This window comes from Phaethon aethereus (genome assembly GCF_964289735.1).
Source record: "Phaethon aethereus genome assembly, chromosome: 1".
Classification (NCBI taxonomy): domain Eukaryota; kingdom Metazoa; phylum Chordata; class Aves; order Phaethontiformes; family Phaethontidae; genus Phaethon; species Phaethon aethereus.
Window position 1 is genome coordinate 39,461,731 of NC_138575.1, and position 576,716 is coordinate 40,038,446.

At 41.6% G+C, this 576,716-nt stretch overlaps 4 protein-coding genes across 14 annotated transcripts in view; 2 read left to right on the forward strand and 2 right to left on the reverse strand.

The window, feature by feature from the left end:
• TMBIM4 (transmembrane BAX inhibitor motif containing 4) overlaps positions 1 to 1,426 on the reverse strand; it is a gene marked incomplete at both ends in the record, with an annotated part of 7,372 nt that extends 5,946 nt beyond the window's left edge. The window contains one exon of the mRNA XM_082014444.1: positions 1,330 to 1,426. Within this exon, the coding sequence (XP_081870570.1) occupies positions 1,330 to 1,426 (97 nt within the window). The remainder of the gene's footprint in view (positions 1 to 1,329) is intronic.
• Positions 1,427 to 41,192: 39,766 nt separating this feature from the next.
• On the forward strand, positions 41,193 to 58,470 carry HELB (DNA helicase B). The gene is made up of 13 exons (XM_081998780.1): positions 41,193 to 41,492; positions 42,488 to 42,862; positions 45,844 to 46,070; positions 47,440 to 48,312; positions 49,338 to 49,509; positions 50,310 to 50,451; positions 51,105 to 51,235; positions 52,296 to 52,380; positions 54,004 to 54,063; positions 54,650 to 54,851; positions 55,686 to 55,820; positions 56,090 to 56,539; positions 57,029 to 58,470. The coding sequence occupies exons 1-13, from the start codon at positions 41,291 to 41,293 to the stop codon at positions 57,116 to 57,118; spliced, it is 3,144 nt and encodes a 1,047-aa protein (XP_081854906.1). The 5' UTR covers positions 41,193 to 41,290; the 3' UTR covers positions 57,119 to 58,470.
• Positions 58,471 to 59,579: 1,109 nt separating this feature from the next.
• Positions 59,580 to 405,553, reverse strand: GRIP1 (glutamate receptor interacting protein 1; the record flags this gene model as incomplete). Of its 11 annotated transcripts, none has more annotated exons than XM_082013864.1 (25): positions 59,580 to 59,810; positions 60,871 to 61,017; positions 68,040 to 68,273; positions 70,744 to 70,788; positions 70,934 to 71,045; positions 76,247 to 76,397; positions 79,403 to 79,584; positions 79,746 to 79,901; positions 80,975 to 81,119; positions 86,452 to 86,597; positions 86,849 to 86,918; positions 95,464 to 95,544; positions 97,149 to 97,294; positions 98,082 to 98,268; positions 103,166 to 103,321; positions 104,016 to 104,171; positions 108,029 to 108,198; positions 109,821 to 109,968; positions 136,030 to 136,175; positions 137,525 to 137,600; positions 138,439 to 138,522; positions 142,000 to 142,145; positions 143,080 to 143,215; positions 172,011 to 172,091; positions 299,012 to 299,703. In XM_082013864.1, 25 exons carry the CDS (start codon positions 299,142 to 299,144, stop codon positions 59,580 to 59,582), a joined length of 3,465 nt encoding a protein of 1,154 aa, XP_081869990.1. The 11 variants fall into 11 exon arrangements, with proteins under 11 accessions (XP_081869990.1, XP_081869993.1, XP_081869999.1 ...); XM_082013867.1 differs by lacking the exon at positions 299,012 to 299,703 and adding an exon at positions 225,296 to 225,350; XM_082013873.1 differs by lacking the exons at positions 104,016 to 104,171; positions 299,012 to 299,703 and adding an exon at positions 405,305 to 405,553.
• A 50,172-nt stretch (positions 405,554 to 455,725) lies between these two features.
• CAND1 (cullin associated and neddylation dissociated 1) lies at positions 455,726 to 487,226 on the forward strand (the record flags this gene model as incomplete). Its single annotated transcript, XM_082003180.1, has 15 exons — positions 455,726 to 455,793; positions 459,863 to 460,006; positions 471,667 to 471,821; positions 475,978 to 476,101; positions 476,525 to 476,781; positions 476,865 to 476,970; positions 477,472 to 477,617; positions 478,667 to 478,959; positions 479,651 to 479,792; positions 480,424 to 481,917; positions 482,639 to 482,734; positions 484,456 to 484,625; positions 484,721 to 484,885; positions 485,107 to 485,214; positions 486,305 to 487,226. The coding sequence occupies 15 exons, from the start codon at positions 455,726 to 455,728 to the stop codon at positions 486,527 to 486,529; spliced, it is 3,693 nt and encodes a 1,230-aa protein (XP_081859306.1). The 3' UTR covers positions 486,530 to 487,226.
• Between the last annotated feature and the right edge of the window lie 89,490 nt (positions 487,227 to 576,716).

A 576,716-nucleotide genomic window follows, 5' to 3' on the forward strand; every position in this document is an offset into this window, starting at 1 on the left:
AAGGAAAAGCTTTTACAGTAATATCTATTTGATTTACCTTCTGCCATGTTAGATAACGTTTATCATAATTTGCGACTTGCATTGTACTGAATGGGTATCTACAGATACAGACTGCTAGAAAAACTTTAAAATCCCAGAATTAAGCTAAGAGGCTCCGTAATTCTAGAATTTTGAAGAATGGAGAGTGGTTCAGGATATACAGATATATCATACAGATATACTCCGTTCTAAATGGAAGGAGACCAAGTCCATTACGCAAAATACTCTGAAAGGAAGAATAAGCTTACAGGGAAAATCAATTCAATCTTTAATAACATAGCCTAAACAAGGTTACGAGCACACACTATGAGAAGCTGAATTACCTGCTTGCAGCAGCTAAAGTTAAATGTACTTGTAAACCATGAAGGACTGGGGCCTACTTTGCTGTAATAAACTGAACAAACCTAGAAGTAGCCTGCTAGCTAGCATAGCCTTCTCCCCACGCTATTCTTGTTAAATGCATCAGCAATTTTCTAATGGCAACATCTCTTTCATATTTCCTATGGCATCCTTTATTTTCCAAACAAGGTGAAACTGTATTTTTATATGAAGAGGTCTCCTTCATACATCCAATAAAAAATTCACTGCACACAGCTGTTTTTATTCCAAGATGTATCCAATAACACTATAACTATTTCAACAAGGATTACTATTTAGTTATCTCCTATTGAAGGATATTCGATTATTTGAGACCCGCATTTTAACAGAAAAGCAATGTTTCATGGCCACTAATACGACCTTATGGCATGCAAATACTGTAGTGGAAGAGACAGTATTTTAACACCTCACAGAAGAAATTCAAATCCTTCAGTATCCTGGTTAAACTACTGTAATTATGGGCAGCAATTCAGCATTTATGCATTTCATGTATCATGTTAGGTCTTCAAAATGTATCACTCTGGGGAAAATCAAGTCTGAATCTATACGGGTTTAATCCCTCTGATAAAAACACCTGCCCCCTATACGCTTAAATGATAAAATCTTTCGCCGGCCACTGACCTTTCTCTCACGCTCGATGCCTGCCCTGGACTAAGTAACGCCCTGGCTCCCCACTCACAGCCTTTACCCAGAAAATTAAAATACTGCGCAGAAGCTGAATTCAGCGAAACGCCACAGGCGATGGGGTTAACAGAGAGGAACTTGCCGGGAACAGCGGGGCACAACACCTCCTTTGACCGCCCAGTAAGAGGAGGCAGCCGGGGCCTCTCCGCAAGAGCGGGCGGTGGGGCCTGGGGTGAGGGGCTTCGGGGGAAGGGGTTTGTGGCGGCCTTACTCATCCGCAGTCCCTACCCATGCGAATGTGGACGCTGGCCGAGGCCACGTTGGTGCCATAGTTGAAGTCATCTTCGATAGAGCTCCGCGGGTAGAGCTGCTCCGCCGCCATCATCGCCGCCGCCACCCTGCCTCCCGCCGCCCAACAGCAACAACCGCCTCGCTTCCGGGAGAGGCAGTCGCACTCCGCACCACCGAGCAGGGCCCTCCGTCGAGCGGCCGAGTTCGTCGACCGCGGCTGCCCGCCTTCCCAGGCGGCGCTGTGGGGGCGGCCGTGCCACGGTCGCGGCGGCGGCGGCGGCCGCCGAGGGGCGCTCTGCGCGGTGTCAGGCTGGACCCGCCTGGCCCGGCCCGGCAGCAGCGGGGCCTGGCCCATCCCATCACGCTCGGCCTTCCTCGCTGTACCTGCGGGGTGGGCAGAGTCTGCAGTGGGAGGGAGGCAGGGCTGAGGAGAGCGGCGCTGGCCGCGGGTGTCAGCGGTCGTGGTTTAATGGCTGTCGCCACGCCGCGCGTGGCCGATGGCTGTGGGACTCGGCGTGGTGTGCCTGAGCGGTGAGCGACCTTGGGAGGGAAGGGACAGCCCCGTCCTTTAGCCTTTACATGCGAGGTTTGCAGGAGTAGAGTAGGAGTGGGTTTCCTATGAAGGTCTCTTCAGTCTACTGACGTTTACCCACCCAGGCCAATCCTGTGCATGATTCACGATGGCTTGAGGAAGCGTTGTGTTTGTGTTTAACTTAAACACCATTTCCTGTGTCTATTTTAGGCCTGAAAGGTCGGGAGAGGAAGTTCCAGTGACTGAAAAATCAGCCCTTTTACTGGCTTTCACCTTTGATTCACTTCTAGCTGCTACGTGGCAAGAGTTCTCCAGCAAGCTTGGGCTGACCTCGGCTACAAACACACAGCTGTATTCAGCAGTAACATAAAGAGGCTTTGGGTGTTAATGCTCTTCATGAGTGTATACCCCACTAGAGATGAATTTCACTTCTATAAACCTTTAATACAAAATAGAGTTTTATTCAGGCTTTCTCCTAGTTATATGTCCTGTCTTAGTTCAATTCAATAGAACACAAAGATGCTCAGCATTTCTCAGGCATCATGTGGCACTTTGGACTTGTGGAATTGCCCCCCAAAAGTTAACCAAGATGGTAGCTCACATTTAGGAAACCACAAAGCTTAAGATTTTGGGATGTGGGATGAGGAGCACAATATGCTATTCTTTAACTTATGAGTATTATCTAAAGCATGCCAAGAAACTGAAGTGATAGATGCTCTAGAAATGTATGTAATAGATTAGACTAAAATAAAGTGCTTTTAAAATTGGAAAGTAGTGGCCTTTACTGTATTCAGATTCTCAAGGGAGAAGTAAATAAATTATACGATTCTGTGATGAAATAATTTTGAGCAAAGTTCTTCTACTGAGTTGACTTAAGATATTACATTTCAGTTGCAGATACAAAAATTATGAACATGACTTCATATTCTGGGAAGTATTTATGGTTTTCCTAATGTAATTTTGCATTTTTAGTTGCTGCAGAGCAGGATCTTTCAGCTTTAATCCTGAATTTGGAGATTTATGCATTGTTTCCATTGCTGAATAGTAACTGTTTTGAAATAATTACCCTGTCTGCTTTCTTGCGCATGCCTCTGCAGACAACATCACCGATGTTGTACCAGAAGAAGCATTTAGAGTTCTGGACGAGCATGCGGTGTTGCCTACTCCTAATAAATGCAGTGCAATATTCTTTAAAATGCCTCTTAGAGATGGCCTCACTTCTTTGTGAGAAACACAAAATTTCAGAACATTGCTGAGGAGTCAACTCCTGCGAGTTTGCAAATAGCCAGAGCCTAGAGAAGACTGAAGGAGAGACCTAATAGTAGTCTTCAAATACTTCAAAAAAGGCTGTTGCAGTTCTCCAGCCATGGAGAAAGTATCACGTAAGAGGTAGTATGGCTTAAGCTGCAATAAGGAAGATTCAAGGTGGAAAGTTGAGAACTTTTTGAAGAGTAATCAGGGTAAAGCTGTGGAATAGTTAGCCTGGGGTTTAGGCACAGGCTGGGAGATAGGCGATTGCAGGAAACAGGTGTGTGCGTCTTTGTGCTTTTGCACACCCACCTCCTCTGTGGAAGATGTTAGTCTGATGTAAGCCACCAAGGAGTAATGGGCTTATTCAGAAAGGCAGGAGACAAAGCAGCAAATGATTCAGTGACGCTACTCACGAGCACAATCTGCCAGGGTTGCTGCAGATGGGAATGGAAAAATTATTCACATCTGCAATAGTGATAAAGCCTGTGATTTTCATGCCAAATGAGAGCATCATTCTTGTCTTAAGATCTTTTTCTGTCACTTGTAGGCACACACAGAATGCATTGTGCAGTGAGCAGTGCTTTGGAGTGACTGTACTGAACCAAGGTTTAATAACTTGGAGCCTGGCTGAGTGCTTTTCAATGTCTCTGCAATTTTCCATTCCTCACTTGGGAAAGTATACCTTATAAAATGCTAAATATGCCGTATAAAAAGCAAAGTGTTTTACGTTGCCTTTCTTTTCTGTATTTGATGTTTCCATAAACATACCTCCATCACACTATTTTTATTTGAAACCGCTGCAGTCCCACAGTGACTTGCTTAGGACTGGCTAGACGCTTCCACTCTGCATGTGTGCGTGCAGGGGTGAAAGAGCTTTCTGTTTTCCAGGTTCTGTTTTGGACTCCGGTATGGGGAAAGGAAGCTCGCTCTCACTAGAGCACTAGTTAAGGACCACGGACTCCTCTGTGCCTTTTGTCTACGTTACACATAATTGGTGGCTTTGCTGGAAAAAGTCCATCTGGTGCTTGGAGGTACTTGGGAAAGGTACTTGGAGTATTGCCAGGATTCTGCTTCTTTCCAGAGGTTTGTTTTTAAATAATTGTGCCAGAGCCCCTTCATTTGCTGCAGTTTTGAGCAGTGTTCCCAGAGTGACCCCTCTCAGCATCACTTTGATATATACATCTGTGTATCTTCACATCATCGTGGCTGTTGTTGAGGCAGGACTAAGCGGTCTCCTCTTCCCAGACTGCAAAGTCCGTGACCTCTGCATGGCTCTGTACAAATGCATGAGACACGACTGCTGTAATATTGCTGGAGTGCAGGGTGTGCGATTCCAGGAGTACGCAGTCACACATGGGGCCCCGTGGCTGCCTGCCAGCCTTTCAGCAAGGAGGTAACATCCAGGTGATTTGTGTTCGGAACGGCATGGCGCACACAGTTCAAATGCGAAGTGATGTGGGAAAACAGAGGAGAGAAGTTTGATTATGTAGGTGCATCTGCATGGCTGTTAACCATTAACTTATCCCCAGGTGAGCTTTGTTCTCTTCGTTTCAAAATAGTTGGCAAGTTAAGTTAGAGGGACCATTTTATTGTGTGACCCTGAGGAATCTTAATTTGAAGAAACGTGAGTTACTGTGAAGTTATCCTCACACTCCAAATATGAAGTTCTCCATGGGAAGTCGAGATGATCTTGTAATTGCAAAGTTCTTCCAAATTATATTTCAAAATGTACAGTACATAGCTGCAAAACTGTCATGATATTCTTACAGGGCAGGAAAATAACAAAGAAATTCAGAGACAGATGTGCTATCTGTTGCTCTAAAATCCCTGATGGTGAATTTTCAAATCCACTAATCCAGGGAAGAGAGTTTATCTTCTTTAGTACTTACGGTTTCATGAGAACGGCTCTACCCTTTAGCAAGCAGGTCACCAAGCCAACCTTTCATGAAAAAAGATGAAAAACTTCTCTCAATGTTCCTTCAGTTTCCTAGAGCCCTCATCTTTGCCTAATGAAGCATATATTATTTTTCCTATTAAATCCCATCTGCATTATATATTTTTTCATTATACCTCACCATATTGGGACTTGATGAGCTCCTCTATTTTTTTTTCCTGTGCATTGTTGATAAAACACACCAAGTTAGTTTTGGGTCTTGGACTCACCGGAGGTCTCAGATGCAGTAAGAAATGGGTTGCGGCTAGGAACTGAGCTGTCTGGTGGCACTGGTCCATCAATGTGCCGGGGAGCACAATGTGGAAGTTAACTGCCTGCGCTGCCTGGACTTTTATTTTAAGGATTGTGAGCAGCTCTTGAATAGACATGTTGGTTTGATGAGATTTGGTGAGACATTTTGAATGAGGTCAGGGTGAGTATGTTTCCTTTTGAAAACAGGACTTTCAGGATCAATATATCTCTGCAATTAATAGAGTAGTGCTGGTAGTTAATAAATTAATCCTAGCATTAAAAGTCTTCTCCAAAGGTGTTTGTCCATTTATGCAAGTCTCATATCTTTCAAGGGTGCAATCTTATTTTGACAAGCTGAGGTATTTTGTATTTTAAGGTCAGGATAAAGCTGAAAGCTGTCTTTGCTTATAATCTCACCGTTGTTATTTTAGTAACTGCTAGAGTTTAAAAAAGAGCATTACCATTTTATTCCAAGGGTAAGACTGAGTCCTGGGGAAATATAGAGTGCTACATTGACAGCCCAGTTACAGGTAATTTTTCCTTTTTTGTGGAAAAAAGGTTTTTTTCTTTTTCTTTTTACTTTATTTTTTTTTTTGCATGGAGGTAATGTAACAAACTAAACCAATTTAGTAGATGCATTGCCTCATGAAATAGAAGGGGAAGCATTCTTGAATTTGTTTCTCTGAATGAAACATCAAAACATTCCACGTGTTGAGTTTGATATTATTTTGTTCAGTTTCAATTTAGCAGTAAGAGCTGCTTGAATTTTGGAAGTGCCATATGAAGCCTGTTTATAAAACACTTAACTACTCTTTCTCTACAAATTCCAATGTGCTTTAATTGTCTTCACCGGACAGCCTACATCACCTGTAATTATCTAAATACCTGTAATTATCACCTGATCATTCTGTTATCTAAAACCTGGGTGTACTCATGTAAATTAGTTTATATAAACTTTTGAGCTTATGTTGTCATGAAGACTTTTAATTCTGAACCTTTCTTTTCCTTGCATTTTGAAAAGCTGAGGTCAGATTTGCTTATTTCTGTTTGAGTGTCTAGTGCAATCGGACCCTGACAAGAACTCCCACGTCTAACAACAGTAACTGTATGCTGTTAAAGGAAAAAAAATTCTGTGTTTAAAATAGCAATGGCTTTGCAGCTGTTGGTTGGGGTCTACTCTGCAGAGATTGAAGAGCAGGATTCAGCTCCAGATGAAGACAACTGCATTTAAATATCTATAAATAGGTATCTACATGTGTGCTAAGTGCCTGAGCAACAATTACTACTAATGGAAGTAGGGGTGGCATTCAGATGACTAAATGTAAGTGTCCAGTGCATTTTTATGGCCCTCAGGTTATCAACCTCAATTCCATTTGCTCCTCCAGAAAAGCACTGATTCTGTAAATCCTCTGTCATATCTCCAAAGCCATGCAAGTGTCTTGGATACCCTGGAGCATCCTAAATGGCACTGGATGCCAATGCTTAAGCAATGGCACCCTGAATATATAGAAAATTACACTAATATAGTTAAACATAAACATTGCTTGGAAAACGAGCTTAGAAGAGACTGACTGTGGATACAAATAATTAACAATAGTTCTTTTTTATTGCTGATGTTGACTGCCGTCCAGCAATCAACCCCTGCCACGGTTGGGGGGGCACTGGGAGTTGTCTGGGAGCAGAAGGCGATCATGAGACAGTCTGACCTATGGAGGACTGCTTCAGCTCGCTGTGCCATCGTCGGCATACAGTTGGGGTGGGAATATCACGGTTGGGATGGGGGTAGGGCAGGGGCAGAAAAGGAGAAGGAGGAGCCAGCAAAAAACATGAAGTCGGTGGTTATTTCCATGAAAGAGCAGACCTGTTGCTGTAGGTGCACCCATAAAACCAAGTCGGTGAACTTCCTTTGATGGCGACGCAGTCCCTGCCTCTGCTAGGAGAGCTCCACCAGTGCAGAAGTACCCACGCAGAGTACGGCCCCCGCTACTCTGGCTGCCTGTTGGTGCTGGGAGAGCTGCGAGGGCACAGCTCGCCCGGGGGTACTGCCTGCGCCGGGAGTTTGTCTGGAGTGGCTGCGTAAGGCACAAGGCATCCCTGGCGTGACCTCGTCTCCTCACTCCGCCATCATACGCAGGTTGGCCCCGACGCGCCGAGGCTACTTGCAGCTCCTGCAATGCCCTGTACAGGGTCTTGGGAAAGAAACCCGAGACGTGCAGTGTCCTTCAGCATCTTCAGGCGGAAACACAAAGGGCACCGGGGGGCTTTGGGCCGTGAGGTGCTGTTACCCATCGAGCAGCCCTTAGTTCGCCCACCCTTTTTTCCACAGCTGAGTGGCTTTCAAGGCTTTTTTTGGAGCTTCACAGCGTTGAAAAATCTGGAGGGAAGGACAAAAGCGGTGCGAGAGGTTTGTTCTGGTGCTGATGGAACAAGACCGTAGGCGGCCTCATGCAGGATCTTCAGGAAGTGGGTCAGTGGCAAATCCTTTTCATATTCACATTCATTATTTAGTTAATTTGAAGTTAATTAACTTCATTATCTGTGAAGCAGACCAGCGTTAAGTCTCAGGACATGTGCATGCCCATTTTGCATGAGGCAGAAACAAAGCTCATGGCCCCAGACATAGCAAAGTACTTCACATAGCTTTCTGGAAAAGCAGTCAGAAAAGAATAGTACAGGTCCCTAAATACCACACTTGGTCCAGCAAAGGAGAAAAGAGTTGAAGGCAGGTCTCTCACCTAAGTGTTCCCTAATGCTAGTTAATATTTACATACCGTTTTTAAGAACATTAGTGAGTGTCCTGTAATCGTGACATTCTCGGATACAGGCAGGAACAGCAGTGGTTTGTTAGTCAGCCAGAGGGTTTGGATAATCACTACTGACTTTTTAGCTAGACGTTCCTTTTAAAACTTGCTTTTGAATGATGTGCCTGAGAAATACTATTCATTGGTGTGTGGTACGTTTATAGAGATTCTGGGTGGACAGTCATCTTTGTTGAATCCAGCATTTTTTCTGGATGCTCTTGTCTGCATCATCCCCATTTGTCCTGTTGAAGATGTTTGGACAAAACCAAAAACTGCTCTGGTTTTTTTTTTTGGAAGTGAATTAGGGTGAGATTTTTCCAGTGATTTTAGGATTGACATGTATTAATGCCAAGTGTTAATACTATGACTTAAAAACCAGAAGTATCACTTCTGGAGCAACAAAGCAGCTCATTGGTCCCTGTTCATTTAAAAAGAATGAATTACGTATTTCACTCCATGTCCAACTCTGCAGGTTTTGCCTACAAGAACTGCTGTTAGTGGCATTACCTCTACAAAACGTGTGTTGTCCATTTCAGTAAAAAAATCCGTGGTGCTGCCTTCTCCAGATGGATGTCTCTACTAAGAGGAGGGCAGGCTAGAGGTGGATTTACGCTCCGCAGATCTGTAATCTCAGTGGTGGCTGTCAGCCCACTACCACTTGGGATCAGAATGTCCACGCTGTGGTTAGTAACAGCCAACTTTAGGATATTTGCTGGCTGAGTGGGCTGTAGCATGGAGGTCCTGTCTCGGTCTTGCAAAAAGGTCCTCTGCTAAGACACCAGCTGTGCTTGAGCTCTCTCCCTCCTAAAAGTAAGACATCTAACTTATGTAAACAAGGAGAAGGGGAAAGTCCACATTGAGAAATATTCTATATGTCTTTTGCTTTTCAGGAAAGCAGAACCATATCAAATTGGTAGGTCAAGTACACTTATTTAACTTAAGGGAAGATATTTTTGACAGCAGGGTTTGATTTTAAGTCTGTTTCAGAAATGGTTGATACTAAACATGCAGAAAAGCATCTAGAATGACGTAGTCATGGTTGTTATGTGAAGAAATTGAGTAATCCAGGTAAATTTCTACTGTAAATCCCTAAACTTGGCTTACTGTCATCGCTGTGAGATCTTACTGACCATTCTGTAACTGTTCATCATTTGGAACACATCTGCATTGTATTACATCCTAATCCAGTTATCCAATACTGCTTTGTTTTTTAGAGAACCTTGCCTGAGAAAAATAGATTTTAAAATGAGTGCAGAAGATGGTTGTCTCTATATCTTAATGAGTCAGCCATTGAAGCGATTGATTCATTAAATCTAATACTTGGTGTTAGACATCTAATCTAATTAGAAATCTAATCTCTCTGCTAAAATATTAAACACATTCGTTAATACCTGCCAACAAAATAATTATAATTGCAAGTCAACCCTTTTAATGGTGCTTTTTTGATTCCTGGCCAAAAGAAATAATTGTTCACAACTGTTGTGCAGCTACTTTAAAGCACTATGTTCAAACTTAGCAGCCGTATTTTAGATGCTACCACTTTTCCTTTAACTGAAAATCATTGCAGGGGCAGGATTCTGCTTAATCATCTCTGTAACAAGGAGAGAATGATCTGTCAGCTGGCTTCTGAAGTATCACTTCCAAGGTATTTTCTAAGAACTGGATCTCAGTCTGAAGACTCCTGTGCTGTAGTATATGGCAGGACTGAAATGTCTGATTTTACATGGCTGTCATGCAAGTCATTCCAGGCAAAAATGCCAAAAAAGGCCACGAACCCAGCATAAGGTCCTCTGGCACATTTAAAAAAAAAAAAAAAAAAAAGCTTTTATAAAAAAATAAAAGTGTCTTCAAAAAAAGTCAGACTCAAATGCCCTCTACCATGCCTCTGGGTTTCTTCCTTAAATACTAGCAGAGTCTCCACAAACAAATCACACAGTATGGACTTTAACTCCCAGGGCTGCCGAGGCAGACTCTGAATTTCCCAGGTCGGTGGAGAGTTTCTGTGTGGAAGGCTTCCTTGCCTAGCACCTGCCTTCCCTGCGCCTGCGAGCAGGGGATCGCATCTCCGTTGGTACGTCTGGGACTGCCTCATAGTTCAACTGCTGTTTTATTTTTAACTGCTTTGCAATACACATGCCTACACAGATTATTATGAAGATCTGTGTACTTTTTTGATGGTTTGGAATAGGACTGTGTTTGAGATTGAGCCTGAGGTTCATCCCAGAAAGGCACTATTTACAGTCCCACTTAAAAAAGCCTTTGATAGCCAACATTAAGTAGAAATTTTAGCAGAGTTTGCATGGATTTGGGACTGACTTATGACTTTGCTCTCTCCTAAACTGGTTCCCTTGTTTGATTTTTATACAGCGGTTTGTTTACAACTGCGTATTAGCCTAGGTTAGAAGGAATGTGGATGGGCAGCGCAGCAGCTCACCCTGAAAAACTCCAAGAGCGAACATTTCCAAAGATAAATTTTAAGAGACAACCATATTTTGGTATAACTCCGTACTAAATTACTTTAGCAGGAGCTGGTCTGCTTGGGGGCTGTTGTATGTGCTCACAGGAGGAGGTGATGGGCATGCAGGGGTTGGTGGCAGGGAGAAGCCTGCATTCCAGCAGCTTAAACTAATTATAAAGTCACAGTTTTAGTTTATACTTGACCCAACTATTTCCATTGTGGATATCACATTCAAATGTTATTCAGAGAAAAATTAGTCTTTCAGTAGTGTTTAGGCATGGGACAGCATCAGAGAAAATAACTTTTCCTGTGCAGCAGGACTGGAGCTCTGGTACACGCCAGGTACCAGTGTAAAAGTGTGTGGGTTAATGTACGTGGCAGGACCAGCTGGTTCCCAGCCATACGGTGGTGCCAACAGTTTGAATATTTCTTTGCCAGTCTCAGAAATACATGTTGTGACCGGTATTTCATGTTGGGCTTCTTAGCATTTTTGTCCAGAGATGGAAATGCACACGGAATCTCAAAATACTTTGAAAATTGCCGAGTCCGCGTCTATGTCCTCCATGGAGTGGATGACAGAAATTAGGTCTTATCTGGCTAGTGAATTCTCCCTTAAACTTTCTCCAAAATTGTGGTGCTTTTTGCTTCACGTTCCTATGAAATTTGCACGTCGCGGAGAGGTTGCACTGCTGTGGTTGCACTCACGAAGCACTTAGGAGGCAGTTGAAGGTGTCAGTCCTGTCAGAGATTATTTTGGGGGAAGAAATCCCAATGCAGAGCTCCTGCTCCATCTAAAATACGCATCTGGAACATTTTCAAATGGATATGATTTTACTGAAGAGTTAAGGGGAACAAAAGTTTCTGACCTCATGATGTTTTTGTCTTTATAATACGAAAAAGCACAGATAATTTTGCATTGCTGGAAAATGTTGCCTAAATATTCTTTGCATCCTGTATTCCAGAAGTAGAGGGCATCATTCATCTATTTAAGTTTGTGTTAATGGTATTTTAGGGCAATGTTAGGAAACATCCTTGTGTCTAGTAATCACTCTAGAAATATAGTACCTGCATAAACCACCCCAAATATTCTGTAGCTTTTTTGGGGGGATATGTAGAAGTAGAGCTTCGGGCACATGTTCTGTTTGGGAGACCACTTGTAGCAGTGGTTATGATGATCTGGCTGCTTGTAGACAAGAGCTTTCCAGAGGAACATTGGCAACATATGCATTTTTTTAACTAATGTTGTTAAATCGGCTGTGCTGAATTTTGTAGAATTTGAGTTAATACACTGAGGTAAGCTACAAAATTCTAACGATGTGCTGATAAAAATATATAGAATTCAGTTCTTTCTTTCTCTTTTTCTTTTAGGAAGCAATTAGTATGGCATGCATCCCTGAATCTCATCATTAAGGTAAAAAAATACTTAAATATGCTTTCATTGGCAGTTTCTGGCAGCACCGATGTGGGAAAAGATGCTTTTCGTCAGCCCCACATATAATTCTCATTGAAATTCTTTCTGTAAATAGGTTGATGCTGGGAATACAGTTTGAGAAGCTTTCCTGAAATTTATGCTTCCCATGATGGCAATAAATTACAGAATCATGTTAAGTGCCCTTTAGTTCTCAGAATACAAATGTAGATTTTTCCTTCTGAGGCTTACTGTCATTCTGCCTCTGTGAAGTTTGTTACTTCCACACAGAATAGAAAACAAATATAAAACTGCTGCATTTTTGTAATTTTATAGATGTTTTAATATATTCATCATATTTAAGATATTCATCAATAATCTAGCCATATGTAGATACCATTTATGGTATCATTGATGATATTTCTAAATACAGACTAACTTTAGCACAGTTTTATTTTGGCTGTGAAACTGTAGCTTCATCTCTCAGGTTATGTCAGCCTAAGCACTAGATGTGTACCGCTGTGTCCCATCCCACTGATACCACTATCCTGAAGTAACAAACGATAAAGCTTCTACTTTAATTAGTCAAAATTAAGACTGGGACTGTGTTTTTCTGTGACAGAAGTGTCTTTTATGTGAAAAGCTCTTGATTAACAAAACCCCAATCAGGTTTCTGAGGATAGAGAAAGTGGGTTTACGTATCAAAATAACATAACGTAAAATGTTCTTAAATTAATAGTTTAAAAGCTATGTAAATTTTAAATAACAAAAAAGAAAAGGTTTTGCTTTCCTGATGAGTCCATTACCAACTCAGAAACATCACTCCTGTGACACAGATGAAAAAGTAGGCTGATATAAGTCTTTGTGAAATATTATGGATCCACACCCAAAGGACAGAAAATCACCCACTGTACCTCTGGCAACATAAAAAAATGAACAGCAAAAATGCTATTTTATTAGCATTGCTCTATTATGAAGCATTTGGTTCTTTCTAAAAATGCATTGCCACTTCATTATTATTATTGTTTACTTTTGTTGTAAACCTTGTTTTGGTCTTTGGAGAGATTGAAGAGCTCCAAAATGCGAAGAGTGCAGAGGCTTAAAGTTTCCCATATGTCTCCAGCTCTGTTCCTGCCTTCAGCACAGGTGCAGGTGGTGCATCCCCAGTGCCGGTTCTGGATCACAGCATCGCTGCTCTGACCTGCAGTATCTGGAGAGAGGGAAAATCTCCGGCAAAGAGAGTCTCTCTTTTCTCTCTGCCTCGTAGTCCAGGAGACCAGCTTCAGCATCCTTGTACCACTCTCTTTTCAATTACTAGTTTTCATTCTGTGGACACAGCAGTGAGAAGAGTGTAATAGTGGTGACAAAAAAGGGGAGAAGTACCATGAAGAACTTTTAATTCTATAAATGATTGATAAATAATGTTCAGCTTTGTATGAAAAACCTTGCATCCCCATATCAACTTAAAAAAAGTCAGAGATACAACAGAAAAATTCAGTGAAAAGTTGCTGGTTGGACAGGAAAAGATCTTTGAAGTCCACAAAACATATACATACAGATGCAGACATATGCTATTAATTTTTTGAAGCTGGTATAGGCTAGAATAATGCTGCTGTATGAAAATGAGATTGCTGCCTTACTAATATCTTGCCCAATATTTCCTTTTCTTCTCAGCTGAAAGAGTCCTAACTTTCTCAGGCAATGTATGTTGCACATGGATAAGCTAGGGCTTCCAAAGAATGGTTTGGTGCTGAAAATATTGATGAGATATTCTATTATTTCTGGCAGTGGTTTTGATCTGTACTAGCTCTAAGACTATTACCTGTGCAATTTTCAAAGATTTCACATGGAAATGTTATGGCAAAGTACTCCAGAGTGTGTGAAAAATACAAACATAAATAAGAAATTACTTTAAAATAAGGCTGGCTTTTGGTTTAATATTGATAGTTGCATGTTTTAATAATGGGTGCTCCTCCTTGATGTCCAAAACATTAATTTTTTGCATAATGCCATTCAGGAAAGGTGTTTTTTTTCTAGTTTTCTTTATTTGCCGGTGCTTAAGAGTACAGAAGCCTAGAGACTGACCTTGCTTATAATTCAAAGTATGTTAAGGAACAGCTTGAACATCTTGGGTACAGTGCATGTTTCAGCTCTACTGTTTCAAACTTCCTGGTCATGTTAAGGTTTGATTTCAGTATGCTTTAAATAATAATAGTTTTCCTAAAAGTCTGGCTGTAAAGAAACATCATGAGCAGTGCAACACTGAATAATACAGGTTTTCTGAAATTTGGGGTGAGTATTTTTAGCGATAAATACAAATCTGTAAGGGCACTTTGAACCTACTCTGTACTGATGGGGGCTGAGATAATGAAGCAGGAATCAGTAGAGATGCGCCCTCATATTCCACCGCGTGTATGTGCAGTCTTTGGGTGAGGATAGTGGCCATCCTTTTGAGCTAGTATTTGCTAGAACAAGCTAGCAGGTCAGGCAGGAGGTGCTGTATGTAATCTGAGTCTTTTAAGTGTTAATTTTATCTGTATTTATTTTGGTGTGGGTTTTTGAAGGCTGCTGAGTGGTTTTAATAGGTGGAAAATTTTAACTAAATGACTTGAAATTCCACTCCCAAGGATAAATGTTTAGAATAGAACAAAAGAAGAAGGGAAAATTAATTTGCCTTTTGTTGACAGTAATATTACAGATAACTCATTGGCTAGAGATATTGAGACATCAGAGGTGATAGAAAGTATTTGCACAGGGTTTTATTTAGTTTATGTACATACTGAAAAACTGTAATAATTTTCTTGGGTTTTGTTATGTGGTGTTGTCTGTTCGCACAGGCTTTTTATGTGCTTGTTTTTGGGAGGACTTGCTGTCAGTCTGATTTCTGTTAGATTGTTTAAATAACATATAACTGCAGAAGAAATGCTACTAATTAGCACATACGTGCTCCCACGAAGTGTAGCTTATTCCCATTCATTATGGACAAGAGTGTGAACTGGATCTCCTACAGCCATCCTGGAAACACTCCCAGCGCAAGAGTGCTCCTGGGACCTTGTGCCTGTCTGCAAGCAAAGGAAAAGGAAAAGTCTTTGATATCTTCCCTGGCATGTGTTTATTCTTACCTTTTACTCTGGCAAACACACCACTTCTTGCGTGTTCCCCTGTGACCTGAGTATTGGATGTAAGCGAGCTAAATGACTTTGCATTATTCCTTTATGATAGAGGAGCTGCATCCCACATTAACAAGTCTTAAGAACATCTGTGCACTGTAACTCACATATTGATTATATATGTTTCCTGGCTAATATGTAGGTAAACATATGAAGAAACGCTGGAAACTCTTTCATTCAGAAATTGAAGCTTTGCAGTTGTGAGTTGATTTTATGTTATAGCTTTTCCTTTTCACATTAACTTCTTGCCAAGCTGCATGTAAACCTCCTTTGTCTAGAAAATGCAGCCTTTTCAAGAGTAAAATGTTCCAGGGGTTAGCTGAAACCAGTCTTAACAGTGCTATTCTTCTGGCTTCATGCCTATGGAAGTGGTTAACGGTTGGAATTTATGTCACAGAACACATAATAATTTGTTAGAAGAAACTGGATTCAGTCACAGCACAGGCATTTTTCTCTTCCTGTCATTATATTTTGTGAGGACTGACTTATTTCCTGCAATCTCAGCCCATGTGAAGACGAGAATGATAAAATTTCTGCATAATTTTTCTGAGAATACATTTATACTCCAGATGACCTTTGGAGTAAATCTGAACTATTAGATTTTCCCACATATTTATAGCTGTGGCCGTGCATCTTTGCCAGCAAATCTTATAGGCTTTATCCACCAAACATTTATTTATGGTAAAAAACCAACTTGCACTTGGAACACCATAGAAAAAGTTCAAAGCCATTACATTTGAAGTTAAGCTTTCATTTATAGTCTTATCTTTTCTATATTGTCATCAGATATGTTGCATTCAAATTCGTAACACATTTACCTAAGATGACTGTTTACTTCATTTAATGCCTTTCTGTGCTGATAACCATCGTCTGTGAAAGTGATTTTCCTGAGACCACACTGGCATATATAAAATACCGGTCCTTGTCTTTCTACTGAGCAATCAAGGATTCATAGGCTACCTTACGCTTAGGTTTCTTCATCCGAACTTACTTGAACTAGATGGATATTTCTCAGAGAAAGGGCTGTTCTGCTTTGCTTTATATTAAGAAAAAATAATGTGGAAATCGTAATTTACAAATAAATACTGGCAATTCTATTTTGTGTCAGACTTTATCAGAATATTTGCTTATACTATATAAGGTATCCTGTTGTTGACTATATTAAAATATATTCCCAATGAAAAAATGTTTGCTGGAGAGTACTTTTGGTTTGAGAATTTGATCTGGATTTGTGTTTGGGATTTTCTGGTTCCATGTGTGGCTACACAGTGCTCTGTACATCTTGCCACACTGTGAGACACCAAGGCTGTTATGTTAAAATCACAGAATCATTAAGGTTGGAAAAGACCTTTAAGATCATGAAGTCCAACTGTTAACCCAACACCACCATGCCCACTAACCCACATCCCGAAAGTGCCACATCTACACATTTTTTGAACACCTCCAGTGATGGTGACTCCACCACCTCCCTGGGCAGCCTGTTCCAATGTTTGACCACTCTCTTGGTGAAGAAATTTTTCCTAATGTCCAATCTAAACCGCCCTTGGTGCAACTTGAGGCCATTTCCTCTCATCCTATCACACTGCTTCCACCCTGGACAATATCCATGTAAGCTGGTTCTTGGCAGATATCACCAAATGATGCTCCTGAAGAAACCTGGAATGTGGAGAAAGGAGGAACACTCCCATGCGATTGAGCAGAGGCCCCCATGGAGCAATACCTGGGTTTAAAGAGTCCAGGGATAGACCATGCTGGGCAATACAGCTGATGTTACACCAGCGTTACTGGTGTGAGGTGTGGAAGAATTGCTGCGCTCCAAAGATTTACATTAACTCATGGTTTCCTTGAGCAATGGCTGTGAAAGTCTGTTTAGTCCCCAATTCACCAGTGCCATTAAGAACTCTTTCTTTTTAAACATACCTTTAAATCTCATCTCAATATATGCATTTAAGTTCTTTGCTGAACTGGGGATTAAGTGTAGTACCTGTGTTATCTTATATTCTGGGTTTATGCACTGCAGGCATTGAAGAGGGTCAATGGGAGATCATTTATCCTAATTACTGTGATGTAAGAGGAGCAGCAGGGGTTAGAGACGCAAAAAATTCTTTAATCCTGCTATGTACAGAACAAAAGCATTTTCAGCACCCTTTCAAGACATGTGATGGCACATAATCTCCCACGTCTCTGTCAATCCTTTTATAACTGCACTGAAAATGGATTTGCCCTGTCAACATTACTTGAGAAACCCTTGTTGCCAATAATTGAAACCTGCAATAGCAATAGATTTTTCCAAAGATTAAATGGGCTTTGAAAGCCTCCACTGCAACTCAATGTAAAACACTCTCCGTTATCGCTGGTGTTCATACCAACCCAATCTCTGCAATGTCTGTTTTAAGCATTTCTTTTTTGTAAAGGTAAGAAAAAGATGTTGAGAGTCTTGCTATTGCAATTACATTTGTACTTCTTCAGCAATAGTGTCTTTATTTTGTACTGAAAAGGAGTAATATAAACTGCAGCTCCTCTGAAAATGTTGCAAGATTATGTCTTAATTTTGGTGACAAAACTCAACTGTGTGGCATTTAATGAAGCAAAACAAATTAGACCATTCAGGTGGAGGGAGTGTATAGGAGACTGTATATCAAAGCCCTTCAGTGAGTATCCAGTCTATATTCAAAAGTGGAAGGGTATCAATTATCATACGGGGTTTTTTTAAGATTGTCATTTACTGTTGTGCTTTTTGAAGTGGAATTTTTGTATTTACGGAGTATGTACTTAGTTACAGTCTCTGTTTTTATAGTGACTGTCTCTCTCTATTCTGGCAAACTTGCCTGTATATATTAATATGAATAGCCAAAGCTTTTCAGTATTTGCATACTATCTAGCTCTGCCATCTTATATGTGTCAGAAAAGCAAGGTATGTCACAGAAATGACATTTTCGTACATGCTTTATAGTATGCACAAGTGGACAGAGCAGTAGGAACCAGCATGGCATGACATATATTTAGAAAGCATATAGAGTATAGCTGTTTGATTCTGTCAAAACTTTTTGATTTCCGAACATTTGGGTAATAAATGATTCACTTAGTGTTGCCCAGTTGCCTAGTTTTGTGAAGAGCTCTTAGCAGAAAGAAAGGCATTAAAGTGACCTCGCGCCAGCTGCAGTGTAGGTGACCCTGTCCCCAGCCCTGTCCCAGCCTTGCCTTGGCTGTGGACCCTGTCCACCCAGACCCTGACTTGCAGACTGACATTCTAGCTTGCCCTCAGACCTCTTGTGTCACCATGAACTTGTCTGGCAGTGGGTCTGGGCGATGTCCCAGGCTGCCCATCCCAGCCTTCCCTGCTGCCTTGCTGGGTTGGTGGGACGGGCGCTGGCCTGCCCACTGCTGTGGGCGTCCCCTGTGGCTCCTGGCACGCTGGCCCTTTGCAGTGACTGTGGGTCCTTCCCTAAACTTCATATGGGTGAAACCTTGATCCTCCTCAAATTTTTGTTGAGCTCAGTGAATCTATGAGTGGGAGTCATGGTGCACCTGCAGAAGATTCGTTAAAATTCTTGTAAAACAAGAGGCTGAGTTTTGCAATTTCAACCATGGTTGAAACTTCATGGCTATTCTGAGTTATAAGAATTGAAAAATTGAGCTAGAGTTCATGGTCATCACTCATCTATGTGTGAATTCAGATGGATATATTTTACAGAAACTAATATACAAAATCTGGCTTTTTGCATGAGGCCAAGTATTTGGAATTTAAGGTCAAAAAGGAATTTGGTTTTGGAAGTTATGAACAGCTGAAGAGAGAATTTAGAATGGAAGCAACTATTACATTAGCCACGCACTAATAAATACCGAACAGTGCAGTTAGGCACTGACCCAGTGTATGCTTATTTTAAGCATCTGCTCAACTTGAAAAAATTTAAGGAATCTCACCGAAAGTGATATACGTTTTCAGCTTGTTCTTCCAGCGGGTATATAAATGGTATTTCTTCAATGGAGCTATAATGCATAATAAAATATTCATGTAATAAGCAGGAAGAATTTGATGCATTAGGAAAATGTAAGCATTGAATTTCCTTTGCCTGATTTTTCACCTTCCCTTCCTTCTTTCTCCCTCTTTCCCTCCCTCCCTTTTCTCCTATGTAATCTATAGACATACATCTATGTAGAATTCCAGTACAAATATACTTTTGGATGACCATAATCAACCAAAATGACCAAATTTTGCTGTGTCATGTCATATCTGAGATCCCATGAGGTACTTCAGAATTGCGCTGAAAGTATGGATACCAGTAAGTTCTGGAGATACATGCCAGAGGAGTTATTAAAATCGGGCAAACCCTCTGTAAAATTATGTCTACAGCTATGGAATAGCAAGTATTAACTTCCGTAAACCAAAAAGCAAATCTTCTTTCTAAATTATCTGATTAGGAGAGGGGATGATCTTAATCTTTTAGCATTATTTGATTTAATGTTAAATATTGTGCAATGATTTTACTGTTACAGGGAATGTAAGCAATAAAGAAATAATGTGCTAAAAAGTTAACTATTAAAAGATATTTGGTAGCTATAGTTGCTTATTCATGGTTTATCAGTATTATATGATCTCAAAAAAAAAAGCCTAACTTTATTTTGAACTATTTTGGGATACAATGGAAGTTTTGACAGGCTTTGAAGCAGAGATAGAGTCCAAAACACTCTCTTGGTGAGAGTCACCATTCAAAAGAGGTGATGGTGAACATGATGGAGAAGAGTAGCTTTGATTCATGCCTTGCAAATGCTTGGTCTAGTATGTCAATGTACATCGTGTGCAAAGCTGAGGTCCACAGTGAGAGAAGTTTGTATGAGATGATAACTTTTATGATGAAAATGGTATTTTACAACACAAGGAGAGAGCCAAGAACGGGATCAAAAGGTGGGCACAAATGCCAGCATGGTCTCTACCAATTACAATCAGATACCAATAGTAGAAGATGGGAAAATGATCAAATATATATAATTAAATTTTTTTTTTAATATTTACTGGTCTTTTCAAGAACCTCATTAATTTTCTCCAACTGCCTCTCTGTCACATGCTATATCAGGACTATGTGGATTCGGGCACCGGTATTGCCAATGTGCTGCTCAACACAGATGCCTGTGTGTGGAGTGGGAAGAGATCCCAGCCATGTTATAGATACTCTGGAGCAGTGCGTGTGGACCCTGGCCTATGTGAGAATTGTTCAGCGTTCCGGTTTTAAAGATTGCCAGCACGATAATGGTGGAATGCCTTCACTTTAGCTGGTTGCTTTGCAATCCTTAATTTAAGTTAGGTCAAGGTAGAAGCAGCTAAAAATGTTTTTGCATATAAAGTTGAAACAGATCACATGGCTGCAAAGATCTATGAAGACACAACTGGCTTAAGCATCATAGAATCAGCTGGAAATTCAGGCTGGCAGGGACCTCAGGAGGTCTCTAGTCCTACCTTCTGTTCAAAGCAGGGTCAGCTACGAGGTCAGACCAGGTTGCTCAGTGCATTGTCTAGATTGGTTTTGAAAACCGCCAAGGATGGCAACTGCGCAACCTCTCTGAGCAACCTTAGCCCTGCCTGACTGTCCCTCATGGTGAAAAAGATTTTCCATATAGCCAGTGTGAACCTCTTCTTTCAACTTATGGCGCTTGTCTCTTGTCCTTTCACTGTGCACTGCAGGGAAAAGCCTGCCTCTGTCTTCTTGATAACCTCCTCATAGGTACTGGAAAGCTGCTATAAGGTCCCCCTGAAGCCAACTCTTTCCCAGGATGAAGAAGCTCTAGTCTCTCAGCCTCTTCTCATGGGGCAAGTGCTCCAGGCCTGACCATCGTGGTGGTCCTCTGCTAAACATACTGCAGTTCATTAAGATCTTGTACTGGGGAACCCAGATCTGGGTGCGGTATTCCAGATGCAGTCTAAAAACCATTTGATTTTGGTTGTATAACTTCTCTGATTTGTCTCAGCCGCAGGCTGCAAAAGCACTGGTGCCAGCGCAAGGAAAGGAGGAGGCCCAGGCTGGTGAGGGCAGGGAGGAGGGCAGAACTGCCCTTGCTGGCAGCAGGACAATTCTGTGCACTGAGAACAGCTTGTACAGGTCTTGTGCAGTGTTGGAAAAGGTGTCAGCTTGGGGCTGTTCATGAGGACAGTCTCTTCTTGCATTGACAAGGCTCTTCTGGCACTAATGAGTCTCAGGTTCCCTTTTCCACCTACACCCCAATTTTTGTGCAACCCCTTCATCACAAGGGTTGTATTTCCAGAAGAAAACCTCAGGTGGCAGCAGCATCATAGCTTTTGTAAGCGGTTCTGGTCTTTGTGCGACTCTTCCTTGTGTCACCAGTCATGAGAACTTGTTAACAAGGGGCCCTTGTGCTTAACAACATTCTTAGCCAATCATCAGCCTAACGAAGAGTGAAAGTGTTTTTTCCTGGCTGATTTAGTGTTGTGCAGATCTCATTTGGAAGTCCTGCATCCATGTTTTATATATTAATGCAAATGATGCATTTTTTTGTATATTCATGTAAGATGAATTTGAGTTACTTTGGGTTGATAATGTCTTTCATCTGAGTTAAACTCATCCTCTTCCAGCATCCCAGCACTCGCTCCAGAGCCTTCTTGCCTGAACCACCAGTGGTAGCATATGTCATGGTTTAGCCCCAGCCGGCAACTAAGCCCCACGCAGCCGCTCACTCACTCCCTCACGGTGGGATGGGGAAGAGAATTGGAAGAGTAACAGTGAGAAAACTCATGGGTTGAGATAAAGACAGTTTAATAAGTAAAGCAAAAGCCGCGCACGCAAACAAAGCAAAACAAGGAATTAATTCAGCACTTCCCATGGGCAGGCAGGTGCTCAGCCATCTCCAGGGAAGCTGGGCTCCATCACGCGTAATGGTTACTTGGGAAGACGGACACCATCACTCCAAACATCTCCCCCTTCCTTCTTCTTCATCCCCACTTTATATGCTGAGTGTGATGTCATGTGGTATGGAATAACCCTTTGGTCAGCTGGGGTCAGCTGTCCCAGCTGTGTCCCCTCCCGACTTCTCGTGCACCCCCAGCCAACCCGCTGGTGGGGTGGTGTGAGAAGCAGAAAAGGCCTTGACTCTGTGTAAGCCCTGCTCAGCAATAATGGAAACATCTCTATATTATCAACAGTGTTTTCAGCACAGATCCAAAACACAGCCCTGTACCTAGCGCCATACTAGGTACTATGAAGAAAATTAACTCTATGCCAGCCAAAACCAGCACAGTGTATAATAAAATTTTTCTTTCGGCAAGATGGTAGGCGATTTTGCATCCCAGATGTAGTACATAAAGCTCCAGTTTGTTCAATACTAGAAGGGATGGGATGAAGAGTAAAACAACCTCACACTAGCATTTCCTCCCATAGTAACAGTTTTCTAAAAACTTCAGAGTTATTTCTAAGTAATATACATATAAATAGCCCTTTTAAAATTAATTATTCACTGGAGATTATTTTATGCCATTTTATAAATGCACAGCCTAATTAAAATACAATTGCCGGTCTATTAAATACCCGATTTGCCCATATTTCTTCATGTTTTATTATTACAAAGCTCAGTATTTTAAGTTGTGAGTTGACTTCAGCATGGAGTTTATATTAATGTGTAATTGTTTTTACTTATATTTGTGAGGAGAATTCTGAGCTTTCCCTGGACAGCCTAACAGATATTTTGCATAAACTGATTGTCTGCCATTTTAATCTTGCATAATTTCTTCCAGTTTTGAAGGAAATAAATGCAAAGCTGCCAGAATTGCATGCATTCATTACATGTGAATTGGCACGTTTATTTAATTTGGGTCTCCTACAAGGTGGTCTATGCTCCCACACATGTTATCTTGTTCTTGGATATTTTGAGGGAAAGTTTCTATAAAGCATCGATTAAGTCACTGTAAAATATGAGGCAGTCTACATGGGGCTGGGAATTCAGGGAGTGGGAAAGGACTTAACTCCCAGTAAGAAAGCTAAACTGATTAGAAATAGGATGGAGAAGTATTTGGACGAATCTGGAGTGCACAAAGTGACTAAAATTGGATTCTGGCAGGGTTTTTTTCTGTCACAGTGGGAGGACTACAGAGTGACAAATGGATGCAAAAATAGGCGCCCGCGGCAAAGGTTGTTTCCTTGCGATGTGTGATAGGGAAGACAGGTGAAGAAGCCCAAGGTCTCCAGCCTTCTCTGCAGCAGGAAGTTTTAGAGCTGTTTTAGCAATGTGGAAATGGTGTTGGTGCTTAAAATGGAGCAAACACTGCTGTAAACAGGCTTTGGGTGCTTTTACAAGGTGTCACAGAAATCTGCCCATATCAGGTCTCCACGTCCCAGCAATCAAAATCCATCTGCTCTGCTGCTGGGCTCCACCAGTGAGGTGCAGTGGTGGGAAATTTAAATGGAAAAAATCAGAGCAAATTCTTGCTGTCTGCTGTGGAGAGCATGGGCCTTCGAGACACCAAAGGAACTGCCAGGAGTTTGTGTATGACCAGCATATGTTTAAAACAACAGCCACGGTGCAAACGCACCTTCAGGCCAGTATGGCCCAAGGAACCAGGCAGACAAATTCAGATACGTAGTTACTCTCTCCAACTTCAACAAGACTTCTCAAATACTTGATATTTCAAACATGTTTTAAGTGTGGGCCGGTGTCACAAAACTGACAGCTTGACATCTCATGCATGACTAATTTGTGACAAAGGTGGCAGAATGGCCAAGTGCTTTAAAAGGCTCTGTTTTGGAGAGGATACAATGAAAGGAAAGACATAAGGAAAAAAAAGATAGCACAAAATTAGTATAGCACAGAGATCACTCTATGTTAGCACAAATCATAAAAGAGAGGTGAGCCACCATACGACAACTACAAAAAAATTGGGGGGAAAAATACTAACTTTCCAGGCAGTGAAAGTGACAATGTAAAATCACAGTGCAAAGTATGACAGGCCAAATCATATAGGTGCAATTAAAGCTGCCCAGTAACACTGGGTTATAGTTTTGAAACTGCAGAGGAATACGTTATGCAAAAAATGTGTCATTTAATATATATCTTCAACAGATATATAAATGCTTTTACCCAAGATGTGAATCTGTATTTATAATAGAGTAACATCAAGCTAAAATAATCTTACCTTGATGAAGCTTTCCCTAACTGTAAGAGCAAAGTGAACAGAAGGGCAATACTGTTGGCTAAGACCTCGTTGTACTCGGCACACTATGAACAAAGACTCTTAAAGCCCAGTGCCTCAGAGAATTTACAACCTAAATAACATAAACCAGATGTTAGAAATCAATCCATGACCCACTGAAATTAACACAAGGTTTGCACCGATTTCAGTGAGGTTGAGTATCAGCCAGGTTCTCTATGCAGAGTGAGAATGAGATTAATAGATCTGAAAGCCAGAAGAAACCACTCTGTTATCTAGTCTTAACTTCTCCATAACGCAAGATTTAGGATTTCTCTAAATCCTTTACTTAAAATCCAACTGCTATTGATCTAAGGCATAACCTTTAGACAATGTCCATTTTTATTACCAAAACTTTTAACAGTAAAGAACTCACTAATTTCCTTAGGAATAGGCCCATTTAACAAACACTCCCAGTTTTCATCTTGGGATCCACCAGTGTTTAGTCCATTTAATGCATGATGTTGGTATCTATTTAGCTGCTTAGTCAAAATATCATGCTGGGTCATGTCTCATACAGATATCTACATGTATTACATTCATACCACTCCTTTGCCAACAAAATTAATAATCTGTAAAAAAAAGGCAAGTTAGAAAGCACTGTTGGTTTTTTTTTTTCCTTAAGTCCACTTTGATTACACCCATGATAGTATCCTGCAAATCAAGAGCCAAAAATGGGTTCAGCACTACAATGACAGAAAGCCAAGCAACCTGCAGGTCAGCATTAGTCCTTTAGACTTCAAAGGCCACCTAATAATTACAATATCTCCTGCCAACCACTGATGAAATATAGCAAAATCCACCAAAAGTCTTCTTCAGACCCAAATGCCAAAGTTATTTTCTGTCAAATTAAGCTGAGTGCAGGAAGAATTTACCAGACAACCTTTTTAAAACTGCCTGTGCAAGGGCTGTGATTTAGAAAGCTCTTGGGAAAGTCAGTCACTCTGACACTAGAGTGCCAGCAGGGACAATGTGAAGCCTTGGAGGCTTTGCCTAGGAAAAATGTTATAGACGATGATATTCTAGAGCAAGGAAGAAGTGAAAAAAACCACAAAGGCTGAGCCTAGAAATCGTGTGATGTCAAAGTGAGTCAATAAAACATAAAATAGATCTTGATAAAACATAAAAGATAATACAATTTTGAAATTCAGAAGAAGCTTCGAAGTATTTTTTTTACATTTGATTCTGCATGGGACTGTAGATCCAGATTCAGATGATGAGCTGGCAATTCTGGATATGCCTAAACCATGCAATGGAACAGTGTAATGCTTTGTGAACTGTCTTTCAAACTGAGAAATCCAGCATGGGTTCAATCAATGGCAGCTCCAATCTTTTTATATAGCAGGGGGACTCGATAGAAAATTCATAGTAGACTTAGGTTTCTGTGAGTCTTATAATGCAATGGAGGTATAAGAGGACAGTATCACACTAAGTAAAAATATTATAGATTATTTGTTATCAAGTTAACACTAAGAAGATGAGAAGATTTAATTGCTATATGTTCAGAAACAGAAAAAACAGGCATTACTGTAAAGGACCTTGTAGCTTTCTGCTATTTGTTCCTTTTTTGCTCAGCCGAAGCTACCACATGCATATCTCTGCAAGTCTGTAAAATCCTCTCTGATACATGACAACTTTGCAATACATTTGCTGAACATGTTTTTCACCACAATAAAAGTCTGCTTCATTCAACTTCATTATAAAATAGAGTTTTGGAGTTACACAATGAAGTCTCACTGCTTACGTCACTAAAGAACTCGCCAGAGGGCCAGAGTGTCAGGACCATCTAACCTTCTCTCATGGATGGCTTCAGCCCAAGTTGATCATGACGGTTTCTACAGCCTTAGGGTTAGCTAAGGAAATCCCCACTGAGGGCTACATCGTGGGCACAAATATGTGCCCTGTCTCAGTGCATGCTCCCTGTTCTGGTGTCCTGTGGGGCTGCCGTGACTCTGTGGGAAGCCCACGCTGGAGCAGGCTCCTGGCAGGACCTGTGGCCCCGTGGGGAGAGGAGCCCAGGCTGGAGCAGGGTTGCTGGCAGGACTTGTGACCCTGTGGGGGACCCAGGCTGGAGCCGTCTGTTCCTGAAGGACGGCACCCGTGGGAGGGACCCAGCTGGAGCAGTTCGTGAAGAACTGCAGCCCATGGGAAGGACTCACATTGGAGAAGTTCATGGAGGACTGTCTCCCATGGGAGGGACCCCAGGCTGGAGCAGGGCAGAGTGTGAGGAGTCCTCCCCCTGAGGAGGAAGGAGCGGCAGAGACAGCGTGTGATGAACTGACCACAACCCCCATGCCCGTCCCCCTGCGCCGCTCGAGGGGAGGAGGGAGAGAAAATCGGGAGTGAAGTTAAGCCTGGGAAGAAGGGAGGGGTGGGGGGAAGGTGTTTTTACAATTTGGTTTTATTTCTCATTATCCTGCTTTGATTTAATTGGTAATAAATTAAACTAATTTCCCCAAGTCGAGTCTGTTTTGCCTGTGACAGTAATTGTGAGTGATCTCCTTCTCCTTATCTCAACCCACAAGCTTCTCTTTATACGTTCTCTCCCCTGTCCAGTTGAAGAGGGGAGTGATGATAGAGTGGTTTGGTGGGCACCTGGCATCCAGCCAGGGTCAACTCACCACAAGGTGGGAGACCCCTCTTCAGCCCAGATGTTTGGCTTCCTTGGCTTTTTTTAGAAAAGTTTTCTTGTGGCATTGAAACAAGAGTGGACCTGAAGTTTCTGTAAAGGCAATGGCTGAGGGTGGGGGTCACACGTGAACCACTAGCAATACAGTAGCAAGACTAAGAGAACACCTTGATAACTAACTTGATAACACCTCCAAGAACAAAAATCAGAGCTCTGTGAATGTATATTCCTTAGAAGAGTGATCTTATAGATAGGATTTTGAGCTGGGATGTCAACACTGAACTGAGTATTAATGTGGGCAGCAATGAGGGCTATGGAGTTTGGGCAGATGCCAGGATCTATGGTGCTGTGAGGTGCAGAACTTGCCCATACAACAAAATCTTCCCTCCAACAAAACCTCTCCATGAACACGGTGCTTGGCATCCATCCATCCTGACAGCCCCAAGGAAAGAGCTGGAGCCAGTTTCTTTCTTGTGGTATCTTACACAGGGCGAGACAAACATGCCTATGTATTATTAAGAGACTGAAGTCAGACATAGCTATTTATTTTGTGATGGAGCTTGTGCCCAGGGAAAGTAAAATGGGAGTTAAGGCACATTCCAGGCAGCTGATAAATGCTTTGCCCGTTTGAGAGGAATTTCTATGGCTTTGCTCCTTGCCCAGAATGGTGATTGTGCTGGGAGGGATGGAGGGGAATCGTTTCTAGTACCACTGTTCCTATGTGTATATGAATATTCCCTGGCTGGGGCTGGCTCATCACGAAAGATGGCAGTCCATGCTTCCCTTCCCCCTGCCTTCCCCTCCCTCCTCACATCTCTACCAGCACAGCAGATTCCGATAATAAACCCATCACTGTAAAAGCCAGGTGTCATCCGAATTCATTTGCTGTAGTGTTTGATCTCTCCTCTGCTTCAAGATACAGGTTTCAGAGGATTTTATGAGATGCACTTCACAGCTTTGTATCATACAAGACATTCTGCAGCATTTTATGAGCTGCATTTTATAAAATTTTATCAAATATTATGTATAATATTTTAGCAATAAGCCCTTTTTTAGAGGATCAGTTCCTGTACAGCTTGCATACATATGAAAGTGCACAGAGAAAATAGGAACATCCTCAAAACACTGTTAACACTTAACCTTCCAGAAGATCTTTGCTGGGCTATTTATTTTGTGATGGAGCTTGTGCACAGGGAAAGTAAAATGGGATTTAAGGCACAGTGACTGCTTTACTATGGCTATTTAGCTTTACAAAGCAGAGATGCTTCCATTCATCCAGTGTCCTCCACACTGCAGAGTAGCCCAGGAGGCATCATGGGCTGAATAACATGACCTTATTCCTCACTGGGCTCCGCTCGGCTTTCTTGAACAAGCATCATCTCCTTTTCCAGGTCTCATCAACCACTGACACATCCTCCATTTGGTGGACTGACTGCACGGGGGCATCTGCAGCTCTGATTCTCCTCTTTGCTATTATTTGTCTTCTCCAGTTCTAGGTAGAGCACATCACGTGCTTCCAGGCCCTGCACACCTGCAAGTCACAGCCACCCCTCCACCTTTCAGACACCCCAAAGTACTAGAAGAGCTGATTACATCAGAGATCTGGGAATCAAACAGTTAACCTCCCCCAACAGTGGGAAGAAGTTAAGAAGTGGCACCTGAAAACTGTGGGAATCTTTTTTTTTTTTTGTCATGGAAATGGCACAAAAAACCTGGTCATTATTTGTTAATTTTCTCAGCTTGTATCTAAACTCATGCACAGGTAAGATCCATCTCAGCTTCTCAAGGTCTAGGGAGGGAAGAGGAGGATGTCTGAAGATCTCCTTGGACTCGCATGAAAACAAGGCCAGGTACTGAGGAGCAGGAGCGCTTCTCCAGTCTTTTTATGATGCTGGCCCTTTCTGAGGTCTGGGTTTCAGATCTTCAGGGCTGTGCTCCCGTGGCTCAGGCAGCTGAGGAAAGCATTGCCTGAGAAGCACCGTGGTGCGGGAGTCCCTGCATACCTGCAGATGGACATCTTGGACACAGCAGGTCTCTGCCTGCCACGAGAGGTCACTTTCTGTACAGCTCTCTGGAGGAGACAGACCAGACCCATTTAGCAAACTCCCTATGAAATATTCAACTTTGTGTTTAATTTTTTAAGTCTTTTCCAATTTGTTTAATGGAAGCTGAAACACTGCCATCACTGTCAAGCCCAGGAGCAGTGTTGTCTTGCCGGATCTTTTTGGGTTTACAGAAAATGGCAATATTCATACTTCCATTACAGCAGCAGAAAATAAAACTGAACATGGCATTTACATTTGCAGCATGAAAATTCAGATCACTGAATGCAACATGAAAGTTATTTAAGGTCCTAATAATCTATACTTGAACACTGCTGGTGGTGTGTCATGCCAGTTGTTTTGAAGGATGAACTCTCTTTAGAGCTCCTGCAAAGGAAACAAAAAAAATGCTGAAAAATAAAATCAATATACTCCAAAAGAAATCCAATCAAAAAGAAAGCTGAATAAGAAAAAATGTAAGACAACATTTTCCTCCATTAACCAAATAAAAAGAAATGCAAAAACTGCAAGGCTAGTTTTTGATAATTTCTTCCTAAATTGCTTTCTATCTGTTACTTTAAAAATTCCTGCTTTAGTAACTTTTTTCTCAGGCATCATTTCTAGTTATTACTTGGTTATGTCAATGAAAACAAGAAAAATCTCAGGTAAGAAATTCTTCTACTATAAGAGAATAGACCTTCTTCTCTAATAATACTGTAGCAGAGGATAATGAAATATATAAGAAGCACCTTAAAATAAAAGTTGCACTGCATTAACTGTATGGTTTAGGTGGTCATCGTGTTTCAAGCAGAGATCCGTTATGTTTACACAGAATTAAGCAATTGTGAGCTTTGTTCCTCTTCACAGCCTCTGTAAATTTTGGGAGAAATTGTCTCTGAGCTAGCAGAAGTCTGAGGAAAGCATTTGGAAGAAAACTGTGTCTCATTTATTAATATAACAAAGTGAGTCTGATGGCTTAAGTAAAAGAACAACCCTGGCAGCTGCTGAGCTCTTACAACCACTATTTTAAATCAGAGGAAGGAAAAACCCTATATATAAACTCAGTGACAAGCAGAAATCTCGAAAGTCAAGCATGAGAATGGAGTAAAAGAGGGACATGCAGGTGTTGTGAAGGCAGGCAGGCAGGAACCTGTCACTGCTACGGATGAGAATAAGCAAGAGATACTATGGTTTTCACAGTACACTAAGGAAGAACTAATGCAGGTTAGGTAACACAATGGTTCCAGCATACTTAAGCGTCTGTTGTTTACACCATTCTCTAATTTATATGAATATTTAATCCCAATTAGGCTTTTTCATTCTGTGCCAGTAGCCACCGATGTAAAATACACGTGCGGTATACTTCAGGAGCATACCCTGGTAGGTCTGCTGATTAGGTACGGGTCTTAGGAGAAGCATGAGGGATGGTCAGCAAAAATGTCAAAACCCCCCAAATTAACAAGGTAACAAATTCTGTTCTGGAACTGGGAAATATTTCAAAGCTATGAGCAGTAAAAAATGTAGCTCTCATTCAGCAATTCTAAGATGAAAAATACATCTGAATCTTTCAAAAAGATTACATAAAATAATTGCTTTAGACAGCTTTGACGAGGCCTCTTGGCACACTTCTACAGTTTCTGGCTTTCCAGGCTTTGGTTTTGACTCAAGAGAAACTCAGTCGCAGACGTGAGGCTCTGCGAGACCCAGACCCCTCTACCGCTCCAGAGCCTGGATTGCTGAGAGCTCAAGCTGGAGCTAGGCTCCGGTGCCCCATATTTTGGGCACTGAAACCGGCCCTGGAGCCCTGCCCTTGTTTTGAGGCAGATGCTGCTGCTGGGAATTGCAGCCAGGCCATGCGTCAGGCGAAGAGCCCGAGGAGGTGGCCAGGGAGGAGCACCCAGCAGGGTGCTTCAAGGGCTACACCTGGTCCGAAACCCTGGCCGTCGTTGGAGATGGGCACACACACCAGCTTGGAGCCTATGGCTCGGGAGGGAGGCTTGAGGAGCTGACCTGGCATGCAAGAGCCATCAGAGATGTCCACTGAGACCCCAGGACCTCACTGCCCAGGACCAGCCTGCAACATCAGGCTTCGATCTTGTTTCTTTTCATTTACTTTCCACCTGTGGATCTTTAGTCTTACCAGGGGATTGGATAACTAGGAGGGCTGCTGAAGCAGGGGAAGTTAGGAGGAAAAACAGACCAGCTCTGGATCCTCACTGGGCTTTGGGCTGCTCGGATCAGGTCCTTGTACAGAGACATGGGAGGCATTGAAGTAAATAAGCTATGTGCCCAGGGTGTTTCAATAATTCAAGAATGAGGGGATTACAGAGGGGGGTTGAGTTGTAATTTTGGTTTTATGTGCCTAATCTTTGCTTAAATCCAGGTGCCTTCGAAGATTTTAAATCTGACTCTAATTTGAAACGCACTGCTACAAGCTCTTTCCTCACTGTCGGCTGAAAAGCAAGGGTTCTGGGAAGTTGTCTGGGGAAAGGTAAATCTTTTCTGTCACACTGAGCTACTGTGGATGCCAAACAGAATGAGGTAGCTTTAAAGGATTTTCCCAAGTCAGCTCGGAAAAAGTGATTAGATAGGATTTATGAACCAGCTTCTCATAAATTTAATAATGACTCACCATTTCCTCCACTTGCTAGATTGCTTAGCACTGATTTGGATGCTCTGATAGAGTAGCATTAATAAGAAGCTGCATGATTTACCTTGAGGTAGTATTTCATTCTCTGAAGATAGCTCACATCTCTGGTATCAGAATGAAGGAAAATAATGATTGCATAACAGAAGGTATAAATATGGTATATTCAAGAAATATTTTTAAACTGCTGTTCTCAGAGCTGTTTCAAATGAATCTGGATTTCTCCCTTAAACCCTGTGGCAAGTCTGGAAGAGCCAAAATGCCCTGAGCATAGGTAGCTGATCAGAGAGGCTCTTTAAAGTGAAAGAATTTAAGAAGGTATCACCTCCAAACTCTTCCATCTGCTCACCTCATCACAGAATCATAGAACAGTTTGGGTTGAAAGGGACCTTTAGAGGCCATCTAGTCCAACCCACCTGCAATGAGCAGGGACATCTGCAACCAGATCAGGTTGCTCAGAGCCCCGTCCAACCTGATCTGAAATGTTGCCAGGGATGGGGCACCTACCACCGCTCTGGGCAACCTGTGCCAGTGTTTCACCACCCTCATTGTGAAAAATTTCTTCCTTATATCTGGTTGAAATCTGCCCTCTTGTAGTTTAAAACCATTACCCCTTGTCTTACCAGTACAGGCCCTGCTAAAAAGTCTGTCCCCATCTTTCTCATAAGCCCCCTTGAAGTACTGGCAGGCTGCAAGAAGGTCTCCCCAGAGCCTTCTCTTCTCCAGGCTGAAAAACTCCGACTCTCTCAGCCTGTCCTCATAGGAGAGGTGTTCCATCCCTCTGATCATTTTTGTGGCCCTCCTCTGGACCCGCTCCAACAGGTCCATGTCCTTCCTGTGCTGAGGGCTCCAGAGCTGGACACAGGACTCCAGGTGGGGTCTCACTGGAGCAGAGTAGAGGGGCTGAATCACCTCCGCACTTCATCTGTGTCATTGGAAGAAGAGCCCATTTAGCTGAAACTGCTGCTGAAAAGCTGCTAAACTAAGCTGACTGATTTTGCGCAGGAGTGGATGAGTGCTCAGGCAGCTGGGTGTCTGGCTTCACCTGCACGGAGGCTGACAGAGCAGGAGAAACAAACGGGCTGTGATAACATCTGGTCCACCTGATCACAGTTTGAATTCTCAGCTCCAACAATTACTGCCATGGCAACTGGACAAAATTGTGGTTCATCAAGAAGTAGAACAGCAATATAAGCAATATATCAACATATCAAGGACTTAATGAAAATAATTAAAAAAGGGATCTTTTAGAAAAGAAAAATCTTTTAAGTTTTGAAAAATCATCTTATAATTTTATTTCTGAGATATGGCAAAGTCCTGGCCTGCAGTGATTGCTAAAGGTCTAACACATTTCCAAAGGAAAAGGATATTAGCTGCAGCACTATATCAATCCCAAAACAGTGCATTTCTACCAGTCCATAATGCCTCTGGCATTTTGGTCTGGAAAACTTAATTTTCACTCTGTGTGAGGACCCCAAAGGGAGTTTTATTGTTTATTTTACTCCCTCTCCTATGCTAAAAAAACCCCAAAAAACAACCATGGTTTGAGCAATTTGGCTGTCATCATGCATTCATTTTCCATGAGTAGCTGCTGATCCATACTAGATGCGTGACCCAGCACAGTCTTATGTGAGCATTTAAACTTTTTATTAGGTTCAGAGCTGCCATATCCCTCTTGTCAGAACTACTTCCAGTCTCGAGGTGCTTTATTTAGGATGCAAGCTGGTCACAGAGAAAAGTCCATAGCATCCTTAAATCCCAGTGGATGCAAAATCCTCCTGATCTCTATGCCTGTTGCTGCTTGACAGCATCAATCAACAAGATCTCAGCACTCTTCTCAGTTTTTCTATTAATCACAAGCCCTTTGTATCAGAGTGCCTTACACAAAAACAAAAGGCAGGGTTTACAGTCTGTTATTATCTATCCAGACTTGGAAGGAGCTGGGATGAATGGGAGGACTGTAAAGTTCTTTCCTGTAACGCTTGGCTGTATTAGTGTCTCCCATCTGCTCCAGCCCCATCCCTTCTCCTCTGTAAATCCTCCTTGGAACCCTTGCTTTTCCAACAGAATACCTATTGGGAATGGCTGTTTGAGGAAAAAGAGAAGAATGAACATTAGTGAGAAGTTAATCTTTGTATTCATTAATTTTGTTGTTACAAAAGAAGATGAACAGTTGCATTAAAGCTGTTTTTAGCTGTAATCCTGACACTTCCATCTGCTCATTATGCTTGTAAGGCTGCATGAAGAATATTGCATTAAATTCATTACCGCAAAGGTAATAGGTATAGAAAAATTGGGGGAACAGTAACAAAAAAGAGTTAGTGCACAACAGTGATTTATTTATGAAGAAAGATTAATAGCTAAACTCAGGAGCTCAGCTGAAGGGAAATAATTGGAAAGGCTCTCAAAGGACCCTCTAGAAACAGGCTCAAATCTCAGACTGTGAAAGTCCTTACTCGTTTTTATTTAGTCCTCGTTCAAGAAAAGCTCCAGTTAAAAATTAAACAGGGGGAAAGTGGCTACGAATATTTTCCAGATCTGAGATTCAAGCAAGGCTTTGTATAACTAATGTGAGCAGCAGCCTTCGGTGGCAAATGCTGGAAAGTAGAACTGTATGCAGGTAAATTATTTCTCTTGGGAAGCTTTAGTGGCTACCTCTGAACTAGAAAAGAAAACAGCCAGGATTGGCTGTTGGTCCTGAAGCTGAACTGCAAGATGGGGGAGAAATGCACTCAGGTCCCAAGCATCTTCTGGGATGGTGCTTATTGGCACAGGCCAAAATGTGCCAGGTGCCCACAGCTACATACAGTGTGGATGATGGCACACCTCTGCTTCAGCCCCTGTTCTGGCCCTGGTTAGTTTGCAAATGTAAACTGGGCCCAGAATCATGTCCCAGCAGTCACACAGTATCATATTGCTGGCAGTAGTGACCTTCTGTTTAGAAGATTAAAAAAAAAAACTATTAAGCACAGAACATACTAAAGTCTTCATTCAAATCCTGAGGGAAACACACCATTTATTCCTCCTTATTCCTGTTATCAGACAAATAATCTCAAACAGCAAAGATGAGCAAGTATAAAACAGTATTTAAAACATATTTACTAATATCCTTTTGTCTGACAGTCTCAAAAGACAGAGAATTTTCCTTTTCTGAGACCCCTTTCTTTTTAATTTTGAGTTTATTAACTAGATCTTTGCTGTTTGGTTCACCAGAAACGTGGAGATTACACCATTACAGAACAACATAGCTCTGTAAGTCATAAACATAAACGAACAGTCTTGGATTCTCTTGCAAAAATACAGACTTCTGCAATTACCAAACTCTTTCTCCTCCAAACCATTAATTGTGACAGGATACTGCAGGAAAAAAAAGGGCAAACCAAAATATTATCACATAGTCGTCATACTTACACACACTTTCATTACAAATAGCACTGGGGGATTTCAGGAATTTCATAGGAAGGCTGGTCTTTGATTTTCTGGGTTTTTTTTCCTGTTTTCCTTAACCTTTTCATTAATGGAACACATTGGGATAATGTCTTTTTTTTTTTTTTTTATAAGCCACCAAGATACAGACTGTTTTAGAAACAGCACTGCAAAGTATTATCCACTACAAAACACTGTTAAGGGAGGTTTTATCTGTTCCTGGAGAATTATATAACAGTTCTGGACTTCTCTCCCGAGAGATACAAACCTGTAAGCATGCCATGGAGCCTGGTGAATGAATGTAATATATTCAAGCAGAACTCTTTGTACACATACATTTAATTATAAAAATAGTTATATCCTTTTTAAGTCTGTAGCAGCAGCCATTCTATCCAGAAAGGTTTTTGCATTGGGATTGTTTTTTCCTCTTTCAGACATAGAAAAAGAAAAGAAACTCATAACACCTTTTTTTTTTTTAATGCTCTGCAACAGTGTAGTTCAGTTAAAGCAACCTTGATCCTACAGATAAGGTCACCATTCTGTAAGGGGGAATACATGTCAGATGCTGCAAACATTTTGTGGTCTTGGGAAGAAAGAGGAATGAGACCTCTCTTCCTGCTACCAGTTTTTTGGGGGAAGTTAGCCTTGCAACACCACAGAAATTATATTTGAATTTGCTTTGAAAAATAAATCTATCAAGCCTTTGAATAGCAAACAAAGGGCTACAAAGCACACTGCATACAAAAATGCAGGTAAGGGCTTGTCAGAGCATATCTTGTCAACCTTGAGACTAGAAACTAATTGATTTTTAATTAGGCCCACCATGCTTGTAATAACAAGTTTCCAAGATCTTATGCAAAAGAAGAAAATTCTCAGCAAGGTACCTAATCGCAGCACACTCACTGCAAAAATAACACACTGATTAACAATGGCTAGGAATACCAGTCCTACTTCATATTAATAGGCCCTTGAATCCAGTTAGTATGTCTTGTGTCTGATCACAAGACAACGCTATTGTCTGTCAAACATGCTGTACTTATTTTTGTTGCAGCACAAGCTGATGTTGCTGTGACATACTGTCAAAGCCCTTTTAGATAGCTTGAGGAAATTCAGGATGGCTGCATTAATACCAAGGAACAAGATATGTGGCCTTACACTACACACCACATTAGGTTCTTAAAAGTGTTACTAGCCTGAGCACATTAAGTGTGGAAACGTACACATTAAGGGTTTGATTATATCCAATAATAGTCGAGTATTTGCTATTTGACACAGCAATTCTGGATTCCAATAAATAAATAAATACCATGTGCCCTGAGGGAATGCTGAAACAGCTTCTGTCTTATGTTTCTTACAGAGAAAAGAAGGAGAGTGCTGAGACACTACACAAAGCTATGAAACAAGAACCATTAGCCAAGGCACAAAAAAGGTCATTGCTGAACTTTTTTTCAAAGGGATTTCATTGCAGAGGGGTACATAGAGGACTATATGGGCTATGTAGAGGACTATAAGCTTTATGACATTACCAAACATGTTTGCTTCTGCTCTACTTTTGAGAAACAGGCCTTTTTAAGTAGGATTTTTTTACATCTATTTCAAAGCATCTGCTCTGCACACTGAATCAAGGCTTCATCAGTTTTTCTGGATAATAAAAAGGTTGTGTTGTTTTTTAGATTGTTCTGAAGCATTTAATAAGGAGAAGTCCTGTGTCAGAACTTTGAATTAAATGCAAAGAACTTGTCTTTCTTCCTAAAACTCTGATAATGCCAAGCATGATTGCCAAGCATATTTCAACATTCTTGCTAATGCTATGGTTTATATTGGCAGAATTCCAAGTCCAATCACTGTATCTGTCCTGACCAAGAGGATCTATACTACAGTCCTCAAGTTTTCAGAAAGCCCCTCTTTTAGATAATGATTAAGTACGCTGCAATATGATGTTCTTATAACAACTCTCACCTTTCTTTTCCCCAGTGTTTACATATGTCTCAAGGTCTGCCTGTTCAATACTTAATAAAGCCTGTGAGACATATATTTCCCATTCATGGCATGTTTGACATATTCTGAAATTCACTGCCTGGGGAAAAAATAATGTCTGTGGAATTATCACCTTCTACTTTATCTATAGTGATGTTGTCTACCTGTGAAGAGATTTCACACGAGAAACTTTGGTAAGTAACAGTTTTAATTTATCTGCAGTCAATTTACAGCCCATTTTCACTAGCCATCACCCTCCAAAAGCTTCCCTATGTTGACAGCTGTTTATGGGATCCTTGGACCTCTAAAATCACCATCCTCTAATATTAGGTCATGCTGGTGGTAGCTGGCAACTCCTGGACCTCACGTCATCTCCCAGAAAACTCATTAGCAGCAGTAAGGACAGCTCACTGTTGTTCGGGTCCAGCACTCAAGTTCAGCATCTGGAAAGACAGCTAGGCTAGGTTGCTGTTGTCCACAATTTCCCTTCCTCAAAGGTATTGCTGTGGAGATGTTTCCTCTACAGCACCCTGCCAAATCACAGGGAAAAAACCTAAAACTCTTCCATCTCAAGAGGAACGAAAGTTTAAACGTCTCTCTGCAACTCCTGCTGTGCTAGATACATCACCTAATTTCATGCTCTGAGGGCTTCCAGTTGGTGTTTCTGCATGGCAGACCCAGACTTCCTTTTGCCGTTTGGCAAAGAGGAATCTCTTGAAGCTCAGCAGAGTATGGGGGAGTGATGAATATCCAAATGCATTTGAGACTGGGGGATCCTCCCCGATGCTAGTCAGATTCAAAGATGAGCTGCCCCCCTTTAATGGGGATGTCTGGCGTGGGACAACACTAAGAAATGTAGCAAGTCTGATTTAATTCTTGAGGCTGACATTAATGTAACCCTTCAGTGTATAAATGGTATCTGCCAGAATATTCTGAAATTTGTTTTCAGAGCAGGATTTCAAATACCCATTTAAAGGATGGAGATTTATATGTCCATACTTTTTATTAAGTGAAAACTTGCTACTGTGTGTGAAGACACAAAGCTGTAAGAGACAGCACAAATGATCTCTCCTTGTTCATTGTGACTATTTGCTTTTTAGGGCTTTGGATTTTTTTCCCACTGAATGCAGAAATATTGAGTTAAAATTTATAAACAGATTTTCCCCCATGGACAGAAGGGCAATAACTTCTTTATTGTTATGTCAGATTATACTCTGAGTCATGAAGTACCATGGCAGTGATATTACAGTGCATTAGGAGGTAAAATCACAGGGTTGTCAAAGTGTGTTTTCCTTATACTGTACATCTTTGGCTTTCTGGGTGGAATCGAAGCTGAGACATGATGGAGAAAAAGCTAGTCCCCAAAGCTGATCTAAGGTTTCCAAGTATTTTTCAAACTATGATTTAAAACCTTCATGACAGAGTAATTTTTGACTGGCTCTTCCTCGTTTGTGATCATCTGTTTTTTAATCCTTAACAACCTTTTCTTGCACGTGTTGTACATTTCTAAATCTATACAACTGCTCATTTATTTTTATATTTTTCACTCTTATAATATGACTTTCATGGATGGAATCCTTCTTGTATTAGAGTTAGCAATTTTACCATTGACTTAATAAAACTGAAGATTTGCTTTAGCTTCTATTCTCTAATCACATGGGTAGCAGTATTGAGTAAGGGGAGGAAAGAGAACCAAGCAGATGGGAACCTTAAACTTGGCCACTGTGGAGATGAGCAAATAATTTAGTCCCAAATTTTCAAAAGGATCCTCCAATTCTCAGTGACTGGCCATCTAGCTCTAAAAAACCAATCTTACTTCACCTGAGCAGTAAACAGTCACATTTTTTAAAATCAAGGCTTACCTATTTAAAGCTGGGCACACAGAAAGCCATTCATAATCAGGACGCATCTAACCCTCAGTATATGTTCCTCAGTCTTTACAAAATAGAGTATTTGCTTAATTGAATGACAAAGAGGAATGGAAATGTAAGACCATACAGGAATTCAGTACGTATAGTACAGACTGTAGAAAGACATGGAAATTCCAGCGTCAGGCTTGCTGAATATGCTATTAAATTTGTATTTTCAGAATAGACTGGGGCATTCAAACATCCAGCTTCACTTACACAGATGCACAGTTAAACGTGAAATGAAGTTTCACAGGAAAAAAGTATCTTAAAGCACTGATTCAAATGTATCACTGCATAACACCATTAGCACTTCAGTAAGCTAATACTTTACATTTTTTAAATTAACATGAATGTCTATGTCCCTTCTCCTGTCTCTCTCTTATAGGCCGTGTTTTTTTCAGCCTGCCATGTAGAGAAGCTATTTCATTATCTGTGAATTAAGCTGGAGAAAGAATACCATTATTTAAAGTTAACTCCCACAAGAACTGAAAACAACTATTTCCGGACTCCATGTTTGCATGAGACTTGCAGCTGGTTTTAAAAATCATAAAAGTTGTATTTACGTGTCCCTGTCGTTTTAGAGATATCACTTGATGCAGCAATGGAGGTAGTCCCAGAGATGGAGAAGTGGCAGAGAACCATGCCAGGACAGAGGGAGAGTCCATGCTCCTGTATGTGATTGAGCTGAAGGCTCCTCAGTTTTGTAAGGAGGAAGGTGACAAAGAGAAGGTCATTCTTTGTAGGGTAGTCCTGTGAGTGGAGGGCCTTCTGGATCCTGCATGGGAAGGAATCATGAAACAATGAAAAAGGATTGGGACTCTTTTAGCTTAGACCAAAAGGAAACGTCGTACATTAATCTGTTTGATTATGTATCACTTTTTCTAAACATATGTACAACCAACTTTCGCTACTGTTTTAAAGGGTATGCTGACAGCTATGTTGCTGACAGCTTCTCAGAAGCTGGGCAAACTATCTGCTGCTGTGTCTAGACTGGTACATTATATTTAGTTTAATGTTGGGTATTTTTATGTTGGACTTTGGTCTGGAGTGCAAAAACACCCAGTTACTTAATTACAAACAGAAGAATCCATCAGCCTTTGCACCAGTACCTACTGCTTTTGCCTCTCCTTTAACCTCTGTGCCAGTATTCCAGACATCCATGGCAGCCTCCAGTTTAGTTAGGGTGACATCAGCCCAAAGCAAAACAAACTGGAAGATACAGTTAAAACATTAAAGAGGGGGCAAATGAAAACACGAGAGTCAGCAAAATGTATTTTATTTTTTGAAAATAAACCTTATCAAAGAAGTCTGATTAATTCTTTGATGAAAACATATACTAGTTGATAGGGGTATATACAGAAATACAACTATGTGACATTTTGTTAAAAACTTAAGAGACACATAATAACAAGGCAAATATTAACCTGTTAACTACCAGCCAGTGGAAACCAGTTTAAAACCAATCCTAGAAATACTTGTTTTCATCACTGAATAGCAGGATTTCTGGTGGACTTCAGGAAAGATCAATACTATTAATACTATGGCTTGGTATTTTAATCGATGAGCTGCAAGAAAACTGAAAGCTACCATTTGCTAAAGTTTCAGAAAAGGCAAAGATCTGCAGTGTTCAATAAAAACGAAGACTAAGCAGCTGCGTGAACTGCCCAGGTTACAGTATGGGAAAGAAAGTGTGGTTTTAAATGAGGACTCCCTGGAAAGCCATTTGCCAGTTATACACAGTATTATACGACTTTGAAGGGCAGCCGGGTGAAATATAATGGAATGTATTGGAAATGTGTTTTTATGATTTGATGGTTTTGTTATGGGGGTCGTGTAAAGACACAGAATTATCACCCGGTTCATTAAAAAATGCACTGTTTCTGCAGTAGGGTACCAATGTGCAAGCAGAAACGATGGCGGGGCGAGAGCTGGGCGTCAGGGCTCAGTACTGCCCACCCCACGCGTGTTTCTCCCACCCTTGACAGGTCACTCCGCCATTACCAAGTCTCTGTCCGTCGCTGCAAAGGCGTCAGTTCCGTCCATTACCCGTGACCTTACCGCAACTCATTTGCCGGGCGCCAGCCGCCAGTAAGGCCCGCACCTCCAGAGGCGGCGCAGCCTCCTCACGCTGCCCCGCTACCGCCAGGAGGAGAGCGGGGCCGCGGCCACCACCGACACCCGGTCGAGGCCGAGCGACCGCCTCCGTGTAACACGCCGCGCACGGCACTAGTCGCGCTCGACGTCTCCATCCGCGACAGGCGCGGGGCTGTGGAAAGGCCCGGGCGCCTGGCGAGCGGAGGGATCCCGCGGGAGGGCGCGGCGCCGTAGCGGCATGGCGGTGCGGGGCCCGCAGCGGGGGACGGCGGCGACGGAGCTGTGGGGGGTGCTGCTGCCCCCGCGGAGGGTGGCGGTGGCGGGGGGCTCAGAGGAGGAGACCGAGGAGGAGGCCGAGGAGGAGCCGCACTTGGCCGAGGCTGAGCTCCTGGAGACTTCCGGGCTGGAGTTGGCGGCCGCGCTGCCCCCGCGTCGAGCCGGTGAGGGGCGCTGGGAGCGAGGCGGGAGCGGAGCTGTAGCGGAGCGGGGCCGGGCGGGCAGCCCCCGGTATCCTCCCCTGCCCGCGGCTTCTTTCGGAGGCGGGTCTGGCCTGGGCGCGGGGCGCTGCTTTTGAAACAGGTGTGCTGCACCGGGCGTCTGCGCCGTGCCCGGCCCTGCGGGGATGGCGGCGGCGCGCAAACTGCGCGGTCGCGGTCGCTTGTGGAGAGGCGGCTCTGCCGAGTGTGGTCCTGTGCCTGACAGCCTCCTGAATATTTTGGCTGAAAATTGCTTTACAAATGGATAAATTGAGTTAAGTAACAAAGGGAAAATAAATAGACAAGATGATGTAGACCTGAGAGCTGCTGGTACTCTGGTTTGGCGAGAAAGAGGTCCTGCTAAGTGTAGGTGCTCGCTTTGTTCTGGTCGTAGCATTTTGTCCCCAGTTGTGGAATCGAGGAATGGTGTATTAATTTTTTGTGAGGGAGAGAGGAGGCAAACCAGGTCATGCAAAATGTTGAGAGTTTATTAGATCAATTGCCCTATAATTTTGGTGGTTTCAGTTGCAGGAAGTATTTGGTATACGAATGTATCTGAAGAGGATGCAAGCAGTGTGATGCAGTACTTCGTGGCAAAGCTGTTTAAAATTGAATTGCAAACTTGACTTGGCATAAATGGTGTAACATTAAACCATATGCCCGTGTGTTTAATTGGCTTAATAAATATTCATATGCAAGTTTAATTTTGTAGTTCCGGCACTTAGAGAAACAGTTCTAATGCTTGTTTCTGAGGTGGGTTTTGCTTTTGTTTTTAAATACTACTGGAAAGACAAATCAAGAAGTTTATGAAAACCCCTGCTTTACTTTTAGTACTGCAACTTATACAAAAGACAAAAATAAGTTTTGAACAAACAAAACTCTTTTAATAAAATGAAATTTTAATCCTTATGAATATCAATTAACAATGCTTTTTTTTTTTTCTCTTTTTAATGAATCAGTTGTTATACAAGAAGACAGCTCCAAAAAGGAGTATGAAGTAGTTGGACGTTTTCCATTAGTTGACCCTTGGTGGAGAGTTAATGTTAAAGCTAAAAAAATGGGGTCGAAGTACTTTGTGCAAGGATATCCATCATATTTTCTGCGGACTGATATAGAAGAAAACAACCGACAAGTTTTTTCACTCTTTCTTAAGGAATGTGCTGTTCCTGAGGATTTTAAAGAGAAGTTTTTTACTTGGCTTCCTGTAGAGTCTAAGTTGAGTTTTAGGAATCTTGAAGAAAAGCTAAGACAGTTCCAAGTTTCACACTTACAGACAGGGAATAAACAAGGAGACACCAAGGATTATGACATCTTCTACTATGTTTTGAAATCATGTAGGTATATCCTGTTCTATTTTGATTGTTTTATGAGCTAATGAGTTCTGCCTCATATACTGTGTTCAAGCTTACATGTCTTCATATGAAATCTATATTCAAATTAATTTGAACATGCACAGATTCTTCTTTTTTTTTTAAATTTGAGGACAGTGGGATAGCTGACCAGTTAAAGATAGGCATACGCTTAAAAACACATAAGGACTTTCCTGAATTCTGTAGGCTTACTGAGTAGAATTGTCAGTGCTAGGGATGCAAAGACACTGGTGTTAGCTTCCTATAGTTTATTCAGCTATAACAAGGCTTATTAAAAAAATGGGTTCAGCACTGCTTAAACATGGTGGTATGGCTTTTTAGGACAAATATGTGTTCAGAAATAGTACAGCTGCTTCTTTGTACTGGAGGGGTACAGCGAATGAGCTCAGCGTAATCCAAATCAGCTGCACTAAATAGGCTGTCTAAGTGTATTCGAATCCTGCCCATCAGTAGGTAGGTATGGCTGGGAAGCAGGATTTGGAAACACTGGAGTGTCCCCGTATGGAGATGGTTCAGGACTGCTGAGGATTCAGTTGTGGACTATGTTGGTGTGACCACCTGAGTGTTAGAGATTGTATCAGGAGTGTGCTTTTGAAGCAAACATCCCTCTTTGTCACCACTGTGGTGCAGTCTCTGACAGTATTGGCTGTATTCCTGCTGGATGAAACCCAAAAGGTGTGTTCCATTTGCACACCTAAGGTACTCCAATTGCTAATGGGCATTCAGTCTGTGGAACCAGACTATAGCTGGTCTGAAGCAAAACACTGAAATACAGAAAGTCAAGATGTCTTGAAACGTGTCTTCAGCACTAGCTCTCTTGTTTTGCTCCCATGATCTGTTTCCATTATGCCACATTCCTGATGTGGACATGGGCAATCCTGGGTTGTTGCTGTACAGAGACATTTAGGTGTCAGTGCTGTTGGACTCAGTACTCTGAATTGGAGGAGGTTTTTTACATTCAGCCGCAGTTGTGCATAAATCTATACAGAAAAGTTGAGTCTATCTGCAAAGTATTCCACTACCTGGTTTACTGGGCAATGGCAGGTCAAAAGATGGAGGTGACTGTTTTGGAAGTCAAATCATGTCTTGACAGGAGAGCTCATACCTACTGCTAGAGTTTACTCCGAATCACATGTGTAAGGAGAGGAAAATTTTCACAGTTCTATGGACTTCAAGTTTTTTGTTGTGTTTTTGTAATAATAGAAAAGTTCTTAACCCCTATTTATGGGCTTTAAATCTTTTCATGATGACAAAGAGATGGGAATCTATGGTGGTAGGAACTTGGATCTAGTTTGCTGCATGAGTTTTAAACAGATGCATGGGTCACTTCTTGTCTAATATGTTCATGAATCTTCAGTGTTGAAGATTGCACAGTGTGCCTAGGTATCCTGTTCACTGTTCTTGTAGTTGGCAGATTTCTCCTAATATCTAAGTTAAATGACTTTGATACAAATTAAGCTTTCTTCTTTGTCTCTCATTGGGCAGTAGAAACAACAACCCACCCCCTATATGTCATGTTGTTACTGTTACTGTTGTCACTTTTTCCTGTGTTATTCAAGCCTTCATGATGCTTCTGTCTAGAAGTAGTGTGTGTTGATTCTCCACTTGTAAATTTAGTATTTGCTTCAAAGGGAAAAGGTTTCATCTTTGCCTTTCTGGAGGTAAGACAGTGATCGGGAAAAGTAGATGACAGAAACATGCATGTTTTACATTTGGAATTACAAAGTTTCCTTAACACTTCATTAAAAATTGGGTGTCTTTTTTTCCCCTGTGAAGAGATAAAACTTCTAAAAGTTGCACTTTCTTCTAAAATTTGTTTTTTAAAGCAAGGTATAGAGCAAATCAGTTTTCATTGTCCCCCTTTTTGCAAATCCCAAGACTGATCCAAACAGGGAAAGTGATAGCTTATGTTTGGGGTCATACAAGTTCTCTAATGTTTACAAAAATTTGCTGTTTTCATAGAATCATTGAATAGTTTGGGTTGGAAGGGACCTCTAAAGTTATCTAGTCTGAGCAGGGGTCAGGTTGCTCAGAGCCCTGTCCAACCTGACCTGGACTGTTTCCAGGGATGGGGCATCTACCACCTCTGGGCAACCTCCTCCAGTGTTTCACCACCCTCATTGTGAAAAATTTCTTCCTTATATCTAGTCTAAATCTTCCCTGTTTTAGTTTAAAACCATGGCCCCTTGTCCTATTGCAACAGGTCCTGCTAAAAAGTCTGTCCCTGACTTTCTGTCCCCATCTTTCTTCTAAGCCCCCTTGACGTACTGGCAGGCTGCAATAAGGTCTCCCCAGAGCCTTCTCTTCTCCAGGCTGAACAACCCCAACTCTCTCAGCCTGTCCTCACAGGAGAGGTGCTCCATCCTTCTGATCATTTTTGTGGCCCTTCTCTGGACCCACTCCAACAGCTCCGTGTCTTTCCTGTGCTGAGGGCTCCCGAGCTGGATGCAGTACTCCACGTGGGGTCTCACGAGAGGTCATTAAGAAAGCCAGAGGAGAGCACTATTTTCCTAAGTTCTTGTACCGATCTACAAATTTAGAAGCCCGTTTCCTTATTTTGGTTTTTAAATGTTCTTCTGTACATCTGTATGAAAATGATCTTTATGTAAGAGAGGCAGGCATGGTGATGTCTGAACTGACTTTCTACAGGATGCTGTTCAGTAGGCAGTTTAAACCAAATGTATAATGTGTATTTTCCAAATGAGTACATTTAGTTGCAGTTTTTATCTGTCATCTGTTTACATTTTTTTTTTCCCCAAGGCAGTTCAGGGAAAACAGACTTTAAAAGAATTTGAGAAGGATTACAAAAAATAAGAAACTGACAGAAATTAGGGATGTTTTGGATGCAGGGGAGGCAGAAGGGTAACAGCCAGAGTCAGTTCAAATTGCCTTTACAAATATCTTTGTATGTTGCTTAAAACTTTCTTGGTTTATGGTGCATACAGTTGCAGGAAAGGCAGTATTGGTAGCTCTGACTTTTCCAATGATACTGGAATTCTTGCCAATTCTTCTGCCACGCCATTTTTGCTGTCTGTTGGATATGGTGTGTTGGCAAAGAAAGACTGAAGAAAACAATGGTATGGATGGTGAGGAAGTACATTTTCAAGACAAGATGCTAACAAAGTTGGATGAGATATTAAAGAATGAGCCATGGAAACTTGGATTCAGCAGGGTAAGTAATGTTAAGCAGGGTAAAAAATGTAGTGTTTTTTACATATGAGCTTTGTTAGAATACGGTGCTTTCAGTTATGTTTGCTTTATTAACTGGGCATTTGTAGGAGGTAAGCTGAGTTCATTTGGAAATGGATGATTTATTGGACTCACTTTTAGCAAAGGGTTTTTTTTTCCATCTTCTCAGAAGATTTTTAAAGATTTTTAAAGATTTAAATCTCAAAAGATTTTTAAATCTTTTAAAAGATTTTTTTTGCTTAGTCTTTCCTGCAAGGAACAGAAAATTAAATACTTGAGGTACTTGGGCCAAAAGTAAGAAAACTAATTTAAAACCCTCAATTGTACTGTTCAGTTTTATACTGGCAAATGAAATTCTCTGTTCTTAACACGTAGAACAGTATCTATGCTTTCATAGTAAGGTGGATAAGTTACTTTGTAATAGGTCATCTGGTCTGGTTGTTCTTTTTTATAATGGGATTTGCAGTTGCTGCTTACCTTCTTGTTTCCCTTTGCCATGCTTGCTGTGCAGCTTTCCTGCTATGCCTCACCTTAGCACTCCTGTACCTCAGATGGGAGCTATAGCTTAATGGTTCAGAAACGTGATTACTTAATCCCTCTGCTTCAGCCCCACAATGCTTTTGCTGTCAGATGTTCTGACTTGTCTTCAAGACAACTTCAGAGATTCAGCAGTCTAGCCAATATATTCCAGTATTTCACATCCTTTCCTTTAAAAAGCTGATTTTTTTTTTCCTGATTTTTGACTATTCCTTAATGCAATATAGACTTGTTGTGCTCTTGTTTCTTGTACCAAGGACGTGCATTCTCACTGCAGTTTTTTTATTGCTTGAAGACTCTCTTTAGCTTTTTCTCTTAAGGCTTAGCAAGTCCAAATCATTTTTTTCTCCCCTCAATAGTTCATCTTTTTTGCATATCTTACTCTTTCACTGTTTTGCGGTAGTCTCTGTAAAGATAGTCTGTTTCTTGAAGTTTAGAACTGGCCACAGTATTCTGGCTAATGCCTTTCCTATGCTCTGTTTCTACAGTTGTTTGTGCCTTGAAATTGTGCTAATAGGTGTGCACAAGTTCTCCCTGATACCCAATTTCTGTGCCAGGTTTTTGATTTTTGAAGTTTCTGTTTCATACAGAAGGGTGACTGAGAGGAATTATCATTTCATCTTACTTTTAAATGTCTTGCTTTCATATAGCTTAAAAAGCATGAGAACTTTGTACATTATGAAAAATACATACATTTTTGTAGACTTCCACCCTCTGAATTGCAATTTGTATTTACTAGGAGGAATGTTGTTCAGCAAGAGGCTAACATCTTGTGAAGTAAATACATGTTTGCTTTTATTCTTTTTGGGGAGAAGATTATCTATAGGGAACTGAACTTTTCTTACTGTGAGGCAACGTGGGCCGCCTTCTGTCAGTGTGAACATCTCCTCTGGAAGATTCCTGACTTGCAGAAGAATGCATTAATTCTGTATGATCAACTCAAGAAACAGTGTAAAGAAATGGGACACACTTACGAAGATCAAGATGAATTAGCTCGTTTTGTATCTAAATATATGTCCATTGAGCATGCCTGGCAATCTCTTGAATTTTTGAAAGATCAGAATGTAGTGATTAGGGAGAAAAAACTAGTGTTTCTGCCTCATCTCTACAAATCTGAAAAAGACATTGCAATGTATATAGGTAACCTTCTGTCAAAAAAGTCATGGCAACTGGATGTTGATGTGAGAAAGATACTTAACGTTCCTGAGACATCAAGAGAAATGGTAGATAACAAAATGAATGTTACCCAGCCTCATGAAATGCAACATCTGAAGGAAAATAGTGCAGACAATCACAACTCTGAAAATCACTTTGCTGAAAAGGAAGTGGGGTCTATGTCTGGTAGCCAATGTAAAGCAGAGGTAGACTTAGATCAGGTGATTGCTCTGGAAAGGATTTGTTCTAATCCTGTCACAATCATAAGTGGAAAAGGAGGCTGTGGGAAGAGTACAATAGTTAGCTGCCTTTTTCATCACTTAAAGCAGATGGAAAAAGAAGTGGAAGCTGCTTCTAAGGACTTTGAAGAAGACCTGGAGGCATCTGAGGAATGGAATACCTTTGATCATCATTGTGATTCAGAGAATATGTACACAAAAAAATCTTTGAATGTACTATTTACTGCACCTACAGGGAGGGCAGCAAGCCTTTTGACTGAAAAAACTAAACTTCCTGCATATACGCTGCATCAGGTAGGGAATTTTTTTTTTTTTTTAAATGGTGTTCTGAAAGACTTTTGGCACTGACCATTCTTGTTTTAAAAAACCCAAATGCTTGTTATTGAACTTTCCTTATGAAATGTGTAGCTATTAATGATAATGCTTAGGTACAGCTTGTCAGTATTTGAAAGTCAGTGTTACATTTTGGGGAATCATAAATCAGTCATTTGAAATACATTATTTGCTGTAACTTTGGGTTTTTCTTCCTACTTATTCACATCTCAGATTTGTGCCTTTCTAGGGCATCTGGTCTTTTTAGCTTCTCAGTTTTGGTTTGTTTGGTTTTTTTTTTTTTTTTACATTAAGACAGAAATACTTTCTAGATGGCAAAGCTGTTTCCTAGTGTCCTGTTGCCTAGCAGTCATACTGATACCCGCACATACATGAAGAGATCAGTAGCCTGGGTTTGAATAATGAGATAAATTTAATTTGCACAGTGTTTTCTTAATTACTGTTAAATATTGTGAAAATTTTTTAGAAAATACTAGAAAGCAAACTCTTTGTTAATAAACTTAGGTGAAGCTTCTGTTGTCCGAGGTAGTAGAAGGTGCCAAGAAGACATGGGAGGTGTGGAGTAACCTGTATAAATCAAAATCAGAATAATATAAGAAGTACTGTGGTCTTATTTTATATGTGGGGACTGGATAGTTGCCTGTTCCCCTTCTGCATGCAATGTTGGGGATTTATTAATGTCAGCAAGTTGTAGCAGGAGGTGTTCCATTACTGAGCAACCTAATGGCTGACCTTGTCTCCTTTAGGGTCCCTGCAGAAAAAAAAAAAGATGCATTTCTGTGCTTTTATGTGTAAGTAAGTGTTGATAATCTCAGCTAGAAATGTATTCACCAAGGAGGAAAATAAGACTTAATGGTTGAGTCCTCTGAGTCTTCACAGGTTTAAATACAGAATTTCACATAATAGCTCAATTTATACTGTCTTTATAAGACAGTTGTTGATGGTTGATTAGGGTCAGAGCTTGATTTATTTTGATTTCTTTCTAGATCATCTATAGTTTTAAATCGTGGAGTCAGGGTGAACAACTGCAGCCGTGGAAGTTTTCTACTGTGGCGATTCTGATTGTGGATGAAGGAAGTTTGGTGTCTGTACACATTTTTAGTATAGTTTTGAAAATCTTGTGTGAGCATGCTCAGCTTGCCAAACTTATAATTCTAGGTAAGTGAAACAGCAAATTTAGCATTATACAATATTAAATAATGCACAATATACAGTGTAAGTATCAGAGCTGCCACTAGCCTCACTGAGTGTCTTTAAAAACCCCAGAGTGTTATGTCGTTCTGGACTTGGATGTTTCTGCTTATTCATAAGGTCAGATGAGATAGAGAGTTTTCCATCTTAACTGTCAGTATGAAAGTATCGAGATGTCCATTCTCTGTTTAGCAGTGTTTTATCTGATTCTGAAAGTATTATGACTTCCATGTGGTAGCTTATTGCATCTTGCAACTGGAAAATTTTTCTGATTTCCTTAAATTTAAAGAAACTAGTGTTAGCATATTAATCGCATATTAGAAGGGAGGTTTCATGTCATTCTTAATGCTAGTATCATCTTGTTTTAATTTAGAAAGGAAAACAGTCTAAAATAAAAATTTTCTGCTTTCTCAGAGGTTTTGCTTTTTGGCATGCCATTTCTGGCATTTGTTTATAAATATGTAACTTTCAAAATGTGTTTGAATAAGATGTGATCACTGTCAGTGTTCATCATACAGAGTGATTTACACCCGCTAGTAAAGCATTACTGAGTGAGGAGTATGAAAAATTTAAACTACACTACAGCCTGATTCTCCAAACAAAGTTTCTTAGATTCTTGAAAGTTTTATTTCATGTGAATTGTGTTGAGGAAGCATGTTACTATGTAGAGGGTTGAGTATTTATTAATTCTGGTGTTTTTTTAAAGACAGTTTTTAACAGATGATCTGTTACTGCTTCTCACAAATACTAATTTGCATTCTGTTTAGGTGATACTAGACAGCTACCAAGCATAGAACCAGGAAACATGTTAGCTGATATCTTTGAGGGTCTAAAATCAAGAGGCTTTTCTGTGGAACTGCGAACTAATCACAGAGCTGAATCGCAACTAATTGTAGATAATGCATCAAGGTAGGATTTCCTTACGTATGTAAGAAGCATTCTTGTAGTAGGCCTGGTCCTTCACCTGCAAAATAATTGTGTATGAAGATTTGACTCTTCTTATTCAAAAATCGGTAATGCTGGTTTTAAAAACAACACCCTGAAACAACAACAAAACCCCACAAATTTTTCCAGGAGAATCTGTACGGAACAAAAAAAATGCATTGCTGGAATGCATTTGTATTTTATGGGACGTATTTCACTATCAAATACTTTCAGTTGTTTTCAAATGAGTTGTGCATGTACAAGTGACTTCTATGCCTTCTGAAATGACTTAGAATTGCTTCTCTAAAAAGGAAGTTTTAAAGACGTTGCTGGTAAGTGTGACAACAGCTAAAGTGCACTGAATTACATTGAGAGTTTAGGTGTCAAAGGCCATTAAATCATACTCCCCCCCCGCCCCGTATTAATACCTAGTGGCGAAGGGTTCAGAGGATAAATTACCTATTTTTTTAATGTGAAAGTAAGTTATGCTCAGAACTAACAGTTTTTGGCGTAGGTAGTGTAGATGACCAAAAATGTATGAATGGTGAACTTCAGGCTGATGCAGCTGATGATACACTGGAATCCTTTAACTGGCAATAATTTTTCTTTTCTGTTTTCCTTCCACTGCTCTGGTCAAGAATCTCTCACCGGAAGCTTCCTGAATTTGATGAGGTGCTGAAAGTTCCTGGTTGTAATGAGGAAATGACAATGCCAAGCCCGGAGAAGAAATTCATTCTTATTGCTTTGCCCGCTGGCGGGGGTTGTGACTGTAAGTGTGTACAGTCAGTTTGTGATCCTGACTTTCCCTTTGCTAAAGCATTGGCTGTTTGTCTGGAACTAATATTTGGAGAAGTTTTTAGTGTCGTTTAGTTTGTGGTATGAATCTAAGTGCTAGATTGATAGTTTACTTTTTGCCTTCTCTAAGTGCATGCAGCAAGACCTGGAAGTGCAAAGGATACTCTGTACAGCTCCAGCTCACCAGTTACATTTTGAGATGGGAGTGGTACAGCTTCTACTATTGAAATCAAATGTGATCGGTTTTTTATGTTGTAGCTGGAGCTGTCAAACCTTAAAAAATAAAATTTTTCAGAGGTGAATCATTTGACTAAACAGCAACTGTAACAGGATGGTGAGTTAGACAGGAATGTGCTCCCAACTCTAGAATCAAGAAAATGGAAGCAGAGGGCACACCAGAATTTCATTAAAAATGTTCTGGGGTCAGGGTTAGGGCCATTGGTTTTGTTTTTTTCACCTTCACTGGATGAGGGGATTTAATGGCCTCTACTTTATATGCATTAAAAACCTTCAAGGAGGATGTGGGGACAAAAAAGAAAATAGTGCGGGTATTACCACTTTATCTTACTATAATAACTTACTCAGCAAACAGAATACTAAAAATGAATTTATTCTGTGGAATCTAAACGTATAGGTCTGTGGCTTAAAAATGTTCTATCTTTAACCTCTTTAATGTGCTGTAGTAAAACCTTATTTCACATGAAATACTGGATGTTAAGCTCTTTTCAACTGCTTAACACAGAGAAATAAGAATTTCTTTCCTTCCATATCACACTCTTGTCTCTGAGTTTTAGTAGTGAGATAACTGCATGATACTTTTTGGGGGGAGTATATATGTGGGTGTTTTGTGGTGTAGGGTTTTTTTTGGGTGTGTGTGGTTTTGTGTTTCTTTTTTTGTAATTATTTTAAACAAGTTTTAATGTCATTGAAGCAAGAAATAAGTAAAGGCAATTATGTATTGAATTATGTTTTTCTTTCTTAAACTGTTTGTTCTGCATATTTTTATGCTTTACCTTCTATGTCTTCTAAAACAGATTTGCAAACTGCCATAAAGGCTTTACTTAAAAAAGGACCAGGATTGCAGGATGCCAAACAGTCGCAGTTCATTGCTTTCAGAAGGTAACGCAGCATGCAGACAGGCATTGAAAAAATCCTTGCTAGTAGCCACAACCCAAAAATAGCTGAATGCATTGAGTTGGCAATATCATAAAATTACTGGAGAGAATAACAGGCCAGGTGTCTTTGCCTTTGCGTTCTGGTTGCCCCTAGCCTCTCCATGGAGAGTTGCTTCTTTTTTCTGTAAGCTTAACAATAATGTTAAGCTTAATGTTTGCACCATGATTTCTGCCTCTCTGTTTATTTTCATCTGTACTGTTGTCCAGGTTTCGGCTGGGATAGAGTTAGTTTTCTTCCTAATAGCTGGTATAGTGCTGTGTTTTGGATTTAGTTTAAGAATCATGTTGATAACACAGTGATGTTTTTAGTTATTGCTAAGTAGTTGTAGTGCTTATACTGAAGAAACAAAGAAACAAAAAGTGGGCATAAGTGGTCAGTTTTTGTAGTAGGCTCTGAGAGCCATTGCTCTGGTGTTTGCTAACAGTGCAGTGGTCTTCAGAAACGAAAGGTGAGGGCTTGACTGTGAGAGGAACCCGCAAAATAAGAAGTAATGTCCATATTCAAACATATCCCATCATGGCAGAGGTGAATTCCAGGGTGGATGATGGAACGTATAACCTACTGTCTGTGCACACTTCTGTCACAGGTGGGCACTGACCGAATGACAGAGGATACCCACATTTTGATCATGTGATGAGGGCCAGATTTCGTCTCATAATCTGATGTGCATTAGTGCTCCTGCTGGGCAGTGGCGAATGCCTACAGTTTGGATATTTGGAAGCTCAATGCTGGTCATTTAAGAAGGGGTGGGATGTAGGGCTCCAAAACACTTTCAAGAAAGATCGTAAAGTTTAGTAATCACTGACAATGTGAACCATCACAGGAGCATTAATAGTGTGGGTGGCCACACTATCCACTTCAGAAACACTGAAGGGATAATGTAATGTCCAATAGTACCAATAGTCCATAAACTTACACTTCTGCTCAAAAGGGTACTTAAGGAAAAACTTTTCCACTTTTATTTGTGAAGAACCTTCTTCAGCAATTAAAACCCACCCACTATTATAGGCTACTAGTGTGCAAATAAGTGATCTATCAAGTTTAGCTAGTTTACCTGTTTGTTGTGAGTGCTGAGCAAGTCTGAAATAAATTTTATTCTCCAATCTGCATTCACGTATAACACTGTTATTAATGATTTCCATATAAGATTCTTCTAGAATATAGGTACTTAATCTGCATTTAGAAGTTAAAATTCCAGGTCTTTAAGAAGCAAATAAATCTTCTGTCTTTTTTTAATACATCCACAGACAGGAAATAATACATCTAGGCTTTAGGTTTTCTTTAGTTTTGTTCTTTCTCTTAAAAACAAATCTAGGTATGCATCGCAAACATCCTTGCTTCACTTGCTATGTTTTTTGGACAAAACTGTTGCTTTACTGCTGTATCTTTTAAACTCTGTATCAGTGAGTGTTTTTAATTGTTGGTGGAAGATCATCACAGCTAAGATGGCCTTTTTCCATTGCTTTTTAATTAATGCTAATGTGGCATTGTATGTAAATTGTTGCATGTTTTGTATTCTTCAAGTATATAATGAACTTATTCATGTTCTTACTTTGAATGATTTAGGCAAGATTGCGATGTAATAAATGAACTTTGTTGCCAGCACTATTCAAATCACCTAACCAGGTAAGCCAGTATTTTGCAGTTTTTCCTGTGAACAATCTCACTTTATTTTGAAAGTGTTACAGCCAGGCCAACAATCTAAAATAAAATTTTAAAAGTTTTAATATTTCATCTAGATCTGATTATTTATGTTAGAAATAATTTATACAATAATCTTTCTTTGATGGGTTCTTTAATGTCATCCTGGACTGTGAACAGAGATAACATAAAATAAGTGTTTGCCTTTCATTTAAATTGTCATTATGTGAATTCTGAGATTTTTAGTTACTGCTGAATATTGAAAATTTACATAAAAGCTACTTGAAAAAAACCCTCAAGGTTAATTATTTTTTGCCACCATATGATTTCTAAATAGATTGGGAAAATTTTTGGAAGCAGGATTTTGGTGCTACTCCATATCACTGTTCTTTTTACCAAAAGTTTTTACAAAAGTTCAAGAAACACCTTTTAAATGTGAGTTGTCTTAATTGTTTTGAACATTATTAAGGCTTTTAATCTGGCCCAAGTGAGGGGAAAGAGAAGAAATACTGAGACATGGTAAATGCATACTTTGTAAATACATTTCTCCCTTTTTCTTTCTCTGACCTAGAGACCATAAAAACCGACTTTTATTTCAAATTGATGACAAGATTTCCTGCATGCGGAATACCTATCTCAGGGATCTCTTGCCAGACTCTGGTTTCAGAGAGGATCCTAAACACCGTGAATGCAGAAGTGGAGAAACCTCCCTTGCTACAGAGCCTGCTGAGGACAAACGACTATGTAATGGAGATATATTTTTCGTAACAGATGTAAGTCCTTGCTGCAAGAACTTGCACAAAAAACCCCAGTGGTAACTGATTCAGTCCTTGTTGAATCCCCAGAACAAAACAATGCACACTTTAAGACTTCAGTCCACGATATATACTTAGTTCTTCTGCGAAACTATCATGTGAAAGGCAAGGAGGAGGCCTCACAATAAAGAATTAAAAAAAAATAAAACATCTGGGCGTTTTTGTAAACTGTGTTTCAGTTGGTCTGCTCATGTCCAGTGTAAATACATTCTGTAAATACTCAAATGTATTGTAATTGAAATGCATAATGTTGTGGATATAGGTAGAAACACAGTGTTAAGTAAAAAATGAAGCTATTGTTACAGCTTGAGCTATCCCAGGCAGAAAACTAAGCTGGCCAAAAAATAAAGCAACAAAAACCTCTGTATTTTTCTGCTGGGTTCGGTGACTTGACTCACCAGAGGATCCAGTGAAACTATCAGTATTTGTGCACAGGAAAGGGGGACTGTATAGCGTTGGTGGGAGAGAATAGGCTCTCCTCTGTGTGTGGCCTCACTGGTATATTTCACTAGGTTAAGTTTTCTGGGGGTTAAAACTGCCTTTCTCAGCATTTTTCTTACTAAACAAGGAGTTAGGGTAGGTCCTGTACAGTGAAACTATTTTCCTTGGAGGTGGTCAGTGAAAGACAGCGATCTGTTGGGTTTGGTGTCTTCTGAAACTATTTCACTTGGTTGATGTTGCAGCTGCTGTAATTTCAGGGAAAGCTAGAATATTGACACACGCGGATGTATAGATGTTGGTCAAACTGCTGATAGGAGTTTACTGCTGAGTGTTCTTGTTCTGTTTCTTTAGGATGTAGAAATTGATAAACAGCGCTTATTGACCATCAGCAGCACGTATGGCTCCACTTTCACTGTGAGGTACAAGGCACTGAAGAAGCTATGTCATATAAAACATGCATGGGCCAGAACTATTCACACATTTCAGGTAAAAAAAAAAAGGCAGCTATGAGCTGATAAACTTTCTTGTGGCTTTATCTTGCTAATGCACTGTATTTTCATATAAAAAGAGTCAGAAGCTCGGTTGAAACTAGAATTCATTGAATACAGGATAGAAAATACTCTTGAGAGTATCTCCAGTTGTCTCCAACTTCCGTGTTCTTGTAAGCTGTCTTTTTTTTTTTTTTTTTATTTTTATTTTTCCAAACTACTTACTGGAGATCTTAATTCGATAAGGTGTTCTTAAACATGTTTCAGGGTTCTGAGGAAAAAACAGTTGTCTACGTGGTTGGCAATCCTGGCCGTCAGCACTGGCAGCACGTGTACACAGCTGTGACCAGAGGACGCTGCCGTGTCTATGTCATAGCTGAAGAGCTGCACCTCAGGAGAGCAGTCACTAACAAGAACATGCCCAGAAAAACTCGCTTACAGAGATTTTTGAGAGAGGCAATCACAGAAACAAACAACTGCCCCAAACAAACTTCCTCTCCCCTGATGAAGAGCTGCCAAAGTCAAGAGCTTGAGACTTGGTCTGTTTCTGTAAGTCAAGGTGCTCCTGGCCCATCTGAACCTCTAACCAACTTCATTAAACAGGAAGGGTCAGCAGCTCTCAATAAAGAAAAGCAGACAGGCAATTTGCAGCAAAGTCCATGTAAAAGACTACAAACGTTTGCAGAGAATTCCGAGGATGCTGTGAGATTACCCTCTGTAAGTATCTATCTCCTTAGAAAGTTTAAAACAAATTTTTGTGCTCCCTTTCACCACCCCAAGTGGCCTGGATACTGTTACGGTTGTTTTAGTAGGACTTATAGTTCTCAAGATGACCAGTAATTTGTGAAGCAGTCAAGTTTGGCAGATGTTTTCCCAGAGTAATATGTAACTAACAGGGAAAAATAAGTTATAATGTCAGTAGTAGCAAATGTATACATCCTGTTACCTCACTGCAGTGATCTGTTGGCTAGCTTGGCTTATTCATTGTGCACAAAGTCAATTTTTAGGAGCTGACCTGTGAAACTATTTGATCATTGAAGTAGATACATTTTTATACAGTCAAACATGCTTAACAGACATCTTTTTCATTGTATCTAATTTCTGAGCTCTGTCATGGGGAAAGAGTTTTTTTTTTTTTTTTTGAAGAGGTTATTGTATTTTAGTCCTGGTTCAAACTCTGGTAATGCTTTTGTTTTGTTTTGACAGACAACAGTACAAGATTCCCCACTTGGGTCTTCCAGACTTAAGAATCTAACTTTGGGACAACCAGTTCCTAGGAAGATTTTCAAAAGCTAACGAACACTCAACTCTTCACTTAATGAACCTTTCTTGAACCTACTTCATTCAATACTTTTGGGATGGAGAAGCTGGGTATGCAGATGATCTTCAAAGGCTTTCCTGTATTTGCATGTTCTGTGAAGAACAGCTTGTTTTTAAAGTGAGACTTTTATATTTTCAGTGATCTTGTTTTCAGGAGGAGATTCCTTGGTGTGTTGGTCATCAAAAATTGTATCATTCTTTTGGTTTGGTGTAGAATGGACTTAGAGATTTTATAGAATCCAGAAGTTCCCTTAACAAATACATGGGGATTCCTTGATTTAAAGACTCTAGCTATCTACACCAAGATTTATCCATCTCCTAATGCTACAGCATTGATGAGAAGCTGTTATCGAGCTGCCAAAATTGGAGTTTGCTGTTGTGTCAAAAAATAGTTTACAAAGGGGACTTCAGATTTTTCTAATGTAGCAGAATTACAGGCATGAAGCTTTGATGGATTATGGATTTTAATCTTGTTACAAATAGAACAAGACAGTTGCAATCAGTGATGTAGAAAATTTCTCCCACTTCGTACTTGAAAGAGATGTAAATCTTGCCAGTAGTTAGTTATATGCTGATAATGATTTTGGTAAGAAAAGCAAAATTCAAGTCAGAGTTCAAATAACATTCCACTTTCAACCTTTGTGTACTGCGTGACTTGCCGCATTGTATTTTTTGAGATTAGTAAGATGAATGTTTATTCAAACTTCAAACAAATTGTACTAAAATTTGGGCACCTTTCTTCCTTTTGAGTTTTTTTGTTTGTTTTTTTTCACATATGGCTGGAAAAAGTGTACCACAAATATAAACATGGTATTTTTTGGCTAAAACTCTGGAAAAAATATAAAGTAGAAAAATACTACCTCATTTTTAATGTCTTTAAATCACTGTTTATTTCAATTTATACAGTTTTTCCATACAAATATTTGCAACAGTTTGAATTTCAAAAAACGTAACATAGACGATAAATACCATGCTATTAAAGTATTAAATTTGTACAAAAATACTTTACAGTTTAATACTTATTTGTTACAAATAAAAATACATATTTAAGTGACTCATGAACTGTTTGTTTGTTTTTTTTTTTTTCCACATGATTGAGCATTGAATGTCCTTCTGGCCTTTTCTGGCAGTGCTGAAATAGAAATCAGAGCTACTTGTGTGTGCAGGGCAGGTGAGCTTGTTCATGTATTAGAAACAGCAACAGGGATACAGTTAAACAGTTTGACCAGAAACAACTCTGTGAGGTGATGGCTTAAGTATGGAGGCTCTACAAATGTACAAATCCAGTATCTTTATATTCACCAATAACAATAATTACCAATAACAACTTGAATACCAGAATAAACCAAAGCAGCTGCTGGTGAGCATATAAAGCAACTGGCAGTATTTTATTGCTTGGGGGGGAACAGAGAGAATTTGTGTGATGTGTTTGTAAAATATATTTACAACTTCATATTCTAAAAACGTGTTGTAGGGGGTAATGTTTTATCATAAAGGTGGCTGAAAACAAAGCATATTAAATGCGACTTTTGTCCCTTCAAGAAATTGTTTGACTTAAAAAGCTCACGTGTGACAGTACAAGTTTACAGGTTTATGGATCATTAAAGAGCTTTTCTATCAATCTTCCACTGACATAGTTTAAAAAAAGCCATTTTCTTTTAAAACCTTTCTGATTTGTCTGAACTCATTTCAGTTTTACTCTTGTCAGTAATCCTCTTTCAGAGGTTTTATCCCACTAAAAAAAAGTCTCTGCTTAAAAATCCCCACGAGTTGCAAGACATACCATTAAATATTTCATTGCATAGGGAATAACATATGTTCTAACAAAATTTACTGAAGTGGAGGAGTAATGTTTGCCGCATACTGCAGCTGCCTATGAGCTTTTTGTTAAAATGTCTAAACTGTGCTTTGTCTGAAGCATGCACCCTTCTTTCCAACAGAAAAAAGGTCCCCAAAATCACAGATCTAGCCATTTAACAAGAAAACCCAGTGCAGCATACCACTCCTCCTTGTCCATCAGACAGCAGTTTTCTGAAAAAATGTTTTTAAAAATCATGTAGCCTGGACACAACTGTTAGCAGAGGTTAACTCCGTGCTTTTCCCTCAAACAGCAACTGCTGATAAAGGGAGAGGAACATTTAAATCATGTTTAAAACATCTCCCTCGTTTCTTATTTGGGGGGGAAAAAAGGCCCTTACTATTTTTTGTACTGTTGCTAATGCTAGATTGTTTAGAATGCAATGACTTGACTTGACTTAATGAAGAATTAAACTTTTTCAAAAGTAACCATGAATTAATACAAGCCTTGAGACAGACAGACTGACCTGTGCTTTTTAGTGCTATATAGCATCTAAGCCTCAATCTTGGAGAACCCTTAAAGGGATTTAGCACCATAATTGTCTTGCGTTACCGAATGTCCCGCTAAAATGATTTTCTGCTATAACGTATTTGTAGGATCCCGTGTCTCTGTATTAGCATGTCCACTCTGTTGAAGGAAGGCATTATTCTGATCGCTCCACTCCCCACTCGCTGAAGTCTGTTGTTCTGAGCTTCCTCGCTGAGAAGCCAGCGGGTTTCTGCTAATAACCAGTTCCAGCTTATTGCCAGATTCTGCGATGAGGGGCACAACCAGGCAGCAGTCGAAGTCTCTGGTGCGAACGTGGTTTACCTGATGGATTACAAGATTGATTTTTGTTCCCGTTTTAAGAAAAAGAAATGAGATCATGAGAGAAACAGATTTATCTTGAGACTGCAGAACCTGATCTAAATATCCCAGGTAGAGAATCCCCTGATACAAGACTATTTAACCATGGTGCCTGGTCTGAAGACACCGGTTAAGTTTCCTAACTCACCCTTTAACAGAACATAGCTAAAGTGGGCACGTTTGCACTGGCGATAGCTGTTGGTAGCTGTTGCAATGCCCACTGCATAAATGACATTTAACAGCACATAGTTATTCTGTCTTTAATGGTGTTCATTAATTTAAATGCAATAGATCACATCTAAAATTTCAATTCAGTTCAGGTCTTCTCTGGTTTCAGTTAATATGCGAAGTATTTTATTGGACTAGTTGACAAAAGAATTAATTTATTTCTTCCATCATGATCCAGCTTGGCACTGTGGGAAGTGTGGTGCTCGGTGAGAATTACATTATTAAACTATGTCAATCAACAACTTGGATTAAGCACAGAAACAATTCTCAAGTCTGTATCAAGAACAGCAAAAATGACAAATCTGTCTGGAAATGCCTTAGGAAATTCCAGCTTTCCAGTAAGAATCTGTATGTCTCCTTTGGAGTTCTGAAATACCTAACATTCTGAAAGAATTTGTTTCTTTAAATACGATTCTAGAGAGAAATCTAGCCTTAGTGCCCCTGCCTAAAAGCCCAAGTCACTGTGAAGAGCTGCCTTTGCTTTCTGAGGGTCTCGGTGATCTACATGGCCTGTAATTGCAATCATTTGTTCTTCTTCCTGTCCCCCTACACATACCCTTTACCAGCAGAAACAGAAAAGAACAGTACTGCTTCTAATTTAAAATATAATAAGCAATGTAGATTAGATAATAAGTCGTTCCAAGTAAGTGATGTAAACACTTTCTACAATTCTACAGTCAGGTCTGTGTACACAAGATACCCGAACACCCTGCAGTGTGGTCGCAAATCTTCTTATGAAGTAATCCGCATGTCATGTCCCTTCATGCTAAACCTGTGTGGCGCCAGAAACATTTACCTGTAAAAGCCTGTCGTATGGTTTTAAACCTCCAAGATCGCCAGGGCCAGCTGGTCGAATGTTTTTAACATAAACTCCTTTTTCCAATAAACCATCTGAGACACTGAACCCAAAGTCTTCTCCATCAGAGTCCTTGTACAAAGTTACCTGTGGAGGTGAATTTGACATGATGAGAAGGGGACAGGAAAAAAAAAAAAAAGCACTTACAAGCACTAAGCAGGCTTTCTTCCTAGTGTGTTTTGGGTTTTGTTTTTTCCCCCCATTAGAGAGCTCATACCTACTATTTGTTATTTATGGTATTACAGAAGCGTTGTCTCCGTTTTGACATTATATTAACATTCTCAGAAGCCTCCTTATTCATCAGTAATAAGCATCGCTTTTCACTTCTGCTTGTCAAGAGAGAAATCTGGGTTTTATCCCACCTTTTGTGGTATCATTTTTTTGAGTCTTAGCTTTTTTCTACCCTGTTCTCCCATTGCCAGGATTTGAGTACAAGCATCCAATTGGGTCATCCAATTAAGTCTAGTTTTACTTCAGGGATGAAGACCTGGCCTGAACCAAATGCTCCGTGTCATGTCTTCCAGAACTTCCATAGGGTGTAAGCACCATTGTCACTGTGAGCCCTAGGCCAGCCTGGTTTTGGCCAGGCAATGGTCCACCCTGTAAGGCCTGATCTCAAACGTGCTCAGGGTGAGAGTTATAATGCAATCTTTTAAGATTGGAGTATGAATCAGGGTCCTTCAGAAGGAGCTTGTGGGCAGTGTTCTCATGTAGTCAAGAGATGGTCATTCAAAAGCAAGAGATAGAAGTTAGTAAAACTGTTAGGAGAAGGATTTTCAGGTGTCCAGAGAACAAGTCCTTGCAGGTGGTTCTGTGAATTTGATACAACAGGATTCAGACTTTTCTGTAGGTATGTGGTATGCTTAGGTTTTTTTATTTCTGTAGGGTTTTTTTCCCCCCTTGCTTCTCTCTCACAGCAGGAGTGCAGACCTACGCAAGTAAATTGCGCGAGTCAATGGTGTGACATCTGACCAACAGGCTGATGCTGGCACAAAATGTGTGTGCAGATACAGTCAAAATCAGGCTTTTGGTGCTATAGTTTTTTTTCACTTTGAGTTCAAAATACTGATTCAAAACGTACCTTGGCTGATAAAACGACAGCATTGAGTGCTCTGTAATTTTATAATGGCAGGGTATCAGTAATGCTCCATGTGCTGCACCCTCGCATGCACCAGCCACTAGATTCCTTTCTGCTGTTCCTGAATCACGGAATCATTCAAACTGGAGGGGGCTTTGGGATGTCTCCAGTCCAATCTCCTGCTCAAGGCAGGGCCAAGAGCAAATTAAGATGGAGCTGCTAAGGACTCGGTCAATATTTCATAGGAGAACGACAAGGCGCAGCAGTGCTGGGGCGCAGCGCTGGCTGGTGCTGCCTTCAGAAAGCTCCTGAGATGCTGCCTTCACTGCCATTGCGAGAAGGTAAGCAAGAACAGACCAGGCTGTCTCAAAACTGGAGTGAAGGATATGGTCAGATGAACAAAAAGCACAGATAGTTGGGTGTGGGTTTTTTCCTGCTCTCTGCAGTCTTCTGGAATTTGCTTGGCTTTAGTGGTGTACCAACAGTGAAAACAGTCACTGCTAAGTTTTGTAGCTATCCTGGGCAGCAGTTGAGAGAAGTTAGACACAACGCAAGCTGCTGCAGCATTAGCAGTGTTTTATCTGTAGACGTGGATGATGCATCACTGGGCTGCCCTGAAAACCTCCCTCTGTCTCATGCTGTGGTAAGCACAAATACCCCCACACAATATTCGTCCCTTACTTTACACCAGTTCTTCCTCTTCCCTTGTTTTTCTCCCTTTGTACAAGCACAGCAAAGCAGAAAGCCACACTGGAAGTCCTAAGCTGAAGGCTTCCTCCCTTCCAGTGACTTTTTGGGGTATGAGCTGTCATTTTAAACTTCCCAGTGTCTGTGTTTAAGGTCTTTGCCTTCTTTTCTCCCATCTTCCCCCAAAGTACGTTCTTGCTGAACTTCATACTTCCTCTATCTCAGCGTGAATTTTGGGAGTCAATGGGCATTTCAGCTACTGAAAAACCTATCTGCAAATTCAAAATAATACAGCACAGAAAGATTTTAATTTGTATCAACAGCTGCTGTAGCAGCAGAACCCTGGGAAATTTCTAATAACTTGTTATCAACAGAGGCTTGTGTTTTTCATATCATAACATGTCTAATGTGGCTTTGATCTGAAGTATGTTTGAAGCTGCTGTAAGATGACCATTCTACAAGCCTAAAAAATAAATAAAGGAGCGAGACATATTTTATTGGCAGGTTTGTGTACATTTTCTGGCAAGAATGAAAAATAATTAGCACTGGACCAAGACACAAATTCTCCCCAAATGAGATGAGAACCTTTTTCCCCACACTGTCACAAAGGCTAGGAGTGCTTCATGTTAACTGCTTCTTAAAGAAGCCTTGAAAAGTAAACTTAAAAATGTGATACAGTGCCTAAGAGGAGATGACTGACTGACTTAAAATACTATGTTCTAACACAGAAGGCACAATTTTTAAAAGGAACTTCCCCTCCCCCCTTTTCCCCCTTCCTCTTCCTTCAGGAGTTAAGTGCAGCTGGATCCAACCTCAGATGAACTACAAAAACATCTGAAACGGGACTCTCTGAAGTCATCTAGACTATGTTCTTTCCCTATGGCAGGATCAACTGCATCTAGCCCATTTCTGAGAGACATTTATCTGTCCTGCTTTTTAAAATCTCCAGTGATGGAAACTCCACGGTCTATTAAAGCAATCTTTCCAGTGCTTCAGATGTTTTCCTTAGGTCTAAACTAAATCACCCTTGCTGAAGAGTTAAGCCTGCTGCTATCCACAGAGAACAAGATCACTTTATTCTCTCCTTCTCTGCAGCGATGCGAAAAAAGGATTGTTTTTGTCTGGCCTCTGTTCAGTAGGTTAACATCCTTCAATTTTCAGACCCCAAACTGGACACTCTATTACAGTCAAGACCTTACTAAAGCCAAGCTAGGGCGGAGGATAATTCTGCATCTACCACAGATGTACCACATCCCATTTGTATGGTCTAGGACAGTGTTGCTTTTTTCCTATTTTTAGTCAGCAGTCTATTAGCAAACAAAATAAATACAAATCCTGCTCTACAGATCTAAGGAACCGCCATTCCACATCACCTCACCTTATCTCATGTCTTGTCTATAATAATGCCCGGGGAATCCACGTGCTACTTCACACCCAGCTTGTGAATTAAAAAATGGAGCATTGCAAATGGTAAGGGACATGAAAGTGGAGTCTTGCTGTGGAGGTGAGAAATTGTGTTTGCAGGACGGTGGGAAGCAGAACTTGGGAATGGTCACCCAAAGTCTTTTATTGCCCCCCTAGTTGTTCGGGTTGGACCTTCCTGATTCATATGGACTGAGCACTGCAGAAGGGAATTCCTCACCACCCTGTAATCAGAACTTTCATGTATAAAAGTATTTTCTAATTTCTCTAGTTCTTCCAATCTACAGATTATAAAAGATTTTAAAAAACTGTTTTCCTTATGGCCATCTTCTCTTGACTTTTGGTTTATTTAACAGGAGCTTGGAAATTAAAGAAACACATACTTAGTCACTTAAGGGATGATGCTGCATTTTAACTTTGTTGCATGTTTTTTAGCTGTCACATTTTTTAGGTGGAAGTCATCTGCAAAGATGCAATTCTTTTGTATTATAGATTGTAATTTTGAGCCTACTTTTTAGGGCAGCATATATTCTTAAAAGGGAATCTCAGAGTAAAAACTGCTATCTGAAATACCCAGATTTTTATTTAATAACGGGTATGGGCAAAGCCTTACCACACAGGTTTCTCATCTTCACTTGCCAGTAGCGCAGCCCTGTCGTAAGGGCATGAGATTGCAGGCAATTTGTGCAACACCTAAATCCTGCCGTTTTATCTGTACTTTGGATCACAACTGTTTGGAAGGTTTGATCTCAATAGCAAAATCTCCATTATGAACAATTTGTTAAGACTTTTAAATTTACATCAGGAGCCTAAGGGAAAAAGAGAGCTGAAAGGGAAATTTAATTCATATTTCATAAGCAATTAAGTGGTTACAGATTTTAAACAGAGGCTTTCAGTCTGTTTCTATGTGTCTCCTCCCTCTCAAATCTATGGGAAAATGCTTAATTTAAATTCATACATCTTGCACAGAACAGCTATTGAGGTATTTTAACCGACTGTAATTTTAGGTTAATGACTACTTGCAATAATAATATTGAAAAATTATCTGATGTCTAGTGCATATTTTTGCTCTCAGAGGAATGCGTGCTCTATGAAACTTTTAAAAAATGGTCTCCTATGATTTTTAGAAAAATAATAATCTATATACCTAGATAGATAAAATCAATTAAAGGCATTAATTAAATTTGAGTACTGATATAGCAATATGCTATCCAGTTAAATTAAATGTTACTTCTCAAACCATCTAGAACAAATGTTTGAAGAGATTTGTCTGACACTTATCTCAATTGTAGCTTCCTCAGGACAAAGACAGTCCAAGTACACACTTGGTGAATGTAATGCAGTGGAGTAAGAATGAGCAGTGAAGAATTCATGTTAACTTGCTGCAAAGTTTGCAGCACTCAGCAAAAGAATCCTCAGGGCTGTGTTACCTCTCTGACAGGTGTGTATCTGAGAAGGACAAGCTAGTAATGTCATCTGCTCACCATGCTGTTCCGTTAGACTGACTCGTTTGTGTTTGTAGCCTGAGCAGTTTTTATCCAGTCTTATTCTCTCTTACCCTACACAGTCACACTGGCTATTGATGCATTTCATTTTTATGTGTGGCTTTTTCTTTGGTGGAATCATATATACTTGCTCTCTCCCAATCACATGATCAAAAACCTGTGGAACGTCGACCTTAGCTGGCCCATTTTCTGCAATCAGACTTAAAGTATGAACTCTGATCTATAGGACATATAGGCCCTGATGCGACAGGCATGCAGACTCGTGGCAGAGGCAGTAAACAGGCACCTGACCTGTCCTGCTTGAAGAAACTGGGAAAGCTCAGCAGCATGCAGTCAACTACACGCTTGAACGTCTTGCTGAGGTAAGTCTTAGGCAAGCTATGTCTTAGCTTTTATTTCAGACTGTTTATACTATCACAATTTTCCAAAACAGTTCTTATTTCACTGGTTGTCCTGTTAGTGGCCCAGATGATTAAGACATTTGCCTGCAGAGGGCAGAGCACATTTGCCAGTAACACCTGTCATGAAAATAACACTTAAATCAAGGCATTTCTCTGCGAGTGAAGTAATTCCTGTGGCATTGCAGCTCTTCTGGAAGACTCTCAGTGGACAAGCTGTCCCTGAGAAATAGCGACTAAACAGGTTATTAGTGTCAAACTAGAGGCCTAATACAAAAATTAAGGAGGAGAGAGAAAGTAACAGACACATTTTGCTACATGAGAGCTAGTAAGAAAACTTAACAGGTAAGAACTTGCTAAGATGGGCACAAATACAAAGGCAGCCCATGATGCTTGGGGTTAATGTGTGATCATAGGGGTACAAGCTCATTTTGGTGAGTCAGACCATAAGATTCAGTCCCTGGTTTCTACTGTAAGGATCTGGAAAAGCCTTGGTGCAGGTTCAACTTCTAGATTTTTAGAAAGGAAATTACTTTTCTGGATGACAGAATAGACAGTATAACCAAACTCAACATCACTCCAGCAGACAGTGGAAAAAGTGGGTATGTTGTTTGAACAAAAACTGGAAATTACTAAAATGGAAGGTCACAGCAATCTTAAAAAACCAGACCTGCAGAGAGAGAAAGCTCAAGGACAGGGTATTTTTTACTGCCCAGAACTCTTAAGAGCTAGCAGCTATCACAGAATACTGACTCATTAATAGAAATCTGACTCCTCCTTTCCAGGAAAGGATTTATTTTATCCGTCGTGAAAGGCTGGTTTTATAATCCATAGGAGAAAACTGTGCCTTTGCTGAACGTGAGCACACCATGAAATGCCAGCTCGTGTAGTTTTGTTTTCTATCTCGCATTTACTCGCCACTCAGGAAAACTGGGCGCAGTAACTAACTCCATTAATCACTTCACATCAGGCTAGAAATATGAATAGCTTAAAAGTATCACAACACATCCTACTGATTGTTTACACTGGCAATGGATTAATTTTCCACGTGTAAGACCCACTCTCTACTACCTTAAAAAAACTCATTTAGCCCATACTCGGCGAGTCCTTACCTCACTGAACTGAACTGAATGAACTACAAACTAACCTCAGTCAAACCCGTAGGGACTAGAAACTAAACGAATTCTCTTGAGAACGACATGTGATGTCTCAATGAAATTTCTCCATGCTTCCGCCTCCTCTCTGGGATAATCTCAGATCTTTAAGAAGATGATGGGTGCAGGAGATGCACCATTCCCATCAAGTAGAAAAGCATTATAATTTCTCACAAAGTTTAGGAAACTGGTTTCTTGTTATTGCCTCACTGGACTTGAGACTTAAGCTGGCAGGGTGTTTGCTCTGCATATCTAAAGATACTTTATCCAGTACTTCCTTGGGATGCAGAGCCACTTTCATATCACCAGGGGATTTCAACAGTCTTGAGCAGTGAAAAGTTGCATAGACTGAAGATTGTTTATCCTTTTCAGAGAAAAGGAATTATAAAGAGAAGAGAAGCAATAGCTAATTTGAAATAACATTCCATATTATGTATATCGAGACTCATGTATTTGATTCAAAATGAGTGTTAATTTGAAAAAGGACCAATGGGAGCCCCAAACCCTCCAGAGTAATTTCCTAAAGAAATGTATTTTCTAGAAATTAAACTTTGCTTTCTTAATGAACACGTTTTGAAGAGATGAGTTATTGGTATTGTCAATTCAAATTACCAGTGGATCCTCCTTGCAAAAGAGCAGTCCCTTTTGAGGATTTACGGTAAAACGAAATAGTAGACAAGGATGCATCTTGTTTGTTTGTTTCCCCCCCAAGGATATATCATTAATGTGTCTGTAAGAACTAATATGCATGGCCCCCAAATTACATCTGTGGAGTCATTATAAAAAGTGCTTACTGTATTGCCATATAATTAGATTCCCTATGCTGAATATATTATTTCAAAGCTGTCAGAAGAAAATTACAGACCTTGTGTAACTCCACAGGAGTTGGTGACATGATTTCTTTCATTTCTTGCTTAATTTTTCTCAGAACCATGGACTTTCTCCCCACATCTGATGGCAACGTGTTGCTACGAGTAGTTTGACTGTAATGCGGCCTTACAGTACTTCTTTCCTGGAAGCTGGCTTGTCTTCCCAGCTGGCTACGAGGTTGTGGGTTTTCATGATTCAAACTCATTGTACTTCCTGACATAATTGTGGCCTAGAGCATTAATGAACAGGTTAATTTTTAACACAGAATGTGGGTTAAGTAAGGGGTCAATTCATAGCAGTAGGAAAATCATCTCTATTCTTTGTTCAAACACAATCACTCAGGGCACAGCAAAAGGCAAGAGGATAGATGTTCAATCTGCTTGCAAATCACTATAAAATAAAGGACCACAACAAAACACACGAACAATAACAAAACCCTATGGGCAAAAGTTTTCAGATGGCATTTCAAACTAAAATACTAAGCACTAGAACGACTATACTTGTAAGCTAGTCCCCTGGCAGACCAAAGAGTGTGTAGTACAGTCACTTATTTTAAAAATACTTTACATGTAAATAAAATTATACTTAAGTTGCGGCTTAATTGCATTTGTTGGAATCGGAGCTATAGGAAGGCATTTACAATTCAGATTGTGTGTGCAAGGTAAAAAAGTGTGAGTCAGCAGAATATGTAGGCAGTTCTAGAGTCAGCGCTGGCAGAGAGAGTGCCCGGATACCATCCTGGGCTGGCGAATGCTCCGTGCAGGTAAGCTCGCTGTCTGGAAAGCAGCTTTGCACAACACGCACGTTGCAAGAGTCACTGCCTCAGCGCAGCACTAATACTTCAGAGATACAAGCCCCTGTCTCATTGCCGGTTTTAAACTCAGTAAAAGCTAGCCTTTTATGTTAGATGCGAGAATACACGGAGGGTGAAACCTTGAAAGACGACGACGGCAGTCATCTCACCCACTCGGTGGAACGGACTGCCATGGAAAGCACCCGTGCACTGCAAGGAGCCTCCTCCCTTGTGAAAGACTTTCTGCTCTGGGCAACAGGAGGCAAACGCACTTCGGCACAGCCACTGTACGGAGGTGCCACTGCTGGGATAGGGAGCGCCGAGTTCCCTATTTATTCTCCCTGGTGCTGATGGACAAGTGAAAAGGGAAATTAAAGGGCCATAACCTGAACTCTGACTGGGACAGGATCCAGGCAGCCTGCTTGAAAATAAGAAGTAAAAATGAAGGGGGGAAAAATAAGGGGAAAACTGGCAAATAAATGTTTGCTTCTGACTCTGGTGAGCACGTCTGTCACCCTTCTTTCTCCCAGCTCCAGCACTACTTTCATTATGAGATAATATATTGTAGCCTTAACGGTATCTTTTTGTGCTCAGTAATGACTGATATTACTCCCTGATGGAGCAAAAGCATCCAGAGGACTTGGCAAACAACAGTTTTCTTTGCTCTTTGGCTGAAGATGTTGAAATGAAAAATACTAAGGAGTCCTTGCACTACGCAATGGCAGTTCATAAAACAGAGGCATCGCCATTCTCAGTATCCTGTCATACTGAATGAGTCTTGCTTTCTTTTCAGAGCCGTGGGTTGTGCCACAAGGCGATGCTATAAATGATACAGCACCTACAGTTCTGAATTTCACTTTTGTGAAAGCCTGGGGAGAATTCAATGTGTTGAAGTAACTGAATTCTGGTCAGCATGAATGATCTATTTCCATTTCGGAATTGTCTATTTCCATATGCTTTTATTGTGCTCTGAATATTGAAAATTGCAAGAGAAGCCTGCGGTACCGAACCACACCTAACTATGGAATTAAACCAGTATAACATTTTCTCCTACACTTCTCTCGTTTGCAATAACAAATACATGAGATTCACATTTTGCTACCCATACATGCAATACAAAAGCCATAAATCTGAGAAAGTAAATTAATCTGAACTGAAAAACTTTCACCCAGTTATGCCATTCACATTCCTCCTGGCTGCTAAAGGACTTTATATAACACAAAAATGAAAATGAGATTCTGCCAGTTTTTCAGCTCCAGGAATTTAAAAGAACATAAAAGAAAATATTTTAGGACTTTTCATTCCTCAGCTTTAAGTGGCAGCATAATTTTAATTGTTCTGGTAAAACAACTTAGAGAAAAGGTGATTAGAAAAATAAAGACTCAAAGTTACTTTCTCTCTGTTCTCTTCTCCCTCTACCCCCCTCACAATCTAACACGAAGCACAGTTAGATTTGCAATTAACTTTAGGATGAAACATGAAAATTTGTTATGTAGTGAAGAAATTGCTGTATAACGAACATTTCTCACATTGGCAGCTTTTTTCGCAGAGCGGTAAGATTATACGTAAACATTTTGAAAAGCTGATTTTCTTTTATGTTCATCTTAATCAAATTAAGTTTGAATTTAAAAGACAACCTACAACATGCTAAGAAAAGCTGCATAAAGCGTCTGTCAGAGAATGGGATGCATTGCTGCAGGAAGGTTATGCCCACTTAAGAAGTCCTGCGCCATTTGCTGCCTGGGCAGACAGCATCAATGGTTATGCATGGCAGAAGCTGCAAGTCAAAAGCTCTGGGGTGAACATGTTTATAGAACTTCAGTTGCATTGTACAAAAGAAAACAGCTCTGGTAGGGGCGGGGGAGGCAGCTGCACAAGCAAAAATATAAAGGTAAAGGGTAGGTACCAAGAGAGTCATGTTTCTCAAACACAGACGCCTGTCAGCCTTGTCCTGTGGAGAGGGGTTAAAGCTTTTAAATGAATTGGTGTGATTAGTGCAACTTAAAAGAAAAAAAGGAGAAAATAAAATGAATGTAAACCAAACCAAAACCATTACATTTCTCTATAATTGGAAAGAAAGGTTAAGATTGTTCTACCTCTAGTTCCCTCAGAATTCCTGACTGGCCACAGGTCTCTAAATCCTCCAGAGCCTGAGACCAGAAATTTTCCTCCTGGTCAGCCTCGGTGTTATCATGGGTACCTGCGAAGCTAGATTTACAATGAGAGGTTAAAAAAATGTGGACTTTTCTTCCCTCGAAAAATATATTTTAAACACGTGCCTTGCCACAGATTGCAACTTGAATGACAGAACGTTACGGTAGGTAGGCAGGAGAGTGGGGAAGAGTCGCTGATCAGGAGAGGCTGGATGGACATGCAGAGCACATGACAGACAAGTCTTCTCATAACCTGGCAGTCACTAGCAGCTGGCAGGATCTGAGCAGCGAGTTATTTAGTAAGGAGATAAAGGGATTCCAAGAACAATTCAATACACATTTTTACTGGATTGAAACTGGGACCTACCTATGAAAATTAATGACTCAAACAGTAGCTGTGTGCAGAGCTGCTCCGTGCAACAAATATTGGCAACAAAACCTTTCAACCTCACAGACTTCCCCCAGGGGATAGGAAAAACCCCTCATTTTTGCGAACAGCATTTTGCAAAAGGGCGATGGCGGTGCTTTTTACCCGACTCCTTCAGCCTAAGCTGCATTTATCATTATCAATTTAAGATCACCTGACTGCCATCATATAAACTGCTCCAGTCATTTCATACACTACACAGAGAAACTTTCAGGGATGCGACTTTCTTACACGGAGCCTTAGGTGTCTGGTGTTTCATAAACGCACCAAAGCTGTGTTACTGGCACTCTTGAGCAAGAGGCTGGTGACAGCGATGCTTAGGGAAGCTGCCCAGCCAGAGAGGTCTGATAAAACGTGCCAACTCTGGACTGCAGCAGCACAGCTCAAAGCAACATCATTACAGTGTACGTGTGTGTGGGGAGGAAGCGAGGAAGCAGGGTTAGCAAGGGGAATCGGTTCCATGAAGATCACACAAGCGTCAGAGCTGCTGTATGGGAGAGGGCTGATTATGTGTAAGGCACGGGGGAAGGACGAGGAAGGAAAGAGAATTTGCTCTTTTGCTGTTACTTTGGAGCAGCTGCCCATGGACTGCAGCTAGTGGTGCTTAATAGCACACAAACAGAGCAAACACTATTATGGAAGCATCTGAGGCCTTGCTTGACAATGTATTACTGAGAATAGCGTGAATGTGATGCTGTTAACAGAATAGCTTTACACAGGAGAATTGTCCAGCACAGCCGACGATGGCTCGAACGCTTCACACACGGCACTCTGCCTCAGAGATGCTTTCTTACAGTTACGATCAGTCAGGCAGACCACGGTCAGCCATTTCGATCTCTTATTGCAATGATTCTCCATCTAGCATCAGTGTCTCTTCTAAGATATTGCAATAGATACAGCAATGGTGAGAATACCTACTCGGATCACAGATGCAATTCCTCCCAGGCAAGATAAGAAAGTATTTAAAACATGATTTTAGAAAGATCCTTCACTTCTGAAATCAACTCTTTCAATAAACCTAAGTAGTTATTTTAATAGCCAATGTTGAATATAGACTAATTTATCCATTACAATACCCTTCTTTATCTTGCATACTAATACTATAATATAAAATGGAACTAGAGTTAATGAACAGGATTATTTGAGGCAATTGTCTGCGACAGCAAAGAGTGGATTTCCTAGAACTGGATGTCCATTTTTTCTCTGACTTTTGTGAAATCTGAAATCTCAATGCCTATACGTCTGGACCTCTTTTTAGCTGAAGGAATTCCTTTTTCTGCCCTCACCTCCTCCCTTGCCTTTTCTCTGAGTCTTGTCTCCTGGTGTGTGAAATGCTCAACTTTCACATCTCTATTACAGCCACGTGAATAAACTTATTTGTAGCTGAGCTACTGCACCAGAAAAAAAGTGGTACCAAAATAATTTCTCATCTAGATGCCTTTTTTTCTGAAACCTGAGAGATTGATTTTACGTCATGTGAAATATTGTTTGACCTTTGGTTTTCTGATGTTTATTCAAAGAGTCAGCAGAAATGTAGATGCCTAAAAATGCTGAAGGAGAGGTAGTGGGACAGATATGAAGACACAGGTGCCTATGATTTTGTTCTTATTGCTGTATGAGAGAAAAGATTTTTTTTTGTTTTTAAATTCAGGAGGTGATAGGATGTTCTAGGATTTGGCAGACTCATTCCTGTAAGTATTCTGTAAGTAAGTAAAAAATTTTCCATGGAGCAGGAACTATAACAGACTTGTCCTACCTGCCAGTGGTAGGTAGACACCAGCCTACAGAGCTATTTAAACTCTCTGGTTTCATTTATTTGCCAACTGAAATCTCCTTGTCACTCAATGGCATGTTAATAATGCGTTTTCTGCTTTTACCCCATTTTTTTCCTTTTTCTCATTTCAACTGTCTTTCCTTTCTCCCTGCCCTTGCCCAGCTGGATCTCACTCCTGTGCATTCTTTGTTCTCTTACCTGGAAGTATTCCACTCTTCTAGCTGTCCCCCACCTTTCCTTTGCCCACCAGAGGCACCTTTCCACACCTTGCCCTCTTTCTTCATGCTCCTGATGCTCTCTCCCCCTGATTTTTCTACTGAAGTTTGCTTTAAATGGTTTTCTTGATTCTCTCCCAGTGTCTCAGTTTCCTTCTGCTGCCACACATTCTTGGAAGCTGTGCTACACAAAATAAAGGTTAGAAAAAATTACTTTTTAGTGTTAGAGAAGAAAAGTTGCTTAGCTAGAGGCAGAGAAGAGGTAGCTTTCTGGGAATCTGGCGTTAAATCCGGCTGGCGGCCAGTCACAAGCGGTGTTCCCCAGGGCTTGGTTCTGGGGCCGGTCTTATTCAATATCTTTATAGATGATCTGGATGAGGGAATTGAGAGCTCCCTCAGTAAGTTTGCAGATGACACCAAGTTGAGTGGGAGTGTTGATCTGCTGGAGGGTAGGAGGGCTCTGCAGAGGGATCTGGACAGGCTGGATTGATGGGCAGAGGCCAACTGTATGAGGTTTAATAAGGCCAAGTGCAGGGTCCTGCACTTTGGCCACAACAACCCCATGCAATGCTACAGGCTTGGGGAGGAGTGGCTGGAGAGCAGCCCGGCGGAAAGGGACCTGGGGGTGCTGGTTGACAGCCGGCTGAATATGAGCCGGCAGTGTGCCCAGGTGGCCAAGAAGGCCAACAGCGTCCTGGCCTGTATCAGGAATAGTGTGGCCAGCAGGAGTAGGGAAGTGATTGTGCCCCTGTACTCGGCACTGGTGAGGCCGCACCTTGAATACTGTGTTCAGTTTTGGGCCCCTCACTACAAGAAGGATGTTGAGGTGCTGGAGCGTGTCCAGAGAAGGGCAACGAAGCTGGTGAGGGGTCTGGAGCACAAGTCTTATGAGGAGCGGCTGAGGGAACTGGGGTTGTTTAGTCTGGAGAAGAGGAGGCTGAGAGGAGACCTTATCGCTCTCTACAACTACCTGAAAGGGGGTTGTGGCGACGAGGGTGTTGGTCTCTTCTCCCAAGTAACTAGTGATAGGACAAGAGGAAATGGCCTCAGGTTGCACCAGGGCAGGTTTAGATTGGATATTAGGAAAAATTTCTTCACTGAGAGGGTGGTCAGGCATTGGAACAGGCTGCCCAGGGAGGTGGTGGAGTCGTCATCTCTGGAAGTGTTCAAAAAACGTGTGGATGTGGCGCTTCAGGACATGGTTTAGGGGACATGGTGGTGCTGGATTAATGGTTGGACTTGATGATCTTAAAGGTCCTTTCCAACCTAGTGATTCTGTGATTCTGTGTGTGATTCTGTGAATCCCTGTAACAGGCTGGAAAAACAGACATGCCCTTCTCAGGTACTCCAGCACTTGGTATAGGAACACCATCAGGTGTGGCATAATCCATTTTACAGATACAGGGTTAAAATAAACATTTTAATTTGTGCCATATATCTCTGGTGTAAGTTACATTGACAAGTTAAACAGACTAATGTGCATACTTTCTGTTGAATAGTGCTTTAAAATCATAGTAGAATATGTGCTTTCCATTTAGAAGATTCTGTATTTTACAGTCCAGCTTCCCAGTTCACTGCTCATCAACTTTTTTAGCTTACTACTTATGTACCTGCAGAACAGTAGCTGTTGTGGAATCTGTGGCTGCATCTCATCTGAGAAACAAAATACAGGCTTTAACTGTGGATAAAGATGCTGCTATTAAAGATATTAATTTACCTAGGATAGGAAGTATGAAGAAAACTACAGTCATTTGCTTTGTTAAATATTGTCCACCACTGGTCTATGAAAACTTCTAGTATGCTTCTGGCCAGTAGGAACCAAAGGGGCTGGATACGGACTGAGAGTTCAGACATGCCCAGATCTTAGCTATTGTCTTGCTCAGACTTGTCTCCAGAAAAAATGCCACTGGGCAACCTGCTGTATCAGAGGATTTGTCATTCAGCTTCTGAAAAGCAGTACTGGCATCTAACCCTTGCTTTGATTTGCATTTCAAAGGTAAAAGACTGGACCTTATGGATTTACTTATCCAGTATGTTTATACAGGAATCAGAAAAGCTTTCTTTAGTACTATACTTGAATTTCTCACAGCCTGGGATTTCAGGCTCATTGTGCTGCTACACCAAGAAACTGTATTTCTAATGAAGGACATGCATGTCTGCAAGTCCTGAGGACAGGTACAAAGACAACAGAAATCTTTTTTTAACTGTGATGTCTGTCTTCCCTTCTCTGAGGAAGAACTGTTTCTTGGCAGCAGTTACCCAAGTCTCTGCAGTGGTTCTGCTGCTGAATTATCCTTAGAATGGAGAGTAAGAGACTTTTGGGTTTTTGGATCTTTCACTATCTCCAAGCATTGTCAACTTAGCATTTTTCCCTTGGGAAGTTCTTTTGCCTGCAGAGAAATTAATTGAAGAGGAGATTTACTTCTCAGAAGAAGAGGAATGCATGGCAAACTACCATAGCTTTGGACAAGACATTTCTACCTGGGTTGCTTTGTCTTCCTACCGAATCACTGCAGATGTCTCAAACATTTACGGAAGATGACTGTAACTTCCGCTTCTTTGACCAAACTAAAATGAAGAATTTTCATGGAAGACAAAAGATTAACATGCCATTTTTTTTTAGCTGGGGTGGAAAACAGAGCAGGTTTTTTTGAAGCTTACCCAGGGGAATGCCCTAATTCTTAATGTTTGCTGTACCCTAATAGATTTTGTATCTCATATTTGAAGAGCTGTTACAGCTGTGTTAGAAAAACATAATTCCATTTCAGACAGTAAGTGCTCATTTCTGAGGCACTGCTGCAGCTGCAAAACAGAAAACAGAAACTCGTACGTGAACTTACCTGCTCGCTGTAGGTCGGTCCCATTCGTCATCACTCAGCCCTGCATCATGAAATGGGTGGTTTCGTGGTTTGCTTGGAGGGGACAAACTAGTCTGTTTAGGACTCCTCCATTCATAGGCATTGAAGTTGTATCCTGAAGCCTGATAGTGTCCTAAAAAGATAAATTATATATTTACAGCACTATATACGTTGTGATGACAGAAAAGCACATCTGTGGAGATGGGTTCTATAGAACTTGGATGTGGACACATGATTGCTGCCTTTTTTTGCAGTAGTAGTCAGATATTTAGAAGAATAAATGACCTGAATTATGGCTGAAATTAGGTGTGCTCTAGAGCTTCTCCTGTGAAAGTCCATTGAAAGTAAAATCTTAAATATATCCAACACTGTTCTCCTACTATTTGTGTCTCAGCTGCTTCTGATGTTTAGTTCTGGACATTTTCACCGTTTATCAATTTCCAATTTGACATCATACATTGAATTCTAGTGAATAAATCACATGTTGCAGATGTGTTAACTATGTGTTCACATGGCCACGTGTAATATGCCCAAAATTAAACTTAAGCTATTAAGAAAACTGTGCTTTAGACCTACTGAAAAAAAAAGTTTGCAAGGGTGCATTAAAAAAGCCCATCAACTCATCTTGCAGGAAGTTATTTCTTTATCAGCCATTTCCAAGTATTTCAAGGCTGTGCAAGCAGCATCAGACAGCCTTGATATCTGAAGAGTTTACTTCTGGGTGCTTTTATCATACAAGCAATGTTGGTATTAGTTCAGTAGTATTTCTTTTACTGAATTAAATGTAATTTGGATTCTAAATAGGAACCAGACAGACTCTGGCTTCCAAGTGATGTGTCAAGAACACATGGATTGACTTGTCACAAGCTGATGCTGATTTGGTAAGCAAAATCCATTATGGCAGAACTCCTATACATGTATTTCATCTTGACATATTCCTTTCCTAGCTCTGTAGTTGGCATTTTCTGATGTGCATATTGGATTAGGAAGTTCTATTTTGTTGATGACTAACAAATATCACTGCTGTCACCTCCCTAGAGAGGGCAATTTGCTTCCATAAATCAGCTTAGACCCGTCTCCCTCAAATCCCATGTAACTACAGAGTTGCGTGGATTTTCCAGTTAATTGGCAGACATCACATACTCCTAGATTCTAGGAAGGGTTTTGGTTGTGAAAGTGTGACTGCTGTGTGAGGAAGGTGCCGGATTAGTACGGCAGACACATCAGACAAAAGTACAAAATGGGGTATTAATTCAAGGAGAGAAAAGACCGCTCACCAGCATTAAATTAGTAACTAATAGGATAAAAGCATTATCTGGTACTCCAGAAATATTCCGCAAACTCCTCAATTTGCTTAGCCTATGCTTATGCTGAGAAAGGTCTGGAGAGAAGCCAAACTCAACTTGACAGGTCAAGACAGAATGAACTTTAATAGAAACGTGGGTCACATTAGTACCACAGCAAGGGATAAGGCGCAAGTCTGATTACACTCAGGCTGTTTAGCAGAAGTGCCATGTACCCAGCCAAGCCTGGGCTGATTTTTTCAAGGGAGTTAGGAAAAAAAACTGTTGTGAGATACTGGTTTAGTTTCGTTACGGCATCTGAATCATCAGGACTTTAGGAGAGCAGTCTGGGCCTCAATCCTTTCCACAGTTGAACAATTTGCTCCAAATACCACGAATTCACCCAGGAAATGGGAACTATCATTTTGGCACTTTTTCAGCAATACTTCTCCTTAGAACTTAAAAATACCAGATGAGAATCTAACATGATTTATTTTGATAAATGGACCAACTCAGTTAAAAACAGAAAAGGGGACAAATTCATCCCAATTCTAACTCCAGTGGTATACAAACTATACGGGGGGAATAGAGCCCAATACATTGAGTACTACATAAAATGTTATATGTAACAGTCAAGTAAAAGTAAAATGTAGAAAACAGGAGTTATAATTAAATGTATTTAGACTGTCTTGTTAAAAGCAAGTTGATGCCAAATACATGCAATAAAGCTAACATACTTAACAATTAAAGAACATTAAAAAATGGCCACTAGTAGTGACATCAGCTATTTCTTGTTTCAGGTAGCTCAGCAGGTTTCAAAGGAAATGTTCTGCTTTCCAGAAGAAAGAGCCAGTGTTATCACTGAGCAGGCACACTAAAGAATAGCAGTACTTCAGTCTATATGGGAAATCTGCTGGGCAGAGCTCGCTTTCAGTTCTCTGTGTGAGGGTACAAAACAAGCTGTCCATGAGCTACTACCCATGCTCCTGGAAAGCAACAGAAAAAAGCAGAGAAATAAAATTGAAAGAATGTGTGCAACCAGAGCGAGCGAGAAAAAAATTATTTGAGGTAAGGATCTACCTGTCCAACACCTGCCAGTGTAGTGTTAATACCTGCTTTACTGTGGAAATAAACATTTTAAAGAGAGTTAATTGAAACACTGAAGCTGTGTGGAAGTTTTTTTTCTTGTTATCTAGAATATTACAAGATGTCTGTATCCCTCACTGCCTAAATAAATGTGTCTTACAAATTAAAATCAGATTATCTGAAAATCCTATATAAAACAATGGTGAAAGAGAAGTAGAAAATTTAGCGTTAGGGAAAATCATGTCTTTAAATAGAATGATTGTTTTTGATAGCTGAAAGTTAGATGTTAATGCTGCAGAAATGAGGAAGAAGCAAAATATTTACAAATCATAAGCAGTACCTAATGTTCCCCCTTGAGCAGTTTATAATAAATCTGTTGTCAGTTAAAAATTACTGCATATGGGCATCAAATTCATGAACATCTTCAGTGTGTTCTGTGCCTTGCATTGATCTGTATTTGAAGGATAAACTCATTTAGTTGTGGATGAGCTATGGACTGGGTCCATTCAGATGTCAGTAAAGCCAACAAAAGCCTGTTGATGTATTGATAAATGCTTCATAACGCATCACTTTGTCAGGAAAGAATGAATCTGAGGGCAGCCAAGTGTAAGAAATCATGCTCCCTGCCAAGGTGTGTGGTCATAATGAGACACCGGCACATTACAAAGTACAAGGTTAAAAGTTGGTACAGATAAAGCTCTCTTTAAGGCAAAGGAAGGTCAACCATGAAAATTTCTATTTTAAGTGTCAATTGCATTCTTGATAGTACCTTGATTTCCAAAGCTGGTATCAATACCAGAGCCATCCCATGACTCTACTGCGCTGTCAACACTTGGGACTGTAGTGGAATAGATGTCTGAGAGTTTGCCAGATTTCTGTGCAGCAGAGGTTTCGTCTTCAGCATCGCTTAGTTCACTTATGTGACCCACAGGGACAGAAAATTTCTTGGGACTTGTAGCTGAATAGGATTATAAAAATAAAAAAAGGTGGTGGTGGTCATTGCTTTTCTGCAGTTCTAAGAATATGCTTTTTCCTACCGACATGATGTTTTTCCAGAGATGGCCTAAATGCTTGTTAATCTGTAACAACGTATGATTAAAGACTATGGCTACCCTTGGCCATACTCACCATCTGTCTGCTTCTTGATTTTCAAGGTGACAGTTTCTCCTGCCATCTGTAATAAATGAATGGCTTCACTCAAAGGTTTTCCTTTCAGGCTGCTACTGTTTATTGCTAGGATTCTGTCTCCTATGTGAATTGCCCCAGTCCTACAATAAGAGAGAGAAGGAAAACATTGAGGAGCATAAAAAGCAACAAAGGCGATTTCTTTGCATATTTGGAGCATGGAAGTCTCATCTCCCTTCCTTCCTTTCATTTTGCTCTGTATTACAGAGTAATTCTTTTGTTAGAAATGCTTAAAGCAAGTCACCTTTGTTGTAGTGACAACAGCAGGAGCTGCGGCATGGAGATGTGGATTTCTGTGTTCCTGCGGTAGCTGAATGAATGGATCACCTATGAATGATATCCACTGCAGCCCACTTGTTTAAGAGCACTCTCAGACAGCTCAGTAAGTTCTGAAATGAGTCAAGTTTCTAGAAGTCTCACAACGTAACAGATAATGGCAGTGTGAGCAAGTAACCAGCTATTTCACCAGTCTGGCTTTCAGGATAGAACATGTCATAAGAAGAAAATAAATTCTCTTTGTGTAAATGCACTGTTTGTTCTGGCTGTGCACACTACCATGTTTTGCGTGCTCTAAGTTCTCTCCGAAACCACCACCAAAGGTACCGGTTGCAATGACTCTACCTATCCCAGAAATAACAGGTGATAGAAAACCTCAGCATTTGCATTATTCTCTATACATCACTTACCATGAGAGGCATTTCTGCTCCTCAGATAACACTCATTATGGTGTACGCAAGTGCACATATAGATGCAGTGCGTGTATACGATAAGCGGCATATTTTCACATAAACTTAGACACATGAAGTGCTTTCCTTACCTATTCTACTCGACATGGCTATTGCTTTTAAAAGGCTGCTAAAATGTTCCTGTGACTGTGCAGTTTGATTGACTAGTCTCTCCTATGTGATTTATAATAAGTACCACAATCCTCTGCTCTGTCTTGTATAGTATGTGGAAGAACATCCTGTTAAGATATTCCTATGCTCCTGAACTTGGCAATGATCAAAAAAAGACAGCAAAAGGATTATAAATTCAGATTCGGAGAATTATAAAAAACTAAATTGCTAAGCCATGAAAATTAGCATCTTCAGGTAAATAAAATAAATCTTTATCTTGACAAAAAGAACGTTTAAAAATAAATTGCTTTCCAATTTACCTTTCAGCTAATCCTCCTTTTGTAAGGCTGGAAATGATTATGGGATCAAAGGGCTCTTCAGTACCAGAGATTGTAATTCCAAGAGGCCCACCATAGCGCTTGAGCTCAACAGTATAAATAATTGCTCCAGAGCTCTCCTGTTCATCTGCAATAAAGGCCAAGGGGATGCAATTGGTTTCTTATGAAAGAGGGAATGAAAAAATAGCACATTCAGTCTAGTGATGGATAATCAAACAACATTTTCAAAGGATTACATTTCAGATACACTTCTTAATCATATTCTACTGGATTATTTTGGAAAAAAAAAAATTCTCTCTTGTGCAATTTCTTTTTTATTGCCAAAAACATGATTATATTGAAGTAAATAGAAAAACTCCCTGCATTCTATTAAAACTAAATTTTACTCTGTTTAAAATCTTTGTATCTTCTTTCCTATTAAAATATAACTTCAGGCTATTTTGCTACAGAATCACAGAATGGTTGAGGTTGGAAGGGACCTCTGAAGGTCACTTGGCCCAACCCCCTTGACCAAGCAGAGCCACTAGGATCAAGCTGCCCAGGACCGTGTCCAGATGGCCTTTGAATATCTCCAAGGATGGAGACTCCACAGCCTCTCTGGGCAACCTATGCCAGTGCTCGGTCACCCTCACAGTAAAAAAGTGTTTCCCGATGTTCAGGAGGAACCTCCTGTGTTCAGTTTGTGTCCATTGCCTCTTGTCCTGTCACTGGGCACCACTGAAGAGAGCCTGGTTCCATCTGCTTTACACCCTCCCTTGAGATATTTATGTACATTGATAAGATCCCCCCTGAGCCTTCTCTTCTCTGGACTGAACGGTCCCAGCTCTCCCAGCCTGTCCTCACAGGAGAGATGCTCTGGCCCCTTGCTGATCTTTGTGACCCTTTGCTGGACCTGACCTACTATGTCCACATCTCTCTTGCACTGGGGAGCCCAGGACTGGATGCAGCACTCCAGAAATCTCTCACCAGTGCTGAGCAGAGGGGAAGGATCACCTGCTGGCAATGCTCTGCCTAATGCAGCCCAGGAGGCTGTTGGTCTTCTCTGCTGCAAGGGCACATTATTAAAAAAAAGACGAGTTATTGGTACTCATCTGTTTCTTGAAATGAATGGAAGATATTTAGAATCAAAGATAATTCAAAAGTTTTAAAACTGAACTTCCTTAAAAGGATTATGGGGAAAGTCAAAATTCATGATACGATGAGCAGCTGTCTTACTAAGAGAGCCTGAAATATATCCCATGTTTTTGATGGACAAACTTTAAGCTTTTGTAGCAGAATCAAAAATAGCTTCCGCATTATCAACTAAGTTGAATAGTAGCTCCATTATATTGCATGAAGCAATTAGCATTATTTTGAAATTTTAGTTTCACCAAACAATCATCAGAAATGGAGAAGAATTCATCACTGGGTAAGGTTAAATACAATGTATTTTCCTTAAATAATACCCAGCAGGTGTTACAGCAACCAAAAAGGCTCCTGTATTTATACAGTGTGTGCTCTTTACATATCATCAAAAAAATATCACAGCAGGAGAGCAACCAGCTGCAGTACCTTTGAATTGTGAAGGGATATTTTAAAATTTAAAATGTCAGATTTCTCCTCAGATCAAAATAACAAATGCTCCCTTGCCCATCTTATGATATTGGTATTCAGCCAGGATGTCTGGCCTGGTGGGCAACCTTTCCTAGATTTGTGGGTAATGACATTTCGAAGGGCTCAGCGGGTGCGGAAAACGTCTAGGATGCACATTCCATAAATGTTACTAGAACTAACCTGAGACAAGTTAGAAAGTTCAAATGTTCCGATTTTTGTTCCTGTAGATAGAAAAACTTTAAAAGGCAAAAAGATACCTGCATCGCTAGCAAAGGTTCAGAGTTGCTTTCTTCTAATACTGAACATGCTACTTGAGGAGACCTGGAGGAACACTAGTATCTTTGGAGCTAATTTGTTTCTTCCCAATTTGCAGAAAATATAGGCCTTTAGCTTCCACCCCCTCCCTCCTACTTCTTCCCCCTTGCTGTCCACAAAAAGAAAATGGTGCACATTTAGAATCAAAGGAGAGAAGAATTAGTGGTGTTTATTCAGCAAAGAATACTGGGATTTTCATGCCTAGTCTTGGCCTTCTATTACTACTTGGGGCGTTACCATCAGTGTTTTGGCACAGTTCACATCAACTACGCTTTATCTGACATGCTCTTTTCATAAGTGCCCAACTCCCAAGACCCTGCTGGAAGCCTCTGGCTGGCATACAGTGGGCTAGCACATTCGCTGCCACTCCACAGCAGAAGAGTAGCAACTCTTGCTTGCTGGCTACAGCATTTACGGAAAAACGACAGATCTTTGGGATCTAATGCTGATAACGCTTACGCAGGTGCGGCATTGACATGGTACAAGTCATTAATCATACAGCGGCCGGGCCACATAAGAGTTGGAAGTTTATAGATCTTAGTGAGTGACTGGAAAGGAGATCGGTCCAATATGTCTGTCTTCTGGTTAGCCCTAGTTAAGAAAATTAATGGCAGAATGCAACAAACGTCAAATTGCTATACTTTTTCTCGTCAGTGCTCTTTCCAGGCAGCAGAAATGCGAGCTATCCAAGAACGCGGCATGTATGTGGCCTGAATTCACAATGAAAGCCAGCTTTGCCATGAAAGCAAAGAACTCTGGTATTCAAAAAATGGTGGTAGCCATTAGGCTAATGAAGAGATAAAATTGTCCTCAGTTTGGGAAGCTGGCAGGAAAAAAAGAAAACAGAAAAACTACTGAAAGCATACTTCTGCTGAAAACATACTTCCATCTGGGGAGGAAGTATAATCAAACTCCCAAGTTTTGGGGTCTCATGTTTTTGAGATTCTCCCTCTTTCTCTTCTTGTATATGCAACTGTGGATAGATCTTGGAAACCACATTTAATGAAAGTTGAGCCTCTGTGTTGTAGCACCTCTTCTCCGTCCACTAGTCTCTTGCTCTTCAGAGTAACACCTAATCAGTACAGGCAAAAGGGCAAAGAGGAGCACTGTCTGGAGGAGCACATGACATCCCCTACGCTGCTGCTGGGCTCGCCTACACGGTTGGCTCCGAGGAACAGAGCTCTGTGCTACATACAGTTGTCTGGGGAAGAGAGTAGTAGGAGAGAGAGCAGAGGAGGGAAAAACAGAAGGTGGAAAGAGAACTAGAAGCTAAAGATGCTTTAAAATTAATATCAAATATATATAATATCAAAAGAAAGTGTTTGAAAGACAGTGAGGAAATGAGAACCTAGGGAGGAAGAACCCCTGCTTCCTGCCTTCCCCTCCTTAAAAAAGCATGCCATGAGAGGTTAAAAAAAGTTTAAATTGATCTCATTCTATGATTTAGAAACTGTTTTGGAGTGTTCCACGTCTACTCATCTATTAGCAGCAGGCCTTTCTTTCCTTGGGGAATTTATTAATGATTTTTTCCTGTTGAGTTTGAGAAGCATATTTCTTCTCTTTGTGAGAAAACAGAATTTCATAATAAACTAAGGGAAAATAAACCAAAATTGATTTTAACTTTTTGCTACACTTTTGCTACTGTTTTAAAAAAAATGCATTTTTTCTCTAGCATTTCAGGTGACACTCATTCATTTTAGATTTCAAAGTACCTGAAATCTGCTATAAATACTATCAATTACACTTTGTCACTTAGTCAACTGTTATAAGAACCATTTGTACAGAGACTTTTGCTCATTAGGTCTCTGAGTAGCTGTGTCCATTTACACTTGAATCTGTTCAGTTGCGCCAGTCATGTTGGGATAAGATGCTGTAGTTGTGTAAGAATTTTGATACAGATGTATGATGTAACTGTAAAATAAGCAATGTGAATGTGTAAAAGAAAACCATGGAATAAGAATGCTACTCAGACTAAAATCTGTACCAGCTATGACGGTGTGCAATACCTAAGAGTGCAAAGATGTTATTTTACATGGGTGGAGACCGAAAACCACATTTCAGTGATGGCAACAGAAAATGCGTACCAACTTCAATGGAAACGAAAGCTGTCCTAGACAAAGATTAAGTCCACGAGGTGAGGAGGAGTGGGGGCACGACGCAACACACACGCAGGACAAAACCACAAGTGTTTAGAGTGTGGGAGAAGTTATTATTTCTTCTACATAGCTCTAACTCACACCCTTCTTATGTGGTCTGGTGGTAATTTCTCTGCAGGGTTATTAATGAGGAGGAGTCTTCCAAATGAGGGGAAGAAGGTGAAGGAGGGCTCCTAGGTGCCATGAACACTTAAAAGACAGACCCCTCTTGTGCAGGAGAAAACTCAAACTTCCTTCTACAGGCATTTTTCCTGTCAATCTTGTTCCCAGCTTAGTTGTGGTTTATTCTTCATAACATATCTGGTTTGCTCAGTTTTGCAAAGCAACTGTCAGGAAGGCGTCCCTTTGGATGTACAGCCCATGGCCAGTGAGGCCAGCCTCTGTCCAAGATGTACCAACTATACCTAGCAAATACCACCTCCCCACCTGTGGGAACCTAACCACAATATCCTGCTGAGCAGTGGCCATTCACTTTGCTGGATGAAAATTTACTTCTGAAAGCCAATTTGCACAAGGTGCTAAATGCATCCGCCTTCACTTTGTACTGATCATACCGAGAAGAAACTTTCTGTTTGCTTTCAAAAGCGATTAAAGGAAAAGAGCATTCTAGTGCAATTCTAAATACCATTTCAACAGTTGCACTTGATTTTAAATAATAAGGTGTGATAGGTTGTGCCTTTTTGCTGTGAGATTGTAAAGAGCTGAAGACAAGTGAAGCTACAGTTCATGCTTTTGTGTAACCCTGTAATATAAATCCCAGCAGTAATGGTAGTTATAATTGCCTGATTTCCTTTGCCACTAGAATACATAACAATACTGACTTTATTATCTCCAGGTAGAAATTCTGCTCTTATGGCATCCATAATGGGGAAGATCCAGGAATATTAATACATGTAGGTGTGCAAAATGATGGCAGCTCCAGTATTTCCACTGGGCTGCAAACATGGCACCTCCATCAGCCATCCAGCACAGTGTGTAAAGTACTACCAACATTTAAGCATATAAACATATAAAGTTTATAAGTTTATGGATAAAGCATACACTTCACCACTCTGCTTTGCTAACCATGATTCCAATCTTAAAAGCAGAGAAAATCTCAATAGGCTGATAAGAGAAAAATCAGCCCTATATGCCTACACCTGAGGGGAAATTGCCTTTCCAGAAAACTGAAGACCTTCTTTTGCAGCGCAGCTCCTGCAGGCCATATAGCCAGAAAATTCAAAAATTTATAAACCATTAAATTTTGTTTTAGTTTGACATTTTCTGATTAGCACTAGCATAAATCAGCCATGTTTAGCAAAACTATTTTGCTAAAATTTAAAAGGAAAACAATAACTCTACATTCTAAAAGTCCTGAAAATACACAAGAATCTGCAATAGGTTCATTGCTAATACCGGAATTATCTTCATCTTTGCGGATCTTCAACTTGACAAGGTCCTCACAGTGCTGAAGGATCTGAACAGCATCTTCCATTGAGCAATTGTCAAGTCGAATGTTATCTATTGCAAGCAACTTATCACCCAGTTCGAGTGTCCCAGTTCTGTGAACAAGCAAACAGGCTTACATGAAATCTAGTAACATTAAAGTAAGGTATTTTAGAAGTTATGAAAATTATTACAGAAATGAGATGTATTTTTAAAAATAATTATTTCTTAATACGGTGGAGATTTAATTTGTAACTGCTATTTACAAAATAAAAGCCCAAGTCTCTTATAAGCTCCTGCTGTTTAACTCGAGCCTGGCTGCCTACACAATGGAAACAGTTTTTTACTGGGAGCTTGAATGCCTTACCTGTGAGCAACACTTCCTTTCTTGATATCAGAAATAACCAGAGGGTCCCCTGGTTTTCTACTGGATGGAGCTGTAATAAAGAATACATACAAGTATTGTTTTTATTTCTAGATATGCAGATGGGCTAATTCTGTCCATAAAACAGTATTTCATACACATTATTTACCTGTATTATATCCCTTCCCTTCCCCTAAATTGTACGTACATGAACACAAACAATCACCATCAGTATATCAGTAAGACTGCATACTCCTCAAAAATTAGAAAATGCCAGAATTGAGGTGACTGCTGCAAAGTGAATTTAACCTGATGTCTAAATTCTGGGTTAGACCAGGACTGAACCGCGTGAAGATATCATGGTGCAGCTCCAGTGATCTATCATAAAATGCTGTGTAGTTACAACACATAAGACCTTCTGTTAGTACAACCTTCCAGTACAACTACTGTCCTGGTTTCAGCCAGGATAGAGCTGGTTTTCTTCATAGAAGCTAGTGTGAGACTGTGTTTTGGATTTGGGATGAGGAACTGTTGATAATGTGCTGATGTTTTGGGTTGTTGCTGAGCCGTCAAGGACAGTCCAGCTTCTTGTGCTGGCCTGCCAGTGAGCAGGCTGGGGGTGCATGGGGAGCTGGGAGGGGGCACAGCCGGGACAGCTGACCCAGACTGGCCAAAGAGATATTCCCTACCATCCGACGTCATGCCCAGTACATAAACTGGAGTTGGCCGGGGGGGCGGAAATCGCTGCTCGGGGACGGACTGTCGATCGCCGGGTGGTGAGCAATCGCTGTATTGGACATCACTTGTTCTTGTACATTCCTTTGTTGGTATTATCATTGTTGTTTCCTTCTTTCTTTCTGTCCTATTAAACCGTGTTTATTTCAACCCATGAGTTTTTTCCCAATTCTCTCCCCCGTCCCACTGCGGGAGGGGGAGTGAGCGAGCGGCTGTGTGGTGCTTAGTTGCCGGCTGGGGCTAAACCACGACAACTACTCATGCTGATCTTTTGCCAGAATATTTCTGCCAGTCATAAATCGTGTTTTACTATATCCCTGACCAACAGAGCTGCTCTGGCAAAATATCTGGCGTGGGCTAGCCCACGTTCCTTACATCCACGCTTGTCTCATTCAGTGCATAAGGTAGAGGTATGAAGACAATGCTTCCTTGGTGAGGAGGAGGAATCTACTTCACAATAAATGAGATGCTGTGGGTAGTGGCCACACATACCATCCGGCTGATACACAGTTATCACGTCTGCACAGATGTAGCTTACATCATGCAGATGCTTGGTTCACTTGTGACTCACTGCTTCCTCTGAAGTAAATATGTGCCTCTTCTGATGAGTAACCTTGCTCCTCCTAACTGCTGCTGGGCCTTAAGCATTGTGGACTTTTCCCCACTTTGTACTGGGGATATCTACTAGACGCCCATCAATTCCAGCAGTGGTCAAATTAGTAAAATCCCCAGCAGTCCTCTCCTTGCACACCTAACTCATCTCTTCTTGGAGGTACCCAGCATAACTTTCAATTTTCTGTCTGTCCATCATGGTTAAAAGGATGCTCTGCTCTACAATGCCAGTCATTGCAATACTTTGCTGACTTGTGCAAAAGTATTTGACAAGTTTCTTTTGGCCAGGAAATGTGCTTAGCAATTTTGCTTGGCTTCTGGTTGCACAGGAAGCAGTTAATTAGCCCAGGGGAAGACGAGGATAGTTACTGACTGCTTCCAGAGGAGTTTCTTGGAGCAGCTTCACTGAGTGCATTGTTTTGGAGGGTTCATGCTCCAAAATGAGTTTGAGTTTGGAGTTGAGTTGGAGCAAAACCAAATGCTCCATTTGCTCACAGAAGATTGCACTGAAGATCTGATATGGTAAGCAGTGAGCTCAGAACTAGAGTGACGAAAGACACGTTTTTAGACAATGGTGTGGCACCTGCTCTCTGCCATCGGGAAGTATAGCACCTACAGCTGCTCTGGCCAGGAGGTAGTCCACGTGGTGAATGCACACTGACTTTTGGGACTGTTGTCAATGAAAAGCGTGCTGATATTAAAACTTTGCCACATGATACAAAGCTGTCAGTTCTCCTGAAAGTGCTAATGGTTTTTGCACATGTCGGGCTCTTCAATTGCTCCAAGCCATTTCTACTCTGTGTACTGAGGCCTCTGCATTCATTAACAGAAGGTACTTTTCCATTAGGCTCCAATGCCTAACTGCCAATCACCCAAAAAGCTACCCATATTGGAGGATCACCTACAAAATCCTGATGTCAGGTACTTTAGCAGCTCATGATTTTTCTCTTTGATGGAAAATGACAGATCTTCATCTACAGCAACCACAAGGTGTATTAATAATGATATTTCCAACACAATATTCTAACGTATCTTGTTAACCTTGGCTGCCCTGGCCGAGAAAGCCGTTGAATGTCCAAAGGAGCTGTTTAAGAACTGCTAATAGCCATCTTTCAAATGCAGTGTCTTGAAAGTCCAGCAGACAGACATATAAGGACTTTCAAGAATTTTCAGAAACTTGTCTAAAAGAGCAGGCTTTCAGGAAATGCCTATGTTGCAAATTAGAGAACAGCAATTAACTTTTTGCAAGATGTGTAATTTTCATAGCTTGTTTCTCATACTTTCACACCACAGGTCAACTATATCTTATATGACAGTTCCATGATTTACTTGAATACTTTGAGTTTGTTTCACCAATTAGTACCTTGTTAAAATTTTAAAGTATCACTTTGGTAAGTTTTTTTTTTAATTCTATGTTTTAATGCTCTGGGTTGTCTTATATATCTCTAGGGTTATATGTCTGCAGTTTGAAATTTGAGTATTGAGATAATTTTTACCAAACTGCTTTATAAAAATTACCAGTAGTAAAGAAAACAATCCATTATTGTTCCAAAAAGAAGAGAGAAGGAATCAAAACGGGGGAAAGAGAATAGCTCAAAGTGCAAAGCCAAAGAGTACATGTAGATGCAAAGGGTATTTATTGCACACAAAGTTACTACAGTTTGAAACTGATTAAGTGTGAACCAGCAATGCTTTGTCAGTTATTCTGGGCTATTAATTGTGGCTGGTGGACGAAAGCCTTTTTGTAGGCAGCAAACACAGCTCAGTGTGAAGTGAATCCCCCCATGCTGACAAACCTTTAATAAGCAGCTACACCACACTTTGCTTTATTCTTGTTCAATGCTCATGACATACTTACTACAAACTATTCAAGTTGTGTTGCAGAGATAAAACCATTAATTTCCTCCTGAACTTTTGTACTGCATATTACCACAACCTAAGATTGCCTCCCAAACACTAGTGAACAGATGCTGTCCCAGCAAGAAGATTGAGTACTATTATCCTGATTTTACAGATGAGGAAAGGAAAGATAGGAACATTTACGTTAAAGTATGACAATTTTCAGTGAGCAATTTGAGATATCCATACCTTTATTTCTCACAATAGTTTGTAGTATATAACAGCTTCTATGTCTAAACAGCTCCTGGTATTTTCAGCAACAGCTGCAGATGCTCAGCATTTCTGCAAGTGTGACCCTAGGATCTCAATGGTTTCCCCAGAAAATCAAGCAGCCACCTGTGGAAAATCTCTCTCTCTCCCCCCCCTTTCCTTCCCCTGCCCCGTGAAATGACTTGTCTCAGCATAACTCTATTCCCAAGAAAAGGAAAAAAACCCCCGATTTCTCCAGGGTAGCATTAAACCATCTTGACCATGAGATCACTTCCTTTTTCTTTCTGCAATCCTCCACCTCATTCATTATGCAGCTTCCATCCACTTTGATACACACGACTGTTTCATCTCTCCCCAGGGAGCTGAGAAGCAAGAGTCCCAGTAAGAAAGTACTATTTGACCACTTAATTAAAAAAGATATCCTCATGAATTAACACAAGTTTGAAGTGACACTGTACAGCTGTAAGTCACCATTTTTATGTTTCATTGCAGAATTATTTTTGTTTTTAAGAAGCAATTAAAAACAAAGCACCTTACCACTCACCCATGTCCAGCCTTCTCGTTCAAGTCCCAGCTTCCTCTACCTCTCATCACACCTCAGCCTCTCCCCTCGTCTGCTGTCTCTCCACTCATTTTCTCTCCTTGTCCCATTCTGCTTGTGCACCGAAGATCTCATCTTTTCTCCTCCCTGGTCCAACTGTTAGTCTACCTACTGTTGAGCTTTTGTGGAGATCTTACACAGCCTGCAAGTAAAACTTGAAGTGGACTGAAGAGTACATAAAGTTCTAGAGATACTAAATTTAGTGTTGCAACTGGAAGGCTTATCTTCAGCAAGTTTTTTGTTCTCTCTCTTTAAATTGCTCTGTGATCCTAGGTCTCCATCCCAGGCCTCTACCCTACTTCTACTAGTAAAGACACACTCCTATGCCTGTCGCCCACCAACTGGAAGCAAGTTCAGTGAAGTGTTACCAGTTTTGTTGATCAGCTGTTCCATCAAGTTAAAAAAAACTTCAAACCCCCCTCCTTTCTTATTTCACTGCTAACCCAAAGGAAAAGAACAATGTGACTAAAACAGATTTTGGGGTGGACATCTCACCTCCCATCCAGCCAAAACCCACTTACTAGTCTCAGCCTAGCTTCAAGTTTTGGAGTTTGATCAAACTCTGAACAACCTGAACAAGCAGAGGAAAATACTAATGGGATGGAAAAATATTTCTTATACAAAGTCAATCCACTTAGCCACAATGCTGGTTACCAGCTACTAGACTTTTTTTAAGATAGTGTGATTATTAAATAGATGAAAGAGTTTTTTAAAATTAGACTGATGTAGCTCTTTTGTTCCTTAAGTATTGGTTCATATGGAGCTGATGAGAAACCTGCTGATTCTTCAGGCCCCGTCTTGAAAATAATTACTTATAACATTGCAAAATGAAGTCGAGTTTGCTAGGTGAAATCCCAAAATATACAGAAACATGCTTTAGAAGGTATATTCTCATAGTCAATGCCAAATAACTGTAGATATTTACAAAGCTTGTTTCTGATAAAGTATGAAAGCAATAAAGCAGACTATAGTACAGCTGATAGTCAACATGACTTAGAAAAACTGATGATAGTTTGGGTGAGATTCTGATATTCTTACCAGCTTTGCAGCTTCTTATTCCTTGAGTAGTCCCATTAGCTTCAGAGGGATTATTTATGAAGCAAGGTGCTGCAGTTCATTACCAGTAAGGATATCAGAATCTTACTTAAGAAAGAAAGAAAAGGGAAAAAAAAGCGCTGTTAACTACAATTACCAGACTGTACTAGTAAGTCATTTTCTTGGACATCATTCAATGTATTTAAAAAATATTAGTCTATGATAAAGCAGCAAGTGACACAAAAATTTATCTTAAAAAAAAATCTATATTCCATTACATGGTCTAAAATCAGTGTCACTGGCAAATAAACTGAAACAGATTTGGACACTACTTGGTCTACTTGAAAGCTATCCTTCTTCTAGGGAACGGTTCTGTTATTAAACCATAATCACATACACATGGACACTGCTGTGTCATGCTTTATTTGGATGATGTATTTTTAGAACTGAGACATTTTAATTGCTCCAATCAGGTAACTGAGTGTGAAAATGATGGTGCCTGAAGCACATAATATATAGCCACTTATATTTGCAGATTATGAAATGGGCTCTTTATTATAGTAAGTAGCTATTAAGGGGAAGATTAGACAGATATTGCAGGGATAAGGGAAGGATGATAGGATGACAGAAGTCCAGTATGTGTGTGAAGGCAGCAATGGGCAAGGCCAGTGTACTGCGAGGTAAGTGACATACACTTTCCAAAACTTAGTGCCTGGTATTAACATTAACAATGCTGCTCACGAAACTTTCTTCTGTCTTCTTTCTAGGAGTTTCTGCAGTCTAAGAGGATTTTGAAATTTTTTTTGTTTTGCTTTTTTCCTTGCATTAACAAATCTGAAACTAAGAGAAGCTTAGTCTCGTCTCCTATTATATGTCATGTTTTTCAAAGGCCATGAATTAGCTTAACTGTCTTTAGTGTCGTGTGTCACTTCAGATATGACTTCAAGTACCTGTCTGTAACTTCATGCAGGCACATTTGGTGTTTACTACCAAGGAAAACAACACAGAGAAAAAGAAATAAGTTCCTCTTCCAGGATGTCTGCCTCCTAACAGGTGACTTAGAAGAACTCTTGGACTTTAAAATAGGCATATGTTCAGGTGCCAGCCCGAGGTGAGGTTTACATTTCCCTTCTGACAAAAAATGTCTGTGTTGTCTGTCAGGTCAGGTAATTTCCTGACTTTCTCATTCAAATCACAAATTAAACTGGGGATATGGAAAGCGAAACAGCTGTTGAGAGGGGCAACGAAGCTGGTGAGGGGTCTGGAGCACAAGTCTTACGAGGAGCGGCTGAGGGAACTGGGGTTGTTCAGTCTGGAGAAGAGGAGGCTGAGGGGAGACCTTATCGCTCTCTACAACTACCTGAAAGGGGGTTGTGGCGACGTGGGTGTTGGTCTCTTCTCCCAAGTAACTAGCAACAGAACGAGAGGCAATGGCCTCAGGTTGCACCAGGGCAGGTTTAGATTGGATATTAGGAAAAATTTCTTTACAGAGAGAGTGGTCAAGCATTGGAACAGGCTGCCCAGGGAGGCGGTGGAGTCACCATCACTGCAAGTGTTCAAAAAACACGTAGACATGGCATTTCAGGACATCTAGTGGGCATGGTTGTGTTGTGTTGATGGTTGGACTTGATAGTCTTAAAGGTGTTTTTCAACCTTAATTATTCTGTGACTCTGTTTGTAATGTTTTTATAGAGACAGCACTTTCTCATTCACCATTAACTCCACTACCTTGAGAAGAGAGAGAATGAAACAGGTCTCTAGCGCTTAAACAGATCAAGCCCAAAAGTGAATAAACCTGATCTCCTGTATCACTCCTTTTTAAGCCTAGTCATACCAACTCCGCCAAGTTTCCCTTACTATTTGTTTTTTAAAGGAAATCATATAGCTTTCTGAGAACATCAGTAAGAAATGGCATGCTAACGTGCTAAAGTGCCCTGACAAAAATTTGACAAAATTAATATAAAACGCTTAGATTCTTCAAATCACACTGCCTTATTTAGGAGTTAATTAGGTCGAACAGAGCAAAGCACTGAAAAGCAAGCATGAAATGCAGCTATTCAAGACTTCTACCAAGCAAAATTACAAACTTTCAGCTATGAGTATGAATCCTTTAAAATCAAATAAAGAATTAGTCCTAGCCAGATTTCATATGCATTAAATGCTATTAATAAGTGGGATTATTATATATAAAAGATAATTTAATTTAAAGATACTGCAGTATACTACGAAGAGTAGAGCTAAGACCAACCAGGTGTTGCTCTGATTATATAGAGCACTAATTTTATAAAGCCCCTAACTTTTGGAATTAAGTTCCAAGTCAGGAAGGTATGCAAAGCTTGGAAAGAGTGCTAAATACTAAATGCCAAGAACATTAGCTTTCCATTCAAAGTTTACTCCTACAGACAGAAAAAAAGTACAAAGATGTCTGAATTTCAACAAGCAACACAAATCAAATTACTAGGAAGACTGTATTTTACAATAATCCTACAAATCACTACCAACTCTAAGAATAACATTAAAATAGAACAGTCTCTCTCCAGGTTTTCTCATTTCTCAGTATTTTCATTTGTACAAATACATGTAGACCTGTGATTTTGCTTCAAGCATCACATCACATCTTACAGAATCCAACAATTACTCATTCAAGTGTGCAACGCAAGCGAACAGGGCTGCAGTGTCTCTCATTTCTTTCTCAGATGTAATTCTTAGCACCGAGTTCCCTGCTGTACTTTTGATTAACATTATTCCATTGTGCTGGTAAAAGCTTTGAGAATATAAGTCAAAGCACAATCTTCCCCCAAGACACATGAATAATTCCAAAGAAAGACTAATAGTCTAAGAAAGGCCACAACCATAAAGGAATGTTAATTCCGGTGAGACCAGATTCTGTATTGTCATTAAGTACATTAAACACAAGCCCATTAACTTTGATATGGATTGTTCTTCCTTCCATCAAGGGCTGAACCCGGTATTTCACAATCTCTGAAATTCCTAGTGAAAGGGGATTTTGCTTTGTGACCTGCACGTTTAGGACTGCCCACTAGTTTTATAGACTGAGGATGTTCTCTTCAGACTCTCGGTTCTGAAGCAGAAAATAACCCCATGTACGTGGATCCTCATGCCTGCAGGAACCCTTGAGTTCAGTGGGGTTCTGTTCACGAGCTTGTGAGAGACCACAACAGACTTTGCTTTAGACTTCCCAGCTACAGAAATACTTTTGCATGGGCCCAAGTCTATTGACAACTTTTTTTTAAAAATAACTTTAATGGGAGTTAAATATGTGCTGTGCCTGAAGGAACAGGTCAAGCTTTAGGCCTGACAAACCTCTGACTTCTTTAACTGCTGGAAGGGGAGTATAAATCTGTTACAGAATGATACTTCATCAGAGACAGGGCACTGCTAATCATCCCTTTTTAGAAAAGGAAAAAGAAGTTTATACCAAAACAAACATGAGTCTATAGCTACAGGACCTAATATCTGCAGATTATCCCATAAACGTGACTTAAAAATAAGAACTTTCACTTACAACTTATGGTGATGCCAAGTTCCACATTATGCTTCTTTGGTAGTTTTACATGAAATGTTCCACTGCTTGGTATAACTGATTCTATAAAAGAATATTTAAAATGATAGATAATTCATAAGGCATAGCAATTCCAAGTGCATGGAACTATATGTGTAAGTTGATTAAATCACATCAGCATCACAAGCCACGGATGAAACATAGGTGCTGAAGTGAAGAAAGTAGGACATACAAAGTATGATTTATACCTCTACCAGTAATTTCACGGTAACTCAATTTTTTTTAAGATTTAAATGAATTTATGGAGATTGCATGGGCCAGCAGCCAGCTGAGACTGCAGGTTTTTAGCTCATATGCAATTTCTGTGAGCACACATGAAAATTTTAGTGCTGGCAGACAACTTTTAATTAAAAGGACAGGAGACCAAGTCTTAAGGATTTCAGGTCTTTGTTGCTGTAGGTCTAACACATTTTTAACTATCCACTAAGGTAACCACCATGGATTTTACACCTACTGGGGAGAAAAAGAATCAAAACACCACTAATGGAGAAGTGCCTGGAGCTGACTGAGGCAAAAAAACACTTGAACACACAGCATTGTATTTGAATCCTGACTTTTGGCATCACTGCTAGCAAAAGTTTGGGCCTTGGCCTGAAAAGGAGCGATTGAAATTACAGCTACGGAAACATATAAACATACGTGTGTCAAGAGAGTCTAACCACGAGTATGAGTCTGCTGTTATGGAGCAAATGGGAACACAAACAAGTCCAGGGACTGAAACATGTGACTTCAGGTGCATTTAAATGACTTTCTCATCATTTGGTTTTCTTATTTTTTAATATTTCATTTCCTATGTATATGAATGTACATATTGTATTTGGCTTTTTTTTTTAACATTACACTAGATGCTTGCATACTAAAAGATTATACAGAATTACTCTAGGAACCTTCAGCCTGCTTTTGATATCATGATTTATAATACCATTAACAATAATTACACTATGCAAAATATAGCATGTCATGACTTCAAAGGAGCTACTGTCAGAACACAGAAGTCTTAAATTTTTTAAACTATTTACATAGTGGGGTAGTGCACCTATATAATGTGTACTTGTTCGGTTTACACAATTTGTGATTTTATAGGGGTATTCTGTATGCTTAAACACATCACAGAAGAAAGCAAAGCCATTAGTAATAATACAGACTCACCAGCAACATTAACAATGATTTTTCTGGCTTTTATTAATTCAATCTCTATTACTTTATTTAGATTGTTGGTTTGAGATACTGTAAGTGAAACTCTTCAGAGTTTTCTGCCTATCCACCCTTTTACAATACTTTTCTGTCTAATAAAACATTTCATTAGCTGGCCTGTAAAGGATTTGCCTCAGCTCAGCAGAATATTTCTATCTCAGGGCAGAAAAATGTCAGGAAATAATTCAGAGGAGGGACTGTCACCAGATCTTACTACAGGACTTGTCATTGCTATTTGCATTCTGAAGCATGCTGCAGGGCTATGTGAAATGGGAAAGATGTACAAAAAGACACACATTTCAGATAGGTCACTTGAAAACTGAATGGTGTATATGTGAGAAGAAAGCCTCCACCTTGCATGCCTAACACTCACAATGTACTTGGGATTTATTTCTTCACTTTTCTTGCCAGACAGAATAACAGTACATTCGTACCTGCAACATCAAATTCTATTTCCAAAGTGACCTTGTTGGTGATAGAGGAGTCTCTGAGCAGTTGATTGGCCTCATCAAACGTGCTGTCTTCCGTCGGGATACCGTTTATTGCCACTATTCTGTCTCCTATTTGCAGCACCCCACACCTTGGTACACAATGACACAAAACAATCATCAGATGTGCATGTTACCAGAACCAGCAATATCAAACACATTCAGCCTAACCTTGAAGAAGTGTGGCGTAGCAGCTCAACAGTCTACCCAGGCACAGAAGGGGAGAGAAGCTGCTGCCGCCCCCCCTGCACCAAGATGCTATCAAGCACTCCCAGCATGGGTCGTGCTCTCTTCTCCCTCTGCCCCAGGAAGAGGGGTGCAGCCTTCACGCCTCCACCCCACCCATGGACATCATCTCTGCCTCTGACCCTGGACTACAGGTGTTGTAGCTCTGCAACAGCAGCTAGTACTTGTGCAACTACTGCTGTTCTCATGCCATGATTAAAGACATACATAAGCATAAAAACGCAATTGAAATGCTGCGATGAAATCATTAGTAAGTCAAAACTCTGGTATTCCCTAAGATTTGGTTCTGTACCCAAAACTGAACAGAGCTGGATATGGCCTCCCCCCATGGCACATTGAATTATTTCTGTTTTGACTTCAGCAATGTTTCTGATTTTTTTTTTCCCTTTTGCATGAATATAGCTTCCAGTATCCTGCTGGAGGACTCTGGATGATAAAAACACTGGTGCGTGTCATTCTTCTTATAGCTGATCAAGCGTATGAAACATCATTGTCAGAACAGAGAGTTTATTACTTGCCACACTTCCATTGAGCAAGGCTCTGCAATTTATCACAAATCAAAAGCAACAAGCCCAAAGTACCCCGAGGAACAGTCACCAAAACGTACTTAGCAGTAATCTGAAAGAACCTCACCTTTCCGCCGGACTGTCAGACTCAATATAGGAAATGAGAGGTGGAGAAGACAAGGTCTCAGTAGCAAACACGCTACCCTGGAGCTGTATCCCAAACCCTACTATGGGGTCAGCTGTCAGCACTACTTCTGTGGTTTCTGTGTGGACGACCTGCCCAGCCAAACCAACAGTGCTAGAGGCTAAAGACACTATAAAACAGAGCAGACGAGGAGGAAAGACGTTCACACACAGCAGAAATTTCATCACTCTTTGAGAAAACTGATCTGTACAATAACCCTAGTTAACAAATCATCTCTTTACAAGTCAATGTAGGCTAAAGTTTATAAATGATATATAAACAGTTATGACATAAAATAGAAAACATCTGGTTGTATAGTATAATGCAGAAAGATACTTCTTGCACTGAGAAAAATAAATGTGTCTGACGTCCACACCCCAAAAACCTCAGAACATCCCTGAATTCTGTTTGCATTAGGTTTGAGGCGTGGATGAGCAGAATATTCACAGGAGCTAAGGGAACTGGAAGCGCAAGCCCAGCTGTTATTCAGGCTGATTCCCACCAGCTTTTTTGAACATCTCACAGCAATGCTTTGTTGTAAGCAACAACAAAGCACATGGCCCAGGCTTGCTTGCAAGAAATAAGGATGCCTTCCTCTTGTACATGTTTACTACATGTCAGCAATTTGACAGGCTAACTGGGTAGTGTAAGTAAGTGGAACAAAGCCCTCTGTTTTAGCAACCAGTATATCTCAAGAGATTCTGAGAAAAAATATCCTTTGGGGTCTCTCAAAGCAACAAGGGAACTCTTCTGTGAGAAACAGATTTACTGATTTACTCCCCCTCTCTAGTCTCACTCTTGTTATGAAGATGCTGCATTACAGAACAAATCAAGACAAAAGCAACATTGAGATTCAATGCAATAATCTATGAAAGGAGGAGACTGCACCTTTGGTTCTTTAATCTCTGCCTAAGGGTCTGTTGTGTAATTGTTTAAATTCCCCTCGTGACAGACTACCGTCTTTCATTACGTCATACACAGAAAGCTAGAGTCTTTCAACTCCTTTTCAGATCAGCAAAGTAATGGTAGAGTATTCTAACGATAATCCTCCAATGCCCAGGATTCTGAATGTTTTCTCGTTATAAATCTACGCTATTACCTCTCCACCTCTAACTTCCTTCAAGACTCATTTCTGCTTGCAGTAGCTACTAAGAATTAGATAAAAGTTCAAGGTTTATTTGAGAGGTAGTTTAGTTCATGGTTTATCTGAGGGATTAAGTGTGGAATTTTTTTTCTTAGATGTAGAAAAAATGAATTCTTATTTTTACATTATAGACAATAGTAGCACAGCTGTACAAAGTTGTCCAAGGTTGTATAAGTATTTCCCATACCTTGGGACTACGAGCATTAGACTTTTGCTCTGAAACAGTTAGCATAAAATCTGATTAATGTGGCACAGTTGGAAATGAAAATTCTGTTGCAAAGTTTCACTTTCCAAAAAACTCATGAGTTTCTGTTTTCTCTCAGCAAAATTCCTTTCCATTCTGAAACCGTCTTTTCTAAATTACTGTGAATTCTCGCTCATATCTTGTTTTCACTTTCGTTTGTAAGAATTGCATATTATTTCACTTATTCAGTAGCTTCCTTCTTACTGTTTCTTTTATCTGCACTAAGACATGCTTATACCCAAATTCAGATACTAATAATCTATTCTTAGAAATGTCCACCATCTTTAGCATCTACTGCATGTGAGAAATAGGTTTCTCCAGCCCGCAGTGTTGTGAAGGCTAAAATAAGACTAAACCAGATAAATTCAGAGTTAATATAACACTGCATCCCCTAACACACCTTCCAGAAATGTCTAAATTTAGGGCATCCAAGCTCAGAAAAGTTCCATTCTCCCTCTCTTTAAGGTCTTACAACAATTACTTGTTAGCTGCATCTTTGTTTCCCATCACTTATGTGTCCATTCCTCCTCTGCAGCAGGCATCTAGCTGACTCTGTAATTTTCTTTTTCTAATACCCTACCAGGAACCTAAAGGTCCTGCAACATTTATTTCAACTTTTAGGACAGCTAACGTTTTAATTCACATTGGGAAATTAAGTTACTATTTGTGGGATTTAAAACTCACCCTGATGAGTATTTTGATGATGTGGACACTTAAAAGTGACAATTAGGAACTCTTCCCACTCCCAATGAAAATGAAACAGAAACAGGAACAAAAAAAAGCAGAGATGAAAATACCCTTTCCAAATCATGTAACAACAGCTATCTGCTAAGCCTCTATAAAATGCCACAGGTACCCAAGCCCATGACTGACATAGAGCATGTTGGGGTTTGTAACACAACAATTGCAGCAAGAAAGACTGCCATTTTTTTGGTTGCTTGATGGATTTGAGGTTTTACAGGCCAGAAACATTTTAAAGCCTTATGGCGTTAAAAAGGGGGCATGGATATATGTGTGGTTCCATTGAACCCCGGTTGCTACTGCTGGGGGTACATTTTAGCATACTCACATAGTTTTAGTCCAGCTCTTAGCAACACTCGTGGGGGCTGGTTTACTATATGCTCCACAGTGATGTAAGTCGTAATCTTGAATTTGAAGATAATGTACTTGTTACTTTTATTCCTGCAGCCGTATGAGAAGCAGAGCAAGCTGCATTTAAAGGTACGTATATGGATTATTATGCTTTGCAGTCTCCTGCTGTGACCCTTAAGAAATTGCAAAACGTTCACTATTCCTCCTGGTAGCAGCTAACTTGGATGTGCTGAGAAAACAGCACCTGTGCACATCTGAGACATTCTCTAATTCCTACCAGATATGCAGCCCTAGTAACTACCATGTAAGTTGATATGAAATTGTGTCTCACCTTCAAGTAGTAAGATGGACTTATTACAAAATACGTCAGGATTTAAACTTTAACCAAACAATAATCTAAGTGTTTCCACGATGAACACCACACTTTAAAACAAAAAAAAAGCAGAGGAAGAATAAAAATGGAAAACAAGTAGCATAAATAAACCATGTGGCAGCAGGGTATGCCTTCAATTTTTACAGCCACATGTTTGGAAAGATCTGTGTAAATAATGCAATGATTGTGAAATCATGGCCATAAAAGTCTTGTAACCCCCTGTACCATCACACTCATCATCATGAATTTTGGCATGATCACATTAAGTTGTGCAGGTTTTCCTAAATAACTGGCAATGTAAACTTTACAGCACCCTTCACCAATACATCCTTTTCTTCCCAAAATGACATCCTAAAAGATTTATTAAAAGTTACATTAATAAAGGCCTCAAATAATCCAACTGGATTAAAGAAAAAAAATCACTAAAATTAAGAGAGCATGCTATTCCTTCTCTATGAAAAGGACAGCAGTCGATGCTACTTGATTCTCATGAATCTCCCACAAAGGGAGAAGAGCAAGGTTTTCCAAGTCCTATTGATGGATGGTGGAAGGGTACAGGAGCAGTCATTCTCCATCATGGTCACTTGTAGCATGTTCAGTCCAGTGTGGGTCTCTTAGGTTGGCTGTTACTGCAGTCACAAGTACAGGTATAAGTCTAGCAAGAGCAGTAAGAAACTGTGTGGGCTGAAAAGCAAGCTCACAGAAAGGGCAAGCAAGCCTGGCTGGCCAGCTAATACCTCCAAAGCCAGCTCTGATTCAGGGTTGCTGATATGGGCATGGTGGTGTTGGGTTGACAGTTGGACTTGATGATCTTAGAGGTCCTTTCCAACCTTAATGATTCTGTGATTCTATATAGTCACTGCTCGTAGCGAGGCACAGACTCATTCAGTGACAGGGCCAGTTCCATGTATTTTGTAATGCTCTATATCCAGACTTCACAATGGAAATGCATAATAAACTACCCCACAACAAAGTTCTCATCCTAATTCTTCTTAGCTAGAGATTTGTTTAATCATAGCAGCCTGTCATCCCCACGGCCTTCTGACTTGAGGAATCTTTCAGGTGGGCTGCAGTGCTTATGTGGCTGTCCCACTTAAATCTAATGTCACTGGTGTTGTTTTGAGCCTTTGCAGGATAGCAAACTGCAGGGCAAGGCTTCCTGGAAGGAAAAATATCTGAAAAATATAATAACACAAGTAACAGCTGTCTCCAAGATCCATAATAGGATTATCTTTCAGGATTAACAGTCCTTTGTTGGATGGAGCAGCTATAATATAACACAGCCAAAGAACTATTTTTTTCACTCAGCATTATTTTACTATTCAAATCAATCAGTATTAGTGTAACACTACTACTATTTCTCATGTGCACATGACGACATGGAAGAGCTGGACCCCTACTGATACTATAGCATGGATGGAGACACTATCTCCCCATGACCTGAATGAATGCATTAGAAGCCAACACGTCAAAAAGTTGTGGAAAATGGCTGATCAGATTAAAAATAAAAAATGCATTTACAGGCAAACGTTATGTAAAAATACTTGCTTTACAAAGGAAATAAGAGCGAGCAAGCAACAAAAAACTGCAAGAAAGCAAAACCTCAGTTCCTCTCTCAAATGTTTCCTCTCAGCTCCATCATGACTGGCCCTGGTTGGAAGCTGCTGGTTTGCTCTGATTTTGCTATGACCATGGGAAATCTTTAATATGGGGCAGCAGCACTGTAATGCGCAGCAGCTCAGTTTTTCCAGAGTGGACCTGTGAGTGTCATTAGATGGAGCAGATGATTTACAGAGTAGTTCTCACCTCCCTGCTCTGGAGGAACCGAGCTGCTGAGGATCACAGGAAGACGGACAAGCCAAAAGGAGAGATGGCACTTACATGGAGTCTGGGAAACAATGCACTGATACAGCCATACTCTCTCTGGCCCAATGAATACTTAGCAATACACAAAGTGGAAGAGCCTGAAATATATCCACCCTGGCTATCTCATTTCAGCATTGGACAACTATTTTTATGCTGCTGTTTCCCTACATCTAACAGAAATTCCAATCGTTTTCTCTTCTGCCTAATATATATATATAAAAATTAAGGTACTTTGTACCTTTTTTCTGTATCTTCCCCCTCCTCCACCCATTCACTGCACATTTTGAGCAAATGGTGTTACCACCTACAGGAGCTTTTGAAGTCCTTCTTTTTCATCCTCCGCCTCATCATTGTCCCACGCGGGCTGGTGGAGTAGAGGCTGCGAGGTAAGGTCCCCATGTTCAGGGAACTCAGGCTGTATGCACTCATGGAGGTAGGAGAGAAGGATGAAGACACCAAAGCTGCTGTAAGAAATCAAACACTTGGCATACAGCACTCAGTCTTCATGGAAGAGTGCGACACATGCCTGCAACTCATCAGTGAATAAAACAATGTGTATGATGCACAGGAGTGGTTTGTGCATTTCCAATAACAAAGACATTAAACCACACGGGTGACCTAGGTACAAATAAAGTCATCATTTCATGAAAATACCTGCTGGAAGCTAACAAAGATACTGCAGATACAAAAAGTACATTCATAGTACACAACCTATTTTACGCGAAGCACTTCAAATAAATTTTTCAACCTGTATCTACGAACCAATGCAGACCAATGTGTCCAGATACACCAATTTTAGAAATGCCTTTTTGTAGTAGGTAATTTCTGACAAAAGATTTGTAAGCAATGCTTTGCATTCAAAAATCATGCTTTATATACACTACTCAAATCTAATGGTCAACTCATAAAGCACAAGAGCTGATTCATTCAGATTTTTCAAGTCTTTTCCTGTCTACAAAGGTTACCTTGTTACAGAAAGGAAAAGGCATAAAATGTCAGAAATAACCTTGGCATGGCTATGAAAAAGTGTAGCATCCATAAAACCGAAAAAGTTTTAGTGCCTGAAATGAGGAAAGTATGAGTGAAAGAAAAGGGGAGGGAGGAGGAGGAAGAAGAGGAGGAGCAAGTATGTCAGCAGGAAAAAGTGTGGAACATTACGAAGGCTTTTTTGAGGAGGCGTTTTCCGGAATTTCAAGGCTGGCATCCTGCAATGGTCAGGGTGGTAGGTGTTATAATGGTGGTAGGTGAGGAGGCTGCTGTGGCTGTTGGCACACGAATCCCAGGTAAGTTGCCTGTTGCTTCTTTGAACCTTCACTGCCCGCATGAAGGAATGATGGAAAATCAGAAAACAAAAGGACCAGAGAAGAGGGAAAAGTAATTGAATTGCACAAACAAAAGAAGTAAAAAAATGAAAATAAATTGAAAATAAAATAAAATAATAAATAACCTAGTCTTGTCTTCTTACCAGGGGCTGCTAACTTAAAGGAACAGAAATAGTATTTTTTCTCAGAATAAATGCTTCTGATTGGGGTTTTTGGTTTTCTTGTATTAGTTTTTAAAAAGATTAGTACTGAATCAATTTCTTATCTCACTCTGGCTTTAGGAGCTAACATTGCAAACTTCCCTAGAAAATACTAAGGTATTACATATGACCGCTTACTGAAGGTTAATAAGTCTCTGCTTGCATTCATCTACATAAAAAAGACCAACCAGATACTATACATAGCACGGCCTAGAATGGAGGTGTTTACTTGCCAGTCATTTCAATTTACTGCATTGACATTTTAATTTTTCCACCATCTACTGTTCGCATTACACTCTTCTGTGCAGTAAATGAATTCCCTGGGGCAGCAGCAGAAAAACTCTGTCCTGAAGCCTGGTTAATAAAGTAAAGGTTCTTATTGATTAGTTGGATGTGCATTTTCATGTTTTTTTTTTTAAACTTGATCTTCAAAACTTTAAAATGATCCTTTTCTGGATGAAATTAGAGACCATAGTTAATTGCTGATTATACGTACGAGGAGTCTGGGATACAGCGAAAGTGAAGGCCAGTATTTACCAAGAGAATGGGAAGCATTTCAGTTGTGTGTCAAATGTTAAAAGGAAAACGACTGAAGTCATTCTTCATTAAATACTGTCTACTCATTATTAAACTCAGCGTAGCTGTGTCCTTCCGTAGAGGAACACTTAAAACTGGGAACTACTCACTGAATTTTTGTCTTAAAAACACTGAGGGATTCACTCATACCATGAAACGTAAGTTACAGTCTTTGTCCCATGAGTTGTATTACCTGTGTCTCTCTGCTACCTGCTGTATCTATAATGGCTGCAGACTACAGCAGTAGCCAAAAATCATTGACTTGCATTCCCATCTTGCTCCGTGAGACAAAATAAGGGGGAAAAGGGTAGCCACAGCAGCAAGCACCGCACAGTACCAGAAGAAAAGCTACCCTTTTGTTTCACTTCATATTACATGAGGAATGGTCTGCTAATTGTCTGAATATATTAACCCTCCTCTGACTCGAAAGCAATGCCTGTCCCTACAGCGAGGAGTAGATACCAGGGAAGCGAGAGGAAAAGGAGAGTACAGGGGCCCACCATGCCCCCGTGGCCTCGTGGGGTGGTGGGGACTCTGGGTGCCCCGGCACTGCCAGGCCTGGCCTTTGGGGTACCTCACCCACCCAGCACCAGTGCCAGTGACCTCAGAGACTTTGGAAAAATCTCATGTCAGCGAGAAAAGTCCCAGAAACAGCAACAGTAGCCTGATATGGCCGTATACATATATATATCTCTATATCTTACAGACTATCATATCTTCTCAGATGAAACTGTCTCTTTGATTACGTGCACAGACAGCAAGATTTCCAAACTTTAACTATGGTGCAAAAATTAAAATCTGATAAGAATAGCGTGACCAGGTGGATTTTCATTATTTTCAGGTTGCTGTGAGCCTTGTTTAATTAAAAAGTCTGCTTCCAGCAGGAAATTATCTGGTAGTCTTTCATTATTTTTTTAAAAATTTTTTTTTTCATGCTGAGAGTAGATATAAAAACGTCCTACAAAGTGGGAAGGTACATAAATTCAGTTTGCTCACCTTGTAGAAGGATAATCCTAATTCAACAAAAATTCTGTAAAAGAAAATCCTATAGTGTGTAACCATAGTAATTCAGTGGTAATTTGAGCTATTCCAACCCAGGGTTGTGTATACAGCGAACATAAAACTAATGGGGCAGCAAGAGAAATGAGTGTTAGCAGCACAGTGTACATGAAAAAAAAACAAGAAAAAAAAAATCTGATCTTTTATAGTGCTCTCCATTTTATTTTAGGACTAAAGTTTCAATTTATTTTAGATACTGCCTTTCCTGCCCATTTTAAATTCCTAACATGTTCCCAGAAGACCAATAACTGAGGTCAAGAGATACAGCACTAATGACTCAGCTTATCCCAGACACATAAAGGGAGTTTTTCAAACTCTGCAGCATCTAGACCATACCACACCTGATGAAAGGCTGTTTCCAAGAGGGTACTTGCTTCCATAAAGCATGTTACATTTTGAATTGGTCATGATATGAGAGTAGCACCACTTGGTGAGGTGCTGGGAAGCACTGTAAATGTCCCTGTTATTCTGCCTTACTTAAGAAAGCAACTTTACTACCTTAGGGAGATTTCCCCCCAAAAGATGTGCTTATCTAGTGTTTGCAGGTCCCCTTGATATGATTTTGTAACGGCCAGTTCTTAACTCTGGCATGGTAAGAGCATTGCTTTTTCTAAGCATCTACATTGGGTCAAGGTGACTAGCACATTAATCAATTTGTTTTAAACGTTGGTTAAGAAGCCAACAGCTTCAAGTAATACAATCACCTACACAAATCTTTGGCCCTGGTACTCATCTTCCCAAAAGAAACACTCTTCAAAGCTTCTTTAGCCAGCCAAAAGTTGATCGTGTGACATCTTTGCTTCAAAAAAAGGAAAAATCCATTTGAAATGTACTACCATAACTGTGAAAAATGGAAATATATTGCAAAATTTGGTCTCCATCTCATTCTGCTTCTGCAGTATTATTCCCTGCTCCTTTGCCTCTCTAACTGGCTTAAGTAGAAGGGGAAAGAGATGCAGCTGAATAATGGAAGTACGTGGTATTGCAAGAGTTACTTTTTGTTCACCCTGGTCTTGGAAAAACTAGCGTTTCTTAAGACATTGGTTCCATATTCACCACTCTGACAAACTGACTAGAGCATCGCTTATTCAGGGACAGCCTGGACCTTAGATGCCCAGGAACATCCACCATCACTGACACCCCAGTATTACAGGCCCAGAAAATGGTACCACTGGCTCGTGCTGCAACACAGGTACTTGTTCTCTGTGTATTTGATAACTCTTGTTGCTTCTTTGACATCCATCAACATGTGGTATTTCAGACTGAATTTATGAATGCTGTGAATTAACCACTTTTTCAGAATTAGTTAGAAAACAAGACAGGCAGTGCCCATCTTCAAATACTAAGGCATTTTATATATATTTGAATTGAAAATGTAAAGCCATTCTCTTCAAGCATGTTGGTATGAAATAAACAACATGGCGAAAAACGGCTGGGATCTAGGGAACTGTTTCCAAACACAAACCTTTTTCATAGCACTGCCAATGAATGCATGAAGCAATCTCAGAAGTACTTTAAAAGATGATGGCAATAAATAATAATGCCATTAACAAGAAAAAATATGTGGGGTTTTTCAAGTATTTTAAGGGATAACAGGTGTATTAATGAAGTGGTCATAACAGACTAGCAAGTCAATCTGCAGAAAAGAAGGTGGCCATGGCCCTCTCTTCCCCCTCTAATTTTAAGAAGGAATACAGAGAATAATTTTCTGAAGGACCTAGTTGCCTCCCCAATGATTGCAACAGTAGTCAACAGGTGTCTTTATGTACATCTACAAGTGTGCAGAGACATTTCTCAGTAAAATATTTCTTTTCTCTATCCATAGGAATCTCAGAGGGTACCTTAAGGACAAGAAAACACAGAGCCTCTCAGAAACTGCAGAAGCATAACCTTAGGAGCTGAAACAACATTTACAGACATAACTGCTGCGATAGCTTTCTTGGCCATTCAGCAAGGGCAGGCAAAGTAAAGACAGAAAAATAAAAGGGCTATTTGGTGCTACAGATCCTCTTACCGTGCTCCGGGCCTTTCAGCGCTAGCCGTGTCTGGTGGTGAGGAAGGATCTCAAGTTTGACATTATCCGCTGCGTTAGCCAAAAATTGCGTTGCTTCTGCCAGTGTACAGTACTCCATGCTGGTGCCGTCAATGGACAGAATATGGTCTCCTACATGTAATGCACCACATCTACGTAAAAGGGGAAAAACTCAGTATGATCAGGCATGCTCTTTGCTTTGAAAATGAGTTTTACTGCCTTCAAACTGGTCATGACAACTATGAGGTGTTCTTTTTTTTCGAGAGAGATTTGTGTTTTGTAGGCATTGTCACTGGTCAGACTTTATATCTATTAGTACAAACCTTAAAAACAATTCAGTTAATACAGTATATGCCAAGACATCACTCACAGAACTGGAATGGGGTAGCTGACTATAAAAATATGTGTGAATGGCAGCAGAATAAAATGAGAAGAGCTTAAGGAGACTCAAATAACTTGGTCACATATCCCTCACACAAGCACCCAGTTCATCATTTTTTGAGTTAGAGTTCATACATTTATTAGTACAAAAGCTGTAAATGACGATGAAATTATGCAGTAGTCCAACAAATAATGAAACCAGGGCTAGCATGGTGACTTGAGGAGTGGGGTGGGGAGGGGGCTATCTGCTAAATCTCGCTGCACTCAAGAGACTGGCTACTGGATGAGTTGAGAAATGCAAACACAGCAGTCAGCATCCCGACGTACCAGTCAAGTGGACAGCTCCTTTAATTGGTTACCCCCTGTGAAATGGGAAAAAACAGAGGGAGAAAATTAAAGCATCCTGCACCATTGAACTGGAGAACACCCCTGGATCAATGGCCGTCACTCTCAAAGTTTCTACTGTAGGGAAAAGCCCACAGAGGAGCTGTAGACTCACTGCTACAAGTCGGTGCTACCAAAAGCACCGTTGTCAAAGAGGAGTTACAAGGTAGGGTGACTGGGGACATGCAGGAGGAATTTGCTGCTGAAACGTAATATTTAAGGATTTTTTAGGTAGAGATATGTATATAGAAATATACTGTATATGTATAAACACATACGCACACACACACGCACGCTCTCCAGAAAAGATCTCACAGCTCTGCAAACAGAAGCTTAGACCATTGGGGGAAAAAGATCTATCATTTTTTAAAATGGTTTAAATGGTTTTATTTAAGGGTTTAAATGAAGTGGAAAAATTACTGCAAAATACAGAAGCCAGTCTTCCTAATACCTCAGTCATATTCTAAAATATCAGTAAAAAAATCCAGACATAAGGAGTTCCATTTCACTGTGCCACAAGAATGAGTGATATATTCTAAAAGAACACTTCAAGGTTGCAAAGCCTCAAAATTTACTTCCCTTGACAGCTGTTCCATATTGTATGCTTACTTTAAGAATTCCAGTGGGTTATTTATTTTTTTAAATACTAACCTCTGCTGCAGCATTACATTTAATAGTCAGAGCAGACCACTAAATTTCTGTGTTGCGTAGTGCAAGCAGACAGTCACATATTACATGGAGGCTGGCTTATGTCATTGAATACTATGTGAATGAGCTAAAGGAAATGGTGCCCTGGAAGTCTTGAACTTGGCAATATGGAACAACAATCTGACAAAGTGCTAATTTTAAGACCTAGCAACCTTGAGAGCGTCTGGTTCAGTCAATTTTGTCAAAAAAGGTTCAGTCAATTTTGTCAAAAAAGGGAAGGGTTTCTTTAAAACCAAACCAAACCAAAGTAGAAATAAAATGGATGTATGAACCTGCAGTGTCAGCCCTCTGTCACACTCACCTGTCTGCAATACTCGCAGATTTGATTTTGTCTATGACAATGACCTGTTTGTTGCAGCACATCGAGGTAGTTAGTGCAACCCCAAGAGCAGCACCGGGAGTTTTGGCAACTTCAACTAGCAGTGGCCCAGATGCTGTTGCTACTGAATCTGTTAAAATTAGACAACAAAAGATCATTATTATATCCATGTGGTACTTAGGCCATTTTCATATTTTCCCACATAAAATCTTCATGGCTATTCTACTTCTCTAACCAGACAACATGCCACATAAAGAAATTCTGGAATAGCATCAGTTTAGGTGTCAGGAACCAGATCTTAATGTTGAAACCAATAAAAGCAAGAGAAGGTTTGTGAATCTTGGATGTTGGGAAGCTTCTGAATGTGTCAGAGATGGACCAGGCTAGGGAACCAGGATGTGTTAGCAAATCACTCTCTTGCACAACTAAGCTAAAAATCACCTGGAATTTAAAACAGCCATGCTGAAGAAACAAAATTAATAAAAGAAGTAGAAAATGATCTGGAAAAAAAATGGACTGAGGTGAACAGGGTAGAGAAAGATGCTAAATTAAATTTTCAGAAAAAAAGTGGAAGGTCTGTGAACAACAGCTATAATAATTAAACGAAGAAGGTGAAGGAAGGAAGGGTCTACCAGAAATCCCTCACAAAAAGAAAGGACAATTTAGGAGAAAATAGAGAAAGTGCAGGAGGCATGACAGCTAGAAATATTAGGAGTTAAAGCAAAAATGCATGTGGGGAGGTTCAGAAGATTCTTGTAATATCCTGTCACTGGATAAAGTACTGCCTTGCAACAGGGCATGGATGGTAAATGACCAACACTGAAAAAAGAAAGCAGAAAAATAGGAGGCAGCAACGGTCATGACTGATGACTGTGGTGAGGAACTATGCCCAAGAGAGATAAGTACTAGACAGAACAAAAAAAGACAGCAGGCTGCTTCCTAAATGCCAAAAACAAAGCAGGCAGTGATAAGAGTGAAGTACATTCTGGAGACTACCCAAGAACTCTGATACCCGTCAATCAACAACCGATCTCAGTGGAGTAAGATACAGTAAGCGAAGGTGTCCTTTAAGGACATAAAAAGACTGAGACAAAGAAAGTGGTATCAGAAGCCTTTGGAGGTGCTTACAATCACAATAAGGAAAAAATGCATAAGCAAAGACTTATGCTGGAACAAAGTTACCAAATGTCCTGCTAGCAAACAGGAGAGATTCATATTCACAGAGTACTGGAGCCTGCTATAAGGTTATTAGGAAAATGTTCAACTGCAATGTCTCTGATAAGTCCCTGAGATTGAAGCTGTAGAAGAACTGCAGCTGGGCTTCAAAGTGTGGAGGAAAAGATGTTCCATTCAGTCTTAAATCTGGAAAATTAGTCCAAAAATGTAATTCTAACAGAGAAGAGAAAGACTGTGAAACAGTGTATTATTGTACAAAACAACAAGCTATATGATACGACTACCTGGAAGGGGGTTGTAGTGAGGTGGGTGTTGGTCTCTTCTCCCAAGTAATTAGTGACAGAACGAGAGGAAATGGCCTCAAGTTGCGCCACGGGAAGTTTAGATTGAACATTAGGAAAGATTTCTTCACCAAGAGAGTGGTCAAGCATTGGAACAGGCTGCCCAGGGAGGTAGTGGAGTCACCATCTCTGGAAGTGTGAAAAAATGTGTAGACGTGGCACCTGGGGACATGGTTTAGTGGGCATGGTGGTGCTGGGTTGATGGTTGGACTTGATCTTAGAGGTTCTTTCCAACCTTAATGATTCTGTGATTCTGTGATTCTATGATAGTACAAGAAATTGAATGAGAGCTTGATTAACTAACACTCAGCTACGGTGCTCTTCCTAGTTAGTGCATAATGTAGGTAAAGTGAATATAGCAATGAAGTGAAAAAAGGTGCTTCTATGGAATAACATCCAATACCATAAAGCATCAGTTAATTATTATTTAAGCCCTTTTTCCCCCACCACTCAAAATAGTTTTTATATTCTTGTTGTCTTTTTTCCAGTTAGAAACCTGAGGTTTGAAAGTGCTCATTAAATCTGAGTGATTAGTTTTTGTGCCCAACTGGGACTGACTTTTTAAAGGCTGAACTTCCACAGGCACTACCAAAATAAGCTGCTGTATAAATCTGAATCAAGTTTCAAATTGTTATCCAAAAGAAGAGTCTACCCAGTAGCATTCCTGCCTGGAGCTTCAGGCACTAAATAGCTTTAAAGCTGGATGAACTGCCCTCAGCAGCTATCTGTCTGTCTCTACTAACTAAAGAAGGAGGTTATGGCAATCAACCCCCTGTCTTAGATACCTTGGTTAAGGGTCTAAGTAAGGCAGGATTCACACAGTGACTTGCATACAGCCAAATAAGCATGCGCAGCAGACCAGAATTTAAGAATTCCTGATTCCCATTCCTGCACTGAGAAACCATTATTTTCTTCTCGAATATTCCAGTGGTTTCTGGAGCTAAAAACAAGCTCTCTTTTACAAACACATGGGAAGAAGACTCAAACAACATTTGTCATCAGTACCGTGACAAAGGTTTGAACTCGCATCGATCCAGAAAATGGCAAAGCTAAAGTTGTTATTGGCCAATTGCAAGTTCTTTCTGTAATGATTGCCTTGAGGAGAGGAGAGGAAGCTAAATGCAAATATCTGTTGAGAATGAGCAAATCTTTTAAGATAAGATGCTGCTCTGGAGTTACTTGAGAAACACATGATCAGCTTATGCTCTAGTGTTATTTCCCAGGTGCCTGCTGAAATGCACTGGGAAGGCAAACCAAGGCAGACAGGATGAATAAATAAGATAACTACATTAGAGGAACCAGAAGAGAAGAAATGGAGTGTGTCTAACTGTGGAAAATAAACACAAGGAAGAGAAATCAGAAGGCAATAATCAAGCACACATTCCCTGACAGAGAAGGATTAGTTTATCATGTTGAAGTAAAGCATGGGTATGAAAAATGCATCATACAGGTATAAATTATTCATGTGTGAAGATGTTTCGGTCATTAAGATATTTACACTGTGACTGAAGCACTTAGACACTATGTTGATTTATTGGCTATGTAATTACAGAAGATATACTGATGAATGTGTGAAAAACGCTCTAGATTTTTGATTTTGTTAATAATTTTTCTCACTTTTAGGCACTGCATCTCAATCAGTACAAGAGGCTTGATTAAAACCTCCCAGAGGCAGCAGCATTGCTTTCCGCATGCTAATACATTTCTTCAGCTGGATAGCAGCATACCTTTTTTATTTGACAGCTTAAATCACTGGCAACAAGCGTTTTTATTCTGAATATACTTTTATGATGTGTAAAGATACTATAAGATATATTAAAAGTTCTGGGTAAAATAAGCAGTGTCACCACTCTCCCTCACCTCAAAAGATCATCACAAATTATTTTGAAAGTTGAAAAAAGATTTTTTTTAGCCTGATAAAGTGATCACATTACATGTGGTTTTTTATGCCCTTGTAAATGTATGTATCAGCTTGTAAATGTCAGCTAATCCTGACCTATTCTCATGGCTTGTTGAATCCAGTTCAACAACTGGTGGGTGGTAGAGGACAGAAAAACTCTTTAGCATTCCCACAGTGGGGAAGCCAAAAAGTGAGCTGCTCGTATTAGGCAGCAGAGGACCTACATGTGAAACAGTACCTATAAATGTCCTAAAAAGGGAAAAGCTTCAATCATAGCTTACAATCAGTAATGACACTAAATCCACAGGAAACCAAACTTTATTAGTTTATGGCGCTTTTTTTTTTCTTTCTTCCTAAAGCCTTTTTTTACTTAAAGCTGGGAAGTACTGCTATACTGTGAGCATGTTCCTGCAGGAACACCGAGCTCTGTTGCTACTATCTGTGCTCTACAGCTTCTCACTTCTCTAACTGGAAGGTTTTGGGTGCTTTCTTATTTTTTTCAGAAGTCATGGCAACACAAGCTACAAACAGTTTTTTTGAGCAGCTTAAAAGAGCCAGACATGGAGGAAGGATGTCAAAACAGATTTTGACCTTAAAGAACCAGCTGAACCAATTGAAACACACAGCTCCACAAGACTGCTATTGATCTTGACTGGATGCTGCTGCATCTTCTAGCAATGATGTGAGTGACAAACAAGTGGATACCTTACTATCTCACACTGCTTTTACTCTCTCTGAGCTTCTTCCCTATTAGGTGTCCACAGGCTAACAATTTTTTCACCTTAAAATTGAATATAGCAGGTCCATATAGCCTTCTCTGTTGTTGTGATTCTCTCACTGAAAGCAGTAAAAAAACGTATACCAAGTCTGTGCTGGTTCAGATCAAGAAAGGAACATATAGTTCCTCAAACCTTGCAGTTCTCCCAATGCACAATTTCAATGCTTTTGTAGCAATGCATTCACAGATCTAAAGGTCTCTCACCCTTGTCAAACTAGAAGCCAGTTATTTCACAGAAATAATTTTTCTTGGTCAAAATTGTGCTCTCCTGCTCCTCACATCTTTCTTTGTTCCCTTCATACAAAATGTTTGCAGCCCACTGATGGCAAGTAGAGCAATCTCCCCCTCAGGTAGGAGCTTTCTTTTGTCTATTCAGTTCTTGTCAGTACACCTGATTCTTTATCTTCTCCTTCTTTTTCTGTAACCCTGTTTTTTACACCCAATATCTGTGTGCCTCATGCTCAGACTAGTCAAGAAAGCATAAGGTTAATTAGAATGATGGGACACCCAGATCATATTTTCAGAGCAGTAAACCTCATTAAACTCAGGTCATATGACACCTGGATATCCTTCTATAACCCTCCTAAAAGAAAAAACCTCTTCTAACCCTGAAGTGCAATTTCCAGTACCAAAACCCAAAGACTGGAGCTGGGTGGATCACAGAGCTATATTTTAGTGAAGTTAAGGAAGATTGTTGAGAACTGTAAAAAATCGTAGATCTATGAAACTCTCTCCTTTAAGAGCAAAAAGTTGGAACATTTACAGAAAATCAGTTTGAAGAAATCAGTTTGAATCCCCCCATCACTCCCAAATGCCCTACACTTTATTCTTGCTTTCTTCTACTCTCCCTGTGCTCTTCTTTTAATTCACAAAAATAAATGATTCTTTTCCAGCACCCGCTCAGCAAACATTCATGCTGCAGCTCTGATGTATATAGGACAGTCATTGATTGTTCCCCAAGGAATCTGTTGCGTAAACTCTCATGGAAGGACCCCCACAAGTCCTTAAATGCAGAAATGCACTGCCATTTCCTTGAACCTGCTGCCTTTAACAAAAATATAACAGGGAGGAGTGTATTTATGTATCTGAGCCAGTGTAAGTTACAGAAAGGATCCAATAGAAAACACTCTATGGCAGTCAGTTTTTACTTTAGAAAGGTTGAGACAACCAACGTGCCACCGTCAGCACTCTTTGCACAAGAGGACGGTACTAGAAGCTGCAGTGGTGAGTCTGGTGTGTAAGGCACAGAACGGGATGGCAGCGGTTCCAGCTCCTGTGGCCAAATCTGGGCTTTCATTTGCCATATCTCATTCTCAGTGGAGTATTTACAGAATAATCAATGGTGGGGAATTCACAGCAGGTGTAGTTGTGTCAGTCCATTCAGAATCAGCATGTTAGGGATTAGCACCCGTGTTTTCTGTGTTAAGTAGCAGGAGTTGAAATGTTAAAAGCTTTTCCTTTTTTTTTACAGAAATGGCTCAAAATTTCAGGTGTCAGACATATCATAGGTTTATCACCAGGAGCTTTGAGTATTTGCCATTCCTTTGGAAAGCTAGATTCTGAAATGCAAAAATCAGAGTCGATACATTTCTTACAGGGCACTTAAAACGCACGCCCAGTTGTACAAATTTGAGCCCAGGTAACCAACCCAAAGAACAGGCAGAAATTCTAACAGGCTGGATGAATTTTGTTTCTCAGACCTGTGGCTTTAGCAGTGACACTCTCCATACAGACCATTTTGCAAGGCCCTTTACAGCACCAGTGGAGCAACATAAAAGCACTCAGGGATTCTGTGTGCATTCACATCCACTTTTCTTCATTAATCAACAGACTATTCATTACTGTCAAGCAGTATCTTAAACTGCACTTAATGAATCTTGTCATCCTCCATGTGGTTTGCTTATTGTATTCTTAAGGACTCTTTTTTAAAAATGAACACCAACCCAGAAAGAACATTCTTTGTGTCCATTAAAATGCTCTGCCTGTAAGACTGATACACTTAAAGTTATCCCAAGTCCTCACAGTCCAGTGGCAAGATCATATCCCTATCTGTGACAGTGAGGCTCATAATCCTTTATCGTACTGTGGCCCCACTATTTCCCTTCTCATGTTTCCCTGAGACTGCCTGAGCGATAGGTGGTTGAGCTCCTCCAGTTGTGTGTCTTTTCTATGGTCTCGAGCAAAATAAGGGCCAAAACCAGAAATGGCTAGTTACCTCACTGTGCAGGAGAAAGATTTGCTGGGAGTGAGGAAGCTTTTCTCCACCTTTCTCTTTCCTCTGTGCTTTTTCTCACACTAATACCTTTCTTCTTCTTTCCCCAGGTCACAGATGCAGAGAGATGAAAACAACCATTTTGGCACTGCTTTTCAGACATATCCTAAAATATTCCTTAGGCTATCTTGCTAACATTTTTAATTTCCTTTGTAGAGGCATTTTCAGTCACTCATATTTAACGTCAACTAGATGATTAGCTAAGTCTCCCTTACACACACAGAGCTGACTGGTGGTTATTTAGTACTAAATTTTTTGGGGTGGGAAGCTGCTTATTTATGTAATACTCTTTCGTTGTACTCCAAAGATAATTTGATCTCAACAAATCCCTAATCTCTATTTTGCCAAGAAGGCAATATTAATTACATATTTTTAAGATGATGTAATTAAGAAATTGAGATTGGGATCATGGGTCAATGGTTTCAAGAGGGAAAGCAGCAGAAAGGAAGAGAGGCAGGAGTAAGACTTCTGCAGCGTTTAGGCACAGGGACAACATTCACAATGCCCTACAGCTGGGTAGCACCATTATCACTCATTCAGAGCAGTATTATTGGATTCCTCGTACTTTTGTGACTGTAAAGGTCATAAGTAAACCACACACAGGACACTGATGCACAGTACTGGCCTTAGTATTCTGTTCTACTGTGCATAATGTTTGCACCCTGTCTTTGTTCATGCTTCATTTAGCTGAGTAACCTTTTTTCATCCGAGATCTTATGGGAAAACTAGAATCAATGCTGGCTAGCAAGCTCTGATAATGATGTCTGAAAAGCTAAAAGTCATTGACAGTGTTTTTAATTCTCCCCTGAGAGCTAGAATACAAAAAATATTAAGAAGCTTAAAGACACGGGAGACTATACTCTAAAAAATATTTTGGAAAGAACTAAGTTGGCATTACATATTGCAAACAATATCTGGGGAGAGATGGTGGGAGTTTCTTTAATAATAAAACAACTATTTCAAAATTAAATATTGCTCTTGTTCAAAGGGTCAGTAGCAGTCTCCAAGGCCCAACTTATAACCTACCATAAAATATCTGTGCTCCTGGTGTTCTCTTGATTATGGAGTATCTGTGTGTTTTAGGCAGGCTGTAGTGTGAGCAACAGTCGTTCTAATTTTACCCGGCTCAGCTAGAATTAAAGGGGCAAAAACAGTACTTAAAAAAAAAAAAAACCCAACATTTTTTTTTCCTTATTGCCAGTAACACCACAGCACTGGAGCTGCTGGGCTACTAACTGAAAGAAAGCTCACAGAGTCCACAGGAAAACATGAAATTGCTGCTAAGGAAAAAAGCCACCAATGGCATTTTACACCCTCTCACCTTTAGAATAATAAGATTTCAAAAATGAAAAATAGGAATAATTTCAAGAGGATGCTAGCAGAATGACTGATAGTGAAATCAGAGGGACATCTCAACCTCAGAATGGAAGACAGAGACATTATTCTCTAAACGAATGTGCCGCCTACCTCCTCCCCTATACACAAGCAATTTCATATTCTTGTCAACTGACTAGCAGTCTTTCCATTTTCCTCTTCTTGCCTAATTCCTGCAGTTCATTTATCTGCCTCTAATTCAGCCAAGGCCTTCAAATCAAAAGCTTAGGAGCTGCCTTAACCTAATTTCATACTTTGCAACCTTAGCCCCATCATCCTTCTCAGCTCAGAAATGCCTGCTAACCAGCTGAAGAACCATCCCTGCCTTCAAAGTGCTCACAGCAGGGTGGCTGGGGATGTACTTAAAATCCACTTGTGGACTTTCTCAGACTTTCTCTCATGTTCAGATCTCAAAAGCCTGACTAAACCCTTTTTGCTTAAAAGACTCTCGCCAATTCTTGGGACACTCCTTCCTCCTACTATCTCTGTTTCATGCTCAGACTTCTTTTGTTTTTACTAAGTCCCTCCTCTGCTCAAAAGCTGTATTAAATCGCAATCTCTTCATTCATCTGTATCTTTCTGTGCCCGGTTAACCTAAGATCTGATTTCTCTGTTGCTGAATTTACAACAGAGAGGTGACATGGCAGATGGAGCCTGTACAGAAGATCCTGGATCTGCCCCTTTGAAGCTACTCTGAATGCACTCCAAATAAGTCTGGGCTCTGCAATTTCTTTCGTTACCTGAAAAATGCATACTTACACAGAAAATTCAGGTGGTACTTAAAAAAAAAAAAATACTGAAAACTCAAATCTTCACTGCTGATGGCAGCACATGGTTTCAGAACTTGAGAGTCTATAAATAGACCTTTATGGTTAGTTTGGCAACCTGGGCCTCAACCACCACCTGTCTATTGAAGGATGGCTCCTGTGAGTGACCACCCTGAAACACTCTAGAAACATTAGATTGATTGTGAAATGTTTGCAGAAGTCAGCAGCGATAGAATTCTGACTGCATTTCATTCCAGGAATGGAACTCACAAATAATTACTCTTTAAAACCATCTCCCAAAATAAAGAAGACCCCCCAAACAGTGCAAATAATATGTAAAGTCCTCTGCTGAGACCCTGCAATACAAAACACTATTTTCTCTACTGCACAAAGTACAGATAAAATCACAGAACCATCAAATCATAGAATAGTTTGGGTTGGAAGGGACCTTTCATCTAGTCCAACCTTCCTCCCCCAAGCAGGGACATCTTTTCACTAGATCAGGTTGCTCAAAGCCCCAACCAACCTCACCTTGGACACTTCCAATGATGAGGCATCCACAACTTCTCTAGGCAACGTGATAGATAGATACATATGTAAAAAAGAGCTTCCCATACTTATTTTTTCTTGCAAGTAGGACAGGAAACAAAATACACAAGAACTTTGATTTCTTCAGAACACCCCAGCTATTGTGCAATTCTGTACCTGACTAATCATAACAAATAGAACAAACACGGAGAACACAATCTGCATCTCTGCCTGAAAACTAAGACACAGCTGGTGTGTCAAATTCTACATCTGCTAGCCTCAAAAGTATGCCTGTAAGTACACACTAACGGGTAATACAAAGTGCTGCAGTACCCATAAATTATGTCTATTTGACATAATGACCCTAAGTTTCCATCTAATGGGAACAGTAATAATTAGAGTGGGACTGGAGTAATCACTAGAGTAATTTCAAAATTACTAGAGTAATTTCAAAAGCCTACAGAGCACAAAGCCCCTCACTGTCAGCACTTGACACGTGGGAACAAACACTGCAAACACCCAAACTTTCTGTGGATCTGACAGTTCCCATCTGCCCAGAGCTCTACCAGGATAATGATGGCTCAGATAATCCCAAAAGCTTCAGGACAAAGGTGTGCCTTGGACTGTTTGGACACCTTGAGAAGAGAGCTGACATGCACATGAAACAGTGAAGGCAAGTAAGGACATGTCAATGCTGTGGTAGTGAGATATCTGAGCTGTCTCTGTCTCCTCACCAGGCTGGTGGAGCTGAAGCCCTGACTTTGAGTGTGGTTCTGCTAACACTGAAATCCTCAGGCTTGGTTTGGATCAACAGGCAGGAGGTCTCAGACTAGCCTAAACCACTCCTCTGCAAAGCCTATAAGGTGAGTATAAATGAGAAGAAAAGAAAAAGTAAAGTCAAGTCTACATTGCTGTCCATAAGAGATAATATGAATTTCTGATGCTACAAGTTCATACCACTTTTTTCCCCAAAAACTTTGGTCTCTCTTCAATAATCTGTGTTCTATCACAGCTGACATAAATAATTAGTGCATTGGCACAGCTACGGCATAAAATGCCACCATGCAACAGGTCAAGACTGAGCTCTGACCTTGGTATTTATGCACCGAGGAGCATAGTGAGAGTTTTGCAGCCCTCGGGGGTTGCACAGGATATTTTGCCATTCAATGCCAACCACTCAAGAAATGAAACTTTGGTAGACTGAGGCACGAAATAAGTTATTAACTACCTTCTCTTTCCGCTTTGGTATTGCCTGAGCAGCAGTTCAGCGAAAACACTTGAAAGAAATGGAGAAAGTAATTTAGGTAAATTGCCCTCAAATCCAACACAGAAGCCACGGTTCTGAACATAAGCCTTTTGATCCCACATTGCAAAAATAATCCAGGATTGCTTACCTGTTGTCTACGTATTTCCAACTTTTCCCTTCCCAGTACTTGTTCCAAGCCGCACAGAAACAGTACTACTGGGAGTATTCACACATGTAAAGTAAAAGAAGGTCCCAATATCCTGTGTTCTCCACAGCATACATGTCCAGCAAAAAACCAATTCCCCACATTTCTTCTCCCAAAATCCCAACCAAACAATAAGCTCTGGAAACCCAAGCACCCCATAAGTGACAGAGTCCCAGCAATGAGACGTGTACCCTTTCATCTGCTTCTTCCGCAGGCAGCCTGCCAGCTTGCTGCCAGGGTCACCCTTGGCAAGGTTCCCATGCGGCTTCTCCGCCACAGGACAAGCCATTTACCTCCTGCCAGAGCAGCTCCTGCTGCCAGGCTCGGAGGGACTCCAGGTGCTCTCATGCCCCTGCCTGATGACTTTTTTCCTTTTGAAGATGTTCCAGTGCTCATAAAGTACACAGATTTGTAATTCAGTAATTACCGAATTTGTGTAAAGGAGAAACTGAAAAGCCTTTTCCAGATGTGTGTGGTTTTTTTTTTTCTCTTTAAACCAGTGAAAATACACACAAATTTACCTAATACGTAAAGCCCTTGAAAAATTAGAGGTCTCGGTGCTCAGAAGAAGACTATTCCATTCAGCACTGCTGAGCTGACCGTAACAGAAAGTCTGTGCTTATGCAAATCGTAAAATCTCAAATGAATTAGGAGCTGATTGAAACCAGCAGAACATCAATATGAATCATTATAAAAATACATGCACATTAAAAAAAGCTCAGAAGTGTCTGTTTACAAACAGAATGACATTAAAAGGAAAATAGTACGGTCACCACGTGGGCACAAAGCACTTCAAACTTAATGAACCCCAGAATTAATATTGCCTGAATGAACTTATTTTCACCTCCCTTCTTTAATTAAATAACCACATACTCTTCTTTCTTCAAGAGCCTCATGTGGAAGGTAGGCAGTGACTAGTTAATGAACCGCAACACTTTTCCCTCTTTTTGCCATGCTCATGCCTTAATTACTAAACAGTGTTCTTGTCCTATCTCTGAGCGCATCTGGTACAGGAAGAGCTATTGTACGGTGCAGCCTCTGAATATTCATTACAAGACATGTTTATTAATGATTTTATCTTATAACTACCCTTTAGAACAAATACATGGCGTTTTCCCCACTGTATAGATAAACAAATGGGGATCAGAGAAATGAAGGTCGAATGCAACCAGAGTGGCCAATCTGAGACACCTACGCTGGGATTCACTGCACCAAAACGCAGGCAGCTGTAGAGCAGACCTGAGGTAGCTACACCTGAGCTAGAGGCTTCAACTCCCTCTAAAACCATCAGAGAAAACTGGCATTGAAAAATGCGTTTCACCTGCCCTACTTTAGGCATCTACATTAAGATGAGACAAGCTATTCTTTAGAACACTTCACTCAGTTGTTTTCCACATCACTTAGTACTATGCAGCAGGTGACTGATGAAGGAAAAACATATGCAATCATTCCAATTAAAATCTGTATCATAACAAATAATGCTCCAAGGCATCTGAGTAAGGCTGCATGGGCATCTTTAATTCTTGCATTTCCAAACCCCAAAGAGCTGAACTGAAAGCAACTTTGCAAAGACAAGAGAAAACATTCCCCAATATACACAAAAGCTTTCGGAAAAGTCATCACAAAATACTGTTTCTCCTGAGCATACTGAGCTGTATCCTTTCAAAGATTTCCAAATGTAGTTAAGCCTGGGTGGATTTTCACTGGGATAAGCAGAAGATACTTTCCTGAAAAGGGCTTTCTCTCCCTCAACCAGTACCTGAATCGCACGTTTGTGTTCCAGTGCTTCAAAATTACCACCTTCACAAAGAAAAGATTCTCCGGCTTTCTCGTAATAGGCAAAACAACTTTCTCTAAACTCATTCCTGGAAATGGCAGAACAATTTTGCCTGAAAATGGTTAAATAAAAACTACTAAAAAAATGCAGACTTCGGCAGTTTACCCAGGGGAAGGTGGAAGGAGGCCATGAGATAAACCTTGCCGTAACGTTTTCACCGTTATTAAAATCATGGGTTTAACTGTGAGGCAGTTTAGAGAAGCCATTCCTCCTGCAAGGGGGATCATAAAGAAGCACAGAAGGGACATATCCTTTCTTCTTTGCTTTTTCTTTGCAGCTGTTTTCTAGTTTAAACATAGCAGCTGATACTTCTCCCGCATTCTGTATCCAACTAAAGAACGGCAGAATGCACCGAGACAGACCAGCAGCAGCAATACCTCGCCGTGACTTAGAACATCAAATGCTAACATTTGAAATCTGGTCTGTTATGTGAAAGCGAAAAAGTAAATAAAATGAAATGCATGGTGGCCGTTCACCTAAGAGTTTCTCTATCATGCCCAAGGGTGGAGACTTTTGCTGTGATCTAGATCCAAACTGGGATGACCTATAAAACTCATCACAAAACTGGTAATCTCATGCATGTACATTCTGTTCCCATGCTAATGCTGAAGTACCAGAAGATAAATACCTTGGCAAAGGGGCAAAGAGACAATGGGCCTGGCACACTCTCTTCTCATTAGTAGATGGGAGAGGACTGAGTGGTAACTGTGTGCAGTTAAATGGTGTAAACAGCACTATTTTTAAATAATCTGCATCAGTTAGGTCCTTTAATACAGGTCTTTTCTACACTTCACACTTGAGTTGGCTGTAGAATCCCTAAAGTAGATGCTCTTATGCTGGCAATGAAATAAAACATTGACTCAGTGTTAAACTAGAACGCTTAAACTAGAAGACTTTCATGCTGGCAGAAGATATTTTTGATGGTATAAACTGGGTGTCTGTTTGGTGAGAACTGAGGAGGGGGGCAAAGACCCACAGCTCTGCTGTTTACTTCCCTATGAAGAAAGCTCTTCAGATGTAGGTCAAGAGCTACATTTTTCTCCTTTGGGTCCTATTGTAAATACCATCTGAAATCAGTGAGAGTCTTCCTACTGAATCAAACAGGCTGGGTCCAGGTCTTGGCTAACTTCATGAAAGGCACCTGATGGCTGACCTAAGGATCAACAGTTCTTGTTCTCATCCTGAACACTTCAGACGACGGCACACTGCAGCACTGCCCTGTCTAGGGATTAGCTGCAGCTTCATGTACATGCAAAAGCCATTAAATTCTGTGGAATTTAGAATCACCTAGCAGAGCATATTCAGCCATCAAGATAAAACTATACATTTAGCTAAAAATGCAATTCCAGGGTATTTAATTCCTAAATTAAGGATTTATTTTAAAATAAGGAAGTTAAATGTGAATAACAACAGATAGTTATTAAGTTCCTGGTAGCCTCCCTGAGCCAAAAAATGGCAGGAGGAATTGCAGGGGGAGTTTGTTTCAGATTTTCTTTGCAGCTATGGAGGATGTTGTGCCAAAATCATATTAATTACAGAGGGGAAACCACAGGCACAGCGTGTCTGCAGTTATTTTTTATTTTTCCCTTTTTTTTTTTTAATTTAAGATGCTTGAAGCCTTTAGATTTCAATTAAGAATTCAGGCAAGATGACCTGAATCAACAATAGCTTTTGGATATAAAACAAAGGATAAAGAAAAACCTAACTAGAAGTTTTTAAAGAAAGTGTTGAGGGACTTCCTAAGTAATGTGAAACAAGTCCCAAAGCTCTGCCTCAAAGTGTACATATTACCATCTTTTCATATACATAACCTTTGGATTATCTGCGAGAAAAAAGTGAAACTAAACCTGTCATTCAGAAGCAATATGGGTTATAGATGCTTGTGTGTAATACAATAGGAAACCTTACCCTAGACAGCCCTTTCTTTCCCATTAGCATCCCCACCTTTGTTCCCCATTGTCTGCCTCTCTTCTCCCCAGAGATTCGTTGCCTCTGATGCCCTAGAGTCAATTTTGTCTATTGGCAAAGCCCTACTCTGCTTCCAATTTCATGCAGGTAACCTGAGGGTCTGGGTCACCACATAACTTGACTCGCTTCCAAGAAAGAGTGCTTTTATACTGGTGTGGGTTCTGCATGTAGAAATGCAATTTTATCAGCCAAGGAAGAAATGTCTGGAGGAAGTAAGAGGAAGGAAGAAACCTCAGCTTGACACAGCTTTATCTGTAACCTTGCGAAGCTGTCATATCCTTCGTTATTCATCTCTTCAGGAGGGCTCGGCGCTCTTTTTTTGGCTGCAGTGAGCCATGACTTTTCTGCTAGTGTCAGAATTGCAATTAAAGATGAAACCGGTGAATGGTCTAGATAAGTACTCTTCATAAAATCACTGCCACTCTCTTCGCCTCCTCCAGGAAGAAAACGGGTAAGATTTAAATGAAACCAGCAGTCAGGTGCTTGCCTTTGGTCTATTTTGAATCTGTGTTCAGTTATCTCAGAAACACCGTTTTGTTAGGGTCCTCCAGCATCTACATTGAAGTAGCAACATGACCCAATCAATAACAGCTGTCAGAATATTCTGGCCAGTTTCCTTGCAAATGAAAATTGTGAGACTCACAGAAGGTCAAACACCACTAATGTGAGTCACCAATGAATTGATTAAAAAAAGAAAAATGCAATGATTTTTTGGCTGAACATAGGCTAACACACAGAGCAAGTTTTTTCAATACTGTTTCTCCAAACCACTCTGATAAATATTGAGTTCATAGGCTACGAAATGACCTCTTTAAATGAACAAAGCATGGTAACCATGCATTTAGGAAAAAGATGCAAAGACAGGTTGTTATGGGTGTTTAAAATTACTGTAGAGGAATGTGGTTTGAATAGCAAATGCACAGAGAACATAACATTTCGCTCACCGCACAGCTGAGCAACACCATCGGAAGTATAATTCTGTGTAAAAAGATCATGTTGTGAGATGTGGTACTGGTACAGCTGCCTTTGAGTAACTACACTGATTTCAAGATAAACTCCTTCAGCTTAGATGTTAATTTTTTTTCCCTACCTACATTTCCAGGCCTTAATGCTGCCTTCTCTGAGCAGTACACATCTCCCATGTGCTGAATACTACATGGTGCAATCTCACAGCATCTGCTTCAGATCTCATTCACACTGGTTTTCCACTAGAATGCCATTAATTGAGACAGTTCATATATAGGCAAAATACCTAAAATTATTCATACTTTAAAATCCATGCTTTTTCAGCATAAATGTTCTGTAAAATGATGAACGAACCATGAACCTTAGTGTGAAGGGATGAAAATCTGCCCTATTGCATCCCAATTTAACGTCCTAATTTATGTCCGGTAGAGGTGTTCCAGGAAATGATCTGAGCGATTCTTGGGTTTTCTCCCCTTGGCCTAACCTGTCAGACACAGTCTGTGTGTGTCATACTGAAGAAAAAAAGTCTAGAGGACGGAGTAGTTTGGTTCTGGATTTTTTAATCACCTCCCTCAGAGAAAGTCTTGGGAGACATTTAGCATTTTCCTCTCCTGGGAACGGAGGCAGGAATGGAGCCTTTGCTGCTGCTGTTATTTCCTTAGAGATGGACCCTTTTAGAGACAGCTTCTGAGGTTACAGACCAAGTTATCTCTAATATAAAGAAAATAAAATCTGTCCCTTATTCCTTAGTCTCTCAGATGACTGCAATGCCACTAAACCAAATCCAAGGCTGAATTTTTTTAATTGGCATTTTCTGATTAGAGTTTCCTCTTGCATTGAATTGCATGGCACATGCCGAAGATCCTTTAATCTCCAAGAAGCTTAATTATCATCCTCTTTGTAAAACTTTCACACCTCCACTCTGAATTTAAGCACATCAGCTACCTGCTCAATATTTTTTTTTAGACCAGCATAAATCAGGGTAGTTCATTATCCTTGTTAGTCTGCTGTTGACCAGCACACAAAGTAACAGATAAACCAACTTATTGAAAAACCTCTGGAGTAGCTTCCAGCTGACCAGAAGTATGAGCATGTAGTAGGGATGGCAATTCCCTTTCACGCTGCGTTTCATGGCACATGTGGATAGCCCTCATGCAAAGTGGAAAGATTTCATCAACCCGTTTTTCCCATCTTTTACTAAATATGTATGAGGGTTATTTGCTCCTTCCCTCTGCTTGCTTGGAGCCTGGAGAGTGGACAGGAGAGGTTATTACAGCAATCTTCTCCTTCCATCACGTGTTTTTAAATACTTACTAACAGAACCACAATAGCATATTTTTAATAGGTAGAGGCTGCTTCTATTTGAGGATTCAAACCCTTGAATTAGTCTCTGAAAAATTCAGACCACCTGCTTTGTGAGGAGATAGGAGGATAGATTAGGAAGGCTCTACTTTAATGAAGGGCCAACATGAAATACATTAAGATATTTCAGATTGTACACTATTTAGACTAACTGCATACAAGTATAGATTTCACCTTCCTGACAAGTCTTTGAAGACAAATTTGTCCGTTACTCTCAGTACCCAATAAGTAAAATATAAAATATTTTCATATAAGAAGTGGAACTTGGAAGATGATACCCCCCACCCCTTTCCTAGTTACTTATGAAAATGAAACTGTATTCTTAGTTTTCTGTTGCGGGGACATCTCATTTCACCTTTACAGTTTTTTCTCTCATTCAAAGCAATGTTTATTAAGCTACATTTAATGACTCCATGGTTTTGAAAGCACCAGAGAGAAATGTTAATTGTACCTGTTAGAGTCATTTGTAACTTATATGGTTCAGCTAAACTCCATTTATTTCTCTTTAGGGATGATCAAAAGTTTGTCAAGAAAGAAATATCTGTAAGATTTATGAAATCCTTGTAAAACATGACAACTCTTCCCTTCTGTAATCATCTACTAACAACATGGCTATCAAACTGTAACAACAAATCATAACCAGGCAGAGAAAAGAAAGTAAAAAAATTCTATAGGGCAAATATACTTGGGAATCATAGACTTTTCTCATTAAAACATCTTGATTTTAATTGCTTACAACTTACAACTTGGCCACAGTTCAAACATTTGGTGTGATTTTTTTTCATATGAAGGTTACCTCTCTCAGGCTGGATATTTTTTTCTTCCCTTAGTTATTTCAGCTGAAACAGGTCAGCTATGTCCGAGAGCATCATGAGGGAAAACCATATTGTTCTGTCCCCACACAGATAATTATGTAGGTTTTATATTGAAAATTCATGTTCTCTATGTGTCTTCATTACCTGACAGATCTGGCACAGAGAATCAAGAGAAGAGCCAGAAGGAGGGGAGAGTAGGACTTCTTGGGCAAGAGGGGAGGAACTGAGGTGAGAAGGTGATTGATCTGAAAAGAAGCTGCCGTACAAGAAACTTGGGAATTGTTTGCTAAAAGACAGGAACAGGAGAAAGGGCTAAAGAAGGATGGGCATGAAAACTGCAAAAGGCCTTTGTGGAGAGAAAGGGTGAGAGAAACATATTGGAAAATTACCAAAGCCTTACTTGGCAAAAGACAGAAAACTCGGCTGTAAGGAGAGAGGATAGCATGTTGGGGATTTAGGACCTTCTAGAAAAGAAAACTCAAACTAGGTCAGTAAGGAAGGGGAAATCCAAGCAGCTGCTGGGAAAAAAAGACTGTAATGCAGCTAGGAACCAGGATAAGAACAAAGAACAGAGGACAAAAGCATCATGCTTGCCTGAAACGGACAGGAAGGAACATGGGATCCTGAACTTTTACAGTTCTCTGCTGTCAGCAAACGTCTTTGAAACCCACTGGTCACATGTGTCTCTCAAGTCTTTTCTGGTCCCCAGGAAGCACATATGTGCTGTGCTGGACAGTTGGTCTGATCACCCAGCTAACAGGGAGCAGACTGGTGGGCTTAATAGTTCTCACTCTTTTGAGGAACTATTTGGGTACAGACATAATGTCAGATATAAAGTTTCTCCCACAGAGAAACATAGGTAATGGTACATAAAAATGTGTCAACACTGCTAAGGATGTAAGCTCACACAAATATTGGAAATAACAAATTGCTTATGCCACACAGCGACACCATCCATTAGACTGAGAAATAATATTTCCTTACAAGGCCCCATTACACACCTCTTTCACTACTCAGCAGCCCTCATGATGAAACAAGTGTCCTATCCCTAAGACAAAGCAGTCTAAGTTTTGAGGGAGCTAGAAGTGAATGACCTGGGTGGAAGGTGTATAAGGCGTAAAGAGCGAACTGCAAGAAAGAGAAGGCGGCTGAGAGAGTTGGGGTTGTTCAGCCTGGAAGAGAAGGCTCCGGGGAGACCTTCTTGCAGCCTTTCAGTACTTCAAGGAGGCTTCTAAGACAGATGGGGACAGATTTTTGAGCAGGGCCTGTTGCAATAGGACAAGGGGTAATGGTTTTAAACTAAAAGAGGGTAGATTTTGACTAGAGATAAAATTTTGACTAGATTAATTTTTCACACTGAGGGTGGTGAAACACTGGCACAGGTTGCCCAGAGAGGTGGTGGATGCCCCGTCCCTGGAAACATTGAAGGTCAGGTTGGATGGGGCTCTGAGCAACCTGATCTAGTTGAAGATGTCCCTGCTCATTGCAGGGGGGTTGGACTAGATGCCCTTTAAATGTCCCTTCCAACCCAAACTATTCTATGATTCTATGATTCTGTGTAACACGGAGGAGGCACCCAAGTGCTGCTTTGAAGTACCAAATTCTCCTTCTGTCACGATTTCTGTAAAGGCTGAAAAGGACATTTAAACTATATTGGTCACTAATTGCAAGCATATTCTTGTTTCACTATCAGTAGTCAGCAGCAGTATCTCTTGATGAATCAAGAACCAGGTTTTGAATTTTCCAGCCCAAAATGCTGGATTTTTTTTTTAAACCATAATGCCTATTTACCTTAGGTTTCCATGCTATCCATTTATCTCAAGAGGTATTAAAAAGGTAGTACCTTCCTTTTAAACCAGGTAAATAAAGCAGATTAAAGCAGGTAAGCAAGCATGAACTAACACCTGACTGACAGACATCAGTCCCCTTACAGGCTCATGATGAGACTCAGTGAAGTCAGCATGTTGTATTTCGTAGCAGCATGAGAGATGAAGGGTTAAAAGGAATAACCCCCACTTGCTATTGTAAAAAAAGCAGAAAGCCAGAAAACTTGATAGAAGAAAAAATCACAAGCCTCAGACTTCTCTGAAGGAAAAAGCCTCTTTTGGTGCCAAGGATAAGTCACACCCCAAACTATATTATCTTTCGCTAGATGAAATCCTAACAAGCTGGCACTACAGAGAGAGCACTTACTTATTGTGCACATCCACGCCTGACTGTCAGTTCACACTAATGTCCCTGATGCAGGCATCTGGGCACCAACAGCAGAAAGCACAAATAGTGTGTTTGATAAACGAGGAACTTGTACAGCAAGATGAGAAACTAACATGCTGCAGCATGTAGATTTTAACTATCTGCGTAGTTTGCGCAGCATGAATGTGAATTGTGCATTGTCCTCCAGGGAAGACAAAAAATCCCATGTGTTTTACCTAGTGACACATCTGTGAGTGGACATTTCTGGAACTATTAGAGAGACATATGTCTATGTCATCTTCTGCCTTAAGAAAGTGTCAATAGATTTGGAATGACCTTGGGACACTGAGGTTTTCTCCTTGAGAACTGTGTATTGCCTGAAGCACTCAAACTGTGGCAGGATTAGGGCCTCAGGAAAAAAACACCAGGAAATTAATAACTTTGCATTCGGACAAGGAGCTGGGCAGTGCATCCCATAAGCCTGTGGTCACATACTGAAGACAGAAAGAAAATATGAAATTAATAGCTGTATAAAAAGGTTATCGTTTCTCCTGCAGGTCTTGTGACTGTATCACATGCACACCTAGCTGGATGGAGGCTGAGCACAGTCTCAACCCTGACATTTCCTAACTGGCATGCTCAACTTTTTGACTTCAAACATTGTCTTCTAGCATAATTTGTGTATGTGTTTGTGTAGCAGTATTCAGAGTAATACTTCAACTAATACAGCTGTTGTGACCTTTGCTTTGCACATGAATTTTCATTCAATCTGTCTCTGAAGCAACATCAGAGAGAAAGCATTATTTAAAGGTTTAAGTAACTAATTCATATTTAGAATTTCAAGGGATCTAGGTCTGTTGCTCTGTGACAGCCAGGAGACCTGCAGTCGCAGGCAAATGCTACAGTACGCCGCCTATCTGTTCTGTCAAAGACTTGTAAGAGACAAAGGAAATGTTAATTTTAAGTTTATAAAGAAACAGAAAGAAAAAGGCAGTGTGGAATCCTACAGGCTTCCTGACTTTCCTTCATCTTTCAAGGTCTTGCAACATTTATAAGGTTTATAAGGATGTTGACTCTGCCCTTGGAGTATTTGGAGCTCCTGTTCCTTGGTCTTCTTGTCCTGGTTTCGTCTGGGGTAATTTTCTTCCTAGTAGCTCGTTTAGTGCTGTGTTTTGGATTTAGTATGAGAATAATGTTGATAACACACTGATATTTTAGTTGTTGCTAAGTAGTGCTTATACTAAGTCAAGGACTTTTCGGCTTCCCATGCTCTGCCAGTGAGGAGGTGCACAAGCTGGGAGGGGGCACAGCCAGGACAGCTGACCCAGGGTGGCCAAAGGGATATTCCATACCATATCACGTCATGCTCAGTATAGAAACTGGGGGGAGTTGGCTGAGGGCTAGTGACCGCAGCTCAGGAACTGACTGGGCATCGATCCGTGGGTGGTGAATAATTGTATTGTGCATCACTTGTTTGGATGATGATGATGATGATTATTATTATTATTTCCCCCTTCCTTTTCTGACCTATTAAACTGTCTTTAACTAAACCCACAAGTTTTAATTTTTTTTCCAATTTCTCTCCCCCAATCCTGCTGGGATGAGGGGAGCGAGTGAGCAGCTGTGTGGTGTTTAGCTGCCTGCTGGGTTAAACCATGACACTTGTAAAACTCTATAGCTCTTAAAAGTCTCCACAGCTCTGGATACGCTTGAGTGATACTGCTTTATGAAGCTTAAGGGGCAGCCCATAAGCTCTTTTTTCTCTTATACTTCTTGCCTTGCACAAATTACTGAAAGAATACATTGGATCACAGATTACCTTACCTGATGTTTAAATTATGCAAGCTTTCTCTCCCTAGTGCTCTCCTCGTCAGGCAGAATTACTGAAGGGTGAGGCAAATTTCTTTAAATGTACTCTCATAAAATTGTTACTGCCTTTTGGGTTGGTTTTTTTTAATGGGTGAACTTAAAGAGGCAAAAGGCTTGGACAGTGTTCGTTGAACTGCTGTCAGATTTACTAGCAAATGATTGCATGAATAATTCCCATTCTATGAAGTTGTATGAGTGGTAAATGTAAAGTTCAGAAAATCGAGGGTGTTCCTCTAGCTACAGCTGATCAGTGACTCTGGTAGCTTGGGACTAAAAACCAATCTGACCATCTCTGCTTTGCAGAGAACAATTACAGGGTGCCACATTCCAGCAAATCTATTCTGGCTTAAGTGAGTGCCAGAACTGTTAAATAGGCCAGAGAAACATACGAATTCGAGTGAGCAATATGTTCCTTCATCCCTGAAGACCACAGGCCTCCACGGCTTGAGTTAAGAAACACCCAGTGAAGAGATGAGATTTTGTGTGTCTCAGGTGCAAATAGCTAACAAAAGTTTACTTTTGTGCCAAAGTCCTGGCAATAGCTAATAGTTTTGTTTAACTACAGCATCCTCGATTCAAAAATTACCCCAGCAAGAACATCCAAGATTTAAAAACTACATTGCTCAAAAGCTCAGCAGCAGCAATTTATGAACCTAGAGCTACATAAAAACATTATGGGCCAGAATTTAAACTCAAAGTAGCCATTTCCTTTGAACTTTTCTGAATGCTCCCTTTCAGAGTAAATATGGAAGATTACCCAAGCAGATGCAATGCCAATTACAGAGACAACGGAGCGCCCAGTAGCATAGTGGCAGATTTTGGAAAACCTGAAGGGAAACTGCATCTGCTCTGCTTCCAAATAAATGTGGTGAAAAACTTTTATTTCTCCTTTTAGACAGGGGCAGTGTGAATCTTGGTTTGCAGCTTGTTGTTAGCATCGCATTCTAACTCTAATTCTCACTCTAACTGAGGATGCCTGACCTATAGCTTTCGAGTTGTGAGCAGCTCATTAGGACACTTCACCCAGCCCATAACCTCTGCCACACAGTGAGAACCTCAGTCTTCCCAACCTAAGTTTATAGCTTGGAATTAATATTTGCTGTTTGGTTACCACAGGAAAAAATTCAGGCTACAAAATTATTTTGAGGGTGGCAGCAAGTCACTGCCAGCCACCACTCTGTCTCTACTCCTTCCCCTTCACATCATGAGGGACACAAGTTTAGTCATACAGCACAGAGAGCGCTGCAATATTCATACCTCTCCCACCACTGGATGAAAATAGGTGATCCACATGACCATAAAGGTTGGATACTTCAGGTGTAAGGATTACAAAGAAAAGTGATAAAGCCCCAAAAGTTTATTTTACTTCCACACAGTTGAGTGTAGGGCAAGTCACCATATTCATCTCCTCTGCAAACACTGAAGCGCAGAATTATTAAAGCCTCACAAAATTAAAAAATGCAAGTAGCCTCCTGTAAAATCAACAAGGAGTGTAAGGAACCATATTGGTTTTCGAAAACAGAAAAACATTTGGAAGACTTTCAACTTCAAATGTAACTTTTATCAGGTTATAAAATATTTTCTCAGAAATTATGTTTTCCCATTTTCTTCAGGGAATATCTTGGTATTTCCAAACTCCTACTATTTCAAAGTCTGTTTGAAACCATACAGCAGTACACTCCACACATCAACCTGGAAACATTTTCAGCAGGAGTAAAAAAAAAAAAGACCCAATAAGCTAACAACTTCTCCTCCAAGAAGCTGAATTGACAAGTTTATTTCCTAGGACCCAGCTGAGCAGGATACTTCAGGATGTATTTAAGCAAGCACAAGTATAACCCCAGAGAGTTCAATGGGACTAGCCACATCTCCTACATTACATACACACTGAATTACCCTGCACAGAACCACTTGATGCTTTTTTTACTCCAGTTTGTCTAGGTTCCAGAAACAATAAAATGTACAAGCTTCCCAGGTGACCTCTTGAAGACTTCAGGCAAAGGAACTAAACTTCAAGAAATGTAACACCTTTGAAACAGCTTATGCTTACAGGAGTGCAAGAATTCAGTTACACACTACAGGACTGTAGCTGAAAAATAGTTCAGGATTATTTTCTTCATCTCGTGTAACCTTTTCAAATTAAGTTCCAATTTCATGCTATCAGAATATATTTTATGGCTCTCTCCAGTTCTGGCCATGTGGAACGCTCCTTTATAGGATATAACCATCTGCTAACAGAAGAGAAGATATTAAAGCAAGTAACAGTACAATTATACGTCTGGGAGTAAGATATTCTAGTGAAAGTTTATACTGGGAGGACCCTATAGAATGTCCTAGACTTTTATATAACTTTTGGATTGTTGACTCCTCTCATCAGGCTAAACTACTAAACTAGTTTCAAGCATCAGTTACTGATAAGCCACCTTATACAATGCTCCTCTTTTTGTTTTAGCCTATTTTCATATTCACATCAACCCTGAGGTGGCACCACAAATAGCTTGCCTTGTGGGTAACGTAAGAGTTGGGGAACAGTAACATTTCTGTAATTCTTAAATGTCGGTTCATGGCTCATATCCTCCCTTTCATGTTACTCCCAACTTTGACTTCGCGGCTCTTGAGCAGAAGTAAGTGAACATTCAAATCAGCACTGTGTTCCTGGGCCAGGAATCAATGGACTAGGATGAGTGATTTCCAGCCTTTGCGCCATGGTCACGACACAACTGCGAAAAGCAAAGGAAGCTTCCCAACAAAATTTTTCACACCACTGCCAGAAAACTACGGAGGGTGTGCAAATTGGAAAAAAATCAAAACCTACTGGCGGCTAGATAAAATCTAACAGAATCATAAGGTGTTAGAAAGAACGCCTACTGGATCCCTCCTTATTTCTTCTCACAGATACTGCAGGACCACCATCCCATACATTTCCCAGTGTTTGATTCCCTTTTCCTTCCTTCTTTCTGACTACACAAGTCTCGGGTTCTTCTGCCTCCTTAAGTTTCCATAGGATAACACATTTGTTGCCAGAAGGCAGGAAAAATAAATCCAGATTTGTCACTGAGAACAAAAGGGAGATAGCTGAGCTTATTCAGAGAGAGAATGACATGAAGAGACTGACTGGTAGGTACTGCCTGTACAGTTACAAGCCTGCAATTTCCAACTAAGATCTGTATCCTCCTGAACTGAGCTCTATCCAGATAACACTGAAAAGAAGGTTCCTGCCCTTGAACAACCTGCAATTTAGAGTGCAATAGAGCTTCTCATCATGTGATCTTGTCCTCACACAAACCTGCAAAGATTTCTAAAAGATCCTCAGTGAAAGTACGGCTGATTCCCTCCCTGAGGTATAGAAGAGAAAGGGGATGGGAGTTTTCTCTGAAATTAAAGCCTCACTGGGAACTTCGACTGTCTGAAGCCAGGGGTTCTTTTTTCAATGAGATCTCCTTCTTAGAGAAAGTGGAGCATGAAGTATCTGGTTTTAACTGGTGATAGATAGGGTTTGGTCATCCATCATCTTCCAAAGAAAAAGAATAAATAAATGAAAACACCTAAATTCTAGTCTTCTTCAGGTTACAAGATCACCCACACTGCCATTTTCCACATGGGAGGTTCCTGCCCAGATGCTGAGCTGTCTTCAGCTTTCTGGACGTGAACTTTGCATGAATGTCTAGCAGGCCTGTGAGACGCCATGCAAACTTGTCACTCCATTCTTGATAGTTAAGTAAACAAAGACATATATTATAATAAAAAAAAAAATCTGTGTCTAGGAGAAGAACAAAGAGGGCTGTTCCAGAATAAAAAAATATCTGACATTATTTTTCTAAGTATTAATCTTTTCCAAGGCTTTGAAGTTTGACAGTGCTATTTCGCAAATTCCTATGAGGCTGCTTTACTGCTAGGCTAGAAATCTGACTGTGGAACTGAGGAGGAAAAGAAGAAAAGATCCCCAAACAGAGAAGAAATATTTTAGTCTGACTAGTGAGTACTTCTATTTCTTGCTGCCACAAATTTTCTTGCAAAAATGGAGGGGAGATGACACCTTCCAAAATAAATGAAAATAACTCAATCTCAAATTTGTTATGAAAAATCATCTGCTCTCCTTGAGTTTCAAAAAAATATCCCATATCTTCAGTGAGTTCAAGCAAAGCTTAAGCTCATTTTTCAAGCCATGATTTGCGAGCTCTTTCCTGTTCTTTTCTATGTGGCAGTTTTGTGACTTTTTAATAATGTCTTGGCTACCTAGCAGCACTGGCAAAAGGCAAAAGAATTCCTGTTAGAGCAAGTAAACCCCTCTTTCATGTGACATAGAAATGCTTACGCTTCATTAACCTTTATTATAAACTAGTCACTGGAAAAGTTACTTTGTTAGAATCCACACTATGGTTTCACTATAACCCATGAAATGTCAGAAAGCTAAATTACAGTAAAATACTGCTCACCTCCGTATGAACCCGAGATTAATGATACGGTGCAGAAGGGAATAGCAGTGCTACTAGGAGCGTAACAGGTCACAATCACTTCTAAAATAGCTCATCAAGAACAGGCAGCAAAACATCACAGACAGTTCCCAAAACTGAAGTGCCGTTTCTCAACCTACCCATCACTGAGACATCATATTCAACCAGCAGAGTTGCCTCCTGTCCGCATTGTTTGAGAATACTCATGGCTTCAGTATGTGTTGTTCCGAGCAGTCGGATCCCATCAACACTCAGCAGCCTGTCCCCAGGTTTGATTGTGCCCTCTCTGAAGGGAAATTAATTAATGTAAGATAGATTGATTTGGAGCTAATACCATTTTTATGTAAAGTGATTCTCTCACACCCTCTCTGACATCCATCTCTCTTGCCTTTACACTTAACATTTTCTCTGATGGTGAGAACATTCAGAGGGCACAGAGAAAAGGAAATTGCTTTAATTGGAAAGTCAGCGACTGGAAAATAGCTTAACACATAGCTAAATAATCAAGTCATGTTAAACTGCAACTAAGTATAGCTTCTGCTTCAACATATGCTTGCTTTCTGCCTTGTCCACAAAACTCCTCTTTCATACATAAACACCTCCTCCCCTGATATTTTCTTAAAAATACAAGATGCAAGCACAGGGGTGAAGAAACAGATTACAAAATATGAATGTCCATTCACTGATTTTCTTCAAAAATATCCCTTACTTGGATAATCCATTTTTCTTTTGTTCCAACCTAAAAATAATGTGGCTATAAATGTACACTGTCTCCCAGGCGTATCTCGTAACATATTCAGTATTATAATAGAAAATTAAAGTACTAATGTTGTCAGCTCAAGACTCAGGGAGAAAAACAAGGAAACAAGGGGGATGAGGGTGGGAAGAAAGGGAAGGACAAAAGACAAAAGCTCTCTTGAAACATTTGCATCTCAATTAATGTTTCCAAGGTCCAAAATGTCAACATAAGCTACAGAAAATCAGCCTGCTTTAAAGAAATAGTCCTTTAAGTTTCTTTAATGGTTTAAAGGCAAAAATGCCATTTTTGAAAATACAGTTCATACATGTAAATAAAGTGAATATTCTTTCTTTATATAGATATAAGATGGCATTACATACAAATATGTTCATTGGGCCAAAACATAAATCTGTACTCAGAAGTTGTCCTGGTGAAGTTATGTGTGAACTCACATGCAGAGATGTACAATCATCTTAATAACAACATCCAAACACATGACAGTATTTTTCTGAAGTACAAGAGAAAAAGATTGTGGTGTTAGAGTATAAAAAGCATAATTAAGAGCTACACGAGTTGTCTGCAAAAAAGTGTGCTCTGACCTATTGCAGGCATTTGTTCTAATTATTTCAGGTTGACTTTTGAAAGTGTGTAATGGGAAAGTCTTGAAACATGGAACATACTAAATTAAAGTTCATACATACCATTATGTGCTGAGCCTCTGTGGTTGCCTATTACTGTTGTTATTATGATGATGATGATTACAATGCATAAGCCATGAATTTCAAAGGAACGGGTTTTAATATATCTACTTCTCTCCAAATCCTAACTTCTGTCACAAATAATTGACCTCTCTCCATTTCTCTTTCACATGCACTCCAGAGAAAGACAGACTGTACCTGTCAGCAGGCCCTCCAGGTCTAACACATGTTATTACAACAGGACGAGATTTATTTCTGTCATCGTGTGCTCCACCTAGAAAAGGAAAAGTGAGAGAAAGCACACCTTCATTTTATGCTTTTTATGAAAGCTCATTTCCAAGAGGCAAGTCTAAATCTTGCAGCATGCACACCTACAGATGGGTCAAAAAAATAAAAAAATGGCCAAACCATTAATATGAACCTCCGCTGAATTTTATCTTAAATAAGATCGACCTACTGTATGGTACAGATGATTCTTGGTAAAATATTTCTACAGTGAATCTTAATAAATGTATATTCTTTTCTTAGAACCTCTTCTCTGCAAATCCGATCTCAGTGTGAAAATTTACTGTTCTGCAATGTTTGCTGCACAGAGAAAAAAGCATCCGTACTTCATGTATACTGAGAATAATGAGTGGCCACTAAGGAATTTATGTATTAAATAAAAAACCCAGTTTTTGCTGAAGAAAGTAATAATTCATCATTATTATTTAACAGCTGCATTTTTTCTCCTGTTCTCTAAGTCAGTGATAATACTTCCGTTGTACAATTCAGACGATCAGCATGATTCATCAGATTTTGTACCTAATTTATAGAAATACTATATGTGAATCTTTTTGAGGAATTACAATTGTCCTGCTGATTTCAGTAGTATCAGAATCTGGTCTTATGCAAAACGAAGTTTGTCATGGGTCTTTGCATAGTTGATTGTTCTTCCATAAACAAACGTTAGAGCAGTTCATAAAAGCAGTACATTAATGTATGGAAAAAGTAAATCACAGAGATTTTTACAAACTGTAAATAAATCTTGAAATGATTTCTTAGTGCCATAAAAACTTACCACTTCTTTTGCTGATTTAAAAAATATATACAGTTCAAATTTGATAACTCACCTCTTATTACAAATCCAAAAGTGTTCCCCTCTTTATGTAAAGTAACTTCCACAGTTCTAAAGACGAGACCTGATCCTTGTACAGCTAAAAAAAAAAACAACCCCCAAACTTAATTATTATTGTTTTTCTAATTATACACACAGATTTGCACCTTTTCCAATTTAAACTAGCTATTGTGTTTCTGGTCATACAGTTGGAAAGACTCCACTGTCAGATTAAAGACCTGTAATTAAATACAACTCACTCTCTTTTTGAGAGAATTTTGGGCAAGATATTTTGCAGGTTGCCAATGGTTTGGAAAAAGAGCCATGGATGTATGTAACAGATAAGGAATTTGAACTTTACTGTTTAAATTGCAGCATAATTTTGCTTTTCTTATAGTTAAAGAAGAGAGCTATAGAAGATGTAAATACACAGCAAGACACAAAAATGACAAACGAAATTCTTAAAGCTGCCTATGAAGTTGGTTGTTCAGCCATGAAAACATTTGTTTGTATTCCTTGAGGACAAGAGAGTTGTGATTTTTAGGGTCTATCTTTAATCTCAGATTGCTAGATTAAGTGAAAAGAGTATTTTGTATCATCAGGATTTGTTATTTTTTTCCTTTTTCAAAATGTAACATGCTCTCATCATCACTGGCAAGTGAATAAAACCCCCTCTGACTTCTAGTTGAGTCAGTATTTTCCCTGTAAGCACTAAAGGAGTGGTGCACAGCTGGGTTAGGAGTTGAGTAGCCTAATGCACAAACCAACACATTTTGGTGTGATAATCCACTTTACAGAATTTGAAACCACTGCTGTTAAGAGACTAACTGCCAGTTTACTCTTAGCTTTTACAGGCAAAACTTTGGCAGGGTCTAAGAACTCCCTTTTCTGAAGGGGGAAAAGGACACTGAGCAAAATCACACACATGCACAGTTCCCTGGTTCCAGTAAGATACTGCAAACAGCACAACACACATAAAGATTAAAAAAACCCAAACAAACCCTCTCTAAAATAAATGTTCTGTGAGCAGAAAAACTAATGAAAACTTATATCCTTTAATGCTCCTGCCTGCAATAATCAGTTTCCCCAGTCCCTGTTAGAATACCCTGAAGGGGCAATGGACACCACAAGCTGGGGACATGCATGCTGCCACCCACGAGTGGCCCCAAGGAGAAGCAATGTTCCCCCAGCGCTGCCTGCCTCTCCCTCTGAGGAATCCCCCACTTGGGGACTCTCTTCTGCCCAAGCGTCCATTTCCATGAAACATGCTGTAATGTGTTTTTTTCTCTGAGTCTTTCAATCCCCTGTTAAAAAAGTTACTGCAGGGAACCAGAAGAACCACCCAGTGAAATCACGTAAATCTCATTTCCTTGGGAAAATAGGTGAAAGACGGCCCTCCAAAGCATTGCTCTGTACTGCAATAATTCCTGCTACAGCTTGAAGAATGTGACTACGTTACTGAAATCCATGCGGTTGGTTCCTTTTCAGCTGGAAATATTTTACTGTCCGAAAAGGACTGAATTACGGGGAGGAGAAGACAACTCTTGCCTTCATTCCTATCAACTGCAAGTGGCCCAGCACGTAGTGTGAGCTGAATCCATGCTTACTAATCTGCTTGGTGTGGCTTGTAACCTCCACGGGGGACACGCGAAGCCTATAGTTCAGCAGTGAGAAACAGCACGCAACATCCTTCCACTTGGTCAACAACCATTCAGGTGGCTGTCCTTCCACCCCAGCCATAGCCTTTAGCAAAAACAAAAGGCAGATGCCAGGCAGGCATGGCTCATGTTCTAGTTTGAAACACTGAGGTGGATTGTACTGAAAATGGCAGCTGGATGCCCCTGCTGTGAACACTGCCAGACAGGGAAGGAAGCACTAGGGAGAGTAGGATTACTAGTGCTCAGCCAGATTTAATCCATCGTTATTAAAGTACCGACATTTCCCCACTCCGAAACCATGATAGTCCTCTCTCTGAGGGGGCAACCATGAGACCAACAGTAGCACTTCATTATGTGTGGGGCAGGGAAGGACGTGCCAGGACTTCACCACGTAACCTACTGGAAAACTTCGGTGTAGAATGAAGGTACTGTGTCTAGCTCGTTCTTTACAAATTAATGGGAACAACTGGACTGCTAATTATCTCCAAATTTATTAGCTATGCTTGTACGAAGGGGTCAGAAATTCCAAGGGCTTAAAGAAAAAGTTATGACTGCTGCTGTAATTTAGCACGTCAAAATCCTGTTTCAGTGGACAAGAATGGCACATATGCCAAAAGTGGGTGAAATGGAAGGAAGTCCACTTGAATAAGTGCAAAAGAAATAATGCTCATAAAACTACTACATCTCCAGCAAAATAATTCTGAACTCAGTTGACTTCATTAATACTGTGGTTTGACTCAAATACTGTGGTTTTGAACATGAAGTTCCCTTACCACAAGCGAACACGAATCAACAGAGAACATTCAAAGCATGTTAAGGTGGTTGTCAGGAGGTTATAAAAGCAACAAATATGTAATTAGACTAACCCTCCAGCTGCTAGAAAGCAGTGGGGAGTTCGTCCTCTTCTGAGCACCAGAGTGATGGATTTTTTGGCTTCTACTGCGATGAAAATCTTTATTTAAGGAGACAAGAGCTTCCTAGCTGGCTCTACAGGTTTTTCTGGAGGAACACCAGCAAACTGTATCTTCTCCCCTCCAATAAGCAGCATGAAGGAGCATATACTTTTTCAAAGGTGTGACTGGTGCAGCCCCCTTGGTGCCAGACAACCACTTGCCACTCACTCCTTCACTTTAGGTCCCAGGTTTCCAACTCACCATTTCTCTAGCTTTCACTTCATACCCGATAGCCTCAATTCCCATCAATTTTCTCCTACAGACACACAGTCACAGACATAAGCACAAAAATAAAGAGCAAAGGAGAGGCGAGGAAAACATCCAGTAGCACTCTGTGACTTCAGTGTCAGTATAAACTTGTACTTTGAAGACAATCCTGCTCAGCGAGAAGCCCTTGTTTCAGTCACACAATTCTTCCAGGTTTATGTATCCCCATAGCCTACCCCACTGGGTCATCTTCTCTAGAAATGAGATGTTGCCTAAAAGTGATGTCAGAAAAGACTGGAAAAGTCTCAAAGTATATTGTTTATCTGGGAGACCAGGAGGATGCTGCAGATGGAGAGAAGGAAGGAAAAGGCAGAAGCAGAACTTACAGATATTCACTGGTCTCATGTCAGAAGACCTTACAAGAAGATCTTACTGTAACTCTTGCTCTGGAATCTAACTGATCTAATTCCCAGTATTCAAAACTGTAAACAAACAAACAACAACAAAACAGTAGAGGATGACAATTTTGCTATGTCATTGGTGGGATTTATGCTCCTAAAACACCTGAACATCTCTGAGAGCATCCCCCTGTTCTGTTAGTTCTTTTGTACTGCTTCCACACTCTGTGATAAGCCAGAGGAAAAAACTGTAACAAAACCAACCTCTACCAAAAATGATCACCAACCATGCCCATCGCACTGCTGGCAACAACATGTCTGCTATTCTGCATAGGTTTCAGTTTGCTCTGCTAGTACTTACAGACTGGAGGCAGCTCATATTCCACTTCTAAAACAACCCTCTCGCCAACGTTCTTGAGCAGGCTGATGATCTCATCGTGGCGAAATTTGGTCAGGTTGATTCCATTCACAGATTTGATGTAGTCACCTACATCCAGCTGATCGCTCCTAGGAAAAACAGACATATTCCTTTTGTTGAAGGCAGATCTACTGGACCAAACTAAATCCTTTAAATTACAGTTTAGCAACGATAAGAAATAATTTTTCCAGTCATCTAGATTAAAACAAGCTGATCTTTCAAACAGAAAGTAGCATTTTAAGATCTTAAACTAGCTTAACTTTTTAAATATTAAAAGAAGAACATTGTTGCATTATTAATTTCTGATGTACAAAACCAGCTGTACAATAACAGAGTTGGATGATTTGACTGGTTTGGGCATAGGATCTGGGAAAACATTTTCTTAATGTTCCCATCTTTCTCTCTCTCTTTGGGAAGCAGCCAAAACTATTTTTTTTGGACAACAGTTGCCTTCACAGCTAGCGTCACAGATACAGGAGATAGGCCACAGCCCAAAAGCATATGCTCTGTTCAGTTACTTGGAATGATTTAGCTTAAACCTGTATCTTTTGACCTGTTTCACTCATGAATAACAGCTTTTTGGTTTACACTGTAGTGGTAAGCAAGGTAGATACGACTTTAGACTTCTTTTTAATCTTAAAAACAGTGGAACAGGGGTTTTTTATTAAATTATGGTAGTACTATGGTTAAGTTTTCAATTTTACTTTTTTACCTCAGTATTTTATTCAAGGTTTTGTTCAAGGACACAAAAAAAGAGAAATAAAATTTATGTAATATAGAAGAAACTTCATTAGTCTTATGATGACTTTCAAATATCTCATTGGTATTTCTAGTTTTTCTCGAAGTAGCCTTGAGGGAAGAGGGGCACCAGCTGTTGCCATTTCCCTTTGAGCTTCTCCAGTCTGATGGGCTGCCATTATAGATGCATCTAGTCATATACTTGTTAGTGACCTTTCTGATGCGGTATGTATTTCTGAAGCAATCACATCTTATAATGCATTTTGTGGCTTGAGATGTGGTTACCTAGCAGCGATTCCTCCTTGACGAAGGTTAGATACTCTTGGTTTCCCATCCTTGTCGATTCCACCCGATACCGTAAGCCCTAGGGTGGTGCCTTCTTTTTTCATTAATTCAACAATTGTTGAGCCCTTGAATTCCTCTGTTGAAAGAAAATTATTTGCATTATTAAAATTTAAGTGATAACACAGATGTTGCCTTTCTAAAATGTCATCTACTTCCCAAGAAAATAATTGTGAATGTTAATAAGAAATAACATGTACATCTGGAGGTTCTTTATGTTACAATTCACAAGTTCTGTCTGCACGGCTCTGGATATAGATAAATGAGACATATGCTCTGTAAAAGGTTATTAAAAACTACACCGCTGTGCTAGTGCATACAGAGCAAATAAATACAAAGTCTGGCAACACTTACAACTAAAGGTAGTTGTTTCACATTTTTAAAAAGCTATCTTTTCTCATTTTCTGCTTTCTCTCTCTGAACCCTATGTTTTATAAAGTACTTCAGCTGATTAGCTAAATAGAAGGGTAAAAGACACAATGGTATAACAGTACTAGAAAATGTTTAGACCAGTTTGAGGCCTCTAGTAGATGTTAGTGTTAATCAAAACAGTTGAACATAACAAGAATCCAAATGGAGTTGAAGTGTATCAGATCTTAACAGTTTTATTCCTTATTCTTACACAAATAGATCTCCACTATAATTCTGTGAAACCGCTGCAGAACAGGTATAAAGTAAGTGAAGGGTTTTCATAGCTATCGCTGTATATAAAATTTCCCTCGCATGTTGCCTGGAACACCCTCTCCAGCAGTTTGCCCATTTAGCATGCTTGGAAAATGTCACGCTAATCTCACAGACCTCAACAAATGCAGGTCACCTGCAACAGAAAGCCCTGAGCTCTCAAAAAGAGATGTCCTTATTGCATACGGCTGGACAAAGCCATCTACATATCACAGTTCCAGCAGGGCTGCGCTGTTTAGAAAGCCATGAGGCAATCATACCTCATGACCAGTGTTTCCAGTCAGAGAAGACCTATTAAAACCACCAGTTGCCCAGATATTCTGGAAAAATGCATGAAGTCCTAAAGATCCACCTAGAAAACTATGAAAACGTGGAAGGATCATCCATCTCTCTGGTCCTTTTCAGCATCAATATTCAGCTTTTAGGTGAATTGGTCAGATACAAGCATCATATACACACCGTACAAACCGTATGTCTGAACTGCATTAGCAATCTTGCTGTGGCAGCATGAGATTTAAAGATGAAAAGTCACCCAAAACCCAAGCCAGCTCCTTGTGTACATTCATATGTTCACCAGTAAGGTCTAGAATAAACACTATACAAACAGCAACAAGGCTCTACCAATATCCTTCCATATGACCAACAACTTAATACATCTTGACCTCAAGATGAAGAACAGCTGCCCTGAATGAGAATTGCCAAACCTGAGCAATACAGAGATAATGGTGACTGTCCTGGTTTAACCCCAGCTGGCAATCAAGCCCCATGCAGCCACTCGCTCACTCCCCCCCAGCGGGGTGGGGGAGAGAATCAGAAGAGTAAAAGTGAGAAAACTCGTGGGTTGAGATGAACTCCGTTTAATAGGGAAAGCAAAAGCCGCACACGCAAGCAAAGCAAAACAAGGAATTCATTCACCACTCCCCATCGGCAGGCGGGTGTTCAGCCAACTCCTGGGAAGCAGGGCTCCACCACGCATAATGGTTTCTTGGGAAGACAGACACCATCACTCCAAACGTCCCCTCACCCCTTCCTTCTTCTTCGTCCCAGCTTTATATACCGAGCATGATGTTGTACGGTATGGAATGTCCCTTTGGCCAGCCTGGGTCAGCTGTCCTGGCTGTGCCCCCTCCCAGCTTCCCGCACACCCCCAGCCTGCTCGCTGGCAGGCCAGCACGAGAAGCTGGACAGTCCTGCACTGCTTAGCAACAACTGAAAACATCAGTATTCTATCAACAGTTTCTCATCCCAAATCCAAAGAAGAAGTAGCTTCTATGAAGAAAATTAACTGTTATCCCAGCTGAAACCAGGACAGTGGCAGGCAGAGGAAAGCATTCAGAAAGAGCCTTCAGCCCTGGTGGTAGGTAGTACTTCTAATAGGGTTAACTGCTGGATCTTTTGCAGACACAGCATCACCCTATGCAATGTTCCTGCTCCTTTCTAGGTGGCCAACAGGCTCTTCTTTCCATTCTAGCTGGTGATGACCTCACTTCAGTTATTCACATTTTCACCATTATCCAGCATGACTTAAGTGCTTGGGCGTGAATGCTCTTATGCTGATAAAGCTTCTACTAAGGCAAAATTCTGCAGTCTATTCAGTCAGCATCATGGGTTGTTGAAATGAGTATTTAAAAAATGTAAGGTGTATTTCTAAAAAGATAAGATTACAAGAGACTGTGGGACTGTTCAAAACGTGCTTTTATCCAGACAGAAGCAGACAGTAGTGTAACTACGTGGTGCATTCTCCAACTTGGCTAACACCAAACCATCATTTGGAGGCTATCGAGCTTCCACAATGTTTGTGCACATCTGGCCTTCTTGACAGTTCAGAAAAACCAGATGTGATTACCTGCATCTGAAACATGTAGGCATGTTGCATAACTGTAGGAGATGCTATGGACCAAAACGCTGCTTTCAGTTTTATGAAAACATGCAAGTATTCATAATGATTACAAGACTTAAGTCACGGGACTTACTGCAACCAAAAACACTCTACATTTGCACCCACGATGCAACCTCAGGTGCTTGTCCAGTGTGTTGCACTTGTTTATTCAGGGTTTACTCAATCATGACATCTGGAGTCAAAAGGAAAATTCCCTTCTCTCCCCCACCTCCCAAAAAGAATCCTTCCTTTTTACTTCTCAGTAGTACAATCTGTTTCTCAGAACCATCTAAGATGTTTTCTAAACAAATGCTTTGCTAGAATGTGTATACAGGGCATGCACAATGCACTGCGCATGCCTAATCTCTTGCCATAGCATAACACTGCCAGGTGTTTTGATCTTTTATATAGGTTCTGAGTTCGCAATCCAATGCTGGGAAACACTCTGCTGCTTCAAGTGACATGTGGAACAGATGATACATGCAGTGTTTTAAGATAGCGAACGATTATACAGTTCCCGGCAACTACTGGCATGAAAATTAATGACCAGGCTTGCTCCTTCTCACCATCTACTTTGTTTCTGTATACCTCTGCCAACAGAACAGGGACATCTAAACACCCTTCACTGGTAGGCAGGAGGGAAAGATGCACCAACACTGTAAGGGAGCGGTGGTGTGAAATGCTCATTGCTAACTGACAGGTAAGGTCATCTGAGAGTACGCAACAGTTTCATTAGGTTTGTACCTCTGAAAGATTTTATAGCTTTTCTTGTATGTAATCATAGCAGGAAGAAATTAAACTGCCTAAGCTGGTTTTGCTTGCAAGAGACTCTTATCCCTGGAAATGCTCTGAACCAGGCCCATTTGGTACCCCGGTCTCTCCATTTTTCACCTTTGCTTTCTTAAATCACACATGATTTCTGTTCTTATAATGCTATATATAACATGTTTACTCATCTGCATTGCTTTGACATTATTATTACAGACTAATCCCACTTGAGTATTATCAAAACGCCCAATATCAGAACAAGCCTGGGATTTCATTTCCAATCCAACAAGCAACCGCAGTGGTACACGCTATTCCCCAACTAATGCAAGGTCAGTCTCTACCCTCTAGTTAACACAATGCTATGCTACTCTTTGTGGGTTAAACATCAAACTACTTCATGTATCACCTCACTCATAATTCATTACTTATGCCAACCAGCGAACCTCTAATTAGTTAGAAGTCTCTGGGGCCTGTTCTTTCCTAGACGTACTCCCACACTGCTAATAACATTAGCATAGCCAGCATCAGAAGGAAAGGCAATGAAGTTATTTCCAGATTTCTTACAATTTATAAGTAAAACAGGAATTGAATTTACAAGTCTTTTGCTTAGTGGTAAACTGAATAAATAACATGAGCTCAAGAAACGTCTTCTTACTCCGTAACAGTTTATGAAGTATCAAATATCAGAACACCGCTCCTGCAGTACAGCTCAGTGATATGAATCAAATGAATTACTCTAAAATGAAACCTTGTAGACAAAAAGATGGTTCCAAGTCTATAAAAAGCCCAAATCAATACTATTTTACACTTCAGCTGGAGAAATGCACTTTAGAACTTCTCCCCCTCCCACCATTAACAACTCCAGCAGCCCTCAGCGAAACGCAGCTCACACCAGGTCCTGGCCTTCCCTTAGCCTGGGGAGGGTTTCGGGTCCCTGGGCGGTGGGATCAGCTCCCGGGATCGCCATCGCTTCCTGCTTGCTGCAGGGGCGACCCTCAACGTGCAACTGTCCATTGTGGCAGCAGTCACCCCACAGCTTTGCTGACACCCACCCACCTCTGGTACGGGGCCCAGAAATCCTGCCGAGTACGGGAGACGTGCTCGGCAAGGGGAGCGCGGCCATGCGTACTTGTACATGCGCACAGGCCTGAGATGGAGAAGAACGGTTCTGCTCCACAGAGCTTTGTTGAGATCTCCAGTCCTGTAAGGTGGAGCATGCATAGCAGCTGCAGTTGTTCTCTTAATTCCTGGTCTGCATGCTCCTCTCGGGTTCGCTGCTGCAGTGCCGCAACTCTGTGTGCCTGACTTGCAGCAGGGTCAGTTGGTCTAATGAGACTATGAGCTGCCCTGCAACCTGGAAGATTACAGGGATACTCAACACAGCGCAAGGAAACTTCGAAGATAGCGCAGGTGCTCAAATACAAGACTGGATAAATCCTACTGTGAGAAGATGAATAAATGGAACAACTTGCAAGTAAGTGAAATCCAAGAAACACCATGTCAAATTATTTTTTTTTCAATGAAAATACTATCATGATAAAGATTCTAGAATTTCATACCTACTCAGTCTTTTTGCAGTTTCCTGCCTTTTGATGTATGTAAACAACATACCTTAATTAATAAAAAACATGGAAAACAAATTGACTCATAAGATTTCTGAACTTGGAATAAATTCACTTCTTCAAAAAGAAAATTAAGTACTAGACTACAGAAGAGATTTTTTCACAGAACAATATTCAAAACCTGAGAGAACTCTTAATCAAAAGTTTTATCATCTATTTCCTATATTCCTACAATCTTATATCTTAATTTACAAATTACAGTAAAACTGAAAAACATTTACCTTCATTCCAAATATTGAGTGTCTTTTCATAGAATCATTTAGGTTGGAAAAGACCTTTAAGATCATCAAGTCAAACCATTAACCTAACATTGCCAAGTTCATCACTAAACCATGTCCCTAAGCACCACATCTACACATCTTTTAAATACCTCCAGGGATGGTGACTCCACCACTTCCCTGGGCAGCCTGTTCCAAAGCTTGACAACCCTTTCAGTGAAGAAATTTTTCCTAATATCCAATCTAAACCTCCCCTGGCACAACTTGAGGCTGTTTTCTCTCATCCTATCGCTTGTTATGTGGGAGAAGAGACCAACACCCACTTCACCACAACCCCCTTTCAGGTAGCTGTAGAGAGCGATAAGGTCTCCGTCAGCCTCCCCTTCTCCAGGCTAAACAACCCCAGTTCCCTCAGCTGCTCCTCATAAGACTTGTGCTCCAGACCCCTCACCAGCTTTGTAGCCCTTCTCTGGACGTGCTCCAGCAACTCAACGTCCTTCTTGTAGTGAGGGGCCCAAAACCAAACACAGTATTCGAGATGTGGCCTCACCAGCGCCGAGTACAGGGGCACAATCACTTCCCTACTCCTGCTGGCCACACTATTTCTGATACAGGCCAGGACGCTGTTGGCCTTCTTGGCCACCTGGGCACACTGCTGGCTCATGTTCAGCTGGCTGTCAACCAGCACCCCCAGGTCCCTTTCCGCTGGGCAGCTCTCCAGCCACTCCTCCCCAAGCCTGTAGCATTGCATGGCGTTGTTGTGGCCAAAATGAAGGACCTGGCACTTGGCCTTGTTGAACTTCACACAGCTGGCCTCAGCCCATCGATCCAGCCTGTCCAGACCCCTCCTACCCTCCAGCAGATCAACACTCCCACCCAACTTGGTGTCATCTGCAAACTTACTGAGGGAGTACTCGATCCCCTCGTCCAGATCATTGATAAAGATATCAAGCAAGCCTGGTCCCAAAACAGAGCCCTGGGGAACACCACTTGTGACTGGCCGCCAGCCGGATTTAACGCCATTCACCATGACTCTCTGGGCTTGGCCATCCAGTCAGTTCTTAACCCAGCGAAGAGTAAACCTGTCCAAGCCATGAGCAGCCAATTTCTCCAGGAGAATGCTGTGGGAAACAGCGTGAAAGGCTTTACTAAAGTCCAGGTAGACAACATCCACAGCCTTTCCCTCATCCTTTAAGTATGTCACCTGGTCATAGAAGGAGACCAGATTAGTCAAGCAGGACCTGCCTTTCATAAACCCATGCTGACTGGGCCTGATCACCTCGTTGTCCTTGTACGTGCCACATGATGGCAAAATGATCTGCTCCATAACCTTTCCCAGCACTGAGGTTAGGCTGACAGGCCTGTAGTTCCCCGGATCCTCCTTCCAGCCCTTCTTGTAGATGGGCATCACATTTTCTAACTTCCAGTCAACTGGGACCTGCCTGGTTAGCCGACACTGCTGATAAACAATGGAATATGGCTTGGTGAGCACTTCCACTAGCTCCCTCTGTACCCTTGGGTGGATCCCATCCAGCCCCATAGACTTGTGTGTGTCTCAGTGGTGTAGCAGGTCATTAACCATTTCCCCTTGGATTACGGGGGCTTCACTCTGCTCCCCATCCCTGTCTTCCAGCTCAGGGAGCTGGGTATCCGGAGAACATCTGATCTTACTATTAAAGACTGAGGCAAAGGCGGCATTAAGTACCTCAGACTTTTCATTATCCTTTATCACTATGTTTCCCCTGCATCCAATAAATGATGGAGCTTCTCCTTAGCCCTCCTTTCATTGCTAGTGTATTTACAGAAACATTTTTATTGTCTTTTATGGCATTAGCCAGATTAAGTTCTGGCTGGGCTTTGGCCCTTCAAATTTTCTCCCTGCATAACCTCACAACATCCTTGTGGTCCTCCTGAGTTGCCTGCCCCTTCTACCAAAGGTCATAAACTCTCCATTTTTTCCTGAGTTCCAGCCTGGCTGGTGATCTTCCCCACCAGCTCATCTTTCAGCACATGGGGACTGCCTGCTCCTGTGCCTTTAAGATTTCCTTCTTGAAGAATGTCCAGCCTTCCTGGACTCCTTTGCCCTTCAGGACTGCCTCCCAAGGGACTCTGTCAACCAGGCTCCTAAACAGGCCAAAGTCTGCCCTCCAGAAATCTAAGGTAGCAGTTCTGCTGTTCCCCTCCTTACTTCTCTGAAAATTAAAAACTCTATTATTTTGTGATTGCTGTGCCCAAGACAGCCTCCAACCACCACATCACCCACAAGTCCAGCAGGGCACCTTCCCTAGTTGGCTCCTTCATCGACTGTGTCAGGAAGTTCTCTTCCACACATTCCAGGAACGTCCTGGACTGTTTCCTCTCTGCTGTATCCAGCAGACATCTGGTAAGTTGAAGTCCTCCACGAGAAAACAGGCTAGCGATTATGAGACTTCTCCCAGCTGCTTATAGACATTTTGTCTGTCTCTTCATCCTGGTTGGGTGTTCTATAACAGACTCCCACCATGATATCTGCCTTGTTGGCCTTCCCTCTGATTCTTACTCATAAACACTCAACCCTATTGTCACACACACACCATCATTAAGCTGTCGATGATCAAAACAGTCCCTTCTGTGAAAATTTCATTTTAAAATCCAAGAAAATGCCTAAAATCTACATGATCAGGTCAAGTGCCTATATCCTCCACCTAGTGAATGAGTTTGTTCAGTGCAGCCAGGACAGGGCATAAACGGAACTTAAACTAAAAGTAAGAAAATACTTGCTGTTATTGTTTCCTACCAAAAGACATACATAATCAATAAGTAAGTAATTGGTAAGTCTGTTGAAAATACAGTTAATGCTGTCCTTGTGTATGTCAGCAGAAATTCTGCAGAGGAAATATTTTGCTTTACATTCCAGTAGGCATCTCATGGCTTAATAAGGAATCACATAAAGATAAAGTCAATTCTTAAGAAACAGATACCAATTTGTTACACTGGGGACAACACATCTACTCAATGTTTCAAGTCCTGTGAGTAGGTGTAGTCCTCTGAGTGGAAGGATGTCAAGAGATGATGAGCATACCATTCCTTGTTGCCCTTTTCATGACTGGCTGTCACTAACTCCTGAAACACCTGATTTTTTATTAAAAATAATAAAAAATAAAAAAATAAAATAAAAAAACACATTGGTGAAGAGAATCTGAAAATGTGAAGCTGACCTTAACTTACTCTGTGCCATCTCCTCCAGCCTGTGGAGGGACAATCCCCAAACCAGTCCTAGTTCAGAACCCAGCAACCCACAGCAGAAGACACAATGGAATGAGGTGCCTCAGAGCACATCTACAAGGCACAACATAGTGCAGTTACCAATGGGACTGTAAATGTAAAACAATGCCAATGCCTTGGGTCATCAGCCGGGCTAACATGGCTCCGATAGCTTGGATAAATGTTGTAAAGGTGAAACATTGCACTATTTTCAATGAAAGCAAGGGAGATGGGTGAGGCTCAGGCACTTGCACAAAACTGCCTAAAATAGACTCAGTTTATACCAACAGTTATTTTGGTTGTGTAGAGGGCATTAGACAATCCTTTTTTTCTTTTTTTCTTTTCAGCTATATAAAAGCATCTACAAGATGACTTTGCCACTGCAGAAATATTATCTAAAAACTAAATACCTTCCACCAGTGCCATAAACTGGAAAAAGTCTGACTGTTGCCTGGCCTAGGCATAGAAAAGCAAATAATGACATTTTATGATCAACCACAGGCCATGATATACAGGATGTGATCACATAACTCACTGAAAACACCAGGCCTGCAGGACATGGCATCCGATTCTTCTAACAGCTGGGGCTACTAGGATTTTTTGTCAGTGACCACTTCTGAATTCTTTTCTGTTGTTTTTTTTCACCTTACTTCAAGGACTGAAAGTATCAGGCCGCACAGTCATAACAAGAAGCCTTTCCCTCTCTACATTTTCTTGAGACTGCTGATGCCCAGGCTTATGAAGGAATAAAACTAACGCAAAATCAAGAAGATATATGAAAACATTTTTTTCATTCCACCTAGTTTTAGACTGTGTGGGAGACCCTAACAGTGGGGAAGGGCAAAATCTTACCCAACGAGAAAGTGGTTAAAACTGCCATGCCATTTGGAGGGGTTTTTATTTTTAAGGTATCTTTCTGTCATGTTTTGCTCACATGCTTCCTGTTTTCTGAATTTCTGTAGATAAAGGCAGAATGTAATGCAATGCAGAACACCTGCTTAGAAGGAAACTGAAAGCATACAAGATTACAGTTTTATAATTCCCTATTATAGGTAAAGAATCAAATTACAAGCTTGAATTCTTATAAATATATTGAAGAACAATCAACATATTTTAATTAAAACGGATTTAGAAAGTAAGACATGTTTCAAGTTTGAGCATCAAAAATAACAGAATTACTATTCATAAACCCTGAGCAAATCTTGGCAGAGAAATTCAATTAGAGGAAAAATTATTAATAAAATTGTAAAACATTAAAACATCTGGCTTCAGTAAATATGAATATTTTAATATATTACTGTAAGAAGATGCAGATTTAGTGGAATTACAACAACAAAACTTTGTTTTTTTCATTTTTACCTACCTACCTACCCACCCATCTAACATGCCACCTTGCAACAGGGTTGAAATAAGGATGCAGTGTGAACTACAAACTTGCACAATGATGTAGTCTAGTTAAAGCACGTTTATTCTTTAATCTAGCTGTGAAGTTCTAGTGATTTCATTGATAGTTTTCTTTGGGAGAGTAGCTATAGCCAGTCTTTCTTTGGGAGAGTATCTACACTATCTGTTGATCACTATCTGCATGCTTGAAGATTTGCAATGATCAACTTCCTCATCTTTGATAAGGGCTCATTCCACCTTGAGGCACTTGCTAGGTTTCAGTAAGTTCAAACGTTTTTCCGCTTCCACATTATCTGTGGTGTAAGTCAAATTTCTGAACATCTGTGGGGCTCAAAGCAGCTCATTACACTGTCAAGGTGGAGCTTTCTGAAGCAAGGACATTGGAAGGTAGGGCCAAACAAGCACAATGATGAGCAACTCAGCGGTCTCAACCTTCACAACCTTTTCAACAGACATTACAGGACTTTCCAGAGCTCAAACCTCTTTGCTTCCACACAATGTCATTTTTTCGCTTGGGTGGGGAATGGGTAGTAGAAGGTACTTTTGAGCTGAAGCTTACACACACATAGTTATCTCAGATTTGTATCTCCCATATAAAACAAGTGTTGTCTTTTGAAAATTTTGCTTCATGCTATAAGCAACCAAGTCCTAAACTCAATAGTGGCTTATGCATCAGCAGTGCTACCCTGAACACCTCTGCGTGTCTCAGTTAAACGCTATTGATGAAGAAAGGACAGAGCTCCACAACAACATTAGCCTTCTCTAGATTTCTGTCTGAACTGCATGCAGGCTTTGGTAACCCTCCTCTCTTGCTAATGAAAATCCTGCTGCGCAGAACAGCACAGAGCTTTGACACTGACGTGGTATTTTGATTTGTAAAAGTGCTTCCCATAATTCTAATGGATTCACTTCCAACTTCCTCTCCATTTCTCCATTGAGAAATTAGCACCAAGAGATCTCTTGCTAATTAGCGTGTATTTGTACTGAGGTGACACTATTCACAAAAGCAAGTGGATGAGGCAGGATTGATTACAGGCTTGATTGCATTTGTGCATTTCAAGGCAGGAAGGAACCACTGAGAACAATTCTCTCCCTGATCTCCTGAGTGACACAAGCAGAGAAACATGATATAGTGATATCTGCAGCTATGGATTAGCTTTTAGAAAGATATCCGACGTGGCTTTGAAAGCATCACGTGATGGAAAATCTGATACATGCACAGGTAATTTCTGTCTGAATTGGGAGTACACAAGCCTTCAGTCCTAAGATCTCATTATACTACTACCATCACATTCAGGATCTCCCTGCAGATACAGAACTGTAACCTCTGATCAAATTACCTCTTAATCTTATTTCCATTTTAGATTAAGAACTGCCGGAATTGCTTAGGTTTTTGCCATTTAAGACATGTTTTGCAGCTCCTTCCAATGTTTCAACATCCTGTGGCTACCAGCTTAGCTGTAGTAGTTTTAGCAATAGTGCCATTAGATCCCATTTCTCCATTTGGGCTGTCTTTTATTTTTACTAAACATACTTGGAGTTGCCTGTCATATGCTACAGTTGCTCCATAATTTAACATTTTAATTAATACAAAACATCAGTTTTCCTTTTTATGATGTGGAGCCAAGATCACTAGTATCATGGCAAAATTGAAGCAGTAAGGATCAGAAAAGAATATAGTAATGGCGTCACTCCTTTTTACATAAGCTACTGTGCAGGCATTCAGGTAATGGATGCTGAATTTTCAAATATGTACTATGATGACTGAAATTTGGAGGAATGAGTCAGGAGAACTTTTCCTAGTGCTTGGATTAAGGAGCAGATATTTTAAGTTTTTAGGGGTCATATACCTCATTGTTTGTAGAACATACAACACTGAACGATACGCACACCCTATCTTTCTGCTTGGTAGTACTGAGGGAGATCTGGCAAGACAAAAGGGTTTATCAAAGTCTCTGTGTGGATGATTAGACAATCTCTGGAAAAATGAGAAATGTATGAAAAAGTGAATGAGAATGAATGAGAAAAATGGAAAATGTCAGTGAATACTTCCTACAGATTTTACCTTTTGTCCTTTGTCCTCAGTGATCACTGATACCTTTATGGTTTCCTTACTCTCTACCTTTGTGGAAAACCACAACCCAGAAATGCCCACTTCTGGAAGATGGTAGTTCAAAAATAGGCTGAATGAATGCATAGCTATGAATGTTTTAAAAAGTGATCTGATAATGACTCATTCTTTTTCTATACTTCAGTTGGATATAAAACTAAAGTTAAAAGGATGGCTTAGGGGGGAATTTAATATGCAACAACACCTGACAAATAGGATGCACTGAATTTTTTTATTAGGTGCTTATAGTAGAAAAAAATGCCTGTGACAAAAGGACCATTAACTTACTCAACATTCAGGATGAAGAAAAAATATAGTTAGAGCCAAAGGAAAAGCGGGGTTAAAGAAATAGAAAATAAGCTACTGGCTTACATTAAAATTTGCCAAATCACAGGAATAGTGATGATTTTAGCTGTCAGTAAGCATTTAAAATCCACAAGGATTTACTATTCCTGTAAAAGAAGTTTGCCAACAGGAAAAAAATAGGAAAAAAAAGAAAAGGAATAATTCAGGCATTTCTCAGCTGCTAACCTGCGCTCTGTAACTCTCTAATCAATCTCTGTACTTACTCCCTAAGGTTTAATGTATGCATAATGAACTAATGGCAAAGAGGAATGAAGACAGATGCATTCATTTGCATGAACTAACTTATTAGACAGTCAAGCTTGCTGAACAAAACACTGCAGCAAAACAGTAAAATGCACAGCTGCAAGAATGTACCTATGTGATTTCTTTTGTCATCAAAATTGCCAGCATATGCCACAGAATTAGCACAGAAACTGAAATGGCATTATATTAGCACCTAGTAATATTGCATTTATTAGCCTGTGAGACAACAGGAACATTTTACATCTTCAGGTCACTTCAAGAAGCCGTATGCAGGTCTCAGCAAAAATTTGAATGTGACATCAATGTAAGAGGCTTATACTACCCTGGAGCAGTCTCACCATTGTGTGCCGCAGGGAAAAAAAGACTTTCCTCTGTCAAACTCCAAAATGTGATGCATGTTTCGCAGGAAAGTTTTTTGACTTTTCTTTCAACATTTCCTCTTATGCTCCAGAAACTTCAGGTGAAAAGGAACAAAGATGATTACACCTACCTGCCTCTCCAAAAATATTAAGACATGCTAGCTATATATTCTGGTTCATGTCTACTTCAAACACACATCTTACTCATTGTGTCTATTAGAATGGCTTTCTCTCCTTTCAGTGATCAAGAGGTTAAGACAAAGACAGACAGGTAAGTGTCTGTATGACTTGAAGAAATGCTAAAATGTTCAACTAGACTGAAACAGATAAAGATTCAGCTAAATAGTACTATCTGCAGGCTTCAATGACATCTTTCATCTCAAGCAAAATGCAATGTACAGAATCTCAACAAGGATGCTAATAGGGGAACTGCTAACATGACTCAAAGAACGCCTGTTGAAAATATTTACTTATTTTAAAGTAACATTGTCTGTGAAAAAGAGATACCACTTAATAAAGGCTGTTCTTAAGCAGAAGGAAACTGCCTGCTTTGAGCACTTCTTCAGGTTGCTGACTCCATGCAAACAACTCAAGAATCATAGAATCTTTGGGTTGGAAGGGACCTTTAAAGGTCATCTAGTCCAACGCCCCTGCCATGAGCAGGAACATCTTCAAGTAGATCAGGTTGCAAGAGTCACAAGAGATGTGACTGCCCCCATTTCTCCTCTCTGCTGTTAAAGGATATATTGCCAGGTTTTTTTAAAAGGAAATATTTAAATTCTAAATAATTTTAGGTTTACAAAATCACCTAGAGAACCTACCAGGCCTCTCGCAACACAGAGATAGCACAGAGATATTCTGTTATCATTTACAGGACAATTTGCTAACCAGAACTAGAGGAAAAACTACAGGCAAATTGTATTTTTACATTTGATATGGTTCCACTTTGGTATAAATCTTCTGTAAGTTACACAGACAAGAGCATTCTGAAATGTTTTTTTCTTCAGGTACATCAACATGTGGTGTTTTTGAAATGAAATAAACTTCTGCTCCCTGTGACCTGTATCTTTTTGCTCCACTGCCGCTTACACCGGGCTGCTCCCAAGCTGTATGCCGTGCCGCATGCCCAGAAGCCTGGAAAGGCTGGGGTCCCCACTCCAGAGTCGTTCATGTGCAGCTCAGTTATCCTTCATCAGTGGATTTATGAGACACCCTAGGTTTAATAAATGGACCCTTTTCAGCTGAGGTCTGCATCACTGGGAAATTTCCATCTAGATCAGGCACTGAGCATCTGCAACTGCCATTCATTTCACCTGAAAAGACTGGTGCTCAAATCTTCTTTTTCGTTGTATTACTATACTGTTAAATTGCTTTGAAAAATTGCGATAGGCTTACTCATGTGACTAAAGCAATCACAACTGCATAAATCATACATTGCTTGCCTGTCCCAAATACGGTATCAAATATGTCATCTTGAACTAGTTAGATTCCTTAACTCCCATTTTCAGCTACTCTAATGCAAAAAGCACCGTGATTTAGACTTTAGAAATATAAAAAAATAATCCCTCCTTTGTTTTTCTGTCAAATTAACACTTTGACAGTAAAAACATACTGTTTAATTTCCTTCCTTTTAACCCATTAGTTCCAGGCAAATAAAATGACCAAAGATCTACTCACAGACTCAAATTTTACAGCTATAACTTCTGAAACCTTTGAGAACATCACTCCAGTCCTTAACTTGTATCAGAAACTCAGATTTAACAGCTTGTTTTTTCCCTAACTTACAGCCTATACTAAGTTAGCCTTTTCCTAACTTACAACTATATCCTATACTATCCTATATAAAGGATACCATAAGCCAAACATGCAGACAATGTTTAGCATTTCTGCCATTTTTTTTAATGTCACTTACCTTAGCACTGTTAGTGGGAGCGTATCATACCACTGTGAATGCACCTTATGGAGCTAAGATTTACACCAACAAAGAAACCCTGGCATGGTAAGATCTGTTTTTACTTATAGTACGCAACAAACAGTTCAATAAAACAGACAGAAAGATGAGCATCATCCATAGGCCCAATTTGGAATTTCCTAAGATTCATTCCCTATCCTCTGTAGGAGAGCAGGAAAGGGTGCTGATGGTATCTGCCCTGGTTTTGGCTCAGATAGAGTTAATTTTCTTCCTGAAAGCTGGTATAGTGCTGTGGTTTGGATTTGGGATGAAGAGAATGTTGATAACACACTGATGTGTTTAGTTCATAGAATCATTAAGGTTGAAAGGTTGAAAAAGACCTTTAAGATCATGAAGTCCAACTGTCAACCCAACACCACCATGCCCGCTAAACCATGTCCTGAAAGTGCCACGTCCACGTTGTTGCTAGGCAGTCCAGGACTGACCAGTTTTTCCCGCTGCCCTGCCAGCGAGCGGGCTGGGGTGCACGGGGAGCTGGGAGGGGACACGGCCGGGACGACTGACCCAGGCTGGCCAAAGGGATATTCCGTACCCTATGACATCAAGGTGAGCTTTTAAAGCTGGGGGAAGAAGGAAGAATGGGGCGGGGATGTTCAGAGTGATGGCGTCTGTCTTCCCAAGAAACCATTACGCGTGGTGGAGCCCTGCTTCCCTGGGGATGGCTGAACCCCTGCCTGCCCGTGGGGAGTGGTGGATGGATTCCTTGTTTTGCTTTGCTTGTGTGCGCGGCTTTTGTTTTATCTATTAAACTGTCTTTATCTCAACCCACGAGTTTTCTCACTTTTACTCTTCTGATTCTCTCCCCCACTCCGCTGGGGGGGAGCGAGCGAGCGGCTGCGTGGGGCTTGGCTGCCGGCTGGGGCTAAACCAGGACAGTATCTAATACTGCACAGAGCTATTCATCTACACTGGAGAATTTGGAAGAATGACTAACAGCAAATGTTTGACAGGCTCTACTTTAATTCCCAGAATTTAGCTTATTCTGAAGGTCACCTCCAAGATTTTTTTGACTGAAAACAGATGGGAAAGGTGATTTCTACCTGAACAAAACCATCCAATAAACACATTCGCCCTAATTTTTTCTCAGCATTGCAAAACATTGTCATCTGTTATATTGATTTTTCTTCTAAGCTTGCTCTGGATAAATGTCTTGCAGGTCCCACCCCTTTTTTGCCCTTTTCTCCTAAGGGCAGATTTCTATGAACAAAATGTCCCCAACATGGCTATATAAGATTCGATATAATGTCAAACCCTCCTCGCAGAGATGAAATCATAACAGGGGAAAAAAAGAAGCCAAAAAATTTACACCGATTTGCCAAGGAAAAGAAGAGAGAGCACTTCTGTGCTGATGTCACTTTGCCTATGTTAAAGCTTTGCTCATTTAGAAGTACTGCAAAATTCGTACTTCCAACTGACCCAGCTTCACGAGCAGTATTTTCCAGGAAGTATCTAGTTTATTCATCTTACAGAATGCTTGTAATAAGAGTCCCTGCTCTAGATTTTCTCTTCCTTCTTGGTTTTAGCAATGTCTGGAGCATGTGATCTTCAGGCCATAACAGGTCTGCACATTCATCATGTTTTTCCCTGGTGAAGACCCAGGACTTATGACGGAGATAGAGACACTAGCCTAATGCTAACTGCTATCACATAATAAGAGTATGTGGTATGGTTTTGAGTTCATAATGTTTAAATTTAAATCATACATGCATTAGAAAAATACAAGACAATGCCCTGATATCTTCTGATCCCCATGTATTGACCACTGGTCAAAGATATTTTTATAAGGTAGTGGATATATTAAACTGTGCACTGGATCAGCATATAAAATGTTCTAGACTCTACTCCAGCTTTGTAAATAGAGAAAATTGGCACTATAAAATGTATCCATAACTTCTCAAAAATACTCTGAGACTCCCAACATCCTTATCTCAGACTATGAAACGCACATCTTACCATACATCACAGTCACGTCCAGCTGTCATCCTAGTTGGCTAGCACTCAAACTAGACTGACTGACTTAAACAGCTTGTCTATTATTTTCTGTGGTGTGGGATTAAGTAAGTTGAGCTCCATTATTTTTATTATGTTCCCATCCACTATATGCTCTCTATTGCACCATTACCTGTTGTTAGTGGCTAAGGAATAAAGCTCCTGGATTTTAATGGTCTCATTAGAGTTAGGTACCATCCTTACCATAAAATTGCAGAAATTCCTTACTAGGCACCTGGTTTTGTAACCACAGGTTTGTAATGACTTTCAGATACGCTTGCTAAATTTTCAATTCCATAAATAATGACATAACTTTTAGCCAGAACTCAAGCTGAAAAGTGCATGTGCTTACTACCATGTGAATATTTTCCATGCAAGTTATTTAGAAATTATTATTAATTTTGATTGTACTGCAACATTAATTATTCTTAATAGATTTGGTCCATTTTGCTGCAGTCTTGGTCTAACGGCAAGGTTTCCCTATACAACCTCCACCAATTTTTACTTTTAACTTCCATTTACAGAAGCAATATTTCAGGGATCTATATTCACACTGTGTTACCAGGTATGATCACTCATGGCTTGTCAGTGATATCTAAAATTCCTCTGCAGCATGTGTCCCTTATTTTTCTATGACATTTGGGTTTTTACTACCACAGAGGTCAATGCTCATTTTCTGTATCATTTATCTGACAAGTATTTGGGGTCACAATGTCATCTGATATGGGAAGACGGCCTCGGCAGGATCTTGTCTCAGAGTTAACTATCAAGCTGGGCTCGCTTTGCTTTACTGGTAAAATCAATTAGCAGTGAAGATTGGCACTTGCTCCTGCTTGAATTGATATTCAGTGTCCTTCTACCAATGTTTTCTGTGAATAAGAGCATTGAAATCTCTTGATTTTGGCCTCGTTGCTATTTTACCCTATTAACATACTCCTTGTTTTGCTTTCTCTACTCTTTTCAGTTTGTTAATAAGTAAGACTTTACTGAAGAACCTTCATTATGTGCTTATTCACACAACATTAGTGGATTCCCAAGAACATGCAGATCCAAAGGGAGAATGATATCCGCAATTTGGACAAGGGCAATAAACTAAAAAGATAAGCATGTGCATTCTACTAGCCTCTACATCACCTACAAAGTTAATAAAGTCTCATACTCTACAAATGTAAGAGGTATGAGTGGATGTATGCACCCATATATAAAAAAACCAGGTGCCCAGTAAATTAATTACAAAATTAATTTGGACAGAAAATTATTTGCGAATCCTGACAGGTGATCAAAACTCTTACTGGCCAGCATAATTAATGCAAACCATGAATATATAAGCAAGACAGTTTTACACAGCAATACTTAATACACTTTTGTATTTAGCGAAATAGTGACTGTCACTTGGATGCTTTACCTCATTCTTGTGACAAGATTCAACAAGATTATTACTAAGCAAAGAGAGGGCAGGAGAGTCAGAAGAGAGCTTTCAGAATAGTTAAAGAAACACACCTGGGAGCAAAAGACTTCAGAAGCACAAATTGTTTCCTTTAAAAAAGGAAGGATTAAACGGTGATTTGATAATGAAGTACCAATACAGGATGAAGTAAATTTTGATGAAAAACAACTCTTTACCACAAATGAGATGAAGCTGAAACCACACATACTCAAGCTAGAAATAAAAGCAGTGAAGCTAATTAATCACAAAGGGCTGTGATGGATTTTGTCTCACTGGCAACCTTAAATAGAGAGAATGTCTCTCTAAAATACAATTCAAATACAAGTTGAAATATAATTAAATTCAGGGAAGTTGTATGTTTAATTTAGATGGTCACCAAGGTCTCTTCTGGCCCAAGAACTCCATGTAAATTCACAATAATTACAGTAAGACCTGAAAGGATGAGCTCCTTGCTTTTACCACGAACAAAAAACTAGTTTGAAATTATGCTGTAATTAACTTGTGGTCTTACAGCTCCTACACAAAACAGACATGTCTGACGCTTTTATGATACACTATGAGGCACGAATTCATATCTCTGTCTGCCCCACATACCAGGGAAGCAATGAGAAAGACACACAAGCACCAAAATCTCTTTCTCTCTTTTCACAGAATCACAGACTGGTCAGGGTTGGAAGGGACCTCTGAAGATCACCTGGTCCAACCCCCCTGCCAAGGCAGGATCACCTAGGGCAGGTTGCAGGAACGCGTCCAGTCGGGTTTTGAAGGTCTCCACAGAAGGAGACTCCACAGCCTCTCTGGGCAGCCTGTTCCGGTGCTCCGTCCCCCTCACAGTAAGGAAATTTTTTTTATTCTAAGCAGCATGAAAATGCTATTAAACAAACAACCAACCCTTTCTCCATCCGCATGAAACACTTTAAGCCACTTCATATTGGCAAAATGGACATGTAATTTTGTAAAAAAAAAAAACACAAATGAAATTTTTATGTAAAAGTCAGGGTTTACAGTAAGAGTTAGTAGCTTTGACCCACTGATACAGCTGAAAAGAAGAGGCAAGCTATTATCCAGATCTAGGATAGCATATTTTGGTGTGACAATCCTGTCATCTTGGTAGATGATATATTATTTCCTTTGCTGTCTTCATGCCCTGAATTTATAATCAGTAGAAACTGAATGGGAGATTAAAAAAAAAAAACAACACAACAGATGGAAAGCACCCATTAACTCCTTTAAAGAGGTATTGTAAAATACATTAGGAACATCATTACAAAAATCAAATTAATTATCTATAACTGTAAGATAAAAAGAATCTATCAACAGCAAAAAGACATAAGGAGGCAAATGATAAAAATTATCCTCAACTTCTCAGATTAGTGAATTACTCAGGCCTTAAAGGAACATGCCTGGATTTCTTTTGCTAGTCATACACTTCTGCCTACAGCACTGTAGGACACGGGACTTTTGAAAGACAGCAATGCCCTGCTGGGCCAGACCAACACTCCATCTAGTGCTGCTCCATCTTGGAAAGCCGGAAAAGGAGGTCCTGTTTAAGGAGGGAATGAGAGCCTGCCTACTTTGTCCAGTCAAATCCTGCCACAGCTCCCAAAAATCCAGTACTGTCACATTAGAGAGTACAATGCTCCTTGGTCAAGGCTGGTCTTGACCATCTCTGCCTTTTCCTAGTTTCTCTCTCCTCACATGTCCTCTACAACCTGTTCCTTCTTCTAACTGAAGCCTTTAAAGGAGAATAAATTTTTCAACAGACATCACCAATACTTTGATCAAAATGAATGAAACCAACCACCAGAAGATATTTTCCCTTTGTGGAATTCAGAGAGCACGATGAAGTTGTGCCGGAGAACAACCAGGAGATGGAACCCTCAACCTCAGGAGATGCACTGATGCTTCCCAGCCTATTTTCAGGTCCTGGGCTCCATTGAGAAACCCTGGTGTCACAGTGACAGCAAGGCAGGCGCAAGGGACTTGTGCTTCAAACTAACAAATGACCCATGGAGCACATGCACATGTACACACTGCAAGTACCTTTGCTGAATACAGAACAATTTGCTCAAAATTGCCATCTCTGCCCTAAAATGTGTGTGTGCGAGTGCTAAATAGCGGAGACAGGTTTTTTAATGGTATTATAAATACTACACAGGGTTTCATCCTCATCATACTACATATAGCTAAGCTGATATTGCTAGGAAAAACTGCATCTGGAATAATTTAATTTTTATTTTATTTTGAAGGGCTGAAATTTGGTAAAATTATATGCAAGTAAATCCAAATATCCATAAATGAACGTGTTTGGTACCATCAGCAACAAATCCTGCACTGGCTGTGCCCATAATCAACTTTTAAATAGAAGTGAAAATAGTTTAAAGATATTTAACTTGTCAGACCTCCTATCGGTTGGATATTTGAAAAAGCGCTGTGTTTCTCAGATATAGTGGAAGGAATGAAATTAGAATGGTCTCTATTCTAATCCTCTACAGTATTGAAAAGCAGTAGCACGGTAGCAGACCTGTTAAGTAAATGCATAAACAAATGATCAGCAATCTCATTTAGGTAAGAACTGAGTGGTCTTTTTCCATTTTCTATGAGACCCAAATTTCTTTTGGGTTTATCTGCGTATGAAACATGTTTACATGAATGACATAGATGAAATAATTCCAACAAAGTTACTTTGGAAAGGGAGGACAAGGAAGAAATCTTACTTCTTTCAGTACTAAATAGGTGAAAGCAAATTCAGGAATTTCCAATGTCGACGGGAAGCAAAAGACATGTAGCTCTGCAGATGCTTCACAGACCATTTGATAAACCTCCAGCAGGTTAAACAAACACACAGGCAGACTGTGAATGATATGGCAACTGCAGCCTCTCATCACACACGAAAATCAGCAAATGACTTTACAGAGATAACGAACACCTCAAGTGCAGACAAGCTTAGTAGCCCGTGATCTGCATTTCACAGGTCAAAACACTTGCTTCTGCTAGGAAATCGCCCAAGATAGTTACCATAATAACTGTGACTGCAGAGGTTATTGCTAATGGGAGTTCTAAATGCTAAAAATCTCTTCAGTGGCAAATCTAAGCATTCTGCGCTGATTTTAAGAAGTAAGTGTCTGTGAGTCAAATGCAAATGGAGGGGGAAAAAAGTGCTTTTGTAGACAGACTTCAACTTTCAAACTTGGCCTTTACTGAGATATGTATCATTTTCAGGTTTCACTTCTGCAATGAATTCTTTTTTCCCACAATGAGAAGTATGAAAAGGTAGGGGATGCTTTTGTGACATATTTCCTCAGGCAAATCATGCTCTTAATCTGCAAAACCAGTTAGCCAGTGAAGACTATTTAATATTTTGGTAGGGAATGAAGGATTAGGGCAAGACAGCACAGCACCTGTGGAATCGGAGTGCTTACGAAATCGGAGGGAAGCCAAAGTGAAAGGCAAGGCAGGTTTCTTTGGATGAGGCTGAAGGGTGACCGAGGTCTGCACCATTAAGCGACGTTGCTTGAGATGGTGGCTGCCCTGTAGCAAACGATGCAAAGGGGGCTGCTGAGGTGAGCAGCACCCCGCCAAAAAACAACAGGGTCGTTTCTATCTTCTGCGGTTCTAGAAGACACGGGAATCTGAAGGAATCTGACCAAGTTACACTGCAAGCATGAGAACAGCTATTTTTGAACACCCGCTGTCTTGCCAATGCCTTATTAATCACAGAGGAAAACAAAACTGGATCTGGAGGTGTGTTTGCATATAGGTAAACATCTACACACCGGGCACGGCTCATCTGTCACATTTGTCAATCACTACAAACCTGGCTCAGATGTTAACAGCTGAGCGACAGCAAGAATAACCTGGGAGCTGCCTTCCCTCCTAAGCAGTGTCATTTAATGAAACTTGTATCCCTGGATCACATCAGAAGTCTGTAATTTTTTCTTTAATCCATGTGGATTTTTTTTTCAATTCCTCCTATTTCTCTCTATTACCTTCTATCTTTCTCCCTTATTTCTGAAATTATTTTGTAAAAGAAAAATCATGCACTCTGTTATTATACTAGACCTTTTCCTCATTTAAATTATAGCACAGCACATACAAATGTTAAATTCTGCTAATACAGTTTTATACCAGCAACTCAAGGACATCATAACTAGATCATATGTTCTGTCTGTAACTGTAACCTATACTGGATCCTGGAATTATAGATATATATTTTAACTCTCAATTATTATCTTATTTCTTCACAACCTTTGCTTGTTTTCCTACAGCAATATATTTTTGGTTTTAGGATTAAACAGACATTCCTATATGTTACAAAAAACCCAAAATGAGAGTGAAAAAAGTCGAGTAGTCTTTAAAATTCTTCAGCTTCCAGCTGACCTACATTCGAGTTCGTCAGTTGTGGGCAGCAGACAAACCCCTCAGGAAAGCCACATTTGGTGTAGCCTGAGACAGAAGATGAACATTTGCTGCACAGCAGGCTGTGGGTCAAGGAGGGGAAAAAAAGGCATACTTTTGTGTTTTTGTAAACTGCTAAATAGCACCTGTATGTGTTCAGAGCCAAGGATCAGAAGAAAACTGCCTTACTGCTTTCTTCTGACATATACGTTGTGTATGTAAACATTTCAGAGCCCCAAAATTCCCAGGACATTAACTATTGTTTTTATTACAATAATTTAGTATTTCATGACTTCTCCTAGGAATATTTTGTGTCCTAAGCAATTACTGAGGATACTACATCATACAGTAATTATTTTTTTTAGTATCAGCTCTGTAAATATTATCCTTGCAAGGCATTTTAAGGTTCTTTGATTTGCATGTGCTCCCTTTGAGCTCAGTAGTTCAAAATTCAGCCTACCCTAAATTATGTTTGTTTAACATTTCATTTTTGCATTAAAATTCTGTTACCAAACTCCCCAAAAATGAGGCTGCAAAACTGCTAACAACAGCAACTACCAGAGCTCGAGCCACTGCAGAGGATGCGCTCAGGGTTGTACATTTACACTGTTTTCCCTCCAGTTTGATGGCTAGCCCTGTTTTTGAGATCAAACACTGCGCTGAAATAGGAAACCTGTATTCTAGCATGCTTCAAAGAATCAGGTAGCGTGGAAAAAAAGTGCAGCATTCATGCATGTACAAAGGAACCGAAAAATCTGGCTGCTTTAATTTAAGACTTCAAAGTCTTGACAATTTTCTTTCAGACTGACCTATTTTAACAACTGACCTGTTAGTACAACCCTGCAACTGCGTACAAAACTTGCAAATGACAAATAATAATAAAAAAATTGGTTAGAGAGGAAAACAGGCTCCCAGTGGTGAAGAAAACTTCAAAGGAATGATTTGTAACATCTAGATTTGGTCCTTCCTGCTCTTCTCCACACGGGTTGGCATGCACTCTCACCATAAATAGGACAACTTGCCTGTTCAGCAGATCAGGCATCACCGTGGAGTAGAAGGTGGCCGGAATGAGACTTGGGAAGGCGTAACAGCTCCTGCGGGTCCCAGGGGCCGGCACAGCTGGAGCACAAAGGTTTAGGCGGGAGGTGAAACAACGATGGGTCAAAGACAACATGATGAGGGACAAGACTTCAAGGACCTTTTCCTAGGCGCGTTGAACAGGGCAGAAGGCAGGCAGCTGTGTTATTCTTCGGTTCCAGAGAAAAGGAAATTTCCTCTGAGGAAATATTCCCACTATGTCTCCTCATTATTTGGTGCTGGTTCTTTGAACAAGAATTTACTCTAGGAGAGAGACAGCTACATGACTGCAATCCTCCTAGCTAAACGAGATCTGTGAATTCACAGACGATTCAAATAGCTGTGCCAAACTACAGTTTGCATTGCAGTTGTTCTGAGCCCTTGACCATGTCAGGCAATAAAACCTCATGTTTCTAGAAGTCTCCCATAGCACAGATGTCTGAGTTGGCAGATACAAGAAATAAAAAGTATGGATTTTTTTTTTAACTTAATGTCAAATAGACTGGGTACAAATTACCTTTCCCCTAAAAAACAGACTTTTGACCCAACTAAAACTATTTGCAGAATTTAACTGAAACTTACTAATAAATTTCAGCCAACAAAATTAAAACATCGAGAAGCTGAAACACTTCAGCTCTTTAAAAACTGTGGGGTTTTTGACTATGGCTTTTTTTTCTTTTTAAAAAAGAAGAGTAACTTTAAAACTCAATAAAAAAGCACATATAGAATTGGACTAAAAACAAAATGAAACTTTTGCTGCAGATTTTATGAAATATTTTAATCGGCCTCAAATTTATGATGTCTTTTTTTGTTTCATGGAGGAATTATTTTTATGATTGTGTCAGGTCATTTCTTTCCCCTCCATTGCCCCAGTTTTCAGTGAATGAACTACAAACAGACAAATAAATAAATGAAGTGAACAATTTGCACAGCATTAGTGTCAACAGATTTCTCCGTGTTGCTAAAACAGATAAGAGGGCATTGGATTTTAGTCCGGAAAGCATGGGAGAAGCTATTCAGCCTATCCATATTCAGGACAGCACTGAGAACATGCTTATCTCTAAGCATATGTTAAAGTCTCCTTGATTTCAAAGTGCCTCTTTAACAGTGTCATCAGCTCGTGAGGTGGTATCAGTACTGTCGGAATATTTGATGCCCTTTATAAGGCTCCCGCAGGAATTGGCAACCACAGGAACGACACCTTTGGCTCAAGTGCTGTTGACCTAATGCTTCCCCTCGGCTACGTGCCGCCTCGGACCCTTGGCAAGTCGGGAGGAAACCTCAGTCCAGGAACTCAACAGGAACTACAGCCATCTAAACCTAAGGATTCAAACCTAACAAGTGAGTATCAAATACTTTATTTTTAAATGACAGAGGTTTTTAACTGCATCTGTGATTCTGAGGGAAGGATCTTACCCACGAGTTTTAAAACACGTTGCTTTCATTTACATGCCTAAGTACCAGTCCGACAGCGATAGTTTCCTGAAGGAGGCACAGTACACCCCCCCCTTGGCTTCTGTAGCCTACTACAGGGGCAGAGTAGCAATAAGGATTCATTATATACTGGTCAACAGTCTAAATTTAAAGGTTCAGAGGAGAAAATCTGTTTGTTTCTTACTTTGCAGGCTGCTTGTCATGCTGGGGTTACCTCAAGCCTCATTTTTACATTAAGAAATTTTGACTGTAAAGCTAAATAATGTTTCAAACAATCATGCATATATAAATACCTACACATCTGCAAAATTAAGTCCAAGTTTCAAACTACAATTATACTAATGCGTATAATTTGAATTATAATTTCAGCAATATATAATTTCAGCAATTCTGTAAATCCCTTTGAAAGGATCTGTTGCTTGTTGATTTTGTGCCATGTGAAGACATGATAAATATGACATGTAGTCTCATCACATGAATAATGCATTCTGCATCTTAAGCAAGCAAGTTCTGCTCCAGAGAGATGCTTAATCCATTCCCTGCTTCTGGGGATGAAAGGATTTAAACTCAGTGCACTGATTTCACAGTATGTGCTCATTTGACTTTAATTATAAAATAATTATTTCAACTTTTTTTTCCTGTAAAATAAACCAAGCCTGAGCTCCATGTAACCTCTGTAGAATTATATTACTTCTCTGTGCATTCAGTCTTTGCTCGTCAATACTGCACTTTCAACACAGTTTCACACAGAAGGATAAAAACCTCTAGGGCTTTACAGTTGGTATAGTAGTTTCAGGTCTCACAGCGACAAAAGCTCCTCTTTTTGATATCTGGCCAAAGGGAGGAGCACTTGAATGCTTTAAAGTGAATTCAAATGTCATGAAAAGGAACTTTCACCAGGCACAGGGAGATGACTAAGATCCCACACTGGAAGATTTACATCATGCATCTTGGATCTATATTTTCACTAATATGTTTTCCACAGACTGTTCAAACCTGTGCAAAGCTTGGTAGAAGATCATTTACCTTGCTAAAAAACAAAAGTCTTCTCTTGGCTGATTCAATGGCCAGAGCATTCCTTGGGAATAGGACATCTGCTGTCCGCGTCTCAGGAATGACAGATCATCAAGTGGATTAGACAGCTATACTGTCAAAGGCGCTGCCATGCTTTAAGCTTGAAAAACCAGCACTTTAGGAACGTGATGTTTTATCAGGTGTATTGCCTGGGGGGAACAGAAATGTATGCCTTCCATACAGTGTATGGTCTCCATCTAAGGATTACCGACAGTAACTCCAGCTGACACGCCTCCATCCAGCTCTAGAAGAATTTACCAGGTTCACTGCATCATACCTTCCCATTCAAAAGCTATTTGGAGCTGACCTACATATTGTCAGAAGCCAGATCCTGCAAAAAGCAGCTGTACTACTTCTGGTCTCAAATTAGTTAATGTTATTAGTTAATACTACTAGTTAATACTACTAGTACTCCTCCTACTGCCAAGCCAAGGTGGTTAGCTGGGATGCGTCGGCATCTGTGTCATGGTTAATCCATAACGTGGATAAACTGTCCACAGACAAGCAGCCATAGATGCTATTTACAAGGTGGTAGCTTACATATGAAATGTGGGGTCAAATTTTCTCAGTATCCAAGTGCTAGGGTTATTTTCAGAAACATCAGTCAACTCTTAAATGTTCAATTTACTTCCCAAAACAGTGCTTAGTTTTACAACAGTATTTATGTATCTAAACCCACAACATCCACTGTGCTAGAATGTGAATTTGTCAGGGCATGAAGAAGCTTTAATTATTATTTTTTTAATATCCAATCAGTTCAATCTCATTTATCCTTTGGGTCTCCTAAGGTCAAGAGATGCAAGAATGCGTTAAGATAAATGTCTTCACTATATTAAAAGCTGAAGAACGTACATAAGCTTAGTTCAGCTTTTTCAGAACACCTGAAATGAAACAGAGTACATCTCACCGAACACTTGTCAGTATTATTTCTCTGAACAAACTGTGACTCATACACAGCACACAGGATAGATTTATCTGCAATGCTCTCAAAAAATCCAGAATGTACAGCAACTTTAAAAAAAATTCAAAATAAATGGTCATTGGTCATGATGACTATTCAACACTTGAAATTCCTAATCTTATCAAATGCTCTGAAGAAAAATTGCACTGGTTCAACTTTAATCAAACCTTCTCTTTAGAGAACACAACTGAAAATCATCAGGGGTTCTCAAAATGTCATGAGAAACTTCAGTCTGTATTTGAACCTTAGCATAAGTGTTTTATAAATACAGTAGCCACACCATAAATGACAATTCCTAAGATCACAGTGAAAAAAGTCAAAAGATTAAAAAAAAAAAAAGTAGATACTTAATATGCTAAATGTTAGTGACCTATGAGCCAAGGCATTACCTGAAGAGGTACCCATATAGCGGTCTTAATTCACTCTGAAGAACAACGAATCTTGATTTGTACTGACTTGGAAAAAAAAAACTCTGGTTGGTGTTTGTGTAATTAAAGAGTTTCTTATAACAGTAACTGCACAATGGACACTGTAGTCATGTCATTTCAGCATGGTTATGATCTTCATGATTCTACCATAACAGTAACAATCTTTAAACCACTAAGCTGTTTTCAACAGACAAAAATGTTCATTATGAGCAACAGTAAATCATCCAGCACTCTCTCTCCCACATACACAAACACACACACAAAGCATCCACAAAGCAAGTACTTTGGCCCTTCAGAAACACTATAGTTACTGGGATGAGATCCAAGCCTGGCAGTGGTACAGGTCCGAGCTCCATCCCCTGCATCCATAGCCTCCCTGTGGGAAGTGTGACTTTATTCAACAATAAGGCCATGGAGTGCAGAGAATATTAGTCATTAGGAGGTGGGTGAGGTGGGTGATATGACCTTACAGTTTCTGTTTTCTATTGCAATACATCTTCCCTTCGAGTCAGTGCTTAATGTGTTTGAGGTGAGAATGGCAACATCAGTTATTCTGCCTGTGCGCAGCCTTTGTAAGTATTCATTTGTTTTCATCAAAAGATCTCTCAAACATTACTTGAGGTGAAAAACCCTTTAGATAGCTGCATTATATATAAAACTTGCTTTTCATGGGCACGTTTTGCAGACTTGTTTGAAGTAATTAAAAGACACATAGGTTCGAAGATCACATATGTTAACCATTGGTCCAGCTTTGTGTCATAGGATGACAGGAAAGACAAGGATGGGCATACATGTGGCAGAAAATAACATGAAGATGAGAACTCTGACAGACTGTTGCTCTGCTAGATTTCTGAGCCTGTCTGGCTCAAAATATGAGCCAATCTTCCTATACCATCAATACCAGGTATCAAAGAACAGATTTCATGGAGCCTGAAAATATGCAAGACTCCGATGAAAAGGTTGTCATGATCAATGCCTGAAATCTGCTGCAAAGGACAGAAACACAGGGATGTTCTTCATAGCAAAAGCCCAAGGTAACCTAACCATGGGAACGCCTCACAGCTCCCATGGAACCTTCCTTATAAAGTTACTCTGTAGTAACTGTAATTCATTTGCTTTTTATAACTAGTTTAATTTTGATTAGTATGACCTTGCTGTTCACAAACAAGCTAGATGTTATAAAAAGCAAAGCAAGTCTTACCTGGAATACTCTGTCTCCTCACAGACAGTGCTCCATCAGGTGGCTTTGCCTGGTTTGCAGACTTTGTGTAAGGGCTCTCATCTAAACAGAAACAAGCAACACTTCCAGTTACTGTTAAATATAATGTTAAAAACAACAAAATTTTGACCCAAACACTGTGTGAACTAGCGATGAAGAGCACAACAGCTGCTGTGAGCTAGAAGAGGATGGGTATTTCTGAATGCTGACTCAATACTCAATGTCACGTTTAGACTTGATCACAAAGGCTCTGAATAGCCAAACTGAAAAGGATGGGGTAAAACCCAAATCGCAGATAATGCTTAGGTGGTGACAGGCTTGATGTACAAATGCCTTTTTGGCTTTAACATAACCATAGAAACTTTGTTTTTCTCATGTTAAGAAGCTTCATATGTCAAAGACTCGAGTGAAAGAGGTACCATCCCCATTTAGGAGGGAAAGGCTTCCAGAAGCTTTTGAATATTTTGGCTGCAAAGATGCATTCCTTTTCCTTTGGGATCTGTCAGTGGGTGGTTCCTTTTCTGTCATAACAACTGATTGAGGAAAACATCAGAAAGCTGTTGCCAAATAGGCCAGGCACATTTATGCCTGAAGAACGGCACTGTGACAGTCTGTGTCTAAATAGGAAGCTACGTGAAACACCTACGGATCAACCTCAGTGCATGAGAGACCACTAACGGTGGGATGAGCAGATGAGTCATCAATTAAAGGCAGCATTAGGCAGAAAGTGAGTAACTTCTACATCCCTCTTAAGAGCAGAATGACAGTAGGGAGAAAATCAACTATATCGTAGCTTTTAAAAGGCTATAAGCTCAGGAAAGAAATGTGAATAAAAGAGAAGAAATAATATTATGCATTTTATTGCTTCAATCAAAAGAAAGGAATCAGAAGAAATTAGGCTTCTGTCTTGCTTGTCCTTTAATTGAGTGCTCAAGCACTTTAAAGTATTATGAAATCCTTCTATTTGCATATTTTCTTTGAGGTTGCAAAGGACTGATGCATTCACAGCACGTGCATGAATACATGCTTAAACATAGATCAATGAATAAAGGAATCAAAGACTATGTTATCTGGTATAGCATCCTCAGATCAAGTAGAACCACATAAACATTTTCTGAAGAACCAGTTTTTCTTTCCAGCTGACACTCTTGACATTATAAGCTTTCTTTGCTGATTACATTATTTAGATCTTGCAAAGTCTCAAACTCCTTTAGAAACTTCCAAAGACAGCATTCCATTTTTATTCAAGTGAGATAAGGGTTTGGTCACCATAATTTAATTTAAAACCAGGTCTCAGAAAGAAGTGACTAGAAGAGCGGGTTGGCTTTTAAAACCAGAACCTCTGCAATGAACTCTGCTTCTGTTAGGTGGATGCAGTAACAAAAAACTTAAATGAATTAATAAAAAAGAGAAGAAAGAAAAAAGCAAACTATTGTTGTATACCCATGCACCTTGATGAAAATGCAGCAATAAATAACATATATTGGTAAAATACCTCAACAACCAATATAATTGTTTTTTCTACAGTAAAATGAACTCCCATTGCTTTAGGACTATACTGTTACAAGGAAAAAGACAACAGGCTTGACTATATTGTATGCTAGTACAAACTCCAAGAAAATAAAGCTGTCAGCTACAGGAAATACAGAAGCATGAAAAAATATTAACATAAATCCAGGTACACAATTTAAGAAAAAGGTAGACATGTAAACCTTTATTCTTCAATTTGAGGGAAGTGGAAAAGCTAATATTATTGCATATGCAGAATGTACAGCCCCTCATTAAAGAAAAAAAAATAAGAGTGAACTAGGGCTTCTGAAGGAAGTAGGATTATCTTTTTCTTTCATAGAAGAGGCACAATTGAGGTCAAAATCAAGACAAGGCTCTCCGAACAGCCTTGGTAACTTGTATCAATACCAAAAAAGTGGAGCTCATCAGTAACATGTGGCTTACATGTCCCATCCATTATTGCTTATTTGAAGGTGCTGAACATGGCAGCAGCAGTGCATTTTTGTATTAAAAAGTGGGAAGGAAACATAATACAATTTCTCAGGAACCGATGGATGGTGATGACTTTTGGGCCCTATTTGAATGTATGTCATACCTATGAAAAAAATATATCAAATTACAGAACAAAACAGTCTTCTCCTAGTCAGACTTATTACATATGAATTCTTTTCATCAGATTGGAGAGAGGGCAAAAAGGAAAGAAGGATTTCCACAACCAGACCTTTTTCACTGAATTTTTGTCACTGAGTAAATGAGTAAATCAGCTACAGCCTCTTGCTGGAATAGGATTTTCCCAATATTGCACTGTGCTGGGAGTACCTGTGGTTATTCTGAGTTCAGAATAAAGGACAAGCCTGCAAATCTTTCTGGTTAACAGTATGAATGAGGGAAGGGAAGCGCACGTTAAAATTTCTTACTAGGGAGCCTGGGCAAGACATCTAGTATTTTCTGCATAACAACTGGCAGACAGTAAAGGCAACAGAGGCTGCATATGTGAGTAAGATAGTACCATAATTTAAGCATATTAACATCAAAGACTTCTCAGGTACTTATATAGTTTAGGTACTGTAGGCATGCAGTTGTGTTACATTTCTTAATTTGTCTACAGACTTTAACAGCAAAAAAAAGAGGCCCAAGAAATTGTTTCATAAACTTTTGAACCCTTATTAATGCAAAATATGCCCAATTATTATTGGGAAAGAACAATAAGCCATTGCATCACCAGTGGATTGGGAAGCTGTTGCCAGGACAGGCAGGAATTATCTTTCAATGCCCATTTAACAGTAAAATCACACTGCAATGTAACTAGAAATCAGTGTTAAGGATTCCCAGAAGCAAAGGAAAACACATATAACCAACCAGAGAAAGAATGCTAACAGCCTTATTGAGATGCTTATTTGAGACAGAAAAGTAATACAAAGAGCAGACAGATGCAGATATAGATGCCATCCTAAAGAAGGGAGTAACTAAAGAGACAAGGAAGCCCTGATAGCCCTGAAATGTCAGACACCGTTCATGCTGTCAAAAAGGGAAAAATCTGTTTGTATTAGCAAAGTTGTACGTGTGGCCACAAGAAATCATTATCAAATTGTAATTTATTGAAATCCCCATCTGCTCTATAGTTAGTAGGAAGGGTCTTAACACATGTAAAAATGCCTCATGGTAGCAGTGCCTACAGGGATTTGTGTGAGTGTTTTGTATTACCGGCTTCGCTCTCTACAGCACAGATAGACTTCTTGGAGATGAAACGCAACACCCTGAAAAAGCCAAGGAGCAAAAAGGTATGAAGTGTTCCCCTCAGTGGGATACAGCAACTCAAAATTAGGTAAAGGTGCAACGTATTTAGGAAGCCACACACACAAATGTCCAACAGTGAACAAGATGCCCACAGTGTTAATTCATCTCCTTCCTGGCAGAACACAGCGATAACCTCGGAGGTGACGCCTTGCAGATTACTGAGATTCTTAACCAGCAAAGCAAAATGATCTTCCCGTTTTCTCCTTTTACTTGTCCTCATGAAACAGCTCCAAATACTGGTTATCAGGAGCTCACACCTCATCCTTTCAAAGCTCTGCGCACAATTCTTCTAATTAAAGGCTGCAAAGATAATGATGAAGTGGACAGGCAAGTTAGTCCTACTGCTTACAGCTGTTCCTGTAGGCTTATTGCCTTTAGCTATTGACTGTGAAGCAGATAAACAGCTTTTTGCACTTTCCTGCCTATTTTTAACCCTCTGGCATCTCTATCCTGTAACTGAATGATTCATTCTTTGAGCTAGGTACCACGCTATGACCCATTTATATCGTTCCATCTTACTCTTACTATACGGGGGGGCTCTGTCCAAGACAAAAGGCTCAATACACTGTAACTCACCAACAGTAATGTAACCCTCCAAAGATTATACACTGGGCAATGTGTATAGATACACATAAAGTGCTTGGTACTGTGCTAGCAAAATGACCATATGAAATCTTTAGCTATTTGCTGTATTCAGTTTAACATCCTTTGAAGGACACCAACTGGGGACACATAATAGGGAACAAAAAGAAAGCCTAAAGATATTTCCTCAACAGTCAAGGCCAGGAATTCAACGTATCGGGCTATTTATGACCGCTGAACCATTTGCATGTCTCTCAAGGTGGCTGTGAAAGCCACCTTGACACGACTGACACAAGGACGTTGTTTAGAGATGTGGTAAACGTAAGAGCACTCCCTCCTTTTAAGTCTTCACAACCAGTTATAGGATGCTTCCTTCACTGCTGCTGTCGCATGTCCAGCCCGTAACTACTGAACCCAGTAAACATGTCTAAATCCTGTGTGGCACCACTTGGCCCCAGAAGGCGACTACGCACAACTGAGTCCTGTCAGATATGAAGGGGAAGCCTCTTGCCACCCCACCAGGAACAGCTACTGAACAACTCATAGGCTGCCGCTTTGGTCCTACTACATGGAGAGGAAACGTGAAGATCCTTCACTGTCACGTCTTGTCTCTCCCACACAACAGCTTGTTCTCAGCTCTATGTCACCACTCGTACCTGCTTCTCGTCTGCAAAGCCTGCATTCCTCTGGGGGCAGGGGAAATAATGTGGCACCAAATTTTTAAGTGAGGAATTCCAAATGCGGGGGAATTTTTTAATAATGAGGCACTTGGAATCTATATTAATTTTTTTCAACAGTAGATGTGGAAGCATTATGAGGGAGAACAGAGAGTTTCCATCTTTCAGTTTTTCATTCTCATTCTTCAACAGCTTACTTATGTCTTGCGATAGGATAAGCCGTTCTTTGGCCAAGATAGAAATGAATTTAAACTTTTTTAGAGTTTGACCATGTAGCTCCTAAGTAGACTTCAGAACCCAAGCAAGTGAAATCTGAGGTGTTCCTCAAACGTTCCCCACTGTAAAGCATCTCCAACTAACATGAATCCCAAGACTCCACAAGGAAGCACATTACATCTTCAGCTGGTTACACCTCCAGTTGTCTCAGTGTATGGGAGGAGGAAAATCGACTGCATGTGTTGTTGCTTACACCGTTTGGGACAGCACTCACCTCAGACTAGTATAGAATCGCATACTGTATAGAGGTAGAGGATGACAACACAACAAGTTGTCAAGAAGATGATTACAGCTAAGAGAAGAACATCCCCAAGATTAGTATCTCAAAAATTAAAAGCACCAGGGTCACAGTTAATACTTCAGGCATTCCTAGATCAGTAATAGCCCATTCACAGAAATACGCCACTCCTTAACTCTATAATAAAGAATATTTTTCACTAAAAGCAATAGATTTTTATGAATCCTGCCAGTACAGCACAAAATACCATAGATTCTCATACTTCCTATATCTGAAATTTATCCTGAATTTTATCTTCAAATGGCATAAAGCTCAGCACGATCTAAAAGCATCATTTTTTGGCACAGTATCATACCAGTGACAGTTGGTAAATTCTATGCTACAGCATTCTCGGTTATCCCCACAGCTTGCAGCTGGAGGCTTTCACAGATAAAAATAAACATGTATCTAATGATGCCTTAGGTTTACAGAAGCTCTGAAGTTGAGGAAGGCTTACACAGAGTCTCAGTACAAGTTTTAGGATCGTTCCTGCAGCAACTTGCTCTCTCCTAAACTCAGACCTTTCTGTTAAAGATCTTCCATTCTGTAAGAAAGCTGGAATATTTACTGGAGCAGGGACTCAAACCCTGGTCTCACATTCCTAGATGAGTACCCAAACTCCCAGTTACACCATCATTCAGTCTTGCTTGCTTGCTGTGATCAATGTTTCAGGTATGTCATACAAAGTAAAACAGATTAAAGCTTTCTCCTCTGCAATCAATTCCAAGCCCTGCACAGGATCAGGCAGAAGAGGGAATACGAACTCAGGGTCCTCTGTGTACCCCTGTGAGTAGCCCAGCCACTATAAGGTCATCAGGACCACTCTAGAAAAATGCCCCTGATCCCACATAAGATCATCTCCTTGATTCCAGTTCTTTGTTTCTGGTAAAAATGCATAAACATTTTCTCTGAACTGTTACAAATTCTGGAAAATGTAATTTTCAGGCTGACCTACAGCAATGGCAAGGGAAAAAAATACCGAGAAGGGAGTTGAAGCTTGGTTATCATGCTGCTCTACAGCTTCCAGCTGAGAGGACTTCTGTTAAAGACAGTGGCCAAATCTTTTCCCTGATCCTAAAGACCAAATAATTCTGAATGAGAACTGACTAAGTAACTCTGAATATGCCAAACCCGAATCAATGTAACCAGTATAGCAGTCACAATCAGTAGAGAGATATCAACACAACTTAACTGAATCTGTAACAGCCATAACAGCTGGAAATGAATCATAGCAAGAATATTACTACCCAGACCTTTTTTTTTTTTTTAAAAAATAACTGAAGCTTATAAAGGTAACTGGATGTTCTAAAACCTGATAAGTTTTATAATTGAATTACTGAATACACTTGAATCGATACACCACATTGAAATGTGCTGGGAAACAGTGAATAATGTGAATTTTACTTCAGCTGCTGATGGGAGATTTGGCACAGATGTTTTTAGCCTGGTGTAACTTCTATCCTTAGTAACTGTCATTGACAACAATCATGAAAAAAAAAATCTCAGAGAATGTATTTTTCCTGGGAAAGGAGGATGTTTTTAAAAGACTTGTTTTTCAATAATGCAAAAGTCTAGAGACGAATTAACACCCTGGAACAGTCATGGTTACCACAATGTCACCACAGCTGTGTCTGTTATGGACTATAAACAGTTGAAAAAAGAGACAAAATTGGCTGAGTTTTTTCAGCAGATGTATAAAGTACAGATTTTGAATGTATATGCTTCATGAAATAACAAAATGTCAACAATTTGCTTTGCCCACATGATAACCCTTTCAGACTTGTTATGGGAGCTCCAACCATGAAATAAAGCATTAATTTCTCCTACTGGTGAAGGAGAAAAACAATTTTTTAGTTTCTTTTAGGCCTATGGCTTCAGTCACTTCCAATGAGACTTCATTTTTGAAATGGCAATGCTCCTCTTTGAAGTAGTGTCCCGAAATATCTAAAATTTCCTAAGAGCTGCATGTAAAGCAGTCATTAAGGAACTAGGCTTCAAGTAGGACAAATATGAATGTATTTAATCTTAATCCTTTCTTATCAAACTCTGTGCTCAGTGCTCTCCAGCAGTCTTTATTAAGAAAACATAGGGTTTCAAATGCTTCCCTAAGTAACATTTGTTGGTGTTGTGTGACATGGAAGAACCCTGAGAAGGAAGAGTTAGAATAGCTCCTCTGCTAATTTTCTTTTCCACATTTAGCAGACTGTCCTCTGGTTCTCTTAGAAACTTAATTTTAACAGTTATAGCACCCAATGAATAACTGTGTTATCTCTTTAAAGTGAAAATTTATTCAATTTTATTATACTTTATGTAAATTTAATTATTTTTTTCTGAATTATATGGTTTCTTATTACAGTAGCAGCTCAGTTTTAATCTAGAAGCAAGAGAAGTAGGGTACTGTAGTTATGTATAACTGTGAATCCATTTCCTATTGATATTTACAATATCAAGCAAGCTTGACTGTTTGAAAATGATCTGAACATCCTCCAAGTCTGTTTGTCCAAAATTAATTTCCTAATCCTGTGCTTAAGCACCTGAATGGAAATGCTTGGTTTCCTAAATGGCTAAGTACACTGTTCTCCTCCCAAAGCTAGTTTGCTCAGGAAAATTCAGAACTTTCCAAGACCATCTAAACCATGCAGGATCTGCAGAAAGCTGAAAACATGTCTCGAGAGATATTAGCATATGGTGAAATTCACTTCAGTGGATTATCTAATAAAGGAATAATCCTATTTAAATAATACCCCAACCACAAACTACTTCAAATCTGATAAATATGTCTTTTTGTTTATACAGCATCAAGCATTTGTTAAGAGATTAAACTTGAATGCCATAAACCAGAATCGTTATTGAGTCGTTACATAATTTTAGGATTCAAAGTGAGTTTCACTCTGTTGTCTTGAGCTTCTGGTTATTGTTCCTGGAAATAATACAGGCATCACATAGGTGAAATATGTGAGGCTTAAGCAGAGCAGCTAGAAACTGCAAAAGCTAGGAAAGTGAAAAAGCTCAAAGAAACTAAGGATGTAAACTATTTTCCTCTACAAAAGAGTTTGGGATTTTTCCGTACATATAACTCCTGTAGACTCCTTATTCTAGAGGACGGGGCTATAAAACTTTTCATTTAAAAGCAAATTCCTAAGTGACACAGATCTCACTGACAGGAAACATTTCCAGATACTCAAGCTACACTTTTTTTTCTGAATAACCATGGTTTGTTAGAAGTTGCATCTTGGTCCATAGGAAGGTTTTGTTGTCTTCTCTGCATGTGTGTTTAAGAACATCCCATCGCTCTGATGTACTGCTGCATGCTGGCATTGTGCGAAGGGGCCATACATAAGCTTTTTGGGAAAAAAAAATTGAAAACTGTTTTCTTTATGAAGTTCTAATAATTAAGAGATTCAATTACATTGTTTAATGTTGGTAACTGCTAAATCAGCATCCCTCAAGAATATTTGTGCCAAACTTGACAGAGGAATACCAATGTCAAGATGATGATAAAAGTTCCAACAAGGCTCCTGGAGAAGGGAGTTGAGCAAAGGAGCGAGTTCTGAGCCCAGGCAGCGGCCAATGCTCAGAAAACCAGATGGCATTAATGCCACACCTCATGGAAGAACGCTTTTATGAATAGATAATTTCTTTAAAAATGCATCAATGACCTTAATGTTACCTCTTATTCTCTACCCTTGGTTTAGCCACACATTCCAGATGGAATTTTGCTGGGCTGGGAAGACAGCGATCGCTGATTAGGGGAAAAGGGGCCAAGCCATATCCCGTGGCTCCTGGATGATGACCTCAAGCTAAGCCATTGTGCTCCTGACTGCTGTGGGTGCCCACCACTATGCCTCCTTGGGACAAAAGACCATCAGCTTCCTGGCAGGCAGCATTTCACTGTATATTAACAAAAGATGACTTGTGATCTGATCTGCTATTACATTTGTGGATAAAATGCAACAGGAGAAACATATACTGGTCATTTGAGCTGTGCATATCCTGTATGGCACCTCCACTGTACCAGGAGATGTTAACAGCAATTTTCTTGTCCATCAAAACCGTTCCTGTGCTTTCTTAGCCCAGCCTTGGCAGAGGTTTTCCCTGCAGTCTGACTGCGTGAAACTTAAAAAGTGCAAGTGATGTTTAAAACTGCTAGATTCTTTTAAAGCTTTCTGATTTTTCCATTGGGGGAAATAAAATTCTAGATTCCCCCATCCTATCAACATATATATATGGATAATAATCTTCAAGGAGTACCTGTGGGGAAGACATCTTCCACCTATGCAAACCATAATGCAAAGCAGATAAAGAACATCTGCCCAGGCTGCTGCCATTGCAGTTGACAGAGATTGGGGAAGAGAGGATGTCAACTAGGGACTTCTCTACTGCATGCCAGGGAAAGCAGAAGCTAGTTGTGTGTGTGTTGTGGGAAGGCAAAGATAAGAGGTAACAGCTGAGACAGTGAGACTGTCACTCAAGTTGCATAAAAAGTAAGTAAAATATGTTGAACTGTTTAGAAAACAGGAGTTTAGTTTGCTTCAGGAAAGTTAGAATAAGGAAAGTCACAACACTACGTTCAAAGACAAGAAGTTAGGAATGGTAATTTTTTCATGAGGTTATCTATCCCGCCTCCATTCCAGTGCTGTATTAATGCTATTTGAATTAAATTATATCATGTATTTTTCAGCCTACTTGTGCCTGTGTCTCTAGTGATGACATCTCCATTGCTTTCCTTTGGAGACTGCTCCACAGGATGCATTAGATCTCACAGCTGGAAAATAGTTCCCTCCATCAGTCTACAATTTCCTTTCCTTACTTTAACTTTCATTCCATTACTCCTAGTAACATTCTTCCCCACTTCAGAAGATCTTATAAAAAAATATCTCTCATGTACTATTCATTCCAGATATCACAGAGATTACTGTGCTTACTGTTTTAGGCTCGGATCCTACCAGTTCTTCTTACTGGGCATGATTTACCACAAGTATAGGCTGATCTTACCACTAAAGCGTGATATAAATGCTGGCTTTGTACTGGGATAACCATCTGGTTAAGAATGAAATTATTTTTTTAAACTAAAACTTTGCACAAGTGTAACTCCAGTGTAGATAACATTAAAAGTAAAGCAAACTTCTGTATCTTAGTAATACGTTGTATAAATTTACAGCATTACAGTCACCCCTTTTAATCCCACTAACAAGCTTTATTTGATTCATAAAACAATTCTAACACTGCCACTAGGAGCTGCATAAACATTATACCAGTACCAGCGTATTTTTATCGGCACGCCGGTAGCATTGCCCCACTTGTTTATAGTCTAAATGACACACATTAGTCCAAATTGGCACGGCTCAGGCTTAGTGAAAAACTGATCTTTCAGAACGCACTTCTTTGAGGAGCCAGGCTATAAACCTGTCACCTTCCTCATGCCCTTGTGAAATACTCTCCTACTCTCAGCCCCTACCCTGGAAGAGTTTACTCCATATATCCACAAAGACTGTGCAGTAACTTTGACTAAGTTCAGCTGTCAGCAAAACTTCACTGGTTTTGGAAGCTGTGACAAGTTTGAACACAGCGCAGAGCAAGAGTCTTTTGAAATAAAGTGCTGCATACTTTTAGAAGTGGGAACAAAGCATAGGAAGGAAAGGGAAGTCAAGCTGACAAAACAATATATAAACATTTGTTTTACTTAAAGCTCACATAAAGCCTAGGCCACCTTCTGTGCTCCAGACAGCATCTACGCACCCGGTTCTTTACAGCAAGCCTTTTAACCTGTCAAATACTCTTTATTTGCCAGTGCCTCCTGAGTCCTACTAAATCTCTAAGCTTATTTAGGGCAAGAAGTTGCCCTAAATCACCTGCAGTAGTCTTCAATTTTTTTAAAATGGTAATTACTAGAACTGCTTGCCCACATCTTTGCCTACATGCAATTTAGCCACTTGAGTCAGCTTTTTGTACTCCTATGGAAATACAACAATAAAAATGCACCAATCCCTCAAGCTTTTTAACCAGGACTCTTTCTCCTTCAGGAGTTCACATCTGCAAGTTCACAAGTCTTTGGCTCTGAAGCTCCTAGAAACAAAGACAACATAAACCTATCGCCTGCCACAACTGCATGAAGAATAAACAGGAATTTTGTTTTTTTCATAGCGTGAAAACTCTAATTAAACTTTTTGTCCAAAGACTGCAGTAATGGTGAGGTAATTATTAAATCTTTCTCTGTATTACCAGTGTATTGCCAGCACTTTCAGATCCATCATAGTACTCCCTGGGTAAGTGCATGCACATGTGCTTAATTTTAATCACAGGTTCATTCGATTTGTAAAAGAATTTCAAAACAGACAGCAGAAAGCAATTAAAAATAACGGGAAATCTCATACATTAAAATTAACTTGAACCAATCTGAGGGAGTATCAGATAGAGGAGTGTGCAGAAACACGGTGTTTAAAGGCAGAAGCTCAAACAAACCGCCCAGACTTGCTGCCTTCTGAAGGTCAATCAGGCCCTGGTTTTGGCAGACCAACTGCATGATGAAGGCCAGAGTCCAGATCGCTCCATCATGGCCAGCCTGCGCCCTGTCCAGGTGTTTATAATTAAGGACTGAGGGAAAACAAGCTGATTTTAGGACCCAGAATAGAATACAGGCAATTCATAAGACACAGTGTATAAGATGTCAGATCCAAGCAAGTGTTAAATCTATTAACGTCTGCACACTATGCAGCCAATGAACTACATCTGTAATAAACTCCTGAAAAAAAAAAGGTTCAGCCAAATAGGCCACACCATTATTTCACAAAGACGCTATATTCTTCTTTAGCTGAAGTTCCTAAAAGGAGAGCCTGGTGCAGAATACAGTATACATTAATGTAAACTGCCATTGGGAAGGAAGGGAGAAACATTCAAGATAAGAAATGACAAAAAATATTAAAACTGCAATTCCTAAGCAAGAACAGAGCAAAACGCTTTCAGCTACTTGCTGATGATAATACCTTATTAATAATTATTATTTATATAAAATATTAATATAAAATATTAATAATCCAGATGATAATACCTTATTAATCACATCGAGAAACATCTGTATAGCCAGCATCACCACCCCATCAACCAGAAGATACAACTGCAGGCACAGCTGGAATCTTATTGACCAAATCAACAAGAAAACACAGAGGACAGGACTTGTATCAATAACCGGAGCAAGATGTCTGATAGACGACAGTATTTGATCCTTAAGGTATTTCAAGAAATAACTGGTATTAAAAAAAAAATGTCAATGATTCCAAGCTATGATTTCTGTATTGCACGAAACAAACACTTTGCTGCAGAGTCAGAGTTGAACACACTCATTAAGACTGCAAGAACAGCAAAGCAAGCCACTGAGACCCATAAGAATTGCTGGTTAAGGCAGTGACTTTTAACCTGTTCTCTGTCAAGCCCTGAAAGATCAGAGACTACTGTGCCACATCTCTTGAAAGGTCTCTAAGAAAAAAAGATGCCTTTACTCTGTACTGCAATCTAATTATGGAACATATCTATCAAGGTGTGCAACACCACTAAGTATCTAAACAATGAAGAATGAAGCCATTAAAACTCACAGGCACAGTCGGCTGCCCTGGGCTGCCCCAAAAGCCTGAAAAAAAGCAAGTTTCTGCCCCCCACAGCCAACACATTCTGCCTTCCAGGTCTTCTAAAGGCTCAAAGATATTCATTGGTTTTGGCTGGCTGAAATGCAAATACTCCAGGGGAGGTTTAGATTGTATATTAGGAAAAATTTCTTCACCGAGAGGGTGGTCAAGCATTGGAACAGGCTGCCCAGGGAGGTGGTGGAGTCACCATCACTGGCAGTATTCAAAAAACGTGTAGACATGGCACTTCAGGGTATGGTTTAGTGGTCTTGGTGGTGTTGGGTTGATGGTTGGACTTGATGATCTTGAAAGTCCTTTCCAACTGTAGTGATTCTGGGATTCTGTGTGATTCTGTAATACTTCTGAAAACATTTCCTAACAGGAGTTAGGACAACAACCAGTGACTGCAGAACAAGTATTGTTAACTCCTCTGATGGACAGTGCCTGTTCCATGTGCCCTCAGCTTCCCTGGTGCATCCTTTGAGAAGAGAGCATGGGGAGGAGGTGCAGTCCCCTTGCTTCTGCTTTGGGAGTGCGTGGGCATGCAGGGGGGTGGAAGCATCAGCAGGGCAGGGGGTAGCGGATGGAGGAGAGCAGAAAGCAAGAGCTGATAACAAGAATCACTGGGGAGTGTGCTGCATGAGCCGTGAATAGAAGGAGGACCTCCTGGGGACCTGAGAAGCCCTTGCAGAGCTTGTAATAAATAAATGAATAAATAAGTAGACCCTGTTCAGTCCAAAAGTCTTGCTTGGTGGGGCAGAAAGGGAGACTGCTTAGCATATGTTAAAGGTATAGGCAGATTTATTTAAAAAATAACCTGGATTCCCATCAGTCACTCTGAAAAATAAACACATTAAAACACACTGCAAGAGGTCTTCCAGCAGAAAGAACTGTCTTTCACAACACATAATATAGGACTCACTTAAATTATTCTTTGTGAGGCTTATAAAACATCTTGCTAACTCTTCCCTCTTGTCTCTTATACTCCACAAAAATTCCATTACTATTCCTGTCTTCTTGCCTTAAGATAATAAATAATAATAAGCTCATTGTCTATGAGGTTTATGGGTGTTCAAAGTTGCCAGTCACCTGCCATTTCCATGCAAAGTATAAATCCAAGCAGACTTGTCCTTGAGGGAGCTGTAGGGCAGCTGAGCTGGAGGTACTGACCCTCGGCTTTCTGAGCCCATATTGTCGTGGAGCTCATCATAAAAATGTTGCTCTTCCCATCAAAAGAGGCTTCCACTGAGCATCTCTGTGAAAGCGACTCCCATGCCTCATACTCCTGTGTGAGGTCAGACTAGAGGCGAGGGATGCTAAATAACAGAGCTGTGCTTCTGCGTGTTCCACAGCAGCATTCATTCTCCTGGCTTCCTTGTGTCCACACTCCTCTTCGTAGGGGCACTGCATTTTAACAGCGTATGCGGAATAGAAGGAATAAAAAAGGAGATGAGGTCTGACAGAAAGCCTAAGAGAAAATAAATATATGCAATGCATAGGATGCTGTGTGTCAGATAAGGAAGGAGGAGAGAAGAGGAAAACAAAATTGAATCAGGTTGCAGGGGGAAAAGAAAGGAATAGTACAGAGGGATGAATGGGAAGAGGCTAATCCCACTTCTCACTTCTTCTCACTCCCCTAACAAGCTGTATTTCCTTTGCTACGTACACAGCAGAACTGAAGCAGCCTGATTTGAAATCACACAGAAGTTAAAAGTCCTCAGCTTTGAGTTTCTACTCCTAATAGCAAAAGGCCAAATTAGAAAATGCCTTGATTTGAAGAAGCAGCAGCAGATTTGACAAAAGACACCAAGACATCAGTATCACGGCAGGAATTAATACTTTGCTGCTTTCCCTCCCCAGGATGTCTCCTCTGCTTCTGCGCTAACGCTCCTCCCTGTGAGAAGCAAATGGAGAAGGGAGCTGGAGAGAGCTGTATGTATTTTCTATCCCCACCAGCAGCTCAAAGAAACTGAGAACTGAAAAGAAGGTATGAAGTTCAGGAAACAAAACTCCTAATATCAGCCATGAAAGAATTTTTGGTTCAGATACTTTCGTTTATATTCCGCTTAGCAGAGAAGCACAGATAACAATGACAGTGTTACTGCTAGCATTGTATGGATGGAATAAAAATATAAAAGTGTCAATGACAACCTAAAGACAAAACAAAGCAAACATAAAGTCTCGGCACAGAAATTATTTCTTTAACTGCCACTGTTCTGTACAATTTTTCCTTTCTAGTATGATTTTTATTGGGACTGAATTAACCTCAGGATTGCTCCCATCACTTCCAGGATAAAAGTCTATTGAGACTTGCACATAAAAATTTAATTAAAAGTTGAATAAAATGACTACAGATATCAAACAATGTCTATTCTCTAAGTTCATGCTAAGATCCATATACATGTAATATTTCATACAAACAATACAAGTTATTCCATGATGTTCTTTTCAATAAAAATGATGATGAATAAAATGTGCCCATTGTACTTTATTAATACGTTTATTCAAAGTAAATCAGAAGTTAAAACAAGGAAGTTAAACACAAAAGGATTATTCTATTCATTGACATTGCCAGGATAATATCTTCAGTTCAGCCAGATTGGCTGAATATTATACTATACCAATAGTAAAAGCAATATTTTCTTTAAGCCCCTGCTCTGAAAAGTATGTCAATTTAAGAGATCCTTTATGCCTATTAAAGCCCAGAAAAAAAGCAGTGGGATTTTAAAGTTAGCAGGATGCTTTAGATTCAAACATGGGTTGGACGCTCTCCTGATTGGGGCTGCTTTCCTGAAGTGGGATTACATGCCCATGTAATGCCCATGAAACATTCTGGTTTTCCAAAAATTCAGGCACGTGCATGGCTTTTTGCTCTCTAAGTGCATTGTGAAAATCAAGACATACCATGAATACATTTTTCTGTGGGGCTATGTCATATCATGTTTTATATTGTAATGATAATGTAATAATACCATATTTTGTAATGTAAGTATGCAGTAATCCATCACAAGTCATACACTGTCATTTCTAAATGTATTTCTAAAACCTGGAACTTAATATTCAGCTCCTAAATGCAGCTATGACAAAACAGACCACTACTGTAGTGGGTTCCCACTAATACACTGGCAAATTTGCAGCGAGCATGGCTGTGTGCAAGTCTGACACACAATTTCTACGTAAGAATCAAAAAATAGATACTGAAAGTCATATATTCATCATTTTAGTCTATTTTAAAAAGAATACTGTAACATTTCTTCTCAGAAAGCTTATAAATACTCCCAACATAGAGATTTACGATACCAAAAAATATAAATTTCAGAATAACAGTACTTTGATATAGAAATGCCATGAAAGATCACGCAGCATTCTGGTATAAACACACAACCTATTTTGAAATTCCCAGATGTGCGGGCTACCACCCCTTTCTTTGAAGATTTTATCTGATGTGTGCTGATACATACTTTCAAATAGACCAAGGTCTATTTTAAGTGCATTGAAGTCCTGAAAGAGAAGAGGCTGTGATCTGTCCATGCGTATAGACAGTGAGCTATGGACAAACACCACCATTGCAGGGGCTTTCTGTTTAAAAAACAACCAAACAACTTTATTTCCGTAATTTCCCTTCTCTGCTCTAATTTACCCCAACATTTAAGCACTTCCTAAACATTTACGCATTCTTTCCAATTAATTTCCAGTCTCACATGAATTTTAGCCTTTTCTAGTGTACTGTGGAAAACAATGAATTTGCGAGTGGCTAAACGATAACGCGTAGCGTACATTTGCAAAGGTATGGGTGCTGATTTGACTGACTGAGTCTTTTTATAAAATCTCGGTGAAATGAACAGAGAAGAGCCATCACGGATTATAACTATAATTACAGCTCCACTGGACAATCTTATTCAATCATCATTTCTTCATGTTGCTATTTTAGCTTGCCCAAAAAAACCCAAGCCTGGTAGTTTTCTAGCTTCCCCTATGACTTGTAATATCCCTAGTGCACTGTAATTTTTTCTTCCCCTTCCAATTCAAGTCAGTACACTGAAAACCCTCAGGACACCCCACAGAGTACAACACTTTACACCTAACAGTGACACTGCCAAAGATCAAGGATGGAGAAAGACATTTTAATTTAGCTGACAGGTTCAGCAGGCAGTTATTTGGCAGATGTGACACGTTACCCATATGTGTCTTCCTCCTTCTACCACCTCCAGCCTCTTAGCAATTAATTTAGGCCAATCGTCCAAACCCACGAAGCACCATGGAGCAAGGCACAGCAGTCAACCCACCTACAAGATAGGATGATTAGCACTTAGAAAGAAACTCTGTGAACCTCTATCATTATTTTAATGACACTTTCTGTGCTTATTTTAAATATAACAGCTGCTTCTCTAAAGTTCTAGCTACAGAATTTTGCTAAAGAGCACGTTTAACATCACAATGTAAATTCAGTGAGATTATACGTAAACAGAAAACAATCATCTTAACTACTCAGTGAACAGTAAGATTTGTGGGTTTGGGGGTTCGGCTTTTTTAAAACATTCTATATGAACTGACTAAACCCAGGAAATAAATTGTGGTATCAATACTGGCATAAAAGCCAAATAAACATGAAACCCAAACATTTAAATAAAAGTCTATAGAGCTATAGCATAGGCTCACAGTTCAAATCCATGTTCTTCCCTAGGAAAGGACTACACAGTTAATTCTAGTTATGAGACACTACACTTAAAAATGAAGAAATAAAGTCCATGGGTAAAATACATCTTTGCTTTAGCTGGCCTCAGAAATGCTCTCCAAATAGCGTATCATCTGACCTGTCACTAGAGTTTTACAAAACAACAATTATTCTCGTCTTTTCTTTCTTCAACAACATTGTGCAAGGAATATAGTTTGATTTCTGTAAAATATATTTTTAAATTTGAGTTATCAACTATTTATCAAGTAATTTGAGTTTATTAAGAAATTATCAAGGGAAAGCTACTCTGGAGAAATCAAATCTTACGTGGAGATGTTCATGAAGTGCAATATATGATCATTTCCACCATCATTTCCAGGAACAAGTTGAGTTAATCTAGGTTCAATTCACCACAGCCTGATGGCTGGCACTGGCCCGGCTCCGCTTGTCACAGAGAATTTCCCCGTTGTCAGACACGGCTGCTGGGAACAGTCAGTGAGCAGGAGAAATGATCCTGCAGGCAATTACATGTGTCCTCCCAGAAGGGCTTCAAACTGGAGAGAGATCTTGAACTACATCGCAAGAGAAGACCCCATGCAGAACAAAGTACAGCTACGTAGTGATCCATGTTTCATCTGGTCTGCTGCATTTGATGCTATTTGGAGATTGTATTTTTTTTAATGTGTGCAGCCACATAAGCCCACGCAAGAGATCAAGCTTATGGCTTACTAGGACTAGAATTGTAACTGCCATCCAGAAGCACTGTTTTTCCTCCCATGGCAGGCGACATCACCCTCCCCAGCCCCACAGCGGGCACATCTTCTATTACAGCCATCTGAAACATTCACTAAAACAGGCAGAAATTTTCAAGGCTGCGGGAGCAAGCTGACAATCTGAAAGCTGATGATTTCTGCTGCTAAGAATGTTTTTAGGAAAAACAACGGTATTTTAAACCTTTCCTGCTAAAACTACCAGAGATAACTATATCTCTGACTTGCCCCTGGTCTCTTCAAATATACTCCTCATTAGCCTGCCTTCACATTCAGTGTCTAGCTACCACCTCTCCCCAGGAGCAAGAGCATGAAAGAGGGAGAGATGGAGGGAGGAAGACCGCCCCCGTTCCCTGGGTTGGCTTTTGAATGCAGGTACCCAGCTAACCATGCTGACCACTATTCACACTAGACCAACAAAGTCATAAAATCAAATTTTAGTAAGTTGCTGTGAAGTAACTTTCAACAAGATCATATTCGTAGATCTGTATTATCAGATCTTTCTTGGACCAACTATGTCTGTTGTACTTTTCTCCTTTTCATCTACCACAGCCTTCCTAGCAAGCAACACACACAAGCCTAGCCTGAACACAGACCCAGCGAACTGGTGTGTACGCCAGTGTGCAAGCCAGCTATGAATTTAGAAATTTGGCAGATAGCAGTGCTCATCTTTGACAGCAAAATTACGTACCATGAACCCCCTCAGCTATCTGGTGAAGGGTCCAGCTAGGAGAGGCTGTGAACATCATCGTGAGCACTACGCTTTGTGCTGCTCATCAGCTTTGCACTTGGGGGAGGACCTGAGCCAAAATCCCCTTGACCTGGGACCAAGAGTTTGGGAGGTAGGAAAAGCAGGAGAAATGTGACTGCATTGTCTTCAGACAAGAAGCATTCACTCCTCAGATCATCCAGGGCCAGGCTCCGTCCTCATCCTGGGGTAAAATGCAGAACAGAAGGTACTAGAAGATGACTTGTGGCATTAGAGTCAATCTGCTAATTTCTCTATTGGCTTTTTACAAAGTTATTAAGTTTAAAGCTTCCACTTGCTTTGGTTGTGGAGTCCAACTAAATGTTTCCATGGTTAATTGAAAAAGAGGTCTGAGGTTTATTTGGAGTAATAATAACAAAAAAACCCAAATGAAATGAAACCAGAAAGCCTACAGCTATTCACACTGTTACAGACAGAGTCTTCTCACTTTTTTCAGCTTCCTCTCCTTGGTTCTCCTGCGTGAGCAGTCTCCAACTGTTTCAAATGACTTAAACCCCAAACCCTCATCCCTGAGCACTCTGATTGCAGATTCCATCTTCACAGGCTATAAGGTTTCAAATAGCATAATGTATCAATACAGGTCCCCTCCTCGGCCCCCAGCCATAGGGCTTGGGGACATGTGACTTTGCCCCCTGCCAGGGAGATGGCCACTCTCTGGACTTACTCCTCAACCCAACACGAGGATTGCCAACACGAATGTTCCCAAAGGCTGCACCGATCCTTCAGCCTCAGGGAGCATCAGATCTTCACAATTAAAGCAAGGAAGGCCTATTACAGAATACAGCAGGCAAGGAGTAGTATAAAAGGAGTATCACTTTTTTAATGAAAAAAAAATCAAGTAATTCAGATTGCCTTCTCTGAAGCAAAAAGAAATTAAATCGCCACACCATTCTTTTGAGCCGTAGGCTCCAGCCTATGCTAAACTCAGTTTCTGACTGCACAGAGGTTGCCAGAGCCAACATTAATTCAGATCCAAGAGGGAACAGCACAACCATGAAGAGATACAGCTCAATTTGCACTAAGCTGCATGGCTCCATACCCTGTAGTGCATGCCTTGCCCCCCATCGCACTTGGGCCCTTGCAAGCTCAGAGTGAGCAGAGCCCCTGAGCTGTCCCGCTGGCCTATCACACAGTCAACAGCATTCACAGGCAGCACTTCACGTTTTTATGGCTCTCTCTTCCTCCGCTTCTGTTACACCAGCGTGTAACCCTCTTCCAACCAAGGGTTGTATCCCTGTGCTAAGCCACCTTTTCCCTTCGTCTCCACCCTGCTCAGCCGTCCTGCCTCTGCCTACAGCAGGCCAACAGACACAACGGTTCAATGGCACACCTCCTCCAGTTACAAAACGCAGATTTTCTTGAAATTGAGAACAGAAAAGCATTATCTGATGGTATTTGCTTGATAGGAAAGCTTGGTAGACTTGGGACTTTTTTTGGTGGGGGTCCTCTTTAAGGGAGTAGACAAACCACTCAAGGGCAGCAGTGCAGCTGCAGAATTTATAGCAACCAGGGACTTTCAATAAAAACTCACTGCAGGTGGAAATTACCATCCACCCACAAGCAATGCAGACCTCCAGAGGAGCGCTTATTGCTTACATGCAAAACATTGTGCTGCAGAAGCAAACGCGTTTTGCATAAACCAGATCTCGTGAAGTAACAGCTAAGCTCCAGCCTGCCCGTTCTGGGTACAGCAAGTCCAAAATGCAGTGGTCAGCCGTTTCGAGCACCATCTGACCTCGGATTTTTCTAGGTATTTACAAGTTTGGAGTTCATGCAGGTTCGTGCCTTTGATCAGGATGAAGTCATTGAGGCTGTTGAGGTCCGCAGGGCAATGGGCAAAGACAGTGTCCACAGCCGGCTGCTTCTTCCCAGCACCGCTCCCACAGGAAGCCACAGGCGCACCTGGCGAGGTCTGGGCTGTGACACCTCCGGTGTAATGAGATAAGTCACCTCTCACAGGTGCCCAGCGGTTCCATCCTCTACTTAGACAAATGTCTGGCATCTGGATAAAAGCCAGCTGGTGTGGGCCCAACTCGGATAAGCTGGAAATGTCGGCCAGCACAGGGACGCACTAGGATGAATATCCAAATGCAACATCTGTTCCCTATTGCACATCCTCCCAAATCGCCATTGATCTTGAAACGTTATTAGGCTTCCCTCTGGTCCCAGATTAACCCAGCAAACAAATGTATGTATTAGCAACCCTTAAAGGCAGAAGGGTTTCGTTGTGCAGGACTATTGCCCATCTTTTTAAGGAAAAAGGCTGATAACCCAGATGCCCTCCAACTCAGCAGAAGGGGAGCCAATCTTGCAAGAAATAGGGCAATCAGGATGATAATAGCATGATAAAACTAGTAACAAAAAGGAGAATGGCAACACAGAACAAACTAGTATTTAGCTAGCACAAAACCAAAAGCTTTTCAAAACAAATTTAATTAAAATTCCTAAAGATGGGAAGAGAAGATATTGTGTCTGCATCAGAACTAGAAACCTGGGTGGTAGACAGGAGATGCCAGAACAATTCGCTCACTGGGAAAAATCTAAGCTGAGAATAATTAAAAATATTGGGGTAGGAAGAAAAGCGTAATTGGATCATTAAAATGAGTAATTAAAACTTTTGTTGGAAAGGATGTGAGAGCAAGAGCAAGGTAAAGGGTGACATGCCACCTAGAAATGCTGTTACTAGTTTATGAACCACTGATATTTCATTGATATGGGAGAAAGCAGAAGTAGATGGTAATGCACAGAAGCCACAAATATTCAGCTATAAGAGAACTGCTGTAAGACAAAAGGATTCAAGAAAAAGTCTGCGATTAGCAGCATTAAAAAACAATAAAATATCTCTGCAGTATTTTAGGATAAAGAATCACGATTGTCATATGGATCACCAAGTATAGTGCAAAAAAGAAGTGGTAAATACAGTATTTCTGTTGCATAGTTGAGAAAATGCTGGATGACACAATATATAATGATAATGATAGCAGTGTATTTCTAATCCAATAATAACTTAGAACAATGTTAAACAATGTTAGCAAGACAGGCAGTCCAGTATCAGCAGGTCCGGATGACTTTGATTCAACAGCTGTGCCAAAAAGCCTCTGGATCATTAATATTGATTTTCAGTAACATTTTTGTAAGAATGTCAGCCTTCCACTACTAAACAAATTTTAAAATCACGATCAATATTTATCTACAGGCTGCTCAAATTTAAATAGGATTAATTCCTTAATTTAGGGAAATCGGAGGCTTGTGTTACACCAGTCATATTACAGGATCACCGCAGGCTTTTTTTTTTTTTAAGTCTTTGACTGGTATATTGAAGGTAACCACAGCAAACAGCGATAAACAGCAAGATTAACTGGAATCAGGTGGCCAGTTGCAGGGATACAAATTGTGTATCACCCATGAAAAGAAATTAAAAGGTAGAATCATAGAATAGGGTTGGAAGGGACCTTTAAAGGCCATCTAGTCCAACCCCCCTGCAGTGAGCAGGGACATCTTCAACTACATCAGGTTGCTCAGAGCCCCGTCCAACCTGACCTGGAATGTTTCCAGGGATGGGGCATCCACCACCTCTTGGGCAACCTGTGCCAGTGTTTCACCACCCTCACTGTGAAATATTTCTTCCTTTTATCTAGCTGAAATCTGCCCTCTTTTAGTTTAAAACCATTACCCCTTGTCCTATTGCAACAGGTCCTGCTAAGAAGTCTGTCCCCATCTTTCTTACAGGCCCCCTTGAAGTACTGGAAGGCTGCAACAAGGTCTCCCTGGAGCCTTCTCTTCTCCAGGATGAACAACCCCAACTCTCTCAGCCTTTCCTCACAGGAGAGGTGCTCCATCCCTCTGGTCATTTTTGTGGCCCTTCTCTGCAGCCGCTCCAGCAGGCCCATGTCTTTCCTGTGCTGAGGGCTCCAGAGCTGGACTCAGGACTCCAGGTGGGGTCTCCCCAGAGCGGAGTAGAGGGTACACAGAGGTAACGATCACTGCTGAACTGCAGTGCTGTGAAAAGCCACCAACGCACAGTGGTGCCACGCAGGAATTGCCCAAGGCACCAAAACAGATGTTGAAGAGCTGACAAAGTTATTTCAAGGTGAGGCAGGAGCCCTGGTGCGCTACGTGCCAGAAAGTGGCAGGTAGGCACAGCCAGCCCCTGCTGAGGGATGGGCAGACAGCAAGGGGAGATGGTTGGAGGGAGGAGATGACCCTGGCCGTGCAGGAAGGGTACAGTGCTTTGGTGAGCTGTGGTGCTGGCCAGCTGTAAGCTGTGCAAGAGCACCGTGAAGCACCACCATGGCTTGGTGTCACTGCAACTGCAGCCGCCCTCAGTAAGGCTGGAGATGGTGTCCCTGGCACAGCCCCGGATCCGAGCCCAGTCCAAAGGCGCAGGAGAGACTCTGGCATCTCTTCCTCAACCCCAGGCCAGCGAGGCACCAAAGGAACACCACCAGCCGCTCTCGTACTTTCAGGCTGGGCAGACGAGACGGGCCAGTCTCCTATGCGGTACCAGACGAGTGGAAGAGCTGTGTGTAAACAATGAGATTTGACCAGAAAGGTATTGGGACTTATCACACCAGATGTACCAAACACCTGCCTAAAAGGGATACACATCTCGGTTTGGGAAAGCACGGACTGTGTGGCCAGCTAGAACACCCAAACGAGCAAAGACACTAATTAGTAGTAGGTGCACAAGAGTACCACAGACAGGGACTCTACAAAGCCCTCCCAGAAACCTCTATATAATTCCAAACTAATTATGGGAAAAAGCCATCTTAAACTCGTTCATGTTTAAGGACAGGACATTTGCAACCACAACAAGTCATTCCTGAAATTTCCCGGAAGGCAGTTATGAGATAAAGAAACCAGTGCTGTATTTTGCTACCGATGCCACATTTACCGTGGTATAAGCAGACGCAGGGCTGTGATGGCCTGCTGTGGGACATGAATGTGCCCATAATTCTCATGTAATGCATGGGGACTGATGAAGAATGAATTGCCAGCACCTTTCCCTATGAACCCGCAAATAAGGGCGGCAGAGCCATAACCACAGGCAGAGGCCAAGACCACAGCAGAGTGGCTGGAAGAAGCAGGTCTCGCCTCCGAAAACATGTGGGAAGGGGGCTGTAAGAAACCACCGCCGGGAACAGGCAGTCTCCCTGGGAAGGAGGAACAAAGCATGCGCGTAGTCGCAGGCGAACTCATTCTTGTCCCCTGGGAAGCAGAGCTATCCATTTCCCTCAGCCTGCCCTCAACACAGAGGAGGTGAACACCTCCTCCTGCAGCCCTCAGGAAAAGGCAGGGCAAGGCAGAAGCTCCATCCCCTCCAGTGCCTGGAGATGACTAACGGTTTATAGGAACAGGGCTCCACAACCTGCTGCGTGCAGGAGCACGTTTATCTTCCGCTACAAAATCAAACAACTGCTGTTTCAACTGCTTCGAAGCACAGCTCTCGGAGAGGCCACAGCACAACAATTCTGTTTTCCCCCCCCGAGTTCTCAGACGATTCAATTTCTAGCAGAATTAAGCTGTCTGAAGTTGCCCAACTCCAGGCGTGCACAACAAAGGTGCATGGAAGAGTCATGCACAAAACCCCCGAGCATTAAAGCTTGACACACAACCATTTCTGTTTCAGGAAATTTATTTCTGTAGATAGCAGTAGTTTCCTGACGCTCGTAGGAACATCATGAAATATTTACTGCACTTTTACTTCTCTTAACTGCAAAAACAAAACAATCCACGTCACCTCCCAAGGATGCACTACCTTCTTGCCACACCTTGAAGTCGATAATGAAAACCTGGAGTCTGAAACGCGGGGTTTGTGTCCTGGGATGTGAGGTGGCAGACGAAAAGTACAAATGGGCAAGAATACAAATTGTGTTACCTGCAAGGTTGCTCGCTGGCAACCCCCAAACACATACAGCTGGCACGCAGTCATCTGGCAGATACCTAACTGATACGTGATGGCACTTGTTTTTTAAAATTAGAAATTGTCATGTCTTTACAGTTGCAGAACACTTGACCTGACAAGCATATGCAGGCACAAAAGATTATGTGAGACAACAGGAAAACACAATAGACAGGAAAATATATGTGAACTGTACCCAGTAATAGCTTCATTTGCCTGTTCCCTGGGGAGATCTGAGCTGTTTTGTGTGCACAGGCTGTTAAACAGAAAATTACTTCTTGGAAAGTTAATACAGCGTGGTTAGAAGCATTTCACGTGAGCTGTCTAGATACACAACCACCTCTACTTACCAGAAGAGAAATTGCGTCCATCTAATCATACAGCTGAAAGAAACCCTGGTAATTTCAGCAGTAACAGCGAAGAGGTTAAGCAAGGCGACCCCCTGCCTTACGGCCAGAAGCTCTGAGGACCCCCATCAGGGTGGGAGAGCTCCAACAAGGGCAGAGAAGGAAGCGCCTACTTCAGCACCTCCACAGCTACAACCCGCTCAACAACGCGATGACATTACACTCACAGGCCACTGCACGGGGCCGTATGAACCAACAGTCCCTTTTCTTTCAAAGGCTGTCTGCTCAGGAGGGATACAACTGGAACTGATATTCAGTGTGATCATTTTAACCTTCAGAACTACTACTCAACCGAACGAATACACACTGATCTGCAGCAGATCAGAGCAGTTACTTCGGCTGTCATTGACCAAGGATGTGGCCGATTCTCAGTTTCCACAACATTGTGGAGACCAAGAGACTTCCCTGAACCCCACGACTGCAGCCATCCTGGCTCAGCTGCCTGTGATGGAGCAGGAAAAGGGATTAAATACACCACCTCACACGTCTGTGCCAACACGTTCTGAAAATGGGGACTTCGACGGGGACGAGCGATTCTCAGTTCGCAACTCTCTCTGGGAAACTGGAGGACGCAATGAATCTTCTCTCAGACCTTTTATAGAACATGTTTGTAAAGCTACCAACATAAACCAGCTGTTTGGTAAAGTGTAATATCCCCATAAGATATTCTGATGGGATTGTCAGTTTTATGTGGAGATATTGTACGTATTCTGAAACATACATCATATGCATTTTGCTGGAAACTTTCAAGTGATTTTTCATACGAACTCTAGATGAGAGCTGGGCTCATGACAGATTTGAGCACTCAAAGTAAATAAAAAAAGTTTAAAAAGGGGGTGGGAGAGTTTGAATTTAAATAAAACAGATATTGCTGCAAAATAATACAATAACACTACAAATAATAAAACTCTTTCTGGGTCAACCTGAAACATTCTCTTCAATTCAAAATGATGTGCTTCCCTTTATTTTCAAGCTATTCAATCCTTAAAAACATTATTTCTTTAAGGAAAAATAATTTTTAAAGTAAAAAGCTCCAAAATATGTGTGTGGGGGGGAAAGAGAGTAAAAATCTAATTTTGAAAATGCTGAAACAAGACACTGCAGCATCTGGGGAAATCATCTTTCTTCTTCAGTCAAAACTACTGGCAATAATCATCCTTGAAAATGCAAATACTTCTGATCCCTATCTAACTCTGCTTCTCAGCAAATTTATGACTTGTCAAAAAAGAATCTTCCCAGCTTTATTCATGAAGTCGGAGGTAATTATCACTTTTTCAGCTGATATAAGAGTGAATGTACTGCTAATCAAGCCGGTGGGAATTAGAAGAGGTACAAGTTTGCACAACTCTCACAATTATTCCAGTGAATTGTAAATGATATTAGAGCATCACTTTCAGTAGTAGCGATCTAATCCCTCTCCAAACCTAAATAAAACAAAGAAATCACACATGACGTGAACTATCAGAGAAAAAGGAACACAATACCTTTTTTCCTTCCAACAAAAGGGCCATATCTTGCAACCCCACTATAAATCTGACAGCACAACGTCCTAACTGATGCTAATATGGGTGACACAAGTGGGTGAGTGGTGTTTGTCGTCTTATGTCTGTTTTCAAGTAACCTGACCTTAACCACTTAAATGCCATAGTTGGCTAAGCTGGTATTTTCCAACATCTGTAGTTATACTCAGATGGCTAATTTGAAATGACTGCTACTAATATGTGCATCAGAGGCACCATTTTCCATAAATGCCAAGTATCAGTGGTGCCCAATAAAACGAGCTGCAAGCACTCAATGACTTTGCAAAGGTGTAAGAACAGGTTGATCGATACTTCCAGAGATGGAGAGATTATTTTATACTGGACAAGAAGGACATTTGCTAACTCTGAGAGGTGCAAAAGCACTACTGTTCCTCAGAAAACATAATTTCAGTTTTGTTAATTCATCATTGCTGCAAAGCTGATAGCTACAATTTTTCAACTAAAAGAAAATACACTATTTAATAAATACATTTATAAAGCATACATATATTTCCTCTTTTTTCCACTGGTTTGAACTTATTACAGTATTTTGACATTATTCCTATTCATCATTACAGTCATGGTCAGAAATGTCCAGATGGTAGATGGTTCTGCATTAAAAAGTGAAAGCCAGGTGACACATTCATGTTTTGGATTCTGTGACTCCTATCTTGACCCGTCTGCCATGGGGAAGGCATCCAGCTGCTCTTCCAAGAATACTCAGAAGATTGTTGTAACGGTCTTTGACCGTTCCATCTGTGTGTGGATACTAAGGGGTCAAGGAGACAATTTTGCACCCAAGAACGCATGCATTGAAAAGTAGGGTACGTAATTTAATACTAATTTTTCTTCTGATGTGGAACATTTGAGTTTGTCTTCTCTTGAGGCTATTGTGCATTAGCAGAATATATCGCAATGAAAAGTGTAATTGTCTAATCACAACTCAAATGTCCAACACTTTAAGAAGAAGTTAGAGAGCAATGAGGTTAAAAAAGATTCTACAAAGGTGAGTTCCCCTTTCCACTGAAATATCTCAAAATCTACCAGAACCATAAAACCATAACAATGTACATAACATTTCCAAAGGAACTAGTTAAGAAATTTCATAATTCAGCATAGTAGTTAAACATACCAAAGTCAGTGAGATTCAAGCAAGTCTGTGAAGTTAAGTTTTATGTACTTAAATGCTATCCTGAGTTGCAGGATATAAAATATTAACCATAATATGTTACAGCAAAATTATTTCAAAAACATTCCATAGAAATACCTCTATGCTTCATTATGCAAATATATACTCAGAAATGCCTTGCAGGGATTCTTACACTGGCAAGGATACAATTTCCATTATAACTTATCCCAGAGAGCTTAATGTTGGCAGATAAATTTCCACACAACATTTAAAAAGAAGAAAAACAACAACAAACTTCAAACCTCTCAGAGATGCAGTTTGCACCTGCCATGTTCTATAAAGACAAATGCCAACGGAAACCACATTTGTTTTTATTGTACCACAGAATATGAAATATCAGTAATAAGATTCAAAACAGCCTAAGGGATAGATTCAACGACGATGTTAGGTACCTACACCGAGACTTCATAATGGCCTTCAGGTCTTGAAATTCACAAAATGTGACCCTAAAAATCCTTGCTCAGCTGCCACCAGCCTCTGAAGGCATGACACACTCCACAGAGAGAGGAAACCACAGATTCCATGTCAAGAGAGGTCCTGTAATACCTGAAAGGGCAGCTTATGCATCTTCTTTTTGGCAAGACGAAGCAGCTGGAAGTATTTAATCAGAACCGAGAAATCAGGCATCCCTCTGCCTAAATAAGCCTACCATATCTTTGGGTTTACTCAGTGATCTTTATTTTTTTTCCCCTGCCTGGAAATTTAATTAAAGCAGATCTTAAAGGATTTTAAAAAAAATATTTGTCATTGATGGGACAAACTCCACACTAGGGGAAACGTGACCTGCTGTTAGGGCAGTGTCTCAGGAGCTAGGACATAAATTTGGTTTTATCTGTAATCTCTTTTGTGTGGAACAGTGTCGTGGTTTAGCCCCAGCCAGCAACTACGCACCACGCAGCCGCTCGCTCACTCCCCCACGGTGGCACGGGGGAGAGAATTGGAAGAGTAAAAGTGAGGAAACTCATGGTTTGAGATAAAGACAGTTTAATAAATAAAGCAAAAGCCGCGCACGCAAGCAAAGCAAAACAAGGAATTTGTTCACCACTCCCCATGGGCAGGCAGGTGTTCAGCCATCTCCAGGGAAGCAGGGCTCCGTCACGCGTAATGGTTTCTTGGGAAGACAGACGCCATAACTCCGAACGTCCCTCCACACCTTCCTTCTTCTTTGTCCCAGCTTTATATACCGAGCATGACGTTATATGGTATGGAATATCTCTTTGGCCAGCCCGGGTCAGCTGTCCCAGCTGTGTCCCCTCCCAGCTTCCCGTGCGCCCCCAGCCTGCTCGCTGCAGGCCAGCACGAGAAGCTGGACTGTCCTTGAGTACTTAGCAACAACTCAAAACATCAGCACCTTATCAACATTTTCTCATCCCAAATCCAAAACATAGCCTCACGCTAGCTTCTGTGAAGAAAATTAACTCTACCCTGGCTGAAACCAGGACAAACAGTGAAATACTCCCAGAAGGAGAAGCCAAGAAGCCCCTTCCCCAGGAAGGCAACTTTCTGTCAGCTGCAAGGGTATCATTTCTCTTCTGCTTTCTCCCATCTTTGTCCAATATTTACTTAGTACAAATGCCACTACTATGTTCCATGAGAAGAAAAAGAGTACGTACTATTGCAGCCAAGCTTGCAATGGTGTGGCTCAGGGACTTCTTCCGTGATGTCGAAGTGGAAGGTATAGGCTGGAATTTTCTATGATTAAAGAGTGGAACCTAAATTCCCACGTACTGGTGAAAGCGACTATCACATAGGGGCACTGAGAGAGAGAGATTTTCAAAGAGAAGAGTAACTTCTTCCATTCCTGGTCCCATCCAAGTTTTTTAAGAAAGGGTATGGGCATGTGCCTTCAAAAGAGGAATGCACAGACAGTGGAGCTGGAATGGAAAATACCATATTCCTACAGATCCAAGAGAATGCCCCCAGTCACCTCACTCTCAGAGTTATCTACTGGCTAATTCAAGGTAAATGCAAGTGGTGTGACAGTGACAGGTAAGCTCTTGCTCACTCCTTGTCTAGCTCAGGTCTTACCTTGTGACGGTCAATTCTCCTTATACACTGCGTAGGGAACATGGGCATCTAACATAAGGTCTAAGTTTTAGGTCACGGTCAAGCATACTAGAGATGTACCTACCTTCTCAGCATCAAAATGCATCTCTAGCCCTAAATGACAGATGGAACATTGTCAAAATGTAATATTGACACTTATGTCTCAGTGAAAAACCCTGTTAGATTTCACCTGCCAACTTTCACATACTTCTTGTTAAAAGAAGTAATATTCATGGTTTAAGAACTTTTCTCTAGCATTCATCATATTTGACTGAGTAGTTCCTTCAGAAAGAGAATTTTTAAAAGACTATTCAGAAATTTTAGATGTACAGCTGCTCATTAAACAATAGCAGTTGCATGTCTAAATCTTACACAGGCTATGGATTTCTAAGATTACATTTATTAGTCCAAATTATTTTATAAGGAGGGCAAAGATGCCTCATGTTACTCCTTCAAGTAAATACTTGGAGATGGGCCATATTTTCAGAACTGGGAGGCTGTTAAAATTAATTTATTAATTAAACATACTATAGAATATGGAAAAAGTTTAATTGCTGCCATTTTCTTTATCACTAGAATTTCCAGAGTGTTGCAATAAAAATACTTAGAACCAGAGCACAGGCTGAAAGGTCTCTTATTTGCTCTTGCAAATAAGCTTCCTCCCTGGAAGCCAACCTTTAAAGAAGTCTGAATCACCAGAAAAATTACCAAGATTCTTATACGGGACTTGAAAAGGCAATAGATAATGAAACCACAACACAAACAAACAGGACATGCCAAGGCTTTTTTTTTTTTGACATTCACAGGACTGTCAATCTCAAATCAAAGCATAAAGAAATCTGACGTGCAACAGGTCCTGGCATTCTGAAGTTTTGCAGAAGAGACAGAAGTGCAAAACTTGAGGTTTTTTGAGTAGAAAGTTTTGAAAACCTGAATTTATAAAACTTACAGTAAAATTCCTGTTTTCTTCAAAAGCAGTTTGCTTCAAGAAGCGGGAAAGCTAAAAACACAGAATATTTTCAAGTTGAAGGATGACTTACAAAAGCCCTTAATTAGAACCTACTAAAGTTCAAACTACATACTTTTGCCAAATCTTGCTATGATCTCTATGCATTAGAATTTTTTCTACTGCAGGAACCCAAAGATGTAGCAGTGCCTGAGCTATTGCAGTTGGACTGGATGCACATAGATTAAGGAAAGGGATTCGTGAGGATTGACAAACATTTGCCATATGTCAAATGTTGGTCTAGTACTCAGCACGTGCTTCTGTAACAGTAACTCAGAGTATAATGGGCATCGTAAAATGAGTTTTTCAAGATTCTTTCATTGCAGTTTGATTGTCTGGGGACTGATTTTGCCTTTAACAAGTTTCCTATCTCTCAGGATGTGCAGAGACACAAAGCGGTATGTGTGTGCGCGCCACACGTGTGTTCGTGTGTGTGTGTATATGTATATCCATCCAAATGCCTGGCCTACAAATACATGTTCACTCTCTTAATACCCACATAAATATGGTACACAGGTTTTTTAACAAAAAGATGGTCATAGTAGTGTGCAAGCATAATGCTGCAAAGCCACCAAAAAGACAAAAGCAGAATGCATAACGAAGTGCTGCTTTTTCCTGCCAGTAATTACATTTGCATGAGAACGTGTCCAAGCTCTATCATTTATCACTTCTGGCGATGGAAATCTGTGGTCGTATGGTTACATATTCTAATGAATTGAGAACCCTACTGCAGCATTAGAAATGTTTGTTTTAGCTTATTACAATATCCTCGAGAAGTCTTCAAGAAATATTAAAACATTCGGCTGCATCTCTTGCCGTAATTCATAATTTACCAAGCACACAAGATTGACAGGCAATAACGATGCAACTGGCTGCCAGCCTAATCTCTGTAATGACCTGCATTTCACAGTCGTTAACACAGTTATCAGAGTCACACTATCACCATAATTCTAAAGAAATGAAGTATGAATGACAGCAAAAAGCGTTTTTTTTGGTAAAAAAACCCAAACCAAAACAAAAAACAAACTTGAATTTTACCCTTTAGTAATAACATTTTCAGTACTCATTTTAATGTGATTTTTTCCAATGAGTTTTACTATTTCCATTAAGAGCCAAGCTGCAGCAGTATTTTCACTAGGGTGCATTTTCTCAAATACTTACACAGACCCTTGGAGAATCAAACCCTAAAAGACTAATTAATGTGCACGAAATTCAGGTAAAATTATTTGTATGAAAATAATCTTTGGAAGAACACACATATGCAAACTTACTGGATGGATCTTGTTAATACACAGAAGATAATTAAAACATAGATTTATTACGTAAAACTCATTAAGAACCAACTATAAAACAGAATGTGATCTTGTTTGAAAACTTTCACCTCAGCCTTTGAAACTTTTCCTCATCCCAAGGAATTTAGCTTCTTTATATAATGCTGGGAATTATTTAACCCCTAATTAGAATTTCTCCTGAATGCTTTATATACAGCATTCCTCTATCTGTGGCGTAGTAAAATTTCCTGTGTTAAAAGCTGTTAGCAAGTAAAATGTCACAATTTTATATTTTATGGTTTAATAACTTCCTTCAAAATGAATGCAGTGCTTAATCTGTGCCCAAGCATTATTCGTGCATGTACGGAAACACTGAATATTTATAGTTTTTTTATTAAGTCCTTGCAAACTTGGGAGTCACAGAAGTAGGAACTCCTATGTCAAGATCCAGGCTGGTAGAAAGACTGATCCACTTAGTATTTCACCTACTACATTGTTCATTCTGAAGCTGAGGGGGGCATAAAATAAGTTTTTCAAGGTTCTCTCATGGCTCTTGGGACTCATTTTGCCTTTAACAAGTTTTACAGCTCTCAGGATGCTCAGAAGCACACAACAGTTCCTTTCATAGAAGCCTGTATCAAACTACTCCTGCACCCAGCTTAGTATTTCTCCTTTACCCTTGATATCTACACCAAGCAATGATGGGAGTCCATGAAAACCTCTCACAGGCATGGTGCTTTCTGGGCAGTCTGACTTGCCAGTCATCTTTCAACCAAATTCTTCTATGGTTCTCTCTTCACCTCACTACCTGTTTTTAAGGTAACAAAAGAAAGGTCACTGTAACCTCCAAATAAAATTCACAAGCATCCATTAACACGACATGTGTTCCCACCTTTCAGGTTTTATAAAAATATGGTTGATGTTTCCCGCTATGTACAATTCCTTGTAGAATCCTATTTTTCAACACTGAGAAACAAAACTATTTCAGCAAGTAACTGGTGATTAATCATGATGAACTGTCACACTTAATCTAACGTTAACTCTGTGAAAGGGTTTTCTATACAATCCAAGGTGAAAACACACATTTTAAGGTGCAGATGAAGGAAGTGCAATAGCATACCCAGCATCCATCAGGTTTTTTTCCAGCAAGAAAGTAATTTTGCAGGTTTTAAACTATTAAACAATTGCTTCTTTTTATGAAGTTATTTACAAAACTACACAAAATACAGATATATTTGGCATTGTTTTTCAATTGCTTCCATTTATTTCTATTTCTTTGAAATGAGTCCTAGCAGTTTACAGTACTACATTTAGTGTTTCAATTTGAGAGCATGCATCTTTAGGAAGAATTAATCAGATATATTTCCCCTCTGTATATTATAGATTAGACCATATCAAAAAGCTGAGATTACTTCAAAACTAGAAAAAAAGAGCTGTGTACTTTTGAAGGAGGAGCTGGCTGCACATTTTGAACATATTTCAAAAAAATATATATTTCTGAATATATTTAGCAAATATTTCTGAATATATTTAAAAAAAGACGAATGGACAAACTGAGAGAAGCCATCGTAGCACTACAACAGTGACAGGTACAAAAGGGAGAGAGAACTCCACTGTCACACCACTCTTAAGCTGATACACTTGTGTATGTATCCTTTTAGAAATGGTAAAACTACTAACATGGTGTAATTTAATACAGTGTATTTCCCATCACCCTAATTTCCAGTTATGTCTCTTTTCGTATTTGTCCTTAAAAAGATTATTGCAGCAATTTGGTAGTTGTAGTCATTATTCTTTCAACTCTTGGCTTAAGTACACCACACATTTCACAATGTTAGGATAGAGTAGGAAGTATGCACTGAGCAGAGTTAGGAGGTAGTAAATTAATGAAATATGGGGTTTAAAGTTTTGGGGTAACACAAGGACGATCGTATAAATCCCCCAGGGAAGTAAAGCTATTACCAATTACTTGAATGCTTAACAGACCTGTCCACTTATATCACAATTTGACCAAAAGCACTAGAAATCCACACCAGCACTTAAGGAATTTACAAAAATAACATAGCATTAATAGTATGAAATATGACTTTAGGTCTATCCTCTGCTTGGGAAAAGATGTAACTCGAAACACCATTCTACTGAATGATACATGCCAACATGGAACTTTGAAATTTATGTATGTAACATGAATTATTCAGCATGTATGTGAAAATGACATTATTTTGTACTGTGTGATGTGTGGCTATTGAATGGCTATTCCCAACTAAGCAAAACTTCAATTCCTGAAACATTTAATCTATCTTTCACAAATAAGATATCTAGCAAGAAGCAATGAAGATATTTAATGAAAAGAGGCAACTTAAAGGAGATCAAATCCAAATTCAATGGCAAAGATGTGTTTGCATAGACACACAATTCCTAGCGGTTAAACCAATAAAACCAAGAGGCTGGAGACACCAACGTCTTCTCGGTCAACATCTTTCACGCACAGTCCACCTCCTTACAGCTGCTTCTGGAAAGCTTATTTGCCTACTCATACTTAAAGAAATGTCAGGACCCAGAGTCGAGGTCAGGGGTTATTTAACCCTTCCTTGGCACCCAAAATATTAAGCAAGCAGTGTGGTTGGGCAACATGAGGCTCTGCTCATCTCCATCAGATTCATCCTCACTGTGTTTGCTTCCTGTGATGGTGTGAATCCAGAAAGCTCCACGGGCAGTAGGTGGGAATTAAAGTGCAGACGCCTCACACTCGAGTCCTGAGGTGAAATCATGGCACCCCATCGCAAAAGCAAACTACCACAATGCACGATAACGTTTCTACCCTAACCTTTATAAGGCTCTAAGAAAGAAAAAATTATAAGAAGGACAAGCATCAAATGATTTTCAGCACGTCCTGCCCTAGGTCGGGGTTGTATCCGTATCTTTGTCTAATATCGCTAGAGAGAGACTGGGAACTCGGAGCCCGTGGGTACTGCTGAGGATGAAGCAGAGACTTGGCCAGACCACAGCTGTTAATCATGTTGTCCTTGTATTTTGTCCAATACACAGTTTGCATATGCAAATAGGAGCCACTCCTGCTCCTTAAGTCAGGGTTGTTTTGAGAAGGGAGGAAAATTACTATCAGAAGAAATGTGTACGTGGTGTACACAGAAGCTGTTATCTTTTAACTTCTTTAATACATAACCACATTTGCCTTAAGGGATGCATATCAACCAGTTTTACACTACAGAAATAGTATCTGCTGGTTTGAGTTACCTTCTGCACAGCAAACTAGGAGACAAAATGCTGGCCTCTGTAGATGCTGGCATCTATACAAAAATCAAAGAAAACTATTTTAAATTAATTATTGCCATTATATTACCTTAGGGTTTGCGAAATCAGTTACAGGACACATTTTACTTTGAAGAGGTTCCCTCAAGTAACCAAGGAGCAGGTAATTTCTAAAGAACTCGTACAAAACTGAACAGAGGTGATCTCAGACACAGAGAAGAGACAGGGAAACAGAACTGCCAAGCACTACAAGCTTACAAAACCCCAGTAGTTCTCTGTCAGATCGCTCACCGTTGCACTCTACTCCATCGTTGCACTCTACTCCAGGTCAGTCATGTTCAGCAGGCCCGATGCCACTTTAACCGTGAGGAATTAAAACTATTTCCAGATAAATCAGAATATTCTTTTCCATCCTTGGAATGAAATATTGCCACCATCCTCCCAATCGTTTCTCGCTCAAAACAAAGAGTTATAATTCTCTACTGTTACAAGAATGAATGTTCACAAAGTCAAACCCCCACAAATCTCTCACCATTCTCTACTCATAATGCTTTCCATTTTCCTCATAAATAAGAATACCAGTTAAAAACAAGAACAAACCAAAAAACACATTACAGGATGCAACACTGATTAAAACTATTTTTTAGGGGATCTGTAAAATCAAGTTTGAAGAGAAAATACAGTCAGCTCGACAGAACATCACAAATACAGCTACGGTTCTGTGCCGAAGAATGAAGTTATCAATTGTCTATAATCAGAGGGTTTCAGCCAAAAATATACGACTTCAGTCAAAAACACGGTCATAACAGAAGGTTGAACTCCGTACAACTTCAATGCATAAAGTGATAACTACCAATTCTCAATGGTAGCCCAAACTACCGCCTTGTAAAAACATTAACTATCCAAAATACAGCTACCTAGAAGTGCTAGAAGATGTTCTAAATAAAAATATATGAAACAGTGTAACTTCCAAGGTTTGAAAACTGGCAGTTTAAGAGCTCAGTCAGAAAGGCACTTGATCTGTATAGAGTAAAAAATGTATTTATATAAATATACCTATATAAATATATAGATATAAAATTTTCACAGCTAGGCAGTAGAAGTCTGAATGGCATGCATTTTGTTTCACAGTGTCTTCCACTCCTGAGAATACTGTACTACAGTGGTATTAAAGATGATTACTTGAGAAGTAGTTGAAGCAAGCCACCATTTGGCCAGAATATAAACACAGAAATTAAATTACAGCCACCATTTCTCAATTAGTTAACGTTATTAACTAAGTTTCTAAAACAGCAGAAGTAGTACAACTAGTTGACAGGTCCCTGCCATGTCAGTAAAATAGTGTTTTAAAGTATTATAAGCAATTATTGTAAAGAAACTTTCTGACTCTTCATCAATGTAACTATGTATTAACAACTTGTTAAAATATCCACTAATCATTTATTAAGCCTTAATAAATTACAGCCGGATATAGCCGTGACCTTTAATAAAGTGACATGCTCGGGAACAGAAAGGTGTTAAAAGACCAAGGACTTTTAGTCCTTGGGACAAGGACCTTAGGACAAGGTCTTTAAGTGACCAAGGATCACTTAAAGAATTAAGACTACTGAATGCTATGCAGAAGCCAATGCGTTGCTCCAACTAAGGCTGTGTGATAAATCGTCATGTCTACATTGTACTGTTCCTGCAGCATTACGGCTGGAAACAATCTAGAGGTCATCCAGAGAAAGAGTCACCCAATTAGCACCCCTCAGAACTCCAAGCTATAATTTTTGACTTATCCCGAGTGCAAGAGATGTGACAGGAGTTGTAGACATTCTCCCAACATCAGCTGTCGGGTAGCTTGCTCGATTCTCAGTCTATCTCCATTGCAGATAATGATACAGCTCTCCAGTCAACCCATTAATGAAGTTCAGCTCCATTTCAGGTGAGAATCACTGACTCAGAATCCCTCCCAAATCTCACCTGCCGCCTCTGTCCTCTGGAAAGGTGACTGCTCTTTCTCCTGTTTCAGTCAGTCCAGATCCAGTTCAAGACTTCATCAGAGGATCTTGCAGGAACTGTTTCAGACATGTTTGGTCCCTGGTTTTCTCCACATTTCTGGACTCATAACGTTCCCAGACACATGTCTCAGGAAAGGACTTCTGCTTACACTCCTAGCATTTGGCTTCTAGTATACAACTAGCTCCCCTGACATAGCTTTCCTTCTGGTGATGCAGAAGCTCATTTTTAGTTGTTGTGATTTTACATGATGCTTGAGCATCTCCTGAAGAGGAACTATACAAAGCTACTACACCCATATCCTTAGCTGTTTTTTGCAAAGCTGCAAGCACTGTTTCTTTACTGTATTGTCCAGCTACTGCTCATGCCTCTACTTTTTAAGGAAAATTTCTTCTTACCCTTTCTGCACCAAGATTATCTCTTCCAGCTAATACTTTATTCTCACAAATGATGTGGAATATACTTTACTCTTGCAAATGTCTCATGGCTTGTCCTGTCACTCCATCCCAAGTTTCCCACCATGATTATCAGCAAATATTTGCACCGGCATATATACTTGCCAGGCAGTCAAGTCATCACAGAAAAGTTTGAGCTCTCTTTTAGATAAGAGCTTTACTTTGATCTGCCTTTCTCACAAGCCACCCCATCCCATCCCAAGTTTCCACACTCAGGTACAGTTCCCGAGCTTCAAGTGAGGCAGCTGGTTTAGACCAGCCGTGGCTCCTCAGCTTTTGTCCTCTTTCAGATCTATTTCCAAGCCTCACCAGCCTCTGTAAAGGTAGCAGAGCAGGGCCAGATGAGCTTGTCTTTCTTCTTTAACCCCTTCATTACAATGGCAGCTTTGGCAAAGAATGCTACAGACACAAAAGTGTTGAGAGGCATGTAAGAGGCAGGTGAATCTGAAAACCAATGCAGGAAAAAAAATATTGACCATGTTAGTATTGAATCACTTCGGGCCTTATTGTGCTTTTCACAGGGACTACTATTTTTGCTCCAAAACCAATAATGTTTACATCATGCAGGCTTCTATTATGCTAAGATGCTATAACATGGGCAACAAATAAATTTATTTGGGTTCTGATTTTGTCTACTTTTTGCTAATATCATCCCAGGGGGAAAATTAAAATCCTGAAACAAACCTAGGATTCTCAACCATGAAAACAAGTAGCACCTGCAGTCAGTAGCTACATCTATTGAAGCCATCAAAGCAAGTCTTTGTATTGGAGATGACCAGCCTATATGGGCGTTCTCCTGCATAAACGAAACCATCACAAGTTGCACAGCTGCCGCAGCACGGGCACCACCTATGTTGGGAGACTGAGGAAAGAGGGGACACTCCAGTCGCTTCCCAGGAGTCCTGCTCCATCAGCGCAAAGGAGACTTAGGCAGTGCAGAGAGCTCATTCCCAAGGCAATCCAGTGACCCCCATCTCATTACACCATGCTTCATCGTTTCTCCCAAAAGCAGTAGTTCAGATTAGCCAGCAGCCCCAGTACTAGCACGGCCATGATGCTGATCAAATAAGGAGTAGCTTCAGCTACTCCATATATAATATAACCATCACATATACATATCTCTCTAGCGATTGAAAAGCTTCACAATCGGACCCTTGACAGCTTTTCCTTACTAAAAGGATTCAGCACATTACCTCTTTCTTCTTATATCTGATATCTGGGGCTGGAATTCAATATGGATTCAGATTTCCAACATTTGCACCTACAATTTTGGTTCTCCAAACTTTGTTTGAAAAGCTACATAGAATGTGTTCAAAATCAAATCTGAACCAGTAAGATCAGAAACAGAGAAATAGATTTGGATGCATGCATTGGCACAGACACCACAAAAGAGGAGCTGAAGTGAAGGAGGCCAAGAACAAAACCTTAATGTAGTTCATGATTCAAGGAGGTGGTATTAGATGAGCAAATGCTCCGGTAATATGCCAAATCCATTAGCAACTCCAAATCAGACAGACAGTCCCCATGGATTCGTGTCAGAAAACTACATTTACAGGAAGACTATTCCTCTTTGCAGGAAAGGCTTATCAAGAATAAAAACCCTTGTAATGAAAAGCATCAGAGAGAATAAATTACCATGAATTCTTTATATTTCAGCTGCACGGATAATAACATGGGTATGAGCTTCACGTTCTCCGCACGAGAACATTCCTGAATATCCTGATGACACCCTGATCGCAAATAAGGATGAAAAAGCTTTAATCCAACCACATTCTCTTTCACTCAATCCATGTTTGCTGCTCTTCCTATTTAAGACAAAGCTGATCTTGAAATAGCAGGTCTGACTTTGTTTGTCTTAACATCTAATTAAAAAAAAAACAAAACCTTTCAGCACCCCCCATGTTTTCAGGAAAATATAAGATTTTGAGACTCTTTCTTATACATGACTGGACTTTCCAGATACATAATTTAGATACCCACTTCATAAAATATGTAGCAGATATGTTTTCCAGAATATTCCCTTGAAGAAAGAGCATTAGCTATCATTTTCCAAGTCTTTGTTTATGGAGCGACCACAACTTTATCCTCTTTTGCTACACGCGGTAAAGTTACCTTCTAAACTACTACTATGTTTTAGCTATTTTATATTTATTATCCAAATTTGAAGAACAGTGGTTATTTCTTTATTCTCATAGCTTCAGATCTCAGAGAAAAATCAGAAATTTGTGACTGACTACACTCTTCCTCATGTTACAGTATTTTTTTTTAACTATGGATTAATCTATGTATTAAAAATTCATCTATGAAGAGAGATCAAATTTTTATCTTTTTACATACAGATATGCAACAATCCAAACATGACTCTTTGCCAAGAACATGACTGTTCTAGACTTCAGATTTATCTAACTCTTTTAAGGAAATTAAAATTTAGAATTATTCCTTCCTCTGTTGTGCAAATTTTCTGTTGTCATTATTTGGGATTTGAACTATTGCATTAGCTATAGTCTCTGGTTTCAGTAATATGATAGCCTTTGTATGTACGTGTCCACACACATGTATATATAGATACATGTATATTTACATAAACACTATATCCTCCGTTTTTTACGATTTTCAGACTCTTTAATATTTTTCACAACAGTGAAAATTAAATGCTGAATTTAAGTTTGCTTTTCTTGATTTCAGTCACAGATCCCTTGAAAGTAGTGCACGGACTGTGAACGGTCCATGGGCCACACACTAAATAATGTTAGTCTTGTCTGAACCTTGGCTAAACTATTTTAAGTCTAAATACTTTAACTCAGTTAAACCGTTCAGATCTCTAAATACACATTTAGTTTCCTAAGTTACTGCAGCTTTTCAAAGCTGACCTTTTTTACCTCATTCAGCTTATGCAAATAATCTTCCTGATGCCACTGGCCATTACATAATTAAGTTTTGGTGGAAATACACAGATCTTCCATCCGGGTTTGTAAACTGTTGATGAGAACTTTGCAAGAGTCATTTGGCGTGATGTCTTCAGCTTTGTAGTCAATGTTTACATACATTTGCCAATCCTAAAGTTTGTTCCAAAACAATAACTGTATTTATTTTTTTGCTATTCACCATAGCATTTTGACATAATAAAATATTCTCCTGTCTCCAACTCTTAAGGCATAAACTCCAGCTATCATGGCAGTAGATGTCTCAAAGACAAGTGATATAGATATACAACACATTAGACAGAAAGATATTTTGTTAGCAGTTAAGCAACATAATGAGTTTAGTTCAAATTACTGTTTTTCTTCTTTCTTCACTCCAATCACAATGAGCATCAAGTGTTAACAGAGTAAAAGCAGTAAAATTAAATCATATTCTGATTCTCAAACTCAGGCTTATAGTGAAATCTTGATCAACAAAATAATGGAAAATACAGTTATTGATCAACTTGAGAAAATAAGTAGAAAACTCTATTGATAAAAAAATCTGAAAGTTCTTTCTGCTAACCATAAATCACTCAAATGCCTGAAAACACAATGTTTCAAACAGGTTACCAAGCTTACATCTCTTTTGGCATACAGAAAAATGTCACTGGGACAGACGAGGGAAATTAAGAGGAATCACCCAAAGTACAAGCCAGCTTCCCTCTTTCCAATATCATACCTCTGCCGTTTCCTTTTTATAGTGACACAGATAGTAGCATTTGCTGTGAAAAGATCAGAGGAAATGTCACTTACTTCATTACTCTAGGACTAATTATGATTAAATAGCTGGAGAGGGGAGCTCATTACAGTAATTTCTTGGCTCCCAAGTAATTCCTGAGCAATACTTGAAGCAGAGAAACTTCTCACACAGTGAATGAGCATGCAAGTGGACACATGGCTGTGCTGAGCGGTACCTTCAGTGGGACAATACACTGAAATGTTAACTTTGGCCCTACGGCCTTCTTAGGCAGCGATCCGTTATCTTTCAGCAGTATCAAGACCATATAGGTTTAAAATAGCAAGAAATAAGAATTCACACACAAATAATCCAGGTTCTTTGATTTGTAATGAATATTCAGCTATTGGGCTCCCAACTTTCACTGAACATCAAATCACCAAAAGCAAAAAAAACCCAAGTGCTAATATATCTTTCCTTTTTACATGCCTGACTTCTTTTGTTTAGCTTTCTTCTTGACACAACCAACTATAAAATTCTCTATTTTAAAAGTAACTGTAGCAGAAAGAAGATGCTATCAAAGTAACTTCAAAGTTACCTATACACACTTGGTGTCCCACAGCTGCACTTAAGTCACCTGGTTTTTTTGCTACCGAGGGCATCACTTGAACCCCTGACATATTGAACTAGTCCCTCAGCACGTTGACCTGGAGCTCTCAAACTGTGACGCATGTACAGAAACAACACGCAAACCTCTTCAAAATGGTACGTAGCCTGTGTGGCCCATTCAGGAAGGTCCAACTTCTCCTACTGTCCAATGGAGGAAATCAGGAAAAAGTTTGGAAGTCATTTCCCTAATCTGTTGGGGAACCATGAAAAAGAGATAGCCTGGATTCACTACCGCCTTTGTGACCTCCTCTACCCAGCTACCTATTTGCAAAAGTAAAGGCATTTTTGACAGCCAGAAAAAAAACCCCAACACCAAAACACACTGTAATGTGGAACAACACAGCAGGTCTGAAATACACACTGGAAGTCAAACTGACTTGGCTAGAACTGTTAACTACCATTTGACTTATGACTAGATTGAGAAGCACATCTGAAACAGCTGCAAAGCTCAGTACTGAGCATACCACATCTCAGCCCAAGCACTCCAAGCTCTCAGTCTGGGTAAACTGTGAGGATGTGAATCCCATAAAGGATAAGACTGGAGTTTATACTGCGACCAGAAGAATCACCCACATCTCTGTAGAGGCTAAGTGAAAATTGGATGTATATTTTCTGTTACGCTGGACAAAGGAGATCTCTGCATTGTCCTGCTGTCACAGATGCAGCAAAAGAGAAATCAGTCTTACTCCCTGGGGCTAAAGTTACTACCTCAACGCAGCTGTCAGCCAACACAGAGCAGATGCTGTTGAATATTACATAGCCTACGCGCCAAGAGGTGGCTCTCAGGCTCGCATTTGCAGGAACTCCTGCTGCTAGTGGTTTGGTGACCTTGCCTGAACCATCCTGACATGGTCCATAATAGAAGCATAGAAGGGGGAACTGCGTTCTTCAACAACGGGACCTCAAGCGCTTCCTAAGGCGTAACCTCCCTTCCACTTGCCCCTGCAGGCGTTCCGAAGGGCTCCCTGCTGCCTTGGGAGCTCTGTAATGTCGCGTAAAGATGGCCATCAGGTGCATTTATCACTGTGTTAACACAGCTCCAGAGTGAAAACAGAGAAGAGATGCAACTAGACAAGCTTCTGGATTGCTAAACTTCCCAAGGAACTCCCTCACCACCATTGCACTTCTCTGCAGATTTTTAAAACTGGCAAAACAAAACCTAATACCAATTCCCCTTTTTCCTCTGCTCCTTCTCATTCTTTGAGAAAACAGCTATTAATTCCAAGGTTCATGTTTGTTTCTTTTTGAAGCATGCAATTTCTTTTTACTTTCAAGGGCTTTTTCTTGTCTGATAAAAAAGAACCGTTCATAGTATGTATTTGCTAAGCTTGTCATATTTTCTCTCAATTACTAGCTGCTTTTAGCTCAGACGAACAAGAATTGTGATAATTTATGTTTAGGCTCAGCAAAATGTAGTCCTGATGCACAGGTACAACACCACCATCAAAATATCTTAGGTCTACAGAAATTTATATGTACATGAACACAAGCACATCACTAAAGGAAAAAAACATTCAACCTGTTGCTGGAAAACTTAGAATACTCAAAAAGAAACACCCTCCTTTAGACTTCTGGGGAGGAGGCAATGATATATCAATTTAAGCCTCATAACACGGCAAGAAATTTCATCTTTGTTATTCATAACTGGCTTGTGATATAGCTGTGACCAACATATCCACAGTATCTTTGCAAAGCTGCGCTGGTCTCTGACAGGTCACAACACATGCTGGATGCCCAAAAAAGAAAACTAAATGTTGGAAACAATTTCTTCTGCCAGACAGGACTGTCAAATTCTAGTTCATTAAAAGCATAAATGTTTCCTTGAGAGTATTGTGGATTTCAGCTGTATTTTATTGGTGACATTTACCAATGCACTATGGTAATACAATCAATAGAAAAGCTGGTATTTCTTTGCTAAACTTCTTTCTCTATTCACCACTGAGAAGCTAAGGCGGAGTAAGCTTGTTAGATGAAATGTTATTTCCAGTAACACTTTTTCCCCCAAAAAATTATGCCTAGTGTTTGCCTCCTCATAATCAGTCCAATCTGGAGTAACTTTTCTGCCCCAATACACTTTCAGGGAAGCCTCCTTTTCTACTACAGACATGATTCCCAACAACATTAATGAAAACTGCAGATGAGCAGTTCAAGGGATAAGATATAGAGGTTGCCGTGGAGACTTACATAATACTTCCTCTTGCTCTGTAATAAACAACTTTCTGGACTGAAGCTTTCTTTTAACCTTTACCCAGGGCTGAATATGTTGAATACAAAGTCTTAAAAGGCTCCTAAATATTAGAGGAGTGATGCTCTAAAGCAAACCCCCAAAAGAAGAATGGAGTCAAAAAGGATGAGAATCTTTAAAACTTCATACACTTTCAGAAGAGTGAGGGAATGACATGGTGCCTGTGATAACACTGTAGTAACTCAATTCGATGATCCAGAAGGTCCTATCCATTTATACTCCTAATAATTTTAGAAGATTTTAATCACAGAATCATAGAATGGTTTGGGTTGGAAGGCACCTTAAAGATCATCTAGTTCCAACCCCCCTTCCACTAGAACAGGTTGCTCAGAGCCCCGTACAACTTGGCCTTGAACACTTCCAGGGATGGAGCATCCACAACTTCCCTGGGCGACCTGTTCCAGTGCCTCACCACCCTCACTGTGAAGAATTTCTTCCTTATATCTAATCTAAACCCTCTTTCAGTTAAAAGCCATTACCCCTTGTCCTATCACTACATGCCCTTATAAAAAGTCCCCCTCCAGCTTTCTCATAGGCCACATTCACGTACTCGAAGGCTGCAAGATCGTCTCCCTGAAGCCTTCTCTTCTCCAGGCTGAACAACCCCAACTCTCTCAGCCTGTCCTCATAGGAGAGGTGCTCCAGCCCCTTGATCATTCTTGTGGCCCTCCTCTGGACCTGCTCTAACAGGTCCATGTCCTTCTCATGTTGGGGGTCCCAGAGCTGGACGCAGTACTCCAAGTGGGGTCTCCCCAGAGCAGAGTAAACGGGCAGAATCACCTCCCTCAACCCACTGATCATGCTGCTTTTGATGCAGCCCAGGATATGGTTTGCTTTCTGGACTGCAAGTGCACATTTGTTAATATAAAACTTTTAATTAGTTCCAAAGTTAATAGTCAGATTTTCTCTTGAGGACAAAAAAAAGAATGTTACGAAAAAGCTTCTTTTTACTCGCACGAACACAGCCTTTCGGGATAGTCGTCACCGAGGGCCGTCCTCCCTGTGTGTCCCCCGAGCAGTCCTCTCCCCGGGCTGGCAAAACTCCTGCAGGGAATGCAGGTAGGGCAGCAGAAATGAGGTTACCTTTTGTCGATTTACTTCCAGCTATTTGGAGAGGTGCTGTAACATACGCTGACAGACAGACTTGCCCACTTAAGGGCTGTGCCTACGGCGGGACTTCCCACATCAGCATCGCTGCAGCGGTGGAGACTGCACTGTAAACGGGGCGCTACTCCTGGGAGTCACACTGGGAGACAGATCAAGCTGAAACAATGCAGGAATCTGCCTAAAAAATGCAGGTATGCTCTTATCACTATTCCATGGAGTATCTCAGATTTAGCAGATCCCAACATTAAGTACTTATAAAGCACATGAGAGAGCGGGTCCATCCTTCCCTGTTGCACCTGGGCATTCAAGGAACCAGAGCCCATTTCTACCTGAAGCCTCGCCTTGCAATACGTTCCTAAAATTTCTGGGCAAATACTACTAAATAACTGTAGACTTTAACTTTACATGAGATAAAACACTTCCATAAAATGACCAGTTTTTAATCCCTACTGTTTAACCATTGGCAGCTCAGGTCCCTGCTTCTCCTCTCATCGTGTGTGCCTTTTCAGCAGCAGCCTCAGCGCGAGCTGCACCTGCTTCACCCCTGACTTATCTCACATCCCTCTTATTTCTCTTCTTTCCCCCATCCTCCTCTTCCTCATTTGCTCTGCAGAGCTCCTGGCAGCGCCGCGTCTCACGCTCCTGCCACCCGTTCCTCCAGTCGCAGCTCAGCTATCCTTTGCTCGCCACCAGCAGAACCCAAAGCCCCGCAGCACCCTTGGGTACATGGCCCCCACCAGCTGACCACAAAGTAAAGACCTGCAACAAGTACCACCTCTTTTCCCCTACTGCATGCCACCCTTCTCATGTTTGGTCAGGCTTCACCTCCATTCACATAACTCTGTGGAATTCAGCTACTTCATTCAAAGTAAGAACTCCCATGGGCAGCAGATAGGCACAGGCAGAGAGCTAACTTGGTTGCAAAGAAAAATCCAGTGCTCTCATGAGAATGCAAGGATGGGCGTATGTTTTTGCACACTGGCAAAATCCGCAACCTCTATCCCACTGTACCCAACACGCGCTCCCGCCTAGCGCTCAGCTCCAGCCGGCCTCACGCCTCCTCTGCAGCGCTGGGATGCTTGTCCAGACTGGGTTCCTGACAGAAACACGATGATGGAGTATTTTTGAGTCTCTGCTACTTGATGGCTGTGAAAACTATTTGAAACAGTAACGGCATTGATGAAAAACTCACGAAACATTTGCAACGCACTTCTGTCCTGCAGCAGTGCCGATACTGGGGAAGACGTTTGCGCAGCACCGCATCCATGCACCAGATTGGGGATCCGTTATTACAGCTCAAACGTCTGCAGTTGTATTAAAACTGGCACCACTTATCAATAAGCTACTTTTTAATAACTTCATTTAATATTTAGAGAGCCTACAAACTGACAGGGAATAATATTTTTTTCATTTTCCCCAGAACACTTTTAAGAGAAGTACTGCTATCCCCGTCACGCAGCTAGGGACAAGGCACTAAGTCCGGGACACCTGCCGAACTCCTGTGCAGCAGCCAAGAGCTTGTGTAACCCACCCAGCTCCCGCAAATCCAAACACGCTGGGAAAAACACTCCCTACATCTTACATGTGCAACAGATGGCAGCTGGTATCTGGTATGGCAGCTCTGTTAATATCTGATAGACATCAGATAGCCAACGGCCACTTACCATCTCTTCAGATGACTGTTTGCGGCTTTCTCTTCACACCTTACAGGCGCCTGCGCAAAATTGTATCAGCTTATCTAAACCAGAGATAATTTCCCTGCATAACTCTGGCCACACGCACATTCTCAGACCATCAGGGCTGCAGCAGTGCTGCACTTTAGATCATCCTGAATAATTAATAAAGAGTTTGCCAGTCCTTGAATATATTAGCAGTGAAGAAATATTGCTTGAACTTGTGAACTGTGATCAGCTTGCTGCAGAAGAGAAAATCTTTTCTCCTCCCTTCATTACTTCTTACAACAATGCGTTCAAAGAATTCTTTTGAACAAAAAGGCAGTATTGCAAACAACTAATACTCATTAAATATAATACATCTGCCTCTTTTGTTCTACACATACATGGTGCTAGAAAGCCTAAACAGCAATTACAGAAGGAACATCTTCTTAACAAAAATTAATCTCTCTCCTTCTCCTTCAGTGATCATAATGCAGGCACTTACCATTTCAAAGCAATCTGGCTGAAGGCACTCTTAAGTGCAAATAAGAGAGACAGGATGGGTGGAAAATCTAGAAGGGAAAAAGTCATGCAGTCTTCTTGAACACCTGTCAGTGTTCCCACATGCTCGGAGAAAAGAACGTTTCCAGATTTTGCTTCTACTCTATTCTTTCACTGCAGTTTACTAAGTCAGAAGAAACACAGAAGTTACTTTTAGAAATATAATGGAAAAAATTAGAGATGTGAACAACTTGGATAAACATGTGTTGAGTGTGAAAAACCTCAAAGCACATTTCCAAAACACCAACTGAATGCACAAAGACAGCAAATCCACACTGACTGCCTATTTATAGAACTTGTTAGCACACTTAAGAGTTTTCTGAATATTCAGAACTCATTTTAGAAAGACAGGGAACTAAACTATGTTCAAAAGTCCTTACAGATACTGTTACTTGCGATTTTTACCTCATTGAAAGCAAGCTGTTGACTCAGTTCCATTACTGTAAACTAGTAATTTTATAAGCAACTTAATGACAAAAAGAGACCATATAGTTAGAACTACTACTAAAATAACGTACAGGCTGGTAACTTGCTATCAGAACCAGGCCTGATTCTCTGGAACAGTGGGAAGTTTGTAGTAAGTTACTATACAGCCAGGTTGTGAAGTCCTTAACACCGTTTTAATTTCATGCTTTAAAAAAAAATATATTTCTGGGTTTGTTAATGTTGTAGTTGCTTCTGCACAAAACAAAGTATAACCCACATCCAGCTACATTCAGAGTTCATCCTTCAATGCTTTAGGCCCCTAACCAATTTTTAGATAACTGATCATCTTGTAAACTGGAGTGCACCATCCTGCCTTTTAGGCTTGCTTTATCTCACTGTATTGGAAACATATTGGGAGCCTAAAAATCTATGTCTGCAGAAAGGCTCCGTATGTGCAGTAGGTGATAAATTATCTTGAAGATACACTATAAAGTTTTGATGGGTGAAAGGCAGAGCACTCAGCTCCTTAGACTATGCGCTGTGTAACAGTAGTTGACATCTTTATCAGTGTTCTTACTCTGTTTCCATTATAATAATATCCAGAATAACTTCACTGACCTGGGTATGTTAAAAAATGCATTCGTGCCTCTAAGAAAGAGACACATTTCCGTAAGCAAGTTTATGCAGTAGACACGGCTTCCTAAAAGCTGTGTTTTTGGAGCTAATAAAGGGAAAAAATGAACATGTCCATACATAAATTAACCACAGCCAAGGCTTTGTAATACACCCCTTGAAAGGCAATTTTTAAACTATGAAGTGCTTAATTTAGCTGTAAACCTGACCAGCTTACACATTTCAACAACTTTTCACTATTGTACTACACTGTTATACTTAACGTAATTATTGTAAATTGTGCGATTTTGATTTAGCATGTACCACAGGCTCTTTGGTATGCACAGCATACTGCTCAATGCCCAAAGTCTTACAGAAATAAATTTAGGGGAAGAAAACCTGATATTTCTCCACCGCACAAAAAACCGTTCTACATTACAAGCAGCTGTATGACGAGCAGATTTGTGGTTGTGCTTACAATTTCAAATGTGACATTTCCTTATATTTAACTGGTCTGAATATAAGTTACCATTCTCCCTGAGCCCGTTTTTTCTCACAGGGAGATCTATAAAAATGGCTACTACTTCAGATTCTTAATACAGCTTTTGGCTTACCTTGCTCTTTTGGGATGAAAAGAGATAAAAAAAATAAAAGACTCTTTAGAAAAAAAAAAACAACCTCTTCTCTGTGCAAATTTCAGTAGCTTAATATGGTAGGGAAGACACCTTTTCCCTTTTCAGAACTACTTAACCACTTTTACTTTAACATTGCTTAAATATATATAGACACATTCGTATGTATATATCCAAATACACATAGATAATTACAACTAAAAAAAGAGATTGAGACAACAGTATTTCAGCTCGGAGGTAAAAGCATGATTTATGCATGAAAGAAAAAAGATAACTGCAGCACAAACTCCCATCCACCTAAAACATTTTAACTGCTATAAAAAAAAAAGTATAACTGGAAAATGGTGTTGAAACAACACAGTGGTGCAAAAAACAGTAATTTTTTTTGGTTCTTAACTAGATAGACTAGATCTAAATTCAATTCATGTCTCAGCATGTATGAGGCAACGGTCTCACACAGCATCCTTCTTACAAATTGCATCATCAAATAAAACAATACTTCCATGGTGGCTTGTTGATGGACACAAATACAGAGTTTCACCTAAGCTTGGTAATGTGCAATTTCATTACTGAAAATGCTCTGACCTCCAAAATAAAGACTCTCAAACTGAAGTATAATACACATTAAAGGAACTAATAGCATTTGAAATTTCCTACATGAGTAATCAGCGTGCACTTCTTGTTTGCCACATATTTTGCCCTAAGAGGGGCTAGCTGTTATGGTGGAAATACGAAAAAGAGTTGATGTACAGCAGCCTCAGCAGATGCAGCGGCCCTTGTACCCAGAGAGGCAACGGGCAGGGAAGGAGTGCACGGGCCAGGGGCAGCGGTGGAGGAGGACCTGAGGGGCTGGACTAGACGATCTTTGAAGGTGCCTTCCAACCCAAACCATTCTGTGATGCTACCACTGTGCCTGTTCTACGATTGGCATTCAGTTTGAGGGTAGAGGACAGGACAGAGGCCAGCGTTCCCATCTGGAGATGACGCTGGAGTTGAAGACAAGAGAGGTACGGGTTGTCATGCTGCAGGGTCTGACTCATGGCTACGGGAAGGAAGAGAAGCAGTGGGTCACTGCCCAGGTTTTGGAGAGCCTGCCCACGACTACATGGTATTTTTGCCTTGAAATTCACTCAGAAGACTTGAAGATTCTCCTGTCAGACATTGTTAAATGACAAACTAGGCAAACTTAGCAATCCAAAGAGACACAGCTCTGCTTTTTGCTCTGAAAGGTTAAGATGAAGCACAGGAAGAGAGGACTGTAATTGTTGTAAAACACAATATTGCCTGAACATCTCCCTGTTGGAAAGAATTGCTTTTGGAGAGTCTCCAGCTGCCCAGATGCGGCATTTCCGTTTATATCCTTATGTGAATGAATGAACAAGAAATGAAGTTACAAGCTTCCTTTGTCAAGACAAGCATGAAGAATGACATACACAAATAAAGGCAAGCAAGAGATTTCCACTTTTTGATGTACAGTTAACTGCACGTGTATCATTTATTAAAAAGACAAGACACTCATCAAGTGTGCAGCATACCTACTTCCTTTCACCATGGCAGGGCCTGAAAGATAGTAAAGACATTATCGGGGGGGGCTGCACAAAGGTATGGGATTAGCGCAGAAGAAAAAGACCCTAGCAGAGACAGGCTGGGGGAAAGTAGTATAGCAAGGAAAACTGCTCTCGGAGCAAAGGAATTAAACAAAAGCGCCAAACCCCAGGACTAGCAAGCCAGAAGGAAAGGGGATCTCCCAGGTGACGCAGTGGTAGGAGATTGCTAGCTGGTGGCAAGAGTCCTCTCTGCACTAACAACATGGAGGTTCACCCTGGTCCTCAGCTAGCCTGGTTATGTTGAGCACTCCGTGAATCTGAGATGCAAAAGCCAAGGCCACAGAATGCAGAAGAGTTAGCTAAAAGAACAAAGGTTTTACTCAAAATGGTGAAAATTCAGGAGCCTGTAAATTAGGACAGCAACTCTGTTCCAGTACGCATAAGGCTTACAGCAGAATATAAGAACACACCTCTAGGCTGCCTTTTTTTTTGTTTGTTTTTTTGTTTTTTTGTTTTATGGACTGTTAACAGTAAGACAACCATAAGGGACATTTCTCTAATGCAAAAGATCAATAGTATCGTGCCAGTTCCTATTGGGAGGGAGTGGGAGGAGCGAGGAGTCTCAGAGGAAGTTAGGATTATTTCAAAGGAGAAAAAACCCACCAGCCTGAGTTCTGCTGAATGATGGAAATGTAAAAGAATTAAGATGGCTATGATGTATAAGAATATTGATTATTCCCAGGGAAACTGTATTTAAGTGGAGCAACAACTCTCATCAGTGAGAGACTAAATTAGTGCCGAGATCTGTCTTATAAAGATATCAGAAGACAAAAGGGTTCCTCCACTCAAACCAGGAAAAGAGAAAACGCTGACTTCCAACCTGCTAAATGTGTAATAAAGCTACCAAAATAGAAACATTTTACACATATGAGAAAAACAGGCATTACTCAGCACAGATTTGAAAGAGAAGCAAATTACAGAGGAAGGAATAAATATTTGAGTTCATACGTTTTGAACAACGTGGACCTATACAGCAATCTAAAGAACAGGAAAATGCATTATATAAGTTTGATTGTGATAGTCTTCTCTTTTCTCATTACTGACCTCACTGTATTAGCATCTTACTCTTTCATGCTTCTGCAAAATAAAATACTAATTGATTTTCAGCTATACTGATTAATAATCAAAGATTTCTGGTTTTTCAAGCTCGGCTGATACAAACAGTTTCATTTACATATGGATGTGTTTCCAGCTGCACAGTAATGGCCATTAACTGTTTCACAGTACCCAAGCTAAAAAACAGAAGCTTCTTATTTGCAGTCACATAATACTACTATAACATCGGAAGTTTCCGCCAAAAACCAAGCCAAAATCCCCAAACAAACCTTTTTACATAGAGAAGGAAAAATTATCAAGCATGACAGATTTTTTAAGAATTTCAGTTATTTTAAAAAACTAAGATATGTTAATTTCTGAAGAAGGAAGGTGTCTCATCCAGACAGGTTTTCACAGAACTGCTTTAATAATCACAAAGATGCAAGTAGTATTTTAAAGTTCTGAGTGATAAAACCGGCGATCACAAAGCTTTACAGTAACATAAAATGCACACTGCTCTAACAGGCAAATTAACTTCACAAGTGTGACATGCAAGTGGAGCCCTGAAAAAACACACGCTGCTATCCATACTTCACCACCTTACAACAGTCTTTGGCATCTAAAGCACAGATTGCAATAGCTTAGGAAGGACATTAAACAACAGAAACTCATCCTGGACGTAGGTCCTGAATATCAGTGTCAGTTGTTCCCAGTAAGGCAGAGCATGCACTGACCCAGGAGGGACTCCTATGAGTGGTTAGCAGAAACACAAAACCATTATACCCCACAATAACTTTAGCACTTGCCTTAGAAAAAAATCCTCATTTTAGCTGTTAAAAAAAAGGAGAAAGAAAACAGGAACCTATCCTCCTAGCAAGAGCACAGCATGGGACATGTAAGGATTTTAACCGAAGGAGCCCTTACACCTTTCTGCATTCAGAGTTCCTTCTCGCCTGACAGTAAATTGGAAGGACAGTCGTATTTAAAAGTAAAAACATCAGGCTGTGTCTCCGGAAGGCTGCAAGGGAGCCCCTGAATGAATAAGAAGGAAAGCACGTTACCTTTAGCAAGCCTCCTCAGGATCTGACAGCGGCATTTAAAAGAGACAGCTATCATTCTCGCCGCCTGCCTCCCTCGGCAAAGCGCGCTCAGGGCTCCGCGCGGGTGAATGCAGCAGCAGCCTGTGAATTCCTCCTCCCGCACATACCAGGCGAAAGGTAGCCCCAGAGGGGAGTGACAAAGCTTAATTCCTCTTGGCTGATGCAGAGATCAGCTCCGTGTCATCCAGCAAAGCTGTGTCATTCATTACTACCACCACCCGCGTGGGGAGATGAAGGGCTTGAAAAGCAGTATTTCTTTAAAAGCTAGAAAGCATCCCACTGCACACACGGACGCGGAGAGTCGAGGGAGCCGTTCCCCAGTCTCTCACATTCCCTGACTGTGCAGGGAGTGATGGTTGCTGTGCCAGGCAAAGGGCCCCGTGTTTCAGCAAACGTGGTGATTTTTCTCCTCTTTCCTCACATCTTTCCTTTCCCTTACGGTTCCCTTTGGATAAATAGGGCAAAACCACCAGGAATCCTACTTCTGGGGTAGAAGGAGTCTATTCCAAATGGAAAATATTCTAATCAAAGCATATTGAAGATTTAATCTTACAGATCTGTAGGGGAGAAGAAAAGAAAAAGCCTGATTTTATCACCAGGAAAGCTTTTTGACAATTATCGACAAGTATATTGCAGCCGTTGAAGCACAGACCACAGGGGGAGGACGAGAGTCAGAGGGAAGTGATGGATTGTTGTGTGTGGGCAGGACCGCCAAGCGTCTCATCACACCAAAATAAATAAAATGATGCTGCACAGAAAACACACAGTGAGTCAGTTTTTCTCCCTTCACTAGAGAAGTGAACACTTCTTAGTGCACCTGAGAATTTATTTCACTGAACTTTGCACCATTTCTACTATTTTCTGAGATTTCCTCAGCCCACCAGGTGTTTTATGTCCTCTTATGCCTATTCAGACAGCAAATTAACCTGCCTTTACAATTCATTCAGAAAACGATGAAGTGGAGCACACCACTTAAGCGAGAGCTCCATCCCACCTTTATGGAGCCAAAAATGACTGAAGGACAAAACTCCACACCCATTCTAAAAACCGAGCAAGCAAACCAAAATAAATCATATAAAGTTTGTCAAGTCAGATTTATGCACAAAACCCAAGTGCTGCATCAGATACTCTCAATTATTCCTTTGTCAAGACTTCTGCTTCACTTGGGTGATGTATTTAAAATGGTCTTCATATACTCTGTCCCATTCACTTGCTTTGATTACAAAATTGCTGAGCTTATCTTCTGCCATGTTTTGTCCATCGCTATATGTAATGTTACGGTCCAGTGTTAGGGTGCACATTACCTACTGTCAGCTGCAGAAAGCCAGCAGGAGGTACGAACAGCTTTCACACTCGGAGCCGTCTCTGCTTCCCTGCCTGCTCCACGCTGCATCGGCAGCTCTGTGCTTCCCATACTCCAACTCGCTATTACAGTAACTGTTTTTCTTATTTTTGTTTTATTAGTTATAGCAACAGCCGTATTTCCAAGGCCAAGGTGAAACATTCCATCAACACAATTGCAATTGCCCAGACAGGCCTGGTGAAAATTGATTTTATTTCGTTGTCATTAAAACCAGATAGGGGTAATCGAGTCATCTGTTCACCAACCTTGTTATCGCTTCTTGCAGCGGCTGTTGTTCCATGCAGCTGTAAAATCCAACCAGCTGAAAAGTAGGTGCACCTGAAGCCGTGGGCTGATGACTCCAGCCCTGCAACCGCAGACCTCCGTCCAGGGATGGAGAGGGCGTGCAAGGAGGGGTGAAACCAGGGGAATGACGTGGTGTTTTAAGCCAGTGTAACTGAGCAGTCTGGAAAGAAAATGGAAAATCTTGGAGTATCCCAAAGGGGGAGAGGAGTTGTGTATTCTTGTCCCCACAAAAAGATGAATCCAAGAAAGGAGTAAGTGGCGCTCTGTCTGCCAACATGCCAGTATGCTTCTTGAGGAGAAAACTTGCCACCGTCCTTCCTTGCCACATCCCATTCAGGTAACAGGACTTGACACCAGTAACACCAACCAATACCACCCTGTATCTGCTTTCCTTTCTCTGTGCTTCACTGCAAAAGCTGTTCCAGAGACCATCGCAAGGCTATGGTCTCAGCACGCAGTCCCTGCTCACAGCTCTTTCAGGTTTGAGATGCTGAAGCTGTCCTGAACTTGCTGCTCCCTTTCTGCAGACCAGCATCCAGCTTCCATATTGCTGCCTTTTCATCTGCCAGGTGCCTCTCCTTGATGCCATAAATCTTGTCATACCCAGACCAACCCATGTAAACACTTCCCCTTACCTCAAGGGTAACCAGAAGATGCTGCAAGATGATCGTTTAGCTGCCTGAATACACGTTCTTTCATTCTTCCCAGACAATATAGACAAGGAAGACTGAGTAAAGTGCGGGGTCAGCACTGTCTACATCAGGCAGATTGGTCTCCACTCCTCCCTCTTTGGAGACAGACCTTGTCATCACCTGCCAGCATCTGAGCCCGGTGAGCCTGCAGTGCTCCGCCTGCCCTTCGAAAGAAGGTGTTTTTGGTGAGCAGCTCTCAACTAGAGAGTACACTTTTGTCTTCTCTCCTTCAGAGTGCAATTCTGACATCCTTGAGGACTTCCGCTGTGCAGAGAGCAGCAAGCGGTCCTATCATGCTATGAGAAGAACTGCTCACTACTTGTCTTTGTGATCTGACTCCACGACTTACCCCGGTTCAGCCCCCTTCATAAGAGAGGCAAAAGAGAGCACACTTATGGAACTAGGAGGCTGCGAAAAACAGACTTCAGACAGAGGAGAAAAATCAATTCCATGCGGAGCCCCAATGGGATTATGTAAAAATGTATAAAACTCTAATAGTGATACAAAAACTGTGATATATATGCAAAACCAGCTGCAGACCTGACCAGATAAGGCTTTACCAGCAGAAGGTAGATGTAGTCCTTGATCTGAAAAGGTTGTTGCATTGTTTACTACTTCTTCTAGATTACTGATAGATATGCTGAATAGTCTCTGAAACGCAGCAATAGCCACCTCCAACCAAGTCAATAGGATTATTTTTTGCTTATGTTTCTTCAGACAATTTTTCTGTCCTTGCCAAAGGAGGTCATGTGCAGATTTGAATTCCTCAAAAAGATTTCTTTAAGTCAAAGACTTCATACTTCAAGTACAGCACTGAATGTAATGATACATTGTATTTACTGCAGGGTTTTTTTCCTGGTTTTTGGTAGTTCAAGAAAAGTAATCCAGTTATTGGACCAATTTCTGAAATATTCTGTTTAGTGCATGAGGAATTGGTTGGATGGTCACATCCAGAGGGTAGTGGTCAATGGCTCAATGTCCAGATGGAGATTAGTGACGAGTGGTGTCCCTCAGGGATCCGTGCTGGGACCAGTATGGTTTAATAACCTCATTAGTGACATGATGGTAAACGGAACACGTCTCCTATTAGGAAAGGCTGAGAGAGTTGGGGTTGTTCAGCCTGGAGAAGAGAAGGCTCAAGGAAGACCTTATTGCAGCCTTCCAGTACTTCAAGAGAGCCTGTAAGAAAAATGGGACAGACTTTTTAGCAGAACCTGTTGCGACAGGACAAGGCATAATGGTTTTAAACTAAAAGAGGGTAGGTTTCAGCTAGATATAAGGAAGAAATATTTCACAGTGAGGGTGGTGAAACACTGGCACAGGTTACCCAGAGAGGTGGTAGATGCCCTATTCCTGGAAACATTCCAGGTCAGGTTGGTGCAACCTGACCTAGTTGAAGATGTCCCTGCTCACTGCAGGGGGTTGGACTAGAAGGCCTCTAAAGGTCCCTTCTAACTCAAACTATTCTATGATTCACTCATGATGATCATGGTTTTACCACCTTCTTGCAGGACAGCAATCATCAAGATTGCCAGAACTGTTCTTGCCCAAAGTCCTGCTTCTGAAATGAAGTACACCTCAGGTATTCTTACCAGTTCAGAATATTATTATTTTTTTACCGAATTAAGGATTTTGTGGTTATTAAATGTCTCAACTTTCCAAAAGTCAGCCACCATTTTCTGAGGTGTCAGTCATTCAGCTCTGCAGATGACTCAACTGGTTGTTCAGGAGAAAAAATGGGGGAGAAGGTAAAAAAAAAAAAGGGGGTGAGGTGGGAGGAAGCATAGGTAATGTAATATTAGGAGATCAAAAACCTTCAGACATACTAAAAACTTATTTTTACTCCATATAAAACAGGTTAAAGTATTTACTAATTACCTTTCCTCCTTATTAATTAACAGAGCTAAAAAATTTATCACTATTTTCTCTGGGCTTATCTGTAAGAATCTCTTTTTTTCATTTTGATCCTTTTGGATAGCAGCATGAATTTGCATCACTTTTATTGCTGTACTCATTCCTTTCTTCAGGAGTCTGAAAGGTTATTTATAAACTCTAGGATATATATAACAGAAATATTTTCTCAACTGAATTTGTATTCATAAATACTCAGTAGAAGGTCACTAGATGAAAGCAGCTTATATTTCTATGTGATAAGACAGACAGTATAATACACATATCCTATTTAACACCGTCTTCTGGTTAATCTTATCAGATCACATTAGCTGAAATAAATGAATCAAAAAAGTTCAGAACTACTGTCTGCAGAATAAAAAAAAAATTATTTATTGAAATTTCTCTAAATTAGATTGAAGATTATAACCTTTGTATATTGTGACATTTAGATACAATCAGGAAATTTATGTGAAAATACAGTATCCAGTAAAGAACACAAATTCTCCAATATATCAAATAGTGTTTGGGGGAAAAAAAATTAAGTTTGCCAAAAATGCACTTTTTATCCAGAAAACGTAACTCTAATATTCACACCCTTCTGTTTCACAGGAATATATACACCCAGAAGATACTTCTTGGGCAAATTCCTCTCACACGCTGCATCAAACATTTCCTTTCACACACCGACTAAGCAGCATCTTAAAACCAGTTACACCTCTCTCCCTTCTTACTTTACAGGGCATTTGTCCATATGAGCTGCCGTAATTGTTTTTGGATGGCCCATGCTGCTGTTTTTCTTTATGGGTCAAGTTTGTCTGTCACCACTCTGAAGATGATGCATCACAGACTACTCACTTGGTCATCTGTACACCACAGAGGTAGACCTTTAAAGAAAGCCAATCCATGGGGTTCAACGAAGACAGCGATGTACTCGAACTACAGCCTCAGTAAAACATTAAGGCAACCAGAAAGACATACAGATATCAAATGTTTCATGTGTCAGGAAGACACAATGGTATCTAGTGGATCCACCCGAATAAGAAAATTGAAATTAAATATTATGACGTTTGAATACATTAGTATTTTGTACAACTCAATATTTTTTCCCCATCATTTTAGAAGATACCACTGGCACCTACCACATTATTCAAATCAAAAGTCAGATTTTTAAGTAAAAAGAGAATTATTTTAGCTCTGAAAATAAAAAATGGCCGTAGGGATACTTCTGTTTTGAAAATTGAAACATTTCCACTATTGTATTTGATATATCCTTATCAAGAACTAGCAACAAAACAGGAATCTCCATTTTAACAAAATAAAATTGGAACATTTTTCATCCCAAAGAGAAGAGCTGTATTCCTATGCAGCAGCAGCCTCAGTCAACCCAGCATTTTGCAGTGGATACTGCTCTATTACAAAGATTCCCCTTCACTACAGGGAGAGGGAATAAAAAGGAGACAGCAATAAACCCACCTGGTTATTCCCCAGCATTGCGATTATCACTGCAGACAACTTGTCAGCTTTGCATAATTTGGGGGGGTCTTGTAAATTTACATTTTTATTAAGTCAACTACAGCAGCTATTTTCTAGCTATATTAACCACCTTTGCACACTGTCGGGCAATTTCACACAGACATTGCTGTAGAAGGCTCTACAGCTCATTAAAAGTCATAAAAGGTGCTCTGGCTTCAGAGGATCGTTGCTGGAGAACATTCCACATAGAAGGTGCAGCATGTTGGAAAGCAAGGATACATGTGTGCTGAAAGTGGTAACAGATGACAAGACTAAATTTGTTAAAAGATCTGAGTTGATGCCAGAACACCGTTGCTGTGGCACCATACAAATACGGTAGCTTCATTGCCTAGGAACAGATTAATAAAAAATAATACAGGGCCTTTCTGGATAGGAAAAAAACTTAACTTACTGGCTCCAAGCAATGATAGCCTTTTTGAATTGGAAGGTATTAAACAACTGGTGGTAAAATGAGTCAATATCGACACATTCTGGGATGGTTCTTTGTTATAGTGATTTATGATACAGCAAAGAATGACATTTAAATTTTTTAAAAGTCTGATTTAACAATATATTTTATAAAATTTATAATGTAGCATTAAAGGAAACAGAATATATATGCTTTTTCTACATGAAAGTAACTCTCCAGTACGCACTACCCTCTAGCATAATGTAAGCAAAAGCATTCCCTACATTATCCTCACAGCAACCCCATGCCAGGCCTTCATGAAAATGCTTTATCTTACCAGTCCGTATCAATTACTGGCAAAAACTAAAGCTGTCCTTTTCAAAACTGCACTGATATACAAAGATTGAGAGATGTTTCTCAGCGGAGAAACTGTCCTCAAAAGACCTTTGAGATACATAGCACAAATTTTCATTCCTGGTCTCAATTCAGCTGCTGGCTGTTCAGTTTCTCCCAGGTTTTCCTAGCTGCAAATCTTTGTTTAAAAATAATTAGGGACTTAAGAGAATTACAAAATATGAAGATACCGCATGTACTACAAAAATGAGAAACTTTTAGTAGCACGTGTACGTTGCAGTCTCTCAAAGGTAACTTCAAGCATAGCCACAACTATGCTTGAAATTTAATTCAGAAAGAAGTCTCTTCACAAAACCGATAGCTTGTGAACCAGTTCAGCTATCGCTCCATTTCTAGTACGTACACACGCCTGTACCCTTTCTTTGGTTTGGTTTGGTTTGGTTTACGATGACAGAAGAGAGTGCTTTCTTTCAGGAGCATTACTAATAATTTGTCCCTGTATCTTCTGAAACAGCAACGAGTAAGGAACCTGTAATTTTTCAAAACACAATGAAATAACCACAACCATGGTAGGCTGCCTGCCCTCTCAGCAGAAGCAGCAGTAAAGGGACTAGGTACCACAATCGACACTGCGCCTTCCAGGGCGCTTGTAGATCTCATGGAGAGAAACAACACGTAACGACCCTGTTCAGTGAACACAGTCAGCCCAGCGTGGGCTCCTGCAGCAACGTGCATGTAATTACAGGCTCTGGGATTTAACGTAATCTGGAAACTAAAGGATGACTCTGTCTTACAAGCAGCTTCCACATGCTGCACTACATGGTTAAAGACTCCTGTAATTACAGTTTCTGTAAGGCTTTGTACTTTGTAGAGGCTTTTTCAATTAGTCAAAATGATGACCTTCCTATTGCTACATCAGTCTTTAACAAAACACAGCTAAGTATTTCCTCAAAATTACCATACTGGAAGAGAGGACAATCTCTTACACTTAGCAGAAAACAGCTGGTTTTATTCTCATGTAAAAACAAAAAAAGATTATGATTCCACTGAAACCACTTGAACAAAAGTGGAATAATTATACCTCTCTCTAGCTATACTGCTTTGTTTCCATATTTTTATCAACCTATTTAGCAGCTGTGAAATTGGAATATCACACTAGAAAATAAAATGTGTATTTGGAGGGATGAGTCAAAAATACAACATAAGGTCATTTAACCTACTACCAGAGATTTTCAGGAATTAACTCAGTAAGGTTTTTTGCGCAAGCCTTTATATTCAAGACACCATCAAAAACGGTGGCAATGGAAGATTATAGCTCTAGAGACGCAGCAGAAAGAGATGGCACAAGTGGAGTTTCAATCGGCAATAGTTCCAAGCCGTTGCAAGACAAAGGGAAACACGGATTCACTGATACAGCTGTATTCCTACCTACATGCAAGCTGCAAGAAGACATGGTAGCAGCTGCTTTTCCAAAGCAGAGTGGGTTTCTGTGCTGAAATTAGGTCACGCAGTGTATGCTTGCCTGCGGTACGAGCAACAGCCAGCCAACTGGCACCGACCACTGCACCTTGCCAAGCCACATTGACTGTTTCATCCCAGAAGCAGAATTAGTGTGCCTGAAAACCAAAGATAATGGAAAATCCAGAAAAACTGATCTGATAGATGGGACAGGGAGAAAGAAGCAACAAGAGAAAGAAGGGGGGAGGGAAGCGAGAAGGAAGGAAAGAGGGAAAGAAAGAAAGAAAGAGAGAAAGAAGGAGAGAAAGGGGGGAAGAGGGGAAGAGGGGAAGAGGGGAAGAGGGGAAGAGGGGAAGAGGGGAAGAGGGGAAGAGGGGAAGAGGGGAAGAGAAGCATTCCAGTTTGAACAACGGGTGCTGAGTCTCCTGATTACGATGTGCTTGTTGGATAGAGCTGTTAACTTGCCAGCAGGTTCACATTTACTCCAAACTTGCACAGCACTGTCCTGGCCCTACGCAAGCCGTGCTACACAGTAACACCAGACATACAAGGGGATACCAGATTGGAAGCAGCCAGGTGAGTACTGAGCAAGTTTTGGATGAAGTTGACAATTCTGTAACAGTAAGGGTGTGATGAGACCCTGGTGCTGATACAGGCTTGTGGTATGAACCTTGCAGTTTCCAGTTTGCTGATCTCTGCAAGAAGAAATGATGACTACCTTTTGATCCATTCATCTGCAACATACCTGCACGCTAGCTCTGGGTGTGCAGACCTCGCAAAGGCCTGGAGGTCATACACAGCACGCCGCACCCTAGGCTTGTCCTGCGTACCTTCCAGGATTTTTTCATTCAGCAACATGAAATTTGACTTGTATGGAAATTTTGCCCTCTTTTGAGGACTGACAATCAGCCACCATTAAGAAAGAATGAAAAGCACAGTCATCTGTTACCTTTGTCTGGTTTAACACATGCGGAACAGGAAAGACCCAGCAGACTTGGGGTGAGGAAGGAAATCGTCCTGTCAACTGAGAAGAAGGTCCTTCTATGTCTCCCTGGATGCCTGTGCATCATGAACATGCTCTGCTCTCCCACTGTCACCTGGGAGCACGACTCTGCCTTGCCAGTGCTGTTACAGATGTGGCTGCTGCCTTTTTGCAAGGTTGGTGCCACATATTCTGTGGCCTCCTGAGACCGGCTATGTTGATACCCTATAGACTGCCCAGAACTCAGTTTCTATAGCATGGTGACCTGTAATTCAATGACCATTTCCTCTGGTTTTGTGTTCTGAAATAAAATCTCTGACAAAAATATGGCTTAAGCTGGCTTAAATTTGAAGCCTAGAATCCACATCAGGTCTTTTCTGGCATCTTCTGAAACTATGCAACTATTTGAGAAGGCACAACTTTCAAGTTTCCGTTCAAATACATCGGTGTTCATAGTCTCAGGAAGTGTCATATTGTTGTACATCAGCGTTCATAGTCTCAGGAAGTGTCGTATTGTTGTACATCAGCATATCACAGCATAAGGCCAGTAACACTGATGCTTCTGTACAGCCTTTAAATCCCAAGCCTGTGTTTTAGGTGACGATTTTTAAAATGGTATTAATGAATAATTAAGACATTTTGGATCACCATTTGAACTATAACTGCTTAAAAGGTATTTAAACCTTTGAGCAACAATCACAAATAAAAAATAAGAAGTGAGACCTGCTGAGACTTGTGTGTTCTTCCACTGTAGATACCTACATCCCACGAGGGACTGCTGCAGTACACAATGCAGTATGCTTTGATTTCACTAGCCTAGCTCAAGGCTTGGCAATTAAGTGAGTTAGTCTGAACTAATTCTGTGTTACTAGCTTGGGTATCTCCCAGTGCTGCACACTGTAAAAAAACCTCTGTGTGTTACCGAATACTTTTATCATCATAGTTTAGTGAGAAGTCACACAATTAAGCATCCAAATACAGGATGCAAGAACAAGGAAAACAGACACACCTGCAGTACCAGGGAGTGTATCCCAGAATAAGCTGACACTAAAAATGACTGAGCAGATCATTCAAGGTAAGTAAATGAACCTGAAACAACAGGTTCAATGCAATCATTGCTTGCATAAATGGGGGAAGGCTCAGTAGGAGTACCGAAAAGATCGCTACCTGCCTTCTGTAGGGAGACGTATAATAGAACCCAGTATTCAACTCCAGTATCTACACTGGGCATTGCGAGTTTGGATTTGTTTGTCTGTTTTTAAAAGGTTGAAAAAATGCACAGAGTGCAGAGAATACCAAAAATTATTCGAGCAATAAAAATACGTCCTGCAGTGAAAGACTCTGCAAGCATAATATTAAATTGGAAGAGTTTGGACTGTGACCTGACTACACAGTGCGTAAGAGCTGTCATAGGAAGGACGTGTTCAGTGCTCAAGAGCTTCTCCATCACTTGATGGACAAGAGAGGCAAAAGAAAATCTGCACAGGAAAAACAAATGGTTGGAACTCAAAGCTAGTAAAATTCAAACTAATCACCACCTTCTGATGGGAAGATCTGCTGACGGATAAAACTATCAAAATAGTTCCCTGAAGAGCCACTGCCTGCCTGCCTTTCTGTAACATGCATTTCCACAAAACATCAATTACTGGACCTGCAGTAATGATACAAGCATGCAGTAACGATAAGCATGCTGCATCCTGCTTACACGAGGGGTAACCATCCTACATGTCCTGTCTCACCTTAGAAAGTGTATGAAGGAAAAGATGAGATTGTCATGGCCTTCTCCTGTCTGTATCTACTTTAGACCACTGCTTTGAACAAAAAAAATGGACACAATTAAAAAATGTTATTAAAAAATACGATTAGCTACAGAACAGTTTTATCAAATACACAATTAACACTCATATAAAAATCTTTTTTACAATCAGAATTTCTAATATGTTAGAAAAACTGCCCCATTATGCTCCAAAATTGCTCCACATTCTTGAAGTGCCAACATTTCAAGAGCAGGGAAACCCTTTTGTGCACCATCCTCACTCTTCACATCCCTTCCCTTTCACTGTAAAAGAAAGGACAGGACCCACAGCAACAGATGGCAAAAACGCGTGTGCGAAGTAGCATAAAGCATGTTATTTATATCAGTAAAGGAGAACATCTATAACATGAATGACTCAAAGGAAATTATCATCACCTTTTGCTCTCAGGAAACAGTTAACAAAAGAAATGAAGAACAGGTTCCTAGGCAAGGGGTTGAAAAATTTGTAACATAAGTCTCAAAAGGGAAACGTTGATAACCTCAAGCTTGTTTTAGCATCATTCCTCCATGGATCATTTAGTGCTTTAGTGGTGTCCTGCTGCTATTCATCACACTTTTAATAGCTCCTTCTAAAATACTCTTCAAAAAAGTTTGAAGCTTGACCAGATAACATTAACACTTAAAAGTCTGTACATATATTTATCAGGTTTTTCTCTCTTTTTTTTTTTTTTTTTTTAAATCAGAGAAAGCCTAGAATCTCCTGACACCATGTACGATAACAATCAATAACAAACAGGGGCATGGACGCAAAACAATGCATTCAAGAACAGCCCAACAGAACACTAAAACATGCCAGTCAGCAAAACAAACGTTTGTCTTGGAAAATTTAAAGGGTAACTGAAAAAAAGTAAGCACTGGATATCTTCCTATAAAGAAGAAATTATTCCTGTATTCTTGTAAACATTGCTTTCCCAGCTTTCCATTCAAAGTGTATCATCATATCTTGGATTATTTCCCCATAGATGCATTAACTTGCCAAGTTGTACGATATTCTTCTGCATACTACACATTTCTGATTGTTTTAAAGACTAGTTAAACACAACTTCACTGATTACTATGTAGGTCTCCCAATTTAATTTCATCTGCTAATTTTATCAACAGTTAACGAGGTTGCTAAGCCCTACTGCCTTCATTATCCTTGAGTAAACTCCTGGGGGTGTTCTCAACCAACTCATTTTCAGGTATTTTCCCTTGTTAGATCATGAGTGTTTAAAATTCACCAAACGCTTCAAAAGACCCACGAACATCCTGAAGTATCACATCAAGTACTAGCATTTCTTCCATTAGCTTTGTGTGATTTTCTGAAATGTGGCAGAGTTTACTGTTTAAAAATCTATACCGCTTATTAACTATGGCCGCATTATCTTCAAAATCTGAAATCCCTCTCCCTCTTTAATGTTTACTCAATATTTATTTCATTACTGAAATTTTATAGAAACCAGCACTAAATTAAACAGAAGATCATGGCCAAAGGTACTTCTCTCTTTTTTTCTTCTCCTCTTTTTACTTGTACATATTAAAGTGTTCCATGGCATGTCACTAGCTTTCCATTCAAATGTAAGGTCAAATTCGTACCTGGACAAGCACAAACAGGCTGCATCTATAGATACTAGAGATCAGTGTGTTCCCAGCCAGAGAGAGAAAGTTGGCAATACTGTATGATTGAATTTCTTTGTATTTGTTAGTGTGTCACAGGCTTTGTGAAAACGAGTTCATACAACAATTGCTGTAAAGCACTTGCTTTTTTTTTTCCCCAGCATAGGTTTAGGTTTGCATCACGCCAGCTGCTGCACTTCGGCAATGAAAATAAACTTGGTACCACAAGGAGAAGGCTGTGTATAGATTCTCTCTATGAACTTACCTGGAAAGAGTTACATAAGCTTAATTGATCAAAAGGGAGTCACAAAAGGAGGAAATATTTTTCAGAGGCATATGCTAATGGTATTGCACCAACCTCCAAGACCCGCTGCCTTACTGGAAAGGTCCATAAAACTGTTGAGGTGATGGAAATGCTCCTGAGCTGCTGCTTGGGATGCGGAAATGGGACGGTAACTGTGCCATTTATTTATTTATTTCAAAAACAAGTCAAGGAGAAAGGGGCCTGGGCATTTTAACAGGAAATTAGAAAGCTAGTTGATATAAATTCACCACCTCTCAAAGCTTTAACAGCCCAAGCTCCCCTCCCCCTGCTCCCCATTCCCAATCTCTCGGCTGCATCCGAACACTCACAGTGCTGCTAATGGATAAAAATGGAAACAAATGTATGCAACAAATCACAGCGGGCTCCTGTGCCAGCTTCCCCCTTCTGATTCATCAGACCCAGATCTTCATACCGCTGCTACGTATTAAAATCAATGTTCTGCCTCTTCATTACTGTCATTATTTCTCTTTCACTTCAGAAGTTTCCTTTCCTTCAGACTGCTGCCTGACCAGCTTGTCAGGACATATTTAAATCAATATTTTGTGCATACGCATGTGTGTGCCGTGCATCTGGATGCCACCTCGTTACCATCTGAATTCCTATCATTTCTGCCAGGGCGCAAAAACATAGGGGTAAAAATCATGTCAAATGACAGAAGATTATAGCCATCTATCTCCATCATTTAAAAATCTGAAGTAACTGCAGATTTTGCCATCAGCTCATTTCATACCTGATAAGAAAACCTAAATAAAGATTGAATGCAGCACTTGCCGTGATGCATGAAAACACAATGCAGCTCAAGCAGAAGGCATTAAAGATTCATCCTCTACTTGGCCAGAACTGAGGCTTCAAGTCAGCATTGCCTACCACACCTGAGGCTCACCTTCCAGGTCATGGAGGAAAACCCCTAATGGTGCAAGCTGTTAATACGGAATTCAGACATTTGGAGTTGGGAGAGTTACTCTTTGGGAGGGAGAAGCCCTACCTAGAGCAAATGCAACCAAGACAGCCCACGTTTATGGAGCAGTTGCTATTGCTGGTCAAGCTCCAGGTCAGAGCAGCTCTGCTGATACTGCGGTCTGGCAACAGGGACACACATTGGAGGAAATGGGTGAGGCTGCAGAAAGTTAAGATGCCCAATCCTAGTATAGTATAAAGAAACAGAGTGTATTTAAAAAAAAAAAAAAAAAAAAAGGCAAATCTCTGCTTGCTTTCATTTGGATATGAAAAGCTGCCAGGGACAAAATTAGAAAGGCAAAAGCCCAGCTAGAGCTCAGTCTGGCCACAGTCGTAAAGGATAATAAAAAATGTTTTTACAAATATATTAACAACAAAAAGAGAGGCAAGGAGAATCTCCATCCCCTACTGGATATGGCGGGGAACATTGTCTCCAAGGACGAGGACAAGGCTGAGGTACTTAATGCCTTCTTCGCCTCAGTCTTTAATAGCCAGTCCAGGTATCCACAGGATATTCAGCCCCCTGAGCTGGAAGATGGGGATGGAGAGCACAATGTACTCCTCATAACCCAGGAGGAAGCAGTCAAGGACATGCTAAGCCACCTGGACACCCACAAGTCTATGGGGCCTGATGGGATCCACCCAAGAGTACTGAGAGAGCTGGCGGAGGAGCTTTCCAAGCCACTCTCCATCGTTTATCAGCAGTCCTGGTTAACAGGGGAGGTCCCAGAAGACTGGAGGCTTGCCAATGTGACGCCCGTCTACAAGAAAGGCCGGAAGGAGGATCCTGGGAACTACAGGCCTGTCAGCCTGACCTCTGTTCCAGGGAAGATTATGGAGCGGTTGGTTTTGAGAGTGCTCACAGGGCATCTGCAGAACAGCCAAAGGATCAGGCCCAGCCAGCATGGGTTCATGAAAGGCAGGTCCTGCTTGACCAACCTGATCTCCTTCTATGACCAGGTGACCCGCCTAGTGGATGAGGGAAAGGCAGTGGACGTTGTCTACCTGGACTTTAGTAAAGCCTTTGACAGCGTCTCCCACAGCATTCTCCTGGAGAAACTGGCGGCTCGTGGCTTAGACGGGTTTACTCTTCACTGGGTGAGGAACTGGCTGGATGGCCGAGCCCAGAGAGTCGTGGTGAATGGCGTTAAATCCGGCTGGTGGCCAGTCACGAGTGGTGTTCCCCAGGGCTCGGTTCTGGGACCGGTCTTGTTCAATATCTTTATAGATGATCTGGATGAGGGAATTGAGTGCTCCCTCAGTAAGTTTGCAGATGACACCAAGCTGAGTGGGAGTGTTGATCTGCTGGAGGGTAGGAGGGCTCTGCAGAGGGATCTGGACAGGCTGGATCGATGGGCAGAGGCCAACTGTATGAGGTTTAATAAGGCCAAGTGCAGGGTCCTGCACTTTGGCCACAACAACCCCATGCAATGCTACAGGCTTGGGGAGGAGTGGCTGGAGAGCAGCCCGGCGGAAAGGGACCTGGGGGTGCTGGTTGACACCCGGCTGAATATGAGCCGGCAGTGTGCCCAGGTGGCCAAGGCGGCCAACAGCGTCCTGGCCTGTATCAGGAATAGTGTGGCCAGCAGGAGTAGGGAAGTGATCGTGCCCCTGTACTCGGCACTGGTGAGGCCGCACCTTGAATACTGTGTTCAGTTTTGGGCCCCTCACTACAAGAAGGATGTTGAGGTGCTGGAGCGTGTCCAGAGAAGGGCAACAAAGCTGGTGAGGGGTCTGGAGCACAAGTCTTATGAGGAGCGGCTGAGGGAACTGGGGTTGTTTAGTCTGGAGAAGAGGAGGCTGAGGGGAGACCTTATCGCTCTCTACAACTACCTGAAAGGGGGTTGTGGCGATGAGGGTGTTGGCCTCTTCTCCCAAGTAACTAGTGATAGGACAAGAGGAAATGGCCTCAAGTTGCGCCAGGGGAGGTTTGGATTGGATATTAGGAAAAATTTCTTCACTGAGAGGGTGGTCAGGCATTGGAACAGGCTGCCCAGGGAGGTGGTGGAGTCGCCATCCCTGGAAGTGTTCAAAAAACGTGTGGATGTGGCGCTTCAGGACATGGTTTAGGGGACATGGTGGTTCTGGATTAATGGTTGGACTTGATGATCTTAAAGGTCCTTTCCAACCTAGTGATTCTGTGATTCTGTGATTCTGTGAAAAGGAAGCTGGTCATAATACAGGTACCCACTGCATTCCCTCCCATGACAACATGCCAGTGCCTTGATTTTTTTCTTTTAATTAGAAGCACAGCACTCTCCTGGAAAAGGTGTTTCATTTATGCCCATTCATGGCTTACTGACATGAAGACAAATGTCAGAACATTTCAGAAACAAATTTTCACATGAGGCTTCAGTGAGGATGCTAAATTTTCTCCAAAGTAAGTGCAGAAAAACCTCAAACCCTCTAAAATTAATAATCCACATTACACACTTACCCACACACAGAGGCAGCACATTTTCCACTGAAGTGCTCATTTCAGAATATGCATTTTAAGTCTGTTTATCTACAAAAAAGTGATGACCAAGAACTCTTCACTTGGGGGAGGGTCTCTGAGTGGTGCACGTGTAAGGGTCTTTTGCTGGGTGCATGGTGCTGCACTTCGCATCAGCCTCTGCCTGGGTATTTTAAATGGACAGATTTGGGATGTGCCTGCACCTAAGGTGGAGATAAATCTTTTCCCTGCCTTCTGCACAAAGACAGGGCAGATAGAAGAAGAACTACTTGGAATGCTGGAAATATTGAAATTACTACTTCAAGATCCCATCCCTGCAAGCAGAGAGGAAAACGAAGCAATTTTCGTGAATTTTTAAGTACTTTGTTTATATTCATATTGTCTGTTCTTTCCTAGTCGCTTTTCACTTGCTCTGATAAACACACATACAAACCTCAACTGCAAAATACAAAGCTCTTTAAACAAAGCATCTAGGTCTCCTATCAACATTGAAAATTTTTAGTTTTTTTAAGAAAGCCCAGATACAAACCCTATATTGCCAGTACCCCTTTAAAATCTGAGCAGAGGTAAACTTGAGGTCCTCTTGCCGCTTGTTCTCAGAGGAACTTTTGGCCCTACCCTTTGACATAACATCTGGAAGTCTGTATGAATAAACACATTCACCCTTAAAGGGTTGAGTTTATGAACTAAAGCTGTAATGCAATAGGCTCCAGTGCTGAGATGATCAGAAGCATAACAGATGTGTCATCCAGAATTTGTTGTTCTGGATCCAGACCTTGGTGGGATCCAGAGCCCAAGGGCCTTGTTCCCTCTTCCAGCTCTTTAAGCCTGGGGTAGGACCATATTGAAATGCCCACATGGAGTCTGGAGTTCAATCCCACAGAGAGCTGCAAACCAAGGGAAGACTACCCACTCACTCTGGGCAGAAACAAAGACAGAAGAGAAAATGGCAGAGAGGGCTATAAAGGTTTGTTTTCTTATCAGAGTCATTAATATTCAGTTTATGCCACATGAAACAATTGTTTCAAGGGACTGAATAGCTCAGAAGATTGACTTTGATTTTGGGAGGCTTTCATTTGTAAGCTGTCAGTTTGGATCCAGCTGACGGGGGTACTGATGGATGGTTTCTAATATACAAGAGTTGCTTACTGGCGTATGACAAATGACAAAGCAGTTGCAGAGTGAGTTATATAGTGAGTCAGCAGTCCTTTCCCAGAAGGTTCAATACTAATTAAGAGACAACTCGACACCCTTTGTCTAAGGCTGCTTGGAAACTTATGCCCAGATATCAGAAACAAATCACAACTGAACTAAATACCTTAAGCTTCAGCATGGAAATAAATAACAGCCATACAGTTATATCACAGCGCATCCTTCAATACCCCCGTTATGTTTCTACTGGAACAGTACATTCGGTATAGTTATACGATGCCTGACTAACAAAAAGCCACTTTTTGTTTGCTCGAAAATACTGTCAGCATTGAAATGTTCACCTTTTATTTAAAACAGCACTTTGGTGGACAGGCTCCTTCTCAAGTCCATCACCCCAATCCGGTAAGTGCAGCCACACGCTAAGCAGGACTAAGGACAAGGTCCCACAGGAAGGCACTGAGCTATGCTAGCGTGTAGCTCACTGCCATAAGCAATGGATTTGAATGATGGTTCGTATCACATCCCTTCCTCTCTGTTTAATGTTATGCTGAGACCAACAACCTCATTTTAGTCACGTTCAACAAGCAGACAGAGACTGCCAAAAAAGAAAAAGGCTTTTCCCCCTCCTTTTCTTTCTGAGCTGCACTGGTAGCAGGGTGAGCGATGAGTAGGAACGACAGATGTCCACAACTCACCGTCAGTCTCTCATGGAGAATTTTCTCCTGTTTTTAATCCATGCCAGCTCTGCCCCAGCCACAGTTTACTTGCCTGAAGTGCTTCAAGCACTGCAAAATCCTGCCTTGGGGTTCCTGTACTGGTTTCTGATTTTTTTTTTTAATCGAGCACAATAGTCCTATGGAAGGACTCATGTAAAACTTGTGCTGTGCATTTAGCAGCACAAAGAAAATTGCATTTCAGGAATGGGACATAACTAATTGCAAGGAAATGAGTTACAGCAAAACAGCAGTAAGAACTAGTGCAATAAAATACAGCCTCAATTAAAAGTTACAATAACAACGCAAGGAAAGATACAATATGATGCACGTTAATAGCCTGCCTGAAATCTCAGCATAGAGTGGCATTACACAAAGGAAGTCATTTTCTCAAAAAGCTAATAAATTATTTAGTTAACAAGGAAAGGTCATGCCTTTGATCAATGGGATCTGAGAATTACAATTCAGCAGAAGACCCATATCATATACACTTCAGAAAAGGCTATTGTGGTTTCAAAAATTCCTCTATTTGGTTTGTGTTTAAACACTATGAAAAGGTGTTTTGTTTTTTAATTTTTTTACAATCTTTTTGTTCTTTTTTGTTGAATGTACAAATTCTTTTTGTTCTGTTCTTTACATATTTAAAACATCTCCCTGGCATGGGTGACAAAACCTAAAATTTCTTCTCTCCTTGCTTTCTCCAGCTACTTGGGAACCATGTGGCATTTCGTTGATGAGTGGGTAGAACATGTAAGTTAAGACAATAATTAATGACCTTAAAAAAAAAAAACAAACAACCCACAAACAAAAAAGACAGCCACAAAACAGTAAGAAACTCATTAAGACCCAATAAGAAACTAAAAAACCCCAGCTACATAAAAGTAGCTCTTATAAATTTTACTATACCAAAAATAAGTCTCCCACTACTTTTTAAACTCGGCCACAAAGAAAGTTTTTTCTAAAATTGAAAGCATACTTTTCTGGTCTTTTACACCCTGTCTATATTGGAGAGCTATAACAGTTCACAGCTCAGGAGATTCAGTGGATTCTTAAATGTGTCACCATATAAATCCTCTTCACGGCATTTTTTCCAAGTTGATTTTCAAGGTTAAGAGCTGTTTCCCATACTCCTGTGCTACGTTAGATTATTAAACAAGTGTCATAAAAGGAGGCTTTGATTTTGTAAGAGATTAAAAAGAAGTTTCCCTTCATACCTTTAGTTCTCAACATCACAGCATCGGTGAACCTGCCACAAACTAAAATCCCTGATGATGCAGAAGCTTCCTTCATTCCAAAGCAGGGTGCAAGAGGCAGGCTTTCAGGGAAGGCAGCTGTATTTTATTTCATGCATCACAAACAACTTTGAAGCAACATCTACTCGTTTTAAGTTTAGCCAAGTTCTTATGGTGCTCTTTTCTCAGCATCTTTTGGACTTACTTAAGCTTTCCGCCACTACAGTCAAGTCTCTCCTCACTTTTTCGTTTGTTGAAGGAGCACTGGAGGAATATACACCTGGATGCTTGTGCCCTGAGCGTTTATTGGAAAGACAAGACTGAATAAACCCAAGATTGCTCCATGTCTGAAAAAGGAAACAGAGAAGGCAGTTTCAAATCCTCTCTGAGTATGAAATGGCTTTTGAAACTGCCTTGGAGGTGGCTCTGTCATTACCAACACATTGCTTCTCTCCTGACGCTGACTGGTCCACTGCCTCCACAGGATGGATTCCTTACCCTGGCTTGAAGGCTTATGATGAAGTCATGTTTTACCTCACCCAGGCCTAGGACACAGCATGCCCTGCAACAGCACTGCTGGATTTGAAGTGACACATGCCATCAGATGCCAGAGCAGTGGCTGTGAGACAAACTGAGTGACCAGTTTGTCACACAATACACAAAGAAACCCATTGGCTTGACTTACATAAACAGAAAAATTTTCCAACAAAAGGGTTATTAAGCACTGGAACAGGCTGCCCAGGAAGTGGTGAAGTCCTGGAGGTATTTAAAAGATGTGTAGACGTGGTGCTTAGGGACATGGTTTAGTGGTGGACTTGGCAGTGCTAAGTTAATGGCTGGACTCAATGGTCTTAAAAGTCTTTTCCAACCTAAACGTTTCTATGAAAACGTAATGAAGACTATTTTACACATGCACTTAGGGGTTCTTTTTGAAATGAGACAGTTCGTTACCAAATATCTCAGGGAAAAAAAAACCACACAACCCTCCCAGGAGATGAAGTCACACATGTGGAATAACTGCAACCTCTCGTCCCTACGAGGACCATGCTCCTCCCTCAGTCAGGTGGGGCAGGGGTGATAGTATCCATGAGTTTAAAGCCAGATCTGCCCAGCAGACAGGGAACAACAGTCTCCATCCACTGTTATCTGAGAAAGATTTTCTACTTTGGAGGAGCAGGAGATGCTCAGTCTGCGCGTGAGGAACGAGTAGGTTGTGACACAACCCCCCAGGTCTCAGGACCTTGTCTTCTGCTTTGGCCAACACACCTTCTAATGCACAGAGCAACCTCTGTCTTAAATGTGCCCTCCCCTTACAGACAGCTCGCAGTCTGGGAGGCACAAAGATGGCACTGCTGGGTGCAGTGGCTCTTCTTCCCAGGGGATGCCCTCCTCTAACGCGCCCTTTGTAGCTGCTCCCAGGAATGTATCTGCACCCACACGCATGCCCTGAGCTCTGTTTCAAGTCCTAAAAAGTGTGAAAATACTCACAAGACACAGCTCTCCTCCTTGCCTTTCCCTCCTAGCAGAGCTTCAGAACCAGGGGAATGGAGCTGCCTTCAGCCCTCTGCCACCATGGCAAGAGTGACAGGACAACAAGGACCCTACCACTGGGACTGGCCACCTCACTGCTGCCCCCTTCATCTTCCCACCAAAGTCCCTAGGGTGGATTAGCAAGAGCCAGCCACCCCGTGCCTCACCCTGCAGCCTGCTGCAGCCCTCTGCTCCCCCAGCCCAAACTCCAGATCCTCCTTCGCACTGCAGCACGTGCTTCTCCGCAGGCCATCGAACTCAGCAGCAACAGCAAGAAGAAGCCTTTGCCCCTAAATGTCATAACCTGTCGTTCCACCTTACCTATTGCGGCACCAAAAGAGGTTGTTTTAAGCAGCAGAACTACAAGCATTTAGGACTTGTAGAACAATAATTAGTAATGTCTGCCTGGTAAGTCCACAAATACTACCAGGGAGAAGAAAATCAGTTTGAGTCTTAGAAAAGGCAATTTTAATGCCTAGAAGTTTGGCATTGGGGCTTGCTGTGACAGTGTTCTTTTAAAGACCAGAACCTGCATAGGTTGTTTTGTTTTTTGTTTTTTTTTTTAATTAAAGTTTTTTGCGTGGTTTAAAAAAATTTCTTTTCTGTGATCAGAAAGGAGTAACAAAGAAAACAGACCTTATTTTGCAAAATCCTTAGGTATGTCCAAAATTACAGCAAAAAAGTGAAAACAGTCATCTTGTCTGATGTATCGGCAACAAGGTGATCATTAGTCAAACCCTTTCCCCCTTTTAATTAAAGTGAAATGAGAAAATATTGATGTATTTATTCCTCTTTTTTATTTGATCCGTAACCATAAATCCCTGTCAGGATTTTCTCAACAGAAAATACATTTTTGCAGCATACGGAGAAGATGAATATGTACACACATGTAGTGGAGCACCTACTTCTCTGGACCCATACATAAACTCCCCGTGCCTGGATGCCAAGTCCCAGACCAGTGTCCACCGACTCCCTCTGCTGGCAAGAGCTGCCACTTTTCCTCTTCCAAAAAATAACGAAATTTTTGCTGCCTTTCGAACATTTAAGCAAACCTACAAAATGACAATCTTAAGTCTCGTTAGGCCACTTTGAAAGGCGAGTGGGGAGGGAAGGAAAGACAAAAGTGGTAAATTACTCCAAAAGGCAATCCAAAACATGAACACTGCAGCACACTGGGTCGAATCTCTACTGAGTGCTTGTGACTGGCTGCTTTGCAGCGCACGTTTGCCACCAAGATAACTTAGAAGCTAAGCAGCTTCCTAGCAAATTCCAGATAAGCCTAGAATAATTATCCAGTATTAATTTTCATTGTAGTTTGCGCAGTAATGTTCATGGAAATGAAACTGGGCTCTGTTTGCTCTTTGCTCCATGCAAACTGTCAGATTTTCTTATTAAAGCCAGACTTAAATAGTACATTGCATTTAATTTAAAATATTCATGGAATTCTCTAAAAAAGAAAATCACTACTTGCATTTTACCCTGAAACTTGAAAGGCAAGAGGCTGGATATGCATGATTGAGCCTGAAGGGCTGCAATATGCTCCTTTGGATGTAAGGCACCAGCTGAGAGGGGTGACCAGCTTCCTACATTTTGGCTAGATGAATTACAGAGACAGGCCCATTATTTACTGTCTTCACTGTTCAACAAAAATTCTTGCAACCTGCCTCTCATTTCAAACTTGTGAATTGTTGATCTACTTCATGGAAATGTTGTATTACTCTAAAGTAATGCTCACACTATTTGCATAAACACGAGCATCCAACAAACCCCCCATTATAGACATTTAGAAAAGTTTGGAGAGGGAAGTCAAAAGAGCACACTACATGCAAGAAAAGCCTCTTTTAATGTTTCCCATCCTCTCTTGTCCCCTGTGCTTGGCTGCTAGCACCACAAGGCACAGCATACAGAAGAGAGGAGACCTGGTTGCTGAGGTGTCCCGCCAGGGTCTGTAGAGACACAACCGCATCCCCTTGTGCCAACAGCACTACAGGGAAATAGGTACAGAACAGCAGCCAGGAACCAGAAAGGACAGGGCCCCTTCACAGGAGATCACTACAAGCTGCTGCCATTCAAGGAGAAGCTGCACAGCTCCCAATCCCCTTATCGCTCCCACGTGGCACCCAGATGCTTCAAGACAAATGCAGAAAAAAAGAGGACCCCATATGTTTTTTTGAGCAAAAGTAAATCCAACTTCCACAGTCAAAAAGACTGTAGCCTCTCTACACTTCAAACGAGGTGAGCGTGGGCCAAAGAAGCTGTTTGTACATGTGTAAGGATGTAAGTGTGAGCGATGCCTTCTTGTGGAGAGGTATTCCCACAAGCACGACCATTAAACCAGATTTCCAAAGACACTTCATCTTGGGGGTCAAGACTTGTAACAATTCACCAACTGAAAGCATTGCAGGGTACGTCAAACGGAGTGACATCTTGCTTTGTCCCAACAGGTTGTGTGTGTTGGCTTGACCGTACAAGGATGACCAACAACATCTGGAAATGTGCAGGCTGGCCAAGGGCCTGAGACCTGGAGACTGCCAACCTCTTTAGCTACCTGGCATCACCACCAAGCCACCATGTCTAGAAGCATACACACCTCCCTGACAGGGGCACAAACTTCTGCCAGACAGATACTGACCTGGGACCATGACTAACTGCAACTACAAAGGTACGTGTGCACTGCCATGCTGCTGCAACAACCCTGCCATGCCAAAAGACTTTTCTTCAAAGTTAAGAGGAAATTACAGAGCTCCTTTTCCCTTCTGCAGGACCACTCTGGACTTGAAAGATACACTAAGTAGCATGCCCAGGTCTCTGCATACTTCTTTTGAATTTTGAGGAGGTAGTGGGATATTTTCTTTTTGAAGGGAGGATGGAGAATTACCTTTTCTTTTTAAGCAAAAACAGACTCTATGTAATCACGGGAGTCCAGGAGCTGGGCCCATTTAAGAGTGTTTTACAAGCCGCTACATATTAGAAAATAAACTTTGAGATAGCAACAAAGGTACGTTGAAACACGGCCATTAAGGTGATAAAGAAACAGAAATATTTTATGGCTATTTTTAGTAAGCTGTTTCTCTTTCAGTGTTTCCCAAAATATCTTTCTGAAAATTTTACTTTGTATGCTGAAGTAATTATATAGTTGACAGAACTTCACAAGCCTCTAGTATGATCACAGACACACAAGGAACCAGCAGTTTCATATTGTTTATATAAAAGTCACTCACACCTGAACACATAAACATTCATCTGTACACTTGGTGATCTGCACACATAGTAAAAATGGTATCCAGGTGTAAATATTATCGTCGTCTTCAAATCATGAGCCTGATACTACAACCACCATTTTAATATTCATGAAAACATTAAATGAGTTGGGTTTTTTCCTTGATTACTACTTTAGTTCCAGAAAAATACACTTAATTTTTTCTTGAAACTCTCTGAACAGATCATGCGTCTTCATAAAGGCCTTTATCAGAAAAATCAGAAAAGAACCAGAAAGCCTGTTATCCCAGAAGGCTTGATATATAAAATAAAAAGTGGAAGCACTGACATGCTGATCATTTAGGCAAACGTGGCACACACTGTATGATCAATAACAGCTTCTACAGGCACAAACCTGATTAATGAGAGAAAGGGAATATTGGCTATAATGCTGAGGTTATTTTCAAATTACTTGCAGAAAGTACAAAGGGCTCCTAAATTTCTACACAGACAGATGCAACAGGTGGGTAAGGCGTGCTCTCATTTATTGTAACCAAAAAATAGTTCTCCTTACAGAAAGCATGGCTGTAATATTTCATTACGGTCTTAGCAATATGGTAACAATCCACATCATCTTAAAAGCAGGGATTTTAAAACACATTGCAAAGAAACTTTTATAATGGGAGGGAATTTCTAAGATACACCAAGGTAACTGCATGCAAATTTTGCACTGGTACAGGTTAAATGCTGAAGACAGAGAAGCAAAATAAGTTTCTTAAATTCTGTAGGCAGAGGGCAGCATGCTCCAGCCATCAGCACTCTCAGTGCTGCTTGCTGTTTGATTAAAATCTCACTCTCGCGAAGAGAACATCATCTTTGTGTAATGGTGACTCTTAAACCGCAGAATACTTAGTCATTTAAAAAGAAAGCTGACTACATACATGTTTATGATTTCAAAAACGTGCTTTTTACTGCAGATGGCATCTCTGTGTAACATAAAAGAAATTAGGTTGTGGTCCTAGTAAATGTTAATCTCCTCAAGTCAATAAAAACTTTGCGGAAAACTTCAGCTTTGCGGAAGAACCACATAGGAATGACAAAAAACAAAGTGTGGGGAAAACAGAACATGCATTATAAATGACAACTTGTCTCGTCAAGCTCAGCCATCATTTAAATCCAAGAAATACACTGCCAAAATGATTCATATTTGTGGAACTGAACAAGTCTGAAGAATCTAATCTTAAGCAGATCATTTTTGTAATTGACTCTATAAGGCTGTCTGCAAGAGTTCGACATTTACATATAATGATAATGCATATTAGCTGGTAATTACTATGGACTTTAATTATAACTGATAATGCAAATAAATCCTATGTTCCTAATTGAAGAATGCAATTAAGTCTGAGTAGTTCAGGGGGAAAGAGAAGAGATGCAAACATTATTTTAAAATCAGGAGAATGACACACTATACCAAAATTCCCTTCCTCTTTCTACTTGTGTCAAAGACCATAAGAAATCCATCCTCTCTAATGAAAATGGAATTATTAACCCTGCTTTGCCCTGTTTACTAGTGATACAAAATGGTTTCTCACATAGCTTTATCCAGGATTTGAAAAGTCCTCTTGCTCACAAAGAAGAGAAACCGTTTTTATTTTGACACATCAGCACTGTGAAACCTCCATGGACTCTGTGAGCATCCCTGAGCAAAGGGAAGATTGTTAGTGAATAGAGAAAGGCAGCCTGGGGACAGGGAACAGAGGAGAGGGAGACTGAAGGTGGAGGTGAGATCATCTGAGATCCAGGAAACATCCCTAATCTAAGTTTAGTTCAAGGAGGTAATTTAATAAGTAAAAACTATCCTAGGTTATATTATTAGGTGCCAGTAATTTAAAAATACACAGAGTGTAAGCTGTCACCTTTCACAGATATGCAAGGACTAGCCTTGAAAGCAACACCAGCAGACTACAACTGAGAGTCGAAGTCCAAGAGTAAATTTAAGAGACAATGACATGAGATGTTGGAGTGACAACACTCCCCACAAACACCTCAGGGCAATCCCTGGGATGTAGCCAACTGGGCCACAAGGACTTGAAAGAAGTTCAGTTATCTTTTCAAATACTCAGTTACAGGCAGGAAGAAACTCTAGCATTAAAAAAAAAACAGTTGTGCAAGGGCAGTATAGAGTGAACTTTCAACATTTCAGGCCATGCCATTCCCTGTGGGACTGACTAAAGCTGACAGTCCATCAGCTTGACCTTCCCTGCACAAGCACTCCCTAGGAACTGGAGTTTGAAAGTTCAAGCTTTACATTTCGTATCGGCTGGTACTGGAATAGCCCCAGCAGGAAAAGTTCAGCATCTCTGCCGAGACTCCACTCAGCTGGGCTCGCAGCCGCAGCCTCTCCTGGGGGATGCGGAGAAAGCCAAAGGTGATCACACCAAAGTCACTCACCTTCAAAGCATACCAATACATCCTCTGGAGCAGAGAACAGCAGACTGCTGCCTGGTAGAAGACAGAAGGAGAAGATTTCTACGGGAAGAATTTTCAAGGCAATCTCACCTTTTAGATTAAAAGGCAGCACTCCTAAACCAGCAAGACCTTCAGCAGGGCCTCTGCCTGACTTGGTTCCTTCTGCATCAAAGAATTGTGAGAAATCCTGCAACACAAAGCACTCGCTCTGTACAGCGGACGGCTCTCATCTACATCACTTTCGGTTCAGCTATGCCCGAAGCTGAGGGACAGATCTTTCTCAGTTAAATACTTGGGATAAAGACTTAGATTCAGGCAATTAGTTCATACGAAAATGAGACTACAATTTTGCAGATGATAATCTGAAGAAATCTGATCTATGCATGAAAAAGAAAATTCTGTGCAAAGACTACAGGTATTTTTTAGAGAAACACCTGCGTTACCATTAGTTATAGTAAACTACATTGGTAAACAGCGAGCATCTCAAGGGCAGCTTAAGCAGAAAAATACATTTGTCAAATTATATTTAATAGAAGCTTGTATTCTGAAATGGACTATAAAATGACACCACAGGGAATCTGTGTTTACAGTTTCTCTCTTTTTGTCTCAAATATGATCATTTTCCCCTGTTTTCTACACGTGGGCATCAGGCTTTCCCCTCCCCTCCTGTCCCATGCAGTTTGTAGCAAGACTGCAGGGCATGAAACAATGCTCAACCCCTCCACAGTCGGAGGGCTTGCACAGCTCGTCCTGCCTAGGATGGAGTGAACAATGCTGTTAGCACGTAGCACTGGAAAGTATCCGTCTGTATTATATTGATTTATTAATGTTTGCAGAAAGTTCACTTCCAAAGAAACCAATACCTTTGGGTGAAAACAAGGGGGACTACACAGCCCGGCAGGCAGACCTGCTGCGTAAGGAAACTCACCTGCCACTTCCATTTTGTGCATGGCCAAACGCCACCCGCATGAAAAGAACAAGAGTTCCTGCTTGAAAACCAGCTGCTGATCCATCTCCCTCTCCTCGCTAACTCTGCCTAGCTCCTGAAACGAACTGGCATTCACTACCTGGAAAGCAATACCAAACAAATTTCACCCCCCAGACCACAAGCGCTCCAGTAGGACCTTGCTCACATCATTAACCCATGCAACAACACACTCTACACTGCAGCCTGCCACCAACCCAGAGATTAGATAAAGAGAACTAAACTGTGTTCTAGTGAAGAAAAGGGGATGCTTAGAGCAAATAAAAAAAGTCTTCCTCGTGCCTTTTCCTCCCCTCTTGTGCACGTTGCACACAGTAAGGGAGAGCTCTCTGCTTCCACCCCTCCCAGCATCAGATGATTTTTTACCGCCATGTTGATTCCACGTGCATCAGAGGCATCAGGAGGTTTTGAACCAAACCCCAATGCTGTGGCAGGTGAAAGGAATACTATTTTTTTGGAAAGCACAACAGTCCAGCAAATGGATATTTCAAATATTCACCCTTATGCTCTGTTACAGAACAAAACTGTTACTATAGTTTGCAACTAGTTTGTAGTCATGTCAGGACTACAAAATGTGCCACAGGTATTTCACACACAGCAAGGCGTTGTTTGGAGTACAATGAGAAATTCCGCAAATAGAGCAGATACTGAAGGGGTAGACTTTATAGGGAAAACTGAGGGAAAACCTGCTTATATATGGTATGGTACATAGATTCTCATTCTCTCTTTTTAAATCATTACTCACTCCAGTTCTTTCTTGCTAGATGCATTTACAGCTTTTTTTCCCTGTACATTCTTCACTTTATTAATAACTACTGCAATGCGTTTTAACACCATACAGAAGTTTCAACATGTGACAAACTATCATTCCAGTCTCAGAAGGAAAGATCTTCTGAGACACAAGGCCCAACAGAATTAAAAACCCCAGGAAGCTGTGTGATCTGTAGCCAATTACTATCATCAAAGGCTCAACAATTATCAGATGACAGTTTTCCATGCATCTTATAGCAGAACTGAGGAGCGCAAAGCTCCTGTGCTTTCAATGCTGCTCTGCAAGGCAGGGACTTGCACATGGGATTGAAAGCACATGTCAGCTGGACACTTTCCACTGGGCACCATCAGTCCCTACAGCCACAGAGATGATCTGACAGGCTGACCAGCGACAAAGCCGGCAGTTTGCTGACCTCACCTTCAAAGCTGTGGCCCACGGCTCTGGCAGATGATGCCCAAGTCTTCCAGAGCAAACCAGACCGGAAAGAAGCAGTGCTGTTGTCCAAGAAAGTGCATCGCGGACAACCTAACTGCACCCCTGGTGGAAAAATGCTCATTGACCAAGTTGTTCTGAAGAACATGAACAAGATGGCAACGTTGGGGAATCCGAGTTGGAATTTGTCCTATGAGAAGGGTGAAAAAAATACCAGAAGATGGTTGGAAAGAAGTAGGTGTCTGAAGGGACGCTGGCAAGGCCAGGGCTGGGACCGGCTCCTCTGCACTAAGAGGCAAAAGCAGCACTGCATCAACTTGTGTGAGAGCCTAGAAGGCAAACTCTCGCTGACATCCTAATTAGGCGTTGTTTAAGTAGTAAGATTATGAGCAGTGCTATTAATTCTGGTGGGGGAGAAGTAGGAGGAGGAGCAGGGTTGAATTAAGAATTTAAATTCCCTTGCTAAGAAAACAGTCAAACCCCACTGCTCTTCAAAGTTTTTCCATGAATTGTAACTCTTTGAAGTTTCTTTTTTGTTTTGCTCAGCTTCATAGTCTCTAATTTCAGATGGTGCTAATTCTGCTTTTTCTTAGTCTAGTGGATCTGGAAATGCTGTATTATTTGATTTGAGTGGTGAAATGTTTGGTGAACTGATGAGTCCAGAAAAAGAGAGAATTCCTAAATTCAAGTTAAAAAAAGTAATTCCTTCAGCCCTGTCTCACATCATGTTTTCTAAAACAATCCTCCTTCCTGCTCATGTGCTCAGTTTGTCTACCTCCTTCCTACTGTGGTACCCAAATACGGCAGACAGCATACAAAATGGCTTCACCTGGGGCATACAGTCTTTATAAAACTCAGCAAGACTCACCCTTTTTGCAATGGCATCACACCACTAAGCTGCTTAATTTTTCATCCACTAAAAATGAACAGTGATTCTGCTCTGCAGCACAGCTGCTTAGCTTCTTATTTGCTGTTTTACATTTGTAAATTTGATTTTTTCTTCCCAGCTGTGGCTCCACTGAATACTATCTTACTCATTTCAGACCCTTATCCTAATTTATCCAGAATATTTTAAAGCCTGATCCTGTCCTGTCTTCAAAACGTTCCTATCCCCTTTGAGTTAAGTGTCATCCATAATTTTCGTAAGTATTTTCAAAGTCATTACACAAATCATAAAAGAAGTATTGAAGAGAAGAAGGCACGTGACAGAGCCTTTCAGAAAACTGACTCCCACCACTTGGACTATTAAGTCATTGAAAGTCAAACCTTTGTTGCAGCCTTTCAACCACGGCAGAAGTCATTTTATAGAGACCTCATTTAGACTACTTCCCTGGTTTATACAGTACAACATCAAGTGAAATAGTGTCAAAAGCCTTACTGAAGTCAGAATGGATGATGTCTGCTGTGGTTTAACCTGGCAGGTAGCTAAAACAATCACACAGCAGTTCCCTCGCAGCCTCCCCGCAGTGGCGTGGGGCAGAGAATTGGACAAAAAAAAAAAAAAAAAAAAAGAAATTGAATGTTGTATGGAAGTATGGGTCAGCTGTCTTGGCCATGCCCCCGCCCAGCTCCCCACGCACCCCCAGCCTGCTCGCTGGCAGGGCAGCATGAGAAGCTGGACAGTCCTGGACTGCTTAGCCACAACTGAAAACATCAGCATGTTATCAACATTATTTTCATCCCAAATCCAAAACACAGCACTGTACCAGCTACCAGGGAGAAAGTTAACTTTATCCCAGATGAAACCAGGACAATGTCTAATAGTTCCTTCTTAGCCTTTCTGCCAGTTACTCCATCAATGTTGGAAATCGGACTAGCTCGATGTAATTTGTTCTTGACAAAACCATTTGGGTATTCCCTTGCTACTTACTAAGTACTTGCAAATTATTTAATAATTTATTCCTTTTTTTTTTTAACACCTAGTCTAGAATTATCAATAACTTCTCCTCTTTCCCTGTTCGAGACTACATCTGTCTCTGCTCCCCCCAAGTCCTCTCAGACCCTCTCTTTCTCCCTCCACGAGCTCTTAAAAAATACGGCACCAATGATTCAAAGGTCACTTTAGCTAATTCCCTAAGTACTCTGACGGAAATTCCAGCAGATGCTCCTGACATGAAACCATCTATACCTTTAGCCTCCTCTTCTTCATTCTTGCCCACACTTTTGGTTTCCTTCCTAGAAAGCCCTGAGCACGGACCATGTAAGGTCCTCCCTTCCATCTCCCTCCTTCCTACCCCAATATCCCTTTTCCTCAAGTAAAAAGCTTTTCAATAGTGTTAGATCACACCTTACCATGAAGTCTGGTTTTGTTTAACAAAAATATTACAGCTGGGCATGACGGCTAATATGCTCTACCTTGCTCGATTATGAAGACATTTTTCGTCAACGCCACAGAGACACCTCAGCAGGTCGGAAGGCTGAGAGGTGCTCGTTTTCCCTGGAGCTGGCTGGAGCCAGCCATTCCACAGCACGAGCAATTCCTCCCTGGGGAAAGGCAGTGGTGGCAACGCCGCTGCCTTCCCGTGGGGAGCAGGGAGGGGACTGGCAGCCATAAGCTCCGAATCAGCACATCATCCACTTCCCTGACCAGGCACTTCTGCAGATGTCTCTGCACTTCTGGAAGGGCCCCGAGGGCTGCATCCAGGCCCCGGCTGCACAAACCCGGCACTGAGACTGCAACAGAAAGAGCATTCACATTTTAAAAGCAATGTTGCAGATTGAGCACAGCGTTCTCTTTGCTGTTAAATCAGTATCAAGATTATGTGAAAACTGACTTGCGGTACTGGGTTTGCATGGCAAGGTTTTGGTAGAGGGGGGCTGCAGGGGTGGCTTCTGTGAGAAGTTGCCAGAAGCTTCCGCCGCGTCCAATAGAGCCCAGGCCAGCTGGCTCCAAGATGGACCCACTGCTGGCCAAGGCCAAGCCCATCAGCAACGGTGGCAGCGCCTCTGGGATAACTTAGTTAAGCAGGGGAAAAAAAACCCTGTGCAATTGCAGCCGGAGAGAGGAGTGAGAAGATGTGAGAGGAACAGCCCTGCAGACCCCCAGGTCAGAGCAGCAGGAGGGGCTCCAGGCACCAGAGCAGAAGTTCCCTGGCAGCCCCTGGGGAAGCCCATGGTGAGGCCGGCTGTGCCCCTGCGGCCATGGAGCTCCACGGGGGAACAGATCTCCACCTGCACTCGGGGAGGGCCCCACACCGGAGCAGGGGGATGCCCGAAGGAGGCTGTGACCCCGTGGGAAGCCCATGCTGGAGCAGGCTCCTGGCAGGGCCTGTGGCCCCGTGGAGAGAGGAGCCCAGGCTGGAGCAGGGTTGCTGGCAGGACTTGTGACCCCACGGGGGACCCAGGCTGGAGCAGCCTGTTCCTGAAGGACGGCACCCGTGGGGGGACCCAGGCTGGAGCAGTTCATGAAGAACTGCAGCCCGTGGGAAGGACTCGCATTGGAGAAGTTCATGGAGGACCGTCTCCCGTGGGAGGGAGACCACGCTGGAGCAGGGGCAGAGTGTGGGGAGTCCTCCGCCTGAGGAGGAAGGAGCGGCAGAGACAGTGTGTGATGAACTGACCACAACCCCCATGCCCGTCCCCCTGCGCCGCTTGGGGGGAGGAGGGAGAGAAACCAGGAGTGAAGTTGATCCAAGGAAGAAGGAAGGGGTGGGGGGAAGGTGTTTTAAGATTTAGGTTTTATTTCTCATTACCCTACTGTGATTTGATTGGTAATTAATGTCCCCAAATAGAGTCTGTTTTGCCCATGACAGTAATTGGTGAGTGATCTCTCCCTGTCCTTATCTTGACACACAAGCCCTTTGTTATGCTTTCTCTCCCCTGCCCAGCTGAGGAGGGCAGCCATAGAGCGGCTTTGGTGGGCACCTGGCACCCAGCCAGGGTCAGCCCACCACACTTGCACAGCCCTTCTGCAGCTGTTAATGAGCAGCAGGAAAAACGTAGTGAGTGGAGCTAACGCTGTGTGAAATTGGTGTAAACGACTGAAGAACTGACCTGGCAGCCTCATACACGCACAGCCCCTGTGCTGCTGGAGTCACACCACTGTGGTAAAGAAAACCTCATCCTGCGAGTCCCTTCTAGTGGTAGGAAAGCAAATGTCAGTCTAACATTACTCGCTAGTGATTTTCATAAAAGCCAGTTAAAATAGGAAATTCTGTATTGTTTCAGTTCTTTAATTCAGCAGTATGTGACATAGGAACACTCAGACTGCTGAATGAGGGGACAAGAGATGCAGCTTCCTCTCAAGTGAGAGAGAATGTGCTTGAAATAAAAGAAAAAATAATGTATATTCAATTATACATGCTCTGATTCAGCTGAGCCTAGCACCCAACATATACAAAGCTCTCTTTCATTTGAGCTAAGCCAACAATTTTAACTCTTCAGAAGTTGCAGAAAGCTGTCTCACCAAGGTGCGTTTCTCAGGACCCTTCCCAGCAGATGGGTTAGGGGAGCTGCTGCCTATTGCCCGAACTTGGATTTATGAGGCAGAAGCAAAGCTAAACACAGAAAAGCTTTGCTTACATAAAATATTCCTATAAAGGGGACCACCTGCTATTTATGCCTGGCAAAGAGCAAAAAGCCATGCTGCAGGTGCAGAAAGATGACACTGATTTGTGACAAACCTTCAAAAACCACTGGAAAGCCATAGTGCAGCAATGTGCGGTTTTCAGCTCTTCGGACAGAAGACAAAGCGAACGATGAGGTGATGACCTACATGCCAGCTCAAGAGCAATTAGCTTGGGAACTGCAGCACTTCCACCATTAGAGTGAAGTGCACTGGAGGATGCTCATACAAAATAGAAGCCTGCAGTGCTGGTTAAATCCTCTCAAGCTGGAAGGAAGGGTGGGGAAAAAGAGGAAGAGGAGGGAAGAACAGAACTGATATGAATGGGAAATTACTATTCAACAAGCAAGCATGATACGCTAAGATCCTGAGACATAGTGCAATAAAACCTCTTATTTATTTTTGAGGCATAGTCTCATTACCACACTTTTCGGCTGTTATCAGCATTTTCATTTTTATCTATTTCCAGGAGATTATAGCACAACTCTAAAACTGTGTTTGTGGTGAAAATTGGCACACAAGCCTCAGCCTGAAAGCAGCTTTTCATTTCTGTCAAATAATTTGATTTATTTGTTTGAACAGAATAGTAATAATAAAACTGATAAAATTTAGAACTACTAAACTGTATTCTCTCTGTTCAAGGCCTTATATTTAAGTGTAGTGCACTGTTAAACTCATCAGCAACTGATTTAATTTTTTCTTTTTGTTACATTTCATTTGTTTTATTACTTTCTTCCCCTGCCTCCCCCTTGCACGCTTCCTTTCTTTTCATGCCACATCTTTTTCTTTGTAAATTTAGCAAGCATTTCTCATTTTATGTCTTTCCACTTCTCTCCATCATGTTCACTTACCTCTGAAATGCACTCTCTTTTCGCATCTCTTTTTCTCCCCCAAACCATCCCATCCCACACCGCATAGACCTGTTCCCTAAATCTATCCTATGCTCCCTCATTCATCATGATGGCTAAAACCAGCACACAGAGGCGAAAATACCCCTTGTAGTATCAATGGCGAGAAGGAAACACCTTCTACCGCAGCCATTGAAAAGGAATTGCTCCCCTCAATCTCTCTTGAGACATGAGACGATGGAGGAGAAAAGCATCGTGCGGGTTGCCATAGCCCTACCACTGTGGCCAGCATGCCTTAGGTACAAGGGCATTTCTCAATATTCTGTAAGTTAACAATTATATCTGATTGGAATTTCATGACAGAATACATTCTGTTAGAAAATGTCAACCTAGCAAAACTGAAGCACCTCACCTTGGATGACTCCTCAAGCCAAGGACACAGTAGGCTTTGGGAGCCTTTAGATAACCAATTGTCTTTGAGTGTAGACTGCTATTTCTTACCTCCGTAGAGCCCTTAAGCCCCAGACATCTCCACCTATTCATGGCTTTAGACACTACCGCACTACAAAATACTGAACAACTACGAACGAAAACACTGGACCTGCAAGTTGACTTTTTTTTTTTCCCCTTTGGGGAAGTTTTACTTTTAATTCTCATTTGGAAAACTTGGCAGTGTTAGGACCTGGGACTTACAAGTGGAAATGTAACTCTTACAGCTCCCCATAAGAATGACACAAGAGGTTGGTCTGAGGTCATTTATGGGAGCTCACCCAAAAGCCTGTGCCTACCTTAAAACAACCAAGCACCTGAGTGTTTAGTTTTTCAGCACTAAAGATTGATTACAGAAACAAATCTTCTAGTTAAAAAAACAACCAAACAAACAAAATCCCCCCAAAAACAACCCCCCACAATTCCTAGTAGTAATGACCCAAAACAGCTTCAGCTATCTGTCATACTACTGACAGTCAGAGCACACAGCCTATTTACTTTTCTTGGAAGCTTGGTGGATACACTCTGAGCCATCCCAGTACCACATAGATTGAAAAACTATTGCCACATATCATAAACAAAATCTTACCCTATACTGTAAGACCCTGGAAAAACAATATTTCTCTTCCAGTCATACATTTACTGAAATATGTAGACTCTGGATGTATTTCTGCTTCTGAGGTAGTCTATATTTATGGTCTTCATTCAGCTCCGAATCTGGTGCATGGCAGCTTTCAGACAGCTCTGGAGATACTATACTGCCACCGGAAATGAAGGGTTCTCACTCACAGCACACATAAATTGTCTGCTTGTTCTTCATTTACAATGATTTTACTAATGCATTGCCCTCCATGCAAAAAGATAATGAGCTTCTGAGGCACAATTCAAATGCCACTGACTGCTCCAGACATCGTGGGGTCTCAGCTCTGACACTTTGTGCCGTTCTGACTCCACGATGCATGCCCCATCCTCATCTCTCACTTACGCATCTTTGACATCCTTTCTGCATCTCGCCTCTCTCTCCAGACATACTGCTCCTATACCAACCAGCCTAGATTGGTTTCATCCTTCTCGCTCCAACTCCTGAAGCTTGCTTTAATTTACTCTTATTTCTGTAAATTAAAGGAAAATTAGTAAGATCCTCCAGCTGATGCAGAGCTGAGTTCCATTCCTGCAGCGTCTACAGCTGCGTGACCCTTAGCAAACAACTTAGGGAGTACTCCAAGACTTAATGATGCATTATGTCTAGAAAAATCACACAGCCCGCTCCTGACAGCTGCACTTCTAGTGGGCTCTTTGCCCGCAATCCCATGATGTCCTCACCAACCAGCAAGGGCAGGTTCTGGTGGCAGACACCCAGCCCGACTCATAGAATCCAGGGTACCGCCGGCACTGCCAAATCACTTCTCAGAAAAGAGAGCCGGGATTCATACAACGGTCAGTTCTGGGAAGCCACACCTAAAGGCTGAGGACACCTGGTGAAACTATACTCCGACCACCATTTTAAATCACTGGTAATTGCTAATCATAATAGCTAAGAAGCCAAATTACGTTTCAAAACCTATTACGCTGAGAAAACAGTGATTGTGGCACAGAGGGCGTGCGTGTAAGCCCCAAAGAGCCTACGATGCCGGCCAAGACAGGGGCAAAAAAGGATGAGGAAACTATCAGACAGCTCTGGTCCGAGCCCCTCCACGGTCCAGACACGCCAGGAAGCTCAACCACCACCAAACTGCCATTTCATGGATACTGCCTTACAGAAATTAAATATAACAAGGTTTTTATTGTGTTTCTACTGTTTTTTCTAACAGGGCTTAGATAACTAATTTAAGTATTCGGCGAGTTAAATAACAAATGCAATCGAAAAACTATTCTAGAGCCCTGCATAGAATACGTTTCTATCTGCAAACTTTCCCAGCTTTCTACATCCCTGTAAGAGCGTACCCATTGTTGTCTTCTCATATTTTCTAAATAATTTGTGTATTTTGTACCAGACAGCAAATATTTTTTAAAAAAAGCATTTAAGTTTTTCATACTTCTGTAATTGAGCATAACTAACTTAGCAAACACCCGTTTCTTTAAGAGATCTGGTTTGTATGTTTTTTCCACTCTGTGGCTTCCCAAAGTTAAGATACAAAATCAAAGAAGTTCACTTTTGCAAAAAGAGGAGATGAAAACTCAATTAAAGCTTTATTTACAAAGATCAAGCATGTTGAAAAACTGAAGATGAATTTAGACATTTGCAGTTATACTGAAAAGAAACAAACTAGGTGCCTTGAAAAAGGAACCAATTTAATTCCACGGTAAAATACAACACAGAGATACAGATCTCCAGCAGTGTCTGCTCTGAAAACCCTAATTTTTAAAGTGTTGAAAACCAACATAATATGCCTAGTTAGTTTTCCCCATGTGACAGTGAAATAAAAACCAGGAAAGTACTAATATTTTTTGAGCTGACTGACAGGATATTAAAAAAAATTCAATTTAATAATCTCATCAAGGTGACTGGGATATCTGGAAAACAAGATGAGTTTTGAATGAAGCAAATACATTACAAGGAACTGCAAGAGGGGAGGGGAAAAGAGCCATATTATGTGAAGAGTAAACAAGAATGATTTTTTTTTTTTTTTTTACAACTCTGAAAAAGTATCAAAAATTCAAAACAGTGAATATGTATTATCATAAATCTAAGTAAAGTCACAATGTGTAGAGTTCAGCACATGTAACTGGGAACATTTTGGAACTATTCATAGAAACCATAAGTCTCAAAATAATGAAAACCACAAACCTGAGCTAAAAAGTTTTTTTAAAAAATCAGACATATGAATTGAAAAAAATGAGCAAAGTATATAAGAGTCCAGGTCAGGAGGTGGGGAAGGAAAAGGGGGTGGGAAAAGAAATCAAATTTTGGTGAATTATTGCACCAGCCAATGATGTACAATTGTATTAATAATACAGGATAGTCTTTTATACAGAAATTGTATACAAACACATAGTCTGCATTGATGCCATTTGTACTGAAGCAGTAGCTGTTCAAACTAAACAAACCCTCTAAAATGGAAGGAAGAGAAAAAAGATGAAAATTTGGTTTTAAAACTCAATTTTAACTTGGGCTGAATCGACACGGGGAAAGGATTCACCAGCTACAGAGATATAGCAGTCATCATAAAATGTATGCCAGCTTTCAGCCTGGGAATAAAGATTACTTGCCATGAATAAAAACAACGCAACAGAACCTTTTAATTAGCAAGCATAAGCAATTCTAAAGGAAGGATCTGGAAAAGCTTCTGTTGACTGTACGACGAAGGAAAACCACGAATCAGAGAGAAACTGTAGAAAGCATAATAAAAACTGCAGAAACGTACAAAAATATAAATGCTAGCATGTTTTATCATTTTCTAAGATGTGGACATTTCCATGTATTTTTGCCTGAGAAGGCAGACTCGAATGCAAGCTATTAGCTGGACACAACAAGGTACCATGACAGCTTTTCCAGACAGTATCAGTTATGAACCAGAATGGCTTAGCCAACAGCTGTGGGGTGACCCAAAACCAGGGAATTCATTCAAATATAAAAGTATATGTATACAAATAGTTATTTAACACAACAGTAAAAACAGTTACAAATCCATTTTAGCATAGGGAAATACCAAGTAGTACAAAAAGCAAACTATAAGGCCAAGCACAGGCCTGGTGCAATGAGCATGACGCTTGTCATAATTATAGAAACAAATACATTTATTTCAAGTATGAATTTGGTGGCAACATAACTCAATGAAACACGTTATTTTCCTTTTATTACTTGGAGAAACAAATAACATTAACGCTATATTAAAAGTTATGAGACATTCAAAATCAAATTAACTATGGTATTCATATCATAGTGAATATGGAAAACAACAAATAATAGGGACCGCAAAGTATAACGCATACTTGAAATGACAGGCTAGAAAAGGAATAGTAACAAAACAAAACAGAAAAAACCTGCCAACAACTTCAATATTATCTGATCTTCATTGTATTTTTGAAGTTTCAGTGAGACTGTCAGTGCAAAACTGTATATAACCAAAAATCCCAACTTAACCATTTTTGCAAGTTAGATTTCTGTTGTGCCTCTCTGAAAGCTTTTTTTTAGTACCTTTAATTGTTATGGACTGTTATTCTTCAGGAAAATAAGGCTTTTAAATACTTCATCATTTGTCTCAACATGTTGCTAAGCCTAAAATGATTTTCAGTTGCTTAGATTAAATGACTTTCTATTGCGCTAAAAAACAACAAACAAAAAATAAAATGCCTTATCACTGTGGGCTTTTTACAGTTGCCTCAGGAAAGTAAGCTTTGTGTTCAAGCCATGTTTAACTTTGCTTTATGCACAGCAGATCCCTATGATGGCTCTTCTAAGCCAGAATACTGATTAGCCAAAACAGTTAGAGGCTTTCCACGCTCACTACTTCTTTCTCCATCAACACCATCTTTCCTTTTAACTACTGCTCCTATATCGTCTTTAGAAACACCCAGCCACTAGTGCATTTTGTTCTAAAAATTAATTGTGCAGGAGGATATTGGTGCATTACAAAAAGCTACCAAAAGTCTGAAGATGGCATTAAGTGCAACATCCACACTGCATCTTGTATCTTCTGTAAATTCATTATTTTTTACAGGACCATAAGTGAAGCTGTAGAAATTGCGTCAGATTTTTTTTTTTGTCTGCAGCCAGACCAACATATTGAAAAGTCTTTCTAAATGAAAGTAATGGGAGGTCTTGAACAGTGGAAAGTTATGCAGAGTACAAACCACTGGTATGAAATACGGTGAAAAAATGCTTGACTGCAAAGTGTCAGACTACATTCACTGGAGTTTATTCATTACGTCTGGATCAGTGATGGATCAAAGCAAGCTGCTGAGAGGTGGGCAGACTGGCCGCTCTGACCTTCTACAGAGATCTCAACGCACATTAAGAGGCAGGTTCACACTCCCTATAAACCCTTCCCTGCCTGCCGCAAAACAGCCAGCTCTCTCTCCCAAGAATAAAAACAAAAGGAGAACAAGTGAACAGGAGGCTGCTCTTCACGCATTGAGCAGCAGACCTGGGGAACTCATTGCCCAAGGACACTGTAGATGCTTAAAGTTTTTCAAGAGGAGAATGAATGAGACCATGAAACAAAGGTATGTTGATGATAATGAAGTACAAACCAACTTCTTCAAAGGTCCTGAAACAAAAAATAACTGAGGCTGGGAAAGCAGAATATTGTTTATGCTTGCACACTCTGTTCTTGCTACTGCACTGGCATCTGCTTATAGGTGGAGACAGGATAGAAAGGCACTATGGCTATTCTTAAAGACACAACCCCCAGTCTTCCAAATATCCCCTAAATTTTTCTAGAGGTCAGAGTGCTTTCCCTGCCTTGCATAGTCTCTTCTTGGGCAATGGTTCAGGCACACAGTAGCGATAATGTCTTAGTGCCTCCTAACGCAGAAGACATTTCTCTCTCCCAGACTGCTGAGGAGTGATGGTGATCCTCAACTCAAAGACAGATCCAAACCATGCCAGTCACATATCCCTAAGTCCCGATCCAGCAGTCCAAGTGCACGGCAAACCTCTGCCAAAGTGGCACTGCCCCTCACCCTCATCTGTATCTCCTCACTTCAGCATGGAGTCCCAGCAGGGAAACTGCTGTAATACACATCTTGAAAGCTCTTCAGCTTTCTGCATGGTGCAAACCCAACCAAGGCCAGACTGAGCTCTCTGCCCCCCTCAAATGAGCTTCCCTGTCAACCCCAGTTTTGCCCACCCCCTCCTTTCCCACTCAACCTGTATCTTCAAACAAGGAACCGACCCAGAGAAGTGGGCAACGCTGGACGTTTCATGAACCTGCTGGATCACCCCCCAGGCCACTGCTCACACTAACCGATGGCTGTGTTTGCCTTGGCCATCTTGTATTACCATGGCTTGACACTGCCTCGTGAGCCAGATTCAGTCCACAGAGCAACTCTGGCCAACTACGGGTTGCACAGCTGAAAGCGTGTGCATATAAAGAAATCACTGACCACATCAAGGTTTATCTTATCAACAATAACTCCTTTATTCTCTTCCAAGAGACAGCCGGGGGAAGCGTGCCCTTCAGCAGAAGCAATCCGTAAGAGGTGCAGCAGAGCCAACGGCTTACTCAGCAAAGGCAGAGGGGGAGAGGAAGTCCATTCATTTTAAACAATGGGAGAAATAGGGCACAGGGGAATACTGTGCCAAGGAGAAGTTTTACTTTATTACCCATTCATAATTAAAATACTGATATTATTCAAAAGCATTTATTCAAAAGACATAAAATGAGGATAGAGATTTGGGTGAAGAAATATTGTCCAGATTGTAAGTTTTGGGTGACTAAAATCTGGGTGTTAAATCTAGCTGCCGAAGCCCAAGTGGTTTGAATTTGAAAGACACTGAGAATCTTCACTTAACACTGATTTTCATGACATTTGGGGTAGGCTGAGGGGCTAGGCACCAGATTTTACAGCAGTAAGAAATACTACTTATGAGAAAATATTTATCAAAAAGGACATATTTCCTATTACCATTATGAAGAGTTAGTTCAAAAATTGTATGTTAGACTTATGTCTCCCATCAAATCTCTTAGTCATAGAAATCTCAGGCTGCCTGAGTGGCTTTACTAGAATTTGCTCAACAGTTTTGCTATAAAAATGAAAGATTTTATAAAGATTTATAGTCAGTACAATTATAACTACTGATAGATAAGTTCACAGGCAGCCTTCAACAGCAGTTCTATAACAAGTTCTGCAATCTGTCCTCATGAAAGCATGCAGTGTTGGTTAGAAATTCATCCCTCACCATAAAACCAGTCATCCGTTAATCGTACCAGAAGTATAGCTGAAAACATGAGACCATACAACTTCATCAGAATAGTGGTTCTCTGTCATTCTCCTTTTGTTTTTTAGCCCTCTTGCCACAGGCTATATTAAGGATCTTTTTAACAGAGGAATTGTCTTTTAATTACACAGGGCTTATCACAGCAGGGCCCTTGCCTTCTTGAGACCTATATTCTCCTCCAACACATACTAAAACCAGTACAGACAAGAGTATCTGCCCATATTTCTGACCAGGCTTTCTCACACACATACGTGCATATCAACATACAGTCTAAGGTGATAGGTTGGGTACATCCAGGACTACTACACTGCGCAGTCATGCCACATGGGTGTACATCAACCAAGCACCGTGCAACACATGCACCCAGCTCCCCTTCTCCAAGCAGTGGATCAGTTGCATGGGACCATTCCCTGAGGAACCTGCATACATTCTTTTTGGCCATTGAAAATTTATCTCGCCTTCTTATTCCTAAGGGGAGACTTTTTGACTTGTGTTTTGCCTATTTTTTATTTGCTACCCAAAATGACTGTCATATATTACTTTACTTGCATTCACATGACAGTGTACTGATTAATTTTACTTTTCAGGACGAAAAACAGAGTATAATCGCTTATTTCTGTCAATGTTTTCAGTACCTGAACACTTGTACAAATTGAGAATTACAGCAAAAAATTATGGTCTTCTGCGACCTTTGGTAACAGCAGCATTTTTCCTACCAAAAGACTGAAAAAATACAAATGAATGATGCTGTTAGCTATTCAAGCACATTGTATGAAAAAAACCCCACACGTGGAATGATCTTTAAGGCAATTGCTTAAAATAGCTTTCTAGATACATTATACCAAAAGCCGTATTTTTGTCTAGAGAACATCAAATGATTTTCTACCTTTCAGGTCATAATACGCAATTCTCCATACAGCACAGAGCCTTACTGCTCTTGTTTGCAGCTGGTTGTCAAGGGTTTTTTGCAGGGGAAGGTTTGGATGGACCCATTCTATACAATGGCAATGATATATTCTCTCATACTCTACAAAGCTATTGAGTAGGTTTTTTTTAAAAACTACCGTTATTCCACTAAACGTGAACTGCTTATGCCTCCAAGAAATCCAATTATTGTTCCAGTAAAGCAAAACACTAATGATAAAAAGTAAGTAAAGGTAGTAATGACTGTAATAAATGTTACCAAGCAAAACATCAGTAATTGAGGTTATACAAAACATAAGGAGATACCACTACTGGTATGACAACGCTATGTCAATAGGGCTTTCCTGTAACAGATACAGCCCAGTATCTCTACTCTTAAGCAGTCACAGTATAAAGAGGCATTTATCACAATTTTAAAAGTCATGTAAATTCAGAACTGCAGACACATTAGAGAGTCCTGCATAGTTTAACACATGGATGAACAAGTAATTAGACTTATTTGTTTGTGGATTAAATGCCTGCAAAATAAAAGGCTTTTGTTCTGTCTGAGAAAAGGAAAAAAAAAGAAAAGGAAAAAAGAGACTGTTTTATCGCATTTGCTCTCTATGCTGCAAAAAATACAGAATAATGAGATTATGCTTTAACTTTCAGTACAGCCATGCTTGACGGATTTTGGGAACCTTACTAGACAACAATAAAAAAGCAGTGTGTCAAAACAATAAAAAGCATACTGGATTGTATTTTCAGGAGTTCCTTAAACTCTGGGAAAACTTAGACATCATTTCAATTTTAGAGAAGGTTTGCCCTCAGTTTCTTCATTGAAAAGGAGACTATATGGTATATTATATTCTAACTGCAACCCCTTCTCCTTGACAGGTCTTGTGAAAATAGTAATGAGTAGACCAAGAGATACCATTGCGTGTCTCCCTTTCTTAAAGGAGAGAAAAATATAACCTGAGACTGTGTATGAGCTAGATCCACCCTGCTTCACCCCTACCCACAGACTTCCAGCTATCAACACAAAAGGAAAACCTTCAGCTCTCAATGGCAGTTCAGCGTCACAACCTCTGAGCCCTCATTTCTAAAATTCCAGTAAGCAGTGGGTAATGTTTCCAGCAACATGCCATAGAAAGGGAAAAATCCTTGTTTTCTGCCAAGATAAGTATCCATGATTCAAACTCAACCAGTCCTAAGTAAAGATGGAGACTTTATATGGTGGGGAATAAATTCCAAGTACTATGACAGAGGCAAAAAGGGAAAAGGAAGGACACTAAAGCAGGCTTGAAATAAAGACAAAAGAACTAATTTTAATCCTTCAGCTTTTAATATTGGTACATTTATTTTATACGGCTACTATGCATATATTGCAATATCTTCTTCTAACACCTTATTAATCAAAAGAGGAGAAAGATAAAGAACATGAGTGGAGAAGTAGAAATACTCCGTCTGAAATCTCCATCCTCAGTTTAAATTTCACCTCTTGGGTTTTTTTATATTAATATTACAATCAGACATGTAAGTTTGAATATTATTTTTTCATACAAATTCCCCAAATAGCTTCTGACTAGAGACAGAGGAAATATCTCAATACACAAAGTATATAATGTGTAGGAAAAAAACAGGAAACCAAGACAACAATAGAAGAAAACAGTACGCGTATGCCACTGTGATAGCCAGGATGCGTCACATGCACAGCGGACCCAAAGTTTCCTCAGCAGCCTGACAAGACCAATTAGCATCTTGTAATAAGGCAAAGAGTATCACAAGACTCCTGAAAAACACCATTTGGATGATTTCAGATGAGTGAGTCATTTTATCAACTCATATTTTGAAAGTAATGAGGCTATTTTAGTCCAGCTAAAAGTGAATAAATCTTTAACTGCCCCCAACAATCTTTTGCATTTCTAGAACAAACTGCAAAAAGGACTGTAATGTTCCCATCAAGAGCATAAAGCTTTTATTGCTGCACTCTTTCTGGGGAGATTTAATAAACTGTTTTTCAATTGCACAACTTGAAAAAGGAGCGTTTGCCTGCCTGCCCACCAGCAAGGAAAGCACATCACGGCTTGGCAAGGAGGAAGCAGGAGAGCCGAGAGGAGCTGCCTCACCCCACGCTAGATGTTACTTGGTTCCCACTGGATCCTTATGCTATACTTTTCCTTTGTGTTATGAGGACATACAACATACAACTCCAAAAAGCACGACAACATAATAAAGCTAGGGAAAGACAACCCCGTTATTACCGCTGCAGAAAATAAAACACCGATTAATGTCACTAACGCACATGTCAAAAGAGATAATAATGATGCGTACAAATGAATCTTCCCATCAGGAGCAAGGAACATAAGCACCACCTAAAACTGAGTAATAATTACACACAAATCAAAAATGACATTGCCAGCTGCTAAGCACACATTATTCTCTCAGATTACCAATGCGTGAGTTTTCCATTTTTTTCCTAAAACTTGCTAAGTCTTCCCTTTCTATTCAAGTGACATAAATTATAAAGTAGTGGAGCAGGCGCTTGCACTCCCTGGGAAGACAAATGCCGGCGCCGTCGGGTAGATTGCTGCGTACAGCTCTAACTACCCATCGTGCGAAGACAAAGGTGCAGATGTGCAGCGGAGGCTGGTAACAGAAAATAGCATTTCTGAGTCAAAACACAGAAACCAGCTATAAGTTGTGATAAATGCCCTGTTTTCATTTTCCGAAGCTTTTACGAACAATGCACTACAAATTTGTCCCTTACTTCTTAAGGCTTGCATTTACGCATGCTCTAACCACTGATGCTGCACTAAGATTCAAACCCAGGGCAGTCATGTTCAAGGAATGTGTACACAAGTCATGCCCTCCCAACCCGAGCCAAGAAGAGTTTGGCATATAAAATCCTGCTTTAGTTGTATTCTTCTGATTGCACTACTTGCCATTTTTATAATCACTATTTCATCTATCTTCGAAAGACAGAATCGAAGATCAAGTACCACAATCGCACACTTTTTGAACCAATAATTTCCTCTACTCTGATCCTTTTCACTTGAGTTCATACCCTGAAGATATAACTGAAGACAAGCACCAGATAGCTTCTAAGCAAGCTATTTACCAAAGGAATACAATTAAAAATCTAGTATCATGAAGACAAGACCTAACACAACATATAAAAATAAAGCCTCAAGAAATGTTAATTTTTCGTGATGTTATACTATATCCAGGAGTTTATAATCTGCATCCAATCTATCAGCTGGACGAGACAAGATTTGATTACTGAATGGACACAGTAACAGTTTGCATGAAGCGGTAAAGAAACTAGTAAAAAAAGACAGACCACTTTACGACCTGGACTAGAGAATTGCTTTCTCCTGAACATCTTTACTTAGAAACTGCTACAATCATTTTTGTAGTCTGTAGGTATGGAGGTACATTAATCTTTCTTCTCTGCATTTTATTGCACATGACCTATGAATTATTTCCTCTGTCCCATGAAGATTACAACCTTCCTATCTATATTATGACAAAATCATAACTTTAAAGTGCATATATGCTATTTAATAGAAAGGGCTATGTTAAACAAGAATAAATAATCACCACAAATAAAAAATAATAATTAGGGTAGCAAGTATGTGACATTTATTAGACAAGCCACCTAAAAATAACACTTTTGGCTGGATGTTAGTATGCCTTTTCTGCTAGCAACACACACAAGCACACGATACTTTCATCTATTTCGCTCACAAGACTGCTGAATTTTATATTCTTCCAGACAGTACTTAGGATGTAATCATTTCTTTTTTGACAAACACTGCTAAAATCATGACAGCATTCTTAGCAGAAATTGGCACAACAGCAAAATGAGAAAAAAATCAACTCATTTTCTGCTGAACATTTATTTTCAGTTAGTCTGTAAAACCAAGATCAATTTGCTACTTACAATGATTAATAACTTCCTTGTCCTTGACAAGGCACTCCATAAATTGTTACAGGCACAATAGTACAAGCAATACTGTTAAGTTGTCTACTTACTGCGTATTTGTTAATATTTTATTGTGGCAATCTCTCATTTTATACTTGTGAGACACTTTTCTTATTTTTAAGTGGAATTTCCCATATTTGTTCCCGTTGCCCTTTGTCCTGTCACTGGGCACCGCTGAGAAGAGCCATAACTCACTCTCATCAGGTATTTACACACATTGATAAGATCCCCTTGAGCTTTCTCTTCTCCAGGCCAAACAGCCCCAGCCCTCCACTCTCACCCTCTGTATGCGAGGTGCTCCAAGCCCTTAATCATTTTTGTGGCCCTTTGAAGGACCTGATCCACTATGTCCATGTCTCTCTTGTACTGGGGAGCCCAGGACTGGACCCAACACTCCAGGTGTGTCCCACCAGTGCTGAGCAGAGGGGAAGGATCACCTCCCTCAACCAGCTGGCAATGCTCTGCCTGATGCAACCCAAGAGGCTGCTGGCCACCTTTGCCACAAGGGCACATTGCTGCCTTGTGGTCAACTTGGTGCCCACCAGGACCCCCAGGTCCTTTTCTACCGAGCCACTTTCCAGCTGGTCAGCCCCCAGCATATACTGGTACCTGGGGTTACTCCTCCCCATGTGCAGGACTTTGCATTTCCCTTTTGTCATGGTTTAACCCCAGCCTGCAACTAAACTTGCACACAACTGCTTGCTCATTCTCCCCACAGCGGGATGGGGGGAAGAGAATTGGAAAGGTAAAAAACTCACAGCACTATACCAGCTACTAGGAAGAAAATTAACTCTATCCCTGCTGAAACCAGGACACCAGCCTATAGTAATTTGTAAGTGCATAAGCAATTTCTCCAGTGATAAATTAATCCCAAATGTATTTCATCTGGAGTACTTACTAAATTAGCAATTTTTTAAGTACCTTTGTGGTGCTGATAGATGCTTCAAAATTCATAATCAAATCATAGCTAATACCTGTCATAGGCTGCAATAGTGCTTCAGCACCAAGTGAGAACTGAATGAGGTTAACCAAAGACAGGTGTAGCTTGCCTTCCTTCTCAGAAAAAAACAAGGCAGTAAGTGCTAACTGGACTTAACATTTTGGGGAATTGCCAAATAATTGTAGCATCTGAGCTTACAGGTGTTCCAATTATTTCCCATTTCTCCTTCTGTGAAAGTTAGAAGAGCAGATTTTAATTTGTGTCACAAATAAGACATTCTGTATGCTAAGGCTGATGTACCCCATTTTCACTTGTCTTTCAGCAGCAACATGTTACAAGTGCCATCCTATATAGAAAATCATACTTCCATTTATCTGTCAGCCTCAGTTTTCAGTATTTAATATCCTTTTTCTCTTAAGTAACACACTTAGATCTTATGGCAACACACTACAACAAGACCTTATCTAGGGATGACTGGTCTAGATGGAATGAGGAAAAAAATAAAATTGTTTTGGTCTACATTTCAAACAGACCATTTTTGGTTTAGTGGGCATTTCCATCTCTGATATTGGCTTCTCCAGCTTACCTTATTTCTGAGCCGTGTTCTTGGTGCAGCGTTTGTGAAAGGTTAGTGAGCCACCACTGAGATGCCTAGCAGAGTCCTGACAAGGGCCTCTCTACTTGCAGCTTTTGGCTCAAATGTCCCAAGAGAACAAGGCAGAAAATACCTGTACACGGACATTTCCCTTTTCCAATGAAGGCTTTTGGACAGAGACACCTACAAACAGGTTTGGACTCTCTCACCAAAAAATACTCAAACACTCTGACACGCTAGGGAAGATAGAAAATAGCATAAATTGCTCATGCTTTTAGCACAGGTTCTGATACGATACTGGAAACCCTGTGGATTTCAGTGTAATTTGCTACATTCTGTCATTTGCCAACTGGCTGTAGACTACATTTCTTTAGTATAACCCTCTACTACATCCAACAACTAGAAAGAACATATATGCTGGACATCACCAGAGTAGAAGTCCACATGATGCTCCATCTTTGCAGGCAAGGTTCAGAACACATGAGCAAATGAGTATTTAGACTGAAAAGGGTTCTGATACAACTGGATAAAAGCTTACATGCTTTCATACTTCAGCTCTCTCAGTCACCATAATAATTTTATGGTGTCTTTGACAGACAACGTTAAGTGTCACATCACATGAACTATTTCCTGAATAGATAAATATAATCTTACCTTTCTTTGTTGCTTGGATTTAGCTAAGACAGTTCTATTGGGGATACCTTGAGGAACTTTTCTTCACTGGATTCATTTAAAAGCTGAAAATCCACTGCATTGCAACAGCTTTGCCTTGAAATTTAATGTGCACGGACAGCAACCCTGCAGGAGTTTCTTTCGACAATAGCAGGCCTATTACTTTCACTGCATTTTTGAGTGTCAAATGGGAAGATGACAGGGAAAGCACAGGGTCAGGTACTGCATCCTGGAACATACAGCATCGATTAGACTCTCATTTGGGCATCATCTATTTAAAAATCTCCTGATTTCAAGCACATACCAGTCCACCATTTGGCTAACCAATTGTTTCAGGGCATGAAAACAGCTTGGGTCCCGCATATACCTAGAGTATGAAAGTAATTTCAACAGACTAGATGAGTGCTCTGTTTAAGAAGCTTGCCTGTGTTAACAAATCAGGCAAACTTCAACCTGGCAAACGCTGCAGCCCTGTTTCCAGGCCAACAACCACACTAGGAGGTGCATGCATGGTAAGTTACTTTCAAAAATATATCTGGGAAATCCTTTGACATTTGTGTCTAGTTGACAATACCATTTGTTCTGGTTCTCAGTGTCAACTCAAAATGTCAACATTTCTTTTGATTTGGAGTCCACAGCTATTTAAGGTTTTTCTCACAACATCTTGTCAAAGCATGGGCTTGCAATACTTCCCAAAAATAAAAGTTACAAAGATTTCAGCTGATACTTTCCCCACCTTTTCCCCTTACAAACAGCCTTACCACCTTCAATATTAGCAGAACTGAGCACGCAGCTTACAGACAGTTCTTCTATCTGAAGATAACTGTAGCGCTTTCCTTTATGGGCACTACTGTTAAAACCAACTTCTATAGGAAATGACCAGCATTCATTAGGGACACTTACTTTTTATTCAACAACAACTACTAGGATGTACTTTCTGCGCTACCTGGCTATGCACTGTCTTGAAAGTGAGTGGTCATGGTCATTTGGCTGTTCCTCATAGGTTGGCAAGTTAGGGAGGATGTTTGTTACTGGTGGGGAAAACACCGAAAAGTAGGTCAAGTACAACGAAAGGTCACTGGAGTGGAAGAAGGATGTTCAAGAGGGAATCCTGTTCTTCCAAGCATGCACAAATGGGGGCTTTGGCAGCTGTGGCATCCAAAGACTACAGTGGGGGGAAAGCAAACAAAAACCAAGTAAATCCCCCTTGTAGCCGCAGAGGAATTTATCTACGTTTGTCTCCACTATGTGCGTTTACATTTTACAAGCAATCACACAAGTTCAGCGCTACTATTCCTATTTTAATTCAAAAAAAAAAAAAAAAGCATGTGCATTTTAACAAGAATTGGTTCTCCGAAACAGACGGCTCTCTACAACCTACAAAACAACTCACTGATCAGTATGAGCCCAGCACTACATTTACACTGGGATACACAACTGAAGTAAAATCTTGAAAGCAAAGATATAAGTAACACAGTTTTTAACTTTTATGGAGAATATTTGGAGAACAATTTTAAGTGTCTAGAGAACCAAAAATTAGTTTCATATTTACATCCTACATCGTATGTGTACACCTGTGTGTATACATCCATCTCATGTCCCCACCACTTACCTGAGGGACAGGCAGCAGCTACGCTTCCAGAAACACACAGCACAAAGGAACGACCATCTCTGGAAGCACCTTTCCCATTTGGACCATTTCTAACACTGCTGCTCAACAGGGCTGGAATGAAATCAGATAAACGTTTAGGAAGAGCTTTAAGGAGATGAGCAGAAAAAGGATGCCTGTCGGTTTCTTACACTCGGTAGAAAAGGACAGCGGGGTGGGAATTTACTTTGGTTTGTAGGTTTACTGCACAGTTTGACCTGGCAAATGAAAAACATGACCCGGTGGAGCTGGGGCTGCTCCCATGTGCTGTGGGGAGGAAGCTCTTCCTAGACCACAGGTTAATACTATGCTCTCCTGTAGCTTAACTGGCTGTGACAATTCATCTCCCCTCTCAGTTCCTGTACCTGAAATTTGGGAAGCAGGGACGAAGGTGACTGAAAGGAAAAACGCTCTGAGGAAACAAAATTAATCCCAGAGGATTTCCTGACAGAAGAGTCTTTCAAGGCACTCTGACATGTTCTCGGGGCAAAACCACCGTCACGCCTGGCAGTCAAGGCTCAAGCAATGCCTTGGCATTGCTTCATGCTTCAGTGGAACGCATCGCTGCGCTTCTCGGGGCCTGGGCATGCAGCCGGCGCTGCTTCCTGCTCCTCACAGGGAGAAAAGGGGCACGCTGCCTTTTCATAGATTTTATATATGCGTGTTGATAATATCTAGACATATAAAATGTGTATTATTATATGTGTAAGAAGAAAAAGTAACAAGAAAGGGTCAGACTTCAAGGGAAACCCAGGGTACAGCTGCACGTATGAGGGCAAGAAGACCCAAGCACACCCTGCTCTGCTCTATCTGCTGTAGTAGATGGAACTACCTTTTTTTGTCTGTTTGTAACAGTATTTTTAACTCTCTCCTAATTTTACAGCAAAGGATGACAAAGACAAGAAAAACTAATTAAGTCATTACAGCAGAAAGCTATATAAAGTAAGTATTATGAGTGAAAACAGAAGAAAACAGTGAGCTTCGATATTTTAATCCCTGCTCTACCACTCTGAAAATCTTGTACAAACATGAAAATGTGTACAAACATGGATTTTTTCCCCAGATTTTAGCAGAGCAAAATGAAAAGATTTTGAGCGTCTTTGCATTATGGGAAAGCCATAGAGTGGGGCTCTTAAAAAAAAAAAAAGTCACTGTAATTTCCGTTTTAGGTTTGTTAAACAGTCACATCATAACATTTAATTGCGTCTTTTTTAATGTGCTTTCTTGCTACATCCAGAGTTGAGACATTTCTCAGTAAAAAAAGAAAAATATTTCCCACAGTCACAAAACACTTTCAAAGCTTCAAGTGACAGCACTGTTTCAGTGATAAAAGAATACGGTTTTGTAGCACAACTGCCTCCACTGCACTCTATTAATTCTTGCCCACTGACATTACAACTACCATCTGCATTGTTTGTATTTTAATAAACCTCTCCAGAGTCTGCTTTTAATTAGAGAGATATATATACACATACCAAACTCCCAGTTCTTACTCTTTTATTGGATAATTTCATTTAAATTAGTGTTCACGAAGCACTGAAAATTCCCACTCCATCTAGCAAGATTTCCTCATTACCACCAAAAGCTTTGATTTCTGCAAACCTGCTTACAGTGTCCATCACTATGACTCAACGTATCTAAGAGCTGAACTTAAGACCACAGAGAATACAAAGAAAAGAACTGTTACTTCATTGCATCCGAATATAAATCCCAATGTTTTGCTTTAGCTTGGAATTGTTTGTTCTGGGGTTTTTTTTAGCTTTAAGAGTGTTGTTTCTCCTTATTTCTTGGGCCATAAAATAGTTCTTCAACTGTTAAAGCCCTGCCACACATTCAAGTAGCACAACGATGCTGAATCTATGGCTTACCAGAAGTCTACATCCAACCAGGTACTGCATCCCAGCTGCCCCTTTCTCCAGGGGCCTCTTGGGCAAAGCCCAGCTGGCTTGCCAACAGCTGCCCAGTTGTGGTCCATGCCCATCTTCCAGCAGCTGCTGAGCACACCTCGGACGGAAGAGCAGCTACCAGCTCCCTCAGAAGGGGGAAAGGTGGGAGCTCAGTGTTACAGCCAGAACAAAAAACACCTCTGCATTTGAACTATGTCTAATAAAAATACAAAGTCATCTGTACTTTTATGAGACTTAGTTAGTAATTTTGTGAAGTCCTGGAAAATCACTGTTACGAACGAAACTCATGGGGAGATAGGGTACAGGCAGCTGTACAATAAAAATACTGCATTGATTTAGCATATTGATGTCCCGGTTTCAGCTGGGATAGGTTAAGTTTTTTATTGAGGCTAGTATGAGGCTATGTTTTGAATTTGTGCTGAAAATGATGGTTTTAGTTGTTGCTAGGCAGTCCAGGACTGTCCAGTTTCTCGTGCTGGCCTGCCAGCAAGCGGGCTGGGGGTGTGCGGGAAGCTGGGAGGGGGCACAGCCAGGACAGCTGACCCAGGCTGGCCAAAGGGATATTCCATACCGTACGATGTCATGCTTAGTATATAAAGCTGGGGGGAAGAAGAAGGAAGAGGGGGATACACATGTTCAGAGTTATGGCGTTTTGTCTTCCCAAGAAACCATTATGCGTGGTGGAGCCCTGCTCTCCTGGAGATGGCTGAACACCTGCCTGCCCATGGGAAGTGCGGAATGAATTCCTTGCTTTGCTTTGCTTGCGTGCACGTCTTTTGCTTTACCTATTAAACTGTCTTTATCTCAACCCACAAGTTTTCTCACTTTTATGATTCTCTCCCCGACCCCACTGGGGAGGAGTGAGCAGGCAGCTGGGTGGGGCTTGCTGCTGGCTGGGGTTAAACCACGACAATTAACTAACTGGATTAACCATGATCTTTGCAGAAGTAAATGTAAAAGGCAGTGCAGAAGGTAAACTCACACCTACTTCAAAGGTCTCTTTTTCAGGACACATTTCCACTAAAGTCTCATCAACATTTCTGTTGCAAAGATTTTTATACACTACTAATATAAGGTTATGGACAATCACTCACAGGCACAGGTTTCTGAAGAACCATAGAGCTTCTGAGCGTTCAAAATGCTGCTCAGAAAACAATCATTGCCACCATAGATCCTACTGCCTTATACTTTGCTTTTTTAGGGCCAATGTCTTTTTTGATTCTGGACCTTTGATAATTTTGGTCATTTAGAACTTCAGTTTTCCTTTTTTTCCCAGAGTTTTCAAGCTGTGCAATGCAACTGTCATCTCTCACATGAGAAACTGTGGGAAATAACAAATGGATACGACATGACAGCTTACCTTGAGCAGCTCAAGTCCTCAAGGAAACAATGCTCTCTCCTGATTAAAAGCATTAGTAATGCTCTTTATCCTGCAACAGCATGGATCCTCTCAACATAGTGTCCCTGCTGCCCAGAGCGTCTTTTCTTGAGCACCAGGTTGAGTCACAAGTTTGCAGAAAGCCCACTACCAAGCCTCATGTGCCCTTTCTCACCTGTCTACCCCATGTTTATAAGTCAGCTTCATTATGCAAATATTCATTACTAACATGACTTTTATGATAACGCACCAAGTATGTGCCTCTCTCAAAACCAGTGTATTATGAAGAAGCTGGAACAAATGTTCAGTGATTTAATGTTGCTCTAAAGACTCTAGAGCACTCTATACAGCACACTGTCCTGCATCTAAGTAGATTTTTAGGAACTGAGTCATTTCTTTCTTCCCAGAAGGCTGGAAGACTTTTCTCAAAATATCTCAAGTGTATGCATGTGTGTACACCCCCACAAAGTAATTCACTGCAGTACACAGGACACAACTACAGAGACCTCTGTTAGCACAAACGGTTTGCTGCTTTTCCATGACGCACTTGTGCACATGAGTATAAATAAGATACTGTATCATTTTAATGCCCTTCCTCAGCACCAGCATACCTTGAATGACCTCATGAATAGTTAAACCTGCAACTAATACACACGAAATGCACAGAAACCACCAAGGCAAATTCTATCAGCCAGCCTCACTATGTTAAACGCAGCTCTCTGCAACCTGGGCATCTTCCTTGCAACATCTGCTGTTCCATTAGAGCAGCACAGGGAAGCCACAGGGGGAGCGACAGCAGGTGCTGAAGATCTTGCCCTATATGCTTGGGTTCAATTCTGAAAAGAAGAAAAGCAATCTCCAAGCAAGATGCGGGTATGGGTTGACCTGTTTACAGCACTCCTTATAACCACTGCTTGTAACAAAGTCCAAGCTGAAGAATTCGCCGCAAGAATGTTCAAGAGGTACTGTACCTTCCAGTGCCACCAGCATTACTGCTACATTACAGATCTCACTGTGTTAATCATTAAGAGCCTGGAAACTCATGTTGAGAGAGAGGTATGATAGCAACGCTGTATTCACTGACATTTAATATAGTCACTTTGATTAATTATTAAATCTCTGAAATGAACTTGGTGCTTGAAATGGCTTTTCAAAGGGTCCAGTATTCCCATTAGCAAATTAACTTTACTCTCAACAGTTGGCATTAGTTGCTTGGAAACAACTGCATTATTTAAGACACCTAAACACACTTAATTTAATCCACCAGCCCCCAAACTGGCTTCCCCAAAACTGATAGAGTCATTCCCTGTTCAACAGATTTACATACTTTTGGTATTCCTTACGTAGCCTGACATTAAATTTTCAAAAATAGCATCTTTGCAATCACTGAACCTACACTTAATTTCATCCAGTACACCCAGCCATTTTCAAAGTTGAAGGTAAGCAGCATGAAGATTACTCAAAAAGACAATTCAAATTTTACATATTTTTAATATATATAAATTAATATCTCTCTCTCTCTCACAGACAAAATTTCTACTGAGGCACAAATACAAGCAGACAAATATAAATTATTCAGGCTAGCCAATCAGTCCATACAGGAAAAGGTAGTGATTCAAAACACCAAATATATCTTAAGGTAAAAACATAATAATTGCAAGGTTTTTTTGTTTCACTTAATTCAGTAGGTGTCTCTAAAAGAAAAAAGTATTTTCATACAAATAGCCAATATCTAACCAGTATTAATTAGACAAGAAAAAACTCACAGCTACGAGCATTTTATAACTGCAAAGAAAGAGTAAATGTATCTTGCTAAGAATTAACTATTTTTGTTTTTCTTCCTCACTATTTTCAGTGAAACTTTATTCTTCCTATTAACATTTTAAAAAGCCCTCTTCCTTAATTCTCAAGAAAGTACTAGTTAGGTGAGTAAGCACGGGATCTGAATTCACCCAAAAAGGCTAAAAATGGGAGCTGCTGCATCACCAGTGCCTAGCCACTAATGGGGCTTTGGGGAAAGGAGACGAGGGAGAACTGGGGCTGGCCAGAGACAGAGAAAGCCACCTTGGTTTGGGACAGGTTCCTGCCCGTGGCCACCCCAGCGGCTGCGATGCAACCTTCAGCCTTCACTTTGGGAGCAAAGCCAGGAAGCCCCACCAGCCCCCTACCACCACCTGAACCGCAGCAGCTCGGCACAGCACCGACACACGTGGATCTTGAGCTTCAAGGAGTAAGAAAAGATAGAAAAAAACCCAGGTCTAATTCTTGGCCCAATGACCAATGGACCAAGATATGATGTGGCTGAGATATCAGAAGGAAGCTCTGGCCTTCTGCTGGACACTGTTCATGTCTGCTACAGCAGTGTTCCAAACCTGTTATTCAATTTTATACCACTCGTCAGTCTTACTTGAGGGCATATGGGGTCCAGATAGTTAATTTTTGTAGAAACAAATCTCTTTTCCTAATATTTTGTGATATTTGGTTTCAAATTAAATAAAGCAAAGAAGTGAAAACAAGTCTTCTTCATTCTCTACAATAGTGGTGCCCCCACTGGTGGCTTAATAAAAACAAGGTTTCCCACAGAAAAATGCTGACACATTATTGTTAGGCAGTTTTAGGTCTTAGAATACTTGAAAAACAAGTTTTAGACAGACTGACATTTTAGAGTAATTTCGTAATTTTGCACCTCTAAATGGCTCCTAGAGTTAAAGGTTTTAAACCTTTTACCCAGAGTAGCCTCACAATCTTGAGATTGACAGATGTTGTTCTGTACAGAAAACAATACACAGAAGGGGGAAAAAGCCCATCTATTTGCATCCATTTGCACACTTCATGAAATCCTATGTAGACAAAACTGTTCTTAGCCTTCAAACTCGTCAACATGTCAAGCTAAACCAAAGCACATGTAGAAACCATAAAATATTTTGTCTTCACTAGGACTGCATCTGATGTATCCAAGGAGAAGGTGGCCTGAGGCCAGACTTGGTGCTGAGGTACATCTAGGTAAACAGTACTTAAGCCTGCTAACGGGCAGAGATGGGCATGGAATAAGCATCCTTGAAAAGCCTCCTCCAAAACACAGCACAAACTGCCAGGCACCAGCAGATGTTTCAAGGCGTCTCCCCTTGCTTTTGCACAAGTGTACCCTGCCACCAGAGCAGGAAAAAGCAGAATTAAGTTACAAAATTAAGTTCTGGGATTCTCCTGAGGCTGTGGGCAGAAGTGACTGGGACCCTCTGCCTTGCTCAGTGTGGGCCACACTGTCCTGTCTCTGGCACCTGCTCATCCAGTGCCTCTGCTCCCAATTCCCACTGCAAAGAGCAAAAATACATAGCCCGTCAATAAAATTTTAAAAAGTAACACCCCAAAAAACGTAAAAAATCCCAATTTTCTCCTATACTTCAATCATTCCTCAAGAAGTGACAAGATATGATTTGCTTTACTATTTATCAGCAATGAATAAATACTAGTAAAAGAGATTGCTAGTGTCTCCACATGCCAAGTGCTGTCCATCAGATCATGAGCAGCACAGAAGCATCTACCCCAGGGGACAGACAGGCAGCCTGCTGGTGGACAGGCCTGGGAGGGAGATGTCCCCAACACATGCAATACATAAGAATGCTTCCACATGCATTAAGTATTTATTTTGTTATTTCCTATAGCAAAAATACAGAGCTGGGGAAACAATTTACAGTTAGAAATCAAAAGACGTTCGAAGTGGTCATAACCCTTGAGGATACAGGAACCTCGCCTGTTACGGAGGTTGCTCATTTTTTTCCCCTCAACAATTCACAGAATCACTAAGGTTGGAAAGGACCTTCAAGATCAAGTCCAACCATTAATCCAGCGCCACCGTGTCGCCTAAACCATGTCCTGAAGCACCACACCCACACGTTTTTTGAACACTTCCAGAGATGGCGACTCCATGCGTGGAAACGCAGCTTATCTACACTTGAGGAGCAGCATAAGGGGATTTTGTACATGCCGTCCTTGAAGCAAGTTTCTGCTTAAAAGTACTGATTCCCGAACCATATATATATATATACACACACACGCGCGCACATATTTGAGTAGAAATTTCAACATCAAGTGTTTTTTCCCCTGATAATCACTCTCAGAGGAGAAGCTCAGAGGAAGGAGTGCCCATGCCCTGCTCCCACCACCACTAGGAGCTTCACATGGCAAGGGCAGTCACTCAGTTCTGCGAATTACTTAAGTCTTAACTGTGGACACAGAGACCTAAGCTTTGTATCTTCGCTCTCTGCGTTGCGACTTTAAGCTCTAGACTTAGATGATTTATTCCACAGTGACTGCACCTCAGAAGTCCACTTTGTTGCAAGTTCTTCAGGTCTTACTTTTCACACATCTGAAGAAACAACACTGAGCTGCCCTAGCAGAGAGATCAATACGAACACACAGCTCATCTTTTGCCGCTTCCAATCTTTTACACCCTACCAAAAAGCCTCAAGCTGTAACTTACCCGCGTGTGCATTTTCTATGTACATGTACAGACGTGCTTAGCTCTTGTCCAAAACTCAGTCTACAATTTCAGCATCCCCCCTGGCCTCCATACCAAAGGAAGCACACATTCATTCGTTTGGATTCTGTAATAGTAATTAGATTTCATACAGCAAAGAGCAGTAGTCAGGTCTCCTCTAAAGCTCCACCTGAAACCATGTTCCTCCAAGTGAATAACATAAACAAGTAAATAAATAAATAGAAAATGACTGTACTTGACAGGTAATTTAACATGTTTAATATTTACTACAATACATCCAGCTACCTCATTTTTGTGCTTCAGTGGAACAGCGTTTTGGGGTCAGTGTTAAATAAGCCTCACTCCCGCCAGCCCCTCGCCCTGAGCAGCATTACAATTTAAAACGTTATTATTAATACAAGTTAAAATTTTAAATTCTAAGTGAAGGTTCATGTATAAAAGATATTGGCAAGAATAATTGGCTTTTTCAAAGAAAAGAAGAAATCAGCAGTAAACTGTATTAATCAATGATTATTGAATTCTGTGCTCCAGGCTAGTGGTTCCTGTCACCAGTGGTCCTTCAGACCCAGGTTTTCCACTTCAGCTTTAATGAACAAGGTTGAAATCATGCATTGAAATGAAATAATGCAGAACTAATCAACTGGCTTTGTTTTTGAAGTCTGAACAATTTCACTTGTGAACCAAAATGAAATAAAACTGAGCATGCTTACAAATTATCTTAGAAGAAACAATCCGAGGATGCCAATCTCTCAGTCAAAATACCCTTTTATCTCTGACAGAAGGTGGAACAGGGTACAGAAACACAACACAAGCAACAAACATTTGGAAAAAACCCTTAGAACCACTATTTTATTCTACCCATACACATCATTTTCTTCAGGGTTCACTGCTACAGACCCTTATATCTAACCTCCACCAGTGGGACTACTCTCACTAATGGAGTTACTCGCATGCCTGGCATTTGCAGGACCAAATCTCTGGCTGGCCTACAGCAAGGCACAGCCAAGACAATATAAACCCTCACAAAAAACACTGTCAGCTCTATAGAATTGCTTGATAAAATAAACACCAACGAGGAAAATTGCAGTCACTGCAGACAGATTTTTGAGAGCTTGGTTTTCCGTGCAGCAGCTATAAATAAACAAAAAAATAAATCTCCCCATGCATTTTAAGATGCATGGAAAAACACATTAAAACCCAAGACCACAACCGCTCAATAAAACAGCTGAACTTGCAGATACAAAGGTTATTTGAACTTCAAAAAAATCACAGAATCACTAAGGTTGGAAAGGACCTTCAAGATCATCAAGTCCAACCATTAATCCAACGCCACCATGTTCCCTAAACCATGTCCTGAAGCGCCACATCCACATGTTTTTTGAACACTTCCAGAGATGGTGACTCCACCACCTCCCTGGGCAGCCTGTTCCAATGCTTGACCACCCTCTCAGTGAAGAAATTTTTCCTAATATCCAATCTAAACCTCCCCTGGCGCAACTTGAGGCCATTTCCTCTCGTTCTATCGCTGGTTACTTGGGAGAAGAGAGCAACACCCTCGTCGCCACAACCCCCTTTCAGGTAGTTGTAGAGAGCGATAAGGTCTCCCCTCAGCCTCCTCTTCTCCAGACTAAACAACCCCAGTTCCCTCAGCCGCTCCTCATAAGACTTGTGCTCCAGACCCCTCACCAGCTTTGTTGCCCTTCTCTGGACACGCTCCAGCACCGCAGCATCCTTCTTGTAGTGAGGGGCCCAAAACTGAACACAGTATTCAAGGTGTGGCCTCACCAGTGCTGAGTACAGGGGCACAATCACTTCCCTACACCTGCTGGCCACACGATTTCTGATACAGGCCAGGACGCTGTTGGCCTTCTTGGCCACCTGGGCACACTGCCGGCTCATGTTCAGCCGGCTGTCAACCAGCACCCCCAGGTCCCTTTCCGCCAGGCAGCTCTCCAGCCACTCCTCCCCAAGCCTGTAGCGTTGCATGGCCAAAGTGCAGGACCTGGCACTTGGCCTTATTAAACCTCATACAGTTGACCTCTGCCCATCGATCCAGCCTGTCCAGATCCCTCTGCAGAGCCCTCCTACCCTCCAGCAGATCAACACTCCCACCCAGCTTGGTGTCATCTGCAAACTTACTGAGGGAGCACTCGATCCCCTCATCCAGATCATCAATAAAGACATTAAACAAGACTGGCCCCAGAACCGAGCCCTGGGGAGCACTGCTTGTGACTGGCCACCAGCCGGATTTAACGCCATTTCACCACAACTCTCTGGGCTCAGCCATCCAGCCAGTTCCTCACCCAGCAAAGAGTAAACCTGTCTAAGCCACGAGCTGCCAGTTTCTCCAGGAGAACGCTGTGGGAGACGCTGTCAAAGGCTTTACTAAAGTCCAGGTAGACAACGTCCACAGCCTTTCCCTCATCCACTAGGCAGGTCACCTGGTCATAGGAGGAGATCAGGCTGGTCAAGCAGGACCTGCCTTTCATGAACCCATGCTGGCTGGGCCTGATCCCTTGGCTGTCCTGCAGATGCCCTGTGAGCACTCTCAAGACCAACTGCTCCATGATCTTCCCCGGTATGGAGGTGAGGCTGACAGGCCTGTAGTTCCCAGGATCCTCCTCCTTCCGGCCTTTCTTGTAGATGGGTGTCACACTGGCAAGCTTCCAGTCTTCTGGGACCTCCCCTGTTAACCAGGACTGCTGATCAATGATGGAGAGTGGCTTGGAAAGCTCCTCTGCCAGCTCTCTCAGTACTACTCTCGGGTGGATCCCATCAGGCCCCACAGACTTGTGGGTGTCCAGGTGGTTTAACATGTCCTTAACTGCTTCCTCCTGGGTTATGGGCAGGTTATTGTGCTCTCCATCCCCATGTTCCAGCTCAGGGGGCTGAATATCCTGCAGATACCTGGACTGGCTATTAAAGACTGAGGCAAAGAAGGCATTAAGTACCTCAGCCTTGTCGTCGTCCTTGGAGACAATGTTCCCTGCCATATCCAGTAGGGGATGGAGATTCTCCTTGCCTCTCTTTTTGTTGTTAATATACTTGTAAAAACATTTTTTGTTATCCTTTTGTTATCAGTGGCCAGACTGAGCTCTAGCTGGGCTTTTGCATTTCTAATTTTGTCTCTGCTTGACCTAACGAGATCCTTGTACTCTTCGTGAGTTGCCTCCCCCTTCTTCCAGAGATGATAAACTCTCCTCTTTTCCCTGAGTCCCAGCAAAATCTCCCTGTTCAGCCAGGCCGGTTGCCTTCCCCGCCAGCTCTTCTTATGGCACATGGGGACCGTCTGCTCCTGCGCCTTTAAGATTTCCTTCTTGAAGACTGTCCAGCCTTCCTGGACCCCTTTGTCCTTCAGGACTGTCTCCCAAGGGACTCTCTCAACCAGTGACCTGAACAGGCCAAAGTCTGCCCTCCGGAAGTCCATGGTAGCAGTTTTGCTGACCCCTCTCCTTACTTCGCTCACAATTGAGAATTCTATCATATCGTGGTCACTAAGCCCAAGATGGCCTCCGACCACCACATCTCTCACCAGTCCTTCTCTGTTTGTAAACAGCAGGTCCAGCAAGGCACCTCCCCTGGTGGGCTCACTCACCAGCTGTGTCACCTCTGCTTCTACCCTGGACAGCTGCCTATTCACACTTTCTTTGACCTAGCCTTAAGTTAAGGCATCCCCAGTGGCCTTAGGTTAAGCCTAAAGGCAGGCCGTATACATCTCGAGCTCTAGGCTATGCTGTCACATCAACAACTGACCATCCTCCTGGTTTGCTGAGCAACACAAACAATTCTGCTTAAATAAGTAAGTAAGTAGAAAGAGCAAGCTGGCAGTCACAATACTAATAACATGCTTTTTCAAAGAAAAACACATACTGTAGACCATGCAGTAGACTATAAGTACAAGTCTTCCACTTTGCATTAACAACACGCGCTCCTATGTATCCATCCTTTCTAGTCCAAATGTGACTAGAAAGCCCTTGCTTGTGTGAAGGTTTAAGTGACTGCAGATGGGACATGTTACCTTCCTCCCCTTTGCGATATGATTTGACTTTATGACAAAACTGCAAGAAAAAAAATCTTCCTTAGATTGCAAATTCAGGGAGTACCATAATTGTATTTTTCAAGTACTTCAAAGAACCTTCAGGATATGTGAAGAGAAAGGGGTTCCAGACATGTAATTCAGAAAATTCCTCAAATTTCCACTTTGGGAAAACAAACCAACCCATAAAACAGGGTCACTCAATTGCCCAAGGCCCAGTAGAAGAATTGAAGAACATCAGTGAAAGAGGGGGGAGGATAAAAAAAAACATGCCACAGTACACAGCAGGCTGAATGTAATGCCAAAATACCAAAATGTGTGTTCTCTCATTTAGATATCGTCACCTAACCTCTCCCTCCACACTATGGTCCTTGTTACTACATTAGACGGGACTCCAAAAATGGACAAATTTTCCAGATTCCACAAGCTGAAATTAGGAGCCTACAGAGAGATAAACCATCCAGTGATCTTCTGTGAAGCACTCACCATTTGCAATCACTACAGTAATCAAAAGAAAAATTCAGGACAATTCAGCTATTAAACTATTACAGATTTTTAAATATTGCTGGTTTCTTAGATTCTTTAAGTTTAATTTAGCTGTGCATTTAAAAAATACTAATTGCTACTAAGAAAATATGAACAGTAATTATAGGCCCAATTTTAACTGTTCAGAGAAGCAGTTAAAATGAGCAGAAGTGATCATGGGTGTTTATTCATTACCTTCTGTAGGTTACTCAAAATGAAGTAAAATTTTTCTCTTGATTTGTACATGTCCCCATATCAATTAGTGGTAGTTTATGACTTAAAAGACATTTTATCACAAAATAAGAGAACACTGACCAAAACTACATCTTCCTTACCTGCAAATCCACGTACAATTTACCAGTGCATAAAATACTAATATATTGAAGCTATTAAGAATTGGTTCCAAGCAGTTACTTTCACAGAATTTTAACAATTGTCTTAATGAAATATTGTGAGAAAGATACAGGATTTGAGCACTTTCCATATACTAAAGCTCTTTTCATACAACGGAGCAGTGTTTTACCTTGGCCGCCTTCTCTACTCACACTGATGTAACCTCCTAAATAATTATGCCACTAGCACTACATTTTTGTAAGACTTAAACCAACAGCTAATAAACTTCTGTCATTATCTTCGAGGAAGAAAACAACCTACTGTGAAGGGACATGTGGCTGTAAAAAGCCCAATTATCTGTACAGCACAAAGGACCACGAACTCCAGGCTGTAACCAGAATGGCCTTCGACAGTTTTGCTCAGTCTCTGGAAACAATTTGCACGACACAACCTGCCCTACAAAATCCACAGCCGTTCAGATTCATTACAAGAGCCGAAGTTTAGAGAAGTATTGAAAAAGAAACACAAAAGAAAAGAAACTGGAGAAGAGCACTGTTTTCTACCTGTCCGAGAACAAACCACGAACACTGAACTGTAGCACACAAATCAAGTACTGGCTACAAACTGATAATGTTCAGTGCTTCCTCCATCCCTTGTGATATGCTGAGGAGTAGCAGTATTTCAATGGGATGGCCATACTCTTTCCAGTAGACAAACCTCTCCCTCCCTGCTCCCCTCCATTGCTTGTAGGGCTGAGCTGGGTATTCCCTGCCTGAATGAGCCAGCAAAGATACACACAATGATTGGGAGAGCAGAGGAATGTTATCAAACCCACTACATGTCTAAAATATACTTAGATTTTTGTAATTACGTTTAGAGTGTGCCAAGAAAAACGTAAGCAAATCATGAATCCCCTAAGCCTGAGAAGGCTTCTTTCATTTTTCCAGGCAGGGTATGGCACAAGTGAACAGCAACAGATATGGAAGTGCCGGGGACGCTGGCATAACTCCTCTGGAAATCATCTGGGAAGCCCAGGTGAAATATGGGTCAAGTTACAGAGGGAGCATTTCAGAGACTACCAAAGCATCACTAAATTCACAGGGATTGCAGGGAGGACAGCAGATCCACCACCTTGCTGTGCTCCACTTTATTTAATTATTGACGGGCAGTTATAACCCCCAGCCTGAAGAGCTTTGGTGTCTCCATTTCCGAAGTCACTCCTTTTAGCAATGAAAGGGAACGTAGCATTTTCTTGACAAGCCATGGGAGATTCTTCCACCACCCAATGGAAAGCCCATGTTCCTGCTTTCCAAACTGTAAATGCCACCGGACATGTTTAGATTTACTGGCAACTGACCTGAGCACTGCTGCTGCTGGCAGCGCTCCTGTTGATGAGACAACTTCAACTGCGCTCCTACAAACGGGGCACAGGTAGCAGGTCATCAGGGCTTTCAATTATTTTCTACTCTAACCTGCAGAAAGCAAAGCTAATATCACGCTGTATTTAAAATATCTATTTGTGTACCATTCATTTTTTACTGCATTTATTTGTAATACATCGTGAATCCTTTTTTTTTTTTTTTTTTTTTTTAAATAGAGATGCTACCAGCTGACAGAATAGCAACAAGATGTATTGTGGATCAGGGGTTTCCCCCTCTGGGAGAGGGACAGTGTTGTCAAAGTAACGTAGACCTGAGCAGCCACAGAGCTTATTAAACACACCCAAAGGAAGCATTTGCAAATAAATTTGAAAACATGATTTACTCAGTTAAGACTTCACATATTACCTTGTGTACTTTCGGTTTCACTTTCTTTTTCATAGTTTCATTCAAACAGAATTTCCCCCAGAGCTGCCTTAAATCTCTCTTTTTCCCCTTTCTGCCTTCCACAGTCCCTCTTTCTTCTTCAACCAAGGTTCCCTTTCGTAAAATCACACAATAATTGAGGTTGGAAGGGCTCTCTGGAAATCCTCTGGCCTAAGTCTCCTGCTCAGAGCACGACCAGCTTTGAAGTCAGATCTAACTTAAATAGGTAGATTAAGGTGCTTGCAGCCTTCTCCAGTTAAGTTTGGAGTATCTCCAAATAAATTTCTCAGTGCCCCATAAATATCTTCCCTTCCATCTTCTTTGTCCTCCTCAACTCCACACTCAAGCATGCACACACAGGCCTTACAAGCACCAGGGCTATACCTACAACCCTAATTTTGACACCTGCAAAACCATCTCCAATGGCCTATCTCCAGTGTCAGCTTTATGCAGAAGACACGGTGTCCGTGTGCCTTACGCAGAGGCTCCAGATTTTACATTGTTTTTAGCGAGTACAGAACAGGCTGGGCAAATCTGAGGGGTCCGTTCCTTGCTTTCCCTCTGTGGGGCTGGAGGAGCAGAGCAGCAAGGCCCTCCGCGCTCCGCAGATCCCTGCGGGGTGGTGGGACCTCACACCTCCTCCAGCACCCTGCCGCTGCCATTCCATGGGCAGCTCTTCTCCAACGTCTCTCGTCGTCTGTTCCAAGCGCCCAAGGACAGCAGAAAAATGAACTCGATTCCTCCCTCCTCTGCCCCATGGCTGCCTGTGGTGCTCCCAGCGTCAGCATGGGGCCTGGACTAAAAAAATGCACCGGAGTGCCACGTGTGTGATCAGATCCTGTGGCCATTCACCAAAATTTACTTCTGCCGCCTTAACACCAGGGAGATTTTGGTTAATTTATGGCAAGTATTCTGCCCATAACCTGCCGTTGTGAAATTTCTGCTGCATGCTAGAACCCAAGGAACTGCTGCTCCACAGTCTCTACTACATACACACACACACACAACTATTAAAAAAGCAAACTGCAAGTGCCAGATTTAAGAATTCCTAGCAAGCCTTAATTTGGCCTCCTTTTGCATATGCATTACAACACTATCTTTAATTACCTGATGTCCTACTCATTCACAAGACCTTGTCTCATTTAATGCCCAGAATAAATGATTTTAACTACCCAAAAAATTATTCAAGACCTTTTTTTCCCCTCATTGCTCAAACTGTAATTCCATGCCTTAGTTCCCACACATTATTCAAGCCCTTCTCTCCGGACAGACATTAATTTCTTCCTGAGCTCTTCCATGGTGCTCATCACCATGGCATTTGAGAGCTTAGCAAACACTAATTTACTTTCACAGCATACCAGTGAAGGAGAGGTACCATTAACCTCATTTCACAGGTGGAGAACTAGAGCACAGAGAGATTATCATCAAAGCTATGCAACAATTTAAAGGTTGCAGCCTGAGATGCCTTACGGCTGGTTTTTCAGACGAGATAGGCTTATACAATTTTTTTATATATACAAACCGTATTTCCTTTGGCATGCTACAGCAACCTGTGCCAGACACCTGCAAATTCAAGCCCTCAAGTCAAGGAAATGAGGGATGAGTCCTGATGGGAAGGGTGGTGGGAAGACCAGGCACAACACTATATCAGGGCTCGGCACAGCCCCCGCCACGTGCTGAATCCATCACAAGTGCCACAGAAAAAAGAGCAAGTAGCCCTTCATTAAGGATTCCTTAAAGAGAGACCAGATTGAGGTTCTATAGGGACCCTTAGTTCTACTGCCTTTTAAATTTTGAGTAGATGCCCTCAGAACTGCAATGGTCTTGCATCTTACATGCTGTTTTGTGTATAATTTCCTGGGTTTCAGAGGGAAACTAGAAAATCCTCTGGAAAAAAATCAGTAGTGTTCACATGCCCGTGTCATCAGCAGTCTGGTCGTCGTGGACTCCTGCGCCCAGCGGCAGCACTACTCCTGCTCTTTTCTGCTGAAAAACATTTTTAGAAGTTGCCTAGTGATTCCTGCTTACACGGTGAGGACTACCAAATTTGCCTTATACCAATACTATCTATGGTAAACAGGTGTTTATATTCATCTTGATGAGTAATTATAGCTGCTGGTATGCCCTACTGAAAAAACACAGCAATCATTCAATAAATGATTATAATCTCATCAGCAAGGGGCTTATACTGTTGTTTCCTTCTTCGTTCCACTAATTGCTTTAAGTTTTCCATTGGAACTGAAGGCCAATATTAAAACTGACACCTCCGTAGTTGCTTTTACCTCTCTCTCTCTAATCTTAGTTCATAAAACTCAATGTTTCATTCCCTTCACAATATCCAAGAGGAAAAAAATAATCGCACCACTATAGGTTCATGATGTAAACTGATGAGGTCATGACTAAAAACATGAACTTACACATCATTTCAGGAAGTAGAAAGTCCATGTTTCTCTAAATTTCATTCTTTGAACCTGAATATCATATATTCTAGATATACTTAACACAAAAAGGGTGTCAAATTCTCTAAAAAAACTGGAAATACAACCTCATACCAGCAGCCGTAAGAGGAAGACGACCTAAAATTTCTTGAGCAAGGACAATGAAGATCTGTAATAAATCAGTACAGAATAGGACCAGAAAGTAAATGAAAGAAAAGTAGCACAGAAATTGTACACTCATAATTGCTAGCAGGAAGAAGTGTTTATGCTTCATACAAGGAATGATATTAACTCAGGTCTCATTATTTCAGTGGCTTAAAATAAATAAGCTGGTTTCCCTCAAGTAACTCTAAAGCAATGTTTTACCATCCATGCTCTGCACTGCCCCAGGAGTTTAACGGCCACTTGTAGAAGAGCCATAAAGGGTCGTTTAAAAAAGTAATCCTATTGCTAACAAACTTAAATTGGCTGTTGCACCACTGCTTTAGGGGGAAAAAAAAGTAAAATTTCTGTGGCCTGTTTCACGGATAACGAAAATATTTCACCAAAACCAGCACACACCTGCCTGGCTAGAAGAAACACATTGCTCCAGACCTGTGGGGAACCCTACAGACTTGGGTGCCTCACTGACAGGCCCTGCGACCACGTTTCATGCTAATGCACATGTAACAACATCAATTTAATTATCTTTGAATTTATATAGACAACATAATGCGGGTAAAGCCACTATCCAAACAGCTTAAGCATCTACAAATACAAGCTTCATTCCAAGACTTACAGGCTTTCAACTAATATAAAACATGACAAGAGTAAAGTAAGATTTTAGTATGTGCATATTTCTTATGGGCTTGGAAAACCTAAATAATTTCATGGCATGCTCAAGAGCTGCTAACATTTCCCTTTTTATAACCCATTCCTACTAGTTTCTATTTGTAAAATGAGAATAATACGTAAATCTCCACCTCTTGGGTTCTTCTAGAAAGGATAAATTCACTAACGACCATGATGAACAAGATGGTAGATAAATGGGGTCACCTGCAAAACTCACCTATAGCTCACCACAAGTGAAGCAACCCTTTGCAAGAGATTGGTTGCCACAAAATACAAAACTGTGCTTGATGCAACGGTCAACTGTTTAAAAAAAACCCCAGAATCTAACACACATCAAGATGAAAAAGCAACCGAAACAGCATCAACACCGTTATCTAACAAGTGCCTGAATTTTATCCAAAAATGCGAAACATTATAACTGGCACCTGAACAGGGGACTTTTTAGCCTGGAAGTGGCTGCAGAGACAACAGTCACTTGCCACCACTTTTGTTTCATTCAGAAACCTCTCAATGGGAAAGCTGATACTGTCTTGTCCCAGCAGTAAAGCTCAAATACCGCTGCCTTCTTACCGTGCTTGGCTTGCAAACTGACACTGGACGTTAGCCCTATAACGACACATAGGGCTAACCTATACCTCCCATGTCTCTGGACATGGGTATCGCATCCTGTTCCTGCTGAACTCATGGTGTTGGGGTTATCCAGACCTCAGGGAAAACATGACTTACGGAAGACAGACAGAAATATTCAAGAACTATAATACATACTTTAATGAAAATCTCCAGGGTCCAACAATCACTAAACAGTCATCAAGGAGAAGGACATAAGCCTTAATAAATTGTAGTTATTTAAAAAAAAAAAAAAAAAAAATATTTTCATTGTGTTTTCAAGGCCTGACATGTTTTCTGCTCAGGTTATCAAGCCCCTTTTCTTGTAGCCTGCAACAAATGTATTACACCTTTAGTTTCAATGAAAGCTGAGATTCTACTATACTGACATGACAAGATCTGGGATGGGAGGAGAAACACGATCACCTCCCACGGACATACACCCAATTAAACTGCAGACTAGCAACACGCACTCTTCATAAAATGAAAAGCAGTTGTCCTGCATTCCTCACCTTTAAGATCAATTAACACCTCTGCAACCTGAGCTAGAGATATTCAATGCCCTTGTCACCACATAACTCATAAAACCACTAACTCTTTCACAACCCCAATCAAATGTATGAGACTGCAGCAAACAAGAACTATTTGTATCAATTTATGAAATGGAGAGAATCTTGACAAGAGCAATGCGGCTACTGATCATAGCATTAAGAAGCCATAGGCATATCACTTTCCTAGGTGTTTTGTCTTAGTGCTATGTCAATAGCAAGCCTCTTCTATCAATATTTAATACAACCTTAAAGCCACCCTGGGTACAAAATACGAAGACATTTGTTAGTAAGATTTTGGCAGCTATGGGAGTTTCTGCACCAGAACATCGAGTCGTATTGGAGAACAACGCCCAAGCACAGTTTTTCTGCTGACATCATCCTAAATAGCATATCGTATATCCAATATTCATTTTAACTAATTATTCCCAGGTTTCAGTCAACAAAGATGGTATCTTCAACTTGGAGTTATACAAAACTTTCAGTTTTTCCTTTTTGCCATATTTGGCAGGTTAGGAGTCAAATACCTTACCTTCACCTCCTAATTATGACACAGGGAGAGAGATGGGACAATTAATGGAAAGAAGGGAAAGATCATGGCAGACGTTTTAGAGGCGAATTCAAAGAGGGTGATGTCCTAAAACTGAGGAACCAGATGATTCTCACACAAGAACTGTGGAAGAATTAATAAAGGGCATGACAGAGAAAAATGATAAATGACTTTACTGCAAATACACTATGGCAGACTACGTTTTCTAAAATATCAATGCTCTTTGTCAAACAACATATACTAGGCCTTGACAAAGGATAGAAGAAAATTATTTGTGGGATTCTGAGTGACTAAATGGAACATTTTAAGGTCAGGGCTAAGAAAATGGGACCTTTCAGGTTAGTAGGAGTTTACTAGTAGAATTTTTTAAACATCGTGTTTGGGGATCATTCTTTAGTATTTTCATTGCATCAACACAGAAAATAAAACCTTTATGCCAATGGACTATGCTGCTGACATCATGCTGGGTGGAACAACAGAGGAAGAAGAACCAATGAAAAAAGAGTCTTTTTTCAGGAAGAGATGGATGACAGAAACCAGAAGTAACGTAAGTAAGACAAAATTTAACAGTGAGCGTTCACAGCAATGCCCTCTGGACCTGCATAGGCAGATCGTGACAACCACGTTTCGTGACCTGTGAGGTTCCAAAACCAGTTGAAACAAATCCAAACCCTTCCAAGCGTTTTGCAAAATAAAAGACTTAGCGCTGAATTCAGATTGGGATGGGGAAAGGAGGGGGTTTGTGTTTGTTTTGGTCAGAGGTGACCAAATCAGGCTAGATCCCAAAAACACCTTCCTGCTCAAGACTAGGCTGAAACTCAAAGGTCTTGGCAAAACATCCTGACTTCAGTGAAAGGACATATGTCATTTTTGGGAGCATTCCAGGCAGTTCTGCTACACAGCATTCCCGATGTTCGCTATCAGTCTTGGTAATAATATAACAAGGGCCTTTTTCATGCAAAACCTCATTAAAAGGAACAGCTTGAATGGCAGTGCTGTAACACTGTGCAAGAGAAATATAACACTTTTTAAAGCATTTTATGCACTAAGCACCAACTTGTCTGAGTAGGTTGGGTGGCAATTTCGTGACCCATTATGTTCACGCTGCAAAGTCTCACTGAAACGATGCCTGCACTACTAATGTCAATACATGTTTGTGTGCCAAGATTATTATTTTATGCTAGCATTACGTAGCATAGAGACTCTCCAGAAAGATAAGACAGCCAATGTTGCATGTCAAAACAAGGATAGCCATTTAACTCAAACGGATAAAATATCCAAGCTCTATGACTCAAGAGTTGGGGTCTCTTTTTTACCCAGGGAGCATTAAGGACTACTGCACCTTCCTTTCACCCAGCTGTGTCCCAGTATCATACGTAATGTGGTCTTCCATAACAAAGCTTCAGAGGAATAAAGGCAATATACTTAACAGCAGGAGCTACAATATCCCAACATCCAGGCACAGCTGGGCTGAGGACAAACTAAAGTCACCTTTTTCCTGTGATTCCCAGAGGCTTGTTCTATTTTTAACTTTGTTTTCTTTCTGGTTCATCCTTTGGTTATTCTAATGTAGTTTCTGCCTTTTTCCATTAATTCTGCCTCTACAACACTCTAAGCAATACTACAAATAGGGGAAAGACAGAGTAACAAGATCATAAAGTGACTGGCTCAGACAATCTTCAAATGCACTGGTTAATTGGATATATAACTCATAAATGACGACAGAAGAGGGATGGATAACAATGCAGGGAGAGGAAACTAAATCTAAAAAAGCTCCAACTCCATTCTGTTGAATGAACAACAGGTCTTTGATTTCATTAGCTCAGATATTCTGAAAATCATACCAACAAATACAATCTTATTCTCAAGCACGCATTTTTTTAAGCATACAAATGCAGAAGGAATGGCTATTAAAAGCTCTGCAGTTACTCTAAATTTGCACTGTAAACAGCATAACAGCAGACCATGATTAAATTAAATATGAAACATTTCATTGTCCCTATTACATGAAATTCAATTTCAAGAGAGCATCAGTGGCATCTTTTCATTTTTTATACGTTGCTTTAAGTAGCTACCACACCTATCCAACCAAAACAGTGACACATAGAGCACACGGAAAGACCAGACAAATGCAGCACTTGAGGAACAATTGTGTTTGGTGTGGTATCTCTATAAAGACTCCACATCTTGAATCTCCTGCGATACATTTGGTGTAAGTAACTGCAAGAAGTTGCAAACTCCTCGTGCACCCAACTCCATAGCACTGTGCACTGTTTTGACCATTCAATCCGAGTATTACGATCACTGATGTAAACACCACTTCAAAAGCTGACACACATTCATCCAGTCTGAAATACTTATGGCCTCCACAGGGTGAAGTGTACACTATCCTTTTGTTTTCTAAGTAGAATAAAAGGAAAACCCTATTAGCTATTTGGCTCAATCTTAGTGCCTTACATTAAGTCAAGGATTAATAATTTATTAATCAGCATTCAAGAAATCCTTATTACATGTGACAGTTTTCGGAGGAGTCTTGCTTTCTTATTTAAAAGACCTTCAACAAAAACAATCAGCTAGGGAAATATTTTGACATACTGCTTTGACACGTTCCTTTGATTTACATATTAAAGCAAGAAAAAGTAATGTGCTTTCTCTAACATGTATCATTTCCACATTTTTCAGTGCTAAGTAGATTTAAAATTTTTAGTTCTGCTGTAAAAGATTTTATGTCAGTGTGTTACCCGTTACGACTGCACTGATGCCAAAAGAGGTCTTTTTCTTATAAGAAATGTATCTTAACAACATAGATAATTATAAGATTATCAGCATGGTCAATTTTCTTAAAAATGGAAAGAGATCAAGATTGTATTAAGGAGAAACCCAGTAAACAACAAAACACCTTTTATTAGTTTACTTTTGGAGATAGGCAAGCATGGTGCACTGGGAGAAAACCAAGAGGAAAACCTCTTGCTTCCTAATTTTCCATAGGATAGCAGCACTCTGGTGCCGTAAGGCACAATTGCATCCATCATTTTGTCCTAAAACAAATGTGAGGTTCTTCGGATTTATTTCAGCAAATTAGAAATGAAGCCAAATGATGCAAAAAGATACCGACAGCTACTCACATAGTACAGAACAACAACAAAAGTGCAACAAACTTCAGCTGCTCAATAAAAGGCATAGCTTCACTGCAAAGCTCCCAAACCACCAGTCAGAACAGCAGAAACCTGTTAAAAAAATGAATTTCTGTGCATGACTGGTTCTACTGCCAACACCTTGCCCTGACAGCGCTGCACAACACCCCGGGCAGGGGCTGAGCGTGGCTTCCCTCCCACTGTCCCATGGGCACCCCTGGGCATGTCCCCTCCTCCGGAGGCCCGAGGCAAAGCGGTGCAGCTCCGAAGCCCCACAGGTACAGGGGACAAACCCCAACGAGCAGCAGGGAACAAGGCACCGTTTGCACAGGGACTTCTGAGCAGGTGGTTTATTTTGGTTTCGGACGAGCTGCCGCTGCTGTCACGTGAGCGCAAGAAACCAAAACCCACCACTTATTTATTCAGGAGCGGTCCTGGACCTGCAGGAAGGAAGCAGCCCACTTCAGCTACTCGCTACTGAAAAGAGCGGGTCACAGCAGAGGCTCAGAGGGCTGATTCTCCCTCGGCACCAAACATCAGTCATCAACTCCAACTTACAAATGAGCGATCCCTGCCTTTACAACACTTTAAAAATATCCATGCGGCTTTGCGACGGCACTCTACAAGGGCTGCCGCCACCCTATCACTTCTCAACAAAAACACAAAGTGTTTCAGCAAAAGGTTTCCAGCAGTCAGGCTCTATTCACTGCACCTGAAATCTTACCCGGCTTTGCAGACAGACCCCCCCTTTACTTTGAGGGCGGCCGTGCCACTCCAGCTGCTTTGTATTGTTCATCAGCAGTCACAGCCAGATAAAGCCCTAACAGGAATCGATCTTTTAGTTACTTGCATGTGGCTCAGATTCTAGCAAGCAAGGAATATTGTTGGCGTTTTGGGGCTTTAGGGTTTTTCTGTACGTTTTTCAAAGCATAGCATTTATCACAGTAAAAGGAAAATGAGGTTATGCAAAATACTTACTTCGAAAATGCTCTGAGGCATAATAGTAGACATCCTCGTAGCCCTCGTGGTAATCCTCCTCTGGCCGGTACTTTTTGCCTTTTCTTCTTCTTGATCTTCTTATCTGCTTGACGAAGCCCAAGAAGCGCTCCATCTCTGTCCTCAGCAGCACCCGCCGGCAGCCCCCTTCGCCCTCTCCCTCACAAAGAGCTGTCCCAGCATGAATCAACCGCAAGCACCAGAGCAAAGCTGCAGCCTCTGACCAGCCACTCTGGTACCATTAAAAAAACCCCTCCCTCATCTCAGCTGTGACTAGAAAGCATATTGTTTTCCCTTATTAAAAAAAAAAAAAAAAAACCCAAAAACGGGTGGGGGGGCTTTATCAAATCTACTGACTGGAATATTTCAACATGAAAATAGACAAAGGAGGGAAATATTGAAGCAAAAGGAGAAAGTCAGGATTTCAAGCAGTTATGGCACAGCAGAGGACAAAGTTGAAGAGACCAGCCTGCCAGCAAGGGGAAGCCCAGCACTGAAAGCTCCCTGTCCTGTGTCTCCATCATTTGAAGAGGGGCTGGGAGGCGGGGATAGATGTTAGTCAATGGACTGAACCATATCTCAAGGCAAAACAGGTTTTAATTCGCCAGTTAAACGCTGCCCTCATATCTACCCGGGCATAAGCTCCGGATCCCATTTGATTTCATTTGTTGTAAGAAGAGGAAACGCGTCGATCCGTTTCTGGTATCACATAAGCCGCATGAATAAATAGCAAAGTGGTTTAATCCATATACACAGCCCACTCACCGGCAAGTGTGTGCTGAATGTGTTAATTGGAGCAGCAGGGAGAAAGCTCGGCAGCTGTTAAAAAATGACACATATACCCACTGGGCATTAGTGTATTCTAATTGCTGCTAGATCTCAACATTAAAAGGCACTCCACAGACAGGTCTCCTATAGAGCTGGCCAGGCTATATGGCACTAGGCAAACAAAGGAAGCGACATCACAAGCACACCACGACAATACTTGTTTAAAATCCCAGCAGAGTTTTAAAAACTTTAAAATTGAGATATGGCAGACTATCCTTTGCACAGGATGACAGGAGCAAAAAACCTGAAAAGATGCTGGCTCTCATCTCTTGCTGCGCGCCTGAATTCCACACGCATTCCCTAAGATAAGGCTGGAATTTCATCCGTGTTTCTGATGAAGTTTCCCTCCCGCACAAGAACAAAAGCAGTGTCTGCTCAAATCCTATCACGTTGACATCTGCCACGAGGTTCTTTTGTAACCGTGCTTCCGCAAGCCAAGTGAGGTCTCCAGTCCAGCAGGACCTCTCCTGTCTGCGGGCACAAGTCTGGGATCAATCGGTCACCTCAGCCAAACCACGTGCCGCACACGGTCACCTGCACCCATGGTTGCAGGAGATACCATGTTGCACCTATGAGCACAAGTATGTCAGAAAGTCTTCCTGTAAAACAGATTTTACAGGATCACCACCTGGAAAATGAAGAGCACGCAGAGGTGGGATTAGTTTCTGGTGATGCAGACATTTCAGTGAGTCATTATTTTGCAAAGATAAAACCAGGGCAGTGTTTTTAAAAGCATAAAAGAAGTAGTAAAGCAAAAGCCAGGACTGCAATTTAGCACTGCTTCAACAGAAATATGCAGAGATAGATCAGAATTGAGTTGAGATTTTCCAGTTTTGAAACATATAAAAGTTACTAATAGAGGTCAGCTAGACCTGCTGTCTGAGGGTCCTAAAACAAATGCACACTGAAAGCAGGCACTGGAACTCTTTTGGGCTTATTCCAGCTTCCCTGGTATCTTTAAAAATATATTGTCACAAAGCCACACCCATTTTATCCATAAAAGCTCAAAAAACCCTGGATGCACCTACCAAGCTTCACACAGGAGTACACTCATCCTCCTTGACCTCACCAGCCCCTGCTTTTCCCCTGTGAAAATGAAGCCTCTGTCACTAGCTGATGAACACCCCGAGGGCACTCCCAGAATTATTTTTAGTGTAACTTCTACAAGGAGGTTGTGTTTTATTACAAGTCTGTTTCTGTCACACGGCTTTCAACTTTCAAAGGGTAAAGACCTTAGAGGAATATTACAGGTATGTTAAAAAAAAAAAAACAAAAAACACCCACCCAAAACCACTTTTTATATAGATCTTCAAGAAGGGATCACTATACATTCTAAAGGTTTCGATTCACATCTCTTTTCTGTGCTCTGCCACCAAGCAGCAAAAACATTACATTAGTATCATGAAACATGAAAACCAAAGAAAGCCTTAGCCTACAGCAGAGGCAGCACCCTCTCTTTTCAGAGAGGGAAATGATGTTTTGATGCTGTATTTGCTCCTGTAGAGTGGTATCCCTGACAGATGTGCAAAAAGGTATTTGTAGGTGTCAGAAACATTCATCTTGAAGACAAGTTTTGCAGCCATCACCATTCCCTAAATTACAAAGTGCAATTCAAAATGATACAGCAACTTTTTAAAAAGGAGAAAATATAAAGCTTTCTCACTTTTAAACTGTCCTCTGAATGAGAGCTGAAAACTGAAATCGAGCAGACACTTGGCTTTCATCAAGTGAATACACCCTTCTCTGGTGGGGCTGTTAAACACGCTGCTGCAAGCAGAAGCTTCTGCTGGAGAAATGGCTTCCCGGTCCTCAGCGCACCCCAGGGAGACTGTGGTCCTTTCCATAACAAGACCAACACAGCAAATACGCAGACAAGGGAGCAAGCAAATGATCGCAGCTAGCACAGCAAGCACCAGATGTAGTACGCCGACGGCCTCACTGTTTTCTATGGAAAACCGATCTAAATCCGGGTGAATTTTGAGCTTCGGAAAGCGTGTCATTACCTTGCGCAACGGACCTTTCCCTTCTCTTCCCCGTGCTCATGAAGTGCATCGCCCCAGTGCATCACATACCTATATGGACAATTCAGTAAAGCAGAAAAAAATGCACTAAACGGTATTGATCAGTGCTCAAGGTGATGGCTTGTACGTAAAGAATGGAGGGGCTGGAGGGGGAGCGCTAGCACTCCTTGAATAAGCACGGGGGGGTTCAAGCTCTGCTGCCCTTCCCTGCATCCCACCAACCACTCCTGCCTACAAAGGACAGGCTCCATCTCCCACCCCGAAGGCGCAGAAGCAGGTGCTGCCCACAGTTTCCAACTCACAAGCTGACAGTCTTGCCAGCACTTAAATTATACACCTGTTTCCTTTTGCATGAATGTAAACAGCAGAGACAATTTCAACTTTTTTTTTTTTTTTTTTTTTTTTTAACCTAGGACAAGTTGAGCTTTTGATAGGATTTGCCTCACCCTAAAATATTTTGGTATTCAGGGCAATTTAAAAAGAAAGAAATACCTTAACTGAGGGCAATGTTATATATTAATAGGAGTCAGAGTATTAAGAGTTTTACTATACTATAAAGATTTCTGAACAAAACATATTTCTTATGCATTACATACTACCTCTACTGCTTTGCTGAGAACACTGGAGACATTCGTTAGCTACTCTTCATGCCATACCTGTTAATATTTTATCATAGTCCTACTTTCAAAGGTATAAGCAGAGAATTCAGTTTCACAAACACAGTTTACTGTAGTTAAAAAAAAAACCAAAAACAAACAGCTAACTACTGCTTTCCTCATTGCTCAGTATTCACCCTCCTGCAACATCTTGCGGTGAACAACTTATTCCTTCATGGAAATGAACACGGCTCTTGCAACTTTCTGCTTGAAAAGGAATAATAAAGCAGAAACATAACAGACGCATACCACAGTTCCAGAAAGGTGTATTGATTTTATGGGAGGAGCAGAGAAAGAAACAACACTGGCTTTCACATTTTTAAAACACAAAACATCAGAGACTACAACGAGGTTCACCCCTTACTGACAAAGGGAATAGGACAATTATGCCCAGATGGCATAAAATTAGGTGTCAGTTGGTACTCTGAAGTGCACTCTGAACTAGAATTTGGAGATTCATTTTTATGGTGTTATAAAGCCACAAGAGAAGTCGCAACGTAAATATGTCTCAAGCGCTTTGGCTCATCCTTTCTCCATGTATATGCCTACTCCAACCAAAGCAAGTGCTCTATTGCCATTTCCAAGATGGCTTCCTTAGAAGAAGCAAGGATTGTCATGCTGTCTCCAGCATGATCTGTGTAATAAAAATTTTCCCAAGTGGCACCAATTAAATAATATTTACATTCTCCATTCTGATAACTAATTTAAGTTACCAAGAAGCTACATCAAACTGGATGTGTCTCAGGTGAGTAACTTGTTGAAAAAAAATCATGGCAGTAAAACAAATATACCGTTAAGACACTGTCCTTTTCAAATAGTTGAGCTGAGGCATAAATGCTTTCGCAGCCATGGACAATTCTCTAGAAGACAGATGTCAGCATTTAAGCTTTAATTTGCCTTTGTACCTGTAGCAGAGATTAGGTCTCTCATCACGTAAAATATGCGCATTTCACATTTTACTTGCACAAAATTATCTATGCAGTTATCTTGGTAAACTTTCATTTTCTACCTATTTTCTACAGCACTTTTTCCAGTATTTAGGGAAAAACATTTTGGTATCCAAGGATAAGCCACTAAGGTGGTAAATATTTAACGAGGAATTCCATTTGAGCGGGCTTGCAAACATGATGATTTGAAACCAGAGCCCGTGTATGAAGCAAGTCTCTATAATGTTTTGTATCATAAATACACAATGGAACTGGCCCCAAATATTAACAGTTCTAAGCAGGTATTTTACATCCTGTTCATCAGCATGTTTCAGTGTTCAAAACAAAACATTTTAGATGCAAGAACCCTCCTATGTTTCCCTCTGCTTCTATGGGCAGCCCCTAAAAGCCTTCTGCTGGGGGAAGGAACGCTCCCACTGGGAGGCAACCATGCAAGAGAGCGAACAACGGCACTGCAGAGACCTTACCTGCTTCACATTACCCTCTTGGAAAAAAAACCCCAAACCACAAAACTATAAATGCACAACCCAAAAGTTAAGAATATAAACAGTTCTTGGAGGTCGGCTGAATACAGAAAATAGTTCTTCTCCCTCCTCCCTCAAGCCCCTAATCATAAAGATGCCACAAACCTCAAAAGGGAAGAACAGACCGTTTCTTCTCTGTCTCTCAGCTGAGGGATGTCTTTGATAATCTGCTGTCATTGTTTCTGGAGACCAGCAGTAGCAGACGAAGGAACGATTCCCTTTATTCATCTTACAGTATCATCTTGCCTGACCTTCTAGTTTTTCAAGAGCAGATGTTTGTTTACATGCCATAATTGCTCATGTTAAGGCTACAATTTTCCACTCAAAATTTGCCCTAAAAATCTTCGTGTAAAATGTGAGCTTATCTATTTGAAAATTATCAAATGCCTGTAATTTGCAATCTATTAAGCACTGTAAGAACATATGGTCCATATATGCAGAAGCAGTACCATGTACAATGTCAATATTGTGCGTGAGGAGAAACTAGCAGCCCACCCATGCCCCTGAGGTACCCCAGTACCACCTGAAACTCCTCGGAAACAAGCTTCCGAACACAAGTTCTGTGCTCTTCCTAAAGACACCTGGAGAGACCACTGAAAGCATGGGAAACACTAAATATTACATTGCACATACTCTCATTTGACAACAGAAAAAAAATACAGAATAACCAGCCCACTATTGCTGGAATATTGCTGCATGAGAACTGGATGATGATAAAATACTGCTCATCTGTTACTGTTATTTTTAAGATCTGATACTTTTAATATACTGTTAAATTATCAGTTTGCTCTGATTTTAAGCCATCACACTCAGTTTCACAAGTCATTCATACATTCTTGTTATTCGTTGCTCACATGCAATCATAAACCATTGTTCCCTTCTGCTCCTGAATTAAAGAACACAAGACTTAAGAGCTGGAGTTCAGCTTTTCTGTCACCTAGTTGTAAATTAACTGGCAAATCTTTTTTCTTTTTCTTTTTGCAAGTGAACACACACATTTTCAAGAGAGACTTGCAACTGACAGCAAATACTTGAAGGAGTTCTTTATTGCATTTTATCATATATATATTATTTTATATTAACATTCCAAATGGTTTTGCTTTTTGCAACGTTTTCTCACATGTAAGTGTGCACATAAAACTCGGAATGCCAATGCAGTGAATAAGGATGAAGTAGAACACAAAGGATAGAGGAAGAGGCTACATTCATGTAGAGGGAACTGGGGGGCTGCTTGTGGGTTCAATACAAGAACGCTGCCTCTTGTATATGGAGAATGCTGAGAAATCTTTGTAGCACTGTTTTAAAAGGGTCACTTGTCAAGTTGAATTTCATGCAGAATGTATGCTTCAGGGAAAAGCAGCTCTTTTTTTTTTTTTTCCTCTTCAATTCAGCTGAAAGAGTTTGCATACATTCCATTTTTCTTCCTCTTTCTAGCCTATTTGGCTTTAAATAAGTGACTAATTAGAATACATGAATATGTAGAAACAAATGTTAACTTGACCACTACCAAGGAAATACAACTTAGGTAAAATTAAGTACAAAAAAAAGTTTTGAGTTTGCTTGATATTTTGTGACACCGATAATCATTCTACAAGCTAACCAGAGTACTACCGTAACCACATGTGAAACCCCTCAAGGGCTAAAGCAGTAGACTGATATTTTAAAATACTAAAACTAGAACATAATTCTTTGAGAAGTCTGAATTAAAGGTGTTTTCATATTTCTAAAGAAACGTAGCAAATGGCTAGAGGGAACACTACCAAGATTTTGCATACTGTGTCTGTTTCGTGCACAAAGTGTATCGCAAATCAACTATGAAAGACATATGGAGAAGTGGTCTGGAATATGGATATGGTTTTTACTCCTCAGTGAGTAAAAACCATTATATTTCCCTAATTTTCCAGTCTTCAAAAACTGCACATTTTAATTCTAACCATAAATAAAATGAATGTAGAACACAGTCAAGAAAGAATAATTAATTAAATTACAACTCACTAGAACAAAAATATGTAGCAAATACATTAAATGAAGTTTTTGCATAAACTTACCAAAATATTTTCTTAGGCTGCATACCCTGTAGCGTACAGGAGGTACAGGGTGTCATCAAACTAGCTTGTGGTAGGTGCGATTTCACAGTTAAGTGACAGTGGAAGATGTGAATGTGATGTGTGAGATTTAAGGTAGGCCACAGAAGAATCCATCGCTGGACATCTCTTTCCATGTAAAAGTTTATGCAAGAGACTTTTTATTATGTGACATTAAATGGGCTTAAGTTTGTTTTACCTCATAAGATTAGCAAAAACAGTTGTGGAAAAGCCTTCAGCTCATCCTCCCATAGCTGCATCCTGTCCTACTCACCAAGACTCTTCCCCACCGTCCATGGCCACAGCCACATTGAGCATATCCAATACACATGTATTCCCATAGATTATCCCACCCGTTCCATGGGTGTAGAGAGGCTTCATCACGGATCAGCATGACATGGAACTCTAGAAAGAAGCAACCTCCATGTGCCATTTCATATAAATCCTCCTCTCTGCCCATCTTCTGTCTCATATCACTGCTCTGTATCACAGATATCATATGAAAGATTTAGATTGACAAACTCCTTGGTGCAGAGGAATGTCTGTACTCTCCAGCAGCACGATGATGGTGTTATACCTCTTCTCTTACTAATACCCAATAACAGCAATCATTTGGTAGCAGTGAAAACGTTGTTATGTTTCATTCTTGAAAAATACCATTGTGCATGTCTCTGATCAAATAAATACTGCAACAAGAAAATTTTGTAACTTCTTTAGTAAGTTGAAGGAGTGGTTACAACTAATAAAGGATGGGCACCAGAAAAGAAATCTGACAGGGAAGACTGCAACTGGGAAAGTGGAGCAATGAAAAAGCCCCTCTCGGAAAAAACACAGGCATCCAGAAAGTGATTTGTACCTTAAGGCCTGTATGTTTTATCAGGGTCAAGATACAGTAGATAAATAGAAAGATTTCATTGCAGGTGAGCTCTGACAAGAAGAAAATTCCGCTCAACAGTCAAGAAAAGACAAGTACAGACAAATCCTCCATTATAATCATGTGAATTTACAATTAAAGACTATGTAAATATATATGCAAATTAAGCCATCCATCTGGAGAGTCCCCTGCCCTAGAGGCACAGGCCAACACGACGGCAGTGAAAAATCCAGTTGTTCAGATGGATTAACCCTTCTCCTCTCTTAAATACCCTACACACCCAGCTGGTCCCTTTTTCTTTTTAAATCCTGAGTTTTAAGCAATTCCTGTTGTCCTTGCACGATCTGAAACCACAGAGCATACCAAGTAAAAAGAATGTAGACTTGAAAGGCAAAGGGACAACTTTGCATGTAACCTCACGTTAATGAGGCCCGAGTATTACATGCCCACAGAACTGAAGGATCACAGTTTCCATCCACAAGCCCTCGGTACAATAGCAAGGCCCATTGAACATTAGTGTGGTACTTCATCTCCCTCACGCCAAACAGCAGTTTGGGAAATGAGAGCTGCGGACACCTCTTTATGGATGAGGTCTGACTTCCCTTCTCTCCCCATCCCAAGGGCACAGAGCAGGTTCTGCAGTTCAGATTGTAATTTGTTTCCTAGTGCAAGTCCACCTTCTTCCATCCAGGGAAAAAGAGAAAATCTACTTCACGTTGCTGCTAAGAGGTTAACAAAGAAAATACAGAGAATGCAAATACATAGACTTCAAAATTGTCTGCTTTATTCTCCTCCAGGAGACTGGTGCTCCTGGTTTTGAATGTTAAGAGGCAAACCACAGGGATAAAAAAGCATTACATCCTGGGCTTGTGAAACTCATCCACTTCTGCCACAAGTTTTGACATTTTCTGGTGGAAACTCACTCTTACAGTAACAGCTTTGCCATATAAAATTGTAGGACTAAATATAAAGTGATTGTTTGTTCAGTGTTGCACTCTTCACCAGGTAACAGTACAGGGCAGAACAAATACTTCTATTTTTGTTTCTAAAAGACAATGAGATCATTGACCTTAGCATACATTCCAGAAGTGATAGGATTATTGAGGTTTCTTCTCTTTGAAAGCTTATAGTTCCCAAACAAAAGATTACTTTGAATTTACATCCTATGGCACTTAGCAGAGACAAAAGAGCCTAATTTTTCAAACTCCCCTTTGACGATGCTTTTTACTTCAGGATTTACTTCATTCCTCTCTTGTAGCCCTCCTCTTATCACTGGTAAATACAAATGCTTATCAAGGCATTCTCAAGAAGTCATCCCTAACACATCCACTTTCTGCCCTTGTATAACACACATCTTCATCCCCACACTCTCTTTCTTCCCTGTTCTCTTCAGCCAGATCCACATGTTCAGGCGTTGTTTCTTTCTCAGTCTACACATTATGTTGCAGGAGCCTATTGCAACTATTGCAATTTTCACAGAATCACAGAATCACTAAGGTTGGAAAGGACCTTCAAGATCAAGTCCAACCATTAACCCAACGCCACCATGTCCCTTAAACCATGTCCTGAAGTGCCACATCCACACGTTTTTTGAACACTTCCAGAGATGGCGACTCCACCACCTCCCTGGGCAGCCTGTTCCAATGCCTGACTACCCTCTCGGTGAAGAATTTTTCCTAATATCCAATCTAAACCTCCCCTGGCGCAACTTGAGGCCATTTCCTCTCGTCCTATCGCTGGTTACTTGGGAGAAGAGACCAGCGCCCTCGTCGCCACAACCCCCTTTGAGGCAGTTGTAGAGAGCCATAAGGTCTCCCCTCAGCCTCCTCTTCTCCAGACTAAACAACCCCAGTTCCCTCAGCTGCTCCCCACAAGACTTGTGCTCCAGACCCCTCACCAGCTTCATTGCCCTTCTCTGGACACGCTCCAGCACCTCAGCATCCTTCTTCTAGTGAGGGGCCCAAAACCAAACACAGTATTCAAGGTGCGGCCTCACCAGTGCCGAGTACAGGGGCACGATCACTTCCCTACTCCTGCTGGCCACACGATTTCTGACAGGTCCCTTTCTGCCAGGCAGCTCTCCAGCCACTCCTCCCCAAGCCTGTAGCATTGCATGGGGTTGTTGTGGCCAAAGTGCAGGACCCTGTACTCGGCCTTATTAAACCTCATACAGTTGACCTCTGCCCATCGATCTAGCCTGTCCAGATCCCTCTGCAGAGCCTTCCTACCCTCCAGCAGATCAACACTCCCACTCAGCTTGGTGTCATCTGCAAACTTACTGAGGGAGCACTCGATCCCCTCATCCAGATCATCAAGAAAAACATTAAACAAGACCGGCCCCAGAACCGAGCCCTGGGGAACACCGCTTGTGACCGGCTGCCAGCCGGATTTAACGTCGTTCACCACAACTCTCTGGGCTCGGCCATCCAGCCAGTTCCTCACCCAGCAAAGAGTAAACCCGTCTAAGCCACGAGCCGCCAGTTTCTCCAGGAGAACGCTGTGGGAGACGCTGTCAAAGGCTTTACTAAAGTCCAGGTAGACAACGTCCACTGCCTTTCCCTCATCCACTAGGCGGGTCACCTGGTCATAGAAGGAGATCAGGTTGGTCAAGCAGGACCTGCCTTTCATAAACCCATGCTGGCTGGGCCTGATCCCTTGGTTGTCCTGCAATTTTTGCTCCCTATGATCTATTTGGATACCTGAGTAAAAAATTTGCATATCAAGAAACATATAGCATTCCTCTTCGTTAATTATGAAAGCCACAGAAGATGAAGACATTCCTCAAAGAGCAAGTTCCTATTTCCTAACATATCCATGAAGTGGCAGAACTCGTAATTAATCACCTGAAGATTCACGAGAACAAGATACTCGAAGACTTCAGTTTTTGCCAACACTAACCAAATGACAGAAGAAAAAAATTAAGTAATTTTTACACCAGACCAGATAAATTATTATCAGTCAGCATACAAAACTGACACAGCTAACTTCACTATCCTAAAGAGTTTTGTAATTTATTGCAGATATCCCAGCTGAGAGACATTTTCACTGTTTTAGATGCCTAGTATAAAGCTATAGACAACAGTTCTAAAAGATGACAATTCAGACTGGATGTGCATTTCACAAACTAACTTGTTAATTACTGGTATTTTGATTACTCAACCATTAAAATTTTGCTCAGAAGCACTAAAGCAACTCTGTAGAAATGCTCATGCATTATCCCTGGTTTTATACCATATTGTGCAGAGTATTACATGGTATTGACTAACATTTAAGATTCTTTAATAAACTATTTTGGAATTTGCAATTCTTCTTTCTCCTTAAAAAAAACTTAGGTCTGAGTTTAACCCCTTAAAAAAGGTGGTTCAGGTATTTACAATTTACCATCCCACTCTCTATTCTTGGAATTGGCTTGCCTGTAAATTATTCCACGCACAACCTATCCAAAGTGGGAGATCACAGCCTTTTAGTACTTCTATAATATAGGATCTCAATCTACAAATCTTCTAAGAGCTTCACCTCACGCACCGTCCCACGGAGCTGAACAAGATGCCCAGTGGTAGCGAGAGCTATGCTAACGAGCAGTTGCTGCAACAGATGCTCACATCTGCATTGGTATCGCCACATCCTAACTGCAGATGCAGTTGTGCCTTAACTTCTCTCTTACTTAAGAAAAATACAAATTAAATGAAAATAATCTCAGATCGGTTTAAAGAAGAAAAATAAGTTAACTTTTTTGTTGGATATAAAGATCACATTCTGGAAGCTGAGCTTGACATTTCATTTTCAAGATGTCTAAACAACCACAATAAATTTACAAATGTAGACATGCCACACTGTTAAATTTCATTTCACGCTCAGTAGGCAAATATTACCAAACTGTATGTACTGTCATCCTCTGTCTTTTTAGTTAGAAATCTTGTAGCCAATACAGGTTTGACCTTGAAATATTTCACAGATGGATGAAGTCGCTTAATTTGCTAGTCACTTTGTTACAGATTTTGCAGAACTGCAAAGTTAGGTCTCATTTACTCTAATTTCACTTTACAATAACTTTACAAACTGCATCATCAGTAAGAGTCACTAAAAATGCAATAATGAACCATGTGTATGAACGGTCATGAAAAATTCAGTTTTGAAATTAAAAAAGCTCAGAAAATACAGAAGCTAATTTTCTTTATATTTAGTACTCCTAGAATTATTTTTAGTGCAAAAACATAAAAAGTAAACCCGTACACTATTTTTGTGGAGATTATGGTACACTGACAAAACTACTAGAAGTTTTCTTTTTATGAAGCCAGTGGAAATATATGGCCTTGTATGAAGGGATGACTAACTGTTACAGTACATAGATGTAAAATTCTGTTCATTAGGTTTTTTAACATGGTTTGAGTCTACAGTGATGTGTATTTCAAAGGGAAAGTTAAAGGCAAAAATCCAACTCTGTTTACTCAAGGAATAGCTATTTTCTGATACTCCTACTGCATTTGATGTACTACACCAGAGTTGCTACTCAAAACAAGTAACCAAATATATGCAAATGCTAACTTTTTAATTACTTAGTTAGCTAAAAAATCTTGTTCAGTTACAAGACATCATAACTCATTATCATTTCAAATACATTAAATCACATTTTTTTCAAATAATAAAAATTCATTTTGGTCTAATTGCCAAATAAGAACACTAATTGAGTAAGAACTGCGAAACACTGAAAAGGACTTTGGATCTCTAATGAGTTGTAAACTACTGTATACGATGAAGTTGAAAAATAAGCATTTTGGATTTTCCAAGAAAAAAGAAAAACTAAAAGCAAACAAAAGTTAATTTGAAGTGCTGCTCAGTTGCTTCTTAAGCGTGTTCTTTTTTGTCTCAAATGATCCCCTTCTGAAAGACCCACCGTCTCCATCCCACCAACATATATCCCAATAACTGATTCCTCACACAGCATAGATCTACTCTGAAATGAGAAAAACTCTTCAGACAACAAAATTAAGCTCCATCCTATCCATGCCTGGAAACAGTCTCTCTCACACTTGCTTTCCCCCCCCCTTTCCCCTCTAGTCTCACATAGAGAAGCCTGTCCAAAGGCAGTTTAGGTCCCTACCCAGCGCATTGACTTATACCGCCATGCATTCCCACAGTCAGGGCTTCCATCTAAGCTGTCCATGGCTTGATTTTAGATATAAAATGCAAAATATTTGGGCCAGGCTCTCTCTTGGTCAATAAAAAAAAAAAAATTTGTTTAAGTTTTTATTTTGCCTACTGTTACCTTAAAAATGAGTTCTGTGAACACGACCGTCTACTGAGCCCAATGGGAAAAACTGTTATCGAATTTCAAGGAGTTTTTTGTCAGATCCTGAATTCAAGGCTTAAGGAGTTCCTCTACAATAACCTAAAGGAAATAGCATGGAAGGGCAGCTGGGGGAACACCCTTTATTTTGCTGCTTATGTTCTTGATATCATCAGCTGTTACACATGAGCACTGAGTTCAAAAGCTGAGACCTGGCAGGTAATGCCAAAAATAAAGCCTACAAGAGTTGGGGGGGCGGGAATCTTGCAAATCTGGCATTAGAGAGTGACGGCTTGTTAATAGAGTGCATCTGCGTTACAGAACTAATGACTGTCACGGTGCCGTTTTTTTATAACAACAGCATAGGAATGGGAGACCTTCTGCTGCTAATTTTAGAAAAACACTAACCATCTTGTTTGGGAAGACTAGTCTATACTCCTTAATAGTACACATGCTAGTCAAGCTAGAATCAAGTCGTATACTAATGCATGCATTAATAATTTATGAGCAGTTCTGTCTTTTCTTTTACCTAGTGTAGTCAAAAACCTCTTGAGAGGAGAAATAAAAAATTATTTCACATTTATATCAAATGAGGATTTACGTTTAATTTCATAAGATGGCTCATCTGCAAATGCAGCCTATCTTCCCAGAATCCCTTCTGATGTCAATTCCAAGAGGTGAAAAGGAAAATGTGGCACTGAATATTAACTTAGTGGCATTGTTTCCAAAAACTAAATTGTTGAATGCATTGTGTGCCTACTAATATTTGATAAGCTGCTTTAACACCAGCTCCTGGACTGAAGTAAATGAGAACTGCAACTCAAGTTCAAGTACAAGTTTAAAACATACAAAATTTAGGAGAAAAGCTTGAAAATGTAATTTAAAGACAGCCTTCAAGTCAAAAGTCAAAATATGAATAAAGCCAGACCCTTCCCTACTAACTCTTTTACTTACCCTCCCCTGCTATTTTTCACACTTCAACAATATTTTGGGAATACTGGCAATATTGTTCAGTTCATCAAGTAACTGTCTTCAGTTTACGGTCCTTCAATCTTTGTGGAATGAGAACCTAACATACAGAGTGGGCTACCATTCCAAATAATCCAAATTTCTAAATGGGGGGCAGGGCAGGGGGAACACAAGAAAACCAAAATAGCATCATAGAATCATAGAATCTTTGGGTTGAAAGGAACCTTTGAAGGTCATCTAGTCCAGTGCCCACTGCAATGAGCAGGGACATCTTCAACTAGATCAGGTTGCTCAGAGCCCAGTCCAACCTGGCCTGGAATGTTTCCAGGGATGGGGCATCTACCACCTCTCTGGGCAACCTCTCCCGGTGTTTCACCATCCTCATTGTGAAAAAGTTCTTCCTTATATCTGGTCTAAATCTACTCTTTTAGTTTGAAAACATTCCCCCTTGTCCTATCGCAACAGGCCCTGCTAAAAAGTCTGTCCCCATCTTTCTTATAAGCCCCCTTGAAGTACTGGAAGGCTGCAAGAAGGTCTCCCCAGAGCCTTCTCATCTCCAGGCTGAACAACCCCAGCTCTCTCAGCCTTTCTTCATAGGAGAGGTGTTCTATCCTGCTGATCATTTTTGTGGCCCTCCTCTGGACACGCTCCAACAGATCCATGTCTTTCCTGTGCTGAGGGCTCCAGAGCTGGATGCAGGACTCCAGGTGGGAGTAAAGGGGCAGAATCACCTCCCTCCACCTGCTGGCCACGCTGCTTTGGAGGCAGTCCAGGATACGGTTGGCCTTCTGGGCTGCAAGCGCACATTGGCAGCTCATGCCCAGCTTTTCATCCACCAGTACCCACAAGTCCTTCTCAGCAGGGCTGCTCTCAATCCCTTTATGCCCCAGCCTGTATTGATACCACGGGTTGCCCCGACCTGGGTGCAGGACCCTGCACTTGGCCTTGTGAAACCTCATGAGGTTCACATGGGCCAACCTGTGGAGTGTGTCCAGGTCTCTCTGGATGGCATCCCATCCTTCAGGCATGTCAATAGCACCACTCAGCTTGGTGTCGTCTGCAAACTTGCTGAGGGTGCACTTGATCCCACTGCCTATGTGACTGATGAAGATATTAAAGAGTACTGGTTCCAATACGGATCCCTGAGAGACACCACTCATCACCAATCTCCATCTGGACATTGAGCTGTTGACCACTACCCTCTGGATGCCACCATCCAACCAGCTCCTCATCCACCCAACAGTCCACCCATCAAATCCATCTCTCTCCAACTTGGAGAGAAGGATGTTATGGAGGACTGTGTCAAAGGCCTTACAGAAGTCCAGACAGACGACATCGGTAGCTCTTCCCTTGTCCACTGATGTGGTCACTCCATCATAGAAGGCCACTAGCTTGGTAGGCAAGACTTGCCCTTGGTGAAGCCATGCTGGCTGTCTCAAATTACCTCCCTGTCCTCCATGATCTTCCCAGGCACAGAGGTGAGGCTGACGGGCTGGTAGTTCCCAGGGTCCTCCTTGCTACCTTTTTTAAAAATGAGTGCAATGTTTCCCTTTTTCCACTCTCATATCTATATAATATGTATGTTCAAAATGTAGCTACGTACATACAATATGTACAATATGTATGTACAAAATATGTACCCATTCACAAAATAGAAGGTGAAAAAACTTTTGATATTTCAGTGAGAAATCAGCTCAGGACTGAGATACTAGAGTTGGACTATGCTTTTTGCACTGGACAGAGCACCGCTGACTTTGAATCAAGCATCACAGCAATTCATGGGACCACAACTGGTACCAGCACCTTGAAACCATGAAATGATGCATATGGCTTAACCACTGCCTCATCCTACCAGCTTCTTTCCATTTTGCACTCTATTTCCACCCTCTTTTGCCGCTAGATGGGCAGCCTAAGCTCAAAGAGCCAAATACCACAGTATCACCAACATCCGGAGTTATACATAGACTGACAACGATTCACCAAGGGAAAACATTCCCACAAGTTTGTTACACTCTCATCAAGTTAGTAGGTAGTGAATGTTGCAACAGATGAAGTCACAGTATTTGAAACAATATTAAATTGGCAGCACAGAGCTACAGGAAGTTGTCTGGAAATGGGGTTATGCTAATGCCTGTATATGTTTGCTTAAAATTTATGCAGAACAATGTTTAAAATTATGTTAATAGCCTCACTGCAAGTTAAGAAATGCAATATTCAAGCCATGCAGGCCTTCTTCCTCATGTGTATTTATTTTTAACGGGCACATCAACATCCATTAAGTACAAAGAGAATTAATTTATTTTGCTCAGTCACAATTAAGGCTAATATGACTCAGACTCCTACATAGTTTAAAACTGGACCTAAAACTAATGACCAGTCATTTGCAGTGATTAAAAGAGTCCATGGCACGTTCACGTAAGACAAGTGACTACTGCCGATGTCCTGGACAAAATCTCAGCAACTGCTGGTAATTCCACTACATTTGCATGAGGTAGATTTTCTTCATTATCGCAACTAGAGAAGATACGGCTCAGCTTGTGATAATGCAACAGTCTCAAAGCCATTAGTTCATCTTTGAGAACCCATGGAGATGAGAGACAACTAGGAAAGGTGAAGTTCAGTCTTTAAAAAAAAAAAAAAAAAAAAAGCCAGAGACAGGGAGGGAGGAAGGGAAGGAGAGACATTAAACTTTCATTCAAGGAAATACTGGAATTTAAAAATGAAACAGAACAGTTTGAAGGCATCTGGAAAAAAAAGCAGTCAACCTGGATTTCTCATGGTTTAATCATGTCAAATCAGCAGCAAGACGGCAAATCAGGTAGACAAAGAGAACACAATAGATGTCATATGTGCTAATGACATATTTCTCACGAGAACATAATATATGTCACTTTTAAAGAAAGTTTTCCTATCTTAGGGTGAATGCAAAACTGACTGGAAAGCTATACTGAGTCCAAACAGAAAAGCTAATACTTTGGAACTTTTTAGATCCACTGCTATTCAGTATTTTGCTTTCTATACATTACACAGAATCACAGAATCACTAGGTTGGAAAGGACCTTTAAGATCATCAAGTCCAACCATTAATCCAGCACCACCATGTCCCCTAAAACATGTCCTGAAGCGCCACATCCACATGTTTTTTGAACACTTCCAGGGATGGCGACTCCACCACCTCCCTGGGCAGCCTGTTCCAATGCCTGACCACCCTCTCAGTGAAGAAATTTTTCCTAATATCCAATCTAAATCTCCCCTGGCGCAACTTGAGGCCATTTCCTCTTGTCCTATCACTAGTTACTTGGGAGAAGAGACCAACACCCTCATCGCCACAACCCCCTTTCAGGTAGTTGTAGAGAGCGATAAGGTCTCCCCTCAGCCTCCTCTTCTCCAGACTAAACAACCCCAGTTCCCTCAGCCGCTCCTCATAAGACTTGTGCTCCAGAACCCTCACCAGCTTCGTTGCCCTTCTCTGGACATGCTCCAGCACCTCAACATCCTTCTTGTAGTGAGGGGCCCAAAAATGAACACAGTATTCAAGGTGCGGCCTCACCAGTGCCGAGTACAGGGGCACAATCACTTCCCTACTCCTGCTGGCCACACTATTCCTGATACAGGCCAGGACGCTGTTGGCCTTCTTGGCCACCTGGGCACACTGCCGGCTCATGTTCAGCCGGGTGTCAACCAGCACCCCCAGGTCCCTTTCCGCCGGGCTGCTCTCCAGCCACTCCTCCCCAAGCCTGTAGCATTGCATGGGGTTGTTGTGGCCAAAGTGCAGGACCCTGCACTTGGCCTTATTAAACCTCATACAGTTGGCCTCTGCCCATCGATCCAGCCTGTCCAGATCCCTCTGCAGAGCCCTCCTACCCTCCAGCAGATCAACACTCCCACTCAGCTTGGTGTCATCTGCAAACTTACTGAGGGAGCACTCGATCCCCTCATCCAGATCATCTATAAAGATATTGAACAAGACTGGTCCCAGAACCGAGCCCTGGGGAACACCACTCGTGACCGGCCGCCAGCCGGATTTAACGCCATTCACCACAACTCTCTGGGCTCGGCCATCCAGCCAGTTCCTCACCCAGCAAAGAGTAAACCCGTCTAAGCCACGAGCCGCCAGTTTCTCCAGGAGAATGCTGTGGGAGACGCTGTCAAAGGCTTTACTAAAGTCCAGGTAGACAACATCCACTGCATTTCCCTCATCCACTAGGCGGGTCACCTGGTCATAGAAGGAGATCAGGTTGGTCAAGCAGGACCTGCCTTTCATGAACCCATGCTGGCTGGGCCTGATCCTTTGGCTGTTCTGCAGATGCCCTGTGAGCACTCTCAAAACCAACCGCTCCATAATCTTCCCTGGTACAGAGGTCAGGCTGACAGGCCTGTAGTTCCCAGGATCCTCCTTCCGGCCTTTCTTGTAGACGGGCATCACATTGGCAAGCCTCCAGTCTTCTGGGACCTCCCCTGTTAACCAGGACTGCTGATAAACGATGGAGAGTGGCTTGGCAAGCTCCTCCGCCAGCTCTCTCAGTACTCTTGGGTGGATCCTATCAGGCCCCATAGACTTGTGGGTGTCCAGGTGGCTTAGCATGTCCTTGACTGCTTCCTCCTGGATTATGAGGAGTACATTGTGCTCTCCATCCCCATCTTCCAGCTCAGGGGGCTGAATATCCTGTGGATACCTGGAGTGGCTATTAAAGACTGAGGCGAAGAAGGCATTAAGTACCTCAGCCTTGTCCTCGTCCTTGGAGACAATGTTCCCCGCCATATCCAGTAGGGGATGGAGATTCTCCTTGCCTCTCTTTTTGTTGTTAATATATTTGTAAAAACATTTTTTATTATCCTTTACGACATTCAAACCTAAATGTGCAATTTCAGTACTTATCTATCTAGGTCATGAATAAATCCCAACATATCACCAATCTTAGACCAACTGCAAGCACTCTGGATGAGCAGATGAGAATATACAATAAACAGGCTGAAGTAATCATCTGAAAGAAACAGGATGCCTTTCAAAAGGGAGAAAGGCAAGGTATTCCAGTAAGTTGGAATATTCAACTATATAAACCAAGGATGAAGAGCAAGTGATTATGTAGATATTACCTTGAAAAGCACCTCGGGACCACAGTCATTCAGAAGTTGAACCCACTCCTTAACATCCACCATTTGCAAACTAGGCAAACATACAAGTATATTTCATAGGATTATAGCAGACATCTCTTCTACACTGGTAAGGTCTCAACTGGATGTTTCTGTCTACAGTTAAGATGTTATGGTTCCTAAAAAACGTGTGCCTAGATTAAAGATCGGTGAAATTTATCTGAAAAAGTAACAAAAAAAGTAGAGAAGACTGAGGTAGAAACAGAATAAACAGAGTACAGAAATGTCAGAGACCATGAAAAAGAACGAAAACCTATTTTCCATTACCTAGAGATGTCTGGAAGATTCAGGTGGAACATAAGGTAAAACATTCTGCAGATAAGGGCAGTGAAGTCTGGGATGGTTTGCCAGAGACCCCAAGAAATTAAAGAAACGTAAATGCCAAGTCATGTAGCTGAAATGCAGTAATCCTACTCAACAGCCCAGGCACCAACTGGAAAGGAAAGCAGCTCTTCAGCAAAGGACCGGGCGGTCCTGGTAAACAACATGTTTGAACATTAGCCTGCAGTGCGTCCTTGTAGAAATGAAAACCCGCACCATACTGGGATGAATCGGTAGAAGAAGAGGCAGCAGATAAAGTGAAATGCTCATTCTCCACAATTCACCACTTGTGAGACTGCATCTGCAGCATTTTGTCCCATCTGGAGCTCCCCAGTAGAGGAAAAAGATTGACATATTGAAGCCAGTCTGGTTGAGGGCCACCACAACAACCAAGGGATGGAGTATACAATGCATGGAGAGAGGCCGAGGGGCCTGAGTCTGTTTAGTTTCTTATCTTTAGAAAAAAGATTAAGGGAGAATCTAAGTCCTGTTTTTGAGATTACAGAGAAAAGACAGCCAGGCTCTTCTTAGAGGTTTACCATGAAAGGACAAAAGGCACAGACACAAGTTGCAGAAAGGAAAACTCCAATTATTCCAATCAGATAGAAGGGGGAAAAAAATAATAAGAATGGTAAAACATTGGAGCATGTTGCTCAGAGAAGACTTACCATATCCTTAGAGTTATTCAAAATTCACTTGAATAGGGCCCTCAGCAACCTGACCCAGCTTCAAAGGTGGCCCTGTCTTGAACAGCAGGCTGGACTAGATGACTTCCAGAAGTTCCTTGCTACCTGAAGTATTCTATAACTCTTTGTGATAGTGTTTGTGAGGAATGATAAAGATAGTGCCTTGGGCAAGGAGACTGACTGTACAATCTCCAGAGGTTCATTCCAGGTTTTTTTCCTGCAATGCTTAAGATTGAAAGGTACCAATAAATCTTCAGACAGAATATGTGTTTTCTCCTCTTTGCATGAACAATGCCTCATATATTTTAGCTAAAAGGTCATAACCATAAATAAATACACAATATTCCATATGTAGAAATTTAATATTGATAAACTCAGAAATTAATTTTAGATACCAGACTGCACGGCAAATAAGGGGGGGAGGGGAATGACAGTGGAGAAAGTTGCCACAGTCAGCATATAAAATAACATTTTCAAATACCTCCTTATCCCCTCTGCAATTCCCAGAGAGGCTCACAGGCACTTTGCTGAAGCCAAAGCTGGAACCTCTGCTGAGTGCTGGGCTGGCAGTGTGCAGTGACAGAGAAATACATGATGCACATTCATTGCAAGCAACTTCAAAATCCCTTTTTAACTTTTAAGGCCTTCACAGCACAAAAGACAAAGGGAGATTGGCTATATCACACAGGGAATTTACTTGTGGATCTTCCAAAAAGATTCAAGGAGGGAACAAAAACACTGATAGTATGCTCATAAAGCCCTCTTTACTGTATTTATGAAGTTTCACGGTCACTAGTGATGTATGCAGGCCATGGAGGACAACTAAACTGTAAGCTGATACCTTCTAATAAAGGAACTGAAGACATTATAAAGTCAGAAAGTTATGCAGCATCCTCTCTCATATCTGGTTATTGCTTTGAATGTTCAGAAGTAAAATAAAAATGCTTCTTTAAACTTAAGACCAACACTGATTTCCTTCAAGGTGCAGATGTAATGCTTTGTCCTCACTATAAATAAGCTGTTGATAAATGTGTCGTGAAAAAAAAATATGAAAGAGCTTGGCACTGCTTACTTTTAATCCATTAGTGGCACAAGAGACCACAGCAATACCAATTGTCTAATTTCACTGATTTTACCAGCTTAAAAGAATAAATATTGCTTGCATGATCAAGGTCCTTAGTTTTTGTCATATTTTGCGTAAGAAAAGAACATGACTGCCAGATGAAAAATTGGCCAGTAGCACCTTTTTATTTTGAGACTTTTTTTCATAACTCTTTTAAGAAGTATTTCCTTTTCTCCAACTAAACCTGTAAAAGTCTTTCAACATTACAGTTCAATTTAGATTGAGTACTCTAGCACAATTCCCAAACTCTGTGAAGAAAGTTCTTTAGATGTGCCTCATAGGCAGGCAAAAAAAAAAAAAAAAAAAAAACTTATTTTTGTATACACAGAAAACAATAGAATGCTCATTTTCTGAGAAGCCTGAAATGTCAACCTGCATAAAAACAGCTATTTTTTTAAAATATATATATATATCTCCTTTTACAGTAATTCTCATTATTTAGGTTGATTCAGCTATATAAAATATGCATATATACACATTACCCACAGAGAATACAGGCTAAACCATGACAGATATTTAAACTTGGAAGTATGTATGTAAAACTTGAATGAAATTAAGAACTATGCTACAATTTAAAATTAAACAGATATATATACTTATATTGTCCATAACATATATACCTATGTCTAAAGACATGCACATCTTTGACTGAAATATGAACTCTAGATTTAAAAGCTTAAGATTCAGTAAGATTTTCATAGTTCCATACTTATCTGAGATTAACTTTTCTTACTTCTACCATGGTAAAAGTTTTGCTTTTGTAAAACATGTTGTTTCCTAGGAAACAAGAAAAAATGCATGTGCAATACAAATAAAAATTCAAAAGCTTTGGACAAAACTACATCCACTAAAAATGAGTCATTTTTCTCTCACTTCCCTACATCTGAGTCAAAGATTTCATCATTGCTATAAACAATGTATTCATGACCTAATAATTCAATGGTTAAAGAAAGAAGTTAACACTCCTAAATAGTAGAGGGGGAAAAAGTATTTTATTATTTCATACTTACACTTTTTTCAGCAATCATTGCTGGAAGTTTTACTCTTCAAAATCAAGCGGCAACCTGTTACAAAAATTTTAAACTAATTCTACAAAAAACAACATAACCCTCAGAAGTTCACAGAAAACGAAATAAATTATTCCCAACATGACAAATTGAGAGAAATGCCAAGATGTTTGGCAGAGGCTCTCTCTAGCATGAACAGTTCCCTACAAGAAAAGGAATTTCTGCTTCAATTTACATGGGAAACCTACTATTTGCAGGTGTGAAGTTCCAGAGGTGTTCTGTTTTGTACTATAACTCTCACACAAAAAGAAGAAATTGTGACAACATTTTTGTGTGCTATCTGAACACGACAGTTACTGATAGAACAGAGCACACAGCCAGACAGCAGTCTTTGTCAATAACGATACTTCTCACATAAATGCTGTTTGGTTGGGATTTTTTTTTAGATTTTATACATTAATAAACTATTGTGCATCTGACAAAAAGAAAACCTCATTTTTTATACTGTTCATTCTAATGAGATCAGTTTACTTTCCAGAATATGGTAAATGGGTAATACCAATGACCAGCTAATTTTTAAACTATATTCCTTAGCAAACAAGAAACTCAAAATAATTGCTGCTGGAAAAAATGGTGTAACCTGATCCCATAAAACACAGTATTTAAGAGATATGCAAGAAAGGATTCTGATGCATTGACTTAGGAAAGGGATTAAGCTAATACCACTACTCTTCTGAGCACTGAGTTTAACACACTTCAGTTATGTATCTTTGTTAATTTATGAGTTCTCATGTCTGGGCTAAACTAGTTACTAGACAAGGAGAGGTATGAAAACAGTAGTGGGATTAAATTAACAGCTGTAAAACTTGGGTGGATTACTTACACCTAGAAAATGTCAAGAAAATGCCTGGACTACTAACTAGATATTGTAAGAGTAAAACCAGAAGTGTCATCAGATGGAGGTGCTTTGTGGCAAGCTCTGCATTGCAGAGGTAGGAAACAGAGGGTTTGTTGTTGTTCTCATTTCTCAGACCTAAGAATCTTGATCCATCAGTTTTTATATGCTGCAGTGCTATTCTAATGACTTCAAACACTTCCAGCTTCAAAATCATTGAGTAGTATCTTTTAAATAACCTACAAAGTATCAAATTCTTTTGCATGAAAAATAATAAAAGGCTCTGAATAACATCAAAATAAATGCCTACCCGTTTGGTGTGTTCAAAAGGCAAAAAACTTAAAAGCTACCCAAGAGTCTAGACAAATAAAGCATTAACAGTTAACCCTACTTGTTACAAACACACTGAAGTACAAACACTAAGCACATGTGTTGGAAGACATGTTTTTCTCACATTTAGGAACATTCATGTGAATCGTCACGGTCTCCAGCTGTCTTTCTAGTCTCCATTCCAATAATGTTGTTTGACATCTCATACATGAAACCTGTCTGTGCTTCCTCGTGCTGTTCATCCCACCTGTCTTTTGCTTAACTGCAGATGACGTCTCTTGCGGTCTTGCCTTTTTTCTTTCTCTTTTTCATTTCTCCAGACTTTCTCAGCCATCCTTATCTTTTCCTTATCCTCCAACAATTTTTCTTCCCTTCTAAACTCAGTTTTACTCTCGTAGTTGCCCTTACTGTTTTCAATGACTGTAGAGCCCACTGCTTTTCTTTCCCATGGAGAGGTTAAACATGCTGGCAGGAACACAGCAGGAGCTGAGAAGAGCTGCTGAACATCTCATACTGCCTCTGTGGAAGAAAGAAGCTGAAGACTCTTCCAGCCAAAGGGCATTTCAGCTGCCTCCTTCAGCACCTGCCCTTCGTCCCTGCTCACTTCACCCCCAGCTCCTCCATCTTTTTCTGTTGTGCCGCTGCGTCCCTGTACTCTCCACTGCCTCCAGTTTCTGCTTTCTACCATGCCCCCACATCTGCATTTTCCCCTAACCCAAATACGCAGATTTCATACACATGTCTGCGTACTGACATACATCTTTATAAAAAGACAAAGCCTCTGCCTTTCCTTATTACCTTATTTCTGCATATATTTTTTTCTCAAGAAGGCTCAGGGTAGATCATACTCAAGAAGCACAAATTAAGCCTACTTCTCTTACGAGCTAGTAAAATTTACACAGCCAGACTCTAACGCCTGGGTAAATATTCCAGATATTGCAACAACTGTACTCGTTAGAAGAGAACATTGCTTCTGAAATAGCAATTACAGCTTTTCTGAGCCCAAGATAACTGCATCTCCAGCTCAAAGTCTTCCAATTCCTTTAGTGCCAAGGCTAGCAAACTTTCAGAGCAGGATGACAGGCAGTTGTGCTTTTGTTTTTCAAGTTAAAGGTTAAGTATGCCGATAAAAACCCAGCAGGGACTGGGAGACGCTGCTGCGCATCCCACCTCGCCTTGCCGCTCCTCCTGAACCAGGCTCCCTGACCCCAGGGATGCTCTGCCGGCGCCGAGGTCAGGGCAAGCAGCCCCAGCTCTCCCTCTCCCCTCACCACCTCGGCAGCCCCCGTCTCACCACCGCTGCGCCGCTCCCTTTGCTGAGCTGGGAAAGCCATCCAGGCCATTGCACCGTGAACCAGGGCAGGGATCAGACCCAGGTTAAAAATACGCTTTCCTAGGGGAGTCTAGCACCCACGCTACAGGCAGCTGTCCCCTCCTCTTGTGTGCCTTATAGAAATGCCGAAATGGTGGCACAGCTGCAGCTTTAATGTGGCCATCTGCCACTTGAAAAGACACTCTCCATCATTACACTGTACTTATTTTGGAAGGAACATCAAAACCTATAATATTAAATTAATTTTCTCTTATTTTTCTCTGTTGCTGCTGCAGCTGATGTACGTAATTCAACCTACTCTTTTTGCAAAAAGGGCCCAATATTCTCCATATCCACATCCTCCTGAGTAGACGTTTTTCTTCCTAAAGCTCCGCAAAGGCTGCCCGCTGCAGATCTCTCAAGTGGTTTTCACTGTCGTCTTTGAAGCAGATTCGTTTTCTTTTCTTCCCCAGCTGTTGCTCTGTAAGATCAATTCCAGGTAAGACCAGGAGGGCGTTCACATGAGCGCAGACAGCGCTGCCATGAGCAACGCCCGCCGCCATGAGCAAACAGGGCAGGCCGCTGGACCTGTGCCGAGCTACGCCACGGCTGGCAAAGCAGCGCCTATCGCTGCCACAGGCCCAGGCAAGGACTGGGAACTCGCCACGGGAAAAAAGTAGCCACTGCTAAATCTGTCTGAGCTTCCTCAGTGGAGGATGGATTATTCAATCCCAAATTTTCAGGCATCTATCACTTCTGGACACATCTCCGAGAGACACAGAAGCACTTCACTTTCCCACTCAATGCACTGCTGAGACAGGTACTCGGAATGTAAATTAAAAAATTACTTGTCAACTGAATGACAAACACCTAAAATGAATTTGAAAGCTGAGATCTCTAGCGCTGAGCCTTTCTCCCTGTTTCTTACCTGTTTACATTTTTGTCCTGCTTTTCATGTCTAATACACCCCAGGAGAACATTTCTATCCCCCGCTACCTCAGGGAAAGGGCGACGATGCTCTGCTGAGCTGTTACTGTGCCTGTTAATCAAGGATGGTGGAGGATGGAGACACTGGGGTGGTGGGAAGCTGGGGACTCGTGTGCCTGTGACGATGCTGTCTACAGGAAACATAGTGCTGTGCTACTGGCACTGGAAAAAAAAGTTCTGCACTTCCATCTTCCACAGATTTTTCCTGTGCTTTTAGCTTTGCTGCTGAACACCCTCCCAGACCAGACCTCTTTAACAGCGCAATGCACAAGGTAGAAGTGAACGCAGGCAGAGGTCAGTGAAGGACATTACCTCTTTCAACTTAGAACTTTCAATCAAAAACCATATTCTGTGAGCAAAGCTGTGTGACAAAACAGTCTAAATAAATACCAACCAAGTAAATGCTGAGATACAGTATTTTTACTATTAGGAATATCCTATATATCTCTAAAGAAAAGATTCAAATTTAAAAAAAAAATTGTAACACTGCAATGTGAGAGGTCTGAGTTTTGGAGTAAGATTCTTGGCTAAGTATTCCCGAAGTCAGAGCGCTCCCTCCCAGGGCCCCGAGGTTCTGCAAGCATTTCTTCAAGGACAATGTGACAACCATAATGATGAGAAACACTAACACACAACTTGGTTTGGACTGGATAACAAAGTGATCCTCACAAAAAATGTTAAAGCAAGATGTGAATACAGCTGAAAATACCATTTGAGCAGAGAAACAATATCAGAGAAACTATAACATGGATTCATGAAGCAGCTTCAGTGCCTGCCTTGGAGACACTTGCTCACTTGCCAAGTCTGTCAGAAGGAATTAACTTGTCAGCAAAAAAAGGGTATAGTATAGGAAAAAATATTTGTTTGAAAGTTATACTGCTATTTTTCATCTTTCCACGGACTATTTCAAGCTTTCAGGCACGATCTGTTGTTTTTCATCTTGTTAACTGCAATTCTATCACATGGGCACATCCATCTTGTCCTTGATGCTTATATAACACCACCCCCCAAAACGAAGAGATTAAAAAGAAAAAGGGATACTTTGCAACTTTCTTGATGGCTAAGAACAGGCAAAGAAAGGATTATATTAAAAGCATCTTGAGTTTTGGGACAGAAGTTTCAGGTTAAGGATCTGTTAAGAAGCAAGAAGTCTGTCTGAAGATATGATGACCTGAAAAACTGAATTACTGTCCAGGTTTCAGAGCCAGGGGCCATCATCCCCAGCCAGCAAGGCCACATACAACCCCAAGTATCAAGTCAAAAGATTTGATTATGAGAGATTCAGGGAATAATTTAAGAAAAAGAACATACAGATGCAAAATGCTATCCTAGGTTAAATGTTGGGCGCTGGTTTGCACTGAATGAATTGGCTGTTGGAGTTAATTGGATAGCTTTTCAACCAGCATGTGAATGGTGTCCTGTGTAGCAGGACGGGATAGAAGAGAATGATAACATACACTTGTAAGTTCAGGTTACTACATAGAAGAGCCAATTTTAACTCTTCTGACCTCAAAAATGGGCACTGATAGAGAACGAAAAGGAAAAAAGGAGCATATGGCTTACTGCAGAAATGCTGTCAGCAAAACCACCTATGAAATTAACTTGCAAAAGTGTATTAAATTGTAATGCAATCGAGACAGAAGGTTCATCCTCAAAAGTCAAACAGTCATCTTACCAAGAATTAAGATGCAAATCAATCAGAATTTACATGAAACAGGTTTACATGGAACTTCCAGTGGGAAAGGCTCATCAAGGCTGGCCCCAGCCAAACCCCTGTACTGTGAAGTGCAGCACGTGTACCAACAACAAGAGACTTCTGTGATGGAACATGCAAACCCAGGTTAGTTTTCAACAGATTGAAACTTCTTCAGCTGGAGTAGAAGGAATTTTTAAACAGAAATGTTGACAACCTTGTCATAGACCTGTCCAGGAATACTTTGATTAATCTAACACAGAAGTAACTAGCCTCCATTAAACGCAGTCTGCCAGCAACAACCAGGTTTGAAAAACGCACAGCTCCCCCCTTGTCTCCCCTGTCCAGCACAATGAACGTCCCCTGACAACTTAGACATCAGCATCCCCATAAACATCAGCGTAACTGATCAAGCAGAAATTATAAGGCGATGAAACTTTTACTTTAGCTTTTGAATTTCTTCTTCTTCAAATATCAATGATGAAGTCAAAGAAGGAAAACAGCTTTATAAATCTCATTGGAACTACTGAGGGGAAAAAAGCCTGGGCAACATGAGAACATTCACTCGTGTGGGTTCATGCAGACCTCCTGCCCACAGGGGATAGATATGTCTTCTCACGCAAAGGTCTGCCAGCCAGTAAACCCACCTGAGGCAGTGAGGGAGCCAGCACAGTCCCGCTCCAATGCCACTGCCTGCCAGCTAGAAGGTGACAACACCTTTGTCGCTTTCTGAGAGGTGTCCACAGGCAGGCAGTTTAGTAGGGTCTCAGGTCCCCCTTCTTCAAGGCTTGAAGGATTTTGAGCTATAATATTCAACATTAAATTCAGAAATATCAAGCCAAATTCCTTCCATGCAGCCTTAAATGTTAAGTATCTAATATGTACTTAATGGTGGGCCAAATGATCTCCTCATTGTCTGCCAGCTAAGAGATCCGCTCAGCCCACACCTGGAATTAAGCACCCTTTTGGACAGGAGACTTCCAGTAGATCTGACAATCTGTCCTGTCCTGACACTGAAAAAGCTGACAGTCACTAAAAGATGTTTTCCTAAATCACTATGAAAAATAAATACAGGCTCTAAATTAAAACATCCTCCCACTTTATCAGAAATCAGGTGAGGTGGACAAAAGCAAAATGAGCAGTCTCTATTTCAGACATTCATTTGATCAAGAGGTTACTGACTATATCATTGTTGGGGAGACTCACTCCCAAAAGCAAAAAAAATTTTTTACAAGTTCCCATCACAGTTTCTCTTACAGAGCGAAAGCTTCTAACCATCATCTCATTTAGGTAGAATCCATTAACATATTAGTTAAAAAAAACCCAACACAGTGGCAGTTCATTTCTAGTAAAATGGTCTCTGCACTTAAAAATACGGAATTAACATTAAAAATACTAAGCATGACATCAGAAACAACTATTAGATTGTTGCACTCTCCAGAACACTACTTAGATACTGATACTTAGATACAGCCTGTCTTTTTTGGAAAGAGAAAGGATAAAACAGAAAAATCAGAGCTGACCAAAAAAAAATCAAAAAGGCTATCCAATAAAAATTCAATATTAGCATTTGAAATCAAGACTACACATCAGTATTTTTTCCCATTAATAACATTTTTAATTCTGTGAGATTTAGGTGACATTTAAAATAATAATTTTATTTAGCAGGAGTAACTTCAGTTATTTAGTGCCTTCTATGTAGACTTATAAAAGGGAACAACACCATCACTGGGCTTAACGTTGTCTGTTCTGAACCAAGACCATTCTGCCTTTCTCCACTGACCACACGGAGAAACTCATTGTCTTAGGTTCATCAGTCTTTACCTCCTTCTCCAAACAAAATGTTTTTCTTTGGTTTAATTCAATACTGAAGAGTACCCACATGGCATGGCCACACAGACAGATCAGGAGTTGCAGCCTGGATCCCATCCTTCCTTTGACAGTATTTCCCATGATTAGGACTAGGATCATGGGACTGGCTTGATACTACAGTGACCACAAAAATGCACAACACAAGGGAGGTATATTCAAGCCAAGAGATGAGTCCAGCTGTAAAGAATCAGGTCACAAAATCACTGAATGAAAAGTCCCACCAGATATTGAAGCAGTCCAGATGGATTCTGTTCAAATTCACCAGGCTCCAAAATAACCATTTCAATATTGATACTTGATTTTCTGGTACTCATTAGCTCAATGTAAGGCCCTCCCTCTAAAACAAACAAACAAACAAAACTCATGGAAAAAGAATGACTGTTGTGGTTTAGCTCAAACCAGGACAATGACAAAAATATTAAAAATACATGTACTGGAAGATACTTTCAAGTTTTGTAGAAACTTCAATTTTTGCGAACTGAAAATACGAAAAGACAAAGTTCTGATAAACCCTTTGAGTTTAGACACAAAGAAAATTTAGAACTGTTCAAGAAATGGGGGAAAAAAGGACAAGCTACACCTAACAGCATGAGAGAATCTGCTCTAGCAAGAAAACAGGAGCTCTGTCACTTAATATTATTGTCTTGAAAGATGATACCTAAACCACCTAACAATCACATAGCCCCCTAACACATTTTTAATGATGTCACCCTCATTCTTTCACAGATATCAAGGATGCAAGCGGTGATTATGACCTCCAGAACGAAATGGAAAAAATCTGCAGCCCAAATTGATCCATGAAACTTGTGGTTAAGGGCAAAAAAGGTGACTTCTGGATAGAAATCTAGTTTTTAAAATACTCTGAATGAATAGGAACATGCTATATTTCTACAGATTTACTAAAATAGGAAATTACAGCATTACTGGATACACCTAACTTCCAAATGTTCAGTTATAATTCATTAAGCAGAAATTAGCTTCAATGTCTGATGCTATTGCCTTTTGGTATAAACAGCTTTAACGTCCACTGGTAAACGTGCAAACACATGCTTTCCTGTAAATGCAGAAAAAATCCAGTGATGCACCATAATAGCACCAATGCAGTTGAAGAAAGGGCTTCTCCATTGCTGGGTTAACAACTCATTTCCGTCACCTGGACAGGTGTTCCTTGAGCCTGCTCTGGTTTGGCAAGTTGCCTCCTCATCCGCTTGGCTCTGGGAGTGGTCTTACTAGGTACGCCTCGAGTGTTCCATTTGCCGGTTTGACAGGGAGACGCTACTGGGGATCACGAGAATTTTCAAGGTAACAAGACACCAACAGAAATGCAAGGAACGAGTCAGAGATGAAGTCAAAACCCAGGTCAGAGCGCAGCAGGGGTCATCAGGAATGTGGAAAAGATGGCAAACGGGTCTGGGATGGTATGTGTGGATCTGTAAGCAGCATGGACTATGATTAGAATTACAGCATCGCCTTCATCATGTTAATTGCATTCTGTGCCATGCTCTAACTTGGCTTACATATAAGAAAAACCATCATATGACAAATATTTTCTTCTTATTAATTTCACTCCGTTCATCCCTGAGATCTAGCTGCATGCTCTGGTGTGTCTTCTGAACACTAAACTGCACTGCGTGTGACAAGCCCGACACAAATGTCGGTAGCTGGTTGCCACATCCCATTTTGTAAGGGCTGGGGAACCACGAGGCCAGCCGCCCGAGGAGCCCTAAGGTGCCACCACCGCTCTCATGGCCCCACCAGGGCAGAAAGTGGGTGGCCGAGGCAGGGGGTTGTGCGAGGCGTTGCGCTCATTAGCTTCCCCGTGACAGGAATCATTACTCAGAGCGTTTCTGGTGGGCTGCCACTGCCTTGCGTAACGGCATTCAGCAGTTCATCACACCCTCTTTGCCTCTGGTTTGCACTTGCCAAAAGCCTTCAGCCCGGACCGCACAAAGGACTTCGAGTGTGGAACCAAGGGAAGTCGTAGCATCTGGCTCAAGTCAAATAAATAGAAGCCCCGTCACTGCAAAAGCCCTTTGCAAGCAGAGAGGAGCTTGTGCCTGGCTGGTCCCCAGTGCCCTTCTGGACTCAGGCAATTTCTTCACTTGTACCATCACCGAATCAGGGAAAAAAAATGAAACAGGGGTGGTAAAGAGGAAGAGGAGGAAGAACATGTCCATGTCCAGAAGACAGATACCACCAGGGAAGAGAAATGCAGATCTGCTCAGGGACCGGGGTGGTAGCTGCCCATGCGGGGAGGAGTGAAAGTGCAGCTGGGGAGAGCATAGGAATCAGCCAAAACTATGTTAAAGGATGTAAACGATACGGGGGCAGAAGCCACCTCGATGCTTATAGGAGATCTAAGAAGAGAGCAGCTCCCATACTACCATTTCCCCTAGGAAGTGGTGCTACACGACACCATGGTTTCTCAGAAAGGCTTTGCTGTTACAGCTAGACCACGGGCACACTTGATACCATCCGCATGAAGGAGATACAGCATAGAGGCACAGGCCCTCCAAAACACCCCTGGGGAGGGGGAAAGCCTTCGGCACAGCAGCAGAAACTTGTCCTCCAGAGCTGCAGCAAGAAACCAAATGCTGTGAGAGATGGGCTGAAGGCCTGTGTGAAAGGATTTCATGCCTTCAAATTAGCACCTAAACTTTCATTTGCTTATCCCAAATTATCACCCCAACTGTTTTCCTAAGTGAGTTTCATCACAACTCACGGAAAACATCAGAGAAAGTCTACTGCGCACTGCTGCAAAGCAGTAAGAAACAATTGAGTTTGTTGAGTTGAACAATACCAGCAATGCCTTATTTTTCAACCTCCAAGTCTATTCTGTCATCTTCACTAAACTTCATAGGTGAGAAATCCATAATCCATCACTCTGTTTTTAAGCTTCCCAGAAAAAAAGAAAAAAAAAAAATATTGGTATTTTGTTCAAGGGCTTAAGGGAAACATTTTTCATGTGGGATGGAAAGAAAGAAAACATGTTACAAACAAAACTGTGTTCCCTAGAAGAGGTTCACCTACCCTGGTCTAAGCTATTCACTTCTTGTTGTCTGTTTCCAGGCCACCAAATCCGGAAAGCAAACAGTTGGTTCTGTTGACCCCAAGTTCGTAAAAGCACACACCACATGGTCCAATTCTTAAGATGTCAGTCCTGTAACTACAGTGTTCCACACGGAGTTGCTTCCAGCTACAAGCCATGCAGAAAATTTGCTCTTAACCTCCTTGACGCAGAGGAATGATGGCTAAGATACAGCAGATACACTGTTTTGGGGAACTCTGTGAGCATCCCACTGGGAAAGGAGCTCTGTTCCATCACGTTTTGGTAAACTGGGGAAAATATTGATATCAGAACAGTTTATTTACATCTATATTTGCCCAGAAATCCTGCAGTTAATACTTTGGGCAGACACATATAAATGCCAAATCGGGAGGTGAACTGAAGTGAAAATGATTCTAGAAAAGGAAGCAGCAACCCTACCTGGTGGCAATGATACCACCCAATGTCTTAAATCCCAATGAAAACTTTTTAAAGCAAATAACACTAAGGTAGCTGTGAAGTAAGAGCAAATACCGAGGTGGCTCCTTGTGAAAGCCATGGAGAGCTGCAATGGAACTGAACCTCTGGGACCTACCACCTTCCTGTAATTAATGCTGAAACCATTACACAGTTTTGTTGGCAGGATTCTCAGCAGATCAGCAGCAGCAGCATTGTCCCCAGAGACAGCAAGAAGCCTGCTGAAGTGTCCCAGGACAATGCTTTCCCCTGTGCTATCCTGCTAAGCAAAGTGTTACAGGATACCTGCTTAACAAACACTTGGACCTTGGGGATGGGGGTCCAAGTTAAAGGACATGACGCAGAGGCAGCATGATGTTAGGTTACTAGTTTGTCAAAAAACCGACTTTAGGTGTACATTTAGCCTCTGCAGGACTCCTCAAACAGGAGACCCCTCAGAGATGGACCACATGCCCCTGCTCCCTGAAGCATCGCTTTTCTTTGTTTAATGAGGGGACACAAAAACTACTTATAAGAAAAGGCATATTGGTTTCGGAAGTTGACAAATTACTGCTGCAGGTGGTAATGTTATGAATTTTTAAAGGAACACAATTACATCACTTTCATTGCCCACTGCATGGCATAAAGGTCAAACACACACACAAACATACATTTCTCAACGGGTTCAGCCCTGTTGTTTTTTCATTTCTCTTCCCTCACACAGAATTCAAGTGAGGAATCAAAGGGCTTTTTCTCTACCCTTGTGACAAGAATACCACAGCTGACTTCTTGCCCACTTGCCTTAAATATCTATTTAAAAGTTAACTACAGTCACAAAACAAGTACCCAGAGCAAAGCAAATGAGAAGATTTAAGAAACGTTTTTTATGCTTTATGAGCTGTTATTTGAGCAAATGGCAACTGTCCAGAACTGAGATAAGGATTAGTGCTGAAATAAGATCCCATCTTATGAAAGCAAACCATAAAAAGAAACTTACTCCAACCAAGAAGCTCCTCCGTTAGCTAGGTATCACACTACGCAGTAATAAAGTCTCCCTCTACAAATGTAACTCTCAGTGGCAGTAGCTGTAGCCAGTTTGTTCCTTCAGCAAGCAGGAATTGATAAACATCAGTAATAACTGATTAAGATCTGTTACTACAACGAAGAGAAAGTAGGTTTGATTTTGCAGAGGAGATGGGTGATAACCCACTCATAGCAGCCTGGAAATCGGGCAGCTATGCTGTGCGCATGCGGGGCCTTTGGAAGTGGTGCTCAGGCCAGTCTTTGAGAACGCAAACCTCATCTCATACAGCAGAAGTAAATTCAATGCACCTTGCACCTTTCCTGACCCATACCAGCGGTGCTGGCATCTGCGTCCAAGATGCTAGTTCAATGGCTTCTGGAAGCACCTCAAAAAAAAGTTAATGTTTGCTTTGAATACCGCTGAATTCTGCGAACGCAAGGAAATGCAATGGCCGCTTGAAGGTTTATAAATCTAGTTTATTTCTGAACAGGCCGACCTCTGATAATGACCAGGGACTCAAAGTTCTTCGCTTGCCTGCCTGCTGAGTCTAATGGAGGAGGCTAGCAGAGACAGGAGAGTCCGCGTGCAGATTGATTTCGCAAAAAGAGACCCCCCATTAGCACAGCTACAATGACAGGCAGACACGCACCAGGACCCTTGCGCAGCTCATCAAGCATCTGCTCTGCCCCGATTCCCGATCCTCTTCTCCTCCAGTCCAGCACCAGGGACCAACAGCAGCCCTGGACCTGAGCTCGGCGGCACACGTCCCCGCGTTACAGCGCCGTGAGCACAGGGAGCGGGACGGTCGTAGGCCCACGGGCCACAGCTCAGAGCATGTGGTGGATGCGTGTCACTGCAGACGTATTAAGTCCTACGATAGAAATGGAATCAAACAGTGTCACTCCAAAAATGCGTTGTACAGGAAATCAAAGTGAATTATCTTAATGATTTTGCCTAGGGATATAAACAGCTGCTGCAAACTAGCATCAGCTGAAGCAAAATTGAGGTGTTTATTCTCAAAAGCTGCTTATTTCACATCCGTTTACAATGACAGACTGATTATTTCCATTCCAAGAAGAACTGTATAATTTTGAACATATTTTTAAAGTACACCTTTGACAAGAGCACTCCTAAACCTTTAAGGAAAATTTGGGTCCACTAGGCTAAGCAAACTTTATGGTGTGGTCCTTAGGTCTATAATGCCTCAAAATGAAATGCTAAGCAGCATGGCTTTCAGAGACCGAGATCTGCATCTTAGCATTCTTGCCCCAATCTATACTGTATTCTCTTTTGGAAATACTTTTTCATACCCTTGTTTTACTTTGCCTTCACCATCAACTGCAGAACTGACACAAATACGAAGTCTGATTAATAAAATTATCTTATGGTGCAATGATTTTTCAAAATACTACTTTAATCTGCCTTGATCTCAAGATGAAAAGCATTCAGAGGATGTGAGTTATTGTTCTTAATTTAACCTTTGGCCATCAGCTAGATTTTTTTTCTTCTAAACGTAAGAAATTGTTTCTAAATTTAGAATCAATGCCTACTCCTGAAATAATGAGCTAAAGTTCACCTGACAGCTATAACTTACTAATAATGTATAAAAGAACATCAAAGGTCTACTTATTAAAGACCACGCTCTGGGGCTGGGAAGTTTTGCCCCCATTCTAAATAGTGAACAGATTATAAAATATATATTTTTAAGTCTTATTAAACTCTGAGTTTTGTCACACGTTGTCTCACCTTCCCTGCAAAACTACTACTTTTTGGAATTCTGAAGGATTTCACTCAAAGAGAAAAAATAAAGAGAACATGTTTTCCTCAAGAAATTAATCACCCAGAAATCCTTTTGAAAACGTAGATTTTGATAACCGATATCTTTAACTGTCCCCTAGATGAACAATTTCTTCAACTACAAGAATGCCTAAATGAAAATTCAACATTTGTAAAGCGCAGATGGTTGGGACTAGGTATGTCACTTTGAAAAAGCATAAAAGCAATTAATTTTCTAATTACATTTCCAAAATAATCCTTTTTATAATTTTGGGGCTGGTTAGAAATAAACTCTTTTTTTCTCTTCAGTTGCGTTTTCCAGGCAGAGAGCTACCCAGACTGTAAAACCACCTCCCCACCTCCCACATTCACGATACCGCAGGGACGGTAGACAGCAGAGCAAAGGATTTCTGGCTGTTCCCAGGATCTCACAAGGTAAGTAGATATACCAAGAAAAGCAATAGCAAGACCAATTTACTAGAAGTAGTAGGATCAAGGAAACTTAAGTCACAGAAGGGGATGCCATTCCAACTTAGGCTTAGCCTCACAACCATGATGATTATCTTTAGTTCAGATAGGACCAATTTAGATACAATCTGTATTTACTTCTTTTCAACCTCATAGTAAGCTGGGGTAGGGGAGAAAAAAGGATCATTATAGCTATGAATTGTTCCAAGTCTTTGTTCTGAGGAACATCAGTCTCCAGAGGCATTCCTTATTAATGGATTCCTATGACTGACACTTTCTATGTCATGAAAGAGAAGCAGTAAAATGCGCCAGTTATGGATTCAGTTGCAGAACATTCCTGCCTTCCTAGTTTAGGGTGCCTATTACTTATCAAGTTACTATTTCATGACAAAACAAATGCTTTAAAGACTTCCGCGTTTTTGGGATACTGTTGATTTAAGGTAAGGAGACTATTCGCTGAATACATACAAAATCATAATTTCAATTAATATAGGCCCATTAGGTCCTTAGACCTAGTCTGAATGCCAGGTACTCTTCAACGCACTGAAAAGTCGTTTGCCCTCTTTAATAAACCATGAATCATTCAAGGAGCTCCAACAACCCACAATACAACGGCTCTGCCTCAGAGGATCTGAGCATGGCAGCCCTCCAACTGGGCAAAGCCCTTGATGCAAGGATGGAAATGGAGACCCTCAGCTGGGCAAGACCCCACCTTACTCACTCAGTGTTGGACACGCAGTCAGACGGCAGCGTCTGCACGCAGCCCGGTGCTCATCTGTGCCCACGCCTTAATCGGGATCACAAATGAGCACCAAACCAGCCCAAAGAGATGATCTGAATTCATGAAGTTTAACTGGAAACTGAACCAATTGAACTGCAGTGGAGCTTAGTGGTTGCCACATTAAACATCCAGGCAGGGATGAACCTTAGTCAGGCAGACACAAGAGTTCATCCAGAATCTCTTCTACATGAAGTAAAACCTCTGAAGGCTGGTGAACAGGGAAACCACATCTGTAAGCATCTGCCTTGGACAGAAGTTTGTGCCCTGCTTGGCAAATGTTACTACCTAAATTATTTATTTATTTATTACGAGCTTCATTCCTTTAGTTAGTAACAATAACAGATGGACAGGAGGGTTTTTTGTTTCGTTGGGGGTTTGGGAGCGAATTTTTTTTTTTTTTTTTTTTTTTTTTTGCTATGGGCCATATATAGGGTGAAACACAGAAGTGCTTTTAGTCAAGAAACGTAGCACTACACACACTACACACTCAAAACTGCCAGCATAGTGACCCTTTTAAGATCCTTCGTACATCACCTCTTGGAAAAATGGTTTACCCCAGGGACATATACACATCTTTGAGAAGCTGTATATTTTTGAGCATCTGCAGGGACAGCTGGCATGATGGTTAGAGCAGCTGTCGCACTTGAATTATGAAATTGTGCATTGCCCAAGGATAGGATCAATGTCATACAAATCTCACAAACCTGAATTCAAATCACAAAGTAAATGAAGGTGGGAGAGAGATCTGCTCTGATGTTGTGAGCCAGACTTGTTGGAATCATTCCATAATTTCAAATAATACATTACATACTATGTGCTATAATATATACTGCATCTCTAAGGCTTCCATCTGAACAGTCATTTTATTTTGAAATGTCTACTAAAATTTTATTAAAATCTTTGGGGGGAAAAAAAACACAACACTAGGGAAGCAAGAAGGCTATGGAGTTTTTAGACTTCACTAAAACTTCACTAAAACTTTTTTTTTTTTTTACTCAGACCATGCAGGAGATGTTGTTAGTCCTTCAGCATGGGTTTTCTGCTTGAGAAAATTATGCCTTGGTTCACAGGCAATGCGACTGACCTGATTTATTATGTATTACTGCTACTTCAGAAGAGGAACAGCCCTTAAAAAAGAAACAAAAGTTACATCAGTATAAACAACCTGTCTCTATTAAATGGTTAACAGAAATAATTACTATTTTTTAACTTGCTATTCAATATTTACAGCTTTCTGTGGAAAAACAAAACAAAACCAAACAACTTTACTCTTAATGAAATTCAGGTAATTAATAAAATAACAGCTGAGGTTGTCTGCTCACACATTGCACGCAGGAGCAGAGAGCTTGTAAGAAAGCCATCTCCCCGAGACCCAGCTTTGCTTTTGAGAGATTCCCACAAACCCAGGGAGCCCTTGGGCCCCACAAGCCACCACAGCCAGCTGCTCAAAGTCCTTTAACACCCCCCAGCTGGGTCTGGCCTCTTTTCCAGAACAGTTACATCACACTTTTGAGGAATTACAAAAACCACACCATTTAGTTCCTTGGGAAAATCTGTTGGGAGGTGTAGAAGAAAACATCCAAATAAGTGACAGTTGACAGGTACTTTCTTTGTCCCTCCATTTTTATTCTCTTTTTCGTTTGCCCATGTTGATTTCACAGAATCACGAAGGTTGGAAAGGACCTTCAAGATCAAGTCCAACCATTAACCCAACGCCACCATGTCCCCTAAACCATGTCCTGAAGCACCACATCCACACGTTTTTTGAGCACTTCCAGCGATGGCGACTCCACCACCTCCCTGGACCTTTTCCAATGCCTGACTACCCTCTCGGTGAAGAATTTTTCCTAATATCCAATCTAAACCTCCCCTGGTGCAACTTGAGGCCATTTCCTCTCGTCCTATCACTGGTTACTTGGGAGAAGAGACCAGCGCCCTCATTGCCACAACCCCCTTTCAGGTAGTTGTAGAGAGCGATAAGGTCTCCCCTCAGCCTCCTCTTCTCCAGACTAAACCACCCAAGTTCCCTCAGCCGCTCCCCATAAGACTTGTGCTCCAGACCCCTCACCAGCTTCATCGCCCTTCTCTGGACATGCTCAAGCACCAGAAATTTCCACAGACCAAAAGACCTCATGCAGCTCTAACTTCTCCATGTCAGGAAGTTATCAGCTCCCTCTAGCTTAGGAAGAGCAGAACTTGCTGAGGGTACGGTTTCTGGATACCAATTCATCAGTAGAAACGCACATCTTTAAAAAAATGCTGAAAAATCTTTTATTTCATTCATTTACATAAACGTGCACTAAAGATCCTCTATTTAAATAATCTAGGGCATTCAAAGACAACATCAATACTACTCTACATCCCGTGAATCAATTTCAATAGTCTTAGAGGACAAAAGCATCATCCTGTTATTTACCCTATACAGTCTTGACACTAATAATAAAGACAACATGACTAGCAACTCATCACAGGACAAAGATTTGTTTTTCCTCGTTCAGAACTTTCCTGCATTCAAAAGGGGAAAAAAGTGTCAATTAAGCTATCTTGTATTTGGATCATTTAATGCTTTTTGCTCAAGTTTTCTCCCCTGTCCATCTTTTTAAGACATGATGAAGAACTGAAAAAATGTTTCTTCAAAATTAGTTACTTAGTACTGCAAAATCCTTAGTACTATACTCAAAATACATACTACAAGGTACAAATGAACACAAAACCCATCTGATTTCAGTTTGCAATGGTTTGTTTAATCATCAATAAAATCTGAAGTTTAGATGAAGATATATTATTTTTTAATTTAAAAAAATAATTTAATTATTTTAAACCAGAAGTAATTGCAAGTGAAGACAAGTTCACTATTAAAATACTGCAGACCATCAGTGCCAGCAGTACATTCCCTTCTCTGGAGAATCACGTCCACTTTGTAAAAGGGAATCACTCTCTGTTATTACAACAAATCCAGTCTGGACAAGAATGCTGAGCTAGCAAAATGTAATTTAACTACTGCCATGATGAATGGCAAGCAGCAGAAATCAGAGGAATAAATTCAGTGGAGCCCCCAATAATCAATGCAATGAACAGCAAACCAATGAAGCACCTTAGTGTCCTTTCTCAGGATCGTGCAGTTGATTGATTTACTAATAGATTTGCACATAAGAATTTACCCATGTATATCACTGTCAATTTTTAATGGAGGGTTCCCAGAAGTGCTTCGTGACTAACATCACACACTACTTTAGTTAAACAAGAAAGGCCATTAAACTCACTGTACATACAGCCTAATTTAACCTCTTTAGCAGCACACTAACACGCATAGAAGACAATATTCTTAAGCAACACTTTCCACACTTAGAGGACCTTATCTGCACCACTCCACGATTATTGACAATCAGCATTCACCACATTCTTGGTCATATTCCCACTTCAAATTTCTGCTTCTGATAACAGCAAGGCAGCAAAGCAAATAGATCTTCAAGTAACTTTTTAAACTCCTATATACTTAAATGTACAAGAATCAAACACCTTCCACTGACTTAAAACTCTACTTATAATGCTAAATCAGGATGCAACAAAACATGAAAATTTAAGAATTGCTACTTTAAAGAGAATTTAAGAACTAGGACATTATGAAGTATGCTAAGGATTGCAGTCCTCCACAGTGGATTATTCCTAAATCAGAGATACAACCATGAGGCATGTTCCTGACCAACCAAAAGAACGTGAACTGATAAACTTAGCATCATTAAAAGTGGCTGACTATTTCTGCTTGGGGTCCATCAGGTCTGAAAACACCAATGACTCTTTCTCTCTTACTTCAGTTTTACTCCCTAAGACCCAGACCTTTCAGGACTTGACCCCAAGATCCCTCAGGAAGCAGAAGAACCAGGCTGCAGCTGAACCACACCACCAATAGGCTTCACAAGTTGGCTGTAGCCCAAAGTTTGCAGAGATGCTGTCTCCTTTCAGAAGAGACACTGAGAAGGCATCAAACTGAAATCATCCTAAGGTCTCCAAACGATTTAGTTTCTGCTTTTTGTACAGGACGCACATAACATTGACCCAACTTTCCCAATTTTGACGCATGAATGACAAAGAAAACTTGCACCCACTAAGCCTTTCAGATCCTTCACAAGTCATCTAGCTCTATGGATCATGAAAAGTTGTCAACTCACTACAAGAGGTAGTCAAGGCTACGCTTAGTTGAAGGGGCAAATTCCAATGAGGTGACAGAATCACAGTGACGCTGAGTAATTTCTCACTACCCCCAGTGAAAAGCTATCCAGGATTATCAAGCCTATTCAATATGTACATGTAAGCAGGGAAAAAATAAAAAGGCTGTTTGAGGGTTGCTATTCCTTACCTATCATCATGACATGTATCACTCCCCTCTGAATGGGGCAATGAGGTCAGCCTGGGTTCTTACATGGGCTGGGTCTGCGGGACAAAGAGGACTGAAGGGGAGATGACAGCACCTTCACAGAGCACAGTCCTTCCTTGTAGCTGAATTTGTTTCTTGTTTGTTGAGAAAAGTCACAGTTTTGGCACATCTCCTAGAGCCTCAGTTACCCCTACACATCTCCAAGTGGCCCTCTGGCAAAGCTTTTTACGGCATTCATCTAGTAACCCAAAAATGTTTTCGTTTTTTTCTTCTGGAGCAGAGTCCAACTTTCTGACTACCGGATGAACGTACTTCCATGCATAGCACACGCTGCTTCTGGAAACCACTGCCAACACACACAGCGCTGTCTTGTTTGCTTGACACTGTTAGACACTGCAGAAACGACTTCAAAGTCTTTACAGGCTTCTTATTCCTTTCTGGATGAGACTCAAGATATTGAGGTTTTCATATGATTTAAGATATATATAACGAGTAGACATTTCTCTTTCACACGCTGTTAGGACAGCTCTTGAACCCAAAGGAATTAGATTGGGAGTGGGATTCTCAGCAGACAATGGTATTATTATTTTTCCCTTACTGGTCTGGCACAGCCCATTACATTATCTGAAAATTTGCCACACCTCATCTTATTCCATCTTCTGTATGATTTTCATTCACTGAACATATCTTTTTTCTTACAATACATGACAAATATTTTTAGCAAGTCAGTCACAAATACTACGAAAATTATGGTCTAGCACTATCAGGTCTCTTACCACAAGGTGAGGAAATAGTTTACATCCTGGTTACCTTAAGTTTGACAAATTGTTGTGGGGTATTTCAGCAACTAATATTAATACATAGATCAATTTACCATTGGGTTACCTGGGGAGGTTACAAAGTGATCTTTATGGTTGTTTTTACTAGTTGAAGGGAAAGAAAAAATAAAATGCAGAACTGCATGTTAAAGGTAGTTCGAGCACAATTTCTAACCATTTACAGTAAGTTCTCCGCACTCTGTCCTGGCAATTCCTACCCAGCTGAAGAAGCTCCTGGGGAAATTCTCTTGTTTAAAATTTCTACACACTTTGATCCGCTGTGGCGCAGTGGAAGAAAGCTGTGTGTGGTGCTTGACTTTAGGTCACTGTTTTTCAGTAACACCTAAACTCTTAGGCATTTAGCAGTAGAGCCTCACTGAAGGCTGAAAAGATCGTTTGAAACAGCACTGAACATCATTACTAGAGACCCACCAAAGCTTTACCTGCTATGTATGCTACACAAGTTCACACAATTCTGCTTTAAAACCCTTTGGCCTTCTAATCTTCTATCACCACTTACAAGAAAGTATGAATTCCATACTAAGGTACAAACTCTAAGTGAACACATTTTTTCTACCCAAACCTCTCACTCTGTGGTTACAGCATAGTGCCATCTGCTGTACATTTGTTTATGTACAGTTCTTCCAACCACCAAAGTAACAAAAAAACCCTCATGATGGTTATTTAAAAACCTTGAGCATAAGCAGTCCTACGATATGCAATTTTGTCATTAGCATTTCATACAAAAATAAGATTGAGCACTGCATATTCTATTCTGCAAGTATACAAAAAGGCTACACAGATGTATGCTAACATATGGGTGGCTGCTGAATACAGAAATCAAATGAGACCACAGGGAACCACTGCTTTTATTTCTCTCAGAAAAAAGCCAATTTTCATGGTCACAGCTGGGCTTTACATTAATCTTCTTCAATTAAATATTAATATGCATTTTTAACTGAATTTCTTCATTAACAAATGATGCCACAGACTGTAAGAAAGCTGTCAATTTTCAGAGCTCACTTTGCTCCAGGTTACAATGTCCATCATAACACCTGGGGGTTTTAGTTTTTTAAATATATTTTATATTTTAATATATTTAATATATTTTCTATTCCATTAATATAGAATATAAAATATTTTTAATATATAATATTATATTCTATTTTATACTTATATAACATAAAATATTGGTATATTTTGATTATTTTATTATTTATATTTTCTTTAGGAAAAAAAGAAGTGTGCCCTCGGAGACAGCCAATAAACTGTTCACAGTAAATCTCTGGGATAATAGATCTCAGTGTAATTACTTCATCAGAGTCTGCACTAAAACGAGTAACACAGTGAGATGCACTTGCCTTATCTGTAGATATTCCTACGCCATCCTTCCCTTACCAAATGAACTACTCTGAAGGTCTCCTTTTTCTAATGAGAGTTTTATCCTTCCTTGGAGACCCTAAAAAGACCTGCCTTTCAAGTGGCTGAAAAGTTCACTCTGGCCTGGAGAACAACATGTTACTTCTGCCTTTGCTGGCAGAGAGACTACAGGACTGGCTAGCAAGGGCCGCTCATACAGAGGAAAACACCACCCTCGAGGCAGCACTTATTTGTATAAGAACATGTTGAAAATACCTGAGGTCTCTCAGTACTTCTAAACCTCTCTCCCCATGACTTCCTACTGTGCAAGAGCCAACGTTTGTAACGCCGTGCCTCCCTACAGCCTCGGGGAGCTCCCCAGAGACACGGGGAGGGATGCACCCGCGGCACCCGCACGGAGGAACGGGCGCCCGGAGGCGCGCGGTAGCCTCCAGGCACGAAGTTCTGCTGCTGTGCTGCTATACCACTGAGAATTTTTTTTTTTTTTTTTTTTAAATACCAGGCCATGCTTCTTTTCCTCCAACATGTTTTTATTCGTGCAGCTGAAGTACCACAACAGTGTTTGTGTTGGTTTATAATTTAAAATTGGATGTACTGAATCCATTCTCAGGAGCATTTGATCTGAAAACTAATTCCTAAGAACGTAACATCTGTCATTAAACAGACACAGAATTCAATCTACTGCTTTATGCGTTTTCAGATTCTTTATTACACAAACTGAAACGTGCTGCAGGTATGGACACTTCGTGGAGGTTATCCCAGGAGACTGTCTTGCAGTATTTCAAAGACTACTCATAATTTCATCATAAACAAATTTCTTATCAGATCAGGTGACCCTCAAGTTTTCATTTTTACAGTCACAAGAATGATGGAGAACACCAGAAACTGGAAGGTAAACAAAGAAATTAATTTTACATTGTGATTTTTCAAATGCTTGGGTTTGACAGCACTGCAGGTGGTTAACTGCAGCTGAACTCTCTTGACTGTCTTAATAATAGCAAGTGCATCTACTCTCAGTTTTGGAAGGAGAAGGAAGAAGGAGTAGAGTTCTCCAGTCTACAGAGCAATAGCAGCATGCATGGAAAAAAGGATTTTGAGGTGATGAAAGATGCTGCTGTCATATTAAATGTATCTGATTTGCCTGCTGTGATATTTCATCGATTACAAAATGAACATGCAGAGAAATAACTACAGAAGGGTACAAATATTTCTCCAGTCACACCAGCCCTGCCAACCGTGAAATGTATGCTGCTAAATTACCGATGCTGCTTGCAAATTAATGTTCTCTACAGAGAGAATTTTAGAGCAGAAAAACATTTCAAGTAGCTAATTTGTGAGTTAAACAAGGAAAATAGATAAACCTAAATTATTTTTCTGGGGGGCGGCGGGGAAAAAAAAAAAATCACAGATAAGTCTTGAAAGTCTCAATGTACACTGTCTCAGCAAGATGCAAAGGTTCGATGCCTCTTTCCAGCCAGCATCTGCAGAAGTTACACAGACAAATGCCAACTGCAACAAGAAACTCAATCCCAGTTTTGAGGATAGCTAGAAACTACTAACACTCCAGAAAACGCAGAGTACTTCCTTTGCTCGTAAATGAAAATGATGAAGAGTAAAGATATGCTTACAAAGTTGTGCCCTTTGAGCCTCAGAAGCATAATTTAAAAATTAAATTGATTTTTGTAAAATGAATTTTTAAATTGATACATTGCAGTTCATTTGAGAAGACAACTTTTCAAGTAAATCTGTTGACAAAGTATTACTGTTTCCATCCAAAAGACAAAGTTTCTGCTAATTAAAGCCCTGTTTTGATTAAAATAATAATAATGATGTCCTATCTCTATCATTCTTATTTGTGTAATACAGCTACAGAAATACTACCCACAGGTGACTCTCCAGGCTCTGATTTCTCCCCACCTTTTTCCAAAGCCACTGGGTGTAGTAGAGCCCATGAGTACAAGAAACGGATCCCCTGTGCACAACATTTTGCTCAGCTATTACCCTGAGCTACCCCTACTTTCAGCCAAAAGTCAGCTTACAAGAGTTTTAAAGGTGAAGGTAATAAATACTGATTCCTTAACAGCACAGTTCATGTATGTTCTCCATTAGCCATGTTTTTACTTCCATGTTCCCACTTATTTTTGCAGGAAGACAGAACTGAGTGTAGTTGGTCTTGTAAGACTAGTTGGACACTACTAAGGCTTGAGCATGAGCAAGTCATCTTGACTCCCAAACTCCTGAAAAAAAGCAGCTTATTTCAATCAATAGTTTGACATGCCAAGATCTCTCTAGTCCAAAAATGTGAAAAAAAAAAAACCAACCCCACTTATATATTATGACAGCTGTAAAACCTGTAATACAGATTCACCTAAAAGGAACAGATTCATTCAGCAATCTGAAATGTCCTTCTTTATGGCTTGTACATAACAATTAACCACTGGAGTCAACAAATAATGTTACTTTTTGAATTCAAGCAATAGAGGAATCTGCTGATGAATTCTGTTGGCAGTATATTTAGAAAGTTCATTTCTCAGATCCCTTGCACAGTGCGTTAATCCCACACCTCCATCATTCATCCAGTGAGCAGACTAATAACAAATGCAAAACCCTCGAGCAGTTTCAGATGGCACCTTATGTGATAACTGTTTCCACTCAGGCATGACTGCAAAACGTCCCCTAAAAATCTTCAGCTTGCACAACATAACAGCTGAATAATTTTCTGAGGTTCTTGTGTGAAACTTCATTGATCCTTTGGGGGGGGGGGGGGGGGGGGGAAGAATAATCACAGGATCTGCTTCCCCACACACACCTTTTTCCACACTTGATCTGTTTCTCCCTACTGAAATTAATGAGGGCGTCTTATTAATGTGGCCATCTAATGCTGTTCAGATCATTAGCAACTTCAACAGGAAACACACATTAAAAGTGGATCTAAAGAACAGCAATCAGTGTCTCTATTGTGCAGAAAGAACTTCAGGGGAGAACACAGCACTTTCAGAGAAATTGCCTGAGCTGCTGCTTTGATTCTTCACTCTTAACGACCCCTCCCTTCAGGATGTTCTAAAACAGTCAAGTGGAAGATTTATGATTCTTCATTGTACACAATATTATTTGCTGAAATCTGTTAGCTTGAAAGAGGACTGCTAGAGGAAAAAAAAAAAAAAAAAAAGACAAATCCCCATGATCAAACCTACAGAAATCAAATCTCTGTTAACACACCAGAGGGCTTTTGAGTTTAGTATTTTTCATTTGGTTTGGGGGATTTTGTTGTTGTTTTTGTTTGTTTGGGTTTTGCTCAGTTTGGTTGGGTTTTTTTAAAGACAAAAATGTCGACTCGACAGTACAATTTCAGTCCACCAAGTTGACTATTTCTTTTACCAACGTACTTGAATGACAACTTCCGATTAGGCAACTCCATATTTTAAGGCCAAAATCCATATGAACTTTGGAGGAATTATTCTGTCACACTCACAAAATGTAATTTTAACAAGAGTCACTTTTCCAGGTAGCACAGGGAAACGTAGCTGGCACGGATTTGGCAATCGTGGTCTGTCTTTCAGGCTTAGCCTTCAGAACCAAGCTCTCTTGAGAATTGGCGCTGAGTGTCTCTGTGCTGCAGACGGCTGCCCAGCCAGTCTCCGAGGCAAGAACCTGCAAAGGATAGTTGCGATGCAGCCCCAGGGGCTCCCGAGGCTGTGGGACTGGACGACGGGCTACCGCAGCTCCGCAGGGTTCCCACACGAAACTCATTTGCTCAGGCTTTCATTAAAAGGGAGTAAAATTCACTCTCAATACCTATTCCTGGGAAAACCCGCTCAGTATTGGTAAAAACTGTTTTGTCTCAAAAACGTAAAGGTTTTTTCCTTTCCATAAAATTTACTCAGAGTCTAATGGGAAAATAGACTTATCTAAATCAGGTCTATCAGTAATTCAGTGGCACTAACACACTGTATGCAAAGTAGTAATCTGGCTTTATTAACATGGATTTTTATTACAGTGGTGCCCAGGTTTAAATTTTATTGATAAGTGAAAGAGAAAAAACAGGCATTTGTATTTATAAGTAAGAAAAGTGCAACTTTAACATTTGAAATGGACTGGTTTTATCTTTCCTTTTGACTGTTGGAGAACTTTCACAAATGGTATTTAAATGCACTTTATTTACTCCAGTTCACTTTCAAAAAGCTATTGTTTTTAACATAAAGCTATGTTTTAAGACAACACATAAATCAATGAGAAGTAACATGGTATCATTTTTGTTAAGAAAACTTCTTTTTACATAGAAATGAAAGAATTTTAAGCCTAATGAAATTTGTACACTAATGAAGTTTGTACACTAGAGAAATCACTCAGTCACTCTAAACAGAGTACCCGAGAGCAAAAGCAAAGCTGCAATTTTATACAGTAAGTAGAAAAGTATTCCTGCCCAATAGCTTATAGTTATAAAACGAGTAAGTTTTGTCTAGATGTATATAGCAATGACCTGTAGGCTTCACAATTTCTTTATTCTGTTAGCCTGGAATCACGAGTCCCCAGCCCTCCAGGATAACAGCAGTGCCATGGATTTGGCCCTTCCTATCTCTAACCAATGAACTGCTTCTAATACCTATTTTGTATAGACAGAGTTGATCCAAAACCAAACACTCATTCAGCAGAGGATAACCCAACACATTTCTTTTAGCTTTCATTTGGGCAACAGGCTGAAAATCTTCCTGCCTTGTAAATCAAATAATTTTGCCACAGGTGTATCTTTTTTTAATTAAGAAGCATTTCATTAATTATTTTGATCGGCCTCAAAAATGATCATTGTAACCTGTAACAGCATCTAAAATATGAGTTTATGTTTGGAAGACTGTTGGTATTTTTCTTGCTCAGCCTCCAAAACACTAAGATCTAAATCTGAAAGTGAACTTCCTCCTTTATAAACCTTATAAAAATATCCTCAAGCAAAATATATGCACATACATAATTCTATCATACCTGTTTTGGTTTTTACATAATCAATCAGGAGGCTGACAGTTTCTATTTTCAATCCTGTCAGACACCAATGTGGGGAAAAAAAGGCATTTGAATTACTGATAAGCCACTAGTGTCTTCTGACTAAGACAAGACAAGCTAAATCCTAGCTCCCCAAAGACCCTTCCTGTTTTTCCCAGTACAGTTACTAGAAAACATCATGGCTTTGAAATGTGATGGCAGCCCACGCTCTCCTATTGAGCACAACAGAAACTGGAATGCATGGAACAACCTATGTTGATACAGAATGATGCAAGTTGTGCTGTAAGAGCATGTTTTCATATACCGTAACAGGAATTTGTGAAAAGAAGGGATAGCTTTAGGAAACAGAGCGAAGAGCAAAGCAGCAACGGGGCACAGGGCACCCTGAAGACAGCTTTGTCCTCCACGCAACCTGGAATGGGGAACCAAGTTGTTCATTAAAAAAAAAAAAAAAATTAAAATCCTTGTTTCATTAGTTTTGCCCTCTGCACAGTCAGCTGTTATCTCCTATATCCAGCAACCAGAGCAGTACACTCTGAGCCAAAACTGGATGGATGTTGTGATACACATTATCCACACAACTGAATTATGTGGAAGACTAAACTCCATTTTAATTACAAGAACTAGTACAATTTCACTGAAGACAGTTAAGCTTCATTACTTATTGCCCAAATGCAGAGTACAGTTTGCAATTACAATGTATCATCATGAACTGATTATTCCAACTTCCACACTGCACTTTGGATTTGGCAGGAGCCTCCCAAATCACGTAACTGGCCATGGAAGTCACTCTGGACAAGGCGACAAGGTGTCTAAAGATGTGAGTCCCAAAGGACCCAAGAACTTATCCTATTATTTGCTTTCTTAACCTAGGAGACCAGAGGAAAGTAAAAAATTAATTTAAAAAAAAAAGTTCATTCACATATAATGGAGAAAGGGTGAAGAAAGAGACTGTCAAACCACCAAAGCCACACTGATTACACACAGCCATTTCACGTTAATTTTCTCAGACTGGCCAACAGTCACAGAAAGCCAAGTAGCCAACAGACTAAAAGTCCAACTGAACTATACTTGGACAGTGACCACTTCTATTCCCCACAGGTTATGGAGAAAGAGTTGGCCCATGTTATTTTTCGTGGGTGTGTACAGTTTAGTCTGCTTTTCCATCAGTGCTAAAGATACTAGTATCTGCTTGACTCCTGTTCTGCACCAAGGCCCATCATCTGTATAGGTTCTGATTTCTTGTCATGTTGTGGAAACGTCACAATTAGACATTTCCTAACACTCTTCTTTTCTCGGGGACACTTGTCAGCAGATGCCAGTATAGCAGACATTAAAATGGGAGAAAACCTTCCAAAGGAAACAGTGTGTAAAGAGTTTTCTGGGTTTTTTTTGTGTAAGATGAAAATGAAACAATTGTGACAGAAGCATTAGTATGTACACACAGAACATGCATTAACTCGCTCAGTGGTTAACTTCGATAACTGATGGGTTGGTTCTGCAAAACGCTAAAACCAACTGCCAAGCACCTTCACACCCTGGTTTACCAGAGTAAAGACAGACCGTAATTACTTCCAGAGAACATTGCTTCACCCTCCAGAGCGAGTTTCCCAGACAGATACACGTGCAGCAGTGCTGCGGTAAGGCTGCTTCTTCAGCAAGGAATTCATTAGACATGACTCTCTCAAGCCTGTTTAAAAACCTAATGAAAGAAATGGGACTACTCCCATTTAGTGACAGAAGAGTTTAGTAAGAGGACTGGACTAGATCCACACACGGTGGAGGTCTAAAACTGTTATGAGCCTGGCTCCAAGAGGAGCAAATCTGCAGCCTTGCACTGCTGCGCACAAGAAGAGTCAGGAGCCCTGGCACGTAAGGCACAGGATGGAGCAAGTGGCAGGCGAGCTGGGTACCCTGCCTGCACTCAGGACAGCGAGGCACCCGAAACTGCTCCCACCCCTGGGGGCAGGGTCTCTCTGCAGCCTTCAGTGTGACACCCACACGCACCTGGGGTTCAGGACTCCACATCCTCCCTGATTTCGGGTGCCCAAGTCTCTTTTGTGGGCTTGGGCTATTTTTTTTTTTTAATGCTTTCTGTTGGCTTGGTTTGGGGTGGTTTTTTTTTTTAATACATTTTAAAATAGATTTTATTCAACATTGTATTGGCTAGAACACTTTCTAAGACATGGGTCAATCCCCGATTCAGCAAAGCAGCATTCCAGAAGAGGGCTGTGTCCACCAAGGGAGAGGAGGGATGGTGGGAAGACAGGAGCAGAAGCAAATGGGGCAAGAGGTACCTCAGCTTTCAGATCCACTTTGAAGAACGCAGGATTTATGGTGCCACAAAGAGACAACACAAAGCAATTTGTAGCTTAGCAATAGGAGCATTCTGCTGAAAGAGGGGATACCTGAGACAATTCCCAATACTATTTACACAATTCACCCAACTGCCACTTAAAATCAAATAAATGAAGCCCTGAAGACCAGAATTGGAGACTTTTCTCCTCCAGCCAAATTCCCTAAAACACTGGATTAGAGGAGTTATGCTCTTCCACGCACAGGTTTTCTCTGTCTCCATGATCCTTGAGTGTGCTTTTCCTGCACAGCTTCACTATCAGGAGATAAGAATGACCTTGCTACAATCGAGCATGTCTTAGGGTAAAATCTCTTTTGTGAGTCCCTCAGGTTGACAAAGGCACTGAATCAAAGTTCTTTCTTTCAGAAAAAGCATTCCAATCACTACACTATATAACTAACTTACATAATCTAATCTATACAAAAATAAGGCCCTACCATCACCTAACTTTTAAATGGGAAGGGCTGCAGCTGTCATGTTTCATGCTGACAGTGTTAGACACCAAGAGAACCAACCCACTATCTCAAGCCCCTCAAGAGCCCAGCACAGGGCCAGCCAGCTCGGTCACACAGACACTGGAAATTTTTTTATTAAACCCTCTGTAATCAAAGCAGGTGACAAATCAGATGAATTCCTGCAACTTTTTCACTGAATTTCACAAGCTTTCATACAGAGAAACAAGACAAACATCAAGCAGCTCATTGCCACTCACATCCCTTTCCAATTCAGCATGTAACTTCCTATCTCAGAATTACCAGATTTACAAGCTTGAAATAAAATGTAAAATATGTTAGAAACTATGATCATTAAAGAGTTGGAGAAAACATCAATTACGATAAATAAGTCATCCCCTTACCATTAGAGTTTCAGAAACCTGTAATTTTTGCTGATGTTTTTGAGAGAGTCTCAATCACGATCACCTATTTGCTGTCATAAATAAAATACCAACTGCAAACTAGAAGTTAAGCATGAGCCAGATGTCTGACACACATCAGTTTTACAGTTTATTTCACAAATCATTTGACTAAATTTGTGTGCTTAAGAAAAAATCCTTACTAATTTATTACAAAAGCAACAACATCTGTCCTGTCTTTTGTTCTTATACTGACACCAGGATTGGTGTCCGCATTTTTAAAGTAGGTAGGTGTCACTGCCCTTTTATACCTGGAAAGATGCAGCTTCCCTCAAGAACTCTCAGTGCTGAACTTCTTCCATTGGCTGCAGTAAAATAACCACAACAACTACATACCACATCATCCCTTCCCCCCCTCAACACCCAGGGAGGGCATGTTTCATTTACTGTATGTTTTATGATTAAAAAAAAGCCAACTGCCAACAAAACAACATTACCAAGTATTGGATTATCCTCATGAATACCAAAACCGTGTCTTAGACTCTGCATAACCTTATTGCTACAGCCTTCTTGTCTCCACCATTTCTTGACTTCAGTTAAATCACACTTTCCACTTCAGAACAAAGATGTTGGACAAGTTGCCAGCTAATTAACATAGCAGTTTCACCCATTTAAAAACAGTAAATAAATTTGGCTCAGGAAGCCATTGTTGGGTTTGTTTTCTTCTCTTGTAATGCTCCATTTTGCCCTACCATGCAGCACACGTGCAGCTCCTGAGACAACCTTCCCATGGATAAGACAGGCTGCAGGCAGCGGAGAGCTGGCCAGGGAGAGATGGGAAATGAGGAGGCAGACAGGAAGGCATCTGGGAGGTGCAAAGGACATCACACGAGTTAACTCTAAAACAAGCTTCTCTAATGTTTTATGCTGTCCGAGGATGACTGGTTGCCGTTAAAAAGAAAAAAAGTAAAAAAATACAGCTGTAATGAGTTGATCCCATCTGCTCAAGAAGGTAAAAGTCTTGCTCCAGAAAAATACCAATCTTAATCCTTTAGCTCTTGGTGTTTCATAGCTGAGCACAGAAATCAGTTTTATGAAGTGCAGAGCATCTCTGAAGAACCTCAGGCTCTTGCTTGTCTTTGCCTTCAGTACTTGCCTCCTCCATAGCCTCAACTGGCTGAAGCCCCCCAGACCCGAGAGTGCTCTCCCACCTGCTTCCCCGTCAGCGCTTCCTGCCACCATTGAGCCAGATTTGTGAGAAGTATTTTACATCAGCTCCTGCAGAGCACGACTGGAATGCGTGGCCAAAATGTCATCATATAATTTTAAAGTATCCACAAAAAAAGCACATATAAGCAGGGGTCCCACAGCTCAGTTAAAACAATAATGACAGAGTCACAGAATCTCTGGGCTGAAAGGGGCCTTTTACAGTCTTCTAGTCCAACCCCCATGCAATGAGCAAGAGTTACTATGAAATATATCACATATAGCATATATGATTAGATTAAATACAACAATTCTGATCTGTTTGAGCCACCAAAAAGTCCCAGAAATATGCAAATTTATCAAGTTGAAGTGTTCTGATTTAAGATTTCCTAAGAGACATATCAACAAATATTACCTGTCAAGAGTGACCTTCATGCTAGGTTCAGCCTTACCACCAGGCAACTGAGCTAATACACATAATGACATCCTAGCAGACCCTTTACCAGTTGTACAAGGAGTGAATCAGCATGAATATTGTACTCGACAACCATATGGTGGCTATCTTACAAGAAGGATTTCAAAAATCTGCTAGGAGGCATCCCTGAACCCGGGCCAGATCACACGGTCTTCAAGCAACATGGCAGACAACCCCAGGAAACTTGAACTTAACCCCCAGGCACAACTGCTCTTGGAATCCTTTTTCTCCCAAAACAGAAGCATGCAAAGGCGTTCAAAGCCATCAGAATTTAATTTCATCCTAGACAATCCAGAATTTATCCCTGGTCCTGCAGAACAGACACCACCAACAAAAAAAATATTTAAGAAATTGATGCATCTCTACTTTCCTAGTTCAATGAGTGTTTTTGATAGTTACAGTTGCTTTTGGTCCATTTGAAGTGGAAGGTAGCAAGGCAAAGAGGACACAGGTTACAGCCAAAGGTTCTAAGATGCATTTTTTCTTTCAAGAGAGAAAAAAAAAGAAAAACACATTGAAGGCTTCTGGTTTCCTTTTAAATAAAGACTTATTTTTATCACTACTAATAGGGAATTATGCTGTGTTTTCCTACCTCAAGCCATGGTTACCACCAGAAAAAGAGTTGTACATCACTGTTTTAATATGCTAGATGCAGTATTTTGGAGGAGGAACTTCAGATTTTTTTCTTAACACACACCAAAAACAAAAGAAAGTATTATGAATTCACATCTAATATCAACTAGAGGGGAGGGCACAGAAATCTTACCTACAATAGCACCTCTTCTCATAAAATAATCTCACCCAGAGCTGAAGTGACCTTTGCAAAGACAGATAACTACATCTGCTACTGATTTACCTTCAGCGAGTTGATCACTTAATAAATGAAACTTTTCTGAATGATTGGGAGGCGAGAAGGAGGAAAACTCTTCCAGCCTTCTTCTAAAACATGCATCTAGTCGATAGTCACAGAAATATCTCCTAGATGTACAACATGAGTTGCCTTCTGACGAGAACAGCTGGATGGCCGAGCCCAGAGAGTTGTGGTGAACGGCGTTAAATCCGGCTGGCGGCCGGTCACGAGTGGTGTTCCCCAGGGCTCAGTTCTGGGGCCGGTCTTATTCAATATCTTTATTGATGATCTGGATGAGGGGATTGAGTGCTCCCTCAGTAAGTTTGCAGATGACACCAAGCTGAGTGGGAGTGTTGATCTGCTGGAGGGTAGGAGGGCTCTGCAGAGGGATCTGGACAGGCTGGATCGATGGGCAGAGGTCAACTGTATGAGGTTTAATAAGGCCAAGTGCAGGGTCCTGCACTTTGGCCACAACAACCCCATGCAATGCTACAGGCTTGGGGAGGAGTGGCTGGAGAGCAGCCCGGCAGAAAGGGACCTGGGGGTGCTGGTTGACAGCCGGCTGAATATGAGCCGGCAGTGTGCCCAGGTGGCCAAGAAGGCCAACAGCATCCTGGCCTGTATCAGGAATAGTGTGGCCAGCAGGAGTAGGGAAGTGATTGTGCCTCTGTACTCGGCACTGGTGAGGCCGCACCTTGAATACTGTGTTCAGTTTTGGGCCCCTCACTAGAAGAAGGATGCTGAGGTGCTGGAGCGTGTCCAGAGAAGGGCAACGAAGCTGATGAGGGGTCTGGAGCACAAGTCTTCTGAGGAGCGGCTGAGGGAACTGGGGTTGTTTAGTCTGGAGAAGAGGAGGCTGAGGGGAGACCTTATCGCTCTCTACAACTACCTGAAAGGGGGTTGTGGCGATGAGGGTGTTGGTCTCTTCTCCCAAGTAACTAGTGATAGGACGAGAGGAAATGGCCTCAAGTTGCGCCAGGGGAGGTTTAGATTGGATATTAGGAAAAATTTCTTCACTGAGAGGGTGGTCAGGCATTGGAACAGGCTGCCCAGGGAGGTGGTGGAGTCGCCATCTCTGGAAGTGTTCAAAACACGTGTGGATGTGGCGCTTCAGGACATGGCTTAGGGGACATGGTGGCGTTGGATTAATGGTTGGACTTGATGATCTTGAAGGTCCTTTCCAACCTTAGTGATTCTGTGATTCTGTGATTTTGGAACCAAGATGGCCATAGTTCATCCTACATCACAAAAACAACACCAACACCACAGTGTACTATATAAGCATATTTACAGACTGCACACTGTTTCAGTGTTTGGAAAGTTAAGCTGTTTAAAGAAAGGAATGAACATTGCTCCCTATGGTACACAGGAGTCTTCTTTGTATGAGAAGAAAAGTTGGAGTGGTGTTTTGCTTCTACTTTAGTAGAACAGTTTCATTTTTACTGCTTCAACTTTTTTCTACCTTTTTTTTTTAATTAATACAAACACGCTAGCAGTTGGCGATAATTCATAAATTCAGGATTTTGTTTTATTTTGCTTTGTTTTAAGTCACAATTCTCTTAAAAACTCCTCCCATGTACAAGAACCAAGTTGTAACAACATTTTCACAGTAATTAGGGCATTGTGTCAAATTTACTCAGCCTGGTACAAAACTTCTATTACTACCACCCCCACCCTCCTGCAAATAATCGTTGAGTCATGATGAGACCTGAGTTTTCCTTGTTCGGTCTCTTTGAAAAATGCTATTGTTCTCTCTTTTGAGGTGTCTTTGAGTGTTAAAAAAAAATAAATAATTAAAAAAACCCAGAAAATTATTTACTGGGTCAGTTTATTCTTTTGAGTCGACACCATCCTCCCCAAAGTCACGTGGATTGTTCTGAATTTTAAGGAAGAAAGGCTCTTGAGAAGCACTTTCACAATTCTACAACGTTCTTCCAACAGAAATATTTCTGTTGATCTGGTTGTTACAAAGCTGTGCTATCCCCAACGTCTCTATACGTTGTCAGTCACAAAGGCCTTTGATTTAGTATGCATGTCATCTAAGAAACAAAAATGCTGGTGCAACGTTGAAAGACTCATTCTGCTAAAATTACGTTCTTCTGCCTTACCTATTTTATGAGGGTGCACTGACACTGAAGTTATTTCATTAGAAGTAATTTTTACAGGTGCACAGGGAGGAGAAGAAAGGAATGGTGCTGCCACTGGGGAGAGAGTTGACAGTAGCATGTGTGGGGACAAAAAATGAAGGATGATTGACTAAAATTTTGGGAATTCATTCAGGCTCCCCAAACCTGCATTGTGGTTACTGCACTGAAATACGAGGCACAAAACACGTCACATTGACATGAGTGCAACAGACATTTGAGGGACGGAAATGAAATACGGTTGCTACTTGCTTCATGCCCAAATTCTATCCAGTCATCACGGACATATTCAGTAGCATATTTCAATAAATTATTAAATGAGCAGTAAAAGAACATTATTTTCAAACTCATATCAAATAGCATCTTTTCATTAATAGCTCAAAAACATGCCTTCTGCTAAAGACGTTTGAAAACATATACAGCTTCACAGCTGGGTCTTAAAAACCTGTTAACCTCTGCACCTGCAGTATGATACAGCCAGTTTCAGAGCTAGCTGCTGATACATTATTGGTTTTGACAAAGTCATGAAAGCTTAGATTAGGCTTCTATTAAAACTTACAGTTTATGACAGATTTGTCAGGTTTAATTTATTTCTGGTTCAGTTGTATCAAATTATCTCAATTTGAGATTTTATGATACGATTTCTACCAAGGGAGAACATATTATTTGGTAACAAATGACATAAATTACTCCAGTTCAGAGAAAAAGTCATCTAAAGGAAATTTACATATACTCTACATACGTTTTATATATTATTATGAAGTGGAGCACATTAATTTCCTTCTGTTTTTGTAAGTGCATGATATAGATTTCCTTAGGTCAGAGATCTGGTTTCTCATTATTTCTTACTGAAGAACTGCCACTAATGAGAATTATGCACAAACAAAATAACAAAGGACCCTCCATAAGAAATTGCCAAGAAGAAAACAATACAGCAAAACCAAAATGGTGTAATCCAGGTCTGGATGAGACTCACAAGACTTTCTCATACCCTCTGTCTTAAGGATGCCCATCTTGTTCTCAGCACAGACCTCTTGGTCAAACACCTCACCAGACACATAAGACTCTCTCTCAATTATTTGAGGAAAACACGGGAGGGAAAATAACACAAATAAACAAAACCTCTATATTCAAATATGCAAATAAGACTAGAAGGATCTTTTGTAGTTAGTATCAGCTTTGAAAAACTGAAGATATAAAACTACACCAGCCAGGTCTGGCTTGTTTTTTGTTTGGGGTTTGGTTTTTGGGGGTTTTTTTGAGCCCAGCACTGCTAACCTGCACCACAGACAGCAAAAGCCTTTCTGCTCCTCTCTGGAGGATCTTCTCTGGCCTAACACTTGTCTCTGGGCAGCCCTTGGGGTGTCACTGCCCCTCACTATATTTCAGGAAGCCTCAAGAGATGGAGGAGCAGCTCCTGGGCTGAGCTGTTCAGATGCCCCCAGAGGAAGGGCAGGAAAGTCCCTTCTTCCAACCGGCCCACTTGGGAGTCGCCTCCTGAGACCGCCGTGCAGCCCCTTCCCGCCTCCTCATCACGGAGGATGATGGAAGAGGGGTGGCAAAGCAACATAAGCGCCGGTGCGGCTCTCCTGGCAGCGGGACCCACTGCGGGTAGCGGCGTACGCTCCTCAGGCAGCGGCACCAGTGGGGTTGGGAAGAAGCAGGTCTCTCCAGGGACAGACGGCAACCACCAGGTCTGCTCGAAAGAGGAAGCCTTGGAGCTTCCCCCTCCTGAAGTAAAACTCTTCCAGCAAAGCACAGAAAGCAGCAGCAAGGAAATCTGCCCTGAGTTTACCCAATAACACAGGGGGAGACTGGATTCAGGATAATGAGACATGAGGACAGCCACACACCAGACCCAGAGATGCCGTTTTTGCAGGAATATTAGTTCTGGTTTTCTCCATCTTTTTTAATTTTACACACAAAAACACACACACAGGTCTGCCAAAAGGCTTAACTTAGTATTTTATGCCTACGCCAGTAACTCTACATTTATCCGTGGAAGATAATTTTCAGCACCACACAAGCACTATGTCAATTAATCTCTTTTAATCATATCACAGAATTAGTATTTACATTTAAACCCATTAAATTATCTTGCCTCCTTTTTTTGGACGGGGAAGGTGTTGGGGTTTTTTTGTCTTTGATATCTCACCACTTCAAAGAGAAAGCAAGAGATGCATATGCCACTTACCAGCTCTGGTGCATTACCTAAACACTGTAACACTGCGAGCTACTGAGCCAACCACCGAAAGGACCATCTTGGATGGTACCTGGATATTTTTGATCAAAGCATCCAGAACTTCCCTCCCTCCAAGCCTTAGAGGAGGCCCTCTAGTGCCTGCCTACCCAAGGCAGTAAGAATTTAAATGCATATTTACCTCTTCACATATAAGTACTGCAGTAAATCATTACATGCAAGGCTCACTGCTACTGAAATTCTCATTTTTCCAAATCAGTTACATGGTCTTCCACCTACTTACTGTTAGCTGTTTACTTAACACACGCTACCTCTGACCGCGGTCATGAATTCAACTTACACAAAGAAAGCAAAAAAACTTAAATATGAAAACATCAGGCAATTGCACTCACGTTATGACAAGTAAGACAAAAATCTCACCTTAAATAAGGTTTCTCAGCATAGTATTCGAATCTGATTCCAGCATTTGCTCTCTCAGTTGAGTTAAATCTTTGCTACTATAAAGAATAATGAACTACAGTAAGGCCACCTGATGCTTTCTGACCATTAAGACAAGAACTGAATGCAGTATTCAGTAATGCAAGACTTAACAGGCCAGCACAGGCCTGCCTCAACAACACTGGAGCGTACAGATTTTTCTGTAAAGTTTAGGTGATAATTGGAGCAGTGAAACCGAAAATTAGTACTACACTGAAGGAGAAGGAGAAGACTAATGAAGTTGGACACACTTACTATACGCGAAAATTTAAGTATTAAATAGCAAGAGAGTGCCACTGAGTTTAAAAAGAATCCAAGCAGATATGAAGGGTAAAGAGGCAAGGTTTTGAGGCAAAGACTAGAAAAAGGCCATAAAACAGAGAATCCTGAAAAACACTGGGTGGGGTACAAATATTTAGCCCTTTAGAACTTCCCACTCCTTACATTTATATATACACTTGACAAGGCAGCACAGTTTACATCTAAAAAAAGCAGCATTTATGTGTTGACTAGATTGTAAGGGGGGGCATGAGGGGGAAACTGTAAGCTTCAGCAAATGCATGGAAGACGATTTGATGTCTGGTAGTTGTAAGACATTCGTAGGCACCCATCAAAGCGTGGATGCTGACAATAACAACAGCTTCCCCTGCAGACTCAGAAGGCACAGCTACTTCTTCCTTATGTCTGGTTTTTCTCAAACTTTTACAGTTTCAGTTACAAACATGAAAAGACTTATCTTGGTGGGACCGAAGGAGAATTTTGACTTTATTTAAAGAAAGCTGTGGAGCTGCAGTTCTGCACGGCAGCTGACAGGAGGAAGCTCGTATTCCCCAAGGGCAGCCGAAGCACTGCTGCAGCAATCAGCGTGCCCATGGCAGAGCATCAGCAACTTTGCCAGCCACGTCAAGAGAAATGCCTGACTCCACGTGCGAGTCTGTCTGAGCGACAGTAAGGCTCAACAGAAGAGCAGAGAAGGTGCAATGACTTTGGGAAATACATTCTAACTTGTTTTCCGCCACTTGAAGTTTACAGGAAAGCAGAGTTTTTCTTTCAGTTCGAAATGATTTTGAACACACCCTAAAGTTCTGCCTAATGGAAAATTAGGCTAATAAAAAATTAAGTTTTGCTTAAAATGAAGAAAAATACTGAACAAAACATTATGTCTCTACTTATAAACACCAAATGGTGTCATTGTGTTCTCATGCTTGAACAGAGACACAGCCTTAAATACCTTAATAAACTCAGACTGCATTGCGTTGCAGTAGCTAATGAAGTTTTGGGCTCCTTTTCATTTCTGTTCAGTTTTATTGCATAAAGGAAACGTCCAAAGGAAAGCCATTATATGAAAGCCCTGAATATTTTGTTTCATTGTTGTCTACACTATCGGTTACCTTTGATTCTAAGGCAGTATCTCTAACTTCTAGATCTGAAGTCAAATCAGCAAAACACTAAGAATATTACCTTCTTTCTTTTTTTTCCAGAGAGAACATCAGACAGGATATTAAAACACATTTCATCTCCAAATATGTAATTACCTTATATTTAATATATGACATGCACAAATAATACTAACAAAAAAGCATCAAAGCAGAACTGAATGATAATTTATACCGTCCTGCAGTCTGCTCTCACGTCCCCCCCACTCCCTCTCTGGGTACATGTTACTCAGTGAGAAAACAAGCACTGCTCATTACTTTCAGCATATTGCAAGGCACCACTAGTTCATCTGAATGCAATACAGAGGAGCTCCACGTCTCCTTGAACCTATGTCAGTTAGTAAAAGCTATCTAAAAGTGGCTCTGCTACCAGACCATCAGACCAAACACAGAACCATGGACTGTATGTCCAGCCCAAGTGACCCAAAAGGCAGTACAGGGATGGGCTTTTGGCTCATCACTAACTGTCCTTCAACTGCTTCAAATTTCACAAAACTAAACAAGTTGCTTTATCAAATGAAGTTAAGTTTTACCAATACAACCAGTATTGTATTTCTGAAATTCAGGAGTCTACAAAAAAGTTTTAAATACAGTATCTTATGCTTCTCTTTAAATGAAGTTCATATGGTCAACCATATCAAAAACACACATGGCTTAGTGTTAAGACCACAGCTGGAGAAAACCATGAAAATAGCAGCTTTGCAGGTGAACTACCCCTCAAAACACTTGGCTTAATATTCTCAGCCAACTTTGGCAATTCTGCAAGCATTACCTCTGGGCACTAAATGCCCTCCAGGAGAGGTGCAGGAGCCCACACACACTTTCCAGGGACTAGTCATGTGCTTTATAAAAAGCCAGTGTGGACAGACCCAGCAAGAGGTTGCAGAACTCCACCTGCGCTCCAGATGGCAGCCACACAGAGAGCTATGCGTGGTCCCAAACCCAACCAAATGATAAACCATGGCTTTCTGCAACCCCACAGGAAAATAAAGTTTGAAGCAGGTCATAGAATCATTAAGGTTGGAAAAGACCTTTAAGATTATCAGGTCCAACTGTCAACCCAACACCATCATGCCCACTAAACCATGTCCTGAAGTGCCACATCTACATGTTTTTGAATGCTTCCAGTGATGGTGACTCCACCACTTCCCTGGGCAGCCTGTTCCAATGCTTGACCACTCTTTCTGCCATCAAACAAGTGAGAAAGGATCCTCTGGACCAGCTAGCTATCACACCACCAGCTCCAAACTCAGTTCCTTTCTCAGGAACTGTCCTAAATGCCTCAAAAAATGCCTGTCCTCATCTCCAAAAGCAGAGTGCCCTTAAGCTCAGACCTCTCTGAAACGTCTTAACTACAAATACACGATTAGATGACAACTGAGATATCGTGCACAAACAGAAGTGTCATCCAAAGTGATTGCAAAGCAATACAAAACAAATAAAATCAAAATCCCACCAAACCCACCTCACACCTCATTATATTGCCTCTGGTAGGATTATGAAGAAAGTTATTCCTCCATAAAGCTGTAAGAGGAGAAAAGAAATGCTCAAGGGACGGATACGAAAGACAGAAAACAAGAGCCGGGCGGTAGCTTTATGCCCTTTCCTCTTGCCGTCTTAAGCTTTTGCAGTTGAGGCCCTTCCGGCCCCAGCGAGCGAAGCAGGCGCGCGCTGACCGCACACTGCCCGCCGGGCTCTGAGCCCCCAGCCCGGCCTCGGGTGCACGGAGCGGCCAGCCCCGCACACGATACGCAGCAAGCCTGTGGGCGGCAGCCCCGGGAACAGCCCGGGAGAAACCAGGAGGCTGCTGTTTCAGACCAGTGCGGGCAGACCTGCCCGGTGGCAAAGTAGCTCCCTCCTCTCTGGAATGGGGATCCACCTGCTGCAGATCCAACTGGTTTAAGAGGCCCTGAAATGCTCCCAGGTGACACAGGACATTGTCCTCGAGCAAACTAGGAGCAATTTTCTCCTGCTGTCTTCCAGTAAGCAGCCTGGTTTTTCTGATGCTGTAAAAAGTCACAGCCTAAATATTTGTATGCAGCTGCCACAGCATCAACTCTTCCAGCTCTGCCTCTCAAATGCTGTTGCCCTGAATAAGTATCTATAGCCTTCACTCACAGTAAAATGATGCGCTCCCAAAAAAGCTAGTGTAGCTAGCTAACGTAGCTAGTACACCTTACGTTTACACCGTATCCTACACACACCAATATTCTTATAGGTCCATGAATGCTAAGCTTGATACCCCAGTACTGCTAAGGTGACTATCCAACCAGAGGACAGGAATACTTTGAGCTTAAAATTACTTTTTCTTTATATTTGTTCTCTGTACTTAAACACATTATTTTGTTCAACTACAGTTTGGATTTTGCTGTTAATGTAAACTTCCAGAAGCTGACTTCATGTCCCAAGAGATGAAAACTGCTTTACCCTCAAGGAAGAAAGCAGCAACAAGTGAGGCTGATTTGCCCAACAGGCATACAAGGTCAAAATAAAGTGTCATAAACTAGCTGCAGCCTCCATCCAAAAAGCCGGGCTTCACAAGGCAGACTGTCCATGCTATCAGAGCACCCATAGACCATAAGCATCCCATGGCATGGACACTCCAAAATACACTGGTGCTACTGCCACAAAAAACAACCTAGTATGAATAAACTGGGACGTGATTTGCAACCTATGATAAATATCACCACAACTAGACCTGGAGGACCAATAAAGTTACCTTGCATTTACCAGATGGGGCAACTCTATTCACACAGGCAATTACCACCAAATAGCCAACACACCATAAAGCTATGGGTGGCATCCACCAAGGGAAGTTATTTGTGTATCTATACCTTTAACTGAAGAGAGTGAATTACCACGAGCTTGAAAATGAAATCATGAGCAAAAGCCCTCAACGAGCAAAGTGACTGATATAAATCTGTGTGTCAAAACTCTCACATTACGTGCAGATACATACCACAAGGGTTGGGTTTGTTGGTTCATTTGGGGAGTTTCTTTGGGGGGTGTGGGCCTATGCCCTAGCATATAGGTAAGAAGATGCTGTACAGAAACTAAGCAATTTATATTTGTAAAGTAACTTGACCCTAAGTACCAAAGTAGAAAGAATAATTCTTATGATTACTGAACTGAGCAAATCAGGACACTGAGGACATTGTAGAGGATAAATATACATGAAAGCAATTTTTTTTTTGGTCAGTCTGTTTTCACAAAACAACTTCCACTAGGGAAACATTTTCATTGTGGCTGACTTCTTTTAGCTGATGAAAGAAGGTTATGTCTTTTTCTATCAGACAGAGTACAGAAATGTTACAGGAAGACTTTCTCTCCCTCTGAAGCTTGAGTTGCAAAGATCTTAAAGGTTTCCGCTCCAGCCCATTTCTGAAGCTTTCCAAAGTTCTGATCAGATTTGATGTCTACATCCAGTGTTAAGATTTCCATCTAATGATGAAGTATAGACAAAACTCTCGAACACACACTAGCCACAAGGATATGCTACAAATTAGCAATGTCCTCTTACTGACAGGATAGATCATGTTTGGCTGGATGTAGATTTTTTTTTTTTTTTTTTTTTTTTTTTTTTTTTTTACAATACATGATCCTTTAACGGTTACCTAATTTTCAACATTTATATAGTAGGGCATTCCCACTGGTAGTCACGTAACTGGCTCTTCTAGACCAGCAACAATACCACCATGAAGGATGAAATCATACCTAGTTAGGAGGTAAAACCTTCATGTTAGGGACAATTTTTCACTACGCTCATGAGTTCGGATCGCCAAGAACTATAACTTTTTCCTGTCACTGTGGCATAAGTTGAATTACTCAATTTAAGAACTCCATGTAAAAAACCTTTTTAAATTACCCGTATGGTTTCCTACGGAAATTCAGCTTGTTTAATCACATTATCTGCCCACTCACCCCTTAAGTCTGTTGGCTGATTCTAGCCAAATCTTAAAAGGGATAAAAACCCTTCAAAATAGTTGTGCTTTTTTATCAAAAAGCAGCTGCTGGGAAGCATCACTAATGCTTCCACAGAGCAAAGGAGGAACCGTGGCACCACTCATTAAGCACTACTTGGCAGCCGCTGACAATCAGGCAATGTCACCAGGTGCTTTGCCTGTCACCGCTGGTACAAGGGACAGGTTTAGGGATGATGGCTGGGAGAAGAGGAGTTTTTGCTCTGCTCTGCACAGGATTGTTGGCAAGGGGGAACGTAGGGGCCAGCAGACAATTAACAAAGTCAGGCTTCCTAAGTTTTGATGCTCAAAGACCCAGCTGTTATACCTTGTGATTGCTATTTACTTGTTGTACATTTGCTTTTTCACTAAGGAGCCATGACGACAGCATCACCGAAAGAGGCGGTCAGCAAGTCCTATAATACAGGTTTTGACAGGCTTAAAATCTCATCCTGTCCTGAATGACGGGGTGACGAGATTGAGACAATGCTTTTTCCCAATTTTTCCAGCAGCTGGCAGACTAGAGCATACTGGAAAGCCCCTAGAAGCAAAGCTAGGATTTGCTCGATGGCATTAAGATGTACGTGTATGAAAGACGTGAAGACGACCAAGAGATGAATCTTGAGCAGCAGAGAAAAGAGGAAAGCAGACTAATACAGCAAAGCTACATTAAATTTTCAGGTCAAGTTTCTGGAAGCTCACAGAAATCTGATCTAGAGCTCTAAGAAACCTGAGGCATTAAAAAATGGAAAAAAGCTGTCAAGACACTGTATTGCATTTACTGGTAATAGTACATTTGTTCAAAGTGAAGAATATGTTAAGTTTGGAAATAGCTTCGATGTATTTATCAGCTTTGCCTACCAGGTAAAAACACTGTCCAAGGACTCACATGCTTTAAGCTTTTGAAAATTATACAGAAACGACAAGGTCCATCACTGGTCCTGGAGAAGGGTCTACCGCACCTGGACTATTTGTCCTACCATACTGAAGAAGTAACGGTGAGAAGCTTTGTGCTCAGGATGGCACCAGGGAAAGAAAAAATTATTCCGTTTCATCTGAACCAGAACTCTTCCAGGAGGGTTGCTATACCACAGCCTAATTCTCATCACCTTACCCAGATTTGCCGAGAGCCTTTCCCATCTGTTTTAGAAGATTTTGTTAGTCTGAAACTCCCAGGACCCACTCACAGTGGTCAGCAATCCCTCAGCTGACAGCAGCAATGGTAGATGGCACACACTGCCACCACAGCTCCACCAGCCCTGCCCAGACGTTCCCCGAGTACCACCTCCCACCTTGGCCAACAGCTTCAGCCAAGCGCCTGGCTCCTTCCAATACACACGATCCCTTTGAAACTCGGTTTCTGAGACCATATTTGCAATCTTCAGTTGAAACAACAATGCCATTAGCCTTCCCCAGTGGCATCAGTTAGTGTAACACATCCCTAAACAGCACCTTAGAGAAGCAAATGCACATTTCCATGAGTAGAATATTTCAGTCATCTTCTGTCTCACAGCCCATTGCAAGGGCAAAGAGCACTACCATCTCAGAGCCCAATTTCAGGAATCTAGCCTTCGCATTGTTTCCAGATAAGCCGAGAGCAAAAGAACAACCCACAGGCTGCTTTTCACCAGTGCCCTTGTGTTGGCCATGAAGAGAGCACAAAAGAGGCCACCTGCTCCTCTGCCGGGGCACCGTTAGCCCGGGGTGCTCAAAAAACTCCACGAAAAGGCAAGCTCTCTTGTTCTTGTTAATTTATTGCCTGTATTTTCATTAATGAAGCATTTTAATAACAGGGTGATGATAGCTCATCATACAGTTTTTGAAAAAGGTCATGGATGGGTGAGAAGAAAATGGATGTCTGTGAAATTTACATTAAAAAAACTAGATTTGCAGAGGGATTTCATTCTCTGGTTTAATACAATATCTAAACAGATGAAGGAAAAGTCTCATTGCTAAAACTGTATTTTTTCCACTCTCCAAGGACTAGCTGCCTCAAAGCATACACTGCAGTGGGCTTCAAGACAATAAGAGAGATCGAATGTGTTGTTTTTACAAGTGCCATGTGCACTTCCGTTTGTTTACTTTCATTCTTCCCAAGTCCAAAAAGTTATGCCAAGAGGAAAATGCTGTGCAGAAGAAGATAAAGAAGGATAAAGGTACAGTCCAAACTTCCTACAGGAAGAATCTGTAAGGAAAGAAAGAAAACAAAGGCATCCCAGCACCTGGAGAACTGTCCCCAGCTCTGCACGGACCTGCAATATTTATTCCTTCAAGATACAAACTGAGGATGAAAGGAAACATTACAATTAAAAAAGCTACTAAAATTAGTAGCAGAAATAGAGAGATTTATCAGAAGTCAAGAACTGGAGAAAGTTTAAAAAAAAAAGTTGAAAAGAGAACGAAGAAATGACAGCAAGCACCTTTTAAGAGCCAGAAAACTGGTGGTACTGCTAAGGTCTATGGAAAATTAAAAAATTCAGAAGAAAATATGTCAATGTAGATTCAACTATACAAATCTCTTTTTCTCATCCTTTCTTTACTGTGCATGCTGTGAGCTCTGGATGCAGAAAAATTTATTTCTTTAGGAGAAATCACAGAATCACTAAGGTTGGAAAGGACCTTCAAGATCATCAAGTCCAACCATTAATCCAGCACCACCACGTCCCCTAAACCATGTCCTGAAGCGCCACATCCACACGTTTTTTGAACACTTCCAGAGACGGCGACTCCACCACCTCCCTGGGCAGCCTGTTCCAATGCCTGACCACTCTCTCTGTGAAGAAATTTTTCCTAATATCCAGTCTAAACCTCCCCTGGCACAACTTGAGGCCATTTCCTCTCGTCCTATCACTAGTTACTTGGGAGAAGAGACCAACACCCACCTCGCCACAACCCCCTTTCAGGTAGTTGTAGAGAGCAATATGGTCTCCCCTCAGCCTCCTCTTCTCCAGACTAAACAAGCCCAGTTCCCTCAGCTGCTCCTCCTCTGGTGCTCCAGACCCCTCATCAGCTTCGTTGCCCTTCTCTGGACACGCTCCAGCACCTCAACATCCTTCTTGTAGTGAGGGGCCCAAAACCGAACACAGTATTCAAGGTGCGGCCTCACCAGTGCCGAGTACAGAGGCACAATCACTTCCCTACTCCTGCTGGATTTTCTGATTCTTGAATTTCTGATTCAAGCCAGGACGCTGTTGGCCTTCTTGGCCACCTGGGCACACTGTCGGCTCATATTCAGCCAGCTGTCAACCAGCACCCCCAGGTCCCTTTCCGCCAGGCAGCTCTCCAGCCACTCCTCCCCAAGCCTGTAGCATTGCATGGGGTTGTTGTGACCCAAGTGCAGGACCAGGCACTTGGCCTTATTAAACCTCATGCAATTGATCTCAGCCCATCCAGATCCCTCTGCAGAGCCCTCCTACCCTCCAGCAGATCAACATTCTCACCCAGCTTGGTGTCATCTGCAAACTTACTGAGGGAGCACTCGATCCCCTCATCAATAAAGATATGGAACAAGACCGGCCCCAGAACCGAGCCCTGGGAAACACCGCTTGTGACCGGCCAAATGGTATAGGCTTGCCTAAATCACATGCTCCCGCAGGAAAAAAAGAACCTAAGGACCAAACCCTGCTGAGTCAGCCAGAGTAACAGCACTAGGACACAAATACAAGGCTTCTCGTATTTGCTAGAGCCCCACAAACCTACCAAACAGGTGGTGAAAGCAATCTGGTTTTACACTGGAGAGGTTGATACGGGAGCAGTGGAAGGGGACAGCAGCCTTACCTTCCCTCTGAGCCCAGGTCAGAGTTGCAGGAGCTGTAATTCACTCTCCTCTAGCGGCGATTTCTGAGGTTTTGGTAACAGTTCCCCTAAAATCACCACTTCAACCTAATTGCAAACTCAGGACTAAAGAACTCCATGGGCTGTTGAGCCTGAGCTGTAAAATCACTGCTAGAAAAAGCATGCCTGGAAAAACTGCTTTTGTTTCCTTTTTTAAGCCAAGGCTTGTGATCAAATGCACAATAGCTAAGTAGCACATTTGCCAAATGAAGAAAACATAAGTACACACAGTAGTTACTGCAACTGGGAAAAATATGGGGAGGTACTTTTACTAAGTATTTTTGATTAAAGAAAAAGAGGGGGGATATTCAGATCAGTAACAGGACACAAGTTTAACCAACTAATAGACCTGCAAAATACTTAATTTTAATTCTTTTCATTTTTCTTTACTGGAGTGTCAAATAAACAGGAGCATATATAGCCCTACTTTCGAAAGAGAAGCAAATTTTATCAAACTTCAAAAATACCCGTAGGTGGTACTTGGAAAAGAAAGAAAAAACCCAAACCTGAAACACTACCTTATTCACAAAATAAAACTACATTTTACAATTTTTATTCTAATAAGACATACCAAAAAAATCTTTTATTTTTAAAACACACCTTTAAATGTGATCATAGCTTTTTAAGAAAAATAAGGCTCTATTTTAGTGTTTATGACAAAAGGAAGGGATGTAGTTATTTATTCTAATTTTAAATGATACTTGATTTTGCTAGTTTATGTAAACACGATATCCAAAGGCAAATACTCCATCATTCAAAAAAAAAAAAAAAACACCAGATAACAAGAAAGCGTGAAAAACACACAAGGGATGTAATAATTGTACTCGATCACCTACGAAAGACAGGTGAGTGGCAGTGCCACTAAGAGGTGGCTGGGGTGGGTGTGAAGCAGCTGCTCCTCAGGTTCCCTCCGTCAGGAACGCAAGCAGGCTTTTCACGCACAGCGGGTGCCGCAGCCACCACCGGCAACTTCTCCTCAAGGAAGAAAGATCTTGAATTCTCCCTGCCTTTTAGCGATACACACGTCACTGCAAATCTTTCAAGAGTTTCCATAAGGCAAATGATAATATTTTTAAGGGACTGAGTCATCTTCCAGTCTACTGGTCTTTCAGGAAAAACTCCTAACTGAGTCTGGGGGGGGAAAAAGTTGGTTTTAATATGTGAAAAACTGGAGATGAAACATCTATAAAGCAAACACATTACATCTTAGCTTTCTAGTACTCTGCAAAAAGTAGAAGCTACTTTAGAAGTAAATCGAACATGAAAGCAAAAGAGAGAGGTTCTATTACAAATAGTGAAATACCACATTATATTAAACTGGGTTTATTATTTCTAAGTGAACTATTAAGCAACAGTAACATTTAGAGGAGCAGCAGTGTAAGCTTCCACCTAACTACCCTTCTCTCAAGGAATCCTCAGTCATTTAATCAATAACTCAGTAAATAGCAAATTAAATCCATCAGCTACAGTTTGATGAGGCAGTATCGACTCAAAAGTTTTTAAGAAAGCTGATTATTTCCCACATTCAATTAAAAACAGAGTCACCCTATACACAGATCACATGACAAATGTGCGAGTCCTGTAATTAAGTAGAAGACTAATTATTTTTAAAAAACATTTGCTCATTTGCTAGATACAATCCGAACTTCACGGTCCATGAAACATGACAGTATTCATTTGTATATGCAGGCAATAAAATCTCAGCTCCTGCCTGAATTCCAACCGACACAGGGCCACCTCAAAATTAAAAGAGAATGTAAACAGATAATTCCAATGCATGGACAATAATGGAAGATTTGTCATTCAAAGCAAAACACAGGGGTGACAAAGAAATTGGAAGACAGTCAAAGCAACATTACTGTTAACTTAAAAATCCTCACTGTCAACTCAGTCTTTGACCATGACTAAATCTGGAACTTGAAGGTTTGATACATTTCTTCTTGGAAGCATAGGCCTCAGCCGCATCCTTACACTCAACTCTACCTTAAAACTGAAGTAATTTGCAGGATTAGATTGTGATAAAGTGTATTTTCAATCCACTACATGGGAGAGGGTTTGCAGAGCAGTGGGAGAGGGATGGAAAGCCATGGAAATGAACGAGAGCGGACGGGAATTATAAATGCAATGGGCCTGGGGTGGCTGCAGTGCTCTTTTTTTTCTGGGATTCAGGATGAAAAAGAAGACAGGGGGATGGGGAAGGGATGCTGAGGAGTACAACCAGCAGAATGATAGGAAACGGAGAGAGGGAGAAACAGTGCTGTTCTGGGGGCTTCCTGGGACACCAGGAGCCAACAGAGCTGGCTCTCCTCAGGAGGGCTTCCTCCTTCCAAGTACATTCAGACTTCCCCCTAACTTCACAGCAGAAATTTCATTTTTCATTAAAAAGTGACAAGATTGCATACCTGTGATCAGTGCTTAGAGCCAGAGCTTGGGAAAAGCTGTAGGAAGCCAGAAGCAAATAGTTCCACATCCCTCGGAGGACGCCCTGCACCGCAGACCATAATTCAGAGAATTAATGGCCTTTCTGCTGAGCTGCAACAGGTCAGTGGGACTTGCAGTGTGTGCTCCCCAGCGCAGCCACACGACAGCACGGCTGGGGAAAATGGAGGCCACAGCCTTTTGCTACAAAGGTACTAAGCAAGACTGGCAGGCTCAGTCCTGGCCTTTCACATTCTAAAAAACACAGCACATCTGTTTAATTCTTCAAAACTCCAAAAACGTACAGACACTCCTTTCCAAAATTAAATTTATCCTTAAATCCCTATGCCTGTACAGACCACCTGGTTCTCAAATTCAAGTTTTAGAATTATGAATCTCCTGTCCAGATTATAATTTTAAACCAGAAAATTCTTTACGTCACTAATTATAAGAGTCTTTTACTTCAGGAAGCCGTTCTGCCAAATTCAGGTCCCGCTAAATTTTTTGCACCCTATGAACCCAAGGCTGTAACTTTTTCCACACCAGCTTTTATCATAGGAAGAAGTACCACCTGACCACCGACTGAGAACAGTATTTCTCCTTGGCTTGGCAGCTTTCTGGCAAAGACACCCTTTGAAGCTACGTGTATGCGACACACACCTTTGCCAACACCTACTCTGCTGCAGCCATGCACCACAGGACCGGGCTCTTCTTCCATGACAGCTCAGGAAAATCACACGGGAAGGAAAAGAAGGAAGAGATTTCCCTCTTCAGGGAAAAGGATTATTGTGCCCAATAAAAAAAAAAAAGTAAAAATATTTCAAAGCTTTTATCACTTTTTGCTAGTAAAGACAAATGAACACTTAACTAAAACACTGACCCACTGCATGCAGAATGCAGCAGAGTCTCCATTTAGTTTTTAACTCCCCTCAGCAGAATCGTGGAAGACAAGGCTGGTTGCTGGTCCTGCGGTGTTGCCATGACTGCAAGAAAAGCAAAGCTGCAGGGCACCAGGGAGGGAATTCCCTCTGCCTGTCCGGGAGCTCTGCAGGCTCAAATCCCTCCTTCGGTCCCGCACCATACCCACTTCACAGCATTGCTGACAACGGAGGCAACTTGGGAACAGAGGCAGGGACACCGGGATGCTCCGGCTGCACCCAGCTGACACGTTCCCATAGTCACAACAGGTGCGCCGGGGAGGGAACCACTACAGCATTAAATCAACACCTGCCTTGGACATCTCAAAGCAAAAAATGTCATACGATTGTTACAGGGCACTTTTTTTTTTGTAAATGGAAGTAGTAGAGAAGTTTTCAGGATCTAATGTGATACAAAAGTACTGATTTCAAATTATAAATCGTTCTATCCGACCACACAGTAAGTGCCATAAAGTGGGATTTAGCACTCGTGATAAAACATTCGAGTTTTATATTGATATACATAAGGCAAGGAAAATACCTCCAGGGAAATCTGCACCAAATCGTAAAACACAGGAGGGACATGGAGATTAAAATTCTGGAGGCACTGTGTATTAAACGAGCACTATACTATTCAAAAAAATCAATTGAAGCAGATTCTTCTACTTCTACAATTATTATAGCACAATAACTGTCATTTTGAAGGATGAAGGTTGGTGATTTCAAAGGTTTCTCTACAGCACTTCTCTGCCTACTTGAAATGGGGTATTTTTAAACTGCAGTATCAGCCAGCCAAATAAATGTATCAGACACCTTCGAGCAATGCACTTAAATAAGAGAATATTCATAAAGGGTTTAGAAAAACATCTCAATTCACTGACCTAAATATTACAAAGCAAATCACCAGACTGTCTTCTACATGCAACCATGTTGGAAAATTTCAATTACTTATCATCTTATAATTAAACTACTGGCTTAATACTTTGCATTTCTATGGTATCTTTCACCCAGGGAGCTTAACGTGCTTTACAAACATTATCAGCTTTTACAGTTAGCTGGCTTTTGTGATGAGACACTGTATTGCAGAATTCCAGTTTGAGGTTTTATGTTAATTACATACAAGTAAAAAGGGATCTCAAGTCACACCAGGTATTGTAAAGTTCATCCAAATAAACTGAGTTACTGTGAATTCATTAATGAGAAAGCAAACACAGAAAAGCAAGCAGGAGGAACACACCACAAAACATACCTTCTTTGGATACCTTGCTGCATCATTGCTGCCATTTTTCAAATTATATTTCTTGACAGTAAAAAACACAACAGGATTTTAAACTGTTTTAGAAAAAAATCTGTACTAAATAAAGCAGGAAAAAGTAATGTATGTTATTCAACTCCTTCACATTATAAGATATGAAGAAATGGATGGCATTTCACTGTTACACAACTGATGCTCCTTTTTGGCAGGGTATGTTGGCTCAGCTCTTTAAGATTTCGTTGCTCCAATAGCACCATTGGCACCCAAGCGGTCAGAGATGTAAATCATCCTGACTTTTCTTAAAGTAACTTAAAATGTCAGAAATCTTGCCAGCCAAGGAGGACCCAAGCAATGCACAAGCGCCTATAAAGTTCATCTAACATAACCTGCAGCAATAGGTACCACAACTTCCACTACTGGTGCTCAGCCCATGAAAGATAGCAGATAAGCATGGAATTCTAAGTTCACCATGTTGCACTATTAACAAAATAAAATATTTAAACAAACACTTTAACATAATGAATAATATATATGTACAACTCAGTGCTGCAGAATGAATCATCCACACAGGACAAAATGAAAACATTTTTATAAAATTACAGACCCAGAAAAAACAGAGAAGGAACACTGAAGTGCTGAGGTACTGAGTATAGACTTTCCTAAGATGGTATGACCTCAATGTTCACATGAGGTATGCAGTTCATCTCACGTGAGTCCTGACTCGGGGGATCTTTAGAGTCTAGTAGGCCACATAATAGACAGGTATCGCATACTTTTATTGAAAAATTACTTGAGCAACTGTTTACAGACCTTTCAATATTTTATTGGGACAACTTCTTTTCTCTTTCCACCTGCAAAACACAGCACTTCCTTCTACTATATCTTCAACACTACAGGATTAACAAGGAAAGAAAAATTATAGTCAATACCTTTTGAAAGCCTCTAAAAATATCCTAAAACACCTTTTCTGAATACAAATGCTGCAGTACTTTAAATACAAGATTTTGACTCTTCTGAGTACTCAAATACTGCATCCCACTAGAAAACAGAATACCTCCCTTTCCTAAGATATAAAAATATAATCTTTTGCCATTTAAGACCACAAGATACTAGACCCACAAAAAAAAAAAAAAAAAAAAAAGCCTGTCGAGGTTAAGGAAAAAAAAAAAAATCCTAGCAGAGGAATTTATTTTGGAGAAAAATTTCACAAGCAGTGGGGGAGAAAGCAGTTTGATATTACAACGATACTACGAAAGGATGAGACCGAGACACGGAATAACAAGCAAAGCATATGAGGCATTCAAAGCTGCATGACAAATAAGTATACAAGTTCACCACTCATCGTTTGATTCTTCGGGTCAAATATACAGATCTCTCTACACCTCTATTTCCTCCCTTTCCATCTCACTGCCCCTAAATTGCATCATGGCACTCCCCCTATATCCTATAAAGCACGTAGACAGTGATATTGAAGGGATGGTCGTGACGTTTTTTGGACACATTCACAGTACTGAAGCTACTGCTCCCCAAAGCAGGACCTGTTGCAATAGGACAAGGAGTAATGGTTTTAAACTGAAAGGAGGCAGATTTAGACTAGATAGAAGGAAGAAATTTTTCACAGTGAGGGTGGTGAAACACTGGGAGAGGTTGCCCAGAGAGGTGGTAGATGCCCCATCCCTGGAAACATTGAAGCTTAGGTTGGACAGGGCTCTTGTCCTATCGCTGCAGGTCCTGCTAAAATTCCGTCCCCATATTTCTTATAAGTCCCCGTGAAGTACTGGAAGGCTGCAAGAAAGTGTCTCCAGAGCCTCCTTTTCTCCAGGCTGAACAACACCAACTCTCTCAGCCTGTCCTCATAGGAGAGGTGTTCCATCCCTCTGATTTCATATCTGCTGACTTCTATTTCATATTTTACTTTGACTGAAGGCCATACAAACTTTATTTTTTCTCCTGTGCTTAGGTCAAACATATCAAATAGCTTCAAGTAGTTTACATTAAATCCGTTAAATTGCACTGTTGCAAATGATGAGGGTATATGTGGCCTGAAGCGATCACTTAAAAAAAAAATTCTCTTTCAGGTTGAGTGGAAATATATGACTTGTTAAGCCAGGGTAAAATCAGTTATGGCCTGGAGAGAAATATTCCTTTCAGTCTGAACAAAACTGACATTTGTGTTCCACACTACATACTCAACAAAGAAAAAGTTAATTCATTTAGGACAGCAATTCTTTTAATGGTATTGGCAACTTCCTAAGCCAGAGAAAACAAAGTCTTTATGATGTTCCAAAATCTTAGATGAGGGCAGCTGATGAACAATTCAGGAAAATTTAGAAATCATGCAAAGACCTGGTCCATAATCTAGACTGCACTCAGACTGCTATACTGCCATTTGCATCTAGATATTTCTTCTTTTCCAGCTAAGTGATTCATATCGTTGTTTCCTTCCTTAAATTCTTACTGCTGCAAGGATCAGTTCAATTTTATAACTGGTGCTCGTTTGTTATTTGTGAATTATACCAATAGCTTGCAGTACGTTTAGAAACACAAATCACCATAGGCATTTTATACGCAGACATATAAACAGACAGAAAGAGTGAGCGAATATATTAGAAAGACAATAATGTGTCGTAACATTTTCCAGTCGCTTGCCAGAATCAATTCCTGATGTGACGAGTGGACTAATTTCCCCAGAGACAGATCATACTGTATCCTGCGTGGCTGCAGTCTTAATGCCCTGCCAATGAAGCACAGCTCCTCTACCAAGCATAGGTATGTAAAACACCACCTCAAGCTCTAAGCTGGCCTGTAACAAGTGTTCGTGTTTGGTAAACATGTTTACGACTGCTGCGGCTAATTCTGCACAAAATATTTCTTAAATGAGATGCATGAAATTTAGTATTTAATTGCCTTTTACATTCCAGTAACATCTTCAACGTTCATTTAAAGGGTATTCTAATTATTTGTATCTTTTTTTCCCAAAAACGAAGTCATATGTAAGTCCGGGCTTGCAATTAAGCACATGCTACCATGCTGAATCCTTGGGCTTAATCCTCTCCCCTCCCACAGGCTCCCAGTCTAAAGTTACACAGCGTTAAGTCACCCTTAGCTTCAACCATCTAACTTTAAAAAGGGAAGAGTAGGGCATCTTCTTGCCGACTCTTGACCTGTTGCATATAACCAGCTTGTAACCACGGGCTCTTTTTGCACGGATGGCACACTGTTTAGCACACTGAGAATTCGGTCTTGCCCAAAGCTTCCACGCAGTAACTGCCATCCTAGCAGGTGCTTTTCACTACACACATAAGGAGACAGAAGAACAGGACCCTTCACCCCTGCGTCCACAGGCTCCGCGCTACCTACAAAACCAGCTGCAAGGTGGCAAAAGCTGCCCAGGCCCATGAAGCCACCCATGAGGAGAGCCTGTAGGAGATCTACTTCCAGTTTTGTAGGAGCCCATCCAAAAGCAATCCACTTCTGCAAAACTTCCTGACCTATACAATCCCATTTGATTCAGAAACCCTCCTTTATCGCTACTCACAACAACAAACTTCTGTGTTTTAGAACGAAGCTCCAAAGGAACTGCAGACGAGAGCTTTGTATTCAAAAGGTGCAAAGCTGAGGCGGACAAGTCCAAGTCAGAAGAAAACCCAAAGCTCCGTAATGGCAGAAAGAAATGTTCTTGCTTATGAAACCAAAAAAAATAGCAATTCTGAGGGACGGGGCACAGGCGTGAAGACTGGTGACCAGAGAGGTAGACGCCTTTGCGTCTGAGCACATCCACTTGCCGTACACAGCACAGCACATACAGCGAGCGGCCATACTGTTCCTTTTAGCTTGACACCTACTCCAACTTCAGTAACCGAACTCGGAGGCCTACAAAGTTTATGTTGGCAAAACACAGTGGCAGATACTCAGCCACCCTCACAGAACCACTACACTAAATTTAATCAGCAATTATTTCCAGAACCCTGGGCAAAATTTTATAGGTTCCCTATACCAGAACATGTTCATTTCCCAGCTCGATTCTGGCAGAGAGCAAGTGTTTCCCACCCCATCTCCAATGACAAAACCTCCAGAGAGGGACCAATCACTAGTAGCCTGAGGTTAGGAAAAAAATTTCCTATATGAATTTTTTTTTGTCCAGAGGACTTTAACCCAGCGAAGCCTTTGGTGCCAGCCAGTGTGGCAGCGCATCAGCCCATGAGGCCATTTTCATTGCCCTGCTGCAGCTCCCACAGCGGCGGCTGCAGGACTGCAGAAAGGACCGGCCAGACGCTGCAGGTACACTACGGAAATACAAAAATGTTGACAAAGGATATTCTTAGAACCTGAAGAAAACCAAGTGGAATGACTGGAGATACGGATCTGATATGGTATGATCAACAAAGAGGCATATTTTATGACACCTTCAATTGAAAACAGCAGTTCTGCAAAAATGTTCAGGACAAAGATCAGTACTGGCTATGCTCATAAAGGAGAAAATGATAATGCAAAACACTCACAAAATATTTTTTTATTTACTTTTCTCAGGACAGACACTTGTAGAAAATGTTAGAAAGGAAAAATTTTGTAAAAATTATTATGGTTAAGGTAAATAAGGAAGAATACATAAATTATTTGTTTATATGGCTATGGAGTCTAGTATAAGAATTTTCTAAAAAAGAAAGCAATGCCTTTTCACAATTAGCATACATTACGCCTGTGGGGTTTGTCCCCAAGTAAAACAAGGGCCGTAATTATATATATTATTTATATATATTTTATATATATAAAATGAACACTCAAAACAAAGTTTACCAAATGGGGAGCCTCAGACTTGCCAAAAAAAAACAGGGCAGGGTATTGTGTAATACTGACACAAGATGCATTTCTTTCAAATGGAAAAGAATAGAGATGGAATAAGATACTCAGTTCTGCTTCTTAAGACAGGGGAAATGAGGGAAGCACTGAATTTATAAGAAACGTCAGAAAACCTGAATAGATTTCATCTGCTTAACAGAGGTGCATAGGAACCTCCTTACATGAAATATGACAAGGTTACTCCAGAAAATTACAAGGGTTGGGGAAATTATTATGAATGATAGAATAAAACTGTCAAGTACATAAATTCTGACAAAAAAAGAAAATGACAGAAGCATCGTCAATGACAAGCCTAATACTACACCAGACAAATATCCTGAAAATAAACACAGACAACTTCTGCGTTTGCTAAATAGAAACATTACCTAATTTACTCTTGCATAGATAAATAATTTTTAAAAATAAGATGTGTGATGATCAGCTGGCAGCGGGAATTCATCAGTAGTTTTGCAGATCTGTGTTAAGACCTATGCTACTCAATATATTCTTAATAAAACTAGGAAACAAACTTAATTGTGAGGTGCAAGGTTTGTTGATGATACTTAAATTAGACAGGAAAGTAAAAATATGGGCTGACTGCAAAAAAACCAAAAGTTAAAAAGTCACATTTAGGAAAGGCCATGGACATGGAAAACAATAAATCTTGGTGTCACAGGTGAAATAATGGGCTCTGATCTGATCGCTACCACTTGGGAGTATAATCATATTTCATCTGTGCAAATAATATACCGCCAGGCTACTCCCAGGCGCATCCCAGGGGCCATCAGCCTATCAAAAGCCCATCTCCACAAACCCAGAGGGGCAGAGGCACAGCAGCAGGCAGGACCCCAAACCAAGGACTTTTGCTGAGGAACATCCCATCTGTCCTAGAAGAACCTCAGCCCCAGCATCCAGGCGTGGAGCCCAGAAAGATGAGTCACGGGGAGCCGCTCTCCTCGTCGCCTTTTGGATGGAGGAGTGTTGCTGCCTCAGGGTGTGGGACACACAACAGGATGAAGAGGAAGGGCTTTTTGGGATTGCATCGGGCTTGCGAGCATGCGAGCACTAGCAAAGACTGAGCTGGAGAGCAGAAGTGGCCTGGGAGCGAGGGGTTTAGGGTGGGTTTCCGAGGGCCAGCTCTGGGCGTGAGAGCACCTGCGTGTCTCTACGGATGACAACACAGGGGGTATTGGCTGCATGACCCGGGAGCTCATGTGTCCAAGTGCCAGCAACTGGGGAGACTGGGATCGAGGAGCAGCTACTGGGCAGATAAGAGTGTCCAAGCCCAGCTGCTAGAATGATCCTCCCTGTACGTCTGTGTGCACACATTCACAGACCTCCCTCCTGCTCAGGCAGACCTGTCCAAATGCCCCGTCTCGCTCTGTTGTCTGTGATACACCCATGGTGCGTACCCACCTCTGCTGGGACACATTTCAGCCCCACCACCTTCCATAGCCCTTTAGTAGCAATCACACATATAATAGCTTAGAGTTCTCCAGTGAGGGATTTGCAACCTCAGTGTTACCTTTAGTCCTTGCAGTATAACTTCTACTGGACAGCAAGATAAAAATTAACTCTTTATAAAAGGCTGTATTAATACCAGCTGACTCTGACATGATTAATTCCACCAAAACATCTGCCTCACCTGACTCCCACCTCCCGTATGAGAGAGGAAACCCAGTCTGTCCCTCCTCGCACCCACTCTTATGGGAGATACACCTCCTTTTTTCCACGCAACATATCCACTTTAGTCAAGCAGGATGACACAAACTGTATCTGTCCCAAGATGTACTTAAAACCCCAATCATGAACCACAATGGTCAGGGAAGGGAGAGGTGGAATTTCATTCAGCTAATTTATAAACAGTTCTCAGTTTAGGGAAAAAGCACAGTATGAACTTCAAAGAATTATCTAAAATGTTACAACTACACTGAGCCATCTCAGGGAAAGCTTTCAGAAACAGCAGAGACTATTCGCCCATATTGCAGACAGCGACCCAGCCACCACAACAGCACTTTTTTACCGTTATTTGAAAGGACAGAGTCTAGATCCAAGACACAGAATCAGCAACTCCAAACTCAAGTTCAATGAAGTCAGACAATTCAAATGACTGCAAGTAAATAAGCAATACAGAAGGGGGTGTGCGTGTAAACATGCATTCACAAAACTCACTGCCAACAATGACAGTATTTCAAAGAACAAAACTACAAGCCAATGGCTGCTCACTGGCAACAGCTTTCAATGAACAGATGTCAAGTCCAGTCAAGTAAGAGCTCTAGTGCATGAGAAAACAATAAGCATACATAATACGAGTCCTCAATAAATGTAATCTATGCCCACTTCCAAATATTAAAGGCAAAACAGAATTAAGATATATTTAAAATACGGAAGGTAAACAAGGACACTCTCCATAAAACTTTTAATGAATCCCATTTATTTATTTATTTTTAAAGAAAAGCAGAACAAAATGCTCTGTCTAAATCTCAACTGAAGAAAAGCTCTCCAAAGCTCACCATGCTTAGGATCTGGTGGAAAACTAGGAGAAATTAACTTCCAGAACAGGCCCAGATCTTCCAGATCTTCACAGAAGTGGGATTCTTGATGCGTACAAACCTTGAGTCTAGCCCTGGGACAAACCATCTTCCAAAGTTCTCCAACGCAAACAGATAACAGGGAAACAGAATTACTACTTACTATTGCAGACACACAAAACCCAAAGATCAGGTAATTTGTAACTCTCCTGCCGTGACCAATAGGACTTTCAGCATGATAAAGAAGCACATATGGATCTCAACAACGTTGCACCTGGTCTGGGTACTCTTTACCTTGTCTAGACTTTCTTCTCAGATGGTTAAAAACAGTGGGTCATCTGTAAAAGCTCAAATAAAAGATGCAAGAGGAGTGGAAATTTTTTTGCAGGTGGTCATAGGCAATAAAGTATTTACTTCACCCAAACTAGCAGTGAAGATACTCATTGTTTACAACATACATGGGAGGAGGGGTGTAGGAAATGTAAGACCATGTAGTATCCCAAAGCAGTGCACAGGCAGCCCTGGAAATACAGTTAGTTAGCACTGAGACTCAGCTAATAAACCTGACTGAAAGCCTTGGCACACCACCTTTCCTTTAAAACGCAGCATGTTCACATCATCCTAAAATGCAGGTAAAGTTTGCTGACAGTGAATTTCCAACTGAATTTTGTTTCCAGCCAAAAATCAAAAAAATGCAACTGGGAAGCTGCTTTTTTTTGCCAATAATTTTTATATGCATATACACGTGTGCGCATGCACACGTACACGTGTGTGTACATAGTCAAAATCCCATTTTATTTTGCAGTTCTGGCATAAAAACTTCAGCCAGCTCTATTCTTGATAATTAACCAACGGAATCGTGACTTAAATAAATAAACAATAAAACACACACACACAAAATGACTAAGTATCATTCAGAAATGGGAAATCTACCCATGGTGTTAAAACATTAAAACATTTAATTTGCAGTCTCTAGTATTAAGTGCGATGATAGAAATAGCTAGGAATTAATGAACCATTCTATCCTTGAGATTACGGTAGTCTCCAAAAATGGTAAGACTTCAGAATATGTAAGAATAAATCTTACCAATATGCAGCACTAGCTAGTGTTTTAATAAAATCTTACTCTCGGATGGGGCTCCTGATGAATCCTATGTGTGAAGCATAGAAGGGCATCACTCCTTGCAGATACCAACCAAACCTCTTCTTTCCAAGTCACCTGAAGATACATATTGCACTCTCACACTGAAAGAATGCTAGAGCAACAATGTGATTTACACGGCCACAGTTAAAGCCAATTCAGCATACCCAACCAGTACACAGATTAAAATATAAAGGTACCGTCTATTAATTAGATATGTTTCTGCCTCTTGTTTCCACAGAATATTCCGTATGAACTTTTGCCACGTGCTAGCAGTTGAAACCAGTCAAAAAGAAGCATGACTGGAAAGAAACCCACCCTAGCACAATTATGTTTAAAAGCTTGAGATCTGTATTTTCATTTGTAAGTGACATACAGATTATCTTTAATTGCTTGAAATGAAAGGCACCAGAAGAGCAACTTTAAAAGTCTCTCCCTTACTGAAAGGAAAAAACTACAAAAGACAGAGAAGAATTAGTAAGGTGTTATTGTTGAGTGTTGTCTTCAATAGTATGAAAGAAATTGCAAAAACTAAAGTTGGTTAAAAACATTAATTTCATTCAAGCTATTCTTCCTGAAGGAAAAGGGAAGAATCAAAATTTGAATTTCTGAGGCAGATCCTAGCAGAAGCCGAGACTAACAGGTGAAAGCAAGCCTAGCAGAAGCAGGAATACGACGATTTGGAAGAGGACGATAGAAGAAAGACTGCCCAAAGGAGAGAGATAAATGTTAGAAATAGAATCTGTCATTTAGCCACTACAAAAATAAAACCTAACAGAGCCAAGTAACTTGTTCTGTGAACTCCACACAAGCTAAACAGTTGGCTGCCAGCCCAAGATGACAGCAATCCAGTTGCAGTCTATAAATGCAAACCCAAGTCCAGCTGAGTTTGCAGCTTGTCTAGTCTCAAGCTACCAGCAGTAAGCAAGGATGACAGCCAAAGCTAAAGCCAGCAGCCAGCTCTCACATAAAAATACCCGTGTATGGTCTAAATTAGCTGCATTCCAGCACAGTGCCCTCCCCCAGGACTGTAACAGTGCACAGTACCAGCAGGTGGAAGAAAGCTATTAAAACACTCAAGAGAAAATTTAAGACAAAGCTTATGACGTTTGTTATTTAAGCAAATAGTACATGCTAAAATTGCTTAAAAATCATTAGAAAATTACAACAGTCTGTGCTGAGCTCTTAACCCACTATACCTGTTAAAGTGCTATTAAATGCAGTGCACATCTGATGTCAGCCTGTGTTTTTCAAAGTGCTTGACTTTCTAAGTATTTGTAACTATACTTTTCAGAAATTCTAAACCAGGTTTTTTACAGAATGGTCTTTTTATATCTTTATTTTTGCTCATCTAATAATTTCATAAAATTATAGTTTTCAAAACATCAGGTAGCAGTTGTACAAGAAGTTTTTTATTTTTGCACCTCCTCTAATACCTGAACACTAGTTTTGAAAGAAATCTATTCATGTGTTGCACAAAAAAAGCAATAACCAAGAAAAATAAATGTGCCACCTCATACAGCATTTAGAATCAAAAACATAATTTCAACAAACAAGCTTTTCTGAAGAATCTTATACACTGTATTTTTTCCTCCATGCAGTCAGACTGACTAACCATCCTACAGAGTAGTGCATGTAAAGAGCACCCTGGAAAGTTCTGCTTTGCAATATTATGAAACACTTTCACTTGCTCAAATAGTAGGTAGGATGAAAAAGACTACAGAAAAAAAAAAGAATGTTTTCATTACCCCAAGTTTCATTCATTACCAAGCTCTTTTTATTTCAACATCCCAGCAGACCATTAAGTTTCTAGAGAACCTGAAAGATGATTTTCTGAAAAAGCACTATTTGAAATAAATGCATCAGAGCAAGGTATGCTAGCTTTGAACTTAACTCATACTAAATACTGTCAAGCGCACTGCAAAGACCTATGCAGCCAGCATTCTGCAAGTTCCATTAATGCTGCTGTAAAAAGAAATACTCTCTATGCTCTTTTATTTTCTAAGAAATGACCACCAACTCTTATGTGAGCTTTTAGCTTCACCAAGGGCAAGTCCTGCCTGACCAACCTAGTAGCCTTCTGTGATGGAGAGACCACATCAGTGGACAAGGGAAGAGCTACAGATGTCATCTATCTGGACTTCTGGAAGGCCTTTGACATGGTCCCCCACAACATCCTTCTCTCTGCATTGGAGAGAGATGGATTTGATGGGTGGACTGTTCAGTGGTGAGGAGCTGGTTCGTTGGCTACACCCAGAGGGTAGTGGTCAATGGCTTGACGTCCAGATGGAGACTGGTAACAAGTGGTATCCCTCAGGGGTCCATATTGGGACCAGTACTCTTTAATATCTTCATCAATGACATAGACAATGGGATCGAGTGCACCCTCAGCAAGTTTGCAGATGACACCAAGATGAGTGGTGCAGTTGACTCGCCTGAGGGATGGGATGCCACCCAGAGGGACCTGCACGAGCTCGAGGAACAGCCCCTGTGTGAACCTCATGAGGTTCAGGAAGGCCAAGTGCAGGGTCCTGGCACCTGGGTCGGGGCAACCTCCGGTATCAATACAGGCTGGGGGATAAAGGGATTGAGAGCAGCCCTGCCAAGAAGGACTTGGGGGTACTGGTGGATGAAAAGCTGGACATGAGCTGCCAATGTGCGCTCACAGATCAGAAGGCCAACCGTATCCTGGGCTGCCTCCAAAGAAGCGTGGCCAGCAGGTGGAGGGAGGCGATTCTGCCCCTCTCTTCCACTCTGGTGAGACTCTACCTGGAGTCCTGCATCCAGCTCTGGAGCCCTCAGCACAGGAAAGACATGGACTTGTTGGAGCGGGTCCACACGAGGGCCACAAAAATGATCAGAGGGATGGAACACCTCTCCTGTGAAGAAAGGCTGAGAGAGTTGGGGTGGTTCAGCATGGAAAAGAGAAGGCTCCGGGGAGACCTTCTTGCAGCCTTCCTACTCCAAGGGGGCTTATAAGATGGGGACAAACTTTCTAGCAGGGCCTGCTGCAATAGGACAAGGGGTAATGGTTTCAAACTAAAAGGGAGTAGATTTAGACTAGATCTAAGGAACTAATTCTTCCCAATGAGGGTGGTGAAACACTGGAAGATGTTGCCCAGAGAAGCGGTAGATGCCCCATCCCTGGAAACATTCTAGGTCAGGTTGGATGGGCTCTGAGCAACTTGATCTAGTTGAAGATGTCCCTGCTCACTGCAGGGGGGCTGGACTAGATGGCCTTTAAAGGTCCCTTCCAACTCAAACTAGTCTATGATTTTACGATCTTATCTCTTCCTCTGGGAACCTGGACTAATGTCACATGTACCAGCTAGCTCCTCAGGTGGCAGGGGGAGCCAATCCACTCTTAGCTAGAGACTAAAACCTTTTTAGTTGTAACATTTAGTATTTATTCTAGTTGCTATCAGTGCCAATGATTAAAACTGACACCGTCTTTATGTGTCTCTTGCTTTGCTGGATTTTAACTGGTGAGCTGAAATTTCTCATGTCCAGAATTAAATGACAAATTCCTTCTATTCTTATTTTTCAGTAGACACTCTGAGGGAAATTGAATGCTTCATGTGACATTAAATTTCTTTTGGGGCAATCTTTCCTTTTGAAAATTTTAGATTTTCCCTTTTCACCTTGGGGACTTGAAGCCCAGCAGAGGGCTCTGTACTGAAGATTGGATATACTTTCCAGAGAGCTCAGAAACCCTACACAGCAATGACTGACAGGTCAGACAAACCCCTCACAGATGTTAATTTGCACACAACAATTAAACCTCTAATGGGGTTTAAAAAATAGTATTTTTGCAGGGTCCATCCATTTTGTTGATGCTTTTCGGAAGCCTGTCCATGGATCCACCATCCACAGACAAATCTGGCGAGGGAACCCAAGCCTGGAATGGGCCACCCATTCCCATCAGCCTGGGACTATAGGGACAAAGATAGAAAATGTCTTCTTCAGCAGTGGATAACAGATCAGGAGCTAAAAAGGACATGGGGGATCCTGTTCTGTCCATGAGACAAACGGTGCTGTAACAAAACCCAAACACACAGACTGGAGCAAGGCACCCAAAAGCGTTGCAGGAGAAGCAGCTCAGAAAACTGGGAACCAACGGGCAAACAAATTAGGTAAGAAAAGAACTAGAGAGCTAGTTAGAAGCTACAGTGAGAAGGTAGAAAATTAAGAGCATGCACTTGTTCACACAGAATGGGAACCACTGGAAGGGGAGCCAGCATAAACCACGAACATCTGTAGGGAGAGGACTGAAGGCTACAGGACACAAGACTCCAGAGTGAGTATCCACAGGCTGGTCCTCCTGCCATCCTGCACCACAACCTTCAGGGTAACCCATCATTTCCCCCCCAGCCCCAAGAAATCCCCGCACCCCAGTTTCAAGCAAGACTGACTCTGTCCTATCAAATATCCATCTCTCTTTCCCGAAGCCTGAAACCAGGTCGTGTCTATACATACAGTAATATATACCCCACACATACACAGTAATTAATGAATGTTTTTAACACATGCACTCAGTGCTCTCTGACTACTGCCTTCTGAGGCAAATTTGACTTCATTCTCGTTGTGACATTGTGCATGCACAATAAAGACAACACATTGGTCTGAATTCACTCCTTGTTTCTAAATAGCAGCTAAATTGTTTTCTAATTTAGAGAAGAAAAGAGACCAAAATTGAAAAAGGAAAGACATTTTCCTCCAGAGACCTGTGACAAAGGCAGATTCTGCCTTTGTAACAGTGGTAAGGGCAGCCAGTACAACAGAAGCAGCAGGACAGCAGCTACAGAATCACAGAATCACAGAATCACAGAATCACTAGGTTGGAAAGGACCTTTAAGATCATCAAGTCCAACCATTAATCCAGAACCACCATGTCCCCTAAACCATGTCCTGAAGCGCCACATCCACACGTTTTTTGAACACTTCCAGGGATGGCGACTCCACCACCTCCCTGGGCAGCCTGTTCCAATGCCTGACCACCCTCTCAGTGAAGAAATTTTTCCTAATATCCAATCTAAACCTCCCAGAACATAACAGTCAGTTGTACCAGGAGCAGCAGAACCAGAGGCGTTTGCTTCCCCACTGATGAAGTCGTCCCCACCTCAAATCCCACACATTCCCCTCCGCCCCTTTCCCCACTACTGACACTTTTCCACCCTACCACACTTGAAGTTCATCTCCACGTCCCTTTTAACATCCCCACAGGGCAAGCTAGCGCGTGCTGTGGCCAGGTCAGACCTATATACATGCTGACTGCTAGCCACACATGCCAGGTGTCAGCCCATCAAATAAAACATGTTATTTTAATGACTACCTTAAAGATGTATTAATTTGTACCTGTCTGCTCTACTCAGCTTCCAATACATATGAAATTTGTTGGAACTTCTCTATGAGTTTTCCACCTCTCTTCCAAAGCATGGTTGAATATTAGGCCAAAGGTTTTAAAAATTTTACTCCCAGTTAAGCTAATACCAATATTCAACCCGCTGTGGTGATGCAAGTTCACTGCCAGCAGACACTGCTACTTGTTGGGACCAAGCCATAAAATCCTGTCCTGCTCTGTGGCACACCACCTTGACATGCCCAAGAGCACTCGTGAAAATGCACCTCCAAGAGCACATACATTTACAAAGCATCGATTTGTGAAGTCTGCTTAACGATACCAGTACTGCCGAGCCACATTCGTTCTGGTACATTGTGGCTGTGATCTTCAGGCTTAGAGCCCTGAAAAAACTGCACAGAATGTAACGATGCCTGGAGTGTAGCTGATACCACATCATCTCTCCTGAGAACTTCTACATATTTAGCTATGTATTTCCTAGAACAAACTTCCCTGTTCATGCAGTTGGTATTACAGTTTCTTTTGTGAGCAAAGCCTCTGCTCCATATACTTTGGGGAAATGAATATGAAACGGATTTTTCTTCCTCAAACCTGTAAGGTTTCACGCATTGCCTGTTTTATTCAGAAGCTCCCATTCTACTTTAATTACGTCTTCCTGAAGCAGAGTGAAGAGTAAGGCCAGGTTCCTTTGTGGGTCCTAAGGGGAAATATTTACTAAAAGGGCTCTTTATCAGCTCCTGCTCATTTTGGATGTCAAGAATTTTAATTACTTTTTTGGCCTCTATCAGAAAGTATTTTTTTGCATTAGATAACTCTTTTGCCTTGAAAGGATAAAAGCAAGAATACCTGATTTTTTTCATGGCAGTTTTCTTTCTTAATACTGTTTAATTCCTCCTCTACTTGGAAGAGGGGGTATTGACTTCTATTCCTTACCACAGGGCAGGGAGGGAGGATAGACAGTAGAGTTTGTACCAGTTGACCTCATTCTCTGTGATATCCCTTCAATACAGTGAAAATCAGCTTCTAGACACTCTGCAGGAACTACTTTCTCCTGCAATTCTTTCATTAGTACTACCTATTATTACCATTGCTACCTACTCACAGCATAGGACTTCCGTAGGTATCCGTTTCTTTGCCAGAACTTAACTGGACTGAAATCTGTGCTAATTATTTGCCTCTGGGTGATTGTTGCTCTTACTGTTCTTGTTTCAACCAAATGGGTCAGACAGTTGGAAGGATTTTATCATACTTGAAATACAACTGAATATACCTGAAGTCATATTTTCCAAAATATCCAACACCTTTTCTTTAAAATGTCCTCCCATTTGCATGCTTTAGGATAAGAACTTCAAATTTGCATCACAAATGTGTCATGGAAAATTACCCAAATTTAACTTAAGTACAAAACCAATCACAAAACAAGATATTTGGACGTGCTTATTAGAAAGAACTTAGTACGCTAATTTCCCAGATTTCTAACGCATGCCCCTAAGAAAGTGTTAGCCCTGATGTCATTAAGCATGCCATATTCCAAGGCTACAAGGTCAAAACTGGACATTTCCTGCAAGGATTAACTGCCAAAAGCTTTACACGCAGACACGGAATGGAGGTGTTAGAACACACACACAATACTGCGTGTGACCATTATTGACCACCAACAGCAGCCTGACAGTAAACACGAAGAATAAGAGAACAATTGTCAGACTAAGGTAAGGAAAAAATTACGAGCCTGGCATGGATTGAGATGAAGCATAAAGTTAAAAGGAAACTTGTAAGACTTGAGATTATGGGACTAGGGGCTCTAAAACTATTCTACAAGCAGACAGGGTGTTAGGCATGGAAAGCAGCCTATAACTCGCTGCAGGAGGAGTTACAGGACTGCATACCAGAGATAGTGACTTCCTCAAGCAAGAAAGCTTGAGGTTTATCTAATGTACTGGCATCACAGGAAGTTGAGAACAAGGATACCTAATATTTTGGGTAAAACAACAGAACTTTCACAGAATCACAAAATCATTAAGGTTGGAAAAGACCTTTAAGATCATCAAGTCCAACTTTGATAAATTCAGAACTGGACAGTAATAAACGTTTTAATGAGGCTTGGACAGCAGCTTTGAGCCAACTGCTGACTATGCCTGCCCACCAACTCTGACACAATCCTGCCGAGCATGTGGGAGCGTGTGTATGCCTGGGGCATTTTATAATTGTTTCAAAGACTGTTCCGTAGCAACTTATGGACCAGCAGTGATTCATGAACCACAGGCTAAACAACACTTACCAAAATGACCTTTTCAGTCCCTTTTTGGCATTTTGCCTCTTGATTCTATGTAGATGCAGCAGTTTGCCCATACACTTAGTTATTGTTGTACTGGTGGGGAAAAGAAGTCATAAATTATGCCCAGATAACAACAAGCATACATCTTATTTAGTCTGTCTTCACCACCATTACAGTACAACTTATTTACAATGCATGTATAAAGAGGTAACTCAGTAATAAGGAAGAAACAAGGATAAAAGATGGCAGAAAATGGAAGAAAAAGAAAGACAGTAGGGACAGAGAAAGAAAAAAGAATAGGTTAGATGGGAGAGCAGTTCAGAGAGCCTTTGCTATTAAGAAGCAGGAAGGAGAAGCAGGGAAAAGCCCTGGGATGACAAATCACATGCACAGAATCTCCAGTGGAAAAAGCTTCCTGACATCTCAAGTAAATCAACAGTTTAAAATGTTCAGGAAGCTTTGTAGCTATTACTGGAAATTCCTCCTGTTGCTGGGTGCAAACTACAACTATCAGTGCCCATTAAGTTGCTGACAAAGAGAGCTCACTGCCCAGGCTGCCAGTCATGCTCCTCCATCCTACAAACCAGGCCAGAGAGAAAGCCAGCTGTGGAGTAAAATCAAAATACATGCAAGCTACTATATTGATTTATTATTCATTGTCATAAATAATTACTCACAAAAAAATTTAAACTTTTAATGCTGTGGTTGCCACAGTAGTCCTACCCTGCTGCTCCAAAGCAACACATGGACCAGGAACACTGCCGGAGCAGCTGAGTTCGGTCCACTACTGAACACACGTGTTCTTCGTAGCAGTCAACCTCCAATTAAAGACAAGGCAAAAAGTGGCTTTGCAAAAGCTGCGCACACTTTTGCTGCCACCGCTCACAACGCATGCGGATGGCTTACAGCGTGACGACCAGATCAGTTTACAGTCTTCCTCTAGAATTCACTCCAAGGCACATCAAATCATCTCACCCACCTCCAGCAAGACAACCACAGACAGCATCAAGCAGGCAATTCCAAGTATTCCAATTTCTATAATAGTTACGGTCTTTTATACTTGTGTCTTCTTCCTAAAAGTTACCTCTCTCATCATTAATGATGAATACATTTTCAGATATGATCAGATGGTATTTTTCTTCATTACATTCTCTCTACAGTGCCACTGAACTCACACTTCTGGGCTTAAATAGTAAGTCCACATCTTGCCAGTGATATTAACTTTATTTATTATTGATCCTTGTAGTTAGAGTTAAAAGTTTTTCAACAAATTACTGATTTGTCCAAAATGAAATATTTCAAGGAAAAAGCATAACCTCAACATACAGAAAGTATTAAAAAAAAAAAACACAAAACAAACCATATATGGATTCTGGTCATTTCCATGTTGAGCTGCTGGATCCATGGCTTTAGGATATTCCACCATGCAGAGTAGCTACCGACAGTGGGCTCCAGAGCTCCTGCTTTAGATTTTGAAATTGTGCTTTTGGGGATTTCCTATTTCCGGACACAGAGTTTAGAAACCCGCAGCTAGAATTGTAGCTCTAGCTGGAATAACTGCCAATTCAACAGCAAGGAATCTGGAAGCAGAGAGCCCTTAGTCTCATAGTTGCTCAGCTTTTCCAAGCTCTCTAACGCATGGGCAGAAATACTTTCCTCTCACCTCCTTCTCTTACCCATCTTCCCAGTCAAGTTAACTGACTGTAATAAATAATTATTTTATATACATATACATATATTCATCCTACAGAAAGTAAAATCAAACATTAAGCCCAAACAATAAGAAAATTCTTAAGTGACCAAAATAGAGTCTTCATCTTGAAGACAAGAAGTTATAAGGTTCACACATATGCAGCTCAGTAGGGAGAAAAAAAGGAGAGTGATGATCAACTGAAATCAAAGAAAAGCTCATGGACAAGATCTGACTTTTCTTAACTCCATGAACAGTTTTCATCAGCTGATATGAACCAGGAATGTGCTTAAACTAGGAAAAAGTTATCTTCTAAAAAAAAAAGAAAAATACAGAAAAACATTGAAGACGAATATGAAAGACGGATGACTGACAAGATTAAAATTTTTGATTATGTTTATTAAAATACTCCACCAAAAAAATTTAAAACACTTGCAGAATGACCCAAGACATAAAGCAGTTTCAAACAATTTAATTCCATGGATTTTTGCTTATTCCTAAGCTTAATATCCTAATTTGACTTTCAGTGAATAAAAATTAGAACCACTTTTTCAAAACAAATCATTATTCTCAAATTATGCTTACACAGTCTATACTGTATGTAAAGAAGCAGATGAAGGAACCACTAGACCTTCAAGTTGTTCTTTTCTCTAATCAAAGTGACATTTTGTTAGTGCTTTCTTGAATGGGCAAACAGTGGCTCACATCTTTGAACACCATAGCACAATCCCTATTTATTGCATAAGTTCGCAATTTTTTTTTTCATTTTTTGTTTAATAAAACACCTTATGAACAAACATTAATCAATCTGGAGTTCTCACCATAGCTCATTTAATAAGGCTTCCATGGCAATATATTCTACTTGTTTTCCCACCTGTGTTTTTCACTGAGCCTGTACTTCGCCTTGAAGATCCAAATTCTTCCCATAACTTCCCTAATTCATTGCAACCTTGGAATACCACAAAAAGGATCAATTATATAAAACCGCATGCCAAACTCAATTTTAGAAAGAAGAACAACATGATGCTGATAGCTGAATACAGAACCTGATGTAAAAACTATTTACTTCTCTTTACCAGATGATGCCCATAGCTTAAAGCTGAAGGGTGGTCATGTGGAAAGTGAGCAGTACCTGCTCAGGTCAGACAGACAAAGAATGGCAAATGCTCTGCATCACACAGTATTGGGGAAGCAGCCAAGGTATTAAAGTCCATTGAAAAGACAACCCTAGAAGCTCAATAAAGCATGAATCTCAGTAAAGTTTCAGCAGTAAAGCCTACAGGATTCTAAGACCAATCCCAGACAGTATCTCCAGTGTAGTCCAAACTACTGGGACATCAGGAGGACGGGTGAAGATTACCAGCTAAATTGGTCTCTTACAGATGACTTTAGAATCACCAAATCATTTAGGTTGGAAAAGACCCTCCAGATCATCAAGTCCAGCCATAAACCTAACACTGCCAAGTCCAGCTTGGTATTATTCTTCTGTACATGCTTATGTATGTTGGAGTTCACATCTCCGTATCAGCTGAGTAGACTTCTTGCAAGACTAAATGGAAACGTTTCGTTTTACATGCAAAGGAAAAAAATTCTCTCGTCTCTTCTGTGCAACTGGGCTCATATTTCAGCCCCCAAACTGCAGTGGCAGATCATAAACTTGCTCCTGGAAGATCAAATAAGCAAAAGTGCTTTTATTCTTGTCTACCTTTTATGCAGCACCTCAGTTCAAGGGGAAAGATGACATTTTCATTATGAAAATAATGCCTCCCTCCCCCTTCATTGGACATTTATGTTCAAAAGACTTTCCTCGGGGATTTTTTTTCAGGGAAACCTTCAATAAACACATTGAGATGCACCAACAGAACAGGAAACTAGCATACACAAATAAATATTCATATGGTTTAATGACTTATACACCAATGATCCTTACTATTACAATACCGAAGTCTGTTTAGAGACAAATGCATAGGAGTATTTTCTGTTAACAGAGAACAGGGTTTTTTTTAACTGAATGGAAACCCATAGATGACTAGAAGAGATTTATAGCAGTGTATATACTGCAGAATACTATTGGTTTTGTTCAGTTTTTTTATTATTATTATTCAGCTTACTCCATGTATGACAACACAGAAATGGAGCTCCCATTTGACATTGGCTTCCTGCTTCTAAGGATGAGCAATAGGACTTGCAATCCTTCCTATGTGTTTTAATTACACCAGTGCAGCCCTTTCCCCAGAAGAAAGTGCCTCTTTCTCTTAGTCATATTTTCTAACCAACTATTAAAGAGAAATCTTGTACAGTTCCTACACACAGGAAAGTCGACAGACCACAGTGTTCCACTGGCTGAAGAACAAGACATGAGAGAATTCAAACTGCAAAGCAGACGTCTACTGTAATCTTGCACCAACCACACCTCTGTCCCAATTTTTTTCCACAAAATAATACCTACCTCAGTGTAAAGAAGGAAGGCTGAGGTTTATAAACCACTGCTGAAGATGAAACACACTAATGAATTCAAAGTTCTCTCTTCTGATGGAAAAGCAGAAAACACTAAGTTTTGTCTGGCAGCATTATATGACACTCTTTGGAAATTTTAGTATTTCTCTTATTACTTAAGATTTCAGTAACATCTCCCAGGTAGCAAAGCATTTTCAAAGCACAGACAATACATCAGAAGTTCACACAAATAGAGAGACTGGAACACAAAGTCAACGTGGTAAGGATTATCCAGGAGTATATGTATTTTTAACTGCCTGGGAATTAAGGTACAAAGCACAAAAATAGCATTGTTGCTATCTTTCCTCCAAATACCTTTCAATGCTAATTCACAGTTAACAGCCCCACAGCGTTTAAATCCCTCTTTCTCAACAGGTTATCCTCTCATTGCATCCAACACAGTACACCAGCTTCCAAGAAGATGAAGCCAAAATTGTAGCTGTCCCAGATGACAACGGCACAGGTAACAGATCAAAATACTGCTTTCAACAAATTCAACAAAAGATTCTCATTTATTTCAACCAAGATGCTACCCTATTTTGTACAGTGATAACGTCTGCTTCCAGGGCTGTTAAACTCAAATATGCAGTGGGAAAAAGCTTGTAGTTTTTAGGATCCACGCAAAAAACAAATTTGGAAAAAAAAAAAACAAACCTCTCAATGTCTTCACTCTGACAAACATTCTTCCTCCTGCTATGGTATGTAACACCCTTTTTATGATAATGAATCAGGCAACTCTGAAAACACAGTGGGATCTCAGACCTGTTCGGGTAAATGGTATGTGTCACTTTTGGTGATAAAACTGCCAGCTCCAAGTATACATTTTTTTCACATTACTTTCATTCATGACGTGACATTTTTCAATGAGCGGAAACGAAAAGACGTTTTTCCACCAGAAAAAAAAAAGAAAAAAGAATATAAAGCATCTTGCAGTTAAACACATTTAACTTCTCTTCCAACAAAGAACATGAGGAATAAGCAAAGGAATACCACCACAGAAAAATATATTTTACATGTTCTCTGGGGAAAAAAAAAATGCTTTTAATAAAAGCAGAGGGAGAAAGTTTGATATTTTAAATCCCTTTTACTGGCCTTCTCTTTCCCCCACAAAACAGATATTAGCATATATCACAAGAATGATCTTTAATTAAATAAACAGTTTCTTTTTAGAATTATCCTTTGATCCACTTAAGCGTGTAAGTTATAAGCCTAAATTTAAGCATATTGACTTCAAAAGGATTATTCATCCTCAAGTATCCGTATGCATAAGCGGCAGAGGTTTCAGTGGCCTTGACTCAGACATCTTTTTAAGATTAGCATCAAATGAACTGGGACCACATGCATTATCCATTCATACAGTTAGAGCCTAACAGCTTACTGAGTGATCTGATCCAGAAAAACAGGTGTATATTTTTAAATACTTTGCTGGATTAGGGATTCCATGCAGGATAGTTTGCTAGTTCAGGCCTTTCACATGCATATCCTGCTGATAAGCACATCTCTTTGACATATTATCAATTCATGACAAGTTTTTGTTTTTCTTTTAATCCTTAGCATGCCATCGATTGAGGCAAAATGACCAACATTTTATTATTAACCGGAATCCACATGCAAATAAGATAATTTATGCGTTTGAACTTGGAACACCCAGATTCATTACAATAGGCTAAAAATTGTTCCGTTTAAAGAACACTGCCACAAACCACGACTTCAGAACGATCCCAGGAAAGAGCCTTCACTTGTGCTCCCCGTGTATTGTACTTTATTAGTATGGCATGCCACAAAAGGTGTATTTCTAAATGTCATGAAAATGCTTACCTTTAACCTTGCAAACCCTTAAATGTGTGTAACTACAATCCTGAGTATCCTAATTGTGTAGGAGTAATCTACAATTCAGTCTAAACTCCCCAGAAAATTACAGTGCATTCACATCACTGCACAAAATCCAGAATTTGCCAATTAGGACATTTAGAAGTTTCACATAAACATCCTGAATTTTCATTTGAATAACTGAAAGCAAAACTGTACAAATTACAAGAAGACACTTTACGTAATTATTACAGGCAGTTAACACTAAGGAAATAATAAGCAACACTTGAAACAAGTCAATTAAAGGCTACTTTTCAATACTTTTCTTCTGAGTATCAGCCTAAACACCAAGGAGTTGTTTAGTTTCAATGAACAGGCCCATCATGCTATTTTTTCTTTTTATGCTGACTTCTTTCTTTGCCATTAAATAAAAATTCAATATGCCTCGTCACAAAAAAGAGGTCAGAAAAAAAATACCACCAATGCTGTTAAGATCAGAAAAAAGCAAGGATTGATGGAAAAGGAAAGAAATGTCAAAACTAGTTTGATGTATATTATCAACTGGGAAAGAAAAAATATTAAGGACAAGTTTTTCAGATGACCTGGGACTCCCACAAGGATGTTTCCTATATTTAAGCCACCTACCTGAGGAGGTGGTCATAAAATTCTCAGAAGTTGTGTTTTTTAAAATTACTTCAACCACTTTACAAAAAAAACCCCAGATGTATAGGAATACGGCTTCAGGCACTACTTACCTACTACCCTGATCTGCGATGAAAGCAGAAAATAGAATATAGAGCCAGCAGCTGAACCTTCCTCTTTTTCTTCGGTTTGAAAAATTTATATTTAATGACAGAAGGAAAGTCATCTGAAAATTAAGGCTCCTTTCATGTGAAAGTGTTCTGAAAAAATCAAGAACCAGTTCACACTGAATATTTAAACAAATAGCAGTGAGCACATCTAAAATGTGTCTAGGCAGAATAATGAACTAATATAACACATTGTATTCTGTTTACTTGTTTTTTAAACAAACACATAAATATAGGTACCAGTGCATGCCTGAATCTGTGGACACATGAAAGCAACACCTTAGGCAGATAGGAAATGTCACAAACTTCAGGGTTAGTACATTCGAGACGGACACAAGAAATAAGAGAGACCATAAGAAAAGCCTGAGTTAGTGCATCATTTTTGTCAGCAGTTGCAACGACAGGAAGGCTTGGGAATACTGAAGCTTTACAATATTCAAATCAAGACAGCAGGAAACTTAAGTTACAAGATGTGTGTGTTCAATAAGCAAATGTGAACACACAAAAAATACCAGTCATGTTTTAACACTTTGTGCTTGAGGTGTGAGGGGGTGTTTGGGGTGTTTTTGCTACTAATAATGTTCCTGAATTAAGTTATTGACTCACAAGAGCTACAAGTATAAAGCTACTGAATTATCCTTACACATTATCCATTTCATTCTTTCTCTTCCCTCTCTGCACAGACACCCACACCTCTGCTGAAAGCGTTTTATCAACTGCTTCACTTTTGACATGCAAATCCTGCAAGTTTATCTGGCTCCTGCACATTTTGCAAACAGTCCTAGTAAGTGGTGAAGTTAAAAGCAGCACAAATTATCATTTCAAAATACATTTCTGTAAGAGAAGAGATGCACTTCCTTGGTCCTGACAAATCATGATGTACGTAGAACATTTTACACCACAGTTTACTTAAGGCCTAGACCGTATACACTGTTTGGGAAAGATTAGTATTAAAAACAAAAAAAGTCAAGTAATTTACAGGTATATTCCTCATAAAACTGGAAGTTTTATCAAATAAATCAGGTATTTTGAAAAGGCTCAGGCTCAAATCTTCTCACTTCAAAAACATTGCAGTATTTACAAAACCACCAGAAAATGTAAAAACATGGAAGAATAAAACTGGCAGATACATGTAAAGGTGGCAACATATTTCTGGGCAATAGTTTTCTCTGACTTTTTAGAGCAGACCTTGGACTAAGAAACGGCCTCCACTAACAGCTACAAGGGCTCAGTAAATTTGCTGGCACAAGTGAATTAACCTCCAGAATTAACCTCCAAAATCCAGTTGCATCCATTTACCAGGCAGTGAATTTCACTCCCCAGAGTATTTCCCGTGTGACTATGGCTCTCCCTTCCGCCCAGCTGTTGTGTAAACAATCCATTCCTAACACAGAAACAACCCAAATACTTCACTGAAAATGCCACTGCAATTTATTTTTTGTTAGAGTAGTAAAAAAGTGTGTTTATTTCACAACAGGTTGATCGCAGACTCAGGTCCTAACCCTGTCATGAGGAGCATGGGTACCAGTGAGGACAAAACCCTACCAGTTACCAATGCTTCACAGAGATTTTGAGAATGTATTGCAGGGAGCTTGATGCAACTCCCTTGCTGGAACCATCCTGGCTTTGCTCAGATGCCAAAAAAACTTCTCAGGTGAGAGGCGGCACCTGTGAGCACCAGCTCATTACTGACCTTTAGCGAAGAGGAGCTGATAATCACGGCGAAAGACAGAAGCAGCAGGGGAAGCTCCTCTTTGCCATAGCAGTACAATGGTCACAGAATCTGATCCGCAGAGATGATAATCCAAAAAGAATAATATAATCCAAACGGCCCACAGGTGTCTTACTCCTATTTTAATAGCAACTTTCAATAAGGCCTCCCATCAGCAAAGAGCGTTGCTCTGAACTATCCCAAGGACCCAACGCACCTTCTTGCTTCCTGCCCATGCGGAACACATTTATCCCACAGACATTTTTGACCACTGTAAAAGGATTCGGCCTGACGTTAGCTGTTACTGTACCCCCAAAAAGTGCCTGTTATAGGTCTTCATTTGTTTGCCTGCAAAAAATCATTCTCATGAATATTGTCCCACTGTAGAAGTGGCTAAACTGATTGTCACGGTTTAGCCCTAGCCGGCAACTGAGCACCACGCAGCCGCTCGCTCGCTCCCCCCTCCCCAAGTGGGACAGGGGAGAGAACTGGGAAAAACTCATGGGTTGAGATAAAAACAGCTTAATAGGAGAGCAAGAGAGAAGGAAACAACAACGATAACAACAATGATAATACCGACAAAGGAACGTACAAGAACAAGTGATGCCCAATACAGCGATTGCTCACCACCCGGCAATCGACAGCCCGTCCCCAAGCAGCGATTCCTGCGCTCCGGCTTACTCCAGTTTATGAACTGGGCATGACGTTATAAGGTATGGAATATCTCTTTGGCCAGCCTGGGTCAGCTGTCCTGGCTGTGCCCACTCCCAGCCCTCTTGTTAGCAGGCCAGCACGAGAAGCTGGACTGTCCTTGACTACTTAGCAACAGCTCAAAACATCAGCACCTTATCAACAGTTTCTCATCCCAAATCCAAAACATAGCCTCACACTAGCTTCTGTGAAGAAAACCAGCTTTGTCCTGGCTGAAACCAGGACACTGATGAGTAATCGTCGGACTGTGGAATACCTGCTCTCCATCGCATCGTGGAAAAGCTGGCATTACTTCTGTCTCACTAATTGATATCCATAGAAACACAAAGCTTCTAACAGGAGGAATCATCTCAGATCTGGCTGACTTAAATACATGCTCCATGCGATACGTTCTTCATTTAGACGGTTAAATGAAAATGTGTTGGTTGTAATTCACATGTTACAGGGTGGGACAGAGAGATCACTTCTCACTGCACATTCGCCTACCATGAAGCTGCTTCAGGAAGAAAGTGCTACGCTACATAGTGTGGCTGAGTAAACAAAAATAAGTGTTTTACATACTGCCTGCCTTCCTAGGAAAGGCAGTTCCTGGGATGACACATTCTGGCAATACTTCACAGCGTTCAAGATACTGTTTGCTAGTAAGGAAACATCTGTATTCAGTTACACAATATTCAACCAGCACCCCACAAAATGGTGGCATTACAATTGCAGTCTCGTCCCACTGGTTTAAAAAAAAAAATCATGAGGCAGTTATTTTTAACATTGCATTTCTATCTTCATATCTCAGGGAATAAAGAAATTATGTTATTTTGAGAGAAGATTTAAACTTTAGTGAGACAACTGTAGAACTCCCTAAATTTCTTCTTTACCTACTGGGATCCCACAGATGGCAATACTATTAAAATATTCTCTGCAGCTTTATCTTCTTGGTGGCAATTTTCCGTTGATAACAAGAAATTAAATAAGGCACAAAAAAAAGCTGAGATTGTGTCTGTGTCAAGTCATGCCTGACTTTCTCGATTCCTGTGGTAATTTCCAAATTCCATGTGAAATATGTATCGGTATCAAAGTTGTCAGCCCCTGCTTACCTGTTTTCTCCTCCATGGGTTCCCTTTAAGATATTTCAGTATTAAGCAAAGAACATTGCTTCTAACTCGTGATGCAGAGACAGCAAAAAGCAGAATTAGCACTGCTAATGACTTTTTAAAAAAACGTTAGATCATCGGCATCATTCAGAACAACAAAACCTGGCCACCCCGTACCACAGGACACGCCAGAACGGCTTGCGTTGCCCAGCCACACCGCAAGCCTGGGCCAACGCGAAGAGGAAGGAAAGAAGAATCAGTAGGGTGACACAGTAATCAAGATTACTTATATCTGACATAAATGTTACTATTTTACCCTGAATTTTACAGGGTGTCATGCTGATCTTTCCAGACTGAAACGCTGAGCAGGTGATGACCCTGTCCCCGACTACATAGGATGCTGACACATCTCATTAGTCTGTTTTTGCGTAAGTCAGGACGGATGGTACTCTTGACATTTCAACGTACATAAATTCACATGGCTTACAGAAAACATTCAAACACAGAATTTCACAGCCACACTCATGAGACCTTGCAGACAATTGCCAACTGACTGCATCCTTTTTCATAAGCAGCAGCATGATTAAACAGGGCTCAGATATGAGCAATGTGGAGAAGGCGTACCATCAAGGCTTGGCTACTGCAGCCACTTGAACACAACATAGTCTTGACAGCTGTTCATGGAGAGTCTTAAGCAGTGGCAGCTCAGGTAATTTCAAATCATACAAAAAACCAACCCACAGTAGGGATATAGGTATGTGTTGTAAAAAACAAAAAGTTTTTTACATCTTAATTACTGAAGGATCTTGTAATACTGCAGGTCATAAAATGCTGTTAACTTGGCTGTGCAGATCACAAGTGACGTAGATGCTTTTTGCTTATTCTCAATTCCTTTCATGCTAAAAGGGCACTAGGGAGCAATTGTTGCCTCCTTTCCCTCCCTGTGTTAAGAGTCCTCCCAGTCCCAGCTGGTTTTAAGAGAAAGAATGAAAAAAATGACACAGTGCCTGCATCCTTTGCATGGTGATGAAAACCAGCTCTAGAGCGTCATCTTATTCCACCTGGCAAATGGTCTTCATCCACGTTCAGTTTAGCAAACAGAAAAAGACCAACTGTCCAAGAAACAGTTCAGTCAGACTGAAAAGAGGCAGAAGCCCTGACAAGGAGAAAATACATACCATTTGTAATTAGTATTTTGTTATTAATGTATCTTTCATTATTTGTGTTTTCCAATTTGAGTTTTAGTTACAGTTTCAGGTGCTGTTGGAGGACCAGAAGGCAGATAGTTAAGCCAGCTTCTTGTGTTATGTCAGCGGCCAAGATACAGTGAAGTTTTCTTCCCGTTTTGTCCTTACCACTGTTGTTCATGACTTCTTCACCTTAAACGTAAGCAACTACAGCATGCTTTGCATAACATAACTGACCAAATGTCCCAATTGTTCACTCACTAGATACCTGTCTCCACACTAAGTCCAGGCAATGCCTTCACTGGGGTAGAGATGATCTTCCAAGCACCTCTCCAAAAATTCACCCCCAATACCCAGTCCTGATTCTCAGGGCTGCCACTGCAAGGCTGCCACTGCCATCCTCTCTTCACAAAAGGTTTTCTGTCCTTTTCAGGAGGCATGTGACACAAGTGAGAAAACAGATGGAAGACAGACAGAAAGCCTTTGCACAAGGTTTCCAATCCCAAACTCTCTTGACATCCCTAAGTTTACAAATCAGTAAGCTAAATGCAAGCACTAGGTCTCCAGCTTTTCCTTTCTTCAGTTTCCGAGGACCCACTTAAGCTCAGGAAGGAAGAGATTCCTCTTGCCTTATTAGGCCAGAGCTTAACATACAACGAACAGTCACTCTCAGCCTTCTGTGTTGAAAATATAAGCTAATTTTAAATACACACCTGGAAAGAGTATGAAGCATGTCCGCTGTTAAAGTGGCCTCATTTGATCAGATGTAAATTGCTAATCCACAATAACACAATTACGTTCAATAATGGGCCCATACCTCTCCCTCACCCAAGAAACTGATTCTCTTCCAGCTTTAGATGAGCAGACAAGCTCACACAGCAGTAACCTCAGGGACAGATCCTTGTTATCAGAACATCCTCTATGACAACACGCTAGTTTTGCATTTGAGGCAGGATTCACAAAATACTTGCATATTTTATTTATCCTTGAGTCCTGGATTGTAAAACATTTCCTAATGTTACCTTTAAAATGCTTCCTAAAGTGCACCTGATATCCCTGACTGTCAAGAATTGTGAAGACAGATAGAAAAGCAGAAAATAAAAACACAAGTCTTTCCTTCCTCCTCGATGTAACTGGGCTACCGTGTTAAGCACAGAGGCAGAACAACTGTGGAAGGCATAACACTTTTTTAGGGAAAAAAAAAAAAAAAATCAAGAGCAAAGTATACTTAGATGCATTCTTAAAATTAATAACCACTTACATTAAAGGATTACAAGCAGTCCCACAGTGAAGATACAAGATATACAAACACTATTTTCTGTACTCCTGTCAAACCTGATCAGCTACGAAGTTGAAACAGGAGTTCTATAAAACCCCTTCATTTAACTTGATTGGAAGGCATATTGAACAAAATGGATTCCAGGACCATTTTTCTTCTCAAAGTATTTGCTCAGATGTCACCTCAAAAAGTGTTTTATGTGGTTTATAACAAGATTTGTTTTAGCATCTTAGACAGAAAATTGGGGAGGGGGGAAGCGTGCCCTGAATTTTAATGACACTGTCTTAGACCATTAAGTCTTCACATGTCATTTTTGACACGACAGGGTTTACTGCATCAGGCATACGTTACAGTTCTTTTACTCAGAGAACAATTCCTGCCCTCTAAAGGAGAGGACTCCTTGTGATTATCATGGTGGTGGAAGCCAGAAGCAGCACAGCCACTGCAGAGTACTGCTCGATCACAGAGCAGGCAGTAAAAACGCAGCAACTGTGCTGCAATATGCACAAAAAAGCAGCTATCCACTTCATATTTTAAATATGGTTTTAGCCTCTAAAAAAAAAGGCACAATATGATTGTTTAGTCAATGTAAATATTCCACAGTAATTAATAATTCCATAGTAATTAATAACATAATTTCCACAGTGAAGACATGTAAAAATACTTGTTGAAATACCACTGATTGCCACCCCTTGGAAGACAGTCTTCTCCACAACAAAGCACTCTCACAAATGCTGAACCCTACCTGCACATGTGCGCTGTGATGCTTGAAACATTAACTCGGGTTATTCTCCTTCACACAGGGTATCAATTATTGCCAAGGTGAGCCAACAGCACTGACCACGTCTCTGCTACTTCATTTCAGTAAGACCAGCCAATTTCCATTAGCAAAATTCTGGGTTTGTCAAGTTTTTGGATAACCTCCCTTTCAGCACATGACTTGTAGGAACAACAAAGCCTGAGCTAAGGACTTTTTGAGGTAGGCGTTCAACATGGGGCTCTGAGGCAAGGAAGAGGCAAACAAGGATACTGGTATACTAAAATAACCCTCCTTGGAGCAAACACAGTGAATCTGCACAAGGATATGACTGCAATATCCCAACAGCTCCTCACATCAAAACAACAAAGCTCCACGGATAGTTTTGGGTTTTTTTTCGTTGAGCTCTCGCAACAGAAACATGCTGCTGCAGAAGCACCACCATCCAGTTCCTGCCATACTAGATGAACTGAGCACCAGGGGAGATCCAACAACGTTTGAAGTGCTCCCCGAAGCAACGCTGCATTGGTTTGGATGGAGACAAGAGTACCGGTACCCAGTGAACCTTTTACGCTGCCTCAGGGATACAGTGAAATTTCCACACAGCCCGCGCATCCTCTCTAACAAACCCACCCACCTCTCAAGCCTCACGTCTTAGCGCCCACAACTTCTCTCCTTTCCACAGCTGAGGACTTCACAGCCTGATCAGCTCTATGAAGGTGCACACGTAGGGCGCAGAGCTCCTGCGGAGAGGCTAAAAAGAAGCCTGTGAGGTTTCAGAGAAAAAGCCTGGGGAAAAATGGTCTGTACAAACGACTTGTGGCTCACCGTAAAGAAATCTTTGCCTTCCCAGTTTCCCGAGCACCTCCAGCGACCTCTTCATTTCCAGTTCTAATTATCTGCTACAACCAGACTTGAAATTAAAGCTGCACAGTAACCATTTATTCTGACAGAGAAAGAGTGTACAGACTGTGGATACAGTAAACTGAGATTGAAGGGGAAGGCCGGCTGGAAGCCACAGACAAACCGGGATTATTTAGCTACTTGTTTTCTGAGGTTTCGTTTAGTTTGTGATTGGGTTTTAGTTTGTTGTTTTGTTTTGTTTTTTTTTTTTAATTTTTATAATCTGCTTTGGGACTATCCACCATCAAGAAACTTCACCACCAAATTAACTGAGCAGTTTGGTGTTGTCATACAGCAAAATCACTACTAGTCAGTCCTGCTGATGTTCCTGGAGTTGAATAAAGAGTAACTCCTCTCACTGGAAGAAAACACTGATTTAAGCAATCAGATTTGAGGTACATAAAATCCAAGAAAATACACATTCATTAAATGTTTCTTATTCTTAGATACTATGTATTATTATGCAATATACACATACATTTGGGATGGATAAATGGATATTTTATATCCTATATATGAGTGTACTTGTATATGTGACAAATACAATTAATATTACTAAATATTTCACATCCAATATTACTCCATATCTAAATCATAGAAAACTACTGTCTACAATATTAGTTTAAAATAACAGCATTTACGTTCACCGAAGTCTTTTGATAACACAACGTATATAAAATGTTCTGCAGAGTAACTGAATGGAAATATTTTCTAGAAACAGCAGAGGGGGATGTTAGCACAACTGGCTTTGAACCAGAATTTGACTGTATCTGTAATTGCCTTTTAACTCAATGCCATACTAAACTCCTACATTAGCTAAAGATGCGCCTTCATTTCATTACAACACTGGCCATTTTTCTGGCTAGTTTGAAAGCTTTATTTCATCTATTCTTCATACTCAAGGACTACTAAATTCAACACTGATTAACTATTTTGATCATTTAATATTTTTCCAAGTCTAAAGCAGAAAAGTTCCAGTAACTGGAATCCTGCTAAATTGCTCCAGTTTAGCTAGTAATATACAAGGTAACATACTTTGGAAGGTAAGCATTTACTTTAGGCACGGAAAGCTTTTTTTATTTATGCAGGAAATACAATAAAGAAAAGCATCAGTGATAAGACTATTAACATATACATCTATCCAGCTTCATAATGAAGATGAAAGAGATTAAATGGAAAATAGGAATAAACAAGAACTGTTAACAAATCAGTATTCTATCATTAAACCCACCAGAGCAAAACCATTACCGTTGTTTACTTCAAATAAAGACAAGCCCGCATGCTAAAGCTCGTGACAGAACCTTTATGTAGAATGAAATGAGAAAAACCTCTCCACAGTTTCTGACATAGCCAGATTAGACCCTTTCTAAAGTCTCCTCATCTGTAAAAGCATCTGATATATTTTAACAACTGTTGTCCATCCTACTTCTGCGATTCCTCAGCCACACAGATTCCCGACATAAAGAAATACGACCACATATTTTAGTAATGATGGTATTTACCACGAAGAAAGATGAAAGATCTAGCTTTTTCACAGCCGAAATACCTGCTCCCATCTCAGCGACTACTTTTATGATGTCATATGTTTGCGATGAACTTCCCGTTAGGGACAGGACTGACTAGTCAGAAGCACGGCAGCAGTTCTGCAACAGACCTCCATCTCAACGCAGGGGTACAACACTTCTTCCACTGAGCAAACCATCTTCCTCCCTAGCAGTACAGCTCCCTACCCAGTACGGCGGCCCCCAAACCAAGCGTCCTACTTCAGGCCTCCACACACTACCACGGAATTAACGACCTGTAAACCACAGACGTAAGACGACGGGCATACCTGAAAGTTCCCCGGAGTAAATGGCGTACTGGCCTTTCTCCCTCTGCCTCACAGGCTGTGGATGGAGCACGGACGTGCCAGCCCCCCGTGACGGGAGCCCTCTTTGAGCAAATGGCAAAGTTACCTTTTCAGCAGAATAAAGAGACTGTTTATTCTGAAAAGTGACCAGAAACCATCCGCTCTCCGCCAGCACCGACGCCCAGGCCGGGGTTTAGGGACCCGGCGCCACTCCTCGGCCGGTGGCGGGGCCGCTCCCCCAGGCGCTGCTCGCCGCCGAGGCGCGATAGCTGCCGGCGCGGCCGCCCGCTGCTTCGCCGTGCCGGCACCCCCCGGGGCGAGTCGGGACGGGTCCAGCCGCGACCCCCGCCGCCAAGAGCGGCGGGCCGGGGGCAGAGCCCCACGCAAGGAAGTTTCGCGAAGTCCCTTCGGAGCGCCCCCCTCTCCACCCCCGCAGCTCACGCCCCCCTGCTCTTAAGGAGCCCGGCCCGGGGGAGCGCGGGCGACGGCACCGCGGAGGAAAGTTAGTTGCCGCCGTCGCGGCCCGGTGTGCCCCCCAGCGCGGCCCGGCCCGGCCCGGCCCCCGGCCTCCCGCCGCCGCCGCCCCCGCGCCCCCCGCGGCGACGGAGCAAGATGGAAGGCGTGGGGCCGCCCGCCCGTGCCCCCGCGGGGCGGCTGCCGCCATGCCCCTGGGACGGGGAAGGGGGGACGGGACCGTCGGCGAGGCAGCCCCCCCCCCCCCCCCCCCCTCCCGCCCTGGCGGTGGCTGCCGCCCCCGGTGCTCCGCGCTCACCTCGCTCCGGCTCGGCTTGCAGGCAGATGGGGATGTTCTTCTTCCAGCCCGGCATGGCTCCGCACTCCCCGCTCAGAGCGGCTGCGGCGGCGGCGGGGGGCGGCTCATGGCAGGGCGAGGCGGCGGCGACCCGCGCTCGGGGAGGGGGGAGCCGGCGGGCAGCGGCGGAGGGGCGGTGGCCGCGCGGGGGGAGGGCGGACGGTGGGAGGGGAGGCGGCGGAGCTCCGCCAGCTTGGGGGACGGGAGGGAGGACGGGGGGCGGGCTCGCCCCGGTTCAGCCGGGGACAGGAGGGGGGTGGGCCCGGCCCCGGCCCTGCCCGCCGCCGGCAGGTGGGACCGCCCGAGCCGCACAATGGAGAGCCCGGGCACGGCAGGGCGGGGCGCGGTGCCGCCGCTTGGCCGCCAGGTGCGGGCCGGGCCGGGGGCGCGGTGCCGCCGCACCGGACGCAGGCCGCGGGGAGCCTGCTCCGCGCCCCGCCGCGGGCGGAGAGGGGTCTGTGGGTGCGGCTGTGACACGCGTGTTCACGGCTGCGGGGACGGCGGCGGGGGGCGTTGAAACGCGCGCCCCGGGGTCACTTGTGGAAGGATCTGAGCGTTGGGCCCCTCCAGGCGCTCGCAGTGCCGGGGACGACGCCCGCGGCCGTGCGCGGCCATGCCGCCCTGCCCGCCGCTGCGGCCGGCGGCCCCCGCTGCCCGGGCGCAGCGCTGGCGAGGGCCGGTGCCCTTCCCTTCGCTCTGGGCAGCTGGGCAAGTTTGCCGGCGCCCACGTGTGCCAAAGCTCGGCAGCGAAGAGTTAAAACACAGGCGAGGTCCCCAGGCTCACTGAGAGCCCCTTGATCGAATAAACCCGAATTTGCACCATAAAGAGCCCAGGACCCGGTTGTGACAGCTCGGATTTCTGCTGTTATTACGGGAATTCCTTACGACGTTTTGACCAAAAGACCTCGAATCTCACCACTAAAATTGTTTCTGACACCACCACGTCCTAACAGGTGACTACTGATGTGGCGATTAAATATTCCTTTTATTTTTTACAGAAAAAAAACCGCTATAAAAATTCAAAGTGGCAGGTTTGAATGTTATTTTAAAATAGTGATAGCAATATAAGTGAAGCTTTTTTTTTCCCCCCAAGGCACTCCTGGAGGTGGACTGCTACATGAGCTTCATCCTACCTAACACTTACGTTGTAATTATTTTTGTATTGTCTCTCGTTTCCTCATATTTATAGAAATTATGTAATTTTAGATGGTCAAACAACCACGCGTGAACCCTTCATTCAGATGAAGATTTGAAGGGCTTCCGGGATTTAATGTCTGCTGTAAACATAAAGACACCTTCCTGATACAGCATTTTTCTGCGTTGACTTTGTGCCAGCGCGTAAAGCAGAACGTGTGTCTCGATACTCGTGAAAACCCCTTGATTAAAATCCCACCAATGAGAGCTGCAGCTACAGGCTTTTCCTTGATTGCACTTGGGCCGTGGTCTCGTCGTCAGTAATGCTGCAGTCGCGCGTGGCGGGATCACCGAGCAGTACCGGTGTGACCCAAACGAGGAGTAAGTATATTCTGGATTTCTGCGGAATTAAGAGTATACAATAAGGAGTTGCTTTTGCAGGCAATTCTCTTGCTGCCTGCAAGAGGACAGGCGATAACTGATGTAGAACAAAATCCAACAGCATGATGATAACAAACCAAAAATATTTTACCAAGTTAGATGTTGTCAGACTGGGTTTATGTCAGGTTTGACTCATGTGACCACTGATATTTTTGTTTCATTATCAGGGGAACTAAATTTGGATTTCCTGCGTCTTTGAACCAGAGTCTTGTGTCCGTTCTTCAAGAAGAGACATGTTTTTGCTAATATTCCCCTTCCTTTCATAGTGCCTTTACTTAAATAATGGTGGGGGTCTTTAAATCGGTATTTCTAAAGAAAAATGTGAGTGTGCATGTGAATTTCTAAGCATTATAAAATAAAGATCTCCAGACAGATTTTTTGCTCGCAGGGCAAAGCTTCCAGAAGATGCCTTTGGGGCTTGCACCACCCGAGGCGGGTTCAGAGGAGAGGGAGCGAGGCAAGACTCCGCGGCTGCTCAGCCCAGCAGGCCCCCACACAAGGAGCAGGTGCTGAAAACTGTCCCAAGGGTTTCGGGAGAATACACAGCCAGGAAACAGGTTTCAAGGCAACGAAGTGGTTTAGAAGCCATATAGCTACTTTTAAAAAATTACTTTGGCATTTACTCTCCTAACCTTTGCCGTTTCTTAAAAGAAACTTGGGCTTTAAAGTGCTGTGGAATGAAATAAAACTTCAGATGATTGTGTGTCATCCATGTCCTAAATCTTACCTGCTACCTCCGATGTCCAGCTTTTACTCCTAACCTTTCCACTACTAATGAAAAAAAAGACAAACATTGAGCCTTAACTTTGTAGTTCTGATCCTCCAGCTGACTTTTTTGCCAGCCCTGGAGTTCTGCAAAATTGCAGGTCAGAGCAATGTAGTAGTAGATTGTCCTACTCTTCGGTCCACAATAAGCCATTTTCTAGCTATTCTTTGTTATAGTGCCATCACTTTCAATGTGAGTAAATATTCCTTATGACTGAACATGGGATTTCTCAGGGTACTGCAAGAGTCATAAAAATCCCAGCTGCTGTTTCAAATTTGCTCCAGAAATGTGGAGCAAATATCCCTCATTTCAAAATTAGGGGTAAGTCCTATTTTTTCTAAATATTGCTGGCTTCTCAGCAGTAAGTGTACTACATACTAAATAGCTGACAATATTTGCATCACTGAGTGGAATATGTATGCTTGTCTCTGTCTTATGCAAGACTTTACAAATAAATCCTTTTAGGCAATGACACTCTGTAATTCCCCATTTCTGTGCTACAAGAAAAGCTTGCATGGGTGCCTGGCTCAAGTTAATTTAATTGCATTATCTTACTCACATGAGCTGTTTTACACTGAACAACAGCTTCTGTGTATCCTAATGCTAGCAATGGAAGAAAGCAGTCACCTGATTTAGATGTGCATTTTATGATGAATATATCACACCGGCAGCACATAAATGTCCTGCCAGTTCTCTTCTGTCTACAGCTTTTTTTCCCCAGAGAATTTTAAATTAATCAAATCTTGATTTTTCAAGGAGGCACCCTTTCTTCTTACTTGATGCTGCAGCATGGAGGTCATCTGAAGCATGTATAATACAACCTAGAATTAATCAAAAGCAAAGGAAGTATAATATTCCCGAGGTAAGGTTTTATTCTGTGAGTGTTCTAAAGAAGAGATTATTTTTTTTATTTCCTGTTCTTACTTATGCCCTAAAAGCTAGGTAGGAGAACTACACAGATGCTAGAGCTGAAGGTTCAGTTCTGGAGGACTGGGATGTTTCTCAGTAACTGCAGATTTGCAACAACAATTATCTCTAAGTTACAAGAGATGCCTCAGCTTTTAGGTCTTTAAACTTTGCTTTTTTGCTCAGTGACTGACACTCACTATCCATGCTTGCATACACGTTTGTGATTAAAAAGAGCTTTAGAAAGTGGCAAGGAGAGTATCTCCTACAAACGAGAATCCAAAATGACCTATTAAAATAACTGTGATAATACTAAGATTAGCCTCTACAGGTTTCTGGTCATTCAGACCCTGGAAACTTCCCTATCATTCTGAATAGATGGGAAATGCTTGAGCCTACCACACTGTTCTTGGTGGCTCTGGAAGATTTGCCTGTGCCATCTGAGAGGAGGGAAGGCTAGGTTCTGACCCTTTAAGGTGGACCGGTCACCGGTGTGTGCCTGAGACTGAGGTATTCCTCCTGAGGGTTACATAAATGTGTACAAGTCCCATTAAAATGTGAAGTGATTTCATTAAAAAAGTGATACCAATCGTGCCAGAACTGAGCATTAGGCAAACCAGAGATTCACTCTACGCAGCATTATCTTCCCTGCACACCGCTCCTGTATTTTCTCTTCCTTTATTTTCCTTTTATTAAAAAGGTGCCTTATCTTGAAAACTGTTTGTCACGTTGCTAAAGATCAGATCAGAAGCTCACAGATGAGACACAAGGAGTATACCGAGAATTGATTATTTTTTTTAGGTGCATTTTAGCACTTTTATTAACAAATGTTAACAAAAAATCGTAGGCCATCCTGCTGCAGAGGAGGAGCTGTTTGGTGTCAGCCTCACTGGGGAGCGTCCTCCTAAGGACAGTGCAGAAGACATGGTCCCTGTTGCTCGCTCTGTCCGTGGCCCCATGAATCCCTCACGCTGGCACAGTGGTGGACTTCAGCAGGAGAGGAGGACGTCTGAGCCTGCCTGTGAAATGGGCCCTTCAGGAAGTTAAGACTCAGGTTACCTGCTCTGTCAATCCCAAACAGATTTAGGAATCAGATAAAGCACGAACACAGTTTGTTTAGGCAAGTTGGCAGCAATTTTGTGTATGCCCAGTATCAGAAACGTAGGTACCTGAGTAACTACAGATAAACATTTTGGTAGATGCAGCCTTCCAAATAAGTGAAAGGGAAGGTGCGAGCTTTATGGGTTGTGTTTGTGAGTTTAGGAACCTGCATTCTACCTGTTGTCCAAGTTAATGTGCCTTTGGATTTAGCCGTCTGATGTTTTGAGGTGAGGAGGCAAGAAGATTTTCTCCATTTCCCTTAGAAGACAGTATTTTTAAGGTTCTATCTCAGATCCTTGAACTACAACAAACAAGCTTACAGTTAGCAGAAGATTACCTGTAAAGTCTTGGCCATGCCAGCATCCTTGTGCCAAACAGCCATCCGAACCCCAGCGGACAGCAGACTTCCTGGGGCTACTTCACTTGCCTTCTCCTTTTTCTCTAACCTACCCCCAAAACAAAGTGACACCATTTCCCAGTATGATGATGCTTTAAGCTCTGGACTGATATAGGTACTCAAGTTCAAAATGTTTTTCATGTGCTGCTAAAACACAATACTCTAATTAGTGCTTATAACTGTTTTGTATGCACAAAGGTGAGTTTTGTAAATAAGTTGCAAAGGGCTACACAATTACCATCGTAATGAAAAAGCAAATTATGCAAATATTAAATAGCCTGACTTATTGCTGCCTTTTTGTGCCGATATTGAAGTATAAATAAAATTAGAGCATTAACTAGAAAGAGACTTTAAAAATTGGAAATACTTAAAACTTTCATCTTTGCAAAAGGTGTCTATAAGTAAGCAGCTAAAACAGATACAAGGAAAAACATTCAAAAGTATCTGAAAGTACTTAATGATTTTTGATGTAACTTAAGGCTCTAACCAATAAATCTACATGCCAGTGTGCCTGAATTACTGACAATACTCAATATCCACGAATGACCTCACATACTGACATCTGCTGGCATTCCCACCTGGCAACAAGGATGTAGTGTATGTTGTGTTGTAAAACCTGGCCTTGCCAATCTGCTTTGCATTTAACTTTTTCCGTATGTCCTGTTCCAGGAAAAACAATCAATCACAAAACAGTTGAGGTTGTAAGGTACCTCTGGAGATGACCTAGTCCAACCCTCCCGCTCAAAGCAGGGTCAACCAGAGCAGGTTACTCAGGACCATGCCTAGTTGGACTTCGAGTATCTTCAAGGATGGAGACTCCACAGCCTGTCCAGGCAACCTGTGCCAGTTTTTTGCTATCCTCACAGTGAAAAAGATGCTTTTTATGCTTAACTGAATTTCCTGTATTTCATTTTGTGCCCGTTGTCTCTTGGCCTTTGACTGGATACCAGTGAGAAGAGTTTGGCTCTGTCCTCTTTACTCCCACCTGTCAGGTATTTATACACGTGGGTGGGATTATCCCTTAGCCTTCTTTTCTCCAGGCTGAACAGTCTCAGCTCTGTGACCCTCCGTACGCCAGGTGCTCCAAGCCCATAATCATCTTTGTAGCCTTTTGTTGGACCTGCTTTAGTATGTCCATGTTTCTTTTGCACTGGGGAGCCCAGGACTGGACCCAGCACTCCAGGTGTGTCCCACCAGTGCTGAGCAGAGGGGAAGGATCACCTCTTTCAACCTGCTGGCAATGCTCTGCCTGATGTAGCCCAGGAGGCTGTTGGCTGCCTTTGCCGCAAGGGCACATTGCTGCCTCGTGGTCAACTTGGTGTCCATGAGGGCTCCCAGCTCCTTTGCTACCAAGCCACTTTCCAGCTGGTCATCTCCCAGCATATACTGGTATGTGGGGTTACTCCTCCCCACATGGTGGGCTTTACATTTCCCTTTGTTGAACTTCAGGACATTCCTGTTTGCCCATTTCTCCAGCCTGTTGAGATCCCTCTGAATGGAGTGCAACCATCTGGTGTACCTGCCACTCCTCCCAGTTTTGTGTCATAGCAAATGTGCTGAGGGTGCACTTTGTTCCAGAATCCAGGTCATTAAAGATGTTAAACAAGATTGGTCCCAGTATCAAACCCTGAAGTACACTGCTAGTCACTAGCCTCTGGCTGGACTTGGTGCCGGTGGTCGCAACCCTCTTGCACAGGCCAGCTCAGGTGCACCAAACGGTGTGATACACATCACTCAGTGCTCTGCCACCTGCCTGGAGGAAGGCACCAGCGTTCTACTTAACTTCTGTGGTCAGCATAGAAAAGGCTTTCATTTTAAGGCATGGCTCTCAACACAGTCAAGCTGAGTTTTACAGGGAGGAGTTAAAGCCTGCAGCAGAAATGGAATGCAGTTTTGGGAACAATCCAGGGATTTAAAAACTCAGGATCAGCCTGCATAAAAGAATGGGCTGTGAGGCACCCCAGGATGATGACGACCTAGGGGATGAGGATGACTGAAGAAGACCTGGAGGAATCAAACCCAGACTCTAGCAACTGCCATTCATTGTGTTTATTGATGCAGGCATTACAAGGAATGATTTCTGATTTCACTGTGACCAATGAGATTGTTATTGTCAATGATACTGCATATACTGACATGGGATTTTGCATCATTTTTGGGGACAAGTCTCATACTTCCTTCTTCTCCCTTGGTCTTCCATGATCCAAGGCAGATTCCATGGAGGGACAGGGAAAATGAGAGAGAAAGACCAGACATTAAGCGTCAATCTTCCCCCCAAAAGATAGGAATTACAGGTAACCTGAGTGGTAAATACCACAAAGCTGATTTTTCCTGCTCTCGGCACGCTGCCTGGGTGGGGGCACAGGGCTTTCAAGGGTGCCAGTTGTGCTTTCAGGTCTCCTGTGCTCCTTGTTCAGCAGCCTGTCAGGGTTTGCTCTGGTGTCTCCAGAAGACACAGTACTAGAGAACAGCCCATGCAAAATGAATTTGGTCCCTGAAATTCCCAAGGTGGATATGCTTTCTTCATATGCCTTTCCTGCATATTTCATTTTGATGCTTGTCTGAGTTGAATTCTGATAAATGTATTTAGTTATTTTTTCTGGCAAGCAACCTGCAGACATGAATACTATTAATGACACTCAGCACACTTTGGGAAGCCCATTATCGGAAAGCCAGTTGCTATTTCAGGCACATTAGTTATACCCATTATCCACACACAAGCCACACGATTGATTGTCTCACACATCCTTGCTAGCCCAGAAATAATGACTCGCCAGTACTGAATCAGTCATGGACTTACAGCAATTCAGGATAACCAGCTCTATGGGGCAATTCTTTCTTCTTCAGGGCATAAAGTGTCCCATTCCTGGAGGCTTAGGGCAAGCTCGTGAAATGTATCTGCCTCCAGGGATGGAAGATCTGGAGCCACCACTTGTCACCTCAGGTCTCCACACTGATGTGATCCTACCCCTCCTGAATACATCTTACACTCAAAGAGCTAATCTGTACAGGATCCAGCATCTCTCAGAACATCTGCCTGTTGTATGAGCTCTTGGCCAGCATAGAGGGCAGCTGGAATGAACAGCAGTGAGATGGAGGGAAGGGAAACAACCAGCGTGCAGTCCCAGGAGTGAGTGCCTCAAGTAATGATTGAGCTGACTTTGAACCATTGACACTTTAGAGGGACAGAAAAGACGGACTCAGTTTTACACAACAATCCAAGAAATATTTCCTAAAATGGATGCAAGTTTTGAGACACCACACGCCCCGGCAACCCTAACACCAAATCTTTGTAACTGTAGCATGAGGGAGGAGCAGCCCTCAAAAGCTACAAGCAGGTTCTGCACTAGGGATGTGAAAGACTTGCTGTTGTGCCAGCAGAAGCAGGTGAGTTGGACCATGGAAGCACACGGCGATGTAGACGTGCTCCAAGTGCCTTTTCAGAATGGGACCTCAGCTGCCTAGGTGCATTTACAATTTTCAAGTTTTACCCCAAATCTTAAAAGAAAAGGTTTTTATTTTCTACCTACTTTAACAACCAGCCATAAAGCTGATGCTCAGCTAGGGTGCCTATCAGAAAAATGTTGGCCATACATTTTCATTTTTTGAAATGTAGATTAAGTTTAGTCTTTTAAGGGAATTCAGTATCATTAATGCAAATTTATGTGGATTAGACTATTCTCTGAATCTCCTACAATATACAGAACATTGAGCTGATCAGAGAGAAGCTTTTGTTAAGGTATTTCAGATAATGTAATGATCTTACAGAATGTGTTTGTAACCCTTGCACCAGACAAGGAAGAAAACCTGCAATTATACATTACAGCAGCAAAGACTGTTACATAAATTGTTTAAAACATTCAAAGAACATTAAGATTAGAGAGGTATAGTAAGTATTTTATCATGAGTTTTCTACAAAGACGACATACTGTTTAGTATTAATTATTACTATTATCTAATGCTAACAGCCCTGATCCAGAAGAGGATGTACGACAAACTTTAACTTTAATGATATGGTTAGTTCCATCAATGGAGTGAAAAGAGCTTTCCTGGATCAGGCAACCCAGCAGGTTCTATGTAAAGCAATACTCACAGTGACATTTAGAGATTCGTACTCTCACTTTAAAACAAAAAAGGCAAGGCATGGTATAGAACAAACCAACATGAAATATCCATATCTTTGTCTATTATGTATGTCTCTCATAAGATAAGGTGTAGTTTCTTGATAATAAGCACAATCCATTTATAAATCTTTTTGTTCTCAAACTAAATACTAGTACATAGCTTGCCTTAACCATCCGGCATAAAGCAGTACCACTTCAGAGCTAAAACTTGCAGCATGTTTCAGCTTTGTTGTAAAGTCTCAATATTACTAGGTAGTACTGCTGGGTATTTTCAGACTTAGAAAGTGCAAAAAAAGGTCACAAAAATATTGATTTCCTTTATAAAATCAATTAATTGCGGCATTTCATATATGTACATTGTCCTGTTCCCTTATGAATATATGCAAGTTGAATAAAGATTTATAAGAATCAGCTGGTAATCAGAATTGAGTAGAGTGTATTTTTTAATAAAAACCATGAAGATCCTGTGTTTTGCTTATACAGGCAAAAGACTTGAATGTGCTGTTTTCCTTAAATTTGATTGACTCTAATTTACTTGCTGATCAGACCACTCCAGGTGAAGTCCCTCGTGACTGGCAAAAGGGAAACATTGCACCCATTTATAAAAAGGGTAGCAAGGAGGACCCTGGGAATTACTGACCTGTCAGCCCCTCTGTGCCTGGGAAGATCATGGAACAGATCCTTCTAGAAGCTATGCTAAGGCATATGGAGGACAGGAAGGTGATTTGAGACAGCCAGTATGGCTTTACCAAGGGGAAGTCCTGCCTGACCAAGCTAGTGGTCTTCTCTGATGGAGTGACAACATCAGTGGACAAGGGAAGAGCTATTGATGTCATCTGTCTGTCTGGACTTCTGTAAGGCCTTTGACACGGTCCCCCACAACATCCTTCTCTCTGCATTGGAGAGAGATGGATTTGATAGGTGGACTGTTGGGTGGATGAGGAGCTGGTTGGATGGTTGCATCCAGAGGGTAATGGTCAACAGTTCAATGTCCAGATGGAGACTGTTGACGAGTGGTGACCCTCAGGGATCCGTATTGGGACCAGTACTCTTTAATATCTTCATCAGTGACATAGGCAGTGGGATCAAGTGCACCCTCAGCAAGTTTGCAAACAACACCAAGCTGAGTGGTGCTATTGACATGCCTGAAGGATGGGATGCCATCCAGAGAGACCTGGACAAGCTCCACAGGTTGGCGTATATGAACCTCATGAGGTTCAACAAGGCCAAGTGCAGGGTCCTGCAGCTCGGTTGGGGCAGCCCCAGTATCAATACAGGCTGAGGGATGAAGGGATTGAGAGCAGCCCTGCCGAGAAGTACTTGGGGGTACTGGTGGATGAAAAGCTGGGCATGAGCTGCCAATGTGCGCTTGCAGCCCAGAAGGCCAACCGTATCCTGAGCTGCCTCCAAAGAAGTGTGGCCAGCAGGTCGAGGGAGGTGATTCCGCCCCTCTACTCCGCTCTGGTGAGACCCCACCTGGAGTCCTCCGTCCAGCTCTGGAGCGGGTCCAGAGGAGGGCCACAGAAATGATCAGAGGGATGGAACACCTCTCCTGTGAGGAAAGGCTGAGAGAGTTGGGGTTGTTCAGCCTGGAGAAGAGACGGCTCCGGGGAGACTTTACTGCAGCCTTCCTGTACTTCAAGGGGGCTTATAAGAAAGATGGGGACAGACTTTTTAGCAGGGCCTGTAGCAATAGGACAAGGGGGCATGTTTTTAAACTAAAAGAGGGTAGATTTTGACTAGATAGAAGGAAGAAATTTTTCACAGTGAAACACTGGCACAGGTTGCCCAGAGAGGTGGTAGATGCCCCATCCCTGGAAACGTTCAAGGTCAGGTTGGATGGGGCTCTGAGCAACCTGATCTACTTGAAGACGTCCCTGCTCATTTCAGGGGGGTTGGACTAGATGGCCTTTAAAGGTCCCTTCCAACCTAAACTATTTATGATTTTATGATTCTATGAAAAGGAATGTTGGGTTTCTACAGCTGAATTAAGTCTCTTCTTAGTTTGACCTAAGTTAGTAATCATTCAACTGCACTTGGGAAGTACCTATTTTTGAATCCACTGCATTTTACTTCCAGCACTGATCAAAATTAGTAGTAATAATAATAGTAGTAATAATTAATTGTGGTACATTTGTTAAGGGTTACATTTAAGGATCTTAGATATCCTTTCCTTTAGCCCTGGCTTGAATAATAAAATGATCAACTGTTCATATAAAGAATTTGCACATTTGATTATTCCAATAATCAGTTTGCACCCATGCAAACCTATTAAAGTTAACTGGTCAAAAAAAAAAAGGCCATTGATTACCCCATTACCCATTTATGATACGATTTTTTTTAGGTTACCTCTTGGTTTTTAAATATGTACTAGGAATGCTAATTTTTCTGCTTCCCCTCTTGTTGTCATCCCCTTGCTAAATAGCTTACAACACATGTTTGTACTTACTGTACATTTGCTTTCGTCTTGAACATTTAGGTGCCTTTATCAATTGTTATCGCAGACGTTGTTTTTAGTAATCAGTATAGTCATTTACATTTGCGTAGGAAATCCATAGCAGTTCACAAACTACTGGTATAACTGTTTAGAGTTACTGAAAGTTAAAAATAGTGATTTTTACATTTAAAGGATAAATTGAAATGCTGTCATTTTTTTTAATGAAGAATGGGAAAACAAATTTAAAAATACAAGTAGCTGTTACCATGACACAGTCTAAATGTTTAGAGGAAAAAATACCACCAACATTAAAATAGCAGTGTGTTTTTGAGAAACTTGAACTGTTGGGGAAATACTTGATCGTTTCTTAATGGAGATCGAGTCCTGGAAGGAGCCAGATGATTTCAGTTCCCTTGGAGAAAGAGCAGGAGGAGGCTACTCAGCCTGCTGCTGAGTGGAGCCTTTGACGCTGGAAACCTTATTAAGGGTTGGTCTAGAAAATGAAGAAATGCAGGATAATGATAATCGAGTGACATAAGCCTGTCAGAGAAAATGGCACCTCCATGGCAGCCAATGCAAGCACCTGGCTTTGAACCTTCTTTCATATAACGTAATAAGCAGATTGATGTAAAATAATATTTTAATAAAAGTTCTTTGCTAGTAATTTTCACTGTGATACAACTTGAGACTAGCACGATATTATGCTACTTGGGAAAGTGCTTTTTATCTTCTAGCCTATTCATTGCTTTCTCTCCTACAAGGCTCCTGGACAAAAAACCCAGAACCTCTCTCAAAGCCTTTGTAACAACAAAGACTGACTCAAAAAAAAAAAAAAAAAAAAGAAAGAAAGAAAGAAATCCTTTGATGCCCATTTGTGACCCATAGAACAGATTACAGACACCAAAACAGTGTAATGGCAATGTCTCAACAACAAAGTAAAGAAGTTGAAACTGCACAAACAAGGGGGTCTGCAGTTTTATAATGCAATAAAGTGCCTCATTAAATAAAGTCTAATAGAACCAGCTCAGAAATTGCAGCTAACCCTTTGTGTAGATCAACAAAGTAGCTATTATAAGCAATTCAAACGCAACGTTTCAGTCTACTCCAGCGGCTTGTAATGAGTATTTCCATTGGATGTTTTCTGGGGGAAAATACCCCAGTCCAGATTTACCAAAACAAAGCCTCTGAGGCCTCTGAGAGAAATCCAGCGTTACACTTCACCGTGCAAGGCTTCTGAGGGAGGGAATCATCTAGGGGAGCATTTCTGACAGCCCTTCACCCACCGCTGGCTTCCTTCTTACCCCCTCCCCCAGGGGCCATGCCTCCAGTGGGCAGGTCCCGGCAGGCTGGGCTCCAGGCTGGGGCACAGCCCTGCCACTCCTGGCCCGGCTCCCGGGGCTGCCGCGGCCCGTAGCTGGTAGGGTCAGTGCTTTCACACCCAGCTCTGAGCTAAAACTGGCCTGACAAGATCTGTAATATCTTCCAGGACACCTCCCAACTCACTTAGGTAGTGATGCCGCTTACTGGAGTCTTTTAACTCAAGCTACGTTGAGTAGCGTTGCAGATCGTACTGTCAGGGTTCTTGCGACGGCACAAATAGAGGTAACTCAGACCTGTCCTTGTGCTCACGTGAGCACTCACGTAAGCCATGCCACTGCCACGCTCTTCACTTTAGAAAGGGACGCTCACAGGGGCAGCGAGAAGCAGCCGCCAAGCAGAGGATCCTGCCCTGCTTACGTGCCACCTGCTTGTTCCTCCCAGCCCAGCGAGACTCTGAGATGCTTCCTCGGGGTCTGAAAAGAGACGATCTGGAGCTCCCTCACGCTCCGGAGAGAAAAAAAAAAAAGAGGGAATCGGTGGAAGCTATCGTTAACAGAGTGAGGTAACGGTAACGCTGCTACTGTAGGCCACGCACTTCCCGGCGGTTGCTGGCTGCGCAGCCCCCCGGCCTGGGCGAGCGCGGAGGACACCAAGCCTCGCCCGGCCCTGCGATGGAAGCGCCTGCGCCTCGCAGCAGCAGCCAGCACCAGCACCGTACGACGGCGATTTGTAGCACAGATTTGATTCACACAGGGTCAAAACCTAGAGAAAAGCATGCACTGCGCCTAAGGGAATTGCTCCGTTTCCACTGCCGCTCCCCAGCGGACCTCTGCCAACGATATCTGGACATCAATTTTCAAATACGAGCATCTCAGTCCAACTCCTGCACACCAGCCACTGTGCCTAGACATTCATGGAGATTTTGTGGTCAGTGAGTAAATAATCACTGTCTGCATTTAAATATAGAAGGTTTCCAAAGGATATCGCTGCCCATGTTTAAACACAGAGCACACAAGCTCACTATAAATTTTCAGAGGCTTTGCCAAGCTGAAGTTCTTGGATTTGCTTTACTCTGACTGAAACAATTAATCTTTAAGGTGCTGCTGTAAAAGCACTGGTTGCAATTGCTAGTTCACACAGCAACTGTAACCGCATGAAAGGCAAAAAGTAAACAGCCTTCTGTGATAAGGGAAGGTCAGTATGGTGCTTACTCCATCTTTTTCTTTGCTACGTGCATCTTTTTTTTTTTTTGTGGTAGCCTATACCAGTTGTAAATTCCCATTTTGAGCAAAAGGCAGCTGGCAAAAGGGAATTGCTTGTTTAGTATAGATGTAATTCTGATTGCACTCATGTCATGAACATACTATTGGGCTTGTTTCAAGCCGTGACGGATGGCACTTGATTTACTTTGCTCACAGCAGTGGCGGCTCCTTTTAACATGCTGCGGCCGGGCGCCAAGGAAGGCTTCTTTCTGCTCACCGTATCCTGCCAGTGCACTGGTTTCGGTGTGTGCTGCTCCCTTTGCAGGGAGATGAGTTTCCCCTTTCCGAAAGGCAAGATGTACTCACAGGAGGGGAGGCTTCAGGGATGCTTGGGTACGGGGAACACAGGGGAGCCAGCACAGACTGAGCTTGCAGTCCCACCAAAACTTTCCGGGCTCAGGAAGCAGGTCCCTGGGGGTTCCAGGCATTAGAGGTTACCAAAGGAAAGACTTCTTCTAGGGTCCAGAGGAGGTTTTATGGGATTTCTCAGAGTGCAGGAGGTCTCTGCTGGACTGAGAGCAGGCCCGAAGGGAAAATCTCACACTGCAAAAACGCACTTGGCAGGCAAAACAGGGAAGCTGTTTACAAACCCCTGCACCAACATTTTGTCTTAGCCAACAGCTTGCTATTTGAAAAAAGGTTTACAGCTGCAGTTCCTGTTCAAAAAAAATGCTACATTGAAAAGCTGAAAGCCGTTTTGGTGCATTTGGATGTTCTCTTTCAAGAGGAGATGAAGATGGATTCACCTTGGGCTTCTGGCCACTTCGGAGTCCTATTACAAATACCAAAGGAAACACAGATGCCCAGAAATTCTGTAGAAAGTGCTCTAACTATTGAAATACATAACAAAATAAAATAAATTAGAAAATAATATCTATATGTAAAACATCTTGGAAAACTGTTGTTGCTGGAATTTTAGTTCTGGAGGTTTGATTTCTGTACTTTCTGTACTTCTTTCAGGCTATTTTGTTCCTATTTGCCAAACTTGCAAGTCTTGTCTGGTCTCTGAGAAAGAAAAACAAGAAGGTTATATTAAAGTTCTAATGAATGATGAGTTATAAGCCCAAAGTGGTTACAGTTTGTTTGTGGATAGGTATATAATGTCATTGAACAGCTGGAAGCCAATAAGAATGATAATTTTCCTAAGTCAGTGCATGAATATATAGCATGTTTCTCCATAGACTGCTGAAATACCAAGAGTACATAATCATACTGGGGAAAATAAATTTTACTCTCATGCTCTACATGAACTGTTGACATGCTTTTCTCCATGCCCAAAAATTTAAGAAAAACAGAGCTAATAAAGAACATTCACTGGGAAGTTATTTGTAAAATGGCAACAAATGTGTTCCTCCTGCATTGCTTGAACAATAGGAAATATCTACTAGAAAATCTTTAAAATGAATACTGATGGTGCATTTCACATATTTCAAAACAAGTACGTTCTACATATTAGGCCTATTCTACAAATATAATCTAAATATATGAAAGATATATAAATGAATACATCCCCTGTAACTGTATGCACACATGGATTTTCCATGTTCTTTAAAATATATTGAGCTTTTCCTTAATGAATAATAGGCTGCATGTCAGGAATGCAGACTTTAGATGTTTCAGAGCCTGCTATATTCATGTGTGAGCTTGTCCTGCAATACTTGAATATATAAAGTACTTTTATAGAGAAAATTGAGGCAATTCCACATGCAAAACAAATTTAATGTCTTTTACCAGGAAAGACAAAGGCATGTGGTTGAATAAGAATCACCTCTCAGTAGTTACGGAAAAGAACATTGAAAAGTAATTGAAAAGGGGCTACTGCAGAGTGCTAAAGAGTTAAAAGAGTATGCAGGAGTATAATGTTCTGCTTCTGCCCTTCCCCTTCTTCTCCTCTTCCCTTCTTCCTCCTCTCCAAGGATGTGCTTCCCCACCCTTGTCTACCTCTGTCCCCTTCAGCCTCGCCTGCCCCAGGGACCAGTGTCCTTCTCCTTGTTGCTAACAACCTTGGCTGCCTGGGTGCTGGCAAAAGGCACCTCGTGAGCTGAGAAGGGAGGAGGAGGAGGCAGAGAAAGCAGAGGAGGCTACTGTAATTTTCCCAGTTCTATTACACAAATCCGTCCCTTCTTCATATCCTTGGCTCTGATGCTAAGACCAATGCTGGTGGACTGGAGGCACTGGTGTTGGGTCTCCACATAGCGCAGGACTCGGCTAAGGTTTTATTCAACATGACTGGGCAAAGCGGGCAGCAAGTGCACAGGTAGTCACCGTGCCTGGGAGGTGTGTTTTGCTTTCTGTATAATCCACTAGAAAAAAGTAAAGGCCCCCAAAAGGCTTCCCTGTAGCCCTCTGTGGCCGTAGCACATGAGCAACATGATCTTTCATAAATTCCTATACATCAAGGCAATACTAGCACTGGGGCTCTGCATATTTTTTCCTTTGGACAGTATTTGACTAGGTTTAGTACAGCCTGGATTTTTCAAAGCGCAACCTCTCTTCCTTGCTCTTGTGCAGGTGTTTATACTGATGTAAATTAAACACAGTGTAAATTAAACACAATGTAAATTAAATACAATGCTGCTGAATTAGGGTAAAATTTGCAGGTAGGGAATTATGCAATAGAGATTTTAAAGAAAAATTAGTTTGTAAAGGAAAAAAGTGTGGAATCTTTCTTTTCTTTTGAAACAGGAAAGTTAACTGCTGTTTAATTCTTCTTAAAACATATATTGTTCTATGACAGGTTCACTTCCAGGCAGCTTGATTGGCAGTTCTTTACTTATCCATACTGAGACTATGGGAATGCTTCTGGATTAAGAACTCCATCAAGGCATCTGACTATTGTCTCCATTACTGATTTTAGTACTCAGAACAGAAGAAAATGTGGCTGAAAATGTTTAAGATATGACAAACAGTGCTTAATGAATAACTCCCAAAAATTGTACATTAATACGTATAACACATAATATTTTGAAAATGGAACCTGGCTTGTTTTAAAGCTGTTGATGGTTTCTTTTTGTTTCCCAGTTACAATTTATGATTCCCGATATAATGATAACTTTGTAAGTAAGGCATGCCCTTAATTCATGTATGCAGTCAGCGGCTAGTTCTCTGAATAGCAAAATGTGAATTTGCCTCTGAGGTTGCTTCTTTCAGAAGCCATATCACATCTGATACAGGCAACATGATTTGCGACTCCTAAGGCAGAAAATGAATGCTCAGAATATACCGATCTCTCTTGGCTAAGAGCCATACTTTCAATTTATCAGGCATCCTTTTCACTAATGGGTTAACCCTTATAGACAGTTAATGTTCACTCTGCTTCTGCTAGAATACATTTAAGATAAAATATTTATACCACTCCATTGGAACGAGCATTAAAAAGGCAAGATTGTTCAAAATAATGGTCTAAAAGAGGAGTAAAAATAGAACCCAAAATAGACTAATAAATTCCTTCTCAAAAATGCAGATATCCAAGGGAAAAAATGAGGATTTTTTTTGTATCTGACAGTGGTACGGAGGAAGATTTGGTATCACTGGTCAGCAATAAGCGAGAACATGTTGACAAGTACAAAGTGACTCATGAGAGTCTGCATGGATTTAAAAGGGTAGTTCATGGTTAGCAAAATGGATTTTGTAAGGAGACACAGAAGATACTAATGACTGAATGCAGACGGTTTGGGTCTCGCTGTCTTCCTCCTGATCTCATAGATATACATATATATGTATACAGTTCAAAAGATGAAGTCACTTTTAGCCTGAGTAATTTTGCTGGTACAAGTATTACGCTAAAAGAAGAATGCTTGACATTTTCACGTGTAATCACTGAGAGGAACAGGACAGACTCTCAGGGTACAGGCCTGCACTCTCCTGCAAACAGGGAACGCTGAATGGTGAGTGATACAAAAGTCTGAAGATAGAGCCCAAATAATCAGAATGACCACCTTGCCATGATCCCCCACCTTTAAAAGATAATAAAATCAAAATGTCTGTGCAGTCTCCATTACCTACCAGGCGGGAAGTCAGCTGACAAGGGTTGCACACGTGCCCAGAGCTGTTTCTTCAATGAACTTTGAGTAAGAACAGGAGTTTCTCTTGTAATGTAAACTTGGCAAAAGTCTTCAACAGGAGTAAAATGATCCTCCAGTGTCTATACTCCTACCCTGGCCATTAGCTGCCTCCGCTTGCCATGCAGCCCCAAGCCTGTAGGGTAAGTGCAACTGGAAAAGGGGATGAGCAAAGCTGGACCCTCCTTCATAACTCTGCGCCTGTAGAAAAGAGAAAGCCTGCTCCCACACATGGCTCATCATTACATATCACGGCTCCTGCAGTGTAGGGACACATGCCACTGCCCAGGCAGCTCTTCTCTTCGGGAAGTCCTAAGCCCCATGATCAGGATATCCCTCTATGGTGCAAGTAAATAGCAGGGACAGGTGATTGCTATCAGGTTCTAGCATTTTCAACTTCTGGTATGAATTTACAAATGTGCATATGAAACTGAAGGAAATAAAGTATTTTTTTCAGCAAGTACTGTCAGTGTAAAACTCAGTGCTGTGCTGCTCCACAAATCATAGAATCACAGAATTGTTTGGGTTGGAAAAGACCTTCAAAGGCCACCTAGTCCAACCCCCCAGCAATGAGCAGGGACATCTTCAACTAGAACAGGTTGCTCAGAGCCCCGTCCAACCTGACCTGGAATGTTTCCAGGGATGGGCCATCTACCACCTCTCTGGGCAACCTCTTCCAGTGTCCCACCACCACAAATGAGGGTCTCAACATACAATTTATGTTTAATGTGCCTTGCATTGCTAATGGTTTCCAATTTACCATGTGTCTCCAAAAACAGAATACTGTTCTTTTTCTCCCTTGAGTTTTTGTTAGTTCAAAAGCAAGAAGCCAGTAAAAGACCTCCCACTTGGGATGACATTATGGGAGGAAAAAAGGAAAAAGGAGTATGGGAGAAGATGACAAAACAAGGACTACCTAGCAGAGGGGTAGGCAGACAAAACAGATAGATGGTACATGGCTCAGGCAAGGTCCAGTCTTTCCAAACTCTTAGGGACTTCTGCAAAACACTGGTGTAGGTCTTCTAACTGCATAGGTGCGCTAATGTGATTAATATAAAATAGATACACTTATTTACAAATAAACCTATGCAATAGCTAGGGCGATAGCTGCAGTAACTGGAAGCACTGGAAAAAATTCTTCTAAGCCGCTTTAGCAACATCACCAAAACAAAAGCATTAACCTAAATGGTAGCCATATGTTAACCAACATTCCTCTGCCTCCTTCAAAAATGGAAACCTGAAAGAATAAGCAAGAGTGGAGGTTTCATGGCATTCTTTTCAGTGCTGGATAGCTTTTGGATGATTTTGTCATCTACCTGGAAAGATAAAAACTGGACAGTGGGAAAGAGAATACTGGAAAAGCAGTAGTGCATTTAATATAAGGTAAAATAATTAAGTTGATAGCAATTATTGTGTAAGCCTCAAGCTGTGATCTAATCAGCTATCACAACCTAAGCAGGATTGGGCTTCACTGGTACTTAAGGGGAAATCCCATGTGCTATTGGAAACACAGTTGATGGTTCAATTGGCCTAAGTGTCTCTTCTGACTGACCTAGGGAACCAGATCACAGCATGTGTTTAGGAGAGACTTGTATATATTTACTACAAATCAGCATAATAGAGTCTTAATTTCAGAGAGCATACTTACATGCTTCTTGTCTACTACACCGCTGCGGTTTCATAGGAATATGGTATTTTTCACATCTCATCTTTAACTTTCTATAGCATTTTTGAGATATTAAATAGCAGCTGCATTTTATCTCAGAAGTGGTTCCAACTTCAGGGATGGGCAAAGTGATTCTCACATAAATGCCATGAGCTTTACACACTTAACATACTTAAATAGTGCTCTTTAAATTTGACAGGACTCCTGTGAGACAGCAGTGAGGTTTTACCCAGAGTTTATGCAATCAGGATGAAAATCTCCTAAGCAGACACTGAACAGCTGGGCCATGCATCAATAAATCACACATAAAATCTGTATTCTCTTGGCTGGCAAATGTGCCGCATGGGAATGAGTTTCACCCTCAGATTGTAATGTCCCTTGGGAATGAATTCAATAAAGTTTTTATGTTAATACATAATTTTAATACTGTTAGAACAATACGAATGACCAGTTACTGAAGTAACTATAATTAGAGACACCCAGACATCATGTAAGAACATTTTGTGGGAACATAGACTAAAAGTCTTGGGTCTTCTGTTAAGCATAATGCGTTGTTACACTGGAGAATAGGTAATAATTCATTTTACATACTGGAGATAATGTGCTGGAGGGGGAATAAATGGACCACATCACTGAAGTCTGCTACACAATGTAAGGAATTTTAAAACCACATGTCTTTGCTGAGAGAGAAAACCCTCCTGGAAATAGCGCTACATCAGTTAACAACAGAAGAAGAAATCTGGATGTAGCAAAGAATTTTATTTAAAAAACTAATGAAATATCTTGCATAGCTAAGACTGAATGTGATTTCATTGGTCTTTTGTGTATCTAGACATTAGAGTGTCAGCAAACATCTGTGTCTAAAAATGACTCAAACAACGAGAGAATATGTTAAAGTTTGTACGGTTTGGCACTAGAGCAATGAAGTCTGTCATGAATATATGTATTATTAAATAGTCTGACTCGGATGAGTTGAAGAAAAGAGGAATGGCTCACATCTGAAATGCCTCTATCTGTTTATGCTTAGACATGAAGGCCAAATTTCTCAGGGCAGTTCAGATGTGTTTGCAGAGCATATTAGCTCAGGGCTGTGCCGTGCCAATGCAGCTACACACTTCCAGATCTGAACGGCTTCTGTGTGTTTCCGTACAACAGACTCTTGTATTTCCTCATCAGGTTAACTCCAGCAAAGCCATCCTGGATGTCTATGAGCGATGGTGTAAATATGGCCAGCAGTCTTAGTCTTGTCACAAGAGAAGCCTTGCTGCTATTTCTTACCAACTTCTCTGACAGCGAGTCATGTGAAAGGCAAATGTAAGTATGTTGTCAAATGTTATTCAAGGTATTCAACATATGCTTTCCAATGCTTTTCAATTTAGTTTACCCACTTTTGGGTGACAGAGTTTATTTTTATACGTATGGTTTTCCTAACCATCAGACAAGTTAGGTAGCGGTGTGTGCACTCTCTAGGTAGCATTCACTGAAGAGCAATGGTCCAGTCTTTGGATCCTGTAATCTACACTTGGTGCAGGGTCTGAGGAGTGACATGGAAAAAAAAAAACCAACAGTCAAAAGTGTCTAATCAGTCCCACCAAGTATTCAGGACCCACTTGCCTTAGGGAGGCTCTAACTTGCATCAGCCACTGCCCTGTCTGTGTACATTTGCCTATGTCCTAAGTATACTCAGATGCCTTAAGGCCTGATCGTATTTCAACGCATGCGCTCAGGGTGCTCTAAATCTGCATGCTTCACAACCAAACTCCTTGACTGCATATTTCTAGTTTTCCTATTGAATGTAGTGTCCTATTATGACAGCTGTCTTGGAAGTTCTCCAGAACCTGGTCGTTCAGTCCTGGTGTAGTACATGGAGAAATTCAGCTCCAGATTATGAAACCTAAAGACAGATGCCTACATGTAACTGTTCACAGGTGAGCCTTGTGTCTAAGCTCATGATAGTCATGGAGTCAGAGCCCTGTGAAAGGGAAATTCAGCTCCTTTCAGAGCAGAGGGCTTAGGAAGCTGCTACATACAGGTGGCTGGTGCTATCTGAGGCGCACTAGCTCATCCCTCCTGGCCTTCCACTGCTGCTCTGGGAGGACATGGGTCTCCTGTAAGACCTGCCTCATATCCACCATCATGGTGTGGATGCCTCAGTTACACCTCAGAGAGCACCATGTAATTCTCTGTGGGCAACTCATGGTCCAACTGAAATGCTATCCAGGCTCCTGCACCACCTGCCTGCATTGACTAGATCTTCATTGCCTGTAAGAAGTACTTCAAACTCACATGTTGACATCCATGTATAGGTACATACATTTAGGTTTCTTCATTCTGAAGTGGGTAATAGCCTCAGTGGTTTCCACACAAAAAGGATCAAGTGCACAAATTCTGAATCGCTTATTTATGAAACATTTAAAGCCCCCAGTACTGGAAAGGTGCTTGGTGTTTCAAACTAAACAAATGTGGCAACTATTTCCCCAACAGGTAACTGCAGGGTTTAGCTGCTAAGTTGGCTTAGGTTCAGAAGACACTTAGTTTTGTTTCTTTCTCTTCACCTAGAAGATGTGATACAACCAGAACCTTAAAATAGAGTTGGAGCCGGGACGGATTTGGGGCAGTTGGAGAAACTGTCGGTGATGTGACGGCTGTACAAGCAAATGCCTCTGTGCTGAAATTCGTATGAACTAAAGGCTACAAAAAGTGAAAGATTCATAGAAAGTACAGGCACTGTCAGCACGCTTCTTCCTCTTCCCTGTCCTTTGAAGCCAGCCAGTATTGTGGAAAGCAGCCAGAACAGAAACGGAAGCAGTCTGTATTTATAAGCCTAACAAGAGGCATAAGACTTTGGGACTCATTTAAGAGATCAATGGGAAAAAATGTGCCAAGCCCAGTTCTCAAACACTTCACAGCATCATTTTTTTAGAAACTGGAAGATTCATCTTCCTGCTTGGTGTGTAAATAAAGATATCAGCAAAATGCAGAGCTTTACAGGCATGTGACTATCATGGCCACTACCATCTTTTTCTCACATTATTGGAAAGCAGGTATTTTATCCAGATAATATATTCACAAGCAATAGTGCTTTTTCTCACACCAGTCCCTGAGCAGATAAGAAAGTTCCCTTCCATTCAGTACGGAGAATTCCACAAACGTATAAAAATGGTAAGAGTGGATTTTTTTTTTTCTGGTAGTAAAGTTCATAATACAAACTACCAGTCTTGTGTAGATTTGCATGTGGTTTTGGCGGAACATAATCACAGCAGAAGACTGCATGTAAAAAAGGGAATTTCTTCATTTGTCCTGAAGGCAGAATAATAACTATCGCATTCAAGCAGTTGTACACCTCCTTTAATTAAATATTGCCATTTCATGGCTTCCTTTAAACTAATAGGAATTTCTTGATAAAGATGCATATTAGAGAACTGTCCATCTAGGTAAACAAAAACAAATATGCATGGGATAGGCAGGAGTATTAATTCTGGTAGCTTAGAGATGTGATGAAGAAAAGCTATGGGCAACAATTCCAACTTTGATAGATGTGATAGCACATAACAGTCATTCAGGTTAGACATCACAGAGAATAAGGATGCAGTATTTACTAAGGAAAAAGCTTGGGGGTTTTTAGAGTTGTCAGGAGTTTAAGCACCTTTATTTATCCAGAAATTCAGACTGTATAAATACATCTCTCCTGAAATTGATTCCTGTATGGAAAGGCAAGCTGTTTTTTTAATAATGCTACACTTTTAGAAGGCAGGAGAAGTGGAAATGGCAGAAGGTGATTACATCAAGTTAAATTTTATTAGGATCCACATAGCCAATGGACTGAATACTATATTTGTTTGTGTTCTTTCATTTTCAGTGAGAACATTTAAAACTAATTGTTAGATCTTTTACCATTAAACAATTCTCTTTATCTTTACAACAGCAAAAGAACAAACTCATTTTTCAAATATTACAATTAATTCAAATGCTCCAGAAAGTTGTATTTTTATTTTTTCAAAAAAGGACGATATTTTTGTTTTCAAAAGTGACTTGGATCCACAGCTATCCACAGGATTCCTGATATTTTGTAATGAAATGTGAAAAGTTAAGCAAAGAGTGGGTGTTGTCTGGACTTAGTCATTTGTACACTTTTTGAAGAAGGGAAAGAATAATCTGTAGGCTAGGCAAGTGTGATAAAAAATATCCTCCAAAATTCATGTGATGTAGTATATTTAATGATTTTAATGCACAGTTTCAATAGCATTTCCAGTAATTGATGGTACATTCTATATTAAGGGAGAATAACAGCATATTACGGCACAGGAGCAGGCCATCCCCATGTGCCGAAAGACGAGCCAGTGGGACAGAAGACCGCCCTGGCTGAATAAAGAGCTTTGGCTGGAACTCAAGAAAAAAAGGAGAGTTTATGACCTTTGGAAGAAGGAGCAGGCAACTCAGGAGGACCACAAGGATGTTATGAGGTTATGCAGGGAGAAAATTAGAAGGGCTAAAGCCCAGCTAGAACTTAATCTGGCTACTGCCATAAAAGACAATTAAAAATGTTTCTATAAATACATTAGCAACAAAAGGAGGGCTAAGGACAATCTCCATCCTTTACTGGATGCGAGGGGAAATGTAGTGACAAAGGATGAGGAAAAGTCTGACGTACTTAATGCCGCCTTTGCCTCAGTCTTTAATAGTAAGACCAGTTGTTCTCCGGGTACCCAGCCCATGAGCTGGAAGAGAGGGACGGGGAGCAGGGTGAAGCCTCCATAGTCCAAGGCGAAATGGTTAGTGACCTGCTACACCACTGAGACACACACAAGTCTATGGGGCTGGATGGGATCCACCCGAGGGTGCAGAGGGAGCTGGTGGAAGTGCTCACCAAGCCACTTTCCATCATTTATCAGCAGTCTTGGCTTCATTTATCAGCATTCTCAACTAACCAGGCCGGTCCCAGTTGACTGGAAGTTAGCAAATGTGATGCCCATCTACAAGAAGGGCTGGAAGGAGGATCCGGGGAACTACAGGCCTGTCAGTCTGACCTCGGTGCTGGCAAAGGTTATGGAGTAGACCATCTTGAGTGCCACCATGTGGCACGTACAAGGACAATGAGGTGATCAGGCCCAGACAGCATGGGTTTATGAAAGGCACGTCCTGCTTGACTAATCCGGTCTCCTTCTGTGACCAGGTGACCTGCTTAAAGGATGAGGGGAAGGCTGTGGATGCTGTCTACCTGGACTTTAGGTATGTTTCCCACATTCCAGCATTCTCCTGGAAAAATTGGCTGCTCATGGCTTGGACAGGTGTACGCTTTGCTGGGTAAAAAACTGTCTGGATGGTCAAGCCCAAAGGGTTGTGGTGAATGGAGTTAAATGCAGTTACTGGCCGGTCACAAGCGGTGTTCCCCAGGGCTCAGTATTGGGGCCAGTTCTGTTTAATATATTTATCAATGATCTGGATGAGGGGATCGAGTGCTCCCTCAGTAAGTTTGCAGATGACACCAAGTTGGGTGGGAGTGTTGATCCGCTGGAGGGTAGGAGGGCTCTGCAGAGGGATCTGGACAGGCTGGATCAATCAGCCAAAGCCAGCTGTACGAGGTTCAACAAGGCCAAGTGCCAGGTCCTGCACTTTGGCCACAACAACCCCATGCAACACTACAGGCTTGGGGAGGAGTGGCTGGAGAGCTGCCTGGTGGAAAAGGACCTGGGGGTGCTGGTTGACATCCGGCTGAACATGAGCCAGCAGTGTGCCCAGGTGGCCAAGAAGGCCAACAGTGTCCTGACCTGTATCAGAAATCGTGTGGCCAGCAGGAGTAGGGAAGTGATTGTGCCCCTGTACACGGCACTGGTGAGGCTGCACCTCGAATGCTGTGTTCAGTTTTGGGCCCCTCTACAAGAAGGACGTTGAGTTGCTGGAGCCTGTCCAGAGAAGGGCAACAAAGCTGGTGAAGGGTCTAGAGGACAAGTCTTATGAGGAGCGGCTGGGGGAACTGGGGTTGTTTAGCCTAGAGAAAAGAAGGCTGAGTGGAGACCTTATCACTCTCTACCACTACCTGAAAGGGGGTTGTGGTGAGGTGGGTGTTGGTCTCTTCTCCCAAGTAAGTGGCGATAAGACAAGAGGAAACAGCCTCAAGTTGCACCAGGGGAGGTTTAGATCGGATATTAGGAAAAATTCCTTCACTGAAAGGAATTGGAAGCATTGGAACAGGCTGCCCAGGGAGGTGGTGGAGTCACCATCTCTGGAGGTATTTGACAGATGTGTAGATGCAGTGTTTAGGGACATGGTTTAGTGGTGAACTTGGCAATGCTAGGTTAACAGTTCAACTTGATGATCTTAAAGGTCTTTTCCAACCTAAACAATTCTATGATTCTATTAAGATTGAAGACATTTTTCATTTGATTATCATTCAGTTCTGATGAGTTGAAGGGAATTTTGAAATTGTCTCACATCCTTTCTATTAAGAGACCAGCTATATCTTATCCAAGGATATATTTTATATTTAGCTCCCTTTTGCTTTTTTTTTGGCTTTGCTTTTATGTTCCTCCAAAAGTAATTTTCCTATTGTCTTCTTCGTAATGAGGAATGAATTGGTCCAGAGGAAATCAAATTCATTTTAAAAGGAAAAATGTCTAAATGTGATTCTCAGGGTAGATCAATTCTACTGCACATTTCTATTATTAGTTCAGAGTGTTTCACTTGTTAGTCATTTGTAGGCAATCTCATGCAAAATCATTTACCAGTAAAACACACTGACTTAGTAGGTCACTGGTATGAAGCACACTGGGGTCAACTCATAGTTCCTGTGCACTTCACATAGCTATTTACACAATGTCAGAATGAGTAGAAATTTTGTCATTCTGATATGCAGTTATTTTTAATGGATATTAATAGCTGATAAAAATCAAGCTTCAGAACTTAAACTACCTACTGAAATAGATGCCTAGTAATGCTGATCCTTACCCTGGTTATCTTGGGGTGAGAAAATACAGTATTCAGCTTCCATCACTTTTCCACCATGGAAAATCTGACTGTGTCAAGATTCACCTTATTAACTAAATGATCAGATAGCAAATTGAGCCAACAGCTTGATCAGTCACTCTGCAAGCTTAAGAGATTGCATTTGAGAATAGGCTTTATGTATTGCATCTGTAAGTAATATATAAACAAAGACCCTGGAGGAAAAGAGTTCTTCAAGATCCCTGGGAGAGCTACCTTCAGAGATAAAGGCATTCAGATGTCATCAAATGACCAACAGGAACTGAGAGTAAAAACAAGTATGAAATCTGTTCAAGGAGAAGCAAAATATAGTACTGCTGTAATCACCTTTTGTCACAAAAGGCAATAGGAACCCTTTGTTGTTTCTCTAAGATCATAATCTCTCAGAGGAAAAAAAAAGAAGGGGGCTCCTGCAAACAAATCATAACTTATCAAGGAAAAAATATGTATTGTTAGCAGGAATTAATGAAACATCCATTGTCAATCTGCGGTCCTTATTTTTCTGTACCTTTGTATTCTGACAAAAGATGGACAGCCTAGAGCACAGGTAGTGGCATATGGAGACCCTTCACCTTGAGCTCTCCTTGCTTCCAACAACAGACACTAGTCGCTAGTGGCCAAGGACTGCTAGCCCTGAAAGACCACCTTGTCACCCGTATGGGATCAGTTGGGTTGTCTCAGCCCAGAGTCCATACAAAAAATGCTAGTACCGCATAGTTGATGCTCTCTACAAACCCCACCAACATTTTAACATCTTTGGCTGTGAAGCCAAGGATTTGCCAGGTTATGACAAAGTATTTTCTGCCCTCTTCCAGTTTAGTTTTGAGACAAGGCAGCATATGGAAGCTTACTTGGTTGCAGCAGCCTCTGCCTACTCTGTGAAACCCTGCCAATTGACTGGGATTGCACGTCTATCACCAGCTCTAAAACTCACATAACACCAAATGTATATTGTGCATTTCACCTACTCCAGAGCTGGAGCCTCCAACTTTCAGAAGAACAAATATCAGACTTCCTTTTCCATGTAGAGTAAACAGCTGGTTTTTTTCTTACGTAGCCTTCAAATGCCGTGACTCACTCTCACTGTTGCATTTCATTAAGACATCACCTTTGATGCATTGCTAACACACTGATTCAATGAAATATTAAGATGAAATGATCTCATGTTGGCTAGCAGAAGCCAGGCACAGAGCAGAAATAGGAATTGAAAGTGCTCAGACTGTTCGTAGTGGCTCCTTCTGGAGACGTGAGGCACTAGTTACTTATTGCAAAATAAAAGACTCTCCGTTCAACCTCAGTTATCATGATATCGCCCCTGAAGATACAGTTTAAAGCAAGGAGAAGTATCAAAAAAGTGACAAAATGAGCATCTCTGAAAAGAAAGATGTAGCCTCAGTCTTTTACGTTACCTTAAATGAAATAATTTGAGCTCTCTAGCCTGTATGTCTTTTATTAATTCATGTGTCAATCATCAATTCAGTTCTGAATTTCCCCTCATTGCTTTTCAGAAATACCTTAACGATGAGCAACAGGAGTCCTCCGTACTTGTTACCAGTTATTATTACCTGTCCTATAAGAGTGCCTAGAGACCCTGCATGAGATCAAGAACTACTGTGGCAAAAGATGCTGTATACAAGAGCAGCAAAATAGAATTCCCACAGCAAATATCTGCAATCAGGGATAGACAGGGGTGGCACAAAAGAAATAACCTTGTTAGCTCCAGTCAACAGTACTAGTATTTCCCAGTGAAATACACACATATTGCCTTTCTCTTTTTCTGTATTAATTTCTGTGTAATAAAGAAAAATTACAATATAGTATTGCGTTCCTTCACTGCTCCTTGTGTATTGCTTTTTCACTCCAGGTATTTACACCTCTCTGACTCAGGAGGAAATACTTCTTCAGGGCAGGTTTAGGGACAATGATTGTATGCTAAGTGCCATCATGAGAAAAAGAGATACACCATGACGTGCATAAAGGCCTTCCTGAACTGGGACCTTACGAGTTAATGGTCTGACTGGCAGGAGCGCTGATACAGGAATAGCGCTTAAGATCTGTTGTGTCAGGGGAAGATTTACAGAGCGCAGGGAGCTGCCAGACATTGCAATTCCTGGTGGCACACCGCAGAGGGATGAGTGTCCTCACACGTAAAGGCTTCTGACAGCATGGACATTTTCCTGGCTTTGGAGAGAGAAAAAGCCATGCAATTAATAGAGAAGAACACAGCAATGCCTAATCAGCCAGCACTACCGCAATGCTTCAGATTTCGGGGCTGACACGCGAGTTCCCTCCCCTGCATCCTCAGGCGCGAGTGCCCGCTGGTGCATGCTGACCTGGGAGGAGCGGCTGTTCCGACGTGGTGCTGAACTACCGCTGTCCTCATTTCTTATAAAAATAGAAGAAAAAAGGAAAATACACTATAATATAATATGTACAGAAAAAATCTTTCAGGGGAAGGGAGGGGAAGTGGGGCTGCAGCAGTTGGCAGGCGCACCCCAGCACCCGACTGCTTCTCTCGTCTCACTCGTCTGCACCAGACACTGCCATGATCCCAGTTTGAGAGGATAAATCAGCACTGGTCTCTGCCTTCTCTGAACATGACAGGAAACTTCTGTACAGCTAAAACCGTATGTGCTTTAGGAAGATATTTAGTGTAGGGTCTGAGCTTTACAGCAGTTGGAAAATCTATGTTAAATCTCAGCACAGGATTTTTTTTCTTTTTGGCCTGCAGGCATTTCTAATAGCGGAACATCACTTTCCTGCCAAGACAAATTCTACCTCTTGCTTTTATTTTCCCATGCCGCTTCCTGTGCCAATCAGCCTTTCAATTCTCCTGCAAATCCTGCTAGAAATGCACTTCTTCAGCTTTCCTTTTCATCGCTGATTTCTTCTCTAGCACCGTATCCTACCGTACGTAGATTGTAACCTTCACCTGAAATGCTAACCTTGGTCTCCTGTGATGAAGATGGTACACACTGCTAAATAACGGGTGCTGCTAAATAATGAGAGAGAAACAGTTCCCCAAAGTATTTCTGTTTCTGTGCACTGATATCGTGTGGCTTATCATGTGGACGAGCTAACAGATTATTCCTCTGCACATCATGCTATATTATATTGTACTTTCCTTTTTCTCCTGATTTTATAAGGGGTTCAAATACGTGTTTGAACAGAGTAATTCACAAAAGGAGAGAGGCAACTGTATCCATAAAGGATTCCAAAATAAGGATCTGTTTCTGGCCCCTTTAATTTTGTGACCATAAATGCTTCTTGCAATCAACCAAGGAGACTTCAGTGAAAAGCAGCTCACATATTTTTCCACCAGGACCGAGTACACCACCAGTATCATGTTTCAATAGAACAGCTGGTGCTTAAAAGGCTGGCAATTACAATTTTATTCAAAAAATCAGAACTGGTGGAGCTAAGAAGACCATTGATTCAGATGGATGACCTTGAAAGGCAGATTGCAATGAACTTGTTGAACTTTTGAAAAAAGTGAAAAAAAAAGAAATAAAAATAGATCTCTTTACAACATTTCTGGTACTTTCTGGTAACAAGCTGCAATCTTCAATTTCCCCCCAAATACTGTCATTATGAAAATTGACTGAAAAAAATATTCTGAAAAGCCTCATTATTTTACTATTCCTTCCAAGGGTATGGATGACGTTCGAAAAACTGCACTTCCCTGTAATTAAAAGCTCTGCAAAATTTTAGGTTTGAAACAGTAGATCACGCTGATGGCATATTTTATAGAAATAAGAACACAAAAAGAGCTGTAATGGTTTGGAAGATGGACAGCCAGTCCATCTAGCCCAGCAACCCACCTCTGACAGTGGCCATAAGCTGCTGCCCAAGGAAGACTATGAGATTACAGCAAACCCAGTAATATTTCTTGTTAACATTTCCCAGCCTCCAAGTGCTTGGAGTTCAGACAGATTCCATGTATCAGGTAAACATCGGTGCATTTCCCTTTGGTGATCCTGTCCAGCTTCGGAAAGCGACATTAACCTACAGTGTCTGCAGCATCCTGCAGCGGAGTTGTACAGTTTAGCTATGTGTTGTGTGCAACACAGGATCACTAGATAATTCAGGCTGGAAGGGACCTCAGGGAGGTCTCTAGTCCAACCTCCTGCTCAAAGCAGAGTCAGCTACGAGATCAGACCAGGTTGCTGACGGCTTTATCCAGTTGCGTTTTGAAAACCTCCATGGGCAGAGACTGCACAACCTCCTTGTTCCAACATTTCACTAGTCTCATCAGGAAAATGTTTGCCTTTATACCCAGCCAGATCTGCCACTGTATCACTTCATGGCCATTGTCCTTTCTTCTCCTGCCATGGAGTGCCAGGAAGACCCTGTCTCCAGCTTCTCAGTGATCTAACCAGTAGGCATCAGTACTGGTTGGTAGCTACTGATCAGTAGGTTAGTTAGGTACTGCTGTTAGGTTCCCCAGAGCCATCCCTTTCCCAGGCTGAAGAAACCTTGGTCCCTCAGTCTCTCCTTTCAGGGCAAATGCTCCAACCCTGACCATCACGGTGGCCCTCTGCCAACCTCACTCCAGTTTATCAATGTCTTTCTATCAACTGTCTAGGGCCCAAAGCTGTATGCAATATTCCAGCTGTGGTCTTAGACCACAGGGCTCAGTGAAGGGGGATAATCTCTTGGCCACGGTGCTCCTACTGCCACGTCTGAGGATGCTCTTTGGCCTTCCCCACTGGCATGGTGCGTAGCTGGCTCATGTTTTAGCCTGCTGTCAGCCAGGAGCCCCAGTCCCCTCCCACAGAGCGGCTCCCCAGCCGCTCACTCCCCCCGTACCCATCCAGCTGTTAACCCAGGGCCCTCCACATCCATAATTTGATCAGCAGCATTAGGCTACTCTGTTTCCTTCTCTATTCCAGAAAATTCCTTGTATTCGGTTGGCTTGTTTTGAGTACTCGGCTAACAGCTGCTTAAAAACACGTATTATGGCTCCTAGATCCAACTCCTGTGTTAGAAAATCCCCCTGTTTCATTTGTGAAATTAAGATTGTTTTTCCCCATGTACCTGGACTAACATTTATCCACACTGAATTTTATCTGCTATTTTAATATCCAGTTACTGAATTTTGCAAAAACAGTCACACAAGAAATAAATCCAAAAACATTTGCGAAGTGTTTATTGGATTCATGCTGTTTATATTTCTAGAGATAAAGCAGATAAACCTCTTTGTTAGGCTTTTTGATATTCTGTAGTAACCATAGCCCCCAGTTCAGAGTACATTTACAGAGATTATACACTGCTTTTTATCATAGTGATCAGCTTCATGATGCTGCTGAATTCATCTGTAATGTACCTACTCATCTCTTATTTTCTCCTTGGATTGCAGATACATATACTGCTAATATAGACGGCACGAAGCTTCTCCATCTTCTGGCATTGAAGTATTTGCAGACAACCAAGATGTCACTTGTCATACATTTGCTTAGCATGCAGCATCCTGAAGGGCTGCCAAAACATGTACAAACATTATAAAAAAGAAATCCAGAGGAAACATTTCAGTTAAGGCAATTTTTCATGTTTGCTCTCAAAATGATTAATAAAGGGGAAACGGAAAGTGGAAACTAAAAAAGAACTGAAACCAGAGGAGTCAGTCATGTATCATGAAGTCTAACTACTGTGAAATAGCCAATGGACTACTGCTCATCCCATCACCTTGTGTGATTATAACCTCTTAAAACCATGACCCATGTCAGCAAACTACAGTCCAGAAATAAACTTTTATCTTAGATTTATTTTTCAGAAGGAAGGAATAAATATTACAAGGGAGAAAGGGGCATGCTCTCAGCATAAACTCAGGCATCTCTGTTGATTTTGATGGAGATGCAACTCTGCTGCAGCTAAAGGTCTCATCCTAAATGATCTGATTTGGAAGACTATATTAATGGTGCCCTGACATTTCATTTCAGCCCTCGGTGTGCACGCTGACACCGTTACACGGGTCTCGACACACTGGGTTTTCTGCAGTCTTCCTGCTGTACGCCATTTCCAGATGTCCCATCTCCAGCGATGCCCAGTGGCTTGACTAGCAGCATGTGATGATGCTCTACATGATGAGCAATTACTGAGCTCTGCTGCAATCCCACCTCCTGTCCCCTATTTAAATGCATATGCACTACCCAGGCAAATTGTGGCAAATCGGTGCAATTAGCCTGTGCATCCGGAAAACACTGTTCTAACAGGGAATATCAATGCATGGACCTTCCCACGTTTTACTGATACCCGAGTTATACCTGTATGTATTACGTGAATGCAAACACATACGCATACGTACATATATACATACAGGTATTTTTAACAGGTGGTATAACTTCTCGTCGAATCTGTTGGTGCCGGAAGGCTAGCTAATCATTCCATGCTGGCCATCAAGCCACTACACGGTTATCATGCTAATCAAAGCCCGCTTTGAAACGCTGTTTAGTGTCATTACCATCACAAAAGAGCAGCTAAAGGACATCTAAGGCAGGCTGGGGAGGGGGGGAAGTGAATGCCCTGAGACACTATAATCTGTTTGAACAGCCATGTTTACTGGAAACAGGAGGGGACATTGTTTAGCATAAGCTGGTATCAATCACTGAATGGTTTCTGTTCCTTGTTAGTAATGCGCAGGCAGCCGGGCAGGGAAGAATGAGCTCTGCGGACAGACAGACACCTCCCCACGAAAGGGGGAAGGATCGTTGGGCCTCCCCCACCACCAGACGGACTCCTGCAATCTACCACAAACACTAATTTTTTTCCCAGATTAGGACAGATCTCAATGCCCAAACGATCCTTTGTTATTTTGAGGAGGTTTGTGCTTTTTTTTTGTATATGCAGACTGAATTGGGTTTTTGGGGGTAGGGATCTCCTCCAGAAAGGACCCTCTGTCCAGTAAAACAGGAGGCTCTATTATAATATAAACAAGTAATACATTGCCTGTCTAACTATGCTTTGCTAGCCTCTGTGTAGGTGTGAATGTTTTAACTGTCTTAGAAGTGATCATTGATTTCAGAGGAATTACATCCAGTGTCCACAGTTACCACTCTGCAATAGATTGTAAGTGCGGAGGCTACAACCTCTTCTGGTGCTGTGAAACTGCTGGTAGGAACAACGTGTGGGCAATCATCTACAGGACTTCCATGCAACAAGTACAGCCATACAAAAGATTTCCCAGGCTCCCTGATTTTGGCTTGAAAGCTCGTTATGGAGCCACAGTTGTGCATATTCATGATAAATGCTGGAGGATGTTTTTCATTACACTTAAACTGTAAAGCAAACAAGAGTTTCCTGTTATGTCAGATCGAAAAAGTACTTACACATGCAAATAAATATAAAAAATACCACAGGCTCAAAACGGATCCTCTCTGCTTTCCTATTAAAAACATCAGCGTACTTGTTCATAACGAATCAAAACACCTGCTCAGGCTTGGATGTTTAAAATAAAAAGTGGACATGTTTTCTTGGCTAAATTATGAAATATTCCAAACCATACCTGCCAGGCTGTAGTCACATCAGATCTCCTAAGCTAAATGAGTTTTGATTAGGTCAATACGTGGTTGGAAAGACATAGCAGGTGCATCAGAAAGGAAACATTCATCAGCAGATAGCAGATTCCCTTCTGTATTGAACCAGTATTTGAAAGGGCACTATGCCACTGCAAGTCTTCAGGTTGACAAAGACAGCAAAGATCTACATGGCCTTTTAGAGGAGCAAGGGCATTAAAACTGTCATGACTATATTCTGCTACCTGCCCATCTTAAAGGGATCTATGAACTTGGGTCCTTATCTCAGTCTTTTCTTTCCTAGTATTATTATGCAAACTGGTACCAAATTTCTTTGAGATTTCAATCATAAATATACTGAGTTTTCTATGCAGTTTTTGGTGAGATGATTGACCGTAAAAAGTGGTAATTGATAGCCAGGTTTACGCAGAAGTGATCTTGCATAACTGCAACATAAACAAGGCAAAAAAGCAACAGACTAAAGTATCCAAATAGTAGAAATAAATCAATTCTCGAGGCCTGGGGGGGGTGTCTTCTCTTTTCCAGGCATTCTCCTTATTTTGGTTATCCAGCACCCTTTTCAAATCTTTTCTCTGATGCATATCAGAAGAGGCAAAGGAAGTTGATAATTATTCTTATAAAACTGGTAGTGTCTGTGTGTATTCTTGCCCATACATAAATGGACTGAAACATTTCAAGCCCAAAGGGCTGTCAGAAAAGTGAGACATTCTGGTTTCAGCTGAGTCCATGATCAGAGCGGTGTTCAAATACCTGCCCTGAACTTCTCACTCAGGATGAGCTCTTTGTATTAATGATCGAATCTTTTCCTTCTTTCAGATATGAACTGATTGATAAGGGTTCTGCATTTGCTGGCCTAATGACTGTGCTTGAAATAGCAGTATCATTTTTGGGACACAGAAACTATGTTCCTGCAGATAGATAATCAAAGTTTCCGCTAAAATGAGTATAGAAAACAAGCACAGGAAACCTCCATAGATCTCAGTCACCACTGGGTTTCTCTGGCTTAGAAATATCACTTATGCTAACTCATGACACTTGGGCTGTTTTCTAGTAAGAAGAGGAGGCAGCATGTGGACAGGTCACTCAACACACAGTGATGAGCAGTGAAATTAGGTTTTGATTTTCGGAAACACCTGATATACTGCATGCCATTTACGTAACTGTCTACTGTACAGGTACGATTTTATGTTTAATACAAGGATACACTGGAGAAACAGAGACTTAAAACAGCCACCTCAGCTGGAAGGTCCACTGGAACCATATCACTGACACGAAGTTTCATTTGGTGCAGCTTTGAATCTATTTATAGGGTCCCATCACTCTCACAACTGAGAAGTCCAATGCGCTGGAAATAAGTTGCCATCACTTTCAGTCATCTCTGAATGGTAAACAGTTCAAATCATAAATACTTTGCCACTAAAATGTCTGCTGCTAATTGCTCTTTTGCATGTAATTATCAGTAAGGATCTAATAAGTATGGAAATACTATTACATGCCAAAAAGTAAAAACAAAATGAGAAAAAGCAGACTTAAAGAATGTCTGGCAGACAAAATCTTTAATTAATCCTGGAACACCATCTTGGCTGACATCTCCCTCAGTGAACATATCTGGCAGAGAGATGGGTTTTTATAATATTTCAAGCAAAACAAGTCATACATTTGCTTCTACAGCTGTAGAGGTTTTGGCCTTTGCCTCCAGGTTACGAATTTGAAAAGAACACCAATATAGGTGAGAACAAGACTGAACATGTCAGGGGAAACACAGAAAATCTTAACATATCTTAAGAATAGTAACTTCTAATAAATCACCAATTCAAATGAGATAGGCAAAACCTAGGAGGGGTTTTGAACTGTCACTAGGTTTCCAGGCGCAGCTCTAGCTTTTGCTTTCTTCATATGATCTGTCTCTTAAACAACCACATGGTTTATGCTGCAGGTAAAACAACAGAGACCAGATGAAGCAACTGAATTATCTTCTCAAGGTTTTTCCTCTTGTTCTCGATTAGGGAAAAAAGATCAAGATGGACAAATAAGTTTGCAGCAAGACTTTCTGTCTACTACTGTCAAATGGCAACAGAAGTTGAAGTATCCTTGAAACATCCGACCTGTGGTCACAGTCATTAGATAATATTGATCAGAATATAATCAGACTCAGCAGATAATAAGACTGTACACAGACATAGTAAGGGTCCTGAGTCTGGATCCCATGTAGTTAATAGCTAAACTACTGTTTGACACTGTGAGAAAAAAATCCCAGTTCATGTATTCCCCTAAGCTAGCAAAGAAAATGAAGTGGAAGGAAGATTTGGTATTTCACCGACTTGATTTTCACTACATTTCTCTAACGGGAAAACTTCTAGATTTAGGGTTGTTAAGCTGGTTAATGACTTGTTGCACAAGACTAAAGAATAACTTATTACTGACAGAGAATGAGTAGAATGCAAATCTGAAATGTGTTTTCTTGAGTGGAAAAAAAAAAAATTTCTTGCTTTGATTTCCTTAGTTGCTGGTTTTTTAGCTGTCATTTAGTGGTTGTATGTAGACCTGAAAATGCCTTTCTAATGTTCATGAAGAACACTGAAACAAAATTGACCAAGTTTGGCTAAGAAAAAGCTGGTACTGAAAGCTGTAGATGGGAAGTGTTAAAAGCTTTCTTTTGCTCTTCCTGGCCCAATTCCTCCATGTAAATCTGTTGCTCAAAGGGGAACAACCTACAGAAGTAATGGAATTTTGTTCTTCATGCCCGCTCCACTCTCCAGGGTAACAATTATCATACAATCATAGAATCTTTGGGTTGGAAGGAACCTTTAAAGGTCATCTAGTCCAACCCCCACTGCAATGAGCAGGGACATCTTCAACTAGATCAGGTTGCTCAGAGCCCCGTCCAACCTGACGTTGAATGTTTCCAGGGATGGGGCATCTCCCACTTCTCTGGGCAACCTCTTCCAGTGTTTCACCACCCTCATTGGGAAGAATTTGTTCCTTAGATCTAGTCTAAATCTAGTCCCTTTTAGTTTGAAACCATTACCCCTTGTCCTATCGCAGCAGGCCCTGCTAGAAAGTCCGTCCCCATCTTTCTTATAAGCCGCTTTCAGTACTGGCAGGCTGCAAGAAGGTCTCCCTGGAGCCTTCTCTTCTCCACGCTGAACAACCCCAACTCTCTCAGCCTTTCCTCACAGGAGAGGTGTTCCATCCCTCTGATCATTTTTGTGGCCCTCCTGTGGACCTGCTCCAACAGGTCTTTCCTGTGCTGAGGGCTCCAGAGCTGGATGCAGGACTCCAGGTAGGGTCACACCAGAGCGGAGCAGAGGGGCAGAATCACCTCCCTTGACCTGCTGGCCATGCTTCCTTGGATGCAGCCCAGGATATGGTTGGCCTTCTGGGCTGCGAGTGCATGTTGCTGGCTCATGTCCAGCTTTTCATCCACCAGTACCCACAAGTCCTTCTCAGCAGGGCTGCTCTCAATCCCTTCATCCCCCAGCCTGTATTGATACTGGGGGTTGCCCTGACCCAGGTGCGGGACCCTGCACTTGGCCTTCCTGAACCTCATGAGGTTCACACATGGGCCAACCTGTTGAGCTTGTCCAGGTCTCTCTGGATGGCATCCCATCCTTCAGGCATGTCAACCGCACCACTCAGCTTGGTGTCGTCTGCAAACATGCTGAGGGTGCACTCAATCCCACTATGTCATTGATGAAGATATTAAAGAGACCTGGTCCCAATATGGACCTCTGAGGGATACCACTTGTCACTGATCTCCATCCGGACATTGAGCCATTGACCACTACCCTCTGGATGCGACCATCCAACCAATTCCTCATCCACCCATCAAATTAATCTCTCTCCAATTTAGAGAGAAGGATATTGTGGGGGACCATGACAAAGGCCTTGCACAAGTCCAGATAGACATCATCTGTAGCGCTTCCCTTGTCCATATTATGGTGAAACATTTTGTATGTGATATAATACCTGTTTGCCGTGAACTCTGAGACCAATTCACTGAGAGCAGATGTGGCAACAAAATTCAATCACTGTTGTATTCACTTATTTTGGATTTGAATAGCTACCCTAGATGCAAAAGATGCCATGTCCAATAGTGAGCACACTGAGCCTTCCAGATGTTCATACTTGGTTGTATTATTAGTAGCAGAAAGGGACATCACATTTCAGTACCTTTGCATTTGGCCAAATGAACTCTGAAGACATTCTGGTACACTCTATTTATGTCAGCAAGATTTTTTTGACATAGTTCTTTAGGCATAGGTTTGCTTACTACCACTAGAGAGGATGGTTTTAGTCTGGGAGCTGTTGTTGTAATTCATGTATGAAATTAAAGTGAAACTTCCAGACTTCTCCCTTTTTATGGGCTCGTTATGAATTCCTCTGAAATATCATTACTGAAGCGCTAAAATGAAGATAACACCACCAGGATGGATTCGATGTCTATTTTCCCTGAAAGATTTCTGCATTCCATTTGTGACTGATTTTGCGATAAGGCAGTACTCTGGAGGGCATAGCTTTAGTCTTCAGATCATTTTTTTGCTTTCTAAACTAGAACAGGAAAAGAATAAACCCTGGCTGATTGGATCGCCTTAGCAGCATATTTCTTCAGGACTTCTGCATCAGAGCAAATTAGATCATTCTGCACTGATCTGATATATAATTCCCGTATCTGCTGTGCCATCAGCTCCTTGGGTTTGGTTTGAAGGGATAAGAATTAAGCTGCAGCATCTGAGTGAAATTGTTTTTATTATTGGAATCACAAGATTTTTTTACAGGTAAGAGAAAAACTACCACAACTGGCATACAGTGTGACTCAACCTTACATATTTGGAACCTTAATTCTGTCAGCATCAACTAGACATGAAGCACATCCATTGCTTTGAGTCTTTATTTTTGTGTAGCCCTACTAGCAAAAAGAAACTATTTGCTCTTTGCAAGTCAGTGCACACTGGGTTTATTATTTCCTTTAACTCTTCCTCATGTTTAAATCACTGCTTATTAAATAATCTTCCAGCATTTGCTTCCTAAGTGTGTCTTAGTGAATCAGTTGAGCACAGCTAAGTTAAAGACTGGATCTGCTGCTTGAAATTATTAATTGATGGCAAGTAATGAAAAAGTAATGACAGCTGAAACAATAACTGTCTATAAAAATCTGATTTCAGCTGTTGTTGAACTTGCTGACCTTTAGTGAAAAATGAAATATGAACTTTAATGGAATATCACTCTGCATCTTCCACCATTGGAATGGTTATGATTGCTACATTTTGTCTCCTTCTACTGTAAAAGATGACTCTTTGCAACAAAAAGGGCTGATTACTCCATTAGTTCTTGATATCATTCAGCACTTAGGGCGACATTCATTTCTTTTGCACTTTGTTTGCATTCCCTAATCACTGGAAATTCTCTGGAAAAATCTTATACCATTTGATGATCCAACCAGAGAATAATTTTTTGCTGAAGCCCTGTTTTACTCCCATTCCTAGAAGTGTAGTCTTATTCTTCAGGCATTTATATTGAGCATAATTTAAGACGGCTCTTAAGATGAGACATAAATTATGGTAAATACATTTTAAACCTCTTGCATTAGATTTTCATGAGAACTATTGGTAAACAAAACGAATACACACGAGATAGCAAGTTTGGTGGATTTCAGCTGGAAGTAACTCTGAACGTATCCCAAGACTGCAAGGTCTAACAACATATAAAATCAAATTACTAGCTTCCATTTTGAATCATCACCTGATTCTGTTTACATAGAAATTTTACTCCCTGATGGGAAGGAGGATGAAAAACTGGGGCTTACTTGACTCTAGATGCCACCAACCGTATGTGCCAAAAGTGAGACAGCTTGAGTAAATGATCCTGTCAAAACAGAAAGTATCACTAAGCAGGCAACACTGAAGGACCGAGCGATTCATACCAATTTGTTAAAAGCAGAGGTGTACATTCAGCCATTACTCCTTTGCCTTTTTGTCAAGGGCTCAGACTAGTCAGCTTTTTCATATTAAAAAACTGTGAATGTAGATAATTCTGTAGTTTACTAATGTTGAATGTTACTGAGCTTATGTCCATAAAGGAATTATTCTAGATTAAGACCTGTACAAAGCTGAAGAACTATAGGTGTCATCAAATAACTTTCTTAGGGGAATATTATTTTACATTAAGAGTACCCACATTATAAGCTTTCTGCAAATATTCTAAAAGACCTATGTTGGGGAACATCTCCATGTACAAACCTTATTTTTCAGAAGTAGCCGCTGTTCTCACATTCTTATTGCTCTTATGCTATATTCTACAGACATCAAGAAGGATGCTGAATTGATGCTTGACACAAAGATTACTTTAACAACAATGCCATTAAAATGGGTGAGAGTGGCAGGGAGTAAAGTATTTAACAGAGATGACAGTGAAAGAATAAAGTATTTTAACAATGAGAATCTATAACTTCTTGGGGTACCTAAGTGGATTTTGGATGAATATAGAATTACTTATGTGACTGAAGTATTAATAATATGGATATATTATTGTAGAGAAATCTAGGGAAAAATTATGCCCTCTATTTTCTTTTATCCTGCTATAAAACTTAAAGCCCCAGCATTTTCACTGGCTCAAAAAATTATTTTATTACGAAGATTCACAGTAAAGCTCAAAATGAAGAAAAAGAACTTCTAATTTGGTAGCCCTAGCTGCACAAATAAACAAAAAATGTCATTTGATAACATACGTGACCCCAAGTGGCAGTTTCTTTTCAACAGATGTAGTTTAATCTTTGAGCAGCAGGTGCAAAAGTTATCTCCAGGCAGAAGCTACAAACAGAGCAATTTTACAGGAGACGTTTTACTTGGTGGGAAATGTAGGAATAATTGTGACATGAAGCTCTTTTTCCTTCTGTCTTCCAACAGCCGATCATACACGACCCAACGCTTTATCTTGAAAGATTTTTTTTTTTTCCTATCCCCTTCCCCCAGATTAGAACATGGTTCAGCATAATATTTGCTCCTTTGGTCAGTGTTTAGCAATTGATGTGAAAATGGATTTTCATTCCGTTCAGTTTCTAATCACTCAAAGGAACACATTTTTTCTGAATTACCTATCTGGACATCCAGGTGGTTGCTAATAAAAGAGAATCAAATGGATTTAATGTCTCATTCCATCACTTCCCATGGTTCTGGAAATGTATTTACCTTCCCAGGCTTCGCCTGGTTTTGCAGATATGTCAGTCAGGGTTTTATCCTGCTGGATATGGAAAATGGCATTTAAGTTGTACAGGGCCCTCATTAAGGAAACTGAAAACTATAATTTTTTTCCTGACCTCTGAAGCATGTAAAATAAATACACTAATTAAAGAAATATCTGAGCCTCAGACCTTACACAGCAAACAGCGATACAGATTTTCTTCTTCCTGCTTGATACACCTGCAATACACAGTAACGTCCTTCTCCAGCAAAGCACGTAAGCACACGCTTAACGTGAAACCTTAAGAATACTCTCATTGGTTTAAGCAATGTGCTTAAGTGCTTTGTTGAATTTAAGCCAGACTTGAATTAACCAAGACGGCTCACACAACCCAACCATGTTCCACAATTCACTGTTCTCCCAGAAGTCTGAAATAGCATGGACCACTGCCAACCCCCTTTGCCTGCCTGCAGGTACTGCACTACTACATGAGTCACCTCAAGGAAATGTAATTTTGGAGTTGGCATCTTGAAACAAAAACTCTTTGCATCAGTTTGCGGACAAAAAGTTTTTAATAGAAAAAAAATGACTCCCGTAGGTACTCCTGCCCTTCTAGTAATGTCCTGGTCCTGAACATTGACTAAAATGGGGTATTTCCATTGCAGTAAAATAGCTAGATTAATAAGTTGACCTTTAAGCATGTACAAACTGTTCCTCCAAGATGGTATCACAGCTTCTCAGCTAGATGCCTTGGACTGTGCCCTGCTAAGGGATAATGAAAATTCTCTTTCAGCCTCAGCTGCTGATGCTGTGTAAACTTAACATAATACAACTCTCACACTGTTCTTGGCCTTTGCTGGGTCAAGAATGACCTAGAATGACCCTCTTACCACCATGAAGAAAAGCAGAGCGGATGAGAGAGCAACGAATGGAAGCATCACAAGAAAAGGACCCGAGAGTAATGAGCTTCTGTGGTTTATTCACAATGGCAAACGTGGAAGGGAAAACACCCTGTATACCAAAAGGACAACAAACTCGGCCATGCACAAGGCTGGCAGATTACAGTAGGTGCTTCTCCATCTGTTTCTCTGCTTCCTGGCAGCACAGGTTTCGAGGCAGAGTTGAGGGACACCAGTTCCTGCTTTCACAGTCGTTCTGTCTGGGCAGCACACTGTGATGGAGGATAAGGCTGCAGAACTGCATCTTCCTTCCACCCATGCCCATCGCAGCTGCAGACAGCGCCACGACACACGTCAGGGCAAAGTGACCGCAAAATGCCACCAGATCAGCTTTTTCACACAGGGTACACGCTGGCGTAAATGATGTCAGGTACAAGAAAACAAAGAAGCTTATTTCTTTCTACTGCTAGGGAAAGCACTGCCTCCAGAAACATCGTAGGAAGGGGCTTTGAGGATATTCTTACAAATCTTTGAGAGACAAAATCACATTTATCTTATGATATGTGAGGAGACAGTTGTCTTTCTGTATCTCATCCTTCCAAACAACATTGCTTCTACAATATATTTGTTCCAGACTCTCTGAAGCACTGGCTCGTAATGCAAAAATTTTGGCCTCTACAAGATGATAAAAGAGCAAAGCCCTGATCTGGTATCATTATAGCTGAATACAGAGATAAAATTACGCCCTTAAACTGGCAGTACCACAACAGTGGTAAAAAAATTAGCAGTCATACAGGTCACCTTGACTGTGACAGGCAGGAGATGTTGTTTCTAATGTAACTAATAGGACTCAACATTTCAATGCATGAAAAGACCAAGAAGTTTTGGAGAACTATTTTTGTTTTGGAAATGACATTCCTCTGTATCAGACTGTAGCAGCGTGCGTTGACTTTTGTGGCAGAAGTTATTAAAAAATGCCAGTTCTCTCAGTGAGAACTACTGGCATCATTAACCCCCCGAGCGATAATGAAACAACAGGAGGCATTTCTTAAGATTGTTTTGAAATCTAAACATATTATTTTCAACGTATGTTTTTCTGACTGGCATGTAATGATTTCAAAAGTATTATAACTAATTGCAGATGTTTTCTTTTAAGAACCTCTTCCCGCTTGAATAATGCACATGAGATATATGAGATTCTTGGCAGGTATTCTTGCTTCTTTTGATACTTTGTTTTGTATTTGCCGTTCATATACATAAATTCTCAAATAAGCCACAATATTTGGCAGTCCTACTCAATTTTATACATATTCATTATGAAGACAAGAGAAATTGTACATACCCAGAGGGTTTAAAAATTCTAATGGTGGCTCTGACAAGTTCAAACATATGCTGTCTCGTGTATCTCCTAAACATAGACTATACCCTGCTATTATATAATACATGGCTACTAATCCTAGAATGATATGAATAGCTTCATAACATTTATTTAAACAACTTTCACACCTATGACTCTGTGTTAACTAGTTTTAGCACACAAACATGTATTTAATGAATTACATCAAAGAGCAAAATCATGTTGGAAGGCACTAGGCCCCAAGGTTCAATAGGTTACTGTCAAGAGTATTTGCAATTAAAATTTGTTCTTGTTTCTGTTCAAGTGGTTGTTGACACCCACAGACCCCGTAAGTGTGGAGCTGAAGTGACCAGTCATTGCCTCTTCTTTGGTATCACCACCCATGTGCAGGAGACCCAGAAAATGGAAAGACCTCAGAGACTCCAGCCCCTTCAGCAGCCCCACCTCCAGGGCAAAATGGAAATGGTCATGACACAAATGAGCTAGGCTGCGTTAATGAAGTTTGGGTAAAACCCTAATGACGACAAGGAGTTATGTAGCTTTCTCGCACATTAGAAGATTCGTATGTTCTGGGGGTTGTGTCTCGACTTTTGTCCTTTTAAAGGTTTCAATTCAAAGCACTCAAAGATTTTGAAGGCAGAAGTGGCAGTTCTGTCGGCGCAAACGGCAAAAGCAATCTCAGAGCAGTTTTCCAGTCTGTTACCGTGCTTTGCCCTCGTTCTCTTTGCAAAAATAAGTAACAAGAGGAAACTACACAGACAGGCTCTAATCAGTACTTGAACTTAGTACTCTTCTGACAAGATTTTGTGGATAATAACCACTTACTATGTGTTAAATATACTTCAGTTCACTAAAAAAAATCAAAGAACTTTTGAGTTGATCAAATGTAGAGCTTCTCAGTCTCAGAAGAGCCTCTAACAAAGACCAGCAAGTGTGTGTTCCTGCTCAGGAGGACCTGAGCGGTACAGGTATTACATGTCAGGTCTAAGAACTGCAGTCAACTACGTAAGGATGTCTGGAGAAGTCTCTTCTGCAGCATGTATGAAAGTCAGGGGATGTTTTTAGATTCTTCTGCTGTGAGAATGTGGATGACAATGTGTATTAAGTCATTACTATTAATTTGTTTCTCAAACAGCAAATTTAAAAGAAAAGCATACATCATATATTAAGGGCTGTTCAGCTCAGCATGTGAGTTAACGACTAATACAGCCCTTCAGTAAAACATCCACAGTTTTACTGTGTGTAAACTGAAGAGTTTTGAGTAGAGTATGAAACAGAGAAAACATGAAGTCAGTTCGTGGCAGCCAAGAGAGACACATCTTGACAGGCAGTGGACTATGTTTGTTGTTCAAGTGATGGTAAGCTGGCAACGGGCACCATCTGCTCCGAGAGGAGAGTCACTGAGTCACTTTGGACGATCCCGTGGATGAGTCAGTTTTGCTCCAAGAAACCAGCCTCTGCAACGTTACACTCTATTCCATGGATTCATTCATTCCAATTTAGTTTTAGCCCTCTCTTTTCACTTTGATTCACGGAAGAATAATTATATTTGTATTTTTTCATCTTTTCTGTTACTGACAGTCTAATAAATGAGGGAGGGAGACAGCACATTCTATTCGCCTCAAATGAAGCACTCTTAAGCAAGAATCAACAAAACAACAGCAGTGGTTTAAAATGTTATGAAATGAAACAGATTAGCCCTTATGTCCGCTTTGGCAAACATTGACTCATATTGTAATTAGCCAATGTACTAACACTGACATTTCTAAATTATCGGTATGGTCAAGGCTTTCCTGAAATGTGGGACTCAGAATAAACAAAACCCATAGCACAGCTACCTCTGGTTCTAATAAGCCTAAATAGTCCAAACACTATTTTTATGATTTCTGAAACACAAAGAGCATTGTTCATTATCAGGAGTTCCAATTAAACAAACGCCTCTAGCGCAAGCGCTGCTGAGATCGTTACATGAAGCAAGCTGGGTGTGCTGACGTAAAGGGAAACACAATTGGCTCTGAAGGAATTAGAAATTTAGAGTTGTGATAAGGAATGAGAATGCAAATGGTCAAGTATAAATAAAAAACAACCTGTGCTGATTTTCAGAAGAGGTATTAAAGAAGAAAAAAATCTTTTGTTCTGTAAACTGAGTTCATTTGGCATGAAAGTAATACAACGATAAAAATATTTGAATCTAAATTTCTGGCTCATATTTCAAATCAGATTTAATTTGAAAGATTAATTTTATTTTTTTAGTTCTGGGTAGTTGTGGTATGTATTTGAAAAGTTTTGACAGGCGCTGCAAAAAGCTGTGCAGTGTTTAGCAATGAGAAGGGAGATTTCTTCTAGCATTTTTGTGTTTGGTTTTGTTGGTTTTTTTCTTTTAATTAAAAGACTGTTATATTTTTTTCTTCAAGATATTATGTTTCCTCAAACTGAATCTTGTGATGAGGGTGCTGTTGGAGCTCTGTTCTTTCAGAAAGGCAATTTCAGCCCATGTGAGAGTTGCTTCAGTCCATTACTTAACCAGATGCATTATTATTTTCAGCACTGCTTTCCTGATCTTTCTCTTTTTAAAGCTGATGGAATCAGACACCCAAACAGTTTGCTTTGCTTTACTTTGCTTTACAAAAGTGGATTATCTGGATTAGGAAGGAAGGGCCAGGCTGTTCACAGTGGTATATGTTATTTATTCTTCTTGGTAAGTGTGTAGAAATCTCTCCTAAATGAGACCAACAGTATCTTCTATTGTCCAGAAATGAAACAGTCTTAAGTGAGAATCAGCACAGTAGCACCAACTGCTTTTGGAAAGATACTTTGGGATTCTTACTTAACTTGCATGTGGAACAAATTTTCAGCTTTAGGAAGAAAGAAAAACTTAACTAAACCTTTGGCTTATGGGGTGAAAGGCAAGTTGATGATTTATTTAGTTCCAAGTGTGTCCTACTTTAGAAATTGCTATCATTTTCTATGGACTGTCGTCTAAGCTTAAAAATAAGCAGAACAGAAAATATGGCGGGGCGGGGGGGACAGACACACCCACCCCTAAAAGAGCATTTTTATGATTAAGATTCCAAAGCCAAGTTTTTAGTTCTACAGTAAACTCATCTTCATCTCTTGGAACATAATATTTTGTACAATGCAATACAGTGATAACCTTTATGTCTTGAAACACACATTTACCCATGTGACTGTTGTACTGTAGGTTATGCTGCTTTTTCAGCTTGGTTGCTTTAAGTTAAAGATTGCCATACCATTCCTTTTTGTTTCTTTCATATTTAAATCTAGATTACTTCTTCCACACTATCTGCGGTTTGTTAATATAATCAGCCAATACATTTGTAAAGACTTTCTTTCCAGGCATCTTTTTAAAAATTCAAAGTTCAGATGTACAAAGTCAGTCACATATCTAAGTGATAAACCACAACTGTAATGTTCTCTGGCTCAAATACCTGCTTGCAGAGATGAGGAGCTTTTGACTTAGAGCAGCAGTTTTCCTTTTATTTCCCCAAAACCAGCTGTAAAAAATGATAACCAGCTTTAAACTTGTCATCCTAAAGGATTCCCTTTAAGCTGAGTAAAGCTGTGTGGTATAGCTCTTTGCACGCTGATAGATGAAGATGCAGCACATTCCCGATGTCCTCAGACAATCAGTGGGCTCACAACTCCCCTGTGAAGCGAAAGGGCAAATTGGTGGAGGGTTCGAATTCTAGTGCTGTGAATGCATCTCTAAACTCTGCTCTTCTCTCATCTTCAGCATTTGGGGAATGTATTTGCAAGTGTAAAGCAAGATAAATCCTTTCAGGTTCCAGCATTTAATTAAGCTTTCAGCTATCTTTGTGAATGAACCAAGAGCATCTAATATGCGTGTCTACAGGGAACAGATCAGGAGTACCACTCCATCTGTGTTGTTTGCTATCAGCTGGAAAAAAACCTCTTCTCAATTAGTCTCTCTCTGTGTCTAACTTCCTCTGGAACATTGCATCTACTATAACTGAATCCCAATTGTAATAAATGTACTTGAACAAAAAATTACTTTGACTTCCTCCATGATGGCTTCTGTTTCTGGTAGTAATAGGAAATCAGGTTTAAGCAGTGTCAGCGTAAGCTGGCTGAGGTATAGAAACCAGCATGAGAAGGATGATGTTAAATGATTTTAATATAATTTAAAAAGTGTTCAAGGATGTGTAGCAGACCAGAGCAGAATTGTTCTGATGTTTTTTTTTCTCTCACACACTGCCTTATTATAAGTAAAAGTGTGTAGTATTCCCAAAGTGGGAAATAGCTTTGTTTAGTGTCTAACTGGAAATGGCAGGGATTAAAAAAGTTAAATCCCAACTGGAGTGGATCTTCTTACAGGGACCACTGGCAATGTTTAACTCCACAACAGCAATCAACATAAAAGACCTTACCTACCACAGAGAATTTTCTATCGTCTGGTTGGTCTAACATGCTTATCCAATAGAATGCATCATGGTAACCATGTGGGCAGAACATTTTTGGAACACATGATCTTTCACCACCCCATAACCACTCGATCCCCATTTAGTACCAAAGTCGTGAATGGAAATAAAGACCAGGTTAGGACAGTCTTTCCCTGCAGTATGTGAGAACTGATAATATGACACTGACATCTCAGAAATAAATTGTTCCTGGGCACTGTAAGGTGCTCAAAAGTCACGGTCACCAAAATGGTTTAGAATAGCACTAGTGTTCTCATGGCAAAATATGAATCAATGTGCCAAATGTCAAACATTTGTACTTCAACTTTTTAAGTCTCAGTACTTCAAAGAGGAGCTACACATTTTTTCTGTGTGTGGTATAATATCATCACAATCCAGATGTCATAAACTATTTTCAGCTGTCACACCCAAGTCAAGACTGAGTCCATCTTCATCTGTATTGTTCCAGCTGGCTTCCTTGAATATTCAGCACAAGCATTCAAGCAAAATGAAGAATTTCCCTCTCTAAAGGTAACCTCTAAATTAAGTATTCCCAAATCAAAGGAGTGAATGGCCTATTTGAAAATCAGTCAGCATCGGGCCAGCTCTCCTGAGTGCTTCCCCTCACTGCATTTCCCCCATTTCTCCTCGGGACACCTGCCCCCCTCCTGACCACTCCCATCTTCCTTACTCCATCTCTACATCACACCCCACCACGATGCCACTAATCCAACACTGCTCTGCCCACCTCCTTCTTACCCCATCCATCATCTTGCTGCACAGCCCTAGCCTACCACCAAACTGCTCTGTGGAACGAGACCAGTACATGATAAGCTCTTTCTCCAACACAGCTGCCAGACAATTAACAGCATGAACATCTTCCAAAGTAGCTGCTTGTACACTGTGGCTGGGTGACAGGCCATGGCGGTGACACACGATTTCTCTCTACCAACTGAGCAAAGAGCACATGCTTTCCATCAGCTGCTGTGCAAGGCTGCCTGCAAGCTGCATCTAATAAATGTCTGTTTTAAAGAATTTTTCTTTCTAGTCCAAGTCTTTTTCTGTTTTAAGATACATAAACGGATCAAAAAGCATTTCTTTAGGAGTTTTGCCGTATACACATGTGACTGAGAAGGATTAAGACTCTTTTAATGTTCTTGTATTTTAACCTGAACCTTAAGGCGGTTGTAAGATGCAGAAATATTTCCCCAGTTCTACTGCTCTGTATCATCTACCCATGCACAGACAGATCACGGGTTAGGCCCAGAAAAGTAATGAGATGGACATGAATAGTTATGAGGTATGCAAACAAACAAACAAAATTCTCGAAGAGGTTCCCTTGGGCTTCCGAGACCTCTGAAAGCACTCACATCACATTTTCAAACTGCTTTCTGCAAACCACAACTGATGGAAGAATGCTTTTATTTACCAATAAAATAAATTTTCACATCACCACTTCTGGCTTCCATCTGACATTTTCAAAGCGTGCTCAGTTATGACAGGCGCCACTGCACACGCATGAAAGGGCCTGGAACAGAAGCCGCGGCCTCTGTAACACCAGGACAGGTCCTAGGTTAGTAACAGCCACAAGTACAAAAAGCACCGCATCTGGTGCACCACGCAGGGCACTGACAGGCACTCAGTGCGTCGGCCAACCCTTTTGATGTAGACAGCATGTAGGCTGGAGGAGAAGTTTATTTACGTCTCCCTTTCAGCCAGCTCTCCCTCAAGGCGAGCCCCGCCCTCAGGGACGCCAACCACCACCGCGTCCCACTACGCAGCTCGCCAGCCTGCCACCAAAACGAGGCTCCACATCCCAGAGGGCAACGCGCCGCGGAGGCCCTGCCGTCCCCCTAAACTACAAATCCCGACGTGCAGCGCAATAGCCCCTGGGTGCGACGCGGGCGCGATGCACGCTGGGAAGCGTAGTCCTTGTCAGCCTTAACGCCGTCTCCCGACGTCGCTAGCCCCCTCCCGCCAACTCTCCAACGGCGGCCTAAACTTCCCGCGCACGCTCTGCGCCACGTACGCTGTGGCGTCACACGGCTGCGAACACCTCCCGCCCGCTCGCACAGCCAATCAGGGGCGCCGACGGCGCAAGAGGGGCCCCTCTCGACCTTTGACCCGGCGCTGAGCGCGAGCGGCTACCCGGCCGCCTCTCCGCCCCTCCCGCCGTGTCAGCCGCAGCCGCAGGAGGCGGCGGAGCGCCCGCCTCCCCCTCCGCCGCCCTCGCTCCCGCCGCCGGCCCCGGCTTCGGCTCGCCCTGCCGAGCGCCGTCCTCAGCAGCGGGCGAAGTGGAGCCGGCGAGGCCGGGAAGACGCCGCCTTCTCCTTCTCTCCTCCTCCTCTCCTTCCCTCCCTCCCTGGACGGGTCCGTCAACATGGCGAGCGCCTCGTACCACATCTCCAACCTGCTGGAGAAAATGACATCCAGCGACAAGGACTTCAGGTGGGACCCGCCTCCGCCGCCACCCACCTCCCCCCCGCGCCCTCCGCCTCCCGCCCAGCCCCCACCCCGCCGCGCCCGCGGCCCCGCGCCCGCAGGCCCCGCTCCGCCCTGCCCCCACTGCCGCCTCCGCGCCGGCCCCGGGCCTGGCGCCGCGTCTGTCGGGGCGGCGGCGGGTGTCGGGCGGCCGGGAGGCCCGCGGGGCCCGCTGCAGCGAGACGGGGCCGTGGCCACCTCGGTGCCTCTCGGGGTGGGAGAGGGCCGCTCTCCTCGGCCGCCCCTGCGGGGCTGGGTTCGAATCTGCTGCTACCCCTGGAGGAGAGTTCCCGGGATGGGAGCGCCTCTTCTTGCTCGTGAAGGACGGGGCACGGCGGCGCCCCAAAAGCCGCGGCCTCCACGCGCCTCGGCAGCCGGAAGGAGCGAAGCGGCCATCAGGTTCGCTGACCTGCGTGGGGCTAGGCGAAGGAGGAGGTCCGCGGTTCAGTTTCCATCCTCGCAGATGCTCAAAAGCCGAATGAACGAAGCCTTGAGCAACCTGCTGTCGCTGACCCCGCTTTGAGCAGCGGAGATTGGGTGAGGTGACCTCCCCGGGTCCTTTCCCAACCTCAAAAAATACGGATCCCGCGAACAGGAGTAGGGAGGGTCACCCAGCACGAGAGGCTTGAACATCCTAAGCTCACATGCTTCCTGGATGCTGCATCTTGTAGACAGATGGGTTTTGTGCTCCTCGAATAATTTGGTACTGCCTCTACAAGTCTGTGCATCCAGAGAGAGAAGCCCAGTTAACCCTTAGGGGAGCAGAACTGGTATGTGTAATTTTGAGCGGAGGATCTGTCACAAGAGTGCTGCTTTTTATTGGATCATCTGCTTGCTTTGTAATAAATTGATAGCAGGTAGAATGCAAACATTTGAGTATCAGAAAATGAAATGGTAAAAGTAAGCTTTAAAAACCAGCACATATTACATTTACACAGTACTTCTAGCAAAGCATTATGCAAAAAATAACTATTTGTATTGCATGCAACTAGAAAATTCACATTTGAAGCCTTTATTTGTCAAAGAGGGTACATGAATACAGACAGGGAAAAAGCATAAAATACGCTTGGGTTTTGTTGTTTTGCTGCAGCATTACAGTGATAAGTTTATAGTTAAAGAACACGTTGACATCCAAACAAGTCTCTTGTTTTCCTTTAGATTTTAATATATTAACAGGGGTGATGATTATTCAAAATCCAACTCTATGGTTATTTAATCTTGTTTGCTTTTGACAAACTGTTGTAACACTGGGCACAGATGATAAATTTGTCTTTTTTTCATGTCAATTTTTTCCAGTTTTTAGTAGCACTGGAGAAGTTTAGGCTAGAAATTGTGGAATTAGGAAAAAAATACTGATTAGTTTAAAAGACACTGTCCAGAATTGCCTGATTTATTTGGTACAAAAAATAGGCTCAAACATTTTTCCCTCTAGATGTTACTGAAGATTGCTTTACTTTTATCATGCTATTTTGTTGCTGTGGTTAAGTATTTTGTTTCTATGATTAAGTGCGCTTTCCGTTTTGTGCTTATGGGGAGGATGACTTACCAAAAATTCTAATGGATTTGCACCTAAATGCTGATTCTGATGAGTTTAAAACTTTCTGCATAAAAGGGGTAGGTCACACCTGTCAAATGCAGTTGTAGCAAGCACTTTTTTTCCCAGCTACACATAGTTAAAACTTGTTTTGCAGTCACTTTAGGAGAGCACACTTTAGGAATTGCCTGTTCTAGGAGCTCTGGGCAACTTTGGAATTTTCGAATATTAAAAACTTTTTTCTTAGCTTGGATTAAAATCTGGCTTTACAAACCATAAAAATGAGTGGTGATAGACCTTTACAACCTGTCTGTTATGCAATAACATTTTATGAAACTTTGTGTACCATGTATTTGCATAATGGATAAAATAGTATTTAGTGCTAGTAATTGTAAGTGCATCTAGTCTTAGGTCATGTGTATTTGAAGAGGTACAGTGTGGTTAACATGTTGATATAGGGGAGGCTGAGTATAAACCACAGTTCCAAGTAAGCACTTTACTGTAAAATTTAATCCTCTGTCTTCTGCATAAACTGACTTGACTAATCCAAATGTTTGTGGCATTTATTGTCCAGAAACTTGGACTTAAATTCTAAAATGGTCAGTAATGTAAGGTGGCAGTTTACTCTGTGGCTGTGGGAGAAGTGGTGTCCCCACTGGAGGAGGAGAATCACTACTCTTGAATGCAAGGTATGAGGAGCTGCTGACATGCTGCTGCTTTGCACCAGGTAGTTTGATGTGCCAGAGGAGGAAGCAGTTGCGACTAAAGGCCACACTAAACTACTCAAAACCCTGTTTCTAAATACCAGCTACTAAAGTTGCCAGGCCTCCCCACACCATTATGGGGTTTGGGTTGGGTGGTTTGTTTTTTTTTTAATGGAGGGCTCTGCCAGGAGGACTCCTTAGTTGTAGTTGAGTGCAGAAGCTGGTGATGCACTGAGGATGCACAAGCTCTGCTTAGCGTAGGAACTTGTCACAAGTAGGTGATGAGTGTATGTGAACTCGTAAGGCTAGGAAATGGGAGCTATTAACCAAAGAAGTGAGGGGAGGCTATTAAGAAGGTTTAAGAAAAGGAGGTAAAAATAGCAGTAACATGGAGACAGTTTTAAATGTTCGAGTACTGTGTGACTTTGTGTATATCCTTATTCCCATCCTATCTGTCCATTACCTTTACTTACCAAATAGATTTTTTTCTTTGCGCTGCTTAAAAGCTGATGATGTTTTCATTCATCACCTGTTTATGTGCACATCTGGTTCCTGTCAGATTACAGGTTTACTTTGGTGGGACCATTGGAGTGAATGAAAAATAAGTGAGGTCTTATCTTAGAAACACCTTGAGACTATTAGACTGGAATTACTGTATTAAAAGACAGGACAAGTTGGGGTCCATTATGTGAGGTCAGGCATCTGGCATTTGTGATGCGTATTAAGATTATGCAGGGTCTTGGCTCTCATTTTCAGTAAAAAAAGTACCTAGCATGTCAGGCTGTAGAGATAACCTTCCAAGTATGACCTGAGCTTAAGTGATGTCTGCTTGAGGCTGATGAGCCTGAAGTCCAAATGTCAACCTTAACTGTTTAATTACAAACAATTTTTGTCTGGGGCTTTGAATGGGTTTTGGGATTGGTACTGAAGCCCATGGGATTCGTAGTTGAGTAATACATCTGTATTACTTCTCCTGAGAAGAGAGGATGCTTACAAAAGAACAGATTGGAAAATGGACTTTGCAAGGAAGGGAAACAAAAAGCATAAAAGCAGTATTTTTGGAAAATAATTTCTCAGCATGTTCTTGTATTTGTGGATGTGACAGTGTTATTGAGTAGTAAACTAGTGATACGAAAGATTGTTATCTGCTTGATCTCTCAAGAATTAATCTTGGTCTTTAATGTGGCACACCAGATTGAGGGCTGGATAAATTTAATCGGCCATTGTCTGGACTACAAACAAACTAAAAGTCTGTAAAGGGGAATTAAATGAAAAACACATAAAACATAGCTTCACTTTTATTTCTCCTTTCATTGATGTTTGGCTTTTATGAATTTTGTGGGAGAGTGTTTGAAAAATTCTATATTCTTCTTGCTTAAAAGTTGTTTTAAAGTAAACTCTGAGCAGAGATTTTTTTTTTTTTAACAAACGTGTTAAAAAAAAAAAATCAACATAGCTAATGAAAAGACCACTTAAAATCCATGAAAGTGCCAGTTTTACTTTGTGGAGATAATTTGGAATATAATGCAAACAGTGGAAGTAAAATATGTAGCTCTCCTCCTCATCAGGGAAGGGTGATGACCTAACTAAAAGTTACTGTTGTTTTTAAATACAAATTTTCTCCTTTTTATTCTGCAACTAAAATAAGTGCTGCCTGCATCACAAAACAGGTAACAGTAATCCAATGTTAAATGTGATTTACTTGATAACAAATGGTGGAAACCAAGGATCTTGAATCTTGAGCACTATGAGTAACCCGTAACCTTTTAGAAATAATTATCTGACTCTCTTTTGTCAGGTTTATGGCTACTAATGACTTGATGACAGAACTACAGAAAGATTCTATCAAGCTGGATGATGACAGTGAAAGAAAGGTGGTGAAGATGATTTTGAAATTACTGGAAGATAAAAATGGTGAGGTGCAAAACTTAGCTGTCAAATGGTAGGTATTCTTTTTCTGTGATGTAAAGAACTATTTAATGGCTGAACAACATAAAGCACTTTTGAAAAACTTAAAGGACCACTGCTATGCAAAATAATTGTGAAATTGATGTCCACAAAGGAACCCTTGTACTTGTAGTACCTGCCTTATTTGTAGTTTCTTACAGAACTACCTTTTGTTGACATTGCTGATTAACATTTGGGGTATCACATGACAAATACTGCATGCAGTCCTTGCTGAAAGTATGTGAATGATGTGCTTGTTCTTCGGTGACAATTCTTGAATGCTAAAAAGATTTAAAAAGATGATAATTTATTGGTAGTTGCCACATTGGTATTTGACTGTGAGAAGGTAGATGACGTGTAGGGGAAGAATTGTAGTATTGGAGTAGTTTTCAGGCAGAAATAAAAAAATAGAAAGGTAAATATATGGTCTTGGTTGTCAAATATGGAAGAGTTCTTCCCTAACATTCAAAATACTGCGTTAATGATTTTACATGCTTTACAGGAACTGCAAATGTTTTATGGGGTCAGGGTGCAGTTACTTGCATTTCAGAGACTTCTGTTGCTTTAGTACCTTCTCTTGCTCTATTTAACTTTACATGTGCTGTGGCTTTTCCGGAACACCCTTTGAAGAGGTGCTACGTTTATTTTGACTTTTTGTTCTTGGACTTTCTGACTCTTTTTGTGCCCTCTAAGGAAGGCCTCTCTGTTAAGAAGCTTCTAGTGTTCCTGAGAATGCTTCGTGTTCATCAGCTCAGGGTTTTTTCCAATATTCCATCTATGCTACTTATATTCCGTCTATGCTACTTATATTCAGTGAGGCATGTATTGAAGTAAATGTCCTACAGAGAGCTTAGGACAGCTTTAAAGAGAAGTTTCACATTGTGACTAGCTGAGTTAGTTTCAGCTTGTTATTATTTACAGTTTGCCCTATCAGACTGGCAAAGCAGAAAATTAAAGCCTGTGTGTATATCTGCTTATGTACTTAGAAGCAGTGCTTGCTTCAGCTTCTGAAATACTTTTGGTTCCCATCACTTAAACTTTGCGCATAGAAACTAGTGTAGGAATAGCAAGTTTCAAGCCAAAGTTTAATATTAGCAGTATAGTAATATAATTGTCGCTACTTTTTCAGTACTCTCACCAGGGTTGCAGTGGTGTTAAAATGTGTCTTCCCCTGCCCCTTCTTTCCCTTTTTTAACAAACAACACAAAATGCCATGTTTCTTTTTAACTCAGACTTCTGAAACGTCAAAGTTTCTTGTGGTACAAATTAAGTTGTATGGCTTTGAAACAGATTGCTTGTACTCAATCAGAAGAGTAGATTATTATGAAACTTGGCCCAAGCTTACCATTGTCTTTGTGTGAAACCGCATTTTGTGGAAAAGTTACGTTGCAGCATACATGCAGTACTCACCTTTCATGTACATTCTAAAGTTATCCTGAAGTTTAGATTAATGCACATAGACAAAGCTTATATATCACAATCTTTAATGACAGTGCTAGAATTTTGGACCTAAAGTACAAGTAATGTTTATTAAAACATTAAAGAAAGATTGTAAAGGGAGGAAAATGAGAAGATAGATGGCTGCCTGAGTATGTGCACATATGCACATGTCACTTTCTTATTAACCATTCTTCTATTTTTAAAGTTTATTTTGACATACTGATGAAATTCTTGGATTTAATTAAAATGGCAGGATCGATTTAAAGTTTGGAGTCTTTCTGAGATGCAAATAATGTTAAAGAACAGTGTTAAATTGTCTGTAATGGGACAAGAAACGTGATGGAAAAGTTTTCAGGTATATTGCGAACATTCATCTAGAACGTGTGCATTCTTCAATGTATCAAGTGTTGTTTTTTTTTTTTTTTGGCATCCCAATCACTTGCAAATATGCTTTGAGGACAAAAAAACTACCCCAAAACACCTGAAGCCAGTCTTCTTAAGGCAGCTTATACTTATGGTATTGTTTCATGATAGTTTTAAGCCAGTCTAATGCTGCTGCTGCTCTGCTGTTCTCATCCTTCTTGTCCTTTTTCTTGCACTGTTGCTTATCTGATTTTATTGTAGACTGGTCTGGGGACTAGTTTTATTCTGGCTTAGCGCTGTCCTGCTGCAATCACATGAGCATTGGTATAAACAGTAGTGTGGGTGAAGGATGGGAGAGGTTGAGTGCTATTAAGCTTAAGTAGTTTTTCTAAGTTTCAAGCAGATCTAGTCATCCATCTACTACAACACTGGGTGTAAGCCCAATTCATTGGGAAGTTAAATTCAGCTAGCATATTTTTCTTGACTTTTTGTTTTTTAAATATTTTGTGGTGATGTTCTTTACTTGTGTATTTCCATTATGGATTTGCTGGCACTTTCAGCTGAGGAAAGCATAAACTGTGTTTAGATCTCTCTATTAATATAAATGCTCTGGTGAACTTTAGAAACTATCATCAGGAACTTTCATCAGACTGGTACTTGATGACCCATTTAAGTATAGGTTCCTTCCCATAGAAAAAGGATTTAAGAGAACCCTATGTACCTTGAATCTGATTGAGACAGATTTTTCCTTGGAAAAGGGGGGAAAGATTTGCTGTTTTTTAGGGGAGCTTCCTCTACAGGTAGATCAATGGGAACACTGTGAATGGCAAAGGTATTGATCACTCCTTGAGCAGGATAGCTCTTTCAAGATTTGATTCTTGAGGTCACTGAACAGAACAGATTTAAAACAACTTGGAGCAGCTTTAAAGCAGCATTTATTTTTAGGCAAGCGTGGCAACAAGTAAGCAGTCTTCCTGGTTTTGCCTTATCTGCTGCTTGCTTTCACATTTGAGTAGGAAGGGATTTATTGGTTAAAATGCTGATGAACTTGTTTCTTGTTATCTCTTCCAAGTACACTAGTGATTTTGTTCTTGACCCTTTCAGTTCTATTACACTGGTTTTGGACAGGATAAAACATGTTGTTCTTTGGTTAGCAGAAGTCGGGTTGAGAATTCATGGAAATTTGGGTTGCTACCTTGCAAGATGATTGTGCAGTTCACTTCTGAATAAAAATGAAAATTAATGAACTGCCTTAGTACTCTTGGAGTAAAAATCAACCTGCTCTGAGCTTTGACCCTGCAGAAGGGAAAGAAGTGTGTTCATCAAGCTTCTGTTACTACAGGCAGTAGATGCAAACTAGGTCAGTAACTGCAGGTTGTTCACCTTGTTTTTCTTAGGAGCATGTAAAATTTTAAATGTATTCTTGTTGTCTGTGTTTTTTCTGGAGGAGTTGTTTTTTGCTCTATCTAATGGTTACCAGTTGCTTTACAGTCAGCCAATGTAGAAAATCATATTAGACATTCTTAGAGCATATTTGTAGTTTAAGGTGGTTCATGTAGTCCAGCATAGCATCCTGTGCACCTTGTGGCAGTAGTAGCTATAGTGCCTGTAGCCCTATCCAAGAGTATGTGTATCTGGATTAGATAAGCAGTATGGTTTGTCTCAGCATAGGTATTGTGTTGGATGGGCTGTTTGTTCCTCATTGCTGGTGATGTTGGTAATGTTCCGCTGGCCCAAACTGCACATTAATTGTTTCATAAGTTTAGCCCTGTAGTTTAAGGACGAACCACTTCTCATTCTGAGCCGTTATCTATGGTTTGGTACTCTGCCATTTAAACCCATACTTACAAATTTTGATTGTTTCACACTGTGAAATGTTTCCTGAAACCTGTAAAAACATGCACACACACATACATGAAAAAAAAGGGGGGCGGGGGGCTAATGTAAGTACTTTCAGCGATTCCTCCCATGTGATCCTGTAGTTTGTCTGCATTTATCGGTGTGACTTCTCTGGACAGTAGTTAAGTATAGGGAACCCTGCTTGATGCTGTGAGTGTGAGTCATTAGTGTGAACAGGATGATGCACATACTGACTGTTTCGTGGCTGATCCGGTTCAGCAGCTTTAAAGCATTTTGGATGCTGTGGTAATACACTGCTGCACATCACGCTATACTGGTGATTTGAATAAAATTTTTTTTTTCCATTTATGAATTTCAACTCTTCTCTATATGCTTATTTAATAGCCATTAAAACATGCCAGTTTGAGACTATAATCAATTATGAGTTGGTGCCCCTCTTCCTAATAAGGAGCTACACTACAAACACCTTTATTTTCAAACTTAAAAGAGGCAGCATGTTGTAGTTACTGTTTATTTCCATAGGTAGCTGAATGAGCTTTTGACTTTAGGAGAAACCGGACACAAATTATTGGCGAGTGAAAGGGAAAAGATCAAAGAGCACTTAAAACAATACCTGAAACTGCCTTCAAATGTGTAAAATAGATACTTAAGTACAAAAGCTTTGTATTCAGAACTGAGTTTATAAACAAAGGTTATAGTTTATTTTCTACTTCTGATAAGCTCAGTTTGTAATCTGGGGCTAATAATAAGGCCTGTAAGTGATTTCTACTGATTTTAAAGGCCAGAAGAGCTTGAGGCAGTCTCTTTTACAATTTATTTCGTAATTGGTATGTCAACTTTATTGAGCTAATAGACTAAATAAATAGGACTGAAGATGCTAACTCAGATAATCTGGTTTAACACTTTCTAGAAACTGTAATTTCAAGTGTTTTGTGTGAATGACTTCATCATTTCAGTGATATGATCATCTTTAAAACATCAGCAAAAAAATGTTTCCTATACTTAATTGAGGTGGATCTAAATGACCAGCCTTTGCTGTTACTATGTTAATTACTTGTAGGTTACACTTGAAAAATAAATGTATTTCAATTAGAAGAATTTAGTAGTTGTTCAATAACTCGGGTTTAAAAAAAAAGTAAAATCCTTACCAACATTGCAGATGTTTTTATTTATGGAACAATGATTTCTTTTTTTTTGGTGGAAATCTGCTTCTAGTCTGTCAAGTTGATGTGTAAAAGGATGGTGTCAGCTGTAGATCTCTAGGATGTGGAAGATGTGTTTTTATAGAGTTGCACAAGTCATTGCAAACTGCAAAAGCAGAAGACATGATCTTTCTAGCAGTGAAAGGAGGGGTGATGTTGCCACCTGGAAACTCACCAACCAGATAGCAAACTCGCTTGCTGTTAATCAAAAGCAAACTTTCACGATTGCTGCTGTGAAGGCTTGCTGTATTTTAAAAGGATACTGTTACTCAGTTTTATATGAATATGCTCCCATAATTGTAGATGTGTTTGTCTCTGCTTCCCAGTGCTTCTGTTTACAGTATTTCTGTTGGAGCATGCAGTGTTATAGATGTGAAATGGTTTCTACAGATTCTGCACTTGCACCTTTGTATACCATAGCCTGTTGACTAAAATTTACCCGGACTACTGTGGACAGTCATCATGTCTTGGAATTGTGATTGTTTCTGTTCTAGGTGATTTGTGCTTGTGTCACTTGCAAAACAATTTACTATGCATCAAGGGTAGAAGAGTGCAACAATGCTGTGAGTAGCCACTGACTGACAGTGGTGGGTATTTGAAGAGAAACTAGCGGTGTGTCAGACATTGGGAAGGGAGGGCTTTGTTGAAGAGTGAAATCAAGTTGTGGAGAAACCTGTGAGCTTTTTTGAGCAACTGGGAAAAAATATTTCAACTTTTAGGAATGCAATCAGGGATGGCTTGATGTATTTCAGTATGGGAGCTAACTCTTGGTAATAATCTGTCGCTTGTCAAATGCTCAAGTACAAATTTATCAGGAATTTATCTGTTGGAAGAAAAAGGTCTTTAACTGTATAGGTATCCAAAATTTATTTTAATAAGACTGTGGTATTAATTTAACATGATTGAAGCAGTAACATGACCAGATGAGGATTTTGGATATGGTCCTCTAAACCCCTACTCTCAGGGATTTAGTAGCTGTAGAGATGGTTTGTGGAATCCAAAGATTCCATTACAGTGCCATTTTCTGAAATTAAACGGCAGTGCCAGGTTAGGGCCAGAGGTTTGGCTGCTTCTGCTCTGTCAGAGCTGTTCATTTCTGCAGGAGTAAGTATACCTGCTTGAAGCAAGTGAGGAATCATTCTGTTATGTCTTTGTTTCTGTGACTTAAAGGGCTTCTGTTGAAGCCTTTCATCAGATACCAGTCAGTACCTCAATTAAGAGTTCTCTTGAGTTTATCTGTATGCAGTATCTTTTAGAAATGTTGTACCAAAGTTGTTTTTGTGTAGTTTTTTTAAGATACCTGCGTATCTATGTAAAATACACTGCAAAGTGAGTAAATTGCAATCTTCCTGAATTTGTGGTGTTGGGTTAATCATAATGCATCAATCTTAGATGTCTGTGTCATAATTTGGGGAGTTGGCCTCAAAGTCAAATCAGTGATATTTCAGTGCATGTTTTCAGTAAATATGTTTTGCCTTTGCTGGGTGTGTTTTTTGTTTGTTTTTTTTAAATTCCCAACTTGCTTGTATTTTCAGTGGGTTTTATCACAAGAGTAGGGTGATGGTGGGTAAGGAGAGAAGGAAACCAAGCAGGTTACAGTTTGTGAAGGAAGGCATGGAAAGCAGTAGGTCAGATCGTCTTGGGAATTGCATATTCTCGGGTGTTAATCTAAGTGCTGCTATGCCTCATATGGAAATACTGCTTTGAGTTCATGGGGGTAAGGCGTTATGAGCCTAGCCATTGAAACAGAAGCTCCTAAGTTTGCCTAACATGGTGACAGACCATTAATGCCAAAACCTTGAACTCTCGTTCACGCTTAGTGCTTGAATGCGAAGGCTTGCTTTATATGATAGGTACATCTCCTTTGCCCATGTCCTCTTCCTGTCTGCACTTCTTGCCTGCTGCCTTTTACTTCTGTTGAGCATTTTTTATGATACTTAGCTCTTGCTGCTGTGAATTCTTGGATGTGGAAAAGAAGGGTAGCAGCAGTACAGGGGTATGTACAACAGGTTTTGGGATGGAACATGTATTTTGTTTTTGTCCTACTGTACAGAGCTATGTCTGCTAGTTGTCCAACAGTGACAGCCATAGATCTCAGCCTTTTGAGTCTAGCTGGAGTTACTGACGTGCAGTGTTCTGAATCTTAGCCTAGTCTTCCAGCCTAGCTCGCTCCAACAGTTGTGTGTTAATGGTTTAGTTTGAGCTGTTGGAACACTGTATTTTATTTTTTTTCAGGAGAAAAGGTGTGAGCAGATCGGTTGGAACCATGATTCTTGAGGTTCTACAGTTGTCCTGTGGTGTAAGCTATTTGGTGGAGAGGGGTGGTTTTGGAATGACTGAGAGGACCTCTAAGGCAGGAAGTGTGAAAGGTGTGGGGAACTCCAAGTGTGCTTGGGAGCCTTTGTGTCAGAAGGAATGGAAAACTTGATGCTCTGAGACACAAGAGAAGACTGAGTTTCAGAGGAACTTGGAACACGTGGGTTGGATTTACCCTGTAGGTACTTCTAAACTGTGTTTGAGCAGACTGTTGCTCTTTTTTTCCCCGTGCACACTCAAAAGGACAATTGCTCGGACCAGAAGTGATAAAGTGACTTGTTCAAAATGAACAAATCCGTTGTCAAGTTTGACTATACGTTCAGAAGTTAGTTCAGTATGGTCCAAGGTGCCAAGTTACATTAAAAATAGTGAGATAATACAAAGCATGTATAGGTCAACAAGTAAAACTAATACAAGATAACATTTCCTTCTTAACAGCACTTTGGAATTAAGCTACACATCCTCAGATCTCCACTGCTAAAGCAATGGAGTAATCTGTCTTTTCCCCAGCAGTACCAGCAAGGTAGTAAAGATGTGGGGCTGTCTTACTGTCATTCTTGGCAAATACAGTACTAAGCTCCTAAACTGACTTCAGTGCCTTTATGCTGAATGCCATAGCGTCGAGCCTTTCCTTCTGAGTAGTGATCTGTGACCTGTGTGTTCTCTTGCAGCTGCCTGGCTGACAGTTTTATTAGCTAATAGTGAATCCAGGTTCCATCTGTGTTCTTTGAGAGTTAGACTTAACTCCAGAGCCATTTCCAGAAAAGCAAGAAAGACCATTTTGCATGTCATCTTGTACATTGTGTGCTCATCTCTCCATACATATAAATTAGGAAAGGAGCTCCCCTTTAGATTGTAAAGACTCAAGGGTGATTTTTTCTGTCTTAAAACACTTGTGGGTTTCTGTAATACGATAATGTGGGAATTAGATGATTTAAGTACTAAGTGTGAAGTAAGTTTTTTGCCCGAGTGGCCTAAGTTATTTTGGATTTTGGACTATCTACTTTCAGAATAATAGTCTTCATTGACAGCTTAGTATCTTGCTAGCCTGGATAGAATTTCTGCTTGCCTATGGATGATTTCTGTCCCCCGCCCCTGAATTTTGTGCAGTTGACTTAATGTCTGTGTTTTTCTAATATGAAACTTTTCTCTTAATTCAGAATAATGTTCAAAATCTTATGAAATAAAACAAAACCTTTTTTTTTTCCCCTCATTGTAATCACTAAGGTCTGAAAGGAAGTACTTCGCATCCAGATAGCTTCTTTCCAGTAATCTAGTACAATTAGACTATAATGTATTGAAGTTGTTCATTTTACTAGAACTCCATACTAATATTTGTCAATCAGCGTTTAGCTCTGTGCCATGATCTGGCAGCTCCATTATTACATTGTACAACCAAACGTATTAAGTTGGAAGTTCTCTTCTCACCTTTTTCCTAGTGTCTTCAGCTTGTTTTTTTGTAAAGTGCTTTGAAAAGCTAGTTTTGGGAAGGGGGGGAAGACTTTTACACTTGTGTATCCAACTAACTTGTGGCTGAACTGTTTTAAAAGTTTGATAGTTGCTATTTGTTTCAAATCAATGAAAATCTACATGAAAATTAATGTATTACAACTTTCCAAGTATTACTTTTTTCTTTTCCTAAGCGTGGGAAAACCATCCATCTTTGGACAGGATACTTCCTTTGTACTTGACAAGTAGTTAAACTAGGCAAATACTTCTAGTTGAAAGTTGTTTTATTGTTAATGATGTTGATCTATTTTACAAATAATATCATCTGCTTGTAAAACTTCTGTATACTTATGATGTTTCAATAAGTTCATGACCATATGGTTCTAAATCATTGCATTCTCAGAAGTCTGACATACTTGTAGTGAGTAGTGGCATATATTTGAAAATTTAAACTTTGCTTTCTTGATCTTAGTCTTGTTTTGATAAGAAGTTAGTTCATTCATTTTTCCTGTAGGGTTTCAGTTTGACTTCAACTCTCGAAATAAGTGTTTACTTACCTTACAGAGATCATTTTAGTCTGTTAGCTTTGCTAGCATGTACTTTAATGAAAAGCGGATGTATACAGTATTAAAGTTCAGTGTGGGAAAAAAAAATAAAGTTTATATGGAGGCATTACATTATAATGTTACTATAATCAGTTTGTGATTGGCTTTAAGATGCTCCTTTTTTTGCATTTGTTCATACATTGATTTCCACATATTTCAATTTTACAGTTATGATTTGTCAAGATGTTGTCTGTGAACATTGTGTACAATGTTGAAGGGCAGATACAAAATTTGTACCCTCTCTTGTAAAAAGAGATTTCTGATTCTGAAACATCTATGGTTTCTGATCTGTAACACTTGGTTCTGTTGGTTGCAGTAGGAGACATGGCATCTTAGCCCAGCACTTGAAACCACTTAAAAGCTCTCTGTCCTCTCAGCACAAATCTGATGGAATCATTGCATGGACTTGCTTTGACTTCTGTACTGGAAGTTGGGGCCTGACTTCTATAAAAACAGCAACAATGCTTAAGCTTTTGAAAAGTGCTTCCTAAAAAATAACAGCCTTGTGCATGTCTTTCCACTCCTCAAAATCTTGCCCAGGTTATTTTGATACAAAGGGCTTGCTTATTAAAGTCCTCAGACTTCAGTGGTTGTCAAAGCTGACATGGAGAACACACATGTAGAATCTTTTGAAAAACTTCTGTGCTTTCTCACTGTGGCCAAAGTTGAATTCGATGGTGGTGTGTATAACTTGAAGTGTGTGTCACAGGAGGAAAAGTTGTTGAGAATTGGGCTGTGGGATTTCGTGGTGGGACATCTGGAGCAGCTGCAAAACATAACTAGGGGAAGGTCTGTACACAAGGCAAAGTCGGAATAATGTCCATAATCGCTTTAATTCAGACGGAAGAGAAAATAAATGGTAGTTTTCTGGAGATATATCTGTGTTTCTGTTAATTCTGCTGTTGGCTATACTTCTAGTTCATGATTATCACATTTTCTGTAGATGATCCTTGCTACTGTTGTCTCCATTCTTGCCTCAAGCCATTGCTTTTTCTCCAGTGTGAGTATTGCACACAGCTTCTTGTCATCCTGCCCTCGCTTCTGTCAGGGTTGGTGCAGAACCTAAGCTTGGTAGAACTTTAGCTTCATGTCACATTTCACTTCTAGTGTTGATGTCTCATTGGTAAGCATGCTTTCTTGACTGGATAGTAATATTATGGATGTCACCACAGAGAATTGAAGAGAGAGTAGCTGGCAAGGTCAACATAGAGCAGAAGCTTACAAAACAAGGGAGCTATGTCTTTCAGAGTAGTTATTGTATGTGTAGGCTAACTGCACTGTTTTTTGAAGGAACATGGTAGGAATGCCTGCAACACAGCTTATAAAGCTAATTTTTCAGAATCTGATGTGTTCATTGTTAATGTAGTATGTTTCAGGGAGCTGACTTAGATTAAAAGATGTGGTGATTTAAAGTCTTTCAAAATTATTTCCCGTTTCTGAGATTCTTTGTCTGAAGGCAGTTGTTATAAAAATAAGGAGAAACTAGGTAAGCAAATTTGGACTGAGAAGTGGGAAGGGTAGTAGTAAGAGGAATAAGTTCTTGGAGTTCTTACGGAGGTTTTTTGCAGGTGAATGGAAGGAAATAGAGTCAATGTAAGGCTCTGCTTTTGCATAACTTACCTTTTGGAACAGAGCATTAACAATGGAGAGATGCTGAAAGTGGGTGACGGCTGGGAAGATGGTGAAGGGTGCTGTATTTCTTAGCAATGAACTAGGCTTTACTGGGACATCTGTGGCTTTAGTATTTTGAATAAATGGGAGCATTTGACAAGTGAATACAAGATTGTTACGATCCTCAAAACACTTGGAATGACTAAAAACAATTCAGAGGAAAGAGAGGAAATGTTACTATGTGCTGCGGGTATAGTAGTGCTTAGACTCTGTAAAAGATGGAATGCCATGTCATTGTTTTTTATTTTACTGTGTGCATTCTATCAAGTAAGGCACTCTCAGGTATAAAATGAGTCTGAGTGTATATCAGATCAAATATTGATACAGATAGAATCAGTTGTGTAGACTAAAGATGCAATAATTAAGAAGGTTGCATACTTGTCTGAGCTAAGCAGGCGCTGATGGTTAAGCACGTAAACTGATGCCTCTGGCTAGGTAACTTTTGTTGTAAATGTTGGCATTAAATGAGAAGTAAGAGGGACTGTGATTCTGAGACAAAAGCAGAACAGTCATGCAAAAATTTTTTCTACCACTAAATAAAAAAACCATGTACTAAACCAGTGTTTTGTTACTAACTTCATGGAGACAGGTTATGAACCCATCAGTTGAAGGTTTTCTTATTTTAAAATCCTGCTTTATATTGCTACCAGAAACAACCTTAATTTTGTGACTTGAATGCAAAATACTGAAATAAAATGAGGAGTTTTATTTCATGTTGCAGATTTAATACTTATCTTCTGTTTATACAGCCTTGGCCCTTTGGTGAGTAAAGTGAAGGAATATCAAGTGGAGACCATTGTAGATACCCTCTGTACAAACATGCTTTCAGATAAAGAACAGTTACGTGACATTTCAAGCATTGGCCTTAAAACTGTGATTGGAGAACTCCCCCCAGCTTCCAGTGGTAAGGCATTTTGGACTCAAGACTACCTAGATTTATTGTTTCATTACTAAATAAAAGAATGCAAAAGCTGGGTCCTTTAGTGGAGAGGATTCAGTTAATTTAACACTGGAACTAATTTCTGTCAGAGGAAAAATATATGGCACAAATATCCTTTTAGTTTCTTCTTCTCTGACTGTATTTTCAGTTTTTACTAGTTTTAAAACTTTTTTTTACTGAAGAATTGCATTAATGTGAAAAACAAACGCTGTATATGAGCTTTGGTATAACAAATTGTAAAAGCTCCTGCTCTAATTGTCTGTTGGAACATTTCTAGGCTGTAGTAATAGCTAAGTCTCATCTTGCTTTTTGATTGATAGTATACTTTACAATTGATTATAACTTGTGTATTTTTCTTTAATGATCTGATTTCTTGTTTCAGTTTTTGGCAAGTGTTTTGGAAAGTACCTTGTGTTTCTAACAATTCCCTGTTAAATTACTGAAATGCTTACCTGCAGTTTTAAATGAAGGCAGTCTTTCCTCCAAAAGAGATAGTAATGATGAACAGCTCATCAGTTAATGGCATTACTTTTTTATTCAAGTGCTTTCCAGATATCGTAGTGTAGGATATGAATGAGAATAGATAAGTTATTAAAAAGGCTTTGGAAATGCGGTTTTTAGAGACTGAGGTTTCTTAAATTAAAAATCAGAGCTTTTTTTTTTTTTAACATGCTTTATTTAAAGCCCACATGTAAGTCTTGCCTTTATCAAGCAGTAGTGAGATACTTAAAATTAGTTCTTTATTTAAAGTTTATGTAAATCAGTTTAAGCTTTTATTCTTTTCTTTGCCTACACAAAACAAAAAGATATTTTGGGATGGAGGTAAACCTCAAACAAAAATGTAGCAAAATCTTTCAGTATAATTAGTATCCCTAATACAAAAGGAACCTAGGTGTTATTTCTTGCTCTCAATTCAAACATAGGTTGTTGTCTTTTCTTAGCCTTTAGAGTAATACATTTGACTGTCCAATTTGTTATGTTTAGTTTTAGTCATATCATTAAGAACAAGCCATAAATATATATAATCTATACTTAATATAGGTTGGAATGGTATTAATTTCACATCTAAATTCCCGAAGTGCGATTGAAAAAACTTCATGCAAATGAAGATGAGTGCTAGCCATTGGGTAGCTGTTACCATGACATGAGTTTCTTCTCATAATTACTCCGAACGTTAGGCAGTTAAGGGAGAGGGGAATTATGGAGTTGTGGTAAAGACATTTTTACTTGAATTTTAAAATATTTTGGTATACTTTTTTTCCCCCTTTCTCAAATATTTCAGCAGTATTTCAGGTACTTATTATTTCACAGAATCACTAGGTTGGAAAGGACCTTCAAGATCATGAAGTCCAACCATTAGTCCAGCGCCACCATGTCCCCTAAACCATGTCCTGAAGCGCCACATCCACACATTTTTTGAACACTTCCAGAGATGGTGACTCCACCACCTCCCTGGGCAGCCTGTTCCAATGCTTGACCACCCTCTCAGTGAAGAAATTTTTCCTAATATCTAATCTAAACCTCCCCTGGCGCAACTTGAGGCCATTTCCTCTTGTCCTAGTTACTTGGGAGAAGAGACCAACACCCTCGTCGCCACAACCCCCTTTCAGGTAGTTGTAGAGAGTGATAAGGTCTTCTCTCAGCCTCCTCTTCTCCAGACTGAACAACCCCAGTTCCCTCAGCCATTCCTCATAAGACTTGTGCTCCAGACCCCTCACCAGCTTCGTTGCCCTTCTCTGGACACGCTCCAGCACCTCAGCATCCTTCTTGTAGTGAGGGGCCCAAAACTGAACACAGTATTCAAGGTGCGGCCTCACCAGTGCTGAGTACAGGGGCACAATCCCTTCCCTACTCCTGCTGGCCACACTATTCCTGATACAGACCAGGATGCTGTTGGCCTTCTTGGCCACCTGGGCACACTGCCAGCTCATGTTCAGCCGGCTGTCAACCAGCACCCCCAGGTCCCTTTCTGCTGGGCAGCTCTCCAGCCACTCCTCCCCAAGCCTGTAGCATTGCATGGGGTTGTTGTGGCCAAAGTGCAGGACCCAGCACTTGGCCTTATTAAACCTCATACAGTTGACCTCTGCCCATTGATCCAGCCTGTCCAGATCCCTCTGCAGAGCCCTCCTACCCTCCAGCGGATCAACACTCCCACCCAACTTGGTGTCATCTGCAAACTTACTGTGGGAGCACTCAATCCCCTCATCCAGATCATCAAGAAAGATATTGAACAAGACCAGCCCCAGAACCGAGCCCTGGGGAACACCACTTGTGACCGGCCACCAGCCGGATTTAACAGCATTCACCACAACTCTCTGGGCTCGGCCATCCAGCCAGTTCCTCGCCCAGCGAAGAGTAAACCTGTCTAAGCCACGAGCCGCCAGTTTCTCCAGGAGAATGCTGTGGGAGACGCTGTCAAAGGCTTTACTAAAGTCCAGGTAGACAACATCCACAGTCTTTCCCTCATCCACTAGGCGGGTCACCTGGTCATAGAAGGAGATCAGGTTGGTCAAACAGGACCTGCCTTTCACGAACCCATGCTGGCTGGGCCTGATCCCTTGGTTGTCCTGCAGGTGCCCTGTGAGCACTCTCAAGACCAACTGCTCCATAATCTTCCCTGGTACAGAGGTCAGGCTGACAGGCCTGTAGTTCCCAGGATCCTCTTTCTGGCCTTTCTTGTAGACGGGCGTCACATTGGCAAGCCTCCAGTCTTCTGGGACCTCCCCTGTTAACCAGGACTGCTGATCAATGATGGAGAGTGGCTTGGAAAGCTCCTCCGCCAGCTCTCTCAGTACTCTTGGGTGGATCCCATCAGGCCCCATAGACTTGTGGGTGTCCAGGTGGTTTAGCATGTCCTTGACTGCTTCCTCCTGGATTATGAGGAGTACATTGTGCTCTCCATCCCCATGTTCCAGCTCAGGGGGCTGAATACCCTGTGGATACCTGGACTGGCTGTTAAAGACTGAGGCAAAGAAGGCATTAAGTACCTCAGCCTTGTCCTTGTCCTTGGAGACAATGTTCCCTGCCATATCCAGTAGGGGATGGAGATTCTCCTTGCCTCTCTTTTTGTTGTTAAAAAATGCTTCTACAAATATATTATTATCCTTTACGACTGTGGCCAGACTGAGCTCTAGCTGGGCTTTTGCCTTCCTAATTTTGTCCCTGTTTGACCTAACGAGATCCTTGTACTCTTCATGAGTTGCCTTCCCCTTCTTCCAGAGGTGATAAACTCTCCTCTTTTCCCTGAGTCCCAGCAAAATCTCCCTGTTCAGCCAGGCTGGTTGCCTTCCCCGCCAGCTCTTCTTACGGCACATGGGGACCGCCTGCTCCTGCGCCTTTAAGATTTCCTTCTTGAAGACTGTCCAACCTTCCTGGACCCCTTTGTCCTTCAGGACTGTCTCCCAAGGGACTCTCTCAACCAGTGACCTGAACAGGCCAAAGTCTGCCCTCCGGAAGTCCATGGTAGCAGTTGCTGACCCCTCTCCTTACTTCACTCACAACTGAGAATTCTATCATGTTGTGGTCCCTAAGCCCAAGATGGCCTCCGACCACCACATCTCTCACCAGTCCTCTGTTTGTAAACAGCAGGTCCAGCAAGGCACCTCCCCTGGTGGGCTCACTCACCAGCTGTGTCAGGAAGTTATCCTCCACACACTCCAGGAACCTCCCAGATTGTTTCCTCTAAAGGAGCTTCTTGTACAAAATAATTTTATTTTACTGTTTTGGTCATTAGATGTGGCTCTATCTACTTCTGTGCTTCCACTTACCTTTTAGTTATTCCTTTATTTTTACCTATAGTCCTTTTCATTTATTGCTCTAGACTTGCCTTGGCCTTCACTTTCCACTGCTTACACTGCCGAAAGCAGCGTCCTTTCTGTTGTATATACCTTATGGGACAATTAAGAAGCACTCCTTCTGAGTATGTTTCTATGTAGATAGTCTTTCAGCTCTAATGCAGAGCATTAGCAAACAAACTGGCTATTCAAGCTTGTTTTGTTGGGTGGGAAAAGCTTCTTTACGTTGAGATCAGGTTGCTTTCCATAGTCACAAACACGATCTCTAGTGTTAAAAAACGTATTTTTTTAGTTATGAAAACGCTGAGGTTTTGTTGTACTTTCAGGTTCTGCATTAGCAGCTAATGTTTGCAAAAAGATCACAGGGCGTCTCACTAGTGCTATAGCCAAGCAGGAAGATGTGTCTGTTCAACTGGAGGCACTGGATATCATGGCGGATATGCTGAGCAGGTAAACATCCCTCTTCCGAAACACTGGTGATGGCTGATAAATACTCCTTAAAGTTTGAACTTTTAATTTTCCAAATGTTAGATTTAAATTTTTAAGCTATGCGGAATAATGTGGTAAGGTATTAAGTATAGGTGAAACTTCACTTAGGGAAAAAAACAAGTAAATGTATTGAAGTTACATTGATTGATAGGTTTATTATTATTTAACCTTGTGAGAACTGTAGTTTTAAGCTTATTTTGTTTATTGCTTTGAGGGTATATTTTAAACTAATTTCTTTTTTTTAGAAGTTCCAATAACTTAATTGTAAAGACTTTATTGGAATCTTTGTGATGTTTTGGGAATATTTAAAGGGATTGTTGTGCAGTATATGAACAAAATTATCTAGATTCAATTGGTTTGAGTTTGTGTTTTGTCTGTTTTAAGGCAAGGAGGACTGCTTGTTAACTTCCATCCTTCAATTCTGACCTGTCTGCTCCCCCAGCTGACTAGCCCCAGACTTGCTGTGAGGAAAAGAACCATCATTGCTCTTGGTCACCTGGTTATGAGTTGTGGCAATATGGTTTTTGTTGACCTCATTGAACATCTGTTGACAGAGCTGTCTAAAAATGATTCCATGTCAACAACTAGGACCTATATACAGTGTATTGCTGCTATCAGTAGGCAAGCAGGTCACAGAATAGGTAAGAAAAATATATAAATTATCTGTAACCTTAAAAGTTTTTAGATGAGAGTAATTACTTTGCTAATTTTCTTCTCTTACCAGGTGAATATCTCGAGAAAATAATTCCTTTGGTTGTAAAGTTTTGTAATGTAGATGATGATGAACTACGAGAGTATTGCATTCAAGCCTTTGAATCCTTTGTTAGGAGGTAAGTTATTCTTGGGAACCTATTTCAGGCTTTCTTAAGATCTAATAGTGTGCCATTTGTTTATAAGCTGTCAAGAGTCAATCTCCTTGGTATGAAATATTTTTGCAAGCTTTGGGCTGCAACTGTTCCTGTAATTCTGTCTTGTCATTTAACTGTTAAGCAGTATGTTATGTCTGTACTTCAGAAACTTTCTACTGTGCCTTTGCTACTTAGGCAAAGGGGAGGGGAGGAGTATTCTAATAATATTTGTTGTCTAGTAGGGGTGAAAAAAAATTGATACCCAAAGACATATCTTGGTCCCCCGCAACCTTCCAATCTGGCAGATCCAGTTATACAGTGGCATTGCCTTTTCTGACCTTTGTGCACTTCTGTAATTGATGGATGCACTGATAGTACTTGGTTTGGCTAATGTCTCTGAAGTACAGTATGTGGCATGAAGTTTTTTAGAAATATTTTAGTTCTTCAAAGTAATTTGACATTGATTATATTTTTGTTACACAGATGTCCTAAAGAAGTTTATCCTCACGTATCTACTATTATAAACATTTGTCTTAAATATCTTACCTATGATCCTAATTACAATTATGATGATGAAGATGAAGATGAAAATGCTATGGATGCTGATGGTGGTGATGATGATGATCAAGGTATATTCTCTTTTTGGTTTGGGGAGAGGAATAGCTTGTGAACCTGCACTCATCTGAGAAAATTGTTATGGGTGGTATTGCTACTAGGTACCAGCATTTGAATGACTTGTTCAATTTTTGAACTGTTTTTAAACATACCTTAGGAATTCAATTCTTGGACAGGTATAGGATTTGTTGCTGGAGATAAATAATTCCAAGGGTGAACATAAAGTACAAGACAAATAATTTAAAATACTTGAAAGGTGGAAAAAGGCAGAAGTGTGTAGGGTGATATAACTAAAGTGAGAAGAACATCAGTTAATGAATTGAAAATACATATTCAGCATGGGAAAGTCTTCTCGCTGCTTTCCACTTATAATATATTGTTGCCTAATGCATAAAATCGGAATAGTTTGAAAATTGCAAAATACTCAGTATTTTTCTGTAGGATAAAAATGTTTTAGACTAAAAGGTATAAGGTATTTATTGTTAATACGGTGTCAATTTGTTGCCATATGTAAGCTTTATGGAAACTTGGATGCACAAGTAATCTGAACCCAGAGCATAACATTCTCATTACTTTAAGAATGAATGGGTGGCATAGTTGTTGCTTTAGCACTTAAAAAGTCACTTTGTATTGCTTACTGTATATTTTTCTTGTAATTTTGGGGAGCAGAGTATGGTTTGATTTATTCCTAGAAGGAAACAAACAGAATATTTGTTGACTCTTTATCAGCTAGTAATTGTTGTTGTATTGTTGCTTATGTCACAAATAAAGAGGAAAATCAGTAGTTAGGGTGTATATGTGATGGGAACCATCTTGTCCTGTTTGCAGTTTAATACACGTGTAAGACTAGTGTGAAAAAATTGGCAGAGAAAATCATTAGAATAATTAGCTTTACGATTTAGGCAGTTTAGAATGCTTTTTATGTATGGTTTTTAACATACTTCTGAACCTATTTCTTTGGTGTGCTTTACGCAAAGAACTCAGTGTGTTCTTATTGTTTAAAATAGAACTTGACACTTTAATTGTCTAGACTTGAACATATGCATAATTTTATTTTTTCAAGGGAGTGATGATGAATATAGTGATGATGATGACATGAGCTGGAAAGTGAGGCGTGCAGCTGCTAAATGTCTGGATGCTGTGGTTAGCACACGACATGAAATGCTTCCAGAATTCTACAAAACTGTATCTCCTGCTTTAATAGCCAGATTCAAAGAACGTGAAGAGAATGTTAAAGCAGATGTTTTTCATGCATATCTTTCTCTTTTAAAACAAACTCGACCTGTGCAAAGTTGGCTTTGTGATCCTGATGCAATGGAACAAGGAGAGACGCCTTTGACAATGCTTCAGTCTCAGGTTATTTGTCAAGATTTTTGTTATCTTTGAGATGACACACTGAAGTTGTGCCTCGCTTATAAGGATAGTTCCTGAAATATGCCACATCATACTTTGTTCATGCACAGATTGATAGTTTATTACTGTAGTACTAACATAGAGAACAAGCCAGGTAAACTGGCAAGGAAAAATTGCATCAGTCTTGGAAACTGAAATTACCAACTCATGCAAATGTGCTTATCTGACTAGAGTTGTTTACCGTCACTTTTAAAAGTTGCATGTCCTATGAGTTTAGCCAAATTACCAAAGCAAAATAGTTATTTTGTGCATTCTGTAATGCAAGACGTAAGGTCTAATGATCAAGATAAAACTTGATTTGCTACAACATATTTTATTTGCAGAATGAAAAGGATAGTGCTGAAAAATATTTTCTAAGTTAATTATTTGGGTGACTCTTCAGATTGTTGCTTTCTACAGTTTTATTAATGCAAATCTAGTTTTGCTTTGTTTCATCTCCCCTTTTAAAGTTAAACAACTACTTTTTTTGGATAGCAATTCTTTTGAATCTTCATTTCCCCGTGTTTATAACTTCTCTCATTCTGTAGAGGAATCAGAAATAGAGAGGTAGGACACACATCTTTATATACCCTGTGATCAAAGATGAAAGAAATACCAGCTATTGAATCAATTAACAGATATGTGATGATTACAGGTCCCCAACATAGTTAAAGCGTTGCACAAACAGATGAAGGAGAAAAGTGTGAAGACTCGTCAGTGTTGCTTTAACATGCTGACTGAGCTAGTAAATGTATTACCTGGAGCCCTAACACAACATGTTCCTGTACTTGTACCAGGTATGAGAAACATAATATCAACTTAAAAGATTTATTAGTAAATTGGATGTGAAGTTTCAAAATCTTTAAATCTTGACCTGTGCTTTTTGCAAAAGCTTTTGAAGTGTTGCTTCTATTTAAAGAAATTGGCAAAATAATCAGCTACTGTGTGGATCTATATAAATATTTTAGTGACATATGTCTATTAATCTTGAAAACAAGTGTTGGCTCTAAGTTTTAGATCTTTCTTCTGTATCTTAAAAAACAACAAAAAATTATTTGCTGCTTAATTGCAAGATCAAACTGCCTTCTTTCTCATCTCAGAATGACCTATTGTCCATATTTTAGCTTTTGGGACCAAAAATGTTGAATTTTGAAGTAACAAAGGAAAAGTAAGTCTGGAAAAGTTAAAGGTTCAGAATCCCTTTATAATTAAGAAAATACATCGCAAACCATCAAATGGCTCATGTCCTCTGTGTAGAGGAAGCTTAAAAACTGATTGAACAAAATGGTGAAAGAGGCTTGGAAGCATTCAAGAAAGGTTGGAAGCAGGAAAACATTGAGTATAGCTGCTTTCCTTCAGAAATTTTGAAGTGTTCTAACAGAATATAAATACCTAACCTAAAAATAAATTTTTCTTTTTTTCTTCCAGGAATAATTTTTTCACTGAATGACAAATCAAGTTCTTCTAATCTGAAGATAGATGCTTTGTCCTGTTTGTATGTGATCCTCTGCAATCATTCTCCCCAAGTCTTTCATCCTCATGTTCAAGCATTGGTACCTCCAGTTGTAGCTTGTGTTGGAGACCCATTTTACAAGATAACATCAGAGGCACTTCTGGTTACCCAACAACTTGTGAAAGTCATTCGTCCTTTAGACCAGCCTTCTTCCTTTGATGCTACTCCTTACATCAAAGATTTGTTTACTTGTACAATCAAGAGATTAAAGGCTGCTGACATTGATCAGGAGGTGAAAGAAAGGGCAATATCTTGCATGGGTCAAATAATTTGTAGCCTTGGTGACAGCTTAGGCACAGACCTGCCTAGTACACTTCAAATCTTCTTAGAGAGACTGAAGAATGAAATCACTCGGTTAACTACAGTGAAGGCCATGACACTGATTGCTGGTTCTCCTTTGAAGATAGATTTGAGACCAATCCTTGGGGAAGGAGTTCCTATTCTTGCTTCTTTTTTGAGAAAGAACCAGCGAGCTTTGAAATTGGGCACACTTTCTGCTCTAGATATTTTAATTAAGAATTACAGTGACAGCTTGACAGCTGCCATGATTGATGCTGTCCTGGATGAGCTTCCACCTCTGATTAGTGAAAGTGATATGCATGTATCACAGATGGCCATCAGTTTTCTGACAACACTGGCTAAAGTATATCCTTCCTCCCTGTCAAAGATTAGTGGGTCCATTCTCAATGAACTTATTGGGCTAGTGAGATCGCCTCTGCTTCAGGGTGGAGCACTTAGTGCCATGCTAGAATTCTTCCAAGCTTTGGTTGTGACTGGTACAAGTAATTTAGGCTATATGGATTTACTGCGCATGTTAACAGGTCCAGTGTACTCACAGAGCACAGCACTTACTCACAAGCAGTCTTACTATTCCATTGCCAAATGTGTTGCTGCCCTTACTCGAGCCTGCCCTAAGGAAGGACCAGCTGTTGTAGGTCAGTTCATTCAAGATGTCAAGAACTCAAGGTCCACCGATTCCATTCGGCTTTTGGCTTTGCTTTCTCTTGGGGAAGTTGGGCATCACATTGACTTAAGTGGACAAATTGAGCTGAAGTCTGTAATACTAGAAGCATTCTCTTCTCCTAGCGAAGAAGTCAAATCGGCGGCATCTTATGCTTTAGGCAGTATTAGTGTTGGCAATCTTCCTGAATATCTGCCATTTGTCTTACAAGAAATAACCAGTCAACCTAAGAGGCAATACCTTCTTCTTCATTCCTTGAAAGAAATAATTAGCTCTGCATCAGTGATTGGTCTCAAACCATATGTTGAGAACATCTGGGCCTTACTCCTGAAACACTGCGAATGTGCAGAAGAGGGTACAAGGAATGTTGTTGCTGAATGCTTGGGCAAGCTTACGTTAATAGACCCAGAGACTCTGCTTCCGCGACTCAAAGGATACTTGGCATCAGGTGAGTAGTAGTAACTCATGTAAATACTAAATTTTGTGATACTCTTCAAGTTTTGGGGTGTCACTGTCGCCTGACCCTACCCCAAACAGTGTGAAGCTTAAATCATTCTATGTTCTTAGATCATTTTATGTTCTGTTTTCAGATTTTGGTATATCAGTTAATGATGCTATATTTAACAAAGAGCTCTAAACTTAAGGGGAAGGAGCATGAGTCATGAAGGGACAATGCTACTTGACAGACCAGTTGCAACATGTTGACCTTTTGGTGTAAATTACATAATTCCTAATTTTCAGATAAGAATTCTGAAATTTTTAAGGATTAGGAAGGATCATTTTGTATAATTCATGAATCAATTTCATATCAAGAACTGTTTTGACATGTTTTCTTCATGTGCTTCTGCTTTAAAGAGGAGAGTTATTTGTAGGCCTATGTGTGATTGTAAAAAAATTGTATCTGTTCTAATAGGCTTGTTACTTGAATTTTCTGTAGCAGATAACATTAAATGTTTATTACAAACATTATGGTGGTGGTTTTACCCCTGTTTAAAATGTTTTCGCCATAGGTTTACATATGTTACATATTGTATTGCAAGTAATAAATAACACATCTTGTTCAGTGTTCTTAAGAGTTAGAAACTTAAAAAGAATGGCATTGAGCATGATTTAAATTCTGTAGTTACACTGTTTTAATGTTACATATTTACACTTTTGTTTCATGTTAGGGTCCTCATATGCACGAAGTTCAGTGGTTACTGCTGTTAAATTCACTATTTCTGATCATCCACAACCCATAGACCCGCTCTTGAAGAACTGCATAGGTAAGTTCTTTACTTCTGTTTTCAGGCAATAGAATTGCATTTAAAATTTGTTGTGTTTTCAGAAGTAAATATTTTGCAGCTACCAGAATTAGCTGCTAATGCTAGCTGTTGGAACAATTAGAAATAATTGGTTATTATGGAAACATTTTATATCAATCCTACCTTGTTTGAATTCTGAGCAGTAAAAGTTGTGTGATTAAAAATCATATGTATTGAAGCCGTGATGGACAATATAAGAAGGTAGGGCTTTTAGGAAGACGATACCCAAAAACTGGTTTCCTTTCCCAAATTGCCAAATTGTATCAGTTCGATGTAGGAAGGTGCTGTCTTTACCCAGAAGGGTGATCTTGGAAATAATTAACATTCAGTCACTTAAAATATGTATGCACATGTGAATTCTGAGTACCAGGTAGTGAACTGTAAATTTAGGTACTCGGGATTCTATAACTTTTTGTGGTCTCAAAGCCTGTGGAAGTGTGTATATTTGTGCAGGGGTAAGGTGATCAGAGCATTCAGTGTAACATCAGTATGTTAAAGAGCTTTGCAATGCTGTGGCTTTTTGATCTTTTCTCATTTTTATGACTAAGTATTGTAGATTTGTTTAATATGCTATGGTGAATGTTTTGTAGTGGATTAATTACAGGTTTAAAGATCTGTAAAAAAAAAAGTGTATACTGCTAAACCTAATAGGAGGAAAAAAAGATTAATCTAAAAATATACAGTTTTGTGGAGAGCAGGGTTTTTATTTGTGGGGAGGTGGAGTCAGTTCCTATGTCATTTTCCTCACTAAGCTTTCTTTTTTTTTAAAAGAATACATTCAAGAATTGATTATGCTTGTGGGTTTTTCCCCCTGCCATCCCTCCTACTGGAGCTGCCTTGCCCCTTTGGTTTCTGGATATATTTATTGGTTATTCAGTCAAAAAACTATTGGTATCTAATAATTAAAAAAATCTCAGTCATATGTTACCCAGAGATTTTTTTGTGTGTGTGTAAAATCACTTTGATATTTACACCTTGTTCTTTTTCTCCTTTAAAAATTTCTTCTCTTCTTGGAATTTGCCAGTAAAACTTAAACATTGAGGAAAAATGATGCATTCCTGCAGGCATTTATTTTAACAAGGTTGTGTTATAGAAGTATAGAAATTTTAATTTGAAAATGCTCAAGAGCAGGGTGGGATGAGAGAGGTGTTGCTACATTAGTGTATACTGAGTAGACTTACCTTACGGTAATTTAGGAATTCGCAATATGTGCAAATTTAGGGTATAAAAATCAATATGTTAATAGTTTCCTTAAGAGGTGTTCTCTAATTATTGAACTGCAGAATTGAAATTGTTTTTCTAATGCATATTCTGAGAGAGTTTTAACGGAGAAAAGGAAAGATTGTATTGAATGTAATTTTCATTCATTTACATGCTATACCTTTAGAAAAAAGTTGAAATATCATTGTGATGGACATTTATTTTGATGATGGTTTTCCTACTTCTGTTTCATTACATGAAATAATAATATATCTCAATTATATCAATATTTTTCATATGTTTATAATAAATAAATTTATTTGTGTAGTCAAGCTAAAATAGCAGGTATTGGTCTCTGTTACATCAAAATAACTCCTGCATAAATATGTCCTTTTGAAATGTTAAAACTAAGCGAAGATATTTTTAAAGTAGCAAATGAAAAAGATCCTCATGGGTTGAATTATTTTTGTACATGTTTGCAGGTGATTTTCTGAAAACATTGGAAGACCCGGATCTCAATGTCAGGAGAGTAGCCCTAGTGACATTTAACTCAGCTGCACACAATAAACCATCATTAATCAGGGACCTCTTAGATACTGTGCTTCCTCATCTTTACAATGAAACAAAAGTCAGAAAGGAATTAATCAGAGAGGTATGTTAACTAAGAAAACCAGGGCTAAATAGATACAAAGCAGAGTCTTTGTTTTTCTAAATGTATTATTTAACTTTTTTTTTGTTTGCTGACAGGTGGAAATGGGACCATTTAAGCATACAGTTGATGATGGGCTGGACATAAGGAAAGCAGCTTTTGAGTGCATGTATACTCTCCTGGATAGCTGTTTGGATAGACTAGATATATTTGAATTCTTAAACCATGTTGAAGATGGCCTGAAGGATCACTATGATATTAAGGTTAGCTGTCATTTTTCTCTGTGTAAGCAGTAACTTAGTGAAAATATTTTAAATAGTGAATCGACTGAAATGGTAAAAATACTACTTCATATGCTTAAGTATTTCACTATATTTGCCATTTTCATTAAAGTGTTGCTCTTGAAAAGGTTATACAGGAAGTATATCTCCATATATCTGCTTGAGCATAACTAATTGTTGATTTTTTTTTTTTCTCAACCTAGATGCTAACCTTTTTAATGTTGGTGAGACTGTCTACCCTTTGTCCAAGTGCAGTGCTGCAGAGGTTGGATAGGCTTGTTGAACCTTTGCGTGCTACATGTACAACTAAGGTATTTAAATCTAAACTTAACTTCATTATTTCATGTTGTCTTATAGAAATATAAATGAACTCATGTATGAAGAATACTTCTGTATTGCTGCAGCATTTCCTAAGTTATAAGTTGATAAGTGCAGTAGGCAGAATAATATAAATATGTGGGCCTTTATGCATGTATTAAATGTCTTTTAAATTACAAATGGAGAGTAGACTTGCTAGCTTCTTTTTAAAAACCTTTAATTTCTTTGATGCCATTTATTTTGTTCCTTAAAAATTTAGCTGCCACTTGGGCAACTTTTAAGTCTCACTTAATTACAAATAATGAAGCTGGAATACTGAGAGTTTTACTGGCTTCCCGTGATTACGTTATTTCAGACAAGCATTTGGGTGATGAAGGATGGAGGCAGTGTAAAGTAGTCCTATTTTTTGTTGTTGTTTTTTGTTGTTTTCCCCCCCTACCCCTTCATTTATATTACAAGATTCTTGGATCTTGGCACAGTTAGTCTCCTTCTATTCCTGCTCGTCTTCATCCACCTGCATGTTCTGACAGTCATTTAATGCCTGATTTACTTTGCTTTTCCATTACTGTAGTCTATTATATTTCACATCAAGAAATTTGACCACTGATAACCTATGTTTGTATTGCTGAAATATCTTTGAAAATTATAATGGAAGGTTAAGCAGTTGTTCTAATGAAGGTCAACTTTTTTAAAAGTTCTGTTCTCTAGAAGCTGGAGGTACTGTGGTGATACCATTTTAATGTCATTTACTGACCTTACTAGCTAAAGGTTGGCTGCTATAATTGTTTTGATTTGGTAATTGACTTGGTAGCTTACAACCTTTTTCTGCTTACCTTGCAGTATTCAAGTTTCAGTCTATTTGTAAACTGCTGGGGAAAAGTCTGCTAAAAAGTAGATGTTTGTGGTTTTTTGTTTGGTGGTTTGGGGATTTCTTTAAGAATTTAGGCTGTTTTGAGAGCTGTGCAAAGTGGTAGTATGGAAGAAAATAGTCTTTGAGATACTTTTTTTTTTTTTTTTTAAATAAGGTAGGTGTGGAGGGAGAGTTAAGCAAAAGTTTCAAACATAGTTTCATTTTTTCCCTAGGTAAAGGCAAACTCAGTGAAACAGGAGTTTGAAAAGCAAGATGAACTGAAACGATCTGCTATGAGGGCAGTAGCAGCGCTTCTAACCATTCCAGAAGCAGAGAAGAGTCCATTAATGAGTGAATTTCAGTCACAAATAAGCTCTAACCCTGAGCTGGCAGCCATCTTTGAAAGTATCCAGAAAGATTCGTCATCCACTAACTTGGAATCAATGGACACTAGTTAGATGTTTGTCCAAAATGGGGACCATTATGTTGAACCATATGATGCACTGAATTGACAGGTTATGAGTAAGAAACAGAAAAAGTATCTAATCTACACATTGTTCCACTTTATTTACCTTTATGGAGACAGTTGGCTTTTCCCATTGTTGCTTTTCTAGCATTTATTCCAGAAATGTATTTCCATAATCCAGAGTTTGTTAACCACTCTTGTTTTAGTGGATTTGGCCACATTTGGGAATTAAAAAGTTGACGCATGGTGTATGGAAATAGGTTCCAACATCCATTTGCCCTGTAATGTTTAGGATTAAAATGTCAAAATTTTGTGACCATGATTTTTTTTTTCCTTTTATTCACTCTTTTTACTAGTAAACAAAGAAAGGGGGGAGGTGGGAATGAAGTGTCCAGGTGCACCATGTTTTTATATAACTTTTTATTCTTTTTTGTTTCAGCTTCATAAATTGATTTGGCTGGCAGATGAATTCTGTGTAAGACTTACTATATTAAAGAGAGGGCTTGGGCACAGTTCAAAAAAACCAGACATAAACGTCATTTTTAAAGATGTGGGGATTAGAAAACAAATATTCCTGTTGTGCACACTAATTTTGCATGAGCAAGTTTACAAATATATATTGTCCGTAAAACAGCATGTGCAATTTATTCGTAATGCAAGTTAAAACAAGTTCTACTGTATCAGTGCAGTTTTCAGGTATTTTGACATACAGAACATTCATACAGGAAGGGACGAATGAAGGTTGGTTGTCTTAACATGGCTTTTTTAAATGCTGGTAGTATGACCATGCAGATGTTCTTAGAGTAAATACGACAACTCCTGCCGAATCGGCTCAAAGGCTGGATCCCCTGGAATTGAGGTGGACAAACCAGAAGGTCAGAGGGGAATAGGATGAGATGGAGGTAAAATAAGCAGAGAACAACAATAGCTGCTCAGTGGCTGCCGAACTCTGGTTCAACTTTGCTTTTGTTATAGAAGTATGAAATGAGGTTTCTTCAGTGGCTTCTACCTCCTATTCTTCATCCAACAACTTCTGTTAAGGCACTAATATGCAGTGTTACCTAGACAAGTATTGCCAGACCATCATTTTGTGCCCGTCAAAATATTTTCTAGCACATAGAACCACCAGTAGATCGCAGTGCTGTAAGTGTCATACAATATTCTGGTGAGATAGGAAACCAGGAATGGTCTTAAGACTGGAGAGAGATAGAAAGCAAACAGATTCAAGAAAAAAATCTGCTGTGGATATGCTGAGGTAATTTAAAAGTTGACGAGAAGGTGATAGGTGGCAGTCCCGCAATGAACTGGATGTGGGAATTTAATAGCAAAAGATGGGGAACCACTGCCTCAAATTGAGACTTGTCATTACTGGGTTAATGCAATTGCTTAGTTGTCTTTTTTTAGTCGGATCTGAGTTTGATTTTTCCCTAGTTAACTGGTATTTTTAAGGTCGTTTGATATTTTGGAAACCTGTTACATGGGTATGTGGCATAAGCTCCTACGTGACTTAAACAAGCATACAATTTTATGACCTCAGAGACAATTGACTGTGAGCATTGGGGTTCAGGGGCAAATTCTTCACCTTACACACTTGTAGCTTGGGAAAAGCAGGGGAGATATTGTACTTTAATAAAAGGACCTGAACAAACAGATCTATGAACTCATTCAAGTAGTAACAATTTTAATGCTATAGAAATTTTTGAAATTGTAGCTTTCTCTGTCTCCAAAGTCCTCATACTAATGTAACAATTGTCTTCTAGAAGTAGAAATAAATGAGATTAAACGTACCAACATATCTAAATGTCATGAAAAAGAATGGGAAGACTCTAGAGAGAAACCATATGGTAGAAAAAGCACTGTGAATTAGGTGCATTTCATCTTGCTGTATAACTCATCTACTTCAATTACAGCAATATACAGGCCTCCTAATTAAGAATCTGTTGTGCTAATTAGTTGTCAAACTAATTTTAGAACTTGTGTTAAGTTTTCAGAACACATTAAAATGCTTTATAGACCTAAAGCTAGGTGTGAGAATGGTATGATAAACATGAAATGTGAGGCTAAAGTATGTAAACGGGGTGAGTGACAATGGTAAGTACAGAGAATACTTATATTTCTTATTGAGAGATTTGTGTGTATTTATGTACTACCATAATGCCTAATGTAGTGGGTGTAAATAATCTTCACTTGTGTTTTACAGTACATTACAGCGGAGCAAGCTTAAGGACAGAAGAGAAGGTTGAGCTGTATTACATAGTGAATGCTTTCTTGCAGGAGAGTAATTTTCACTTTAACCACTGAAGAAGCAGGTGGGAACATAAGAATTAAGTCTTCCCTGTAAATTACAGAAACTCTGAGAGTATGGTTCTTTCCAAGTAGTGGTTGGTTACTTCGGTGATGCAGGAAGACAGACTCATAAAGGTTATAACTGCACCATAATTACTGAAATTTTTTGTGTTTTAGAAAATCTAACCAGGTTAGGTGTTCAGATTCCACGGGCTCGCTTGATTGATTTTTTTTTTTTTTTTTTGTTTGCTTGGTTTTGTTTTTCCCCACTGTATATCCAAGTATTTGGGTAAATCTGGTGTATTTATGCTTTCAGTGCAATTAGGTTCAGGTAATTCTGTTAAGGATGATGTCAGGAATACCTGTAGCTGTTCTTTAAATGCTAAATATCTGAAACTAAAATATTAAATTACTACAGCAAAACCAGAATTCTGAAAGACTGCTCTTAAAGACTTTTGGTATGATTAGAACTTTCTCTAATGTTTTTCAGTGTTTTGCACACATTGAGACAAGCTTGCACATAATAGAAGAGTTGTTGACTAGCCCTTGCATTGCAGATTCTTGGCTTTAAATATTTTTTTGTATCTCAGTACTTAATGCTCTGATTTTCCATGAAAAATCTTGACATCCTTGCAAGGGAGATATCTTCTAAAATTATAAATTGAAAACTACAAGTACCTTAAGAATGCTGCGCTTCAATCATGTCAATTGATTTTTTTGAAATATAATTTTCCTTCAAAGTGTTATATCTAATATAGTAGTTGACAAAATAAAAAGAGCTTAAAAGTACTTCCAGATTGTATTTTTCAGGTCAACAAAGCAGTCCATATGCATGTAAGCAGCATTGCTTCTCTCAGATGAAGGACTGTTTTAACACTTCATCAACTCCAGTTAGAAATGTGAATTACAAGTTCATATCTGCTACTGTTGTATTTGGCTTAACAGATACACTCGGTAATGATGCTAGGAACAAGTTTACCCTGCTCTGGTGGGCTGGTTAAATCCCCAGTAGGGATTTAACAACAGTTCTCATATTTACTGGTACTTCCTCTCCTCACCTCCCCTTGAGATGATTTTAAAAGCAAAGTAACATGTGTCCTTGGAAGTGTGTGGGGTGTTCTTGTTCTTGTTCATCCTGATCATTCGAACTGAAATAACACCTGTTTCTTCCAAATACCAAACAGTTAAGCCTGCAGTGTCTTGAGTTTTATTTCCCTGTTGCTCTAAATTTCAGATAAAAAATACTTTTTTGTTGTTACTGTTCTTAAAATTAATTTTGGAGAAATGAAAAACACTATTCAGATTATTACTTTCTTTCTGTCCTTGTTTCCTCCTTGCTCAGAGGTGGAAAGCTTTGCTTGCTGCAGTATTGAACAGGAACAGGCAGGCCTTGTGACAGCGAGCTTTGCCCCCTGCTCTAGAAGAGCTCTTCAGTATCGAGTTATAGCTCTTACACTAAAACTGACCTTTTTCATCAGTATCCATTTATAAACTTTCATTGTATCTGAGTTTGGGGGAGGAGAAGGAAATCAGAGTACTTGATAATAATGATGTAAATTAGTCTTCCGTGACCAGTGTTGGTGAATTGGGGAAGTTACCTGCAAGTGCTTTTGTGAGGATCAGGCAATTTTGTCTTGCTAGGGGTTTTGACGACTTTAGACTTGTTTCCACCCCATGAGGCTTTAATGTTTCCACATAATCTTTGATACGGAGAAGACTCCTTTCAGAAAGGTCATCTGTCCCCCAAAACAAACAAAAAGGTTTCTGTTGATTTTAGTTTGTATATTGTGGTGTAGAACATAACCCTGAACCAGAGAAGAAATAAGAGTGTTTCCGAGAAGCACACAGATGCTGTCTGGAAGACAGATGCTACCTGAAATGTAGCACTGAGAAAGAGAAAATGAAATCTTAAAGTGAGGAATATTTTCATTTAAAGTACTTCTCCTTTCTTTTATGTTCTGCCTTTGATCATATTTTTGAAGAATGGGAAATACAGAAGGGGAAAAAAGTAATTAGCAAGCTGTGTACTTCTGTGATCCCAGAACCTAAGGGTTTAATTTCTATTCCCTGCTGCTTTCTGTAAAAAAAAAAAAAAAAAAAAAAAACCAACCAAACAAAAAAACCCCCCAAAAACCCAGAGGTATTTTGACAAAAGTACCTAGTAATTCTGAAAAGGCTTTTATTCTGAAGGAGTTAAAAGTTTATTATATTTTCATTGTTTTTTCTTATATTCTGAAGAAATTCTTTCCCTTCATATGTGGATTTCTCCCACCTGACTATTGGTAGGCAGTTCAGTACAGCTGCTGCATACTTTAGGAAATAAGCTGTTCAGTGCAGTAAAGATATTCCTGTAGTATAAAAAGTTTGCAGTTCACTCTTTCCCAATGTTCTTCTATTAATAGATGAAAAAAAAAAAAGATTGTTCACGTATGACTGTAGTTTCCATTCCACCTGCAGCCTTTCTTCTCTTCAGCTGAACAAGTATTGGACTCTTAAATCATCTAATTACTGTTACTTTGGATGCCACCTTTCCTGGAGATTCTTGATGTTGTAATCTCAAGTCCTGTAGACGAATTTTTCTTTCTCCAGTCCTTACTAAGGTTATTTGCTTATCTCCCATATCCCATGCACATTTCCATTGTGCATGAAGACAGTTCTTTCATGAACTACATGTAGTATCCATTTTATGGGGGGATTTCTCAGAGAGATGCTATGCTTAAATGCAGCTGAATGCCATTTTTAAGGAACTTGATAGTTCAACCACTCCCCTCTGCAGTCAAAATCCAGTATACCTAAAATTAATTGGAGTTTAGAGTATTTAAAATAAGTACACATTTCCTTATTTAAAAACATACCTAAGGAAAAGATAAAACAATTTGTTCCATGCACAGCACAACTAATGGAATGTGGCTTGATATAAATTTTTTTCTTGCCCCTCAGTTTGTAATGCTTGCCCTCTATCAAATGATCTGCAGCTCTAGACCAGCTTGCCAGTAAGAAGATGTTGTGTTTAACAGCTGAGTTCTGCCTACTGATGGAACGTATGGGAGGAGCTACTTTGATTCTTTTCCCTCCACAGCTACTGATCTTCACACAGATAACAAACTTCAAAATGTCTGCCACGTTTGACAGAAGGGTAAAAATCAACCAGCATTTAAAAAAAAAAAAAAAAGGATTTACCATAATCCTGACTACTTGTCAAACAACTTTACCGTACTTTTTTCCAAATGCAGAGATGATCAGATGAGTCTTCATTAGGAGGAAGATACTAAATTGAAGTGACTGAGTTGCACCAAGTTCTTGTTTTTCCTAGCACTGCAAGTTGAAAACTGGTCTCTGGTTTGAATCGTGACTTGTTTACAAAAACTGTCTCATCATCAAAATCAGAAGTGTGGAACTGAAGCTGCAGGTGGATGAGATTGTTGATTTTAGTACCTTGGCAGGGGGCAGCTAAAGTACAGCACTAAACTCTCTGCCGCTTTCTCAAGTGGTACTGGTTTTGGCATATAAATTGGGTTGAATTCAGCTCTAATAAAATGGTCAAATATTTGTATCTCCAAGTAGGTGATAAGGAAGATTAAAAAGTTGTTTGACATGGAAGATGTCAAGATGTTCTGTTTTGATTTTTTTGAAAGTATATATGTAGATACAGTGATGTTAGTTGCAGGTCATTTTCTAAGAAGTTGACAATTTTTTTCTTAATTTCTCCTGCTCTTCTTCACTCCCAACTTTTTAAAATAAAAGAAAAAACACAATTCTGTAATTTTGTAATGATGTTGGTATTTGATTTCTGCAGGACTGTGCCCCCCTCCGTTTAAATCTTTGCAGGAAAAAAAAAGTCTGAAGTAGAGAGTTGTGGTGAACAGCGTTAAATCCGGCTGGCAGCCGGTCACAAGCGGTGTTCCCCAGAGCTCTGTTCTGGGGCCGGTCTTGTTCAATATCTTTACTGATGATCTGGATGAGGGGATCGAGTGCTCCCTCAGTAAGTTTGCAGATGACACCAAGCTGGGTGGGAGTGTTGATCTGCTGGAGGGTAGGAGGGCTCTGCAGAGGGATCTGGACAGGCTGGATCGATGGGCAGAGGTCAACTGTATGAGGTTTAATAAGGCCAAGTGCCGGGTCCTGCACTTTGGCCACAACAACCCCATGCAACACTACAGGCTTGGGGAGGAGTGGCTGGAGAGCAGCCCGGCGGAAAGGGACCTGGGGGTGCTGGTTGACAGCCGGCTGAATATGAGCCGGCAGTGTGCCCAGGTGGCCAAGAAGGCCAACAGCGTCCTGGCCTGTATCAGAAATAGTGTGGCCAGCAGGTGTAGGGAAGTGATCATGCCCCTGTACTCAGCACTGGTGAGGCCACTGTGTTTGGTTTTGGGCCCCTCACTACAAGAAGGATGCTGAGGTGCTGGAGCGTGTCCAGAGAAGGGCAACGAAGCTGGTGAGGGGTCTGGAGCACAAGTCTTATGGGGAGCGGCTGAGGGAACTGGGGTTGTTTAGCCTAGAGAAGAGGAGGCTGAGGGGAGACCTTATGGCTCTCTACAACTACCTGAAAGGGGGTTGTGGTGACAAGGGTGTTGGTCTCTTCTCCCAACTAACTAGTGATAGGATGAAAGGAAACTGCCTCAAGTTGCGCCGGAGGAGGTTTAGATTGGATATTAGGAGAAATTTCTTCACTGAGAGGGTGGTCAGGCATTGGAACAGGCTGCCCAGGGAGGTGGTGGAGTCGCCATCTCTGGAAGTGTTCAAAAAAATGTGTGGATGTGGCGCTTCAGGACATGGTTTAGGGGACATGGTGGTGCTGGATTAATGGTTGGACTTGATCTTGAAGGTCCTTTCCAACCTTAGTGATTCTGTGATTCTGTGATTTGGTTGTGTGGCTTTCAGCCTTGTGCATTCAGTCGTTCTATGTAGAGTTTTATAAGAAAAATGAGGAGAGGTTACTTGTCCATAGAGAAAACAATATTTTGAATGGTTTGAATAGACATATTCCGGTTGAAACAGTTGGCTATCATCACAGAGGGACAAAGAATTTTCTGAAATTGTAAAAATTTCTGGTTGTCCATGAACAAATGATTTTGGGTCTGTTAGGTGGCTGAACATGGCTGGTTCAGGAAACTTAAAGCTAAAAGGGAGGGCAAGGGCAGGCTATCGCATACAAATGTGAATCTACATTATATTGCTGTTTGGCAAATAGTATTTGTTGGTCTGTTTTTTCTTGATACTGGTGTAACTAGGCATTTATTGCTCCAAGAATTTTCATAATTTAGCTATCAACAAAATATTTATGCATTATCCAAGCTCTCTTTGATTAAGGGAGAATGAGTTTGAAGGGTGATTTGGGAAGAGTGCAGAAAAAGTTGGGCAACTGACTGGATTTGTTTTTCCCATGTACCTTTTAACGTAGGATGGGGTGGGGGGGGGAGGTCGATTCGCAGGTTTAGGCATTCTATTGAAGGAGGTAAAGAAGAACACTGCAGAATATAACGGATTTTCTTTGGTCAAAGTATTTTTGTTTGCTGTCTTGGAGTGCACACCAAGGACCAGAAAAGTTTAGTATGGCTAACCGAAGAGACCTGGTGTAATCATGTATTTTTACATGTGTGGGATCAGACCTTGCAGTTGAGAGAACAAATGTCTCTTTGAAATGTACAGAAATTATTGAAGAGAGTTTCAGAGCAACCCAAAGGCTGCCATCACGATCCAGATGCCATTTTATGTGCTTAGCTACATCATATAAGCAAGGTATGTTCTCTACTACAGAAAGAAGAGAACTTGGGAGCCATTTTGCAACGTGCTTGTTATACATGTGCAGCAAGGGCTCATAGTTGTGTGTAGTATGGATGCTGATAAAAATACGCTCATGCAAGATGGGGATGATATGGTGCAGAAAAAAAATCTGGTCATGTCTACATCATTCAGTTCACATTGCAACAGGTAAGTGGGTGTAAGGGAGCTTTGATTTACTTGAGATAGTGGAGTTGTGCTCATTTGCAGGTCTATCCAATTTGCTGTAAGGATGCAATACACTTTACTTTTGACATGTATTTTTAATTGTAATTTTAGTAAGTGCACAATTACATTTTTAAGGTTCATTCTAAAAACTGGCTTGCTTCACTGATCACCTCTTGGAGAATATACCTTAAATAATACCCTTTAAAATAATTCCTCTGACAGCATTTAATAACTGAAGCTAAGAGTTAATAATACTTCTAATCATTCCAATAAATTAAATTTATTTCCAGCAAAGGAAAATTTAAAATGCTGCTATGTCAACTAATGAAGTAACGCAAGCAACCACAATGCACAATTCCCAGGGTCAGTTAAAACATTCTGCAGGAATTGAGTCAGATGTTCGTTCTATCTCTTGCCTTTGGAAGTGGTAAAAAGCAAGTGGGAGAACGTTTACTCTGGTATCTCCTTTATTTGAGTTTTAACATGATATAGTGGATAGAAGTGATTTGAAATCAAGAATGCTTATGATTTAAAAAAAATATTCACAGATTACTTAGCAACTTGTTTAAATGGGTTTTGAAGGAGACCACACTCTCTTCTCAGTGACCTGCTGCTGTTGTAGACCACAACTAATACTTGAACACATGGAGGAGCAATCTCTCTGGATAGTGCTTTGAAAAGGCAAAGGATATGCTACGAGATAGAAGTATTTATTTGCAAAGTTAGCCTTAAATGTCACCCCATTGTTTCTGTGCTGCTTTATTGTTTGTTTACAAGAAAAGTGTTCAAACACGTGCACTCTAGGATTGTAAACAGATGAAGTCTTCTATCATGAATGTTTGTACTTTATGTCACTACAAACCCAGTCTTGCTCACTTTGATTAAATCTTTCGTACTTTTCTGTAGTTTTATCCAGAGGTCAGCCTATAGCAATAAAAAAGGAATTTGTTTCTGACAAAGCTAATGTTACAGAAACAGGGGAGCCCCAGGAAACATCAGGGCTGCATACAGAATAGTATGTTTGACTACAAACATGTCATAGTTAATGCACTCCATGATGCAGACCAGATACTTCTTTGACAAAGTGGTGGATATAGGTTTATTAAAAGTACAGTATCTGAGAGCAGCATCAGAAGCGTCTCTGATGAATCTGTTGCTACAGCTGGTTGATTGTGTGGCTGAAGAAGAGTCAATTCACAGTGAAGTCTGTCTCCATTGCTCATCAATGGCCTTTGATGAAGAAAAATCCAAGTATTTCTGCCTCACTGTATCAGTTAACACAGTATTGTATGTTGGTAGATACGGCACAGTGCTGAAGGTTATTTTTGTGCTCAAAAGCAAGATGCTGCATTGTGTGCAAGGATTTCTGTAGCCCCAACTTACCCGTTTGACAGGGGTTTATGAATAAAATTTTAGTGACTGCAGATACTACGATTTTTCCACAGGGAGACGTGATGCCCCAAGACTATTACATTACATTGATTAGACCATAAAAATAAATATAATTTTGCCTGGTTATGTGTTTTTTTCACAAAGAGCCTTAAACACCAAGCCCTGAAACCTTTTAATGAAAGAAAAGTAGTTTTACATAACTGAGGTATTTTAACCCTGTATTTTTCCTCTGACAGCTGTACAGTTGGGTGTAACAAGCACGCTGGTTACAATCCCACTCAATGGGATAATACACAAATAATGTTACGTTCTCTTGGAACATATATTGTTTGTTCATGATAACTTCAGTAGTAACCACAGCTAATAAAAGTACATTCTTTATGCCACATAATGAAGTTTTCAGAATGCACCGTGCATATAACAAAGTACCTCAGAGTATTAATGTTATATATAGCTGCAGGATTAAGAATATTAACATTATATTGTAGCTGCAGCTGTGTTTTCTATTCTTTCAAGTGGCTCTCTAACACACTAATATCTCTGCTAGATATCTGTGTGTATGTATACCCGTGTATCTGAGAATGTGTGTTTTTGGTTTTTTCAGTCTTTCAATGTTCTAACTTTTTGAAGCTACAGTTCTTCCTAGATGCAAGTAATCAGTATCGTATTTGTGAAAATTGTTTCAGTCATCTGGAAAAAAGGCAATTCTTTGATATTTTTCCAATGCTGTGTTAAATAAAACCCTGTAGTAATATTTTATTTTAAAAAGATAAAACTAATTCTGATAAGAACATTTTTATGTGACAGTGATTTTATTACTATGAATTTCTCAGCCTTTAGTAAGGAAATGAAATCTAATTTATAATTTGTTGGTGGTATTTTAATTTCATCGTAGTATTTGCCTTTCGGACCCTCTGGTTTTATACTTTCTGACTTGAACCAGAAACCCTTTAATGTCTCTTTGAATCAGTGAATGGCCAGATCGTTTGAGCAGGACTGTGCTCTCCTGGTGCTGGTTCTATAATTGTGAATCTGCTGTTGCCTCTTAAAAACGGAGCAAAAATGATTGCTCTCAAACAGTTAGGATATAGCTAAAAAATCAACCTCTCCGTTCTTTCCCAATGTTCATTATAACCATTTACAGTATGTCTACTGAGAACAAAAAGGTTAATACGGGTTGTTTTTGTTTTTTCCATCCGGTTACTTCACCTTGTTGCACTGTCATGGCAGAATCTAGTGGATTGGCTGGCTGTGTGAGCGCAGGTAAATGAAAATTAAATTTCAGGAGCAATTCCAGCAACTTATTGTCTTCCAGGAGATGGCACTGTAACCTCGTTAGCAAGTGCAGAGAAACGGGGGGGGGGGGGCGGAACCAGCAAGATTTCTGCACAGATGAGCAATTGCCTGTATTTGAAGAACGAATTTGAAATGGATCTTGTAATTTTATTGTTCTTGACAAGATACTGAAGCTTTCTGTTATGCCTGACTCACTTCAAAGTTCCTTTTCAACCTTTTATAACTAACTTCTAAACTTCACTTCTCTACCGTGAGGTTTGGCAAACCTTTTTGCTGGTAGGTGGTCACCAAGGCAATACTCCACCTGCAGCCAGGAGTTTGGTTTGGTGTGGTCTGGATGGCTTGGCGCTGCTGCAGGGAGTGGAACAAACCACTGGGTCCCACCAGCTGAGTGACATGGTTGAAAAAGCAGATTTCATAGCAGCATTCTGTATTTCCTTTCTACCTTGCTGATGATTTCCCTTCTCCCAGGCTTTCAGCAGGCAGCTGTAATGGGAATGGTGGCCCTCAACACAAGAGACCAAACAAAACCAGGTGTCAGGTTCTGGTGAGCAGGCGGATGTTAGCAGTGTTTACCTTCCTCTGAATGAGTGCATTAGTTTTCTACCTGAAACTGCTAAAATTGAGGTGTTTGGGTAACGATACGTGGGTTTGCTTTTCAGGCCTCGAGTGAAGGAAAAAAAAAAAAGGGTGGGTATGTGCATTTCTAATTTATAATTCTAAGTTACTGTGGCTACTGACAGTGCTTTTTTTTTTTTTAATGGGCTAACCAACAAAACCCCATCAGGTACGGTTTTAGAATTTGACCATAGAGTAAACAAAACAAAAAAAACCCCAACACCAACAAGCCCCCAACTCCAACCATAATATTCTCTTATGCTGCAGAACTGGGATTTCCATTCTGGAAAGACATTGACAGAAAGGAGGAAAACTGTAGTAATAAAGAACAACCCGTACGCAATTCTACTGACCCACAACCTGCACCGTAGTTACAAGAACAACTGGGGAAGGCAGTTGCCCGGCAGTTGCCCAGCAGTTGTCACTGGACCTGTGGGTAGGTGTAGGTGGGGGGTGTGTGTGTGTGATGTGCATGTGTGTGTGTGTGTGTACACACCAACAGCAGTGTCGGGAGCTCACCAGCTCCCCGAGGTTGTTTCTGCTGCCCTATCACATGCGAAGAAGAATTTTATTTGGAATAAATCGTGTGGCACAGGTGTGCGGATGGAAGCAAACAGAAAAGCCCCCACACCCAAAAAACCCTGACCATTCCGGTAAATCTCTGCGCTTGGTGTTGGTCACTTAGAAAATCACGCGATAAGGGCTCTGAATGATCTGTCCCCCCGCACCGCAGTGACTGAGCTGCAGGGGCTGGAGCTGCAGCTGGAGCCTGCCTTTCCACCTCGGGCAGCAGGAGAGGTGGAAAGAAAGCCTCCGAGAGCAGCGTGGGCACGAGCACAGACCAAAACACGTGCTTGGAGACTGCTGTTCATTTCAGCCACTGCTGTGGGAGGTGGCAGCCTTTGGATCTCTGGTTGAAGCTTGTTCTGTCTCGCTTTTAACCGGTTTGGCATTTTCAATCTTGCATGGGTTTTTGGTTTGTTTATTTGTTTTTCATTTCAGCATTTATCCTGGCCCTTGGGTGCCCCAGAACAAGGATTTTCTCTAGGCCACACATTGTGGACTGCAAGATGGGGACTGGAGGAGCCAGTACTTTTTCATATCTTCATCAATGACATAGTGGGATCGAGTGCACCCTCAGCAAGTTTGCAGATGACACCAAGCTGAGTGGTGCCGTTGACGTGCCTGAGGGACGGGATGCCATCCAGAGGGACCTGCACAAGGTCCACAGGTTGGCCCATGTTAACCTCATGAGGTTTGACAAGGCCAAATGCAGGGTCCTGCACCTGGGTTGGGGTAACCCCCGGTATGAATACAGGCTGGGGGATGAAGGGATTGAGGGCAGCCCTGCCGAGAAGGACTTGAGGGTACTGGTGGATGAAAAGCTGGACGTGAGCAGGCAATGTGCGCTTGCAGACCAAAAGGCCAACCGTATCCTGGGCTGCATCCAAAAAAGCGTGGCCAGCAGGTGGAGGGAGGTGATTCTGCCCCTCTACTCTGCTCTGGTGAGACCCCACCTGGAGTCCTGCACCCAGCTCGGGAGCCCTCAGCATGGGAAAGACGTGGACCTGTTGGAGTGGGTCCAGAGAAGGGCCACAAAAATGATCAGAGGGGTGGAACACCTCTCCTGTGAGGACAGGCTGAGAGAGTTGGGTTTCTTCAGCCTGGAGAAGAAAAGGCTCTGGGGACACCTTCTTGTAACCTTCCAGTACCTAAAAGGGAGCTTATAAGAAAGATGGGGACTGACTTTTTAGCATTTTATTGCATTCCTGTTGCAATAGGACAAGGGGGCATGGTTTTAAACGACAAGAGAGTAGATTTCGACTAGGTGTAAGGAAGAAATTTTTCACACTGAGAGTGATGAAACACTGGCACAGGGGCACAGGTTGTCCAGAGAGGTGGTAGATGCCTCATTGCTGGAAACATTCCAGGTCAGGTTGTTCAGGGCTCTGAGCAACCTGATCTAGTTGCTCATGGCAGGGGCGTTGGACTAGATGAACTTTAAAGGTCCCTTACAACCCAAAGACTCTATGATCTTGATACCTCCTCAGCGTTGGCTGTGGCATGGTACTTGACTGGGGACCAAATGCTGCTGTTGCTTACCTACTTGGTGCCAATGGCTCTTACCAGCACCAGATCAAACAAATGCACTGTCCTAGGATAGTACAATGTATTTTGTGTATTGGAGCTGTAAAGGAGTGTTGTCTTAGGGTCTTGTTAATGAAAAAAAGAATTGGACCCAGGTGTCAGGGAAACCAAAGGTGAGCCACAGCTGTGGACTGGCTCGTACTGCATCACCTGCTCCCAGCCATGGTCCTAAGCAGTCTTCCCCATTTCCCGTACAGTTCCACCATTAGCTTCCCAATGGCCTGAAGGAATTTATTCCTTCTCAGTCAAGGAGATCTTAATTTACAGGAGAAGGACTCATCCCAGAGAACTAGTTTGTTAAGTTGAAGTAGATTCTGATTTTCTAACTCGCCCAGCTCTCCTTGTCGCTCTTAAGCCGGCTCAGTCTCTCTGAGCCCAGAACTGTCGTTATGCCCCGGTACTCCCTTACAAGGTTCTACAGCAAAGGTACATGGCATCCAGGCTTTTGTGGCAGATCAACAGAGTTTTAGTGTCGGATAGGATGTCTCTCGGATCCTCCTTGTTTTTCTGAATTTCACTTCAATCAAGAGATTCACTCACTGGGTGGTTTCTCCTGCCACATACAATACAGGGAGCAACTTCTGTCTCTGGAAAACAGCTTCAGAATGAAACGGAAATAAAATTTACTCACTGGAAAAGCTTCTGAAGACAGCGGGGCCTAAGAAAGGTTTTATTCTTGTACTTGGGGAAGCTGGGCTCTGTATGCTTGCTGGGGATCTAAATGTAATAAAATTTAGTGCTAATGTGCCCAAACACTATAGCTGAAGAACTGCTGAAGGAAACTGCAGCTTTGACTACAATTTTGAGAGCTAGATATGTACCTAAGGAAAAATAGCACTTGTATACTTTTCAAAACTAAAATTACAAATGCAGTCTTTAGTTGTCCTACCACCTGGATGTGCTAATGCTCAGTTTGTTTAAGCTGCTATCAGAACTTGCTGTTTTTGCCAGAATCTGGTTTCATCTACAAGTTTTGCCTTGCAGAAACATCCTGGATTTAAAGCATCAAAATTATAATAAATTTATAAAGATGGTGACAATTGTTTTTTGTATGAACAGCTTGTCAAGGATGTCTCTTACAGTGCTGAGTAAAATACCAACTGCAATTTTGTTGAAACTGTAGTGGTTAACAAAAAAAAGTCAGTTTGACAACACTATTTTTTTCTCATTCATAGAATGATGCTCTAACTATCATCCCGTTGTCAGAAGATGCCCAAGGCAAGAGGTGCCCCCGCTGTACCCCGACACACCTGAACTGCAAAGGACCAACTGAAACATCTTGAGGTGTGAGGATTTTCAAAAAGGAAAAGATTTTTGGTTTTAAATATGCACTACTGTGCTGGTTTTGGCTGTGATAGAGTTATTTCCTTCATAGTATCTAGTACAGGGCTGTGTTTTGGATTTGTGCTGGAAACAGTGTTGATAATACAGGGACGTTTCCACCATTGCTGAGCAGGGCTTACACACAGTCAAGGCCTTTTCTGCTTCCCACCCCACCCCAATAGTGACCAGGCTGGGGGTGCACGAAGAGTTGGGAAGTGACACAGCTGGGACGGCTGACCCCAACTGACCAAAAGGATATTCCATACCATATGGCATCATGCTCAGTATATAAAGCTGGGGCGAAGAAGAAGGGAGGGGTGGAGGGATGTTTGGAGTGACGGCGTCTGTCTTCCCAAGTAACCATTATGCATGATGCAGCCCTGCTTCCCTGGAGATGGCTGAGCACCTGCCTGCCCGTGGGGAGTGGTGGATGAATTCCTTGTTTTGCTTTACTTGTGTGCACAGCTTTTGCTTTGCCTGTTGAACTGACTTTATCTCAACCCATGAGTTTTCTCACTTTTCCGATTCTCTCCCCCATCCCACTGGTGGTGCTTAGTTGCCAGCTGGGGTTAAACCATGACAACTACTTAACTGCTCCACATTTCTTATGGGCCAGTTCTGTATTTATTAGTATAGGTGTGAAGTTTCTAGGAGAACCAAAGCCTACAAAGCTACAGGGAATGTCATAAACATGCCATCTTGAGTGTTATCAAGAACTGAATGGGTAATTTTAGATGTACAAGCAGGCAATGAGAAGCTTTTTTCAGGCTTCAAAAGTATGCTCTTATTGTGGAAGTCCAATATGATAGAGCAAATATTAGAATACGCATAAATTGTTCATTTAAAAAACCCTATGTCTAGCTGGCAATGCAAAAAACCTCTCAGTAAGTTAATGTAATGTTAAAAGTCAATGGGAAGAAAATATATTTGAAGTTTAAATTCTTCTCTAACAACTGAAATTCATTTTGAAACGGTTCATACTGGTGTAGCCAGTGGCAACAGTTGAATGCAATTCAGCTAGGAGCTGAATTGAACGAACATAAAGGCTGGTTTGATTATGTGTTTACAGGCTCTCTGGTCCTTGCACTCAGGAACATCACCCTTGCTATAATGGACGGGAAAAGCCGGCTGCTTGGGGGTTACCCTCGCTGGCAGGGCCTGCATTGCAAGCTTAAGAAAAAAGTTCGCTTCCATAATGGCAAAAGGTTACATAGCATCGTTGTGGCCAAAATGGGCCTTTATTTGCTATTTTTATAGCTCTTCTGCCTGAATTGTGGTTTCCTGGGTGTGAGGGCTCAGCTTGAACTTTCAGATCCAATTCCTTGCTGATATTTAGTCTAGTGAACAAGCGAGAGCATAAATCTGCTCTGATCTACCTTGTGCATAATCCTGTTAGTTCCTCTAGGTAGGAAAAAATCCTAAGTTTTTATTTTTTTTTAAATTTTCAATTTATATTGGCAAGCATTAACATATCTATTCTGGTTTAACTTTGGTGGATCTTTAAACAGATTATATCTCAGCTTGGCCACAGAGGCCGTGAATGTGTATCGATGAGGAAAAAAAGGATCTAGCAGCCTCTGTGACTGTCATGTTGGTTATTTCTCAGAATCATATTTTCATATTATCTCACGCTTTATAAATCATTAGCTTGAGCCTCAGGATAGTTATAGGAACTGCACAAGCTAGAGAAAAAAATATTGTTCCCCTTTCTGTCCCTGCAGAGGTTATCTAGCTCAGCTCTTACGATCTGGGCTGCTTTATCAACTCTGCAACACCCCCTTGACAGCAAAGATTATCTTTTCAGAGGGAGGAAGCATCCTGGATTTGGGAGTGAGTTACTGTCAGAAGAGAGGCAGCTGGAGGACAAACAGTGAGATTGTGTGAGGCTGCTGTGGAGCCAGGGATAACTGCTTTCAGGGCTTTAATAAACATAGGTACGTAGCTGTGGTTAATGAATTCATGTGTATGGCAGTGGGGAGCTGTGAGGCGGGGTGTTCCCTGACCCATCTGGAGGACAAGCTAGCCATGAATCAGCAGCAACGGAGCTATCCCGTACCAGTGATATAAAATCCTTTGGGAGTGGGACATCAAGTATAACTCTCTGTGGAGCCCCCAGAAAGGGCCATACCAGCTGAGCTTGGGCACAGTGGAGTATCCAGCTTTTCGAGCATTTCCTAATGAGTCCCTGAATCTGTCAGGTGGCCTGGCCCCATTGTGGGTGTACAGCTTTGGGGGTCTGTGTAACCGGTGGTGTTGATGAAGACTGTGTTTGTTACGCCATTTCAGAAATGCTGATTGCTAATAAGAAAAGCTCTCTGCAGTTTTGGTTGATTGGTTTGGGGCTTTTTTCTATTTTGCCTTTTTCTTTCTGTGTTGTTTGGTTTTCTGATGCAAAGCGAGGGTTGTGGGTTGAGGGTTGTGGACCAAAACAGGGTCAGATAGAGCAGGTTGCCGAGAGCTATGTCCTGTTGAGCTTTGAGAATCTCCAAAGGTGAGATCCCACAACCTCTCTGGGCAACCTGTTCCAGTGCTTGACCACCCTCACTGTAAAAAAAAAAACAAAACCAAAAACCAACCAAAAAACCCCCACAAAAAAACTCCAAATGTTTTTTCTTTGTTTCAGCTATACTTCAGCTCCTACTGATTGCCCCTAGACTTGTCACTGGGCATCAGTGAGAAGAGCCTAGCCTTGTCTTCTTTACTCAACCCCCCATCAGGTATTTATACACATGGATGGGATTCTCCCCGAGTCTTCTCTTCTCCAGGCTGAACAGCCTCAGCTCTCTCATCCTCTGTATGCCAGGTGCTCCAAGTCCATAATCAACCTTGTTGGCCTTTGCTGGATCTGCTCCACTATGTCCATGTCTCTCTTGTACTGGGGAGCCCAGGACTGGGCCCAGCACTCCAGGTGTGTCCCACCAGTGCTGAGCAGAGGGGAAGGATCACCTCCCTCGACCAGCTGGCAACGCTCTGCCTGATGCAACCCAGGAGGCTGTTGGCTGCCTTTGCCACAAGGGCACATTGCTGCCTCGTGGTCAACTTGGTGTCCACCAGGACCCCCAGGTCCTTTTCTGACAATGTTTCCCTTTATGTGGCTAGGAGTGAAAATGGGCTGCCCTGTCCATGGTTAAAGTTGGGTGCAAGTAATGGCAAAACCGAAAGAATCACTTTCTACACAAAATCAGAGATGACTATTTTTTCTTTTGTGTAATGGAAATATTGATTAGTAGAGCTACTACTGCAATTTCCTCACTAGGTTTCACTCTGTGCTATTGCAAAATCACTTCAGAGTCCCATTGTTTTAAAATCCAGAGAGCTGCTTGGTAGGAATTTATCAAAGTGCGCATGTAAGTGAATAATGAAATGCGCCTCTCATTCAGACGTCACTGACAAGAGGTTCCATAGCATCTGCCAAGTCGGGATCCTGCTCCTGATTTAATGTCAACCTTCACAGAAAAATGGTTGAGTTTCAGTGACTTGTCAAAAAAACCCAACACATGGAGATAAAATATTATTTTTAAATAGTTAACTAATGTCGACAGCTACAAGTGAAAATATCAGAATGAAATGTAGCCCTTTCCTACCCTGCCCAAGTGAGCAAGCAGAATGGTTATGAGCCGGGTGTAGGTGCTAGTGACAGGCAGGCCAGTTATTTCCCAGTATTGCCAGTGGCTGACATGCATACGATTGTCATGGGGTCATTTACCACATTTAATTACATGATCTTTATTTCTTATTTTTTTACAAATGGTAGTATATTTTCTGTTTCTTCTTACATGGAAAATGATTAATTGTACAAATTAAATGAAAATATATTCTATGTTTCAAATACTTCAAATACTAGAACAGATGGGGTGTTTTTCTGTCTTAGTGTTTCTGCTGGAAAGTGCTAAAAATCCAGTATAATCATTGGAAGTTCTAGACAGTGAGCAGGAGTGAAAATGAAATATAACTCTTAATTATTTTCTGTGGGTTCATATATCAGCATGCATTACAATAACGCTTAATGGCTCCACAGCACTTCACGATGTTTCTATTTATTTCCAAAAAAGAGATTGCAGCCAGTAATGAGAGCATCACCTCCATCTTGTAGAACTTGAGTCTGGTTTTGCTCTTTGCTTGACTCAGACCAGGAAATTAAGTTTCAGTGGCCAAAGCATGAGACTGTAGGTTAGTCTGAAGTGAGTCTCCCTCAAGTGCCTTATTAGAGCTGTTCTGCTTTGTTTAAATGCTTTTATTTTGATACTAAATACTGGATATATAGCAGAGCTGGGACTTAGAGAATCATAGAATCATTAGGGTTGGAAAAGACCTTTAAGATCATCAAGTCCTACCATCAACCCAACACCACCATGCCCACTAAACCATGTCCTGAAGTACCATGTCTACATGTTTTTTGAACACTTGCAGTGATGGCGACTCCACCACCTCCCTGGGCAGCCTGTTCCGATGTTTGACCAGTCTTCCAGTAAAGAAATTTTTCCTAATATCCAATCTAAACCTCCCCTGGTGCAACTTGAGGCCATTTCCTCTCGTCCTATCACTAGTTACTTGGGAGAAGAGACCAACACCCTGGTCGCCACAACCTCCTTTCAGGTAGTTGCAGAGAGCAATGAGGTCTCCCCTCAGCCGCCTCTTCTCCAGACTTGAACTTTCATCTCTGAATGCCCCAACGGAAGAGGTGGTCTCTCTCCTGTCCTGTGAGTATTCATTACCCTGGAAAGCAGAACAGTTCAAAACAGAGATAGAGAAGAGATAGGCAGCAGAGTGAAATACAGGCTCTTACCTACAGAACATCATCTTTGGGATGAGGTGTATCATTAACAGCCCTTCAGCTGGTGCCTGCAAGCTGGTAGAGAGCATGGGCCCTGCTCTCAAGGGCTCTGCAATGCGTGCTCAACATGTGCCCCAGGAGTCCAGCGGACCAGCTGACGGCAAATCCAGTGCCTACCTATGAGCTTACACACAACGTTTATAACCAGAAAGCTTTAGACTTAGGGGTAAATGGCATCAAGGATTAAGTATTTGATCACGAAATTGGAAATAGTTATGAAAAGATAAGTCATAAGAACAACATTATTGGTATTTAGCTTTTGCTGTAGCCATCACTAAAAGCCACTCAGCTCTTACTTTTCAGGATAGTTCAGCATTCGCCATCAGGACATATATACACATATTTTTTTAGAGTCAGTTGTTTATACCAAGTGCAAATAAATCTTCCAGATGTAGACTCTGTCACCCTGAGTGTCTCTCTTCCTGTTAAATGTGAATGTAGCACTGTGCTGCAGCTTCCTTCCATTTTTTTCTTTCCTGCTGTCATGCTCAGAGATGTTGTTGCGAGGGGCCGGTGTGTCCGTACCGAGGAAGCAGCACCAAGTGTGCGTCCCTGAGGATGCTGGCTGAAGCACGCCTGGCTCCTGAAGGAACGTGTGTGTGGGGAGGGGTTTCCACGCTTTGGCAGTGCTTCTTACAGCCACCAGCTGCTTTACTACACAACAAAACTTCATTAAATGTGTTTTAAGTAATAGCCAGCGTACAGGCTAACGTGAATGCTCCGTGAATGCTGCAGTAGTCGGTGGCTCTTGGCAGAAACAAGCCGTTGCATGCTTTCCAGCACTGTTTGTGTCTCTGTCTGGCCAGAGGGACGTTCCTTCCACACCGCATTAGTTCTAGTTCCACACTAGAACTCCAACATGTTTTATTTGAAATAATACCCCGAATTTTCTCCTTACCAGCCAGGCATAGAGGCCACATTGGCATTGCACTGTGGTGCTTGCAGGTGGAGCTGACAATAGTCAAATCCATATCACTTTCCACCATAAAACAGGACAAGTTCTTACAACAGTCACTCTTCTAAACATCTTACCTTTAAATTTTCAGTTACATAGAACTTAGTCATATTCCCCCAGATGAATTTAAGCCTGTTTGTTACAGTTATTTCTACGCTGTGAATGGAATAAGCGATTTATTACTGTGCATTACTTCTCCAATCCTTCATAATGGAGCAATCAATTTTTAGATGTGCATTTTGCAGAAAGAACGAAGCACTGATACTATGAAAAATATCACTAGAGAATACAGCTTTTATCTCTGATGAAAAATGGTGACAAAAGTGCTTTCACTGGGACCTGGACCAAACTGCTGTATCTGAAGAGATGCTGAGCATGGCCTACAATTAACAGCTTCTTGAGGTGTTGCGTCAAGTCAACAGCTATTGGTAATGTTTATTCAAGTGTAGACAAAGCCATAGGGATTCTGCACTGCAGCAGGCATACCAGGATGGCTGAATATAACCGAAGTTTTCTATTGTGGTGTAAATAACACTAGTAGTGCACAAGCAATAGTCCATGTTGGAATCCAGACATTTAGAGTAGCCGAGTCAAAATTTCTCCTGGGTGTTTTATTGTGAGATATTGACCTATAGCTTTGGTGCATTAGGAATAGACAGAGAATAGATCTTAATTCTACCTCTAATGAAGAAAATCTTATTTGGGTATATTACTGTATTTACAGACAGCTGCAGTGTGCTTCATATAAAAGAGTTTTTTTCAAAAGTGCAAATTGCAGATTTTATGAAAAGTAATTGAATGGACCTTACAGTAATGCAATATTGCAGTGTATGTCAACCCAGCTAGAGTTTTGTTGGCTAATAGAATAAAAACGGCATTTGAGCCAGAAAATCTGAGCAGGCAACACTTGAAGTTGCCAAACCAATATCTCCTTATTTGCTCAGTGCAGAAATGAGATGACAAACTCCTCCATCACTTTTAAAATAGTCACTTGCAATGTTTTGGGTGGAATGAAAATACAAAAAAAAAGACAATTAAATCAGTGGTTGTACCTTTGCTGTTCAGATGAAATGTGGTAGATGTTTGAAACATGTTTCTATGTCCCCTGTTCAAGAAGGAAGAATGGCTTTTGCTTCTGCCAACCTGCTCAAGGACAGTTTGAAGAAAGATAACAAAAATAGGATGAAGTCCATTAAAAGTGAGACACGTCTGAGTCCTTCACCAGTGGGGTAGGGCTCAAGCTCTGGAAAGAGCACCCACGCTTAATCCTTAACTCACTATCGGTTCTCTCTTTCAGGGACAGGAAGAGGAAAGTAATAGAATGAACCTTGTGACACCACGATTCAGAATTGTCCCCTCAAACGTTGACAGGTCAAAGTACGTTACTGAGCGATATCTTTGTGTCTAATTGACCAATACAATTTCTGTTGATTTTTGTACTCATCAAAGTGCAAGTGTTTCCCCTTCAGTGCACTGGTTAATTAAAGGGAGTGCAGTATATAGATGAGTGAAGAAAAAAATGGCCTGTGCCTATTTGTCATTAAGAAAAAAGCAGCAATTTCTGTGGCCAGCAGTGCAGAATGAGTGGAACTTGTGAATTGGCAACATGCTTGACTGTGAAGCTGGAATTTCAGCTCTGACTGTTTACAGCTTCTCAGTGGCTCTCTGCACATACAGCATTTTGCTTAATATTATCTGCTTAATGTCTAGCAAGAATCACACTGAATTGGCTTGAGTCCTGTGATTTTTTTTTTTTTTTTTTCCTGGTTCTTTGAGCAACCGTGCCTTTCCCACGTGCTCAGGGTCACCAGAAAGCATCATTAGCCCTGTCTGGCACAAGTAGCACCGGGTTAGCAGCAAGGCAATAAAGAGATCTGCCTTCTGATGCTTTTTTACTGTGAGAGGGGGATAAGGGAGCAGCAAATGTTTATTATTCATTCTCTTGGGAGGGTTTAAAATGGAAGGAAAGGCTACCTCTGTCACCTTCCCTGAAATGCTTTCCTTTCTGCCAGGCTGCTGGCTGTTTGCCACGGGAGCAAGCTGTCTCTGATATCTCTGCAAGCTTTCCCATGACCCTCCCAGTTAACGGGGCGCTGGGTTTTGGCAGCAGTAGAGCTATTTGCCAGTCGCTGATTTGGGGTACAGGCTAGCATTAGGTGCTTCTTGCATCAGGAGGGAAGAGCAGGACTGAGGTTGTGGCTTCTAAGGGGTACAAGAAGGCACCAGTGGAGGCTTTCTCTCTAACCACCTGTCCCCATGAGTGTTTTGGTGCTGTGTAGTGTGTGAATTTCTCTGATGTTGCCTCTTTAAATCACACAGTTTGAAGCCATTTTTTTGACTTGGGGCTTTACAGAACACACAAAAAAAAAAATCTTTAATTACTTTATCTTTTGATAATTTTAAAGGAGTGTGCAAAGATTTTGTGTGCCTAAACCAGCAGGTGCCCTCCAGTTGCTCTGGAGAACACGGGCCTTGTCACCTGGACCTGTGAAAGTTTCTGTGCATTCTTTTTGAGCTCTCTTACGGCACATAATTGCTAGTTATCACCTCCTTTTGACCTTTTTGAAGAAAAAAACGATCAAGAAAATCTCTTAGAATCGACCTAAATTTTAAGTACTGCAGCGTTTGCTCTTCCAACCTCCCCACGTGACTGGGGATGAGTCCTCTACACATCCCTGCTGCCTGAAAAACTGCTATTATTCCAATGCATTCTCATTTATGGGCATTTCTGAACAGTTTGCTGGTTCATTACGGATATTCACCAGAGAGAACAAGCAAGTAACGCAGTCCGTGCATTTTCAGGTACTCGGGCATTGAGAATACTCCGAAGTGCTTCCTGAACAGTTGACACCTGTCTCTAACGTAGTAAGACAGCAGAGAGGAGCCGTAATGCCATCACCAACTTTTCTTGGCCCGGGAGCAGCAACAGTAAGTAAATAACGCATTGCAGCCAGCCTCGGACCTTACCCTCCCATTGACCTCCGTTCAATTTCCCACGCTTGTGCATGGAGCTGGAGAATCTATGCCTGTCTCCTAAAGGCTGGTCATCACCGTGATGCTCTTAACATGTAACAGACTGGTGGAAGGGTTGTTATTAAATGCAGCAATAACACAGTGTCATTCTTATGGATCAAAAACTCTCATCGTTCTGGTCTTTTGAGAATAAGCAAATGGGCAGAAGTTTGCTTGCCCATGGCCACTTGCACTTGAATCCATCCCTAGCATTAAAAGGGCAAATCTTTTTTTCCATTTTCCCTGAAAAAAGGAGTGCACTTTCCATTTTGACACAGGCACTTTTCCTCAATGACTACCCAAAATGCTTCTCCCTTCTAAACAACGTTTAGTCATTAGCGGTTCATATTTTAGAATGCTATTTATTATGAGTGGAAATACGCAAAATTTCCTTAAAAGCTGACTTGCAAATGTTAATACAGGGATAAATGAACAGTTGATGAATAAGTCCTTCAGAAACAAGCAGCTTTAGAAACACTCCATAAATTTTCCCTACTACCACATTTAAAAACCATTTAAAATAATTATTGGAAGTCACTGAGTGCTGATAGCTCTGCCTTATGAATGCGGACTAATGGAGTAAAGTGATAATTATTTAGCTGCTGTTGCATTTTAATTCAATCACACCATGGCTGCTACAGTACAGTGCAGCCTTTGCCTTTTTAATTTCTACAGGCAAAGAAAACCTGCTCGGTGGTCTCAGGTAATAGCCCTTGCAGTACCTCGCTGGGTCAGGGGAAGGAAGGCAGAAACAGTCCTAAAGACCGTAGATGCTTCTGTACGGAAACATCCCCGCGGCGCGCTTCAGCAGAGTCTGATTTTCAGGTCCTGTCGCGGTCAAGAGGGATCAGAGCGTGACTGTTACCGGAGCCACCCAGGCAGGGCTGGCGAGTGTCATGCTGGACCTGTGGGACCGGGAAAGGATGGGTCGCCTTAGGCATCTCAGAGCCTCTTGGGCCTCCTGCTGACCCTGTGGCATGTCTGCCAGCCCACTGGTGCCAGCTGGGACCCCTCAGGGCACCCCCAGCACCCCTTCCTGGTCGTACATGGGCAACTGCTTTGAGCCATTGCCCGCGAAGCTGGGGTTGTGGCTGCTTCCACATCACAGCCTTTGCCAGTGAACTTTCTGTTGGGGTGGTTACATGCTGATAAGGGCAGTTTTAATGAATTTAAATTTGCTTTTGTATTCAGTATTTCTTTCCTTTCAAAAAGTTGAGGTAGCGTGAGGTAGCAGCATATCCCACTTAGAAGAGATGACAGAAAGCAAAGGTGAGACGGGTGCAGCCAAAACCATCCTCCCAAACCCACCTTCTGCAAAGCACCTCTACAGTGACTGGTAACGGGGACCCAAATAAAAAAAAACACACATGAAGAAATTAAATGTGCTGGTTGACTGCAGCCATGTTAAACTAGGCATTTCATTTCGGCAATACAGTGAGAATTCAGTCTTTGGGTTATTTAGTACATGTTGAACCTAAGAGTGGCTCTTTGGCACATTCCTGGTTGCTTACTGAAGTGCTGTGATACTACCAAGCACGGCCGCCCTGACGTGCCAGCTGCCTTCCCCAGCAGGGAGAGCAGAAATCTCCGTGGCAATTCCAGTACCGGTGTGCTCAGAGATGCGTTAACCTATAACCCCATCACCGCTACAGTAATTTTCCCATTTTCATTAGCTGGACTCAGACCTGGACCAGGCACAGAATGAATCACCTGAGACTCTACATTAATTTTGTCACAGAGTATATCATAAGGTGATGCTCATATGCCCTATTTGCATAGTCTTTGACTAGCAAAGAGTACTTATCTGTTTAAAATGCTGAAATAATTCTATTAATCCATATGAGTTCCAGTGTGATAATGAACAGTATTAAAATGTCATTAAAATGCCAAAACTACAGCAGTCAAATGCAGCCTTCTCTGAAAGGAGACTCATAGCGTCTTATCCCATGTAGCAACATCAAATTAGAAGTTACTGAAGGGTCATGCACAGTTCCTCAAAACCTGAAGAAAGAAAGATGCAACTTAAAACACAGCAGTTGTAAATGGGCTGGACGCACAGCTGAGTCGAGGCCATTGGGCTTCCAATGAATTTTTTGATGACTTTATAAAATGACACTTTATAAAATCATTGTTAGATCTGTCACTACATTTAGAAGAATGATTGTAAAGATCATTATACTTCAGTGAAATCACTGCAGTGCTTGGCTAGTTCTAAATGACAGAGGTTAAGAACTGTCGTAACAATGTAAAGCATAATTCTGAAAATAGGATCTTCAAAAGGCTGTAAATCTTTTTATTTCTTGGTTCTCTTTGTAGTTGCAATTCCGAAAGAAATTTTATCTGGTTTCATTAAAGATTTTATAGCAAGGTAAGTGTTTGGAAAACCCATGTCCTCCAGTGGTAAACTGGGTAGCTAACTATGCATTTGCCCATAGCAGCTGCAAGCCTGCATAGCTAATCCCTTCAGAAACGCTGATGCATCACGAACACGTGCATTCCAAGAGCTGAGGTCTGCTGCCTCATCTCGTCAATGGAAAGGGTTTTATGAATCAGTACCACTCTGAATTTTAAGACCGCTTCGGCAGAACATCCAGTTTTTTACTGGTGTACAAAAAAATACTGGTTCCTACAAATATAATGCCACATTTTTTTAGCATTAGGTGGAAAAATTTAAGGGAGGAAAGGAAAATTTTGCAAGGGAAGGTTGGTAATGTTTGAAAAAGGAAGGTCAAAACTGAGAAATGAGAGGACAGGAGAAAAATGACACCTTCTAACAAAGACTGTGCGTGGCCATTCTGCAGTAATGTTCTGCTGCTGTACACGAACACAACTGAAGTATCTTGGCAAAGGTTTTCTCAACACCGTCCTGAGCACCATGTCAAGCCAATACCTACTGACACTCATACGGTGGCCCAACCTCATCAATGCTGTGTGCTGGATGCCCACTGAGGAGCACCTCCTTCGACCACGTACAAAATGCAGAACTTGCCACTGGCGATTTAAAAAGCCCCGTGGGACCATCCTCACCCCTTCATGTGCGTGTGTGGGCTGCTGGCGTGGCCCGGGCACTTGGGAAGTTTCACAAGCACTAATTGCTGACGCTCTTTGCCTGCAGCCCCCCACGAGCCTGGGGCTCACGCGTGGCTGCTCCGCTGCCAGCTGGGATGCGCTGAGCTATTTTCCACCTGCCACCAGCCCCGACTGGCACAGAACTGGTCTCGGAGTGTCCCTGGACCTGCTGATCCTTGCTTTGAAGTAATGATGCTTTTTACTGTTGATTTCAGCCAGCTGGAAGTGAAGCCCCGTTCTGATTTGCATTTAATCAAGGGTATTTTTCTCCTTTCCTCTTTCAGCTTTGCTTTGCAGCTTGTTTTTCGTTTTTTGTGGTTATTAAAAATATGCAATAAAAAGGATCTGTTAGCATTCAGCGCTCTAAAAATCAGGGTTTTGTTGTTCCCTGGAAGCAATTTCTGAACTTTCTCTGCCTGACAGCGCCAGTAGATTTTCCAGAGCCAATAATCACAAAATGTCAGTGTTGCTAAATGGGGACAATAAATTTTCAAACAGTTCCATAACATGATTTTCCCAGACATTAAAAAGGTCAGGCATGAACTGCAAATAAATTCCCATCTCGCAGCTATATGCCTCTTTAGTTAGAGAGTAAATTATCATTGAGATAAGCAGTCCAGCAGTTATTCTCCTGTTTTGTAATGGCCCTATATTTTGCTAGTTAGATAGTTGGGCTCTCCTGCAAAGATAAGACGGCCCTGTTAAAGTACGAATATTCCTCTGCTGTAGAAAGGAGTGTGAAGAAAATAAAATTTAGAAAGAATCTTGGATCAAATGTAGGTTATGTAGTTAGGCATCCACTTTCTGTGACTTTTGGGGCTCCCTGGGACTATGTGAGGAGACGTCACAAGACAGACCTAAGCAAAGGGATGAAGAGCAAGCCCTTCCTCCCCTTTCTCTTTGGTGCCGTGGTGAACATGTGCTCGGGTTTCTTCTTTGGGAGCCTTCTGGGTTTGTGCCTGTGCCCTGCCGGGGGGAGGGAGCAGGGTACCAGTGCTGGAAGTGGAGGGAAGGTGCACAATCTGCCTTTCTCGCCCAGGAAGGGGAATGGCAGGGGGATGCCCACATCCCACCTCCTCACTGAGACCAAAGGGTCTCACCATGTCTGCAGGGCAATTCAAGTGCAGAATCTTCTCTTGGGTACAGACAGAACCTGGCTTTAAACTGAACCCTCTGTGCCCTCTCAGCACTTGCAGGAACAAATCACTTAGAAGATCCCAGAGATGTCCAGACCACAACATATTCAATAGCTGTTTTGGAAACTGGATTTCGCCCATGTAGAAATATTTAAGCAGCTCTGGGCTTTGTCCTCTCAGAGCAAGGGCCGGTGAGAGAATGCTTTGAATGTGGCCTGCAGATTGTCGGGGCTGGCTGGAACGCTGGGCTTGGACCAGCGCCTTCCCCACACCCAGCGGAGAGCTAAGTCTTTGCCTGCCTTTCGCTAAGGACTTGTGTGTCCCAGGGCGGCGTCTGGTCAGGTTTACTTGGTGGGAAACTGGCTGCAGTTCTTGGTCCTGCACACCGAGAAGATTCAGCTGGTGGCTTTCCTTGGTCTCCATCATTGTTGCATGAGCCTCAACTTAGACTTCAATAGTGAGTTCAACAGTGAGTTCAATACCAACTGAATTGATGGTTTGCTGTTAAGATTCAGACCAGAGTCTGATCCCTTCTGTTAAAAAATGAGTCACCAGCTGTATGTATTTCACCTCCATTTTTAAGTATCACCGGAAGACTTGACTCTTGCCTTGGAGAGGGTATGAGGAAGGGAAGTGAATTAATTCCAGAATACTGGCTGCCACCAGGGTGAGCTCCATGCATGGTAAATTCTTATGGAAATCTGAGCATTTACTCTCGTGCAAAGTGGGAGAGGGAGCTCAAGTATTCAGACAAGTCTGCGTGGACAGGTCTGATATATGTTCACTGCAGACCCCCAGGTACTGGTTTGAGTGGCACTTACTATTAACACCTGTATTGAGGTTTTCAGGTATTGGAGCTGTGAGACAGTAATTTTGTGTAGTGTGGTCTTGCCTTTTCTACTTGGGAAGTTCAGAAAAGCTAGAGGTCTGCCTGCACTTCAGCAAAACCCCTCCTAAGTTGAAGCTTCTGTTTAAGTTAAGGTACAGGGAAAAGGGATACTGTCAGATTTTACCCGTAATCTCCACAATCATAATTTCCTGTAGGATTTAAATGACTTTTATGGGGAAGAATGATCAGTGGAGGAGAGGTAATGGAGGAGCAAGGTGGTCCTGCCACCACCAGCCCCTCTCCCAGTGATCAGTAGCGCGTATTGGGGAGTGATTTTTATAAGGATAAAGGAAGAAGTGAACAGAGTGGAAGTTTAGATGAGGAAAGAAAGGAAAAATATAGCCATAGAAAGACTTGGAAAAACAAGGAAAAGAGAGAGGCAGCAACAGAGGAAAAGACGAGCTGGTTTGCAAAGGGAAGGAAGGGACAGAGCAACTGTGGGAGACATCGGTAACGAAGGAAATCCCTCCCAGAGCAGCAGGGCCCCTGAACACCAGCTGGCCCTGCCTTTGTAAGTGGCACTGGAACATCCCGAAAGGTTCACGTTGGGAACTTCTGACACTCAGTCTGGCTCTGCTGGGGAAGCTGGGATTAACAGCACATGTGGAATGAGAATTTTGTCATTGCAAAGACTTAGCTGTGAATTGTTCAGCTTATCAAGGTGACCTGTTATCAGGATCTTGTGGAACAGCAAGAAAAAATGAAGACAGGCAATTATTTTCATGTATTACAGAGTTTCTGTATGCCTCACATGCACTCCTGCTGAGGCCACCTGAAGATTTACACTGCAGTTGTAAAAAATTAGATTTTTCTGCATTCTTCCATACGCAGTAAAAAAATGTTATGTGTGATAAACTAGCAGATAAAACAGAAACTTTTTTGTGTGCGTGCTGTAAGTGTCCATTAAAAAATACAATGCTGATCTCTTGCCCCAGTTTGCATTGTGCAGAGCATTTCATCACCTTGTAGCTTTAAGAATGCTCCAAGGCTGACTTTTCCAAAGGAAGAATTCTTGTGAGATGAAAGTAAAAAAGAGATTAAGGCTGAAAACTTAAGAGGCAGGCTGTCTTTGATGTACATATATTTACTGGGGTGGAGTAGAAAGTTGAGATGTAGGAATGAAAGCTTTCCCAAACATTTATGTGGGGCATATGGTTAAAAGGAGACAAGAAAACTGATAGAGCAGAAAGTTGCTCAGAACCGGTGGCCTAATCAGAGGAAGAAAAAACAGTTTTTCAACATTTTCATTGGCCAAAATAGCTTGTTATTTGATTAACTGATTAATCACCATGTTTGCACGGGATGAAATAGTCTGTGCTGACACAAGATGGGAAGGCGATGCTGCGATGCTGCTGGAGCTGATTTTGCCCAGAAGCCCTGGGCGACATTCGCACATGAGATGTCCCCACGGACCAGCCAGCATGGCTCAGTGTAAGGGCCAGGGCCTGGCTGTGCTCATGCACGGGGACGTGCTGCCCTTGCTATTTTGTGTGACCTGGGCTTTGCGCCCAGTCAAAATGGGATGCTCGTGAGGCAGTGCATACATCTCGGGGTGCAGCAAGGCTCCAGGAGGGAAATCGGCGGGGACGGTGCCGGCTAGCTCTGCCCTGGAGCTGGAGTTGTTCCTCTCCTGGGGCGCCTGGTTTAGCAGCGTGAGCTCCTGCTCGGCTGGTGTCCACCAGGTCTGGAGAGCAGACCAGCAAGCCAACCCGTCTGCCAAGCCCTGCTGAGCCAGGAGCTGCAGTGGGGAAGCCCATCCAAGGTGGTTTTCAAACTGCTGGTTTGGAAACTAGCTGTAATTTTAATAACTGTTTGCTCTGAGCCAGGCCAAACCGCCTCTGACACCTCCCAGAAACCTGTCTTAGAAAAATTACGCGGTGCCTTATTAACTCAACCCTTCCGTCAGGTGTGTTTGTACATGAACACCAGCCCTGCTGTTCAGTGGGGACGAGAGCTTGGCTCACGTCCTACCCAAGTGCTGTAGCTGGCAAATCACTGCACATAAATAGCTTTTCCAAAGACAACCACCTCCCTCTATAGGGAAGATTTATTTCTGGAAAATGTTTCAAAGTGTGATTATGTAGCATCTGACATAAATTGCCCACACAGAGTAACTGGACAGTTGGATGATCAATTAATGCTGGCTGCTTTCATCCTATTGTTTCAGAGGTAACAGGTAATGGATGGTTCACATGCTCTACGCATTATATAAATAATTTAGTTTACGTCTAGGAAAATATGTCTTGTCCATGAAGCAGAGAATTACTGGCTGTGTGGCTCAGAAATGGCTCTAAACCATTTCAGTCAAGCGTAATAAATTAGGATACAGTGAAAGAGTTTATTTTCTTCACCATTGCTGTTATTTGATTCAGCTACTGCAAAGCTCTGTGCAAAATCCTATCGCTTGTACAAATATTACAACACAAATTCTAGAGTAACACGCAAAGAAATTATGTAAGATCCGAAACAAAATGCACTGCTGTAGGAAGGCTTTGTGGGTTATTTGCTTACATCATTTCAAAGAAACAGAAGCTTTATACTGGTTTTGCTCAGCTCACCATGGTTTTATGTTTTTAAGCTATTGCTACCAACCAAATGCTCTAAAGAGGGACTTTTCCCTAAAAGAGAGGACTGGAAACACTACCCAAAGCCTGACCATGTCTGATGTCAATGTTGAAATTCTACTGAATTACAGAACAGCATGATTTTTCCCCAGATACTTGTCTTCTTTGCTGAAGCATACGGCTACACGTCTGAAAGCAGTTGAATTACTGTTGCCTGAGAAGTTGCCACCCATTGGGATGCTTTGCTTGCCTTAGCTGTGACTTTTTGGACATATTTGATTATGTGACCGTAACAGGACAGTCTTTAGATTAACAGCTTGTCAAGAAATGTTGACTGCCCTCAGAGTTTTCTACTGTTCACTTTTCCTTTGATTAATAATCTTTCTTGTATATGGGGAAGCAATTAAGAAAACTCTTCTTTTTAATTAATGGATCAAATATCCACGTTTCCACCCCAGTCTTTGTTACAACGCATAATCTTTATTTTTACAAGCAGTGCATCAACAAGTCATAGCCATTTCTTATTCTAAAACCACCATTTCTTATTCTTAACCACCCCCAAAGCTGCACTATTTCATCCCTCTGTGTACCTACAGCATATAGTAGAGGGAGCTGTTATACCCATGAATGAATTGCATTATCCATGGGGAATGTTAAAAAGGTAATGAAAAGTTAACATGGTATTTGCTTCTTTTTTATATACTCATTAAAATGATTTATAACCATGATGTTTATCTAAAAACACAATTAGAATATTAGATTAAGTGTTTACTTTTGATGTGGTACATGTAATTTTGTAGGAAGCCAGAATACAATTTCAGCCCGGTGTGTAGGGAATTGAGAGAACAACTCAAGTTCTTTCTCAGTTAATTACTGTTCTCATTTGCTTCACACCCTCTCTGGAAATGTCTCTTAATTAGAAGGGGTAGGTACAGTATTGCACTGACATGTACCGTCCTACAAAGTCGAATTGGTGTTGTTTCCACAGGAAATAAAATCTACCGAGTGTTTCAAACGCAGGCCAGCCAGTGGTTAGAAACCAGGTCAAGCGACGGCAAATCTGTGCTCCCGGGGGGCTGTTTGTGGCTGCTGTGAAACGAGCTGACGGGCATAGCTCAGGCTCCCAGCAGGGACGTGTTCCTCCCGCAGACGGCAAGCAAATACAGGCCGGGGACCTACACCCCACGGACCTGCCGGGCCACAGGACAGCTGGCCCTATGGGCACCGCTGCGTGGGGGTGTTTTCAGTGGTAGAAAATCACCTGCTTTCCAAGCCTGACAGCTTCTTTCCCATTTTGGGACCCCAGGTGCCTGGTTCAGCACGTTGGTGAATCACGGGTGGGACTGGGCAGTGGAGTATGTGATGTTGGGTCGTGGATCTCAGGGGACAGTGTGACACTGCCCTACAAATGTGCGAGAGAAGCAGATGTGTGGTGAGAGAGATGCCTCATGTGTGAGACTTGAAGGGCAGCAAGAAGAGAGTGTGGAGGAAGGCCATAGGCATGGCAGCAGCCCTGGCATGTGGGGAGAGTGGACACCCCTGTCTTCTTCCATGTCATCCTTGAGGTGGTGGAGACAGGCACATGAACTTCAGTGGGTCTGTCCTTTGGAGTGACCTGCTGAACTGGTGCTGCTGTGGGCCATAAGAGGTTGGGCATATTCCTCTCAAATGTTGTTGCAGCGTCAACATGGGAGCCCCAGGGGACAGGCAAAGTCTCCATCTCTAGCCATGTTAGTTAACTTTTGTAGCAGGGAAAACACAGCACTGGAGAAATTTCTCCCTTACTTTGGAAGCATGTTCAAGATGCAGTAGATACCTATATTTAATGAGCAGAGAGAGAGCTTGTACCCGGGCCTCTGCCTCATGTTTCGACCTCATTGGCTTGACTAAAGGGGAAGAGCCTGGACTTCAGCGGGGCAACTTCTTCCTCCCCTTGTAGAGAGCAAAAGTGCTGGGAGGTTACAACAAATACACAGAGCCCTTCCTTCATTGAAATATCCTTTGAAAGCTGCAAAGAAAAGGGTACAGGGAGCTCTGTGGCTTGTTGCTCTGCTCTCCTACATCGCTGAGAGGTTTGCCATTTAGGCCAAGTGATGGTCACCGGTGAAGGCACCTGCCCACTGTGTTGGGTTGGCCAGGATGAGAAGCAGCCACCTGCATCTCACCAAGGATCTTGGGGGCTAGAAAATGGTGCACGCCAAGGGCTGGACCACATGACCACCAGCTGAAACCCCCCCGTGGGAGCGACACCCCGGCACCCCACAGTGGTCCATGGCCCCCCTGCAGCTTTTTGTTACAACCGCTCACATCGGAGCACCCATGAGGCTGGGGGCACCCCTTTGCAGACCCACAGCACCAGGGGCACGGAGGAGCCTCACTCTGCCACCAGCCCAGCAGCGAGCAAAGCCCCCGGGCCACGCCGCTGGTCTCTGCTGTGCCCGACAACCCCCCGTGCCGGTGCTGGAGCGTGTCCTGGTTTCTGCTGGGATAATTTTCTTCCTAATAGCTGGTATAGTGCTGTGTTTTGGGTGTGTTTAGTTGTTGCTAAGTAGTGCTTGTACTCAAGTCAAGGACTTCTCAGCTCCCCACGCTGTGCCCGTGGGGAGGTGCACGGGAAGCTGGGAGGGGGCATGGCCGGGAGAGCTGACCCAGGCTGGCCAAAGGGATGTTCCACACCGTATCATGTCACGCTCAGTGCGTAAAACTGGTGGGAATCGCTGCTCGGGGATGGGCTATGGATCACCAGGTGGGGTCGAGCAAGCTGCTGCGTGGGGCTTAGTCGCCAGCTGGGGCTAAACCATGACAGAGTGGCCCCAGGATGGGGGTGACAGGGCTCAGGTTCACAGCCTTCCAGCATGGAGCACATAGGAGACCTCAAACTCCCTCCTTGTGTTGTTTTAGGGAAGGCTGGAGATGCGTTTTGGGAGCGGGAAGGTTGCTCGGTTGGGCTAACTAAGGGTGCTTTTCATGTCTGTTGAAGACTGGGAGGCGTGGAGTGGGTGAGGAGGTGCTGAGGCAGCAGCACACAGAAAATGAGACATCTCTCCATCCTCCCCACCAGCCCAGCTCTTTGGCAGAGGACAAGCCAGGGTGGTTCTTTCCAGCAGCTTTCAGAAAGTGTCACATGGGGTAGCGTTTTACACAAATCTCGGATAATTTGGTGTTAACTTCTGCCGGAAGCGGGAGGGAAGAGAAAGCACCGTGCAGTTCCTTGGGAAAACAAAAACTGATTCCACAGAGAAAAAAACTAATGAATAATAGACTAATACATGGAGGTCATAAGGATTTCTGCAGTCAGCCTGATCTGCCTTCAGCTGCTCCTGAAACAGGGGCCTTGGCCCGTGTGCGAGGTGGGCAGGACCTGCCGGGCCCTTCGCTGCATTGTTCTGCCCTCTCTGCATGTGTACAGAGATGAACAAAATCTGTGGTTTCTTCCTCGGGAAAAACAAAATCAGATGCAAAGAGAGGATGTAATTTCCAGCATATCTTCCACCCACGCAGCCCAGGAATTGGTGACCACCTTTGGTTGCTGCAGGAAGCTGTGCAACCAACTGGATCTTTGATGGGTGGGCTGGAATTCCTACGGGATACAAGGAAAAAAAAATAAAAATAGCTGACTGTCCCGAATGACGTTTCCAAAGCCACTAATCCAGCCCCAGTGCTGGTAAAAAGCCTTTTCTGTGTACGACACTAGGAGCAGCCGGGCAGGCAGTTCCTGTCCCGTAGCCCGTGCAATAACAAGCCGTATGCAGGGCTGGGGGGGCACAGCCAAGTGATGTGGATCACAGGAGAGCAGCAAAGGCTAGGTTATTTCCCCAGATTTTCCTAGGAAGGTGAAGTTTGAATGGGGAGATGTGCAATATGGAAAGAAAACCGTGGGAGACGACGAGGAGCAAGTTGGAGGCCCAGGAACGAAGTGGAGCTGAGACGAAGGGGTGCTGAGGGAAGGATGGAGCAAATCCTGGGCTGAAGGACTGAAGTCGTGCTTTGGCTGTTTCTTCCCCCAGCAGCCCTCCTCTATGCCGTGGTGGGGCAGAAGCTGCAGTGACTCCTTCCCTGGGGGTAGAGGTTTGCGTTTCCTATAGCAAACACGGTGCTACCCGGGGTGCACTGCCGCAGGGAGGGACACGAAGCAGCCTGGTACCCAACTGAGTATAACAGCAGCTACATCGAGAACTGACTGAGTAATATTTATCGCCTTCAAAACTTATGTGTTGTGATTCTGGTGGCTGCTCTTCTGCAGCAGGCAGGTGGGAAAAATCAGGACATCTCCCAGGAACGCTCCAGCGTGGGTGCCAGGAAGCGCGCCCCGATGACTGTATTTTAGCTCAGCGTTGAGAGAGCGCAGAGAGAATTAGCACTTAGCTAGGAGGATGCTTCTTGACTTTCACCTGCTGGTTTCTAAATAGTTATTTGGGGACTGTGAGTGGCACCAGTGATGTTCAGAAATGCGGCAAAGTTATAAAACCACCTCTGACTTAATGTTGGGAGTTCTGCCTTGGCAGTGATGAGGTGTAATTAAGCCTTCTTTCCCACAAGCCTTTAGCTACCTGCTTCCATTTAGCTTCTAACTTAACATCGACTAAGATCAAACATATTGCCAGCAGCCTTTCCAAAGCTGGTAGTAGCACAAAGATAGCACTCGCATGGGGGTACAAGCAGCATGACTTCACCAGGGTGGGTTCAATTGCACTAACAGCTCATGATCTTCACCCCTGTTATGGGATGCCCAGTAGCACTGCCAGCGTTCGTGTCACCATGTTCTTTATAAATACTATTTTTATCACTTGACTGACAAAGTGCCAAATTGGTGTGCTGTCACCTCCAAGCTGAACAGAAAGATGTGAGGAACAGTGTTTTTCTGCTTCTATTAACTGAAGAGAAGTGTTAGTTAGGTTGCAAATAAGCAGATCAGATGCTGAATTGCATGTCATTGGAGGTATTTTGGAGTGTCTGACCTCCGAGTTAACCGCCCCTTTTTCCATACAGGAAAAATTGAGTTTGAAAATTTGGAGGTGACCAGCATGAATTGGCCCACACTGAAAACACAAGCCAGCCATCAGGGCTGGTCATAGACATGCTATTTCCAAGAGTTTGATGCTTTTGTGTCTGGGGACTGATTCTTCATTGCACTAACATAATTTCATTCTGCTGCAGTGGCATGCAGATGTGCTCACGTAGGCAGAACCTGCTCTTCTTCCTTCTGCTCTTCACTAATGCCATTCTCCCAAATACTCCAGGCACAGACTAGCCTGAAATAAAGGCTCTTCCACCAGTTCCCAGCTCCCAGTAAGATGGACCAGAGCACAGCCAGGCTGGAGGACACCTACTGTAGTTGTCTTTACCTCACTTCATCAACTCAGTGGAGTAAACTGGACCAGGGTGCAGCCTTGTGGCCTTTCCCTTTCACCAGGGACTGAAAAAAGGTTTGCTGATCCCCAGGAAAGCATGTTCCCACCCCATCCCATTCCCTGACTGGGTATCAGGGCACTGGGCTTGGTCTCTAGTCTGCATCTGTCTCTCTGCTGTGTCTCCCTCAGGAGGGTAAACGCTACAGCACCAGGTGCGTATCCTCCTTCAAGGACTTCATGGAGCTTTGGGGGCTACTGTCAAATCTTCATTCCCCATCTCATTTGACCAAAAGTGGGTTTTGGTTTTGCTGAATACTGTTACTATGCAACATAACAGCAAGAAGCTGGGTGTGATGTTGGATGGAGAGTTTATTGCAATAGCTTTAACTGTGATAAAAAACATGTGCTTAACGTTATTTTTAGACTAGTGTATGTTAAGAGGTCATAAAGTTTTAATCTAAATACAGCTTTGTATAAACACACAGCTCTCAAGCACCTTAATACTGAGATCAGTACGTCTCCCCAGGTCCAAGCTTGTTTACACAATGGAAAATTCAGAGTTAAATGCAGAAATGAAGAACTCCTTTCAGATTCCCTTGCTGATTTTGCTTTTCTTCACGTAACACCTTTCTGGAAAGAAAATCACATTGCGGTGACTGTCGGGTCTCGCAGGCCAGGGAGCTGTGTTGCTGCGAGGTAGGGATGGCTGTGGTTCAGGCTGAGGCTCACAGCTGGCCTCATCCATTAGTCCTAGTGAACTTTATGACCAAGACTTTGCTTTTGGGGTTCAAAGATCCTGTGCTAGCAGGTGTGTAAGAATATGGAGATGGCTTAGATAGCGCCTGAAGGTTTGGCTTGAGAGGTGTGATGTAGTGGCTCACGGCAATCTTCTCCTATCCTCTGTGCCTTTCCATAGAGATAAAACTTCCAAGAATGACCTTGGACGAATGAAAGTATCGTCTTATTTTATTTTGAAAAAAGCTATTTTTTTTTTAAACAGGACTGTGTTTATTTTATTGTTATGTTATTCATAAACCTTTAAACTGTGGTTTCATTAAGCAACTATGAAGAGAGATAGTTTTCAATCTGGAGTTGTGCTAATTTCTAGATTACTTGACTTCTCCGCAAATCTGTTGCTTGTTTCTTAGGACCATTCTGCCCTCCTCTGTGAGTGTCAAAGGCAGCTCCTCTTGTTGTTGCAGGTCTTTTGTCATTGACGGAGGAAAATTTCCCAATAATCCTGTTGGAGGCAGCAAACAACAAAGAAACGGCTAAAATTCAGGAAAGCCTGAGAGCACGTCAGTCACTGCAAAGCTATTTGTAAAACGCATGCAGAGGCTCAAGGACATTCCTCAAGGTCTGTGGCAGCTCAAGGTGACCTGGCACAGGAGATCACGGATGCTTTAACCCGTGCTGTATTCACCGCCTGCCCAGCTCTGGCTGTATTTACTGTCCACAGCACGTCTCCTGCGTAATGGCTTTTGTCATTCTCACTACTGCGTCTGCCTAAACAAGTCCTCGGAGATTTTGACTTAATGAAATCATTCCCCTTGTTTCAGAAGGAGCTTAGCTTTTCATGGTATCCCATGCTGTTGTCACATGCCTGAGGGCAGGCATTTCAACTTGTTGCTCCCCGTGAAGGCAACAAGAGCATGTCTATGGCACTAAGGGGACACTGCTTGAACTTAAAACTGTAGCTGCTTTGCGGGCATAGCTCAATTCCCTAGGCTACTGGCATCCTTGAAGCGGTACTGGCAGAGACAACAGCCCTCTTCACTTCACACTCATAACTTTGGCATTTTAATGGCCTCTCAGGATCACATAGTGGTGGTGGTGGAGAAGAAAGGTTACCAGGTGAGTACGGTAGTCTGAACTGCAGAGGAAAATGAAAGAAGACAATGTGTCAGACAGATGATTGCCACAAAATTATATGTATCTTGGGGTGAAATTCACAGAAGTCGGTGGTTTTTACTCTCCACGGGATTCCAGCAAGAGTCAGTCTGGTACACAACACTCACCAGAGATGCTTTTGACCTCTACCAATGGATTCAATTATTTTCTCATCAAAGGTCTGGAGGGAGGCTCCATCACCAGGAAGGCCCTTACTACACAGCTATGCGGGGCAAAATCCCACCATTGCTGGTGATGATGCAGTCTCTACAAGCACTGCAAGGACATATCAGGTGATGCACAGCAGTACATAGTATTGTATAACAATATGATGTTATTAAATTGTGTAATGTATCTATTGTTATTGTATATCACTGTGAATACACTGGGGACCACGAGACCAAATTCAGCCCTTCTTACATCACTTCATCCCAGAGGTGGTCCACTGGGTTTAAACGAAGAGGAGAAGCAGCACTCTAATCCTCGTAAAGCTTCTCTTTTTGCCAACAGCAACAAGGTAAGAGGTGAATAAAGGCAGGACATGAACCATTGCTGACCTCTTTGCTTTTCCTGGCTGCTAGGAGGGAAATCTGTCTGTCTTTATTTTCTTCTCTTCCCTCGATCTTGGCTGCTCACCGCGGACAGGTTGTGACTGCTGCCTGTTTGCCACCAGCTCCTCTCCTCCCGGGTAGCTGAGCGCCCTGTGCTGCCGGCGCCGGCAGCCATGGGGCTAAGCGAAAAACAGCTGCAGTCAGATTTCTGGTCTCCAATGCAGCCCTGCACGTATAATGGTTTCTTTCAAATCCATCTTTAAATATACTAATCCAAACGGAGTTCATCCCAGAAAAGCAGATCCTGGACATGGTCTACTTGATTCTAAGGCACCAAAACTCAACTGGGAGGTCCCTGAGCAACCCAATATCAGCTGTCCTTGCTCTGCGTGGAGAGTTGGACCTGATGACCTCTGCAGGGTCCCTTCCACCTTAGATTTTCCTATGAGGCTTCGGTCAGCCCCATATGGGTCAGTCTAAGTAGCACCAGCAAACTTGCACAGACACTGCACCGGGCTTTGCTGACAAACAGCAGCAGAAGACTTCGGAGGTGACCTCAAAATTGCATTAGGAAACGATAATTAATGCAGTACCGGCAAACTGGGATATGATGCACGTTTACCGAAGACGAGAGTCTGCCAGAGGTGTTTGTGACCAGAACTGCTTCAGGTCTAAAGCTAAAGCCCCGGGATCCTTCTCCGACTGCTGCTTCTGCTCCTTCTAACATCATTATCCAGGAAGGATTATAATTCCCACAAACACCACAGGTTTCTTCTATTCCTAGGCCCTTTTAATTAGACAAAGAAAATTTCAGGTTCAGCAGTGTCAGCAGCTTGTACACCATGGTTCCTGATGGTCCTGGCCTGGCAGATTCCAGCACAGTTCCTTTATGGCCGAGTGCTGTTTCCTATAGATCCATACGAAGACGGCCGGGCAGCAGGCTCGGAGGTTCGGCCCGGCTCGGCGCGCTGGCAGGCAGAGCCAGGAATAAGGACAAATGTGCTGATTCAGGGTCCCACAAACATAGCTGATCTCATTGCAGTGAAAATAGGTCACTAATCACACATGGCCGGCATCCAAAAACTCGCCAGGAAATTTGAATATTTGCTGGCTGAAAACTGTTTTACTCGAACGCACAGAAAGAAAGCAGTCTGCTTTAATTTGTTTAAAACAGCCGCCGGATTAAGTGACCAGGAGATGAAGACAGTGCTGTCCCTCGCCTGTTATTTTTTTAAGCAAGCAGCTCATTCATTGTTCCAGTCCATCCTTCGCTTCCGTTCTCACACATTAAAATAGCGTGTAGTTCACACTTCTGTTTTTAACCTCAGTAACAGCAAGCGGGACTGATTTCTAAAGAAAAAAATTAGCGTTAGCCTGTCTGTTGATGACACTGGTTTCTTTCATAGACTTCTGTCTAGCGAAATGACTGAGCTAGTATTGCCAGAATTAGATCTTTCTAAATAAAAATAGCATCAAGGTTCCTGTTTTTTTAATAAGAAAAAACCATTCATTTCTTTTTAGATCACTTTGAGTTTTCTTTTTAAGCTGGTTGCCCGTCCTGACATCCTGAATAATTAAATGGGAGAGCACTTAGATTGCAGCAGGGCTGAGAGGTACTGATGTGGAATAAGTGTACCCTGATGTTAGACAATGTGTATGGTGGAAGAGAAAGGCCAATCAATATAAATGAATCCCTTTTTCCATTGGATAAATGCTCTCTCTCTCAGTCAGTAACTGAGGACAATACGGAAGCTTTACAGAGGCAAGATCTGCTCAAAGTTTAGATCTGTCTCTGTCTAACTAAGATACGCTCAGGCACATGTCCTCTGCTGAGCATCATAGAATCATGGAATCTTTGGGATGGAAGGGACCTTTAAAGGTCATCTAGTCCAACCCCCCTGCAATGAGCAGGGACATCTTCAACTAGATCAGGTTGCTCAGAGCCCCGTCCAACCTGACCTGGAATGTTGCCAGGGATGGGGCATCCACCACCTCTCTGGGCAACCTGTGCCAGTGTTTCACCACCCTTGTGGTGAAAAATTTCTTCGTTATATCTAGTTGAAATCTACCCTCTTCTAGTTTAAAATCATGACCTGGTGAGCAGGAGTGGTCTTCACCTTCACTCATGGACTGAGTGGTGACATGCCCATGTGAAAAGGGTTATAGAAATGTGAATAATTGTTGTTAGAATGGTCAGAGGAGTTGGTCAGAAATGATTACTTGTACACTTGAACAGAAGACCCAAAAGAGGCTGGTTAAAAAAACGCACATGCAAGTTTGTAGAAAATTATTTAGTCTATATGCTCTTGAATATTCTTAAGCTATGTTAAAAGAGTGATACTTGAGAGCAAGGGATGCAAGAACTGAGGCTAGCTCATAGGAGCACTTGAATTGCCTGTGCATTACGCAAACAAAAAGACCTTTAAGATGACCAAGTCCAACAGCCAACCCATTGTCTTTCCAGCAACTCGGTGTTCGGTAGTTCAAGTTTTGCCTTCGTTTCGCTCTCACCCCATGGCTGGTGATCTCTTGTTGCAAGTAACAGGAAGGACTTTGTATGGTGCGCATGGCCACACCAGATTATGAGATGTGGTCCTTTTAACCTGAGGGAATTTGTAGCCACTGATGTGGTAAGGCCAGCCCTGGCCGCGCTGTCTCCAGTGGGAAAGCCGCAGAATCACTGTCATGCACCAGCGGCATTTCTGTGCAGTGCTAATGCCGAGGCTAAAGCCAGAACAGACCGTGTCATCACCAGATAGTGCTTAGCTTTTATTTACAAAGGTTTTGTGGCTCTGAGAGTCTCTCGGGCGGTACAGGATCCTTCTAGTCCCTCAAGGCCGATATCAGTGATTCAGCCAGCAGAGATCAAAGAGATTTTTTTGATGGATGTTGTGTGCCTGACTGTCTTTTACTGGAATCTCACGCTAAGTGAGAACAACTGATTTCTTACATGCTACACAACTGTAAATGTAACTTTATAAGAAACATTCATCAAGCATGTAATACAAGCAGATTTTGAACTCACTGATTTAGTAACAAGCTGTAGTTGGAAATCATAAAATAATTCACAGTGAGACAAAGGACTAAACAATTCAGAGGAAGAACAGAAATCAGATCTGAGATTGGTTTCAAATGCCCTGTCTGTCAGGTTATGTTCCAGAGTTAGATCCTTCCCTGACACAAATTAAACCTTTCTGCCCTACATCATCTGAAGCATATCTCGAGTAACACATAACACCTGTAACCTCTCCTCAAGGGTGCACAGACTGCAGCAATCAGGGGACCTTCAGCAAAGGAAAGCTCACAGTCCCTCAGGGGGGTCTCCAGGAGCAGGGCGGTGTGGCCTTGCGTGAATCACCGTGTATTTTCTTTGGCGTGTGCATACATAAGAACATATTTAAGCCTCCTGTTTATTTGCTTAGTCAGGCAAGGTTTGAGAGGGAGCAGTGGAGGGACGAACACCAGAAATGCTCAAGCCGAGTGTAATGTAGGAATAAGTTGCCTTTAGGAAACCTCTCCTGAGCAGTTGAAGAAAGCTAAAGGTGGCAGCTGGAAAGAGCAAGCCACAAGCAAAATAACCCTAGTGGGTGTCCTGCGGGGTATATCAGAGCTGTAAACAAATCTCCAGCGCTGACTGCCAAATACGTGTACATCAAAAGTCAAGCCCTTGTCCGTGGACTCACATAACTCAGTCTCAGTGGAGTTTATCTTTTCTGCCCTCTTTTAACTCAAAACAAACTTATTGCACAAGACTCTGAATCAGTTCCAACATATCCCATGTGCTGGGTTGTCAGCCAGATACTGGCAGCTCCCACTAAATTTTCTTTTTCTCTCCAGTATGCCCATGTTTCTGCACAAACACATTCACAAGCATTTCCAGTTCCAACTTAAACCCACAAATGCGAGGAAATTCTGAGCTAAGCTCATAGCCCGTAACAGTTGTCTTAACACACAGACCCATTAAAATGATTCATCCTTTTATGATTCTTTGATGAAGGGACTTTTGTTAGGAGAGAAATGTGCTGGATTTCATGTTTTGATCATCTCAGCTGAGTTCTTCATGTTACCGTAAGACAGAGCAACTCGTTTTGTTATTCTAAAAACATTTAAATGTTCTGCCTGATACTGTAGTAGCATGTAGTTCTGTAATTCCTGTTCTCCAAGGACCTTGAAATGCTTAATAAATCCTGTCTTGACTCTGTCACCATGCTTGTGAAGTAGGTAAATGTTGTTATTCTCCTGTTAGCATGGAGAAAGCCCATTCCAGAGTGCTCTGACCAAAACCAGGAGCAGCTAGTAGTTGTGCAGGGAAGGGGCTGGGCTCCTTCTCTTCCTTCTCTTGGAACTCCAAGACCTTGCACCTTGGAGTTCAAAGTCTGTTATTTATAAATTGGCAGTGGAAACATTACTGTTTATCTTGTGACAGATATTTGGGGCTTTCAAAAAGGATTAGGAGGATGGAGTCTGGTACCAGACTGCATCTTGGAGATTTTTCTACAGTTTCTTTTGTAGCCTTGAACAAGGTAGTTTGCTGCCTAAAAAACATAAGTAAAGATAAGTGTGTATTAGAACATAAGTAATATTTTCCAGTTGCATGGGGCCCAATCCAACAGATCCTGAAGAGATTTCCTGTGATGTAACGGGATGTCAGCTGGGCTGGCAAGGATAAATTCACCAGCGGTTCCCAGGTGCTGGGAGCAGTGATGCTGGGATACATATTTACGCACAGAGAAGAAAACACCTAGCTATTTTTCTCTCAATATTTCCTCAGTCTCCAAACAGACAGTGGTTTCTCTGTTGGCACAGCCTTCTGCTTCACACTGCCAAAAAATGCCCTTCATTGTGAGCCTGCAGTTTTGCATGGACCATCCCTATTTCCATAAAGGACAAAGGATTTGATCAAATTTATTGACCTGCTTTGTTTACACACATACTGCTTTCCATTGGAGGAGAACCGACCAAAGATACGGACTGGAAAATTTATCTTAAGAAGAATTGGATCTTGTCTGAACAGTTTTATCATTCTTTTTTTGCATGGTAAAAATGTTAGGTCTTATCAAAACAGACAGCTTTTCAATTGAGATATTAGAAATGTGGTTAAACGAAAACATTTGCTGTGTTACCTGTTTAAATTTCTAGCTGGGTTTCACCTCCTCCACCAAACAGGCAACTAAAATAATTGCGAGGGCTCCTCATGCTGCCGGCTTGTGGATGGGGATGCTGGCTTGCAGCAGCCGGGCGTACGAGCTGCGCTGTGCCGTGTTCTTCACCGCTCTAGGTCGCCTGTTCAGCAGCAATGACTGCAGTCTAAGCAGGAACTGCAAACACAGGAAAGTTTTACTGAAAAGTTGGCCCTCAGACTCATTCTGGTACGGTCGTCTGTGTTTTGCGCCTTCAAGGAAAATAAATTTTAAAGGTATAGGGTTTTTTATTTGTTTGTTTGTTTCAAAATAAAAAAAAAAGGGGGAAAAAGAAGCAAGCAAACCCATGATACAGGCACTTTGAGCATTGTTCAAAAGCTCTGATTTTGGGGTGCTTATTTGCATTACTATTGCCAGGAATATGGGAACATGATGGGTGCTGGTGAACTCCAGCTTGTGTGCAATGACTGACGGGTCCAAAGGTAAACAGGCGGGTTTTCCCCCCGCCTGTCCCCCCAGAAGCTGGTGTTGCTAGCAAGAAATGCTGAGGAGGCTGGCACCAAGATGACGGGCGTCACGCCTGGGTATGTAACGTCGCGCCGCTCGGGAGCGCATCAGCCCAGCTCTGCCTGGCTGTCTGCGGGACCACCACCCACCCGGCCAAGAGCAGCGACGCTCAGACTGCTCGCCTTTCGGCCGGGGCTGCCGTGCTTCTACAACCGCTCTTTAAAGTCTATTTTTTGCGAAGGGAGTTGTGATTATGGTTGGTCTAGGGGCAGGAGGGGTGATGCTGGGGGACTCAAAATGACCTTTGTGTTGGTAGGGCTGGCAGGCACTAAGGGGATATCAGCCGCTGAGCACCAAGCAATTTCTGCCTCTGCATGTTTCAGCCCCTGCTGCCGCCTCCGCTCCCTGGGCAGGGGAGTTCAGCTCTCCAGCCTGCCAGTCTTCACCGACCGACCAGTCTGGCTAAAATGGCTGTAGAATGGTTTTGCACATTCCTGAAGGCATCACGCAGCAGTCCTTCCAGTCTGTGTTGCTGGAGGCATGGCCTGACCTGGGACAGATCAGTCCCTTGCTGTCTCCTTTTTTCCACCTCTGGCACTTCAGTCCAAGAGAGGGCTCATAACTGATGATCCTTGACAGTGTTAAGTATTTAATTGCCCAGAAGGAGCATGGCATTTCATGCTGTTTGTTTTTAAGTGGCCAACTTTCCAACTCTCCCCAGGTGCTGCAAGGAGAATTTGGGACATTATGGAATGTGTCAGCAATGAGAGTGGAAATGGGAGTTTCCATCCTCCTCCTTGGAGCCTAACTGTGATAGCCACCTTTGAAGCCTTTGCTTAGGAACCATCTGAAATGAATGTCAGGATGTGTCTTCACTTCAGCAGGAGTCATGGCCTATAGGTGTTTATAAAACCTTCACAGAAGCTTGGATAACAGGGCTTTGAGGGTTAAAATCTGTTGCTAATGGTTCATCGAGAAGGAAACGTGAGGCCTCTGGAGGGATGCAAAAAGGAGAGCTTTGCTAGCAAAACTAGCAAATAGATCAATACAATGATCACATTTGCCAAGAGCAGAGGAAGCAGCTGTAGGGGTTGTGGTGACGGGCACTTGTGCAGAAGAAGAAGAAAGGTTTTAGTTCAATGGATGGACAGCGAGGGCCACCTCTTGGCTTTGCCATTGCTTTGACCGATGCCTGTCAACATAGTTCACCCCAAAGCTGCAGCCCAGAGGCCCAGACCAGCAGGTCTGGATCATGCATGCAGGTGTTATGGGGAGCGGAGAGAAAGCAGCCGCACAGCAGCCCCTGTGAAGAGTTAGCGTGGGCAACCGCAGCCTAGTGAGGTAAAACGTCAAGAGGACCACAGCAGGATTTTGTGCAAGACTTTGTCCCTAGAAATGCTTATTCAGCTCTCACGCTTAAGCAGCCACCTTGCTGAGACCTCTGCGTGGCCATAGAAGTGCTCCGTGGCAGCAGGAAATGGCTGCTTTTGGCTTGGTTCAGCGTGGCTGAGCCACACGGAGGGAATCACTGAGAAAATAACAGGTTAGCGCGCGACAAGAAAACTGTGTGTAAGCAATAAGGCAAAACCAATCCACTGTGGACCAAAATGTCACGGTGAATGTGTAGCACAGGCAGAGGGACCGTGCCAATGGTGCGACTTTGATAAATCCCTCTTTTATTTGGTAATTGTCCTTCTAACTGTATGGAGACAGGTTGAAATACCATCACAGTTTTTCTTTTCTTCTTTCTTTTTTCTTCTTTTTTCTTTTTCTTCTTTTTTACCGTGTATGAACTAGAAATAGGTATGACAGCAGGATTCTCAAATGATTGTTCCACGGTAAAAACTTGATCTGGGCACTTACCTACTTGCTGAAACATCCACAAGCAGCTAATTTTTTGCTGTCTGCAGCCACTTGAATACAGGCTGATAAACTAGAGAGCCTGTATTTTGTCACCTTAAGTTTGCATGTTTTTTTTGGTCTGCCACCTGAATTTTCCCAGGCTTGCTTTGTGCCTAAAAGTAAGCACTTTAATTCCCTTTAAATCTTGAATAAAATCTCTTCAATGAGGTTTTAGTTATGGAGGTGGATTCCTACACGGAAATATTTTGAATATTTGTAAAGGTACCATTTTAGTGTCAAGTGATGAATGAACTTTTTAACTTGGCAGTGAAATGCCCAGGGACTGAGCTGCCATAAGCATTAGAGATGCCAGAAGCAGCAGCCCTCGGAGGTCACTTGGGCTGCGGGGCTGTTGGGGTTTCTCATAACCCACCAAACTGCTGTTGGGCAGGAACCGTTCCCCGTCCCCGCTGATGTGAATTCAGAGGCAACGCAGAGGTTATAATTCAAATAGCCATGACTTGAGAGGACGAGGAGGGATGTGCTAGGGAGATGGTGCATTTTGTAAGGCATCAAAAGATAAACCCTGACTCGCTGCCTTGCGGAACGATTGCCCGGTGCGCTTTGCCTGCCTGTGCGCAGCGGCAAAGCCGGGGTGGGCGGCTGGAAGAGCTGCCAGCGTGCAAGAACCAGAGGGGGGTTGTTTTCCCCATTTATGCTGTGTTAAGACCATAGAAAAGGTGAAAAAGGCAGGCTGGGGCATCCCTGGGTGCACAGCTCCCCAGCCAGCCAGACCTTCTGTGCGTCCGGAGGTGCAGCATTTCGTCTTGCCTCTCTTCCTTACCGAGCGGCAACTCACTCGAGTGGCAACTCAGGGGAGCGGTGGGGTGAAGGCGGCATGAAAAATGACATAGAAAGGCCGCAATTTTTTTAATTCTCTTCCATACCAGGACTTGCAGGTTCCCTTCCTGCGCAACAGCATCCCGTCGGTGACCTGGTGACATGCAGCAGCACTCATCAAATTTCAGCACTCATTCCACGATTACGTGCCAGTTTTATTTCTGCCTACTGGTTTTATTCCCCAGCCGTATCGCTGCAGCTGGGGTCGACGCAGGCGCCTGCGCTGACATCCGGGGGTAAGGGCAGACGTGGCCCTCCCCAGCTAAGGTAGTTTATGCTGAGGGTGCTTTGCTATGAAGCTCTTGGTCTGACAGGCCATAAATTTATTAACATACAGATTACGTTATAGTAGTTCATTTTTTCAGAGTTCATTTTATCGTGTTTTACCACTTATTCATGCTATTGAATTTCATTTTTTCACCAAGCACTGGAAAACAAAAGCAAATTCCATGAGGAGGAGGTAATTTAGAGACGATTTGAAACTGCTGTACTTCAAATGCGTTGTCATGCTGTACCTTTACTTCGGGTGTCCTTTTTTTACTGGCTCAGTAATCTAAGTAAACAAAATGAGAAAAAAATCCTGTTCTTACATTGTGTCTCCATCTAAAATTACCTTCAAGTTTTCTTGTAAAAACCTACAATTTAAATGTGCTCTTCAAGCATGGAAAATAAGAACCCTCTGCATGCAAGGGAAAAGCAGACTAATCAAAAGCAATAAAAGAGAAATATAAGAAATGTATTCCCTTTTTTTTTTTCCCAAGTGGTTACTGGCTACCAGCTTTAGAGCTGTTCCCAAAGATTTTCAAATTTAAGAAAATTCAAAATCATAATGAAAAAAGTAATTTTGGAGTTTCTGATAACATTAAATTTGGGAGTATTTGTTGTTCTGGATTGGACAAAATCATATGAAATGCAGCTTTCTTAGCTATAGCTTTGATTTCCCTATGTTGCATTCATAATTTCAAAGTATTTCAAAATGTCAGATTGAAATGTTCCAGCCTATGCTTCTACAATCATCTTAACTCGATGCTTTATTTTCATTTGCTTTTCAGAAGAAACTGTTTCAGAATTGCCGTTTTCAGGCATTGTGGTTATGACCAAGGGATATTTCCAGACATGAAAACATTGTCAGAAAGTTTTTCTCCAGTTTTTTTCCTGCTTCTTTGAGCAATACAGCTATGGCTGCAAGAGCTGACACTGTCAAAACTTTCAGGCAAGGTGCTGTGTTTGTCCTGGCCTTTATCGCTCGTGGCTTTCCAGGCTCCCAGCTGGTTTATGGCCTGGCGAGGAGAGCACAGAAAGTCAAGGCTGTCAGTGTCATTAAAAACAATATGAAAGTCACAGTATCAGTGAGACACTTATCTTAACTGTCCCCTGTTGATTTAGAGCTTGCTTTCTTATCAGGGACCAGGAGACACCTGGGCTAATTCTCCGGTAAGGAAAAAGACAGGTTTGGGGAGAAGAGAGAAATTCAGCACAGCTCACCTATTGCCATAACAGGAGGTAACTTGGTTATTTGGATTTTGGAGGTAAATTTACTTTTAAAATAAAAAAAACGGAATTGAACTTGATACCTAAGTAAAAAATTAAAAAAAAAAAAAAGAGGTTGTAGGTTTGGTTTTTTTACTGCCTATATTGGCCATAAAAGGAAACAGATGGATTAAGGTTCCAGGCTGTGTTAAATAACTGTGTGAGGCAATAGGTGAAATTCTGCTGAGATCACTTCCCAGGAAAGAAAAAAAAAGGAAAAAAAACCCCAAAACAAACCCTGTCAGGTTTATTTTAGTGGTTGGTCACTCTAGCACAGAAAGTATAAAGCCTAAGAAGTGAGCACAGCAGGCGAGGCTTAGCTTGAGTACCTGAAGCAGCTCTCAGCAGCAAGTGGAGTGAAACTGGGGAGCTGCCCAGGCAGCATGGTGTCCTGGAGGAGCGGGCTGGTAGGGACAGCCTGACTGCCAGCGCAGAAGTAGGGCTAATAGATTGTTAAGCGATGACAATAAATGATGCTGTTGTAAACTGATTACTGGGAAGCGTTCTGAGAAAGGAGCCTCAGACTGCAAAAGCTGCCTTGAAATTGGAGTCATTTCGCCAAAACCAAATCTATGTTTTATCAGCATTACAGACGTGATGAAGCCCATTCTCCCAGAGCTGATGGGAACTGGGGCTGCTCCCATGTACCCGGGACAAAACCAGAGAGGCTGCAACGGTGTGAACTGCCAGTGCTCTGCTAGTTGGAGAAAAAGGAAAAGCTATATGACCTTGGACCTGCGCTCACTCCCCTGCACACAGGAGGATGTAGGATGCATCCCCTTGTCTGCCCTGGGGCTGGGCAAGCGTGGTGCTGAGCCAACGGCTCGGTGCTGATGGCCTCCATCCCCGAGCTCACGGGGTCTGCACGCCCCAGCCAGGCGAGAAATGCTGGCTGCCTCTTGCAGCCTGGATTTCAAAGCAGGAGAACCCAGCATGAGTCAGTTGTAGAAAGAGAGCTTGTTTTTGAGAGAAATGGTCGTGCCAGCTCTAGCTGACCCTGCCACGCTCTGTGCAGACGCTCATTGACGGCAGCTCGCATGGGCTCAGGCGTGCAGCACGTACCCGCACACTACGAATTATTTTAATTTCTGATGGGCAGCAGTTTCTCATTGCAACACTCAGAGGAGGTTTTTTTGCTCTTATTTTGCTTTTCATGAATACATGTCAAATAGCCCCGTGCCCACTCTAACAAGTGACCATACAGGGCACGCAGAGCATGGACGGTGCTTAGCATCCCTTTCAGCAGCCTGTGAGCCTACCAAAGGTATGCAGCATCGTCTGTGGTTTCTGATGTGTCAGAAACTAATCAATGCTTGTGGATAGGTGTACCAAGGCAGTGTGTGATTAGTTAGCATTTGAACTTAGTTTTATTTCAAATTCAGCAGTGCTTCTTGCATATGATTTTTGTTGAGCAAAGAAGAAAAGACACCACAAGTGCACAGCATTATGTCAATGTGGTTCATCTTCTAGGAGGAGGACAGCTGACTTCGCAGGAAGTTTGTGCATTGACATTCATCTCCACAGTCAAATAAATTAAAAATATTTAGGGTTTTTTTTCTTGTTTACTAATTCAACTTGAACAGCTGGCATTGACATGTACAAGTCTACATTCTTATTTCATGTTAAAGTAGTGTAGCTCCATCATGATGAAGGGAGCACAGCTGATCTGCACCTCACAGAGATCTGGTTCACCATGGGGAGGCCCACACCATGGAGTGGGGATGGTAACACCCCCAGGCAGTGTGTGGTGCTGGGAACCCAGATTTTCAAACTGAGCTCTCTGTAGGGCAGAGGCCAAAGTGGTCCACAGCGCCCTGGCCCTGATCTGATGGATTAGCATTTGCTGGATTAAATCTCTGCCATACAGCTTCTGATACCCTCTGCTGAACAACCTAATTAAAATTACTAGATGAAAAGTAGAGAGTCGCTGTTCTTGGGCAATGCACATATCCTAAAATTACACCGTGGAGGTTATCTTAGCTATCTGCTGCTGGGAGCTTTTGTTTTTGAAATAACTCAAGGAAAAAAATAAAGGAAGAGATCAATGCAATTCCAGAGATAGTGACTAATACACACACATAATTCTCTGGTCTCATAGGATATCTGCCCTTACTTAGTCTAAGATTTGGCAGTAGGCAAAAAGAAAAATATTGAATCAGTAGAAAACACCCAGACTGTGAGGAAAATCTGTCTTCTGATTACTAGCAGGTCCACAAATGGTAACAGACTCTTTGCTTATGTATTAGATCCCTGGTGAGGTACTAGGGTCCCCTTTTTTCCTTTGGGCCATGTCCCCCAGTTTCATGTTTCCTATTCTTGCAGATATACTTAGGTGAATGCTTTGGAAATTTTCATATGGCAATTTGAAATCCTTCTTTTATTCTTTTAGATACTTTTTCTGTGTATTATGACCTTGCTCCAAGAATCCTTGTTTTATAGCAGTCTATCCTGAATAGTATTTCCCCATCAGCTGAGGCACTTAAGCAATAAGTAAATACTTCATCCATCCTGCCTTCTAGACTCGGCAGCTTGTGCTTTCAACAGCATCATCCAAGTCTGCCGCTATTAAAAAGACCCCACACTGAACCCTCTGGTGCTTCACTAATGCTTTCCTTCTAATCTGGGAAGGCTAATCTTGTTTCTTGTGCTGGGTCGAAGACAGCTTCTGTTCTCAAATGTCAAGAAGCCAGCTTAGCACACCTTCGGCTTTGAACTGCTGGGCTGGAAATGAATCACTGCACTTCTGAATTCATGGGTATAGGAAGCCTGACAAGTCATTGTCTCTTTTTTGATCAGAAGTATCCCCAGGATTGTAAAGTAGTTCACCCTATGTATATCTTATCCTCTTACCCTGAGCTCAATATTTACCAAGTGTTCGTGAAATGCTTGCTCCACTTTGAGCTTCTGTAATTCAGCATCCATTTTTTATTGTTCCTGAATGGGATGCTGCACAGATCCTGGCATCCTGAATCACTCTTCTGTATTGGTATTATGGGTACAAGAAGGGGTTTTTGTAGTGTGTGGTGTCCCAGACAAAAGCCTGGGGACTGCAGTGTTCAGCATTTAGAGATGAAATCTGTGATCCCCTGAACGACAAAAGCACAGTCTGACTCTAAAGGAGAAGTACATGATTATTCCTTTTTTGTACTGGGAAAGGACTCCTTGAGCAATGTGGACATTGCACTACAGTAGACACAAACACCTTCCTGTAACTTTCATTCTTTAAGAACTGATGTTATGGACTAGTGGTCTCAAAAGTGCCATTGGATTTGGGCACTGGTTCCCTGGTGTCTTTTTCAAAATCCTAGTCAAATAATGGTCCATATGGTCCTTACACTCCTGCAGTATCTCAGATCTTTTGTCAAAGCGCTGGGCTCTGTTGTGCTCAGTGCCATGTAAAAGGGGACCAAAAAGTAGGTGTCTGCCCGAGATCACCCACAGTTAATTCTAGGATAAATCTGGTTCCAGACATTGTGAGACACCTCTGGCTTGTTTATAATAGAAAACTGTTTCTTTTTCTTTCAGACCAGCACTCTGAAAACATGCAGATTTCTAGCCATTTCTCACTGTATATAAATTATAGGACATATTTGATAAGTAATGTTTTAGCAATGCAGTGGAAATAACTTGCTGCTTTAGTCACCTTAGAAATGGCATGAGCAGCATCTGCTAATCCTTCCTTGTCCAGATATTCCAGTTATTCCAAAATCCCACATTCGGTTTCAGTCCACAGTTCTCCCATGTATTATTCTCTTTCATCAAAATGGCATTTTGCCCATATGCCGATGTGTATTTCAGAAACTGTGACAGCTGGATACAGACAAATGAGAGAGGATGCTTTCGCAAGGGCACGTGGGGAGTTTTCTCCCATGTAAAGGGCTGACCTGTCCCATCGGTTGTGGTTGAGGCACACCGGAGGAATGTGAATATGGGTTTTGAATGTCAAGTGTCTCCTCTCCAGACCTTTTCCTGCTGATACTTGAGCTCAGCTGGAGTCCGCAGCAGGAGGTTCCTGCTGTCACGTCTGGCCCAAGTCCTGCCAGCCCCAGCCCCACACCCTTCCCAGCACCACGTTGCTTTTCAGCCGTGCAGATGAGGGAGGAGCAAGGAGAGCGGCACAGGACCTGGGTGGGTATCTTCTATTGTATTTTGACTTTTCATACAGATCCTCATGTTCTTCACTGATGGCTTTTCCTTTTGTCCCCAAGGACTTTTTTTTATGGGTCTCAGCTGCAGGAGACCTATTGGTCTCTCTTGGCCAAATTTGCAGGTCACCTCCTGCCTTAGTAACATTACCGGGGTTGCACGCAAGGCTGCACCTCCTCAGGCAGTCCCTTCATGTCCCTGCAGTGAGACTGGCAGGCATGGGAAGGGCAACCGCTATTTCTGCTGTTTTCAAGTTCTTCAGCACTTGTTCTATTATTTCCCCCCTCCCATACTACTATGTGTTCAACAGGCAACACACCCAGTTTCTTGGACTGTGATGCTGTCTTTCCTTTGGTTTCCATGACAAGGACCCAACTGAATGGCAACTCTTGTAAGCAAGGTCCCCACCTGGGGACCACAGAGGCGTTGCAAAGGAGGGGAAGAATGTGGGACGTGTCCTAGGCAGACAGTGCCTGCCTAAGATCTATCACAAATTACTATTTCCTATGCTGTCTTTCAAAATAGCAGGTCTGTAACCTTGATATCCACATCTTAAATGCACACTGGGAGAGATGAGCCCTTTGTGTATTAGCATACGTCAGTAAGGTGAACTCTGGGATTGCCCTTCCAAACGCAAGCAAAAAAAAATGTGACTCTGAAGCCCATGTCCTACAGTTTCACTTGTCCCTCTGCTACACTTTGGACGGAGTTTGATTGCTGCCTCCCTCGCAGTTGTCTCCCGGGCAGCCCATACAATTGACTCAGACCTGCATCTGAGTCATCACATTGCACAGGTCCACCCAGAGTGCTTTACTGGCCCTGGCCATGCATGACATGCCACCTCCTCTGGACAGGGAGTAGAAATCAAAATCAGCAAATAGCACACTGAGGAAAGCAGTGATTCTGGATTGTTTTTAGAGCAAAGATGTCAGAGGGTTTGCGTATCCCAGCAGGACACACAGAAATCTGGTGCCCTAAGTCACAGCCGAAACAAACACACACACACTACGATGGAAGGTGCCAGGTCAACCATGCTGGAGAGGTACCTACGTACAGGTTTGATTTATGAAATAGGGTTGGCAAACTTATGCTAGACCTCTCCTTTTCCTGAGAATCAAGAGATGATTGCAGGCTCTCCAGTGCTCATGTGGCACCTCTCATGGAGTCTTCCTAAACAATAATCCTAGTAGTTAAACATCTTATGATACTTATGTAGTCTTGGGTTTCACTGATGTTGCTTCAAGCTTGGTCCATCCCTGAGTGCTTTGGCAGAGGCTAACCCTGCCCTCTCGGTGAGCACCGCAAGGGTTTCCTCCACCACGCTGGCCGGTTACCACCGGCAGAAGCCAGCAGGCATCCCAGGGGAGTCACCTGGCTGCTCCAACACTGTGTGTCTGGGCTCACCCTGCTGAAGTGGCACCAATTATCCTGCCGGCATTACGCAAGGAGGTGTTGCGCACTAAGTAGAGGGCAGAGCACTGATTACATTGCAGGGATGATTACAGTAGTCTTCTCAGATATCCACCTACCCACAGGTATAGTCACCTGCTGCTGCTGTATATACCCGCAGCACGTCATTAGCAATGCTGTGATGAGCTATTTAGGGTGCGTGGGAGCCTCCCAGGGCTGCTGTCAGCAAGCAAAGGCCAAGCAGGGCCCTGCCTACTCCCGTGGGGATGCCTCCTCGGCTGTATTCATCTGAGTACAGTGTCCTCACTGAAATGTTGTGGAAGGGCTCCAGCTCTTTGATGGTAGCTGGTATTGCAATGAGTTAGGTCGCATCAAAGGGGCAGGTGCTTCATACGGCAACAGGAGACTGTAAGGAGAAGTACTGGCTGCCTCACACCATGGGGCTTCCCCCACCCTCCGCTCTCCTTGCCCCTCTCTGGGGAGCTAGCAAGCTGCCAGGCTGCCTGAGAAAGCTCTTGCTTTCCTTAGTTGTTTCCTTTGGACCAGAATTTCTCAGTGTTTCCCGCCCTATCCGCCCAGCCATCCAGCCATAGCTGAGAAGGCCATGAATGCAAACAAGTTTATTTTGTAAGTATTCCATTATTCTGAAGCATTGGATTGAAGCAACATTAAAAATATATCCCCAGTGCTAGGAGTTCTTTGCTCTCTGTTTTCAACAACATATTTTTAAAAGAAACATTCCAGTTGGTGTTGGGTTTTTTTGTTGGTGTTTTTTTTTTTTTTGTTGCTGTGACTGCCTTGTTTCAGAGTTACTTAAGTAGGAAAATATTTCACTTGGAAGGGATCCAAGCCCACAGAAGTCAGGCAGAATCTCTCTGTTGACTTTAAATGCACTATGGACTAGGCTGCTGTAACCCCCTAGGAAGAATACATCACTAAAGACCAAGGCGCTGTTGGGTTTAATGAGACAAATATGGCAGGACCTGTGACGGTGAGCAACGCTGATGTTAGTTACCTTAGTGGCGCGGAAGGAGAGCTCTCTGGACTGTGGGTATTTATGCAGTTAATTGATGGCTGGATATTTATATCCTGGCAATGATCTTTTTAAGGCCAGAGGCACCAGGCGTGGGTTTTCCCATGGGGAAGGGAGAGGGGGATGGAGCGGAAGCAGTGCTGATAGTGGTGGTGGAGCTTTGAGGAAGATTTTCCCCTCGCTGCTAGCTTTGGTCTCCCTCTCCCCAGCTTCACTCTCCCAAATATTTGGTGTTCCTGCACAAAGCCACAGCAAGACACTGCTGTGATTGCCCATCTGTTTGTGCCGTGCATCTCAGCCCCTTCAGCCTTCCTCCGTGCGACCTCACGGGTGGGAGCACACTGCGGCTAGGGAGGGAATTCGGCCCTGGGCACACGCCCTCGGCGGTGCTGGGACGAGGGGAGCACTCTGCAGGGGTTACTGCCCCTCAGGTCACTTGGCTGAACTGTTCCTGCAGTTGATGCTTCTCTTCTCCCGGGCGAAATGAGGATTTCCGTTGTGGAAGCAGATTTTGCTGAGTGCTGGCCAGGAGCACTGGGAAGGCAGCCCCGGAAGGCAGCCCCGGGGCAGAGCCAGGCTGGCGGTGGTGGCCGGGGGGTGATGCTGCCGGCACCCACTGCTGCTGCCATGGCTGCCTTGCCCATGGGCTTCCCTCGCCCGGCTGCCCAGCATCTCCTGCAGCTGCTGATGTAGGTGCCTATGCCTGGATTAAGAAAAGCAACATTATGGCTCCCATTCTTGAAAGGGTTTGTCCCCAGGCGGTACTGAGTCTGGAATCTCTTACGGGCACAATTTGGAGCCTCGCATCCTCTGTTTGCTGATGCTAATTAGAAAAGCAGCTCCAGCCCTGCACACCTGGACTCTATTAATGCAAAGGAAAGCTGAAGGCTTGTAAGACACAGCCAACATCCAACGAACATTTTGGTGGCTGCATTTTTCCTAATGCTCGGTCTCACTGGAGATAATAGAAAAGCCAGAGAGTTATTCTAAGGAAGAGCTATCGTTAGCTCTGATGAATACTGGTGATTAGGACCGGCTTTGATCCCGTGCTGGAAACCAATCACAGTTAAGATCTCTCCTTAAAAAGGAACGTATTTAATGTTTACATAAAAACCCCACATAAAAATAAATTGAATCTAGACTCTGGTATCAGATCCAGTGTATCTGCATCAGAGTATACGTTTACCTCCTGAGAATTCATATAGTAATTAGATGAATGTGCTTAATTAATCACATTTCCTGTGCTGAAGAGGTTTGATGGAAAACATTTGCTTCCCTCACTTTATTAAAGCATTATTGAGTGTTGCGCTTGTCATGTGTTCATCACCATCCTTCTCGCCAATTAATCATGACAAAATGAAGTTTACCAACAGCAAAGTAAGCCAGTGCTCACACAGTCACTTCGCTGTAGCTTTGTGTACATGCCTTCATGCCTCGAGGTAATTACTGGATAATTGAGAGCAGAGTCTGTTTAATCTAAACTGAGATGTGCTAAATATAAACCATTTTCAGTGCCTGATTGATACTGTTTTAATAGCTTTGGTATTATCACTGCCATGGACATGTAATGCATGATTACCTTTATTTATTGCAACTGTTTATTATCAATTTTAAAGTAAAAATATGATTTTCCAGCATGGTTATTAAACATATAAAGCAATTATTGCTTATTTAGTGTCTTTCCCACACACCACACCTGAACTAAAGCATGGGTATCTTAATATCTGGCCTTGGCCACAACGTTACTGAGGCTCCATCTCCTTGGGAGTCGGTGTCTGATGTGGGTGCAGGGATACCTGCCGGAGGACTGCCAGCAGTTTCTGAGGCTCAGGAGGGGACACGGCAGAGATCTTCCCACTGCAGAGCAGGGCCAAGAGTGGAGGAGCTGGATGGGGCAGCAGAGCTGGGGAGAGACCCAAGAGCAAGCCCCCATGTTGGACCATGCCAACCGGGCTCAGGCAGGGACACCCAGCCCTGCTCCATCCCATCCTCTGCTGGGAGCAAGCGCAGAGCTCGCCAAAAGAAAGCGCAGAGGGAAGGAAGAGGGAAGAGAGGCATCCCTTGAGATGCCATCGCTATCACCACCACTGGTGACCCAAGCCTCCTCCGGGAATGGGAGAGCCAAGGTCTGGCCCATGCCCATTCCTTTCTTTTCTCTGTGGCCACTGAAAACATCTGGAATGCTCCAGCTCCTGCAAAACAGTGGCTGAGCGGGAGGTCTTTTCCAACCTTAATGATTCTGTGATTCTATGGGGGCTGCCCTCTGCCAGTCCTGGGACCTAAGTAAGTAGCTCGCCAGGACTATGTACCAACTCCCTGGCAGAGCTGAGACTAGTTAAGGGTTGCTAACACTAAGCTGTAGAGAGAATAAATCAGATCCCATTGACCTCCTCTTAAACAGGCTTTCACTGCTATGATACAAGGCCATCTTTCTAAGGGCTCTTCCCTTCTGACCACCTAAAAAATTAGGCATGCAGACAAATATTAATTATTGAAAAGTGACTTCCCTATTCTACTAACTGTCCAGACCCAAGAAGCCTCTTAGTGTAGAAATAAGCTAGCTGTCATCAGCATTTCTGCTTACATAGTCATTAGGAATGGAAATGCTTATTTCCATAGAAAAATAAAATCTTTTCTTACTGATGGGCAATCAGATTTTGCTCTTTGCTCTCTGCCTTGCTGCAAGAATTTTGTGTTGCAATTCAGGCATTTTTATTGCTGACACGTTCACAAAGTTCCTTACAGTATTGTAGCAAGATACCCTTCATATACGAGTCTGCATTTCCAGCAATTACACAGAGCTACTGCAGAGGTAATTTTTAGCCATGGGAACATTTCTTTTTTCTTGTCCAAAACTAAACCTAGATTGGCTGGAAAATATTTGGTAACAGCTCAACATTTTTGATAGAGTGCTTCTGTGTGCATAATACTGTTTCTTCCAAAAGCCCAGGTTGCTGTTGGAAGAAAACCTGGACTGAAAGTTTGCAGCCAGCTTTAGCAACGACTCCTTTACACGTGCCCTACCTTGCTACCCTTCTCGACAGTCACAGACTTATTCCCCAGATTTAAAAACCTTGTCAGAAAGGGGAGATATCATCCAAAGGGTGATTGAGTCTCTGCAAATCTGGAGAAAAAGCTGAAGCGGGAAGAGTGCGCAGCCTTGCCGTTGCCTGTCTCCCTCCCTTCTGCTGCACTGCTAATGGTGAGGCTGAAATCCTGTTCAGTCTGTTTGGTTAATCATATAACTGAGCATACTCTAAAACCTGCAGAAGTCAAGAGAAAAAATGTCTTAACCCTTGGTGAGTTCCGGATAGCCCTCCTTTAGGATTTGGGTTTGGAGGGCTACATGTTGGTGCAGCACTTGCAGCTAGTACTGCTAAACCAAGTGAAAACACACCTAGTCTACTTTCAGTATCTACCCAGACACCTGGAAGTATCTTAAAACACCCTGAAAATACCTTGGATAGACAAATTACCCAAGAAACAACAAGCACTTGCCATGGAAGGGAATTTGGACCATCTAAATGTCTGAGGTACAAACTCAGCTCATAGTCTTGCAGCCAGAGAGCCATCTGGCTGAAACCCAAACTTCTGTGAATTGCAAGTAATAGAAGAACCCTGTATAAGCTGTATTAGCCCCTTCAGCTCAGCTGCTGTTTGAAAAATAAGAATAAATAAAATAGGAAATCTCATAAGTTTATTCTTTTTTCCTAAAATTCCCTGGCTGCTTCATTAAGTGCCCACGTTAGGCATCACCCTGGGACAAGCTGCCATTTGGTACAGAAACAGCAGAGGGAAGGGGCTGGTTTGGTCTCTGACCAAGTGAAAAACCTGAGTGACCCTAGTTGAAGATTCACTTGAAAGTCAGTAATAAACTTTACTTCCACATGAAAAACTCTAGGCTCCATCAGGGGTAAGAGAAGAGAATGCAGTGGCAAACAGCAAGAGAGAATGGGAGGTTCCTAGGAAGTAAGAAATGTGGAAAATACCAGCGCAAAGGTTAGAATGGGAAAAGCCTGTGATCACCTTGGATGCTATTAGTAAATAAGATAGGGAGGAACTCACAGGCTCCTTGGAAGAAAGCACTGAAGCATATGCTCCGAGCTATACAGGTATCTACATGCTCACTATATCTAAGGGGTAGGTGTCCCTGTACACTACAAAGTTGCTAACTACAGTCAAATTCCTGGCGCGAGTCCCCCATCTGATATCAGCATGGCTGTGCACACACTTGCTTTCTTCATATCTGAGGAAATTCTTTTGCTGAAGTCCTGAAAGGTGCCAGGGGCTGGGGCTGCTGCCCGTTGCCGAGCACGGGGTGCGAGCGGCTGCCTCTGTCTCGCCTGCCCGTGCCATCGGCGCCCGCGCGGAGCTTTGGGAGCGGGTCTGCCCCTGCAAGCCATCCAGACCTCATCTCCTCCACACAGACCCGCCGGCGAGGGTGCCAATTAGTGCCAACAGGAGCTTATTGAGCTAAGCTTGCTGTTGTGCAAATGCTGGGAAATGAAAACAGCCTGTTCCTACAGGTTTGGTTGGGTTTTTTTGTTTGGTTGGGTTTTTTTGTATTGTACAGTAACTACAATTAAATCTTTCTTGGCACAGCATTTCATTTGAGACCTCTTTCCCTATATGACTGCTCTGCATCCCTGTGTGAACTACTTGATGTTTCATTACACAAATAGGCTTCATTTACAGAAATGATGCCCTGCTGGGAAAAATCAAACGCTTGAATTACAGGTATTCTGCAGGGGGGAATCTGTCCTCAGACAATGAGATAAGGGGTCGAGACCTGCCCACAGCTGCTGGGCTGGAGCAGTTACGCCAAGAGAAGGATTTATTTTTAAAAATCTATTTTAAGAAAAAGGCTTCTGGATTTAAGGGGGAAAATAGGCATTGCTTGAGACATGCCTGAGCCGTAGAAAGCCAAGGACACCGGTTTTGCTCCAGCCAGCTGTGGGAAGACCTTGAACAGCAGCTGCTGAAGCAAGGCATGAGTTTTTCTGCAAACATCCCCCCAAGTTCATGACCCAACTTTCCTGCCTGCACTTAAAATCTTACAAGAACTACTTGGGCTGAGTGGATTTCGGGTTGACAAAAAACAGGGCAGGGACTTCATGGCACATCGCATTCTTTCTCCCTCCTGTCAGACAACATCTCCTTTCTAGGGCACTGCAGGTCTTTTGTGCTTGACCCAAGCTAGGCAGGACAAGCTAATAGCAAGAGAGCTTGAAGGAGTGTTAACAAATCTCACCGCATTTCCTACTTTCCATTCCTCTCCTGGTTTTGTGCTATAAGGACTCGAATTATTTTTTTGCCTGGCATGGGATTCACTTAACCAAAGTCAGACATTTATGGTGGGCTCTGTACCTGGGCTACGTATCCAGAGTGCCTCTAGGTCAGAGCAGACACATAGACACCTGTGGGGCTCATGTTATCCTAAAGCAGTTCTAATACAGGTCAGATGAATTGTGCATTAGAAGTGCCCACTTCTCTCCATTGATTTTGAAGGGGGCCTGGACCTACTGGCTTAGACACTGCCATGTATAAATTTTGGTCAGAGGAATCCACATCAAAGTCGTTAGCTTGTAGGTCTTATCAAAATATCTGCACTTGCTGCTGATGCAATATACATATTTATGCCTGCACTGTGACTGTCCTTGGGATTTTGTGATTCTCAGGGAGCAGCAACGTTATATATCAAGGTCACAGCTTGCTTTCCTCCACAAAATACTAGTCAAGGAAGCAAAACACAGTTAAAACTTAGCCTTCTGATATTATACCCCAGCAAGTCCATAACGCTTCTTTTCCAATAGTAATGCAACATATTTTCATCAATGCTTAATATGAAGAGATCTAGCCCATCAGCCCAAAGGGGCTAGTCATGCTCATATGCAATGGGGTCATGGAACATAAATATTCAGGCTGTCTGCCTGCGGTCTGCTCTGCTCATCTGCCCTTCAACAAGCACAGTAATCATCAGTTCAGTCCCATCTCAGTCAGCTAAGACTGAAAATGTCTTTTTGGATTGGGTGCTGGAGAAGCAGCTCGCTCATGGCTCCTTGCTCCCACAGCCGGCACTGCCCAGTCCCTTCCGAGGCACTCGGGTACACAGCAAGGCTTGGAGTGTGGGAGCAGAGGCAGAAAGCTGTGAAAATTATAATAAAAAGGTCTGCAGAGAAGGACCGTCGGTCAGCAGGTTGGATTTTCACAGCCTTGAAGTAGATTAGCCTTGGGGTGGGCCCCAGGGTGGCAGCTGACGGAGGCTGGTGCCATTTATACCTGCATCTCTTTTTCACCAGGGAGAAGCCATGTGCCAGCGACGAGAGATAGGAGTGTTTCCCCAAAGGCACGGCTGCTCCAAAAAGCAAACTGCTTTAAATCAAGGAAAAAAGAGAGAGGGAAGAAGAGAGGAACAGCTTGTGCTTTCACAGTGCGGCACCCATTCGTGTAGTACAAGCAAAGCAAAGTCACACAAAACACAGCAACAACCCGGGGATGTTATCTATGGGTTTTACCAGGCTGGTGCGGGCAGCAGATGAACCCACACTTTCTCTGGGCTGGAGCACTGTGGGTGTCTCACCTGGGTGGGAGCCCCATCCCGAGCAGCGCTGCTGAGTCCAACACAGCCTGCAGCCCCACGCTGCTGCCCGCAGCCTCGGGGCAGGGACAAAATGGCCACATGGCAGGTATGCAGGTCTCATAGTCACCTGTGTCCTGAGGGTTTTCTGCGCCCAGGGAAACAGTTGCTCTTTCAGTGGGACAGCTTCTTTTTCAAAGAGGTGAGAAGATGCCTGGAGTCTTCTGGCTTCAGGACATGGTTTAGTGGGCATGCTGGTGTTGGGTTGATGGCTGGACTTGATGATCTTAAAGGTCTTTTCCAACCTTAATGATTCTGTGACTCTGTGACTGGGTGGGAGGGGCTGAATCCATTTTACACCCTTAAGGTTTTTGCCTTCCGCGTACCTCAACCAATGAACCACTGCATTTTGGGTAAGTGAAATGCATTTGTTCCACCACAAGAACAATCCCAAAGAAAGCCATAACACATTTTTTTCTTTTTTGCTCAACTTGAGATGAAAATATAATTGCTTTTTTTCTTTTTTTTCCTTCCATGCACCAAAAAGCTGCTGTTCGTGAAGCTCTGCGACGTCTCCAGTCCTGAGCCGGTGGGGGTGAGCCTCCGGCTCTGCCCCTGCACCCTGACAGCCCCGAGACAGCCATGCCACGGCGGCCGGTGCGGCTCTCGCCCCACGCCAGGCCCTGTGCTGTGTGCACACACACACACACACGTGTGTGTGTACTGGGGGTGTGTGTGTGTGTCAGGGGGGTTGGCTCACTGATAACGAAGCCTCAGGGCTTCCAGCCAGCATCCAGGCTGGCCAGGCCACACAGGCACTGCCTCTCCTGGCAGCATTGCCTGGTTAATTGTGATTTTAGCCTGGTTCCCTAAAGGCATCAGGCTCCTGTGAGGACACTGGCTGTGTGGGCTTTCACCCGCCTGCTTCAGTCCCACCTCGCAGTAGTTTTTTAACCTTCTCACCGGTTTAAATTGAATTTGAAGGTGGGCAGAGCTCTCAGCGGTGTAGCTTTGTCTGAGTTTTAGAACGGCTGGGGGCCTAGGAGAGACACTGCTTTTTATAGCCCCAGCATGAGCGAAGCCATGGCACGGGCTGCGGCACTGCATGGCCACCCGGAGCACAGCTCCGAGATGCCAGCCCCCAGGAAATGGTGTCCCTGCGGCCCCCACCCCTCACAGGACCACGCTTCCAGCAATGCCACCCGCTGTCCAGGAAAGGGACAAGAAACAGCCTTTTAAAAGCTGTGGAGAATGTTAGGGAGGCAAGCCGAGTACCCACCATCCTCGCTTTTCAGCCCCTTTCAGTGCTTCCCGGCAGCGGAGGGAGATGCCACCCGTCCCAGATTACAACTGGTTGCTATTTCTGTCTTTCTGGCACCTGTTCGTTAGCCCCCATGTTTCCATATACACATGCACAAACACATTCAGGGCTGAATTTTCCAACCATTCCTCAACTTGAGAAGCCAGAGGAGCCAAAGCTCTGGATGTTGCAACCCCGAGGGAAGCCCAGGAGGGCAGGAGCCCTGCAGTCCAGTGGAGGCCTGGCAGCCATGCCAAAAAGCTATGGAACCCCCCAGCTGAGGCAGGAGAAGGTGGATGGGAGTGGGCAGCGAGGCTGTGGTCCCTCACGGTTACCAGCCAGTGCCCTGGGTGCCTCTAAATGCCTCTCCGAGCTGCATCTCACGCATGCCTTGGAGAGCCACAGGTAAGGGCAAAGGTTCATCGCAGCCCACAAGGAGGGAAGCGAAGAGATAATTGAAAAGAAATGCTGCTAAATTAGACCGCAGTTACACCCCACTGCAAATATGTGATTTTCTGTGCAGCGTTTGTGCATCAACATTTTAGCTGAACGAGGATGAAAAGTTAACATATTCACTAGGCCCTATTACCATATTACATGTATAATTTATAAGATTTTAAGATTAGGCTGATTTCTGGTGTTTTTTTTTTTTTTTAAACTACCAACACTTTGTGATTTAATTTAATTTGCCTGTCCTTTGCATAAAATAATAAAACCCCTTACTGCAATTTTAATCTTTTCCGAAGTCCCTTGTCACCAGCTGAACAAGAAGATATCAGAACACTTTAATCATTTTTCTTAAATCCTTGAGGTCCATAAATAAGTCAAACTTGAATATACACCCCCCATATCAAGTGGTTCCCTTTAACAAGGCCAGAACAGGCTCCTCATAGATTTTATGCAGAAATCAGGTGTCTTTCAAACTGCACTTGCAAATTAAGGTGAGAGTCCAAGCAGGCAGATCTGCACAGGGGTAAAGTGGTGATAATGGAATGGGAATTAAGGAGAAAAACTTGAAAATTCACCTCATTTATCACTCCTGTTATTCTGTCAAACTTAACTTTGTGTGTGGGTATGCACAACTTTAAAAAGAGGCTTAGCATCATGTTAAAGGGAATATTATTTTAGCAGGGCCTGTTGCAATAGGACAAGGGGTAATGGTTTTAAACTAAAAGAGGGCAGATGTAGGCTAGATAGAAGGAAGAAATTTTTCACCATGAGGGTGGTGAAACACTGGCACATGTTGCCCAGAGAGGTGGGAGATGCCCCATCCCTGGAAACATTCCAGGTCAGGTTGGACGGGGCTCTGAGCAACCTGATCTAGTTGAAGATGTCCCTGCTCATTGCGGGGGGGTTGGACTAGATGGCCTTTAAAGGTCCCTTCCAACCCAAAGATTCTACGATTCTATGATTATAAGGATAGGTCTACTTCAGCATACTGAGATGCATGCAATATTCCTCCTGAAAAACAATCACGAGTCTTGCTTAAAAACCACAAGAATTTAAAAGAAGCACATCTTTCTACTTTTTTCCCTTGCCTTGGGTGATCTGGGAGATTTTTGTTGAAGTACATGAAAGCCAGTGACTGACTTGACTTACCCAGTTTCAACTGTGATTCTGCCCTAACTCACTGTTCTGCAGCTGGGACATTAAGAAAAGCGCCAAGCAATGGATGAAGCTTTTTGAGGGCAGGAGAGAGGGACTCGTTTGGGAGTCTTTGGGTCTCCACAGCCGAGTTAGAGATTTGAACCCCCTTACTAAGTAGCAGAGGGTGCTCGGCTCCCTGGTCCCACACGTCGAGCACGGCTGCCTTAGGAAATCCCCGAGGCTCAGCACTCTGTGAAATGCAATAAGCCATCCATTAGAAAGTCCCGCTTGGCAGCTGCACTTCAACCCTGCAGCTGCTTCACCGCATGGCTGGAGCCGGCGCTGGGCACCGGTGTGCCGAGGCGGGCAGCAGCCGTGCGGGCAGCAGCCGTGCGGGCAGCATCGCTCCACGAGCACCATATGCGGCCACTCACGGGAGCTTCACCCATGGGCTTAAGAAGCAACCTGGTATTCAGGCTGGGACAGGGACTGAGTGACTGAGAAGATCTTTCCCACCTTATTGGCTTCTATGACTTTACAGCTTTGCTGCCAGAAAGTCGTGTCGGCTGAAGCCAATCAGCGGGAGACATAATAAACACCAATTTGCCTCCTATGCTTCTGTCGTCACACCCCTGGAAATGTGCACAGAGCCCGGCCGTGCCCAGAGCATGGCTCAGGGCCAGGCTGCTCACCAGCCGCGACACTGACGGATCTTCCTTCACGTATTGAAGGTCCTCGCTGACCAACTGTCCTGAGCGTTTGCCCTCAATATCCTCCACTGCAGAGGAGAATTATTGTTATTACTATTATGGTTATTGTTATTATTGTAACTACTGGTGTTCCTGGTATGATCCTTAGTCTCCGGGACATGAGACTTGAGATTAAAGCACACAGCTGCTTTGGAAGAGAAAATGATTTCTGGAGAGAGAATGAAAAAGGAGACAGTAGGGAAAAAGAAGGAATCTCAGAAGCTAGGGAAGGGGAGGGAAAGAAGCAGCATATGCAGGGAGGGAACTGCTGGACTGGGAACCCTTTCATGTTGATTTCTGTGCTAAAGCAGCGGGGTGTTGTGAATTCCCAAAGCACACAGAACAAGAAATCTTCTGATCAGCTCAATTAATTTCTTATTAATTTTTAGACTAGCAAATTGACATTGCTTTCCATCCCAATTAACTGATTTTATTTGGGTTTATTTGAAACAGTGGCTTCATGGCTGACTTAATTTTGGTTCTAGCATTTTCTGCATCCTTGTTTATTAGGGTGATGGCTGTTTTAGGCAAAGACATGTCTTAGGCCTGGGTGATGTGCAGACTGCAGCCCTCTGAGCTGGCCACACGACCTTCCAGGCAGGGCAGAAAGTTGGCCATGGGACTGCGAGAAGTTCAGACTCGGTGATGGGACTGTGAGTGGTTCAGGCTCATCCTGACCTCAGAAGAGAGACAGTGAATCCAACCAGCCAAGAGAAGGAAAAATTATCGTGGAAGAAACAAAGACAAAGGAAAAACTCCAGCATTTAAACAGCTGCCTGGGCATGTGACGCAAATGGCAGAGGACAAAATGAACTAATTAGATGATGTGTAAATGAACCAATACTTTGTACGTTCTCATGCCTCGCCCGTGTTTGTTTAATAACTGTGTTCTCACTCTTCCTCCCGGCATCCATAAGCCAAGCAACTTATCTTTAGGATGGGCTTTTACAAGGGGTTCAGAAAAGGAACTGGGAGCTGGATGGCTGTCTGGTGAGGATGTGATTTGGAGCCTGGAGGGGTCAGTGGGGAGTCCGGCCGTGGACAATGAAGAAAGGACACTGCCAACCTGGGTGCGGCCACAGCCTCCGGCAGAAGGTAGCACAGGCTCTGCAGGGGTGGCACAGGTGCCCTCGACCCAGCAGCCTGGCAACTGGCCCCCGTGCCCAAACCGCTCTCCGGCACCACTCCCGACCTCATCTGCTCGCTTCCCTGCTCGCCCGGCTCAAAACACCGGCTGCTCCCACCTGAGCTCGCAAGCTGTGCACCCGCCGCGGCATGACACTGCGGCTCATCCCGGCTGTGGCCGGGAGCAACGGCAAAAGGCAGAGAGGGATTTGCAAAGGGTAGCAAACCACAGCCGAACAGCCCCGCAGAGGCGGAGGCAGACATATTTTGGTGGATGCAGCAGACGGTTTGGATAATGCTTTTGGACAATCTTCGCCATCCCAGATTCCTCTGCGGCTGCGGCGCAGTTAGCTCCAGTGGATCGGGAAATGCTTTTGTGCATACACAAGGCCCATTATGTGTGGAGGCACAGCTTTGATCATGGAGAGTTTCAATTGCTTAGATATCGAGCTGGATAAATATTTTTCACAATCCAAGCAGAAGAAGCCACTTCTAGCTGCAAGGCGGGGCTGCTTTAGTGCGCTGTTTGTTGAACAGCCAATTGCTGTTCTAAACCTAATCCTAAGAAATAAGCCATGTATTATAAATAAAGCTGGAATTAGCAGAGCATATGTGACCTAATAAACACAATATTCATAGGATTAGATGTGAAATATTAAGGTCGGATGCTGCTGGCCTTTCCCATATCAGAAGTCTCACTGATATTTCTTATATTCACGTGCAAAGGCCCATTTTTTAGACAGATAATAGCTGTGAGGATAAATTACAGGCAAAGCAGCATGGAAATGATGAAGTCTTTAAAAGATGACTGGTGACTTTGAAACCAGACTTTGAATGTCTGGTTTTGGGTGCTTTTTCCTAACGTCCCTTAAAGAGTCAAAATTCAAGACATCCCCAATTATGACTCAGAAAATTACCTCTTGATCTTTGGGGAAGAGACCTTGAAGTCTACAAGGGAAAATGCAGACCACAGTTCTCTACCACATCACCTTCAGAAAGGTGGCAGTGCTGAAAAAGAAGAAAAGAAAGCTCCATCCATCTTAAATGATATTTAAATTAACAGTTAACATTAAATAACACAAAACCCAGAGCAGGACAGCACCAAGCTCTGGCGTTACTGGTATTTAGATATCTGTGATAACATCAAAAACCTTGATATATTTGGGGGCAAGACTGAAGGTGGAACATCTCTATAATTAAAATGTATGTATCTTGATGAGGAAATAGGTACCTGTAAGTCACGAATGTTATCAGTGAGGTGTGGGGGAAGATACAAACATTAGTTGCTTGGTCCTGACCTTCTAGTGCAAATAAAGGGTAAGTTATTTACTCCATCACCATCCCATTCATATGTATAGGCCCCTGAGACTTTAAAAGTATGTTTGCACTTACCTTGCCTGTCCCTGTGCTTTCCCATGTGTGCTCTGTTCTACACGTCAGCGCAGAAACACCAGGATTAGACCCTCATCACTGAACCGGCGATAAAGACCATTAACTTGATCTGTCATCAACTGAATGCCCATTCCCAGCTGATCTGATTGATTTCCAGTGGATTACCCTGGGTACATCAGATGATACAATAACCCAGTAACCTATGACCAAGAATGGTATAGGGACAGGAGACATTATGTGCAACCCTCTGTGCCTCTCTCTTGTCCTTCTTAAAATACTGAACCGTGGCAGGCACATATTGATCCCATATGCGATAACAGCTGTTAGACAGACGCACAGATCCATTGTCTGCATTGCTGATGGCCAGCAAAGAACAATAATCACACTTGCTATGCTTGGAAAAGAACAGCCACCGGGCAGACCTTTGCTCTGAGGACCCTGTGTTGCTTTAGACGTCATTAAGGGGCCATAATTCTGGCTTAATGCTGGAAGATGCCAGGATCTCTGAGCAGTGTGAAATCCCCAGAGCTGCCCTCAGAACACCTGCTATAGGTTATCAGCATAAGGATTTTACCTAATATAGCTAGGCATCCCCATGCTTCGGTAGCCAGAGTGACAAGGAAGCTGAGCATCAGTTAGAGCTGCTGTAGAGCTGCTTTGCCTCCTTGTGAGTCTTGAATAGCTTGACCTGACAGTACACTTTCAGTCTCCTAAAAGCTAAGACCTTTTTATTTAGGGCAACTCCTGGTATTAGTACGGGCTGGGGGCTGAAGGGATTGAGAGCAGCCCTGCTGAGAAGGACTTGGGGGTACTAGTGGATGAAAAGCTGGACGTGAGCGGGCAACGTGCGCTTGCAGACCAGAAGGCCAACCATATCCTGGGCCGCATCCAAAAAAGCGTGGCCAGCAGGTGGAGGGAGGTGATTCTGCCCCTCTACTCTGCTCTGGTGAGACCCCACCTGGAGTCCTGTGTCCAGCTTGGGAGCCCTCAGCACGGGAAAGACATGGACCTGTTGGAGCAGGTCCAGAGGAGGGCCACAAAAATGATCAGAGGGATGGAACACCTCCCCTGTTGAGGAAAGGCTGAGAGAGTTGGGGTTGTTCAGCCTGGAGAAGAGAAGGCTCCAGGGAGACCTTCTTGCAGCCTGCCAGTACCTAAAGGGGGCTTCTAAGAAAGATGGGGACGGACTTTTTAGCAGGGCCTGTTCCTATAGGACAAGGGGGCATGGTTTTAAACTAAAAGAGGGTAGATTTAGACTAGGTATAAGGAAGAAATTTTTCACCATGAGGGTAGTGAAACACTGGCACAGGTTTCCCAGAGAGGTGGTAGATGCTCCATCCCTGGAAACATTGAAAGTCAGGTTGGACGGGTCTCTGAGCAACCTGATCTAGTTGCAGATGTCCCTGCTCATGGCACGGGCGTTGGAGTAGATGAACTTTAAAGGTCCCTTCCAACCCAAGCTATTCTATGATTCTTTGATATATCAACAGCTTTTTAAGTTGCAGTGGGGGGTTTGCATCTGCACCAGCCATCTCTCAGGGCAGGCTGCTGGCACCAGCCAGCTCCCACTGTTGCCTCACTCCTCACTGCTGCTCTGGGAAGCACTTATCTGGGCTCACATACAAACACATGTCCCGCTATAAGAGTGAATAACTGCTTCCAAGTATTAAACAACTCCAGGCAGGATCACCGGGTTTGCTTCTCCTCCTTGTGTGCCTTCCCACAGCACCAGCTCAGCCCACACCACCCACAGCCCCCCCAAGACACTGGAGGCTACAAGGGGACCCATGGTGGCCCTCGGGTGCAGCCAGAGTGTGCCAGGCATTTGGGCCGTGCTGGGGACTGCCAAGGTATATTGATTTTCCTACGGATCCTCAGTACAGGAGCCAACTGCAGGGCCTTGGTCAGTCTTGGTCTCCAGTTGCACGTATTTTGCTCACACAGTTGCAAGCCAGAAAGTGCATGGGCAAGCCAAAAAGCCCCTGTAACACCACTAGCCAGCCCCCAGGATGGCAGCAACCTGTCTACAAACACACACACACAGAAAGAGCTCCATGAGAACATGCAAGTTCAATCACATATATGCTGCCTCAGCGCAGCAACTATAGAGCAAGTACCTTCTTGAACATGTTGGGGTCCTGACAATATAAGGCTGAGAGATCTGGGGTTGCTCAGCCTGGAGAAGAGAAGAGAGACCTTCTTGCAGCCTTCCAGTACTTCAAGGGGGCTTATAAGAAAGATGGGGACGGACTTTCTAGCAGGGCCTGTTGCGATAGGACAAGGGGTAATGGTTTCAAACTAAAAGAGGGCAGATTTACACTAGATAGAAGGAAGAAATTTTTCACAGTGAGGGTCCTGAAACACTGGAAGAGGCTTCCCAGAGAAGTGGTAGATGCCCCATCCCTGGAAACATTCCAGGTCAGGTTGGACAGGGCTCTGAGCAACCTGATCTGGTTGCAGATGTCCCCGCTCACTGCAGGGGGGTTGGACTAGACGGCTTTTAAAGGCTCCTTCCAACCCAAAGATTCTATGATTCTATGAATACCAACAGGGGCCAGACCATCTGGCATGTTCAACACCTGCACTCATGAAAGCCTTGCTGTAAGCCTCAGCAGCTGTTTGGTTCACAGAACAAGAGCCAGTGTGCGGGTGCCCTGTGTCACTTTGCTCACCCAGCATGGTTAGGAGGAGTTATCCGGTCCCTTGCCACCCTGCAAGATGCTTCATGTCACAGTGTGTTGCCATAGGGAGAAGATGAGACCTGCTCCACAGTCCTGTACCCCACGGAAAGACCGCTGTTAACTTCCATGGACTTGAATCAGTTTAATCAGAGCCATGCTTGTTTTCAGCTGTGATGCTTACCACATAGCCCTCCCCATCACTAAGATTTATCATGCCATTTTTCACTGAGGCCTTTGTGATCTAAAATCCACATGTTTGGCCAAGGATGTATTTGACACTGAAGTAACATATCTCCTTGTTGTTAGCTCTGCACGCAGGGTTGCTCTGCGCCTGGCGGTGCAGCTGTGGGCAGTACTCAGCCAGCCACAGGCCTGAGCGCAGGCGTTGCTGCAGTTCAGGATTTCAGCGTGATTCAGGTAGAAATACCAACTATTCACCTGTCACAGAGCACGCATCAAGCCAGGTGTACAGGAAGGGGAAATGCTAGTAAGCCCAAAAAGTTCTGTTCCTGCAGAGAAACCCAATTCGTAAATGCAGTGGAATATTGATCGATGGTTTGGGTTCATTTCCAGCAAGAAAGAGAATACTGCTCTGCAGGGCTTTCCATAAGAAATGCAGTAGAGCGGGGCCAATTTTCTTTTAAAAGTACATGAGGGTGCCAGGATTGCAGCATGTGAAAGATAGCAGGACAGCTTCTGCAGGCTCCATCGAGCATAAAATAAAACAGCTACAATGCCTCTTAGGAAGAAAGTGAAAATATTTTGCTGTGCATTTTTAATGCAATCCATCACTGGAAAGAGATACACTGAAAGATTAAAATATTATTCATAATACCTTAATTTGCCATACAGAAGGTAAGACCCATCACCAAAAGATGTATCCACTTAAGAATCTGCCTTTCAGACTGTTCTCCTAGGTGAGAAAATAACACAATATATTTTTCCTGGTTACATTCCCTTCATAAATCTGATCAATGACATGCTAGTGGCTCTGAAGGGTATTTAAATACAGCTTTGCCCACAGATGCAGCAGCAGATCTTTGGCAGGAGAACCACTGACAGATTTAATTAGCATTCCAATTCAAAGAAATAAAAGGAATTGTCTATCACAAAATGCTATTTGTATCAAGAGGCTTTACTGCAATATTTGTGCTCAAGACTGAATGACTTACTGTTGCTGAAAAGTGATGGCGTCAGATTATTCTCTTCCATTCTTTTACTTTATCTTGTAGGTAAGTTAAAAGAACTAGTGGTGTCAGAATGTGCTCCTAGGACACATGTTTAGTCTATATGTATGGCAGCATGTCTTCCCTCATCTGTGTCCCCTGCTGTGACTGACAACACTTCTTCTCAAGTACATACTGAAGTAAAAAAAAAGAAGACAAATAACTTCCTCCCAGAGTAATTTGAACCAGAAAAAGAAAACTTTCTTCAGAGTTAGTGTTTGGGCACGTACAAGAAGGCTGTGGTGGGTTGACCCTGGGTGGGTGCCAGGTGCCCACCAAAGCCGCTCTGTGGCTGCCCTCCTCAGCTGGGCAGGGGAGAGAAAGCATAACGAAAGGCTCGTGGGTCGAGATAAGGACAGGGAGAGATCACTCAGCAATTAGTCATGGGCAAAACAGACTCGCCTTGGGGAAATTAATTTATTACCAATCAAATCAGAGTAGGATAATGAGAAATAAAAACTAAACCTTAAAACATCTTTCCCCCACCCCTCCCTTCTTCCCAGGATCAACTTCACTCCTGGTTTCTCTCCCTCCTCCCCTCGAGCGGCGCAGGGGGACGGGCATGGGGGTTGTGGTCAGTTCATCACACACTGTCTCTGCCGCTCCTTCCTCCTCAGGGGGAGGACTCCTCACACTCTGCCCCTGCTCCAGCCTGGGGTCCCTCCCACGGGAGACAGTCCTCCATGAACAGGCTGCTCCAGCCTGGGTCCCCTGTGGGGTCACAAGTCCTGCCAGCAACCCTGCTCCAGCCTGGGCTCCTCTCTCCACGGGGCCACAGGCCCTGCCAGGAGCCTGCTCCAGCGTCAGCTGCCCACGGGGTCACGGCCTCCTTCGGGCATACCCCTGCTCCGGTGTGGGGCCCTCCCCGGGTGCAGGTGGAGATCTGCTCCCTCGTGGAGCTCCATGGCTGCAGGGGCACAGCCGGCCTCCCCATGGGCTTCCCCAGGGGCTGCCGGGGAACCTCTGCTCCAGTGCCTGGAGACCCTCCTGCCTCTCCTGCTGCTCTGGCCTGGGGGTCTGCAGGGCTGTTCCTCTCACATCTTCTCACTCCTCTCTCCGGCTGCAATTGTACGGGTTTTTTTTTTCCCTGGTTAACTAAGTTACCCCAGAGGCGCTGCCACTGTTGCTGGTGGGCTCGGCCTTGGCCAGCAGTGGGTCCGACTTGGAGCCATCTGGCCTGGGCTCTATTGGACATGGGGAAAGCTTCTGGCAGAAGCCACCCATGTAGCCACCTCTGCTACCAAAACCTGGCCATGCAAACCCGACACAAAGGCACGTGTGGCCTGCCTCCTCCTCACACTGACACATGAAGTCCTCGCTCCCAAAAGTTTCAATGGGAGTTGTGCACAAGTAAGGAATCAATTCATGGTGGATGCTACAAGTACTCAGTAGTTCCAGTTCCAGCCATCCTCCCCAGGAAGGTGCTGTGCAGCCCTGATAAGACCTAAAGAAATATCCTGAGCCAGATTCATCGGGGTGCAGCTCTGATTTTAGAGCTGGAGCTGGAGTGACACTGTCAGAAATGCAAAGAATCACTTAGGATGAGGTCCTAGTAAATCTATGCCTCATACAGTCTAGTCTGGTATAGATACTGGTTTGAATGGTTTGAAGGTGGACTACTCATCTAGGAAGCTGTAAGAAAAACATTGCAATGATAACAACAGCCGTTTGATTAGCTTCCTAGTAATACATGAATGCACGGACTTGCTATTATATATATAAAAATACAGAATACATGTGACATATAACATTCTATATACGCTATGAATAACACATGTATTCAGAGTTAACAGTGTGCACAATGGTGTACAAAAGGCGTCTCAAAAGGTTTGGTTTTGTTTGACAGGACTACCAAGACTCCCCTTACAGTCAGTGAAGAGAAATGGGCATTTCTGGAGTCCCTTTCATCTTGCCCTAAAGTAGACCCCAAAAGTAGGCCAAGCAAACCGCACCCCAGAAGTGCCTCTCTCTGACTGCAAAGGGAACCTAGGGTGGCTGCAGTAAGGAGGTCAACGCCCGAGTTAAAGGTTTAAAAATAGAGGAGCTAAATTCCACCCATGTGGTTCAGATAAGGGAGACAGTGAAACAGGTCAGAAAACGTTTGATGTGCTCAGTCTGGTTGGTTATTTTTTAATATCACTGAGGCTGATTTCTAGTCACTGTGATTTCACAGCACTGTCAGTAAAAGGATGACTAGGGCCCTAAATATGGAAGAAACTTTAATTAGCTATTGATACAGCAGGGCTTAGATCTACGGAGATCAGAGTCCCTTTGTGCCAGGCTCTGGGCTAAGAAATGATGGGAGCCAGTCTGTAGGCTGAACAGTCGGGAGCTGGAAGGGGAAGAAGTGCAGAGAGAAGTCGCTCACTCATTAATTTTGCATGGGAAGTCAGCGCGACATTGCGCCAATGAATGCAGTAAATGGGGTTGAGGTCTGAAAGGAATACATGTTGCAATTTTTCTGCCAGTCTTGCCCTGTAACTGGCAAGTCCCAGGAAGGATCTGGCCTTTGGGAAGTGGATTTCTTAAGGTTTCCTGGGACAGGAGCAGTGGAAGAAGCCTCTTTGTGCCAGGAGACCGCGCTGGAGGCAACGCGGCCACGTACTGCAGAAGGGAACGCGACTGACCTGAGCAGGAGCCGCAGCACGAGCAGGGCCTGGCGAGCGGGGGGAAAGAGACCCCCAAGGGCAGAGTGACAAAGGGTTTCTGGGGCTGAACTAAAGCTGTGGGGACCAGGTAGGACGGCGGGGCGTAAGCTGCAGTGGGGCTTAGAGAAAACACGGGGACTCGATGAACCTGATGCAGACGCCTCTGGGAGCCTGAAGGAATTAACAGGTATGATGTGGCTGGAGCGATGTGAAACAGAAGCAGTTTTGGCAGCAGCACTTTGGGCTGGGCTGGAGAAGGGCAAAGGGAGGATCTCACACAGGAACAAAGCAGTGGCCTCTGGTGGAGCGAGAGGCTACGTTTTCAGGCAGGTACTGGCCATGATAATGTTGGCTCTGAAAGCCAGAAGAAAAGCAAACACACACACTGGTGGAGAACCCTCTGTACTTTTGGCAGCGTTTCCATATGCCCTAGGAAGGCTTCAGTACAAAGCTCAAGTGGAGCTGGAAGGTGCTTGGCTGCGGTGCCGCGCGGCTGCGGGCTCCGTCCTGCTCTCAGAGCTGTGGCACTGTCTGTCCCTGGCGTCCCTGGCTTACCCACTGCCACCAGCAGGGACCGGCGCCCATCCCTGATACCCCAGGACTGCCCTCCTGGTGAGGCTGCTGGATGCGGTCTGCACTCCAGCATCTGCTTAGAAATACAAATAAACAGAATAGCGTCAGCAGAGCAAGCTCCAGGACACCCGCACGGTAAGAGCCCTGTCCAGAGAAAGTGCACTGAGAGACCCTTCGGTAGGGTAGGGAATTCAGTGCTGGTATCCCGCATTCTGAGCCAACGCTGTAATCACTAACGTTGCAGTAAGAGAAGGGTGTTAACAGTGTTTTCTTAATGGGACCATGTATTGGTGTAGCTTTTTAAATGGCTGAAAGTGAAATGAAATACATGGGGTCTGTTGTGAATAAATAATTATTTTTGTTAGTCTTGTTTCAGTGAAAACCTAGAATTCAATCCAAATTGTAATTTCTTATTTCTGGTTTTGCCATTTGGTTGCAGAACCAAAAAGAAAAAAAAAAAACAAACCTGTTATTTGCACAGCCCTAAATCCTACCCTCCATATGCTGTAGAAAAACTATAGCTTAAGAGCAGATTGTTTGATCACTCTCAAATCCCATCAAACACTTGCTGCCTGGATTAGGGTCTCCCAACATGTAGGTGACTAATTGTCTTTTGTTTATCTTGCAAGGATGCTTTTATTGTTATGTGGAGTTGCCATCTGTCCATCTTGGAGGAGAGAGTCCCAGAAGACTTTAATCCTCAATGATATAGCTTCAGGTGCCTCTCTAAAGGACAAAGATTGGCCTACTTTCATCCCTGTGGTATGCAAAGATTTCTCCAACAGGCAGGTTTTGAGTGAAAGACTCACCCCGAATGGCTAGATCATGCTTCACCTCCTCTGAGAAGGGGCTGTGTGAAAGATGGATTCATTCAGTCAGATGGCCAAATTTAGAATATCGGAAAAATGCAGTAGTTTTAAGTCAGCTGCTTCCTTTTTCTTTAATTTCTTATTCCTCCCCTTAAAACCTTTTTTTTAAAAATAAGACAGATTGATAATCATGCAAATTTTTTCTTTTAAAATGAGAATTTGAAACTCTTCATCTTGAAGACGCCTAAGTAAGGTATTTAGATATATTGGAAATTTCTCTTCCTTTTTTTTTCATCAAGAACAATTAGCTAAACTGGAACTATAATCATGAATAATATCCATTCCAATAGAAAAAGCATTTTTCACCAAATGCTACACATACATATGCCCACACAAAGTCAAATGAACCCCCAAAGCTGCTGCTTTCTACAAGGCACATTTCCCTTCCTTCGTTTCTGCATGGATGACTGCACATGGGGGACTATTTCTAACTGGGATAATAATTAGAAGTAGCCTTCATCTGCAGGCTTTGTGACCTTTGCCGTCAGGACTACAATAAGCAGGGATGTGGTTTAGAGCAACTGCTGAACGTGCCCTCTTGTTTGTATTTTAGAGGCATCGGTGCAGACCCCAGACGCCCAGATTAAAACCTGTAGGGCTGTTAGCTCAGCCTCGCTGGCTCCCCGGCTTCAGGTGACCTTGCTGTAACCAGCACCAGCAACACCTACCCAGCAGAATAAACTCCGGTTTAAAAAACGAAGGGAAAGTCACTCGTAGGAGCGATGATGAGATCCAAGGCCATCCACAGGACACCACTTTAAATCTGGCCTGGGCTGGCAGTGACCAAAAAGCAGGCAGCATCTGACAGCTGTCGGTGGCATAGGGAGGGGGATTAGCTGTGTCAGCCTGGCTGGGTGATGGACCAGCCAGGTGGGCCCCAGGAGCAGCTCCATGCACCACCAACCCGGCTGGACCCCAAAGTCTCACCCCAACCGGTGCCGTCCAAAGCACCCTGGCATGGCCAGGAGGAGGGGAGCTCCGCGGCACTGCTCCCTGTGCCCCCATCCCAGATCTCATCCTGGCCGAATTCAGATGCTGAAAGGTACTTGTGTGAAGCGGTGGAGGAAAAAAATGGAATAAAGCAACAGCAGAAGAACTGCCCGCAGGAAAGATGAGGCAGATGGAGGATCATAAGAAAACGTTAATACTGCCCAATGAACAAACTATTATTGCCCAAGCATTAGCCCTGAAAAAGTACATTGCTGACCCTGTCACCTTGGTAAAGCAGCCTGTGCTCTAATTAATGAAGGCACAATCAGTACATACCAGTACAGGATTGAAAAGGCACAACACATGAAAGTGTGCGCTGAATTTGCTGATAAATCTTCAGCTGGGGCGGATCGGGTAGAAATGAGACCATTGGCAAAATTCTGTCTGACTTAAATTAGTCAGTTCAACTACAGCCCTTGCTGAAGTTGCCTGGCTTATAAATCAGCATCCAAATCACCCATATGCTTCTGCCACAGCAGAACGAAAGGTCTAGAAGCAGAAAGCAGCACCTTCTGTGCTGTTACAACGCTGAACTGGAGCAGCAAAGCCCGGCTGTCTGACAGCCATACAATGCCAGCCTGTCGCTACCGACGCTGGGCACCAGCACTGCCCGTCCACGGCAGCGGGAGGAATAGCGGCAGAGCTGCTCTAAGCTCCACCGTGGGACCACTCCGGGGACCAAACGATCAAGCTGCTCTAAATCCAACCTGGAGCTCCCATCCCTCACACCGAGCTGCAACAGAGGCCCCGGGGTAGACCACGTACACGGGGTACTCAGAGCAGGTAGCTGGAAGAAGGCTGCTGAGTTCTCCTCCATCATTGTCCCACTCCAGAGATCTCACTCCTCTGTGCCTCAATTTACTCATCTGGGCATAAGAATATTTAGCTCCCTCTAAGTGTTACTGGCAGAAGGATTTCATATTTACACAGTGTTGAGGAAAGTGTTACAAAATGCTTTTCAATGAGCAGCTGGAATGGCATCCATTTCGAATCTGCTTATTTTCTCTCTTGGCCTCCTGGAGAGTTATATGGCAATTTAATATTACCCATGACACCTGACAGCATTAAGCCAATTCTCATTTTATTCAGGGTCAATCACAGGGTTTGCAGGGGCCCAAGGTAGAGCAGAACTCTGGGCTGCCAGGAGTGAGAGAGTTCAGCCAGGTTCTGAGTCACAGCCAGAGAGAAGGATCAAGCTCCAGCTCACGAAATGCTCGGTGCAGGGCTTTGAGCTCCTTCCAGAGCACGAGCCCTAATGCAATCGCTTGACGTTGCTTTTACTTCCAACCCGTCCTGCTCACTGTTGTACAGATCATTTGGAGGAACAACATCTGAGATGTGGCATCCTAAATAAACTCAATAGCACAGCTTCAACCTTAAGAGCATTGAGGGAAGCGTACTATTCCTCGTGCTTTAGCCATACTCTTATTATAAAGACATTTACTTGGTTCCCTGGAGAGAACATGATCAAGTTTTACTCTGAGATACTCAGTAAATGTGACAGTGCTAAATGGAAGGGGATTCAGCCAAGAATAAAACCAGCTTTAAGCATGGCAGGAGGAGAGAGAGAATAAAAAGGAGAGAGAGAGAACAAATTTATTACTACAGCTGATCACATATGCTGTCTCAGAGGAGATGCTATGAAAGACATGGAACATCATTTGCACTAATTAGAGGAACAGTGTCACCCCGATGTATAAATATTTTACATTTCAACACATGTACTGTAGAGGTCATCAGCACAAGGCCTAAAGAGTGTATCATGAGTGGAAGCAGCTGTTCGCACTCTGGTTTTCCCTGTACATAATATAAATGACACTGATCGATTGAGCACCCTCCAGGGAAACCTTTCGAAAACAATTTAACAGGCAGAAGGAGAGAAGAGGAGGATGAATTCTAAGACAGTGAACGAGTTCAAAGGGGAAAGTTTACTGTTACCTGGGAACACGTAAGGGCCAGAAGGGGTTACTGAGGCTGCCCTTTAGCAGGTACACTTCAAGCAATGGAAAATTAATGTGCTCCTTGGCATCTCCCACCTCCCTGCAAGTCATTATTTCTGCCTGCTGCTGATCAGAACTGCCTGTTTCAGGTTTTCCCCTTGGCACAGCCTGTTCCATATTTTCAATTTCCCTTCTGTCAAGCACTTCTATCCAGCTTCCTTAGTACCACTTCTCACCTAAACACCAGTCATTGACCCCTCTTTTCGGACAATCTGTTTGGCAACTGATAGGGCTGTACCGGTAAAATGAGCTTCCCCCTGCCAAAGACAGCGGCTGGTAATTCAGGACAGTTGTCATCTCTTTAATGGAAATTCCACCGGGCTCCGCAGGAATCTTCGCTGGTCTCTGTGGATTACTCTTGCTTCTATTACTTTCTGCTGGAAGACCAATCTGCAAAGACTAATTTTAAATGGATTACTTGTTTTACAATCTGATTTCCAGTTGAAATTAGTAGGAAAGAAGTTGCATGGCTCTCAGCTGGAATTTCCTGTGGGAAATTTCCAGCTCTAGAGACTGTTTCTAGCTAATCCTGTAGAGTGGATTTGATTTTACAAAGATTTGCCCAGAAGAATAGAGGATAGATGCAAAAGGTCAAGTTTTTGCCACACACACTTCTCGGTTACATTTGTCCCTCAGAGGTTCATCTCATCCCCTGAGTTCCTGCCTCCAGCTGAGCTTGTTGCTCCATAAAAAACAATGCACTAACCTGGGGGTGCGTGTGTGAAGTAGTTCATAATGGGGGAGGGAAATGGATATCAGACTAAACAAATTGCACACTCAGTCTCTACAGCTGTCTTGGCTATATTCTTTACAAGACCAGTTGTTCATTAGCTGACTTGGCCCAACGAAACACCTAAAGAAGCTGATGCTGAAGGTGCAGGGTGAGAACATCGAGCTGCCACCCAGGGCTTGGTGCCCAACAGGAGCTGCCCTGTCCTGCCAGCAGCACTCGAACAGCAGGCAGGGACAGCTTCATAAAGCAGCGTTTGCTGAATGTGCGTGGAGGATACTGGTGCATCCGGAGAGGTCGGTGCTTATCTGATAGTGCGCTGCATCCCCCAGGTGTTGCAGCACGTTCAATCCCTCTTCCTTCGGCCTTCTTCATGGTAAGACAAACACCAGAGAGTGCCCCTAAACAGAGTCTTCTACATGGCATGGGGCTGCCAGCTACCACAGATTTAGGCACTGCAGAAGTGAAAGCAAAATAGCCTGAGAAGTTGAACTGGCTGGAACTGGGAGCTGAATCTAGGAAGGCCGGGAAATATTGCCTGGGGTATCTGTTTCGGGAGTTAGAGTTCCCCCAAACTGCAGGGCACCTGACTCCTTGGTTGGAGGAAGTTTTATTTCTTTTGCCAGGCCACAAGTCTTTCTAAGTCATAGAAAACCACAGAAAATAAAGCTGGAAGGATGAGGAATAACCATATGATTCCTAGCAGGGGTTTGTCTCATTGGTTCTTAAAGAGTTCAGATGATGGCAATTGCACAATCTAGTCCAACACTAAATTACCCTTAAGATCAGACAGCTTTGTTCCGTATAATGTGATTTTTATTGTGTTGCAGATTAACAGTATTTCCTCGTCTATTCTTCTCTTTTTAATAGTGCATGTGGAGATCAGGTTATTCCTTTTCTCTTTGCTGCAACTGGTGGACAGTCTTCTGTTCTCTAAATAAAAAATAAAAAAAATTCTGAACAGATGTTCTCTGTGTGCCTTTTTACCTCCCACAAATTGTGAAGAAAAATATATCAATTAATACATTTATTTGTAGACACAGGCTTGCTTTGCAAATGGGATGAGTCAAACATATGCCGCCTGCCTCAGCTCACAGCAGCTTGAGAAGCGGCAGTAATCTGACCACTTTTCATCATGTGAAATTAGGTTGTTTGGACGGGATTAGACCAGATTTTCTCCGATCCACCTCGGCTGTTACTCACTACTTTGTGTTCTTTGAGATGGCCACAAAGAGTCTGATTGTTAATTTTTTCCAGCTTGACAATTCAGTGGCTTGCTTGCTGCTTTGAGTAGGTGTTAGCCTTGCCCCCTTTCAGTCTCATGGATGCTCACTGCTCCGCCACAATCCTTTCAGAACAATTGAAAGCAGCTTTAAGGCTGTCTCAGCCAACTCCTTCACTATTCTGGGACTGATTTCACCAGATGCAGGCAATCTGAACACATCTAGTTTGTCCAATTGCTTTCTAACCTGTGATTTTCCTATTCCACTTTGAGTTACTGTTCTTTTTTTTCCATCTGGTGTTAATTGTATCAGTCAGTTGAACAAGCAATCTCTTTTAATTTCACTTAAATTTTGCCTTCTTCATCATACTGCCAAAACATCAGCAGTGTAATCCAACGGTCTAACACCCAGGCCTCTAATCTGAACAGTGGCCAAGTTTTTGGTTGTTTGTTGCTGAGACCTGAGATATAGCCCTGTATCAATCGCTTGAACTATGAGCCTCAGATAGCTGTCCTGAAGCTAAACTTAACACCTGAGGTTCCTTGACTTACTGCACACCTATAAAACACTTCAAGAGTTCACAGAATGCAATATGGCTAGACAAGGAGTTCAGAGGAGGACATACTGGCAGCTTCTATTTGAAGCAGCCTGTCGGGGTCCAACAATTAAGCCCACCTAACATTTGCCATATTTAAACCCTGAAAAAAATCCCAATGTACAGCTATCATAACTAAGCCTTTTTCTTTCTCACTGACAAATTGCGTGCATTGTTTCTGCTGGCCTTCCCCAAGGCAAGGGCTTCCTGAAGAGGATACACACTGTTTTCCTGTCCACAGTATAAGGCATGCCTGTGTCTCCTGTGTCTCCTGGCTATGGGTTGTCTTTGACCCTTGAGTTCTCCAGGCCATGAAGATTCCTGGAAAGATTGTTTTATTAGAGTTCTCACCGCAATTTCCCTTCATGACTTCATGTTATTATCTTGCAATTTTTTGGCACCTTCGGATTGCTCATACCTGAAAGCAGAAGCATCCAAAATATCAGCCAGGTATTACCACTCTCTCTCTGATACAGTGTTCTTTATTATCACCAGCACTGCTTTGTTTGACTGACTTGCATTATAAGAGCACAAGCCTTCCTCATAACTAGGAACCCCTCCTCTCAATGGAGTACTAGAAACACCTGTGAGAAGCTATCATTTTCTCCCTCCCTCAGGGCTTTTAAATGACCTTGAAGAAGGGGAGCATGGGACAAAAGTGGAGCAGGTAGAGAAATGACAAAGGAGAATTGATTGTATAAGTTAACTACAGGCACAAGGTGTGGCTCCTAATTGTTCGAGAACCTTAAAAGCATTGGTGGAAAAGTCACCTGAACTATCCCTGATTCTCATTAGCAGGTTTCCTTTAATTATTTACAACAGTGGACTAGCTATAAAAAAGAGAGGCTAGCAGCCATCTGGTTTGGGCTCTTGGTGTGATAGCTGTAATGAAGTCACAGGGACCTTTGCAGGGAAAGTTGGACAAAAGAGCACTCATGGCTGGCAGACCACTTAAAATAGGCATGGCAGATGCAAAAGGAAAAACGGGCTGATGAACAAGAGCGGGTAAGGAGAGAGGAGCAGAACTGCAGAGCACCTCAATCGGTGTGGTCAAGGTGCGCCATTCAGTATAAGCCTGAACTGCAAGTGTTCAAAGGCACAACCTTCTCCCCCCTGCACGGGCTGCTTTTGGAAGTCAAGTATACAGTTGCCTATTACTCTGGGATCCCCTGCTTGTTCTGTTTTAAGAGGGCAGAACTATGTCCCAGTTATTCAACTGCAACCCTGTAGGCTCTCTTTGCCAAAAGGGAGCGTCTCTTCTGATGACAAGGCTGCTTTAGAAGTAACAGGAATGAGTCATTTTATTCATCGGGCTTTTTTGAAGATGCATGAAACCATCGGTTATGATGGGGTCATATCCGCAAGCTCTAGGTTATACCCAGGAGAGCTGAATTGGACTTTTTGAAATAGATGTTTACTTCTTCTGGCTTTGGTAGGTAAAGGCCCCTGGTATCGGCTTCTAACAAGTTGTCTTGGGCAAGTCCTAGTCTGTCTTGGGATTTCGGCCAATGAAAAGAGATACTGATCTTTATATCAATTGTTTCTACATAAGGGATTTTCTATGGAAGCCTTGACGCTGCTGGATTAAGATCCAGGGGAGAAAAGGCTCAAGATTGTGCAGCCAAGGGAAAAACACAAGCAGTTTCCCCAGTGTAGTCAATCCCTTCAGAGATCAGGCTTCTAACATTATGTCATTTCTTGTTTCTGAAATAGTAGATACTTTTTGGGCAGCATTCCTGCAATCCAAGGAAGGGAAAAGGTTATTCCCAGTATTCTGGCTGAATTAAAATGGATTGGCACAAAAGTTAGGTTGAAATGACCTATGCAGATAACTTGATTTGGCAGAGAACAAGGTGCTGTTTATAGTCACAGTAAGAAGCGTGAGAACGCAGGGGTGGAGCTCCTCAGTGGATTTGTAGAGATGTGGGAGAGCAAAAGCGAGAAACGCAAGAGAAGGAGACTTGCCTCTTGCCAGCCTCAGGCAAGGAGTCAAGCTTGTGAGTGAGCAGCCTAGAGGACAGAGCTGCTGAGAAACACCCAGCCTCCTGCACAAAGAAATGCTCGTCTGTGTTCCTCCTCCTTTCCCACAGCACAGCAACGCCTGTGAAAAATTACAGTGTGTTGGCCACGGCACAACAATTTTAAAGCCACATTTAACACACTTGTAATATATTCAGCTTGGCTTTTTTTCCACCTAGTAGTGAGTGTTCTGAAAAGCCTGGGACCCTAGAAGCTATCTGCATTAATTCTTCTTGAAGGTTATATTTTTAGGAATATTTTATTTTTAAAAAATATTTTGCCAGCACCAGTAGGGTTTGGAGCCTCTCTGGGTATGAAAATCCCAGCCCTGCCTTAAAGAATGTAAGGACTGAGAGAGATACATGACATGGAAAGGGTTTGGAAAAATCATCTATGGCCAAGTCTGTGTGATGCAAACATACATACTCACATGCAAAAGTGTAATTTTTCTCCAATAAAGATTTGAAACAGGCAGATAAAACCGCTGTGCCACGCCTGCACTTCAGACAAGCACGCTAACATGCCCTATGGAGGGAAAGGAGAGAACCAGGACGTCAGTTTCCATGTGAGAGTGTATACATATACATATACATATACATATGAACACATGGAAATATATATATACACACACATGTTTATATATGTGAGCGTGTGTCTGTGTACATATTTATATCCAAGCAGACAGTTCCAGTCCCCCGAGCCATGAGTGAGCTGCTGGCTGCGATGCCCAGGGCAGCGGGCAGTTTGAGGCAGGAGGAGCCGTCCTGCGTGGCAAAGCCGGCTGCTGGAGGAGGAGCTGGCAAAGGTGCGAGCGCGGCGCGGCGGCTGCTGGGGACAGGAGTAGGAGGCTGCAGCAAGAGCTGTGCAAATTCCTCTCTCGGCATTCCTGGCTGGGCAGGGAGAAGTGGAAAAGCACTTTTTCTGCCCAAAGTAGAAGCTGGTGGACTTCATTTCCTCTCAACTACGCCACTGGGGGAGAGCGACGAGAGAAGGGGCAAATTGGAACACAGGCAAGAGTGAGATGACAGCAAAATCAAAGAGCTTTTCTGTCGTGGAATGAAAGGACAGGGAAGCCCACAGAAGGGATCATACCGAGGGGATGATGGTATTGGCAAGATGTGGAAGAAGGCTGATATTACCAGGCATGGTTTATATGAGTCAGAAGAGAATAATAGAGGTATTACAGTGCAGAAAAGATGAGGCCAATGAACTCATGCTAGTGGAGATTACAGTTCAGCTGCCCATCTCCCTCTCCTCCCTGATTTCTTTTCATTAAAGGAATAAAGAGGATCCTGTGGGGAGGAGCGAGGAAACGGGAAGTGTCATAGTTTCTCTCCAGAGCCATACTGCAGCAATGACATGGATGGCTGTGGTAAAAAAAGAGGGAGGGGAAAAAACATGCACAGAGGAACAGGCCTGATGCAAGAAGAAGAGTGAAGAAGGTGTGAGAAGAGCAGAGGGAATGTGGAAAATCAACATAAGAGAGAGAGGAGGACACCTGCAGCAGTGAAGTCATAGATTTCTGTGACTGGCAAACACAACGTCTGAAAGAGGAAAGACAGAAACCCCAAAAGCTGGAGTAGGAATGGTATTTAAGGCAGTTAAGTGAGTACCACCAGATCAACTGAGGAGTAAAAGACCATAAGCAGGTGGTTATCGGGTAGTGGGGGACATCTTGATGGGTGCTGAAGCTTCTGAAACTGGAGACTGTGACAGCAGTGACCCAGATATACACAGGAATCTGTATTTTTGCTGCTTATTTCTAGATGCACCTCACCCATACAATAATATTTTAAAAATAGAACAGATTTTAAACACTGAGGAAAAAAAAGGAATTTCTTTTAAGTCTCAATGTAAAAATGACAAATCAGGGACTTAAAATTGAAATCACTAGTCCATATTTGAAGGCCAGACCAAACTGCTGACCTTAAGTACTCAGGGATTAAAAAAAAATGGTTCACACGAATATCAAGCTTATGTTTTATTATGCTTACACTTGTACATTCAAATTTTATTTTATATTTAAAACTACACTATTATGTTTACACTTTTACGTTTAAACCAACTGTTCACAAAGTAAGTAATTCAAAACTTTCTTCAAGTTTGAGATCTTAAACTAACATTCAACTCCAGAATGAGCTGCACCGGCGAATTCCGAATCTGATTCTCTTTTCAGATGGCTATCAAGGAAAAGTACCTGCAAACCCAGTGGAATTGCCCCAGTGTAAAACAAATGTGAGTGAAAGGAGAGTCAATTCTTGATGTCCACAGAGGATGGTTGTAAATAACGTGTCAACACATTTCCTCCTGATCCTGATACGAAGGCCTTGTTAACACAGTATGATGACACTTGAATTGTCATGAAGCCGCGTTACTCATTTTCAGCAGAGGACAGATACATCAAGATTGAAGACAGGATGAAAGTAGAGCTATATCTGCTTATAATCATGCATGACCAGCTGCTCTGAAGCAGTAACAACTCTATGTGCAGAAGCAGTGCATAGAAGTGATGAATGTGTGTAGCAGTCCGCAATTGGAGCATGTTTAAACATGGAGCACAGGCTAAACAGCCTGGAGAATTTTAATTTTTTTATAAAATTGATATTATAACAGGGAAATGGCTGATAGTGTTTTGCTTATGCATATAGAACTGTTATCAAGTATTTACACGGTATTGTACAAAGAAAATAAGACTGGAAGAATAGGTTTAAATGGAATGAAATGTCCTAGATAGCTTGTCCCAGAAAACTTACCTCAAACTTTAGATGCAATATGCATAGCCTGAAAAACACAAATGAGAGATAAAACAGTCTTCAAAACCTTTGGCAGAAACTCATGCGCAAAAATAGAAAGTTAAAGTTTTAACAAACAACTGCTGGTTCATGAACACAGGGCTAATGAAAAAACTGGCAGCTTTACTGAAGAAACTACATCCAGTTAAATATATACTGTGACACCAAACTCCTAGGCTAGCCTACTGAAAACCTCTCATTAGTTTAAAAAATTTACAATTTTATCAAGGCTGTATGCTAAGAACTGCTTTATCCTGCAAAAAGGATTGCTAAATTTGTTCTAATTCTTGGAGATTTAATTCTGTGAGGATCTGCTACCTTTTCAACTGGAAGACATTTCATTATGTCATTCGTATAGTGCTTGAAACAGTGCCGTTTTCTAGTGTCACAAGCAACCTCCAAGCCAAGAGCAGAGCTATATTTGGAAATGGTTTTGATTTGCATGCTCAGTTTTATGTCACCTATGAAGCACAAGAAGGAAGATACCCCTGTCGTAAACAAAAATGACCAGCCTTTTCCTTCAAGCTGCTGTTTGAAATTGCCTTATTCATTATACCTGCAGAGCTCGAATGGACATAACATGGCCTATTCACTACATGGGAAGTTACCTGGTTTTAGCCTATTGAATCTCTGGAGATAAAACCACAAAAAACTGTCTTAAATGAGAAAAAAAAAGGCACTGGTGAGGTACTCTAGAGGTGCCTATTTCTCTTCCTTGATAAGGGAAGACAAACAAAAGATTAATTTATACTGGGAACCAAACTTTAAGATGGCTAATATTGGCAGAGAGGACTACTGCTCCTGATGACTAAAACTCCAGCACCTCCAGTTCTGTATCAGGAAGATACAGGATATACTCCATGCAGAATTTTGCCATGTTGTTCAACAACCTGGAAGCTATCAAAATAAAATTATTTCCTGCAGAATCTGGAGAGAACCTGGTTTTCAGGAGATGCTGTCCACAATAGCCTGTAACCATGACATTCCTCAAAAGTGGATGCATAAAATCACAACGCTGAATTTTTAGGTGCCTATACTCAACTTTTCATACTATGTAGTGCCAAACATTTTTGCTTTATACAACTATTTTCACTTATTGTTCAAACAGACTCTTTGCAATGACAACCATACCACTACCATGCTTCAGTCAGTCACGCTGGTGCTTGGACCTGTGCCACTTTGCGCTGATTGACCTTGACATACTTTGGCAGCAGAAGATGTAGGGAGAAAGAAATCCCATAGTCAGTACTTTTGAGAAAAAAAATGCCTTGAGATTTGATAGCCACAGCCTGAAGGTGAACCATCGTTGCTGTGTATATGTGTATGATAACTTAATGAGGCATGTTTTCTTTTTGTATGGCTATCTCCTAGTTATTCAACAAATTTAATAATACATAAAATTGAAGCCATTTCCTTGGTAGTCACTACTATCACTAGTGTGCCCTCCAGATCCTCTCTGTTTTGAAGTGCAATATTCTGATGTCTATCCTATGCTTCCATAATCTTAGGGCCACACTTCATCCACTTCTTCCATGGATAATCTACAAGTGTTCCGGGTCAAAGGCCCTGGGATTAACCCAATGCTTCTGATCTTCCTGCTCAATCCCAACTGACAAAATGACAGAAGTGCAGAACATATTATTACCTGAACACCAGTTATCAGAGCCCACCACCACATGCATTGGAGGGGAACCTGCTATGTGCCATGAAGACAGTAGCAGCAGTCAAGCAACTTCTATGTACCTTTGGATAACAAGGATGGCTGCCTTGGTGTGCCCCCAGCTTGAGGTTCCTATCCAGAGACATCTTATATCAGAATGTCTGGTGCATGCACTGTCATAAATAAAGCAAGGTCTTTCAAGCTGTGCACCTCAAGACTGAAATTCCCAGCTATATTTTGGTCTTTACCCCAGGAGCGCATCCCCAGAGACTTTCTGTGCCCATCTGCCAGAACGCTGCTAGGGCCCCTTGAGGGCTGGACAGCCGTGCCCTGCTCCCCTGCCAAGCCTTCTTAGACCTGGCTGAGCTTAGTCAGAAACACTCAGACCCTCTGAGAACAAGCATGAGACTCCCTCAGGAGACCTCTGGATCTTTTTCTCATGTGACAAGTACCGCTCTTGGTGTGTTAGCGTGCATCGTGCTCCGTTCCTGCTCTCAGCCATGCCCCAAGGTGTGACAAGCACTGGTGGGGAGCCAAACAGATGCTGGTGCCTTTCTGGATCAGGGGTCTGCTGATGCTTGTCCTATTGATAGGAAGAGAAAAAGCCTGAACAATCAGAACACTGTGGTTTTTTTCTTTATTTCCCAGTAAATGCCTGAATAGCCAATACCACATTATTAATTTGAACTACCTGCTCTGAAATGCATTTGTAATTTTTGAAATGCTCACATTTGTTTCTTTTCTTCACATATCTTATTTCAATTCATGTTTCCCTAGTATACCCATGGATACTTGCAAGCCTAACTGCCATTGATACAAACCTCTCTCCTGACTGTGAAGAGAGGTCTCAATAAGGTCATAAATAACAATTATAGCCTTTGTGAGGTTCTTTCTCACTGCCACAATTGTGTGAAGTCACGTCAAGCGGCCTCAGTGCACCTTGTTTGGTCCCATTCATGTCCACAAACACTGGCAAGCAATGTTGGTATGTTAATCTATTTTGCACCTGTGAAGCACTCGGTTTTGAATTTCACCCTTCTTTCATTCTGTATTAAAAAATGCCTCTGCAAGCATGGAGGGTAAATATTCACTATTTCTGTTGCTGCTGCCCTTTTTGATTGTTCTTAGTTTGTATAAACCCACAGAAAATGTTTTTCGTGTGTCCTGGTACTTCTATTTGCTTAAAAATACCTCAGTGTTATATAGAGTTTTTTCCAAAAGCAATGGGAAAAACCCACAAAAACATATATCTACTTATTCATGTTCTGGTGCACCCTGTGCTGTTTGGAAAGATTTGCTTTCCTCTCATTGGCTGGAATTTTTTGAACATACATCATCCAATTATGTAGTTATACCATGTACATCACATATTTTATGCCTTTACTCTCAACAGCTTTGTAGTGTGACTGTGATATATTAAATATCATATAAAATAGATTTTAAGCGATACTTTATTTTGTACAAGCAAGGATTTTGTGTCACTGGTGAGGTGACCTGATTTAAAGAAAAATGCTTCTAAAGTCTTAACCTGGGCAATATAGAAATTATGTATTTTTCACTGTCCAGCCCTGAGCATCAAACAGGTGAATAAACTAGCTTTTTAATTCACCATGGCACTGTCAAAAGGATTTTGAAATCACTCAGAAAAAAATTTTAAAATTCCACACTGGT

What these genes read in the sequence shown, in the direction of transcription:
- HELB (XM_081998780.1), top strand. Translation starts at nt 41,291, where the DNA reads ATGGCGGTGCGGGGCCCGCAGCGGGGGACGGCGGCGACGGAGCTGTGG. An exon ending in CGCTGGCGGGGGTTGTGACT is followed by an intron (nt 51,236 to 52,295) that starts GTAAGTGTGTAC and finishes CTTCTAAAACAG; the next exon opens with ATTTGCAAACTGCCATAAAG. An exon ending in ATATATTTTTCGTAACAGAT is followed by an intron (nt 54,852 to 55,685) that starts GTAAGTCCTTGC and finishes CTGTTTCTTTAG; the next exon opens with GATGTAGAAATTGATAAACA.